General features: G+C 39.2%; 7 protein-coding genes and 5 long non-coding RNA genes across 39 annotated transcripts in view; 5 read left to right on the top strand and 7 right to left on the bottom strand.

Moving 5' to 3' along the window:
- The window catches only part of SOX6 (SRY-box transcription factor 6), a 403,867-nt gene extending 247,413 nt beyond the window's left edge, over nt 1-156,454 (bottom strand). Inside the window, exons 1-7 of one of the 15 annotated variants that reach the window (XM_064425383.1) lie at nt 156,371-156,454; nt 154,687-155,084; nt 154,456-154,593; nt 139,615-139,774; nt 139,381-139,494; nt 125,511-125,690; nt 70,841-70,911 (exon numbers count right to left, since the gene is read on the bottom strand). The gene's annotated coding sequence lies outside the window, so the exon portion shown is untranslated. Of the gene's footprint in view, nt 1-767; nt 955-15,418; nt 15,908-36,897; nt 36,919-59,817; nt 59,960-70,840; nt 70,912-110,206; nt 110,359-121,026; nt 121,386-125,510; nt 125,691-126,182; nt 126,687-127,777; nt 128,047-139,380; nt 139,495-139,614; nt 139,775-154,455; nt 154,612-154,686; nt 155,085-155,988; nt 156,342-156,370 lie in introns of those variants that run through there. The other 14 variants (XM_064425386.1, XM_064425381.1, XM_064425384.1 and 11 more) reach the window with 14 other exon arrangements.
- On the top strand, nt 120,636-125,511 carry LOC135303494 (uncharacterized). The gene is made up of 3 exons (XR_010364970.1): nt 120,636-120,991; nt 121,337-121,761; nt 124,325-125,511. It is a non-coding gene; the product is annotated as an uncharacterized LOC135303494 (long non-coding RNA).
- Nucleotides 156,455-156,571: 117 nt separating the features above from the next.
- Nucleotides 156,572-162,120, top strand: C6H11orf58 (chromosome 6 C11orf58 homolog). Its single transcript, XM_064425397.1, has 5 exons — nt 156,572-156,731; nt 156,912-156,992; nt 158,191-158,251; nt 159,749-159,858; nt 160,595-162,120. The coding sequence occupies exons 1-5, from the start codon at nt 156,672-156,674 to the stop codon at nt 160,802-160,804; spliced, it is 522 nt and encodes a 173-aa protein (XP_064281467.1). The 5' UTR covers nt 156,572-156,671; the 3' UTR covers nt 160,805-162,120.
- Nucleotides 162,121-167,661: 5,541 nt separating this feature from the next.
- On the bottom strand, nt 167,662-313,227 carry PLEKHA7 (pleckstrin homology domain containing A7). 4 transcript variants are annotated; one of them, XM_064425372.1, is made up of 30 exons: nt 313,000-313,227; nt 312,835-312,911; nt 312,650-312,707; nt 229,122-229,205; nt 221,682-221,793; nt 215,914-216,018; nt 214,071-214,143; nt 212,774-212,874; nt 206,387-206,565; nt 204,371-204,856; nt 198,579-199,095; nt 196,488-196,574; nt 196,007-196,126; nt 194,181-194,234; nt 191,905-191,985; nt 189,940-190,008; nt 189,698-189,778; nt 188,711-188,860; nt 187,727-187,828; nt 184,200-184,308; nt 183,114-183,352; nt 182,518-182,706; nt 182,129-182,246; nt 181,216-181,295; nt 180,617-180,817; nt 177,346-177,498; nt 174,711-174,844; nt 173,759-173,901; nt 170,433-170,541; nt 167,662-169,208 (listed from the first exon to the last, which is right to left on the bottom strand). In XM_064425372.1, the coding sequence occupies exons 1-29, from the start codon at nt 313,080-313,082 to the stop codon at nt 170,444-170,446; spliced, it is 4,083 nt and encodes a 1,360-aa protein (XP_064281442.1). In that variant the 5' UTR covers nt 313,083-313,227; the 3' UTR covers nt 167,662-169,208; nt 170,433-170,443. The 4 variants fall into 4 exon arrangements, with proteins under 4 accessions (XP_064281442.1, XP_064281443.1, XP_064281444.1 ...); XM_064425374.1 differs by lacking the exons at nt 191,905-191,985; nt 196,007-196,126 and having other exon boundaries at nt 167,664-169,208; nt 313,000-313,217; XM_064425375.1 differs by lacking the exons at nt 170,433-170,541; nt 191,905-191,985; nt 196,007-196,126 and having other exon boundaries at nt 167,666-169,208; nt 313,000-313,213.
- On the top strand, nt 312,920-322,613 carry LOC135303493 (uncharacterized). 4 transcript variants are annotated; one of them, XR_010364968.1, is made up of 4 exons: nt 312,929-313,051; nt 316,160-316,565; nt 318,104-318,175; nt 320,233-322,613. It is a non-coding gene; the product is annotated as an uncharacterized LOC135303493 (long non-coding RNA). The 4 variants fall into 4 exon arrangements; XR_010364969.1 differs by having other exon boundaries at nt 319,951-322,613; XR_010364967.1 differs by having other exon boundaries at nt 312,920-313,051; nt 316,163-316,565; nt 318,104-322,613.
- LOC135303492 (uncharacterized) lies at nt 321,677-344,859 on the bottom strand. 3 transcript variants are annotated; one of them, XR_010364963.1, is made up of 8 exons: nt 344,015-344,859; nt 342,626-342,765; nt 341,888-341,991; nt 341,150-341,312; nt 327,870-327,972; nt 323,300-326,502; nt 322,213-322,619; nt 321,677-322,106 (listed from the first exon to the last, which is right to left on the bottom strand). It is a non-coding gene; the product is annotated as an uncharacterized LOC135303492 (long non-coding RNA). The 3 variants fall into 3 exon arrangements; XR_010364964.1 differs by lacking the exon at nt 344,015-344,859 and adding an exon at nt 343,046-343,476; XR_010364965.1 differs by lacking the exon at nt 341,150-341,312.
- Nucleotides 343,263-353,433, top strand: LOC135303495 (uncharacterized). Its single transcript, XR_010364971.1, has 2 exons — nt 343,263-343,382; nt 351,234-353,433. It is a non-coding gene; the product is annotated as an uncharacterized LOC135303495 (long non-coding RNA).
- Nucleotides 353,434-356,445: 3,012 nt separating this feature from the next.
- RPS13 (ribosomal protein S13) lies at nt 356,446-360,816 on the bottom strand. Its single transcript, XM_064425371.1, has 6 exons — nt 360,716-360,816; nt 360,440-360,488; nt 358,724-358,802; nt 357,638-357,807; nt 357,182-357,282; nt 356,446-356,523 (listed from the first exon to the last, which is right to left on the bottom strand). Exons 1-6 carry the CDS (start codon nt 360,736-360,738, stop codon nt 356,490-356,492), a joined length of 456 nt encoding a protein of 151 aa, XP_064281441.1. The 5' UTR covers nt 360,739-360,816; the 3' UTR covers nt 356,446-356,489.
- A 931-nt stretch (nt 360,817-361,747) lies between these two features.
- PIK3C2A (phosphatidylinositol-4-phosphate 3-kinase catalytic subunit type 2 alpha) lies at nt 361,748-411,528 on the bottom strand. Of its 3 annotated transcripts, none has more exons than XM_064425368.1 (33): nt 411,508-411,528; nt 398,796-399,970; nt 393,193-393,299; nt 391,421-391,578; nt 388,425-388,545; nt 387,690-387,801; nt 387,063-387,142; nt 386,885-386,948; nt 384,441-384,584; nt 382,373-382,415; nt 382,071-382,284; nt 381,850-381,972; nt 380,263-380,430; nt 377,988-378,096; nt 377,082-377,224; nt 376,282-376,470; nt 375,723-375,816; nt 375,372-375,466; nt 374,863-375,043; nt 374,216-374,320; nt 373,103-373,195; nt 372,731-372,860; nt 371,149-371,285; nt 370,307-370,476; nt 369,892-370,048; nt 369,361-369,470; nt 367,963-368,170; nt 366,080-366,204; nt 365,559-365,676; nt 365,393-365,474; nt 364,843-364,952; nt 364,484-364,609; nt 361,748-363,919 (listed from the first exon to the last, which is right to left on the bottom strand). In XM_064425368.1, exons 2-33 carry the CDS (start codon nt 399,903-399,905, stop codon nt 363,737-363,739), a joined length of 5,109 nt encoding a protein of 1,702 aa, XP_064281438.1. In that variant the 5' UTR covers nt 399,906-399,970; nt 411,508-411,528; the 3' UTR covers nt 361,748-363,736. The 3 variants fall into 3 exon arrangements, with proteins under 3 accessions (XP_064281438.1, XP_064281437.1, XP_064281439.1); XM_064425367.1 differs by lacking the exon at nt 411,508-411,528 and adding an exon at nt 411,187-411,315; XM_064425369.1 differs by lacking the exon at nt 411,508-411,528 and adding an exon at nt 411,187-411,315 and having other exon boundaries at nt 393,193-393,293.
- A 429-nt stretch (nt 411,529-411,957) lies between these two features.
- LOC135303487 (uncharacterized) lies at nt 411,958-428,618 on the bottom strand. 4 transcript variants are annotated; one of them, XR_010364962.1, is made up of 5 exons: nt 428,182-428,618; nt 425,914-426,543; nt 415,729-418,788; nt 415,565-415,642; nt 411,960-414,963 (listed from the first exon to the last, which is right to left on the bottom strand). It is a non-coding gene; the product is annotated as an uncharacterized LOC135303487 (long non-coding RNA). The 4 variants fall into 4 exon arrangements; XR_010364961.1 differs by having other exon boundaries at nt 411,958-413,303; nt 415,565-418,788; XR_010364960.1 differs by having other exon boundaries at nt 415,565-418,788.
- A 326-nt stretch (nt 428,619-428,944) lies between these two features.
- On the top strand, nt 428,945-455,373 carry NUCB2 (nucleobindin 2). The gene is made up of 13 exons (XM_064425363.1): nt 428,945-429,102; nt 439,121-439,264; nt 439,873-439,980; nt 440,718-440,844; nt 443,206-443,309; nt 444,924-445,109; nt 445,749-445,839; nt 447,422-447,480; nt 448,593-448,685; nt 449,704-449,793; nt 450,326-450,496; nt 450,802-450,883; nt 452,608-455,373. Exons 2-13 carry the CDS (start codon nt 439,121-439,123, stop codon nt 452,718-452,720), a joined length of 1,368 nt encoding a protein of 455 aa, XP_064281433.1. The 5' UTR covers nt 428,945-429,102; the 3' UTR covers nt 452,721-455,373.
- A 15,879-nt stretch (nt 455,374-471,252) lies between these two features.
- KCNJ11 (potassium inwardly rectifying channel subfamily J member 11) lies at nt 471,253-473,263 on the bottom strand. Its single transcript, XM_064425365.1, has one exon. The coding sequence runs from the start codon at nt 473,114-473,116 to the stop codon at nt 471,926-471,928; it is 1,191 nt and encodes a 396-aa protein (XP_064281435.1). The 5' UTR covers nt 473,117-473,263; the 3' UTR covers nt 471,253-471,925.
- Nucleotides 473,264-478,324: the final 5,061 nt, after the last annotated feature.

Raw genomic sequence — 478,324 nt, 5'->3', positions numbered from 1 at the left:
GTTTGGAGTCAAGAGGGTGTTAAATCTACACTTTGTGCAAAGTCTTCCCATCCACACGGTAAGGTTTTTCATCGCAAATGCAGCTTGTTCAAAAATTGACAGAAATATTTGCATAATGCTAATGAAGCTGTCAAAAGGTAACTGTGGCATAGTACTACAACCACATCACTGCCAGCCTTATAAATTCCTTGAAAGAGTAGAAACTTGTGTTCTTGTCTCATGCTAACTTAAATTGGAAAAAAAGATCTTCTCATTTTCATTGCAAAATGCCACCCAGGCTTTTATTTAAATATTGTCAGCAGCACAATACTTCATCTCATTGCACAAAAACATGAAACACAATGAAATGCAGAAATATTGCACTGATACCCAAACACGTAAAAAACGGACTACATGCTGTAAATACATAAGAGAAACATTTTCAGGAATTTCCCTTAAGGCAGGAGTCAAAACCAAAATCCATCTTGCTGCTAATGTTACCTCAGCCTGTGTTAGTCTGCCAGCCCATCTCCAGCAGCTGCCTGTTTCACACACCCAGAATATAACCAATGAGCCTGCCAGTGTGGCATTATAAGTTAATGTGAGAACTAGAGGGGACAGTTTACTTATATAAGTATTAGGTTTAAAAGTCCTGCCTGGAGCAAAAGAACTAAATCTTTTATGCTTCTGAGAGAGACGCTTTCACGCTAAAGAGGTTTTGGAGTAGTTTGGAAGGAAGTGCTAAAGTTTGAAGTTCTCTCTCTCCTCCAGGATGGGTCATCACTTACAGGTTGTGATGCTGCTTCTATACGTTCCTTTGGAACAATGTCCATACATCAGTGCTCCAACCTGCTCCAGAAAAGGCTGGATTTCACTTGCGCTGACTACAGAGAGGGACTTGTCTATGTCTAGAAGAGGCAAATGAGGAGATGCCAGCTGCCTGTAAAAGTTTTAAGATGTGACACGTAATATGCCAAAGCGTTTCAGTGGCAGTGGGGTCTTCTGTGTAGGAGAATGGAACAAGTCCAATTTTGAAAAATAAATGTCACAATTAAATCATAATAGAGCAGGGAAACAAAGGAATTGGTTGTTAGTTGCAGTCATATTCTCTATATGCCATCTCAATAAATTTTGGGATATGACAATTGGTGGTTTACTGTTAGCTCACTTAAAACAAATGAGCATATAAATAAAAGACTAAGATAGTTTACACTCCCTGCCTTTAGCAACTTGAACAGAAATTGAGTTATCCTTGTCCTCTGGACAAGGATGGATGCTTTGGCATCCAAGCATCTGGGCAATGGTGTAGAGAGAGACTGACAAGTCCTTCCTCAGCTGAAGAGAACGTGGGATGGCAGAGTGCTAGAGCAGCAGCAGGAGAACACCCTGCGGAGCTCTCACCCTGGGGCCAGGTTGCAGCACCTGACACAGGGCACAGGGGCACTGGCAGGGGCCCAGAGGGAAGGGATGGACACTGCAGGGCTGACAATCCTGCCATGTTTATGAGCTGTAAGCTCCAGGAAATGTTCCACATAGCCCTCATAGCTCTCTGCCTTCAGACTTCAACGCACACGCGCGCACACTCACACCATCCCTTCTTAAATTTCCTTTGAGGCTTCCATGTACTGCTCTTTTCCCCGCAGGAGCTGCTTCTCCCCACAGGCTCTATTCTGCACTATTCTCTGCCCTGCCATCCATAGAGGCCAAGTTGCATGCACTGGGCACAATTTTGTCACTGCTTTGTGGAGACTGTAGAGTGAGATGTACAATATTGACCAAGTGGTCTCACTGAAGTTATCGCTGATCTAAAAGATAAGATAAGGAGTTCATTACGCATCCTCTTCTCTCACAGAAAGCACCATTTCCAGGTCCAATGGGTCACTTATCACCTCCTTTGAGGCCTATAGCTGTACTTGTAATAAGATTAACAAAAAGATCTCAGATAGCACTGAATAAATAGTCAGCTTGGGTAAAAAAAAGGAAAAAAAATTAATTCCAGAATATTTCCAGAATATAACTTATTTTGACTCTGAAGAGACAGAACATAGATCTGTGAACTGAGCCTAAGAACAAAATGAGAAGTCCCATGTGAATCTGGATTTCTACACACATGAATACGTGTGTAGATAGATAACTGTATGTGTCTCCATGTACATATCTATCTTTCTTCATCCATACATTATATACTGTATTCAAGCCCTAACTGTGTAAAGAGAATGTGATCCATCCTTGAGCCTTTTTTTCCCTGTGCCCTGTTGTCCAGATGTAAGCTGTGAAACACATCCAAGTTCCTTAGAACGGGGAGTGTCGAGCCAGGCAGTTCAGGCTGAGCTGTTCCAGTTATCACTCCATTGAAAACGAACAACAAATTCGAATAACAGAGGCTGTGTTTGATTCTGGATCTTTCTGGGTTTTCTTTCTCTAGTTCCCACCCCCACAGTCTCACCTCTCTCCTACCCTTCCCCACTTACCATAAAGTTATGATGCCCTTTGCTATTATAATGAATGGAATTCCCAGATTATTATTTTAGGGGCTTAACCGATTCTCAGTGGTTTTCATGTGTTTAGCACTTATACAAAGAGGCTTTTTCATATGTCTCTCACTAAATACACAAATAGGCTTGAAGTCAGTATTCATTTTAATAGTTTCACCAGATAGTCACATTTATTTTCAGAGATTTTTTTTTTCCTCATTGGATTTTTGCATCACTCTGCATGCAGCTGTACTACACATCCAACTACAAACCTGGACCTAGCATCAGCAAGCAGAATATCTCCATCCTTAAAGTAATGTTTTTATACAAAAATTTATACCTGCACAATGCTCATTGCACAAAGCTCTAAATGTATATCAGAGCAAGACTGTTGGAATCTCTCTTCCTCTTCTGTGTGTTATTTATTTCCAAGTAATCTCAGCTGAGAGCTTTCTGATACTATCACGATGGCCAATTTTATATTGGACATTTTTCCCAATACAGACGTGCAGCTATTTGCCTTTTCTTTACCTCTCTGTAAATGCCACATGGACAGAAATCATTGAGTCACCAGATCATACATTTATTTTTCTGATATATTATGCTGTTTGATGTCATGTTGACATGTAATTGATGTTGGTTTTGCTTTTTTTTGGTCTTTGTTTTGTTCCTTGGTTTCAATAAAAAGAGAATTTAAAAAAGGCTGTAGAGTGATGACTTAAGGCACTGACAGACATGAACATAGTATGCATCTCTTTTATGATGTGCTGCTGAGTAAATGGGTATATTTCTAGCTTTAGATAACGTATAGGAGACCTCTGAATTTTTACTGTATAGTGAAGTATTTGTACAAGCCTAGCCTATAACCTCAAAAGAACTTCTTTCACTCACAAGAAGTACATACAGAACGTGTTTTCAATAAGGGCTTAACCCATGATTTAAGAGTCAATAAAGAAAGATTTTCCATAAAGAAATGGGAAAGCAACAATAGAAATAAAATACAACATACCAAAGATTAAATATGTTCCATCAGCACAACAGTGTCTTTGTACAGTAAAGAGCAGAAGGGGATGATTAATAGTAAAATGGTATATATGTCAAAAGAAAAATAAATGCAATTTAGACAAAGTACACACTTATTAACAGAGAACATCATTTACAGTTATTCAGATGGGAGGAAGGCAAGGATGAAACTAGCAGAGAATCTATTTCACAACGTGAAGTCACATTCATCTTGGTTCAGGCTTCCCCCCCTCTACAGCTGCAAAATAAAAATACTGGTGAAATCCTTGCTGATATAAAATTAATGCCTAAGTACCCAGCAACTTCAGCAGAATCAGGATTTCACTCAAGATATTTTAAGGTGCAGCTTTACCAGGCAGAGCTTGTGGATCACCAGTGGGAATGGATGCACATTTCCCCCCGGTTCCCACTGCAGCCACCACCAGCTCTAACAGCCTTGGCACCAGAGACCTTTCTGAAGGGGACACAAGGCTGTGGTGTGCCTCCCATTCCTCCCTCCTTAATGGTTAATAACAGGGTCAAGAGATGCCTGGGGCTCTCCTAGGTGCCTTTACCAGGCACTGGGGCTTGGGGAGGAAAGGAGGGATGGAGGCACTTTAAAACAAGCCCAGAGCTTAAACCAGTGAAAGACAGATTAAGGTGCCTGATGGACCAAATGTCTGCCCAGCACCTACCAGAAAGTCATCACCTGAGACCAACTGAAGGGTTGAACAGGAATTATTCCAGTGTGGCAATATACTACAAGAAGATTTTGGGAATGCCTCCCCTAGATTTACCAGAAACTTCATGAAAACAACCAGATGCAAATTTAGTATTTCAAATATTCCAAGTTTTGAGCTAGAAAGATAGAAATATGCTATCAGCTCATAACACTCCCTGCAGAACCACAGGGCCCCCTGAAGGTGCCCCAGCAGTGTGCCAGTCCAGCCTGTTTGTGGAAAACACCTTCCACAATGAATTGCATTTACAACTAACTATATAAAAAAATGGGAAAGTACAAAACAGAAAGAAAATTACCATTTCATTCTACCTGCAAGAAATACTCTATATGATACCTCCATAAATCCTAACCATCCTACCTCTAATATTTCCAAATAAACCAACACAAAATAAATATGTTTTAACAAAGCAGAAAAAAATTATAAATTTTAAATGAAGAAGAAAGTTTGTAGAAGTTGCAAATAAAAATACAACAAAGTTTAAAACAAATTTTTGTTCCATGTTAATTCTAGAAATTTCTACCACTCCTACTTTGCATACATAGTTACACACAAAATGGGACAGAGAAACAGAAAGAAAAGGGTCACAACTCCTGCAATAATTACCTGGAAAAGAGCCTTACTATCCTGATATATGGTCTCAATGGAAACCAGATATGGAATTAAAGCCTATATTGCTTAATATGCATGGATTTAGGGCACATGAGACAGAAACATGGTCAAATGGTAGATCTGAAATATACTTCTCAAAACACCCATTCTCAACTCATCCTTTTCAACTACCTCTTTCAAAATCATATGCCCCAAAAATATTTTGATTATGGTCTAATCTATTTATTCTGTGTGACCCTTGCAGAAATTATTCTTTGCAACTCTGGCAAGTTTCTTTCTCTACCACTTTTGTGAAATGAATGACTCCTTCGATTTGCAAGGAAGTTCTCAGGATCTCTGCATTATAGGACTATTATTATCAGAACTCATTGAGCTCTTGCTGTGTTCACAGATTTAAATCTGAAAGCCAGAAATTATAAACATATACCTCATTCAAGATAGAACACGCAAGCACACATTATACAAATTATTTCTGTAGTGTACATTATAGCTACAAAAAGAATGACATCAGAAAACTTTATTAGCATCAAACAAGAGCTTCAAATCCTAAATCAGCTCACACAATTTCTCTTTTTCTAAACTCACTTTGATTTTTTTTTGCCTATTAAAGCCAATTGATATACAAGTCGGTGCTTGATGCTCTTGAAGTCACACAGAAATTTACCCATCACGTTATCCTGATGTAACATTCTATATGGCAGTTCAATGGAACACCACAGACACCACCTATTCATTGCCCGAATTGCCTGCCATCCTACAATTTTAATCCCAGTCATCAATTGTCTTCAGGATTTTCTATTTTTTGAGAACAAGCATTTCTGCACCTTCTAACTAAACTTGAAGGCTGTCTGCACTGCAGGACATGAATGGAAACATTTAAACAGAAATGCTCCAATGTATTCCCAACAAGAAAAAAAAAAATCACCAGGAAGATAACAGAACTCAAAACTTAACTGAGCATTCCCACTTTCTAAGATTTTAGGTGTAAAATAACACTGTATCAACAAGGCCAAGAGATTCTCTCTATGAATGAAAGAATTAGAAGACATGAACAGGTCGAGGAAATACATAAGAATGAAAGGTTTAAAAGGAGAGAGAATCCTTGTAATTACATCATGGACAAAGTCAATAAAGAAGAACTCCCTATCCCCCTTTCAAAACCCCAGAGCAGTATATAAATTATTTGCAATATTATTATCACTTTAGCAACACCACAATACACATTTTATTACCAATCCATTGCCTGTAATTTTAAGAACTACGAAGTAAATGGTGATTCCCATATAAGTGTGCATCTAAATTACACACAACAGTCTCACTAAAGACTATGCAGGCTTTTAGGAAAGTTCCAAGGAGGTGATCTGATTTCAATCCTGTCATACTTTTAAGCAAATGTAGATTGACTTAAAAGTAAACATTGCAGGAGGGAGCTCATGCTCTAGGCTTCACCAAGCAATCAGCAAGGCATCTGACACGCTACAGAAAATCTGAAAAATCCAGCAAATAAATCTCATAACACCCATTCAGTATCCTATGAAGCACACAGTGGGGAGCTGACACATTATTAACTGACTGTAATTTTCACAAACTGTAACATACTAAGAGCTTTATGACATACATGTGGTGAAATATATTTCTATCTATTATAAATGCCCCTGTTTTCAAAGGACATTAATCAAGATGCTTCAAACAAATCATTGGGTCATGTTTGTTTTTAAGTTAGTAGCATCAAAAATACTAAATATTACAGTAAGAAGGTACGGGAAATATCTCTGTCTCACGACTTCACTCTAACAAAATCACAAGCTTTTGATGATGCAGTAGTTATGTGGAAAATGACAAAGGGACTGACTTGAGCAACAAAAAAGATAAACTTGGAACAGTCAATTGTCACAAAGTGGTGCTTCCCTTGAGTGTGCGGTTTTAAACTACACTAAACAAACTTGCTTAAACTCTGCTCTTTCAATGGAAGTAAATCCACAAGGACCGTGCAGGTTCCAAGGAAGCTCTGATGCCATCCACAGGGAAAGAATTGAAGATGATATGACAGACATCAACTCTCAGCCAAAGCATCTTTCCTTTTACCTTGGTGAAGATTTATACAACTTTACAGAGACAAGCCTCACCTGCCTCTCTCAGGAACAGCAGAAAGCACTCCTGCAAGTGACAGATCACTGGCTTTTGAAGCCTTACATTGTTCTGCCACACACAGGAATAACTTGAGGTCCCAAAGGTTCATAGAAGAAAATGGCACTTTGCCAACTCTCATTACTGCCTGCCAACCTGTAGATAATCTTCTTGTACTGTACTTCATCTGATACTTTCACATTTACAACCCTTTACAATACTCAGCAGTTTCTATTTAAATAGAAGTAGACAAGATTAAAAAAAAATAAACCTAAAGTAGAAAATACAGGCTAGATGTGAAAACTGAGCACATTTTCCTCACTATTGTCCATTATTCTTTAATGTATCATTCTCTTTCTGCATGCAGGCCAAAAAAATAAATCCAATGTAAACACAAAAGGCAAATACCTTTTGAAGGCCAAGCAAATATTTGAAAAGCAAAAAAGAGATTCTGCTTTTATCTCCAGATCACCCTACAATTTAATGGTTAGTGGAGGGGGGGATTCTTTTATTCTTTCTTTCTTGTTTTTCTTTTTCTCTTTAGTTCAGGGAATGCAGTATGGGCAGGTCCACACCTCATAGCTCATAGAATGGTTATCAACATATAAACCAGAATAATAGGATAACAAAGGTTGAGTAACCATGCCATGTTTATAACAGAGAGAAAAATTGGCACTATCCAAAGCCATAAGGCAAAAAACCAATGTATTAAAAGTCTTGATCCAGTATTATTTCTAAATTATGAAAATTACATGCCTGACCTCGTCATCTGATGTCTAAGTTATAAGCAAAGTGCAGGTGCCTGTGTGAAGCTTAATGGTCTTTATGAGGTTTCATGAAATTAAATTAATACCACTCCATGGACTTGAGAGACTTGGGTCTTCAGCTATGACAATGGTATGAAATAGAACTGAAGAGAAAAAAGGAAAGATTATCTGCAAACTAAAATGGTAAAACCAGCAAGACATTACCAGCGAGTGCACAATCACCTGGCAGGATGAGTAAATGACTGACAGTTTTCAAAAAAGTTTTTAAGTGGGTATAAGTCTGTTGAAATCAAAATGGAACAAAACCCACTTTTTTTTTTTTTTTTTTTTGGCCCCTTGTTACTAATCTATGATTCTGAGGTCACCACTGAACACAAATGTACAGTAGTTCAATATTGATACTCTCAGGCCAATAGCAAACCTCTACCAATCGCACACAAATCCCAGCAATTCCAGAAAATCTCTGTATCATATAATGAGAACCAGTGCTTTCATAAATTGTATGTAAAATATCCCTAAATTATCTTAACATTAAAATAAAGCCATCAGTGGTAATGTTATTAAAAATATTGGTGCAACTTTTGGGGTTAATCACTTGTCCACTGACTTCAAGGATGAAAGAAAACATTTCCTATGGGTTCAAGCAGTAAAGTACATGTACCTTATTATCTTTTATGGGACAGAAAAGTGATAAACACTTCTTATAATTAAAGAAGTCTGATCAGCAAAGCAGGATGAATATTAGAAAGCAGAATTAATACTTGCTTTAATCTTGTAAGAAAGAAAGCTATTAAAAACCCTATTTTCTAGCAAACACAAAAAATCTAATCAAGTATCTGAAAGCTGTTTTGATTAGGTTAATTTTTAGTTTTCACAATATGATATCACATTAGATGATGGTATTCTATAGAAGACAGTAACAGAAACAATGAGAAAAGGAATCATGTTCCAGATAACTACATTAATTAGGAGACACAAGCCCTTCCTGGACTACTTCAGATATTGCCAGAAAGGTATTTCTTAAAAGATTTTTCTCCTGAAATCTTTCTTTTTTAAAACAAAATTAAAATAATTTTTATTTAAATTGGCAAAAATTTTAATAGTAGCTCTATAATCCCTAAACACAACTTTAATAATAGCTTAGCTAATAATTAAACATGTGCAATGTCCAATTCTCTGTTTGTTTAATAATAGAAATCCTGCAAGTACAAGGCAGAACACAGGGATGGCCACAGGCCCATTGCCATGCTAAAACTGACCCATGCATTACACAAATAAAACTGCTACCAATGGCCTGGAAGAATAATCAGCACTCTCATGGACTCCTGATATTATCAAGTAATTCTCAATCATTTTTTCCTGATAGTGCATTAGTTCTCTAAATTATAGACTGTCATCTCTGAAAGTAGAATTATATGGAAGACAGACAGTATTTTTAAGGAAGTGTGCAGCTTTGTGCCAAGTATCAGTATAAAAATCATAGAGGGTATTACTGTGCACATGTACATTCATGGTCATTAGATGCACATATATGTTCACCTATGTATTTACATACGTAGAATACATATAAATAATGGATGAAATGGACTTGTATCCATGTCTGTATGTGTTTGTGTGCATGCTTATGTACACAGATACATAAATATGGAGGTAAAAGTTCTCTACCCTGCATATAATTATATGTTGTTTAGACTGACACACCTATACATAATATGGATGGAATTCACTATGCTAATTGTTAGTAGTGAGAACTACAGTAATTGATATAGTGCTTGTTCACAAATTTTCTAAAGCAGGGATCTCTTCCCACTCTGGTTCTAAAAACAGTATTACAGATCCACAAAGCAATCTATTTTTTAACAACAAATATTTTTTCTTTCAATTGCCACTGTATGATTCAGTCTCGCTAGAGTTGGTTGGTATCAGTCAACCCATTTTGTGTAGTTCTAATAATTTTTGAAGAGGTATTTTATTATACTGGCACACTTTTTTATACTAAAATGGTTGCTTCACTGCTGGAGCCAAGGAAGTAAAATCAGAACATCACCCCTGATGAATTAAAATTTCTACAACTTATATGATCATCTGTGACCTAAGACATGTTGATTATACCCTTAAAGGATAACGAATGGTATGATAGGGGGAAAAAAAAACATTTATAAAAAGACTCAATAATTTATTTGCTGGCACCCAGCTTTTTTTCTAATTTATTCCCTGAAAACTTCGGTTTTAGGAAAATGGGAAAGTGACATTTTTCATACAATGCAGAAATTATTAGTGATACTAGTAGATGAAGTAGTCACTTTTATTCATTACTTTCTTTGAAAGACAAGAAAACAAAAGAAAACAAAGGAGCTAAAAGCAGATAGCAGGAGACAGAGGACCCAGAAACTCTGGATTCCATGTCACAGCTGTAGGGTGCAGAAGAGAATAACCCTAATGAAGTCCATATACTATCTTTAGAACTATATCAGCACAGCTCAAAGCAGACTCTGATCCTCCCTGAAACACAAAGCTGCTATTACTGATTATTGTTTTAGTTGACTTCAACATCAATTCCAAAACTGAGCTCTTTCTTTGCAATAGGAAGTCCAGGCAAGTATGCACTGAATGCCTAGATCTGAACCCCGACAAGCCAGGGAGGCTTATTATTCTGCTGCTTATAACACAGCAGCTCCCTTCCTAATAGGCATTTAGAACAAAACAATGTTCCTCTCCTGCAGGGTTTTATTTGGCCTTTAGATTAAACAACGCTCTAGGTTAGTAATCAGGTTTACCAGACAGTTTTCACGGGGTCACCAGCAGCTACTTTGTTTTCCCCCAGCACTGTGCTCTCTAAGGTGGTGATAGTGTTAAACAGACTACAGCTGATGGGAAAAGTAGAAGGATGAACCAACAGCGTCCTAAAAATTATTTTTTCAAAGGAAAAGCGGTCCATTGAAAAATCACAGGCAAGAAAGATTCAGTATAAACACTAGTAAACCATATATATTACCTCAATAAATGCTAAAAGCCTACCCTGGTAAAGCAAGAGCAAGGACATTTGATATTTAGATCACACTTTTCATGCAAAAAGTGGGGTGTATGCTTGTACATGTGGCTTTTTAAAATCCAAGCCAATATGGAGGTCGAGCAATACTTTAAATTGAAACTAGACAAGCACAGTCCTGATGAAAACTTTGCTTCGAAAAAAAAAATAGCATAAACAATTAGGATCTGGCTACTGCAGTGCTCCCTGAGGTTTAAACACATGTAAAATGCCAGGAAACTTGCACACGAGCATAAACTATCAGACAGCAGACAAACTGTTAGATATTTTTTACTTTATCCATTCCTGTTCAGAGGCAGAAAGGCCAAAAGGATGTGCAGCTGAAGTGCCCAGCTTTGGCCTTCTCCCAGCACCACAGAGTTTGCTTGCTTGACCTACTGAAGCAGAAAGTGCCCTGAAAAATCTCCACTTTGTTCTGAACACCCCTGCTGCCTGCAACACTGAACACCTGCACATCACAACCTCATCAGAAAGGTCTGTAAAGAGACCCATTTGTGGGAAAACATTCAGTCTGCTGTCTTTTGGCTCTCACAAACTTGGGTGATTGCAGTTAAAATAAATTTGCTGTGGGTTTTTTTCTTGGTTGGTTGTTTTTGTGTGTTTTTTACTACTATTAAAACATTTGGCCTAAAGACCACAGAATAATTAGTAACTCCACCAACACTGATTTGGACTATCTTTGAAAGAAATGCCAGCAGATTTTCCTCTGGCATCTATAAAAATGCACCCAAAACCCGTGTAGTAAAGACAGGCAGGGGATTACATCTTACAGTTCTAGGGATGTTATGTGCTATCATCCGATACAGCTACAGAACTCTATTCAGAAGGTGAAAAATGACACATGTTGAATTGCTCCAGGATTTAGTAGCTGAAAATAATGTGTCTTTGAGAATACACTGCTTCATGAGTATGTATTTTTAAAAAACTACTGAACTATGTTGGGTGTAATAAGGAACACATGTAACTGCTACTTCAGATGAGAAAAAAAAGGGAAAGAAAATGTTTTCTTTTAGCAGCATGTGATTCAATTAACTCTTTAAGCTCTTCTCTCTTTTTGCAGCTGTTTAAAATATAATTATTTTCCAAAGGACAGCAAAAAATGATAGTCCCAAAGGCAAAATGAAGTCTTATATTATTTTTCTCTGTTATCAGACATGGATCAAGTGCTAATAAACACCTATATATGTAAACAGCTTTTTTGAAACACATGGAACTTTACAGAGTTTGCAGAAAGCAAAACCCACAAGATACTAGGCCTGTTTTATTCTGCTATTTAGGTTAGGTAAGTTCAATTTGTCTTTTCAGCCCTAGCATTTTACAATTTATTTTCTTCTAGAAGGAGAGTTCTGTGATTCTACATTCTCTCTTTAGTATCTTGTAGAGATAGACACCTGTATGCAAAGCCATGAAAACACCCTGAATGTGTCCTGTTTCTATGACACAACTTTTACATAATTTTATATCGGATCACTCCACACTGCTGGTTCTCCATAAGGACTCTGTAAAAACTGGAGTTGTTCTTGAGCTCTTTTGGTGACATTACAGACTGAAGCAAGGCTAAGCACCACCTGCACCATATCTATCTGCGTGTTTATGGAAGACTTTCCCCCTCATTGTGTGGATAACTGACCTTAGCCATAGCTAACAAGACATGAGCTTCCTTGAACTATGCAGCTTTACACTGAATCTTATAAAACACCTCAGTGTTATCCATATAGCTTCACTGAGCCCCTAATGACCTGAAACACATTCTCTCTCCAGTACTGTCACCAGACAAGGTATGGTCCAAGAAACAAAAATAACCTTGCCCAAACTTTGCTTTGACCATCTGTTTGTGTAGACAAGCATCTTCCTGGCTACCAACAAGTTTTTATAAAGTAGAGAATCAGGCAACATATAGATATTTATGCTCCACCCTCCACACCACCTCATCTTACTGCACCAACCATGTAGTGACAAGAATGGCTTGCTTGCTGCGGGCTAACTGCTTCTGCAGCCTTCCCTGAGTGCAGTTGTGTTTCCAGATGTGTGTCTAGTTAGTCAGAGACCTCTGAAGCTTCACCTCTCCTCGACATTAAGCCTTTAAACAGGTTGGGATCTACACAGTCTGCACTGAAGAAAATATAATTTTGCTTAACATGAACACCCTGCTCAGTCAAACTAGTTCCAGTAAATCAGATGATGTTCTTATCAACCTATTCCAGACACATCTAACTTTTTTGGTTGTTTTTCTTTTTTTTCTCCCTTTTTTTTTCCTGTAATACACAACTGAGAACAGGAACTGGCACAAAAGCAGTGGTGCCAGCTAAACTGCCTTGTAGGGGGACATTTTTCCCAGGTTACACTATTGTGTTGTTGAAACAAGTCACTGGAATGGACACAAAAACCCCAGAGTTTCTGCTTGATATCTTTTGTTTCTATCTTTTGCTTAAGAACATTACTTTTATCTCAGTTGATATAAATAATAATAATTAAATAATAGCTAATTTATATTGGTTTATAGCTGAGGGGGATCAAGACTGTTTCTGTTCATTTGCAGATGGCGTTTGATCATTTAGGGTTCTGTCAATAAGCTAATGTTTACTATTAATTTTAAAAGAACCAGTTGAACCAGTAGAGTGCTAGAGCTCAAGTGTCAACTACATATATATGAAATACAATAAATCCTGAAGTACTACTAAAATGCAACCAATTTGTCTAATTTGTGGGTAAGTACACACATAAGTAATATAATCACTTAAATCATTCCAAATAAGCATACAGAGAGTTTCATTTTGTGTTTTACTTTTTCCCCAACAGCTCTATACTAGTTGTTCCTGATGATGTTCCAAGCAGAGCATTCCTAAGAGTCACTCGTGCAGGAAAACAGTTGAGCTAAACTCAAGTTGCCAGCTCTTTTCTAATTTTAAGTTTAGCTCTCCCATTCTGAAGGAAGCATTCCTCTCCAATACTAGTTAAAAGAGCTTATCTAATTTAACTTTCATTTTTTCCTTAAACATCTGGGAAATTTCATTTCTCTAATCAGTTTCTTACTTTCCTCCACTAATTACAATCTTGTTTTTTCTACGTATATCATTTCCTGTGTGATAATTTTTTCATCATTGGGTTTCTTGCTCTTTATATATTTCCTAGATGCCGGTGATCAAACTCAGAAAATGCAGCTTATTTACATTGTCCCCGTTCTTCCTTAAAATACTCAGCTAAAATGCGCCTCCAGAAGTTATTTGCCTCTATGTATATCCGAATATTTAGCATGGCTCCCAAAATGCCATCATTTCCTGCCCTGACAGCTCCATCATCAGCAAATTCTAGGACTTTAGTTTACTGCAACGTGGTGAGACGCCCTTCAGAGAGCTTGGCCACCAGCTGTCCCTGTGCTCGAGGAGGCCAAAGTCACACGCGATACAGTGACGCTGTCAGATGCCACTTCTCCCTTTCACTTTCCCCACTGCCTCTTCTTCCTTTCTCTTTCTCCTTTGCCCGAGGCCACATCTTATTCCCGCTCCCAAAATTAAAAGGTTTCTTCTTCCTTTCTCTACAGCTCACGAAAAGTTACCTCGTAGAACTACATGGCTACAGGGGTTCAGCCTTTAAATTTGGAATCCTTTCAGGTTTTATCCGTGTTTTCCTTCTTGTATCACCACAATCCCTCTCAGACGGCTTTCAGGCTACTTCATACATACCAGGCTAAAATCTGGACTCTCACCAAGACAGATGCTGTAGTCACATTGTGTACATACTGAATTTCGTTCTACAAGCAAATCAGGATTTTTTTAAGTTCCACTAATTGAAGTAACAGCACACAACTAGGAAAAGTTATCAAACGCTGAACACGGACTTTCTAGTTTCCACAGTATACTAGACTATCATCTAAACACTTTTACACAACTCCTATAATAAGCTAAATAGTGAAGTCTACATAGAAAAACATAAATGTTTATCATACCTATTTATTACTACCAGGGGCACAAATTTGAAAGTTTTCCCAAGATAGGGCTTTGAGCTTTTAAAAAATTACCAAAATTATAAGATTGTATTCAACTAACCTAATGGTTTCATTTGCATTTCTCTGTATAAACACAGTGGTATGTTTACCAAACATCCATTTTCTTCTAATCCCAGATCATAGATTTTTGAAACCCCACCAAAATAAAAAAAAAAAAAAATGAAACAAAAACTTTTAACAAACAGAAATGTGTTCACAATATCAAAACAAACTTAAATAATTCCTACAGTGTGAAATCTGAAATCTAATAACTCTGAATGAAAGAGCTCTGCAACATAAAACTTCCTGTAAACCACTACAATATGTCCAAGCACGACTAAAGACAGACTTACATAACATATTAGCTTGCAATTGCAAAGGACTCCTCAGGTTTTGTAATCAGTTCTCACCCTTAACCGCAAACCAGGAAAGAATTGTAATGATATTTCACAGCTACATACATTGCGTAGCTCAAAAATAAGGCTTAGAAATGTATCTTCTTACCAAAGTTAAACACAAGTTTAATTTCTTTCATTCATTTGAGGAAACTGAGGATCAACATATGCTGTTTCACATGCTGATATTTTAAGTAAAATAACAAAGATTCTTTTAAAAACTAAACTCTCTTATAATGAAAAGCAGAAAGAAAAGATTTTGTTCCTTTGAGAAGATGATTAGCTTACCTGGTTTTGCCATTCCACACCGACAGCCCGAACAATATTATCAGCTCTTCAGGTACTAATTCTTGCTAACTGGAAGGATATTTTCTCTCTTGCTGGATTAATAATCAACTTTCCTGATAGTTCATTTGTAATTCTCTGCTGGTTAACCCTTTGCAGGGCTCCCATTCTGAATGAAGCAGCCTACACTCCTCGGCTCATTGTAATACAAAAATAACAAAACATAGGCTAGCAAATAAATAAGAACTAAATAGCAAGCTAAAGAGAAAAACTAAGAATATATTATCTTAAAAAACTAAAAGCTTACAAACACTTCAGCCAAGACTTCCTTTCTCTGAAAGACTCTAATTACTTAACCTAGTTGCTGGTAAAACAATGCATCAACAACCTGGGAACTGTAAAGTCCAATGGCTCATACGACTGCAGGCTCCCAGGAAGCCACAGCTCGACCTCTCATCTTCAGTCAGCCAGCAAGTATGACACATGCCTGCCTAATTCTGGAAATAACATCTTTTATTAGTGAATAGTGTGCTGAGAAATTGCCACAGTTATCAGTTTGTGCAAGGCCACCCATCTGTGTTGTCAGAAAGCAAGAGCAAGAGTGGCCAGGAGTAAAAATGAGATAAGAGAGGCCCAGAATAGCTAAAAAGGGGAGTTCAAATGAGGTCAGAACAGTTTAAGATGGGATACCTAAAAATTATATATAATTTTTATTTTCAAGTGTAATAGTAGTAAATTGCATATATATTATCCGTTTCATAAAAATTCAATCAGCTCTGGCAGCCCTGTTGTGAAATTAATAAAAATATTATAAAGCAAACCTGTTAAAAGGGTTCAGAGATCTCATATAAGAATGTGAAACATTCTGGAAATTCTCATCTAAAGAAATTAGTCTTTAGGAGATATGTGATGGACCTTGGGACATATTTTGATTGTGAACAGAGGTAGGAGGAAAAGAAAAATAAACTTGTTGCATGGATGACTAAGGCATAATGTTACAAAAATAGGGAAATAATAAGAAAGGGGGGAAATATCTTTCTGAAAAACAGTAAATTGGAGGTTTGGATGCTCTTGGAAAAATATGAGGCGACAGCTCTATTCACTAACTGAAATGCTTTCCTCATGAACTCTGCTATAGCTGTTTTATTAAATAATATGGCAGTAGTTATGTTTTTCCCTTAAAACAAAGGCACAGAGTCTCCTAAAGCTTCGGCTTAGAGAGTTTAAAGATGGGACTTTATCTATTTCCTTTTGCATAAGAGTAGTCCTATGGCTAATCTATTTTTACACAACTATAGGTTTCTGCTCTCTGTTCAGCAGTGCCTAATACAGTTTGCTGTAAACTTTCAGCAATATGTGCTGTAGAATTTATTATAAAATGCTATAAAATTTTGAAGCAAATTTATTTCATATTTATAGCTAATTTTATTTTGTATTTGAAGGAAAACATTTTAGGAACGCCAATAATGTGAGAAAGCTACAACAACTAAATTAATTGTTAAGTATCACATCAGTGGTACTCCTGGGGACTCCTCTTCATGGGAAGAAAGCTTAAACAACATTTTCTAACACATTGGATTGCTTCCCAGAGATGTGATGGCCTACAGAGGCAGTGCTGAACAAAGCAGGCTGGAATGGTAAGTCAGTAAACAACCCTCTTCAGAGGATGGCCACAAATAAGTGCAACTTTGTTTAATAAGGGCAAATTATAGTTATCTTTTTGTTCTGTAGTAGGTGCATTATCTTTCTCTCCCGTTCCACCTGACTAAACTGGTAGTATCTTTTCTATCACCTGACTGAGTAGTTGGCTGGAAATAATGGGACCAAACAATCCACTATTGTTACAAGAGACAATGACCTTTCATGTCCTTGGAGCTCACCATGACCTTTCATCTTTCCTATCCTCCAATGGTCTCCTCTAACAACTAAAACTGCACCCTGTTAGGCTGAATTCCAGATTGTCATAAAAAGCCCCTTCCTTTCGAAACAAAACCAATTTTTACACCAAGGTGGTGGAGAAACACAGGTCCATTGTTCCCGCACAGATGGAAGTTAGAGTTACTAAGGCAACAGCTCTAATCCCTCTTTTTACCACCTTTTTCACATCATTGGCCTATCAAGTGTGCTACCTTTTAACTCATAAGCTCAAAAGCTGGTAGTCTAACTGACTGCCCTAATTAGCCACGATTTTCACAGTACAGACAACATGATGAGCTAATCGAAATTTGCAAAATAATGACGTACCTCCAGCAAATATTCCTCCTCCTGAGGCCCAGTCTTAGAATAACAATAATGAGACCATTATTAGAGGAGGGCATTAAAATGCTGCACTGCTGCTAAACAGAGAACTTAATTGTTCTGGTCTTGTCCATTGAATCAACAACCTATTGTTGTGGACTTGAAAAATAAAGGACTGGAGAATGGGTGCCATAATGATTGGTCTGTGCTGCCATACCAGCACTCTGTAGAATTGTTTTCCTTTTGAAACTCTTGATGGACTAGTAGTTTTGTTTAAAAGTAATATAAAAGCCAATTGTCTGGATAAAAAGTCCTATTTATTGAAATCTTTAGAAGCAGTTGCATGGATTTGTTCATGACCCCCAAGATAAAAACATAGGGCCCATAATAATGCTATTTGTGGCGACCACTGCTTGTGGTGACGCTGCTTGTAGATAACGCTGTCCTGTCTGGCTACTGCAAAAGGAAGGAAGGCATTTCCTTTGCAGACAGAAATCATGGCAGAAGGTCAAATAGTGGACAGAACCAATTCATCTGTAAAAATGAGGATGTTCCATTAAAAAAAAAAAAAAGGAGTAATAAGTTTGGTCATTTACAATTCATGGTTTAAGACAAACTGATAAAAGATATCTCTGATCAGTCACAACACAGGACTTTTTTGTTAATTAGTTTTTAGATATTAAACATGACAGATCTTATTTTTTTTCTTCACCTCTGTAGAATTATACCCTACATAAATTTTGTTCTTGGGAAACTGAATAATATACACCTTGAGACACAGTGACTGAACTGATGCAAATTGTAGTTTACTGTTAACTTTGGATAGTCTTTATTTAAATTTGGGACTGGAAAGAGGAGACATCTGAAATCTCTGACATGCCTTTTAATCTTGGGGGATTTTTAATTTTTTAGAAATTAGAAACTACAGCTTTTCACAAATGTTTAAAACAAACATGGCCTTGAGAAAGAAATACTCTCCTAAATCAAAAATCATATGTCATTTTATGACATGAAATCATTGTTAATTAACACTATCCTGGATTCCTCTCTTAGCTTTCACTGCAATAGGGCAGTTGAAAACATAAACAATAGATTTATACTTTGGAATGCAAACTAAAATCACATCTTGTTGTATTTTTATAGTTACGCCTCTTAATGCATTTTTCTACACAGAAATTGCTCAAAAATAAGCTATAACTCTAGATTAATATAAACAATGAAAAACTAACAGTTGGGCTTGCAATAATTTCCATTGGTAATTTGCTATTGATTTCAATGGGAAAAAGTTTAGGGTTTAATTTTTTTCATTCTTATCAGAATATTTTAAAATCAAATTGAGGTAAATGATTGTGAAAATGAAAAAAAAAAAAAAAAAAGAGAGGACCTTAAAGGCTAACCCAAAAGGTATTTTCAGCAGTTCTAGGAACTGTTAATAAAATAAATTTAAAAAATCCTACATGCATTTGCGGAATACCTTTTCTTTAAGCTCCTTTCTTTTGTAAATTGAAAAATGCCTAATATAAAGTAGTATTAAATTGTAAATAAGACCTCTTGCTTCATTCAATCCGTGCTTTGCTTCATTTATCTTCATCTTGTTAGGCTAAATTAATTAACAATCTCTGTGTTGCACACTTTCTCTTTTCATTACATCAAATAATGGCCTGGATATGGGAGAAAACCCTCACCACAGGGATCTTGAAACACTACCTTGAGGAAGAGTCTCTTACACATGCATTGCTTTAGCAATATTAACTAGTTGGATGTTATGACATTTATTAAATAGATCCTTCAATCCTTCACTGCTGTAAAATAATTGTTCCGATTTTGTGAGAAACAAAAATGTTTTTTTTAAAAAAATCAGGGGTTTGCAGTAGATCATGTTTACTATTTGTGAGCCACAAGTACTACAAAAAAAGAAAATACCTAAATAGCTTTAATCAATGTTTCATTTTACATAAAACACTGCAACCTGAATACAATTTCTGGCCAACCATACAGTCCCAAACATATTATTGTGTCAAATTGCTCAAACCAAGTTGCCATATCATCTGCTTGTGAATGTTCTGTATGTAATTAATTGAGCGACTGAGACAGTTTCATGGGTAAATCTGGTTATTTAGATATTGTAATGGGGCACAATGTTCTAAACTATTAAGCAAGTTTTCTTTCTTTAACCTACATTATGGCATCTAGAGCAAAAGGACAAAACAGTAAAGCCTCTTTTAATCTCACCCTGATCAAACAACCCTCTTTCTCCAATCACAGCTTTGTGCGTGATATCTTTCTGCTAGTGTTTCTTATTTAATTAAAACAGACACTGACAGAAGGACATGGATTAGGACTGTAATGATGCATTTACTTAGATTAATCGGAGACTCCTTTTGGAGTAATGGCTTAAACAAAGAACAAAAGGAAATTGTTATGAAACAGCCTTTTATCCCAGGCAAAGGTCAAATTATGAGGTTTTTAATTTTGTCAGCCTCTGTTATTTTGGACCTTTCTACTGGAACATGAGAAGTGCTTCTCTCCCCTTCACCCCCGAGCCAAGCCAGTTATTATAATATAGCCATTAAAGCTGCAAATTAAAATGTCTGATTTTTAACCAGGTTGCTTAGCTTTCAAAACCCTCTAATTAGCATGATGTGCATTGTTGTGAGGGAAAGAAACCTAAAATGCTAATGACCTGCTGCCAGGTGACCACGCTGCTGTGCAAAATAATACAGGCTCATTCAAGTAGTAGTAATACCAATAACACCCAGCTCTTATGATTACCCAGCTCCAGGTCTGCTCTGCACCACACGTGCTTAAAGAAACAAGAGTGCATCCAGCCAAAGATCAGAGTTCAGCAGTCAGCACAAGGGATTGTTGTTTGTTAACTGGGAAGAAGTCTGTGCCCATTCAGACACTGCGAGCCAGGAGAAAAACATTTGAAATCGTCATGGGCCAGGTGATAGCTGGGCTGGGCACAGAGAAAAGCACAGAATGGAATATTCTTCCCCTTTCAGGCAGAAGCTACAGATACTGTATACATCAAAGCAGACAGCCCCAATTTGCTGTGATAAATTCTGCTTTTGTTCACAAAAGGGCAGCAATGCATGAAAATACCCCAAATACAGGTATATTTTTGCCCTTTCCCAGTTTACCATTCATTGGAACAAGTCCATTGAACACACAAAATTAGGTTAGATGATGATATTTTCTTAAAATATGCTACAGGAGAAATTCTGGTAATGTGTCTTCAAAGACTCAAACCAAATAGAAAACATTTCCTTAAACCTCATGGTACTTGAAGCTCTAGGTTTTTGAATATTGGATTTTTAGCAAACTTAATTCACACAAAATTTTAAAAGAAAAGAGCCCTCACATTCCAGTGACAAAACCAAGCTTTAAGTAACTTCCTTTTTTCTAAACTGCAGAAATATTCATTAGTCTTCTGTGCCACCAAAACTGTACACAGACCCAATCTTCCTGCTGCCATGCAGTCCACATCTCTGGCAAGCCGAAATGTCACCCAGCACCCAGAGGAACACAACCTGACACCAACAACGAAGCAAAGCTTCGCCTCCAGTGCCAACACCGGGTCCAAACAGCAGCAGCAGAGGCAGCTGCTCAGCACCACAAATAATACCATCCTGAAAAGGCCAGAATCGTTAGCAGTCAAGATTAACCCCACTTGACCTGCTTTTTACCAACAGTTGAGGGAAAACTACTTTCTCTGTAACTTGACATCTTCGCCACAAAGATCGCGGCCCAGGCCCTTCCAGGCATACCAGCACAGCGTTGACAGCGTTCCTCAGGGGTCACACTAGTAGGAAGTTGGATAAGATGTTGAACAGTTATGCTGGCCTTGATGTCTGCTCATTCCCAGAAATCTCCTGCCTTTCTCAAGTGATCCCTAATTGACTGTTAAGGGGCAAAAATGACCACAAAGTGTCTTTTCAGTAATTTTTAATCCTTTGTTGTGTTATATTTTACTTACAAGTTCATCAGCCTGGGGGGAAGTTACTGTGTGAATTTAAATCCCAGTGTTCCCAAAACTGCTACTCAATGAAAAACACAATCCAATTCCTCTCCAGGTAAATTACCAGGTGTCCAGGTTAAGCAAATTATACCATATCCGTGGTCCTTTATGTATTATCCTCTCAAACCCACGCGCCAACAGTATGTATTGCTTGTCTTCTTTTTACACAGATTCTGCCACATTTTCGCCACTATACTTCCCTACCATGTAGTCCCAGTCCTGAAAAACATAACCAACTTGCCTTGGAAAATATTAACATGATTACATGAAAGCCACTTGCGTGGCCTACGTTAAAAAAGGAAACTACACTTATTTGCAAAGACAGAAAATCCAATTTGCTTAACACTTAAATACATGAGCTGCTTTAAAAGTGGCAAACAAAATGTTAATAAAATTATCAGCATAGCTACATTCAATGTTGTTAGAAATAGTCTGAACTCCACAGTAGTCTTCTACAACTTTGAGATATCACTGTCATCAGCCAGTACTACCATTTATTTATTTGTTTAAACTTCTGTTCAGCCAAGATAATCACATCTTAAGATACATGAACCTGTTTTCACAGACACATGTATCATCCACTAGTGTTCTTTGGCTGCCTCTTAGCTGTAATTTTTTCCTGAATAAAACCACCTCTGTGAGACAGAAAGCACACTGCTAAGTTTATTTATAAAGGAAAAAAAAGAGCTAACATGTAATGAAAAACAGACTTTGTGCATAGTGATAGGTGGCTCTATCCTTTACAACTCACAGTCAGGAAATTCTCATTATTTTCCTTTGTAGAATTCAACCTAACACTGTGTTTTAGAGAAATCTTGGTATGGCTACTGCATTGATATGCACAATGCAAGTACACTGTTTCCCAAAAGTTCCATTTGTTCCTTAAAATATATTAAGTATGCCAACGCTCTTTTAGTAAGTAAGTAATAAAATCTGCATTAGTATCCTACACAGAATATGAATTCATGCTTTAAGATCAGAGCTGCTTAGATAGCAAATTATCTGCATCATTTCCCATTTAGCAGCTAGAGAGTTGTCCAGGTACGGTCTGTGCCTCCATGAATATGGTGCTTCATGTCCTGTGTTTTTTGCTGAATATCCATGTGTTACGTAGAAAAACATGTAAAAGAACAGCAGTAATCTAAAAATCCAGTGCAGGAGCCTGACAGGAGTCAGGTTGTCACAGCAGCAGCTAGAGGCATAGCACAGTAGAAATGATGCCTCAGGTTTTAGCTTTTATATATTTTCAGATTCTGTGCTGCTTTAGTGTAGTACTTCTGAGCTTCTTATTAGGGGATGGTGAGCTCTTTTCACAGAGTAGGTAGAAAAAACAATTCCTTATCTAGCTGGGGACCAAGGACAAATGATCCAAATTTCGGGCCCAAGAGCATAAACAATGTGGACTGAAGAGACAAAACCAAGAATGATGGGACTTCATAAGCTAAAACAATAATTGGACAATTAACTCTAATATACTAATGGATGAGAACTTATAAAAGTGTGAGACCCCGTGACCGTTCATCCATTTTGTGACCATTTTGGTTCACCTTGGATGTAGCCCTGGCTGAGCTCTTGTGCTGCCCAAGGTTTATCCACTGAGACCTTCTAAGAAATACCTACTTTATTATTTAACTCTGTCTAGCCTCTGTTTTAGATCAGCCTTCACAAAGCACCAGATACACTAGTAAAGCAGTGAAATACTACTCAGTCCTACTGCTTTGGAGCAGAACAAGGTTCTGATTAGCCTTGTACACATCACAACTTCAACTGGGTCCATTAAACTGTACCTCTAAGTAGCTATAATGCTCTGTCACACTGACCCTGGGAACTCTGGTGGCCAACACACTGAGCAACGACAATCTGCTTCCTCGCTTTTCCAGCATAACTTTCATGCAGCCGAGCAAAAGTCACAATATGCTCTGCACTGATGGACAGCAGAAAAAAAAAAAAGTACCTCCAGGAAAAAAAATCATCACGTGATTGACATTTCGTACATAATATGTAAGGAGATTTGACCCAAAGAGAGGAAGAAAAGGGAAATGAGTTCCTGCTATGTTTTTTTTTTACTCAAGTAGACCCCTAGATTAGTGTGTGGTTACATACATGTATGTGTATCTATAGAATTTAATCTGTTAATTCTACAGAATTTAGGCATATATGTCATGGAACCTATATAACAGTCATACAATGGAACCAAATTCTCTTGCCCAAATTAACAGCTTGCACAGAACAGCAATTTTCTCTATCTTCACATACCACGAAGGAAGAATGGCTCTTATCTCTGAGCACCAGCAGCTGCTCTCTGGGTTTGCCCCATGATGCACAACCTCTCTCAGGTTTTTCCACGTGTCCTTCTCTAGAGGTTCCCTGCATCCAGATCTGCCTAGTCAGTCCTTACTGTCATCACTGTATGCACAGCTTTTTGTGTCTGTCAGCTGAGAGAAAGCAGAACTGTCTGCTCCTTGGGTTCCCAAAACACTGCTTCTGGGCCATACAAACCAGCTCTTTCAGCCCTAACTACAGAACCAACCAACTTAGATATCTGAATTCGAGTCAGATTGCCATATTCATCACTAGAAATTCTCTTTACTATTTAACTCTTTTGCAGTCCTAGATATCACACCTCACTCCAGAACTCCATTCCCTTCTGAGTTGAGATACGATGCACAAAACAGTGCTCAAATCCTTTACAAATTTCTTTTTTGGTTTTGGTACCCTATGAATTGGAATTTTTACCATGAATTACCATTGAACTTCTCACCAAACATGTTAAACACTATTCACAATTGGAGCCTTCATGTTTTTATATCCGCTAATATTTTAAGTAATTTTAGGTAAAAGGACTAAATTAGTCCTTTTACCTAAAGATTAAAATATTTTAGGTAAATTATGGAAGAAAAAAATCACACAACTAATGCCATCATTCTGATTTTTCCCAAAAAAATATAAAACTATTATATTCCAAACCATTTCTGCAAAAAAATACTGATCTATGCAATTCATCAGTGATTTTATAATTAGTGTCAGAAACTAACTTGATAAACTAGTTCATATTATATGTGTGTATATGTGTATATATATAAAAAGAATCTGTTAAGGGATTTCACTTTGCTTTTGAAGCCAGCACAGTTCTGAGACTGACACCACCACACACAATTACAGTGTCAGACTTACACCCACAAGATAACCATGTGGTGAACTTCCATATCTCCTTATAAAATGATTCACTAGCAACTTTTAGCATTTGGCCTACATTTTTTCCACTAGTCAAATTATCCCCATCAGTACTGTCTAGTGAAGGAAGCACACAAAAGTGCAAGGCCTAGTTTTGATTCAGTATCTGGCCTGCTATTTATCTCTTTGGGCTTGGGTTTACCTCGGTGTAAAACAAGCAAAACAACAATTTTATAAATCACCTTCCTCTACTGCTGAGATCTCCTGCAAAAAAGGAGGAATGAAAGAATCTGAACCTCTAAGCAGTATGAAACAGGGATCACTTCAAAATGAAATCAAATAAATTAACATAAAATTTTGGGGGTTTGCTTGGCTATAATTGCATGTGTTGGACTCTGTGATCTTAAAGGTCTCTTCCAACCTAGTGATTCTGTGTGTAATTTTCTTTCTGTAATGTTGGAGCTTTCAATACCTAATCAGACAGTCATACCTCTACATTGTTTTATTACAAAGTGAATCAGAACAGACAAATTAATCAAGCCAGGACAGAGAGTGCACTATGTTTACATGATATATCCTGTCCATATCTGTTTTAGGTTCAGACTGAAATCCTGCTCCAGCTGCATCAGCTTGCAGGCTGACAAATCTTTCTGAAGCTGTGCCACACAGTGTTTCAGGCCTGGAAGGTACTGCAAACAGGCACTTTCACTACACTTCTCAAAGTCCCAAATATCAAAGTTTCACACATTAAACACCTCTCAAAAGGTACACCTGTCACAGCTTAATGATATGCACCATTCAGTCTTTGACCACTCATTTTTTTCTGCCCATATAATATATAATTATCAGTGGTTTAAATCTTTATTTTTTAAATAGTGGAAATTAAAATATAACCTATATATATATATATATATATATATATATATATATAAAGAGAATACTGTAAACCACAGCACAGACTCATTTATAACTCGCTGTCAAAGAGCCTGGGGTAAAACAATTTGAAAAAGTGTCCGTTTTGGTATATCTAAATCTTTACAAAATGTCTATTGCAAGGCAGCTGGAAACTATCATACTCGTGGAAACTAAAGCAGTTCAGTAAGAAAAGTGATGAAACTAAGTAAAACCACCTACATTTTCTAATTACTGTAATCAATTTCACATTCCACCAAACTAACTTAATACATCTATAAAAGTTTTGCTGGTAACCACAGAGAATGAACTGGACAACTACCTGGTTTCTTCAACATTTGTGAAAAATGTGATTATCCCAAATGGGTTTTGAAATTATTATCCCAAATGGGTTTCTGTAATTTTATACATCTATATATATATATGTGTGTGTGTGTGTTTGTGTGCACACCTATGCATGTGTGTGCATACATGTATATGCAGGTATATATACCCACAGGTATAGTTACATTTAAGCAAAATCATTAGGTTGTGTTTTCAGCCTGTTTTTTCAAAGCTCACCACTTAGAGCAGATGGAATACAAAGGCATATCTCTGCTCTGCTACCTAAAAGAGGAACACAAGGTGCAGAACAGAGCAAGGGCTGCATGTGAACAGCCTCAGGGAACAGATGCCTCAGCAAAGGAGGATGGAGCAGAAATAAGGAGAGGAGATTGAGAATGGCAACAGCTTGGGTGAGCCCAGGAACTCCCTACAAAACTGCAGGAACTTCTGCCTAGCATCTGTATTTGATGGGAAATATTGGCAAGCAGTTCCTTCCAACAGACTTCTTCAAATTAGAAAAGGGATGTGAGAATTTAAAGAGTTAAATGCATAAATTTATAGCAAGGTTTAATGTACTCCCATACAGACAGAATATCTTAAATCCTAGAAAGATAGCATTTTGCTGTACTATTTTCCCTTCAAGCCTGCACCTTTTGTCATAATGAAATACACAGTCAGCCTTCACTTAGTAAAATATTTGTGTTGCCATGCAGTTAAACAAATGTTTTTTCATTTTCTTTTAAAATAGCCTCCCACCCATGTTTCTCTGAACAGTGGCCCATCAGTCCAGCTGCATAACATGTACAAGCTGAGCAGTAAAGTCTCATCTTGCCCCCATTAAAAGGGTCCTTTCCTTATTTTGTTAGCCAGAACACATGGGGAATTAATAGGACTTCAAAAATAATGGAGTACATCTGAAAGGAATCCTGATTTTATAATATCCCCACATTCCACTATAACCCACAGCATCTGATCAGCATTTGGCATCACAGTTTTAGCACAGGAGAGTACAGGAGACCAAGGTAATCTTTCCTTATTTCTTTTACACATGGATATTTCATAACTCCATTCAGTGCTGGTTTTCTTCTGTTTTTTATTCTTCCTGATTCTTTGTATGAAATATGAAGGACTCATGAGTATGAGTATCAAATTTATGGTGGATGCTTGCTATACCACACATTACAGTCTCACAGTTGTCTGCCCTGAAGTAGAAGAGATTTGCTTAGTGTTTAAATGGGCAAGATCTACACAAACTATAGTTAAAATATTATTATGTTTATGTGTATTTCTATACCAACTAGTAAAGAAAAATAATAGTCTATTCCACTTTAGGGCAACACTTTAGTGCAATTAAATGAAATGGCTTAGCTCTGGTATTCTTTTAAAAGAATCATGACCAAAAAAGAGAGAATTTTAGGACACATACCTGGAACATGATAAAGCAAATCTCACTACTTCCATATGAGGCAATATCACAACCAAATATATCTCGCTGATATTTAAAATCTGGGAATCATATTCCCGTCTGTAATTCTTTCATCTATGTTCACAATTTATACAGGAGCTTTGAGAAGAGAAAGAATGAAGTGCTTGCCTTTAATCCCAAGGGGGTTTTATATGGGATTGTTTTTGCTGGGGTTTTTTTTAATCATTATACTCTCCCTTGCCATCACTGGTGACCATCAGTGCAGCACCATACCTCCAGCTGTGAGCTTGAACACACAGCTCCCTGAAGCCAAAACAAATGGTGTTTTTCTGATTTAGAACAAGGGACGTTGGAAGTAGGGGGATAAAGCTTAAGCTTCCCTTCCTTTACCTTCCCTTCCTTTTGAATTTCAGTGTCCCCTCCACTCATGGAGTATATGACACAGCAACCTAGCCAATATGATAAATTACAAGAACAGCTACAGCAATTAAGATTGCAGAAAATTCTCAGATCTTCTAGCAGCAATTAAGTATTGTGTCACCTTCAGGAGGAAAACACTTTAAATCCTATTTCACATGACATATTTGGTAAGCCAGACAGCCTAACTTGTAAGGCTGTTCTGTTACAGATCACAAGATGAAAAATTTTTTATACCTGATGTTCCTCCTCTCAGGAAGAACTATCACCTAAGAGGAGAGGAATTTCCACTTGCAGGAAATCCAGTGCATGGTAGACACACAGACAGAAGGATGGATGGGAAGAGGGCAAATATCAACAAGTAAAAGGACAGAAGATTACTTTGACCATTGTGCAACAGTTACAGAAAAAGAATTTAAAAGAAAAGTGGTTTTTTTCTCCCCATGAAGTCCAGAGTACACATTTTATTATAGTGAGCACTGACTTAATTTTCCAAGACTCAGCCTGAGACAACAGCAGCTGACTACTAGCTCAGCAGCAAGAAGTCTAAAATTAGTATTTTTAAAAGTCTTTTTATTCTCATAAAATTTGTACATTAAAACTGACATTTTAAAAGGTTACTTCTGTGGAGAGGAACTAGCAGCTATCAAAATCTAAAAACACCAATCAAATGCAAACGTGTTTCAAACCAAACTCCAGATAGCACAGACAAATCACCGTGCCAAGCAGCGGCACAGAGCGGGCGAGAGCTTTGGGAAAAATTATAAATTAGGTAAATCTTCAAGTTATAGTATTATTGCATCAAAGCTGTGGTTTAGACATCCTAGTGCTAACTGCCAAACTGTCTGCATTATTCTACGTTGTTAGCCATACTAAGTGGATTTCCAACCACTTCAAACAAATTATCAATTCCAATTGAGCAGGTTTGTGATAGAGCCAGAGAAAAAGGCTTTCTTTTAAAGACTGTCTGCTCTATTTTTCTGCCCTACTATAAAATACAACTTATTTTTTTGGATTTTTATATACTTTCAGGTAAGAAAAACCAGCTACTCATTAACATGTCCACAAGTGTATTAAAATTACATTCACCCCAGTCTTTTATGTGTAAGGTTTTTTTTATCTATCACGTACAGCTGTAAGTAGAAGAGACAAGTTAGTCCAAGGACATAATGTCTTTCAGGCTCTATAGCACTTAGCAGGTTACTGGGCCTCCAAGGCCTCACAGATTTAACCAAGACTTTTCACACAATCAGGTAAAGAGAGCTAAGCCAGTCAGCAGATGTCCCATTCAGATAACAAAGAGAATATTTTAGTGACAATGTGAGAAAACAACAGTAAAAATGGTAGAGAAACCCACTGAACCGTAGAGCTCTTTTTTCCCTTTACAAAGAACCATTGACTGGAGTTTGACTGTGACATTCACTGTAGTCTTCAGCAAAGTAAAAGTCAGTTGTACAAGCTTTGTCACAAGAGATACAAACAAAAATCAACCACAACGTTGGGCAATCTCCTATATTTTTATTTCCTCTCTAGATTTAGCATGTATTTATAGAAGACCCATTAAAACATCATGTTAATAAATGAAAGATTCCTGTCACGCATGTCAGCATTAAGCTGATCTACATCACCCTCAATGATTCCACGGCCCTATTTCTGCAGTTGTTCTTCAGTTTCACCTCAACACTGCAAATTTCAGTGTCCTCAAGTCCAAGGTAGCAACTTTACAACTTTCAAACAAGAAATGGTTGTTGGTCTCCAAAATGTCTACACCTACTTGCAAACCAGTGAAGAGGTAAAAGCACTGTGGTGTGAACAAAGACAGTTTTAGCATTTGTTAAGGTCACTTCAGTTCCTCAAGTGGCTCTTCTTAGAGACCATTACCTCAGCGAAATACGCACACCAAACCATAATAATAATGGAGATAAACCCATCTGAAGAACCAAGTTTGGGGTGTGGTTTTGAATTTGAATCAGGGAAAAGATGACTACACACTCTGTGTTCTTGCTCTTCTCTAAGGCCAAGTTTAAATAAAGAAGAATACTTTTCAGCTATATTGGACCACATTTCAATGGCAAGGGAACTGTGAATGAAAGAAGTTTACAAAGGGGACTGTTAAACATTAAAGTATAGTATAATCACTGTATGAATTAGTCATAGCCAGTTTAGGCACTGTCCAACCCACTTTCCAACCATCTGCAACAAATGTGCTCCATTAAAACAGAACCATATGGAAAACAAGCTAGCAATTAACACAGCTTCTATGCATACCTCTAATACAGCACAGATTTCAAACTTTGAGTGAAACTGACTGCTGAATTACTTCCATATTGCTGCTGTTTAGACCTTGGCAACACATATTTATCCTCACTCACTACAGTATGTCATCCCAAGATACTGCTATATCATCAAAATAAGCATGAAAAAACCACCCACAATTGAGCCACTCTTTGTGGTTTATAGCCTCTGTTAATAAAATATTTGCAGATCAAAGTATAACAGACTTTTTCAAAGATGTGTAATACATTACTTACCACTCAGTATCAAAACAAATAACTAATGCAGGTCAGATCGATTGACTTAATTGCTAATTGGTGATATCTTGTACTGTGGAACAAAACAGCTCCAGGTCTGAGTAGCTTTCTCCTCTCCCAGATTTTCTGAAGTGCTAGAGATGCTGCACTTAACACTGTGATATTTCCAATCCAAAGGGGACATACAGAATTCCTAGTTCCAAAATTCAGAGCACTTAAGAATGCTCCAGGAGAATAATATTTTGGTTATTTTTCTTTGACAAAATAGCAAAACTAGAATACTTCACCATTTTATCTGTGTATGAGATGTAGAAAGGGAAATTTATGATAAAAAAATGAAATACTGATTATAACCTAAACCAAGTCAAAGTGAAGTGCCAATGCTCAGCACATATTTTATATGTCCCTTTCTACCCAGCCCATCAGAGCTCTTCATTTGAAAAGCCTGGCTCTTTAATTTAGCCTGGAGACATTTGTTCACTTAAGCTCAACAGTTCAGCCTGCAAGGTTTGGTCAGGGAGGTAAAACCCCACAGAAACAGGTAGGTTGGTAGAAGCCTCTGGAGGCCTCCAGCTCACAGCAGCTCACATTGCTCAGGTAAAGAAAACTTAAACACTGCAATAGAGGGGGAAATATATACCTAAATAATAATAAAAAAAAAACATACTGAATATTTAAAACATGACACTTCCAATGCAAATTAAGCTGCTTTGGAACATGTAATATTAAAATTGGGAGGATTTTATACTTGTTTTGGTTTTTTTTGGTAACCAGATTTCTAGTACAAAGCACCCGTATTTTTCCTCAGTTATCCAAGATGAAGTTAAAAAAATTAACTACAGGCATCATTTTTCCACAGATTTCCCAATATTCCAAAGAAGAGATTCATTTCATGAAATATTACCCCAGTATCTACACAATTTCAAAAGCATTGAAATTTTTGAAGCATCCTTTCATGATTCTAGGTCATCATGGGCCACACTGTTTCCAAAGACCCATAAGAAGACATGACGATCCTGGAAACAAAAGATTTGGAGGCAGAATTTCCCACATTGATTAAATTCTGTTCACACAGAAGTTTCTCCCCCATTAAGGAGAAAACAAGAAGAAACTGTAAAATAAGCTCCACATTTCTTCCTGTGTGCTTTTCAGGCCTTGAAAGTTTGAATATTGACAGCAATCATACACTGTCCAAGCCTAATACATTGATGAAACAATATAACTTAGCTATTATTGTATAAGTCTGCAGCTGCTCCTCAATTTTGTCCTTAGAACTGATAATTGTTATAGTTATATAGAAGAAGATATGATATCTGTTGATGGATTTTAATTACCAGCCTTTCAAGTTGTGTAATTAGACTCTAATTTTCATTTTTTTCCAGAAAGGAAAGTTCTAGAAAGCTTTGTCCTGAAGATGTTCTTCCACCTATTACACACCCTTAGGCTTAGGCAAATTGACAGAAATAAAAAGATATAAACACTAATCATTTTAAAATTCACAGTTTGGAGGGACATTACCAGCAATACTTAAATACCTAGTATAAACAATAACTCATTTGGCTTAAAAATATACCCATAGCATCCGAAAGAGCTGAGGTATCATTGAATAGGATTCTGATTAACAACATTTTGGTTTAATAAAAATAAGGTTTCAGTGATAGCCATATTAAACATCAGTTTACAAATATGACTTTAAGCAAAGCATATGTATGTGTCAAAAACTGGCCTTCTGCCACTATATTTATTTTCTACATTCATTAAGTAAATGATACCTAGCCAAAAAGTAAAAAAATATTCAAATGGTATTAGTACTGAAAAAAATGCAGTGCTTTGGAATTAGCACCGAAACCTCCTGCATCTCCCATAAATTCTGACTAATTAAATTCCTACTACATTATTCCTCCTGTTTTCCTCACAGCTGTTTTATATATTTTCACCTGTTTCACTTCTCTTTTTGTTCAAGTAACAAAAAAAGCTTAACCTTTCTTGATTGACAGAAAGGAATAACAATATTTAATTAACATCACTTTATATGTGACAAATCTTAAACTCCACTCAGTCAATAAGGCTCTACAAAGTATTCCCCCAACATTTTTAAAAGCTTTTTAAGAAAGCTCAGAACACTGTGTTCTTAATTCAAAAGCACATGCCGAGTTAATTATGGTCTTATGCTTTGACCAAAAGTAGGATTTGTGGGATTTTCTTTTTCTTAAGTCAAAGGATTCAAAAGTAATTTATGAATGATACTGAAATAATGCACGAATTAGCTGCTAACATGCTGTTAGTTTCAAGTGTTAATTTTTTTTTTTTCATGTACTGGGAGGGTCAGCATTAAAGTCATGCTGACTTGAAATTCTATTTATACTAAAAACTACATTAACTAAACAATCATGTTATTCTACAGTCCTCCTACTTACTTTTCAGTTATTGCTCTTGACTAGGTTACTTGTTTGGGAGATCTCTGCACAATTTCTGCCAATTCAAATATAGACGTTTCCAGAGCTAAACAAATCCTGTAACAGTGTCACAGATACTCTCCCTAGGGTTACTCCTTTATGTACATGATGTTTAATTCATGTTCCCACATCTCTGCAAGCAGTTTCACTTCAGGTGTATACTACACACATCCTCACATCTCTCTGCTGGGCTGTTTAAGCAACTTGCTTTACCATGACCTTGTTATTACTAACAAAGCAAATTGTTTTAGTGTGACCCTGTTATTACTAACATGTTTCTAAAGGGGTCACAAATTGTTTCACATCACACTCTCAGGGGTGGGTGTGTACACATGCACACAAATGTAAAATGGCCACAATTCTGTAATGTTTATCAAAAGCATTGCTATCTATGTCTCAGTTGGATTTTAAAGAGCATCCAATTTCCTGTAGATTATTGATTCAAAATGTGATCTTGGGCTCTAACTCACACGGGATCAGCACCACTTCTCTCCCACACTGTAGCTGACAGGCAGAAAGGGCACTCAGGCTGAAGCAGCTTGTGAAAAAAAAAATAGCTATGGACAGTTTTCTCTTTCCCTTTGTGACATATTCCTCAAGAGCAGACTGAGCCAAGCCTCTGCAAGGTCTGCAAGGCCTTCCCTAGCTTCAGCCTTATTCAATCCCAGCTTGGGTCAGGACCAAGCTGAATTTCCCAGAATTTCTCACATTATTTGACCAGTTTCTATATTAACTTCTTTTTTATCAGTAACAATAAACACTAGTAACCATAATACATGTTGGCAATCATTTCTGCTAGGATAATTTGTGTAAGTTATAAAATTATTTCAGCAAGACAAAGTTCTCTCAGAAATGGTGGAAGGAGTTATTGTCTAACAAGAAGGTACATGGAAGATTAATATGCATAGGGTTTTGCCATAGTGTTATGAACCCTTACCTAATACTTTTACATCTATTCTGCCTACTTTATACCTCTTGCCACAGTAACTCAGTGGACTCCATGCGACTATTTAGTTTGCTGCAAGAGGACTGTGCTTTTAAATCAACAATGAGAAATTTGAAGTCCTTTCTGCACTATCATTCAGCAAATAAATATGATCCAGAAGTAATGTAATCTGCAACTCATACTTCTACTGCATCATTTCAGAAAGGATTTTGGTTTTTTTTTTAATTTGTCTTGTTTCAGAGGTTTTCAAAACATCTTCCACATATTCAATCATCAGTAAGGTTGGGAAATAAAAATACCACAGTATTATGAAACAAAATGAAGGGAAAGGCCATGCCCACTTAGACTCAGGAAAGAGTATGGCTCAGTGACCAAAGTGAAATAATGCAAAAACTGTGTAAGTTTAGGGAAAGATGAGTTGGGAACATCAAGCCTTCACGATGAGAAAGGGCATCCTCCTTTCCTTGGGAATCCAGAGGCAGGGACTGGGCAATGCAAAGCTGCAGCAAGTGCAGCACAAGCCTGTTAAAAGCAGTGTCAGACTGGGCATCACAACAGCCACCAAAATGAGGGAACTGAAGCTCTCAGAACCAAGACAGAAGTTAGAAAAAGCAGTACATCACAAATGCCAGTGCATCCACTTCTGTGTCTTGCTGCAAGAGAAAAAGCAGCTTGCCAAGTAGCAAGTAATGTTTCTACTTCCATCTGATTTTATAACTTTGTATGTAAGGCACTTTTGCACAGAAAATGTGTAAAACATGCATAGTTTTTCACAGAATAAAATGCCAGTATTACTTTAAATAATACTTTGGAAAAAAAAGCTGCAATGCAGTGATAGGAAAAATGATAGTTGCTTAAAAATCTCTCAATAGTCTCTCAAAAAACCAAAAAAAATTTCTGTTTGAGTTTTCTATGTTTTAGTTTCTCTTTTTGCTATATCTGCCAATATAATGTAAGGATGGACTTAGGAATAAAAGCAGCTCTAGAATTTGTAACATTACTACAATATGTAAATTTATTTTTTAAGAAAAAAAGACTCAAGGATTCAAACTGCTATTGGACTTCTTTTGTCCAATTATTTATATAAATCCCTTGTATCAATTTAAGAGATGAAACAAATAAAATAAAAAGACAGGAGGAATCTAGACCACAGTAAAATAAAGAAGGGAGGTAACTAAGGAACAGAGGAAAAAAGCGAGGGATGAGTGAATACTCAATGTCTTAGAATTATCAGTTTTCATTCTGATAATTCAGTACTAATGTTTTGAGTACCATAATTCCATAAAGTATACATTTTTATAAACCTACGGCAAAAGTAGTAATCATCAAGAGATATTAGAAAATCTTCAAGAATTTTTCCCCTCAACTACCTAGTAGAGAAAGACTGTAAATTGTTCTAAAATATTTGTGATGGTAACCCCCTCTTCTTTCACTCAATACTCCCAGTCTTATGCTTGAATAGATGAAGGAGAAAAAGGCTTATTGATTATTCAGTCAGTGATGTCTCTTGGATAAACAGAAAAAAGGTTTGCCACAGAAAATATCTACAATGAACTCAAGATAATTAGGGGGGAAAAAAGCGACAAACAACTCTTCATTCATCTGCTAGAGAAGTTACTGCATTTCTAGCCCAGAAAAAGCAATTATTCAGACCTTGCCTCCTCTATTTCCTACATTGCTTCCTTCTTCTGATGAACAAGAGACCTTTCAACACAGATGTGGCAGTCTTGCTTTCTTTTCTGTTTTCTGCCCACAAGTAAATTTATTGCTCATGCCAGGTTGACAGCCTCCGAAACTGAAAGGGCTCCATTGATGCTGGGAACAGCCACACCACTGGCCACACTGGCCTCCTCACACTGCCCCACCAGTCTGCACTGACCCTGACCCAGGAGGAGCCAGTGTCAGCAGTGGGCACAGAGACCAAGTTCCATTTTCATTCCAAGCCTCATACAATCCCTGAAGCTGCCAAAAAGCCCTCAGGCAGTGCTGGTGTCTGTGGGTCCTGTGGACAGCTCTGTGGATCTGAACCATCAGTTCAGCTCTGTGGATCTGAACCATCAGTTAACACAACACAGAAAATCTAATTGTCAAAATGTAACCAATACGTGCTGTTATTTACTTGGCTGGGTTCAAATCACAGGCCTTTGGGATGACAGGTTCCATTCTAATTAAATCTTTCCTTTGCAATCCAATCCCAGGAGTGAGAGGGGAAAAAAATAATAATAAATGAAGAAATAAATCAGAAAAAAAAAAAAACCTAACAAATTATGAGATCAATGTTTACTAGTACAGGGAAAGAAGGCGGCTCAAAAACTAAAGGGCATAAGCCCAGGCCAAACACAAATACTTATTTTTGTGTGCAATCCAGCTCTGAAAGCCTAACCATGAAGCATAATAGGAAGAAAATCATGCATCAGGGGTTTTCAACTGTGCCACACTCACAAGCTAAGTTTTGCTGCTAAATTTCTGGTGCTCACTGTTGGAACCTAGCTTGCCTTTTTTACATTTAATAGCATAGACTTTAAGTGGAGCCAAAATGGTTACTGCAGAATTAGAGCTGAGAAGTTTCCCCACTGAAAAGAGATTACATCAACTTTACCTAGAGGTATCAAATGAAAAAATATAAGGCAAAAAGGGCAGCAGAGAAGTTGTTGCATATTGTTTGTCACTAAGGCAACCCATTTTTCAAAGACCTATCATACATTACACCACCTAGATACCCAGTGTTGTGCACCTCCAAGAAAACCTTAGGAGAGATAAGCAGTGGGACAAGCTGCCCAGCAAGGTTGTGCTGGGTCTACCTTCAGAGGTTTAGCAAAGCCCATCTGGATAAATCCCTGAATAACCTGTCAGACCCCACATTTGACCCTGCTGTGAGCAGAAGGCTGGACAAGAGACAAGACAAGAGACCTCCTCCTTTCAATCTCAGTTTTCCCATAAACTCCATCTTCAGGGAAATATCAGAAAAACGTGATTGAAAAACATTATGACAGAGTGATGGATGCGAACACAGAGTAGCCAAGGCACTAAATATTACCTGAATTATTTGGGTTTTTACTCTGAAGTTCTGTAAAGAGAGGAGTATTACTGCTGTGACAGTGGACAAAGAAAAAATAAGTTTGTTAATCTTATTCCTCTTACCATCCTCTCTAGTCTCTAGTAAATGTACTATTGCAGAACCATTAGTATTTAAAGCCTTGAAGCCTTGGTGAACATGTAGAGAACAACACAGGAGAGTACAGTGAATGATGAGCAATGTGGCTAATCCTGGTGTACAGACTGGAATCTGAACTAGGCTTTCAGGCAGCAGCAGATGTTAGGAGATCTTAGACAGCTGGCCACAGCTTCCACCGCCGTGCTGGCAGCAGCTACATGCAGACAGGCTGTGGAAAGAGGAGATCTAGGTGGCATTGCAAGATCTCCCAGCATCCAGGAGATCTCTTCAGTTCTGGGAAAAAGAAGGCACCTTCACGTTCAGATCCTTTAGGCATACACAAAAGAAAGAGCAGTAACAATCCTGAGAATTCAGCCAATGCCCCTCCTGGTACCTGTAGCTGCTGTGCACACACTGGCTCTGCTGAACACTCCTCTGATGCTTCTGTATCCATAGTTTGTTTTACCTCATGTTTTCTGCCCTTGACATACTAATTTTTAGGTAACAAAATAAATCTCAGTGGGTCACGGGCTTGACCGAGTGCTGAGTGACCAGAAACAGCACCTAAGTTTATGTGCCCATTCATCTTTCTTTTCCTTTTTTATATGGGGCCATAGCCTGATGGCATTTTGTTCTTCAGGCACTCAGACCACCATCTTACATATTTTACCACTGGAGTGAGTCACAAGACTGCCAGCCTTTTGGAAGTAATTCCTCCGTCTATTACAGAGTTCCACAGGGAGAACTCAGCCTTTATAGTGAAAACCCTAATGTCAAAATTTACTTTCTCAAATTAAAATCAGATACAGTCATCAAACTATTTAGATTTCATTCTGAACCTTCTTGAATGAAGTCTGTTGAGCAAGAATACGTGGAGTATTTATGACAGTATATCACTTATAGGATCTCCTCAAGAAATTCAAACTTATGAATTAGTCAGAAAGAAATTTTCCATACTACTTTCATTAAGAGATGTTTTAAAGAATAATTGAAATTTCTTTCTTCTCATTCTGTATTCAAATATTTCAATGTAAATAACTACTAGGAGTGAGAAGAACATATTTTTAGTTAATTACTGATTACAGAAAGGACTTTGCATAAAGAATTTCATACTGAGGTGTTGTCCAATAATTCTAATCATTCCTCTAACACTGACTCCTTGTCTTGTTAACAAAAACCATTCCCATCTGTAAAAAGAAGAATATTTTTTTTACTTTATCACTTGCTGGTATTGCCATAAAATAAACCTTCCTTGTTCCTGTATGATTCCACTGAGCCAATAACCAATTACCTCAATCTTCTTTATACTTATAAGCTTTCTGCATAACTCTAACTTTGGTCTCTGTTCTATGTTCTAAGATCCCCTCAAATGTCATTTCTGTCCTTTTAGTCTACTGCAGCTGCTGCACTCAAACACAATGATGTTCAGCCTGATCTGATCTTCTCTGGCCTTAGCTGATACCTTTTGTTCACAGCTCTCCACCCCATTTCAGGCAACCACTGCTCCCTTTCGCCTCTCATACCTCTCTATCCATTCCCCTCTTTTGTCAGAAACTCACATTCCAGGTTTGGCTGAGCCTGATGGACCTCACGCCCTTACTGCCTTAACTGAGCCCCCCACAAACTCCACCACATTTCTCCCTGTAGCTAGGCAGTCAGCAAAGTTTTTAGGACAATTCCTCATTCCCATTCTTCAACAACATGTCTGAAAACTATCCTTTCTTCTTTACATCTATGGCTGAAAAGCTGTAAATGAAGTCTTAACTATTCCAGACTCTTCCACTTGGTGCCTTCTGTCAGATTATGTTTCTTGGAATAGTTGAAATTTCTTTTATACTTCCACGCATCTGAATTCTGAAAGAACACTTAACAAAGACAACATCTGTGTATTACAAATCTGGGACTCTTGAAGGACTTCACTTGGCAGTCCTGCACAAAATGAACACACTAAAATAGAAATTCCCAAAGGCAATATATCAAAAGTCATAAATGCCCAGAATCACTTGTGCGAGTTTCAGCGCCTATACTGATAATTTGTTGCCTTCTCCTTGGCAAAAATCTACCTATGCCAAGTACATTATAGAATCCTAAATTTACAGCATATGCATTCTGGTTTGAGTTAGAACTCAACAATGCAGTAGAAATGGAAGCACGCATTGGATTGTCACAACAGAGGCCAACATTTGAGGCAAAGAACTCTTTCATGGGAAGTTGGTTAAAATAATTTCTTCCCTGTAATTTCAGTTGAAACTGTTAACCACTGAAGGCCTTATAGTACCTCTTCCCAAACTGTAAGTACACCGCAACACAGAATTGTCACTTCTCTGGTACCCATGTCCCCACATTAAAAATATGTACATTAAAACAAACCATTGCTCCTTTCTCAGCCTGCATTTCGCTTCACAGGCACAGAGCACTGGAGGAAGCAGGAAACATTGTGCTAACATGACTATAGTATTGATGAATAAAAACTATAACCCCCAGGCTAAGCTGCCAAATAAGTAGTGAATTAATTTCTGTAAAGTACTCCAATATTACAAAGGTGTGTTGAAAGGTGTCTGCTCATGTTTCAAATTAAACGCACTGCTGGTCAGCATTAGCACCTCACCTTTGAACAGCAGCCATTTGCCTATAACACTTCAGGGGCTGGGAAAAACGGATTTGCCGTTCACACTGGAATAATTAGAACATGTCAGGAAGAATTAATTTCCTCATTTTTCAAAAGGATACACAGAAATTACCATGTTATTATATGACAGGGTCCCTTGGAGAATTGTATTAAATTTAATTTCTAGCGCAGCCCACACAACAAATTAAAGTCATAAATAAGATGGAAAGAAGCGGGACGCAGAGCATATGTTTATGGCAATGAGTGAAGCCAAGGGACCAGAAACAACTATCTTCATTTCATTTTATTTAAATCAGCCAGACACTGTGTATCTGAATGACAGCACTTGTTAATGGTGCTGAGATTATAGGCTCCTTAATTTTAGGAAACAGAAGCAGTCACTCAGTATTTGAAATGGTATTTTTTTTCTACAATACAGACATTAGTTTTAAGTTGCTCCCTTTCAAGGCAGCTTCTCAGGGCCCTGCAGCCATGTGCAACTTCATAATACAAGATGCACATTCATTTGTAATTGTTTTATTTGGTCTTAGTAATGGAGAGATTATCCAAGAAAAAGAAAGGGAAATGTGACTGATAATTGAGAGAATTAAACCTTTGGGCCAGCAGAATGTTCCAAGACTGAGAAAGATGATGGGAATATCCAGTTACCACCATGATATTTTTTGCTATTTAACTGCCAGCATCCAAAATAATTATCTATTTTCATATGATCCCAAATGTTTTGATAGCAGAAAAGAAAAAAATAATCGGAGAAAACTTACGCTTGTTAATATTCCTATCACATGAATTCCAGAGCAAGAAGTACCTCTCCTAACACACCTCAAACTCCTGTCCTGTCCTTGGACCCAGGGAGCCCCACTAAGTCCTTTTGTTCCTTCAGCAAAGATCTGGCACTCACAGAAGGATTTGTGAAAGTGGTCACTTTACACAACACTGAAGTCAACCCAACTGCGCTTTAATAACATTTATAAAAATTTAATCAAGGTTTATAAAATATTAACAGTACTTTAACTTATTTTAATACCACCTTCTATATTATTCTTTGTACATTTCAATTTTTAATTGTTGTGAAACTCATGAAGATGTTAAAATCAGACAGAATTACACTGAACATCCCCTCCTGTCTCTATGTATCTGCAGCAAGATAGAAAATGCCTGTTCAAGCTTCTGTACATACAAAGACATGACAAAGGCAGTGAAATACAGGATTTGATATCATTAAATTCTGGAACACCGGTTGGTGTAATTCCTACTCATCTGTATTATGAAACTGAAGCCTTCCACAATATTGTATGAAATAATCTATATTTAAACCTCAGAAGATTTTTCAGCTTACAGTATTTCCCTTAACAGGAAACTAGTTACTCTGCAATTATCAGAAATTACAGGTGTGATAACAGGTGATAAAGAAAGCTAACAGAAACATTACAGATTACAAAAGGAATTGGTATAAAAAGATAGACTAAAGTTAATCTCTGGACAAGATGTTAACCTTTTCTTGTTGATACCTGCAAAGTTTTTTTTTTCATATAGGCATTTGCTGTGATACAGGGAAAAAAAAAAACCCTAGAGAAATACTTTGAATACATTAACGGGTGCACTACAAACTGCCAATATCCAGCTTGCAACCATTTTATCATGCTTGTTAGCTCAACACAATCTTAAAAGAAAAGAGAGTTTGCACACTTTAAGAAATAGCTGTCATGGATCTGAGCACTCCCCTGGGTGTAACAAACTTTAAATAATTTGTGAATCAATTAACTGGCGACTCTCTACATAACACAGATTTCACACTCCCAGGTCACTGCATTATCAGCTTGATACGAATCATAACATTTTGGAGAAAAGTTCATAATTGAAATCATTAATTAATTTAACAGGAGCTTTTAGTAATGCATAGCATTACACAGCTGTAAAAGAGCAGAGATCAATTAGTTGTTTCTCTGACAATTTTCTCTACTTGGTTGAAAACTTTTCCATTTGTGAAGCATATTACTTTCACAACCTTTTATAATTATTTCAAACTCATAATGCTCAATATTGTTTTATACCATTTTAATGCAAGAAGAAAATCTTAGTGTGATGAAGAATAAACTTTACAACACCAGATATAATATTCAGTAACCTGAATTCCTTTGGACTTAACAGAAAATAAAAATAATTCTATTTAAAAGAGGATCAAACATGTTTTACAGGAAAACAAACATAACCGGGACCTCATTTCATTGAATTTTCCTCCTTCTAACTTAGCTAATAAGCAATATATAAATTGCTTATAGGTAGATAGATTTATAGGTTTATTTATAGGTAGAGATTTATAGGTAGAGAAGCATTTATAGGTAGATATAGATTTATAGGTAGAGAAGCATTTACAAAGAGGGGAAGTTTTCAGTAGAATCGACTTGGTGACAGCAGAAGTACTACTACCTCTCCACAGAATTCCCTTACAATTATGAAAGACTAATACAGAATCATGAGAAAGATTAAAATAATGCAAAACACATTCTGCAGTGAGGCAGCCAAGTGGCTTACTCCATCAAATTTGTTGAAGGAAAAAAAAAATCTTTAGATCAGAAACTAGCAGTATGCACAGGGGAAAGAAAACATGATAACTGAGGATTTCTCAACCATACAGACAAGCATGGCTGTAAACTTAGATTAAACCAATTCAAACTAGAATTATGGCACACAGCTTAATAAGTGAGATAAATTAACAAAAGATTCTGGTACATCTGCTGTCACTGTAAATTTTTCCAGTCAGGCTACATCCCACAAAGATATATCCCTCCAGCCATAGCTAGAGGACTTCAGGGACAGTTCCATGCCTGCATTATGCAAGTCAGACTAAATAATTACTGTGGACCCTATAGCCTTAAAAGTTATCAGCCTCTTAAAGTTGGAATTTTTCAAACATGTATGTGGGCTTTCACCACTGGACTTTCATGAAAGCACTCAGGGAAACACCACAATTAATCTCTGGCCCATACTGAGATATTCAAAGCTCCTTTGATTAGTTTGTCCTGAAGGACAGACATCTAAACCTTTAAAAGCCCACAGTTTGCAATAACTGCAGAGACTGATTTAATACAGCAATCAGTCTGGATGATTTTGACCTAAATTTACTATCGGTGCACAGGGATGAAATATTTTCAGTCCTCTAACTTTTACGTGCAGTGTCGATTTACAAAGTGAGCAGCAGCAAAACCTTCAGTTCAAGGGAGCTCTACTTTTAGCTGAGGGATACAAATACAATAGGAAGAATAGGAATCCAATAAAGCCCGTTTCAGTAATGTCTGGCATCTCTGGGGAAACCACTTTGCAGATCTTCACTCCTATATTATAACAGTAGAATGGACATTTCATGGACATTTACTGATATGGAAGCTAAGACAAGATGTGTTAAGTGGCTCACCCAATGACACATAAATGGCAACATGGGGCTAATTTCAAAGTCCTGCTTCCAAGTCTGCAAAACCACTTTAGCCCACGTTTCATTTCAACATCATTGCACACAAATTTTCATACACTAGACACAGGATACGTGATTTTAAACAGCATAGTATGATTTTTTTTTTAAGAAAATATAAGCAATAGTCTTTGTAGCAGGTGAAATCAATTTTCCAGCATATTGCTTTGCCTTCTGTAAGTTTGACAAATGCCACAAATTATGTTTCAGAATTTGATCAATTAGTTTTTAATTCCTGATACTATACACAAAATAAAACCCTTTTCTTCAATCATCATAGGAACTTAATTTATCCTAAACACACTAAACAAAAATGAAGTCTTTTCAGAAGGGTAAGGAATAATTAGATATTAATAAAAAATTTGTTTAAATGTTGAGAATTATAATAACAAATTTTAAATATAGCATTTTTACTTGCCTACCACTTAAACTACCATAATTAAGAACTCATTTTTAAATTTTCATGTTTAGGATCTGAAACCAGAGGACCTAACACAATAAAATCATGAAACAGAAAAACATTTATACCTTTTGTTTTCATTGGACACCTGTTCAAAATATTCAGCAGACCACAAGGTATCAATAACTTTAGAGAAATTATTAAGTAGTCCTGGTTATTTAACCTACATCACCTTCTTAGTTTTCTTTCTATCAAGACATTACTTTCTAAACATACCACCTAACAGGCTGGAAAGAGAACAGGGAGTAGAAAATATTATGTGAATCTGATACGCTTTTGGTGATTCATATGGAATGGTAATGTTGTGAATCCATTGCTAAGTACTCATCAGATCATCTCTCAGGACCCTATTAAAAGCATTAAGTATATATTTGAACAGGAGCAACTGTATTTTGTCCTGACTCAAATCCATATCTATGCAGCCTTATGATAGTTTCAAATCCAAGCAGAAGCGAGCAGACTTTATACTTTCCGCTTTCCAAAAACCTAGATGGCTCTTTCCTGAAAAAAAAGTGAACACTGCTGCTTGCCTAATCATCCCTGGAGAGAATTAAAGAACTTGAAGCCTAAAGATAAGCAGGCATTGATGGGAATCTCAACCACCTTGGAAAGTAATGTGCTACGCAACAAGAACTCCTGCCAACACAGATGACTCTCTTAAAATCTAAAGTACAAATACAATTTCAGTGAAACAGCAGCCTTCAGAGACAAAAGGGCAGGTATTTCAGTATTTGAAGTCAAATGCTGGATCCCTCCTTAGCTGGAGGTCCACAGCAGCCAAGAAAAAACTACACGAAGAAATGGTTCACTATGCTTTACAATTAACTCTGATTGGCTGTGTAAGTGTCCAGATGTTCCAGCTCCTGGGAGTATGAGCACAGCTCCAAATTAAATAGCTGAACTGCCAGAGATATTGGGAAGGCCTGGTACTGTCAAAGCTGAAGAGGAATCTCTCACTCACCACCCTCCCTCTCTCTTTCCTGGTTGGAGCCCCTACCACAGATCTTCACTTGTGCATCTTCTCTCTCTTGACAGATGAGAAATTCAGCTGTGCTGCAGCAGCCTTAAGGGACTGGGAGATGGCACTTCCCATTCCAGTATGGATCACAAATGTTTGCCAATTTCTTCTTGAAAAAACCAATTGCAGTTTTCCAGAGGCATTTAATGTGTATCTTATTCAGTCAGCACACTATCCTCAAACACTCTCCCATCAGAACAACCAACCCGCCTTCCACATAAAGTCTCCTACAGCCTTGTGTGCTGTCATCAATGTTCAAGGGTTACTGTTTGCCATTCCCTACACTCACCTCCAAATCAGTGCCTAAACAGCAAGGCTAGTTCAGACATTCGTCTTCCTTACTCCCACCAAGGTCGTTTGAATTTCTCGTGAGGATCAAAGTTGCACTCCTACTCCGTGAAAGTTTAGAGAAATGGAGGGGGAGGAGTTTTTTTTTGTGGCTTTGCTTTGATTCTAAATAGACCACACCAATTTTGTGGGGTTTATTATTTCAGAGAAGTGTTTAGTATCTTTCCTACACCAGATGACTTGTTTAGAACATATTTTAGAATTAAAATATAGCAGCACTTAATAAAAAATGCCAGGAATTACTCCTGAGCCTCAATCTCATTCAGTAAAACAAAGTTCCTCCCACAAGTTCTCGTGTCTTCTTTATGTTGTCCATTTTTTTTATCTCATACGATTTTACATTTTTTTTTAATGTCCATGGCACCAATGAACCTTCGCAATCTTATTTTTACGTAGACTTTGCTTTCTTTCAGCATTATATAGATTAACGCATAGGCAGTTCTATCAACCACTTTCAGCCTTTAGTGTCTGAAATTTTCTCTTTGAGAAAGATTTAGGCCAAGCAGGCTGCTTTCCTTATAAAACAAGGATGATATGAGGCACAGGCTGTAACTCAGAATGCAATTTCCACTTCTAACAAGATACATTATCATTTGGCACGTTTCATTAAGGCACCACAACAAAAAAAAAAAAATCTGTGTCACAGAGAACAGGCTCTCAGTTACCTCAGAACTCAGAAATAAAGGAATAAAAGTCACAATGGTTACACTTGGTTAATTAAAAGTCAAGATTATTTTAGAGGTGGTGTGTTCTCTTATTTGTTAAAAAGTGCCCTTTTGATACCATGGAGATGAAAGGACAATTTTAACAAAGACTGTTCAGGAAAAAAAAAAAAAAACCAACACCTACTTCTCCATGGCTCTTTTATCACACAGTGTAATGGTCAGTAGCCAGTTGTCCAAGCAGTAAGAATATCAGCAACATAGAACATATCAGCAAGCCAGAGATGAAAATTTGCATTCATTTTCAACTCCTAAGAAAAATAACCAGGGAAAACTGTAAAGGCATTTATCTATCTGGTCAAGAAACACCAGTATGGAAGGGCTCTGCAGCCCTGCTGAGCTGTCCTTGAGCAGCAAATTCCTTGTTGTGCCAGGGTTCACCTACAAATACATGTGGGCCAGGATAAACAAACTCTGTACCCTTACCTGTGGGTTTCATACCTCCCAAAGCCTGCCTCGCATTTGACGGGTATTACTGATTATTAAAATTTGTTAATAACTACAGAATAATTAAATCATTCATAGATCATTCACTGGCATGAGGTGTCAGGGTCCCACCTTCTCTTTGAGAAGGTTTTAGACGTGCTCTGCCATGGGCTTGTTGAAAAGTTTGCCAAACTGAGCTTTAAGTGGAAAAATAAGTCCTGAAGTACAAAGATTTCTTTTAACTTCAGGGAAGACTGTTTTCCAAAAAGAAATTATATTTAAAAGTTTACTATTGTTACAAAACTGACCTGCAATTCGTAATAAAAGTGCAGGCTATTTTTTCCAAAATTGGATTTCCCCCTCCTCTTTTTATTATTCCCTATTGTATTTGGGGGCTTCTGATGTTTGCAGGTTTTTCTAAATTATTTTGTTCCTATATTTTATAGGCAAGTGTGAAATTAATTACATATATAATACAAAGAATTCTATTATCTTTTAATTTTCATGGTACAAAAATTTTCTTTGGTACAATTATTTATTGTGTCAAGTTTCTCACAAACACAGGCCTGACTGAATCAAGCAATGGGTCTTATATAAAGTTTATTTATAGGGGAACATGTAAATCAACTTTAGAGTGCTGTACTACTCCAAAAAGGCTGGTCTAAAATTCACAAAAATATTTTCCTGGGCTTTTCAAGATTTCTTTCTTCCCAAAGTAGCCACATCACTGGTGACTAATGATGTCCTCAAGGGTAAATAGTAAGTATTTTAAAAGTTTACTACTCTCAATGATTTCTTTTCGTCAGACATAGTCTCTGAAGCAAACTCGAGGGCTGTCACATATTTGTTAGAAAGATACTGCCTGTTTCAGAACTCCCACAGCACTCAGTAGATGTCTCTGGAGGTTCCTTTATGCATCTAAAAATAATTAAATAAAATATCTTTTTTTAAAATTATTTTCTCTGTGCAAATTTTAAGCTTTTCAATCACCTAAATGTAATAAAGCCTGGTGTGATAGTACTAAGAATTCTCCCATTTAATGTCTAGGAAATTGCAGGAAGTTTATAATTTCCTTTGATAATCTGCCGTATTTCCCTTTTCGGGACATCCTGCAGAATGCAATGTTCACAAGCTGCATTTTGTGATGCAAAAATTCTTCTTATACTAAACTAATTTTACACCAAAAAGAACAACTACTGGCCAAATTCAATGCCTCAAGCAACAAAGGAATCTCCTTGTACCTTACAGCATTACTCACTAATGTGGATTCTTTGCAACATGAGAATCTTCAACAATTTTTGAATTAATGGATAATTGTACACTAAATAAGAGACTGGGACAAGATGTAGCACACCACCATGACTGCACTTGCAATTTGGCCCAAACAAACCAATTTCAAGCATCAAAATCTCATAAATTCACATACAAATAAATTATCACGAGATCTGTTTTTCATGCAACAGACAGAAGTTTCACATCCCACCAAGAACAAAGTTGAAGGACAGAGTGGGGCACTTTCTTTAGAAAAAGGTCATTCATTCAAATTCATATTTTGACACAAGCAGAAAAGTCAGATTCACCTTTTGGTAAAAGAGGGAACAGTGTCTCAAACACACGTAACTAGTAAAAAAAACGTAAGATTCACACCTAAGAGATTTACCTTTTGAAATTTTGTTTCAAAACTGGGGTTGTGCTTGCTGCCAGATCCTTTGCTTTCTAACAATATTGAGGGCTAACTACTCAAAGGTAACTAAAAAACTGCAAGTACACTTCTGGAAACCATAGATTAGCACTTCCCTCCAGTTGGAGATTTTCAAAATGAAATATTTCACAGTCATATTTATCAGAGGAAATTAAGTTTTGAAAGAATTGTTACTGTGTTTCCTCCCTTTTAGGAGTCGTTCAGCTAATAAACATACTTGTTTTTTCAAGCCATTGCTAGCTTTTCAATTCTTTGTCCATTGTAGGTGTGGCCTCATAGCATACCATTCCACAGATTCAGTCTAATTTCTATGGCATCTACTGACTATTTCTCCATTTCTGGGAAAAATTAAACAATATTTCACTTGCTTGCTGGCATGCATGGCTTTCAGACATGATTCTTCCACGCAGCTACTTGAATTTGTACCATGAGCTAAAATTATACAAAGCAAAATTATATGAAGGGCTGAGCAATTTTATCTTTTTCTTGGAGAACTTTGTTCTCTGCCTTGGAATATTTAAGTACAATTAATCAGGTGTTCTAATACAAACATCTCTGCTGTTATGATGTCTCTCTATTTCTAGAGGTTTAGCTTTATGGCAGAGCACCTTGGTGCCACCTCTTACAAATGTAGGATTTTTGGGGTTTGGGATAGGATTTTTTCTTCAATCTGTGACAGAGTAATGTAAGCAGAAGAATGTCATCATCTCTACATTTTCAAGGAGTCTTACATCTTACATTTAAGAGCCATAGAAATGGAAACATTTGGAAATGCAAACTTTAAAGTCAGAAATTTGACAAGGCAAAAATTATTCTTTTGATTTGTTTTCCTTCTTTGGGGGAGGACTGTTCATTCAAGTTTTAAACCCTGGAATTTAATGCAAGTTTTTCCTGTCAAAGACAGGATTCTCACTTGCAAAAGGAAAACATGGGCTTTTGCAAATGTAAAAGCTCTATCTTATGAAGAATTTCTATTTAAAACATCCCATATGAGCCCATAAAGTCAATAAATATTTTTGGCTTGAAGCAGATAACAGATACATCCAAACAATTAGAAAAGGCCAAAATATATTATGCAAATCAGATGTATTTAGCATGAACTCTCTGCAATTTCTATATAAACAAATGATTAGAAGGTTCCCGTCAAAGGCCAATGTGATTAGCAGAAAAACTTCACAAATTCACTCACTGCCTAATGAAGTACATGTGTTTTTTCCTTAGAGTTATCACAAGTTGTATATCAGCTATCTATCAAAACAATGATTAGAATAATGCCTTTTGTTCTAAGATGTCTTTCAACACATTTAACTCTGGTTGTCCATGATCTAGAAAAATAAATTAAATCTTAAAAAAAAAGGGGGGGGGGGGAAAGAATGAGCCTTCAACTTGGGCTACCCACAAGAAAAACAAATTAGCCACTTGAACACAGGTAACAATGGTTCAAATTATAGACACAGCAACAGGCTGAAAGATTTCTGAAAATCCCCCATCCACACATACTGAATTATTTACAGTCAGGCATTCATAACTCTCTAACTTAGGAGCAATTACAGAAAAATTGAACTGGTTATTCTTCAGTTTACTGAACTAAGACTTTTTCTTTTTTGTCTTGGAACTCAACCACAGGTGTTTCAAGAGACATTTAGCAGACAAAAACAGGCCAAGTAACACGTGCGAAGGATTCATTATGGTCTATGGAGTAAATAAGCTGGAATAAACGTTTACATGGAGCAAGGCCTAGAAGGAGCTCATATTTCCTTGTTTGTATGTGTTTTAGTCAGACACTAAATGCAATCTGTACATAGTTTTTTGTGGTTTCATAAAACATTGTTAAACTGTCCAGCCTGCTGATAGGTACTATATGATGCTGCAAAAGGTTTACTGTTCTCAAACTCTCAGCAGTCTAGAAACAAACAATCAGTTCCATCTGCAAAAGGCAGCTGAATAAAAATAAAACCTAAATTGTAGTAGAAAGGAACACGTAGACAGCAGGGGAAAAGGATCAACTGCCACAATTTATTGCTATAGTATAAATGGTGCGGCAACTTTAACATGGCAGGGCACTTACAGCAATATTATTCTTGTTAGAGCACTGCTCTGTCAGAGAAAACAAGAGTTCATTCACAGACATTAACTACAGCAGAAAAAAAAATTCGGGGAAGTGATTTGTACTTCATGGCAAAATGGTATATCCTCCCCTTTCCTGTTTTGATCCGCACTGGAACATACCAGTCAACTATTGAATGTAGTCCACTGTTCAAATGCAAGATTAACTGAGATGCTCCATGGCAAGCAAATAAATTTGCTTCCAGTGGAATAATTATTCTTACAGAATGTCATCTTCTCTTACAGCAGAGAGAGACAGGTGATGGCATTCAATAAAATGTAGTTTTTATTCCCATTTTCTTGACATGAAGAGACGTATGACTTACTCAGCTCCTTTGAAATACATGCTCTGAGGTCATGTCTTTTTTTTTTTTAGAATGCCATCACCAACTACATAATAGTTAGGTGACTAGGAAAAGTGGGAATATTATTTTCCATTCAATGTAATCCTGCATAAGCACATGAAAGAGCAGCTATTCATGTAATGGGCCCAGCAATATTGCAGTCTTTGTTTCCATATTTTTGAAAGCTAATCCTACCTACATTTGAGCTACTCAGATATATATACAGCAAGTTACTATGTGACAAGTGTTCCAAATATGACAAGAGCTATTATCTGTAAAGAAAAAACTGAATCTATAACTCTTTGTACCATCTGATATTCTTTAGCATTTCAAGTAATTAGCAGCTTATTCCAAAAACATTTGAACAGTTAACAGATTTGATACCTATGGTTAATCCTCATTCAAATTACAATTACATGATATAATTACATGTAAATAAGAAAAATGAATTCAATATAACTCTTACTCTTTTCAGTGTTGGGCTCTATGTTGGGAATCATACAGTATGTACAATTAGATTTATACTGCTAAGCTAAAAATATTGGTGAAGATCTAAAAATGACGAACAGTGCCTTTTAAATTAATGTCTTATTAGTTGAGTGAAGTACACTGACAAAGAATAATTTATGCTTATTCAAACTGCTCTCGACATCTTCAGGTGTTTCCAAATGAGCTCACAGAAGAGTGATTAAATGCATCTGATAACAAGCCACACATTGCTGAAATTACTTACCGCCTCATTTTATGATTAATTAAACATGTAGATTAAAGTTGCAAAAGAATTTAGATTAATGAGCAAGTTAAGTCTTGCTGATATAAGTGAATTGGGAATTGGATGCTCTGTGGAACTTTATAAACATGCATTTTATAATGAGTAAGACAAGGCTACATGTTGAATCCTGGCCACAAGGGCCTTTGACGATGCAGTCTTTTTTAACATGGTTTGACAGCTTTCAAATAACATTCTACTATAGACTTTAAACTTTGTGCATTGCTGTAAAACATGAGACTACATAACTCATGTATTAGGAGTACGATTATTTCAAAGCTCTCCAAGGTAATGACCCCCTGTAGCAGCAGCTGTTCAGAAAAATTACAAGCTCGATTGTTATTTTAATCAGAGAGAATTTAGTAGTTAAAAGCAGTTATGCAACCAGTAAAATTATACGACACTCCATCAGTAGCCTTATAGCATCTTTCATAGTCCTGTTCTTCCCAATTCCCCCACCAAAAAACCTTGGTCATATTAGTGAAACAGGGTGCTCGGTGATTCATGAAAAATTCAAAGCCATTTATTAAATCTGGTTTCTGTGCAAGGCAAGGTAACATTTAAATATGTGATTATTCTTATAAGCTCCAAGAGTGTGTGAAAATATCTGCTAGGTTTGCCAAGAGTCCATTTTTCCTCTTTTAAGAACATCTACACCTATTCCACCCAGCATCAGAAAGCTAAATTGGACTTCATGGCTTTGCAGGGCAAAAGCAAATCTGATCACTCGTCCAGATGTGCTTTGTTTTGTACAGGATGCTGAAACTATTGCCTTATCTGTATGTTTATGTCATTTGTAAAACTTTCCTCAATTACTGCATTAAATGACTCCTGCAGACTCACCTGAGGTGGCTGGCTACTTTTAAACCATATGGTTCTTATTTTTAAAATTTGAATAAGAATCCATTTCTTTGTCTTATATGTGTCCTACCAATTTACATCCTAACTTCAAAATATCAAAGGTCTATCCAACAAAAATCAAGGAAAACAAGAATCAAAAAGGTGCATTCAGCACAAATTGCTCATGAAAAAATATTAACCTCAGGTCACTGAGGTATGCTCATTTTTTCTGAGCATGTGTACCAACAGAAGTACAATGCCTTTATTTAGAGTTCTGCAGCAGAGCACATGCCTTGAATACTTTGACTTCTAACTGATTCACTACAACACTTTAGCACAAGTTAATTATCAACCTTCAGCTGGACTGATGCACATCACTGTATCATTCAGAGCACCACAACTGCCAGTTCCTACCTATTCTGTGCAGAGTGATGCTCCAAGATTATATTTACTGCCCTAGGACTACAAGCCCCACCAGATTTATTAAAAGTGGATAGTGATTGTGTCATTTAGAGTCGGGCCTGTCCTGCATTCATGGAATCAGTCTTCCTGTTCTGATTTCTAACTGAGTTTAAGCTTTTCATATACAACTACTTGTGTGCTTCATATACAACTACTACATTTGAAAGTACCTTTACTAATCAATAAATAAATAAATAATGATTATTATTATGTATGCAATGTGATTATCAATTCTTAGAATAGGTTCCTCCCATTTGCTAAACAACTCTACCTCTACATTTTAGTGCTGTCTGCCAGGTTCTCTGGCTTTCCTTCAGAAGACACTGCTTATTTCATGAACTGTGCTCTGGCTTTGTAATGTAGCAGGTTACAGTCACATAAAGGCATAAATTTACTAAAATGTAGTAAATTTTACTTGTAAGTTAAGGGATTGGTCTTTTTTACATTCAACTTCAAAAATTCTGGGACATCTGTGCTCTCCAGTCTAGGTCAATTACATCACACTCTGAACACACTCCTAATATAAAAATCTCACTAAACTGCAGAACAAAACAGAAACAATGAAGTATGAGCTGAAAGAAGTTTTCTTCATAGCGTGCTGAACATATTCATGATTATAAATTTCATTTTCCTCAAGTGAAAAAATAAGTTTGCAGTCAAATAAAATGGCTTTGCTGGAGCCAATAAATGCAAGTCAATGGCAAATCCATGCTGGTGGCACAAGGCAGGTTGTGGGTGTTTTTCTATCTTTGATATTCAGTGAAAAAAAATTCACACCATAGATCAATATTTAATAGCAAATAGCAAACATGTGTTCTTACTTATTAGAAAATTGTCTAACTGCAATGAATTTCATTATCTAGTACACTTTTTCCATGTATTTTTTGTGCTTCCCTGTCATATGCATTTAATGTATTCTACTGAAAGAAACTTAGTGTGTAGATGCAATAATACAGAGTAACACACAAAATTTTCAGAAACTAATACTTTGGTGTGTTCTTAAAACAAAGGTTTTAAGAACGCACCAAAGTACAGGACAAACAAACAAGTGGCAACTTGCCACCCAGCTCAGAGTTCAAAGGAACAAGTATTGAAAAGGTAACTCTCAAAAAACCTCAAAAATGAAAGAATATATTAGCTTTCCCTGACTTTTTTACCCAACAGAACACTTTTGATCCCTTTCCATAAGTTTACCACCCAGGACTACATTTCCTGGATTCAGCTATTTGCTCAGAGGGTGAGGCAGCTCCACTCCTCTCCCTGTCACCATAGCACACTGAAGCTGTACTCAAAACAGTTAAAAGGAGGAAATAGAATCATGCACAAAGGCGTTTTTAAAGAGCAATCTGAGCACCACTGAAGCTCTAGGCTTCAGAAGTACTAAAAAAAGAACAATTAGCTGATTAAACTTTTAAACAGTCTGCTAGCAAAACTCTGTTCATCCTGTTATCAACAGCAAACTTGTTTAAATGTATTTTAAAGGATCCTAAAGAAGAAAATTCAAATTTAACAACAAATGTGAATTCTCACTCGAGTTTTAGAACAAATGGCCTGGAAACTTATAAGCATGGCTACTTGAAACTTGTAGAAGGATTTAGACTCCTGAATTGAGCTGAAAGGAACTGTTCACATATTCCAGCATTCTGTAAAACTTATTACAACTACCAGGCTGGCTTCAAAGTTTTGTCAAACCTAAAGTAAAAATCTGACAGAAATCTGCTGGGATTTCTGGCAGAAATTACTGGTCACAGAGGTCCTGGTAGGGTCTGTTGTCAAGGTTGTCTGAGGCAGGTATCTGAAGCATTCCCCAGATATGCACAGTGAAACTGGCATTTTGAAACTGATACTGTAGTTATTGAGTCTTCAGATACTTCAGAAGTGGTCTGGAACTAAATATTCTGTGGTCAAAAGCTGAGACCACTTAACTCTGCAGCTACTTCTACCCTGTAAGCAGATTACTGAGACACAAAAATTAAAGCATGCAGATGAATTTTAAAGATATACAAGAATTATAAGAAATATTTTTTTCCCTGGAGATTTGCCAGTGGAAAATGTTGCTAACTTGTCTGTTTCTTCAAGAGCATGTCCAGCAGATCCCATCTACTATAGAATGATATGTTCTCACAGACAGAAAAGGAGATCGCTTCAAAGCTATCAGTCAGGGCTGACTACAGAGAAGAATCCTCCTACTCAGCTGTTCTCCAGAATCATCTTTCCAACATGTAAATATGAACAAAACATTAACCAGAGAATTAATGAAAATAACTCTGATTTATAGTCCATATCTGATTTACACACATACCTTCTATTGTAAGAAAACAAGCACTGAGAATTATTACCCTTTCACTTTTTTTCTACCTCAGTAATTGCACAGAAACATTGCTAAAGGCTGTACCAGGGAAAATTCTGGCTTTTTTGTGTCCAATACCACTTGATAGAACAAATCAAAGATGTAAAACAGTTTGAAATTAATTACCTCAAAAGGAGACACCTTCACATTCTAATATAGAATAAGAAGAAACTTTAGCTGGAAGGAATTAAGGAGTGGCCTTTCAAGTCACGATTGTACTAATTCATGGAACAGATAGAAATTTCTCCTGCTGGCAGAGTTGGTTTGCATTCAGGAATGGATGTTAACACAAGAAAAGTCCAGTATGGATGATGAAAAGATGGACAGAAATATGTGCCTGTGCCAGTAGCACGTGGAGACAAATAGCCCAAAGAATGCTCAGATGACATTTGACGTTACCAGCACATGACAACACACTGCATTATATTTAAAGACAAGAACCAGGATGACATGTCTAAGCTTCCAGAGCTCTTCATGTTACTCGCTCACTTAGCTTCTAGTATCCATCCAAAATTAACCTTTAGTGTCTCCCTGTACAAGTGTAAAAATAGGAAAAAGAAGGAGCATCTGCATATTTGATCCCATGACACCACTGACATTTTACTAATTTAATGAGATGAATAAATGAAAGGGGGGACTTCACAAAATTCACATTGATATAGTTTAGAGGTATAAAGCTAAACTTAGATTAGGCAAATCAAAATAATTCTACTGAACTTGTACTGGTAATACCAAACCCTCCAGCAGAGTTTAATTCACCCTGTTTGTTGAATACAGATGTATCCTGCTGAAAAAAAAAAAAAAAAGAAAAAAAACCCCACAACCTAAAAAAGCACCCTAACTTATAATTTCTCTATCTCTGAACCAGTGTCACTATAAGATGCAAGAGAGAATTCGGAAAACTCTGTGAGTTTCCAATCCTGACTGGAAACTGTGAGGAAAGCTCACTTCTCTCCTTTTAAATGATATAAATTTAGCATTATTCAAAAAACTAAAAATCATTGGAAGCTACTCAGATGTCATGGTAATGGTGGCAACAGTAGGTACTCAAAGATAATTAAATAGGCTTATTGACTGTTACATAAGTGCTTTTCAGAGTTTGCCATTTCACACAGAAGAAATTACAGGGTGGGTATATGGAAAAAAAGGAGCAAAAAAACAGAATCTAAGGGGAAAAGAAAGCTTATTGTTCCATTGTCCTAATAAATCAACATTTTGAAATAACACTTCGTTACAGAGCTCCCTTTTTTCTCCTGCAAAGAGAGTATTATTCATATTTATCTGAAATCTCTCAGGTCAATGTGAGATGCAGTCAACAGAGAGCAACAGAACAACATTTTGGAAGGACACCACTTGTTGCATGTTCCTCAGTTTTAGCTTAAGCCAGTTTGATCTTCATTCTGCTCTCTACTGGGTATTCAGAGAGCCAGAATTGGGCTTTATTATTCCAGAAAGCCACACATCTCCTATGTATGGCAGACATTTAATCTTAATGGATCCCACAGCAATTCCATCAAGATACTAAATAAGAGCAAGGGTAAGGTTGTCAGGCACTACAGATGAGTGCTCTGGGAGCAAAGAACTGCTCATCTACCATGTGTCATGGGCTTTTCAACATACTTCCATCTTTCCCTGGGATTAGTTGAAGAATGGAAAGGAGAGTTTGGCAACCAAATATATATGCCTCTGCTTAGGGAGAACTAAGAAGAATGAGGAAGGATTACTTCCCTTATTTCATGGGCAGGAAAAATCATCCATCAGAATGACAAATGCAGTACCTTTATAGGCTCACAGCCATTCTCCGAGCAATTCTGTGGTGCTATTGTGAACTCACTGCTACTTTCCTGTTAATCTGCTTTTAAAAACCCCAACAGCTGCTGAGAACACCAATAATAATGCTTTTAATAATAACCAAACCTTATGCAGAAACCTCAGAGCAGCCTTCCAGTATCTAAATGGCAAGAAAGGCAGCTAGGGAGTTTTTACAGGGGCAGGTAGTGATAGAACACAGAGGAATGACTTTAAACTGAAATAGGAGAGGTGTAGATTAGATGTTAAGAAGAAATTTCACTATGAGGCTGGTGAGGCACTGGAACAGGATGCCCCAGAAGCTGTGGATGCTCCACGCCTGGCAGTGTTCAAAGTGAGGTTGAATGAGCTCTGGTCTAGTGGGAGGTGTCCCTACCCATGGCAGGGGGTTGGAATGAAATGATCTTTAAGGTTCCTTCTAATTCCATTCTGTGATTTGAATACCTCAAAGTATAAGTAAGTTGACTCAAACACTAAAACAGGAATGGCACAGAAGGCCCTGAATGCCAGTTTGTGTTTGTAGGACCACCAACGTGAGCGGATCAGACAGTTAAAAAGAATGGATTGCATCATGGAGCTCCTGAAACAATGAATGACCAGAACCAAATAGAAAGCAGGAATGAAAAGGAATCCTTATGTTTGCATGAAGAGCCATGAACAATTCAAGGGCACAGTCAGGTACAAGACATGTAAAAAATCTCCTGTGGAAATATCAGGAAAGAATTTCAATGCTGTTGGGTCAGGAATTTTTTTTTTTTTTTTTTTTTTTTAGCTGAGACAGAAGAGCAGAGGGCGAATGTTGGCATTTAAATTTATAAAAACATTGAACCTTGTAATCTTTGTTGCCATATTAAACAGAAACTATAGTAACTTCTCTGAGAAATCTTTGTGTTAGAACTCTGTAGATTAATAGGATGCCCAAACTAATCTGGGAGTCTAGAAACAGGACTAAGTGGATATTCTCAAAAGACTCTGTTTCAATAGACCTCTCATGCTCTGGAGCTTGGATAGGAATATAATGACTACTCCACTTCATCATCTAATATCTGTTAAAGACATTTAAATACTTCCTTAGTAATATTACTTCCTCCGGTTACAACAACTGCAGACTGAGACGTCCTGGGAAAATATTCTCTTATCTATAGAGCCTCTGTTTTTCTGTTACTATGAAACTTCTGTCCTTCATTAACATTCAAATCACCTTCTTTCCCTGCAGCTGGTGGAGAGGCACTTCACTTTTTTGTCCTAGCAGTGATATAGCAGAACCTTTAACCAAGAACAGGATGTGTCTGAAATCACCTTTAGAGTTTAAAGTTTGTAAACTCTTAGGTTTTTTAGAATCTTGACGGCAAAACAGAGAAATGGTCCAGGAAATAGCTGTAATTAGGAATCATCCTTTTCTTTCTTTTCTCCCTGTTTTTAGAACTGTTGTTTCAAATAAACTGGCCTTAAACACTGCATAAGAGGCTATTCCAGGAGGTTGTTCTGGTGAGACATGTATTTGCTTTCTTTAAAAAAAAAAGTGTCAAAAAAATGCTGCTTTCTTTAACACCAGATAACCTCTCCCTTCCACTCACAAAAATACCAAAAATTGTAATCCTACATCTTTAAAGGAAGAAAGAACACTTTAGGACAGCAGAATTCAACACTTCTTTCAGCTTTGTTAGGCTTAGAAAGAGTTTTGCAAATAGACTTTTGCAACACTACCAAACAAATCTTTGGTCAAATTTGGCAGAGAAACTAGAAAGCGAGTTTGACTCAGCTGTAATCTAGTTTTCCGTGCAAAGAGCTAAAGGGTAAAACTATTCCCTTTAGTAATATCACTCATACCTTTCCTGGACAGAATTACATATTTGTAATATATTTCAGTGGCTTTTCATATGCATTACTGGAAGGGTAAAAATACCTATTTTAATGGTGCTAGCCAATTATTTGGGAACTCCTAACCTGAAGGTTAAATACCAGTTCTCAAAATTTTTGAGTATTATCAACAATGAATATTAAATTATAAAGACAAAGTTTAATATATTTACCATAAATACAATTTTCCATAAAATAGAATTTTAGTTTGCAGCTGGTTAAAACACAAAATATGTCTAGATCTTGTAACTTATACTAGTTATATCTATGTTCTGTCACCAGTCCATTTTAATTTAATAAGTTAACTCTTAATTGCCAATTCTTTTTTTAACTGCAAAAAAATTCTATTTTATTCTGTTTAGTTTGTAATACTGTATTTTTTCACTAAAGTCATTAATGGTAATATTGTGATTATATTAACAATGAATGGTCAATTACTTTTTACATCCCTGCTGTTTTTCAGTTTGTAGAATTAGTGCAACTGGTTAACTTATTTTGTCATTCACTTAGTTTTATAGTTCCTACTCAGGAGTAAAATAAAAACTTTAATTGAATCAGAGACAATAATTTTTTTTAAAAATCCTAATTTTCTTTTTTATATGTTTCTGTTTGATTATGAATTCATTTGTCATAATCTCAAAATTTATTAAGGTGCCAACGTAATTAACTTACAAAATATGACCTAAAAATAAATTTTAAAACCTGTCACATCTTGAAAGAAACAACATCAAACTACTTCATTCAAGGTAGTAAAAGCATCTGATGAACACTAAATGCTCTATTGTGCTAGATGGGAACTGCATGACCATATCTTACACCAAAAAAAACCAAATTTTATCCTGTAGCTATATAGCCACAATATTCTTTAAAATTATGATTGGCTGAAGGGGATATTTTTACAACTGAAGCCTAATCTGAAAACAAGCCTTTGGCACATATTTGTTGAAAAATGCTAAAAAGGGAAGGAACATGTATAATTCCTATAATAAGTAGAACATGGAGAACCACGTACCATTTAAGAGCAGTAAGATATTTCCTAGTGAGTGTGGGTAGCTTGAGAGTTATTAACATGTCAGTAGTTTAAAATTGCCCCTACTGAATGGTAATACAAGTAGTAGCAGTTGTTACTACAACTACTGTATTTATAATTGTAATAATTGAAAGCAGTGTTACAGCCATTTGTGGCTAATCCCTCTTTTGGGCATCAAAATTTGCCATCCCTTCTATGATTATAGTTTTTTAAAAAAATTAAACTATCAAAGATTAAGAAAGGAAACAAAGGTGAAATGAGCTGCTCATAGCCATAAAACCAGGAACAAAAACCACAGGTCAACCTTCCTGGACACGAACACTGAATGACCTTGAAGGGTTTGCATTTTCTTAGCTCATGAAAACTTATGAAAATATCCTCTCTCTGCACCCAAACTGGAATGAATCTAAACAGCCACCAAGAGGAATGTCTAAGAAAAATATATCAGAACATGGTACTTACCCCAGAGATTGGAGACTGGCACTAACTCTCAAGGAGAAACAAGTGCATGGAAGCTGATCCCTCCCATCTTCACCCAGTTACACCACCAAATTAGCCTCCTTTCCATTTGCAGGTGCTGCTCCCCTGAATGTTAATGCTGATCACATGTGCTTACAAGGCAAAGAAAAATCCCCTAAATTTCATTGGGCTGGACAGAGCAATATTTCAAGAAGCAGCTGTTGTTGGTAGCGTTCAAGTTTATTGGCAATCCTTATAAAACTACCCCCAAAACACATACAGTATCTGATCTCATGTTAAGAAGGCTTTTCTCTAAAGAGTATTGAATCACTTTAATGTAGATTCTAATGCTGCCTCACTCCGCTTTCAAGGTAGCCAGTAAATTCAGCTTTACTACAGTACTATAAAGATGTGAAAGAACTGTAACAGCATCTAAAAATGAGCTGTTGCCACTATACTGTTCAGTTTAGAAAACTCTAAACAGAATACTGATGAAAAATGTTAATGATAGTTTGCTGAGTTGCCAAGAGAAATGAGACAAGACAATTCACTACATTTTTGTTATAAAATGTAAATTATAACATCCTAAAGAATCTGCCACAACTCCAAGAAGGACTAAAAGGAAGATCTAAACAATTTTTTAAAAAGAGCTATCCAACAGCCATATTTACCTAATCAGTACAATTACAGCAAAAATCTCAGTATTCACAGGATTTTAACTCCTGCAAAGTCCTGTCTATTGCAATGAACGACTTCAAAGTATTTACAGCACCTTGCTGAATTAAGGCTGTAATCACATATGTATTATACACCTACAAGCAGTTTGCCTTAGATCACCAACACAGTCTCAATAGACTGGTTAAGTAGGGAAATTCAAAGTACTCTAATAGTGTCAGAGGAAGTTTAGGTTGGATGTCAGGGAAAGGTTGTTTTCCTGATTTCCAGAGGGTGCCTGGGCACTGGAACTGCTCCCCAGGGCAGTGGTCACAACACCAATCTTGCCAGAGCTCAGGAAGCATTTGGACAATGCTCTCAGGCACAGTCATTTAACCAAGTACAGGATGGGATTTGTGGGTGTGATTTGTCCTGTGCAGGGCCAGGAGTGGGACTCAGTGATCCTTGTGGTTCCTTTCCACTCAGGATATTCTATGATTCTCTGTGAAATGTTAGAAATGCCCCCTGAGCCTGTGATCCTTTAGCTTTGAGACAGTGGCTTGTCTCCTTTATCACACCCATGTCTCTGACCCTGAGACTGAAAATGAATACTGTCTTTCTTCAGTGGTGATAATGAAATTATTTTACAGCCCCAGCCCTTCCCCAGACTCTGTAAACTAATTCCATGGCATGACCTCAGTCCTACAACTCACACATGGCACAGAAGGTACAGAGAAAAGGCAGAAAGGAGAGGCACTGTATCCCCTGGCATCTCTGCGTGGCAGCTGGTGAGACAAAACAAAAAAAATCAGATCACTGCCTAGAGAGTCTATTGGCAACTCTCAGTTGCATCTGGGAACAATGACCCATCAAAGCTAACTACGCATTGTTAATATCCCTACCTAATCCAGGCAATGGGAAAGAAAAGTACAGAGTGCCCTAGCAAATGCTACAACCTTCCAACTCGCTCACATCTTCATTTTCCTGGGTCTGGTAAGCATATAAACAACCATTATTGCAGCAGTGTCCCCAGTGCTGCCATTAACATCATCTGGGGCCAGGCTGGGGGTGAGGGTGCATTCACTGCTGCCAGAAGGTATTTATTCCATATTCTCACAAAATACAGAGAAGCCAAGGAGGCTCCATTTCATCCTTCTACCTCACTGGTCTAAGAAATTCATGTGGTGCAGAACTTCCCTACAGTGATATACTTGGGTCTGGGAAACACATTTCTGAGGGCTGGATTACGATTTTTGGGATGCAGAATTTTCGAGCTATTGGGTTCTAAGCCTGCACAGTCTTAAGCTTGCAGCTATTGGCATGTTTGACATTTTAAACTATGAAATACCAACCTATTTTGAAATTGTCCAAATCATTAGTTGTGGAATTTTCCTAGCACTTCATGAATACCACTGTTAATTGGGCAATTAACTCGAAACTACAGAATATGCTGTGATGGCATGATATGATATAAGCCATGTAAAAGAAGGAACAGCCAAGCAACTCAGTATGTTGAAAGATATTAATGAAGTGGCAAAATCTGCCAGAAAAATAATAATGGGTGATTTTAACTACCCCAATATTAACTGGTTGAATAACACATCTGTACATGGTTTGGAGAAGCAGCTTATTGATACTATAAATGGCTTCTTTTTGGAGCAGCTCCTTCTGGAGCACAGAGGAGGAGGAGTTCCACTCAGTTATTAATTTGTGTGTGTGTTTGTGTAGAAAGCAAGCATGGGTGTTCTGCTAAGCAACAATGGCCATGGGACAATGAGTTTGAATCTGGATGATGAAGTATTTCAAGTGGTAACCAAATAGTTAATGGCAGGTGGGTGGGTGAGGAAAAACCCATGAACAACAGGCATCTCAAAGGGATGGCTGTTTTGGAGGAATGAAGGAGTTTATTCACACACAGAAACAAAACACCAGAATTAAAAAGAGAAGGGAGGAAAATATTTTAAAAAAAGGGCTAGGTTAGCATGTTTCTGGGGTGAAGTACAAGAATCTGTGAGGTCTTAAAAAACAACTTTCTTTGAATGTGTGAACTCTGCCTAAATTTTTAAAAAGGTGCACAACACTGATTATTGTTATAACTTACTGCTCAATGTTGCATAATATGAAACAAAACCATAATGCAAACGGTGGCAATCAGAATGTATAAATTCAGTTTAAAAATTACAGGAAGAGAAATTGTTATTTTTCCATAATTACATCATTATTCAAGTTGACCTGAAAGGAGGACTCATATATATTACCTAATGTACAAATCTGGAATCTGGAGTTAGAGCATACAGGTCTTACAACAGTTTTGAAGAACTTAGCAAAAAATGTAATTGAATGTGTGTGGTTATGCTTCCCTTATTAGCCTCTAAAAGTTATGTCCACAGAAAAACATCTTTAAAATGAAGACATCAAAAACCAAGCAACTAACAGAAAAATTATACACAGACATGATGACAGTAATAGTGAACTCCCAGGTGGGATTATTTAGGAATGGGGCTGCACAGGATGAGAAATGCAGTTTGTTTGTTTCTTTATCACATTTCAAGACCCAAGAACATATTAGGTTCCCATAATGAATCAGAAAAAATCTTGGAGTGGACAGCAAGCAATATCTGATATTTCTGAGTAAATATACCAGAGTTTGCACCAAGCAAATCTTTGGGCAAAGGAATCCTTTCAACACAAATCTATTTACCAACACAGACATCCTTTCAGGCTTTAGTGAACACAGTAAGGAAATATATGGACTGGTTGCTAGGGTGGGCTGCTACCTTAATGTACAATCAATTAAAAGGCCAATAACCTGTCAATGTTAAAAAGTTGCCCAAGCAAGATGGGATCAGAGTTCTAATAACTGCTCTTTAGTGGATGTAGGGCGTGGGGGAGATTCAATATGGTTGTAGGGTAAATGGCTTTTCAAAAATTGGTATTAAAATCTGTATCTCGATTTGGAGGAGGAAATATTCCATAAAATTAAGAGATTCTAACAATACTTTAAAAATATTGTGTGCAAAGTGCAAAGAAACTGCAAAGTGACATGAAACCTTGTGTTGACAAATAAGAATTTGCATCTTAGAAAGAATAATTTCAGCTATTTATATTCAGGGCTGGATTTTACACAAACTGTAATCACTTGGTGAAGATGGAACAAAGAAACACAATGTCAAGAGTACAAACAAACCCAAAAGACATACAAAGAGAAGAGAAAATGTCCTATTTTAAACAAATTGATAGTGTGTGTGCTGTTAAGGTAGGGTTCTCTAGTCTAAAATATATTTGAGAAATACAGGTAAAGCAAGAATGAATTAATGGACATCACAGAATTTTTTAGTAAATCAGGTAAATTCTGGAACATTTTCATTTGTCTCTGAAAGGCAAAGGGCTTCCTGATGTGATGTTCATAAAAGTGTTGCTGAAATAGAATCAAGAATTAATATTCTACACTCTGAAGTAAACTACATTTCTGATCCCCTGTGCCTGCTGTAGAAACACCTCCCAAGCTTTAGGTAGCTAATTATAAGGGATAACTTTTACTTGATTTTCACCTTACTATGCTTGGCTTCAGATTCCTGAGCTTTACTCTTATCATTTCGGCAGATCCAACTGTAGTTGTGTTGTACCAGTGACCAATTCTTTTTTTAAAAAAGCCTGTTACATTCCAAACTAGTAAAGCAATCTAGAAAAGATAGACTAAAGTAGGAATTTCCTATACACAGCCAGTTTGCCAGCTACTCATTCCTCTTCACTCTGCTGCCCTACAAGACTTTAGGTCTTCTGCAAGAACAAGTGTCAGCTCCTGAAAACAACAACTTTGAGTGAAGTTTTACACTTTGTGAACTCTTTCATTGGGAAAGGCTGAAGTGAGTGATAAAGCTGATGTAACCTGCTTTGTTTTAGCTTTGTAGAATTGGATTAATTACTCCCTGGGGCTTTTTGGATCCTGCAGGGAGCATCTTTGAGACCAAGTTTCAGAGCCAGGATTATATTTACACAATTAAGTGTAGCCTTTGAATATTTTATGATGCACACTACTGAATCCATCACATGCATGTATTAAGAACAGAAGCTTCTCCCACTTACTTCAAATTGATTTTGTTCAATGTCTTGTTAATGCAGACATACAAAAATATCAATTCTTCATCACTGTGCATGAACTTAAAATACTAAAAGTAAAAAATTAACATTCAAATTATTTGTATTTTAATTATTAAAGCATTACCAAGAAGGAAAAAATGGATTTTTTAAAATGCACTAATGTTTAAATCTGACCTTTATATTTTATCTTATCTTTAATATCTTAAAGTAACATTTTTTTATGTGGGCTTCACTTTGATCAGCACTTTTTAATTAACTTAAGAAATGTGAGTGTTTTACAGCAGAGGCTTTATCAATTTTTTTATTTAGCTATTAACACTTATGTTTTACCTTCAGCGGACCATTATCAGATTCCTATCATGTCAGGCTTTGGTATATACCAAAGATCTTGATACATCTAGCAGGCAGTTAACCTCTTACCCTGCTCTCTCTTGTAACTGTGATTATGATGAATGAGTGGTTAGTTCTAAGCAATTCTGTTTTATGTCAATAAATGAATCAAACAGCCATTGGTATATGGGCATTAGGAAGACAGAGAGAAAATGAAGCTGTCTGGGGACACTTTATAACCCTCTCCCTTGTAAGTAATATGATTTGAAAAGTTAATGCTGACATCAACTGTTGGTATTGTTCATCTCTACTGTAGAAAAAGACATTCTTTGTCTTATTTACGTAAAATGAGAAATACTGTATGTGATTTATTACTCACAGCATGGCTTAGAGAAAATTCTATTTACAGCTTTCCTGAGATGCTGCATTGTAGTTATTAAATTACCAGAAACTTGGGGTTGGTGATGAACAACCATTTCTTCCAGAAATATTTTGTCTCTGTAAATGCCAATCCCTTGCTGAAAACCTGTCCAGGTATGGATTTGTGCAAGTACTTTGCTTCTGCATTCTTAATTGGGCTCCTTGACAGAAATCCTTCCTATTCCACTCTCCCAGCTTCAACAGCATATAGAATTGTTTGGATGAGGATTTGCATTTTCTTGCTTAGCACTTTTGCAAAGGAGTTTTTAGACAGCAGATGGATGTAGTGCATTGCACGGATCTCATCCAGCACACATATGGAGCAGCAGCAGAGCGAGGAAGCCCCGCTTACATACAGAGCATGACAGCCCTTTGAAAAAGAAAAAGCATTTCTAGCAGCAGCTTCACTCAGTGGTTCAACTTTCATCAGAAAGTAAACAAAGAAACACGTGTGGCCCCTGTCTTTGTGCAATGTGTCAGGAACTGGTTGGATGGTGCTCTTGCCCACACTGGTGTCCTCATTCCAGTAACTGCTAAAGAGTTTCATAGCTTGAAACCCCTTGGGTTTATGTGAATTAAAATTGTTATTTTGTGTATTTTTTCTTGTGCCATCATTTCATTCCTCCTAAAGAACTGAAGGAGATTTCTGTGCTATGCTAAATATCAAACTCCCAAAAGCAGCTTAAGTGCACTATTTGTTTATTATAAGAAAAACTGTCAGAAATTAATACAATGCTTTCACAATACAAGTATTCTGTGTGCTTATTTATTTGTTTACTTATTACCAAGAAACAGCCTGCATGGTCAGCAGAGGAGCAGCCAAAATAATGTCTGCTGCACTGAGAAGGTAAAGGGGAACTCAGAGAGGAGCAGGTTTCTGTGCCAGCATCAGGCAACAGACTTTCCTTCTATTAGAACTAAAGTCCGTAGGTGACCTCCCACAACCAAACAGCTTGGGATAAAATCACACAGGGGAGTCCATCAGACATCCCAGCTGGAAGCACAGGCTGGGAAGAGAACTTCAGATACTGAAAAACAAATGGAACTTTTGATATTTGAGCTCCGTCCTGTTCTTAGCAAAGGGGTGGCTCAGCCACCTTTCCCTCCCCTTGTGTCCTTTCCCCACACATTCCTCTCTTCAGGTACAGCTACAAAACTCCAGATGGATGCAACAATTAATCCATCAGCTCCTCACTCACCAGGTTTTAGCTGAGTACAAAGAAATGCTTTTCTCGCTTCCATTTTCTTTCTACTCAACTTACTGTCTCTTAAGAACATCTAAAATATGTACATTTAGGAAATTATTCTCAGACCAAAAAAAATTCTCCAAGGCAGGTGTCTTCTTTTTATTTATTTACACTGCATGTTATATACTGGAAATTTGTTGCTTCCTAGAAAATCTGTGTGTTGCAACCTTACATAAAAACAGCAAGAGAGGGTTCCATGAGAAATCTATTTTATATTCACCATTTATAAAATAAACCCAGGAAAACAGAGCTTCAAATTTCTGAGGCCTAGTTAAATGATGGTTCAACCAGATTATTTTACATTAGTCTGTCCTAATGTCAGCTGGAAAGGATGCAGAGGAGGATGAAGGCCTCTGGTACCTGCAGCTCACTCATGCCAAAAGAATATGGATGCTGCAGCCACAGCAATTCTAGTTAGGCATCACTGTGCTATCTTAATTGCAACTTTGAAACATTCAGCTCTTTATAGAAAGGGATATGTTATAAGCTGACAAACACCTCCTTGACCAAAATGCTGATTAACACCCTGCCTTGTGAAAAGAAAAGTAGAGATCAATTTTTGAGACTTGGGTTCAGTATATTGTTTTTGTGGAAAGTGGAGAGCATATATTTTACCAAATATGTTAACTGTAATTCAGTAGAACATCACATGTTATCAATTAAAACCATAAGGTAACAGTACCAAAAACATATGTCTACACTTGCTCTAAATAAGCTGTGCTTTCTTTGACTTTATTATTCAAATATTCACAATTAAATAATTTTCTCCTTTTAAATAAGCTGGTAGAAATACAAAGCACAAATCTGTTTGGTCAGATGCTCCATGGTGTAAATAGAAACAGTCCAAATTAAACCAAAAAAAAGTATAAATGTTGCCTTAAAAATAAGATTGGGGAAAAATATCAAATATTGAGTTTGAAGTGAAGCATGCTTCTGTTAATATGCTGATTAGAGTAAGTGTTTGAAAAGATAAAATTTACCTACTTACAATGTCAGTTGTGTTGTGTCATAATGTGTGTGCATGTGTGTCTTCCCTAAGAGTTTCTGGCTCTGTTCTCAAACCTTCTTAAAATAAAAATCCTTGGTTGGTTTTAAAAAAAAAATTATTTTATTCCCAAACACAATTATATTTTTTGCCATGCTTTCAACACAGGTTTTTCACTATAGAGCTCAAGACACTGAAGTTTCATGGGCTTTAACACCCGTCGTTTCAGGTTTTATTTTTCTCACTCTGTCAATGTTTTCACATTGTAGCCAAGCCACAATAAAATGTTTATACAGAAACTGAACTGCTAGAAACAAGATGTATCTAATTGCTGATGTACAAGCAAAGTTGGGTTTAAATGCTGTGTTATCAAAATTATATTTATTTTACCATTTATATATTTAAATAACTATTGCAATTTACTACTGGACAAACCTACTTGAGAAGAACAATTAAATAAATTAAACCACGTTAAAACCACATTCTTGAAAAAAAGGTAACCTTTAGTTAGGACAATTACTCTGTGGGCATAAAACAAAAGCACAAATGTCACATTTTCCATGAAATTTACTTTTGTATGAATCATCAATCCTGTTTTCCCCTGAACAAAACTAGCCAAATATGACCAAAAAATCCCAAAGTTGCCTGAACTGGATGATCCAAGTAATTACATGTTACAGCAGAATGCATCTATGACAAAACTTTCAAAAATTTGAGGAAAAAGTTATTATAGCCCCTGGTTGAAATAGCTTTGGTATAGACCTATAGCAGCATTTAGCTGATCCTGCTGTATTCCCATATAAAAATATGCAGAGTTTCAAAGATCAATCTTCCCTGCACTGATCTGCACTCCTTCCCTTTGGAGTACAGATCAAACAAACATGCCACGAAAACATGCCCAAATATCACAGCATAACATGAAAAAGGTGTACACTTCTCATTAGCATTTTTTAAAATACTGCTTAGAATTTATTCTCAAAACCCCTTATACAAGCAAACTTCTTGTGTTCCACGCCAACCCCCAAAGCTCCCACCTCCTCCTGTTTGTTCAGCTTCAGGATCCTGAGTCCATCAGCTTCCATGGTCAGCTCACATGCATAAGTATTTGCAGAAATAAAGTCTTTAAATGGAAAAGCCTGTCCTATTTGTCTATTAATCTCATTTTGGCATTGTGCATAGTCCATAATAAGAATCTGTATCTGCCTAACTCACGTACAGAATATTTGTAAGTTTGGAGAGGTACAATAGAAATTATTTAAGATCTAAGCCTGTATTACTGCAGAAGCTATACTTTTCTCAGTATGTGAAGAAACACAGGGCTGAATCCATCAGCTGTACCTCCTACATTTCATTTTATTTTCAGTTTATGTGAACTTAAGGTTAGCATATGTTTCTAGATATATGGTGCTAAACACTAGAATGAGTCATTTAAGCAGAGAAGAACAGTCAGCACGGTGTTGGCTTCTCCCAGCATTCATGTCACTGTGACTGAGGTCTGGGTTGCAGAGGACACCAGTGACAGGCCAGGCTGTGGCTCATCCTTTCATGCAGCCATCACCTCAGCTTCGATGCTCAGGCTGCTGAGCCAGGTCCCAGCTCTCATGGCCAAAATATGTGAGGTGTCTTAGCTGTGCTACGAGCCTTCCCTGCAGCAGCCAGCGTGCAGGGGCGTGACCAAAGCAGCCCAGACCTCTCCTGCAAGTTTAGATACTTACTGGATTGACCTGAACACAAGGATGGTTTTCAAAGTACTTTTTTATGTCACTTTACTGCAGATCTTTGTTGATGTCAGTCGAGAAGAGAAGGACTCAGACCAGCAGCCCAAAACATAATTACTAAAGCATTTTTTATGTTTTTAATACTACATTTGCACGAACTGAACAGTACTTACAACTTCTCACCCAATTAGCTTGGTACACAAAAATGTCACCATGAAACTACCACTGAATTTACTCTTTGGAAATCTTCCTTTTCCTTAGAAAGTGTGCCCTATGTTGGGGTATAAAGAGCTACTCTTTGTATAGATTAATATATTACTATTTCTATTTATGAAAAAGAAAATGAAGAAAATAAACTGATTCCTTAACAAAAGTAAGCAGTAGCAAAGCCAGAAAGAACATAAATTCCTCACTCTCAATTCAGTAATCACTTTATATTGCCTTCTCAGAACTATTTTTCAATGGTAATACTTGGTTTAAAACTGTTTATCTTATTTGATAATATTTTCTTTATCTCTGACTGAGAATGTTCATTTTTAAAAAATGCTGACCTGTAAATTAAGGAAAATGCAAATAGAATAGCAAAACCATATGTGAAAATGAACATTTGTAAAGAGGAAGGGTTAGTACAAATTGAACACATTTCCACATTGAGAAGAGAACCAACCATATTTTTTCCCTGATGAATGCAGTTTTGTGAACATCTTTTTCCACAAATGATTGAATAAATATTTATTCATAAACTATATTTGTGACTTAAGAGAACAAGCTGCATAGATTGGTTTTATTTATACTACATCATACGTGAGGTATTGCAATAATTTATATCATGTCAAGTCTAGGGCCCGTTAGATTTTCCTTATTATACTTGACTAAAAAACCATCAAAAACAGCAATTCTGAAAGCTTTCTATTTGTTTCATGAATAACTATCTTCCTCCTGATCCTCTCCTCTGGCTTTCCCTTTCTCAAAGCATTTCTGTTTAAGTGTAGCCCCATTTGATGTATCTCAACTTGGGCATACTCTCAAACATGTTCCTGAACTGTGGGCTCAATGACCACAGTTTTGCTGAAACCATAAAGGCCAGATTTCTCCAAGACATACAAAAATGTATTCCTAGTTCAGCAGATACCGGTCATCCTAGTGTTTCCTCAATAACACCACAGAGCATTTCCCCTAAAAGTCCTGTCTGCCTTGAGTTACAGCCCCAGTTCTTTCCTACAAATTATTTTTCTTTGCAAAAACATGATGCAGTAGTGTCGTTAGCAAGTGCCACCATTCATGTGTTAGTGTAAGCTGTTCTCCCATCATTATTATTACAAAAACCAAAATAAAGCTTGAAATAATAATATTTACTGTTAATTCAGTATTTGTAGCTCCTCTGAATAGCAGAAGTTTAAGTTGGCAGCAGAAAAAATCTACTAAAAGTTTAAAAGTAGTGAGGTCAAATTCTTGCTAAATGAACGTGCTAAAACTGCAATACAACAGTGACATTTCAAAATTTCTTCCATTCCCCATATCAAAAGAATATTAGAAAGATGCACATAACAGGGAAAAGAATAAGTACTTACAAATACACAAGAAAATCAGCCCCAGCTCCCAGAAATCACTGGTAAGTTGCTTTTGAATTCATGAAACTGACCTGAAAATATAAAAGGAAAAAAAAAAGTTGAAACAAAAGAAAGGCCAGAACTGATAAATGTTACTTTTTTTATTGTTATAAAATAGTTACAATTTTTAAACATGAACCAAATGAAACAGAACACAAGACTGTTGTCACACTTTCAGCCAAGTAATTTACACAGAATTTGTTTCCAGGAAGCCAATACCAACAGAAACAATTATTTCATTGTTCTGCATCTCACACCATAGCAACCCAGTCCATTATGGCTTCTAAGAACTGTCATAAATGCAAGCATGGTTATCTTTTAATAAGGAAAATAGCTGTGAGGGGGTTTCTGGCTTGGAGATTTTTCTTTTTTTATGTTCTCAAGTGTTACAGAACACTTATTACTTTTTTTTTTTTAATTTAAGTAGTTTGTTAACAGCATTTTGCAGCTTACCTGGTATAATATTATTGTTTAGGTCATTTAATTGGAACCCATCTAAGGCAAAACCTATACAAAGAAGAAAGACTAACGATTTTGTTCTCTTATGGTCTAGATTCCAGTTAGAAGCTTAGCCTAAGTACAATGCAGTCACTATAAGGCATGATTAAATCCAACATTCTTTTTCCTGCATACCCCTCAGTTCTAGTTGGAAAGGTAACAGATGCAACTCAAACCCACAGAGCTCGCCTTATAAAATTCTTTAACTAGCACAATGACTCACTTTATGCCTCTAAATATCCATGGTTTCCTCTCTCCAGAACCCCCCTGCATTAGAAGGTAGTTCAGTAGTTTATTTTTATTGTTTGGTCTACATACAGCACATTTTTAGTTCTTAGCAAAACAAAGAAACTTTGTTGCACAGCCCTTGTTTTCTTTCCAAAATGTGAGGATGGATATGGGTAACATTAAACTGAAAATAGTAATGGAGCCTGGGCAACTAGTTTAGGTCAAAACCTTTTTGTTCTCTGGGAGCTATCTGATTAATTTGCAGTTCATAAAACAGTGGGTGTAAGCTCAGTTTAAAAACATGTAACTATATTTAAAGATGAAATTGTCATTTTTCTTAGCCCCCAGTAATCTTTAAGAAACACCTTCCCACAACATTTCTGTATCCTAAAGTGCACCAGCCAGTACTGCACAGTGCCTAGAGACAAGGAGAGAATACCAAACTTATCTTGATGCAGAATATCCTCCTTATTTCATACACCCACCCTGAAGTGCATATTATTCATTCCAACCAAGCCCTCCCCCATCCTGAAAGTACACATTTAATTGTGTCTTCTCTCCTGTAATACCAACAGAGAGTCAACAAATCTCATTTGCTCTATCAATGCAGTGTTGTTATTATATATTTTAAAAGCAAGTCTGAATCTCATTATCAGCTGATTTATGCCATTAGTGTGCTTTGGAGCCACCAATTAAACAAGGACAGTGGTTCATAAGGTCAGAGTTAATTAATCTCAAAGTATAAATACACTTTAATGCACACCACCTCATGTTGAGAATTTAGGAACAAAGCACCAAACCTTTATTCTGGGCAAGCAATTGGGGGGAAAGGTTAAACATACAAAATTTTAAACTTAGCTTTAGCACTCTGGTAAACGACCAGGGAAAAAGTTCAGTTTGGTAAAAAATCCTGCAGAACAATAGGTATGTGAAGCCTTAATTCTTACAGCAACAGTGCAAGTGAGGGAGAAGGCAGAAGAGGGCTAGCTGAACCCAGTGATCCCGAGCCAAGGAAGGCTTGTTGCTCAGATAACACCTCAGAACTGTGAATCAGCTGCAGGCTTATCCATTATGGAGCTGGGCAGGGTGGGGGAAAATAGCCCAACCCTGAAGAGCCCAGTCTGTTCAAAATGGGCTCATCAGAGCTGAGGTGTCTGTTGCATTCAGTAGCCTGTACAAAACCAACTTTTCCTTCAACTACTTTGCCTTAAGAAATTTAATAAAACAGTGCAGTCCAGGAAGGGTTCAGTAATACCCATGGTCTACCAACACAAGCAGAGTTCAAGGAAAATGCTGAAAACAGGCTAATCTACCAGAAAGTTATTCACAGTGACAATTCAGGTATAAGGTATTTAGAGTTTACATGGACAAAAATATATTTTTCTTACTGCCTGGACTCATTTTACCTTGCACAGTCCCTTGCACAAAAGAAAGAAAATATAGCTAACACACAGACACACGAACCATATGACCTAATTAGACTGAGAGGTTGCTAAGTAATTTTTCTTCTCTTACACCTGTACTCCTCTATTCTATAGCTGTCATCACTTTCATTCTTTTTAGATGCCCAAGTGCTTTTTCTTAAACTGAAAATAAAGCCCATTTTCTTATCCACATAGAAAAGAAGAAAAGAAAAGAAAGAAAACTTTCTGTCCATCAAATACTAACATCACAACATGGATAAAAAATTATTCTATTAGCTCAAACCATTTTCACTTAAGAAGTCTTGAATTGAACTGCAGGTGACCACACAGGTGAAGATCTGTTGCATAAACATATACAAGGACAAAATTGTCTTAAAAGTATTCTGTAGTTTTAATTGGTACAAATCCCACCAGAAATTTCACTCAGATATTTTGCAGTTGAAATGCTTTCAAAACATTCTGAATGCTTGCAATTTCTGCATGTTTAGAAGATTGCTACCATCCTTATTAAAGACTTGCTCTCCCAATGCCACTATGAAAGGGGGGAAAAATAGCTGTAAGAGAAATTTACACTCGGATTTCAGGCAGCTTTGCTAAAAAGTTAGTAAAGGTAACCACGTCTCATTGACCTAAGAATAATACACAGTCATCCAGCAATTTAACAGAATCCTTCAAAATAACTCAATTTTTAAACAGCTAAGCCTTGGCTTGTCATGCAAGCACATATATTGGCACCAGCACTGGACATAAAATGGATTATGAACATCACTAAATGATAGTAGGAACCTGTTTACCCTACGAGTTATGAGAAGTCCATAAAAAGCCAAATTTCAGTTATAAAATAGTCATCTTTTCACCCAGTCAACTCTTAATAATTCCCATAGGTCTCAGTCTTAAAAAAAAAAATCTAATTTTAAAAAATCCTTAATTAAAATATTCTGATTCTTCTAAGATAGAGCATTTACAGGTAGCCTGTATTTTCTGTGCACACTCACCAGTGAGCACGAAGGAAGCCTGGAAGCAAAAAATGGAAGCAGTCATTTAGTAAAAAGCATGGCATCATGTTATATCATTTGAAAATGTGGCCTATCATTGTGGGCTGCTGGGACTAAAATATGTATCATTTAAAAACTGTTAAAAAACTATTTTCAGAATTATAGCATAATGTGAAATGAGAAAAAGGAATAATATAGAAATGAAACTACACATTTAGGGCCTGAATCACATAGCAATTTCACACCCTTAAATGTGCAATATTTTACAATTAAAGCATCATTAATGACATATAGGTGTCTAGACACAATCACAAAAATGAAGGAGGCAGTAGGCTAATTGTAAGGAAAACCTTTCAACTGGATTTCTAAAAATCTTCATTCAGGTAAAGGACACTTTCAAGATGGTTCAATGAAAAATGTTTCACTTACACACAGAATATTGTTCATACATGATCATTTTGAAACAGGAAAGCAAATGCAGTAATTAACCACTACCAGCATATTCCTGCTAGCTTCTCTTTGTTTCACTCCTGTTCAAACACTCAAGGATTGTATTTTATTGCCTTTGCTGGCTTCTTTCTCAAAATCTCTGTTCTTCTTCATTCTATGCATAGCTCAAAAAAAAAAATTTAAAAAAAAAAGAAACCCAAACCAATAACCAAACAAAAAACAAAAAAACCCAACCAAATCAAAACCAAACTACCACATTGTTTCCCTATCACTTTGCATTTTAAAATAGTCCCTCTGCATTGATCTTCATTTGGAATTTTGTACTACCTAACAGAGATTGCAGTCAAGTGATCCATCAAAAAAAGGAATCAAAGCACACCACCTGTTGCACAAGTGGTCATTTTAAAACACACATTGCATCACAGGGAGCTAAGAGCCACAGCACACACGGTGTAAAAATTGCTCTCCAAAGCTCTGTACTCCGTTGATGCTTTTGTTACAGATTTTCTGCTCAACCTTCAGCAGAAGTTGCTTTGTGCTTCCCAGCTCCTTACACACAAAAAGGAGCTAGTATTTCTTCCCTCTGTAGCAGTGGTGCTTTACAATTCTACACCCCAGAAGCTGTGATGTCATTATTACAGAAAAGAGGCTCAAAAGAAGTACCTAAAATAGGCTTCTTCTCCACAGTTCTGCAGGGAGATATGAGCTCACTCTGCCCACACTTGGAGATGACTGGCCACAAACCCACTCTAATCCAGTTTAGCTCTGGTTAGCACTTACGTAAACTACACGACTTCCAGTTTAGAGCAACCTCACATCTGCCTACAAAAAACATGTCAACAAACATATACAGTGATGGTGTTTCTGTAAACTACCTCTTAAAAAAAGGAACCCCATAAACATCACCACTTTTGCCAGACTCCACAAACAGCGGTTCCCTGTCTTTCCCAAAAGGGTGTCACTCAGTAGTGGCACATTACCTGGCAGTGTTACATTGTATAACTGGCTATCAAAGCTCCTTATCATCTCTGCTTTAACAAATAATTGTGTTATTGTGTAAATGTCTTCAACAGGCAATTCAGGAAGGTTTCTGTGCTGTCTGCTTGCAGATCTGTAAAGCATCCAATGATTACAGGACATAAGCACAGAATACAAAATATATGTAGTATCACTTCATAATGTAGCATCAGCTGAAGCCTAAAAAGGATTTTCATGAAAAAAAAGTATTGCATATCTCCAACAACTAATTTAAATGCATTATTACATCTACCACTAAAATTACACTTGAAAACACCAAAAACATCTAATTCACCGTGCAGATGAAAGCAATACCTAAATATGCATTTATTGCTTCATATAAAAGGCAGGGTGCTAGCATTCCAGATCTGATAAGCTCTGTGTGCATACTTTCGAGCAGATAAGAACCACAAGACATACACCACGCTGCTTGGAAGGCCGAAGGGAGAGGAGGAACTCCAGTTATAACTCATCGGCTGCAGACAGCACAAGCCTCCTCTGTTGCCCGGGGAAAGGTGGTAAATGCTGCTGGCTGCCTGCTCCCACATCAAGGGACTCAAATTTCCCTGGAGTTCCTGCGCCAGCCCACTGCCACTCACACAGTGTGCTGGGACACAAAAAGCACCTCTGAGCTCCCGGCCTTTTCACAACCACGGGCCAGGGTGTTCCTGATCAGTAGGACTGGATTAAAGGAAACAGAGGAAGCTCTCACAACAGACCTGTTTCTGTAGCATTTCATGAGCCCATCCATGTGCTGTAGGTCAATTGAGCCCTGACTGAAAAGCTACAGCACTGCAAGCCCCAAGAAGTATGAGCAGGATTCCAAACACAAGAAACCCTTGCTGTTAGGAGGAAGGATGTAACAAGTACAGAGAGAGCTCTACAGCAGATCCAAACTGCAGCTCCAGAGTTACCCTCTACACCTGGAGAAGCCGTGGGCTGCAGAGGATGTGACTTGGAAGTGACACGAGGGTCACTCTGCAGAGAGCCATTTTGGTCACGCCCCTGTGGAAATCAGACAAAGACCAAAAGGGCAGCATTGGCATTGACCTGCACTATCATATTTGGCCTTTTTTTTTCCTCTTCTTTCTCTCTCTCTCTCTCTCCCTGGGCCTCAACTATCCTCTCACCATGTGGAATAATATCTTTTTAATCTCTTCCTACAGGTGTACAGGGACTTGCAACAACAGCAAGATCTCCTGGAATGACTGTAATAGTCTCATAAGGGTTCTCTGGATGCAACTTTAACACAAAATAATAACATTTTTGTTCACTATATAACACTATCTTTATGCAACAATGCACATACCAGGAGCTGTTAGCTTACCACTTGTATGTAACTTTTCTTGCCAAATTGTACTAAAACTAACAATATTTCAGGAGGTTTTGGCTCCCTTTATCTTTTGAATACATAATGTGTCAGGTTCCCTCCTCTTTCATATGCAGACCAATGTTTAAAATAATTTTGCTGAAGAATTGGCTTATTATGTTTAAAAGAGGCTATGCTCTTTCAGCTCAGTCATATGACTGAAAACAACAGTATAAAGAGTATAAAATATTATTCAAACTGTAATTCACCATGCAGTTAATTCTCTTTAATTAGCTTCATGAGCTCTGGATTGGACTAAACTGAAATTCAGTTACACAACAGAATAGAATCGCATTGATTTGTGATGAAAATCAACTGTCTATATTTACAGGTACCTATTTGTCCTCCACATATATATATATATATTACCTATATATATTTTTATGTTTGATATATAACTGGCGTCCTCTTCTGAGCAAAAAGAAAAGGTCTTTCTGGAAAGGAAAATAAAAACTAATTCTGTGACTGTATTTTCCTTGCCCGACAAAGCATCAAGAATTATGCAGAGTTGAGAAGACATAGAGTTGAAATTTAGGTAACTTGAGTCACTTAACATCCCTCAGTGCCTGATGCTGTCTCACTCAGGCCACACAAAGAGTTTAGGATAAATCTTCATCAGGTTCTTTCACTGCACTTTGACCTAACCACCTACTCAACTGTACTTGTGCTACATTTACCAGATGCAAACTCCTTGGTACAATTTTCTTTTATAGTATAACACCTACATATGCACAGACAAGGCTTGGAATAGTAACAGGAAACAAAAGCCCTTGAGCAAAGATATATTATATATATCTATATATATGGGGGGGGCAGGGGCAGTGGTAATTCTGAAAGTCCAGTTTTACCACTTTACAAGAGTTAAAAATGGTAAGATAGCTGAAATGCTTAGCAGATATTTTAGAGATATCAACAATAACAGTAGTGCATGGGAGAACATCACCATATTTAAAATTCCAGTATAATTATCCCATATAGAACATGGATTTGATGTTTCCCTGACAATTGGAGATTCAACCTGCCCTGACTGTGGTGTACTTAAACATACAACAACAACAACAACAAGGAGAGAGAGAGATTGCTGGCTTCAATTAAATTTTAAAAAAAGAAGAGGAAAATAAAATAGAAAAAGGGAAAAGGAAATAAGTCAGCTGCACATAAACTATTTTTCTGACACATCTATTTTGTAATATTACAATAGAATTGTGCCATTTTTTCCCATTGAAATTAATACTAATCCAGACACAATATTGGGGCTCTCTGTTGGAGAGTCCCATGTAACTGAAAATAACAGTTTTCAAAGCTAGTTAAGTAGGACACAAAAATCAATTAGAAGGCCTTAAGAATGTCTGCCTTCAGGTCTACTTCCCTGGATTCCCTGAGGGACAAAACCTCCTTACTACATATTTTAGTTTTCTTTCCCTGAAACCCTGAAACATAATAATTATAGCTAAAATCTGTTTTTTCAGTTAGTCGAAAACTAACTTCCCCTCTCAGCTCCCATTTTTGAAATTCATTTATCCTGATACTATAATCAGAGAAAAGGAAATCCAGGTGTTCTAATTTTCATTTCACTTTAGAAAAATAAGTAAATAAAACTTCTTCTTTCTTCCAGGATCCACTCAGTTAGGATCCCACCTTACAGGTGCATCTTCTGTGGGAAAACTGTTCCCAAGTATAGGGATAGGAGTGCCCCAGCAAGGATATTGCTTTGTATTCTGCCCAAAGGACCCTTCTATTTGTGATTATCTACAATTATCAGTCCTGAAGATAATTAACTCTCACCTGCTGGACGAATAGATCACACACAAAAAAAAAAATCCCATTATCTCACCAGCCCTCAAAATAAAAACCTTTTGGCCTCCTTTCAGTGTCACCTAAAGGATGACTACTTCATTAGTTTAAAAAGCAAGAAAAATTCGTCCTAATTAAGGAAAGAGTACACCTTGAAACCGAAATTTGCCTTCAATGGTAAAACTCAGTTTGGTAGCATTTTACCTTTTGGAGACTTTAACAGGTGCATCCCTAGTTTCGTTGGATTTTTCACTTTTGACATCACTGTCAAAATCTGAACTGAGATTTTGATAAATACTTGTTGCCTATCATCTAAAGATTTGGATTTCCTTTTTTTTACTGCAAAATTCACCTCTGCAAGACATTTTGAAACCAGAACTATGTTCACCACAGATAGACATTCTTGCAAGCAACACTGCTCATCAAAAAAATTGTATGATGACCTCTTACTCTAATTTATTTTAAGTACAGTCCTGGGTATTAAAGCCAAAGAGGTTAAAATGCTGAAGCTCTACTTTCTATCAGTCCAAAAAGATGAGTGTTTCGTTCATTGCCTGGTTTTTGTACTGTTTATAGGAATCACATATTGGTAAACTCAGAGTTTCCCTACACTTTAGGACAGAATGTCCCAAGCCACAAATTTAAAGGTAAGTTTGGGGGAGAGGTTGAGTTTCTCATGTGCTGAAAATTATTTAGATAGTCACAGCCTCTTTAGATAATCATATAAAACCATATCTCCAGGCATTTACCGGCATGGCTTGACATCTCTGAGCCCCAGGCTATCTGCACCTGCCCTCAGCAAGATACTGACAGGCAGCAATGAAAAGCTGATGGCTAGAGGGGTGGTTACTAGGTGTTTTGCATGTGATATTGCAAAAAATGTAGAGTGGAATACTGATCTTATTAAAAAAAAAAAAAATGGATTCACACTCAAGAATTTGGCAAACCTAAAAGTTTCACCAAATTAACTCATCAGCCTGACAAGTCTCATTACAAGATCTTATCACTGCTTTAGCTAAACAAAAGAAAGGAAGGAAGAAAAGAAAAATATACAGAGAATAACTTATATTTCTCTAAAAAGAAAGTTCTATAGGAAGTACTTCAAATGTGTTTCTGCCTTGTGCTATATGAAGCAGGTCCTGTAGGGTGGTGTTTTATCTATTTTCTTTTTAAAGAACACCAGAGTGAACATTAGAGCAACGTCTACCAGAAATCATTAGAGCACAAGTTATAACTAATCCCTGGCAGCCATAAAGTATGTAGGCTGTCTTCTTTTTTATTCCTTATTAATATTGCAAAATTTTCTAATTCTCTATTTTACTTTAACTAAACACATTTTGCTTTTTGAGCTAGAAATTTCCCTTTTTCCAGGTGGCCCTGCCTCTTTTTCTGGCATTTGAACCCTTTGGAATGCACTGCAAAGTTAACTACCTATGTATAAATAAACTTAGAAGAAAAATTTCTGGGACATCAAGAAAAGAGAAAATGTTGAAATTCCACATTCAAGAACCAAGATCCTCCTCTTTGGAGACTTCTCTGACTTTTAATCATTCTTCTCTTCCTCATTCTCCTTTTTCTGTGTTAAAGAAACTGTAAAGTGCCAGTTGGAGTTCCAATGGCCACATTTACACTTGCAGTTATTTTATTGCTGACTACTCCTTGATTCCAAATAACTTAATTCACTTTTTTCCAGCTAAGGGCATCAGGGTGATGCTGCAGGTCACGGTTATGTCCAAGATCCCATTGTTCTCATTGCTGTGTAAATTGCCACAGAGGGACTGAAAAGCCTGCAGTTCTCAGAGGGCAGGGACTTTCAAAATACCAGCAGACACACTATTCAGTGTGAATAAATATGGCCCCTCAAAGAAATATAGCAAACCCTAGGAATTCCTCCAAATTCGCTGGGAAGTACGGCTATTTTGGGGACACAGGGTTAAAACCCTCCTGTACTTGTTTTGTCACAGAACAACGAATATTTTAATGGGTCTGGGATTTTGCCCTTTATTCTTTCATCCCAAAGAGGTAATTAACCTCTTAGAAATTTCTAAAACCTGCCTGAATTATAATTACCTGGCAATTCACTGCAAAGTCAGAAATTACTATTGTAAATCACCACAAGAATATATTTTGCACCTATATAACACTTCCTAAAGAAACTTTAAAGTACCTTACAAGATAAATATTTGAAAATACTAGAGCTGGATGACATTTTCCTCTGCACAGAGTGCCAACATAAAGTTTGTGGAACTTTCAAGCCATAATTTGAAGACCTAGGAACACACATTTCTAATTCTGGTGTCCTATATAACAAGTCAGCTCCTTGAAAATCAGAGGATAAGATTCTACTTAATGAGATCAGAAACAACAGAATCCCAGTCTAAGCCATGCAGAGCTGCAAAACTCAGTAAAAATACTATTAAAATATTTTAAAAGTTTTAGGTTTAAAAAATTACATTACTCTCAAAAGTCAGATGAATCTTCTGTGTAAACATGCTGACTCTGATTCCGAGATTAACTCATCACAAGTTGCTTAAGTGCACGTACAAAAATTAACAGACAATTATATAAAAAAAATTGCAAGGTGGCTCAATGCCAACAAGACAGTCTCACATCAATCATATATGATACTCTTCTTGATATCTCTCCCTACATGGAGAAGCAGCTGTGCTCTGTAGCAAGTCCCAACAATTTTTAAAACCTGATTCCTGCAGACAAAATAAGATGGTCTGAAAACACAACCAGTTAGGCCCTTCTGGTTTTACTTGCTGTTATGTGACAGGATAAATTGCAGGATTCTTACATCCTAGAAAATTGAAATTTTACAGCATTTCAGAGATCCAGTCCTATCCTACAGAAGTACTTGCATGGTGTGAGTGATGGCTGTACTTGGTGTCATTAGCTCAAATATTCCTCATCTGAGATGTATTTCAGGAAACTGACCCTGTAATCCCACTGCAGTCAATGGTGAAACTTTCCATTATTTCAGTGACAATAACAACCAGAGTTTCAGGCAAGGGTAACAGTATTCCTGTGTAAAAACTGGAAGCAAATGCTACAATCACTAGGATTTAGCAAACATGTAGAAATGGAAAAAGAAAAAAAAAATCACACGCAGAACATTTTATCCAAATACATACAAAGCCCTCTGTGATTACAGCACACAAGTTACTGCTATGCTGTTATGAGCCTTGAATGGAAGGTATTAAAATTAAAAGCCAAATTGTACCACTACAGAAACAAATCAATCAACACTTCCAGCTTGAATGGACTCACTTTATGAAATCAAGCAACATTGCAGGAGTTTAAAAGTGTGCTATGAGATCTGCTATTTAATCTTTTAGTTTCTTTGCTCTAAATGTGGCCTGTCCAAATTCCTCCAATAGGAAAATTTTCTCCAAGAACAGACCACTCTTGAGCCATTTCAGACTAAATGTGGAAAATAAACAACACTGCTATACACCTGAACCCAAAATGTAGGGTATTGATATTATAGGGGAGTTACACATTAGCAACACACCATGAAAACTGGGCATGCTGGGAAAATATCAAACTATTCAAACAAAAACAGTATTATTCATAACATAGTTTTTCCACTTTGGAACATAACTTGGCACCCTCTCTATTAGGCCCAAGTATTCTGAGCTTCAGATACTCCTACAAAGAAGCTAAGTGGGTTTTATTCAACTACGTGCAAAGAAATAGAGAGTTATTTCTTTTTTGTATCTTCTTAAAATAACTTGTCCACTCCAATAAAAAGGATGCTACTAGAGAGGTTGATAATTAAGCTTTTGGAGTTTGCCATCCATTAAAACTTGATGATCCCACCCAAAGCGCTTCATCATCAGAACCATCTGGTGCTCTTTCTGCACAATTACCAAAATACAGAACATATTTTGACTTGGCACTTGCATTTGGTAGACACTTTAGTCATTTTATAAGCAACAAGGCAGCATCTTGCCAAAGCACGGCCTCAAAAGGAAATTTCAACACACCAGAATCTGACTTCTATCCTAGGAAGTTCTACCAGGGTAGAAAGAAGGAATGTCTTCACCTCTGGCTAAGTTCTCACCTTCATGTACAAGATACCTCTTACCAAACTCATTTCTCTGTGTTACCTCTCTATGTTGGTTATTCAAAGCATTGTCTAGGCTGTTAGGGGTAAAGTGAACTGCCTCTATTTGGAAATCACTTTTTTTTGAACATTCTTGTCTCTGAAATCGAACTAATAATCCACCAGAAATCAAATTATTAGAAGTAAAAGGAACCAAAGGCATTTCAAAACGATGCTCTGAAAAACACTACCAAGAATATTTCACATTAGACTCTCCCACCACATTTTTTTTCAGTGTCTACACAAACTGCAATAGTATGAGCACAGCTCTAAATGTAGGAAAGCCTGAAAAACAACAGAAGAACTAGGGAACATGGACTAATCCTGAATGATACTAGACTTCATTTTTGACTCTCAGTTTCCAAGATTTTCTACAAAAAAAGAAAACATAATGACAACATGGGACATACTTCCAAAAGCATTAATAAGAGTCTTTTGGAGACTGCCTTTAATTCATTTCTTTTAGTCATCTCTGCCAGAAAAATGTGTATCAGAAATTGAACATTTATGGGCAATAATGATGTTGTTCTCAGCTTTTTCCAGACAGCACTGATAGCATGAAAAAACAAAAATCAGAGAACTCAATATTGAACACTTCAATTACTCTTAGGAATTCTGAGGATAGGTCTCCATGTAATGTCCCTCACCTACAAGCATCCCATAAGCAAGAACACAAAATTATGCAAACCTATTGCAACATATACTCTAAGGAATTTATTTCATGTATTATCCCTTGTGGAAATAAATGCTTCTCTCAAATACTTCTGTTTATTGAATATACAAATTATTAACCTGCTTGGTATCAAAATGGATTAACTGCTCCCAAATTAGTGAAAACATATGCAAAAAACCAAGCAAATATACATTTTTTAAATAGTGCAGCATAGAAATACATCCCAAATGCCGACTACAAGTTCCAGAGCAAACAAATAAGTGTTGCACTGCATATGGCATGGAAACCACAAAAATATATATACTAGAAAACACATTATTTCAAATCCAATGGTCATAGCAGAACATGGATTTGCACCTATCAAAGTATTCACACATATAAATTGGGAAGCTAAAGAAATAGAAATAACAGCTAAAAGATGGATAATTGATAGGTAAAAAGATAAAAGATTGAATAACTTTACACACAGAGAACTGAATAAAAATTTATGAAAAAAAGTAGTAAAAAAATTACGTAAGAAATTTGGATTGAAATTAAAGGAGATATTATTGCAAGTAACGTTAAGAGGATAGTCTCTCAACAAAACAACATTCTGAAGAAACAAGTTTCATGAAATTATAATAACAAAATGCAAAAAAAAAAAGGAGATGCATAAAATATGAACTCACAATAAATATATATGCACAAGAGTTTAAGTGAGAAATTAGAAACAGTCATTTTGGTGAAGAGATCTGTGGGTGCACAAGGCAATCTGAGGCATCACAACCACATTCATCCTTATTAGACACGCCATCAGACAGACAAAATGTAATGTATGAGCAAGAAGATAAACATTTGACTACATAGAGTGTCACCCTCATTGGTGACACTCCAAAGAGTCTATATCTCCCTCTTGGCAAAAACAAACTGCACATTACATCCTTCTTTTTATACAGGATCCTGGAGCAGATTTCCTAACATCAGAGATTTAAAAAAACAAATACAGCTTATTTATTTCCCACAGCTTTTTTCCCCTCCTTTAATTTTATCACAGCCAACAATATTGTAACAAGTAGCAAATTGCCATCAAGTCATAGGCCTGTATTTTCTGAGTGCCAGCATGACTTTCTGAAGTCTCTACCAAAAAGTGAAAAGATCAAAAGTATTTACTTTCGGGAGAACTAATCAGATTACTGCCACCTTACAAAAGCATTATGGGGTGTCCCTGTTATTCCAACTATTTCATCACAGCCATGTGTAACAACCACAATGTGGTGATAATAATACACTAACCCCAAAAGGATCAATCCAATCAAAATACATAACAATTAAGAGCAAAAATACATAACAATTAAGAGAGAAATCATTACACCTCATAATCTTGAGCAACTGCTACAACATCAGAAAAACTGCAGGGGAAAGATGCTGATGCTTTCGGGCCAGTGGAATTAATATTTTGGTTTAAATTTCACAGCATCTAGAAAAAGCCAAACCCAATAAAGCAGATTCACCAGTGTGTTACTTCAGCTTTATTATTTCTCAGAAACAGTGGAGCCTCATTTGTTTTGATACACAGTAATTAGATACAGAGTGTGAATTAAAAAAAGAGACAACATAATATCTCCATCTCACTTTGAAAATAAAATATATATATATACACACACACACGATAGGTCCTTACTTTACCTAGTCTAATAAAACTAGCAGTTTACCATTCATAACAGTGACATATTCTGGCATATTTTTGATGCAAATTCTGTACAAGCAATGACACGAGACAGTAGTAGACCTAATTTCCTAGAACATATCGAGACTGAGTTTCCAGCTGTAAAAAATGGACATTTTTTTGCTAAACAGATGAACTCATCATGAGCCCAGTGCATGGTTGTTCCTACAATTATGTTCTAATGCAACTGAGAAGCTGGTGGATATAAACAGAGCAAGATATTTCATCTGGCCCTATTCTTGCCTACCCAAATAGGAACAAGACCAGCAGAGATTTCCCAAGTCCTTCCCATGCACAAATATATTCATTTCTATATGTTTTGGCCTTCAAAACTGTGAAGCAGAAACCAGGATCAGACCAGAAATAACTGCAGTCTGCTTTTCACAGAAACACAGTTTTCTTGTTATGCCTTGCTATAGTTATCTATCTTGTAATGTTATTCTTGTCACATCCTAAAAATCTGCATCACTTTTTTTTTCCACTTTGGGATGAATTCTGCCTTCAGCTGCAAACCAGGAGTCCCCACAGAAGCCACAGTGGTTGCACACTGATGTACCAGGAAAAACAGAACTTGCATTTCTAGTTAATCATCTCCTACGTATTAACAGACTTTCATAGGAATAGAATACACACAGTTTATGCCATGATTTAAGAATTAAAAACTAATCACATGTAAAATTGGGTCATTCAAGAAATAACTGCCAAGTAAATTGGAACTAGAGCTGGATATAACCATTTGATGCTTGCACTTGCACCAGTGAACTGGAAAAGCTCAGTAAGCCAGCAAGGCTTAGGTAGAGAAGCTGACACTCCAGCAGAGTCCACAATCCCCTCTCCTTTAAGCAATTAAAACAATCCTGCCATTTAATGGCAAGGAACAGGGAAGGAGGAAAAAAGAAATGAAGGACAAGGAAATAAATCCTTAACAGAATAACCCACAAGAATAATTTTTTTTCAGGGTCTGGTCAAAAATTATTCCATACTGTTTAATCCTGAAAGCAAGTTCCTCCTTGTCCTTGTACCTCCTAATACTTAATTATAATACAAGATTATGTGGGACAAAATAGCACCTTTACTAACCTAAAAAAACAAAGGCAGAAGTTTGCCAGTAACAAATATATTTATTCTATTCTAATATGTGTTTCTCAACTTCCTGTGTACTTATTAGGAAGCACTTTCATCACTGTCTGGCTGAAAAACGTCTGTATTGAACAAACAATGCTATTTTTCACTGAACTCAGTGGTGATATTTTCCTGGAATTTACAACTGCAAGTCAGTCACATGACAAATTAATTTAAAATATCATCAATTGATCTATATATGATCAGGTTACAGCCAGACATATCAGTCTTAGCAAATTATTGTGTTGCTCATACTCTGGCATCAGCAGCCTTTACTTTATTTTTCTAGCTACTTGGCTGCCAGTTAGAATGAAATTTTCATTGGTTCTTTTGATGAACAGCAGATATAAAAGCTGAGCTATATCATCTATGACAGGCCAACTGCTTTTGGGGCTATTATTTTAGTTAACAGACAGTATAACTTCAAATTATAAAACATGTTTATACACATATATTTACATTCACAGCTAGCCAGATGCACACAGAATACTCCTGAATTTAGAGATATTCAAGAAAACTGAGAACATAACTGTTTACCTTTGTTCAACTATTAAAATCCTACAGGAATCTATAAAATTGGGGATGAGGGTGGGAGTGTCTAAAGGGGGATTGTGCCTTTTTTTTCCCCCCTCCTTTTTATTAACAGAAATTCTGCCATAACAATATGCTTTTGGCCAGACTGCTGCATGCAAAATTCCCCTTTGGCTTTCAGATACTGTTCCTAATACAGAACAAATATGAAAGGATGAACAGAAGTCTGCTCCTGCGAAACAGTGGAAGACAGTGTAGAGAAAATGGGGACATGGGGAATCCTGAATGTGCAAAAGGAAAAGATATCCAAGTCTTTCAAGGAATAGAAAGCTGAAATCAAATTATACATAACTTAACCAAACTGCAGCAGCTATGTAAGGGTATTTAAAATGAATCTCCTCTTAAAGTAGTTACTAATTTTGTAAGACTCCATCTTGAGATGACCCTGATTTTTCTGAAGATGGTGCCAAAAACTGGTTCAACAGAGTCTCAAGTTCAACTCTGAAAACAAAAGCACGCACAGCTGCTTTTGCATTGAAAATGTTGACATTTCATAGCTTTTAGCTGCTGGAAATATCCTGAACAAATTCTTTGAACTTTAAAGCTAGATAATAGGTATAAGGAATAATCACCACTATCAAATTCAAGCTACACTAACAGAGCTTTAAAGAGAGAAAAAATGTAAAATTCTCTTCTAAAAGGAGAAAAAAACTCCATATAACTGACACTAAAAATAAACTGGGTTATGTAATAAGCCTAAGAAATAACAATGTATAGCAGCATATTTGGCCTGCTTTAGGCCCACAGCAAAAAGTTTTCATTCTCTAAAAAATGAATGGAAATTCACACATTCAGGCAGAGATGACATCTATTCTATATATCTTTTCACAGATGCAGATATAGGGAATACAGTATCTAAATATCTGTTTAATTATGGAGGAGAGAGCAAAGGGTACTTAACAAATCGGAGAGATCGAAATCTTATTGAAAGACCCTGTTCTTAGTGGAAATCTGGAGTAGCCAGATGCTGCTGCATAAATGGATTAGCTGTTTGTGTATGCTGCAAGTTGGGGATGGTCTGGCAGAGTAACAGGGCTGGTGGGGCCACAGCCCTGATGAGAGCCCCTCGCTGAGGACCTGCAGCTTCGGTAGCTAGCAAAGCCATAGAGCTCCTGTACAGGCTGCAGGAGACATTGAGACACACCACAGTCCATCTTTTGATCCTGTTCTTGCCAGGAATGCCATGGAAATTCATTTGTACAGCTCCTGGCAAGCCTATTCTTATTTGCAAAGCAAATCTGTACCAGTGTTGCTGCTGGGAAGAGATGGAATTATGCGCAGGTGAAGAATTTGACTTTCCATCCTAAATTGCACTGGACTGTGACTTGTGCCAGTGAGGTGCCTGAATGAATTGCTCACCAAACCAAGTTTGGACAGCAAGCCAGTCACCTCCCCCCTATGCAACTGATGAGAGTTACCCACACATGTGGAAGATGCTCCAGACCTCCAAGTTAATACTTGCACAAGGCACCTCTGCTTCTGTCTAGCGTTACCTAAAGCTGTACCACAACTCTCTTTTAATGCCTAATTTGAAAGACCTCTGAAACCTCCTTAATTTACACAGCACATCATGAGTACTTAAATAACCAGGGGAAAAAATGTATTTTCACAGTAAAAACCACTATATCAAGCCAGGTGACGTCTGAAATCAAAGCACTGATGCTTACTCTTTCAGTGCTAATAAAATGAAAGATACAATTGCTGATAGTAGTCAAACACAGAAATGCTTTCTTTTCAGACTTAAAGTATGCAAGACTTCTCTTGCAAGTAGAATTTGTGAATGTTGCCACATAAAAACTGCAAGTAGAACACTTGTGAATTATGAAGGTCCTTCCTTTTTAAACAAATTTAGAAAATGTAATCATCCTTCACAGGTGAGATATTCTGTTTATTCTATGGAGAATCATTTCAGTCTAAATTAAACTCTTCAAATGGTTTTGATGATTGCAATAAGGACACAACAGGGAAAAGATCTGGGAAGAGAATAACACGTGTTAGATGAATGGCTGACAAAAATATTTCTAGTATATAAAAACCACTGGTGTTTTTTTAACCAAATAACAGTATTATTTTTTCAAAGCAGAAGAACTAATCCTGCTTTTCTGTCCTAAATAAAAATGCCAATCTGCACTCTTCTCCTGAATTATCTTCAAATTGTAGTGAGCATATCAAAGAAAAATTAAACACACAGGTCTTTTCAGCATTCAAAATATCCCACCAGTAGTGTACAAAGACACCTTCCAGATACCAGTATCAGAAAACCCTGCCCATTCACCATGTAAAACTGAAGCCTTTTTGGGTGTCTTGACCTTAAGTAACCAGACACAGGGCGGAGTGAAAATGGTTGTTAACAATCTAAGACATAAGTCCTGCTACAGATTGCTTGGAATTTATGCAATTCAGAACCTAAATCAGATTTTGATATGACAAGTCGTGACAAAAAGCAAAGAAATATGTTAAAAACACAATATATGGCATTCTCTGTTTATTCTGACCCTAACCTCAAACCTCACAGACAGACAGAACAGAACCAAATAGATACCCAAAAAAACTTGTGGAAAGAACTGTTTCATATACTCCTCTCTTCCAGGCTGCCTCTACACTCATACTTGTTTAACAGTATGATTAAGAACAGTACTGCCAGCAGACATGGAAAATTCTAATATGAAGTCACAATACTACAGCATTACTGAAACACAGGTGCAAGACATCCTACTACATATATGGGGGCTTTTTTTGTAGTATATGACATGCTTGCCAGTTCATTACTTTAATTATCTCAACAGCAAATGTTCTTAAAAGAGAAATCTCAAAAGAAGAACCAGGACTACTGACTTAAAAACTGTGTGAGACATACTATAATCTGTCTTTTCAACACATATAACTTGATCATCCTGCTGCTAGCTCTCTTATTTCCAAGGAATGCTCAGTGACTCTTTACACATTGCTCAAGGTGAGCTGTAGTAAAGCTCTGGTTGTCAAGTGCCAACTGCAAGAATCATTTGTCTTCCTTAAGAACATTTGCCTTCTGTAGCAATGTACCTCCTGGAGGCTTCTTGTACACACCAAGCAGTCAACAAATTGACTCAAGAAGAAGGAGAAGGTCAAGAGAGGCTCATTTCACCTCCCTGGAGGATTTATCCATGCAGACTCTTTACAAAAGGCAATGCAACTCCAGACTGCGTCATTTGCACTTTTGGCCTCCTCTGTCATGAACAAGTCTCACTGAAACCAAACTGTTCCTGCTATTGGAGGCACACTGACAGAGATCAAATTCAGACACACACAATTTCTGTATGCTCAGTCCCTTGATGGTCCCAAGAACTTTGCCAGGTTTATGGACAAGATCTGAGGTGTAATGTACAGTGTGGTCTGTGCCGTCTCCAGTGCAGTAGGATAATGGGGAATGCAAGATATGAGCTGCTGGCAGACTCGGAGCAGGAGAGCTGAGCTGCACCTTAGGCTTAGACCCTTAAGATAAGAGAAGGAACAGAGGAAAAGGACTGGGGTGTTGCTTCTGCTAGTGCATCACTTTGGATGTGGAGATTTTGGAAGAAAAGGAGTCCAACATCCATAAGGGTCACAGGTCTAAAGTTACCATTGTGCATAATGAGGCAATAAGAAGATTATTACGTGCCCTCATAATCAAGGACTTGTTCCAAAGCCTGTTTAAGTCAATAGGAATCTTTCTATTGACTTCAAAGGGACTTTTGATCAAGCCCTGCCTACTTAGTAGGATGCCTCTCTCCCTATGTCATAACGTAGCATTTGCCATCAGGAGGGACTCAGACTGACATGGTGCAAGACTAAGGTGCTGCTGAGAGGACACTTTCATTTGAAGACATTTGACCCCCTTCTGTAACTTCAGTCAATTGCTGATCTTCAGTACCTGGGACATTTACTGGGTAAGAAGAAACAAAAAAATTATTGACTTGAGGGAAGGGATAGCACTGAGACACCTCCTGTGCTCACTGTGTCTAGTTACTCTTGATGTACGTACAGCCACAAGAATATTGCCACAGAATGTACACACACATTTCTTAATCCAAACAAAAGAAACAGAGGAATCACCAAGTTCCCACTAATACACATAACACATTATTTACATCCTTCCCTGACCATTAGGCAGTATCACATAATAATCATTTGTACAGCTCCATATTTCTACATACATATTAATTCTGAAAATGCATACTGTGTGGCCACACTGTAACTTGTCACTGACAGACGTTGTGGAAATCCCCCTTATTTCATGGATCATTGATCCAATGTGTAAATCCTTCTTAGCTTGCAAGTCATTGACCAGATAAACCATAAGGGCTCCAAAGGGAAAGAGCCTTTCTGGTCTGTCGAGCAAATTCAGCAGTAGCACATGTACTTCAAACCCACATGTGAAAACCTCTTTGAAATTAGGGTTCTGATCCTGCAAATCCTTATCCCATTACCTAGAAGTCATCCCAACGAAACCCTGATACATTTATCATGCACCCCTAAAAAAAGAACACTGCACTACTCAGGTTAAATATTTGTATCCAGAATCAAGACCCAAATACAATGAGAAAAATAATGTCTAGAATAAATCAGCCCTTCAAGGTTTTCCACTCAAAGTAAATAAATACTATGGATTACATGAAATGGGGAAAAAAGTATTTTTTTTTAATTAAAAAGTGGGAAAATTGCATCTATATATACTGACTTTTTAAATTTATATACTCTTGTAACTTTCAAAAGAGCTAATTGGACTTTCCCACAATCTTTGATACTATTAAAAATCACAGATTTTAAGCCAATTTTGCAGATTTACAGCTATAATTCAGCTGCTGAATGGCTTTGAAAACATATCTGCTAGTAACACGGACAATGCTCTTACAATAATATTTTGCCTTTAAAGCAGTTTCTTAGATAACCTATATTTTTCTTAATTTCAGTTCTGAGGCAAATACAAATTCAAAGTACAGAAACACAAATGCTGTTTTCTGTGGTACTGGCACACTGCTATTTTCCAGATCACCCTAACATGAGGTAACTATTATCAATTGTGAAAGCACAACAGGTGGGTCACATGAAAGGTCACATTAGTTTTGTTCACAGGGCCAAACAGAAGGTTTTCATTATCCTTAATAAAAACAGAAGCAAGTAATAAAATATATCATTGCAATAACATATCTCTCCATTCATATGCAATAACCTCATACATTAGATCCTACCATTTCAAAATACTGTTGTTGGCTCCAGCAGCATGATTATTTTTGTGGCTGCTACTTAGAAAAATAATATTATAAATCATAGTTTGACTTGAAAATTTCCACACTGTTCTTTTGAATTGCTTTTTGAAATGTTTTTCTGGACAAAACTCCTTAAAAGCATGAGCTTGCTTAGAAATATTAAGTACTCTAAGTGGTCAATAAGGCAGCAAAGATTTTTAGTAATTCCTGTCATTAGTGTAATGGCAAATCATGGTTTCTAGAAGCAGTCAGGCACCTTGTTCAAACCCTGATGGTAAGTTGTAGTAGAGTCATAACTCAGGCATGGTGTAAAAAAGTCAGAACATGTTAGATCTTTTCACAAGAGTCTTCAGGACAACTGGATTGACCAGCTCTGCTCTGCTAGTGGCACATTTTGATGAACACAAACACATCAGTGAACGAGCATGGACAGGAAAGGTTTACAGCTCAAAGACAATGTAACATATTGCTGCACCTACTGAAAGTGTATTTCATTTTTGTCAATTAGGATATCATCCATCTTAAATATATTTCAGTACAAATTCTAGAAGGCCCATGTTTAAAACATAGTCACATTTAGCATCTGTATCAGAGAAAATTGTTTATATTTTCTGTTTATATATACATTTTTAACTTAAATTTCACTTTTACCTCTGTTTAAATGATGCCTAAATATCTCTAGGCTGAACAAAATCAGTACACTGGCTTATTTCTCCTGCTTTTTCCTAATTTGACTATTCTCCGATGCCTTCTTTTGCGGCTGTGCATCCCCACCTCATGATGAATGTAACTGTCTATTACATAGAATGGAAACCAAAAACTACAAAATAATTTGTATTTGCCTAAAACATCTTCCCAAAATAACATGGGATATAAGCATCAGTGTGAACAGTCCAGTGCCTCCCCGCTGATACTGCAGCAACAAAGAGACAGCCTGCCCCTGAAAGCAGCAACTCGTTATCAGAGAGCAACATGTGTTATTGGAAACAGTAAATGTATGGAACAATGTATGGATATCTGCACACGCAAAACACCCCTGGGAGAGTGACTTTAGAGTCTGCTTCCAAAAAAACGAGCTGCTTATCAGTCTGTCACCCAACTGCACAAAGCTCATCCTGGGGCATGTTGTGTCTGCGGAGCACCCGGCATTCCGGCGGCGCGGGGCCTCCCTCCCACAGCCCCCCAGTCCCACCAGTTGGAGAACAATGCCTTTCTTTTCAGAGCCACACCTGCTGCCACTTCTGACCAACTATTCCGTCACGTGCTTCCTCAAGAGGTTTTCAAAAATCTTTCTCACGATTCGAAAATACGGAGCCGCGACTTCACGCTATTTCACGCCTTTCCTCCTCCCCCATCGCAGCTTGATGTGCTAATATTAAAAATCCTAGAACATAAATCAGTAAGGATATTTCCATGTCGGGTGAGGCAAGGGTGCAGAGCATCTCAAGCATTTTAGGTCAGGGGAAAAAGTCTCCTCAGTTACCGTCTAACTGATACAGACACACGCTGTGTGGTATTATCCAGTGTGCAGGCTATGCCAAAAGCTTTATCTTTTAAAAGTAGTGGCAGGTAAATAATTTAGACATGAAAAAAGTGCATCTTGAAAGCATAGTTTGTCCAAACAGAATGTGTTTTATTATCTTTCTGCTTAAGCTGAAAATTCCAAGGAGTTATTGGAATTATTCCAACCAATTCAGATAGCCAAATTTGTATTTCATTTTTTGCTTCCATTTCTGTGGGCAATGTACTGAATGCAGTCTTCAAAAAGAAATACAATTCAAAATAAAACAAAAAACTCCTGTGATTTTATCTCAGAAATTTAGAAAAAATTAGTACTTTTTGACAGATTATCTGAAGCCAAAACTGATTAAAAAGAGTAAAAAGAGTTTCTACCTCCCATATCCTAGAAAATTGTGACGCTAAAGGAAACTCATCTAAAACTTGCTATGTAGCAGACTTTATTTAACAAAATCTTACTGTAAAAAATAAAAATATTGGAGGAAAATTTTCAATGTCAATAACCTGTTTTATATGATTTACAAAAAGCCAAGAATTTTTGGACAGTCTTTTGAAAGATTTACAACATATACAATTCAGCTATTCCTACATCTTTCATCGTATTGGCACACTAAATTGAACATTTAACTTAATCAGGGTTCATATCAAAGCAATACATATGTTATTGATAAAATGGGGACCAGTTTATAATCAGGGATGGTCCCACAGTGACACAGAACATTCCTCTGGAAATCCATGAGTGACCAGCTTGGTCACAAGTGCATAGCAAATTAAAGATTCTGCTATGGCAAGACTGACACCCATGGGAGCCATTTCTAAAATGTAACTGTTCAGGCAGCTGAAACAGGAGCACCTAAATCAATATTCCCAATTCTAAATTCATATTGTAGCCACCAAGTCAAAGGTGGCCAGCTTTTGGATGCTCTTGGCAAACATCTGTAACTCCAGCAGCAGACAACTTTCAGAAGTCTATCACACCTACACTTTGAAGTGCTGGAGTGAATCAGAACTCTAACTTTAAACATTCCTACTGAAAACATTATCCCAGAGTCCACAGGATCGTGCATTTGGTCAAAGCTGGGCTTGAGCTTGCAGGTCTTTTTTAACCTTGCTGATTCTGTGATTTCAGTAAGACTTCCCTAACCAGAATTTGCAGCATATGATTGTTTTTCCCCCTCTGAGACCTTTCCTAATCAATACCTATCATGGCAGTCTCATTTCTGCCACCATCCAAACATCCCTTAATTTCATACAGGAGCTTACACATTCCTGTATTTAGCATGTTTCTGATCTGATACTAATTGGCTTTTTTTCGCTTAGTTTTGAATCAAACTATTGTCTAAAACAAACATAGCATTTCCTTCCTTCAGGATCACACCAATGTGCATGCACCCATGCAGATATTTCTGATGTACCCCTTTGTAGAGAGAAAGGCAAGCTCCCTCCAAAAATATATGAAAACAGATGACAGGCACCTGTTGCATTCAGTCCTTCTATAGCATATAAGATACACGCTGAAGTGCCTCTGTATTGCTCCTCTTTGCCCTCATCACTCTGAAAGCTACAGGCATGAATGGTTAGTTTCAGAAATAAACATTATTTTTCATCTAACAAAGGGAACTGGCAGTTTAGACTAAAATTTCCAAAAGGTCATGAAAGCCTGGAAGAAAGCCAATGCATTCCACCCTCCAAAATTGCAAAGCCCTTCTAACAAATGTATCCTCCTCCCTTTCACTTCAGTGTTGTTCTTAGGTCTCCAATATGTTTCTTCAAAAGCAGTGAAAGTATATGCTAACACAACAACTTTGTCCAGCTGGAAAAGCCATCTATGAGACCAAATCAGCAGCTTAACCTTTTAATTTTCTTGTTTGATTAACATGTAGTGTCTACAACCTTGATAGCAGTCATGTGCTATTAATTAATTTCCCTAATTCAGGTAGCATTTCCATCGACTTGAGGAAATTTCAGACTTTGGTCAGTATAAGAAATTATATTACATCCTGTGGATGATGAAAAAAAGGAAGGAAAAACCTTTGTAACCTACCGAATTGAGCTGTTGTGATTTCAAATCAGTTGTTCTGCACGTACGGATATAATGACAGGAAAAAAAGTAATTATAATTAGGTGTCTATTTTGATTTTTCTCTTCATAGTATCCGTACTGAATGTCATTTGATTTTAACAAACTCTAAAGTCATTTCAGGCAGGCACTGTATATACTTGCTGCTACCAGTCTACTTGGAGTCTCTAGTTTATTTCCAAAATTTTCATATGCAAGCATTTAAATATTTTTATAGCTTAAAAAAAGAATACTTAAACAGTAAATTGATAATCTAGAAAGACAAAACAAAACTGATCTGAGCAATGTATTAACAACTGTTTTTAAGGGATGCAAATAGTGAAAAAAGAAAGAAAAAGAGGGAGGGGGAAGAAAATAAAGACCAAAAACCAGAAATTGCTGGAGGTAAGATCAATTAACAATCTGATTTTACAACTGGAGCTAAACTACAATTGAAGCCCCCAAAAAAGTCTTATGTGTCTTTAATGGAACTCCATCATGTGCCTAAGAGACTGTAACTATAAGTAGGACATTCATTAGGATTGAATCCTTCATTTTCAACAGATGTCTTCTGAAATTAAATGTCTACAACAAAGATGCCCAGTTTGCTACTCTTATTTGCCTGGAAATTTTCACTTATTTCATTGGCAGCAGAATAAAGCTACTCTCACACTCTATCATTACCAAGGAACTGATAAATCAGATAAAATTATAATTCTTATCAGGGCATATTCACACCATGTCAGATATTTTGTGCAAATGCTTAAATGAGGAGCTGACGCTTTCCATACAGTCACCAACATTCCCAGAAGGATAAAAGCAACACGAGTAAGAGGTTCCTTTCTCTACTCTGCATAAAAGGGTTTGAAGTTAGATAAACTCTCCATACTACACAGAGAACATTTTCATTTGGAAGACAACAAAGTTTCTCCAGGGGAAAAAAGAAAAAAAGATATCTCAGGTTAAATGAATGGAATATTTTTACAAGAAGAAAATCCAGCACATGAACAGAGTTCAGGAGGTGTCTAGGTGTCTAATACTTTGAGAGAAGTTAGACTTGGCAGTTTCAGTAAGTTTTTAAATGCAGATTTTCATCACAGGATGTTCTGATTAATACTGAAGATTCATCACTGGAGAAAAAAGTTAGGTAAAGGAAATTAATTCAATACTGATTAAACGGATTCTGATAATAAAACCATCAACACAAGGAATGTTTTCCCAGACATAGCAGTAAAAGTCTAAGAAGTCTGTGGATCATTTAATAATATACTAAAGGTGATTTAAATATATATATATATGGGGATTGCAATAATGAAGAAATATTTGTATTATTAGCTGTAGAGTGTTTTACTAACTTACATTTGTTATGGTAGTACAAATGGGAAAAATATGTTTCTTTAACAATAATATTGCAATAGTATCCAAACAGTAACAGAGCAGTGTGGCCTCTTATTGGAAATACAAGCAACTTTTAATTTTATGAACATAAAAAATGCCATCATTTGTAATCTGTACCAGATTTTCTGCCAGCTGTGTCCAGAAATTAATCTAAAATTTCAGAGCTAGTAACCCTGAAGGGAGCACTGGAGCTTCCATTTGACACTTCTGTATCTCTGCATTCTTCTCAAGACCACAAAACCATCCCACAGCAACCTGGGATATCTGTAAATAATCCATCTTTATGTAGACATTGAAATTAAAAATAAGATGGTAATATTACCTTCGTATCAAGGCCAACTGTCAATGCCACCACCTTTATAAGTGGGCACCATTCACACAGAGCTGTTTCAGAATCACAGCTGCAGAAATTTATTTTTTAAAATCTCAATATGGCAAGACATAAACTTACTCCCTATTTCCCCACTGTGTTTGTTCAATTTAAAGATTTTGCTTCTATTCTGTACCATAATTCCTGAAAATATATAATATCACAATATTTAATCTGTGAGAGACCTCCAGGGCAGTAATAGTGCATCTTATGGTGCTGGACTTGCATTTGTTGAAAGGCAAAAGTATTTCCAGCATAATTTTTCTTCCTACCCCACCTTCAGTCTGACATCACCTTCATTTATTCTTTCAGACCAAACCCATCACATCCTAAATGCTACACCTCATTTTCTTTTTCAGGCAGTTTCCAAGAGCTGCTGGCATTGAAGAAGCTGTGAAACAACGCTGAGTACTCAGACTGAACATCTCAGCAACTGGGTGTTCACTGTCTGTTGACCTTACAGCAAGGAAGATTCTACCTCAAGCTTCCCACGTGAACAAACAGTTTTAGGTTAGAAATATTGGGCAGAAAATTTAAAGAATCCTTTTCTAGTTCACATCCTGGATTCTGCTCTCTTTGCCAAACACAGGTTATCTGACAGACAAGTTTCCTTCTCCATTTGTCCTGTCCATTCTAACAAAGAAAATAAAGTTAGCAGAGTGAGTGTTTTTTCACTCTCCTTGACTGAATGCTCTCTATGCCAGTCCCAGAGAAAAAGCAGTTGGAGTAACCCTAACCTACTTTTCTCTACTACTTTTGCACATGGGCACCAATTAAAATATTGAATCTGTGAGTTAAACAGGAGGTGTCTCATTCAACATCAAGGACAACCCCACTCCACACATAGCCTGAAAGTTAAAATTAATCTCTTTTTTAAAAAAAATTAGTTTTTAATATCAGCAAGCGTGTTAATTGTGGTAAAACGGACAATACTGAAATGGTTTGAAGACAGAATTAAATTTAATGAAATTCACAAACAAACCCCTTTTAGAAAGTAACAACAGTTTTTTGAACATTAAAGAGAAACTCATTATATCAAGACAACTCCAATGTAAAAGGCAAACCGACTTCAATCACTGCATATCTGCATGTTAATGAACTTGCTGTGTGCAGCAGGGACTGAACAGAGTAAGTAATGGGAAGACTGTCTTAAAGCACACAGTACACTTTAAAAAAAAAACACGCCACCTTTAATCAATGAAACACCTTTTCATTCGTACCTTAATAGCAACTGAAATGATTTCAAACGTAACACAAAGGGAAGATGATACTTGGTAAAGGTTTCTTTAAGACATAACATTTCTTGCACATTCTTTCAGCATTCACATGCTGTCAGCATCACTGTGGCAAAGACTTTCAAGTTTCAGCAGACAGATACCGCCTAGTACAAAGTCTTTGTCATAATAATTTCATTGCAGCCCCCTGATCAAACATCTAGACAAATCTGAGACTGAAAAGTGAGAGCTAACCAGTGACCTTTGATTAGAACCACAAGCACCAGTTTTAATAAAATGCCTCATTCATTGCCTTCCACTGCCAACAAGGAAGGTGTGTTTGAGCCTGAAAAATGTAGTCAATATACCATTTACACCCATATAATGATTCCTATTATTCACAGTTAGAATTTGTGACTGTAGCAAGTGAAACATAGACATCTTAAAATAGCTAAATGAAAACACACTGACAACATTCTACCTTTAAAATATATTCAGGAGCCTGTCTCTGCCTTTCTGTTGCCTGCTGCTGGCTTTCATGTCTTGCTGATCGTATTGTAATAGGCTTGGCTTTTTTCTCCCACAAACTCTCATTTACACAATGTTTGGTTTGTTACAATTTCTCAAAAATCTATGACTGTTGGCAAAGTCCAGTTTTAAGGGGCCTTTAAATTTGTACTTCACTTAAGAAACAGTGCCCCATTCAAATATACGTTTATAAAGCTGCCTTTTTGTATATTGTACATGAATATTTATATATTAAATTTTGAAAATTCAACTCGTTTTTGGAGCTGAACTTCCTATCTAACTTTGAGGGAAGGTTGTAAAAAGGCCTAACAAACTTTGCAGTTGTTCAACACATGTTTTTGCTCAAAAGCATCCAAGTTGCTGGTCTCTAATACAGAAGTTCAAGGAAATACAATTAAAATCCATTTCACATATTTGTGCCTTAGCGTGTCAGGCAAGAGGACAGAAAGGGGGTCTTATCACATTTATTTCCCACTTGAAAAGCGAAAGTCTTAAGAAGGGTAATAAATATTCAAATGACTTTGCACCACTGAGCTTCCATATCAAGCTAATGATCTGTAGTCTGGAGCTCTATAAAAAGAAAGCTTACTGCCTGCCGTCACCTAGAGGTGTTGCTGTAAACACTGTGGGGGGATATTCTCCTCTCAGTGTGTGTGCATGTAACTACACTTAATGCTGTTTTCAAGACAGAATATATTGCTGAGTTGTAAAACAGAGAGACTGGATGAAACGCGCGCAGGAAAAGAATGCAAGGACAGGATTAATTGAAAGAAAGTTGCTGGAGATTTAGCTGAGCTTCATTCTCCACCGTGCTCTGAAGGAGTGGGTTTGTATTTCAGGCCCTGCTTGCACAGCCACAAACAAGAGAGATACAGATGTTCAGTCACACACAGGGTGGGAGCTCATGGCTGCTTAGCTAAGAGCAAGATGAGTGAGCTCCACGGCCTGCCAGAGCCTGCTGCAATCTTGAATTCACTGTGACAGAACTACTTAGGCCCCAAAATTGAATGGTCCACTGCATAAGGGAACAGACTTCTTCAAGCAGGAAGAAAACAGGAATTAATGGCAGATTTGTCATGAACACTGCATCCTCCCTAGAGCGTGGATCAAGCAGACTTGTGGTCCATCAAAAGCCATGGAGAAAAGGAATCTCCAAGTACATTAAAGAACCATTTCTAACCACATATGTAAGGGTACATAAAGTCTTATCTTTATTAAAAAATATTGCATAAGAAGGAGAGATGGTCTGCCATTTAAGCATAGGCCTGGAAATGAGCCATATCTTCCAAGTTCGAATCCTGGCTAGGACCCAAACCATCTTGAAACCTTCCTGCTTCAGTTTCCCAACTGGAAAAGTGAGAATAAACATACTTGCCTACGGTATTTTTCTCTCAAGAGTGGAGGAATAATTAAACGCAGGGTACTAGTATCTTGTCTATTTGGAAGCTGCAACGCCCCTTATCACCTCTAAACAAATGTAAAAGACAGATTGCAATTGTTCATCTTCCCTCTTGCATACTTTCTAACATGCAAGAGAGCTTAATCATGGTTACATAGGTTATTTGGGCTGTTCAGAGAAAAAGAGAGACTGAAAGAAAACTGCATGGAAAAGGCATACAGAATCAAAAGTAACGCTCCTCCAAGGTCCATATTTACTTTCCTTTGAGTCTTACTCTTATAAAATCATTAACCTTCTTCTAAGCCTGGAGGAAAATGCCTGTCATCAGAAACCCTCAGGTTTCTCTAACCAAAGCCAGCAAATGACAAGTAACCTGGAACTGGATACCAAGGGAGAGTGAAACAGGGCTTTTTCTCTCCCAACACAGTGACATAAGCCAGGTTTTTACTGTCTCTGCATTTTGTTCTTATAGATGGCATGGCAAGCCATGCTGGCCCAAAGGTAGTAGTGGTGCCTTCTTGTCTAACACATATTCTAAGCAGTGTTTTCCCAGTGCTTTGGACTTTTAAATTAGCTGGAAGAGGCAAAGTTCTGTTCAGTTATAAAAATAATATATTGTCAGATAGCAGCTTTTGACCTATCATGATTCCATCAGGGCTGAACTATTCAGGTTTACTCAGCAGGCATTCAAAGTCTAAGACCTGAATCACCCACAGTTTCTTCCATACCATGGCACAGAGAAAGGTTCTGTTCAGCCTCAGTAATGAAGGATGGTGTACACAGGCTTTCACAGCTTCCTTCTAGGATCTGCCTATGGTATCTCCAGCACTGCTGGCATCTCCAAAAATGGGCCATTCTCTACTGACTTTTTATTTCTGGCCAACAGCTCTGAAACAGTGCTGTGAGAAGGGAAGTGAGTCCTGACTTGGTGAACACAGGTAAGATGCTCAAAATAATGAGAAGCTAAGACATCTGAGATTTCTGTTGCATCTAAACAACCACTGTCTAAACAAAAAAAAGAGGAAGGGGGGGGAATTCATTTGAATGATACAAATACCTCCCCATTGGTATTTTAATTGTAACTCATGAGGTTTGTTTGTCTTCCAAAAGCCACCTTATGAACATTCCAAGCACACAAGTCCAGCTCATGCACAACAGACAAACACCTTGCAGCTACAGAATCAGGTTCAAGGAATTTGATTCTGTTTACACTCAAAGCCCAAGCGACCCCTGAAAATATAATACAGGTTTAACATCCTGATTCATTATCTATTTACCAAAGCAAAACTGAATGGCTGAGAGAAGAAACTTTATCACCTTCTACTGATACTACCCTGATTGTATTTATACATTTTAAACATGCAAGGAGAGACAAAGACAACTCCTCAGAAGTGTTTTAAGTGCTCTGGAGCCTAACAAAAGCCAGGGAAATCTAGAGCTATCAATCTGAAGCTGCCAAGGGATACTGTCTTACTGTCTGTGTGTGTAAATCCTATACCTCTAATGACTTGGCAATTCTGTTTCATTCTATAACAAAAAAGCTACTGCTAGACTGACCTATCAGAAGGTCAGATTTCCTAGGGTTTGTTATATGGGTTCTGTGCAACCACAGATTTTAAAACATCTTTTAGATTTAGAACAGAATTAGCCTTTCTTTCCTCTAGATAATTTAAAAATTGCTTAATGTCCATTTACACACTAGATATTTTTTAGACTTTTCACTTGCAGATAGCCAAATATAATCACTGCTGTAATACAATATAATACTACTGTTTGTTTCTTTCCTAGAACTGCCTGGAATTACATGACTATTGCCACCAAAATGGAGCAAAACAGACTGTTAAGCATTAGCTCTAAGTTAAGTGGTAACATGATCTATTTAGTGGCACACTTATCAAGTCAGTTCTGCTGCTGTTTATTTAAATAGAAATTGAAATATTAGCTGTTCAACAAACTCCAGGCATTCTGGGCAGGAAATTGAGAGGACTCTAGACATTGTTATATGGAGGGAATTTTTGACAAGCCTTCCCTAAACAGTTTCCTATTCTGAAGTACAGTAACATCTCTAATAGTCAAGAGGAAAAAAAAAACCATAACAAAGCTGGAAGAAGAAAAATGTAGTCAGGGCAGACACAGTGCAGACACATTCACATAATGATGCTTGCCAGGGTAACAGTCCTTAGGCTCTGCAATTACAGCCAAAGTGAAAGGATACTCTATCCAAAATCGTAAAAGTCAAATGGATTCCTGATAGCACACACTGTTCATTAAAAATCTGTTTTAAAACACAGCTTTACATCATAGAGAAATCTGCCTACAATCTTATGCTCTTGAGGGCATTAGAACTACTCAACAAATACTTTAGCCACAGTAGCTAATCAGATTTTGTCATGTACCTTCATAATCACTTAAAAAATTCCCTGAAAGACCCAGCTCTCCTATCCACATTTTCTTTTAATATATCTATATATACACTTTAAATGTTGTGATTTGAGATTATAGAGCTAAAGAATAATTTTGTATTCCACTGTTGCCACCTGTCAGTGAGTATTTCCTAAGGGTAGTGCCACTATTCCCAGAGCTTCACACATCCATATAAAGGGCTGAGTTTTCATGAGTTTTCATTCTGAACTATCTGGTTCTGAATGTTCAGCCATAAAGATTTTGATTTGCTGATAAGAGTGTTGCAATGCAGTAAAACCAAAGGAGAAGTCATGCAATGTTATCTAAATAAACTAAAATCATTATGCCTGATCAAAGCTACCATACAGCCAGTTTTGGTCAATCAGCATAGCACAAAAAGCATATTCTACTGCAAGATGAACTTCAGAATTTCCCCTGCAAGTTTTCAGTGAACAGAACAATCCCAAAATAATCAAATTACCTCCGCAAACACTTTGTAATCATACACAAAAATGAGAGAAAAGAGAAAGACCCCACTACAAAGAAAGAGGTACATTCTTTATGTAATTTTTCTTATGCCTGAAAGTATTACATTTATGGCAAAAATTACACTGGTGTCTTCTGTCTTATGACTACACATCATTTTTCTGCTTCTTAGTTGTGGCGATTTTTTGGTTGTTTTTTCTTTTCCCCCATTGGGAAAGTACTACTCCATTGTACACATTTTCATTTTTAATGGATGATTCACTTGCTTGATACTAAATGGAAGAAATGCCTTAGTAACGTAATCAAAAATATGCAGGCATGTGTTTCCAAAATTAATTTTGATATTTCCTGTCACTGAACTTGCCTCATCAGAGCATAATAGTAATTTTATAGTTGTAGCAACGCTGATTTCACCACATAAGAATCTACAGGAACATTTGAAGTTGCGCATGTTCAAGATTTTTTTTATTTTTTTGTCCTGAACAACTACACAGGCAGTAAGTTTCAAATTCCTATCATCTTCCCAGCAAGTCACACAGAAACTGGATTCACAATTTCCAAAGGGCAGCAGTTGATATTGCAATCTATGCACAGCTACAGCTCCTCTCTTATAAAAAGATGGAAGTCTAAGTGATCACTATTAAGCATTTGCTCACCATTTACATTGCTTTCTTACCATTTAAAATGTGTATCTCAATCCTTTTAAGTAATTAGGCAATCAGTAAAAAAAAATAATTTGGGCTATTACAATTATTGTTCAAGGGTTAATTTATATAAGCACTGCAGGGGCTATACTGAACACTTATTTTATAAAAGACCTTTTCCTCCTTTTTCACACAACATTTTTCAGAAAATAAGCAGTTGCACAAAAATGTTAACATATGGCAGTATTTTTGGAACTGCTGTAGAAATTAAAGGCAATAAAAATTGCTTTGGACAAGAAAGGACAAATAGGCCAAACCAAATAATTATTCTTGCAGCTTTCTTTAACCACTAACTCCATTTTATATGCAGTTTCCGATCTCTCATATTAAATCTGATCATATATATTTAATTCCATTCTTAAAAATTTCAGTAGACAACTTCAGTGCTAACCTACAACTGCCCTGTCAGAAAATCTTTGATGTCACAGCATAATAGCTCCTGAAAGAACAGCGCTAATACTTAATGTAACATGAAACCAGGGCCCTGCAGTGGGGCTGTCTGCTGTCAGGAACAAACAGTTTCACTGCTGTTCCCCAGAAGTGACAAGATTGAGAACTAACAGGGCAGCACCTCCTCGGTGCTACAGCAGACCTGTGCACCACAGTCACTGGCAAATCCCACAGAACAACATTACTAAATAACAAACAAACAATAAACCACACTAAATGAAGTGCACTGCAGCCATAGATGTTCTCTTCACCTCTTGCAAATACTGTTGATGTGAAAATTAATTATTTCCATGCTGCAAATGATAAAACAGGAAACTAGTTTTATGTGGAATTTCTTTACATTTCATGCTTGTAAATAAAGATCCTTGCACTGCCCTACACATCTTAAATTCTTTTCCAGAATTTATTGTTTTCTCGCTAGGATCATTAGATCTCTTTAGGTTTTGATATGAAATTTTAAGACTAAAAGTATTGCTAGTTAGCCTTCAGCAGAAAACATAAGATACTTTCCTCTGTTGCTAACACAGGTGCTTACAGGTCCACCTATGAACTTATTATCAGATTTTTGACTAATGAAAACCATTGCACCCATTGTCAGAAAGCACTAGAAAGATCAGATTCCAAAATCTTGAATGTCCCCTGTTGTGAATGGCACTGAATATCTCTTGCTCAGTGCCCCTTTCCAGGGAATTAAAGGGTCCCAGAGGGAGGATGAGATACTCACAGAATCAAGTCCCATATGTGTCTCCTTTGTGCTCCATATTTTTACCTCTTTCAAAACATTTTTAAGATTCACGTGTAACATTGCTTTAGGTCAAAATGTATTACTACATACGAGAGTACCAGGCTGCCATGGAAATCAGTTCCATTGCTGGATTTATTTTCTCTCTTGGAAAGCTGACTAGTCTATTTTATAAACTAGCGATAGCTGTATTTTTAAAGTTTATAAAACCTGGCCTCTGGCTAACTTGTAAACATAGGATATATTATCCTTTTGTTTGTAAGGCTTAATCCTACAACTGTCAAGCTGAATAAACCTCTAGAATAATAGTAAAAAAATTTTTACATAGTCATCACTAACAGAAAATTGAACTCAGATTGAGATAAAAATGTCAGTGGCACAATTTTTGGCACATTTGGCACTACTCATAGAACTAGGAACACTTTTACCATTTAAATTTCTTAAAAGCATTCTTGGGCTATCTGATTTTAAATGTTATAAGGTGATAAATGTTTTCAAAAGTATCTATGCTGCGTCCTCCTCCTTCAATGAATCTCTGGTAGTTGGAAAAAAAAATATTACAGTGGTTTAAGCAGGTAGGACCTTACTGACACTGAATAAGAAATTACATTCTTCTGGTGGATTCAGAGCACATGTCCATACAGCAGCATTAAATTTATCCGCTCATACATTTGGAGCTCTTAGCATTTGCTCCCAGAGCACACTAAACACACTAACCACGGCGCAGACACTGAGCTGGAGACATTCTTTGTACCTTGTAGTGGCAGCAGATTGCACAAGAGGAGAGAAGGGCTCTGTGAGTAAAGTAACACGCCAGTAATCACGGTCTGCGGCGGCATCAAAACAATCGATAACGCCAAGTTCTCCTCCCTCGCCCACTGCTCCCCGGGCTGCATCAGAGGTGTGTGCTGTTCCCCTCCCAGGAGTGGAAGCAGAACTGCTGTCCCTGCCAGGGCTGGCTGTCCCTGCACTCAGCATGGGCAGAGCTGTGGTTTCAGCAGCTCCTTGGCCGCACTGTGCCATCCATGGCGTTTGCGGCGATCCCACAGCCATTTACTGCACCTCAGCTGAGAGGCAGGAAAGAGGAGCCAAACGTATGATTTCTTCTGTCCCTCCAGCTAGACGTGCAACAACATGCCTGTCTACACTCTAATCTAGGCTATATAAATACTTTTCCTCAGCTATTTTAAAGACAGAGCATAAAAGGAAAGACAAACAGTCTTTAAAATCAAGATTTAAGCTAGCACTTAACTGTACCCCTATTCCATCCTGGTGGGAGCAAGCAAAAACTCTTACAGAGACAATGGAAGTCTTTTCCCTCAGAGATTTGAAAAGATCAAGGTTTGTCCTGCTGAGGAGAAATGGCATCCATTACCTCTGCTGGAGACATCTAGGATTTTCCCCCAGCTGCCTTTTTTCTTTTTCTTTTTTTAATTCAGTTTGTTCAATTAAGCCTTTGTGATGCTTGGTCAGGAATTTGGGGAATAATGGACAAATATTTTTTTAAAATTCATATATAATAGCAATAGCAACCATACAATTACAGAAAAATATTTTCTGGCTTCTGTACCACTACTGAGGTAGGGCCAAGATTATGCTTCTTAACAGAACAGGTGAGAGGAGGAGGAGGAAAACAATTAGAACCATTACCTTACATGGCCAAGATATTTTGAGTCAAGACCAAATATCTGACAGTACTACCTAGAGATCTCAGCTCAGATAAAGCTCACTACTAATAATTGTCTGAAGAATGCTCATTTGGAACAAGTTTAAAAAATGGTGGTTGGAAGCAGAGAGACCTTGGAAACAGAAAAGTTAATATAAACAAATACAATTTATTTTCAGAACTGTATATGCTAAGAGTAGACAAGCATTATTAATTTCTGCAGAAAAACACGGTTCAAAAAAAGAAATAAAATCTGGGTCAAATGTTGGTCTCCTGATCAAAAATCTTAGCAATTTCACATTAAACATAAGTTGATTATAAAGAACATATTTATTTAGCATCAGTAATTATGTAAAATGAGCCATTCCCTCTGGAGATTATCCATAGGCTTCTAGACAAAACAAGCCCCAGAAGTTTTTAATCCTGACCATGTAGTGGGCTGACCATTAAACAAAGGAGCAGGTCAGTGAGGAAACTCATAAGCCAAAAAAATATATAAACCACCACTAGTGAATAAGGATTCGGCCCTCCAAAGTGCTAAGCACATTGGCCCCAATCCAATGAAGTACTTAACTACATGCTGAATTTTAAGCACATACATAGTCTCATTCCCACTGAGATTATTCCTGGGCTTTAAAGCTTACCATGTGCTTGGATAGTTTTTTGAACTAGGACCAGAGCACTTGGTATCTTCGAGGACTTGAACCTTTGAGTGTTAGGAGCTGGACCTGGAAGAGCTCAAGCATATGAGATTTCTACCTGTCTTAGTTAATAACTCTGAATTTCATTCTAAAGATGTGAATCACACAGAATTTGCAAGTTCAGATTTTGACACCCCAAAATAAATAAATAAATACATACATACATACTCTCCCCTTGGTCTAGACAAAGAACCAAAACCCATCAACTCCTCTGTCTGAGAAAACACATGTTCTGCCTACTTCAGTTGTAATAATCAATTCTGGGAATAAATGCCAGCTCTCTAATTCATCATTGCTATTTATTTTAATACAAAAATGGTGAGAAGAGGCAAACTGCTCTTCACACTTTTGATCGTAGTCATTATGTCTGCAACACCAGACAGCAGGCAGCCTGTGGCTGTCAATGGCTTCTGGCAAATGAGAGTCTCTTTACCCAGCAATTGCCTTCACCGCAACTCTGGAATTCACCACGAGGAGAGGGAGGCCCAAGTGTGACACTGAGTCTGCTTTTGGACAAGCAAAATACCAGAAGAGCAAAATGCAAATAAATTAATTTTGCACATCAAACAAATCATGGCTAATATTAAACAGCCTTTTATCTGCATGCAAAAGGGGTTGTTTGTTTAATGTTCTGCCTTTTTTTTTTAAATTTCAGCGCCCTATTCATTGCAAAAGAAAAAAAAAACTGCTCTGAAATGAAATATTTTTAAACACAAGTAAAGTCATTTTATTAGAATCTGAACTTTAAAAAAGCTTTGTAAGATCCTGACACATTAATCAAGTGAGTACTCGCACAGAGTAACTCAGAGGGAATAGAATGAACCACATGCACCTTTATGTCAGAAACAACATTTGAAACAAATTGTGGATGGCTATTTTGTGCAGTGGCTGCTGTGCCTCATTTGGACAACTGTATTACACTGTGGCACAGAAATGAAATAGTGAACATGCATAACCAGTCATAGAGTGATCCTAAAATAATCAAACAGTCGGCTGTCACGATCTAGCAGCTTTAACTAGATGGAACATTGCTGTGGGGTTCCATGTGCTGGTCCCCAGCATTCACCAAGAAAAAGCATTAATATGCTCCGTGGCATTTTTTCACATGCTTAAGAATTCCTCTGAAGCCACAGTAATGAATGATCCTGCTAACCCTGGGCACTCTGAGAAGTAACATTGAGGATATACGGATCCTTCTCTGGGAGTTCCAGTGGTTCAATGTCTTTTGTGATAAAGCATCACATTTCTTGTGGTTTTGGAGTGGCTCCCTGTTTGTTACCTCTGCATCTCAGTTATTGAAACATGGGCCCAGCCCAGCCTACCACACACAGCTGGAAGGCTGCAGGCCATGGTCCAGCTCTTCTAAAAGAACTGTCTGCCACAGGAAGTCCAAAAAAACTTCTTGCTGAAAGTACAAGAACTGCTCTATTTTCCAGAAAGCTGAGAATATTAAAAAACTCTTTTCCTTTTACATTACACAATATTCACAGTTCTGGAGGTTGTTACATCCCAGTTATCAACAGCTGTTCCAATCATTACTCCCCCTCTAACCTCAATTAATATCCCATTTGATTGTGAGTGACAAAAGTGCTGATTTTGATATCTCATCCTCAGTTCTTGGAAAGTTCTTGGAAGACGCTAAGTGAAGAAGGAGAATAAAGTAATTAGGTATGCCTTGAAAGGCTGCAACCACTAATGCTGATTTGCCCCCACACATCCTAGGGTTTTTTTCCTGTCTGTCTGCTTCTTATCCTATCCCCTTTCTTCTTTTTGTTTCCTCTCATTCAAGTATTCTCCTTCCCTTTCCATCCCCAGAAACTGCTTCAGATTCTAAAGTACCTATTTAATTTCTGCTTTGCTTTTAGCTAGTCTCAAAACTTCATCACTAGCAAGATCAAAAGGACATAAAATAAAATCTCATTTCACATCCAACACTCAGACCACAAACTGGTGTGCAAGTATATTGGGATTACTAATTTACACTGATAGTCTAGAATCTATCTAATCCTTTCAAAAATATTTGCTATCAACCAGCTGTCAGAATGATCAGTAAAACAAAAATGTTTACTATTCATGCTAACCATTCACAGATTGATCATATAAATAATATTTATGTACACTTCTAAAAAATACTGATTTGACCAAACTGATCCCCTCAAACCTTTCCCAGAAACCTGCATTTTCTCAGACAGCAAGGACAGATAACTTGTGTCCCAAAGAACTGGATGTGACTAACTTGATGAGCAATGGAAAATGAATACAGAGTTCAATCTTGAATATCATAAGCACTAAAGGGACTTCTTCAACAACTGCATATTCTCTTCTTCAGAAGATAGCATTACACTACCTATATAAGGAAGTTTTAAAAGTCTACATAGATCAAGCTATATCCAAATACTATATGACTACAGAAAATCTCTATGCATGTTCAACAGCAATACAAGCCTTACAGTTGCTATTCAGTTCAATTATATAAGCATTCACTCACTCTTCCCTGCATCTTTGTCCTTTCATAGCCCTTTCCACTCCTCTTCCTCTCCCTTTGTTTTTTCATCCCTTCTTTTCTCCCACACACTTTCAAGAAGGCCCAATTCAGCGCAGTATGGCATCAGCAGAGACCAGCGACAGCTGCCGTTCCAGCTACAACAGTGAGCAGATTTAAAAAAAATCAAGGGACAGCTTTAAAGTTTGGGAGAGCTGTTTAAACTGAATATGTAATAACTGTGCTGAGGATTTGGACTTTAGCTGCACTCAATAGGGGTGCTTCATTACCTACTTGTGGGAATGTCACTTGTCTGTGGTGAGGTCACAGCCTCCTGGCGGTAAATTCCGTATGTGCTGTTTAGCCCGGTCAGCTGAAAACAAACTAGCAGATGCCACCCTGATTTGCATCCAGTTGCTATTGATACTAAAGGGACAATATGTGAAAGACAGGAAGTATCATGTGGGAGCCACGCTACACCAGTGTGAGGGGAAACGAGCCTTCACCTTCTCTGTCTAATCATCCCAAGCCGATTTACTGAAATAGAAAAGTCCTCCACAGCAGGAACAGGGCAATCAAAACCACTTTGGGGATGGATTTGACTTTTACTGGTTTATTGGTTATCCTAGGCATTACTGTGCCACTTTGAGTGGGGTGGAGGAGGGGATTCATCAGAAGAAAAACAGCAACAGCTAAAACCTTGATGTTTGCACTTCTAATGGAAATCACCCATACAAATGATTCACCAAAACAGTTTCCTCATGTTCTTTTGGGGTTTGGTTATGTTACACTCATATTGTGAAAAACTGATTCAATATGTCCAAATTAGAAACTCCAGCTAATTCTCAGTAAGAACTCTTTAGGTACATTTTACTCTCCCATAGACATTTTCTCTTTCCCTGAAAAGACTATACAATACTCAAAGCATTCAAAGTCTTTCACTTTCACACCATTGTGATAAGTTTTTGTTTGTAATTTGATCCCATTCCATCACAGAGTGTTTTGCAATGGTGTTTTCAGATCAACCTTTAGTGGGCACACCCATGCAGCCCATAAAACACATGGCAGCGTGGCTGCAGTAAAATACACACCTGTGTAGCTGTACTGCCCCTGCTAATCAGAGCTTTTGTTACATTCTTAAACATCACAGATTGAACCTTTCTTGTCTAGAAGGGGTAGCGAAGTTCAAAATAATGAGAATTTTCCATTACTACAGAAAAACACAAACCAGGAGGAAAGATTTTGTGACCAGCAAGGAAAGTAAAGCCTTTTGGCTTTCACCAATGGTTGAGGGAAGATCTTTGACACAGGGAAAAAGGGCACACTGATCTGCTTGAAAATGCAGCAGACTCCTTAAAGCCCAGGTTGAGTGTTGAGGGTAAGCACAGACACTCATGAGATTATGCTTTGTCTTAGTTATTTTTCTAGAGCATTTTGTGGCAGTACCTTTCTTTCTTGGTCTCTTCTGTTTCATATTTTTCCATCTCACTACTCTTCTCTAAACTGACTCCTCATGGACTGTGCAGCCATCCAAACACCTATCTACTACCTTCTAGCTCATGAAATCAAAGTGAAAAGAATCATATCTAACTTGCTTCAAAATAAATGAAGATTCCATTGCTACTTCCAAAGAGAAAACACTATGGGCACCATAATTTCCATGTCCAAAGAACAGGTAGCATAAAGGGAACTAGGGCCTATAAAAGGCAACCAGAAAGCATTAAAGGATTTTCCTGGAATTCATCTTAGACCTTTTGGTTAAGCAATGAGAATAGATACAGACAGCAGAATGTAAGAATGTATGCATGTAAACCAGAGGTGATACTCCATTTCACTCAGACTACCATAACAAAATCACTACTAAATATATGTTGAAACACAGCTACTTAGGGACATTAGAAAAATGCCATGTGCATATCTACATATATTTGCACTAAAGATTGGATAAAGTACATTCCCACTGCAATGATCTACATGAATCCCTTAGCAGAAGAAAAATATGAAAGGACCTGCAAGAAGATAATCTGCCCTGAGCAGATCAGGTATGAATGAAAGAAAAACAAAAAGAAAAAGAAAAACACACAGCCACAGTCCCCACAATTACAGGAAGCCAGCAAGCCAGCAGTCAGAATCCCCACATGCTGCATAATATACTGCACCAGAAAACCTGCTGGAAGATAGATATGGAGGGACAGTTTGTCTAAGATGTAGTTTGTATGAGGTGAATTCCTGTTAATATCATCCTAAAACCATTTAAAAAATAATGTAAGCAAACCTGATTCCACCCTGATTGACACTAAATTATCCTCTACAGTTAATCCAATGCAAACAGGGCCTTGACACATGAGCCCCATCCCCACACAGTCACAAAAAGTTCTTTCCATTGAACCCAGAAGGAACTGCATCCTGGCCTAAGGAATGTGATTGTGGCTAGAGTAAAAAGGCACCCTCCTGCTTAAGTAAACAGTTACACTGCCTTATACCAGCTGAGAATCTGTCAAATACCAAATTATGTCAAAAATATTCCTCTGAAATACCTCAACATTCAAATTCCATATATATCAAATCCTTCAAAATGATCATCTGAATAACAATAAGCCAGTCAGACTGGCTTATAGAACACTGCTTTTCTCCAGAAAGCTCCCAAAATCTGAGTCCTCATCTAGTTCCACCTATTACTTCAACAGGTGGATTTGGCCCTCCTGAGGCAAAATGCTGTGAGTGTCCTTAGCACAACTACTACACTGAGGAAAGGAAGTGAGGTTTCACTGAGCCAGTTAAAACTGTGAGATTGTAGATGGGCAACTCCATCCTGTCTTAGCTGGAATTAGGCCATGACACTGAGGTTAACCCCCCCACCAGGGCAAAAATACCATGGCTTTTCACTAACCACAAATGGTTGGGAGCTTGGTGGAACGAGCCCATCCACAGCAATCTCCCAGATGTAAGAAGCAGCAGAACAGCCTCTGAAAGGGTGGGATTTCAGCTCAAAGTACCCATGGACACATCCATCAATCGTCACCTAAAACTTGTCAAAACTAAGCAAGACTGCAAGATTGCTGCGATACAATCAGGGTGCAAACATCTGTTTAAGCACAAAGACTTCCTAAAAGCTTCACCCCAGTAGTTCTGGAGCATTTAATGAACAGAGCCCCTGCAGAACGAGCATCTCTGAGTAATGAGGAAACTTGCAGAACTCTCTGCCTCCTCCGCACTGGGACACTGACCAACAGGGTTTGTGAAGTAAACAATTCAACAGCAGCCCTTCCGGAACAGCTCAGGGTGATGCACTCAGGAATTAAAGTCACATTTATTCCAGAAAAGAGTTTCCAGATAGGGAGCACCCTGCAGTATTTTATGTCAATTTTCCCACAATGGCAGGTCCTTGGAGTAATATATAAATTCTCCTTATGCTGTGTAACAGTTAGTTGGAATTAGTAAACACATATTGTTTCATTAAAAATATTATGTTCCAGCACATGCATTTAATTTGCCATAAAGTATGGTATATAAGAAATCACACCATTTGCAATAAATCTGAAAAGATATTAGCATTTTTGTTTCTAATACAAGATATTTCATGCAAGTCGTAAAATTTCAGTGGTATATGGAAGGGGTCTTAGCGAAATACACAAAAAATATGACTATAAACAAGCCATCATTCTGGTAAGAGGAAATACAAACAACCAGAATAAAAATAGTTGATGCACAAAAGCCATAATGAGGGGGTTGCTCAAAAAATAACTTCTACTTTGAATGGTTTGGATGAAATACAAATTATCCACAGAAAAGTGTGGACTGGCATAAATGTTTGTACAAAATTATAAGTATATTTCTAGAAGTATGCAAGAGACAACCGCCTGCATGCTGCACAAGGTCCCAACAACGCTCTGCGTAAGTGCTAGTGCACAGAGTCCAAACCACTGCATTTTAATTACTATGCAGCCTCAGATATATTGCCTTTGATATGGAAATGTTCTTGTTCTCTCATCTTCACATACGGTCTCATGCACAGAAATCTTTATCTGATTCATAAAAAATAAACTAGAATCCAATCTCAACACCTGACCTCAGTGCTTAGAAGTTTTTTACTAAGCATGGTGTCACTATAAAAAGAATGGGTAATATTGGTGTAAAGTTAGATATTTGGAGCAATGATATGAAGGATTTGCAGTTCGGAATCAAATCAATACTGCACCTCTGAGGTTTCAGAGTTTCCTATTGCCTCATGTCAGTCTACCAGTGACTGCAGACACAATTGACTACACCTTTCTGTATAGCTCAAGAAGAAAGAAAAAATATTTAAATGACATCCTGTCTTGCCACTGATGGAAGAGATGCAGCTCAGTCACTTGCTGTATGGAATAGGTTCTGAAATCTAATAAATCACTAACATCAAACTTTTCACCTTTTTTTTTCCTAAATTCGGATGCTACAGTCTTGAACATATTTTAAAACTATGCACTACAAAGTTTGCACAAGAAGAGGCAAAACATTTCCCAAGCTTTACTTCAACAAACAGGTAAAATAAACATAAAAATACTTGAAATACAAACCCAGTACTTTCCTGTATCTTATATTAATATGCTGGCCATAAGAAGGCTAAAAAATTTTGCTTTGACAAATTCTAGTAGTCACTCAGAAAAAACATTAAATATTCAGACCTATTTAGGTAATTCTCCTAGCTCTATAGAATTACATTCTCTTTTTCTAAAGAATATGATCTGTGTAAGCTCTCTGTAGATGATAATGGCCCATCTGTAAATCATTTTGTTGCAGGTTATCTGTTTTTTATCACTGCTAGTACCTGTCTGTCCTTGATATGATACCCTTAAACACATTAACTTGATGGAATGTTTTGCCTGACTTCAAAAAAAACATCCATTGATCCATTCTGCACTAAGGAATTACTCTGATTAACCTAGTTTAACAATATACCTAATTTTATCTTACTCTTTCCAATTCACAAGATTCAAGAAATATTTGATTGAACTAATTTCCAAGCAATGATTTTCAGACTTGGGATGCTGTTTTTTTTCTTCTTAATTTAAGAAGACAAAACAGTAAACATAAAACTGATATGAGTATTTTAAAATATACAAGAGGAGGAGAGAAATGTCTGTGTACTGATTCTTGTTTCTTTAAGAGAAAATCCATTTTTCAGACTCCTGTTGTACTAATTGAAAGAGAATTATTTAAAACTTCACTGAATACTTGAATATACGATGGGTATCTGTAGCAGTTTCATGAGTTCCAAAGAACTCTAGACTTTCTGAAAGACAGTAAACTAAAAATTGGCAGGAAATCTCTTACAATGATGTCACAAATATTTGTTGTTGCCACGGAATAGTGTTTTAAAAGAACACCTACTTCTGTGCTGAAAAGGCTTTGGGAACATGTAATTATCCGGTTTTATCACTGCAGAAATCGGCTGCTTTCCAGCAAATACGTCTATCAGATCTCTCTCTTCTGTGCAGAACTACATCTAAATAAATAGGCACGTATTTCAGACAGACATCACACCAGTCCAGTACACAACCTTACTAGTGATAGGATTTTATGGTGTTTTGTTGTTTTCATAATAGGATGTAAAGGCCTGCAATGACACATGTACAGATACATACTGTGGGAGAATCATATGTCTAAAAAACTCCAAATGGCTCATGCAAAAGAGAAGAAAATTCAGTTTCTGTGGTTTGGTAATAAGTCCCCTAATAGTTCCCATTCTTGCTGTTCTACCTGAGGAAAAATAGAAAGTTGTGTAAATAAAAATTACACAAAAAGCCACCAGAAGAGATGAACAGAAAGCAGCTTGCTACAGTACAAACCAGAAACATGCACCTCTGTGTGTTTTGCTGCTACTTGACGAGTAAGCTCTGCGTGAGCTACGGAGCACCTCACACAGCAGCACTTCTCTCCCAGCTTCTGACACCATGCACAAATGCCCCAAGGCTCTGCCTCTGTGTTTTACTGAACCAACTGAAATGTTTTAAAAATACGTCTCTGTATCCGTGCAGTTGACATAGCTCACATATACACAAACACCCCTATTTACATAACTTTGGAAAACTTCAGCCATGACACTCAAGGTCTGCCAAAGGAGCCCGCTAAAGTGACACTGTGGAAAAAAGGAAATATACAACATCCCATTGTATGGGGTGGAAGGCCAAGTGCATCCTGGCTTCTCATCCCAAAGTAATTTTTGTTCTGGGAAGTAAATAAATAAATAAATGCATCGACTGAAGCCTTTGGAGTGTGATCTATACACTTCCAAGGGGGAAATCTACCCAAGTGTAAAAGACTGATAGATATGCTTCCTGAAGTGTTATCTCCTAAGGTGATCACAGTGTTTAGCAGATAAAAGAGGACTAAAGAAACTTTCTAATGCCAACTGAGAAAAAAAAAAGTATTTGTTATTGCTATCATCATGCAAAACTCTGGCCTTTATTGCCACAAGCTATTTTAAGGCCTCCAAGAACTGCAGGGATATGTGAATACTTTGGACTAAAAATACAATCAAAGATGCAAAAAACATGCCCAAAGAGATTTTTTTTTTTGCTGTTGAGCAGAAGAAGTTCGGCGGGAAATGACCACGAACAGTTGTTGGCCACATATTAAAAACCACTGGCGAGGGAACAAGCACTGGCAGTTCCCACTTGTGAACAAAACCAAGCTGACAAGTGAAGGCGACTAACTTTGGACATCAGCTATTATTTTCTACAAGTATTTTCTGCTGCTAAGGCTCTTGTGGCCTTACCAGTGAAACTGAAGGGCTCCACTTTGTTTCTCTTGTCGCTTTCCCCGGTGTGTAAACGCAAAAAAAAAGGAAGAAAAGCAGCAGTTACATAAGTTGAGCGGAGAGTCGGGAACGTGCAGGGAGAGACAGCCATCTGTCTCGCTGCCTTTATGCTGTGTTATACACATGGCACTGGCTTGCACCCTGCCATCTAGCAGAGGAGGAAACCGAGGGAGCGCCGAGGCAGCCCAGTTCAGGCTCCCAGCAGAACCGAGACGGAGCACTGCGCTGCGGGGAGGAGGGAGGAAATAATGCGTTTAGCAGAAGATGCGAGACTGCCGACCGAAGGGCCTCTTGGGCGCTCGTCGCTGAATGAATTAAAGTTCCCGGCGAGGAGGCCGGGGGAAGCGACACGAGGAGTGTGACAGGAGGCAAGGGGAGCCGCCAGCCCCCCGGGGACACGGCGGGCACACGCCGGAGGGGGCGCGGGGTGCCCGGCGCGGCCGCTCCCGCCCCAAGCGGGGACCGGGGGCTCCGGGGGCCGGCTCCTGCAGCCCAGGGCCGGGCTGGGCCGGGCCGAGCTGGGCTGGGCTGACCCGCCGGGCCCGGCCCCGAGCCCCCTCCCCCGGCTGCGGGCGGGCGGCGCGGGCCGGGAAGCGGCCTGGATGGAGAGCGGCGCTGGGAGCGATGCCCAGGGCTCACCTTCCCCTCCCCCCGGAGAAGCGCGCTTCAAAATGGTTTTGCAGGCGAGGCTGGCCAGGCTGCGCTCGGTGCAGGGCTTCCAAGAGCAGTGCCTGGGTTGGTTTCCGTATATTCTTTGGCTTTTAATAGCTAGCTGAGGGAAAAAAAGAAAGCATTATTGTTTTCTTTCTTTCCTTCTCTCATTGCCTATTCTAAATTTGACTCCAAAGTTTAAGCAGTTGAATTGGCTAATTCTGAATACAGTCTATTGAGAGACCAGACACAGCAGTATATCCCTGTATAGCAATAGATACAATGTGCTGAATTGGCAGTCTAATTATAAATGTGGCATTTGGACCTCCTTTCAGACCCAGTGCCACCTTACCTTATGAGGGAACTTCAACTACAGCAACTGTTCAAAACAAAATGCCATTACAGGATCAGCTTCACCCAACACTGGAACCAGCCAGGGGATTGTTTTACAAACAGCCTTTCTCACTTAACACAAGAATGTATTATAAGGAAAAGTTATGGATAGTGCAGAGTCTGAAGAAAATGCGTATGTAGTTTCTGCCAGGTGTCGAGCTACTTCAAACTGCAGCATACTCCAAATGACCTCATTATTTTCTTTTAAATGTACTCACTATAAATAATTATTCCTTAGTTTTACTAGAATGAGCTGCTAGGTACGCTTGCTGTTTATATTCCAAGCGTAGTGTGCATGTAACGTCATGAGCACAAAAACCCACGAAATATCCTGGCTCAAAACAAAAACCTGCAATAAGATCTTGCCAAAGAATCATGGGGTGCTGAAAAAAAGTTTTTTAAAGGGTCCTTTCCAGGGAAATGTTTGGATTTAATGGCAGGCTACATGCACATATCTCACATTCATTCTTATTATTTACTTTATGGTATTATAATGGCTTAATTAAATGAGTGGGCACAAGCACGTCAATAAAACAAGTCAAGTCAAGTCGAAGTCTCAAAACAGGTTTCAAAATTGCTCCATTACACGAATACAGAAGGGGAAATTCGTTAATTTTTGGACTTCAAACTCTGTTTGAGGACTGGGTAGAACTGTTCTCCTGTCCTCACGATCAGCACTGAAGACGGAAACGGCAAAAAATGTTAAAGTGAGGGCAAAAGAAAGCAGTAGGAACAAAGTGCCGCTCGTGCGCCGAAGGCTATTTAAATTTGCTTAATAAACATATACCTTATCTACGAACAGCAGGCGAAGATATATTACTTTATCACAGAAAGTTTCACCTCTCTGTTTTTGGGAAACACCCCTAGGACAGCACTAATCTGCCGTCCCCAGGCTCCCACCGGGCTGCCTTTCCCCGCGGCCCCCCCTTCCCCCCACCGCGGCCACTCAGACGCAACACTAATTGTCCTTTCACGGTGCCACTTTCACTCCTTCCCGTCCTTTCACAAACAACAAAACCGCAGCAAACCCCACGGCGAGGCGGCCCGCAGGAAGCGGAGGCAGCGCCCGGCCGGACAGCGGCGGTGCCTGCGAGTGACCCCGGGCCCCGCCGCACGGCTCGGGCCGCGCCGGGGCCGCCGGCCCGGGGCCACGTTCGGCTGGAGGTACCTGCTCGCATCCCGCCCGCCTGCTCGCCCTCTGCCCTGGCTACACCCAGCCGCGACCCCGCCGCCGGTACACGCGTGCATGCATTACACGAGCGGGCAGCGCCGGTGCCCGCTCCTCCCCGGAGCAGGGCAAGCCGCAGAGGCGCACTCATTAGCTCCCACTGATGACTCCTTTCAGGATCATGAATGGAACAATTGTCAAAAACTGCGGGAAAAAAAACAAGCCCCGAGACTATTATATACAGACGCAGCTTGTGTGCGCGCATGTGACAGTTGCAGGCAACCCAGATTTGGCCATAAACTCTTCAGCGTTATCCGAGATAAAACATCAAATTGCTTGTACGGTAAAAGAGGCTCCTTATCCCCAATCCAAAAAAATAAACAGCTTCCAAGGTAGTGAAACCCGGGAAAAGAACAAGCTCTCCACAAGACACACCTTGCCTCACTCGTATCCTACAGCACCGCCTGCAAACAGCTGCGCTAGCTTGTTGCAACTGCCACTATTTTATTTTAAAAGAAGAATAACAGTAATAATAGTAAGTGAAATACTTCCTGAAAACTTACTTTGCATTTAGTTTAGGCACTATTCTTTTTTTCAGCTCGCAAAGGAAGCCGTTTTGTCCAGGTTAGGTATTGTCTACTTATGGATCAGCCTCTGGCTAAGGGTTTATTTTAATTTATGGCTTATGCATTCTTTTAAGGTCGATTTGCATGACCTCCGGCAAAGAGCTAAGGCAGCAAGAAATCCCAAGTCGACTGTTGCCACAAAGCGGCACGCATCTCCCCTTCCCCGGGTGTAAACAGAGCTCTCTGATGATGGACTGCCTTCTTCCCCCCTCCTTGTGTATCACGAATTAGGGCGCGATATCGATTTTAAAGTTTTCGGTATAACTTTATCCAGGGCTCTGCCGGCAGAGATAAGGCGGCGGCGGCGGCTCCGGGGACAGCGCCGCGCCGTGGCCGAGCGCGGCACGGCCGCCGCCGCTCCCGCAGCTTTGTGTGCTCCCCGCAGCCGTCCCCGGCCAACTTCAAAGCACTCACCCACCTCAAACTTCGCGCAGAACCCACAAGCACCGCTAAACTCCCCTCGCCTTTCTCCATCCCGCGTCTCTCGGGGTTATCCGCCAGGAGAAACCCACGCGAGCGCTTCGGAGCAATGACAGCAGCGCTCCGCTCCCAAAGATTTATTTCGGATTTTATTTTTCCTCTCTTTCTCTCTTTCTCCCTCTCGTGTTAGTTCCTTACGTACAATATCTTCCCGCACCATGTGTTCGCCTGCCGTGGGTGATCTTAAAATACAACGCTGATCTGTCACTACATTTTAAAATAAACTCTACTCGGGAAGGATGAGAAAGTGTTGTGATTTCAAGGTACTGGGGTCCCTTAACGTCTCGGAAACCTCGGGATTCAAACAGCCCCGGAAACTCGCACGGGGACGAGACTATAACTACTTTTCCCTAAAGAGAAGGGAGGGAAGGAAAAAAAAAAGAAAAAAAAAAAAAAGGGGGAGAAAAAAGAAACACAACACCCTCGTGATATCAAAGTAAATAATCGTGCAGGGGGAGGCGGGGGAAGGGGTGAATTCAGCAATGTTAAAAGCTAAACAACAGATCTATCTCCGGACGCTGCTGCTTCACTCAATTGCAACTAATAACCCATTAAAGACAGCGCAGGGGGAACTGAATTCTCTCCTGCAAAGCGACATAAATCCAGAGAAAACCCATTAAACCACCGCCACCGCCACCAAGCCACGCAGCACTACACACCACAGCAAACAACAGGTATACAACACAATAGGGCTGGTTTTCCTGGTTACCTCCTCGGGATCCAGTGTGGCACAAAGCACTGGGAGAGCCTCCTTTTTTTTTTTTTTGCAACGCGCTTCGGTAATTTTCATTAAAAAAATAAAAATAAAAAAGAGGGAAGGAGGTGAAGGGGGGGGAGGGAGGGGAGAGGAATAAATGGGTAGTAATTCGGTAAAATAAAATAAAATAAATGAACTAGAGTCTGCTGGTGTTTCTCCGGGCCATGGATGTGCAGGATCCCGATCGTTAGAAGTTTGCGGATGGGTTGCCTGGAGATTTGGTTACAATCAGGTTCATTTTTTTTTTTCCTCCTGAAACAAGTGAAGGCGATGGTTACTGCTGTCAATCTTGGCAATCAATGTGAGCGGCCATGTCGTAAGTATTCAAAGCATTTCCCGTCGTGCAACATCAGAAAGTGAGTGGCCAGGGCATTGATCTGAGGAAGGCAAAAGGAGGCAGGGCTCCCCCGCCCAGACAGCACAGGCAAGATGAGACAACACAGGGAGAGAGAGGAGGGAGAGGGGAAGGGAGGGAGAGACAGAGAGAGAGAGAGAGAGAGGCTGGGAGCGAGCGGGGAGAGCAACAACTGCGGAGAAAGTGAGCACAAAACAGAAAGTGAAATCGGCGCGGGCTGCCAGCCGCATCCCCGCGCAGCTATCACCACTCACAGGGCCATTAGACACATGAAACCCTACACCGCTCCGCTCCCGCTAATGACCACTGATTGCCCGGAGTGGTGAGGAAAGGTACTAGAAAGTTACCGGGGAGGGGGTGCGAGGGCGGGGCGGGGGCCGGAAAAGGAGGAGGGGGAGCGGGGGGGTCCCGGGGGAGCCGGTTCGCGGGGCCGGGGCGGCGCGGGGGGGGAGCCGTGTCACACGGGGCCGGCCCGCCCTCCGCCCTCCCTCCGCGCTGCGTGGGGACACACACGCCGGGAGAGTCCCGCCGGCTCGCGGGATACACCAGGAAAATAAAATTACAAGGGGGGAAAAAAAAAAAAAAAAAAAAAAAAAGACGATGTGCAGGAGGAGGGAAGGGCTGGCGGCGTGGGGAGGGAGCGGGGACGACGAGAGGGAAGCACTCAGCAAGCGCTTAGTGACAGCTGATAAATGGCTCTCTGAAGAGCCCGATCCCACAGCACGGCCGGGAGCAGAAAAAAAAAAAATTTTTTAAATTTTAAAAAATTAAAAAGGAGGGGCAGGGGGAGAGATTAAATAGAAAGTATAAATTACACCAGAGATGGGAGTCCAGCTACAGGGACCCGGGGGAAAGGAAGTGGAGAGAAGGCACTCAGAGTCCACAAACTATTTAGTGATGGATTCAGCAGAAAGGTGAAAAGTGAGTGCAGTGAAAAGGGAAAGACAGGTATGGCCAGAGAGGAAAAACTGATTTAGGACGGACTCGAGCTGAAGTTGGGATTCTCGTGGCGACGACGAGAAATTTTAGCAGCGGCAATATATAAATATCCCTCTCTCTGCCTACCAAAAGGCAACAGATAAGGACTGGAATATCAGCTTGAATACCAATTTAGGAACTCACGCTCTCTTGGAAGTGCTAATTGGGGATGGGGGGGGGGGGGAGATCTGGGAGAAAGAAGGAAAGAAGGGAAAAACTATAAGGAGCTGAGGAGAAAAATCAACCAGTGGCAGAGTACTGCAAACCCAAGAAAGTCTCCCTGCTGTATTTTTTGCATTCCAAAGGTAAACATAAAAGAGTCTTTCAAACTGTCAGGGGCCCGCAGATCAGGTGGGCAAACAGCGCTGCAGAGCGAACGTCTCCCTCTTTTGATATTATTCACACCTAGGCTAAACTGTTGTTAAGATGGGAGTGCGGAAAGCAACCTCAAGCCCACAAAATGAGAGAGAGAAGTTGTTGATTCATCTCTGTATTTTTGGCACTTTCTCCCCATTTTCCAGAAGGCGCCTGGAACAGTTAGTAACAGACAAACTTTTTAATTTTAAAATAGCTTCATAACTTATAGAGGCCAAAAAGACGAAGAGAGAGCCTGATTTCACTTTCCTTCTCTCTCAAGTAAAAATTTGCAGACTAGGTTAGACCCAGAAGCACACTCAGCCCCACTGCGAATGAACCTGGCTTCAGCAGGACGTGATGAAAATTGAACATTAACGCGATGGCACAGGACAGATATGACCTGGCTCTGATTCATTTTGTTAACAAGCTGTAAAACTCGACACACTGCTGGAGGCATGCACGTCGCATCCTCTGCTATCCGAGGTGCTATCGCCCCTCTCGAGCCGAGTTCAGGCAAAAGGAGTTGTAAGTCAGAACCTCCTGGAATAGCGGACCTGTTTTACACGATATTTTTGGCAATTCCATTACAATAAAAGGAGTAACCAAGTCCTATTCGGCAAGTAGCAAGCACCTTGAAATAGAACTTTATAATTATCTAGTAAAGCTTTATCACCAAATTAGCTGATGAGAGCACAGTAGCAATTCCCAACATTCTTTCAATTCTAGTAAAAGACACTAAAAAAGTGAAATTCAGGGATAAGGGGAAATTGTACGATTGTAAATACTGAGTTTGTATTCACCTGCATTCGGCTAATTCAAAGTATTCACCTTGCTGCAGTTACCCGGCGTATGGGATTAAGAGCAGTAAAGAGCTGCCTGTCGAGATATTAGTCTGTCCTTTTTAATCTTTAATTATAAGAATTCCCGTGATTGGCCATTACACGCTTTCCTTGTAACACATTTAAACCTGCTGCAAGTAAAGGAAATACCTTGACTTTTTGCACAACTAGTGCAGCTTTGACACGCAAAAAGATTTTTAAAAAATTAAAATGAGCTATGTAAGAAAAGAGATGTAAATCAGAATACAAGGACGAATAGTCTGCCTCAGTCTGCAACTCTAGTAATTTACTGCTGGAAGTTTTTTTCTTCCAAGAAACAGAAAGGAAAAAAAACAACCCAAGCCCTCCTCAAATGTAGCGCCTTACTAAATACGAAGCGGGAATGGGACAAGAGATAATTAAAGCATCAGATAAATCTAACCGCCCACCTAGCTCCAAATCGGGGGAGCATCCCGCTGCACTCCCGAAATTGCAGCGCAGGGAATGGCACTGGGCTGGGGCAGGGATGCGGCCACGCTGCCCTGCGGAGCGCAAGGAACGCTCTCCAGCTTGTTGCTTCCCCGTGTGATCAATTAAGTTACAGATGTAACTCACAGCGCCGGAGAGCGGCAACTTCTCGGTGCCAGGAAAAGAGGATTCCTTGGGCATTGTATGCAAATGTGAGCGTGTGTGTGTGCGCGCTGCACGGGGATAATTGTGATTCCCTCTTTGTTTGCGTAAGGGAACACCCGCCGTGCGGATCCGTACACACGTGCCGGGAAACAAGAAAACGCTTTCACTTGGAGCGTTACCCCACGTTCAGAAACGCCTTTGGAATGACTGCTGCCCTGGCTTTGGCTTCATGAAGGCTCAAGGCAGGCAGATGCTGAGGAGGGATGCTGACCTGCTGGGGGTGCCTGCACAGGGAAGGGACTGCAGGCGCTCACATCAGGTCGGGGCACTTACCTGTGCACAGCTGTCATGGCATTTTGCGCCGTGTGTCTCACCAAATGCCTTAAAGTAAAGCAATGTTCAACAAGCGAGGCAACCTGTCTGTGTGCTAAGTTGTACGTACCGCATCTTTAACCTGAGCAGCAAACCTGCAACTCCTGGAGAGTTGGCGGAACAGCCTCAGAAGTTTTGGACTCAAAGGGCGAGAAATTTCACTTTAAAAGTCATTCACCCACTTCTGAACTGCCCTCTCACCCCAGTTAATGCCGGACAATTAAGAGGCATGTTTCTAAATTCCCTCTGCGGACACTGTCCGACAATGAAGGCTTGTTACAGGCTTGCTAAAGATGTTCAGAGAAACTTTTGCGAAATAATCAACAGCATCTGAGAGAAAGCTAAAGGAAAAGAAGTTAAAGCCTGATAATCCGATTGGGAAAAAGTTTTGTTAGACTAGATAGAAGTAAATTACTGCACGTTTCTTCAAAAGCAAACCCATCAGCTGATACGAGTTCCCCTAGAACAAGAACCTCTGGCGAGCTCCTCCAAATTTAGGGGACGTTTGCATTTTGTAACACTTAAAGCTAAAGATCTGCCTGAAAACAAAAACTCTGAATTCCTTACAGCGTCATCTGCCAACAAAATGTATTGTCTTGGCAGAGAAAGGATCAAGGAGATTTTAATTTCATTTTAAACTGTGCATCATCTTGATAGCAAAGGAAAAAGCCGCAGCAACAATCTCCCCGCTCCACGCCCCCGCCGTTAAAAAAAAAAAAAAAAAAAAGGGGGGGGAAGAGAGAACTGGAAAAACCACATAAACTTTTACAAAGAAAATAAAAGCAAGTTCGACATGAAAACCCCTTCCTGTCTCGGAAAGTTCATTTTAAAGGTCCCTTCTGTAAATCTAAAGTGCAAACACCAGGCTAAGGTAGTGAGTGGCTGGAATTTGCATGCTGATAAGAGAAGGCTGTTGTACTTACAGTGACAGAGGGCAGGCTGCGGAAGAAAAGCTGTTTGTGTTAGCCTGAGAGTCACCCAGGGCTGCAATGAGAGGAGAAGAGAGGAGTGGGAGTGCCAAGCTGGATACACCTTCACCGCATCTCATCACATCTGCCAGCCTCTCTCTCCCTCTCTCTTTCATTTCCACATTCCCTTTGTTCCTGAAAAAAAAATCTACACGTCACATCAGTCCCCAGATGCAGTCTACACCAAAGAAAAAAAAAATGAATAATTCAATCAAACTGTGCATAGTCTCTAAGGCAATAAATCTATTGCACTTAAAGAAACGAAGGGTAATTACCGCTATAGAATTAGAATAAGGCCAGAGCGCGCAGGGATCCCAGGGTCTGTAAACTCCACGGTCAAATAAAGTTTCATTTATTTAATCCTTTGACAACCCCAATGTAAACTAAAGGGGAGGATCAGAACTTATTCCGGTTGGGTTTGAGAATGCTTGAAGTGAATGTTATAAAAGGAGAGCGCCCGTGGTCTGTGACAAACACAATGCAAGGGAGTAGAAGTGTTTCACTGCATCACCTCCAGGGTCCGTTCCCCCCTCCCTAATGAAGAGCAGACCACACTCCCACTTCCACCGGCTCCTGCTGCTCGCTGCAAGTGCAGCGGGGATCGCTGGCAGCCAGCAGCCGCCTTACCTGCTCCCGAGCGCCAGCACAGCCTGACAAAAACTCAGGGGAACCGGCAATTTTGTTCCACGCTCTGGCGGAGAGAAGCCTCGGGGGATTTGCACCGGCAAGGATTGCCTCGGAACGGTGTCCCTGACTCGCGGATGTGTGCGGGGCCGAGGCGGGGGACTGCCCGCCGGGGGCGGGGGGAGCCCGGCGGGAGCGGAGCCCGGCGGGGCGGGCGCGGCGGCGCTGCCGGAGCGCGGGGACGGACCGGCCGGGGCGGGAGGCAGGAGCCGCGCTGCTCCCGCTGCTGCCTCGCAGGCTGCTCCCTCGGCTCGGAGGTAAGATCTCTACATTGTGTTTGTCCCCCCCACGGGTACCCCGGGTGCCAGGGGCGCGTTGCTGCGCTAACCAGGGCGGCGGCTCGGGGCTGTGGCTCAGCTCCTGGTGCCCGAACCGAGCCGGGGCTTAACGTCGGCATCTGCCGCTTTACACTCTCCATCACGTTCTTTGCAAACTTCTCCTGAGGGGCTGGGGGAGGAGTGAGACGGAGAGGGGGAGGGGGAAACTAACCCCAGGTGAGAGCGCGCTCTTGAGATGCCGCAGACCCTCGCTCCGATGCCGCCGGGCTCCGCACCGACCGGGGAGGCTGAAACACCTTCCGCCGGCGCGGAGCATCGCGCACCTCCCGTCCCTGCGCCGCTGTAGCAGCGGTTTGATTTATCCGAGACCTCACCGGGACTGTTATTCCGGGCAAGGCAGAGCGGAGCGCGCTCCCGGCCGCCCGGGCCTGTCCATGTGCTTACCGCGCCACCGTGAGGCGGCCGCGGGCCCCGCACCGAGCGCCCGCCGCGCTCCCGGGGCGGCCGAGCGCGCCGCGGCCGCGGGGACCCCGCGCAGGGCGGACGGGGCCGCCGGGGCTCTGCCCGGGCAGCCCGCGGCGCTCCGGGACAGCGCATGCTGCTGCCGCCCGCCCGCTCTCAGCGGCCGGGGAAAGACGGGGAGAATTTTAAGGAGAATTGAGGAGATAGGAATACGCAAGGCGAAAGCGCCGCACCGGTGTTTTCCTTAACCCCCTGCCCCGAGACTTTCTCCCTCCTTCGCCCGTCTCGCCGTGGCTGGGCGCTCCTCGGAGGATTGGGGTGAGTAGGGCAGAGCGCATCCCGGCCCGCTCCTCCCGCCGGCACCGCTGCCTGTAAATCCCCTCCGACCCCCCTGCTGGAAGGCAGCGTCCCCTCGGAGCGTGTGCCAGGGAGCACTGCTGGCTCCTCTGCCCATACTCTTTCTGCCTCCTTCCCCGGCCAAAATCAAGCCAGTTGCACTGCCCCGGCTTTCCTGGAAGATTTTCCTTCTCAAGTCGTTTAAGCTTAAGGCTGATTTCAAGCTTAAGGCTGGGGCTTTGGTTATATTTATATTAATAGAAGGGGAATGGGAAAAAAGAAAAGAAGAAAGACTAGGCTGTCACCACCCATGGACATTACCTGGGGTGACACTGCTAAAAGTTGTGGACAAGGCTCAGCACAATGAGTTTCTAAGGCATGCTCCAGGCACATGAAAGCTATGGAAATGGATCTAGTGCAGGAAACAGATCGACTTATACAGGGGCACAACACATCACTTACCTCTCACGGAAAGCTTTAACCCAGGAGGGGGTTCCTCTCAGGAGGCTTTTAGCAGCTGGTGGAAAGCATCCCAGCTACTGGAAAGCATCCATCATATCAAGGCATCCCGGCGCCCAGAAAAGCACTGAGAGCACCGGCAAGGTGAAGTCCCTTAACTCGTACCTACTAGTTGCACTGGCAGAGTAACCTCCACACCTGAATCACGAGAACTCTAACAACAAGCTCCAAAAAATGGCAATTGCATTCAGCTGTGACTAGGAATCACCTTAAGATTGCACACCTGATGCTTTTTATGCACAGAATTAAAGTAGAAAAACAGTAGCGTGACTGTGGAAGGTGCAAATATTTCCACTGAAACGCATCTGCTCCTCATTTGGGAATTTCACCTAACAGCTGGATTTGCCTGTTTATCATCTTAATAATTTTTCACCTCCCATCTCTGTACAACGGGATGACCATAAACCACCGCTAACATACAAAAACGCAGCTCAAGATAAAGAGTGATTTTAAATGTACTTTTCCAGAAGCAACCCAAAGCTATGCCAGAGATCTTTAGAGCAATCATCACACTCATACTGAGGCATGCACCTGTGTAACCTCACATATTATACCAATTTTCCCAGCTTCAGCTGGGAATAGCAGAGCTTGTCTCAGGAATGAATGGGACAGGAAGATCTGAGGCAGGTAAAGCTGTACCTGCACACACAGTGGAGGGTTGAGAGGGAACTCGTGCTACAGGACCCCCTTACAGCCCCATGCAGCTCTACTTTACATTCCAGCCCAGAGTAAGCTCTAGGTCAGTGGTGTAAAGATGAAAGTTGCTGAGGATCTTTCCCTAGAATCTCAGTGATAGAAAAGCCCTTGCTGAAACATGATGACTGCAAACCCCTATCAGCACACCACAGTGCTTTTATTTTCTCACTGGCAATGTCCCATTCTGACAGCACATGCTGGAATTCAACAGAGCATGTATAGGCTTTCTATTGTAACACTGCAATTATTCCATCAGTTTATTTTTGTATCATACACCCAACCCCTCAAATAAAAAATAAGCCCACCAGCAAAGCACAAAGTCCCTGACCAAACTATTGTGCTACAAACATATACTGAGTAAAATAAAAATAAAAACAAGCAAATAAAAAGATCCAAATAAAACCAAACAAAAATATCAAAAAACAACCCTGAAGGTTAGAATAAATAAACAAAGTTGTCTTTGACCTGGAGAGTGGCCCACACTGCAAATAAATGTATTACCACTTAGCCACATATACATGCCACATGAACAGAAATAAAAGGTATCCTCAAGATAGGGCAATGATTTTGTATTTTATATTGCTACCACTGTGCACTTATAAATTGCATTGGTTTCAAGATGTTCTTTTGGATTTGTGACAATATGGCCTAATCTTGCAGGCTCATGTCACTGTCAGTTGTTTCACCCAGAAGCTCAAGTCCTGTGCATGTGAAGTGCTTGCTTCGTATGAAGAGACTCAAAATGATGATGCTAGAAAGGATTAACGGTGTAGAAAATACCAAGACAAGAGGTTAAAATGTCTGCAAAGATATTTTGGGGTATGGAGTTATTTAAAGCTGTCCAATTTTATTTGGAGCTTGTAAATATCATGGCATATCCCACACCATGTCCTCTCTCCTCTCCTCTTCGGGCACTTCACATTTTCTTACCCAAATATGCAATAGTAACTTCTTGCAACAAAGTTGACTAAGAAGAAAATCACTGTATAAATCTTTCAAAACATGTTTAAATATAGCTTAGTAAACCGGGAATGTTGGGCAGAAACTGCTGAAAGCACTCATACTGGTAAAACTGAAATGCGACATGATCTCAACGTATTCGAACATTCAATTATATGAAACGTTTTTCCAGGGCAATATCAGATTTAAGACTGAAGTGAAGTAAATGTAATTGGACTGTTTTGGAATCTTCCTAAGACAAATGACTGAAAGATCAAGGTGTTTTATTTCCTATTTGGATCAATGATCAATAAGCCTTATATATGAGAATCACACATTTTGAATAGAAAACACATTTTTTTAATAAGTGCAAGTTAGACTGAATAAAATTACTATGTTTAGAGAGGAAAGCTCACTATTTTTTAAGTCATCATATATAATCTATATAATTATGAAGTAACTTGAATAAGGCATCTTACATTGGTCCTAAATTTTTTACTCAAGAAAACACTCATTGATTCCAATGTGAGTGTTGCCTGAGTAATAGAGTTCCCTGTCAAACTGTTAAAATCAGCTAACTTCTAAAAGCCTGTAGATTGATGGAATAACGTGATTATACTAAAGGTATGTATTTAATATGGAAAAAAAATTCAAGTTACCAGGCAAAGCCTTTTCACATTTCCCATTTACAATAAAACAAGGCAGTAATAAGTAAACATTTTTAGGGGGTTTATAACTCTGTGCCTGATCATGAAGACACTTCAGCTTGTGATTTTATTTATCTAAGTCATGCCAATGAATCAGTGCTCTCATGTCACAAGCATTTGAGGTTTAGCATCTAGGACAATAGAGATAGGAATAAACTGGCTTTAAATATTCCACTAGCAAAACAAGACTGCTTTTTGCCGTGGATTGCACTGTAAGAGCTCTTTTGGAATGTCGTGTTTAAAAGTTTGTGAGTGATGATATACATTCTCTTTGTTTTGAGTGAATAAGCCTTTTGTCAACACAGCATAACACAGCAGAGTTAGATTTTAAAAAGGTTCTCATAGAAAGCCAGAATTCCGTCACATAAAAACCACCAGACAAACAAAAAATACTGACATACACCTTTTTCTGATTTTTTTAAAATGAAGTATTAAAAGCTTGATTCTAATAAGAATATTAAGTAAATAAATGTTAGCTCTACTCAGTGCTATTAGCATAGTTGAAATAGTAGTTTATAAATTTTTGAGAGCATCAGCATCATGATATGGTTGTCATAGAAACTGCAACAATATGTCATTTCAATTAATTTTACATGCAATGATGCTGAAGTCCGTGTAACAATTCTTTTAGGAAGTTCCAGAAGTAAATATTGAATAGCAGGAATAAAAACATTAAAAGGTAATGGTACCCTTAAATTATTATTTAATTAACAAAACAGGGAGAAATCTAAATTATTCTAAAATAATGACTGTGCTGGAGGACTTAGTTAAGCAGACTTTGACTTCAAAACACCAAAATTAAAAGACGAAAGCTACAGAAATGTTCCAACTCTAAGTTAAAAAAGTATCTTTTCCCAAATGAAGCAGATTTGGAAAAAAAACATAAATAAAGATTTATTCCTGTCCACGAAATATAAAACTTGAAATAGTTTTAAATCATCAATGTTCCTTTTGTGTGTGGAAGAAGGAAAAAGTCAAATGTTACAAATCCAGGACCATAATACAAGATTTTTTAAAAAGCTTTAAAGGTAGGAAATGTAACATGAATAGATTTATTTTTCCTGTATAATGCAGCTACTGTGTGTTATGAATGCTACCTTAAGTAAATCATTGCCAGACACGCTCAACTGACATTAATGACTTGATTATTAGAACAGAAAAGCTAACCAAAATAAAGGCAGTGTTTCTAAAAAAATAATAATTGTATTGTAGCAGTGTGAGTTTTTTATGTATTATTTTTGATGTTATGTATGAACATATACTCTGTTTTCTTATTTCATATGTATGATACAATACCTGACCTGATAGTTTATATATGAAAGAAAATACTGAGCAGATCGTAATAAGAAAAAAATTTAGATTTTCAACACATTTTATACAGCAATCAATAATTCCATAGTATATTTGGTTTAAATTTACTGAGTTGCCACACAGTCTGGAATGTGCAAGACCTTTCAAATTGAGATGTGAAACAAGCTGTTTGTAAGTAAATGAAAACTATTGATATTGCAAAAAAGAAAAGAAATTAAAAGGAAAAAGAAGAAAACCTCCAGCCTGTGGAAGCTATCTGCAGTGAGAAAGGAGAAGCATCTAGAGCTCTCCTTTCTGATAGGATTAAGGAATGCTACAAAAGAAGCATTTAAATCTCTAGTTTTCCTGACAATTAACAATGAAAAGCAGATGTTTACAAAGCTATTTTACATGCTCGTTTATAAGATGCTAAAAGATGGTTTGTGGATGGTAAGAAGGAAGAGCTGGATAACTGCTTGTCTGGTGTATATTTAAAAGCATTTTCATTGGCTCAGTTATTGTTAATAATGAAAGAAACACTTTGTGCTGTATAGCTGTGACTATAGAAAACTGCCGTCGTAAAGTCCTCAACAAACTCTTAAGATGCAATTTACAAAGATAATAATAACACAGAATTATTTCACTTCTCTGAATGCTACACATTTGCATACCAGGACTGTGTACAATATACTCATAATGCACATTCATAACAACAAGGACTTCTTAACATTGCAACAGCACAAGATCTGTGCATTAAAAATCTACAGTTCCAAGTTTTCTTTTTTGGTGGGAAACCATTTGTATAAACCAGATGCTCTGCATCTACTCAGAGAAAGCTCACGTTCAGCTCTACACCTTTATTTAATGGGATAATATCAACAAAATTAGAAAACACTATAAGGTAGCAGCAATATTAATAAATTCCCCCTCACAGAGAAACATGGGCAATTAAGTTTTCACACAAATTTGAGCAGAAGTCTGGTCTATAACTGTGAGTCAGGAGATGTGGGTTCTATTCCTGGCTGTGCTACAAACCTACAGAGTGTTTCTCAACAAGTCACTTACATCAAGTCACTTGAGTAGAAAAATGCTAAGAATGCCTGCCTCAATTTAGACAGATCCATATCTGCTTCTGTCTGCTTCCATGCGTGTGAATGTGGACAGAAGTCTCTAAAAACCTGGGGCCTACCCTTCTTGGACTTTGCATCTTATCCTATTTCTCCACCTGGAGGGAGCCTGTTGGGGACTTAATTCATGAAAGACTCCTCACATACCAATTATATTTATGCATAACAAGATTCCCATTAAAAGCCTCAGCCCCGCTTGATTCACGCTCACATTTCACTTCACACATTTGTAGGAGTCCCATTTACTCTAATGGAATATTCACTCTGTATAATTCTGGGCATCTAAACTTCTGCAGTATCAGGAACTAAGTTAATGGAATAGATAATGTGTAAAAATACTCATAGTTAGTAAAATACTCATAATTAGTAATGAGCTTCACAGTTAAAATCCTGCATCACATTCGATAGGAGGATTTTCAAGTATTGCCATTACAATGTCCTGGTACAAGTGAGAGAATGCATAGCTGACTTCACATTAATTTTTTTTAAAATCTTGGCATATCTACATTTTCAAAATAAACAAAATGATCTTTGCAAAGTAAACTAATCCCAAAATCTGCAGTTCTAATCATAAAAGGCACTCATAAATCACCTGTGTGTTGCCACCATCCAAGGTGCTTTTGGTTTCTGCCTCAGCCACTGAATAAATTCTAATTTTTGTTAATGCTTATGTTATTCCTACTACTTCTCCAGTTGTGAATGAACATATTACACTAAAGTACAAAAATATTTAATTCATATTAGTTGGCTAGATTTCATTTCCTCGACGGACTCTTCTGCAACTCAGACTTCCCATCTCCAGGACACTCTCTTGGACTAAAATTGTGCTACATGCATAATGATATGCAAAGTAGGTCAAGTTTCCAACGTGCAGCTACAGCCATCCTTAACTTCACCCAAATGGATACTGCTCACATGGTGAAAACTAAACATGCATAGAAATGTTTACAGAATTTGGGCTGAAAGTAGCAAACAGTCTTCCTGCCTTAGATGGATTTTTACCATAACACAAACTATTTACACAGAAATCTAACAGCAAGGGATAATTGAAAATATTTTGTCTACCTTTCAACAAAACAGCATGGGGAAAATACCTTCCCAGCAGCTGTTATTGGTAGGACAGAAGGGGACAAAAGAAGGAAACAGCTTCTCCCTGAGTCAGTAAGAGCCTGCACTGGTGCTGCACTATTGCCAAGTACCAAACCAGCTAATAAAATGCAGCTCACAACTGCCCACTTTTTCTCGTAGCACATTCCCCAGCCCTGAAACACAAAAGGTATCCTCCCTTTTCCCTCCCCTCCTTCCCACAGAAATTACACTCCTGGCTGCATCCTTGACTGCTGGCCTGCCACAACCACAGAGGAGGGGACACAATTTGCCTCTCAGTATTTTGCCGTTATTTTAATTTGATGGTATTTTAATAATACAGAGTGGTTAGACTCCTCAGACTGCCATCTGAAATGTTGGTGACTAGGGGTTCTGTTCTGAGAAGGTTTCTTCCTTTTTTTCTTTATTTTTATTTTTATTTTAAAATTTTCTTCTTTTCTAGTTTGAACATTTCTTTCAATTAGCTTTCTGATTTAAGCAATAGAAAGGTTAGCATTATAGGGTTGGGGTTTCTCTTAAATTAACTTAGTTAATGTTCACAGTGTTCATCAAAGGAGCCCATGCTCCTGGAAGTTGGAATTAAAAGGAAAAACATGTTAAGGAAAAAAAGAGCACTTTAGAATCAATATGATCACACACACCCCAGATCCCCAACTCGTATAGTCAGCAAGCAATAATTTCTTTAGTATGGCAATTTTCCACTTAAGCACTGAAACCTCAGCCTCGATGGTAAAGCAGTATTCAGGGCACCACAGTTTCTGCCTTTGCTTTTCCTGCCCTTTCTACAACCTAAAGTTGCAAAGGACATTTGTCATGTTACATTTTTTTAATGTACAAAAGGAGGGAGAGTTGAGTGTGGAATTAGCAATGTATTGGATTTGAATGCACATTTTTATCACAGCCACACATGACGAGCCTTTTATAGAACATCCTCCACAGTCGTGTTCAGCACAGGGAGCAATTCCTGAAAAACAGCACTAAATTCTCTGACACACTTCCTAAGGTTCTGGGTCAAAGGAAGAGAAACAGGGATTTGTCAAGGTCTATTTAATGGGTCTGAGAAACGAAAACACTAAAATCTGTGGTTTCAATGTAGTACACTATACCAAATCCTTTTTTCAATTTGAAAAAACTCATCTCTCTCCTATACAGTATTTGGCACACTTGTTTTCCAAGACTCAGATTCAAACTTTTCAAAGCCTTTACATAAGGAACTTGCTTCTTTTTGCTCAAAAAATTAATGAATGATACAAATCCTTTGATTTAGAGAGAAGCTTTATTTTGTGGAGAATATTAAGAGATTTTACTGTTGATATTTCCACATTAATATACATTATTTATCTCCACAGGGTGGCGAAAAAGAGAAAATTGCAAAGACTTACTGGGTGGCAGGAAGTGGGATTCACTATAATCAACAGCAGCAGGGGACTCTTTGAGGTTGTGTTGCAAGATATATTCAAGATTTTAGCAGAAAGAAAATAATTGCATTTAATATTGTGCTGGTGGGAAATAACATATGTTCAATCTTTTCCAGCTTTTACACTTACATTTAGATTTAGACTCTTGCCCTTTCGAGGCAGAGATACTACTCCTTAAAATCTGGATTTATTTTTTTTAATTCTTATTTTTAACCACACTTATGCAGAGACTATCCTGTTACTAGCCAGCTAGATTTTTATGCTGCTTGCAAATTTTACTTCAAAAATTTACTAAGGTTTCATGAACATAGTGGACTAAATAAATAGCTCTATGTTCAGTAAGCAAGCTATTGCCAAAACACAGTAAAGTTTCCAGCATGATTTTACTTTAGATACTTTTTTTAATTTAAAACCCAAAGATTGTCTATTTTCTCTGATGTCTGCTTAAAATTTTTTCTTGTTCAAATCACTACATTTCTTAGAAAGAACTTCTTTAAAATGGATGTAGCTCTGTCTGTGTAAAGAGTAACTAATAAGTTGATGAAATATTTGCAGTTAGCTAATACAAAAAAGCTGCCAGTCATATAAAGGTTTTCCACACTTAAAGGGATTAAAAATTTGTGCATATGATAATTGAGTTTCAATCTTAGTTTATAGCTCATAAAAGTTCAGGAAATTAAAAGTAGCTGTCTAGTATAAGCTAACTGTGCAGAATTTTTTTATAATCAAATACATCCATCCATTCATCCAGAGAGGTATCACCATAGCACATTTCAATATTGCCTGGTTTGCCCATGAAGTAGAAGAGAAACTAGCACTAGAGAAGTCTTGTCCCTTTCTCCCACCTTAAAAAAGACCTAGAAACAATTAATTTAGGCTAGATACCAGTATTGTAGAGACAAAGGCAAGCAAGATGAATTCCAATTTGCATAGTAATTGCAACTCTTGTCTAGTCTTACTGTTTTCCTTCAGTCATTCCCTGCTTTGTGTCCAAAATGGGTATCTCAGGACAGATCAACATCTGTGCAAAGGCTAAAGGAACAGCCATCATTTAGGCCAATAGCATCATCCTATTCCTTCCCAATGAATTTAGTTGCACACTTCAAGGAACCAAATGAAATTATTTTTCAATGAAAATCTGTTAAATCTGTTACTTTTTTCATAACTCTATCGCTTTATTGATTTTCTCTGTAAATACAAATGGAATTACATATATATTTATATGTGTAAAAACACATCCTGGATTTCTGGAATATTAAAGATGCTAGACCTGGACTTTATATTGACAGGGCCTTACAGGTGGCTACCAAGAGACTTAAACTGGGAGTTGTGAGTGGGAGGAGGAGGTGGGGGAGAACAATCTTCCATTCAAGAACAGTCTTCTTAAAAGTCGTGTCAAGGCTAAACCAGCTGGTTCATTGGTAAAATGTAATAAATATATATACTTGTACTTCACAAGCTGCAATTCCACAGTTACTTTACATGGCTTAATGACTGGCATGTACTTTTTTTTACTTAAAAAAAAAATATTTACTTTTCTTCATCCACCCTCACTGCCAGCAGTAACACTACATGGCTCCATGCTCCATAAGCTGAAGCAACTGCTGTGGTTTCAGGGTGCAAGGAGGGGCTCCTGTTGTGATTTGGGAAAGTACAAACTACACAAAATAGTGCTGGCCCCAGAGGGACCAGTGGCAGGGAATGGGTGCTGATGTGGAGATCAGCTCAGAGAAAAGGTGGAACTGTGGGTGGGATCCTATGGCACCTCAAACCTACAGAGAATTTGGGTGCTCAGAGCCTCCTCTACTGACCAAGGCTTTCCCTTCTTTCCCTTGCCTCAGCACTGACACCCACGCATGTGCGCAGGAGCCAGCCCAGGGAGGCTGCTCATCTCTAAGCTAACCCCACGGATGTGAAGAGAAAAAAAACCCAACAAAACAAAAAAACTTTTCAGCCAGCTCTGCTCCAAGGAGCAATTCACAGAAGGATCAGACAAGAGGCAGTGCCAGCACAGCACAGAAGGTGGAAACACAGAACCAGAGCCAACAGAGGAGAGGACAAGGCAGTCCAAACTTAGATCAACTCCAGCTGTGATGGACCCAGAGCTGGAGCCAGCCTGACCGCTTAGAAGCTTCCAAAAACCCCTGTACTTTCTCTAAAAACACTAAGATAGAATGAGTAAGTATACAGAGTTTAAATTACCACGATACCAGAGAAATAAAATCAGTATTCTTACTTAAACACTAAAGAAGTAAGAAAAAGCTCTCATGGTCTTAAAGACATGGAGCAGAGTTTCTGTAGGGTATAACAGGCCAGGAAAAATCCTTCTTGAGCTACACAGATCACACTTGCGAGTAAATTTCTCCTTTCTAAGCCTTTATTGTGTAGATGAGAAGATAAGGTAGAGGCCCTTTGAGAAGGATTGAAAGTGACTGAAACCAACAAGAGTAGGAGCTGGCATTTGGAAAATTAATAGTGTGGAAGACAGCACGTTTTTTCTCTGTGCAAATTTCTAAATTCTGCCATCCCACACCCTTAAAACATGAATATTTTCTTACTTGAGGATATGTCAGTTTTTAGAACAAACAGATTTATCTGGCTAACATTTGTAAGGGCAACTACATACACATGATGAAGTGCTGGAAAACTGAATCTATGAGAAAGGAGAAAAATACTTAGGAGGCAAGAAGTCTGGAACAAAAAAATTTCTAATATTACACTCAGACTGTAATAAAGCAAAAACTCTAATATGTTGACTACAGTTACAGCAGCAAGAAAAAAAGTCTCTGTAAATATCAATTTGGAAATTGCAGACAAAAGCTGCAGGGAAGCTACAAAGTATTGGTATGTTAATTCCTAAAAGAGAATAGACTATTTGGAAGCACATAAATAAACAGATATTAGTTAGTAGGTTTAGCTGTCCCAATTGAAGATTGCACTAGTTGGAAGGAAGATAAAATCTGTCACTGATTTTTGGGGAAAACACCTTAAAAATTTTAGAAAAGTTTATATTGGCCACATACTTCCCAAGAAGGCCCAGAGTGATGAATTCTAGCAGACAAAAAAGTGACACACGGACTGTTCCCAGATATACATTGATTAGCATTGAATGTAACTAGGATATGTTACAATGTTACATTGAATGTAACTAGGATAAATCAATTTACAGTTACTTTTGTGCTCCCACTTCCGGTTTTCTGCTGATAATTTAGGAAATTAGTGTAAATTATTTGCAGACACAAAAAGAGATATCCAAAAGTAAAGTAGTGGAGTCAAGGTATGTTAAAGGTTAACACAAACACATTCTGGAGGACAGCAGTGGAGAGCAGTATGGAAAGAGTGTAAAGGATACTTCAAGGGGAAAATGCTGCAAATCAGGAATTAAAAGAAGAGAAAAGCAGCAAAAGTAATACTCATGCAATCAACACATTTTCAGATTTGGAGAATTATTGGATGACTGATTTCTAGAAATAAAAGTTTCTCAGAAATAAAAGTTTCATGTGTGATGTCCTCTATGTACAGTTATTGAGAAGAAGGAACTTGATTTCAAAGTATTGTTAACTGGCCTGCCCTGGCTGAGATAATAAAAGCAAAGTGTGGTTAATCCAATTTGGATGTGTATTGATTTGTTGTTGTTAGCAGCATTGCTCTGCTGTACTTTCCATGTCCTTGAGCAAGAAGGAAGAAACCTGGGAAGGGAGGATTGTGTGGCATGGGGAAGGACACACAAGGATGGCATCCCTGAGGCTGGGAAAATGTAACATGGGCTTTTATGAGACAGCTATGAAAACACCTGTAAATGCCATGTCTTTCTGCTCAGCTTTGTTTATGCACATTTGGTAGCAGTCCTCAAAACTGGATTTTTGTTAGTCAAGCAGATCACGTCAGTTGAACTCAAACTGCCTGTAGGAGCACAGCTCAAGGATTGTTGAATCCTTGAATCCCTCCCTTAATTAGATCCAACATCTGATTCATTAGATTCAACATATTTCCTTAGGGAATTTGTCAGAAATAAGACATTTTTTCATTGTTATCAAAACAAACAAAACCAAAAAAACCCCAATCAAAACATAATGAAGCAGAAGTTTCTTCTTAACAGTAGACATACAAATAAGAATATAAGGACCACAGAATATCTTTCCCATGTGCATTAGTTTAACCTAGAACTACAAATCTTGTCTGAGCCGTCTCCACAGAGTGGAGAGCCCAGATTTTGACCAATATTCTCTTTAACCAGTATGTGTCGATGTACAACTGTGTACCTTTAGGGCAGCCTGGAACTGCTGTCGTCAGAGCAGACGATGCAGGCAGTGTTTGGCAATTATCCCATGCTGTGTGCCACAGGGTTGTTCAATCCAGCATGCTTCCTCACAGTCCTGCCATCACAACAAATTATGATATAAACATAGAGAGCTTTACAATAATACAATTATGAACTAACCACCTTAATTTACTAGAGCACATAGAGTATTCCAAAGCAGCAACACATTTCTTACCTTAAAAGGTCATTACAAGTGGGCAGAAATCACTGGTCTCCTTTTGTAATGAGTTCAAGATATCAAACATCCTCTTTATTAAATGTTGGTCACTGGGAAAATTAATGGTGATCAGTGATCCTTTAAAATCTGCTGGATTGTCACTCATGTCCCATAATACCTTAAGAAATATGTCATTGCCTGATTAGATGTTTTGGTATCATAAAAAGGAAATAATAAAACCACTCCAAAACAGTGAATTTCAGATCTGCAAATGCATATCAGTACAGCAAATATAAATTGTCTTATTTTATCAACTGCCTTATTTTGGCATTATAAACAACAATTATAAACCAACACATCAGGACCCTAGAAACTAAGGCTGTCTTTTTTTTTTTTTTTTTAAACAGACTGAAGCCATCTCAACTCACCCAAAATCTTAGCGTGGAAAGACAGATAAAAGGTTAAATCCTTAGAGAACAAACAGAAATCCAAAGAAATTCCTCCACCATAAATCATCACCAGGATTACAAATCAGTTAATTACAATGCAAGAATATGAACTGGGCTGCTTATAGGACAGTGTGTAAATTTAAAATTGCTCTACACTGAAGGGGTTTTTTTTATTCACACTGTCCTGGACTAGAATCTGTTTTCTTGCACAATGGTTAAAAATACCTGCAAGTGTACATACACTTTGCATGTTTCTCAGGAATTAGATATGAACACTTGAAATTAAGAATTCTTAATTAAATTACAAATAGTTGCAAGAATTCTTAATTAAATTACAAATAGTTGCATACTGTATTTTGGTGTCTTTCTTACAGTTTTAAATATACAGTACTTACCTATTTACACATTGAAAAGTTGTACTTTAAAATGGAAACAGTTATGGTTCCAATCTGCTACTCACAACATACAAAAATAACAGATATACATAATTCCAGTAGGCACTGTAATTTATTATTTTAGCCTTTACCAAGAAAAACATTTTCAAGCAATTTTTTTTGACCAGAAGTTTATGAACTAAAGTTGGAAAGGTAGTTCTATAGGCCAAGTAAACAATTTCACTATCAATGACTCTCCCTTGCTTCCAAGTCTCTGTTGCACACAGAGAATTCATTAAAGCAGATGGGAAAAAAAATTGTGCAACAATATTTTCCTTTCATGTTGCAGTTTTAATTTACTTCAGTATGTTATCACACACTTCCAAATAAGTAACCTTAGATTTAGAATCCCTTATTTTTTCACCACCACCACCACCACCAAGACTATAAAAATAATTGTTATTTTAATATGATAAATACTAATTCATTGATAAAAAAATAATTATATTGTTATCCAAAAACAACAAAGCCAGCATCAAAGATAAAAATAGCCATTGTCTGCATGTTAATTTCATTACATATGTAAAAGATTCTTATCTGTCTTCAATTGCTCAACTGCTCAACAGTCAGAATTTGTTTTTATCAGCCCAACAAAATAAATTCAGTCAGTTTTAGTTGTGATACAAAATGACCAAAGAAAAGAAAAAAACAACTCACAACTGCATTCCATTCTACCAGGCACTACTCATAGACAGAAGATACACAGTAAAAGGCAGATTCTGTCCTGGAAAGTCCAAAGTTTAACAGACAAGAGAAACAGAAGGATGAGGAAAAAATGTTATGCCTAAATAAAGGTGTGGAATGTGGGGAAAAGATAAGGTAAGAAAATGGCTATATGGTCACAGCCATTATATTACACACACATATATTTGCATTCCTACAGATATATAAACTTATTGATAGTGATATAGATATCTATTTATATGCATGAAGACATGGGAAGACAATACATACACAGAAGACACACACTGATGATTTTATTTCCTGAAGAAATACAAACATTTTGAAAAAACAGAAAAACACCTTGCTTGACTCTTTACCTGTTAATGAGCTGCTAATGAAGACTTAGCAAAATGCATGGTCATAAATTTTACTGCAGATTTTTTTCCCCAAGGAAAACCTCTGTCCAGCAGATTTTCAATCATACAAACTAAATATCTTTGTTCTATCTGAATAATAGATAAATCTTTTTGTACAAGTGCCTTAATATTTATAATCAGAAAGCAAAAAGAATTCACAGCTTTCTAACAGAAGCGTTAGAAAGTGTTCACTCCTGTAAGTGAGGCTAATAGGAGCCAGCACAACAACAAAAAAATTGGGTTTCTTCATGGTCTTTCTGACTCATCTCTTCCTACACCAGACTGTGCAGGACTCTCTTGCACTGCCTGTTTCTCTAATCCTAATCCTCGCCTCCAGAAGAACATGAGTTTTGTGGCAGTCAAAGCAGAACTGCTCAGTAGTATAAGATGTATGCTCAGACAAGGTCAAAACACTCATGGAAATAGGGAAATCAAAGCCCACTCCAAGATCCAGCACCACCCTTCAGCACGACTTCAAAGCCCCCCTGCTCGCCTTGGTGCTGCAGTCTTTGAGCAACATCTCTGTCCCACCTCAAACACACCCAGGTATCACCATCACAGTCACCAAGCTGCTGCTGAGGCACAAAGTGATAGTTTGGAATAAAGGCAATACTCTTTAGCAGAGACACTGAAGATAAATGATGCATTCTGCTGAGCTCCATAGAGACGTGCTAGTGCCATGAAAACCCTGAAAGAATCCTGCACCTGCTTAAATTCAGAACAAACTTCCAACAAAAAGGTAAGGTTTTATTTTAGGTGTAACCTATCCTTTTTTAACTGCTGTATTTCTGCAAGCACACTTGCCCACCTTTTTACTTTAGCTATCGCAAAATTATGTGTTTTGTTGTTTTGTCCAGCAGAGATTTTGTTATTGTTGCCCAAAAACACCAGCCAGAACAATAAACAGCTCCAAATAAGTTCCCCTTACACAACCTTGGACCTGCTAAAGTCTGATCACACATGAATTGTGTTCAAATTTTGTTATTCCTTAAAACAAAAAGTTTTGATTTATCCTGACAGAAACATGAGGAAATACAGATTTAAAATATTATTAAATAAAAAAAAGAAGACACATCACTTAAACACAGAACTAAATGTTGTACTTCATAGTGGCAGTCAAGGAGAACACTCTGAATGCTCATTTAAAACAGAAAGCATATATGAAATATATACATGAAATATAATGCATAGACTTGTCAAACAGAAGGAATATTATAACAGCAGATCTAGGGCTGTTCCTTTTTTACTTTCAGTAGTCCACAGTTCTCCTGATTTGCATTAACAAGACTGCTGCCACTGGTAAGGCTCTTTGCATTTGACATGAAAATTAACAGAAGACTAATTTTAGGAATATTATAAACATCCTTCTAGAAGTATATCACAGGTTTTTTTTCAATATGCAAAACCTTTTTTCTCCTGAACACCAAGGAGAAAATAGACAATTCTTATCTAAGTTCCTCTTTAAAAGTATAGCCACCCCACATTTCTCAGTTTTAGGACAGCTGGCCATCAATAGAGAACAAAGGGCTGAAATTGTTAAAATAATTGACAAGACACTGTGCAGACCCCAAAGGCTTTCTGGAATGGGTGTCTTCTAAATCAAATATTAGAGCATTTCCCTGAGTTTATAATATGTATGGTATAGACCAATGATTTATTCAGTACAGTAATTTTCCTTCTCTTCTGTTTTCAAGTTCCTCTTTTCTTTTTGGTACACATTTGTGTCTACTATCTTTCTTTTAACAGAGAATATATGTTAAGAGCTGTCCAAGAAACACTTGGAGATTATCCAATAAACACTGTTTTAAATGTCCCACAATAAGTTACACAGCTCACAAAGCACCCAAATAAATGATTTTTGCATTGAAGCATTCAGCACCTTTAATACTGTCCACAGCAAACCAAAGTTGTTTGAACAGTTGAAAATGCAGAGAGCAGCCTGTATTGGTCCATTTCAAACACAGCTCCTTAAGCAGCATGTCTTCACTGTGGCTTCCAGACTCACTAAGCAGAGATTCTTGGAAGACATCACTTTTTTTGGAAGAGCAGCATTGCCCATTATGAAATGTTTTTCAAATCCCAACACTTAGCGGAGCCATATTGTACCTTTAAAGCTAATTACATGTACCTTTCAAAAGTATTAAAACACATCTGGCAACCCACTGAGTGCTGCCAATAAACCATTGCTGTGTCTACACGTGCTGTACCTACAGAGAAAAAGATACAAAACAAGTACTTGATTTACCCCAACCACAAAAGCCATTTGTCTCATAACTGCAAGGAAAACTCTGACCTCTCAACTCCCTATGCCTTAACCACTTCACCATCACAGACACCCATACACACTCCTTACTAATTATTTCCTAAGAAATAAATGTAGCATAGTTGCAAAACTGTAGCATAGATAGACTGAAATAATTCTTCAGCTGCTTGTACTTGCAGATATAAACAGTACACAGCTCATAATCCACCTGCAGTTTTCAGAAGGTTTTGATGTCAATGCTGTTCAAACACATCCTCTAAAATGTTGAGTCTATAATCCCTCAATATGTGTCAGATAAAGGATTTCTTATTGATTTGAGGTCAGGATTTCAGCATAATGAAACTCCTGCAAACTTAAGGCTTTTTATGTTGTTTCTTTTCCTTTGTCTGGTTACTCCCTTTCCACTTTTAAACACGCAATCTGTGATCCACGAGACTTAGGAAAAAATCCAAAACTGTTTTCCTTGTAATTCAGTACATCCAGATAAACCATGCTAGAAGGTTATTATTGATGCCTTGTTTGCTCATGCTATACTCACAATCTATTATATGTAATCCCTGGATATTCTGAAGAATCATTGCTAGAATTAAAGAACCTTTGTTTGAACTTAAAGTTTTGGTGAGTGAAAGGCATTTGCTAATAGAAGACAAGTTTGGGAAAAAAACCTGCAGAAAACTGTATTTCCTTACTGCTACCAGCTTTGCAAAGTAGCCACAAAAACAGCATCCAGCCTCAACAAATTGGTTCAGGTGCCTAAGGTTAATATTCACAGTGTTTTCCTGGGACATATCTTGCCCGCCTTAACACATCCAGTGTTGCATCATTAACTCATTAAGTTTATTTAAAAACCCATCTCCCTGTTTATGTGATAGGCTGCAGCTAACAGTCTGTTTTGTAAACTGAGCAAGTTTATTCTTGGTCTGTGTTCATGCAATGCTGAAGATTTGTCTACATACAAAAGTTATGCTTAATTACACTGATTTAATTTAATCAGCTCGAGCCCTGTACTGTGATGAGATCATAAGGTTGCTTTCTACATGTGACGTTCCTCATGGAACTTCATGGGAAGACGGACACGACCCTTCTACACTACTAAAGTTGCATCCACATGCTGGCTACACCTGCATAATTACTTAAATAAAACATAATGTGCACAAAGTATTTATACTGCTCTAGAACCTGTGTTTCAAACCTGAGACATCAGAGAGTACATGGCCCTTAGGAATCTTGGTAAGAGACTTTATGAGGAATTAAAATACTCTCTTTTTTTGGTGTGTATTATTTGAGTGCTGATGCAAAGTTTCACACGTAATAGTCAGTTTCTGGCCTGAGTTCTGGCAGAACCAACTTCCTGAGGTTCTGTGGCATCCCAATAGTTAAGAAGGTGTTGCAGTTTTCACTGTGAACAATCCGTAATTTTGGATGCGTTAAAATAGCATTTAGGATGTATTTCTATTTGTTGCTTAGTAGACTGAAAAACTGAAGTTGCAAAGTCACCTGAGCCAACACAACCTAGTAAATATTTGAAATTTTTAAAAGTGCTGAAAATATTTCAGAATTTTTTCAACTTAGAATGAGATTCTTTTCAGTAGATTGCAAGATTAAGTGGCTCTTTATTACATGGCAGCACCGAACTATAAAACAATGTGAAACATCAATAATAACATTAATTAAATTTTATTAATGGGAATACCTAATAAGAATCTTACTCATTGATGAAACTGCTATTTTTATAATTGAGCAGGAATCTGTATTCTAGGGCACTAGGAACAGAGGGAAAAGAACATTAAAATATTACAAAGCCCTAGAATATGTAGCTTTAATAATGGAATTTCAACAGATAGGTTTTAAAACAGATTGTTCTGTAAGCAATGGAAATGTTCATAGTGTGGTTACCCTGTGACTTGTGCTGCAAAGCAATCCTCTACTTCAATAGTATAAAAGCATTATTAACTCCATGGATATGATGACAGAAATATTTTAAATGCTAGCAGACTGTAAAAGCAGTATGTTATGGACTCTTGGATTACTGGAAACAAGGTTATGGAACACCCTATACGAGTTTTCAGTGCTCAATAAATAACATCATTTGCATGTGGAAACTTTTAGGTATGACATTCTTTCCTCACACCATTCCTGTAGATTCATAGAGACAAAAACACAACAAACAATAAGAGTTTTATATACATATATATGCAAATCACAGACTGCATGAAGAAGTCTATGTGCTTTTACTCATGTATTATATAAAGATTATAGATGCATATTCCCTTATGAATTGAATATATTATGAAATTCAGTGTAAGATAATGAAACTACAGATGGAGTGTTTAGACTTTTCACTTAAATTGCTGTTACGGACGGTAAAGCAAAAATAGTCTGAAATGGCCAAACCTGTCTACAACAGACACAGCTTTTTTAGCTGGATAGATGAAAGATACACACGGCCCAAAAACTTTCATGTTATAAATCACTCCAGAAATAATGATGGATTTATAGCTCCCTCTCAATAGTGCAGACAAGCCCTACTCTGATCCAAACCCCTGGGATCAGGCAGGTGGCCTGACACACCCTCACTCCAGACCCTTTGGATCCACCCAAGCATCAGCAATGAAAGTTATTAGCAAGGCATAAAGCATTTGGAACTGCAGCGTATTTACTATTGTTTGTATCTGAAATGCTGGTTTCAATATTCGGTGACTCTCTAAAGTTTTATTGAGGAACATTTGTTGGGTATTAAATCACTCCCCAGCCAGTTGCTCTAGAGAACAACACTGGACTCTCTTGAAGGCTTGGGTGGCCCAACAGTCTGTGGCTGCTCTCGGACTTCCCTTCCTAGATATATTTACCTTACTCCTACCATTTCATATGGAATTATTTGTTGGTTTCAGTGCCATTCCTTCCTCTGAGGCTGCACTTTCATCTCACTGAATTTTTATCTTTTAGATTCATTTCACCTCTTCAAGGGGTAAAGAAATTGAGGAAATTATTCCAAATGTAATTTCCTATGCTTCCATCTCTTTGTGATTAGCAGGCGCATTCTGAAAAGCACAATGATGGATTCCTTTGTACCATGATTTCTCTGCAGATCTCACAAATAAGCAACAAAAAATTTCTCAGCTAATACTGGATTTCAGCTTAGATGGTCACAAATTAACCAGAGAAGGGTGTATGTTACTTTAAACAAATTACTCACATTTTCCATTTTTGGTCTATAGCATAAGAAATTAGATAGTTAATTTTAAATGCAAAACTTTGTACAGCGTGCAAATCATGTCTGTATGTCAAACTGAAATAACAAACCTAATGAGGAATGTTAAAAAAGCAAGACCTATTAGTTTAAAGATACATGGAAGCAGCCAAAGATGACAAACATGCATAAAATTCAAAACATGATGGAAAAAGGAACAGGCACTGAACCACATAAATCAGTGTTTTGAATTCTATTTCTCTGTGGATATAATTGTACCTTAGTTTCTTATAATGATTTATTGAGGTAAATAGTCTGTATGGTTTAACAGCTACAGCTTCAAAGTGTCAGGCACAGACTCTCCTTTATTCATGAGGCAGCTGAGTATTGGGATGTGAATCAGCTTCTGTATTCTGGGACTTGGCAAAGTTTGTTTTTAAGGTCCTTATAAAGGATTCATGTTGATGCAGCTATTCAAATGTGAAAAACACTGTGCTGTAATGGATGAAATAGAAAAGCTTTACAGTAATTCTGGAGGAAAAAAAGTAAAAACACTGAAATAAACCATTCAGAATTACCTTAGGAAAAGAAAGGAACATCCCAGAGTTAATTCTAATACATTATATCATTAGGGGGAACACAGAAAAAAGCTAATTTCTTGATGAAGCACAAAAGTGTGATGGGATTCCAGAATTTACTTCTAAGTTAAAATAAAATAAAGTACAAGAAAGAAATGGTAGAAGTTTAAGCTGTGACATTCACATTTTGGGTTGATTGCCAAACCACACGTTCTATTGCTCTCAGACCAGGATAAACCAACCATTAACTAATCAAAAGAATCATTATCCATGAAAGCTATGATGGCATTTTAACAGTTCTTAATCTATTAATAAGAAAGAATAATTTGCAAAATAGATTCCCTTTTCTGTTTACATTCACAGAGCCATTCTTAGCAGAAATTATATGTAGGCTCCCATGGTGTAGAAACCCTATGAAAGCCATGAAAATTCACTAAGCTTCCTTACGTCCCGTGCCAAGATATTCAGCAGGAACTTTGGTCGTTGCCAAGAAACACGTGTGCCTCAGATACAGAAGCTCTGCGTGTACCGGTATTTCAACATTCCTGGAGAGAAATGTGACCCCTTGATGCATACACTGGTTTGCTGGCATGCTCACATTCCTCCCCATCTGTCAGAGTGGCATGCTGCCTTCTCACAAGGTGGGATGCCAGTTCAGGAGCACAGGTGCCAACCAAATATAGGTTCGGACTAATACTCTGCAAAATGTGGCAAATGACATTTCACCTGCAAGAGGACCGTCCTACCTGTGGTCCATGCCAAATTAGGATTGCATGCTTCATTAGCAAAGGGGGTCATCAGCTGAAAATCACAGGCAGAACCAGAAATGCTGGCTTTCTGGATAACACCTCCTAGCTGAGAGCCTGTAGCACCGAGGTTTAATTTACAATACGCCAAATTTTCCTAACATTGCAGCCATCCAGCCCTTTGGAGCAAGGCGCAGCAGACCATGGACAGAGATCTGTTGAATTCATCCTCCCATACACATTTCTGACAAATTTCAAGATTCTTAAAAAAGGCACAAGAATTAACAGTGGGGGCAAAGCACAAATAAAGATTTGTGTTTCCTTTAAGGGGGTTTCTAGCACCACAAAGAAAACCATCTTCATTATGATGGTCCAAAAAAACCAAAGTAAAGCTAAAACTATTTTCAACAAATTGCTCATATAATTCTAAAATTCTTAATGTCCATAAAATATTTTTATAAAGGCTGACATACAATATAAAGAAGTCATTAGTTTCTAGTTTGAGAATTTATGTACACGTGAAAGTCATGAACAGCCATTACACAAAAATCATTCAACATGAAATGACAACACTGGATAACATTAAATGGTATTTCAATATCCTCAGAATGAAGTACAGTTTGAACCCTTTCATTAATAAAAATATTCCCCACTATATTAGTCTAACAAGAAAAATTAAATATTCCGTTGGTCAATAAATAGAATAGCCCAAAGTAGTGTTGGTTTTGCCTCCAAATTAGCACAGCCTACTTCATTAATAAATGTGTAAAAGAAAAATGAAGGATTGCTAGTCTGAAAAAATCACCAGCTTTCAGGAAACAATTCACTGTCCTTTCTTTGGTAATTTACTATTATTTCTGTAATTTATTTATCCCAGGATGTATGTGATATATCATCAGCTTTAGGTGGTTTTGTTAAACTGGCTATCCAAAAATGAGTCATATTATGCATAATTCTGCATTATTTAGGCTATTCAGAAGGCACACCACTGCTATTCCCAAATGACAAACTCAGAGCTATTAATTCTTACAAGCACAAAATTATAACTCAATACATTGAATTCTGCAATTACAATTCAATACACTAAGATGCAAAGTCCTGCCTCTGAGATGGAATAACCCCATGCAACAGTACAGGCTGGGGGCCAACTGGCTAGAAAGCCTATTTGCAGGGAAAAAAAACTGGAGATCCCTGTGGACAAACTGAGCATGAGCCAGCAGTGTGCCCTGGCAGCAAAGGCAGCCAACAGCATCCCAGGCTGTTTTAAGAGAAGCACTGCCGGCAGGTTGAGGGACCTGGTAATTTCCCTCTTCCTGGCATTTGAGAGGCTGCATCAGGAGCAATGGTCCAGCTCTGGTCTTCCCAGGACAAGACAGATACTGAAACAGTGAAGCAAGACAATTGGGAGGCTGCAGTGTGATATACAAGATGGACAAGAAGCTGAGAAAGCTGGGCACAGCCTGGGGAAGAGCAGCCGAAGGTGAGAGCTCACTGCTGCCTGCAGCAGCCTAACAAGAGGCTGTAGGGAAGATGGAAAAAGGCTCCTTGCAGAGGTGCACAGGGACATGACAAGAGGAAACGCACACAAGCTGAACTATTCCAATTCAATATAAGGAAAAAAATATTACCTTGAGGGTGGTCAAACACTGGGCTAGGTTGCCAAGAAACACTGTGGCATCAGCATCCTTGGACACAGTCCAGCTTGACTGGAGACGGCCCTGCGTAACCTGCTCTAATTGGACCTGCACCGAGCAAGAGGTAGGACTGGATGGCCCCCAGGTGGTGCTTTCCCATCTACATATTTCTGTGAAATATGTCCCAGGATTTTGTATGATACACATCCCAGTTTTAACAACATATAGGAACATTTCAGAGTATCACACTCCGGGCAACCACTAAACTATTCAGGGCCAGCAGCCAGCCTTACATTTGCTTTTCTTGTCTTTTCCTTCAAACAAAGTCTTCAGTCTTTGGTACAGAACTTATTTCTAGTAAATTAACAGCATTAGATATGGCGTTTATACTATGCCTTCCCACTTTGGATCCCAAAATCTTTAGAAATTATGCACTACTTAACATAGAAACAGGCTCCTGGTATGCCCCCAGCAAAACAGAGAAGGTGGCATAAAGTCAGTAGAACAGCATATTTTTCTTACTGTCACACTGTGCCTGTACGTCACTATCACTATCCTAATGTAAAGGATTTTGTCCTGCCCACAGTTCCATGAGAGTCTCAGGCCTGTCATAAATACCACCATATTAATGCACATACTCTTTCATACCTAGGTTAATTTATTTAAAATTTATCATTTCAGATTAATAAAAATATCCTGATGCTTGGGCTGTAAATTTCCATGCTCAAAGTCAAAATGTACATAAATTGCTACAGTATTGCACCTGCAACTTACTGTAATTTATTATTAAGAGTATGAATATCAAAATGGTAAAGTCTACTTTAGAACAGGAAGAATGTCCAGTAGGTTCTTGGCAATGCTGCCATATAGTTTATAGTTTATTAATAGAATGTAGATCTCGAAAAGATCACTACATTAATTTTAAAGGCTTGGTGTAAGAGATAAGATGTTGGTATTAAACAGGTAAAAGAGAGTAATGAATTTCTCTTTTATTTTTGTGCTTCTGGCAGTCACTCAAAGCCAATAGGCTGTGACTGAAACACAATTAATAACCCATGAGCCTAGTAGAGGGATAAAGAAAATATGTATTTGTATGTCCTTTGTAGAGTAGAGACCTTCCAGTAGCTAAGAGGAGCAAAAATCAGCATTGCCAAGGAGACACTCTGCCTCTGTTTTAAGGAACACAAGTCACAGAACACATCCAAACTGGCTAAATAACAGGGGTAATGAGTGATACACATTTTAAACAGATACTGCCAAGACACAAATTAATGAAACCGTTTTTGCAGCAGGAAAAATCCTTCTAATGCAGTGGCAGCAGACAGTATTGTGATACAGCTCTACCAGGGAGGTGCAGATATTGACAGGAAAAATCGTCTTCTGCAGTCTTCAAAGGTTATTTGGACACTGGGTACATATGAAAAGTCTGTATGCTCTACTGATGATGAAAGTTGAGGAGAAATATTTCTTTTCAAAAAGGACCCTGACTTGGGAGCTGTGCAGATACATCAGAGCTTTAGCACACCTCTTTTTTTCACACCTTTAAAATATTTCTCTAAGGATCAAGTGAAACCAGCTGGATAAAGATACCTGGTGCTATTTCTTACTCCTTTCCACTGACCATTTCCACAAATGTTACTGAAGTCCCTAGGGGGGAGAAACTACTACAATCATACAGGGTTAGGAAGAACACAGAGTCACAGTTTTTCCATACCACTTACATTTCCTTCTAATTCCTCTTTGTTCATCCAATAAAAGATTCAAAGCTGTTAGGAACAGAAACAGTTATATGAAGAGACAAATTCTGTTTACAGACTATTTTCAGCAGATTTCAAAGACTCTGGCTTACACAGCGCTGTGAGACTCAAAAAAGGACAATGCTAATTTTTTTTTTTCTACCTTTCTAGCAGCATTACTCACTAGAGTATGTTAAGCAGTGGTTTGCCCACACCATCTTCAAATTACTCCTAAGATAAATTCATTAAGACAAAAAGATAAAAATGTTAAGATTCTCTTTTCCCTAAAGTATTTTGATTTACTACAGATGGATGAAACAGTATACCAAAGGAAAAGAAGAGACACCAAAGGAAAGATCTACAGAGCTTCCACTCTAAACAAACACAATTAGTTTTGATAATACTGAAGACTTTCTCCTCATTCAGACTCACAGTACAATAACTGAACTTGGCAGATAGTTTCTGTGAAATGTCCTGTCTTTACTGGGGTTTTTCTGTGCCAGCAAGCACAAAAGAAAAAGAAGGAAAGACGTGAGATATATAAAGCTGTATTTTCATTGCAATAAAAATGATTTTTACTCAGCTACAGTATTCTAGAGCTATACCCTGAACAGTGGTAAGTGAAGAAGTCTGGTCAGTTTAATACAATGTAAAATCTTAAGAAAGCAAACCAGTCTATTTCCTACCAGCTATTTTGGGGTAGCTGGTTCACATCAGCACCAAATAGGAGATACATTGTTGGCCTTGCCTGGCTACACTGATATAAAAACTACTGTCTGCACTAGGACTGTACCAAAACAAAGCTTCTTATCATACCTGTTACTGTGTTAAAATTGGGAACTAAAAAAAAAAAAAAAATCTTTGTAGAAGCCTAATACATGCAGGGTTACTAGAAGCCTGCACAGACCCAGGTTCAAGGACACAATCTCTCCAATCTTTGTTTTCTTCCTTTGTTAAACAAGGGCAACAATACTTTTTTCCTGTGATATTGAATTATGGCCTTTTCTGCTAGTCCAGAAATAAAGTAACTGAAGATAGTTTTTGTATTGATGTACTGTCTGTCTTGTTTATGATAGAAACTACTTTGGTTTTAGATGGGAAGTGTTCTAAAAAAGCTTTTACAACAGGTTCAGAAATATAAAAGCCATTTCGGGATGAGGACCTCTCTATCCTTTATTTTGTTAGTTCTTGAAAGGGCTTTTTAAATGTTAACAGCTACGACTGCCTTCACTCAACTGATGCTCCCTTGTCAGCAATCCTTCTGTTGACATCTCTTTCTTTGCTCTCAGCTTGTCTCTCCTTCTTCCCAACCCCTTAAAAGAAAACAAGAGGTTGGAATTGAACTTTTGGCAGACATAGAGCCACTAAAATGCATTGAATAAGTTTGCTGGGCATGTCAGATTTCAATCAAAGAGTTTCTTTCCTCACTTTCAGTGATATACACTTTCTTTCCTACACTTTCAGAATATTTTCTCCTCTTCCCTGTGGCAAAGTTTTGTAGTAAGCAAAGCTGCCCAGAAAACAGGAAGCATTTTCAGCTTAAATAGGTTGAAAGAGATGAAAAGGTAGGGTAATGTCATGTTTCTATTTTATATAAAATAAAGCTTTTTGTCTAAAAAAAATGTAATTCAAACTGTGCACTTAAAATAGGTGTATGTGTACATATTTGGGTTTTTTCCAAGCTAAAAAAAAAGGCATTCATGTCCTTGTTAAGCTTTCTCACAGACAGGTACTGGCAGCATTCCCTGCCTCATGGTGATAGCTACTTTGAGTATCAGAAGTTCATTAGTAAAAATTAAACATTCTACAGCACTTGAGAAGAGGTTGATCCTGTTTTATAAGCCAATGTCAGTGAGCATATTATAAATTACAGTAGTCCAATTACTCCACAGCTAATATTTAGCACTTATACTCTGCTTTGAACACACACTCTGCAACTGATAATTAATTCTTAATGCTAGCATGCAGATATATTATCCTAATTTCACAGATAAATCAGAAAAGCGAGATAATTTGCCAAAAGCCACTTAGTCTTGAGAGGAGTCAGGACTAACCAAGGGAAGATTCAACCCTGTATCCATGGCTTCCAAGCCAGAGCTGACCACTATCTTGGTCACTATGTGATATTTGTATTATTGTAGCCCAGTCAAACACTGCATGGCAAAGACATCCTTACCACATTATACCATGACAAATTATTTAGCTGTCAGATCTGGTTCTACTTTAATCTACCCTACCTCTACAGAAAAAGCTAAAACCCAATTAAATAAAAAAAATAATTGTGAAGAATATATACCAGGATCTTCACTCATGACACTGCTTCCTTAAGATCTAGTTAGGCCTCAACTTTCCCACCCCTATCCCTTTCCATGAAAGGAGATGAGATCTCATGATTTCAGTATCATTTCAGCAAGTTTCAGCTCATTTCACTGCACTTCACCTTGTGCCATTCCATCTAATTGTTTTCTCTTAATTCCAGAACTTCCTTTTTTTTTCCTTGACAAGGTTTTGTCTGCATGAAAGTTTTTATAATGCCTTTTGAACTACTGAGCTTCAAAACTTGGAAGCTCCTCATTCAAGTGATTCTTCTGGTATGTCCTGTAGCAGAACTGGTGTGTACCTACCCTGCTCCCACTGACTGCAGCTCACCACAGCAGCAGCAATATATTGAAAAATCTAAGGGGATAATTGTACACGACAGAAAATAATTCTGTTACCTTACTTGTCGTTTCAGCTCATCTCACTCTTACCTCATTGCCTCTGTTAATGTCCAACATGAAACCTCATTGTTCCTCCCTCTTGTTCCACCCTCTACACAGGCAGCCTTTTGCTTGAGGTTCTGTTTCTGCATCCCAGCCAGCTTGTGCTTCATGACAAAACCTCACCTCCTGTGAATTGAATGTTATCTTCAGGACAGTGTCTCCAGAAAGACTATGGCAAAACAGTGGAAAACTCTCACAAATATTACCCAGAATCCTTACCTATTGTTTTGTTTGTATTCCAGAACAGCCTCAGAGAGTGGAGAAGACATGTTTCTCCTTAGAAACTCAGTGTCCCTTCTTCTGAGAATAATGACATTTCTCTGTTGCTCAGAAGAATGCAGCAAATAGAACACTGGACTCCAGCAGGACAGGATTTTCAGAACTCCTTTCTTATCATTTATTAGTGTTACTGGAATTATATAAAGCTCATGAGTCACACATCCTCAGACATATCTGTAATATCTGCAGGAAGATAGGCAAAACCTTTACACAACCATTCTGCTACTAGAATCCACATTTTTGTTAGCATTCAGATGACTGCATTTTTAAGTGATCCCATAGGTAGATGGCTGCCAGTTAATGTTTAGGATGTCTTTGTTTGGTAAGGTACTTCTTCCCTGCAAAAACAGAGCATTTTAAACAAGGGAGCAATAAACTAAGGGAGCAAAAAAATTGTAAAAGCCTCTCACTACAACATCAGCACCACATCATTATTTAAAATGTAAACAAAAACAAAATTAACAAAGCATTAGTCAGACACACAAACATTACTCAATTTCACTTGACCCCAAAAAGACTTGAACTTAACAAGGCACAACTAAGATATGGTTACAATAGCTGATTTGAGCAGTCTTATTTTTTACACCTTTTTTCCCAAAGACAAACCTTCTCTGTTTGTCCCACAAGGGAAATATAGCCATGGAGTTAAAATGTTACACTTTTTTTATTGAGATACAGGTCTTTAAGCATAATAGTACAGAAACACTGACAACAACTTAACTTTTAAAAAAATAGAAAAATGCAGTTTCACTGGTATTAGATTACCATAATTCTTATTAAGTTAAACAGTCTAAAAAGGCTGCTAGATACTACTACAAATGGAGTTTTTAATTTACAAAGTAATGTCACTTTCAGGGTTTTTTTTGTAGTTTTACTCCTCTTGTTAGAAATAATTTTTAAATGCTAAAATTTAAATTAAGCTGTTACTACAGTCTCTATATAATAGTCTGTACATTTAAATACATTAAATGAGGTTAAAGAGGCAAATATACGATTCTCTTGGATTAATTATTGTTTCTGCTCATTTATCATTGCTAAACAAGAACCACAGAAGCTGTAGAAAGCAAATGTGACAACTGTGCCTTTGTGGTTTTGCACACTGAAGTGGAGCAGTAATACAAACATGAAATAAAATATCAATATCCTAGTGCTATTCTGTATAAACAGCCGTTGAAAATAATTATATTCTACATATCACATCATATATATAATATCATGATCATAGTTTGAGTTGGAATGAACCTAATACTCTAAAAAAAATTTTTCAAAAAAATTTAAAAAAAAAATATTTGCACTGGGTTGTTTTAAATGTCTCCAGAGATGGAGATTCCCTGGGCAGCCTGTTCCAGGGCTCTGCCAGCCTCAGTGTAAAATTTCTGCTCGTGAAGGGGAACTTCTTGTTTATGGCCATTGCTCCTCTTCACCCCTGTGAAGAGTCCGGCATCACCTTCCCGGCACCTGCCTTTGAGACATGACAAATGTGGGGACAGCATCGATTTGTGTTTCGCACACGTGTGGGGGTGACGGGACAACAGTGGCGGCAACAGCCGGAGGCACTGAGGGCTTGACGGGAACACCGGCAGCGGCGCACACAGGGCTCCACGCGGGCCCCACAAGCACGGACCGGCGGGCACTGAAGGAAGCCGAGCAGCGGGCAGGGTCCGCCCTCCCAAAGCCGAGCGAAGCGGGAAGCGCCGGGAAGCGCCGGCTCCCGTCTCCCGGCAGCGCCGCCGCCCGCCCCGAGGCGGGGCCCGGCCCGGCCGTCACGGCCGCGGGGGCCTCTGGGACACGCAGTCCCCGCCCGCCCCGCGCCGCAGCGCCGCCGCCCGCCCAGAACTACCGGTCCCGGCGCGCCCCGCGCCCGCCCCCGCGGGAGCGGCTCCGGCAGGAAGGCGGCAGCGCGGCCCGGTCAGCCAGCCGCGGCCATGAGCTCCGCCAGGGAGTCCCAGAGCCACCACGGCCTCAAGCGGGCGGCCTCCCCCGATGTAACCGGGCGCGGGGCGGCGGCGCGGCGGGAGGGGGCTGGCGGCGCGGGGGGCGGCGGCGGGGCCGCGGCCGGGCGGCGGAGCCCCGGCGGGACGCGGGCAGGCCGCGGCCGGCAGGGCGGGCGGGCTGCGGCGGGGCCGCTCGGGGCGGGCGGGCGCAGTGAGCGTGTGCTCCCGCAGGGCTCCAGCAGCTGGGAGGCGGCGGACCTCGGCAACGAGGAGCGGAAGCAGAAGTTCCTGCGGCTGATGGGCGCCGCGAAGGTGAGGCCGCCGCGCTGCCCGCCGGCCCCGCGGGGGCGGGCGCGGGACCGCGGTGCTGCGGGGCTACAGCAAGCCAGAGCTGCCGGGCTTTGGGGCTCTCCTTTCGGAGGGTGTGGGGTTCACCGCTGTTGTGGCAGCAGCCGGGTTACACAAAACGGCGCTCGGAAGTCGTCGAGTCCTGCGCCGCAGCTTCATCCCCACCCCGCGGCTTAAATGCTCTCCGACCGGCTCGTAAATTTGCTTGTTGGCGCTTCCGAGAGACAGGCCTTGTTACACATTAACAAACCTACGTACTAGGTCTGTCAATTTCTCTGTCACTGGAAAAAACTTTTAAAAGATTGGTAGCTTAAAGACTAAACCACTGAAGTAGTAAGCCTAGGGAATATTTTTAAAGAGAAAATACGCTAAAGCTAAATTTCTGTTATGCTTGCTGCAAAAAGTGCTGCAAAACTGGTTAAGTGTAATAATGATTTTTTCATGTATAAAATGGTGGTTTAGTATTGCACTTTTACTTACTTTACAAAAAAAACCTTTTTACCTGTAGTAACTTATTTTGCTTGAATACAGTAATTTTGTAAGCTAAAATAGCTAACTGTATTAAAGAGTGAAAGTTAGGACTCTGTAGTGGATGGGGATACAGTGCCCCATTAAAGCATCCCACTACCACTAATGTGAATGTCTGCTTGGGTACTTAATGCTGCTTGCTGTGTAATGCCAGCTCTTGCCTACTGGGACACATTTGCTAATGAGCAACTACTGAGCCAATAAATTAATCATCACTGTGAAGGTCTTACCTGGCGCTGTGACCAGTCTGAAAGTGGGATCATCATAAGATGCATGGCCTGAACTGTTGCAGAGTGTCTGAGAAAGGGTAAATGATCAGAACCTGAATACACATCTGTCTGGCATCATGTAGTATAATTTTTGTATCAGTGGCAAGAAACAGAATGAAATAGAGTCATCTCTGGGGTCTGGGAACAGCAAGGAGTAGTTGTTGGGGTTTCTTTTTCAGAAAATTCAGCAAAAGAAAGATGAAACAAGCTCACCTAGAGGCAGCAGCTGTTAGCTAGGAAAGCTTCCAGTCCTGCAGTTAGGTGACAGGGTTTGACAGCAAACCTTTTCGGTTCAAGATGTCCAGGATGTTGGCAGAGCTGTCAGTGCACCCTAAAGCTCCAAAACAAAATGCCTTTTCTTTTAGAAAGAACATACTGGCCGCCTTGTTATCGGAGACCACAGATCAACCTCTCACTTCAGGACAGGTCAGTTTATCCAACAGCTGATACAAAGCTGGAAATCTAACCCTTATTTAGGAACATTCCAGTGCTCGGAGCTCGGTAGATATGGCAGGGAGGGATTTCAGGATTCGTGGCTGCAGCTGAGGATGGATCAGGCTGTGGAGCTGTAGAAGTTCCTTATTTCTGTTAGATTACTGACAATTGGTTTCTGTGACTGCACTCACTTGCCTTTTAAAGTCCAGTGTATGCCAGGATATCCAAACTATGTACATAGAAAAGAACAGGTTGGTTTGTCCCTGACCTGGTTGCCTATTGAATAGATAGATCTCCACCCTAAAGCAATGAGGTAAAAGCTGCAAGGTCATCTGCAAGATCAAGGCAATCAGCAATAATTGGATGTCTGTAGGACCATGGTAACTCCTTATCATGCTGTTTTGGGAAGTCAAAGTACCAAGCTGGGTTGGACTGCACTGCCTGAGAGAAGCCTTGATAAAGCCTTGTGGAATAGCAGCTGTCAGCACTCCAGAAAACTTTCCCTCATATTCCAGAATACTTTCCCTGCTGCACTCCACTGATCATTTTTCGTGGCCCAAAATAAGCCTGAGGATTGGTTCCAGGTGCTGCTACTGTTAGCTTACAGAGACTGAGAATCATTCCTTCATACCTGATTTTCTGGAAAGGAAGTGATGCTTGTCCTTGCAGTGATACGCAGAATCAGTACTCATCTGTTAATAGCAAAAAGTTAAAATGCTGGGGGTTTAAACACTTCTTTTCCAACATACAGTTCTTGTCCTTTTAAAATAACATACAGCTCTAATTTCCAAGTGAGGAAATGTGGAATACAATACAACCTTCAGCTTCACAGAGATAGAAATTAAAAGCTAGTGTTGTAGGCCTCCTGGGGAGAATTAGAGATTCCTGCCTTTTCCAAGTACATAGGAACCTTAACTATTTTAGACCACTTATTCGAGTAAATAAAGAGGCTATAGAAGTAGCTCATGAAAATTAGTTTTTCTGCTAATTGCTAAGGATGGAAAAATACAGAGCTGTAGTAACTGCACCTTGTAATTTGGAATGCATGAAACAGTTTCAGATACAGCTCCATAAACAAGAGTGGTGCTATTGTCCAAGGCGTGATGCTATATCTGAGGGATGATTTCATCACAGTAATCCCGTGTTATGTAGTGAAGGTCACAAAGTTTCTCCTTGCTGGGGCATGTTGCAGTATTGGCTGGAAGCACAGAGAACTCACACTGATGACATTTACCTTGTTCTGTAGAACATAACACTGCATAGTGCAACTCTGGAATGCATCAGGTGTCAGGAACTTCCCAGCCCTCTTTGTATCAAAGCCATCCTGCTTGCACCCTTGTTAAAGTCTGATGGTTTGTATGCAGTAATACTGGATCCTAGTTTAGAATGGTTGCATTTAAACTTCTTGCCTTTGAAAATGTGACTTCCTGTAATTTGGTGTCTCTGTTAATTTGAATAACCGTAACCAAAGTACCCTGGACAATGCAGGGGAAGAAGACAAGAAAATGAACGAGGAGTTGGAGTCTCAGTACCAGCAGAGCATGGACAGCACCATGTCGGGGCGGAACCGGCGCCACTGCGGGCTCGGGTTCAGTGAGGTACTGAGTTCATTTCTGTGTGATTTGGCTTTCACTTCACTAAGACAAGGTGGTGCTGGGTTTAAAAATCCAAGCAGACTTCCTTGGTTTGGGTTAAAGGACAAACTTATTGCAGCCACTTGGCTGCTGTTTGTGTACACTGTGGTGGTCATGTAGGTGCTCATAAATGACTGATGCTTCTCGTTCTTCTGAGAAGTGAAGACTTCTGCTCCAGAGCAGTCAAGACTGATTAGGGCACAGAGTGACAGAGTGTTGCTGAGGAATACATAAGTAGGCAGGATAACCATCTGCATTGTTGTTAGCAATATCATTGGATTACTTCAGAATTCCTCATGCTGCATTTTGCTAAGTGTCCTTTCAGCAATCAGTCACAAATGTGAATTCTTGATGGCCTAGCCTTTAGTTCCTGTGTCACAAATATTCCAGTGTCAATACTGGAATTACTGAACTGATGTGATCTAGAACTCATTGAATGGTGTCTTTAGGATTTCTGCTCTCACTAAATAAACCAGTGGCTGATGCATCCATGCCACAGCTGGCATGATTAACCACTTCAGGGAGTTGCTTTCTGTCTTAACAGTTTGTGTCTTACAGGCCTCTGTTTAGCAAGATGACCCATTTTAGTACCAAAAAGAAAGGAGCCATTAAGTGAAACAATCTCACTGGGAAATTTTAAAGGCTGCAGTGGAGTTGCCAGAAAATAATATTTTATCTCTCTCATAATCTGAACTTACAGTTTCAGGAAGATGAACACGAAGAGGAGGCAGCTGGACACTCCTCTGATGAGAGTTCAGATGATTCTAAAAGTGGCTCTGATTCAGAGCAAGAGGAGTCTGCAGAGGAGCTACAAGCTACTGAAAAACATGATGAAGCTGAGGTTCCAGAAAACAAAAAAGAAGCAAAAAGCAACTATAAAATGATGTTTGTGAAAGCCAGTGGTTCATAACTGCAGATGTAACAGCTTTGTATTTAAAGTACAGTAAGCCTTATTGTTACAGTGCAAAGTGGAGGACTGCTACAGCACAGATCTTTGTATTTTGATTTTAAAAAGACCCTGTTAGATGACAGAAGTAGTATTTGCTTTCTGTTGCCATGGATAACATTTTTATGGGCACAGTGATATTACTGGTTTTTGTAAAGTGTATAAAATCCTGGATGGAGAAATAAATTTGTTTTGTTCTTGCCCAATCTTTACAATGTTATCTGAATTATCCCTTCCCTTATTCCATGCCAGATAAGGAAGCTTCATGTTAGTGGTTTATTCAGTTAGTGCCCCAGTCTTGAATTTTTAACTATTAAGATTACATGTGAATTACGTGATGTTGCATTAGTTGTAAAATACCAATATCAGCATTATTCTGTGATGAGCTTTAAACAATGATTTTGTCTGTAGATGCTAGTGTTGGCAGGGCTGAGGAGAAATTGCTCAGTTTTGTGACAGCATTGATCACTGTATCCATTTGAAGTCCTACAGCAGTTGCATAGAGAATATGTTTTAGAAAAGTGTAATACAACAGAAGGCTCTAATTGCTTCTTTGGCTTTCTAACGAGGGGGAGGAGCTGTAGTTGTTTCTACCTTTCAGTAGAAAAGAGTGATTTTTTTGAATTACCGGTTCCTGGCTAGAGCACTGAGCTGTTATTAAAAATAACACCTCCCAGAGAAACCAGTTTACTTTGAAAGAGAAAATATACTTTGATAATGAAAAGGATATACAAATCGTTTTAGCTTTTTTAAAATATAGAATAAAGAGTTAAGTATGCGAGCCCTTCTTCCTTTTCTCCCTGCACATGCATCACTTGGAGGTCTGAGTCAATTAGCACAAGGCTGTACCTGTCAAGTCAAGCTGATATGCCTAGAAAGCCAGGAGTTCAGCAACTCCTCCCAGCAAGAATTAAACACATCCATTCCTATGCAAAGTCATTGCATTCATGAAATGAATAAAATATCAGAGCTTTTTAGACTTTTTTTCCTCTTAGTACGGCAGACAGATCACCTGCCTCTCCTGGCTGGGAGAGCAGGCCCTCTGCCCTGTACTTCTGGTACCTCCACAGCAGTGTTCCAGGGACACTCGGGTGCTCCTGGAGACTCCATTCCTGTGTACAATTCCTGATGTGCAGACAACATTTCCAAGCCAACTGGCTGAAGGGAAGCAGCAGTTTGTACTATCATTGCCTAGTTGAATGTAAACATTGCAGCATCAGCTATTGAGGGAGGACTTGGAATAAGTATGGAAAAAATAAAAGTAATATTGTAAATAGAAACTGAGTGTAGATTTTGATTACTGTGTTTTACTACATCTGCATTTAATACAAGCTCTTCCACTCATTCCATTTCAAGAACCATGTTCCAGCAGCCACTAACAGTCATTTGTACTTGATTTACGTATTTTTTTTTGTTTTCCCAGTACTGCAAGCTTCTAATACATAGGGAAGAAATTTAAGTTGCTTGAGCATTGTGAAGAGAGAAAACCTCACTATGACTTAGGAAAGCTGCTCTATCTCTAGGAAAGAGAGTGAGATGCCTCCCTAAGAGAACAGCTGATCACTTTTCTAATAGACGCATTCCAAGTTTTCCTGGTTAGACACTCAAGCTGAACTCAAAACCAGCATTTCACTGTTGAAATTCTTTAGCTGTGGCTGCCACTCACCTCTCTGCCTTCTCTGTACCAGCAGTGCTGCTCTCTGAGCTCTCCCACCAGCATGCAGAGATTCACGGTGGGATCTGGAAAAACCCAGGAAATGCATGCAGATCCAGCTGGCCAGCCCTGCACAGCTCTACTGACAGACAAAATGAGGGGCTCTTCCACTCAGCCTCCTGCCTCCCTGGTTAGGCCGTCAGTTTCAGTTATAAATAAATGGAACACACAAAGATTAAAAAATAAACTGAAATTAAACTATTCTAGATACAGCTCTGACCAGGAAAAAAAAAAATTAGCAGGACTTCCATTCCCCAAAAGTAGAGCACCAAATATGAATACCTGATGAGATTTGGGGTAATATCTGTCATGCTGACCTAAGACTCACCTGCTCAAAATAGGAAGAATTATTCTACACAGTCTTGTCTGTTTCTGCCTAACATTTATAAACATTCTAAGAACTTGCAGACTGATCTATGCCTATGTGCCATGAAAGGCTCAGTTCGTGCAGTGAATGTTTCACTGCAGGAGTCAGTTTTAGCAACATTTGATACAACAGTATCAGCAGCAGTGGCATGGATAGGAGCCGGATGGTTTCAGCTCATTGGAGACAGGGAATGCAGGAAAAACCAAAGTCCGTGTCTTGGTTGACTCCAGCCAGCCCTTTGCTTTTTCAAGTTGGTATGGAAGGAGCTGCCAGAGACGACAGCAGAACACATCATACGCAGACCTTGACTCATAAGAAGGGCAACTGTATTTGTCTATTAAAACAAGACTCGTCCACTGAAATTCCTCAACTCAAACTCCATTTAATTTCCATCTCAATAGAAAGGCAAAAGTCTGCCTGATCTCCTACACCTCAGGGAAGGACTGAAGTTAGGCCTCAGAGGGCAATCACAGAACAACCATCACATCTGCTAAGTTTCCATCTGTTTCTAAACCATACTGAAAATTTGCTTACACAAAGAACAATACAGGTACATTCTCAGCACTTCGCTTTGGAAGACTGGAAACACCTGAATGAGGTCAAAAGCACCGGTGTGCCTGTTCCCCTTCCATTTGTCCTGGAACCAGTAACCCCTCCAGGTGAGCTCCATCACAGCCCCAGTGCCCACAGGTCTGGCAGTCTCCACAGAGGGTGCTTCTAAGCCAGGTAAAAAGGGATTCTCAACATCCTACAGGAATTCTCCAAGGCCAAGGAAACCAGATCTGTAAGTTGCCCTGTAGTTTCTTGCAAGTGCTTTGCAGTTTACTCTCCCTTTCTTCCTGAAGAGGAGGCTGACAACTTGATTCCTGAAAGCACAATTTATAGGCCAGCTTCAAAGCTATAGGTCCCTCTAAGGCTCTGGTTGGGGAATTCACATCAAAGACGATGTGCACATGTTGTTCTGATGCCAGAGAGGACGGTTGGTATAAATCTCTGTGGATTTGCTACAGTCCCCAGTACAGGGATTAAATTATGCACTGAAGCTGCCTCTGTAAACTGCAGGAGACAAAGAGAATAAGTGGCAGTGCAATATCTCATAATCAAAGCCTGGCATGGCTCTTTGCATCAGTCTCTTGGAAGCTGTCAGGGGATTAAGAGAGGGGACATGTGTCAAGGTCCCTCAACTGAAGGGACAGAGCAAAAGTTGGTTTTGTTTGCTTTTAAGCCTGTCACCTCTGCACTTTTCCTGAGAAAAATACCTTAGTGCAAGAGGTGTACAGCACTGTGATGGGAGGCACAGCATTAAAGAAACACAATACTTGGTGATTTAACCCAAGTTGAGTTAATTTTGATGTGCAGGTGCAGAAGGAGCTCACACTTACAGTTTGTGCTATTATCTATACAAACCCAGTACCATTTATGGTGGCCATATGAGGATCCAGTAGAGAAAAATGAAAAGGCAAGACTGAAAAATCTTTAGACGCTCTCTAGGAAAAAAGCACAGCAACTGGCAATAGGAAAGACAATTGCTCTGCTACCAAAACACAACCCTGAAGTCATCATTGATTCTACCACCAACATCCGACTCCCTTATTCAACTCTTTCACAAGGTATTTTTTGTACTGGGACATGAAACATTCTCATTTCCCAGCTATTCTTTCTTACCTTCTCCATTACAATTTAGGCCAAGTGCTTTCATAGAAGCATTTTGCTCCTGGACAAGTCTATGCATTTGAGCTCTTTGCATCTTTTTACTACCTCTCATTTCCCACCACCAGGCTGCTCTCCACCCTCACCTTCAGCCTCTTACTTACACCTTGCAGATACATCTCTGCCATGATTTTTTACAATTTCACCACTCACCTTTAATTTCTTAATCTCTTCCTTCTTTTAGTGCTTCCTTATGCTACAGCTCCTGGTAAGAGGATTCAAGAAAACATCATTGTCCCTCAAGCTTACATCTGGTAACACAATTTCACCAACAGCAGCTCCAAAAATGCTAATTCTGTTTTCTTTAGAAGCTGTTTTCCACTCTCTGTAAGGCAACCAGGAGCACTGACATGTAAATAATAAGTCAACAGTGTTCAAATGTGCATATACTTTCTATATGCATTTACTTTTTACACATATTCAATATGTTCTGGTTTTATTTACTTTATAATTAGCACTTGAAGTCATTCCGTCATCTCCCAGCAAGTTCATGGCAGCTTTTATAATCTTACCTCCCTCTTACATTTACCTGTAGTTTAACATTCCAAGTGTGGTTGTTGCACAGGATACCTCAACAGACTTGTATTAAAAATGCTCTTTAAAATTCTAGAGCTTTGAACTAAAGAAATATCTCAAGAAGTTTTCATGGAAAGTTCATTGCGGTTGGTTCAATTCAGCTGCAGTTAGATGCACCTTTTCAAATAATGGAAAAAAAAATGTAAAGGGGTCAGACCCAATCAATACAGTTGTTCAAACAGAATTTCAGGCACTGTGATGTGAGGATTTTTTGTGCTTTTTCTTTGTACTGCTCCGCTATGAAGTAAGGTTGCTTTTGCTAGTAGAGCAATAAAAATCTTAGCCTTTTGAATACAGCCAAATAACCAATGGGAATCTTAACCAGGTGTGGAAAATATAGCAATTTTTTAATGTTTTTCTTGTGCATGGCTTTGTTCTTTTTATAACCACGCAGTACAGGGGCACACAGACACACAGCACAAGCAAACACTTTAAAATACCCACAGACAGACATAAATCAGAGGGGTAACATCACATCCTGCCTTCTAAGTTTTGACACTAGGTGAATTTGGTTTTTCCTTCATAGAACATCCAGAAGTTAATTGCTAAGACACCTGGGAAATAGGTGGTTTCCTAGAAGGGAACAGATGCTGATATAATAAATATACACATATTTCAAGATCTGGAAGCCAGAGGAGTAAATGGTGCAGGGGGAAAAATAATGGTGTGAAGTACCAGAATGGGCTGGGAGTGCTCTGCCTTCTCAGGACACCATCCCCTCTCCCTCCAAAGGCTGTGGGGTAACCAAAACCACCCTGATGGGCTTTAAGAGCTTTTTGAAATAGCAGCACACAAGTTTAGTAGCATCCTTCAGTAGCTTTCCCTTCCACACCCCTAAGATACTCCCCAGAAGACAATCTCTCAGTAGTTTCCTGAAAACCTTTTTATCTACTTCTGATGGGTTTTGTTTGTGGGGGGCTTGGTGGTGGTGGTGTGTTTTTTTCTTCCCAAGTGTTTCAAAAGAGCCTGGATGTCTGTAAGTACTGCTTACCTGCCCAGACCTTTAAAACAAACAGCATAATACAGATGCACAAAGACAAACAGTGCTCAGCAGGATTCCTTGCAGCCCAGCAATCACACAAACTTTAAAATAATAGTGAAAAACAGGGGTGGGGGCTGTTGTGCAAGTCCAGAAAGGTGAAAGAGGTGCCACTTACAACTATCAGGCTGTACTTTTAATAAATGCAGCTGGGCAGTGAACATTTAGTAACTTCGGCTGAAGAAATTGGAAACAGCTGTACCTGGGAAGAGAATTCAGCCCGCAAAATTTTTGCTTGGTATAACATTACAAAACGCTAATTAAAAAACAGCACAATCAAAAGAACTGACACTGTTTTCTAATGACTGAGTTCAATTAGTCCCAAACACTTCACTGTTAAATAGGCAGAGGGGAAAAAAAGTCTACTTTCTGACCAAAATTAGATTGATCTGCGAGTTAACATAATTTTTTTCCAATTTTAATATTACAAAGTAGCCTGTAACACCCTGAAAAAGAGCATGTAGATTAAAAGAAACAGAACTGAAAAAGGAAATTGACCCAAACCAAACACGCTGTGCATAGGAAAACTAGTCATTACTATTTAAAAACTACACCTAGCCTTACAAAAGATGGGCACTAAGAACAGCATTTCATATATTCAACAAAAGGTTTTGGAAAAAAAATTACCTTATAATTTTTTCCCAAATATGGGATTAACTAGGGACATGACCAAAATCTTTCCATCAAGACTGGTTTAGTTGAAAATGTTAATAACGCAACTGTTTAGGGTGAAATCCTTCTTTTCCACACCAGCTTGAATGAGCAGATTTTGTGTGTGTGACAAAGAAAAGAGAATGAACATCTGTCACATCCTGCAGAGCAGCACTGCCTGTGCTCCCTTCCCTTCACTGCTTTGTTGTGCCCCACAAAAACAGGATGAGCACATCCTAAAGCAGCTCAGCTCCCAATTTCTGCCACTCACATCCAAAAGCCAAGGACTCATATCCTCAAACACTCACCCTCGAGTTTGTGCAGTCAACACTAAGCCACAAAAACACTTTCAATTGTTTTTTTTCTCAGAAGAATTCAACATCTCCAGTGCTCTCCATCAACTTGGGTGTCTTTTGAGGGAACTGCTGAAAAGTTAAAGGCTGCCAGTGAGCTTTGCCAGTGCCCATCACTTTCCCCTCAGCCAACACCTCACTCTTGCTATTCTAGAATAAAGACAGATTTCATCAATTGCTTAGAAAACATTTCCAAAAACAAAACAAAACATCAACTAATATAATAATAATCATCAAAATGTAGAATTGGTGTAGAGAGAGCCTGATTCAAATCCCAGTAAAGTAAGTGCAAAACTGGGGAACTTCAATGGGATTTGAACCAAAGAAGTGCAAGATATGATAAAAGCACAAATGACTCTGGATTTCCAACTAGCTGGACACTGGTAAGAGAGCAGACAAGACAGAGGCAACAGGAGTCAGTTATGTTAATATTTTAATATGTACATATACCATTTTCCAAACTGTTACATTTTATTTAAATTAATGTTTTCTTGCAAAATATTCATTTATGCTTTCAAAACTTTTTATAAAGGCAAAAATAAATCATTATTTTGGCAAAAGGTTTTAAAGTTGATACTGGCAGTATTGAGGTAAAATAGATTGCATTAGCTAAATATATACTTTTAAGAATATTTCTGAGTATAGTGTTAATATATGATGATTTGTCTTAAAGTCTGAAATACAAAGGTCAATTCCAAGGGGGTTTTAGCTACTACTTGAACACAGGGAATAAACAAGTTAGTGGTTTCACAAAATACTGCAGAAGTATTTCTCAGTTATTTCTCATCCAGAGCTGAACTCGGCTACCAATTACATAACATTGGGAAGTTTTTGCATGTGTTGCATTCGATGCATACACAGGTTTTTTAAAGTATAGTTGCAGCAGTACATTTAGTCTTATTTTCTCCTTATTTTAACCAGCTCACCCTTTGCCCTGTGTAAGTACAGCACAGAATTTCAAAGTTTGGCAAAGATAAGCACCAGGTGAACATACACAGGAAATTAGCATGTGCCACATTCCATTAGTTTTGCTGTTTCTAGGATAAATACTAGTCAGAACATCATACTGTAATGTCTATTGAAAAAAATAGAAGGAAAATATGTATTTACTAGCCAAATGACACATTGTCATTGTTTATTGCTTACTTCACATATTTTAATTAAAAATCACCTTCTTTCACATCTCAACTTGAAAAAAAAAATTGTTAGCTGTTTGTTATAGAGGGGGCAACACTACTTTCAAGGGCAACCTAACAATCTGTGGATTGATACCAGCAAGTTAATCATCTGGGATCATAAAAAAAGGGAGTTAAAACTGGCTTTTGTTATGGCTTTCTTGGGAAATTTCAGCTATACAGTGGTTACTAATATTTAGAAATTTCAAGCTAACAGTTCTTGCAATGGATTATTTAATGGGCAAAAGGATGGGTGATTATCTCTACAAAAATATTCAATCTGAAACACCCTTTCACCAAATCTCTCACCCGTGTTAGCTCTATCCATACCCTATCAATGTGCTTCTAGGTTTGCTCAAATTTGCAGGGGTTTTTTCACAAAACTTTACGATGTGCATCCGAGCCTGAGGGGGAAGTAACAGCATTTTTTAGTATCTATGCAAGAAGTGTCTTTTAAAATGAATTCAGCCCTTGATTAAAAAAAAACCTAAAATACATAATTCTAAAAATACATTGTCAGTATTTTACAGAGTTTATTAAAAGTGCCGTTTATTTGTATAAAAGGTGTGAACTAAACTGAAGTAAATAAAAAATTATCTGCAGTTCTCTTCATTTTCATAGAAAATTCCCCTATCATTCTCTGAATGTCTTTCCAGAAGAAGGTGTCACCATCCAAGGAGTATCTCCACAGAAAGCTGGAAAAGAATCTCCTCTGTCCTCCGCACGGTGTCACAAAGCGGGATTTGCCTCCAGTCTCACGTCAGTGTTCACTGACTGCTTTGGCTGGTGTGAAGGAAAATAAAACATGGTTAAATATTGAATGCCAACCAATGCCAAGTAGTAAGAAATTGCAGGGAACTTTTTTTTTTAAGCCTTTTGCAGTTTGACAGATTCATACAATTCATACAGACACGTTAAGCCGACAATTGTCTCATGATGCCACTGATGCTCAAGCTCCTGTGTGCCCAGCACATCACAACTCTTTCTTTTTCTGAAGAAAATGTAACTTTATATAAATACATATCTGTAACTGTATATCTGTGTGCATGTATTTGTGCTGGACGTGTTTTTAAGTCAGTCTGCAATCACAGAATGGTTGGGGTAGGAAGGGACCTCTGAAGGTCAGCCCCAGCCCCTGCTCGAGTCTCTGGCACTGTACAATTATTTCAGTTACTCAAGCAACCCTCCTTACTACTTCATCTCTGCTTTATCTTCTTGTTCAATTTCAGGCAATAAAATTAAGCCAAAGAAAATCAGAAAGGTAAGAATAATATAAAAGGAAAATATGGATGCATATCTAGTGTCTTAACTGGGGGCACACTCAGCAGTTGCATACAATATTTACACCTTCTCCTACTTCCAATTTCAAACAGGGAAATCTCTGCTAATTCTACTGAGAAGAGATATAAATACAGATATTTCTTTGTAAGGACAATAAAATTACCACAATTTTAATACCTGAAGTGGCAAAATAACCTAACCAGAGACAAAACCAATCTTCTGTTAACATGATCCAATGAAAGGCATGATCAAAGTCAAACATAACATTGCAGAATTAGTCACAAAGGGCCAAATTTTCAGCTCACCTCAGCTAAGACTCTGATGCAAACTCACATGTAGGACACCAGCCCACAAAGAAAGCCCCTGCTTGTACAGGGGTGCACTTTGGATTCTCTCTTTGACTGCCCTGAGCAGCCACCAGAGTACAGAGGGCTGCTGAAAACCTGGCCCCCTGTCACCCAGAGCACAGATGTCTCCTCCCTTCACCACAGTAGGACTGAGGAAGCACCTCACCTGCAGAGCAACAGCACTGAACTGAAGACTTCACCAGCCAGCCCACGTGTTAGCTCATTAGAAGCAATATTTACAAGGACAAAAGGTTCCTGAAAAAGCAGCTGCATGCTTTCATTCGGATGGAATCTTGGTTTAGTAAAGGAGTTAAAATTTAGCAAGCCACAGCACAGGCACGATGGCAGATCAGACATGCTGAGAGCAGTTAGTTCTTACTTGGAAGGTGTTTAAACAAATGTGTAGTGAAATCCATTGCTTAAGGGGGAGTGAGGTGGCTGTGGTACAGAAGGTGAGGGTGCTTTGGGTGGATAGGCCAACTGCTGAGCTAGAAGGGATCACACACAGGAATTAGGCTGCACAATCAAACATTCACATCATAATGGAGTCACCTTAATTTTCTACCACCTGATGAGCAATGAGGTGCTACACTATTGTAGTCATATGGAACAAAAGGTAAACAGCATATCTACCTGCTGTTTTTTCCACTCCTTGCATAAATTAAACAAATAAAGATTCCTATTTGCATGAGAATATGGACAACCAACCTTAAGCTGAAATTTCACTGGAACATTATGAAGGCACACAACACTGACATACTCTCATCAGCCCTGCTTTTAAAGCTTTTGAAGCTCTGGACCAGCAGCTATATTTGCTAATTCAATTTCCAGACTTCATTGAGGCTGTACAGGTTTTCAGCATTTCCTTTGTTATATGCCAGTGAGCAGAAAACAAAATAATATACATAAATATAATGTTTACAAAATCACACATATGTATAACATTTTGCTTAGTGCAGCACATGATACAATAAATACATCTTCATATCTCAGCCAGAAAATACAGGATAAATAATAGAATGATTAAAAATAGTCTTGTTTATAAATCTGAGTAATGGTATAGTATTGGAAAACAATCATAAAACTGAAGAAATTGAAACTCGACCTAAAATTCTACTTTTATGTTTTGGAGGGCCAAAGCACACAACATAGGAAAAGACTTCTTAACACTCTTGTATTTGACTTTAATCTTCCAGATTCTTGGCATGATTTCTACTCAGAAGGTTGATTTCTTATTAGGAACAGAAGAAACTCTAAAATGCTATGGTTAGATTTTTACATAAATTTACAACTTATCTTAAAAGATTTATATTAGCATAGTATCCCAACATAACTGCTCATCCCTGAAAAATGGGCAAAGTTAAGCTTCACAGTCTTTTTCATAAACAAATCTTTGTAAAACAATTTACATGACTAGTTTGGGATTTTCAGATGCGGTCAGCTTCATCATCAAGGAGCAAATGATAACCCATACTTCAAAAATCAAACTACAAAAATAAGAACATGAAGGAATCTGTAATATGAGACTAAATGAGAATGTAAAATCAGCTGTGCAGAGTGTCAAATGCTTTCCTTTTTAATCACCTTAATTCATCAGAAAATAGGCCATAACTAAAACACCCGAACTATTTTCTGGTTTGTAGATTTTCTATTAAAACCAAACCACTCTAGTTTTTTTGTTTGGGGTTTTTTTAGTGTTTTTTTTTTTTCTTTTTAAGAATACCATGGAAGGTGTTTACTTTTAAAGGCGTTAAGAAATAACTGAAATCAAAGAAAGACATGTTTCAAGAAGTGAGTTTTTGAGGTACAAGTATGGCAACAAAAGCGTGCACAAATATAAAAGTTTGGAATTCCTTAAAAGCCTTAGTCTTTGGCTACTGTGTTAGGGTTTCTTTAAGTGCCTGAAAGACAAAAGAGGCAGCTGCCATGATTCACAAAGAAAATTAAACTAAAACTTATCTCACAACTGACTGCAAATTTTCTGAAGCAGCATTTAAACATTTCGGTGCCAATACATGCTTTAATTTCCTCTTTGAGGAAACTAAAGAATTAAGATTTTTATGACTACATATATCTAAAAAAAATTGTTGGATCACACTTTTGAGATAATTTAATATTAAAAAATTAAAATATATAAATAAAAAGCCTACAGCAATGAAATCTATACTAAATTCACTACACAACATTTTAAAAAATCAAAACTATTTCAGCAGCGTACAGTTGCTACAAGTTCAGGCACACCCAGAAGTAACTTAATTGGCCCAACAAATACCTTTGAGTAGGGCAGGCATGCTGCTCTTTTACTGACACAGAAGAATAATTTCAGGTACTAGCTGTGCTCATCTGGCCTGATCTTAGCCCAGATGTGTGACCTTTTCCCAGCAGAAGCTGGAACTCAAGTGGTAAAATGCTCCACTGGCTCATACCTCATGAAAAAAGTTCCCACTGCATAACCAAAGGATTGGAATACCTGTTACAAGGCTCTGGTCAATAAAACTGGGACAAAAGCACCTGTGGAAAAGCCCTGTTGATACACCCATGGCCTGAAGAGCCACAAGGTTATTCCTGAACTGCTCCCACGATTTTACAGTTCTGTTTTTCTGTTTGTTTGGTTTAGCTTTATAACATCTGACCTCCTCAGCAAATCATTCTCTCCCTACCAGTCAGTTAAATTACCCACAGAAACTCTCTGAAGTCTCAAGATCCCTATCTTGGAAATGCATTCCATGCCCTCAAAATGCCATTCCCCTCAGGTTCAGCTGGCACTGCACCCCAGAGCGTACAGCCACATTCAATCAACGCTGTTACTGCAGGCGCACGTCACGCATCCCGATACTGCAATAATCTGTCTTTAATGGGAAGGTCTTAAGGGCTGCTGTGGCAAGAGCCATAAGTTGAAACTGACAACTTTGGATGAGAAATGTGCGTATTTTTTCTCCATCATAGTTGAAGTTTCCATTATTTCCATTCTCCACTGGAACAGTGAATGGTGCCAGTTATAAATGGCCAGTCAGACACTTGGGGAAATCGCTGCTGCATGGATTACTGTGTGATACAAATCTCTTGACATTTCTTACTTATTTCAACTATAAAGCAATCAAGAGTGAAATTATCACTTTTTAGCAACATATTGCAAAGGATCCATTAATTTCCAGGCATCAAGCAGAATTCCTGCACAGCTATCTTGCCCTGACCTCTCATCCTGGTCACCAGAGAGAAACATGTCCATCCCCATTTTACAAGGTCTTTTTCAGTCTGTTCTCATACAGCTCAAGCTGCAAATTATTCAAACCTCATCTCAACCATCAGACCAGGGAATTTTTCTCTTTAAAAAAATATTTTACATCCTCTTTTCTTGACTGTTTTTAGAAGTCACAGATCCATTTACTTTCAAAAAATGAACATAGAAGTATTTGGTTTAATGTAATTATAGAGGATTAAAATGCTAATTTTTTTAGCACTATTATTTAGAGCAAGTTTCCAAGTTCTGAACTTATTATTGTAGTGTTTTTCCCCCTTTATCCTGTCCACTGGAGGCCAAATAGTCAATGTAAATCATTAGCCCATCTCCATTTGTTACCTTTTCACTATTTTGAATATGAATGACTAAAACTTTCTCTTATGCCAGGAGTTCAGCAACAACCCCACACAACTTGAGAAGCTGGTAAAGGAATATCTGTTATTTTGTAAATAACTAAGCATTACCTGCTACCTCCTTGCTCCTCTGAGAGGCTTCAGAAGCCAGAGCATATGAAATGGTAATGATGCGCTCCTGCTCCTGCAGCTGTGAATCTAAATCAATCGAGTTGTGTTTGTCCTGGGCAACAGTAGGCTGCAGATTGTGCATACTGGGGGGAAAGTGAAAAACAACATTAACATTTGCAAACATAAAGAATCCACCATGCAGATAAGAACGAGCTTGGATTCAGACAGCAGTTTTCAGATCTCATCTATCAAGCTCTGTATTTTATTGCAGTTCTTTAAAACAGGGTTGATGTTGTATGCAAATACCTACAGCACACCAGGAAAAATGACAGTCACCACACGTTCAATCACAATTTCTGCGTAGCCTTAAGAACATCTGAAAGTTAGAAATATCCTTAATGTGCTTAAATGAAAGCACTACAAAAGTGCTATTTACTTGAAGTTGTTAGTAAAATTCCTTGCTAGTGCTCAGAGAAAAGGAAAAACCTGGTGGTCCTCAAGCTGTACCCCTTTCTAAGAGAGAGCAGGTACCTGACATATCAATTTCTGGAAATGGAATGTTTCAGCTGACTATGTTAGCTGTAAGTAGCCAAAAGTGTTGTTTCACAACTCCAGCTCTCTGGCCACAACAAACATGCTGACTTTTCTTCTGATTTTGGCCAGCTTTGTGTTTTTCCTTCCTCCTCACTCTCAGATGACAGTTGTTTGGTAAGGACTTAGTACTGTTTTTGGACTCTCTAAACAAGAAAATGGACATATACAAAAGACATCAGTATGTCTTCTACCTTGTTTTAAAAAGCAGCTCTAAGTATGCCACGTAAGTTCTGAGCGCATTTTCTCAAAGCTACAAGTTGCACTCAGGTAACAGAAATAAAGATTGTTGTATGATGTTAGTTCTCAATGTTCAACATGAGCCCCTGTGCAAGATTTGGAAAAAACCCTAAAACCTAACCTGGATTTAGTAAGAATATTCTTTATCTTTTCTGCTTTACGCTGCCTTGCTGCCAGTTCTTCTGTAGAAAGAGGCTCCTCTGGCTCCAGTTCAACATAACGTTCTGGAATTACAACCTTCTCAGGTTTTGACAACTGTAGAAAGAAAGCAAGCATCGAGTTTTCAATAACAAAGACTTGAAAGAAATTGAGATAAATCCTCCTCAATGGGAGAACACAGTGAAAAGAATAAAGCATGGATTTTCACAGTCAGTACATGTACCTGACGCTTGACACTTCTTCTGGATATCTAGCTGATGCCCTTTCAACAGTGTTCCCTCTGATTCTTTTACTTCAGAAGATAGATTGAACAAATACTTAAAGGGATTACAGAAGAAGTCAGAATCAACAGAAAACCTTTCTTCAGCTCAGGCTTAGAGCCCAAAATAGGACACTGCCTAAAGCTCCTACAGCAGAAAGAAGCAACCACTCTGAGACTGACTGGACAACCTGAGATATCAGTGTCATGATAGTTGTGTCATGCCAGCCAGAACTTCCTACATCTGAGAGGAAGTATCACAAAGTTTTAACCCAGGGTGTCATTCTTTTGAGACTGGATAATCTGTGAGCAGCAGAGGGGAGTAAAGGCAAACAGAAATACACTACACTGTGCAATTGTAAAAACACACTGCATAAATTCTGTAGACTGAAATTTTTAATATGACTGCATGAAAGCTAGAAACAATTTTTTACTAGGATAAATTACTTTGTGGGAACTTTTCACTCCTCCCAGTGAAATTACAGTTTACAACCTTTGAAAATCAAGTCTCATCATAGAGAACAGACTAATTTTGAAAACAAAAGTAGAGGATGTGTGAATAAATGGAAATCAAGTAAAGGAGAACTATTTTTTTATTATTATTATTGGAATTTTGTTAAAACACTCATGAGGCAATGAGTCTTCAAAATTTAAAGTTTTCAATGAAAATAATCCTAAATTTTTTCACCACTGACCTTGGTTCACGCTAATTCAATGGATTATGTAAAGTGGTCTCACCTAACCCCCAGTGTTTAGGCTGAGTAATTCACAGGAAATCCCCATGCCAAGAGCACACACTGGCACACTCAACCATATTAAAATCACAGCCTCAAGTTTTTAGACTTTCTTATCGGGAAACCCAAAGCCAATGCTTCCAGAAAAATCCATATTTTTCCAATACACTTCCCTACTTTTGAATCCAACTCCTCTCTGGAGGTCTAGATATAGACATATATACACTTTTCTTTAATGTGTATCTCTATCTCCATACTACATCTAACCTACATAAGCTCATCCCGTCACTTTCAGAATAACAAAGCCCTTAACCATTGCATGAGTAGATGGATTTCCTTAAAGACAGAACTGAGTGTGTTTCCTTCTGAGGCACCGAGGTACCTCAAACACAGAAGTGCCTACCAGGTGAAGAGAATGGCCACGTGAAATGGAAAAGGACAACAAGACCGGGTTGGATGGAGCTCTGGTTAAGTGGAAGGTGTCCCAGCCCATGGCAGGAGGCTGGAATTAGATCATCTTTAAAGTCCCTTCCAACACAAGTGTATGATTCTAACCTGGGTAAACTGAGAAATAAGCATTCCACTCAGAGCCTCAGACCTACTTCAGTTACTCTGAAGCAGGACAGAAATGCCTATGAGCAAAAATGTCTCCTATGCAAGGCTCAAAGGAAGTACACAGTGATACCCATAGCCCCAGAGACCTTCTAGAAAAGAAAAATTAGTAGCAGAATGCAACAAGGAAAGGCAGAAGAACAGAAGATATTTTCTGTTTCTGAAGTTTACAGAAGCACTGTATTTTCTGTAAAAATTATACAAAGATTAAGAGAAAGTTAAATTCATTCCTAGAGTTCAACTGATAATGACTCACAGAGTAAACCATTCACAAATATCCCTGTCTGCAAATTATACTCTGCCAATAGCTTTCAGAAGAGTACAGGTGCTTATTAATCTAATTACCATTAATAGTTGTATTGGTTTGCCATCTCCCATGGCATTTAACACAGCACAAGGTAGCCCCTGCAGCCTTTCCTCTTGCTGTGTTCTCTCCTTCCCACCAGATGGCTCAATCGCATTTCAAACTGGCATTTCCTCCCTTACTGGAGCTGAGCAAAGACCTCTTGTGTGCCCAGCACACCGACCAAGTCATTCCAAAAGCTGACAGAAATATGTTTTCTGCTCAAGCCCAAATAAAGCAGAGCTTCCTCTCTCTATCATCATTTGCCAGTCAACATGAAAAGTAGTGAGGTAGCTCTGGGAAACTAACTTGTCCTTTCCTGCTTCTTGTTTTTAAATACAAATTATGTTGTCTTCTCATCTTTTTTTCCCAATTTACAGAATGTTCCCTAACTTAATCAGTCTTCCCTTTAAAGCCTGAGATATATATTTAAAAGACTAGAGCCAACTTTTCAATTTCTTCCCTCTACCAAAACACAACACAAACCTTACAAAGGTGCCAGGTCATAAATTTTCAGTACCCAAAAGATTCCTTTTAGTTCAAACTTCCAGCAAACTTTTGAAAGAAAAGATGAGAATTCACTGCCTAAAACTTAGAAAGGTTAATGTTTTGGGACAGAGAATAGGAGGCAAAAGATTGTGAGTGTTACCTCTCTGCTGATATCTAAATCATAGTCTTGAGGCTCCAGGTCTGTTTCTGTCACTGTTACTGGCTGAACTTTTAACCATTCATTTTCATCCTTGTCTTCTCCACGAATTGCCCTCTCAAGTAACTGCAAATCAAACTCTTGCTCTCGTTTCCACTGGTAATAGATACAAAACAATTAACAGCATTCAACCATACTGCCAAACTCACCATACAGCAATGCACATTACTACTGCAGCAAAAGCTACGCTGCTGAAAGAATCAGCAGGGCAAACCCCTGAAGTGACAACAGAAATAAAATAAAACTGCATTTCTTGGTACTTAAGGGTGGGAGGTTTGATCTCTAGCTGTGCTGTGAGGAATTCATAGTATGGTTTAATTTTACATGTTCAGCAGTATTAGATTCTAAGAAATTTATTAATCCCAATTTTACATTTGCTGATTAATATGGGCACATGGAACAACACCTTTGGAATCACAGGTGTCACTACCAGTGAGCCTACAGGCTGGCAGAGTAGTCCTTGGCATTGTAAAGAGGCAGTGCTGTGTGGTTGTGAATGATTACAGAGAAAGGCTATTTACAGTGCTGGTTGAGAATCGCAACTTGAAAATTTTATGCATCTTTTTTAGAATAATACCTACTGTTTAAAGTTGATAATACATTGTATATCAGTGTTAACTTGTCTTGAATTTAAAAAAAGTTTAATTTTAAGCTCTTCAGACTTTACTAAAAGCAGAGTCTAGCTACCTGCAAAAGTCTTCCACACAGTCTTTAAAAGTAAATATTTAGCAATATAAATCAGAACTATTTAATATTTATTGATATTTAAATTTAGTATATTTAAACTAAGCTTTTAGGTACTCTAATATTATAGAGTACCTAAAAGCACTGCACGGTAGTCCCTACACAGCTACACACAATACAGTTACACATAAACTCACACTTAAGGATACTACCAATACCTTTTTGTTCAAAAAATTAAGTTCAGTTGTAGCATCATTCTATCCAGTATATCTGAGCAACTTTACCATACATGATACTAAAAGCAGTAGAAAAAAAGAAGGGACAAAACCGACAACAACAACAAAATTAACTCCTCAAGGTTCTGAGGGTGTCAACGGGAGAACGTGCCACTTTTATGTTTCAGAAAAATATCTCCAGTGTTTCTGGTACAAATCTTTGCCTTGTTTTGGAAGAAGTTTGAACTCCACATGAAGTCCTTAGACTTCATTATGTCACTTGCATTAATAAATCTAATTGAAACCTATTCATGCACAAGCTCTCAGTATTCACTCAGAAGATAAGTATCTTCCATGTATATTAAAAAGTTAAGTAGGTAAGAGGCAATTACATCTCAAAAATTAATACATTACAGAATTCAACAGAGAAAAGAAGATTTTCTCATATGAGTACTCTAAACTCATCCTTCTACTCATATTCGAACCAGGCCTGATTGAGATAGTATATTTTAAATACACATTATCATTTCCAAGTTGTTGCTATATAACAGGTAAGAAAAACATCAAACCATTCTTATGAAGCAGTTCTTTTATTGGCTTTGATGTTGCAACTTTTACATTAAAAAGGCATTGTATATAACAAATGAATTCATGAACTGTGATCAATACTTAAAATGTCATCCTACACTTGAGAGCTGACCAATTAAAATTTAGAGTTACACATACAATGTATGTTTAAAGCAAATGTTACACACTGAGCAGCACTTCAATTATACATTTAACTGTTTGCCATTGTGGCTGCTAAATAATTGTAATGCTGTAAGTAATTGTGCTATCAAACATGCTTCTGCATATCAAAGCCCCATAGGTACAAGAGATGACCTCTACAAAACACTACTAGGGCTGAAAAATTCTTTACAGCAAGAAAAAGACCAAGATGGCACCCAAATTTATAAATAAAGTGTTTGCCACAAATGTTAATAATGAGTGTTATGAAAGCGTTTCAATTCAACTTGTGTATGTTATGTGAGTCAGAAAACATAAGCAGCTCAGATTTATTTCTTCCAATTAAAAGTACGAAAGTAACAGTGGGACTATAGTACTACAATTCCCAAACATTATGCACTGTCTTTAAAAAATTTGTGATTGCAAAACAGAAGACAAAACAGATGAATGTCTCCAAGCAGTGCAGTTGTATTTACTGGGAAAGTAAATACAAATAACTGGCTGCAAATTAGTGCTACAGAACAGTGGGAATGAAAAGCTGATTATAAAGTGTTTTCAATGCCAGCAACTGACACACATGTACTAAATGCAATTAAGCCTGGTAAAAATTGAGTAGTCCAGTTAGAAATTTTAAAGTAGCTACAAAATTCTGCAAATTAAAAACAAGCAAACAAAAAAAAAAGAGGCATTAGGTATGATGAGTGACAAATTTAAAAGCAAGAGATCTTGTGCAATGAATTAGGTAAAACAATGTGATCATTCTAAAGCTCTAGTGGACCAAATAAAAAAATAAATTAAAAGACCACAGCATAAGTGCAATTACAGTACAATCCTGGTTTAGCACCAAGTGAGCAACTGGGTAACTTCACCAATCAGAATTGCTTTGGTTAGTATCCAAAATGCATCATTATAAACTTCTCATCTGCACAGCATTTACTCTCAGAAAGCAACATAATACTTTTCTTTAGCAGCCTAAATTTGAGCCTTATTAGAATATTCTACATTTTGAGCTTTAAAGAAGAATTTGTATCAATTAGAATACATTAGCTGTCACATAAATTCCTAATCAGCATGATTAGATTTTAAAACTGATTATCCATTTATCATCTTTTTTAAAAAGAACAGACAAACACCACCTTGGTCTGATCTTACCACCAACTATCTTGCAGTCTAATTTATGAATTAAAAGGAAAAACACCCATGGTGAGAAACAACATTCCAAGAGGCCCATTCCATTATGAAGCAGTTTTAAAACTGTACAAGCTTCTGTCACTTTCTAAATACAATTCCAAAGGAAAAAAATAAATCATGGCTCTGAAATCACCCAAATACACTGGCATCTCCACTCATCACTAACCTCTGACCAACTTACCTGCTGAACCTGCTACATTTACCATAACTATGAGTAAAAAATATCATCTGTTCCTCACACTCTCTGAACTCATTTGATACCACAGAACACTAATTTAATTGGACTAGAAGCATCACACACGCTCAAGTGAAAGTGCTTGCCGGGAGGGGAGGGAAAAAAAAAAGAATAAATCCAAAGATATTTTTAGTTTAGTCCTTTTAAGGCATATCTAACATACTGAGCCTACGTCTGCAGACACGGGCCTGATGAAAGAGCGAGATGAAACAGGCTGCCTTTCTCCTTGGCTAAGAGTCCTCTTGCGTTCCCGCACTAACGCCTTCTGATGTCTCTTCATTCTTTCTAGCTGCTCCTCTGCACTCATCTTGCCTCTTTGGTGGTCTCCAGAGTATAAACGTTCCAAGGCACTCTTTGGTCTCTCCTGGAGAAGTCACAAGGCACACAAAACACACGTTGTAATTAATACTTTATAAGAAGTATACCAAAAAAAATGAACTACTACTCCTATCTCATTACTAAATTTTGTTCTATTAACTTTGCATTTCTTTGTATATACTCTCTCAACTCTGTATTTCCTATTAGTAGTGTTGATTTTTGGTTCTAAACCTTGTTTTATAAATCTATTTGAAATGCAGTAAGTTGTTTGTCTGTTTTCCAGTTCATTTTAGAAAGTGAAGAATTGGAGTCTTCGGTATATCACAGCTCTTGCTCCTCTCCCAGGCTACTGCAATCCCACTTCCTGCTACACAAAATGTACTCTGGGCCTAACTATTTCAAGCAGCTCAGACATTTGCCTTCAGAAGTTTATGTAAAACTTACCTTGGACCTATCCCTTCGAAGTGTTGCAAACGATGAAATGGTAGATGACTGGTGCAACCTGGAAGTTGATCCAGACAAACCTTTATAAGGAAAAAGAGAATGCCTTAAAACCAAATGACAGACAAAATAAGAAAAGTATCTGGTTTTTTAACTTTTATTACATTGTTTCTGTGGCATTCTGGTCACTATTTGAGCACGTATTCTGCAATTCACATGATCATAAGAGGCATGAAATTTCATTTCAGCCAAACACTTCAGGTTGCTACTGATCAAAAGTCAGAAAAAACCATAATAATTTAGAATCTTATATAAAATGAGGGACAGGCTGAACTCAGCTGTACAAGATTAGATATACTGTACAAATAATCACATCTGTTAAGAAAATAAAACCTTAACATTCACAGTTAGAAACAAAGAGATAAGAAGCAAATGGCTAGGAAATCATTTGCTTTTGGTCCAAATATCATCTCTATCCCTATCTCCAAAACAGTTACAGGACAACAGCACAATGGGGATGGAGTGTCAAGTCAGATATAATGTTTGGAGCATCGTAGTCATATACTTTATCAGTTACATTTTAATGGCAATATAGGTGTTTTAAAAATACTTGGACTTTGCAAAAGACAGCACAGAAATTATGAGGAAATATAACTTTGAATATAAGAGATATTCTAATAGCCAGTTCCATGTTTTGCTGTGGGGTTTTTTACGTCTTCTATATTAAGTTGCTCTGTCAAAGGCTGATTGTCTGCAACACCACCATTAAAATGCATAAAATTTCTAAACTTCCACTGAACAGTTAATTTAAAAACAGTGATCTGGTGATTAAGATCATCTCCAAGAAACCCTACAAGAGAAAAGCTCCTATACAGATAGTACTGTTAGGGATCAATTCCACAGATTCCTGGCTTACCACGGGTAGGTAATGTCTGGTATCCACTGTCAGGGCTTATTAAAGCACTGGAAGGGTGGCTGAGGTCACCCCCTATCATTGCCAGTTCTGGTTCACTCATGTATGAGCGTAGCTCCACCTATACAGAAAAATACTCATCAGCTCAAGTGAAATCACAGACAGCAAGTTTTAATAATCCTAAAGCTTTGTTTCTGGGTTGCTACATCTCTTTCTGCCATTATTATACAGCACGCATCATTAATATTATGATGTCATTATTATCTCCTTGCCATTCTACATCATGCTTACTTTATTAAAGGTCTCCATATATTTTACAGACAAGAAAAACATATTTTATTCAAGGTTCCCATATCTTTGAAGAGCAGGGGCACAGGAGTGTGAGAGCTCACCCTGTAATCTCCATTTACATACTGGCCGAGCTCTCTGTCTCTCTTTCTCTCGTCTGACTGGCGCTTCAGGCCCCGCACCGAGGTGTGTCTGATGACAGTGGCTTCTCTGGGGAGGGGTGGGACAGCTGGTGGCTGATCCTCAGGGCTGTACAGCTGAGGGAGAGGAGGTCTGGGCGGTGCTTCATCTTCCTGGGAATAGGAAAGCACAGGGATTTGGCAAAGAGCACGAAAACAGTCTGGCATAAACTGCAAAATAAAGGTCAGTGCATTATATGAAGTATTTGTGACTGCTTCAGCGTGCTCTCCTCTGTCCACACCAGAAGCTTGAGGCTTTAAAGCCCAAGCAAGACCCAAGAAATGAACCACAAAGCATTTCCAAGGAAGGCTCTGAATATTAACACGTTCTAAAGCAGTCTATGGCCACTGCACAATAGGCTGCACATGTACTTATGCTGCAAGTGCTGCTGCTCAGCTCCAAAACAAACACCACTGCTGTGCCTCCACAGCGTGCACTTCCCACCTACGACATTCCCACTGCTCCTGACAGAAGGGAAATGGAAACACTGCTGAAGGAATCCCACAAGAGCAGTACTTACAACCTTTGGCTTGAGCTTGACTGGTGACTGAAGAGGTGGCTCGATTTTTTTCAGCTGCTGTGCTTGGTGCTGTGTCCTGGTCTGGAAATAAGGCTGTGGGTACAGCCTGACCTCCAGAGGGGATTTCAGCGGGCTGCGTGGAGGGCTCTGTGGGACAGAGAGCTTGCTGTCCACTGCAGCCAGGGAAGCTGGTAAGGAAGGCACTGAAGACTGAGAAAATGAAGGCACTGTTTTTCTCTCTAGGGGAGAGATAGACAAAAATATTTCTTGATAACAATCCCTTTCAGACCAAAAATGAAACTACACAGTTTGGTATCATCCCATAAAATTCCTGGTGGAGGGCAGTGGAAGGAGAAGGAAGGAGAAGCCTGGGAGTTACATGAAATCAGTCCATAAGCTGCATCTGGCCCCATGCCACAGATTCCTTAAGCTGCCTACAGATCTAGACCATCTCAGAACTATTTTATCTCTGTATGTGAGAGGTGAGTTTTGCAGTAGGCATTAACAGTCTCTTGCTACCCCAACACATCAGGTCCTGCCTTTGAAATGTAATAAAGCCACTGCAGTGCAGACCACACACACTTTGCCTTCCCCCCTTCCAGAGCTGATGTTGCTCTGCCCACCAAACACCTGCCTGAACATGGAGGGGAAAGGCAACTGCAGCAAGAGCAGCTGGGCAGCACCCAAGGGGAAAAAAAAAACAAACAATAAACCCAGAGAAAAAAACCCAGAGAAAAGCTCCTGGACAGGATGCAGAACAGATACTACAGTGGTAAGGGCCTGGCACCTGACAGAAACCCCTTCTGCAACTTGAAGAATGTAGCCCATTATGGTTATTGTTGTTCCCTTCTTTTTATGGCTTGTTACATTTTAGAGCCATTGGTATGTGAAAACAAACAAGAAAAAAACCTGTCACCTCAGGCAAAGAAACACCAAGTTAGTGCACTCAATCAACAGGGATTTCTGACACATCCAGTAGCAGAATTAACTGGATTTTCTGCAGGAGAACAAACTTCCAGATTTGCACAGACCCAAAGACTCAGCTGCATTGGTATATTTTTTATGTTTTCATCATGTTCCCCTTACCTGGATTCTTTATAGAGTCTACTATGGTTTTGTAGTTTGCTTTATTTGCACTCAAGCCAGCTGTAACATCTTCAATTCTCCACAAGTCTTTCTGTATTTGTGTTTTCTCCTGTTGTTTGTAATGAAAGAAAAAAAAAACAATTATGCCTCAGTTTTAATTTATTATGGGCCTTTCCTTCTTTTGAGATCACCAACTACAACTACAGAACTTACATGAAATCTTAGGAGTTTAGAAATTAGTTAAATAATTATTTTAAAATAAAAATTAATAAATACAAAACACCAACGAATATATATTGTCCATAAAATTTATTAGAGCATTTTCTGACTCTTGGAAGACTTTCTAAAGAAGACAGGGGAAAAGAGACAAGTTTTTATTTTTCTACAATATTGTTCAGACTACAAAAATATAGTTTAAAGTTCTACATAAAATGAGTTTCCAGAACCTTTTAATTTGAACTTTGTTCTTAAATCCTATACCTATCAAATTTAAGACTGCTAAAGCAACCTTTAAAAACATGTAAATACTTTTAGGGGAAATATCCAGTATTAAAAAAGCAGAAAAACAAACTCAGAATTGCTGACAATTTTAATTTCTGCTTATATTTGAGTTGTTAGGCTTACTGGTCATGATGTATTACAGGTTAAAACAATATATTGTTGCTGCTCCAGGACTTGCTCTCATCTTGCATTCTATTTGCTTTACCAAGGGTTTTTTCCAGAAGGAAAGAAAGAAAGGGAAGCTTTGTCTACAGACTGAGCTGCATCACAGCCTGGCCCCTGAAGGCACCATTTCAGTCACTCCAATCATCTTAAATAGCTGCTGTCATCTAATTCATTAAAGCCTGGTAACACAGATTTCAAAAATTTGCATCAAGAATAAACTTAGTAAAACCAATACCATTAAAGAAAGCGAAGGCAGTGAAACACTTAAGAATTGCTCACAAACTGCTCAAGAACTCCAGAAATTCATCACTTGCCATGAGCTGCAAAATAGCTACTAATTAATCCTATAAGGCTGAGGGTGGAAAAAAACTTCAGTAAAAGCTGTTACACCTCATAGAGCTAAGGAAGGCATATAAATTGCTTTCCACTTTCTGTCTTAAATCAGGAAATATGTTCAGCCAGGTTACAGATCAGCAAACAGGGTGCCAAGAACACAAACATTTAAATGATGGAGAATGTTATTTGCCTGTAGTAAACTCACTCGATAGATAGGACATATTTTGAAAGATTGTCAGGACACAAACTATAAATTTGCACATTTCATTTCATTTTTCTGAGATTAATCACACTACAAGGAACCAAATGATGGATTTACAACAATCAAGCCTCAGAACTGGTGAAAAAAACCACTGTGTTGCACTGAAAATCCTGCTTCTGAAACCACTCAGAAAATGTTTGATTGGCAATGTAGAAAAGCCAGATCTTTTAATATTATTTCTTCCCATTACTTAAATATTGATGTGAAGAGAATATTTTAGATCTAAAATGGAGCTGGGCTGAACGATAAGCAGATTAATTAATTTTAAAATTATGAAAGCCAAGATTGCTGTTTACAGAGGGGTATAAATAAACTGTACTGGCAAGCAGGAAGAGGTAACTTGGAGAGAAAATTTTATTTCTCTAACTTCCTTCAAACAGATACATAATTTAGACTGACAAAGCCAGAGGAGAAAGACGAACCAACTAAGAAGCTATCACTGATAAAGTAACCCATCTCAGCTAAATTCAGCATGCATGCCCAGATCCCCCCTCAACCTTTCAGCAAAAGACAATTGAAGCTGCATTCTAAAAAGCAAGATTTACTCTGACCAAGCTGCTCAAACATTTAGGTTTTAACCTCTTAATTAATGCTACATAGAAACATCATCAGTGGTCTCCTTCAGCAACTTGAGCCTGCAAATTTACTGAATTTTTAATAATATTCCATGAAGACTGCATTTTTTTAAAATACAGTGTGCATTAATTTAGTGCTATTGGAAAAAGCTAGATAAACAATCTTGAATCTACATGCCCTTGGGCAGAGATCAAAAAAATTCTAACCATTATGGGTACTTCAAGTGAGACTTCTATGAAGGAATATAGTTTTTTAGAATATTCAGTACTTTCTGAAAAAAATCAGTTCAGTTCCCCTTAGAATCTCCAAAATAGGTATTCAGAAACATTTTTTTAAAACTTAGCCAAACATATCTGTGCATACTTATATGTATAGATATATAAAAGTATACACATATCCAACTGATAATGTGCTTATGGCTGTGTGTATTTATAATTAATCACTTATGAGATGATAATCAAACTGAACTATATTTTTTCTGTGCAAACCACGCTTCCTTCCAAACGTATTGGTGAATCCCATGCCACACATCGAGTATTTTAAGCAAGTTTAACACCTAACTGGAAATTTTATCTCAAAGTAGTCTAAAAAGGTGTATTTTGTTTCAAGGTGTTATTTGCCTTTGTTAAACTAAGTAATTTCATACAAGAACCACTTTATTCTAATATTCCCTTGGGATTTTTTCTTTAAAATATATACTAGAGCTGAGTTCAATTACATATTCTGACTCCAGAAACTGAATCACTTCCCCACACCCCAAAACGAAAAGTAAATTAAAATGTACTTTGAAGATTGATGCAATTAAAAAAGTATCAAAGCAAGATTTGTAAAACCTAACATTCATTCATTAACAGTAAAAATAAACAGGCTTCCAATCATATCTGATCAGATACTTAATGCAAACAAGCTAAAAAATTTAACTAGTCAGTTCTTTAGGTCCAGGATATTTGGAAAAGTAGACTAAAACTTGAGAAAAATGTATACATTAACTGTGTTCCTTGAGTTCACCTCACACAAAGGAAAAATTATCCAGTATTCCCTGAGAATAAAGTCACCAGCTGTAAGCAGGTATGTAGAAATAATCTGGTATTCCATATCCATTTCAGCAAAGAAAATAACTGAGCTTCAAACAAAGCTTCTTTTTAAATTTTGAAACTGAATAATTGATTTAAAACTGAGATGCCTTTCAATTACTGATGGCTGTTAAACACTTATTCCACTTCACAAAACAATCTGCAAAGATAAATCTTCCATAACTAGAAGAACATGACAAAGAACAAGTAATGACAATAACAACCAGTGACTGATGCTCTTAAAAATGGATAAAGAAGCCAACAATGTCAGATCAAATAAATGAAAGGCTAAGAAGTCCTGCACAGTCTTATAAATTGAATAGGTTATCAATGTCAAGATGTCAGCGTGTAATAAAAACGTAATAAAATAATGGCAAATTTGCATAGACAACTTATGGGAAACTATGGCACTACTGCTTGTGTGCTGCAAGACAATGCAGTGGTTTTTTCACTGCACAGCCATGCTGCCACAGTGCCTGAACTCTGCAAACCAAATTACATGACAGCTGAACACTCTGCAAAAATGGCAGAGAAATTTAATCTTATGAAATGGTAACTTGATGTTCAGACTAAACCACCCCCTAAGTGTTTACAGTGTCTGGAAATGGACTCACCTGAGATACCAATGAACTGTTCATCTGCTCCTGTAAGGCTGTTTTCAGCTGGCTCACATCCTTCTCTAATTTCAGATACTCATTCCAGGCATTTTCCATCTCCTGTTAACAGAAGGAATACTCTAACACTGTGCTAACTTCAAAACCACTTTCTCCATCCTGTAACCGAGCACCAAAGAGTTTTGAAGTTACTGTTGTTCTATTATAAAAACAAAGTAAAGAATCCATTTTAGTCTACATTGTTGCTTAGATTTGATTATACACCTGAAAACCCCTCATAGCTTGCACAATCAAGTCAAGAAACTATAGTTAAAAACCTCTGGCCAAATTGGCATGTAACACAATCCCTGCACCAGTACAGCCCTTTTTCCAGTGACTTGCTATTTATGCCCACAAATACATTTTACATGCTGACTGTGGAAGCCATACATTTTCTACAGGCACAAACTGACTAGATACATTTAAATAAAACTGTCATTTTAGTGACCACACCTTACTACAGGGAAGGTGCTCATGCAGTTCTGGAAACAGTCTTACAAAGAGCTAGTCTTATATTCATGAAAAGGCAGTAATAACAGAGTGAAACCAAGATTAAATTACATTTGAATTGTATTCAGTTATAATATGAATGGTAAATTTTTCCTGAAATATCAACAGATTTTCCCAACTCCTTTTAAGCTGGAAAAACATCCTGGAATCACGTTCATATTTTCAAAGGACTAGCTGAAAGATTTGCAATTTAAGCCCGCACTTAACATATAAAGATAATGAAAAGGTTAGGGGTTTTTGTTTGGAGGCATGGAAGGCAGGCATTGAAAAACAAAGTTGGAGAGATGGTTTAATTTTTTTGGTCTGGTTTAGTATCCTGTACCTTAACCAAAACTGTTCAGAACAGGTCTAAATTTCCCTATCCAATGACCAACACAGTTCTAGTCTGACTGGGATTTTAATTCTGGTTTTCTGGAATCAACCAAACACACGTACTGTTGAGACTTTGGATATTTCAGCCCGAATATGTATAAGGTCCTCTTGCAAAAGTCTCTGCTGGTAAGATATTTTTTCTGCATGTTGTGGTTGGTCTTTGTACTGATCCATCTGCCTGTGCAAAACCTCCAGAACAGACTCCAGCTGATCCTAACAAAGAAGACAGCAGTAAGTTTACAACATTAACATGGAAATTTATGCATCTACTGGCAGGAATATGAAAGGTGTTTTCCATTCCCCAAGTCTTCCCTACAAACTAACAGAGGTTAGGATTGGCCTCCTGTTTTGGAGACTCATGTGTAAACAAAAACTGCAAGAGCCTTAATTACCTATTGTATCCAAAATTATCTGATATTTTCTATTAAATCTTCCCATTAAGCAGCCAAAACCGTTGAAAACACAAAGCAGGGAGAGGGGAATTTTTCTGTTTACCCTCTGTACGAAAGTGCAATTTACAGTTTCAGAAGAATTCCCTTAAGCAGTATAGAACAATGACAGCCCTACCACAGCCCAGCATGAGCTGTTTGTTTGAGGACAGGTTCTCCTTCACTGCTGTGGATGAAAAAGTCATGTGATGGTTTAAAGTATTGTCTAAAACATGAAACAGGCCCAATTCATTTAGTCAGGAGTAAATAACATGCAATTAATTTTGCACAGTAGTTCTTCCACAGGATCCACCTGAACAGTACTTTCATTTTAGGATATATAAATTTTTTATTTTTATAATCACCTCAGTTTATTGACAGCTATAGCTCACAAGAAGTGAAGCAGATGGGTTTAAAATATTCACTTTCAAAAACATGTTTTCTCAGAATGGGTACTCAATCCTGAAGTAAAACCCAATTTTTGTTATCATAGAAGTACATACACAATGCAGTGCAATCAGCATCCATTAATTCAATTTATTGTTTACAATTTCCTATTTTATACTTCATGATTAGATAGAAGTTTCTGTTTTGTTTTACTAACCCTTTTTAACCTACTTACTTTATTTTCCTTAAGGGCTCTTATTTTGTCCTCCAAGTCCTGCAGAATTCTGTCCTGCTCACACAAAACACTCAGTTTCACCTGGAAATAAAATCACACACATAGATAAGGTTAGATTTTAAAAACCAAGCAGAAAAGTATCCCTTGTAATATTTCACCCCAAGGAGCATAATAATGACCATGTGACTGTACAAAAGAAATAGAAGAGTGCAAGAGGTGCTGCAGTGGCGTTTGATACTTACATCAATATCACTTTCTGCAACCTTGACAGGCTTTGCACTTCTGTCTTTCAACGTGTCACGTCCTGTCATCTAAGAGGAACAGATTTTCAAAATGTAAGAAATTCATAGCAAATTAAGACCTAATGATGCTTCAGCAGTAAAAATAAAGCTATTGTTAAATATTCACTTTTAATAAGAAAAAAAAATAAAATTTTGGATACAAGTACTTTCAAATCTGGCTTTAGTTTTTGAGAAGTGTTAACAAAAGGGATTACTAGTTATATTAGGCTATTTAGTAACTCTTCCAGCAACTTGGAATTCTGTACAAAACAGCATAATCCCACCTGTCTCTGGTTACAAAAGTCCTTTTCCTGCAAGATCTAGTAGTTTGAACAGTTCTGCTCTAATAGCTTTCTTGAAGCCAAAGGAATGGAATTTTTCATTTAAATGCATGGTTGCAACAATAGCAGCATTCATGAATGACTAAAAATACAACTTTTGGCAAGTGTTTCAATCTACAAAGGACAGTATCTTCCTCAGCACAGGGTGGATTTTACTAAAGACAGATTGCTACAAAAATGCTATAGTGGAATTAAATGTAATTAATCTATTTTGACATGGCTGTCATGTACTAAATCTCTCATTCCATAAATCACTGGTTTCATATTCCATTTCTGGTGAGATTATCTTCTCACATAACAGTTTTAGAATCAGTACCAAAACAATACTCAATTGTACTTCCAACCTTCACATCAACCTTATGAATTAAGGCATGTCTACGTCTGTAGAAATGTTTATTATTTCCACTACCTACTCGTGACCTTCTTTGTGAATAAATGAGGTTAAGAAAAGAGCAATGAAATAAAGATCATAAATAATAAATTTCTTAAAAGCCTTATAATCTAATTATTTAGTATCACCTCTTTGGAACACTTTTAAAGATTCATTAGAGCAAACACTATCTTGCCACAGGACCACTTGGTGATTAGTAGTATTCATATATAGCATATGCTTTTTCATATACAGGCAAAAGTTTATGAAGAAAAATTCACCTCAATATTGTCTTCAGTAATAAAGCAGTAGAGATTTTGATACAAAAGCTGAAGTTGTTTGCTTTTTTTTAGTGAGATAAGAGGGGTATAAACAGGCAGTTTGTTTTTTTACTGGCAATCTCCAGACTTGAAGCTATTTTACTTATTAACCTCAGAGTCACCTACAGGATCATGTTAGCTTTTTAAAAGTAATTAAATTTTACCCTAAGTGAGGTAAATATCATCATATCATCTTCTCTCCTACAGTGGCAGGCTCCATTTAAAGACTTCTCATGTACTTTTGAGTGATGAAATATTACTTCTGCACCACCAAAATCAATAGTATTTATTGCCTCTAGAAGCTTTCGATTTTTTTTTCAACAATTACATATTACATAGAAGAAAAAACTGTCTTTCAAAATTATTAATGAAATTATTTAAATGCTAAATCCTATAAATAATTGTAACAATTAATTAAATATAAACATAAAATACCATAAATTATTAAAAGTAATAATTATGCATGTTCAATTACCTGCAAGCTAAGACAATACAAAAGCCTTTTTCAAAGCAACAGAATTCACATAAAAACAAGCCTACAGAATTTGGGGGTACTTCAAATTACATATTCAGAACTGTAAGGAATTTGTCAGCTATCAAGCAGTGAACATGACAACATAATGAGGATTAAGCATGCTTTCACATTTTCCAAATTCCACACAGGAGTCACTACTTGACACATTCATTTTCAAAACATGATAAAATGAAACCAAACACTGAGGTCAGCCATAATTTCGCATACAGACTCCAAAAGAGGAGGGAAAAAAAAGGGCAGTAAAAATAAAATCTTACAGAAAGCACTACTGTGCACCAAAAGACACCTGTAAAAGCCAGAACACTGACTGCTACTTGAAAAAGCAATGGGATGAGCACATTTCAATGCAAGCAGTCTTACATGTATACTGGACAGTAACCCTTGTGCTGAGTTCTTTAGCACTTTGTATATCATGTTGATCAGAGGTCCATTATTTTCTATCTGTTTCAAACAAAAGTTTAGTCATAGCTTGTTACAGACGTCAAGATTTAAACCCCCAAACCTCACAACTCAAAACTCTGCGAGCAGCAGTGATCACACACTCCCAGGGCACACCTAAGCACTCTGCAGTTAATTGTTCAGTCACAATTCCACACTGAGAAGTTCTATTTTGAAACCCCTAAGATAGATCTATGCAGAAATAATGGATTTAGTGAAAAGAAATAAGTATAACTCCAATTCCAAAATGTCCTAATTGGAGTTGTTTAATCAGGGTGGGCCTAATTCAAAACCCAGGGTAGTCAAGAGAGATACTCAAACTACTTGGCTTTTTTAAGTGTCTTAAATGGAAGATATTACATACACGACCTGGGAATTTGCTGTTATTAATATCTGTATAATTTGCTTCCTTTCATGCAGCATACTCTTCTTTTTTCCTTGTATCACAAATCAAAGCATTGCTACATTTAGTGGCACAGCACAAATGTAACCAATACAGGGACACCTTCTCCAGTTTCACAGGGCTCCTTAATCTCTCAGCAACATGACCTGAAATTTTACATTTCTGGACCACAACTGAAAGAAGGTGATTAAGAAATGCCCATTTTGAAAATTTACATCATTCCTTTGGAAAAAAACATTTGACATTTGGAATGTCAAGAGTTTCAAAAGGGAACCAGCTTGCATTAAGTTTCTTTGCACAGAAGTATCAGGTGCCCCACACATTTTTCTTCCTGGCTGCTTTTGTTAGGTGCTACAGGCAGTAGGAAGGCACAAGGGGAGCTCTAAGAGACCAAATATCTCCTCGTGCTCCAGACTACAACAGATTAATCTGGACAGAATCCACCAAAAATTAAGAAACCACACCCCCCACCCCCCTGCCCCCACCAAGAATTTTGCTAAGTGTATCACATTTTCAGAAGCTTGACCTGTGGTCACTTCAACTGTGAAAATTATTGTGCTTTACAATGGAAAAAACACTGTGATTATTAATAATCTCTTACCTTGTAGAACTTTTTAAATTGTAATTTGTCATAAAATTCATCTGATGGCTTGGGCTGCAGTTACATTTGGCAAAGCCGTAAATAAACCAAAGACTTAAAATGAAATGTGTCCAACCAATTTTAAATTTGTATATTAATGATTCCATCATATTTGTTTACATATTTGATCATTTAGACTACATACACGTCACCTGTATTATATGCTAAATACAAATATATAGCAGTATTTTCCATTTATATATTTGGTTATATATTCAGGAATTCAAAGATCAGATAAGATTGAAATATACATCCCCACAGGTGCAATCAGCTCACAGGCAACACCCCATGGCATCAGTGAGCTCTGTACATGCAAACCAGACAGACAACAAGGTGTCAAACTTCCTTTCACCTTGATTTTCAGGAACATCACGTGATTTATATACGGCAAGGCATCCTACATCCCACAGAAAGTGGCAAACTACTTTGCTAAGCAAAATAATTATATCTTTCTACTGTTTTTGGGATTTTTGTTCTTCAAAATCTGATATTAAGAACTCTAGATTTGCTTTCAAATTGCCAACCATCGAGTGTACCAGACACAGAAGTCATTTAGACAGAAGATAGGACACCCAGTGTCATATTTAATTCTTTTTTAAAAAGAAATACCTCCTAACATTACTTGATCAGATTCTCTCTATGGATGGATGGATGAATGGGTGCATTTGAAATCTTTTAGCTGTAATAACATGAAAACAATGACAGTGCTAATTAATCACATTTTCACAAGAACATATGGCACATTATACAAATAATGGAAGTCAGTCCAAGAAGATTTAAAGGGGAAAAGCTGGATTAAAAGAACACGAGTTTTAACTTAGAGGTGTTGACTTCATATTGCTACTAATGCTACAGCAGAGAAACATTTTCAATCTGTTTTTTATCTGATTTCCCTAATCCTCATATATCATCCATCTCAGTACCAGTAACAAAACTGTTCTTACAAACTAAAGCAACCACATTTTTTGAGTTTTCAGTTTAATTGTATAGTTACTACTAAGCAGATACTCAATATTCTAAGCACAACACAGGCAAAAGACAGTTTCCATCTCAGACTAGAAATTTACTTTAAAATTTTCAGGTACAAACATGATACAAAAAAGACAACTGTGTTGGAAAAAAAAAATAATAAAGTAGACTCATCTAAAATCTTACCTTTAGATCCAAATACTCCAGATCCTTTTTCAACTGGATGTAAGTGTCATCCGCCTTCAGGCATGAACATAAGGAAAAAACAGTGCAATATATTTGAATGTTTGGAACCATTTCAGAATAGTTGGATTTGCTATATACAAGAAAACATGGAAGAGAGAACAAAATAACAGAGTAGGAGCACATAAAAAAGCACATTTGCTCCACCAGCATCTTGCTATTTGCAGCTAAAAACAGGCAAAATATTTCCCAAGAGTATTACTGCCTCATTATCCCCTGCTTCAAACACCTAGATTTTTGTTTCCACGCCTAATAGGACACAGAACTACCTGAAACAATACATTTTCCAAAGCTATTTTTTCAAGATCAATTTCCACTGACTAGCCCTTCACTGAAAAACTTACAGTGGTGTGACTAAATGTCAGATGTAACTAGAAGACACCATATAATATATCACTAGAATACTTTTGATCACAATTCACATGCATTTTAAGATATTAATTCCTTTACTTAGGGAAAGTATGAAATAAGTTTTGGGAATAAAATTCTGAAAAAGATCTCACTTATATGATTAGACAATCCATTTTGTCTTTTAAGTAACAGCATTCAAGTTGATCCTTATTTTTCATTGCCTCACCTGTAATTGCTATCAGCTTAATTTTATAGTTACACTCATCTAGCAACACATTTATTACAGTCCCTTCAAGGAAAACATGCACATAAGTCATAACAAAGTTATTTTTCCCCTCTTGAAAAGGGATATTTGCAATACAAAATAAAGTTTAACTGTTGTAAATGTGCTACTTGTAGTTAGCCAAAATGCCCAGAACTTCCTAGAATTTTAACTGCTATTTTGTCAGCATTTCATATCCTGGGTGCAATTAACTTCAGAATAAAAGAAAAACACAACTATACCTTTTCACAAGTTTTGAGCCAATGAGAATGTGTAGTTAGAAAAAGAAAAGAAAAACCCTTTATGCCATAAAAATCAATAGATCACACTTGCATTTCTTTAGAGGCGTTCACTTACAATTCTTGTCAGATCAGATTGTAAGACTGGCTGAGGACTTGACCAGAAAGTCTGCCCATTTTTGGAGAAATCCCTGTTATTACCACCCATCTTAGTGCAATTGTTCTGTAGGTGAGGTAATTGGGAAATGAAACTCCTTTAATTCAAAAAAAGCACTTCAGTTTTGGGCCAAAGCCTTCAACAATTCCAAGAAGAGACACCAGATTTTATTCCCAGGTGGCTCCATTTTTTGAGGCTCTAATAGGAACAGGAGAGCTCTGAGAGTACATTTCTGTTTCATTTCACATTTACAAGCTTCATAACACCTGTGCAATCAAGAGCACCACAGATGATCCAAGACACTCCTGAGCTTTTATGAACCAATGTTCACCTGCAGAACTGACACAGTTGCAAGCTCATATGAATGTACAGACTGGCTGATGCATTTCAATTTGCAGGTGATGCAGCACGTGGCACAGGGAGCCAACCCCACCATGAAAGCAGCACAAAGAAATGGTTTTGCTTTAGAATGAACTTATACAGTATTTTAACCCACATTTCTGAAGATGCAGCATTTTCAGAAATAGTATAAATACACAGTATAAAAAGGAAGTAGACGCTTTGAAACAGATGCACTGGCGCCCTGTAACTTAAAAATGCTCATCTTTTATAGCAAATACAGTAAGCAAAGAAAAACCGCAAACGACCTGGGCACTGTAGAATACCAAAGAATGGGCAAGGAAGCACAGACTCAAGCATGCCACTAATGAAGCATTTGCAGAGTCACAAAATGTCACAGATGAGCCACGCAGCAGCTGACCTGATAGGTGGAATTAGTTGGCAAGTGCTGCAGTAACTGAGCGATTGTGTAATTTCTTATACTAGCCAACTTAGCCTGATGTCTCCTTAATCGAATGAGAAGCAATGTTAGCTCTTCAGGCTGCAGGTATTTAGACACATTGTAAAGAGGAAATTAGCAGTCTTCAGGGAGAGGAACTATAATTACATTTTTCACCTCAGTGCCCAGAAAGCAGTTACTTGACATGATTAAGCAATTATTTAATTAACTCTGCATTTGGTCAAACAAACATAACAAAACTTGAATCCTGTAATAACAGAAAGCTCACCCCTGCTCACATTGCAGATAAAGGCAAAAGTCCTATAGGCTTTACTGGGTTAAGATTAAGTTCTCATTCGAGTTATTTATGCTTTAACTAATAGAGTTAAGATTAAAGACTATGGATTTTAAAACGTGGCTGCTCTAATGGGAGGACCCAAGAGGAGCCGTGCTCTGCACTTACCGACTTGCCGTGCAAGCTGGGCGCGCTCACCGTGTGTGTCATGTAGCCCATGGCAGGCATGGAGCGGCGATCCAGGTGCGTGGAGCTCTGCAAGAAGCCACAGCCACAGGGTAAGGACTGTGTCAAGTGCCAGCTGTGTTGCATTCCATGGCAAATTCAGTCTGCAGCTCTGCCACAGATTTTCTATTGAATCGTGGCGTGCTTAGATCAGGGTAACACTCACTGGGCAGACCAATCCTTTGATGATTAAAAATTTATGAATGAACAAACAAAAATTCAGCACCTGTGATGCTGGGCAGAGCAGTGGATTGCAGCAGCATGAGATGCTTCAGCAGAATGCGCAAGGTAGCTTCCAGCAAATTTTTTAAAAGTTCATGAAATTCCCCCCCACACACCCAGCATCTCCCAGAAAAAGGTTTGGTTGGATGATTTCTTCCCACAGCAGGCTTGTACTGCACATAGTAACAACCACGAATGCTCTCTTCTAGCCAGGGAACACAAAGCTACTGACATGACTGACACCTTGTGGCAATGGCTTCCATCAATACCAAGGGGTTTTTTTAATAATCATCCTTGATCTGCAACTTTCTGCTTACCATAAGAAAGCCTACTACACATTCATTCTTCCATCTTTCGTTTAAAGCCTAAGTTCTATGGGTTCTTCAAGGCAGACTAAATATCTGTTATTTTTATTCCCGTCTCTGAATTTCACTAAATTTGCCTCACCTGCCATGTTTTGGGGTTTAAGTGCAACTGGATGGAATTTAATAAAGCAGTACAGGGAGCATGGAGTATCATGGATTTATGCAGACACATTTATATGTAGAATGACACTGTGTGCTTACATAGAAAAACATGAGCATTTTTCTCTACAAACTTTCACAGAAGTTCCACAGGGAAGTTTTCATTATGAGGAACAGTGTTTCCCAATATTGGTAAAGGCAAGATGCCATAAAAAGAGCCTAAAATTTCTGCAGTTCCACTGCACAGGAAAAGAAAAGACTGCTGTACATGCCTTTTTAAGGATGTAATGATCCTTCAACTTACACGTGGAGAAACCACTGTGTGGTAGAATATAATCAGGAGTTACAAATATTAATTTCCAGTTCTGCAAATCACTAGACTATTTCACCCTCTGACAGAATATTATAAATCTATAAATGCTGAAACACATCCAACAGCTACACTACATATACACTAGGAAAAAAAATCTAAACTGTGCATGAAGCTGCAGCCTAAAGTCATGGTCCATGATCCACACTGGGTATCTGGATTTTTAAGTCTCTCTCTTTGCAAATATTTCCTTATCAGAGTCCATGGCTGAGGTCAAAGAATTCAGTGAATACAGAGGCTTTCATTATCAGTTATTCCAGATCTACCAAGACAAGTCAATCCTCCATTGATTCAACACAAATTTCCCCAAATTTCTTAAGGAAGGAAGGAGAGCATTTAGAGTACTGAATAGGGAAACCTTTGTCACCTCTGAATAAAAGGGTACAAAAGTCCCTTCAAAACAATCCCATACTGAAACTATTCAGAAAGTTGAAGCTTCAGACCAACTCGATTTGAATTTGGTAGCCTAAGGCTAAAGACTCTGCAATGGACCTAAAATATTAATATATAATAATAATAATATAGGCTTTGCCATAACTAAAACCAGAATCAGCTGTATGACTAACTACAGCAGCAAAACATGCAGAGAAAGCAGGCACTGCAAACACAAAGCTATAAGCAAAAATAATCAAGAAAGATTCCATCCTGCTGAGTTTTCTATTCTTGCCTTCATACTCTCTACATTAAAATACCACCGTCTGTATATTTTACACATGTAAGATATGCCTTCCTGTTTTTTATTAAAAGCATTCCACACCTATGTGATGTGCCACCAATTTTCCTTTCCCAACCAACAAAAGTTAATAAATCTGATCAGAATAGCAAGACCTTGAGGAGAAAATTATTCCTTGTATTAGCTTTTACAGCTTACATGATCTTTCCTACACAAGGAAGGATGCAATGAACCACGACTAAGTAAACCCCTCATGTGTGACACCATGTGTAGAATGGTTTGTAATCAGCTAAACGGACACCAACCTTGACAGCACGATTCCGAATCTTCCTGGGGGATCCAGCAAGAGGAACATCCACAGTCTGTCTCTCATCAGATGGTTTAACCGTGAGCCTTTCTGCAGGAGTATGTGGTCTCCGTGGGAGAAAGTTTTTTGGAGGTCCAGGTGGAGGAATATCCGATGGAGAGGGCGGAACAGATATCGATCGTGGAACATCTAATGAGCTTTTTGACTTAGCACGATCAATGAAGTCTGAAGAACCTACATAAAGGGGGGCCGTGGGGCTGCCATGTTTGAACTGCTGTCTCTGCTGCCACTCGTACAGCTGCCAAACAGTTCCATCCTTATTTGCTTTCCTCTCCTCCTGGGACATCTTCAAGTGGCTGACACGATCTTGTGCATATTTGTAGTCACTCGGCAAATTGCGGTTTGGTGGTGGTGAGCTCCCTGAAGGCTGCCTGGTATTCTTTGGCAAAGTGTGATAGTTTTCAGGAAAAGGAGGAGTGGGACCCTGACGTGTAAGAGTCTGATCAGAAGTGAGGCTGTAACAAAAAAAAAAAAGGGGAAGAAAAGGGTAAATTTTAGCACACACTGATGAGCAAGAGTGACTGATAAAAAAAATCTCTAATGACATAAGCAGAGGAGCTACATATAGCATGACAGACATTTTAACAGAATTTACAGAAATATTAACAAAGCAATATTAATGACATCTATCCTGCACACAAATACTACACTGTATAAATACAGGACTTTAATTTAGTGTTTAACCTAGGATGAACTACTAGAAACAAACTTAAGGAACAGCAGCATTATGTACTTAAAGAAAAAAGAAAGTCAAGAACATGAAGAACAGGATTACTGTCATGTTTATCGAGTGAGTCTGTAAATTAAAATATTCCTTTTCACAAAAAGCGTGCTCACCACTAGGTGGTGCAGTTTACGAAAACAAACTCATGTTCAATAAAAATATCTTTAAAAGCAAGAAGAAATCTCACCAATCCCAGAATATCTCAGATAGTTTTTGTCAATGTGAATGAAGCAAAAAGAAAGAAAATGGTAAGAAAATGCTCAAAGTCCGCAGGTCTGTATGAATATTTTCACCTAAAAACAGTGAAACTGCTACTGGTTCTACTGATTGGAGCGACATGAGACTTTTCACAACAAAGGTCATTGACAAATTAGAATATAAAAAGAGGTATTATGTCCTGGCTTCAGTACTGCACCCATAAAACACTTAAGCTGTACAAACTAGATATTTTTGTAGGTAGTGTTAAGACAGAATTGGCAAAAGTTTTCACAAAGTCTAGTTATCTCCCTCTCCTGCTTTGAAGACAAAATCTTTCAGTAGCCTCATGCATAAGAGTCTGCCTGTCTAATTTCTGATCCTTCAATCAAATATCTGGGGTTTTGTACTTGCAGTCATTTGCCCATTGATTCCAAATCTCCAAAGAGAAAACCATTCTGCCAGGCTTGCTACAAAGCATCAACACAAAAAACCCTCAAAATTAAAAAAAAAAAAACAACCCAGCACAAAACCACACAAACAAAGGAACTCCAAGCATGTTTTCATCACTTCACTCAATAAGTTCCACTCTGTGTGAGAGGGAGACCTCATGGTTTGGAAAATGCAGGAATTCCACATGAAAGAAAGGCCAGGATGGAAAAGAATATCCTTGCTCAGCATCCAAGAATAACTGAATCAAAGAGGGAAGAATTGCTACCAGCAACTGCTGCTCAGTAGTTGCCACCATCCCTTTTTAGTTGAAGGATTTGACACTGTTGGACTGCCTTGAAATACGGATACTCTCAAGAGGATACAAAATTCCTCATGCCAGCAAGTAGAATAACTGCCCTGCACTGCCTGGAGGGTTACAAACCTGTGAAGGCTCTGCTCCCTCATACCACAAAATCTTGATGTTACCTCAAATTGCAGAATGATGGTTAAGCAGGGAGATAGTATGAATACAGGCAACTCAAAGATCAGCATACAGTGGTCGTGGAGCCTCTTTTAATCCCTTAATTCATTGCATTATGTGCACTTTTAATGTCCTGTACTTTGCTGCCAATTTTTTCTACAGGAAAATATGTGGTAGAAAGTGGGTAGAAATGTATTTCCTCTAGATAGCAATAAGAACCAAGAATACTGGGAGCAGATAATGCTTCAAAAGGACATCTGAGGCAGGCATGAAGCTAAGACAGATTTCTTTGGTGATTTCTCTGTAGAAAAACAGGGAAGGGGGACTTGACCACTCCTATACCCCAGTTTAGTGGAGACCTCATGAAGGCATAAACAAACTAGCAGATGTTGCAAACCACCTGTGTGTGGTTATTTTCTAACTGGACATTAAAAGGCAGAATACTGAGATCAGCTGGAATTTATGGCAGTCAATGAAGTCACCAGGGCTGGCAGCTTTAGGAGCAAAACCAACCTGAAAGCAAAGGCAACATGAGTTTTGCTGGGGGCAAGGAGAGTCATGCCCTCCTTCTAGAAAAGGATGAATTTTTCTGAGAAGAGCTAAAAACTGTTATTTTAAAAGCAGTACATGGAACAGCTGATAAGATCCAGTTTCATGCAATACTTCAACCTGCTATAAAAAGAGAACAAAGTTGAATGTGGATAACATTGCACAGGGAAAGTCACATTCAGAGCTGAACTTTGGAGGCAACTGCCTACATATAGGCACACACTATGTTTTCTCAGTATCTGAAGTAGGGAGAAAGCTCAAGCTGAGATGACAGGCTTTAAGCTGGTGGTATCTCTACCACACAAGCTTTTTGATGCTTAGGGATAATTTGCATCATATAAAAATAGGCTCTGAGACACCGCACAAACCTCTAGGTAAAGAGCCATGTCCCAAATGGTTCAAACTAGTCCACAATGGACTATTGCTTTATTGGAGATTAAGAGCAAAAGTGAGCAAAAGCAGCTGTTCTTGAGAATCTCCCTCATTTGAATGCTGAGGTACAAAGGACACAAAAAAGAAAACAGACATTAAAGAGTGAATAAATGGCCTGATCTCATATTATATGACCATTGGCCATGAAAATCTTCAGGGTCTGCAATGGGAAGCAATCACACAGAAGATATTGTAAGAAGAGAAGATAGATGTTCAAAAGACAGCAAGTACTATTATTAGAAACACTGTGGCCATTCATGGGAACACACAGAAGCTAACAAAGACAAGTAATGTTTTTTTCCTTAAGCAAATCAGGAAGGAACAGAAAGTTCTGCATAACAAGAAAGGTTTTAACACCATTTGCAAGGAAGGAAGTATCTCAACATGACTGTATCTAGTGAGGAAATATTAAGCTTAATTGGATTTATATATTTCTAAAATCCAAGTAAACTGTTAGACATAGCAAATTCTGCATAATTATGCACTAAGTTTATACAGGCACTGGAACCAAATCAAAACCTAACAATTTCTGAACAGCTGCCATTTGATCGTCCTGACCTTGACCTTTAATTACTAAAACCCAAAACCTCCTGAAAGCATCCTTTCAAACTTTCTTCCAGTTCTTGAGATCTCTCTGAAAGGCTGGCATGAATCTTACCAAAGCAGGTATTCCCATCTGCTGAGAACAGAGAGGGATTAGATGGCTACCCTGGTTGTCACTGGAGTGCAGCTGAGAGTCACTAAAAGAGGTGGGTCTCCAAAGTGACAACTAACATTTACAACTCAGCAAAGGGAGTGATTAATTAAAAAGGGAAGTGAAACATCTATTTGAAAGGTCTGAAGATCTATATAAAAGTTGCCATCCCTACAAGCAGTCATATGAACAACTTCAGTATTTGTGTGAACCCTTTAGCTGAAAGAGTTCTTTCTTGTCATAATCAACTTGCTGGCAAGCACTGCATCTGTACACACCTGAGCCAGGAAACAAATAAAAACCGTACTCATTCTGTGTTCAAGAACTACCCAGCCCTCTGAATACTCAGAGGTTCTCTATTTGTAACATTTCAGCTGGAATATCCATCAACATGGAGCTTTAACAAATTAAGTGGTCTACTACTACTTACTAAAATCAAAACGAAATGTCAGTCACACTATCATCTCTAGCTTAAATTTCTACACCGTGCAATCAGGAAGATATTTGACAAGTAACATTCCACTTCTATTCATCATTTAACAACTCTGCAGCAACCTCAGCAGGCTCAGAGAAGGTGCTATTTAAAAGATGACTCTGTTAATCTTTGGGAAGTTAACATGCAACTTATTCTAAATGCAGAGAATATAATGGCATTTGTCAGGAAAAGGCAAAGAAAACAAGGTCAACTGAGCCAAAATAGACATTTTTAGAGATATGTATATGCAGATATAGAGCTATATCTAGAAATAACTACACATAGGCATACATACATATATATCTACCTTTATTTTCACTGAACACTTAGCAGCTCCAGCTGAGGTAGCTGGTTTCTTCTAGAACAAAGCCTGGCACCTGCAACAACACTATCTTAACACTGCACCTGATACACGCCCTTAAAGTCAATTTACTGGGAAGAGTAATTTGGAAGAAAACCATCCTTATTTAGCTGTCAGTCAATCCTGTCACTGCCAGGACTTCTGATGTAAAAAACATCAACAGAATCTTTTTAAGCATTAGCTCATTCCTTCAATCAGTTTCTGTATTATTTCAGGCAAATCAATGTGTGTAATAAGAACTAACTCACCAACTACTTTTTTTCATTAAACTCCTATTCTTTTGGGAAGTCCTGGTTCATATCCAAGCAAAAAAGATGGAAGTTAATTGACTCTAGCAGTCTAAAAGAATATTAAATAATATGAAAGAGTAAGAAAGCTTCTTCAAGGGTAATTGCAAAAATAAAAGAGTAGAAGAATGGACTTGCACACAAAATTAGGAAGCCTTAAACGTCTTACTGGCTCCGAATTGACAAACATTAGCTTAGAAAGAATTTTTAAAATTCCCAAAATGTTTTCTCCATCCTAAAAACCACATGCTAATGTCTCCTGTTTGTTTATACTATAATTAGATTTGAGCAGATTTATAAAACACTAATCCAGTAGAATAAGCATATTTGAAAAATCCTCACAAGTAGCATCAAGCCCAACTGTTTTTCCTGCCACTTGACACAAGGTGACATTCTGAACAGACACACATATTCATCACTTCACTTCTCCAACTGGTACTTAATCTGACTTTGAAAGCAAAACAATTATCAGATTTTCAAACTACAAAAGCATTCCAGTCTGCATTTCACCTATTGGTACTATTAATGTACCATTAGGCACTGAAAATGGAAAAGAGAATCCCAGAGACCATCCTAGGGTATCTTCATTAACAAAATGAATATATGGAGACTTTCAATACGTGATACACACACTGTGACCCTGAGTGCAGTGAGCTGATATAGAAGAGTGAATGGATGTTTGGAACAGGAATAGAAGAAAGAAGGAAAGTAATGAGCATTCTTTACTTTTTGAACTGGAAAACAATTAGCTGTAACTTATATTGTGTAATTGTTTATGAATGAGAGGTAACTGGAGGTTGCACTTCACTTTCGGGCTGTTCAAAATTTAAGCAAATTTTAAGAATTTTTAAGCATCCACAGCGATTAAAAGAAGGAAAATAAAATAGCATGCTAATCTCACTTATTCTGTTTGCAATACTGTGACAACATGAAAGAGATTTAATTAACCAATCCCACATTGGCTTTCCCAGGAGAGAAATGTCTGAAAAATACCATTCTGCACTGAAGAAAAAAGTCTTTTTACGTTTTTCTTCACAAATTTCCTTTAATTTAAGAAAATGCCACTTGGCCATCTAGTTAAAGATGGGCCTATTACTAACCTTTTTGTGTCTCCTTTCTGGACTTTTACCCAGTGCTCCACTTGAGCCATGTTACTTTTCCTTTGAAACTGCTTATCTGGATTTGTTCTGGGAACAAACCCTCTTTTATATGAGCCAGTACCATTCTGCTCCACCAGGCCAGCACTCATACTTAATGAACTAGGAAGCGTTCCATTCTTCTCAGCTGGCTGAGGCTGAGCTACTTGGGACCACGATGCATTCCTCAAGTCTGGAAATAATGAATCAGCTTCTGTCACTGCATGCTTAGCCTTTCCCTTTTTGGTTTCCAGAGTTCCTTTTCTGTGGATGTAACGCTCCTCCTCCTCCTTTTCTCTTCTTATCTCTTCACGCTTATCGTATCCAAGCATTTCAGCTGATTTCTGGTAACTTTCTTTTGTGTCTGTAATCTCTGCCTTCACACACTCTTTGCAGGCATCCACATGATTGACCTGGGGAACAGCTTGCTGATCCACTTTTTCAGTTTCCCTGAAAACAAAACGGGTGTCAGTAACAAGCACTGTTTAATTGTGAAAAGTTGGTGTGGTTTTGTTGCTCTTTTACAATGGTTATCGACAAAATCACTGTTTGCAGACTCTGATAAATTTTACATGTTACAATAAATATGTTCAGCAAAACTCAGTTGCTATCCCAGTCAGACAAAAGTTAACTTTATTGTGCTGTCAAGGAAGCATAAATTACTTACATACATCTGTAAAAATGACTAAAAATACTAGTGTATGAGAGAATGTTCGGCATTACGTTGTGTACAAAAAAGCTGTAAATTAAAAAAAAAAAATTTCCATCCTAGGAAGCCAAAAAAACAAAACTATAAGCTACCAACAGCTCATAAAAAAATTTCATATTTTTGTAGATTCTCACTGATGTCAGAGTAGCATCCCATCTCTGAAACTAAGTTCAGCTTCTTTAAAGCTTTATGGAAAGTAAATTCAGAAAGTAAAAAAGTGCCATGATAAAATTGTTTTCATTTCAGTCTAATTAGAAAAGAATAGTCTATTTAGGAGCAAGGACATTCGATCAATACTTCTAATGTACCAGACTTCCCCAATTTTTCTTTCAATTATTCCTGTCCTTACAAAGAAGATAGAGGTACCAGGTTGTTTCCTGAAATTTAAATTAAATCTAGAAAGTCTTAACACAATATCACATAGAATGTAAAGCTCTGGAAGAGATGCTGATTCCTTGCTTATATTTGACTGGCCAGAAGAAAGCAGCGTGAGACACTCAGAGAAACTGCACCACAACATTTCAACCCTCACAGTGGCTAAAGCAGGGCTGTCTCATAGGGCAGTGTATTCCTTCACATGGAGGAGTAGGGAAACAGTCACATTCCAAAGCCAAAACACCAAGAAGGCGACATCAATTTACAGAAAATGAAAAAATCTGGAAGTACATTTTGGCACAGCTGAATTTGCTTGTTCTCAGTTCATACCTACATAAATTAGTTGATATCCATTAATCCATTATGCACTCATGATTTACCACTTTTTAGCACTCTTACTCCCCTTTAGCAGCACTTCAATCCTAGTTCTAAACACTCATTTGAAACAACTCACTAAACTTCTGTTCTTTCTCTTCTGCTTCTCTCTCCCAAAGGCTGCCAACTGGCTGTGGCAGGTGTATGAATCTGCCCACAGAAAGTGGAACTTTTTACCTGAAATTCCCTAAAATATTATAGAGAAAAATTAATCCTGGTCACTAGATGTGGGCACAAAACTTGCATGCATACACAAATACTGAACACCAGGTTTTCTTAATTAATACCAGTTAACTATTTTGCAACAGAATTAAAAATAATTAAAGAGAAATTAAATTAAAAATAAATAAATTAAAAATAATTCTTTAAAATATGAAAGAGTTTTATGTACATATCTACAAACAGCAGTGTCAGATACCACCATGGGTGCGATATATTTAAGATAATAAATTTTTGTAAGATTGTAAGGTTTTTTTTATGTAAGATATTAATTTTTTTTAAAGCTTTTGAGTAGAACTTGCCTCTTCAGTGAGGAGCGTGTCTGCATGAGAGCAGCCTGGTTCATAGCCCGGATCCAGGCGTTCATATCCTCCTGGGTGTCAGCACTGAAGTAGTACGTCCTCATCCCTGTGTGCTCTGCCTGAGAGCCAATGACAGAATTCTTGTTGTAAATATATGCTCTCATACCTGTGTGAACAGCCTGGAAGAAAAAAGAAGAAATAAAAGTCAGACACCTCTTTCACCTTTTCCTCCAAAAAATTAACTTCAAATCAACTTTTCCTGGACTGCTTATTGAATTTGGGGTGAATTATCATGCTGCCACAATGGGCGGTAAGGGCAGTAAACTCAAAAGGCACACCAAGTTTTACTGAAATTCTTCTGCCTCTTTCTAGAAGCTGAAAATCCAGAGCTTCTGATTTTCACAGTGGGAAATTTCAGCTTTTCTTTTTCTTTTAATTGACACATTTCATTTGCCACAAACACTATACTAATGAAATTGAAGAAATCCCTATAGTGAACAAATTTAAGGAATTCTCAATGAGATGTGCATCAGCAAGTCAATTTTCCCAGCTCATTTAATAAAGAAATTTATTCAGACAAAACAGACAAAAATCTTACCTTTTAAGCAATTAAACTGCTAATTCAAGAGTTGATTATAATGCATGTTAGGTTAAATAGTGCATGTTTGGTTAAAGCGTGCACTTGAACACATATTAGCTGCCAAGTCACAAGACGTACTGATAAAAGTTAGTAAATCTGATGGAATTATCACAGCACATCAAATACTGGCAATTATCTCTGCACACTAAAATACTCCATGAAATTCCACCACAAACTAAGGTACTGGGCAAATTCTCCACAAATATATTCAATATCCAAATGGATTCAATATGGAATACCTTTCTAACTCTAGGCTAGTTGAATTTAATCAAATCTCATCCATATTTCTATTAGCAATAATATAAATATTACCAAATCATATAAATCCTGCAACACTTCAGATTAGCACGAAGCTATTAATCTCCTTACTTTCCAAATAAACTGAAGACAGTATACTCTGCTTGAAAGCTCTTGAAATAATATTAAAATGAAATTACTATTTTAAACTTATTTTATAAAACGAAACCTATCTCACACAAAAACTAATAGCATTAGATTCTGCTGACATGCGGTTTTTCAAAAAGAAAAATAATTATATCATCTGTTTTTATAGGGTAAATTTATTCTGTAAATCCTGCCTAAATTATTGGTCTTTTTATGTTGATGAAATCCTCTACCCATTGTTAGCCTCAATCAATTTTTTAAAAAATTATTGTAGAGGCAATCATATATGGCTTCAGAAATAAGTTTTGACAAAACCCAGGCTATTTAATCCAGCCCTTCCTAAACATTATAACTTCAGTTGTTTACCTAGAATTTCCCAAATTACCATGACCTCAGAGACTTGTATCAACAACTCCAAAGAGCAAAACATGTGCTTGCTATTACAGTGCTTTTAAGTAAGTTCTGTGCAAAATTTCCTCCCTTCCCATGGCAGGCTGTTCCCCTGAATGTGTGAAACGTGGCCTTTCCCTTCTGTGCCTCAAGCAAGGAAGCCTGAGCTTGTTTTGAAAACTGGAGACTGAAGTAGAACAGCCAGCTAGAAAAAGGAGGAGGAGGAGGAGAAGGAAGAGAAGAAAAAGGTTACATAAAGAAGTCAAGACTCTCTCCTGCTCAGAAGAGTCTCCACTTCCCAACAACATTGGCCAAAAAGGGAATACAAGGTGGTTTCTTAATTCCCACCATTAGCTGACCACCTGAACACAGGAAAAGAGAACCTACACAGATTAAACAACAGCTCTGATCAATCACATATTTAGAAATCAAAGGACTTTATTCATGTTTGCCTTGAGTCCTTTGGTTTTTGTTTCTTGTTATTGGGGGTTCTCTTTTTTCCTCCATTTTCAGAACATGAGAATGCTCAAAGCAAATATTATTTAGAAGCATTAATTCATTATAATTTACAGTTACCATCCAGTGTATGAAGAGACCAAAAACTGGCAGCTCCAGGTATAAGGGAAAATGGTGACTTTGATGTGAGACCTTATGACTACAGAGTTCCTTCACAGAGCAGGTTGATCCCACAGAAGGTGTTAAAATTCAGAAGTGAATCAATTCCTGCAGCAAAGCAGGATGCATGTCCCACTGCAGATGATGCACTAGGACCCAACCATTCACTGGTTTTATACTTGCTTAAAAAGCCCAGAATTTTGGGGAACAGAGACTGCACACCACACCAAGAAATGGATTTAACAGCTGTCTTACTTGATCTGTACACCCTGATCAACATAACCACTTGTGTTTTAGGTTTCTCTTTGAACACAGCTGCAAGCACTGCAGGTGAAAACAGTATCAATATGCAAACTGTGCTGCACCACTCTCTCTTGAGAGATTGAAGCTCTCACAGCCATAAACATTCCCAGCTTCAGAAGGGATAGTGGAGATGGTGTGTGGTAATCAACAAACACCATATCCTGAAGTTCACGACATATAACATTGGTTAAGGGAAAATTCACATTTATTTCAGTTATTTATTAGTAGTGTGTTTTAAATGAAAGAAAGCCACTTTGTGCCAGCATCCTGTAGCTGTCCCTGCTGGCAGACAGAAACTAGCAGGCCTTTTGGGTTTGGGAATTTTTTTTAAAGCCAAAGCTATTAGGATGGCTACAGCATACTAAAAAGCCTAAAACACAGCACATGCTCACATGTACACCATACACACAACAGGGAAAAAATAATATTGGTACCTATTCATGCATTCAGATGCCTTAATGTGGATAGATTGAGAAGGAAAGCAGTCTCTCTCCCATAGTGCACAGTAGGAGAAATGGACAGTAAACCCCAAGAGCATATCAACAAGACAAGGACAAAAATTAAACAAGTTAAAATCATTAAAAGATTGATATTTAAAAAAAAAAAAAAACCAAAAAACCCAAACCCCAAAATCCACTTATCAAAAGAGTGTACTAAAAGTAACTAATGCCAACAGCTGTTATGTTCACCTCCACTTATTCAAAATACCTAAGAGAGAAAAGCCACCATTCACAGAACAAAGGGATAACTAAGGGAACAGTTTTCTAATAATTGCAATATTTCCAAGTTAGTTCTGTCAATAAGCTATAATACACAGAAAAATCTTCCTTCTTCTGAATTTTGATATTTATGAACCCTTTCTGAGCAAAAACTGAGATAATACTCTGAGCCTTCACTACAAACTCAACAACAGCCCACTGCAATCTAACTCATCTTTCACCCTTAAATAATATTGAGCTTTTTGAGGATTTCTAGAAGCTTCAACCCTCTCCTTTTCTATATTTGAAAACAGCACCTCTCAAATTTACAACTCTTAGCATTTTTTCACCTGACTCCCGAGACCCAGTGCAATATAGGAGCCTAAGGAAGTAACACTGACTCTGACTCAGAGAACATAAAGGAACAAACTATGTAACTTCTTTTTTTTTTTTTTTAGGAAAACCAGTGAGATCAAAGAAACAGATAGGAAGTTTGTCCTGGTCTCAGTGGTCTAAGCAATGAACAAATATTTCCATTAGTACGACCAATTAAAAATAATTTTCCTTATTCGAGGACAACAAGGCTTCTAAAGAGACTGTGAGGACATGAACCGCCATAAACTGATACTATTCTTTGTATATTGTCTATTTGTATATTGTATATTGCAAAGTACAGTCATTTCTCTGTTAATCACAGGAAGTATTTCCAGCTATATAAGAATGCTTTGTAAGCCTTTTCACATTAAACACTGAATTTTTGCTCACTCATATTGGTACCAACAAAATAAAAAACCTTTAAAATGCAGTATTAGATTAACTAAACATCTTCAGGATGTGAGCTGCTGAACTAAATATGCAGTAAGGTTCCTGAGTTCTAGGCTCACACACAGCTTAGTGACAGTGGCTTCCAGCTAGTCACAGCACGTTGCTTGGCACAAATATAGGAAGTGAAAAAATTGTCAAGACTCAAAAATTGTATCAAGATAGAGAACTAAAAGCACAGTTTCTAAACAAAAAAAAAAGCACATACTGTTGTATTTCAAAGTAGATGCCTGATTGCATTTCAAAAGCCTGTAGGCTGTTCTGCAGGCCTGTAATTGTTAAACACCCAAAGAGACACAAAACCTTAAGTTGGGCCTCAGGAGGTGATGAAAGGAAAAGGATTTTGAGAACTCCTACAGTACATGTTTTAACATTTTGCAGGGTTTAACACAGACCCTAGTGAGCGTGTATTTTACAAGCCTCCTTCTAACCAAATCATATGCAAAAAGCACCCATGTATTTGCTTAGTAAATTACCTTCCTCTAGTTTTGCAAACAAAAGAGTTGAATTTTTTTCCAGTTTTGCTGTTTCCCTACCTTCCAAATTCACTGCTACTTCAGATGGGAGCCAATTCTTTTGTTGTAACAGAAGATCTACAACAATCTCAACAAAGAACAAGCCAAACATAAAAAGTGCCATGGCACATTCTCCCACTCATTCAGGTCTTCAATGCAAAAAAAAAAATCTTATCTTTATTTTGGGCTTAATCTGCTCATGTGTTCCATTTCTGGCTGTGCTACGCTGTGAGACAGAATGTCCAACTGTGCTCTGGAGGTGCTCTGAAGAGAGGAGATAAAGGCAATGGCTGCTGAGTGATGGATGCCAGCACGGGGTGTTCCTGCTGGGGGTGCCCACAGCCAACTCTGTGACCACTGAACATCAGAGCTGGACAGGAACCACACAAAATCCCCCTGCTGCCCTTGGGGTTGGGTCTGAATCAAATCAAACTGCAGCATCCAGCCTGCAGTCAATCATCAAACACCTACAGCAGAGTTAAAACTGGCCCAACTAACTGATACATGAAATGCTGATTTTTTTACATGGTTTTCTAGCATAAACTTTCTTTTGCTATCAACACCCTATTTCTGTGTATATCAACAGATGTAGATAGACCCTGTGTGGAAAGTCTCATGATATTTCCAGAAAAAGAATCAGATTAAATACCTGGTAGAGCTCATATAGGTATGATATCCTTAAAGGAACAGGGGAAATCTGCATTTGCTTCTGGAAAGGTTTAACCATGACCAAACCATGGATTCCACTCCACTTGGCCAGTGGTGACTTAAGAGCATGTGTGAACACCATTTGAATTAAAAAAAAAAAAAAAAAAAGCAGGGAACCCGAGCAGAGTACATTGAGTTCCCCTCTTTCAGTATATGCTTCCTCCTAGGAAAAGGCTCTAGAAAAGGAGGGGTTTATGAATCACACTCAGTAAATACTGGAGGTGGAATGTTTTTCTTAAACAAAGATTTCTTTGTAGCTTTATCCTGATAACTCATGCTCAATGCATTTGAAAAAGTACAGTAAATATTTCCACAAAGTGCACCAGGTCTTTTTTAAACACATTTCCCAAGTTAATATTTGCCTAATAAATTTCAAACCACTATCCACCTGAACATAGAACTGAAAGTAAAAAAACCAATCTAAATTTTAAAATACCTCAAAAAATCAAAATGCAAAAAAGAAGTCACGTGTTCTTCATAATTTCAGCACTGAAAATATTTAAACAGAGATTCCTTCTAGATCTCCTAAAGTATGCCTGATCAAAACCTGATTTGTAAATTACTTTAAAGTATGTAGCTGATTTGCTTGAGAGAGAAACAAGTTCTGCTCTGACTTTAAATCTGCCACAGGCATGGAAGTTTCTGAACTTTGCCTAAGTGGTGCAGTTTTGACAATCATTTGGAGTCAGGTTTTGGGACTATCAAGAAGTATATGTTTTATTTCATATCTGTGGGCTTTTATAATGAAGACAAGAACTGTAAATTATACAATTAGATTTATTTTTAGAAAGAAAAAAAAACACAAAACCACCCATAAACTATATCAAACAAGAGTACTTTTTCCTTTTAAAAAGTCCATACCACTTAGGATGACTAAGTACTGTCATTTTCTACCTGTGAGATCTGAGTAGATTCTTTTCTTTTTTAAAAAACTGCAACAAAACCAAACAGACATCAGCCCATTATGAAATCAAGTACTCTATTACAAAGTAAATAAGACAACTTTTCTTCCAATTTGTACACAGTACTGGAACAACTTGTCAATACTCATTTCTGATTTTAGAAACAGGCTTTTTACTCAGAGACACTTCATTAAGCTCTAAGGACACTTACAAAGTAACAGACATGGATGTCAATTCATAAGCAAAAAAAAAAAAGTGCTACGTCACATTTGAACAGGCAGTCAATAAACCTGCCTGCCTTTAAAAGCTAATAACAAGTAAAATAGGAAAACAGATGGTGTTCTTGTTTACAACAGCAGCTTTTCTAATGCAAATAAACTATGATTAGCTGATAAGCTTTGAAAATGTACCTTAAAAGAAAATTTGCGATTTATACGATCTTCAGGCCCAACTGGAGATATGACATAACTAGGCAATGGGATGCTCCCCAGAACAGACTCTTCTCTGCTGTCTGTGGAATAAAAAAATAGAATTTAATTCCCTGCACCGTTCAGTGGGCTAACAATATATTCTTCGTTATGGACCCAGAGAAAATAGGCATTAAGCAGAAACAACAGTAGTTCAGACTGAACATAAGAAAAACCATTTTCCCAAAGACAGAGCAGCAGGGGCACAGGCCAAGTAAGAAGCTGTGCCATCTCCATCCTTGGAGCTTTTCAATGCCTGACTTGATTAAACCCTGAGCAACCTGGGCTGACTCCTTTCCTGACCCTGCTTTCACCAGGCACTGGGATGGGACACTTCCTGAAATCCCTTCTGACACAAATTCACTTCTGACTCAACACCAATAATACGTGCAGAAAAATACTTTAGATTTAAAGAAAAAACATTGGAGTTTATTTTCTTAATCAGACTGGGCTTTTATTGAGGTTTTTTCTCTTTTTGGGGGGGTTGGGGCTGGATGCCACTTTTTACCTTCAGCCAGAAGAACACACTTCAAGAATAAAGCTTATTGTGCCAAATGAACAGTGACAGGCTGTAAAACATGATGGACCTTCCATTTAGCACTGTTCATCTAGCCTAATGGCTATAATTAGGAAACCTCTCTTACTGCTGGCTCCAAGTGATCGACAGCAGAAATGCAGCATCTAAAAATATGAACAAGTCTGATATTCTGTAACGCTTTTCAAAAATTGTAGCACATGTAGTACTCAAAACTTGAAAATAACCTTATCTAATATCTAGTTTGGTCTAAGACCACATCTAACCTTTTTTTTTTTTTGGTAGAATTACTGGATTCAGAAGTTCTCACTCTTACTTTGTCCCTTGGATTAAAACTGAACCAACACCCTGATGTGACTATAGCACATTGTCAAAAACCTCAAGACATCCAAGAGCAAGCAAGGAGGTACCAGAACACAGACCAGTGATGGGATGAATCTTATTTATTCCAGTCAGATGTTCTGCCATGTAACCTGTGGCATGTATCAAACATAAATCATGTGAAAAAATATCATACAGCATCCTTTGCTTCCCCTACTCTGGCCTAGGATTTGCTATGCATTCAAGATGTCTGGCCAAGCAAATGTTTTACTGTTCATCTTAGAAAACTAACTTTTTCTGAAGAGTACAGTTAGTTCATGCATTCACCATGATTTGTACAGGTGAACTGTTCAGAGCAGCTCAAAACAGCTAACATTTACTCACCTTTGTAGTAAAACAAACAAAAATCAGCAAGCACAAACCATCGTCTCTTCCATAACCGCATTCCAGAGCTATCCTGAAATGCAAGAAATGTGATACACTTTTCATTTAAGGAAAGTTAACACAGTGTTGATCCAGTGAGTAGTTTACCAGAAGTTTACCTAAACATGATAGCTAAGTGCAAAACAAATGGTTTATATCTTGGCAAAATATTGTGTACTAAGAAAGATAGAAGGCAAAACATGCAGCTATAAAACAATGAGGGCAGAATAGACAAACTGCTAATTTTCATTAAGCAATTGAACCCTCATCCCAGAAAGCATTCAGAGTAACCTTGTACACAACCAATGCTTATTTTATCTGCTCAGATTTATTTGCAATAAGGAAACAAAGTGGTTTTCTGGATGGCACAAAGATTGCCTGCAGACCAAAATGAAAATCACTACACAGCTGTGAAGTATGACCTCACATTTCAGTCAATGATATCCTATAATTCAATCACCATATGTTACCCATGCCTAAAATGTAATTTAATCAAATATTCTTTAGGAAATAAAACAGGATGCATAATGTGCAAATTTTAATGAACTATAATATAATATGTCTGTGGAGATATATATAGAGAGATATAGATATATATAACCTTGTCAGAATGAGTATTATTTGCATTGAAATTAATTTCTGAAGCTTTTAAAATTGTCAGACCTAGGCAAGTACAACTTCTTCAGCTTGGGTAGGCTTTGATGAGACCAGCAGGATTAAAAACACCTTCAGGCTTTAAGGGTTTACAAGCAAAGGTTAGGGGACAGACGGAAATAGGATATACAACATTGCCCTAGCTATTTCCCTCCTCCTTTCTGCAATCAAATTAAGTATGGAAAGACTTTCCTCCCCTCCCATTTTCATGCTACAAGGCTGGCAACACATACTGTGTTTGAGTTCTGATTCTGTTCTGAGAGCTAATGGACTTGGGTAGAGGATGTCAAAAGAGCTGAGAGTGGAACACAGCAGAATTCCATCTCTCCACCCAGGAGGAAGCAGACAGCTGTCAGCTATTTCACTTTCCTGTGCATGTAAAACCATAATTGTAAGCCCCAGATTTCAGCCTCCTCCTGCCCACCCCTAAATCTAGCTGCTGGATCTCTGGTGATCATCTGGTAGACACAGGCTGCCAAATGAGAAGCAGGGGAATTATTCTTATAAAGCAAACAGCTTTATTTATTTACTACATTCAAAGATGTGTTTCTGTCAGCTTAAGAGTTCAGGACATAGCAGCTGTAGAATTCTGTTCATTGGATGACATTCTATAATCCAGTCTTTGCTGGCTGCTGCTCTTGGTGAGAGCAATGTGTGGTGGATGTGTCCCCATTTCCCGTAATTTTCTCCTTCCTGCTTCTGGAGAACAAAAAGGCATAGGGACTGGAATTAAGCCTTTGATCAGGGTAGAAGGGCATAGCCAAATAGATAGAATAAGGCCTTCACAGCCAGCCTCAGGCTGACTGTGTTCTGAGGGAGTCAAAGATCAGCCTGGCAAAGAGCCAGCAGGATAAACCAGGGAAAATAACCAGATTTAGATAACAAAGTTATAGCTTCAGCAGTGAGCTGTGATGCTGATGTCTATTTATCAGTTTCCTCTTCTGAATCAAAGCCATTTGTAAACCTTGGTTTTCACACTTTCCAAGCAGGAATTCCTCATTATGGAAGTCTGTGGAAGTACCCAGCACTGCCCTGTACCCCTGTACCACCAACACTGGAGCTTCTGCTTTCTCAGTTCCTTAGAAACACTGGCTCTTCCTTGATGATTGCACTGAAGTACATGAACAGAAACGGGTGATCAGATCCATACCTGCTTGTGCAGCCAGCCTCTTACTATCACAGGAACATTGGGGTTCCTCCTGATGGCTTGTTCCCTCTTTCCAAAGCTGTGAACTTTGTTTCCAGTCTTCACGACCTGTGAAGTATAAGGAGCAGAGGTTTCTAAACCATACTGAGACTCATTTCACATTACAAATACTCTCACTGCAATAACTTATACTTCATTACACAGCAACAAAGTACTCATGGCATTTTCAAGGGCAAGTAAACAGGCAATGATATTTACAACAGAGCAAAGTCAATCTTCCACCTCCATCAGGATGGTGTGCCAGCTCCTGCTGAAGAGCAGCAGCACTTGTGTGTCAGGTCAGAAGGCGGAACTGTGGAAATTTTAGTGTGCCTGGGAAGAAATTTTGAGAGCTGCATGCAAGTCTCTGTGGAAAACAATGCACAAGTCTCTTACACGCACAGGACTTTGAGCAGATGAATCTTACTCTTGCTCTTCTGTTTGGCTTTTAGGGGTTTTGATGGGATTTTTTTTGGGCGGATTTTAATTTTTCTTTCCTGTTTAAATTCAAGCAACATTGAAAGCTTAATAAAATGCTTGGACTCTGGCCCTGCAAACAAAAGGAGAAGACAGTGACGCTGCAGGGAAGAGACCTACAGGGCAGCCAGTGGAAATCACAAGGACTAGGTAATGATCTGTGTCTCACTGAAACCTCAGTTTTGACCCACATGGACAAAACTATTTCAAAAACAAACAAGCAAGGCCTATCCATGTGTGAAAAAGCACAAATCACTTGATGAGTAATTTGCCTGTTCTTTTCCAGCCCCAGCCCAGTTTGCTCCTCCAATTGCTTCAGGACAGACTACCCTTACAGCTTCTGCCAACTTCTCCAAGAAAAGAGCTGTCCAAATTCTTTCCTACAGTGTCCCTCTTTTTAATCTCCGAGCTTGTCAGGGTAAAGATGCTCTGTGGGCTGCAGGCAAACAGCAGTTCTGGAAACAAGTATATTCATCACAAACAAGGGATAATATCTCAGGGTACTGCTCCTGCCAGCCAGACAACATCTGGACTAGAAGACAGCACATAATGTAAATAATTCTAGCAAAATATTATAACTTTAAATGGATTCTGTTGATTGATTGATGTTGACTGATTGCTAAATTTCTTGTTGTTGATTGACTGATGAAGACTTTACCAATCTGCAAGAAATTTCCTGTCTTAATGAAGGGTTAAGATAATAGCTAAAACCAGTATGAAAAAAATGCACTTCTTTTTTGGTGCTACAGCATATGAAACAGTGAGGTAGATTTAACAGGAGTGAGGAGCAGGATTTCCCCAGCAGTGCCACCTCCCCAGAGAGCTCAGTGAGAGCCTGCACCATACCCAGCAGCACCCAGGGCACCAGAGGTGGTCACCTGAGGAAAAAGCCTTCCCTTGTCCACCTGTCCAGGGCTGTTGGCACAAACCCAGCAGAGCAGGCTGTGGAACAGGTTTCTGAGGAGGTGCCCCTGCCATCCAGCTGGCAAAAGCCAGTTCACTGCAGAAGTCAGGTCAGGATGGTATCACCAAGATCTCCCAGGCTGCGTCTCTGCCAGACCTGTGCTAAGGCACTCAGGCTGCAGAGCACAGGCTTCAGGCAAACACAGCCAAATAAGGGCTTTTGGTAAGAAAAATGAGAAGTCAACAATACCGTTGAGTTTTAAAAATTGTTGCCAATGTTAAGGTGCAACAGCTACATTAAAAGTGTGATGACAAATAATGAGGTCCAAATTTGTTAAAGCTCTGAAAGTCAACCTATTTTTATTTTGTTTTTATTTATACTTTGCAGCTGAACATAAATCATTTTACAAAATGTACAGAATTTAGTTTCCCAATCTTTCTGTCATATAGATCTTTGGAAGGGTGAAAGGAACCAAGGAGCAGTTGAAGGGCAGATGATCTAGCCTTACAGAAGCATTTAAATTTGATTTTTATTTATTTTTTAATCAGATCTTCTAATCAAGCATTTTCTCTGATCTTAATAATTTTAAAATGCAGACCACAATGTAGAAAAATCATCCTTGGACTTGGTCTAAAGACCAAATAATTTCTATGGCATAGAAGAAGGAAAATTTTTCCAAGGGCTGTGTATTGTATGTCAATCCAATACCTACAATGGAAAAAAAATTATCATTTTATGGTACTTTATGTAATTAAAATTCTCATATAATCTTCAGTATTGATCATCTCATTCTGCTCTGGAATAAAACAAAGCATAACAGATACTGCAAAGCATAACAGATAATTAGTCATGCCTTGTTTCCACTGGCTAGACCAAGAAATTGGTTTAAAAGAAAAGGTATATTTTTAAACTATTTCTCTGCATTGCAGTGGTCTTTTCCTAACTTGAATTCTTCTGATATCATTGTCAGGAGTTTAAAAATGCAGGTCAGCACAGCTGTCTGTATCACTGAAGACACAAAAGTCACTTTTGACTTCAGTACACTCGTTATGCTGACTTGCTTGTGAATGACTGCTAAGTTTTTGCAACAAAACTCAAAAATGTCAAAAGCCAAAATTTTCAAATCCCTTTCCATCACTGCCTCATCTGTACAGTAGCTTGTAACTGAGGAGGAAAGTTGCTAACTTATTATGTAATTTTTTTCTTCCTTTGAAACGGGACTAACAAAAAAAAGTATAGAATGACTTTTTCTAGAACAGATTTTTAAAATAGTAAGCAGGAAGACTGTACTTTGGTCAAAATATGCAAATACATATGCATGATAAAACATGAAACTTTCAACCTAGAAGGCATTTTAAAAAAATCAACCCATAAAAAGCCACCTGTTCAAGTCATAAACTCTAAGTTAAAAAAATCTGTGTTTCAGTTAGAAATGAACTTATGAATCCTTTCAGTATCTCTAAGGAAATTATATAAAATCCTTATTTTTCAGATAGAAAAACCTGAAACTCTTCAAAAATCTCCAAATTTTGAGCATTCACATAAAGTGGCTGTGAACTAGACCCTGTGTTGCACTCCAGCTCAAGACAATCCCAGAGCTGGCACATCACATTCCTGTCACATCACATTCCTGTCACCCTGCTTGTTCCAGCTGCCAGACACATTCTTTACTTGCATTCCTCACCAGTTTACCTCAGAGAAATACCAGCAACTACCAGTGTCATCAACAATTCAATGACTTCTGTTATGCAGAACCCATCCAAAACATGCTCTCAAAATGTAGATAGCAAATACATTCCCTACTGTCCTTTCATTTTTGACTTGGCCGAAGTCCTGTGTGGCACAGTAACATTTACAAGCTTCCATTCACACCACCAGACATTTCAACAGACTAAATTCCAAATGTACCTTACTGTCAAACTGAATCAGACCCTTATTCTTCCATAACCTTAATTATTAATCAATATAAATGGCTTTTAATATGGTTAATAATGTAATTGAATTGGCTATGAACAAGAACTTTGGGACAGAGAATAATTACAGTTTATCAAAATGCCCTTTTGCTTTTCATTCCCTCAACCCCATACCCCTCAAATGTCAAAGAGTAGGATAGACTGCATTGGTCTAAAGTCTTTAGATTACTTACTTAGACAGTTCTTGCATCAAAATACTGGCCCCAAATGTGCACAGCTCTATAGAAAAAAAGTCTGAACTTGGCCAGGATTCCAACACTATGCATACACCATTCTGTGATGACATTTGCAATGCAAATTATAGAAGTATTTAATAAAAAAATAATAATAATTAGCCGTGGCTAAGTAGAGAACATGAAAATGTCTTTGGCTTCATGTCTGCATCTGAGAACTCACTCTTTCAAAGAACGATTATGGAATTCAGGGAAGAAAATATTCAGAAATAGATGGAAGTACCTTAAAATCTATTCTCAATCTGCCAAAAGTCAACCTCAAAGTGGAGGACACAGGTTATATACAGCCTTTTTTCTCACTGCTAGTTCACTTGAAATAATTTTTGTGTTAGACTGTGAAGGAATTCAACAGATCCGACTCTACGAAGTGAGAGAAGTGATTTCAAGCCTGTTAACACATGCAACGATGAAACACAGCATATGCAGCAAAGATGTTGGTTCGTTTTAATTAAGGACCCAAAGTAGAATGGATCTTATAAAAACAAACTTGATAGAGAAGCAAAGTACTGGCAAAGCCTCTCTGAGACCTTGATTCTAAGTCTAAAGCTGCCATGTGTTAAAAAATCCACACCTGGGAGCCTGACAAAAAGCATGCACAGCCACCCTCACAGTGGACTGCAAACAGAATAGAAAGAGAGACCAAAACCAGACCAACCAAAGCCTTGGTAGGTGATTCTGGATATTCTCTAAGCATTGCCCTCCTGTTCAGCTGTGTGATTCTGACATGCCCTGTGAATTAGCCCCCAGCATATGGGTGGCCTGGGAGTGGAATCCAGTGCCCATTTTTGGTCTCTGACTGGATCACTGCAAGCAGGTGACAGAGGCAAGCAGCAGGAGCAGGGGTCAGAGGATGCACAGTTTTTGGCAGAAGTGTGATCCTGGCCAAGTTAAATCCAGCTGTGTCACTGGAGAACTCCCCAGCTCAAAACACCCTATCAGGTCCCCAGTAGGTTTTTGCTGGTTTAAAGAGGGGAAAAATGAGCTTTCTGCCTCTAATGCAGGCTTCAAAAAAATCAGAGTAAGGAGGATAAATATGGTAAAAACAAATGCCAACATACTTTGGTAAATTCAGCTCTTCAAATATTAAAAAAAAAAGTGTTTCAACTAATTCAAGTAACCAACTAAGCTTACTGTTTGCAGTGGTAATTTCATCTAGCACTTTAAAGATAAATGTATTATTGAGATATGATACATTATAATATTTGTGTTGGTCCAATAACTTATACACATAGGGTTTTAAAAAATAATTTTAAAACAAATAATTTTTAGCTTCTCATGAAATTGTATCATCTCCTGTACTCAAGCACATCAAAACATTATTAAAAGATTTTAAGTATTCCAACTAAACAAAATATCTTTGCAATCATTTTAATGAAATCCTTTCTGAAACTCAGTTACATAAGGGGCTGCCCTCTTTTGCATTTAGAAGAAAACCAACTAAGTTTAAGAACTTCAGTCAAAGTGAAGCAAATTATCTCTGCTAATTCTTTCAATATTGCTCTATCCATTTCATCCACCCACTACCATTGTCACTGTTCTGTAATTTATTGTAAGGTCAAAGAAGTATTAAAATAGATGGTGACACTTCAAGTACAGCACTTTATTTTATTCTGTTCAATAATGGACACAGGTCCTTTGTCAATGACAAGGAATGGACTTTTCTATTATTAAACATTATGTGTGTGAACTTGGTGCCTGCACTGCTTGTGCAACGCAGTGAGGGTAGAAAGGGATTTAATTGTTACTAGGAGGAGGAGAGGCAGTAAGATTTCATGAAAAAGTAAGAACTGCAAATTCCTGTTACCATACATCACTTTTTGCCATATACACTGGACTACCAAAACACTTGCTGAAATACTAATATTCCATATATTTACTTCCATTTGTAAGACCCAAACTTCCTATGTCCCAACAATCACAGTGTAAGAAGTTACCATTCAATGCTGTTATGTGGGCATACAGTGCTGTCAAAAGGTTTGTGTCTGGGTAGAAGATATTGCCCCTTCTCTGAGGTCTTACTAGACTTCTAGCTAAATTCTAGTGAAACCAGCATGAGAACCCTACTGAAATCAGCATGAGAATAGTGGATTTAAAAATCAGTGAAGTTGTGATCAACAAGCTGAAAAAAATAGCTTTTTCCTTTACCTTAGAGCCAGGTTTTGCATCAACAGCAGATGTAGTTACTGCAGTGGACGTTTCACTGACCATGCTTGAAGGCCTTTGGTTTATTTGTTGGTTGGACATAGATGAATTCTGTCTAGAAAGCAAAAAACACCAGATAATCTAAAGCACATTGTTTCAAACATTCAGTTTGGCCTTTTTATATTTAAAATTCACAGTGTGCAAATGGACAACAAGTTTCTAAAACATTTCCCGTGCGTCTGCAAGTTCCTTTGCACCACTCCTGTTATTCTGATTTCAGGTCTTTCTCAAGCAGTGACATCTGATGATTGGTATTTGTCTATGCATCAGGAGGGAGAAACCTGCCAAATTGTCTGCAAATCCAAGAGAGAATCAAGATCTAACAAGGAGTGCAGGAAGAGAGAAGATAAGGCCTATGCAGTGAAACCAAGCTGTGCCCAATTTAGAGAATTGGCCACAAACCTGTGAAAGAGCCAGTACTGGGGAGAAAAGGGCAGGAATCAGCACTTGGCAATAACAGGCTTTTTATTTAAAATCAAATTGAGTCTAGACTGCTGTTAGATCTTTCACTAACTTAATTCTGTATCTTTGAATCTGCCCAGAATATGATTCATAGCACTATATGAATTATTAAAATACCTTTTAAGCAAAATGGTGCAATTCATGGCAGATAGTTGTTAGAAATGTGTAATTTCTGAGTCATCCTAAGATTCCAGAAATCCTGATAACTAGCTCAGATATCCATTTAAAGCATAAGTGAGGTCAATCCTACCAGAAGAACCTGTTCAACAAGTAAGAATTCAGCACAGCCACCCAGATGAAGAATTCAGAGGATAAATGGAAGGGCAAAATAAAATCTCTGTGAAGAGAAGCTTCAGCAGCCGAACTCAACACCAGCATTGAATGAAATTAAAACCACAGGTGGCATTTTGAAAAATCATTAACAACATAATTTAGCAAATAACAAGTAGCAATACAGTCACATAGAAAAGAACACACAACAAAACAAACAATTAACAACACCTGATTTTCCTTTTCCCAGTTACCAAAGCCTTTTATTAGAAAAAACAAAAATGGTATACAAGGTACACCAACCATGGCTGCTGCTACCACTGAAATCCCAGATCTGAACACAACAGAGTACAGAATAATTCTGAGCAGTTACCACAGTTATCATGAGAATAGAGAAGGGTCTGTGATTTTAGTAGCTCAACAAAAGGCTTAACAGAGGACAAAGTATTTTCTACCACTGCTCTGCCTCAGTTACAACCTGAACAATTACCTGTCCAAAAGCTTCTATAGGTGGTTTTTCCATATTTTTCCATTTGTGACCAGGGTTTCAATTAAGGTTGCAAATAAGTAACAGAACTTAGGTCCCATTTCATTTATACTTTCCATATCTGGCATAAATTACTCCTTTCTAAATTTTATATATAACCTCAGGTCCAAGATATAAGAACAACCTACAGCAAGCCCCTAAAATTCCTGGCCATCCTTTGAAGCTAGAGAACTTTATCATGTCAGTTTGAGTCAACCTCTTATGGGCCAGGTACCCTACTTCAGCATTTAATCACCTTTTAATCCAGTCTCTGCAAAATGCAGATTAAGAAACTCCCCAGGTATGACAATGACTAAGCTATTTCTGTTGAGGAAAATGAAAAATACAATTTAAGTTTTGACAAATTAGAATTAATTTCTCCAATAAAAAAATAATGAAGAAGGTATAACCCCAGAGAAATGGCTTTAACTTAAAATGTCTACTCTGATTTAACAGATTTTCTCTATTCTCAAAAATGCTGTTTCACAGCAGGTTAAACATATTGCACTTTCAAAAAACAAATAGAATTACAGAGCAAAATAAGGCGTATGTTTAACAAGACCGTCATAAGAAAATCATAATACAATACAGAATGATAAAAATGTAAGTTTTAAGCATTTATTATCTGATCATACTGTGATTGTTCTTCCACTGCCAAGAAACCAGGCTTTCCCTTTCTGGTAGTATCAAATTAATGATGAACTCCAAATTCACAAGAAAAATGCTCTTTAAAAAAAAGTGAGTTTGTTGCCATGGAAGAATTCAAAAGCAAGCAAAAGGCACATTAAGTCAATTCAAAGAGAAAATACATTATTATTCTCCAATAAAAAGTCTTAAGTAGCAAACCTGGTGATGCAAACTTGCTGTACCCAACATTTAAGAGAAAATATAAAACAATATTGCAAATTTATTTCAGTATTTGTATATAGTAGTTCAAGGATACAATAGGATTTTTGCATGAAATCAGAACATAAAATTCAGGTATGCAAGTCTTTTAACAGCTAATTAATATCCTCAGTGTTTTTAAAAGCAAATAAAAACAGGCAAAATATGCAGAATTACCTGAAACATCCAGGCCTGTTAAGGGAATTAACATCGTCCTAATAATATTTGAAGATTCAACTTCAAAAAGAAGTGACTACAGCATTGACTCTGCATTCAAAACATTAGTTCAAAATTACTATTACCAAAGATGTTTGATAATATTTGTTATCCAAGATACCCCATTCTGTCTTCATAGTGATGGTGTTTTAATATTTTCAGGGTAGTTTTCTTACTGCCTCCCAGAAGTGTGTGAATACACACACAGATTTGCAGTGTCCATTTGGAGCTCCAGTACTGTGTAAATATTTTTAAGTACTTGAAAATAATACTCTATATAATATCTCCTGTCAAGAAACTCCTTGCTGTACTTAAACATTGCTAGTATGTTTTTCTCCAGATACCATATTTACCAGCTGAAAAAAATTACACAGCCAACATCTGGGTTATTAAAAACTCTGACACTGAAGAACAACAATAAAAAAAAAAAAGAACACACCAGTAGCCCACATTGAAAATGCAATACTCACGAGAGACCATAAAGATCAGGCAACTTGGAAGATCCACATCCACACCAGCAACTTAAAAAGTTTATTTGTTGAAATCGGACATGATGCAATAACACTGTGTCAATGTAGTTTTATTACTAATAAATTTCCTAATCAGCTAGATAAAAAAAAAAAATATATACATATAACTCCCCTACTGTTTCTATATATGTAAACAAGGTAGATCTTTATTTTAGGGTTGTTTGGGTCTCCTCTTTCCTCTCTACCTGATATTTTTGCTGCTATAGTAACCAAATGCAATAGATAAAATAAGATGGCTCTCTCCCCAGAGGTGATACACAGGTTTTATCAGGCACACAAAAACAGGCAAGAAAGAGGATAGCACTCATTGGATTAAGCACACTATATTTTTTCCCCCCATATGTCTACATTTATGTTCTTGTTTCTCTTTTAAAGTACTATCTCCTCATTTACAAACACACTGCTATGACAAATATTATACAGCTCCTCACACACAACTAGCAGTGTTTAACATTAGTTACATGGCTGCGGGTGCCCGATTCTTCCATTCTGTCCACAATTACTTAAAGAACTGTTATTTAAAAAAAGATACGAGTGAAGAATTCTAAACATGATATACAGCTATCCTCAGTAATTCTATCATAGATTGTTTCTAGAGAAATGCACATGGAACAATGTAGTTAATTAACAACCAAACACCTGTCTAGCAGACTTATCATTAATTCTCACTTTTCCATCAGTAGTTAGAAAGGTCCCTTCGTGGATTAAGGTTTCATTAAAAACATGAAAGCAAAACACAGAGATAAAGGGGCAGTTGTGAAATGGAGGGGCTTCCCATCCAGAAAAATGCTCAGATTATTTCAATGTGATCCTGAAAACTGTGAGGTGAACAAGTCAAAAGAAAATAAAAATTATTCCAGACAAAAACTGAAATGCTGCCAGAAACAGATAGAAAAATAAACTTCAAATACAAACAACCATGATGCCAAACTGAATTCAATGCCAACAACAGAAAATTAATTCAAAGGAGGAAGAAATAAAAAACACCTCTGCAGCTTTTATCACTCAAAACAACATTGTAAAGGAAAGGTTATTTTTAAATATCAGCTCAATGAGTAACAGCAGCCAAAGAACGTTAAGAATTATTAATAAAGGAATAGAGAAGGAAAAATACAATTAAATTATTATAACAAACAATGAGCTCATAGGCTGAATCTTGCAGTCACCTATGATCAACCATTCCATGAAAAAAAAAGAAACCTAAAAGTGTAATGGAGAAAAGCTGGCTCTCAAGCAGAGCTAGTGAATGATACAGAACCCACATCCCACACACCAAGTGACCAAAGCTGCTATGCTTTGAAAGAGTACAAGCCAGGGATTTCATAGTGGTCCCAGCTAAGAATGTTTTAGAAATAAGGAATTACTAATACACTACTTAAAAGAAAAAAGAAATCTAAATTAGTACGCCTTTAGGAAGAAGGAATAGTGTAAGGATCAAAAGATAACATAATTCAAAAGTCACAGGTTCCGACTACAATGAAGTTGAGAAAATCAGATTTCAGGTTGAAAAGCAAAATTGATGTGATATTGTTTAAACACCTTGGGGAAACACTAGTGAAATACAGTCCCAGCCTTCTACTGGAAGTGTCCAGTTCTCATTTGATCAAGTGAACCAAGGGCATTTGGTTCACAACTGAGTCATAATCAAGCTAGGATTACATCACTCCTTGGTGTCATTTTCCAAAACTTGTTTCCAAATCTTCTTGGCCAGAACACTGCCTCCAGGATGAAGAATGGCCAGAGCAGTCCCCACATTCATCATTTCTACACAACTGTAAATTACTTTTCTGATGTAAAATGTGTCCTTTTTCCTAATAGATATGTGTGTTGCAGCCTGAACAACTTTGTGATCACTTCTCCCCACTAGCTCCCAGTTGACATCTGTTGACAACCCCTTGCCCCTAACCTTAAATTAAAATCAACCAGTCAGTAATAAATCATGGCACAACAGCACTAAAGAACAAATCAGCTTTTATGAGACCCTTAAGAGTGCTACTGCTTCAGATAGGGTTCTCCAGCCACAGGAAAAAGCAGTCTTGGTCAAAGAATGCCAAGATGGAAAGTTTCCACAGACCATGCCAATCCAGAGACTGCCTCTGTGACCTGAGTCCTTCTGGTGGAAATCCTTTCATCACAGGACAGGGATCTACAACACTGATTCCAAACTGACACACCACCACCACCACTGATTCCAAGAAATCCCTGATGCCTGAGGGACAAGGACTGAAAACAAGGCACAGCTCCATTACAGTTCCTAGGCCTTAGGACAGGGAGGTGCCAACAGCTCCTCTGATTTCACCAGACACATCCATAGGTGCCAACATCACCACCTGGCAGGAACTCAGGTGAAGAGTTCAGGTCTTCACAGGACCATGCTGAAGAGCCACTGTATAAACCCCCACTGCTGCACAGAAGTGGTACAAAACTAAGGAAACCAGAGCGTCCCACACATTTGAAAAAGACATTTTTAAAGCAATTTTAACTGAGAGATTAAAACCATCTGATTTTAAAGACACTGTACGTTCTTCAGGCCAATAATAAAGCTTAGAGAAACATTCTTGCAGAGACTGTTTCCTGAAGAAACTAGAAACATTTACTATTCTCTCTATCCCTCCAGTCATTCCCTCCTCTTTTAGAATTAAAACCACCTCGCTCCACTAATTCTACTACAGTGTGAGATTTGTCCTGCTTTGATACCATCTCAGTGTGAGGAACTAAAGTCTATACATTCATCAGACTCTCCTCCAAATAAGCACTTCCATTTCTCTTCCAAAGAAGTTCCTAACATACATTAAAGATCACCAAATCCATGTGCCACCAACAAATACTTCTTTCGATTCAGTTTTTAATAATTTATCAGCTGCTATGACTACAAAACAAAAAACAGCCTAGGCAAGTGTGACTAATACAGGCAGGCACTCCAAGAGGTTATCCAGACACCTATTTTCCAGTACCTATGTTTAAATTCATATTAAATTTGACTGAACCCTGACGACAGAAATTAAAAACCAATTAACGGATGGAAGCTGGAACACATGCTCAGTGACTCTGTCCATACTTTCTGCGACACTTGCTGTTTTGCAACATATCTGTTTCTCCTCACTAGGACAGTGAGGTGGAGCAGCTTGTTTCATACCTGTAAATGAGCAGCAAAGCAGCTGCATGCCATGGGACAACTGGGGTGACCTCCAGCTCAGCACCCATCCTACAGCCTTCATACCCAATCACAGCCCTCTCCTACAATGTTATATTTCGTGTTAGTTCCCATCAGGGATCTTGACATGGGATTTGGTCTTGGCTTTGCTTTGCCTTGGGGGAGAGCAACTGTTTAGCCAGTGGTTTTGTAGGGGTTTTGCTGCTATTGTTGGTTTTGGATGGTTGGTTTGGCTTTTAAACTATTTGAGAAGTTCTCCTCAGGGCTGTAGCAGAACCTCTGAGCTCTACAGCCATGTTCTACTTCTCCAAGTCACAGGAGAAGACATGGAAAAGGCTCTGTCTCCTGGAGTGCTGAACAGCCTTCCTCTAGGCCTCAGTTTTCTTAATGCTGTAACTGCTTTTAATAGCAGTCCTACCAAAATGTAGAGCAGATGCAATGCCACAAATTCTGCAATGCCACAGAACTTGAAATGTGAAAAGCTCAGGATTGTGCAGGCAGCCACAAAAACCTCACATCCAGGCCACCACAGCAGGATGCCCAGATTCTATGAGAGAGGCTGCCTGAACAGTGCTGGAAAACTGGCCTGGAAAAGAAAAACTATCTGGTGCTGTGCCATTATTCTTGCCCTTTGGTTTTAGAAGTGATGCATAATTTTGTCCAGGACTCTGTCTAGGGAAGACACCCTGTCATTCCAGTAGAGAAGGATGGCAGCAGCAGTCTAGCAGGCAGCCAGGATGGACAAGGAGATGAAGCCTACAAAGGAATGGTGCATGATCCAATCCAACACCAACCCAAAGGTGACCAAATTCACCAGACCAAACACATACATTTCTTACTTTTGTTTGGTTTTTTTTTTGATTCAACAATCAAGTTAAATATTCTGGACACAAATATATTCTACATCATTTCTTTAGAACAAAGAAAAACAGATGATGAATGCAGAACATCTTAATCATAAGAAAACCAAGGAAATACAATTGAAACTAGTAGTATTATGTGGATTTCAATTTCAGTACAAACCTTCCAATATGCACTTTAGATTTATGTTCTGTTTACCTGATATTTATATAAGACTAAAGCATTATTGTTTAAGTATATTTTGTAATTCTTTTTCTGTTTATTTTTACATTTGTCTGGGTTTTTTTGTAGATTTTATAAAGATTTTCCCTCAAGTCCTAGCTTGGAATCAGTCACTATCACAATGAGAAGCAAAATTTTAAGCACAAACCTCAATTTCATTTTTCTACAATATTGGAAGAACTGTCAATAAATTAAGGTACTAATCTGCTGTAGGTAAACTGTTTTAGATCTCTTGACATGGGTGTAAAACTACTTACTCTTCTCGCAAAATAAATTCAATATTTTCTGGAGAAACCTGTCCTGTCACAGGATGTCTAAATGACGTGGTCTGCTGATTATGGCTGAAAGGAAAAAAAAAGAAAAAAGGAAAAAGAAAATTAATATTGCTATACTCAATAAATATGATCTCTAAAAAGCAGAGCTTTTTATATTGATGTTTTGCTGCTCTATTCCAGAAATTAAACATATTTCTGAGGTACTTTTCAAGTCTGAAATGTTTTCAGCTCATTCCTATGCTCTTGCCAACTTTGCCAATGGCACACTGTGCCATTTAATTATTAAGCAGGTTAATGTTTTAAAAGTAAACTAGTTGCAATCTTTAGTTAGTGAGACAAAGTTGAATTTATGATTATTTCCACCTTGCTGTTACCAGATTATTTAGATATAGCGTAGAAATTACACAACATACATTTCCGATTTGTGTTTCCATAAATTTCACATAATAGAACCAGTAATTTGAAATGCAACATTTTACACAATTTTTATTATTTAATGAGATCACAGAGAGAAATTATGTGGAAGCCATTTCTTGCATGTTTCTTTTTCTTCTAATATGGTATTTCTCCAATGATTTCTCTTTACACCTTCATGCAGAGTTGTAGTATACAACCTTAGCTGTGTGGCTGCACAGTCGATATAAAACATTATTTAGTATTTCATCAGAACTGAATTAAAATTGAGGGTTTCTATAAGCTTTCCCCGCAGAACACTATCTAGACATTTTGCTATCCTCTGTGAAACATTTCATTAAAGGTAAGTATCTTACCTATCTGAGAACCAAGCGCTCATTTATTTAAGACTCTAAATTTTTCTGGGTTTAGATAACAATTCTTAGGTAAAAAACATCCAAAACCACAACTCACATCAAACGTAACAAAATAGTAACACAATCTCAGTGTATTCAGAAAGTTAAAATGAGAAGGCCATTCAAAGAATTGTACTTCAAATAAGGAAAAAAGGAAAACTGAAGTGTTTTCTTGTTTAAAGAGTTGGAGTTTTTCCTCTTGTAAAGCCTGTTTGGTTTCAAGCATTACAGATTTGACCTTGTTGTCCAGCATACCAGGAGATCCCCCAGCACAGAATAAGGCATAAAGAAATACTTTAAGATCTCAGAGCATTGAGTTCCTAAGAGATAACACTCAGCTGACTAAAGGACAGCTAACAATCAAACAGCTCATGCAGCCATAACATTCCAATGTAAATAGCTCAGGACATGTCTTGATTTAAAAAACATACCAGAACCAAGCAAAATAAAACCAACCAACCCCTAACAACAACAAAAAACCCACCAACTGCTCATGTTAAGTCCTACTCAGGCCATAAACACAGAGGATGTTTGGTGTGTTATAAACTTTTACTCTTTTCCAACACACCTTGCTCCAGCAAGTCAGATATAAGGCACCCATGTAATGAACATTTCCAATGATCAGCTGACAGCTGTAACAACTTATGTAACACCAGAAGGACTTTTTCCAGCCTCACCTATTATAAAACTCCTCACCCTAGAGCCATTGGAAACTGTGAACAAGATATGGGCTATCAATTACTCCACTGCACCAGGGATGGCCCTTGCTCCCTACACTGCTGAGAACTGACCTGTCCTACAGCTGTGGGTTAATAAAGTTTCTAACTCTTTGGTTTTTCCATTAAATCAGAGATCCAGAGAAAGTATCTTCAGTAAGCACACAATGCTAACATCGACAAAGCAACCAGGATCTATTTCCTCACAAAACCACTGAGGAGTATTGTTTCCTAAAAAAAGCATTTCTATGTGATATTTAATTTTGTGTCTATGTCCAAAGAGAGGGATAGGAACTTAAGATGTTTTCAAAGAAAATAATAAACAAGTAAATTATAACCCTAATAATTGAACTCCATGTTTGTCACACAGTTTTAAGTTGAAAGGCTTTCCTTTCAAAGCAGGCCTGATGCAGTCTGTTTAACCTTAGATGCTTAGGTTAGGACTGCTATCAAAAAAAAAGTGCAGATACCCTGTTAGCTTAAAAAAAATGAAATCACCTTGCCAGCTATATTCTCCAGGGGCAGAGGAACTGCCAACAAGCTCCCATCTGCAGGCTGTCAATCATTAATAACTCACTCTTCAATTAAGACTAAGAAAAAGAACTGTATTCCAGAAGTGCTCTAGGGTTGTTCAGGAAGGGAGGTTTCCCATTATACCATACTAGCACGTACACAAATGCTTTATTCTATCTCAGGAAAAAAATTCACCAGAAGAGGAATCAGTCCTTTCAGTTGCAAATAAAGAGCAAGTACATTACTAACAAGACTAAATATTACTTACTAATAACAAAGATTTCAGCTGGAAAGTAAACACTTTTTTAAATATCTGAGCAATGCATTTCAGAACAAGTTTTGCACGTCAAGCAAATACTATGAGCAGAGAAACAGAAGGATGGCTCTGTTGCTGCCTAAAATGCAGATGGTAATTTCACAGACAAGGAGAGGGCACATAAACCCAAAACTTCCCGCAAATCTGCAGCTTCAATAGTAGGACTTCACTGGGAAGAAAGAAATGAAACCCCCACCACCAACAATTAGTTTTGCAGAACACAGTGGTTTATTTGAATTTGAAAAGTGAGAGTTTAAGTGTTTTGCCTCCCAGGACTCATTAAGACTAAGCGATACTATTCAAAACAACCTATACAACAGATGGCTAATGCCTTGCAACAAGGAATTAGATAGCAGGGAGATTTTCCTTCACAATGAGAGCAGTCAAACATTGGAAGAGGTTGCCTAGCAAGGCTGTGGAATCTCCTTCCTTGGAAATATCCAAAATGTGGCCAGATAAGGCTCCAAGCCACCACATCAAGTTGGTTCCAACTTTGGAGCTGGCCTGGCTGGATGTGGTGGGGTACAGAGCTTCCTTCCAACATTAATTATTCTGTTGTCATTCTCTGCTGCTCTCTCTATCCTCTCCCTGCAAATACAATTTAATTCTTATAATAAAGCTTCTTTGAAGCTTTCCCAGTATTTAAATGGATTTATTCCAAGACTATTAGCAGCAGCTTGTTTTTATCAGGATGAGAGAAATTGAACAGCTAGATTTTTAGATGATGATTTTTTGGTTGTTGTTTTCATGTCTTTTAAACATTTGCTTAGCAGTGATATCGGTTTACACAACACTGATAACAATAACATTACAAGTCAGAGTACTCTAAACTTGTTGCAGTGCAAGTTTTCCTTCCTTTCCAAGCACAGACCAAGAAAAGACCTGGCACAGTTGTTCTCTGGACACATTAGCTGCCCAAAAAGGAGTTAATCACCTGTATTTCCTCCAAATGGCAACTACTGAAAGTGTTCCTATTGTCCAGAAATATACCACGTACAACAGGCACAATAAATGTGCCTTAATAAAAGGAAATAAGTTGTTCTACTCTCCATGCCCCTTTTGTTCTTTTTTTTTTCATTAGAGAAAGATGTAATAGCTTCAACAAAACTGGGAAAGGCTTACGATGCTTCACTGTGTGAATTCTGAATGCCTTGGAGATTGCATTAGTACAACACCACACACTCAAAATGCCAAGCTAAGTTTTCTAGCAACTCTACAAATTTTCTGTGTGATCAATCATAGCATCTTTTCCTAGCAACCACCTTTTAATTTTAATAATTTTATATTTTTCTGATTTTTGTACAGATACTGGTAATCAGTGTCATGTAAGCAAAGCAAGTATAAAAACATGAAAAATCCACAAAAGGTAAACTGACAGTCATGCTCTCATGTAGTGTCATCCTTCTACCCAGCTCACAGATTACTATCTACCACTACCAGCTTTATTAAATTACACTACAGACTGTTAGAAATTATTCTGAATTTCAAAGTTACAGAACATCACTTTCCAAGGCTAGAAATACTTAAGACTGAGAGTCTTCAAAAAAGAACCACAGTTCAAAACCCATTTCTTTGTAATTAGATATCTCACCACAAATTCCATGATTTCACAACATGTATACACAACTTTTACCAACATAAGAACTGAGTCACCCACTGTCTTAAAACAGATGCAAACCAGGCTCTAACCTTGTCGAATAATGGAGCCAGGCAGGCACTTTTGCTTGTATGGATCCTTTTGCAGAACTCATAATTAATACGACTTCAATTAATTTTGTATTTGAGTCAAAGCCAAGTCCTAATTATTAATTTTTGGACATGACTGATGCTGATGACCTTTCATTTGAAGTCAAGCAAGTGCATAGATTGTCTCTGGAGTAATCTAAATGCACAGGCAGCTGAAACTTGAAATGTGTGAATCAACTATTGATGAAGTCTACATCACATTAACAGCAAATTTATAAGTTGTGAGAAAAATCCACATTGTCATTGGACAGATGCCCTGTAAATTATTACAAGCCACTTCTACAGCATTTATTTTCCAGGCAGGCTGACTCCTTTACGCTTACCTATAAGAACGGATAAGCATAAACAACTTTATGTTGAATACCCCAAATGGTGATGACAGCTACGTGTGGGCACCCACCCACACCTCTATGGGTGATTTTGGTGTGGGTGCAGCTGACAGAAGAACTTGTGCAGTGAAGAACTGTTCAGCCAGTGAGCTGTTACTCCAAACAGGAGGAAGTTCTTGTATCTAACCAGGCAAACAGCCAGGAATAGTTTGCTTTATTTCATAACATATTTCTGAAATGCATCAATGGCTTCAAAATAGTTTCAGCGCTGCCTTCTGAGTATTTTTTTGGATATTAGCTTTAAGAATTGGTTAGAACAAGTACCAACAAATAGTCCAAGAAAAAGAGTGCCCTCAAAGTTCTGCAGGCTGGAAGAAAAATGCAGTGTAAAATAGATATAATCTGGAAGGATTAGGAACAATACTAACTAATTGCATTATTCAAGCAAAAGCATCCACTACAAGCTGCTCATACACAAAACTCCATCTTTGAGACACTGAACATGATCCACTACTCTAAAATAGTAGTGTCTCATCAGAGCAGCAGTAAAATCCTTGCCTGACTGTAATCAGTGTCCAGAAGATTTTCATAAGGTCAAAATTTCACACACACACACACATCCAACCCCACTCAGTTTAATTAGCATCTTCACCTAGAAACTACTGCATAAGAAAAATTGATTCCCTAAATCTTACATCCTACTCAGATAAGAATTCCTAAGTGTTTAGCTGTTCAGTCCAAACACAATCCTGTAACTATCTTGAGCTGCTGTGTCTGTGACTAGCAGCAGTCAGCATAAGAGTCTGGGTTTATAAAGACAGATTAAAGGGAACAAGATGGCCTGACACCAGATTTTCACTTCTGGTGGAAGCTTGCAGATAACAAGAGTTTGAAATTAACAGTAAACTGACAGTCATGCTCTCATGTAGTGTCATCCTTCTACCCAGCTCACTGATGATGAGGTTAAATGGGAATTGCATGTTTCCTTGGAAATGAAAAAAGTCTTTTTTCCTGTCTTAATGAACTACCAAAGATAAGTTATACTATCCAGTAGTAGTATCAGCAGGAAAGATTTTGTTAATGAACACGCTTTTAAAAACAGAGCTAATAAAACAACAGTAAGCTAATATGGAAAATGCCACAGAATCACTACAAGTATTTTCAGTCATTAGAAGCAGAGATAAGAGGATGAATACACTATCATAACAGGATCAACACAGATTTCCATGAGTAATACAGGCTGAAGTCATCTGCTGATTCACAAATCCTTTTGATGCATATCATGAGAAACCATCAGGGTTTTATTAACTCACAAAAACAAAATGCGTTCAGAGAACTTGAAATTAAAGGGGAAAAACATGTTAGTCTTGCAGACAAGGAAATAGTGACAAAAGAAATCTTTAGAATAGAATCTTTAAAAAAGAAGAATTTGATTATATTTCATTACTTTAGCAGTTTTGGAAGAATTGTAGTCCCTGCCTTCAAAATCAAAAATTAAATTTAAAATCTGTCTGATGACACAGATACACAAACTAAATTCATTATCTAATTAAAAAGAAAGTGGTGATATCTTTAAGAAATATTATTTTAAAAGCCTGGGTAAAAGCAGCCTACTCTTATATTCCAATATCAACCACAATGCAGAGTTTAGTGAGGAAGCTGCCCAACAAGCAGTGCCACATAAAGATACTATTTTGGAAAAAGTATTTAAGGGAAGATTTACACAAAAATATCACAGACCTCCAGTTTTAATCAGTAGCAAAACTGGTTAAAACAAAATAGTTGTTCACATGCAAAGCATCTAAATTTACCAAAGGAGACTGAAAACCCTCTCTATTGCTATTTGAACCTATTAACCTTTGATGCAAAGACATCATACATATGATAACAGACAACAAAATCCACTTTGTTCTAAATATCAGAGCAAATACAAGTTTTCCAGCATCCAGTTTTCATCTAAGTAGAAAACCATACAGTTTAAACAATTTAACACAACAGCTATAAGAACTGAATAAAACAGATCTTGAAAACTTGATCCGCTGCCACATAAGGTATACAACCTCAAAACATTTCATCTTCACTGACTTTTTAATGCCAAAGAGAGATTTTAACTTAAATGCACTTCTGATGTATTATTTATTGAATATAATCCATAATACGAAATAAGTGATTATCAGAGGACAATACTGCAGACTGAGACCTTGCTGCGTGTGCCCTTTTCACCTCTCCATGAAATGGAAATGCTTTATCTCCCACCTATACCATGGGAATGGTGTTTTAATCAAATACAGCATCACAAGACACCAGGACGGAACGAAGGAATTATAGCTGGCATCCATCACAGTGTCCCAGGGCTACAGTCTAGAATACTGAATCCAATTTTGGACTTCCTCATACAGGAAAGGCGGCAACAAACTGAAGTGATTGCAGCAGAGAGGCACTAAAATGGTCCTGAGCACCTGTGGTGAGGAGAGTCAGGGCAGAAGCCCTGCTCAGCTTCAGAGTGCCCTGCCAGGACCCAACAAGGCTCTTCCCTGTGGCACCTCATGGGAGCAGGCATAAAATGAAACAAGAAGCCTCCAGACTGCTTGGAGGAGAAGCTTTCTCCTCTCCAGGACACAACTGTGTACAGCAGGGATGGCAAATCATTAGAAGAGGCTGCCCAGAGAGGTTGGGCAGTCCCCATCCTCGAAGGTTTCCAACACCAGAGTGGAGGAAGAATGGAGAAACCTGGTCTGAGCTCACCACTGAGCACGCTCTGGGCTGCACAGAAGACCTGAGGCCTCACCCAATCCAAGCTGCTCAACTATCATAAAGCTGGGTACAACTCCTATTTCTATCACAGAAGGCAAACAAAACCCAAACAAACAAGCAAGTTTCACATAATAGAGTCTGCTAAGGGAAAAATGTAAAAACTCCATATTGTTTAGGAAGAAAAGCTCCAAAGAGCATTAACACATGGTTTCTTCCTTCAGTCTTTAATAACACCATTAATTAACTCCTTCAGCAACTAAATAAATCCAAAGTCCATTTACATTCTACTAATAAGTATTCCATTAAAGCAGAGAATTTATGCGGGCTGGGTTCCTGTGTTTTTTATCTGCTAGGAGAGAACTTCCAACCAAAGTCTTTCCTGGTAAAGGTCATTCAGAACACCCATGGGTCTGTCTCAGTCCCTCTGTAGCCCTAATCATGTCCTCCACAGCTTCACAGGGTTATTAGGATACTGACCACAATCCTACTCACCTTCAGACAGCAGGCTGAAGAATAAACAAGGATATCAGCATTGTATTAACTGAATTAATGTTTAGGATGAAGAAACTACAATTCCCACAGAGCACATCTAGTCTTGTGGGTTGGCTGATAATGTTCACTTGCACATATACACTAATAAATGTTCCTTCATTAGCAACAAACTGCTCCAGCCTATGGAAGGCTTGTGGTTAATTCTGAAACACTTCAAACTCTATTCATCTGCAGCTTAGGCAAAGAAAAAAGGAAAATATTATGGCAATAAAGTTATTTCTTTTGGCTTGTGTCATTCTTGACTGTTTTAAAGGAATTCCTCCTTCCCCTATTTCACTCAATTCATTGTGTTGGATAAAATGCAATGCACGTCCTCCAAAGTTAAGTGCATTTGTAAAATGCTTTTTCTTATCAAATCTTAAGTATTAACTGGACTACAATACTCCTGGGAGACACACAATACCAAGATTTTGCTTGAAAGAAGATTAGCAATGCAAGATCATCTTGCCTAGAGCAACAGGTATGAATTAATGGAGCTTTTCAGGCTGACTCTTCAGGGCTGTGAATTATACACCTCATTGTTACTTGCCTTTCCAAAGAAGCCCAGCACCTACAGCACTGAAATACTGACATGCTCTAAAGCCATGGCATCAGCATCTGCTCATAGAAAGCTACTGCAAATCACACACAGAGCCAAGATTATTAATGTTTTAGGATTGGAACTGTCAAACAGATATGGAAGAGTCTCTTTTTAGGTTATGCACAGTTTATAAAGTACACAAAAATATCTTTGCAATTCAACAAAAAGCTCATCATTACAGAAAAAAGGGGGAATTTACAGCTATGCAACTATGAAGATATAAAGCTACCTGCAGTTGATTCTTTCAGTATAACTTGCCCAAAGAAATAACCTAGAGCCATCTTGTCCTTACAGAGATGCAGAGGCCATACTCAGTGGCCCCAAGTCAGACAAGCACAGAAACTCCTCAGACATTTCCAAACACTCACAGAAATATTGCTGTAGTGTTATTTTCTTTGGCATTCATAGAATGGAAAATATGCTAAAATATACACAACACTACCAGACAACATTTATACAAAGAAGAAAAAAATACAATCATTAACACGTTAACCATTTCAACACTGTACTAAATAATTCCAACCTCTAAAACATCTCTGGTTTAATTCTCATTATTTTACTCAATGCAGAAAGCCAAACAAACTTTTGGAAATGAACTACTTTAGTGTGTGTAACTTGAGAATTTTCTCTGCTAAACACAAACCACTTCACTAATTCTCCAGAAACACCACAATTTTCAGTCATCCAGTGTCACCACAACCCCCAACTCCCCACTATGCAATCAAAGCATGACAGGTCACAATATAACCTATAGCACTTGGTTAATAACAATTTACATTACTGGCATAAGTTATGCCGAGTTTAGTGTACTGAATGTCTAAATATGTGAACCAAACAAATGAAACTGAAGAAAACTCTCATATAATAACGTTCTGTGCTACATTTGTTGAGTCAACACATTGCACTGCCAGAAGGTGAAAACTTGAGAATAAAATAACATAATCAAATATAATGACAAGAGTGGCACTGAAAACAACCCAGCCACAAAAGAAACATTTGCATTTTGTTAATGTCACTAAGAAGACACATTAACAGTGCCCAAACAACCAGTTCAGAATAAGAGCAGAGTACACACAACTGATGACAATATGTAGATGTAGTGGCACAAGCAATGTATCAAGAAGCACGCTTTCACTCTCTCTGTGCTTAAGTTAGCAAACACACTTGTAAAACAACATTGTTGGTTTTCTGTGAAGTGGTTCAGAGGTTTCATTTAGGTTAGCAAACATCAATATGCTTTATTAGATAGGATGCAGTCTTCTGGGGACTGCATGAGGCTTCAAAATCAGTTCTGAATGCCACGACATGAAACTACATTATTCCATTAGAGAAGATGAAAATCCCTTCCTCAAGCGGAGGCTGCTATTATTTTTTCAAGTAACTGGAAAGATGAAGCAACTACCACCTTTCACAATGTGACTGGAAGTGAACAACCACACAGGATGGCCAAAATGCCAACGGCCAACACAGACAAAATCATGCTCCTTAGCTCCAGGGAGCAAAACTACAGCACAGCCCAGCCAAAAGCCAGCTCTTAGCACATCACTATATATAGGGGAGCTATCAGCTGCATTCCTGGGCCACTTGTGCAGGGTGTCGTGGCCTCTTGGCCTGGTTCTTGTCCTGTAGCTCCATAGCACTGTGGCGCCAGCAGAGCCCTCCCTTGTCACCGGAGTCAACCTGCTGCAGAAAACTCCTCCAAGGGTACAACAGCACTGCTCCTGCTGCTGCTGCTTTATCCCGGGGGATACACAGCTACATCCACTACACAACTGAGCATCAGACATGCCCTTAAAGCAGAGCCCAGCAGGGCACCTGCAGCAACACCCCCTCTCTCTCACCTTGGCAGCACAAGGATGCTCTCCCTGCCATGTCCCCAAGCTGTGAGGACAGTCCCATGCGGGTTCACCTCCTGACCCCAAGGCATGCCCCTGTTTGCTGCTGTCACACGGCAGGTCCAGGGCAGGGCACAGGCTCTGCACGTCTCTGCTGGGCTGGGCTCCCCTGGCAGCCGAGGCACAGGCAAGGGCAGCGCTGGAGCAAGAGAAGCTGCCAGCCAGAGAGCTCTCACACTGCTGACAAGGCCTGGGGTGAGAACGGGATTACAGAGTCAAAGAAATTCCAGACAACTTCTTCAGATCCTGCATTAAGTCCTTTCAATGCCAAGAAAGCCTCTATCAAGCATGTGACTGAAACTTGGCAGCTAAGGGGGTGAAGTAACTTCACACGAAATAATATTTGTTCTTTAGGTAATTATTTAACAGAACATACGATGATAGAATGCCTTTGAAAAATGTAGATCTTTTAGTTTACAGAAAACTTTGTAATCTCTTAGAAATACAGATATTAAGTAGTCCTCCACCATTCGGGGAGTTAATTTTTTTTTTCCCTTTCAGATACAGCAAGAGCAGAAATAAAGTTCTCCAAAACATATGACTGAACAGAGCCAGACTAAGAGCTAGACATTCTTGGCAAATTCAGAGCAACATATAGTTAAAAGGGTTTTATTCAATGCTGATTTTGAAAGAGCAAACACTCCAAATGCACCATGACAAGTATCATATGCATTAATATTTAATCAAGAGGATTATACGCAACACAATACCTTTCCATGCTTTCAGTAGATGCACTGTAATTTAATTTACAAACTATAGAAATGTCACAAATAGTTTCCCTGAATATGTGCTGTCCCTGAAATAAAACTTAGTAGACTACAATTAGAGTCTACTTTAAAACAAATAAGAAATTTGAAAATAGCACTGAATAAAGAAATCAGATGACTGATTTCTGCTGAATAAGTCTTCACTTACAAAGTGATTCTGCTTTGAAGTTATATTCATCAGTTCTGCATTATGAAGTTGAAAAAAACTGAATTCATGGAGTGATGAATTTCAATTACTTTGGAAACTGGGCTGGGACTTGGAAATGTGTCTTTACAGAGAAATTAAGCTCTCCCACAAGAAAAGTGAAAGAAGTGTCTAGATTTGCAATACCTGAAGTTCTTCTGCATCATTAACAGATTAAAGAAGTTAATGGTTTTGGCACTACTACATTGGGATTTGGGAGATCAGGATTCAAAATCTAGCTCTGAAGCAGATTTTCTGTAGTCCTCTTTTTTTAATAAATCATTGTTTTATTAATATTTAAGACCTTCAAAAGACAGAAAAGGTGCCTACCAATTTAGACTCAACTTCATTTGCAGTTTTCAGGATGCTACTGCAGTACATACAAGCAAAAACATTCATTGTTTTTCAACAGCAGAAAGGATTACTTCAACCTTTCCTAAGAATTCCAGCAAAGCTGGGAAGCAAGAACAGGTTGAAATTCCTGAATCTAGATGAACAAGACACACTGCAGCATTCCAGATTAATTGTTTATGGATTTACAGAAAATCTCTCCCAGTGCCTAGAACTTTGGGGTTTTTTTAAATATTTTCATTGAATCATCTTTATTCTGCAAATAACATTTTGGCAACATCAGTGCTCTTTTCACTTCAAGAACTAATCGTATGGATGTGGGAAGAAGGTGGTTGCCTTTCTTCCTCCTGTACTCTTTCAGAGCTGTGAGGTAACACACTGTAAAATAGGATACGACTGTACAAGCATAATGAATCCTAAAGCATTGCAACACCCACAAAGCAAGTTCAGCAAAATTACTTGGCAAGGTTAAATTGTCACGGCACTTCTACAAAGCTGAACCAATTAATGCCACCTGAAAACTTGGATCTCCAAATATAAATCTCCAAAACTAAGCTCACTCTGAGATGAACTTTCCTATACTACTTCAAATCTTCCTGCTCAGTTACTTTCTAGTCCCTCTCAACTTAATTCATCCAGGTACAACTTTTAAATAACTGCACAGAAACATCAAGTTCAGCCTAACATGACCCAGAAAATGCTTGCTTCTGTAGTATCATATGTTGTCATGTTCTTTGGAAACCATCTAAGAATCTAAATCTACGCCAGTGGTGTTAATACAACAGATTAAACTCCAAAAGTGACGAGTGGCAATATTCATTCATCTCCAAGTACAACACTAGGAAGACACAGCAACACTGTAATGCAAATAGCTGTTAAATCAAAGAGAGGGAAAAGGTCCCATTTCTGAATACAAAGACACTCTCTAGAAAAAAAAAATAAAAACAAAGTCACTATTCTTAACTTGCATAACACAGACTTTGTTTTCTATCCAATATTCTGGAGTTCTCATGTTATATGCCATGATTGCAAGCTTTAAAGCTCCTGAATTTAACTACCATCAAAGCTCAAAAATCCTGCAAAGACCACATGTTTATTTTACATTCCTTGGATGTGGAAAGGTTTGCAGAATAAGACATTGTATTCTAAAGACATAAAGAGCCACTTGAACTTTTTGGCACCTCAGGATGTTCGGTTCTAGATTCCTTACATATTTTTTTTTCATTCTCAAATACTTCTACTGACATAAATATAAGAAGAGAATTACAAAATAGACACAAAAGCTATTTTGTTGATGCCTTCGAAAATTACAAGTGAGATTGACAATGGGAAGGAAAAAACCCTCTAAAATTCTACTTGGAAATAGACAGTATTTTGGAAATAGACCGAGTTTTGTTTTAAGTAACAGGATCTAAAGAAAATAAACAATGTAACAGATTGAAGCTCCAACAGGAATGTTTGTGACCAGTTAGCACGCCCTGTAGGGAAGCACAACAAAAGAAAGAAATCAGCCAGGTACTTTGCCATGAATTGTGTGTGAGCCCATCTTCCTGCATCTTGTATTGAAAACCTGCTGGAAGTAAAAAAGAGCCTTGACAGCAGGACCAAGAATCACGTTGTTTCCTAAGTGTGTTCCCCAGAAGTTTACCTGAAGGAAGAAAAAAGACAGATGTACTCTTTTTATTAAGTGATCTTACCCTACCAATAAAATCCCAAATGCAAGCACGGTAGTTCAATTTTGAAGGCATTTTCTGCTATAGCTAAGAGCAAATTCTTAAAAGAACAGAAATAATCCATATCCATGACACATAACACCAACTATTTTTGGAAGCTAGAAACCTTCATCTAATGCCAAGTGGCACATATCAAAGACACATGCAACATGCCAAATTTCTAACTGAGGGATAAAAAAAAAATCATTAATACATCAAGCAACAAATAAAGGGAATAATTAAACTTTTTCAAGGACTGTCCTGTAATTTGCATTAAGAGTTTGTACAACCTGACCTCCATTACGTGCTTGTAGAATTGATATGTCTGTGTATGTGGTAGAATAGGTAAAGAGGTCACTTAAGATACTAGAAATAGGCATTAGCTCTATTGTTACCTTAGATAATTGTTAAAAAGCTAGGGTACCTTTCAGCTGGATCCTATTAAAACAGCATTCAGTTCAAGTAATGGGATGCTTTTCTAGGAAGCGAAGTCACTCCAGTGCAATTAGCACAGAACCAGAAGGGTTTGCACTGCAAGGGACCCTAGAGATAATTTATTTCCAGCCCCCTGCCCTAGGCAGAACACCTCCCACTAGAACAGGTGGGGCAGAGCCCCATCCAGTCTGTTCTTGAACATTTCCAGGGATGAGGCATCCAGCTGCTCTGGGCAACCTGTTGCAGTGTCTCACTACCCTCACAGTACAGAATTTCTTCCCAGTGCTTAATCTAAACCTGCCCTCTTAAAGTTGAAAGCCATTGCCTCACATCCTATCACCTCACTCCCAATAATGAAGCTATCCCCACCTACAAGCTCCCTCTAAATACTCAAAAGCCACAATAAGGAGTCTTCGCCAGGGTGAACAACCCAACTCTCTCAGCCTTTCCTCATGCAGGAGGTGCTCCAGCCCTCTGCTCATCTTCACAGCCTCCCTCTGGACCCACCTGAGCTGGAAAATATCATTAGACCTCAGAAACCAACCACCGTTACCTAAAACGACCATGAGTGGCTGGACTAGCAAAAATATTGCACGTCCTTCATTAGGCACATGCTATTGCAACACACGCAGCTCAGGTCACAGGACTTTCCCTTAGGCAAACAAAATTCCAGCAACCAAAGAAAGTCACAGAAACACTGCAGGGATTTTCCTCGCTTCCTAATCCTCCACAACTGGGATGTTCTCTTCTGTTCCTTGAACTCCCAACTGTCCCCTGGGGCTCGAAGTTCAGATAGTTCCAGTTCTTCACAGAATTATCCTGTCCTCTTCCTCACACAATAATTAATGTACAACAATATTATAATCAAATTATAAACATATAGGTTATAGTAATGTATAATTATACAACATTTACAATCAAGATCACTATATAGTAATAAATTCATAAATCAAAACCAAAGCATTAACTGACCTATGAGGTTCCAAATTAAGCAGACTTTTTAAAATGCAGAAAATTTAGAATGCAGAATGTGGGACATTAGCAGAAGCAGTTGTATCTAGGAATTAAATCTCAATGGTATCAATTAGGAGATTTCTCAGGAAATAATTAAAATGGGATTCTCAATTCAGTCTTCACAACACCACCTTAACTGCAACCTCCATGACACAATAGAGTCTTGGAAAACTTTTCATTTTAAATCTTCTCAGGGCCTGTATTTACAGTATTATTTTGTAAATATGTTTCAGACATTCCTACCTCCAAATATCGTAGCAACACCGTGCATGCATGTATTGCTTCAGGCTCTTCCACCCCCAACCTCTCTAAACTATTCACCCTCCAGCAGGATTTCCCCTATGCAGGACTTGTAATCCAAACAGCCTGTCATAACACTGTGGTCATTATAGAAATCCTGAACTGGGAGCACAGACAGCAGAGGCACATTTTATCTTCCAAAAGCCAGCTAAGTTCCAGACACATCCATCTCAAACTTTCTCAAGAATATTTGCCACTAACTTTTCACACTCCTCATTCATGGAGAACTATCAGCATCTGCATCAATCTGGCACCAAAATAAAGAGAAAATTAGAATCTAAGACCTTGAGTTACAAAATAACATTGCTCTGGCACGCTTTCTCCTCCTTACTGTAATTTTTTCATCTCTCTCAGGAATACTATTTTACTTATTGAGATGTTTCCATTCACAATCACTTTCCTGTTACTGAAAAGTCAGAATGACCAAAGAGAGAAAACTGCACTACAGCACATCTGCATTTCCATTGCGGAGTTTCTAAGAACAACAGCTAAACAGCTAAGACTTCTAAAAAGCTTGAATAACACTAACTCCAACTAAAACCATACAATTCACTTAAACATCCACAAATCCCTGAACTATAGCAGCTAACACTTCCTAATAATAAATTAAGAATTACTACAAAGCAGGTAACAAAGTACAGATTAAGGTAGAACTCGTAAAATGCCAATTGTTTCGTGTCTTGCACATGCTTTTGTCCATCAAATATTTTGTAGTTATAAGTCTAATCACATTATTTTAGCTGGCAAGAAGCAGAGTTCCTGCAGAGGACTAAGGAATGAAGCTTGAGTTATAGCCCCTTATAATTATTTTCCAGTATGAAATATGGTTATTTTACACAAAAGGCAGAGATCACATTTTTTGCTTACTGGATCACAAAACAGTTTTGCCTCATATTGCCTATTTTTCATCACATTAAAAAATATTTTGAAATTCTTCCATTTATTTTACTTTAAATGACAAACTTCTCTCTGCATTCTTCCCTTGTGTACAAGAACAAAATCAGCTATTGTATTTTCTGAACCAGTACTCTCTATGTTATTTGAAAGAAAATGCCTAGAAATGATCATCACACTAAAAACTCCCTTAATGGAAGGTAATTATGATGGTCAATATGACTGTAGTATCGCAGGTATTTTTACTATTAAGAAAAAAAAGCACACTACAGTTTAAAACAGAAAGCAGTTTAAAACAAACAAACTAAATATTGTTTAGACTAACCAGAAAATGTATTATCTTCATTAGGAAGGGAAAAAATTTCTGCAGGGACAGAAGCCACAATTTCCAAAGAACAGCAAGAACTTTTACAATAGTGCAGCAATAATAATACCCTTTGCATAGCTGAGACATATTAATGGTATCACCTAAAAGTCTAAATTTCAGCCTTGGTATTATTTGAATTACTTCATAGACCAAAATAAATCCATACAAATGAAACCTGAAAAAACCGAGATGGCATTTACCTACTACAATGGAAAAACTGATTGTAGTTGTGATCTGTGATTTACTTAGAACATGCTTGGTTCAAACACTTCAAATGGGACAACTCTCATTTCTCAGTACTTGCAGAATTAAGATCAATGGACACCAAACAGGACACCAAACACTGCCAGTCTGTGTACAATTCTTATGTGCTATTTTTTGCAAAAAGAGTTTAAAAATCATTATCCCCAGGAAGAGTTAAAACAGAGAGTGGTAATCTTGTAAAGTGTAAGTCTACTGAGAGAATATATAGAAAACAATGATACCCAAAGCTTGTATGCAGTAAAAAAATACACTTGAGTACTCTCAATGTAATGTATTTAACCTCATGTTTAAACAGTGCTTTTCATGTAAGAACATGTTCTGAATCACTGAGCTCATAAAGTCATGAATCAGAAGCAAACAAAAAAAAAGGCTTTTGAACCTCCCCAGTTCACTTATTCCTTAGCAAATGAAACCAAATCCTGTCAGGGTTTACCAAGCACAGAATGGCAGTTCAGATCTAAGATATTTTATCACCTCTGAGAAAAATTTGACCAAGTTTGTCAAATGCCCAATTATGGAGATTTCATTGCATAGTTTCAATAGAATTTTCATCCACAAACACAGCAGTCCTTCAGCTCATCAACTATTTCAGTGACAGTCTGCACAACACAAGTTTTCCTGAACTACTATGAGGCCCAACCCAAAAATTAAAATTCGCCCCCCATCCCCAAATATGTTTACAGGTACATTTTCTTGTACTTTTGTAGATACATATGAAAAAAGAAACATACATGTAAGATACGCATCTCTATGAACACATGTGCACACTTGATGTTTTCACCTTGAGATGTTTCTGAAGTCACACAGATTTCCTAAAGATTAAAGTTCTCAAAATGCACAAAGTTGATCTTTTACACATGTAGTAGCAGCATATAGGTTTTGATTAAATGTCCTCTATGTAATAAAGGTATTAAAGGTTTTAAATTGCACCAGTTGAAATCCAAGAGAAACCTTCAATTCAGCTGATAGATCAGTAAGCTACTATAAATTAATTAATGTTTACGAGCAGCAAGAAAAATATGAACTCAGGCAGCCAGGTGAATGCATAACAATGACTTTCGGGAATTAAAATATTTTCCTTAAAACAACTCTCAGAACTTAAAGGAAGTATCTTATATTTGAAGACAACCAGGTATGTGGCAACGAGGATGTGTGTGACTGGGTTATTGTTGAATGCAGAGTTTTGAGACAAACACAAGCTTCAGTGCTGCAGTACCTGGTGTAACTACAACTTACAAACACAACTGTACCTTGCTAATCTTACTTCCCTCGTTATTCTTAAAAATAATGAAATTTACAGAGGTAAAAGCACTATGGAGACTGTAAACTCAAGAATGCAGACTTTCCCTGGCTGAGTGTATGCCCACCATATGTGTTTTGAAAAGGTGGTAAAGAAATTCTATTTTTTCCTGAAATCCTTTCTGAAATACTGCAAATGTTCATAATGGAGCTCTCAGTAGCAATTACTCACTTTCAACTTGTCACTCAACTGTCACCATGACAACAACAAAAACCTTTTCACGCCTGGAGAAGACAATAGAAATTTTAATTACTGAAATTCATTCTGTTGACAGTTTGAGTGGAACTAATTCTACTTTCTAAAATAAAAAATTAAACTACCAATTTAAAATGGCAAGAATTATATGATTTTTTTCCCCCTTGAACATTCTGCTCTTTGTATTTATTTCCTCACGTTCAGATTTCACACTTGCTATTTATCAAATACTTTGATAAATATGATTTTTATGATGGCTGGCAGAATGTTTTTCATGTCAACGCAGACTAAGCTTTTTAATTCACCTCAGCAGGAAATCTCAAAAGTTTATCAAGGACTGATTGCTCAAGCCAATATCCCCACAGATTGGTTGGTTACCTGCAAAGGAGTGGAGGTAAAGCTGAGGGCAAGACATCTCATCTTTTGTAGTCTTGCAGGGGGAAAAGAAAACAATTTTAAATGCAGCTGTGAGCTTTTAAAAATATAATGGGTTAGATACTGTTTAAAAAAATTAAAAGCCATCATTATTTGAATCCTGCAGATTCTTAAACATAATTCTCTACCTTGACAGGGCTATTCATTGCTCACAGCATGCAGAAACAATTCTGGGGATTAGAAAATATTTTCAGTTCCCTGCTAAAAATACACAAGGGGATAAAAAGCAGAACACTTGGTGTTAATTCTTCTCCAAGCTACTACAAGGTACAAACTACAGCAGTTATTTATACAACCACATAGCTATGTTTTTCTCCAACAAGCTCGGGAATGGGTACACCTTGGTAATCTCATAATTTGCTGTTATTTGTAGCCATCCCATAGCCTATCATCAGACAATAATATTTAAAGCAAATTCTAAGCATCAATCAAGTAACAAAGGACAAGAAGTGGAGCTGAATATTCTCAGGAGATACATATTTTTCTACCAAAAGAGCATCTTTTTGTGAAGAGTTAGTGCTGGATTACTGAAGATCAGGTTAGATCACACAACAAATTAAAAACTTTACTCCTTGGTCTATATCCACCATGACATGCCCTCTCAGGAAACATAAAAAAAAAAAAGAAAATCCTATGAGACACAGGAATATATAAATTAAGGTAAAGATGCAAAATGATGGGGAAACTAGTATTTATACGTTTCAGAGAATATCAATGAATTGGGAACATTGATAGATTGCATGGAATTTTCTTTTGATGTTAAGGACATTTGTTCACACCACAAGGGGAAAAAACCCCAAACTGGACCACTAAGCATTCAGTTTTGGTTATGAAAACAGATTCATACAGATTCAAAACACAGATGCAATGAGAAATTCAAACAGACCTCCGAGATCGAGTCCACCCCATGAGCCCCACCATGTCCACCTGACCATGGCACTGAGTGCCACGTCCAGTCTTTCCTGAAACACCTCCTAGGAAAGTGCCTCCACCACCTCCCTGGGCTGCCCATTCCAATGCTCAATCACTCTTTTAGTGAAGAAATTGCTCCTGATATCCAACCTAAGCCTCCCCTTAAGACACACCTTAAGACTGTCCTCTCATCTTGTTGCTGATTGCCTGGGAGGAGAGACCTGGCCACAGTCTCCAGGCAGCGGTAGTGAATGAATGATAAAAATCCCCATGAGCCTCCTTTTCCCCAGGCTAAAAACCCCCAACTGGAATATGAAGAAGAAAACAAATCAACAGAAGAAAAGCACAAAGGAACAAAGCAAATATTCTGATACTACAGCACGTCCTTATGAACTATGGACTGAGCCTAGGAAAGATCTTCTAATGAAAGGTTTCCAAAACAAATATTCAAGGAGGACACTTGGAAAGCATAAATGCCTACAAGTTTCAGGTTCAATGGGGAGAACAAAAACATGTTCCATAAAGTCAGAAAGAACTTTTTATTGATCAGTAAGATCCTGACATGACTGAGAAGGCAGCGCTACATGGAGAATGATAATTTCACTACTGATCTCTTGAAAACAAACGACATTGCAGGAAACTTGACATCTTGGGAGGATGCATAAAATGGAGTATCTGAGGAATTCATGTCTGAACCAAACAGCTTCACTAATACCACAAATAGTACCAACAGCACGGAACTGAAGCCAAGTACTTCACAAACATTGCAGAAGCCTCCAAAATGACTAGAAATAACTTTTTCACAGGAAGTGATTTAAACCATGAAGTCATTAAAAAGAACACAGATGGCAAAAAAGGAACAGTACATGTTAAAAAGTACATGGCTGTTAGATGCAGTACATAAAAAAATTCTCATCTTACTATTTAACTTCCTATGTAGCTCAATGATTTGGTTCATTACTTTTTCCAAGTCAAGGGCATCATTTTTATTATCATCTAGAACTCATCAAAGCACTAAATGAAGCAGAAAAGCACAAAAAGTAGGCTATTCTTAGAAAATACATAAATATTTTTCTACCAAAAAGAAGTGGCCTTCTATAAACAGTTAGTGTTGAATTGCTTATTATTCCAAGAGCAAGAATCAAAACCCTTTATTTCTGCATATTGGTCCAAACAATGATCAAGCAAGAGTCATGACTGCCTTTCTAAAATGCACCATTTAACAACAGCAGGCTCATTCACACAATCCAACAAGTTCTACAGACAAACTGTTCTAAATCAGCACCCAAAAAAATTCTAGCACGTGTACGGATTAGAAAAATCAACTAAATAAAAATCCATATCCTTAATAACCTGTATTTACTTTGTTTAAGGTATCATACTGTAGTAGTTAATAATTAAAATCAGTAGAGGCTTCATAACCAACACTGATTTCAGTCAAATTTCCTACAAGAACCAACAACTCAGGCGGACTCTTGGAACTATTTACATCAATACCTTTAATTCAGACTGGGTTGGATAAAGACAGTAAACCACTAACACAGTGCTTGAATACAGGTTCTTATGAAATATTAAGGTATTCAGTCCTTTTCACAAAAGCCTCAATTGATAGCAATTGCCAGTATCAATTGAAAAACCCAAGCCTTTTTAGGATGCGTCAGATCCAGCTATTTGTCTTACAGCTGATCATTCATAGCTGTGCTTATTAGGAGGAAACACAGATGTGCAGGTTATTTGTGCTACAATATATCTTATCTGCTAAGATTCAGTGGATTGCACTTCAACAATGGATAAGATTTTCTGGTGCAGCAAAGAAAAAAAAAAGATCAGAATTCAAGATGAACAATCTACAGTGTGACAGTGGTTTAGAGGAATACCTTTAGAAATAATCACTAAAACAACAATAAAAATAACAGCTTTTATACACACACACACACTCATTTTGTACTTTCCTTTACACAGTAAAATTTGATCCTGTGTTAAAGCTTAACCAGTATCATAAGTGGGGTGAGAAAGGAGGGATCTTATCTCCTTAGTAATTTACTGGAGCCTTAACTGAAGATGAAGCATCCCTGAAATCAAATCTAAAATAAAGGAATAAATTTGCATCCTGCCAACTACCCAATTATTACCTTAAATCACTCCAAACATTTTCCTGGCTATCTTTAGCACTCTGACTTGCACCTCCATCATACCCCATCAACAAAATACATAAAAGGGAAAAGAAGAACCCTTCTGTTACTGCAGTCTGGCTTTCCTCTGTTCTGGGAAACAGACTTCATCTATTAGCAATACCTAATTACATTTGTGCTCTACAACACTTTTATGTTGGTTTCCTTATATTTTAAAATTTATAGATAAAATTATGAAGTGATGGAAGCCAGTATCAACTACCAACATGAACTCATTAAACTTAAACAAGAGGAGCCAATAAGCCAATCCCAATTTTATTTCTTGGATTATAAAACCCTCATATTTGGCAATTTTTCAAATAATGTGAATGTTTCAGTTTGTTCTATGCACAGAAGCATTTCACTCTGTGGATCAGAATGAAAAGCACTAGTTTTACTAGCAGAAAGGAGAAGCAACAGATTCCAGACACCTATAGCACTAATCATATTAATCAAGCTACTGGAATTATTTATATCATTAGCTCATTTTCCTGAAGGATCTTAAAGAACTTCCAAAAACACAAACATCAGGGTACGTGTCATAAAAGGCAAGTGACATTTTAGGATCAATTATGAACATTAGATTATTTTTTTTTTAAAGGATACAAAATTTCAGCATACAGTTTAATTTTAGGGAAAGCAAGTTCCAAATTAAAACTATAACCACCTCTTCCAAAGTAAGAAATAGACAAAAATGCACATTTTATACTCTGCTGTATACTTAGAAATTTTAATATTTAGAGAAAAAGTTCTCCTTTGTTTACACTACAAAATTATTTGCCTCAAAACTGTACCCAGACACACCAGCTGTGCCTCTCAAGTAGGTGTCCCTTGGCACTACAATCAGAGTTAAAAATCTTTTGCTCTTCACTAATCAAACAACAAAAGAAATCCTCAAGGAATTAATCCAGAGATACTCTTACAAGAGCATTCCTAGTGATTACTCAGTGACCATACATGCATCAGATTAGATTCCTGTGTAATTTCATGCAAGCACCAACACACAGTGATCCTAACAGACAACACATTTTTTGAAACACACTGCAGGGCACTGGTACTTTGTAAAACACAAGTGCGTTGTACATTACAAAAGTAAGGCTAAATTATTACCATTTTCATTTAAAAACAAATAAACACCCATCAAATCAAACAGAATAAATCAAAGAAGGGCAGCAGAAGACCAAGGTAGATGGGGAGCATGATGGTAGATATAGTCAGGACACAGGGAAACAATCTTCATCTCTTCAAGCACCATGTGCGTGACTGCTGCTGATCTCATTACTTTGGCAGCATTTTTCCAGAAGAATGTAAGACATCTGCTTAGGCAACCACCAAATTAGCAATCACATCTGACCAAGGTAGTAGAACTATAGGGGGTTTTGTGAAAATGTTAATTGATGTGCATGCAGCAGTTTTGTTCTTGTCTGACAGGAATACTGATAAGTCACCTCTGTCCTATGGGTATCTTCTGCTTTCTGTCCTGGCTGTCATCAAAGAAAACTTCCTCAGTTTCTGTGTGAGAACTCTCCACAGAACACAGCAACATGTGTCATGATGTGCTTATTTGCACAAGCCCTACCATGACAATTTTGCATCCAGAATAAATCAGCAGTTTAAGAAAGACAGAGATGCCATTTGGAAACCAATGATGTTTTGAGCTCAAAAAGATGGCCTTAGTACTGCGTACCATGATGGCTGACATGGCTCTGACTTTGAAGTTTTAAAGGTAAATAAATACTGTCATGGTTAAGGAAGCTGACCGCACCATAGCAGCCCAATCAAAGCTGAACTCAAAGCTGAAGTGATTCTCACAGGACAATTCATGCCCTTTGAGTCTATCAACCTGGTCTACAGCAGTTTTTCCCTCCACTGTCCAGAAAAGGTTCCTTTCTTTGAAAGAACTGATTCAACCATCTGAACTACACTTCTAAACCTGAACCACAATTGGTTGCACAACACAAGGTGCCTCCGGCTGGGCTCCAGTCAAGGCTGTCAGTATTTCATCAGAGCTCTGTGAAGTAAACACACATGCACAGCTTTGATCCAAGACACATGTCCCAACACTTACACACCTCCACTTCCAAATCAGTGCACTTCACCGTGATCAGCAGATTAACAATGATCACTCTACCAAAAAAGTTCTGGCTAGCACTCAAGCAGGGCTTGCTATGTTATATGTGATGCAAGGAGAAGCTGAATAAACAGTCAAGACAAATGTGCAGCATGAGGATATTCACAACTGGAAAAGCAACCAAGAAATAGGCAAGAGTTTAAAAATAACAGCAGAGAATAGATTCATGTATTGGGACAAAATTATTAACAGAACTAATTAGGCACCAGCATTGCTTCAAAGAACTTCAGTCCAAACTCCTGTTGCAGTTCCTGACACATTCTGTACTCAAGTAGAAAAGAACAAATGCTACCAGTGACTATCTGTAATGCTTTCAACTTCCAAAAATTCATTCATAATACAAGTGATCATACAAACCACACAGTAAACTCAAGTTTAAACTGAAACCAGAAAGAGTAGAGAATATTTTAGAATACTATTTTAATATACATTAATACATAAGACAAAGTATACAGGAAGTTTCTTTCAAATCACTGCAGTAAGTAGACTATGCAGACTTCAAAAGTACAAACATTCAATGCCTTGATTGTTAGGAAAATTCAGGTTTTAAAACATGCAAAATTATGACATTTAAGCAATTGAGGTTTTCAGAACAGCTTGTACTTAAAAATAAGGGGCTTATCTTCAGGAGCTTTTAGCATCTGAAATACAGCACATCATGACCCAGCAGGGTGAGAGTGGGCAGAAGAGAATACAGAGAGCAAGTACAATGGAGTGAAATCAAGACCCATGGTGCAAAGCAATAGAAAAGTTTACATTACCAAATCCACTGCACATTTGCCTAATGTTTTCAGCACATGGAAACAAAGTAAGCCCAGCAGACAGCAGCAATAAATCCATAAAAGAAAATCACTTCTGCCAAGGAACATGAAAGACTCTTAGTAGGCATTAATAGATCCATGCTGCTTTTCTTTAACAATTCTGAATTGTGAACTGAGATTTTAGTGTAACAAGTTGACACAGGCCACATTCTGCATTTTATCCATCTATGGTAATGCAGTGCAGGGAGAAAACAAACCTGCCTTGAAGGTTTCCACATGAAAAGCCAAAATCAGAATGAAAAATTTACTGTATCTTTCCCCATCCAAAAGCTATACCAACACTTCCTACTGTTCTTCAGGAATACAGCACAGCTCAGAAAAGCTGGAGTTAAAGCAACAGAAAGAGCTGGTGGACACACATGAAAATCATTCTAAGTAAAATCCAGTTGATTTGCAACACAACTGCATATTTCCAATCAATACACACATGCTGACTTTTCATTAGTTGGAACAAGCCACAGCAGAGAAACTCTTGTGAACAATATTTCTGGATCTGTGAAATCACCTCAAACCTCACCCTCTCCAAAAGAGGACAAAGGCACAATTAAAAGACTCCACAATTATGGGTAATGCTCTAAGTTTTTCTTTTACTTCCCTTCTTCCCTTCAGGCAACCTTTTTTGGTTTTTAAGAGCAATAGAAAAGACAGAGCAGCCGCAGGAAAATGAAGGTCAACACTCTAGCTTTTACCTGAAAGGGGACAGGAAGAAGGAATGGATAAACGGCAAAAGGCAAAAGAAGCTGGGAAAGACCAGACAATTACATTTTTCAGAACAGTAATAAATGAATAAACTGACAGTTATGAATTCTATAAACCAGGATGTATTTCAAATCCAGAAATCTTACCTGGTAAACAGCACACAAGCATAAAGCAAGTAATTTTTATTACATCCACTTCTGAATAGGCTTAAGGAGAGGGAGTAACCTGTAAAAAACCAGAGTGGGGACAGAGCTAATGACATGTCTTAAAGCAAGAAAGACAAGCTTGAACTTGATGCAGTTTAACAGGAGAGCCAAGAAACGGATTTTTCAAATGGATGATGTAGTTAAAGCAGCAGGTAAAATGTGGATTATTTAGATAGGAGCAGGGAAGAGGAGGGAAAGTGCTGCAGAGCTCCAGGAATATTGCAGCAGCCCTGCAGAGAGACAAGGCCTCTAACAGGAGGCTCTACAAAGCCAAAGGGAAAGTGGGCAGGTCTGCAACAATTTAGAGATAGGGGCAGCAAAGTGCAGGCAGATTTGAAATTTGCAAAGTGAAAGAACAGAGCAGAGATGCTGTCCCACTGCAGGAGAAGGCAGGAGCCACAGGGAACAGAGAACTGTTAAGCCAGCAATGTCACAGCAAGCAAAGTTTAAGGGCACAACACCCAGGAGTTTCCAAGGAAAGAGAATAACATGCAACAATGTATGAAAGTGACATAGGTCTTAATTTCTGAGGAAGTGCTCAGTAGGATCAGATTTTTCACTTGGGGCAGGTCATAGCCCAGACAGACACACCAGCATCCTCGTGTCGTGCCCTGGCACCCTCCCCACATGAGCTCATAATCTCAGCCATTACAGCCCTCTCCGCTGTAATTGTCTGTTCCAGCAGACAGATTATTCCAGATTATTCCTCACCCAAAGCCACGAGTGAATGAAACCTCTTGCAGGAGCTGAAAACCTGATGTAAATTCTGAAAAGGCAAGCACCATCAGCATTATCTGCATTGCAGTCATCTCAGCAGCACAGAGGCATTTCCACGTCAACAGGACCAACCGTCTGCTCAAGCAAGAGTCTTATTTAAAGATGGCTCTCCTCAGCATGTGAGAAAAAAGTAGTCTGGTTTTCTGCTAAAGCTCTAAAAATGGAATATATAAGCATCCATTTACTAAGTGCTCAAATTTATTCTCCTTCTCTGCAGGGAGATGTCCTTCAAATGAATTGCAGGACTCATGAAACTGGATTAGCAATGTCATAAATCACACACCTGCCAAAATAACAGCATGAAAAGTGAGACTAAATATAACCTACATCTGATTTGAATAGATACAATCTATATTTAACAATTTGTTATAACTCAAATATTAGCAGACACTTATTCAAATATCAACATAAATCACAGCATTAGTTTTAATTTTCCTATAGTTAATTGTTTTAAAAACAACTTTTAAGCTTTTGCAATTCCCTCATTTATGATTTAATAAGTTTTGAATTTGCATAAAGAAGAAATGCAATGTATGCTTCACAAATTTGCTGCCAGTACTCCAATTTTCTTCCTCCAATCCAAATTGTAACAAATTCCTAGTTTACATTTCTCAGATTAATAATGAAATCGTTCACAAACCAGGACCACTTCTAGGACCATCATTTAAACTGCATGATTTAATGCAAGTCAAAATTTCCTTCATGTATACTGGAAAGAAAAGTATCTCTCTATAGGCTCAATTTCTAAGACTCAAGTTTCCGTATTTAATTTCTAAAACCACTCTTTTAAGAGCATAAACTCACAGCGCTACAGGATGATTCTGTGACCTGTGTTTTACTGCTTAACCTGGACTCTCTCAACACTCCCAGTAAATCTCAGAAAACCTCCACACACATCCCTGTAAGGATTTTTAAAAAGGAGTCAAAAGGTATCCAGGCACCTTCAGCTCCAAGAGAATCAATCAGAGTGGAAATTTTGGGAAGCACACTTCTAAACTAAGAGCCTTGATAATTCATTAACTTAATGATGCAAGTAGATTAGTCTGTTGAGGGAGAACTGGTAACAGAAAGAACCAAAGAGAATTCAGAACCATCATCATTCACAAAACAGAGTCAGCCTACTTTTATACCTACACAGGCAAGATTTTGTTTCCGAACAGAGTCAAATTCCCCTAAATCAACAGAAATAATGCATAATGTTCCAAAAATAAAGGAACAAACAGCTACTTCATGCTGAAGTCCTCAGAATAATGAAAGTACAAAACATTTTACATCTGAATCTCTAGTTACATTAGACTTTTTCCTTCATAAAGAATAATGTGTTAGAAAACAGCAGTTATGAAAAAAGCCATGCAGAACTTGCTGTAACTGGTTCTGCCACCCAAATATCAATGTCATTAGAAGAACTGCAATTACATTTCTGTGAATAAGAGCCTGAAATACCTGAAAGCTCAAAGTAAACAAGAAGAAATATTCAAAGTTTCAGTCAGAATTAATGAGAAAAGTAAGCAGTCCACATCGGAGCTACTGCTTTGCACCACATGCAGTTTATTCTTTTTGCCTCCTTTTAAGGACACTTAATAGACAACATTATCATAATGCCCACATTTTTCCTCACACTTTCCTCTTTCCTGACAGAATGATTTAAAATGAATTGTTGCAATCAGGCGCCCGTTCATCTGATTACACCCTTCCCACAAAGCATAACCCGAGCCACACTGGGAATGTGCACAGAGAGACCTGAGGAGCCCCAAGTGACACAGATGCCTAAAGAAGGCAATACCCAGCCGAGCTCAACTGAGGTGAAACAAGCACTGCACCCCTGCCAAAGTTTAACCTGGGACAGCATCAGCACACACAGCACCACAGATGGTCCTGCAGTTCACCAGGGAGCCACGGGCAGGATTGTGTCCATCTCCTCACTCACACTTTTCATTTCCAATTAAGATGGGACAAGACGGGGAGAGAAGGAAAACATGGATAAAAGGAGACTAAACAGAGCGAGGAAAAAAGGGGGACCGGCAGGAAAGCGAGAGGTAAGAGATCAGGAGGAGCAGAGATTTGCCATATCAGAGGCATTCTGTGTGAGATGCATTCCTACCAGCTCCACCTTTCCAAGGAAGAACTGGGGGAAGCTGTGCAGCGCCACGAGGAGCCACAACAGCAGCGCACACCTAGATCAACATCTCTGACCACCTCATGCTTCTGTCTTCTGGACAAAAGTTACAGATGATGACCTCACAACCTGCCTCATCTTTAACAGTTTTCCTATCATTTTGTCTTCTCAAAGAGTACCTCATGCTTAAGATCTATTCCCTGCAAGCTGAACTCTTTTTTCAAGTCCAATCTTGCTTAACGAGTTACTTTTTATGATGGGAAGCTTTTTTATGCGTTGTTTGTTCTGTCAAGCCCAAATAACTGCTGACATTCTAATCATGAGGCCCCTTAGAAAAAAAAGAAAAAGGTCTTTTGCTTAAAAGCAATCTTTTCATTAGCCTATAAAGCAATTATATATATATATCATGTTTAAATCATTTTAATATAAAAATAGCCTGCCCACATTTTAAATATTGTAGAGGATAAAACACATAAAACTGTCCTCTTCAGATTTTAATCATTCCCTCTCTTACCTAAAAATGAACTTAATCTATTCCTACAGCACCAGCTTTCTTTAGTAGTTCTTCCCAAGCTCTGAAGAAGGAATTATCTTTCTAAAAACCAGAGACCAATCTCCCTCTCCTAACATGAAAGCTACATTTTGTTGTAGCCATATATAAAAACCAAATTCTATGAGGAAGCAGGTTCTAAGGCCAGTGTGAATTTAGCACGCCATGTTCTTGCATATATTTTGTCCATTTAGTCACAAACTCTGCCCTCCCCTTTCTCCTCCTCTTGTCCCTACAGAGGAAAGGCAACAGCTCTGAACTAGCAAAGAACATAAAATACAGGAAGTTTTGCTCAACTGATTTAGTTATTCCAAGAAAAATGCAACCGTAAATCCCCGTCATACACATGCCTGCTGCTGAATATTCAGAACAGCAATATTAAATAGCTACCCAGGACTTTCCTTAACACTAACAAACAAATGTTGTAATATAATTTTTGTTATTCTTAATTACTATTTGCCTGGGCACATTAGTTCTCAAGAGATTTTAATTCAGGTATACTTACCAAATTATGCTACAAAGAAAACTGATTAAATTTGTTTCTTTACAAGTGCTCACTGTATTCTAACTGCACAACATGCAAGCAATCAAGATTTATTCCTCTAAAATACAGCAACTTTCTTTTTTTAATTTAAGAAATGGATTCTAACAAAAGGTAACATTTGAAGTGGGTAGTGGCTCCCCCTTTAAAAGAAAAGCAGTGGCTTAATGCTGCAACATCTCTTCGCTTTCCACAGATAAGCCCTGCCCGTTTGTTGCTTAGTTTCAGTTATAGTAAGTTAGGCTATTGCTATGACTGGATGGAATTTGCATTAACTGCATTCAGAATCAACTGCACAGGTGCAATTGACTCCTCTTGAATTCACAAGACTACAAGTTTTCACTATCAACAACTGGATAGCTCTGTTTTCCCCCTTTTCTTTATTAGCACAGAAGAGGTACAACTGCATGTGCGATTCCGAGACTTTTGTTGCGAGTGTGGTTTCCATTGGCCGTGCTGGAAGCAGGAATTCCGCTGTTACACAGGCATGCAGAAGGTTCTGATTTTGGTCAGGACAAAGGGGAATCTTCTTATGAAGGCTATCACCAGCAACACTCCAACTACATCACAAAAACACCAGTAATTGCTCCATAGCTGAGACACAGTTGGGTTTTGTGTTAGCTCACATCTCCACGTGAGGAAGGAGATGTAACTCCTATTCAAAACTGCATCTGAACGTGTGTCTGTGAGGCAAACAAAAACAACAACTGTTTTCTAAAATGGCTACAATCTGCTGATACCCCAGTGGAGCTGACAGCTCTGGCTTCCCCCATGAAACATGTCTAGGATACCAGATGTCTTCTCTTTGCCAAAGAAATGCTCACAAGACTACACTCTTCTTGTCTAGCAGCCTAAAGCAATGAGAGTTAACAAATGTTCTTACAATATGCAGCTCTTGCCATACCAGGGCAACTGGGAGAAAGACATGAGTGCAGCCTTTGTTCTTAATCTCTACTGATTAAATTTATGAAAATGAAACATGGTAAGACTATTTTGAAAGACTTTTGAACAGACTTCCTTCTACACCATATGATATACAAAGAAAACCCAACATTACATGATGAAGCAGGTGAAAAAATGCAAGCTCTGTGGCTCATGCCATACTAGCAAGAGTAATGACAGGTTTAGTTGCAGGCTTACTTTGGCTAAATTTACCACTTAAATTTTAACAACAAATTCTACATTTGCAACTACCTATGTTGAAGTAGATGAATTATAGATGGCCGTATTTTCTCTGAATTTCTATATCAAATACCAAATCTCTAATAGAACAAAGATGATAAATTATTTCAAGTGTTTTTCAATCACAAAGGGCCTTTTCTGCAACTAATATCTAGATCAGTTCTCTTTTATTGTGCCTTTATAAAAGAAAAAATGAGGTATTTTTTCTCACACTCAAACTAAATTATATTAATCTCCAAATTTTGTTCAAATATGGAAAAGCAAAAAAACACCAATTCTGCATTACATGGATACCAAAATGAATTGCAATAAAAAACACAAAAAAAACCCCACAGTCCCCAAGCTGAACTCCTGATTTATGCAATGCCATAATCCACAGCCAACCAGGACACCATGCTACCCTGAGTGACCCAGTTTTGGAGACACATCTTGGTCATCTCCAAGACAAACAATGCCCTGAGCAATCTTAGAAAACCACAAACAAAACACTGACTGTGCACTCCTCTAGAACAGGCTACCAGCAATACTCCATTCACATTTCTACAAAAATATTATTCCAAAACTGTAATTCTGTATGGGTAACAGACAGCACAATCCATTCTGAACACTAAGCAATCCCAATGACAACTCTGATCTGTGGAAAATTAGTTTTGTCTACAAAAAAAACGGCAAAAATCTTCCTGAAGAGAGAGCTTTTCCAGAACTCTGTTCAGGACTTTTATGCCATCTCAAAAGCAAGCCACAGTAGATTGAATGCCTCTGTCAATAGAGCATAGTCAAGTCTAGCATAATGTCAATAGAGCATAGTCAAAGTCTAGCATAATGTACATTAACCTTTCCACTAGAGATCACAAACCAATCATGATCACAAACCAATTATGATAAACAGTAGTCCCACTGCTTATTTATTTACTGGGAAAAGTTCACTCATCAGAATATGACAACTAGAGTGGAGACTAATTCAGCCCTTTCTCTGTAAGGTACATTACACTCCAAAACTACAAACAAAAATTAGAAGCAAAAATGGATGTGTGTTACTATTCGGAAAGAAAAATTCTGCAGTGAGGATGAGCTCTAAAAAGACTGCAGGAGTACTAATTTCACATTCTATAGTTATCAGTGGTTGTAGACAATGTAAGGAATTTTTCTTCTTAGGTACTGAAACAGAGTTGCAAAGTCACAATGACTTAGTCATTAAAGGAAGTAAGTCCACCCAATTTTACATACATAAACCAGGATCTTAATAAGCTCAGTTGCATATAACAGAAACTAATTATCTTATCTGAAAAGTATTAAACACAGACTTCATTGAAAGGCTGAATAACTACTTAAAACCATGTAAGAAACTGAAAGAGAGAATTAAAACCAGAATGCAGATAAGCAACAAGGATCCAAAAGTTTGGGAACTTTAATGTCTCTCTTTTCACAACAGAGGATTTGGAACCCACTCACGAGACCTTCATTCTTGTCCAGAAGGTCACTGTGGAAACTTGGGAGTTGGGTAGTGGCTCTGGACTTTAAGGAGCAGGAGTGAAAAGCTGTGACTTTGACTAAGCACCCAACACACGGGTGGGAAGAGGTTTTCACATCAGCAGCCATTTACTGAATTTCTCTTGTCTAATTTCCAGCTTATTCATGCCTTTTATCACAAAAAATGTCCAGACAAAAAAGAGAAAGGTTACTAGACTTCAGCATCCACTGAAGTCAGGCCAAAGGACAGCCAGCTATAGGAGTCACTGTCATTGACCTCTCAAGGGCTAACTCTGGTACCCTTGAGCAGACAGCCCCAGTAGTGCTACAGAGGTACAAAGATGTGAATTTATTTCAAGAAACATATTAAAAAGTGTTTAAATCAACTCTATGCAGAATCACTCTTGTTTCTACTCACAAGTGACTATCACTGCAGCCTTACCAAACTAACCACCATCCATGCTGCAGTTTATGGAGCTTGTCAGATTCATTCTCTAGATCTGAGTATGTTAATAACTGACTTACTCTCTTATCCTTCTCCTCATATGTCTTACTGAAAGATGAGTAACAGCACAAAACTCCTGTCCTAACTCCCATTTTCCCCTCCCTCTGTTATTGTTGCAGGGACTTCAGATTTAGACACAATAAAGAGAGATTACCTTCCTGTATTAAGGTGTGCCAGAAACCTGAGCTCTTTCAGCCACAGAAGCACTGTAACACATTCCCTCTAATTATTATGCAATATTACAGTCTTCTACAGCAGGAAGAGTAATTTCATGGTGAGGATCCAGCCCATTCACTACAAAACTGTTATACAGCACTTTCAGAAGGAAGGATTATTAATAAAACAGGACTGTTGAGTCAAAAAGACAAAATAAGCTTTTACAATTTAGCTTTACCACAACACTGGTATTTATAACCTTTTCACATGTGCACATTTTGTGTGAATTGTCTTGGAAGCAAAACATCAGAAAGTACTTCTGTTTATTTACATTATACATGAAAAGACTTAAAAACACTCATGTTTTTAGAAATCTATATAATGTCCTTTTCTCAACACCATAGATGTCTGGCTCTCAACAAATGACCAAAATATCTGAATGCATAACTCACTTTAAAAAAATCTCCAAGGTTACAACTTCATTTTTCCAGTTAGAAAAACTCTGAAAATATTTAGCATGCTTAGAAATAAAAATATTTGCTTTAAATAAAAGTGAACTTAACCATAAGGTCAGCCACATAGCATTCTAAAATAGTATTTATGGTTTTCAGCTTAACTCTCCAATTCAGTAATTTTTTTCTGAGAACAAAGAAACGGGGGAAAAAAAATCAGTTAACACACTCATCATGCTACAGCTCTATATGCAACTGCATTAAAAGGTAAAACTTAAAACACGATATACCTGCATGACACCTGGTAGAATGGATATCCTGGTAGAGGAAGGGAGTTTGAAAATCCAGACTGGCTCGACATTGCCTTCAGGTATCGTATCCACTTAAATCTCTTCTATATTCCATATGTTAATTCCTCACTAAAAAATTAGGTACGTACACGTCCATCTGTGCCTCTGCTCAGAGCTAACTAAAAAGAAACCAAGCGCACATTCGAAGGTCTGGAGGATTCTGCCTGCATCTCAAACTGCTTCCTCAGTAGTGAAATTCCTAAAAGCCAACACCCTCATGACATCACATACTACCAAATCATAAACACGCAATTGCCTCAGCGAGGCAAGGACAGCCCGTGGGTTTGGGCTCGGCGGAGAGCCCTGCACTGCATTCCTCCAGCACGGTGCCTTTCAGGCAGGGACCTGCTGCCTGGAACAGCAGCCCGGCTCTGGCAGGCAGCCAGCAGCCAGCACAACTTATTGCCAATGCCGCAAATCCCCGCGACGGGCGAGCCGCGCTGCAGGTGGAACATCCTGACAGCCCCCGGCAGGAATCGCCTTCCCAAGGCACGGGATCCGTGACCTTGGACCTGGGGACAAAGGCGTCATCTAAACGTGACACTGCACATTGTTGTTTTATAGGCAAAGAGCAGATTGCGCTGCGCGCCACGGCAGCACGGAAAATCAGTCTGAGCTAAAGGAGGATCCTCTAATGCTACACCCCCAACTATGGGAAAAGCAGGAAGATGGAATCTTAAACCACGGTATTTAAGCTACTGAATATAGATATAAAATTATGTACATGCCTCCCTGCAGTATTTTACTACTGCTTAAATCAAAAGAAATATCAAAAGCAACGTTTCTTTTGATATACAGTACAATGGTAAGTAACATTAAAGTTATTTGGGCATGCCTTCCTACAGAGAGAAAAAGGAAGACATGTGAGTAGTCACAGTATTGCCCAGTGGCATGACTAATGTCAAATAGACTTAAATGATTATCTGCCTACACTACTCTTAAGGAGATTGTACAATGCCCTCACACACGGATTTCCTTAATTTAAGCAAAATTCTAAATAAAAGAGATTTTTTAATTATTTCATTACCTATGCTAGCTGCACTGGAAAACATTAAAAAGCTGAGATTAATATCTCTACCCCATGACATACTATTTATTTTCATATTATTTTGCCTCAGTTTTGGAAAAAGAATAATCATTTTCACCTGGTTTATCCCAAGATTAAAATCAACATTTCCATCATAAGAAAAAGGGTACAAAACTTTGTCACTATCCAAGGTACCTTTTAAAGTCTGATTTCTAAGACCCAAGTCATTGCATGGGGCTCCAATTCCTTAAATCCTATAAAAGTGTCAGGGAAATAAAGAGAGTACAATCTGCCCAAAAAAGCTTTCCTGTTTTTTTTTTTTCCTCAATTGGTATGTTGGAAAAACAAAGAAGCTTCTGGGTACATCATTTTGCATAATTTTTTATCTCTCTCCTGGCTGAAAAGAGCAAGCTTGAAAAGGCAATTCAAGCACAAATAATATTGTGGTCTCAGCTGAAATTTTACACACAGACTTGAAAAAGCATCATCTCTCTCACTTTTAGTATAGAGCACTCAGTCCAAAAACTCAAAAACTACTTGGGGAACACCAAAAAAAAAGTTGTGTGTATTGAGAGGAAGAGAAAACTCTACTAAACCTGCCCAAGTCCACTTTTCCTAATCCGGCATGTTGGGATAAATACTGAGAACTTCCATCCCCATGGCCACAGCCACTGAGGGACATGCTGGCCCTGAGGAGTCTCCTTGTGTGCACACCCCTGGAACATTTGCATTTTTATTCTGGGTATTTACTCATCTTCTATTTGGTGTCTTCTCAACACTGATAATGGCAGCATTAGCACTTTTATGCAGTAATTCCCATCTCAGAATGAGTCCTCCTAGTCCCAACCAGGATTTAGGATGTTTCCATTGGATTTGCCAGCTGAAAAAGAATGTTAGTGTCAAGTCAGCAGATTACAGGCTTATAAATTAGGAGCCTTAGAGGTTGCCAGTACCTTGCCATGACATTTTGCAAAAATCACATAGTCCCTTAATGCCTAGCTTATCCACATAATAAGGAAAATACTGCCTGACAGCAAAGGAACGATGTGAGGTTAATTTTTTTTTTTGTAATTAAGTATTGAAATCCTCTGATTAAAAATTTATGAAGGGATAAAACAGCTGTAGCATTTGAGGGAAAAGATGTGTGGGAATATTCAGAATACAGCTTTTTTTTTTTTGTCTCCTGCTCCTAGCTCTAACACAACAGAAGCATTATTGCTCTGAAATTTCAATTTAAATATAAAAGCCATTTAAATTTTAAAATATGGTGGAAAGTTCAGTTCATAAATGGGTGGACAGCATTCCACAGCATTTAAAGATGAGGATAAGTAAGAGATGACAATAGGCAAACAAAAACTGTATTCAGGATGATCTTTACAGAAACAGAACCCTTCATTGGTAGGCATCATACCACTTCAGTCATTTGGAAACAGAAAGGGAAAGTGTGGCTTAAAACAGAGAAAAGGGAAAGAGAAAATCTGGTTAGGACCTAAGAGAAAGCCTCCCCATAATGAAACCCAGCATTTAACAAGTGCCCCTTTTAATTAGTTCCACAATCAGTCTGGATTGCAGAACACAACTGCTTTTGGGATCCAGACCTAACCTGCCAAAGACCCCATCCACTGAAAGAGACAAGTGGGTTTCATTCCAGCTGCAGCCACATCTTTTGGAAATTTACTTCCGTGTTTCCGAGCCAAGGAGCTCTCTTAAAAATAACCACCTTAGTACTGTTTGGCACAGCATGCCATGTAACACTCATTACTCTGCTGGAACAAAATTAAACCAAGAAAATAAGTTTGAAACAGAAATACTGTGTGCTCCAGAATTTACAGTGACCTCAGTACTGAAGGAAGTGACCTGTTAGAGCATTTAATGCTGCTACTTGAAAAGGTATGAAATACTTAACTGAGATCTAACTGCAGTTCAAAAAGCAAGAACAGGCTGAAAGACTTGAGAAGAACAAATTCATTACCATTTTCAGCTATTTCAAACAAGTTGCATCATTGGTAAACTAATGGAAAAATTTTTTAAAGCCAGTTCAGGCTGAAGAAGAAACAGAAACTAACCTCATAACTAACAATCAATTCCATCAAGTCTGGAACTGAGTGCATTCTGTAGACAATTATGTGATAGTATATCAAAATGCATATAAAATGTTCAGTATTCATAAAAATAGAATGAAGTGTCACGCAAAAGTTATTGTAACATCAATACCATAAATCAGTAATTTACTCCCATCTAAAGTGTTACATTTGATATTTTCGCTGCCTGCTGTATTAGTGTCTAATAAATTAGACAGTGAATTAGAACAAAAACAAGACATGCAAAATAAAATTAGATGCAATTGGAAAATAACAGTATTCACAAAGAAAATATTACAAAGATATTCAATATAATGAGTAGTACTTAGATGACATAATGGAAAGTCTTTCCTTCCTTTCTGTACAAAACACAAACAAAGAAATATTCAACAATACTAAAGAATAATGGCAAATTGGCAAATTAAGGACACCATCACTGGAAATTCAAAACTCACCCAGAGTTAAAGACTAACTGGATATTTATATAGGGTAAAACAAACAAACAAAATTCCCAAAACCCAAACAACCCAGAAGTGGTGGCTGGAAGGAAAGAGGACTTAAAAACAACATCAGTATTTTGGAGAAAAATAAACATGTGAGAAAGTCATCTCACCTCACTGCTGATGGATGTCTCTCTTACCCTTCCCTGAGACAGACGAGTGAGTTCACTAAATATTGTTTATTTTGCTAACAAGTGTTTATAACCAGAAGAGTTCAAATCTTGCACGTGGATACCAGGGAAAAAGTTGATTTTTTTTTTTTCTTTCCCTTTTTTTTTAGATTTCCCTAGTACTTTTTCATCTGACCTACCCAGCTAACACGGAGCCCAACTGCAAATTTAAAACTCCTCCAAAAGGAGACTTCACATGGAATGTCTTGGATTGGAAGGGACCTTAAAGATCAACCTCTTGCCATGGACAGGGACACATTCCACTAGATCAGGTTTCCCACAGCCCCATCCAGTTTGGTATTGAACACTTCCAGGGATGGGACATTCACAGCTTCTTTGGACAACCTGTGCCTGTCTCATTGCCCTCACAGTGAAGGAAGGAAAGGAAAAGATGAAGACATCCTCTGCAAGGTAAAATGTCAACTCACTCCTCCCTGCAATCACACAGGCTGACAAGACTGATGGAATGCCATAAAGTAGAAATAGTAAGAGCCTTGAAGTAAAAAGTACCTGAAATTTAAGGAATTTATTTCCATTAAGGATTTGTCCTTCAAGGAATAGGGAAGTAAAAGCAATGGAAAGACATAGCAGTAGGTCATATTTTAGGTACAGACACATTTCTGCATTTAGAAGCTTTATTTTAAGGTCACAGACTCATTAAGGTTGGAGAAGGCCTCCAAGATCAGCGAGCCCAACCTGTGACCAAAAAGCACCTTGTCAGCTAAACCACGACACTCAGTGCCATGTCCAGTTGTTTCTTAAACACCCCCAGGGACAATGACTTTACCGCTTCCCTGGGCACTCTATTTCAATGCCTGACAACCCTTTCAGTGAAAAAATCCTCCCTCAACCTCCTCCAATGCCGCTTGAGGCTATTTCCTCTTGTTCTATCACTGGCTTATGGGGAGAAGAGCCCAATCCTCACCTGGCTACAGCCTCCTTTGAGGAAGCTGTAGAGACCAGTAATTCCTATATCTGAAAAAGAGTCTAGAATTTAATCCAAATATCTGAGAACTCATAGTGGAGTTGCTAGACTTACATGTCTACCTACTTACTACCTTTGTCCTTCCAGACATTCTTATTGGCTTAAGAAATCATTCCTTTTTTATTTTTCTGATGTGGAACAAGAGGGAAGGAATTATTAAAGTCTTATCTAAACAAGATTTATTTTTAGCCCAAACATAAAACTGCTCTTAGCTGCTTTACTAGAAAGGCTGTAAAGATGTTCAGAGTCCAACACCATCACCCTGGCTTGCAAGGCCACCTAGCCAGCATTGCCCAAAAGCTACCAGGAGTTGTGGGACTGCCTGCACAGCCTCCATTGACCTGACACATTCCAGTAACAGATCAAAAAGTCAAAAGTCACCGTTCAAGCACTGTTTACACATTGCCATGAATACTCAAAGCACACCATCCCAGCCTTTGTGCCCAAACCAGGTGACACGCCTCCCTCTCTTCCCTTTTTGCTCTTCCTCCAACTTGGCACTCCACATTTATACACAGCTTTCATTCTCCTCTGGTGCTCAAGAGACAGCACCCTTCTTCAGGATTTGCACATTAACACAGCTATCATCAGTGACTTAGTTACTCCACAGCTTAGGTAACTTTTACCAGCAGATGTTTCAGCAGTCAGCCATGAATTCTCAAAATTCTCAATGGCTCTCACACATATTGTGTGATATCAAACATGGGTAAAAATCATGCACTAGAACTAAGATGAATAAACTGCAATCTGGATCTAGATGTCAGATAGCCAGTGCATGTTTCTTTACTGTTCAGCAAGTGCTCAGGCAGAAGCTAAACAGCTCTTCATTGTGGCCAAAGGTTCTCAATGGATTCATGAGTAACAGCTCGGCTGGCAGCCTGCCTGGCAGGGAGATAACCCTGTCCTGTTGAACTAGAGCAGTGAACCCTCCTGCCTGCACACCCAAAGGCACAGAGAGGTTGCTGTGTAACCAGGTGCCGTGCTCTCAACCAGGCCATTCTGCCCTGCAGCTGTTTGAGCCAGCCTGGAACAATCTGCAGGAGGAACAAGAAAGATTCTTGTCAGCAGTAAAAGATCAGGATGTCTTCTGGGGCAGGGAAGAATGCCTGAGCTGTAAATTAACCTTCTGCAAGTCATGAAACAACAGACATAAAGCCACTGACCATGACCGAGACAAGAAGGGTGAAGGACCCTGCTTACAGCCTTGCCCTCCCCTCCAGCTGCAATTCCAGCTAGAATAATTAGCCTCAAGTAACATGCAACTAGAAACTCAATTCCAGAATTCTTCTGATCACTGGGGACAGTCTGAGGCACACAGACATGAGTTACTCTGTACCTGTGCACATGAAACACTGCACATCCTTAAATTCTAACCTAGGCGAACTTAGGGGGTGATTTCACCTTGAACACCAGAAGGAAATGTTACCCTCAACCACCACATTCCCTCTTTACCAACTCGGTGACCTTTACCCAGGAAACAGAGCAAACAGCACCTGGCCACAGGCATTACCAGCAAGGGGGAAACTGCTCTTCCAGGAAAACAGGAGGTTCACTCTACAGAGCAAAGGTTTTTATGGCCTGTACAGAGATCATTTCAGAGTGACAGTTCTATTTTCTGCTTACTGCATGTGTAAATAGAAGAGTATAAATCTTGTGTGCTGTAGAATCGGCAGGTATTACACATTTCAGCTCAAAGATAATGTGAGAATCAAATTACAGTCTCTCACTGTATGAAATAATTACGTATTCTTAAATCTGAAATTACTTTTATAAAAACCAGGAAAATAGCATTCATGTAGACATTACACTATTATATATAGAGAGAAGAAAAAAATAAATACACAGAGCCAGAAATGGGATTAAGCTACTTTATCCTACTTAAATATGAATTATACTGGATGGAGACAAATACTTCCTGTCAAGTGACATGAAAATATTGAACAGAAAACTAATTAAAATGATTGAATTTGGGGGAAAAAAACCCTGAAAAAAATTACCAAATACCACACACCAAAACCCTGAGACAGCCAAATAAATGTTAAAGGAACTAACTTTCGCTAAAAACAAACAGGAAATCTAGTATTGCATAATTACTGAGCATGCATGCAAGTAAATCGGACTGAAGTGACTTAATTGGAACAGACACCTCAAACAAATGTGGAAGTCAGGACACTGATATTATAAGCAATTTTTTCAATTACTTTGAATTTAGAAAGCAAGGTTACTTTCTATCATAACACAAATATTAACTTGTGTGAGCTACCAGAACGTAGCAAATTTCTCTCTCCACAGACACAGTTTATTAATACAAACTAAACAGATGCCTATTTAATGGCACTCAGCTTGCTGAAGCTCCAGGGTAAACAATATACTTCTTGTAGGATTGCAAATCCAGACAGGTGTCTATTGCTGAGGTTCAGGATAACTCAAAATCTTCTGCACAAGAGGGCCACCACACAGTGTGCTTTTTAATCAAGATATATTTTAAGTTACCAGCCCTGATAAATTCTTATCTGTAATAATAACCTATTCAAAATTCAAACTAGCAAATAAACTGCAACCACAACGCCTTGCAAAGGGTGCCAATCACCTATCAGGTGACAGAAAAGTGTTACAAGTAGAGGCAAGTGCAGCACTGTCACCTCACTTCTAAGCTGGCATTTGGTGTAACTCAACGTGCCTCCAAAGAACAAAAGTAAAAAGAGACTGAGGGGTGCACAAACTCCTGGGGTCAGGGTGATAAATGAAACCACTTCCCAAATAAGCTTTCCTAATTAAGGCTTCTAAACCAGAGCTGGCTTGCATTCAGTTATTATCACTGTTACAAGTAATCTGAAATATTCTTGATAAAATATTTTTAGCATCAACACCAGCGTATTAAAACCAGTTGAAGGTCATAAGGATGAAATAAATAAAAATTCACACTCGGGAAAATATCAAATTCATTCCTAAAACAACACAGAAGTGTTGTGGAAACTCCCTACTTGAATCAGTTCAAGATTTTTTATAGTTATGAAATTAATGTATTAGAATCTGTGCATTAAAAAAACGAAAGAACAGATCCATCCATTCTTGAATTACATCTATGGGATTTTATTTATTCATCCCCACAGGCATACCTGGACTACTAAAAAGGGTGAGTTTTCTTTTGTTAAAAGAGAGAAACATGGCATACAGAGTTTTAATCAATTTTATGTCTTCCCTGCCTCCCTGAAGAAATATTTAATTTGCTTAATTAGACAGATGGCACTTTTTATTACACTTGTATTAGCACTTAATAAATTTAATTTGCATAGCAAAATTTTTATTTTCTAGATCAATCCACGTGCCAGTAAATGACAATTCAGGACTACAAACTAAAGTATAATTAAATCTATTCTCTGAAATGTAAATATTTCTTCCAAGTATTTCTAAGCAGTGAACCACTGAAACTCTTCATTCTGTGTTGGTGTACAAACTTTAATTACTTTTGGCATTTTCTTCTGTATTAATCTACGCTGATCTCACAAAAAAAATTCCTAAGAATTCTTTGTGTCCCTTACACAGGAATCTGTTACATGCTTATTATTGCTATATTATACCCAATCTTGAAGTGGAAGAAATTAAACTTAACCATGACATTATACAATGCACATCTGCCCCACAGTCACACTGTTAAGAACTGAACAGACTGCACAGAACTCCAAAAGAACAATTATATTTGAAAAAAAAAAACAGCCCACAAACAAGAAAGATGAATATCTAAAAGCACCAGGAATGGCAACACACAGGGCAGCAGGGGCCAAGTGCTTTCAAGGGCAGAAGATGCATCTCTATGCAAAACAGAGCAGACAAATAGGACATCCCTTACAATGTACACTGGCTCACACACACACATACACCCCCCAAAATCACTAATTACATCTCAATTAATCTTCTGAATCCTATGAAATTATTCATGTTTACAACATCAGACCACCTAACCTCAGGTGCTTTGTCAGAGGGAAGGGATTTTCTTTTTCCTCCCCTGAGAACAACAAGGATAAAGTGAAGGATACAGATTCAAACTTGGACAATGAAACATATGACTCAGCATCGTAAGAAAAAGCCAAGGTAAAGCATGATTTGATTTGCAACTAAGCTCTGGGTTGCTACAGCAACTTCATTACTTCAGAAGATATTAGAAATACTTTCACTCTTTCTCTCATAATAAAATCTGTTTAAATGCTTTGGAAATCATTCAAATACTTATTTTCGTTACTTATTCTTACTTATTTCATAAGAATTAATCATCACTCTGAAGGCTAAGTCTACAAAGACCAAGAAGCAACCAGGATTTTTCAAAAATCTGGAATGCAACTACTGAGAGAAAGGCAGCAATATCTGACATTCATTGCCCTAATGATTGAAGATCACAGCACTCAACTTCCAGACAGGTATTCTAATCACAAAGCAAACTTTGCAAAGCACGTCATTAAGTAAACAGTGCACACTTAGAGTTCCAGGATGGAAAACTCAAAAGGGTTAGCAAACTACCAGTACAAAATCCTCATATTACCTCAGGCATTTAGCACACAGGAAAAAAATACAGTTTCAAATGAAATATTACAAGCCTTTTTTTTTTTTTTTGGCAAGGACTGAGCACTGATACATACCTAAGATAGTAATTTTCATAACACTATTTGCAGACCCGCCAGCTCCAGTCAGCCTTCAAGAGTTCTCATCATTAAGCCTGAAGCATTCATAAGCATTCAAAAGTGAAGCACAGCCATTGAAAAGGACCATGCTTGTGCTCTCCCTATTAGCTGGGAAAAAATTCATTAATGCCTTCTCTCCTCTCTCTCTGCCCAGAGGAAGAAAGAAAGGGGAGGGAAGATTAGAGCAGAACCGCCTACACTGCCATCATTTCCTCCCAACAGGCCAGCCACACAGAGGAAAAGCACCAAAACTGGTCCCCATATTGGCTTCAGTGCTTCAGACTGGCTTAAGAGAAACAAACCAGAATTAACTTCATTTATCTAATTGATGTGACTTACATGTGACCCTACCATAACCACATCCACTCAGTGCCATCATTCTTTCACGTGTTTTGAGATAAAGGCAATAAATTTAAATCAAGACACCATAATTATGATATTATATCCCAGGTAATCCTAAAACCAGAACACAGGTGTTTAAATGATGCATCATTTTAATTAGCTCTCAGCAGTTGTGTGTCCCTGGCCACACAACTTCTGTGGTGGAGATCACAGCAGGTTTGCAGAGGTAAGTATACAGACAACCACCTTCTGGGTTTCCTCCCATCTAGAACAAGTTCATCAGCTTGTTCTGTAAAGCCAAATTAAATACATTCTTTCAGGAAAATATCCCTACTCTGATTATTAATGGAAGCAAAGCATAAAGAGTTATTGCATACTTGATTTTAATGGAAATTCTTGTAAAATTGGAACACTTTATGGATGGGGGGATTGAATTTCTGTAAATTTCTCCTCAGATGTACAAATTAAAAATCTCTGGACATTGGTGAGATACGAAATGTATTAGAAGAGCATTGACATGTTCCATGACTCCTACTTCAAAGCAACTAAATTATCAGGAATTATGTTTTATTTCAAAACTACCTTCAAAATACAAAATTACTTCTGGTCTAAGTGCTTCAGTAAGTTTAATACTTTCCTGTTACCAGCTTCCATACAAGCCAATCAGAAAACTCACTGTTAGTGCTCTTGGTAACTAAATTTTGTCTCAACAATACACTGTGTTAAAACAATTACCGAGTGTGTTATGCTAATATAAGTAGGTCACATTGTTTCAATTAGATTTGCCTTAAAGCTCTTCTTCATAAATCTAGCTGCAAGAGACATGCTTGCCTTAATTTCTCTAAAAAGTTGTTAATTTGAAATTAAATATTAGGCAACCCAATGCCACTTGCATCACAGCATATGTATTTTATATGAGTTTTGTTTTGCTGCAAATTCACAGAGAAGCCTTTGTCAAAATCCCATCAGTTAAAATGCGTGACTGAAATTCTTCCTGCATTTGGGAGCAGAAGGGAGCTGAGGGGGGTGTCATTTATCACCAAGTTGCTGTGACTTTACTCTCATTGCTGAATGCAACAAAACAATAAAAGGGAAAACTACCATACTCATTTTACTAAGGGATATAATTCTAAAAATAAGATAAAATAAATTAAAATCTGTGGAACTGCAAGCCTTGTTTCTTTCCCGATTCACCAAACAGACATGTGAGAAATTAAACCTTTGCCTCAGCTTATATTTTCCTCATCACCACAGGATCAAAAACTACAAAAGTTTGGAAATAATCCAAATACTCCTTACTTACCTTATTAATGAGATATGAAAACACATGCAAAGAAGTGGTTCTAGGAGTAAATGCTATACAAGCACCTCCATTAGAATATACCAAGAGGTGAGATCTAGCAAGTAAGTGACAATCTATCCTAACTCAACATTTGTTTTTGATTAATTTACATTTAGTTGCAGGTGCTCACAAAGTTTATAAAAGATAACATTGATCTCTTCTCCCTGCAGAATATTTTAATCTGGAATCATAATATTAGACAGTCACTTAGACAGTAAGTTACTTTTGCTTTGAAATAATATTTACATAATGGTGCACCAGCAAACAGATTCCAGACAGCTTTTCCTAGGGGTGCATTAGACCAGAAAAAAGCAACATCAGGAAGAAGCTGTTGCCTCTCAGCTGAGCTGACAAACTTTCACTCTTCAACTTTATACAAATGTAGCAGTGATTACTCACTTAGCCCAGCACCAGTTCCCACATTGTTCATTCCCACAGACTACCTGGGGCAGAAGGGGATGAATGTCTTCCTACAGTGCTACAGGGAATTGCTGAAATCCCTATGTCCCTCCCAACCTTCCAACACCTTCTCAGGACCAACAAAAAATGCTTTTTCCACACTGAGCCACCAGTAAAATCAATGCTTAAAACACCTGGCTGAAAAGGGGTTTTGCCTGTAGGGATGTTTAAAAAACATTACTGAACAGTTGAGTTGATTAGACTGTTCAATCCAATTATTTTGGATATTTAACCAACCACTTCTCAGATTCTCCCAGTTGTCCCTAACACCACTTCACCATGATGGTGACTCACTCTTTTTCTCTTCCATTTTCCAAGACTCCTATTGCATCCCCTGTCCCTAACACCTTCTGAATTTAGGAACTGTCTGTAGTATGAAAACTTGTGGTCATACCCAGGCATCTACAAACCAGATTTTTTTCCATAGAAGACTAGGATATTCTGGCCATTCCTAGTGGAGTTATCTTCTTAACCTGTTTAGTTCTATTTTGGCTTTGTGGAAAATACTGTTTCATATTTTCACCAGCCCTTGAAAACCAGAACTGTCTCATTACCAGAATGTACACAACTACTAATGCTAATTAGTATAAAATTGCATGCTAATTTTAAATTCTAAAAGGGAAAGGTTGATGAATAGACTAAAAAAAATTGAAACCCAATGAAGCAAGACCACCGTGTTTCCCACAGCATTTAGATTAAAAAAGCTAAAGATCACCTTACTTCATGGTCACTTTAGCACATCTTTAAGTTTTCTCACTTAAAAAAACAAAGATGTAAGGGGAGACAGATTAGTCTTTAATCATGAAAAAGGAAGTATTAAGTATAAAATGAGACACAATTCTTGAACTTCCAAAGGATCACTATACTAAGTTAACAGATGGGAACATTAAACCAAGGGATCTGTGTTACTGATGGCTTTTGAAGAGAAGAGAACAGGATTGCACATAAGATGCCTGATGATTTGTGGACCTGTCTTCCAGCTCTGGGACACCATCTAAAATGGAATAGACACAGGATGTATCAATATGCTAAACAGCTTTTCTGCACAGAGAAACACTCTGAAGCCCTGTGAAGCTGTCTGAACAGTTTTCATTAGGTCTAAGCTTTTGGCATAAAAAACATAATTCTCTAAGAAGCTCCAATTAAAATCATAATGGCTCTACAGAAAAAAAAAATCCCTTTAATGGATTTCTCTAAACCAAGAAAACACATCCCCTCAAGCATGACATGTTTGGTACTACAAAGAAATTAGAGCTGGAAAACCAAAGACTGTGAAACTACTACTCTCTAACACTAGACTTCAGATACTTCAAATTCTGATTTATTCCCATCTAACATCCTAAAATGTCAAAGCCATTCCCAGGTTACTTGTGTTCCAACAGATTAGTTTTGCCATTTAAGACAGAGAAAAGCACTGCAATTCTACTATAGAAGCTTCCAAGTGTTTGTTCAGCCTAAAGACACACCATAAACCTCACATCATAAGTGATGTGTTATTATAGAAGACTTTTCCTTCAGCATTGCAGGCTGAAGGAAACAAAAACAGCATAATAACGATCTAGAAGATGACAGAAGATGTTCTCTGGGTTTTAATTCAAAATGTCAGAAGTACGCTGCAGGCTTCACCAGATTTCTTTTTAAAAAATTAATTATCAAAAGCATAAGAAACACCAGATCTCTCCAGATTCACTTTTATACTACATCTTATTTCCAAATGCTTGAGCTTGAAAGATTTCTAAATATTTTTAACCAATTTAATTACCTAAAGTATGCTATTAATTATGTAAGGATGCCGAAAAACATTTCAGAGGTGCTTCAATAATCTTAACTGGGAATTGTTTAAATGATGAACAAGTACCACACTGCAGGAACAGCTACTTGTAATAAAATTTCCTCATGATGGCAGCATAAACCATTCTGATGAAGTGCTGAACAACCATGCACATTCCTGCTCCACAAAAGTGAGACCTCAGCTGCTCTAGAAATTGTGTTCATTACCGTTTTTTCCCCTCTTCACACTGCCATTTTTACACTACTTTACAGTCCTCAGATTTAGTCCCCAGAACTCCACAGGAGTATCATTCTACTTCATACCTGCAATTTATGAAGAAATATAAGGTGCTACTCTACAGAGTATTTTGACAAGGGATAGTTTTATGCAGCTTCCTCATACATTCCACTGGATTTTGTATCCTTTATATATTCTACTTTGGAAAGTCTATGACAACTGCACAGTCTGCACATCTGTGTGAAGCACTGAGTCAATGCTTCAATCAAGATCTAGGAGTTCTTCTGAAGAATGACCTTCCATCCAGATCTGTTTGCTTTTAGTGGTTCTGCACTACAAAAAGGACAATATCATGACTTGCAAGATCCCGTTGCCAGACGGATTCTGAAAATCTGGCACTTTGTCTTACTGAACCTCCACAGCGTACAACTCACTAAGATTTACAGGCAGCTGTATACTTTTGTAAGGCATGAAATTCACCGAGTTAAAAATCTGCATAGATTTCAGTTTACGAACAAATTACAATTAAGTCTGTGTTGATTAAGCATAGGTTTGAGATTAAAAAGATCATCACCATGCTTGGAAAGACTTTGTTTAAAAGCTATTACTGGTGCAAATCACTCTTTTCAGACTGTGCTGCAAGCCTGGCTTTACTGACGCTCCAACTTCCAAAATGTCATTGTTTCCCACTTGAAAAGGTCAGCCCCCCTTAGATCAGTCACCACAAGCTGTTCCTCAACTGAGTTCTATCAAAATAATCTGACTTTTTCAAACCATACAGTAGAGTATAAAGGAACCCAGATCCCTGAGACAGCAGCTGATGAAGAGACAATATAAAGAGTGATGTTTAGCTGATCCAAGGGGACATTAAGCCCCTGGAGGAGAAAAGTCTGACCAGTAAGAATGAGTGATGTCCCCAATCTCCTGCTCAGTTACAAGTTTCATATCTGTTTGCAGCCTTTAAAAGTGCACTAAGCCCTCACTCATTTCTTAGAATGCCTACACAGAGTTTAAAGACCGAAAGTGTGTCTTGATTTATTTCATCTTCACCTTACTGACTACCTCTGAATAAATATACCTAAAAACCTTACCAATTTGCAGCTTTGCACTCTTTCTGACTAATTTCCAACTGCTTAAAGAAAGCAATCTGGAGACTCCATGAAAATGAATATAAACTGCCACTCACCTTACTTCTGAATGTCAACAAACACTGAAAGAATCCGTAAGGAGAGGAAAAATGCAAAAACTGTGAGTCGGGTTTAGATAGAACAGAAGCTAGGAGAAACACAAATAAAACATGTTTCTAACCCATGAAATACAAGATAGATATACTTGTTCTGGCTTGGCATTCCTGGACAGAGCAAACATTGCTGTAACACCCAAGAGCAGCAGCGAAGGTTTTTGGCTGTAGTTAAGCTTTCCCTATCTCTTTTCCTGTCTTGGCAGTTTTATCTGCACTATGGTAAAAAGGGTGGTTAACACTAATTTTCTCAAATCTGACTCAGATTACACTGATTGAAAAGACTGGCCGTATCTTAATTTGAGGGTTTACAATAAGAAGATTAAAACAAACCAGCAGCATCTTTGTTTTTAAGCACTACACTCACTGAGCAGCAAACAAGTACCACATCAGAGAAAAAGTAGCTGTCATTACACCCCATTTCCCAAACATTTATGGTTTCTAAGAGAATTATCATTCCTCCAGAAACCTCCTATTTTCTTCTCCATACACCTTTACAGCACAGCTATTTTGGCCAAGACAGCAGCAGGGCTTTATCACATTTCCTCTGCTTAACAGGATTTTTCAAATGAGCAGCAAAGCCTAGGAGCAGCTGGAGCTTCAGAGGAGGATTGCCTCATTATCAGCAGCAAGAAGCAGAATAGATAAAGCAGAGCAAAAAGCCAAATTCTCCATCTGAATGGACAGTCACTAGGTTTAAAAATCATAGCCTAAAATGAAGACTGTTGCTGGTATATACATCTCTGTGCATTACTATATAAAACCAACATTATAATAGGAGTCCTATATGAGTTTACAGCTTTTTGTTCCTTTATGTGACATTAGTTTAGTTTGAGAAACATGACAGCAATTGAGTTATGTGAACTGCCTAGATGCAATTAGAAACCACCACTTCTACCACTTTCAGCAAGACACTTCAAAAATATAATTAAATATTCATGGCCATATTGTGACATAAGAGCCTACAACCAGTTTAAAAGAAGCAAGAGGAACTGGACAACAGCCTGTCAATTAAAAAAGAAAAAAATAATGAAAATATGTATTGGACAAGACAAACTTTCCCTCCCAAATTGTTTTACTCTAGTCTTGTCACTCATTGTTAGAAACTATCAGAAAACACTAATTTTTACACAGATGTAATGTGTGATAAATAGTGCATGAACAATTTTTTTTCAATTATCAGACAGAAGTTTTCATATGCAGGAGATAATTAGTTGAAAACAAATTTTAGGAAGAAAAAGCCTGAAGGTTTAAAAATCAAGAGAAACAGAACATTCAAAATTAGATCCAAAGCACAACCTAACAACTGAAAGCAGAGAAATGCAGAGATAATGCATAATGAATGCCTGACAGTAAACTGATCAGTAAGCAGGAGGTACTCAGCATAAGTCACCTCTGTAACATGGCAGTGAAAAAGACAAAATTCAGTGCCAGGATACACCATGACAGGTATTTCCAGAAGAGACAAGGAAATATTTTAAGCAGCTTTCAACTGTGTTTCAGCAAGCCTTTATCAAGAATATCATGCTACATTCTAGATGATCCACACTTAGAAACCATCAAATAGGTGAGTGTAAAAAGGGCTTTGTGTACCTGAGGAAGAGATCAGGACACATCAAGCACTCTGTCATTTGAAGAAGCCAGGGCTCATGGATTTGGTAAAACACAGCACAAGCAGGGAACACAGGAACTGAAGCAAAGCCAAGATGGTGTCTGAGGCAGAGCAACTGAAGATGGGACACTGTGACATCTGATAGCCCTCTGTGGGGTGTAGGACTGCTCTGCTTAAAAACAAACCAACCAACCAGGAATACAAATACCAGAAAATATACCTTCATTAAAAAACAGGAATGGCAGGAGACCAACAGATACAAGACTGCCACTAGTTAATGCAAGTCAGAATCTTAAGTTGCCTACATTTATTTATAACACAATCTAGTATGTACAGGAAAAAGAAAGAAAAAAGTCCTCAAACAAACAAAATTTTTAAAAAAACCCACTCAGATTCAATTAATCAGTCCATGAGATAACAACGTGATAAAAATCAGAAGACACAACTGAGTCAATACCTGCTTGCAGTCATTAGAAACAAAAGGCAATTCACCAGTATTTCATAACACTGACATGCAAAGAACTTGTTGCTGTTTGTAAATATCAATAAATATTTTGGATTCTGCTACATCTCTAAAACCATGAAACTTCTCCAATTGCGCAAACACCTACTTGTTTCAAACTTCAAAACTTCTGAATCAAGAATTCTCAATAGAAGTCTTTCATCTGTAACATATTAGAAGATAATCTGTTATGAGTTTACCCTGCTAAGCTACTGTGCAAAGTAGATTTAACTCTTCTTTTCTTGTGTCCTTAAACTGCCTTGGTTCCAGCAACAGTACTGGAACAGTACTTGTGTCCTTACCCCCCTCCACCAACCACATGAATGACAAGGGCATTTTCTTCTTGCTGGGAAAGTAGGAGCTGAATTATCATACAAAATTTCATTAGGAATAGACCTTCTTTTGATATGATCCTAAGTCCATAATGTCAGGAATCCCAGCCTGCTCTGGATTCACTGGATTGTCCCAGAATGACAAACCCACTTTGTTGCTGTTCAACCTGCGCAGGCAGGATGTCCAGCCTACTGAGGCACAGATGTTAAAAGCACCAAATGGTCTAGCTAAAACTAGAGAAAATATATTCCTGCTTCATCCATAAAAGAGAAACAACAATACCAAAAATCTTGCCCCAGATTAACCTGAGTAATCCTCATCTTTCCCCAGTGAGGAATCACAGGGAAACAGAAAAGCCTAGACAAGAAGAGGTTTCAGGTAATCATCTGGTCCAGTCGTTTACTGAAAATGAGACTTTAGATGATCCAGAGTCATCCAAACAATCTTGACTACTTCCAGCAAGGGAAATTCCACTCCTCCCCTCATCAACCTACTCCAATATTTAACTGTTCCCAAAATGAAGAATCACCTTTGCTGACTGATCAGGGATGACAGTGAAGGCTTGGAATGCTAGACTTGGATGGAAGAGTGGAGTGCTTTGACAGCCCCTCCAAGCCCCAAAGAATTTAAGCACAATCCTTGTCACACAGCTTTTCTTAGGTGTGCTTTTTTCAAAAGTCTTGGGAGGAGGGGGAAAAAAGATGGATTTGCTAAGGTCTTACTAATGCTAGAAATAAATATAACATTAATTAACATTAAACTAAACATTTATGTATTTTTAATCAATACACCATAAGTACTAGACTTGGCCGTGGAACAGCTGAGAAGAACAACCACACTGGAATAAATTTGGCTAAGAGGAACCTGCTCATTAGTGCTTCAGCAAGAAGAGTCACGCAGAGTGGCATTAGTCAGGGAAATACACATTTCCAACACTCTGAGCCAGCCTGGCCTTCAAGCCAACTAAAAGCTTCTGGCAGGCAGCTCAGAGCTGCCATTTGCAAACAGAGTTCGTATTTGGCATCTTTACTCAGACCCCAGCTCCTGGAATCCTGTAATGACTTGAGAATGCATGCGTTCATCTTCTAAGAATGGTCCTAATATTCACATTTTAAGAGGAAAAAAATCTGCCCTGAACAGGCTCAGGAAAAAAAAAAAAGAGATAACAATGTGGGTATAAATAAGGAGTAAGAGGCCAGTAAATCTAGAAAATGTTAAGCAATTCTAAATAAGTATAGAATCCAGACATTCTATTGCACTCCACAGATGAATTATAATCAGGGGCACAATTATGCTGGTTTTTTTTCATTTTACTCAGAAATTGCTCCTAACTCCTAAACCCTAACGATTTCCCTTGTATGTTTTTTTGTTTTTTTTTTTTTTAAGGGAAAAGAACAGAATTTGACCTTGTAGAGACAGTAGCTCAAAATGAATTTAAGTAAAGCAAAACCAAGTAACATTTTTCAGCTTTACTATTTCTCAGCTGCCCCATCTACCTCTCATTTCTACATACCCTTTTAAAACTAAAGAAGCCATATAAACTATTGTCATAAGTAGCCCCCAAAAAAAGTTCCATTCAAGTCAATTCCACAAAGAAGCAAAGGCAATTTGGTGATCTTCTCATAAAGCTGTTGTAGTCCCTGACAACAAAGATCCAAGTAACACACATGGAAAAGTAACCATTTGAGCCAAGCACAGCAGTTTTACAGAACAATTAGGGCAAGGCAATCTCAGACGCCTGCACTGACATTTTTAATTTGACTGTAACTGGCTTGAAGTTTTGCTATAGCATCACTGACAGTAACAGAGTTCTTCAATAGTAGTGGTTTGATTGAAAACAACAAAAGGTTTTTAAAAACAAATATTGACTCACAAATATTTTAGCTCATACACTGAAAATCACAATAAACAATGAATATCTGAACAAACATCTCTCTTACAAAGCTCTCTACCAAAATCCAATACAACAAGCACTCCTCTTCTGGGTTTCCTAAATTTATGAAGTTTCATAGATGTACTATGTTATTTAAGCAAACTGAGCCAGAACAGACAAGCACTTTGTGTGCTCATAAGATGCTAAAACAAGATGTTAAAATTTGGGCTTGCCTTTAAAGGTGCTTTGCCATATACAGCCACTTTTCACAGCACAGAGCTAAAAAGGAAGCCAATGCAAAATTCAATCAAAAGTCAAGCTTAATAGAACTTCTAAATTTACTAAGACAGTTTGAAACAACACCTGACTAGAGGCTATGTAGAGCTGCTATTTGGAGGGTGAAGAAATGCTGACAGAAACCTCATGAGATCCAAGAAAGACAAACGCAGGCTCATGGGGTGGAATAAGCCCATGCAGCAAAGGTTGGAGACCAACTGGCTACAAAACAGCTTTTTACAAAGGGCTCCTGTAGGCCTCTGTGAAGAAGTTGAATACAATTTACTTATTTATGACACTATTTTCCTTCCACATCTTGACTTCTTCACTACGTTAGAGCAGGGAAATGCAGAAAACAAACAACAAAAGAATCTATACCAAGGGAGTATTACACACCTGCAGGTCTCCCAGAACAAGCAGTACCAGGAAGGCAGGGTCAGGAGCAGATAGTCCTTGTCTCAAAACCAAGAACTAGCATATCACAATAAGCTGGTTCTCTAATGAGGACCGACAGGCTCCTGCAGAAAAGTACAGCTTGACAAAAAGAATTATGGAAGACTCGACATACTTTGCGAACTGCAAGTTTCTTGTCCCCATCACCTGGAAACAGATCTGACAAAAATCAGTTTCAACAAAATTCAAAAAGACCCTCCTCACACACAGAGCTCCTTTGGTCCTCTGGGTGCACTCTCCAGAAGACTAGAACACTTCCATTATTTTCATGGAACTGAATGTTCCCACTCTGAATAAAGATGAAGCTTTAACAAAGAGAGAAATGGAAAATTACACCATTGATGCTCATTGTCCATCTCAGAGAGATACAAACACTGAGATTTTTGAAATAAGAAGTACAACTTATTTTTATTTCAAAAATATATGACATTCCCATAACACAGGTTTTGATAAGAATGTTTTCAAATTACATTTTATTCCAGTATTTCTATTTTCCCACTGTGTCAGGAACACTCAGATATGTAGCTAAAATCATATACCATTGTATTCTTGGCTAAAACCTGTCTTGGCTCAAACCTGTCTTCTTGAAAGTACACATTTAAATATAAAATTTTATACTCTTCCTGCCTGCCAATTCAGAAGGAAGATTTTGTCTAAATCGGACCAATTTGTTTCCTTGTGCAATCTCACTGAATTCTTTCTGAACTATTTTTATAATTCTGAAAACTGTAGCCCCTCATCAAAATAGAGACACCTAAAATAATTGCCATCTTGCATTAACTGCAATCTGGTATTTCTTGTGAAAAAGAAATGTAGAGAATCAAATGTGTGACAAGCCCATGTTAAAGAAAATACCTCATTCCTACAATTCTTTTTTCTTTTTACATTTAACAGTATTCTGTTATTTAGAAATTCTCACAACCAACTGACACACTGGAGCTTAATTTTGGAATTATTTCTCACTGATTATTTGCCATAATCACCACTACATTCTACCAATATAATTTATTTTTGTAGATAAAAAGTTACTGTTCCCAACTCTCCCCCACCCAAAAGCACAGAAATAGCCACACTTGCTCTAATAAGACTCTTAAGGCTTAAGAAATATTCTAGTAAGTTTTGTTACAAAACAACAAAAGAAAACACCAAAACCCAACTCAAAATTCCTACTCTCTTTGTTGGATTTCATTATGAAATAGATGTAGGACAACATTCAATTTCACCACCTCAAGTTAAAAATATGAGTTTGTTTTGCCATCTGTGGAAACTATTTTGCACGCAGTCAATACCACAAAGATCAATAAACCCTATAATGGATTTCCTTCCCAAACCCTTGCAAAATAACTCCATATTAGCATAAAAAGCAGACAGCAGATGATTGCAGATTAGCTGCAGTTTCCAACATGACTACATCAACATCTGAAGAACAATAAACAATTTATCCTATTTACTCAAATGAATCACTTCAATTTGCTCACCAGGAACTCTATATGGCCAGGTAATCCTTCTGCTTTCTGGGACACACAGAAGTGTGCCTCCTGTAATTTGGTTTAATCCACAAATGCTTCAAGAACGCTGTCCAGCAGCAGAGTCCCATCCCCTACATTGGCAATAAATGCCTCCTGCAGGAGTGTAAGGAAGGCATACCATCTTGCAGGAAAGGCTCCCATTGCATTCATCTTTACAATTTAGCTGCCCTTTCTTGAAGCTGTTAAGAAATACATTTTGCTAAATGCCACACCAAGTGCATTCCATGAGATGGAATGTACCACGGTGTCCCCGCAGAAAGCACATCCTCCCACCACTGCTGGAGATTTGAATGATTCTTTGTATTCCTTGTTTAAAAAAAAAAAAAAGTACAAAAATATCAAGTTTTTTACAGCAGTAACTCTCCGCGTACCAAAACAATAGCTTGGTATTTCCCAAAGCTCTTGAAAAGGAAATGTCTCCCCATCTCAAAAAGTAGCAAAACAAAGTGCCCCATCGCCAGGAAATTCTACAAACCTAAAGAACATATCAGAACATATCAGTGATCTTACCTGGGTGTCTGCATATTCTTGTGCTCAGTTTCCATAAATAGTACATTAAAGCCTAAACTACGTTAAAAGAACTCCTATCTGTATTCTAAACTTCACAAGACATTAATTTTCTATAAGCATTGGTAAAGTGTCCATTTTTTAAAACAAAAGTTTAATGTTCTTCCAATAAAACTTTAACAAAGGCATTGTTTAGCAAATTGCTACTTTTTCCTATCTCTGTCAGAGGATTTTTAGCACAGTAAATTCATTTTAAAGCTCACATGAAATCCAAGGTAAGCTTTTGTAAGTAAAACTACTTAATTTTAGTTATCTATTGTTTTTATTTAACAGGAGCTGTTTTAGTTCTTCTCAGGGAAGTGACAGGCATAAAAAGCAAAGAGGGATCTAAAAAGATTAATGTAATAAAAAGTAAAATAAAATTACTGCAGATAGGAAGCATATAAACCAAACTTCAAGGACAACTGCCAAATCTCAAGAAATGTCTGCTCTCCTGGGAGATGAAAATCTCTAAGATGCGCTCTACTTAATTCTCATCTGCCTTGCAGCTCCACTGAACATATTTTCCAAAAAGCTAAAAAGTCCAACAAAGATCCCACCACTGCTGAAAGGAACAGTCCCAACTCCTGCCTTCCCAGTGCTTCCTCTGCACTGGTGCTGTGCCTGAGCAGCCCAGTAGCAGAGCAAAGGGCAAACTGAAAGCAGTTTCCCATGGGATGTGTTTCTAGCTGGAGCAAAGAAGTGAGCTGGAGCATCAGGGTGCCAAACAAGTGTTCCAGGAGTGGTCAGGAAAGGGCTGCAAAGGAAAGATATCATGGAGAGTCAGCACCCTCTTCACTGACAGCTCACTCTTGGATTAATTTAAGCCCCACTGAAATGTATTAGCCAGCCAATTTGTGGTGTGCTCATCCACAGCCATCAGGAAAGGACTTTACACCTTTCCATTCAAATGAAATGGAAGCTGCTGAATTAATTTGCCTCTAACTCAGCCATGCAGTAACCCAAAGCTCACTGAAAATCAGCCAGCTTCAGATTAGACCTTTAATGACCTAGAGTGGTGGAAGGACAATTTGCTTTCCTTGTCCTTTGTTTCCCAGAAATGCTCAGAAACAGGCACATGTTAATTCCTTTGCCTCTCCCACTCCCACACAACAGCTGTAAGCAGCCCTCTGTCTGGTGGCAAAAGCTACTTCAACCAAGCACATAACAGCCCCCTAACCAAAACAGCAACCCAAGAAAGAAATTCCAAGTCCTAGGAAGCAACAACAAAGCTTCCAGGGCAGCATTTAAAGCCTCTCAGAATACACAAGGCATATGGCTATGTTGGAGTGAGGGGACTTGAGAAACGGTGCAATACAGAAAACAAAAATACAAAACTACCCAAAGTCATTTGTTTTTAAAAAAAGTCTTGGCTCTTCTCCCCACACATTTTATAACCTAAAAAAGGTGAATATCTAATGAAATGCTGGGGGAAAAAATACTTTTTTAAATAATATAACCTTCAAAATAGGTACTGCAGTACCCTTAATGATTTATTCATGGGTTTTCTGACCAACTCCAGTTCTTTGTCTTTCACTTAGATACTCCTGCTGACAGTATTTTATTAGCTGTTAGATATCTGAAAGCTCACAATAGCTATTGTAAGAAATGAGAAGCAAAACTATTTCTTTGTTGAACAGCATAATTATAGGCAGGCAGAAGACATTTAAGGGCCAAACTCAACAGGGAAAAATAGCAAGATATCTGAGTCTGTGTTCAGACTCCAGTTAAAATCAAAACTTTGTTTAATCCCAGAGTATCTAGGCTAAATAAGAAAAACTCATGAGATGTTACACCACAGAATCCATTCTGAAATAATAATATGAGTTTCAAGGAAGACAGGATTACTGTTTTCTTTTATAAATACTTGTTATTCCATCAGTCCCAGAGCTAATAGAGAGCTGAAAATACTGCATAGCCAAGGACAGAGCTCTCCTCTCAGGACCCAAATCAACAAGGACAGCAGTTAACATGTAGGTATTAATTTCAGGATCTTTATTGAAAGCATTAAGGAAAGTTCCTTACCCAAGTAAGTGACTTTTCTGGCCCTGCTCCAAAAGACCCAGCATCAACCAGGTACCAGCTGCACAGTGAATTGGTAGAGAGCAGCTGCACACTCAGCTTCCACAGAAGACACTTTCTTGTATCTCTAAGCATCAATTGCTGAGCCAGTCACTGCATTGCAGTCCCCTGCATTTCACAGTGCAAAGGAAGGAAATTTGGGGGAACCAGTCATCTAATCTAATTTTAGATGTCAAGATCTGTGAAGCAGCCCTGGAAATGACATTTGAACCCAAAAGTGACTTTCTCAGGTGTCATCTCCATGTTACCTACAAGACAAGAAGTAAATCTGTGTATGATTTCTAGCTCATGGCTTCAAACAAGAGCCATGGGTGAGCATCACACTTGACAGCTGGGCAACCACAAAATAACCAAGTGCCCACAAGACTAAGGTTTGACAAGAGCACAGATTTTAGAACACTGTTTTGCACTCTTATCCTTTGGCAGCTGACATCCCACAGTCATATCAGGACACAAGGCTCCTAGACACCATCAGTGCCATCCCTCTTTCCCCTCTAATGGGGTAAGAAAAACCTGTAATTCTACTAAAAACAGGATTTCAGTATTCTTAGTAAAGACGATTCTAGAAAATAAGCCACGTAAAAATGTCTTTAAACATAATATTAGTGAAAAAAAATAGCACAAGGAATGACAGCTGCTAAAAGGCAGAACCAAAGCAACACTTCTTCTGAAGTAACAGTCAACAATGTAAAAGCACACTTTAAACTAATCCCACTTAATTCTCCATTAATACTTTGCTTCTTGGCATTAAATAAAATACAGGGCAATTTAAAAACATTTAAATTATTTGCACCTGTATTTATGAACACTACTGTAAAAATGTTTCTAAATGTAAAACTTTTTAATGGACAGGACAGAAAATAATTTTGGAATTAATTGTAGTAATTTACATTTTTAAATATAACTGTAACATATGGCTTCATATACAAGCAGACATATACTTGTATTTATATATATATTATGTATTTTAATATAAAGTATTCTGCCAATACTTCTGTTCATTCTAAGACTGCACGGAAAAGATTTATAAGCTAAAATATTAACTACCAAAGTAATTTATTAAATTAATAGCTATTGTTCTTCAGCCAAGACCAGCATACTGCTGAATACCCTCAAGCCACCCAGTGTTTATTGAGATACACATAGAATTGTGCAACTTGTGCTGAATACCTGGAAGTTTCTCTCTCATACAACCTGCATATATAATACAAAAAAATTAAATATATATTTTAAATGCTGTTCAGCAAGTGCAAACACAGCTGTGCCAGGAAAGAAGTTTGTAGAATTAGTAATTCAGAGATACTGAAAAGAGTAACTTTTAGATTGGAGCCTTCAGGATCAGATTTAATTAGGAATATCCAAGAACATAAAGGAGGTGAACACCATTAGAAGCAATCTATGCCAAAGCTGAAAGCACACTGAATGGCTGAATTGATATCACAAGAAAGTCTGGCCAAGGAGCCTTTATCCACTTCCTAAGGCAGGACTGCAGCTTGTCCTGGATCAGCAGGGAGCACAGGAATCCTGTGCAGCAGGACTCCAATTTGGAAATGATTTTTAAAAGGAAGGCACTGCTCACTGTGTAACTTCCAAATACCCATGGGCAGAGTACACTGAAGTATAATTTGGACATTGGATTCTGACTATAACAAAGTTGCCCAGAGTACTTAGAAGAGCTAATTCAAACTTTAAAGGTCAGGGGGAAAAAAAACAAACAACAAAAAAACCCCAACTCACAACATTTAGTCATCACACTGAAGGAAAAATGACTAAATGCAACCAGTTTGGAATGACATTGTTTAAGACACTGTTAATCAAAAAATCTGGGTGAGAAGCAGACAAGGAATCTGAAGGTAGTGAGATGGGGAATAAGCCAACCAGCAACAGAATTAAAAAAAAAAAAGGAACAAATTAGAGAGTAACAAATGCTCTACTTGATAAATAAATCTAATCCTGTATACTTCTCACTTCCACTTCATTTTTCAAACAGAGATGCATATAAACATATGAACGAAAGAATGAAAACTGCCCAAAGCTTAGTTAAAAACAGCAAAATACTGCTTTTAAGACACTTCTTTTTGACCTTTCTGTCCCTTTTTCCACTTCCAGTAACCACAGCCTTTGCTATAATTTCTACACAGCCTGAAAGCCTAACTCTTTATCAAAATGTCTGGCTATGTCAAAGTACAGTATTTTCCATACAGACAGAAATTATGTTTCTTTAATCAAAGTACCCTGTTTTAAAATGCAGAACTCTGACAGCCCAGCTTTCTCAGTTTTAATACATCCCCTAGCATACTTCAGAAAAAGTTAAACTGCAGGATAGGAGAAATGCATGTCAGGTATGTAACAGCATGCAAAAATGATCTGTGACAAGCCTGGGGTTTATGAGATTGTAACTACATTAATTTTCAAGACATTTAGATTTTCCTTAAACTTATTTGAGTGACCCATTATTTAACATTCCTCATTTTCCATCCATTACAATTTCACTTATGAGTACTTCTCACACCTGTCAGCACACTCAGCTTACTTGAAAGGCTACTGTTAGAAGCTCATATAAAAGGAAACAATAAAGACAGATAGTGTGAATTTACCTCAGAGAACAGAAACTTTCTGGAAAAAGTCAAGGCATGAGATTTAAAGCTGACAGAATCAAGCCTTTTATTATTTATCAACCAGCAAATCTTCTAAGTGGGCTAAGCTAATAGTGTGCAAGTACCATTTATCCTTCAACGTTATCCTCTATTTCACACACAATTTTTGCCTCCTATCTTTTCATATGTTTGCTAATACTCACTATTTGTGGGTACTTTGGTAGAAAACCCATCAGTAAGGATGATGCACATTCTGGCAAAACACCACACTCAAGGAGGACTTGCTGGATGTGAGGGTCATAGCATCTCAGAAATGTGGTTCCAAATTCAGGAGCTCTGCTACAAGCAAGGTGTGAGGCTCTCAAAGTGCCAGCTTGACCTTCTAGTTCAGCAGGAGAACAGCAATCATTTCAGGAGAGCAATGGGCACATCCATAGCTGAGGAAAAAATGCCCCACACCATCCTACTCCTTTATTCCATGACATTTCCTTGTCTCTCACCCTGTGTGTAGTTTCAGCCCACGCTGTTCTGACTGACTGATACTCGTTCTGTCCTTGCTGGGTCTCACTCTCTTGTCCTGAAGTGCTACTCCACTCTGGCCCCCGAGGCCCAGCCCTCCCCAGCACAAACCACACCACTGTTTACACATTCCTACATTTCTTCTGCCTGGCTGGTGAGCACAGGACCTCCACCACTTCTTCAGCTGATGACAACTCAGCTAACTGAATGGAACTTATGAGGCACACATAATGAGAGTTAATTACGTTCACATGATGCAACTGAATTTACGGTCACACAAAACCTCAGCCACTCTGACAATTATAGACCTAGCAAATCCTCATGCTCGAGGCAACAAGTACACTGCACTGACTTCAGAAGAGGTAAGACAGGACAAACATGCCTGTGGAAACCCAGGGCGCTGGGAATATCTCTCTGTCTGCTCTGGGGTGTCCGGACCCCCAGGGGAGCACTGACTTTGACCCTCATTCATGGAGAAAGTTTCCTAGACTTCAAGATAGACTGGAATCCACTGAAGTGTAAAATAAATTATAGAGAGTAGTATAGGTGTACCAACTGGAGAGAAATTTAGGGTTTGGGATTTTTAGTTTGTTGTGGATGGAAGCAAGATGGAAGGCACAGGGTGTCATCCTGGGTTTCTTCTTCATGGGTTTGGGTGGCATTCTGGAAGGAAGAAGGCTTCTTCTTCCTTCTTCATATGGGTTTGGGTGTCATTTTGTAATTGGGCAGGAAAGTCCACATTGAGGGCTCTTTGGGATCAGTTATTGGGTTAAAAGGGAAAATAATCCAGGTGTCAGTTCTTAATTGGATAGTTTAGTCTTAAAAGACCTTGCAACAAGAGATTGTTAGCCATTTTGTGCCTTCTAATGAAAAGCTGCCAAACTCACAGTAGTGAGACTGTTTTACTGATCAGAAATAATAAACACTTGAATCCAAACATGAACTACTGTCTCAAGTGCCTTCAATCCAGACACACAGAAACCAATACATGCCCAGGTGTACTAACCAAAACCACAGCAGGATGGTTTGCCTAAATCTTCATTACAAAATTAAATGCATGCATTCCTAAAAAGTTTTAGGCTAGAATTTAGTCACATAAGAAACACATTTGGTTATTACATAGTTGATGCTGTTTATTAATGAACAATTTTCTTACTTTGGGTACTTCAGCTACATAATTTTGATCTTTTTAAGTACTGACAGAAGACCAGCTCTATTAAGATTTGAAACTGTGAACACAATCTATCACCTAATTTCATCATGTAGCTTAAAAACAAAAGTCCTCAACAAATGCCTCAGAATGGATGACAAGTTTGAACATTAACTGCTGAAGAAATTTCATTTTCTAAAAGGGTGATCTTCAAGGTCACTAGCTGAATCATCACTAAATAACCTTTACATTCATTAACCAAGTGAAACATCATCTGTTACATTTCAAGATTCCCTCTCTCATAAAAACCATTAATGAAACAAGCAGTAAATGCATCTGCCCACACCTATAACAGTGTATATAACCAGCACAGAGACAGCACAGACACCTGATTTCACACCAATAATAATAAGTGATGCAGAGATGAAGTAGAAAATAACCAATTGCATGTGCTGAGTGATAGGAAAAACAACTCCTATTTGTTTTAATAACTCCATTATTCTCCTAGTTATTATATAGTTGCAGGAGAGACCTTCTAAACAAGCAAAACTTTAATATGTGTTGTGCTATTGTTCTGGTTTTCTAGTACTTTATGCACAGAAATTGCAAGCCATTCATACATTTAAGGAATACACCCACAGATACTCAGTTCCAGTCAAACACGTATTCTCTCCAGTTTAACTGAAAGTGTTCTTCCCCCTTTCTTTGTCCTTTTTAAACTCTTGGAATGTCACACACAGAGGATTTTGCAAAAGTACAGATGCCTATGCCGAGGTACTGTATTCTCTACACCAAACAATTTTGTCTGCAATAGAATGTCAGCACATGGCATATTGAAAAGCACTGCAAGTGTGCACATGTGCATCCTGGCCAAATTAACATTCCCAGGATTTGGCCCTGGCTTTAAACCACCAAGCAGACATGCTCTAGTTATATCCCGTAATGATACACTGTTTGTTTTCATAACTACTCTCTTTTCTCCACACCAAGTAATTCAGCAATCACAGAAGAGACCAGTAAACTGAGTAATCTTTTAACCACCCTTGGAAAACCTCATGTCCAAACATTTTATATATATATATATGCATATATAGCTGCTCACATTCTGTACACATCCCTCCGCTACTTCTTTGCCTCTCCTGTTATGAGCTGCAAAAAGAAAAAATTTCTTGGGCAGCACATAAACATGACCTTCATTGTTCTAATGTTTGTTTTGTTTGTTCAAAAACAAACAAAGCATTTGTGGTTTAAAATTTTTCAAACAAGTATTTTTTGTATTCTAGTGTATAAATAGAAAACTATTATGAAAAATATCCAGCCTATTCAGTAACCAACCATCTTAACTGAAGATACTATTTACCAAAACTTCTGAAGGCACCATAAGTCATAAAGAAGTTGAATGCTGCCATTTACATCACATGTATGAAGAAAAGCAATTGTTGTGTTTGAATAAGGCTGACTACAAATACTGACTACAACAGGCCCTTTATCATAGGATCCAAGAACTTCAACAGTTTAAAGTAGCGATGACATTTTACTGGAACTTGCCTGGAATCTACTCCTTGATTTGCTGGATAGCTCTCCACCAGAATATTTACTATACCAGCAGTATCTCTGTAAAACCCTTCCATCCAAAGCACGCCCTCTGACAAGACATTTAATGCTTATTTTCCACAAATCCAGTACGATTTTCACCTCACTTCTGTAAGAACACAAGTTCTGCAGTTCTGTGCTGATGCAAATCTTAAGTCCTGTCATTTCCACATGTGCATGTGTGGGAAGAGGGAGGGTATGTTTGTTTTTAAATACAGCTAGCATAACTTGTCATACTCCCCAGACTCTAGATGATAAGGAAAAGGTTTTTGAAAGGTATTTTATTGGCAGTATGTATGGGTTTCAAGTCATGTATGTATCTGCAGGCAAGCACGTTTGTTGCATGGGGGTCTACCTTTGGACTTCTACCAGTTTCCCCTGCAGTTCAACACCAATTTATAGCAGAATTTATAGAGGAAAACAACAAGGATTCCATGAGTAATCCATGCCAAGCCCCAATTAAGACTTTCAAAACAATAATTACTTGGTGTCAATTATGCCAGCACTTCTTATATGAGCATGCTTTAAGAATCCAAGCAGGGCTAGCCAAAGACTGCAAACACTTTATTAGTCTTTATTCATTCAACAGAATCTCTCTAAAAGTATCTATAAACCCAAATCTCCAGCAGCTGTCTACATTTTTATTGTAACCCTCAGCACTGTGAAAAGAATGGGCCTTTAGTTTAGAACTAGTTATTTTTGCATTTCTATATAGAAACATTCTAAAAAAGACTTTAAAAGGTTGAGGTTTTTAATTGCCATTCTAGTCTTAATAAACTCTTTTTAATGACTGAAACACTGTTCCTTAAGAGTAAACAATAGGAGTTACCAACACACGCACCTTCTCATTGCAAAAATGTTCAAATTCTGTAACACCCTCAAAATGAAGTTGTTAGAAGACACAGGAGCACTACAGAACCCAGCTGGTTGGGGTTTTTTAAATGCAATATTGTCCTTTCTGTCAACACATATTTAGTTTGCCACCTCCTCATTCAAAGCACATGCATTACAAGAAGGTTTTCACAAACATTTTTTTAAAGCAAATAAAGTAGATTTTCTTTTAAAGGAGAAAAAAACTCCAAAACAAATAAAACCACACTGAGCAATGGAGTAATCTAATTATTAGCAAGCAAGCCACAAAAACAGGCACATCATATACAAAAGCAGGAAAAATATACAGGACAGTTTTTTTTAAACCCCCCATAGAAAACTACATCAGCAGAATAATTCCTGGTTTTCATAATCAACCATGTCACATCTAAGTGGATAGCATTATTACAAGTTATTTAACTGATGTTTAGAAATCACTGGTGCCAACATACCCCTCCACATGAAGGCTTCAGACATCCTCCAAATAATCATGCAGAGATGCTGCAGAACCAAATGACAAAAGCACAGCTGCCTGTTTTCCTGAGGCAGAGAACACCACTCACTAACTTTTAAAGGCACAATTTCAGTATAAATTTGATTTATGAACTGTAGAAAAAAATACCAAGTGACTGAAGTAAATAAAGCTAAAGGTCTTTCCCTAACTTCAGCTTTTATGGACAGATATTGTATTGCAAGATATTATCTTTAAATTTAATAATGCACAGGTTGGTTATTTTAAAAAATTAAGGATTTTTTTTATTCTAAATGTGAATTTGGTGGAGTGGCAAAAAAAAAAAAATCACATTAAAGCTATCCAGCCAATTTTTGCTGCAGACAGAAATTTTGTATCAACTTTCCAAGCCCTCAGTGCTGTTCTTCCAGTATTTCCTAATGCCTCCACATCCCAAGTTTAGCCCACCAACCGAGAGCACAGAGCACAAACGATGTTTTGCAAAGCTCAAATCCCCATCTTTTAAAAAACAAACCAACAAAATCCTACCACAATCATGTTTTGATTTCAGCGAGATTGGAAAGCCCCTGAAGATCAGTCGAGCTGGCAGAACAACCCAAACCTGCCAGAACAATTCTTCTGGCTTAGACGCTCTTCCTCGCAGCCATGCTTCCCAAGGAATGCTCAAAACCAGAAGTATTTCGGCTTGGACTTTTTGAAATATAAAAACCTGTATTTCAACGTGCACACACACACCCCAGGCACACCATGGAGCAATCCCAGAAGACACCTCCATGAATAAGAAGCTGTTCCAGAAAAAAGCAGTGGCTCATCCCACGGCAGAGGGTTAAATGGCAGCTGAAGGGTTTTTCTGCCACTTACAGTAGTGCTGATCTTTGGTGATTAAATGCAAACTCTGAAACGTTTGCATAATGATATCTTGCAATATTCAAAGTACTGTACATTGTGTTTATAGTACACTGCCCCTGTTTTTACTGGCCTCATATGCCATATAAGCAGAAGGGAAGGATACACTGTCCTTATTATCACAATCTCCCACACCGAACCACATTATTTTAAGGTACTGGTCCTAAAAGGAAAAGCAGTTCTGGCATCATTATTTTCGTCAATGTCCAACTTAATTCCATGTAATCAATACCAGACAGATTATTTAAATAAACTTCACCTGACACAAAACTCCAAATGTACCACAATTCCACTCTGAATTCTCATTATTTATGTAATTACAAAAATCACCCAAAAATCCCCATTATCTAGGAAAACAGATCTAAAGCTGCTTTAGTTATGAAACTAAGGAGCTTAGAGAAAAGATGCATCATTTCAACTGCTTTTCAGACTAATTAAAAAGAAGTGAGACATTTAAAAAGTAGATTTATTCCTTAACAGTTGCAAAAAGTTGGCACAAAAAATGCCCTCTTGTGGCACAGCAGAACCCTGCAGAGCCTGCCCTCGGGTCTTCCAACTCAGCTTTTAGAACAAGAATGTATGACTCAGGGCTTGTTTTGAAACTCAAATAAGATAAGGAAAGCAGGTAATAAAGTAAACTAAAACTGTAGGTATCATTCAGAGCTTGAATGAATGCTTGAACTCAGTTTCTCTTTGTGGCTCTTTAATTTTTTTTTTTCTGGGTGTTAATCTAAGTAGTGAGTACATCTGGCCCTCCTATAAATCTGAGCATAATCCAATTCCTGGGGAAGGCTGCTCTTTGCACTGTCACTTCAGCAGATTCCTGAAAGGGAAGATTTTGTGCTGCTTGAAACTCTTTATTAAGGAATATGTGTAAAAACAATTTCAACGCCTTCAACAACAGGCAACAACTTCCAAGACTGCCTCACTTTCTCCCACCTCAGGCCATTAATTCTCAGATGTACCACTGATTGTGAGGGGAACAACTGATAGACCACTACAATGAACAGATTTTTCTCTCCCGGAGCAAAGGTAGCACAGTACACATTTTTCTGTTAATGGAAATGTGGCTGCAACAGCTTCAACTCGCTTACTTGGAAGCAGCATCTTTCACACAGGTATTATTTTTGCTGCTTCTCTAGCTCTCAGCCTGCCAAAATGATATTAAAAGTAGTGGCTCATTTGCAAGTGAACAAAAAAAAGGAAAAAAGCAATGAAGAAACCCTTTAAACTGAAGCACTAAAACCCTGATGGCCAGCCACGAGGAGGGGCCTCTCCCATCCTGAGCCTACAACACAGCACAGAGCACATTCTTTAGCACATCGCTCTCTTGGCTGCATCTGCTCAACCAAGGGCAGCTTTGGCAGCCTCCCAAATTATTCCCTTGATTCCCCAGGACAGTCCCCAACAGCTTGGGTCCCTCACGCTGCTCCTCTCTGAGCAGTCTGCAGCGAGAGGTGTTGCTCTGTTTTTCCCAAAGCACAGGTCCAGCAGGAAGCAGCTGTGTGGAGGCACAGGAATGTCTTTTGGCAGCTGCCAGCTCACCTGCAGCAGCCCACAGCAAGGTCACATTCACCAAGGGCAGCTCCTTCCAAGTGCTCACATGGAGCTGGCAGCAGCACCCACAGCACAGAGATCAAGCAGTTTGAAAGTGTTATGTCTGAGACAGACAAAAAGCATTTTGGTCTTTTGCCTCAGTGCAATAATTAAAACAAAAAAACCCAAAAAACAAGAAAAAACCCACTACAAAACCATTTTACAATCTATTACAAAACCACATTTACAATCTATTACCCAATCTATTACAAACCCTCAATCAAGCACAAAATTTTAGTTAAAATATTAAGACAACTTTAGAACACAAGGTATTTTAATTATTTGAGTATCTGACACTTTTTCAGACAAAAGCCATCCATGTTTGGCTTTTACAAAGGCATTTTCAAAGTTTTCAGTTGCAGTTCCAAGAACTTTTTTTAAATACTTGTTATAAAATCAAATCATTTTTAAATGAAGTTACTGTTTAATAGTCAGTGAAATCACTAGGTAATTGCACCTGTAAGAGCACAGATGTTAACTCAAGAGTTAAATCTTTTTTTTTTTTACAAAAGTCAGTGAGCTTTTTCTCAAAACTTGGCTTGTATGTAGCCAAGATGGAAGTGTCCCCATGAAGAGCAGGATGCACACATTGTATTTGTCATGGTCTGGGCCCCCCAGACAACAGAACACCTACAAAATGCTCATGGAAACACACCCATGGCTGGCAATGAACACCAGAGCAGATTCCTCTGGACAAAGCCCTGCTAGCCACGCTGCAAAGTTACTCAAGCAGTTCAGAAACTGCACAGGATTATGGTGACAGAGTTTAGCAACCAACATGACAACAGGGGGAACCAGTAGGATTGAGATATTTTCCAACATTTTGCTCACCCAGCGCTTGCAGTAAAGATTCTCAAATCAAAAGTCATTAGGCTGCATTCTTCCAGGTGGAACAGTTCAACAGCTCTTTTCTTCTTAAACACAGCTGAGCTTTTCATCACTTTTGAAACCAATAAATCAATATTTCCTTCCAGAGTTATCCTTGCTTGTGTCTATTTTCTACATCCTGGTCTTGCTAAGGTTTACTATCAGCCACTGAACAAAACCAAGCCATAGGAAGATCTACAAAGCACTTATCTGGTCAAAATCCCAACCTATGGAAAGCTGCCACTTTTCCCACAGCTGTATGTAGTTCTCCTGCAGTGCTTACAGAATGTAAGTAATAGACACATGTATGTGCACACCCACATAAAAGGAGTGAGATGGGTTGGGGAAGGAGAGAAAAAGCAATCAGAAGTGTCCTTACTACCTCAGAATGGTTGTTAAGCCACACCTAAAACCGGAAGGGATTAAGTCTCCAGTCAGTAGTAGGCTTCCTACTCAACCAGGCTTCCTCAGGCATATCATAACAAAAAAGTCCTCTCTCCATAATCCATCCCAGATCACTAACCTGAGTGCTGTCCTGGGATGTCTGCAGCTCTCTTAGTCCCTCATTCCTGATCTTGGAAGGAAATTGGGTACAATTTCTGTACCCACCCTTCTTGACTCAGCAGGCCTCCAGAGCACCAGTCTACCCATTGAGGCAGGGAGCACAATTTCCCAATCCCTGCAGGAAACAACTCCTCATAATCCTTGAGCTCGCTAGGAAGGTCTGTCATTTACAACATCACTTAGCATATGCATGTTTCAACAAATGGTATCGATTGCACAGGTCACAGGTATTTCACTTTTCTTGAAACAAGGAGCACTTCCCCATCAGCTACAAGGCAAGAATTCAGGTGACAAGTGTAGGTCCCTCAGTTAACAGCTACTCCGAGTAGTTAAGGTAACAAATGATACAGGATATCCTTATACCAGGCAACTTTAAAAAGGCAGCTGTGACATTTAAGATAAGCTTCTTTAGCAGGCAATCTAAGAAGCCTATATAAAAAAAACACCACATTATTAAGAACATACTAAGCAGCAGCCCATTTGAGTGGGCTGGTGTGCCTTTCTTCCAAGTATTCAAATTACTGCTTTTCAAAACTCAATCTCTAAAAACTGTTGTTGTTTTAGTATTTCTAAAGTTTATTTCCAGAGAAACATTACATAAATAAAAACCTGTTTTTCATGCCCTGCAGAAACTGTTTTCAAGGCTGATGGGGGAGGGGGATATCAACCTAAGAGCTGGAAAGCTTTGAAGGGCATTCCTCTCCTGCTGCATTTCAGATTAAGTACAAACGCCTTCCTCTACTTGTCAGACCTGTTGACAAGCAAGTAGTTCTCCTCATGATTAACCACTTTTAAAAATAATAACAAAAAAACATTAAAAACTTCACAGTTAGAGTTACCACAGTCTATCTGAAAATCGAGTTAGTGAAAGGAGCCTTTATGCCAAACAATGGTAAAGATCCACATATTGAAACTGAAGGAAAATTAACATAAAAACATCTATAAGCTGAAAGCTTACTGCAAATTTTTGACTGACCCAACTGCATGAACTCCAGGAAAAACTTAGGACAGAATAGCTCCTACCATTTTATAAAGCTTTTGAAAGAGATGTAACTATTCTTCCCCAGCATAAAAAAATACCCAATACAGAAATATTTCCTCAAAGCAATTTGTATCAGTAAGTGTAGTATTTATCATGTTTTTATGAAGATGGCAAGTACTCACCTCTCAGAAGATTTATTTATCCAGCATCAGATACCAAAAAAGCTTCCACTAGACACTCTTTGACCCGCTTGAGTTTCAGGAATACTCACTACAAGGGGAGGGGAGAAGCTGCTAGCTATGTAATTATACATGCATTTTAACATTAACACGTTTTGACACAAACTGATCAGGAAGAGGGAATAACTTCACTGTCAAAATCTTCCAAGATTAGAGTCCTGCAACTTCCTTAAAGAATTGAAGCCACTACAAAAGCAATTGTTACGTTAGGTGGATTGACACACAGAAAATTTTTTTTTTTTTTTTTTACATACAGCATTCAAAAGTCCAGAGGAGTGTGTTTTCATCAGTAGATGAAGTCTAAAGGCTTGTTTTTAAGACCTTGATGCCAAATCATCTAAGGAGCTTAAGGAGCTTTTCAAAATGCATGCACACATAATTATTTTGACACAATACTACAAAAGCTTTTCCCATCATATTTTTGGAAACTCTGCACTTTAACATCATCCTTGTTAATTTAATTTGCCCATAACATAAGGTGGTAAAGTAATTAATGTACTTCTTAACTACTTCTAAAATTTTCTTTAATGCTTTAGCTTCTGGGCAAGTACAGAGAAAATATTTCCTTTTCTCATTTACTAAATTCACTTAACAAGTATGTCAGAAGTGAAGAAAAACTACCAGGAACACACTTAAACCACTTTTTCTTCTTACAATTTATGACCCACTAGGAATGGGAGAACACATTTACATGGCTTTAGATTAAAACCAGCTTGAAAAACAGAAAAGGAAATCACGATTTACTAGTCAAAATTATCTGAAGCACTCAATAAAAAAGTACTGTAAGATTTAAAAAATCCATTTTTATCACAGACCATTAAGACATTTTAACTCTCTTCAGAAGTGCAGTTCCAGTGGGACCCAGGTATTAACTATCACAATTTAAATTGTTTTGTGACTTCTACTCCAGATTACCAAACATTCACTTCTGGAAACACATGGTGCAGCATGAAATACCCACTGAAAGATTTCATACACCAAATTCAGAACAGCCCAAAACATTACAAAAAACCCTACAAGTAAACAGAAGTATTTAAATGGTTAAGCAGGGTTACAGTTCATAATCAGAAGTAATTTTTGTTCATGAAGACAGCAGTTCAACTGCTGATAACAGTAATTTCTCTGATTGTTACAGACAAATTATTCTGTCTACCTCACAAACAGTTAAAGCTTCCAGAAGACTGGGTTTTCTTAAAATAATCCATTCCTAAGTGGCAGGTTCAGCTGTAGCCTAAACTTCTTAACTAAAGCCCAACCTAAAGAAAACCAGAGTCAGCTGTGAGAGAAGCACACTCCCTTTAAATCAGGAGGATATCAAATTCTCCCAAACCATAGCACTCTCAATTCATACCTTCTCCATATTTCTACTCACCTCCCTGGCAGAGAATTCTTACACTGGCAATTTAACATTTTCACTGCAAACATCAGTAGCCAGAATAAATGGAATGTCAAGTTAATTGGCATGGAATTAAGTACAAAAATAAAGAATGCACTAGAATTTTTAATATATTTGCAGAGGTCAACAATCTCTCAATTTCTGTATTAGTGCAGAAGCAAGAAACCCTGTGACAGAATGCTTAAGAACACCATTAAATCAATCATGCTTAATTTGTATTTTCACCTGCAACATTTACAGACACAAAAATTCACTAAGAACACCACTTCCAGTACATTCCTCTCACTCAGTTTCACCCAAAACTGTTATACAGACCCAATAACAAGTAAACCATGCTCATTATCATTCATGGCAGTCCTGAAAAATTAGATGAAAGGAACAAAAAGCTAAGATATCGTTAGCATTCTGGAAAAATAGAATTCTTGATGCTGAATGTTACTTTTAAACCAATTCCATTTGCATTAGTTCATTTAGAATTATCACAGTTTATCCAGTGCATTAACAGAATTTTTTATTCTGCTACTAATCACAGAAATCTTTAAAATCCATAAGAAGAAACAATTTGGAATTTTCTTTCTACAGAAAATAGATACATGATTCACTAGCAGCCCACTATGTATAAAAATTAAGGGTTTTTTCTATACTCCCCCAGCCCACAAAGAAAAAGCAACTGGGCTGATTACAATGTATCTCATCCTAAGTGATAGAAACTACTCAGGAAACAGCTGTGTAACAGTCTAAACACAAATTTACAAGTGTTTTCATTTCCACACACAAACAAGGCTCTTCTGCTCATCAATAATTCAAAGACTACTCACATTACTTAAAAACACAGTTTACAGCTTTACTTCCTTTTACGATTTCAGGCAACACTTGATCTGATTTCCACAAACCACAGCTTCCTCGAGCTCCTGCTGTCTGCCCAGCACAGTGACACCAGAACAGCACGCTGGCAATCAGAGGCACTCCCCAAATTGCTGATTGTAATGCCTCTATCGCACCTACTGAGGAAGAGGAGCTGGATAAAAACTGGGCTCCTGTAGCTCCCCTCTCTCTGACTGCTGCCTTTCTGGTGAGGGAAAAGTCACATCATCCTACACAGGAACTTCGATTTTCCTCCTGAATTTCTGCCTTTAGGCCTTGTTATTCATCAATACCATTTAACAGTTTATTTGCTGACTGCTGCATCTGATCAATGGAAAAAATAAAACCTGGGACCCTCCTTACAGGCAATGCTGATGCAGCAAATGGTGCAGAAAGAGAACATAGATGGGGAGAAGGGAGGCAGAAATTGCATTTGAAACCATATATCCAACATAAATGCTGCTTCTGGCCTTTTCAAGCCCACACTGCTTACTGTCCAAAATGCTTCATCTCTTTTTTAATTTCTGAACACACAACACATCCAGAAGTCCACACTGAAAGGCTTTCAGTTCACTGCTTACCTACATTTCCAGAAGTACTTCACATCCTTCCTCCTCTTTTGCTAACTTTGGTTTTCTTCTTTACACAAAATCAGTTTAAACAGCATTTTCACAAGCTTCCAATATTTGGGACATGTAACTACCATTATTACTTAGAACTGAACCACCAGTTCAAGCACTACCACTACCGCTCAGCTGCCCTCTCACCCTGCAACCACCCCCCAAGAAAGTCACAGCTCAGATCCCACCTTCCCCATTTAAAGAAGTGCACACAGCTGGGGAAGGTCTGCAGCACAAGTCTTACGAGGAGCAGCTGAGGGAGCTGGGGGTGTTTATCCCGGAAAAAAGGAGGCTTGGGGGACACCTTACTGTTCTCTTTAACCACCTGAAAGGAGGCTGTAGCCAGGTGAGGGTTGGCTCTTCTCCCAGAAACAGGCAACAGGACAAGAGGAAATGGCCTCAAGCTGAACCAGGGGAGATTTAGATTGGATATTAGGAGAAATTACTTCACCAAAAGGGTCATCCAGCATTGGAACAGACTGCCCAGGGAAGCAGTTCAGTCACCATTCCAGGGCATATTTAAATTCATTGGCACTTGGGACACAGTTTAACGATGGACTTGGCAGTGCCAGCTTAATGGATGGACTTGATGATCTCAAGTTTTGTTTCCTATCTAAATGATTCCTTGCTGTAGTCACTAAAAGGAGTAGATGTTTTCTTGTAGTGCAGAAATGTTGTTGAAGCTCTCCAGCAAAGACAAGCACACCATTGTGCAATGTCACTGCCCTTTTTTCTTGCATGCAGTTGTGTGGTCTCATATTTCAATGGGACACTTCAAAAAAAAGATCCCTTGATAACAGAGTTTTCAGCTGTTTTCCTTGTGCAGAAATCCACCCAGCACAAGGGTTATGTAAAATTTCAACCTCAAGCAAAATTTGAAGACATTTCTCCTAAAATCCTCTGGATCACCTGGAAAAACAGCACTGTTGTTGCAACACTTCAAATTGCTCAGTGAGGGAGGAACCACCAGACTTTAAAAATCCGTATTATTCGTAAATCTCTCAGCAAGGACTACTCTGCATCAGTACAGCAGCTCCTGCTCAGCAAATACTGGGTATTATGTATAAATGCCTTAATCAGGTATTTTAATAACTTGTGTTTAACCTTGACACCGGATGCTCTGGGTTAGTAGCGTTAACTGTGACTTCTGCTTCTACCTGAAATAGTTTTTAATCCTTCAGCTCCAAGGAGAATGCAGAAGCAAAACCTGAATTCATGTCCAACAATCACATGCCACACCAAGGAAACATACCTAGAGTCATAAAAGTGAATGCTGTTTTGCTTCTTTCCCAGAGGACACTGTCATAGATAGACCTCAGTAATTTCAATTTCTCTTCCACCATTCTGGTGTCTCAGTATTTCCTTAGACAATTCAATATTCTCCAGGGAATACTGAAATTGACAATTGAATTGGCAATTCAACATTCTCCAGGGAAGGCAGGGAAATCAAACTCTCAAGAAAGACTCCATCCAGAGATTTAGCTGGCCACCTTCTTAGGCGAGTTAGCAATAAGGGGAGAAAAACCAGACACTGGGAAATATGTTACACTGACACACTCCACTGAAGTAAAGATTTATCATTGCACATTTCAACTGAAAGGACTAAACATCCTGTGAAATGAGTATATCAAAGCCCAACTTTTACCTGTAATCTCTTCATTTGAAGAATTTCATGTAATGATTTCACATGAGAAATAAGTCATTGACTTTTATTTTTTTAATGAGTTCAAACTGCACCTCACTACAAAGCCAACTGGAAGAGCAAAAGGAAAGTGGTTAGGCTATTTAAAATTGAATACTGGGAATAATAAAATGCAGTGTTGAAGGAATAAATCACATCACTAAGTGAAATAGTTTTAGGCAACCAAGCATTTCTGTTCTAAAAAAGTAAAGCACAAAAGTAGCATTTAAAGAACAGCATTAATCTATGCTTTTCAAAGAAGGAAATAAAAATATCTGCTCAAAAGCCACTTGACAATATAATTGTCTTAATTGGAAAGCAAGTAAAGACTTTACCTTTAAAAAATTGCATGTTCATGAATTCCACTCTTTAAGTAAAAGAATTAAAATTAGGGCTAATATTCTGAGATGGCAACAATAAATATTAAGTGTTTGATAACTCATCTATGAAAAATGGATTTCATCATCTTGCAGCTAACTTTTATTAATTTAATTTTCATTTTGTCCAGGAGATTCAACATGGCCTTGAATCACCATGTCCTCTGTGGAACAACGGTCTACATCTAGATTTTGTCAGTGGTATCTCACCCTGCAAACAGCTAATGTTATCATTCCTGATCTTCAGCAAAAGGTACAGAAAATAGGACTGTTTTACCAGCCAGTGAAAATTACATAAAATGAATCATGCCCATTAGCACAGGTCTGTCTTCAGATGTGTTTAAAGATTTTGCTGAAAAAGATCAAACAGATCCATTATTCCAGGTGTTAGGATAAGGCCCAGTTATTTTCTTTGATTCAAAGCAGGAATTGAACTCAAGCACTCAGAAGTTAACATGCAGAGCACACATTTAAAACATCCAAAAATTAGCTTAAGAAGACACACATTTTAAAAAATAATTGGTCTTTGGCCTCTGATTAATGCTGCTTGATAGACAAACACTGCCTTCATCTTCTCGTTGCTCTCCTTTATATAGGTATCAATTTCCTAAGTTAATCAAAGCAAATCTTCCTTCTCCCTAGAAAATGAACAAAAAAGTAACTGCAAAAAGTAAAGAACAATAAATGTGAAAGTTAAGTGAAAGTTGCTGCTCAAGCATTTTGTCACTTTGAAGATGAATGTGAAACTATGACATTTTGAAGCAAACGTGCAACTTGCAAAAGGCAATAACTACATTTTTTCAGATTAAGTAAAACAGAAAATTAACAGCAGATTTCCTGCTTACTCATATTTTACAGAGTCTATACAGAGATTATCAAAAAAGTCACCTGCATGTTGCAGAATGAATTTGTATTTTCAAATGCTTCAGTCAGCTCTTATTTCAGGATATTTGGTCTCTGGTAAGTAAATAAAAATATAATAAAAGTCCTCACTTGAGAAAGAACTGTAAATAAAATCCAGTATTGCTCAAACACTTCATTTCAGCAGTGCATCCCAATCTCATTTTAAAAGTTTTGGTGGTTTCAGCTGTACTTTTTATTAAACTAAAGATAAAATCTTTAAAGGTACAGATAAGCAATAAGGAAAACAAGGGTTTAAACACAAAACTTCAGGCAGAAAAGCACATACCTACTATGTATTGGTAACAAGATTTTGTACCTGTCTAGACAAGTCAGTGACATTCTTGCCAAGTACCCCATGGCAGACAATCAAAAAGAGAAGGGTTGGGTGCTTAACCAGATTCTTCTTGGATTTTAACATCTTTAATTATAAATCTGCTTTTAAATTAAAAGTTCTGCTTCAAAGGACATAGAGCAGACCTTGTAAAACAGTCTAATAATGCTGTAGGAAAAGACAATTAAGCTATAAATAAAATGCCCCATCTATCACCGTTATCCAAACCAAGGCCATAATAAAAAAAAAAAATTAAAAAAGTTTAAAAAACACATCTAGGAAGCAAAGATGAAACAAATTAGATTTAGAGCAAATTAGAGTCTACAGTCATACTGGCTAGAACTGGATGTGATATTAAATAAATGTGATACCACATTTATTCAAGCCAGTCTTTGCACAGATCCAGCACTGCAATACTGGAGCAGTACACTTAATCTGTATCAAAGAAATGTAAATATTTGAGATGACAGCAAACTTGGATCAGTAGTGAGGTTAAAACTCATTTTAGTATAATCCATCTGCAGCAAGTGGAATGATGGGAAAATGTAGGGTATAGAACACACGTATTTCACAGCACACACTTGTCTTCTCTGAAGCACTTGCTAGGATTGCTCAGGATTGCCAGACCTGCCTGGGAAAAGGTACCTTTTTGTTTTCTCCATTATAAAACACAAGAACATCTTGCACAATGTATTTGCTTGCAGATAGGCAATCCTTTTAACTAGGTCCAGTAGCTAGTGATTACCATTGACAGAATGAAGAAGCAACCTTCTTCAAACAAAACACATAGCATTAATATCAAGATTCTGCTGTCCCAAATATTTGAGATTCTCTCTTTTCTGGCAGATAATGGGTAATTAATAAAATAAAATTAAAAGTGTTGAATAAATTGTTTCCTCATCTGATGTGACAGGCAGATTGCACGGTTGTAAAAGCAGTCTGAAACAAAACTCAAGGTTATGAAAACTACTTTTATGACACACTTTTAATCACAACTGTATGACTGTACTTATGCTTAATCTTTAGACAGGCTTTCAGAAACATCGAAACCCTCACTGCCGTATACACCTTCTTTAAAAAGGCACAGACATTCTCCTGCACAGATCCAAGGAATGCAGAAGTGGACAGTGCTTTAGGAAAGAGGCTGAATGAATGAAGTTTTTCTTACACATTAATGTTCAAAAAGCTGGAATGTGTAGTAAACAAAATGTGGAGGCTGGCAGCTTTGAATAACCAGTTCATGCCTTTGTTTCTGAGCTACAACACAAGGAAGCCACATAACCCCAACCAGAACAAAAGAATGTTGTTCCATTTCCCAGAAAACTTGGATTTCCAGAAGCACTCAACACCTAAAAAAGCATCTCACTCTAAGCATATGTTATCTTTGCTGGCCTCTTCAGGTAGTCAAAATTCACTTTTCCAACATGTGTGTATCTTGGAATAAAGGCAAACACAGATTAATGAACCAAGCCAATAAACAAAGCAAGTGGTGCAGCCTTGCTTTAAAAACAAACAAACTCCAGCACCTTCCCTTACGTGCTCCTCCCTCCCCTAAGGAATGCACACAACATCCCTCTTCATTCACATACCTTGCTGAACCAAACCACGCGGCATGTTCCTTAGGCACAGTTCCAAGCTTGCCCTTCCAGAGGGCACTCTGAAACTCAGGCACCATGCACAAAGTACCCTTTTCCCACTTTCTGGGAGCTGAACTACAAAGCATTCCCTTTGCTCTGTGCAATTGCCAGCCATCCCTGCCCCAGCACAAATCCAGCAGCATTTACTGCACTCGAATGAGTGATCTCCCATTTGAACTGCCATCAAAAAGGACAGTGATTTGTTTCCCCAGCTGCAATGAAACACAGCTACTGTATCCAACCAGCAGATCCAATATTCCCAGCTCAATTCTACCCAAAATCCAGGACAAAAAAATGTTTTAAACAGGCTGTCTGAGCAAACCCAGCGCAGGAGAACGAAGGACAAGAGAAAGAGATGCAGAGAAACCCCTACAAGCAGTGAGATTTATTGCGTATAGTTCTGCTTTCCCACAGCTCAAACGGAACACTTTCTTCCAGGAAAATTTAAAATGAGAAGAGGAAGGACCAAGGAACAGAGTTTCACCCAGCCTGGCAGCTTTCCTCCTGCTGCCAGGAGCCAGCAGAGGCCGCTGAAGACCATGGATCGCTCCCGCAGAACTGCGGGATGGGACGGCAGCTTCCCGACCCCCGCCTCCCACCACAACAACCACTTCTGGCATTTTTCTTCCACTTCTCCATTCCACACCTGCTTTTCCGTGTGTGTAGTCCCCCTCAAGGGCAACTCCGGCCCGTAGGCTCTCACTGGTGGCCAGAATGCACATTGCTGCACTTGGTGCTCTCAAGCTCACAAAACTAGGGTTTCTGCCCCTTGCTGAGGAACAACTCCAGGTTTCTTTCCCTTAAAGTTTCCCCACTACACTCCATAACACACAAAACCTATTAATTTCACCAGAGACTATCCTCACAATTTCTGGAGATGGTGTGAACATATCATTTTAGGTGAAGTTCTTACGTGGTTCCAGCTACCCCATTTTTATTCCACTCCAGGAACTCTCCCCAGCTCAAACTGGCCATGCACAGCAGTGACACAGTGAAGTGAACCCTACATTAACTTTTATTTAAGCACAGGGTCAAGAACCACAAAGGACATCATCTACACAAATGAGGTCCTCATATTCCTCACAGTAGCTAAGTGCTCCAGTATCTTTTACTTCTGCAGCAATAACCATCATGAAGAACAGAGCAAGAAATAATAATTTGTTTACAGCAGGTCAAGAAACATCTACAGTAAATAGTGTTTTAGCCCACCTAAACATCCACAAAAAAAATTATTTCATTTTCAACATCTTACTAGGAGTGGAGAAGACAGGAATTTCTTCAGGGCAGAAGAAACCTGTTGATTAAATTTATTAATGAGATTATAAAACAATCTTCTCAGATAATCAAAAGGACTGAACTCAATAATCCAGATGGTTTCTTCCCCTTTGGGCTTCTGTGATTAAATAATCATTAAGTGGGTATCATCTGTAGCCCACTGTGGGTGAATCTGAGCTCCTGTTTGGTTTTCAGTGAATGTAGACGCTTGGCACGGCAGAAACAAAGTTAAAAAGGCAGACTTCTGTTTAGTGTGCTTTGCTCTTTTGCTATTTCCAAACACTTGAAACACATACCATGCATATTTCCTACACACAGTACAGGCTAAATACAGGAATTAAAGAATAACAGTTGCAAACAGTTACTGACTATTGCTATGCCAATTTCATGGGTTTGTTTCTTGTACATCCACTTTGTTACCCAAAGAAGAGGCCAAGTTGAACTGGAAACTGACTTTAGAAACAAATAAAATGTTAACTTGAGATATTTAAGTGCTGATTTCTACTTTTTTGTTCCTAATTCTAGGCTACAATTTGAAAGCATGATTACCTTTCAGATGTGCAATACCATTGCAGCTTTCAAAAAGAACCTCTGTAGCACCAGTACACATTTTTAACATATTTACACACAAGCCAGTTAGGTATCTAACAATGCAAGAACAGATCCTTTCACACCAACAGCCACCTCAATCTTTGAAAGCTGTAAGAAGGTAGTGGAAAAGTATTCCACACTTTCCAAGCTCTCCAACTTCCCCAAGTTTTTTGGATCATCACGAAAAGAGAAGCAAATGGAAAGAAAAACCTGCACTGTAATGCACACATGCACTGCTTTACCATCACCTTCCTCACAAAGAGTTTGCCAACCACAATTAACATTTCACACCAGCAACCCAACCACCAGAAACAAACCAGAGCCAGCACTGTCCAGTTTTCATTCAGCTCCACATATGCTCAGCAACAATCTTTCTGCAGGGACCCTCCCATAAAGCACTTGCCCCACAAACACAAGGTATTTGAAAAACATCAGTAAATAAACAAAAGCAGAGATGGAAAAGTGTGATGCAAGCTGTATTCAGCACTCAAAAATGTGGCAACCATGATACTTTCAAAGACTACTACATGGAGATCCGGAAGAATCAGTTTATACATCACTTATTCAATGGTTTATTTACTGATTTTAGGATAAGAGACAGCACTGCCCTAACAGGGTTTGCCACGATCAAGAAAACCTGAGGAATATTTGGAACAGAGAAAATCATTTACAAAGATATAGATGAGCATAAATAGGAAGAAATGGAATGTAGCTTCCTAAATTACAGTTCTTAAATTTTAAAGCAGTAAAGAAAAAGGAGCTGCATGTTTCAGTCAATTGGCAGCATTCACATGCGCTGTCAGTGTGGGCGTCTTCCCTAAATAGGCAAACAACCTAAAATGCAGAAAACTGAGAAATTTTTGAAGCCAAGAAAATGTTTTTGTTGCTTGAGAGCCCCACAAAAGCTCACTCCAGCAGAGGACTCTGTTCACTCACATGCAACAAAGATGACTTCATGTTGCAAGAGGTGCAGAGAAGAACTACAGGAGAACCAAACAGATGGAGAGCCCCTCTCAAGGGCTGCACAAAGAACTTGGCTTGCTTAGCTGAGTAAAACAAGGCTAAGAGGGAATGTGATTTCAGACAAGCATCTCATGTAAATAACCAAGGGGAAAACAGTACCCATTCAACTTCAGGACAGCTGCCCAGCCACAGAACAGCAAAAAACATTCTAAACCACAGCACGTTCATTTGGAAAGCTTCTATCCAACAGAAGTGGAGTTTTGGAAATTTTCAAACTCCCCTTAGGTGGAAAGGGGAGAAAAACTTACCTGGTTTTGATATGAAGCTTGACCACCTTATAGACCTTTGTTTCACTTTATGATGTTTCAACCTTTTGTTATACAATATGATGTTTCAAGCTTGTCCACAGTATTGAAAGAAGCAATAAACACATGGAAGTAAATGGACATAAGATTTCGTAAGTTTTTTTTTACATCAAAGACATCTCACATCCAATGTTTTACCTAATATTTCCATGACCTCTCTACCAGAAATCAGTTGCGTAAGTGGAGTTAGCCTGTATATATTTAAACAAAATGTTCAATTGAAGTTATTTGAAACCACAATAATACTTAATAAAACTTTTAATTTCATTAGAGAAATAATAAGATTTACAAGATCCATTAAGTGGCCAATGTGGTAAAACTAAAATAGGCTGTATTAACTGTGAAAATTATCACTAGGGCGAGGGGTTACTTGGAATGTTCCTTCTGACACCCTTCAATAAAATAGTATCCAAGGAGTAACAAGGCACTTGTGAAATTTCTGTAGACGACACCAGACTGGAAATGTCACCAGTACAAAGAGGACTGGGTAGTTATCCAGGAATGTTGATGGGTTTTGAGAGCTGGAATGCCAGAAAATGGAATTTAATAGTACAACATGTGAAATCATGCGTTTAGGGACCAGTAACCTTCTCTGTAAGCTGAGAACTCATCACGTGGAAGCAACACAGCAGGAATGAACAGAGCAGTGAGGTATGGAAATCATCATCTAAGGATACTGATGTTGACATGAGCCCAACAAGAGCTCAGTATGCTCACAGAAGAAAAAATGAGAAATTCCACGGCTCAGGAAGGCTCTGGGCTGAAATCAGAGAGGTTAGAGCAGTGCTGGGGGATGTATCACTGCTGAAGAGTTAAATACTGTATTCCATATCAGGAGGATCTTTGGTCTCAAGCAGCTCAACTGAACAGATTTATGTTAAAACACTACTTTATCTCCTCACAAAATTTTGCTTGGCTAAAGGTGACTGAGTTTATTAAACTGCTCAGTAAAATACACACTCCATTCCTTATTTCATTTCCTGCAGCATTTCCAGCCCAAGGTAAAGAGCACTATTAGCACAAGTTATAAAAATGCACTGCACAGAACTCTAATTCAATGGATCAGAAATTAAAAGTTTTGCAACTGCCTGACAAACAAGACAAGAGATGGTTTTCCAAACAGAGCAGTGGGGAAGAGGAATTTAAGCTGTTCTAAAATCGCACTAGTAAGTTTCTGGAAAAGACAGAAAAACAGATGTATTTCCTACACCTAGAAGTTTACGTACCCATGTAAAGGGTCTGTTTACAGTACATTTGCAGACTGGACATTTTAGAGTTCCATCTCTGGCCTGTGCAACCAGCAGAACTTTTATTCCTTCGTTTCAACACACTGGCCATAGATAAAGTGTGGCAGCTCCAAGTGTTACTGAGCTGCTCTCCAGTGCTTTGCTACTGCCTCCTCAAGAGTCAAGGGCTAAACTATCTGCCCAGCCCAGCACTGTCAGGGGTTCTCTGGCTCAGACAAATGAAGACTGAATGCCTTTTTTCTTCTCTGTTGGTGAAAAAAGGACATTTTAGGATCATCTGGAATTTTACTTAACAAATATGCTACATGTGAGGCATTTGCTATACCTTCAGTCAATTGCTCCTTCACCCAGCCCAGTATGGTTTGGAAGCTTGATACTTACTAAAAGCTCAAGTTACCCAAAGATTTTGGGGTACACTCTGCAGGCATTTCAACCCTGGACAACTGTGACACTGCTGTCAGCAGTTATTGGGGCAGTACTGAACAACCTGGGAGCTCTGCACTGGAGCCATGAGACAGTCTGAGCATTTTCCAGTCCTTTTCTGTTGGTTCCACTCAATTTGTCAGGCATTCAGATTTGCAAAGGAAAACGCAAAGACATCACACATGACACGTGACTCTAGATCCAAGATGTACCAGAGTTTTACTCATTTGATTAAATCTCTACTTTTACATCGGTGTTTGTCTTCGTAAAAGCCTTATATCTGCGATGTTTGAAAGAAGCTCTCTTAGTTATCCTACTTTACTGCAGCACGCCGGCATCTCATAGAATAAAAGCATCTCAGTAAGCCGCACATCCCTGCTTGTAATTGCTCTCTGAACAAGAAACGCCACATAAAAGATCCCGACAGCTACCACCAGCCCTGGCAAGGCAACTTCATCCGCTCAGCCCCGTCTCCGGGAAGAGACACTGGAAGCCTTTCACTTGCAAAACTTCCCGGGGCTGCGTCCACAGCCTCGAGCCATTTAAAATAACAAAACCACCATTCACCTTCCACCTCGGCCGGCGCTCCGCAAGGCAACGCTCCACCTGCCGCAAACCTCACCGTAAATAGCGGGGAGGGGGGTGCAGCCAGCTCGCAAACACAAATACACACCAAAAAAACCCAAAAAAAAAAACCCGAAACAAACAGGGGAAACTGAAGTGCCGCCTCCAAGGAAACCTGTTGCTGACCACCGCCGGAGCGCGGCTGGGGGATCCCGCATCCCGCCGCGCCCGGAGCCAACTTTCCCGCTGGCACGGCGGAGCCCGGAGCCGCTGTGGCCGGCGAGGATCATTCGTGAGCCCGCGGACGCGCGGGGTCGGTGCGGGGGCGGCCGCGCTGAGCCCGGGCCGGGCCGGGGCCGCGCCGCCAGCGCCCCCCGGCCCCGGGCGGCCAGAGCGGGCCGGGAGCGGTACTCACTCGATGAAGTAGCTGGCGCCCTCCTCCGAGAACCCCTCCTCCCATCCGCGGGGCAGGTCTGCAAGGCACGGGGGGACGGGGAAAAAGAGAGAGAGAGGGCGGGAAGGAGGGGTGAGAACTTCGCCCCGGAGCCTCCCGGCCGCGGGGCGGGGGCGAGGAGGGGGCGCAGCGCCGCGGGCACCCACCTGAGCGGATCATGTGGCCGGAGTTGACGGGCTCGCCGGTGCGCGGATGCAGCCAAGTGGTGGTGCGGGTCAGGTCGCTGCGAGGGAGAAGCGGAAAACATGCACCTGTTAGCCAGGGCGGCGGGGCCGCGCTGCCCCCGCGCCCCTCCCGCGGCTCCCCCTTACTCGATGAAGAAGACGCGCCCGTCCCTGCAGACGCCGTAGGACCAGTGCTCAGGTAGAGTGTCCCGCCCCACCGCCGCCGCCATGTTCGCCGTGCGCGCCGCCGGCCGGGGCGGGGGTGCGGGCGGGCGGGCGGCCGGCGCTCGGCGCCCAGCGCCCGGCTCTGCTCGGCAGCGCCACCGCGGCGCGGGCGGGGGGCGACACCGCCCGCCCCTCGGGAGGCCGCGGCGGCGGGAGCGGGAGCCCGCGGTGCCGCCGCCCGGCTTTGTCCGCCGCTGCCCCGCGCCCGCCCCCCGGCCCCGTGAGGGCAGCCGGCCCCGTGTGGGCAGCCGGCCCCGGCCCGCCCGGGCACCCCCGCGGCGCGGCGGGAGCCGCACATCCCCGCAGGCGCTCTCCGCCCCGCGGAAGGACCGGGATTGTCCCGTGCCCCGCTCCCGGAGCGGGGGATGTACAGGTGTGAGCGCACCTGGCTGCCGCCGTGCCCCGGGGACGCGCTCGCCGCGGCGCCAGGTGAGGAGGGACAGCCAGGCCGCGGGGACTTTGAACCTCGGGCACAGGGTACGGGGCACCGGGGTTAAAACATCGCTCAGAGGCAGCGGCGGCAGCCGCCCGGCAAAGCAGAGCTTCACCGGCATCGGGAGGGACCCGTGCCAGCCCGTGTTCATCCCTGACTACAACAGGCAGGAGGGTAACGCGACAGAGCCCGCTCGGTGCATCTCAGTGGGGCTGGGCTGGCTCCCAGTCAGACCAAAACCATTCCTGGTGCTGGTGTGTGTGTGGGGATGCTCCAGCCAGAGTTAAGTGCTCCAGTCCCTCAGAATGTGGTGATGGGACGAGCAAGGGGCGGTGTGCCCTGCAGCAGAGCCCGTAGGTCTCTTGCTCTCATCCTGCTGGCAGCCAGCAGAGCGAGGATGGATGCCAGGTACGGAGTCCTGGCCAGTGCCTCGGCTTGGCCGGAGTGCGAGTTGCAGCAGGACTGACAGAGCCAAGGGGCTCAGGGTGCAGAAATGCCTCTTTCAATGAGGGCAACAGTGGCGGAGCCAAGCACGGCTCTGTGGGGTTTTCGCTGTTCTGGTACTGGAGAAGACAGAGGGATCAAAAAGGCAGGAAATGGGACATTCGCAGGCTTGGCGTGAAAGGAGAGTGTTGAACGGGAAAGACAGGCTGCAAAGAGGGGTGGGAAAGGGTGAGTCTGACTGGGGTCAGGTTAGTAAAGAAAAATAGAGGAGACCAACTGAGGACACGGCTGTGGAGAAGGAGAACGTCAGCATGCAGTAGGAGAGTGTAAGAGGGCAGAGTGCTGCAGTACAGGGAAAATGATAACATTTGCTTTTCTTTCTAAATAACCAAAATAAATCATCAGAAGAAAGTAGGAGGCAAAAAAAGCAGCATCAGACAGGAGAGAGAGAGCTTTGCTTTATTTCACGTCAGTTTCAGACAACATTGCAGGTCTGGTGCATCTGCATCGCTTTGTGTAGACTCCCCTTTTTGGCCACTGCTGGAGAAGATACTATACTGTGTATATACACTAAATATACACACTTGTACTTGTACTTGTGTCATCGAACAACCAGGAATGGTCATTACTGTGGCACACATTGCACACTAACTGATAATCTCAGATTCCAACAATCCACAGAACTTTAGTTTATCCACAGCAGGAGGGAGTATCTTGAAGCCCTTTGTCCTAAGTCAGAGTTTTGATTAAAACTTCTAATACTAAAACTCCCGTGCTGCTTTTTTTTTTTTTTTTAATCTTACTGGGTTTCCATGGCAAAGTTTTGGGAGGAGACTGCACAGTGGCTTCTATCAGAAGCTGCCAGAAGCTTCCCTAATATCTAACAGAGCCAATGCCATCCAGCTCCAGGATGGACTCAATGCTGGCCAATGTATTGGATGAGGGATTTTAAAAGGGAGAAAAGTTAGCATGAATTGGGACCAGAGAGTGGGTGAGAAGATGTGAGAGGAACAGCCCTGCATGCACCAAGGTCAGTGCAGAAGGAGAGGGAGGTGTTCCAGGCACAGGAGCTGAGATTCTCCTGCAGCCTGTGGTGCAGCCCATGGAGATCCACAGGGATGCAGAGATCCACCTGCAGCCCGTGGACTCCACTCCAGAGCAAGTGGATGCCTGAGGGAGGCTGTGATCCCATGGGATGCCCATGCTGGAGCAGGGACCTGCAAGCCCAGGGAGAGAGGAGCCCGTGGTGGAGGAGGATTGCTGGCAGGAGTTGTGACCCTGCGAGGGACCCACACTGGAGCAGCCTCTTCCTGAAGGAAGGACCACACCCCATGGAAGGGACCTGCACTGCAGCAGCACATGCAGCCCACGGGAAGAGACTTAGTTGGAGAAGTTGATGGAGAACTGTCTTCCAGGGAAGGGACCTGGAGAAGTGTGAGGAGTCCTCCCCCTGAGGAGGAGGAGTGGCAGAGGAAATATGTGATGAACTGACCAACAACCTCCATTCCCCATCCCTCTCTGCTACTGAGAATCAAGAATAGAATTAGAAGAATGGGGGGTAGGAGAAGGTGTTTTTAAGATTTTATTTTATTTCTCAATATACTATTCTGATAGATTGTTAATAAACTAAATTAATTTCCCCAAGTTGAGTCTCTTGCCCATGACAGTAACTGGTGAGGGATCTCTCCCACAAGCCTTTCATTATATTTTCTGTCCTCTGACCATTTGGGGAGGGGGAGTCACAGAGCAGCTTTGGTGGGCACCTGATATCAGTGTCAACCCACCACAGAAGCCCTAACAATTCTGAGTCATTCTGGTTAGGTATGAGTTGCCACAGAACTTGCAATAATGTCAGTCCTAGTGCAATTCCAGAGGCAATAAAATACAAGTTACTTAGTGTCATTGCATGTTTAGGTCGGTGCAGAAGGGATTAAGACCAGCTCTTGCTCTGGAGTCAACACATTGCTGTTATGCTCTGGAGCAAATCTTCTGTTCTCCATCAGCTGCAAGAACTCATTCCATTTAGCTTCTAACTCCACCATGACAAAATAGGCTTATCCACCTCAAATGAATAGTAACTTCATTGAACAAGCATTATTGGGGTTTCGATTTCAGGTCCTAAAAGCATCTGTACTCTGTCAAACTAAATGTCTGTTTAGGCTAATATTCTGTTTAGCCTAATATTCTGTCTGCCTCTTGTCCCAGCAGGAGCAGGTGCCAGGAAAGCGCAGGAGCCAGACAGTCACAGGCAGCTCCCCAGCTTCTTTCCTGAGCTCCAGTACCTACATCCAGGGCTTGCCTGCAGAGCCTGAGGGCTCAGAAAGCTCTTGCTCAAGGTCTTGTTTCCATCTCCAACTCCTAATGGATCTTTTCAGTGAAGCTGTCCAGACTAGAACCCACATAACTTCTATCACCCAGCAGCAGCAGTGTTCCTAATGCTCACCTTACCTGAGCTGTGTATGAAGAATCACCTTCTTTTGCTTGTGGTGAACCCAGATCCCATTTCATTTATTTTCTTCAGTTCTTGCAATGAAAGAGACTGGGGTCACCAGTGCAACCTCCTGCAGTGTCTGCATTGATCTTAGACCAGGTGGCCCAAGCCTTTGTCCAGGTAAGGATGTGAAAATACTCCAAGGACAGAAATTCAACAGCCTCTCTTAGCAACTAGTTCCCATGTGCCTGTGGTGAAAATACTTCCATTATATCAAGTTAGAAACTCCCTGCTTCAATTTCTCACCGCTGTCATATGACCAGATCTTGAGTTGATGCATCATGGTGCCTGAGGCATTAGCACATTATCACATTACAGAAAAGTGCATTACCGAAAAAGCATATTTTCTGACTGTAACTTGCAGAGCTCTATTCCAAAATTAAGATCAAGATGAAAACTTAGTCTAGATTCATGAAAGTTCACAAGCTGACTTGTGTTTGCCTCATCAGGATGTAGGTTTGTGATTTAGAGCCCTGGAGGAAGAATGCCTTCAGGCATCATTCATTAATAAGATTACCAGATTCTTCTGGGTTTTTTTGTTCTTTTTTGTTTTGTTTTTTTTCTAGGCTCTAGTTCCAGTCCTCCCTGGCTGATATCAGACATTTTTCTATTACCTATCATTCATTGCACTCTAGAGGCACTGTCTGGAAGAAGCTATTTGGGGTAAAATTAGGACTTTAAGGCGACAATATCAGGAACTCAGCTAAAGGAAGTGAAATATGGTCTTCAACAAGGGTCTAATAAAAGCTAGGCTATTTGAGGCTCCCTTTGTAGATAACTGGGTAATTCAAGGAGGCATCATGAGGTCCCTGAATACTCCAAGTTTGAACCCACATTTGACAGCTTTATAGGAATGTGTCACTAATGTTACTTGCTCTGTCTGCCTCCTCTGGGAACACTTTTTTTGATGACTTCTTTAAATTGGGATAGCAGCGATACATTTTAAAGAATGCCAAAAGTGTCTGCACTTTCATTGAAACAGAGAATCACAGAATGATTTGGGCTGGAAGGGATCTTAAAGATCACCTCCTTCCGATCTCCCTGGGGAACAGGGACACCTTTCTCTAGACCAGGTTGCCCACAGCCCCATCCAGCCTGGCCTTGAACGCTGCCAGGGATGGAGCATCCACAGCTTCTCTGGGCAACCTGTGCCAGTGACTCAGCACCCTCACAGTAAAGAATTTAATCCTAATATATATTCCAGACCTGTTCTCTTTCAGTATAAAATGCCCTTTTCCTACCACTACATGCCCTTGCATTTTCCAGAATAAAGTCCATGACTATGGACACTCTTTCTACCTCATCCCTTTCTTTCCAGCCCTTGCCCTGACAAGCCAGCTTCACGCTGGCAGTGGCAACATCCAAATACTCTCATTTCCTCTTTTTTCCACTTCTATTACACACACCCCCACCCCTTGCACCATTCAGGTGTGCATGTTTCCCTGCACTTTTTCAACCCTTCATATGCCAGAACTTTTCAACAAAACATGGCGTAGAAATCTGCAAATAATGCTGAAGACACTATATGAGAATCACCATCAAAAAAAAAAGGTATAATTTCCTTCAGTCACAATTAGATCCAGTGTCTAGAAGGTTAGAGAATCACAGCTGGATTTCAGTGTGGTGTGTACTCTAATGATCTATTTCCTATTTTTCAGAGAATTCAATACAATTGAATTTGATGATCTTAGAGGGCAAAAGCTGCTGCTATTTCAGGAAGCTTAAATGAGGTACAATGCATAGAAAAGCCTGCTAGTTATGACTTTTTCATCCTGACCTGTATATTTTATAAAGCATAAGCACGACTTTTAAAAGGTGCGAGGCCAGACAGAGGCAGAGCATTTGCAGAGTAATGAATCTGAATTATTAAATCCTGGTTAAGAAAGCTTATAAGCCATAATGCAAACCTTGTATTACGCCCTTTAGCTGCAAAACATGTATTATGCCTTTTAGCATGATTTTCCAGCTCTGCTTGGAACAGCTGAGAATTAAAATCATGAAAGGTTTCATGGTGAGACGGATTAATTTGCAAGACAATTTCAGAGCAGTTCATTGTCTGATTATACTGAAATATAGGTTGTGCAACCACTTTGTTCTTCAGCATTGTGCAGTGTGATTCCCTTTTAGCAGTGGTAAGTGCTTAAGACACCAGAAATTAATACATTGATTCTTAGAGGTAGAAGAATGTATTAATCAGACAATAGGGGATATAGGGAAGAGATCTTGGAGACTTGAGGCAAATCCACATTCCTGGAAAATTTCCAATGCCGTTACTCTAAAACTGCAACACTTTTTCAGATCATGGAAGAACTACACTAAGGAATCACTGTGGTATAGTTGTTCAAATTAGAAAACAACTTCAGCTGTTGGATTCTCAGACAGCATGGGGAAAAGCCATCTCAGGGGAACAGTACCAACAGAACTCATCAATTTGAAAAAGAAAATGGCCACACATAGCTAGAGCCAGTGTCAGGCTGTAGGATGAAGAAGCACTTAATGAAATAGATTGAGAAGACTTTTTTTCCAGTCTGAAGTCTTAAGATAGTTTAAAATATTAAGGGGACAAATTAATCCAAGACCAAACATTACCTTAGTGGGTAGGGAAAGCAAACAAGATAACAAAAAGATTACTAATGTATTATTTTGAAACTAAAATATAGTTGATGAGATTTAATACATACCAATGAATTTTATTCCTTGTTCATCCATGTCAGAGTGAGTAGAAAACAGCTTGTTTTATGCCAAGATAAATTTGAAGATATAGACATAGAAATTTTCTCAGATGTAATGAGCAGTAAAGCAGCCTGAGAAGGAATATCATGGTATTTCCCTTATCACCAATTTCTAAAGGCTGGCTAATGACAAAATTTCAGTCAGGGAAATTCTAAGTATACTTATTTTGTCTCAGGTCAGGAGCTATGAAAAGATCTCACAGGATCCATTTTAGTCTATATTTCTATGAAAAGATGCTAGTTTAAAATGTTATGATTTTTAGAAATAAATGGACATCAAAAATTGTCATCAGCTGATAGGTACTAAAGAGCACCTTTATTGAGTGGTTATCTAGTTGACAGGAAGAATTCAGGGCAACCTCTTGAATTTAAAGAGTTCTGTTATTTAGAAGGAGAGGAAGGACAATCCCTGATACAGTTAGGAAAGATAAGCAACTTGCACAATGGTACTACTGATGACATGACTAAATATAGAGCACATACTTGCTCCTGATCTGGAGTGTTTTCTGTTGAGCCACACAACCTACAGAAGTCAGGAGAGCTAGACAGAAGGAAGGGCTGCAAGAGGCAAAGTACAAAAATTTGGCACACCATCTGCAAGACATCACCCATTTCCAGCCTAAGCACTTTCCAGGACAGAATTAATATATATATTAGTACAATGCCAAATAAATCTTGAGCAGAACAGAAAAGGTATTGTCACCAATAGATTGTGTTTTACCTTTTTATAAGTGTTGACATTAAATGAAACCTCTTTTACACTTTATATACAGGGCAGTTTGTGCTGTGGGGAAAGTGATGGCAAATTTTAGACAAAGTGAGATTTTTGGAGCCTATTTTTCTTGCAATAGACTGAGAAGTTTCCCTAAATTTCCACGGGACTTGTGTCAGGCAACAGAATTCTAAGAGCACCAAAAGATAAATATAGCTGGTAAAATGAGAAAGATTAAATAATGGTAAATCTATTGTTGAAGGAACTCCAAATACGGAAAAAGGAATTATTCATTTTCCTGGCCACTGGAAAGAATATAAACAAGTTCAAATTGTATCCACAGTTCCTTTGAGGAAGATATGGAGCATGACATTGTACAAGAATAGTTTGGAGGCTCACTGTCTCCCTGTGCAGCAGGATCTGACTGGAGACTGCACACAGGCACCAGCCCAGACCGTGACACTGCTGAGCAAGACAGATGGGAAAATGACATTGAGAAGGCAACGCTGGTGCTGCATAACAAATCCAAACTTCTCTTTCCAAAACATGCTGAACTCTGCTACGAGTGAAAAAAAAGGTCATTATCTTTAGCTAAAAGGTTTTCTTTTCCAAACCATTGTCAGTTTTCAAAAGTGTGTTCTCGCTGAAAGTATCCTTTGTGAAATCCAGAAGATATCTTCAAAATAATTCTGTTTTCCTTACAAATGTCCTTCGTGTTTAAAGACATCCTACTGATTTACCTTCTAGATGCAAACATCTGAGTACATCTAATTACCTCTCTCTCACCTGAATATCTATTTGCCCAAATGAATTATATTCATAGAATCGAGTTATGTATGTCCCCTGAAATGCACAAAAATGCACACAAAAGCAAAAATGAATGAATACATTCCCTAATTACTGTCAATTTACAATTTCCTGTCACATAAGCTTTATGATTACTATATTTAACATAGTCCCATCTCCTCTTCATTTTCTCTCTTTTGCATTTCACAAAGTCTCAATAATTTACATACCCAGCACCTAGAATGCACACACTAGGACTTTGATTTTGTAATCAAAAATAAAGCTAAATAACAAATACTCATAATTTTGTCATGACAAGTCTTATCATTCTATACAGTAGTGGCAATAGTTAAATGTCTGCACAGTGCTCAAGTTATCTGTAGAAGGGAGAAATACAAAAGAACAATTATGTGCCAAAGTCATGGGATCATTTCCAGAAATTTAACTTACATTTTGTAATGAACACTTGAGGGTATTTTTATTTTTTTTTTTTTTTCTTGGCAAAGGACACTGTAAGCCTGGCAGCACTGAGAAACCCTCAGTTCTTCAATACTGATGTACCTGTGACTATCAACATTTGGTTTGTTATAAAGCAGACACTCAAAGTCAATTCCATATTTATGAACACAAACAGACTCCCTGTCATCCCATGACATCTGTGTATGAAGAGATCCTTTTTTAAGAAAAGGGACAAAAAAGCAAAGACAAACATCACAGATCCTTAAGACTAAAATCTTCCAAATTTTAAATCAAACTGTTCCATTCTGTGATGTTTCCTTAGGAATTATGCTTTTGATTTCTTTCCCCAGTATGAGATACCTCACTCTAGTCCCATCAAAGCATTTTTCCCCAGTTTGGAATCTACCATTCCATGACTGGTATTACTCTTTTTCCAGTCCTTTTGGCAACTGCCATTTTTTGCAACTACACATCATAGTTAGGGCAAGCAGAGTGTCACATATTCCCAACAATTGTCACAAGGACATTTTTTCCCAAAGAAATTTAAGACCTCTGAATTCACTTTCCAGGCTCCTCCCCAAGGTTGCTCTCCATCTGCTTTGGAAGACCCAACACTTCACCCTGGAGTGCCCACAGTAGTAATAGAAACTAACCTGTTCAACAGGATGTTTTCAAATTTGAGTATATCAAAGATAAAACAGATTTTCACCTCATTTTTTCTTAATACACCCACAAATATCTTGCTGCTACTCTGTAGATCACTCACCACACCTCTGTGCATGCTAACAGCAATCCCCACACAAGGCTCCAGACAAGATTCCATTTTAGCATCTTCTGCCCTGCCTCTCCAGAGATGGTACTTTCTCAGCACGCTTGGAACTTGCAAGGTCTCAGTCCTCTTCCTGAATAAGCTTTTGCCAGGCAGAACAATTTCTTCCCATTGTGGTTTCCCAAATCCTTTTTCAAAGATCCCTTTGCAAAAGAATCTAAGATATTGATTATCTGCTTGGCTCCAGAAGGAGGTAGCTGAGGGTTAATCATTCTCCCTCATTTTTCTGGCAACATGGAGTGTACATACCTCATCACAGCTTTCCAATATCCCACTTCTCTCCAGTTTCTTCCTGCTTTTTGTTACAATCCCAGCAGATGTGCCTTCTTGACAATCCTCCAGATCTGTTTTTGTCTCTTCCTATGCTTGGGCTCAGGTCCTTCCATGGTTTTCATTCCATGGTCTCCTGCTACACACCTGAACCCCTTCAGCACTTTTTGCTTCAATGATTTGCAAGAGCAATCAGTTTCCAAAGGCAATGTGATAAACCATCTATATGTAAGCATGACACAACCAGTAGCTATAGTAACAGGAAGGCTTTAAACAAAACTGGAAAAAAAAATCTGAGGGATATCTCTCAACTGTTCCTCCATCCCCAAATATTGCACAGTTCCATAAATGTCCTCCTGTGTTCCTTTGCCTGATTGTATCTCCACCTAGCCCAAAACACAGTGAGATAAAAATAAAACTTTATTTTACTTGGCTTAAGGAGGAAAAACATATAAATAATCACACACAACAAAACTAGGAAAAGGTTGTCTCTTTCCCCCCCCCACAAAAAAAAAAAAAAGAAGAAAAATATATCTGTAAGTTGCAAATCCAAGACAGGCAGAATTGTCACTATCCCAGCAGTAAAGCCACATGTTGATACCTGTGACCCATCTCACTGTCACATGGAGCTGGAGAGCAATTTCTGACAGTGCAGAACAGCACAGGTAATTTAAAAAAACAAGTACAAGAAAAAGAACATTCTGCAGGTTCTTGAGCAGACCTCTTGAATCTAACTGCGCTGAGCCAAGGTAATAAAGAAAATGCTTTTTTTTCTAATTGTCATATATTTTTCATTCCCTAGAGCCTGTGTAGGTGGACTTCCACAGAAAAAAACAAGAGAGTCAGGGCCTCAGCTCACTTGACCACTCAAATGGTCAGCAAGGTCAGCAAAAAATTGTTCAGTAATTTAACACACTTGTACCTGTGTCACACCTTTTCATTCCTGTGTGTTAGAATGTGCATGTCAAAATAGATAAACAATACAGAGTTAATTCATTCTGAAAAAACTTCATTATTTTATATAGATTGAAAGAAACTAAACCATCTTCATTTACTGCGGTATTACCTTCCAAAAAATTGCTCTTTCTTATTTGACCCTTCCTTTCTTGAGGAAGTAGGACTATTCCATATATCTTTTAAATACATACAAATGTGTTGCTCTTCTCAATAACACCCACCTGAAATAGATTTCCTTTTAATCAGTGAAGTCAGCAGCCAAGCAAATCAAGAGAGAGAATTATGTATTTCAGTAAGGAATAGCCTGATACTTATCAAACTGGAATATTATTATACCTGATTCAATTTTACACATTGACATCTCTCCATTGTTATTGATTAATGGTTAAAGCTCTCTAAGGTTGCTATACAACACTGTTATAAATAACTTATATTATTTAGATACATAATGGATGTGATCTCTACAAATGATGAATTATATCCCCCTTCTTAATTACAGCATCCTCTGAAATCTAATTTAAATAGTAGCTAAGCAGATTAAATTCAAAAGCAAGAACAACAGCAAGGCAGTTTGCAACATGATAAATTTATGGGGTTTTCCTCTCAATGCTGTAGAGTTTTGCCACAGAATGTTTTATAAAGTATCATCTTTCTCAATACCTTATTAGATCACTGTAATCAGGATTTACATATTGATTCATTCACTTTCAATGTCAATCAAGACATGAAAATTTAATAAAAACAACTCTAATTGCTCCTCGGAGACTTAGCAATAATTACTCCCATATCGTATCAGTGAGGCAGACGTCTTTAACATGTTCTGGTTTTCAAGCATAACAATTGCACGTTTCTTTGGGCACTGCAGACTCCTCAAATCAGCGTTTCACTCACTGAGATGTTGAAGGCTGCCTTAACAACATATCACATAGGGGCTACACTTGATAAAATTGAAACTGTATTCTGTCAACAATAATTATGTGGGTGTTTTGCTCATTTCCTGCCATAGCTGTCCCATGGCAACAGTGTGAAAACAGAGCTCATTTTTTAAACACAAATGACTGCTTTGATGACACATTTCTGGCTCAGGTTTGGCGAAGGCATGGTGAAAACAAAGACTTTTTTGAGAAAATATCACAACTACTTCTATTATATGCAAATCTGTAGGGAATGTGCTAATTCCCGAGTGGCAGCTTTGCTGTAGTAGTGGCAGAAGTGGCCCGGGGCATTTCCAGACTGACAAGAAGCCAGCATTTGCACTTCTGGCCATTCTCGCCACCCTCGGCGAATTTCACAACAGATACCTCAACCGAAGGGCATTATTCCACTTAACCCTGCCTTTGGGGTTGAGGCAAAGCAGATAAAATCACGCTAAAATTCCACATTTTATCACAATTATATCCATCTGGAGTGCTGAGAAAACAGCTGGTGGTATTGATGATTTTGCCATATAAACTCTGGTACATAGTTATTTTGGTGCATGGGAAATCAGCTTTGCAATTTTCAGTTTTAACTGTTTTGAGAATATTTACTTTTCTAAGATTATTTTATGGCTTGTGAACCAAGAAGAATAGGTATTGTACAGACAGTTCATAAAGCTGTTATAAGATGAATTAGGATATTGCAGGTCTTACCCTTGGCTCTGTGAACATCTAAGCTCTGATGTAATAAGAGCTGATGGCAGGATCAAGTGCACCTATGATTCCAGCCTTACAAATATCAGCTTCACTGAGAAAAGTAGTAAAAATGATACCATTATGGTTATTTTTTTCCTATTATGAGCACCCCGACTAAACTTGTTTCATTTAAATTGATACTAATGCAATGAGAAACATCTGGAGATTAACAAAGTGGACCAGATTCAGGCTGGATTTTTAGAAGGAACCATTTAATAACCCACCATATGTCCCTGGGAGCATCCTTTCTTTTCATTTTAACACTCTAAAGAGATTTTAAGAACAAAATATAAAATCTATAGATACATGTATTTAAGATAAATCTGTGATACAATTTGAAGAGTTTTTGCACTAGGGGAAAGGAACACAACTCAAAGTAAGGCAACACATATTGTCAAGCTGTAAATTGGAGTATTAACAAAGCCCTGTGTGCCTGGAATGTCCAGAGTGAATCTTACACTAGCCACATATCAATTGTCTTTTGTATTGTCACATGGATGTAAAGGAAACCCGGAGTGTTTGCTATCAGCATCTGATTAAGCACTGAATTCTAACTATAGTTTGGGAACAAAGAACAATTTTATTTGATGCCAGCCATTGTCTGTGGCAGGGAAACAGCACAGTTTCCATTAGAGGAGGATGAATTTTAATTCTGATAAGATGTGGGGATGAAATGCTAACTTAAGCCAAATGAATATTCAAATAGGAAAGTGAAAATAGGTGTCAAGGACTTGCTGCACTTAAGTCCTGGGTTACATGAAAACTGTACACCATTCAACAAAACAACAAGGTTTCTAATGATTACTTTCCCCATATAATTTATTCATCTATTCCAGAGCAGTGTTTCAGGGCTTAATGAGTATTTGTAAAGCTCTGACTGAAATGCACTCTCAAAATGCAAAACATTAGACCATTTACAATGAATGAAGTAGTGTAGATTACTGGTTCAGAAAAGCCACTGCAGCTCATCAACATGTGCATTTGAAGGGTGTTTTACTTCACCAGGTCCCTGTTCACAATCCTGTGCAGTTGAAAGGCTAAGTGTGCTTCCTTCCCACTGAATCCACTCTGATGGCCAGGGACAAAGGAAAAGTTTAGGAACTTTTTCTCTTCTCTTCTTTCACCCCATGTCACCCATATTTTCCCCATATGAGGCAATCTATCATGACATCTCAAAGAACTACTCAGAGAATAAACAAGATGAAGTAGCAATAGAATGGTCTGGGTTGGAAGGGACCCCAAAAACCATCTCATTCCAACCCTCCCACCGTGGGCAGGGACACCCCAGAGAGGTGAAACTCTCATCCAACCTGACCTTGAACACTTCCAAGGATGGGACATCCACAACTTTCCTGTTCCAGTGCCTCACCACCTTCACTGGGAAGAACTGAAGTCACCTCTAGTTCCTTGCATGGCCATGTTTCTTCCTGGAAGATCAGCTTTCTGAACCAGAAATGCAGAGATTTCTCAGAGCTTCCTGACAGTCTCTGGTACAGCAGATCCTATGAGCACACATGGTAAACAGGATGATCTCATGCTTCCATGTGCTGTCTGCTTGTTGATGTGATTCTCCTGCCCATCCTTACAGTGCCATTGCACCCATTACAGATGCTGTATGCTCTTTAAACTAGATAAATGTCTATAGAAAAAAAGAAATTTTCAAATGTTAATTTTCTTAAACTGTATTTTTTTTTCTTCTCTGTACACTGTGATAGTTGCTTTATTGCTGTTAATAAAATCTCATGTAACACTAATGATGGTAAAGAGTAGTCCCAGTAATTCTAGAGGAAATCCAAGACTTCATAAGATCAGATTTTAATAGGAAAAGGGAAAGATCAGGCAAAATAAAGATTCTGGGATTAAGTAATCCTTCTTTCCACATTAACTAACTGTTGTCCAGACACTTTAATTCTACATCATGCTGTGCACAATAAATGAGAAGTCAGGAAAGGCAAAATTTTGGCTTTTAATGTCTCACACCGTTCTGTCCACTAGTTCATCTCCCCCATACGTGGTGGTTATTTCTACTTTCTTACTTCCCTCATACACGGCCTCTGCTGCATCTTTGGACAGAGGGGAGGGTATAGTTTATGTTTATATGCATCAATGCCAATGTACAAACAAAAATCAAGCTGTCAGTGGTTCATGGCAGCCTCCTGGGCAGAGAAGAACACACATTATTGTTACATTCTTTTTTATTAAATTAGCCAGCTTGAAAGTTTAATGTCAGTTTTCCTCATTAGCCAGGCATAGTAACTAGTTTGGCTGAAATATAATCTAATAAGGGGTCAGTGTGGGGACTGAAGGAAAAAAAAATTTAAAAGCAAAAAAAATTGCCCAGAAGAAACATGACTGAAATCCCAGATTATACCAATTTCCTCACCCGTACTGTATATGCAGATAATATTTATAGAAACCAGCATCTCTCAGAAACAAGCATTAAGTTAATTAAAATGTGTTTTAGCCTAAGATTACATTTTATTAATTCCTGTTTGCAAGAAGGTCATGTCTAATGATTTCCTCTTGGAGTTACTGGTTTTAGCAATCAGACCATTAAAGATTTTGATTCTTGTTCTACTTGTGAAATTCTCAGATTCTTGCAAACACAAGTGCCAATTCCCTGATCTTTTGGTGTTCTTTTTAAGTTTTTGCCCCGGTGGGATTTTCTTCTTCTTGAGGGAAAACAGTTGCACATACAACATCAGGTATTGTAATTAATTTTGCATCAGTGCAGAATGAAAGCCGTGTGTTCAGATAACCAGGATACTCCAGCATTCCAAATACCCAGGATAAATTACTGTAACAGACCAATACTGTTCTCAATTGCATTATCACTGCATTCAATGCACAATTGCAATTGTGCTTTACAGCTGACACAAATATACAATTCCTTGTGAATAATTAATGTTGAATTACACTGTAAATTAAAGTATTCATGACATTTTACAGAAAATCACGTACGCAAAGTTCTCCCAATGAACAAGATATGAATTAAAAAATAACCACCTGTTTCACTTTAATGCCCTGGGGAGTGGGAACATCTTGACCACTGTCAAAAGGGTGTGTTGAAATCACATCTTTTAAAGCATTTTGAAGGCATGCAGAAACTCTAGAGAGAACATCAGAGTGGTTAGATGGATAGGCAGAGCACAAAGAAATGTGACCAATTTATCCGTTTCAATAAAAGGCAGTTTGGTTTGTCCTGAATCTGTTCAGAATACACCAGTGTCTAACATCACTAGTGGCACTAGCACTTGACACATAGCACATTCCACCCTTCAAAGTTCTATTAATATAAGTTTGAAACCCTTCTAAGTAATGTTAATTAATCACATGACTGATCTGAGTTCACAGATGGATCAAACTGAAGGCAGTTAACCAATTAAACAAGAGTGGTCAGTGCTGTGGAAAATGGGGCAGCAATTTTGGAGCTTCACACCTATTTTGCACACTCTAAAGATTGCTCAGTTCAATTCCTCTGAATTTTGGGCAATGTGAGCACCTATGGTGATTGAAAGCATCTTTTGGAACTGGCACATGCTGTGGTTCTGTGTCCAGCATTCATTCTTGTGGATGCTTTTGAAGATGCAGCCTCCTCATGTTCAGACACAAGCTCAGCTGTCTCTGGTGATTAATGCAATATATTGGCATAAGAAGTGCAAATATCTGTAGTCATGTCTCACCTGTGGTGCCTGATGATGAAAGAGCAGGTACACCATGAAAACTGAGGAAAGGGCTTTCAGACAGGTAAGGGGGACAAGGAGAAATGCAGCTCCTCTCTAAGACAATAACAATCAGGACAGATCTCTAGCATTCTTTGAATTTTGCTAGTTTTACATGTCCTGAATTTGTTCTACAATTTAAAAATTCTCTTGTTTTGACATTTGCCTAAGCAAGAACGTCATGGCTAGCACCTGCTTCTGAGCTCCCGCAAGAAAGTCTCTCAGTGAAAGTAGCTGTCATCTAAAGAGACAGCAGATCAGTGTCAGAAAACTTGTTGATCAACTTCCTGCATTCCTGTTCCCTTAAGAAATGAGTTCTGAAAGGCTTGTTCAAGGAACAAGGAAAATTACTGCATATCAACAGTCACAGGCAATGTTTTCTAGAAAATTTTAAGCTTGAACATCTACTAAGGTTTTATTCACATAAAGAAATCTCAATGTAACTAAATTCATTTAGCAATTTGCTTGGTGAAGGGCTACACTCACGCTGAGAGGGCATGTCAGTTTATTCAGACAGTCTGAAAACACAGATGTGTTGTTTTTACCAGGAGCAAGGGCATAGGACTGAGGAGGATCTGTGCAATCTGCAGCTGAGGCAAGCTGAGGGCACAGCTCCAGCTTGTTACCAGTCCCACATGGCCAAAGTGCCCTTGCCAGCAGCACAGCGACAGTGAAAGGTCTGAGGAGCTAAACAGCACCTCTTCTTTATCTGCAAGCAAAACCAAAAAGTTGCTCTTCTTTCCCCAAGCCTCTAGTTTGGCTTTTCTCAGTCCTTGCAGCTGACATGAAGCACTCAAACACTTCTCTCTTCCCACCTGCTATCCCCTTCCTTCCTCCCCTAACCTGACCTGAAGTAAATCCTGCCTTCAGACTTGGCCCATCCTTTGAAGCATCTTCCAAAAACAATGCAGTTGCAAAATGTACAATTGCTATCTGCAGTCTATTCTACAAAGCTTTGATAACATAGTTTGCCAGATAAGAGTATGAAAAGAAATCCATATCTTAGGTGGCTACATTGGCAAAATGACAGAATATTTTGTGGGCTTACTTGGTGGCTTTCAGGGAAATGTGGAAATAAACCCACTAGAAAAACTTCCTTATGTGACATGCTGCATCTTCCATATGGCCCTCTGCTATCCTGGTGCACCAGCACAGGCAAACTAATAATACTTCCAAGTGTGAGATGTGCAGGTTTCATAACAGCATTCCAGTGGGAGTCATTGTAACCAGTTTTAAGACAGAACTTGTCAGGTTTGGGAAAGAGACTGAACGCCGTTGCACCTGCGACAGCAGAAGGCTGGATGCAATGATCCAACAGGCCCTACATTTCAAAGTGAAAAAAACCCCAACCAACTGAATTCCTGGGGAAAAAAAGAGCCAAGCCTCAGAAAGAACAACAGCAGAACACAAGTAGTTACACATTAGCCAGCACACGTGCTCCTGTGTGGCTGAGGAGACCATGAGCCAGCAGGGCCGCGGCAGCCACTGACGTGTCAGAGCTCCTTTGCCATACAGAATAAAAATATATTACAAAGTAAGAAAGGAAAAAATATTTTTAAAAGCAACCTTTTGCCATCCCCACTCTGTTTCCCAGATGCCCAGCAATCTTTGAAAAAGAGGGAGAAGGGGAAAAAATATTTCCAGGGGTGGCAATGCATTCACAATTCCTAGCAGCAGGCAAACTGAGCAGGCTACAGTGACCACAGCGACCTTAACTGCACCCAAGGTGCTACTGACAGTGTGCCACAAAAACATGTGCTGGGAGATCAGTCCTATTTGGAAGAGCATAAAAAGAAGAGACAAAAAGCAAGAAAAGTGACAGAAAGTGACTTGTCCAAAGGGTGAGTCAACATTCGGAGTAAAAGCAGCCTCCTGAGTGTGCCAAAGGCCAATGCCCTGTCCGTCCTGCCAGGGGAACCTTTCTGTCTGGCTTCACTGCCTTCCACCTCCAACTCTTCAAACAAAAACTGTCCAGTCCAGTGGCAGTCCACTTCAGCAGGTTTTGGTGGGTCTCAGGAGCCAGGGGTAGTTGCAGAACAGTGCAGAGCCTCTGAGCCAAGGAGCAATACATGGCTCGTTCTGCATAGGGTGTGACATCAACCAGCCTTTCTAGGAAGGGGGGCCTCACAGATCCCCAGCAAAGTATTTCACAGGCCTGCAGGTGGAAAAGGGAAGAGAATAATGGATTCATTCTAAGAAGTAACAGACTTCCACATCCTAAACACCTGCTTGCAGATTTGGGAAATTCTGCAAAGTGGGGAGGAGCTTCTTGCTTTGAAACAAGCAATATCTCTGCTGTTTCTCCTGGAAAGGGAACCCACCTGCTTGACAGCCTTCTGCAACCTGCCTTAGATTTCAAATCTCAGGCTGGAAGGAATTACATTCAACTTTTATAGCTGAATTAAGACACCTACAATTGCTAGTATCTCTGAAGTGGGGTAACACTATTCCTCTGTGTGTAGGAGAGAAATTTAGCTGTAAAAGAATGGGTACACTGTGGATTATTTGTGAAGTTTGTTTGTGCTTTACTAACATTGCTTTGCAAAACAGTCTGATTTACATTTGGTGGCATTTTTTAAAGAATATTATTGGCATAAGTGTTTAGTATACCCCTGCCAAAAAAAGCACAACAGAAAATTAACATGCAAGGCAAAGAGCAAAAGACCATTTCAAATCCCCTTGGGATTTTCTTAGGAATCAAAAGCCACTTGGAGTAAACATTTGCCAGCTCAACAGTTTGAAATGTCCTATACACATCTCTCTAATAGCCTCTGTAATAATTGACAGAGCACAATACCTAGAAAAGATGCCAGCACATCACAAATATGAGGCTGTTGATAGGATTAAGCATTATCCTGTCTCACCAAAGAATAAAGAAAATAAGAAATGGAACTGTGTAGTGTTGAATAGCACTGAGTCTAAGATACCCTTATGACAAGCTTTCGGTGTTTTTTGTGCATGACAGAGCTTCACTGAGAAGGTCATGCATGAATTCTGAAAAAAATGGCATTATAACAGAGGAATGCCAGGCAAAGCAGGAAATAATCTTTAATTAATTTGTGAGGAACTTTAATTTGGCAGACACAGTCTGCCAAATAAAGACACAACAGTAGCTTTCTTATTAAGTTGATAAAATCGACCAAAAGTGAAGAAATCCCATAGTCAAAAGGCATTAGAACAATGTGTTTTTACTAGGAGATGTAATAGAAATCCACAGGGAATCCTGGCAATGCTCACTGGGTTTTTCTCTCCTGAAATCAAAGGTATTTCTGACAGAAAAAAAGAAAAATCTTTACATTTTCTGCTTTTCTAGATTTTGACTCAATATTTGATCTCAGGCAGAGTAAAATGCAAGCAGATTCAAACTTATTCATTAATTCTAACAATTCAAAGTGCCGCACTTTGTCTTTTCTTATTGCTATTATTGTCTTTGCAATTTCATTTCCACTTGCCAGCTCCATCTCCCACCGGCTTGCACAGGTATTAAGGGATATTTTTGTCATTTGTAAAATGCTGGGGAAACTCGTGATAATAGGCACTTCATAAACGTCAGGTGTTATTTTAGTGAAACTGGGACAAACTGCTACTTTCAAACATAATTGGCTACAATGGAAAAACTGGAGCATCCGTAGAAAACTGGGCCATGGTTCGTGTGAGGTGCTAATATTTATCCTAATTTGGCAGCTTTGTCTCAGTTCAGAGGAGCTCACCCCTATGCACTGAGGTGTGTGAGCAAAAGAGCATTAAAAGAATTTTATCTTCATTTGAAAGTGCTTCCTGGGAACAGGAAGCAATTCAGCAAATCAATGTGTTTGTTTTTCACATCCACAAGCCAAAATTTAAATCTCACTTAAGCCTAAAGGGAAACAAGTTGGGCGATTTCAGCGTAATCCCTTCAGAAATGTATTCTCTTCACAGGAGCACTGCTCAGCACAGTAGCAGCTCTGTGCAGGAGAAGCCTCACACTGAAACATTAGAACTGCTACAGTTTAGGTTGAGAGGGAGAGTCTTTGTTGGCAGCCTTTATAACAATATCCTATATAAATTCATAAATAATCTTAGCATATTGGCATCCTGGAAAGGAAATATGGAAACCTGCCTCAGAGCTGCCTGCATTAATCTTCATTCTATCCTGTACTGGCATCTTTCCCAGTTTCCTATGCCCAAAGTTCACAATGTCTGTTTTCAAAGGAACACACTGACCCTTATAGAGAAGAGCCCAGAAAGATTTGCTACTAGTTTTAATTTTTATATCCTCTTTTCCTAAAGCAAGTAGGTTCTGAAGTGCAGCTTCTAACAAGCCAACAGAAAACAGCCCTAATGTGAAAAAATTTGGCATGCAAATCTGATGACTAAGGAATGTGGTTTGATCACACCACCAGGCCTTACAGAGAGAGAATAAAGTGGCAGTATTCCATGGAGCTACAGCTCATGGTCCAGTCTCACTGACATGGACCAGCACTGGCCAACAGCTCTTTGCCATGGGCTCTGAGCAGCAATGCAGGAGCTGGGCCCAGTGGAAATCTCAACAATGCTTTCAGTCTGCAAACTCCTTGCCATGGCCAGCAGTGATTTTGCCTTTGTGAAGCAAATTTTAGACTCCACAAACCCCCTCTGAGTGAGGGAGGGAGAGGTGAGATCAGAGCCAAGCAGCTGATTGATAACTGCAGTGCAGACACGCTCATAAAGAAGTTCCTGGAAAAATAAAGTACTGCATGCTGTGAGACAAGGAGGTTCAAGGATTTCTGTGCAACAGAAGCACTTCACTCTTCCAGGAAACTGCCACAGCAAAACTCTTCTAGTGGATATGCAGATCAGCTGGCAAAACAGGACTCATGTAGCCATCAGAAAAACACCCTCCCTCTTGGTGAGACAGGCTGACAAGACAACAGCCATGGTGACTTTTCACATGTGGGTCTCTACCAAGCTGGGAGTTCACCCCTCTTCTCAGCAGAACACGAGCACACCATCAAATCTCGTTGCAAACCTCTGATTTGTCTGCTTCTCTGAGAAGTCAGGAGTCCTGACACCTGGGTTTGGGAGGAGACTGCCCTGGTGTAGCTGTCCTAATGCTGCAAAGCCCCCAGCTCTCTCTCTCTGCTGAAGTGGAAACCCACGCAGTGCTGAGTGTCCCACCAGCACGTGCACTCCTTGCATCGCCTTGAAATCCCTGGAAAAAGGAACAGAGCTTGCTGAGGGCTGCTGGGGAGAAGCTGCACTTGTCATGCTCTCAAACTGAAGAGACTGTCACCAGCTCAAGGGGACATGTCACACAAAGCCTGGTTTTGGGGTGTGTATATAAATCTATGGGAACACCTGACATGGGCAACCATGTCTACCATTATGACTGTCTCTGACTACCCCAACATGTCTTTCCAAGATCTCACTTTTTCCTTAATGGTGATGGTGATAATTCATTCTGGGTTACAATGAATACATAGTTTCCATACTAATCAGCTCCAAGGTCAGCAAAGAATGCTGCCTGCTGTTCTTCTTATCTAAGCTAATTTATTGAAATTAAGTTAGTTTACCTGCTGACCTCTATGCAATGCATTCAGGGTATTCCTCAACAATCCAGATATTAATCTCTTGGAAAATCAGCAGCAGGAGATAAGACTAATACCTTCTAAAACCTTTCTAAGCAAAGCTCCCCTGTAGCAAGGTTGTTACCCTATAGCTCCTGTCATATACAGCACATACTGTGCTAATGGAGATGCAACACTAGCAGAGATTCTAGGTCAAGTTTCACACACTTCCAGCACAGCTACTGTGGATTTAGGCTGGGAAATTTGAAAGAAAAGTTTGTCCCTCACTGATACCATGAGGATGTGAGGACAGTGTGAGATGACTGCCTAAATTAAACACAATGCAATTTTTATGCACTGGAGATCAAGAATACCTTTGTTTCCAACATTGTGAAGTTTTCCCTCTGATGCATGCTCATAATTCCCACTGATATCTATAATACAATCCAAGCCCCAATTCCTATTATCCTGGCACACTGCTCTCAGTGACAAATGACAAAGAGGATGAAGATAACAATAAAAGGGAAATTATTATGGCAGGTAAAACTTCCCACAAGAGTAAATCTTGAAATATGTATGTTAGATGAATGGACACAGAAACCATTCACCTAAGGTTGCCTTTATTACTCAACTAAAAAGATATCCAGGAAAAAGATATCTAGGAAAAAGATATTTCCACTGCTTTGGCAGGAGGCACAGACTGCATTTGCTCCCTGAACACACTCATTTTTATACAAACTCCAGGGGATGGTCTAGCCAAAGTTTCCCCCCTGTGGCTGACACAATTTGCAATTTGGCTTTATCAGCTGTGCATAGGAAAGTAAAGACACCACACCCAGGCTGCTCCTTGCACCTCTCCTGCTCCTTCTCCCACGCTGCCTGGAGCTGCTGCACAAAGGACGAGCAGCCAGGGCAGGCTCAGCATGGAGAGCTCTGTGTTGAAGGCATTTGCCAGCAAAGCCCAATGCCTGCTTCAAGCCTCTGGTGTTATGAAATAAAGGAGTCACAGCCCAGCACACATCCCTGCATTTTGGGCATTGTTTAGAGATGGGACATACAACACAGTATATATACCAACCTACATCTTCAGACCTGGGTCAGTCCCCAGTAGCAGCTCAGAAACATCTTGATTTTTAAAAAGTCTTTGTTTTCTCATCCTTGGTGTTTTCCAGCCTTAGGTTCACACTCCCAAGACCCTAATCACCCTCAGAAGAACTGTAAGCATTTCATTTTCAGACAAAATCTGGCAGCCTGGCCTAATCCCATGACTTAAGGCTGCTAAAAGAAAAAGGGGGTGGGGGGGCAAGGAGAAGAGTATTAAACACATAATAAAGCATGAAAACTACCAATATCCAATTCAGAATTGAATTCTGCAAAGGTAGCATCCAAAATTACTCTATTCCTAAGAACTATTCTAACACAGCAGAAAGCAAAGCTTAATAAAAACCCTTAGGTTTGCATTTTATTTGCAAACTTTCTGGCAGGGTGAAAGGCCAGGCAGAGACCTTTACTTCACCTGTCACTTGACCTTTTTTTGGAACATCTTTGTTACTGAAGGACTGAAATTTTGCAGCAGTGAAATATCAGTGTATGGGAATGGGAAGCAAGGGCAAAGAGAAACACAGTTTCATGGAAGTTCATGGAAGAGATTCCAAACACAAGCAGAGTAGCTCCAGGATCTATTTCACTTTACTCTCATCCCAGCCATGCAACAAACCAGAGGAAGGATATCTTATGATTGAACACTGGCCTGGAACATCTGAGTTCACTTCCCAAATATTTCATAAAGTTTCAGACTCAGTTGTCATCTTACAAATATACAAAGGAAAATAATGTTTCCTTTCTTGCACTTTTGTTCTGTCCTTTTTCTTCATATTGTGAATCTGCCTCTTAATTGATATGAGCCACTTAGCAAAAGGAAGCTCTGATTTCAGCCGGGGCCTGTAGCTGCTGTAACAACAAATCATAATATGAACCAAATCCCACCTCAAACCTTTGCAAAAAGTTCAGCTCTGGATCTGCCCTTAGGAGCAGGAACATTCTGCTGTAAACAGCCTCTGAGCCAGTTGTGAGCAGATATCCCACAGTTCCTATTCTAGCAACCTTTAGCTTTTTGACTAAAATACTTGAAGAATCTAAAAATACAGTGTGACATAAATCATGCTGCCTAAAATTCTACTTTCCCTCCCCTCAAATTTAATGCCTTTTATTCTGAAATGGAAAAATGGCAAAAGCAACAATGAAAGGGTGATTATTAATCTTTGATCCTGAGTCACTTTCTCTTACAGAGCCCTATTCTTCACCTCAGGAAGTGTGATACAGGAGCACTCCCACAGCCTGATTAAAGGTCCAGGTATGGGGTCACACAATGCACAAAGAGAGCTGCAGAGTTTCAGAGAGCAACGTGTATTTAATGTGTGACTGAAGGCAGGCACGATAAAGAAGGCAATAATGAACATTCCTAATGATTGCCATAGCTGTGAAACTGCCACAGAAGCGTTTGAGGTAATCGTGGTGAGAAATTGGGTTGTTTGTTAAGAAAGAAATGGTCAAATCTGTTTTCCAGAGTGCTAGCCTGGGTGATTATAAAACAGAACTTGCTGGGAATGCCAACTTGCTGGAAAATGGCAGTGTGCCCTCCTCAACTGCAAACAGCCAAAGGGACCTGGGTTTTACTGGCTCACCCGAAAGCTGAGGAATTAGAATTGAAAACAAGCTGGGTGAGGTAGGTAACAACTGGGATTTCAGGTTTGTCAGCAAAAAGATGCCTCAGAGAAGGGTCAGAGGTTACACCTGCAGATTTAGAAGATAATGACAGAGTTCAGACAGGCATCAAACTCATCTGGTCCCTCCAAAAGCAAATTGATATGAAGTCCAGCTCTGAAAAGAACAATTTGGCTTAAGATGCAAAATTCATTACTTCCTAAGGAAGATGCTCACCCTAGCTCTCCCTTCTTAAATGAAGAATTAGAAGAAATGGTAAAAAAAGGGAAAAAATAAGAAGATATCAAAGTCTGATTTTTTAAAAAGTGCTCAAACAAGCCAGCTGTTGCAGGAGCCCCACACAATCCCAGGTGACTGAAACAACAACCCACCTGCAACCTCTTACTCCCACTCCCTGCAAGGATTACTTTTATGGCAACAACTTCCCTACGAGGGAATTGCAGCTCTCTGAAAAGCACTGAAATCGCAGATGACAACAAAATTGTGTCTCTCGGAGAGCAGGCAGCGCGGGGAGAGCAGCAGACTTGCAGCCAGCCCACTTTGGGAATGGCATCCCAGCCCCGCCGCCCCGCATTGGGCAGGAGCCTCTCTTTTCACCAACACAAAGGAGGACGTGTGAGCATGAAATCCACTTTGAGCACTGCTCACAGAGTTGAGTCTAAAGACTGCTTTGGCCTGGCCACCATGAGGAGCTGCATTTTGATGTTCACACTGTCAGAAAACACCTTTTTTCTCCCCCCGTCCTCGACCATTCATTGGATTATTATGTTCTAAGTAACTTTAGGAATCCAGTTTAAGAACTTCATTCTCAGTATCTAGAATTTATAGAGTTTTCAAAAGGGAAAAAGCTGCAAATATTACAGGAAATCAGGAGATTTACTGTTAATCTACTAGTCCCTCGAGATTTCTGCATTTTTTGCCAGACCAAAAAAAAGCAACTTTCTTTTGTGAAGTCATAATTTACACTCAAGCGTAACACTGCCATATTTTTAAGGTGGTAATCTGGCAAAAACTGGCAAAACACAAACAAACAAACACAATATTTTATATGCATTTTACTAGCTCTAACAGCAATTCAGGCTGTTTCAAGAACTCTGCTCAGTTTGTCAGCTGATGAGCAACCTTATAACTAATCTAAACATAAAGGTTTTATCTAAACATAAAAGCTTGCTCACCTACTCTGCCAAGAGAGTGGGGTTTTGTATCTCTCAAAGAAATTTTGATTAGACAGAACACAGAGAAAGAGTTTCCAACCATTTAATAACAGAAACTATTAAATAGCATACACTTTTCATTCAGACTTGGATTTAGTAAAAGGTATTCTGGAAAGTCCTAAAATATAAAAATACTCTGGCTATCAGATATAATGTGGGCTGTTGTGCTGACAACTGTATATAAGCAGGAGAAAAAAAGATTTTGTGACCTTGTTTCTGCATGTACCTGTGAAAAAAACCTAACAATAAAAACCAAACAAATCCCAAACACCCTGAATTTGTGAGGGCTCATGAAAAGCTATAGATCTATAAAGCTCTGGCAGTCTTTTGTCTCATCTTGCTGCATATTAGGGATATATTTCGCATTCAAATTTGGCTTACAGCAGTAAGCAGCCAGTACAGTTCATGCCCTGTGTGACTCACAGATTGTAGTCAAATACACTGTTTCACAAAAGGGGTGTCAAGGTCACTCATCAGCATTCTCGAAAAACAAACCAGAAGCATCTCTGATAATTCAGGCACTAAAATCCCCATGCATTTTGTATCATCATTACTTAAAGAACTGAAGACACTAATGGCTACCAAAGATGAAGCACAGATACTTCACTATGGCGGCTCTGCATTATGTTATTCTTAACCTTTTCTATTTTTTAGTTTCTAAAAAAGCTGCTGCATCCATCTACTGTACTGGAAAATTCAGTGGCATGAATGGCTCTAAATTTAGGATGCAGGACACTGCAGCTGCGATAGCATTTCGGAAGTGGAAGGCATAGTGGGTACATGACATATTTAGATAAGAGAACTATTTTTAGTCAAAATGAAGCTCAGTTTTGGCTACTTTAGCAAGTGCACTAATTTGGCTAATCAGTTCAGATAGACTTTATCCCAGCTCCCATTCTCACCTACAAGGCACTGCACACTGTGACCCTTTCTCCCTATTTGTCTTTTAAAAAATTATGGGTAAAGCAGGAAAAAAGTAATCATAAACTTGTCACTTGCATTTCTGCTACCCCTTCCTAGGCATCCAGTGGCAGATACTTGGAGAAAGGCCAGCGACCTGTCTAGACCACAATACTCTGATGTAGTACAGCCATGCTCTCCTCTCACCCAACTGCTTTTGTTGGTCTCCTCCAAATGGAACAAATTATCTGCTGATCCATTTCTGCTAAGTTCAGCATTTTATTGCACCAAAAGAGAGTGCAGTCTACTATCACTCTTCCACTTACTTCAAGCTTAAAATGTTGCTCCATGACTGGATCATTTTTCACCTCTGTTTTTTTTTTTAACCCCCTAGCAACTTCTCCCCATTTACATCCTTTTCTCCTTTAAACACATCTTGTCTTCGCAGTAATCCATCCTGCTTTCTTAAGCCTGAGCCTGGCTTCTGTAGGATCTCAATTTGACACATACTTGCCATGTCATTTTTAGATAGCAAGTTCTCCATTCCATGGAAACAGATCATTGACAGCCACACAGTGAAGTGGCAGTTTTAAAATCAGAGTCCAGGCTTTCAAGTCAGGAGCTACCAGGTACATGCTTTAAAAAATTTAGTATTGGCTTTTATTGACAGAAAAATGTTTTTAATACATTTCAGTGCAAATCAGTAATTTGATCAAGACTGAAAGCAGTTATAACTTGTAATATTCAAACAGATTTTCATTAACAGGCTGCACACAAATTAAGGTTAATTATTTCCAGACTAATCCATACCAACTTCTCAACAAAAAGTTCAATTTTTTTTCTTTTTTTGAGGAGAAATTGGCAGTCATATGTTTCAAGTACTGCTGCACCTCTGGTCTCCAACCAGGAAAGTATAGGTGCAGTGAATCTGTTAATTATTTAATATAACTGGGATTTTGGCATCTGCAGCAGAGCAGTAGATTTGTGCTTCTCCAGAAGCACAGAGCTCACCAGACTGGCTTATGTGTTTAAAAATGAAGTTGGGTGCTAAAGAACCTTATCCAGCATTCAGTATCCACAGAGAATTTGCAGTCTGCGGCTCCACAGAGCTTGGAGTCAGCTCTGGAAATCATAGAATGGCTTGGGTTGGAAGGGACCTTAAAGATTATCCCCTTCCAACCCCCTGCCATGGGCAGGGACACCTTCCACTATCCCAGGCTGCTCAGAGCCCCATCCAGCCTGGCCCTGAACACTGCCAGGGATGGGGCACCCACAGCTTCTCTGGGCAACCTGTGCCAGTGCCTCACCACCCTCACAGTAAAGAATTTTTCCTTAATATCTAATCTAAACCTGCTCTCTTTCAGTTTGAAACCATTCCCCACTGTCCTGTCACTAGATGCCCTTGTAAATAATCCTCTCCATCTTTTCTGTAGGCCACCCACCCAAATACACACACACATGACCAGATTACTCTCTCAGAGAGACCAACTAAACTGTTTTCAATGGAGTCACACTGGGAGGAAAAAAAAAAGGAAAAAGCATATTTAGATTATCAGCAGTGTGATGAAATTTTCAACTCCTTGAAATTTTCCAGAGCCCACAGTCATATCAATGATGCCTTTAAGAAACTCAAATCTCAATACCAGAAATTAGGCCCCATTCATTATTTTTATCCCTTAATCCTGCTGAGCTCCCAGAAGATTTGTTGTGCTGCATTTGAATTTCTCTTGCAGTATTTCAGCGTGCAGTATTCTGATGGAAGAGTTCCACTACCCGAGGCTCACTCTGCCAGCTTATCACACCAACACTGCTCTCTTGTGGCAGACACTTCAAGGGAATGCTCTAACACAACTGAGCCAATACAATCCAGTGGAACGAGGGTATATACAAAGCACCCACCGAAAAAAAATGTATGCCCACACTTTAGATAGATAAAACAGACAAAAAGCAACAACAGATCATTAAGTTTTTCTTACTGGATATGAAATATTCAGGTGTTCATCCTCATGTCTCTGTCATTGCCAGGACTTTGCACAGAGAGCACTGCTTTTGCAATTCTATTTTCTGAACTTTTTTACCGAGGTACCTTTATCAGGCTAACCTAACAGCCATTCTGTGCAGTTTTAAATGTCTTTCAGAAATTCAAATCCACTCCTCAAAGTGAAACACCACTGTTTCTCTCGATCAGCTCTCACAGTTACCTGACATTTTGAATTCACCATTTATAAAAAAATCAGTTTCCCAGGCACGTTCATATTAGCTGGCTATGTAGACAAACTGCTAAATGCATTCATTTTCTTGAATTGAAGAGCACGATGCAGGCACAAATTCAATGAGCAGGAGACCAAGTGACTACAAAGTTGCCTAGACATGGGAAAGGGAAACCAAAACTGCAGTTCAATTTGATAACTAAAGTGCCTAAATCATCCAGAGTTCTAATGGATTTTTTTCGTCTTCATGGCTCTGAGGATATTTATCACTGATGCCCTACTGGAACAATTCTCCCCTGGATAAGCATCAGCCATCAGATTTGCTACTTTTTTATTATTTGCAGATTAAAAATAATAAATTTTTTAAAAAGTTGGTTTTCTTCACCATGGTAGGAAAGACTAATTTGAGCGTAGCATGGACACCAACCATCAAAAAGGCAAATATCCCTGGACAGGCATGCAAAAGCACACAGAGCACACAAGTCTGACACTCACAGTGATACAGGTGCAATCACAAGACACTCATTTAAAACAGACACACAGTGTTAGTGACACTTTGCCACAAAATGCTCATGGCATTACATGAATCTTAATAAAGGGTCACACTGACATCAGCAGAATTTAGACAATCCACAACATGGAAAAAAAACCCTCAGCTACACATATGTACCCCATGTGATAACTCACTGGTTTGCGTTTTAATGCAATGCTGCACATTCAGGTACTGACCAGACTGAGTAGGTGGGATCACTGATGGAATTAGGTGGTGGATTTTTGCCAATAACAGCTTGTCCTTCTTCTCTGCCTTTTCCTTCCTTGATGCACCATTTGACCTGCAGAACTCAAATTGCTTTACAATTTTTAGCAGAAACCAGAGGCCTCTACATGCAAATCTCTCACTCTGGCCAACAGCTCAGTCCAGTCTCAGCCTCAGTAACTGCTCTTCCAGCTCCCAAACCCTTTACCATTGGACTGTGCCCTAACCATGGGAAGGATTTGGATATGCTGCACCTTTTGCAAGCAAGTTAATTGAGCAGCTTCCACTGGCAGTCCCCAGGAATCAAAGCTTTCTGTCTACTCAGCTTTTCAAGAAAGGTCATGACAGCGATGCCAACACTTGTTCATCCCTCCCATTGCTTCTGCTCTCTGGATAAACACTGGACAAACAGCCCTGCCAAGGCCAAGAGCTGCAGCTGGAGTAGCCAGCCCTCGTGGCTCCTGAAGGGGAGAGCCAGGGAAGCCACTGGCCCAGCACACCTGCAACAAGCCCAAAGGAAAAGCCAGCAGCACCACCTGGTTGCTCTGAAACTCCAGGAGGATGACCCAGAGCTGAAGGACAACACGGGTTTCTGTGGCGGAAGCCCTGCCCTGTTCCAGCACACACAGCTTTTTTTGCCACAGAAAGATGCAAATCCTTAAAAAGGGTCCCAGGCTAAGGCTGATTTTGCTTTGTCAGTGACAACCCACCGTGTGACAGAACACAGGCGTCCGGTGTTCCACTCAATTGTCATGTTTTGATTGCATCTGTCACACACTGGTAGATCTTCAGGTTGAGGGAGATGATGAGCTTTTAGTTTTCCTTTCTCTCAGCTTCGCACTGTGTGCCTCTGCAGGAATGAACTTGTCAACCCAGATGCAAAATGAATGAATGGCTTTTAATCACTTTGATAATGTTAACGTTATTGCTTTGACAGAATAGCAGCAGATACAGTTTGCTGATTCAGCCACTTGTATAACGATCTAATGGGCTTTTCTGGCTAATGCCATGCTCTAAAAATATACACTGGACTAATAGATGAGCCTCTGCTATACTGAAAAACAGGCTCATTAAGACAATTCCTCTGAAAAGTGGCATTTTTATGACAAGATACTGAAGCATTTAATTACCTTCTATCCTGACAGAGCTGAAAGAAATTAATTAAAGAGAAAAAAACCCTTTGCAGCAATGTAGCAGATCTTGAGGTAGGAAAAGATGCTAACAGTCAGTAGTGTAAAGGGAAATCTGAGAAGTGTGAGGCTGTTTCCCCAAAGGAAACAGTCTGTTGATAGCCACAGATTGCCCTTCATTTACACCGAGCAGAAGGCCAGGTTCTGAGGGGGGAGTTGTCATTACAGCACAATTAATTTTCCCTGCTCTAGTCTGTGCCAGGAGAATATCGGCTGCTGCTGAAGGATGGGGAGCCGGAGGTTTGGGAAGGCAGGAGAGACTTCGGTGATATTTGAGGTAAGGCACTTGTTTTCACTGTAGAGTTAGCCTGGATTATCCATCCTTAAGCTCATTCCCTGCTCTCCAAGGGTACGTAAGGAGAGCCAGCAGCTCTGCTCAGACTGCAGAGAGCACAGGCGGCTGGCCCGGAGCGCTCAGCAGCGCTGGCACATGGCACTGCTGTGCTGGGCAGCAGTGCTGGGTGACACCGGGCACAGCCCCGCAGAGCCAGCCACCCTGGCACGGCCCTGGTGACAGCCCTGCAGAGCCAGCTGCCCCGTCACGGCCCTGGTGACAGCCCTACAGAGCCAGCTGCCCTGGCACGGCCCTGGTGACAGCCCTACAGAGCCAGCTGCCCTGGCACGGCCCTGGTGACAGCCCTGCAGGGCCAGCTGCCCCGTCACGGCCCTGGTGACAGCCCCGCAGAGCCAGCTGCCCTGGCACGGCCCTGGTGACAGCCCCACAGAGCCAGCTGCCCTGACATGACCCTGGTGACAGCCCCGCAGAGCCAGCTGCCCCGTCACGGCCCTGGTGACAACCCTGCAGGGCCAGCCACCCTGACACGGCCCTGGTGACAGCCCCGCAGCGCCCACACAGATGGCATTAGCTCAGTGCTGTTGCTGGCCCTGCCATCAGACGCACAAACAAACCTTATGCAATCCCTGTCGCTTTTGAGGCAGAGCTGCTCCTGCCTCTGCTCCGCTTGGTGACAGAGCTGTTCGTGCAGCAACGTGGGAAAACAGAGAAAAGACTTTGAATTTCTTTTTAAAAAATCAACCAAATAGCCCCCCAATTGCTTTATGATTTGGTTTTTTTCCTTCTCAAACTCTATTGTCTCTCAGTCCAGCTCAGCACCCTGCTGACACCCAGAGCAGGGCAGAGGGGTAGGAAGAGGGGCTTGAGGAGGAGACTGCTAAATCCTGCTTAAGCAGTGCTGGAATCACACGAGAAACCCACAGCCTGGGTTATCCCCACTGTAGCCTCAAGGCACATTTCCTTACAAAGAGTTAACACTTAATCAGGCTAAAGACTTTTGCATGTGAGTGCAGGCTAAGTCAGTGGCCTGGCTGGACTTCCCAGTGGTGAGGACAGGCCCACAGTGGCCATGAGTGGAGCAGATGGAATTCTCTCTCCTGCAAAGAACAGCTTCACTGGGCACAGAGAAATCATCAACTGCTCAGAGCAGCAGCCTTTAGATCTTATCTTTACAGCAAGTTCCAGGCTCAATAGAACCATGGGCCGTGGCCTGTGTGCCACACAGAGATGGGGCCTCCAGTCCTTTCTAGCAGCTCTCCTTCCATCTCTGCCACAGGCACACGTGGGTGACACAGCAAGAAGAGTCCCACAGAACAGGTGGAACTTCAGCTGCTCAGACAGCCTGTGCCAGCTTGTTCAACAACGAAACAAGGTTGATTATTTTAACCCTTTTCCTTTCGCTATTTCTCTGCTGGGTCACAGTTCTGAGTCAGCAACCTGTGCCCGATTCTGAACCTCTGAGACAAAGTCAGTGATGTGACCAGGAGAGCTCCAGAGCCAGAGGTTCACTCTACCCAAAGCAGTGAAGTGTGTGTAACTCTTTGCATATTATTCACATGTGTGCGTGCAAAAACTGGGGTTTTTCCTTTGTTGGCATGAAAGAACAGCCACACACACCTGTTCATTTCAATTCTTTAGAGAATTGGCACTGTTTTAAATACCATGGTCCCAGCAAGCAAACAGATATCCAAGCCCTAATCAAAGGCTGCATTTGAGTCACAGCCTTAGAGGGCTGTGTAGGTATCAGTGTCAGCGGGAGATGCATGAGGCAACAGGGGCCAGTGCTTCAGCCGAGGGCACACCTACCCCCTGCCATCCCAGCAGGCACACCTGACCCACACTCCCTGCTCCGGGGGCACATCCACCTGAGAGGGGCTCACAAACAGCCAGTGAGGCATGGGACACACCTCTGTCACTCTGCCCTGGGGACACCCGAAGAACAAGTGATTGTCTGCACAGGTGAGCAAACTGCTGGAAAGGTCGGGAAGCAATGAGCTAGATGGTCCATCCCCCCAGTGCTTCCTGGCCTTTGGCTGGCACTGGAAGCTGGCACGGAAGGGCCCAGCTCGCTCTCACCCTGCTGCCAGTGGAGCAGAGCAGCCCTGCACCTGCTGCACCTTCCTGCCTGGCTGGGAAAGGTGACCCTTCTGGCAGGAGAGAGGAGGCAGCAGCTCCCTCTTTGCCAGAGCCACTCCTCACTGGCACAGTCAGCACCTCTGTCCAAGATGTACAACGTTTTTATTACTGCAGTTAACAAAAAGAAGCAGCTGTTCAAACAACGTATAGCGGCAAGTGCTAATACTTTGAGGAAACATCCAACTACAGAATGTTCAGCACATCCCTTCCCTCCATCATAGAGGGTAAGAGAAGGACTGAAAACAGCTGAGTGGACATAAAGAGCTCACAAATGCCTTATTAATAAGTGTGTTGGATCTAATGATCTGTGAAACTGAAATGAGATTATTTGGATTATCTCATTAAACAAGAATAATAGCAATAGTAACTGGGTAGTAATTAAGAGTGGGCCAATCCAAGGACAAACTAAGTAATAAGGCCAAAAGACTCTTAATTAACACTCTGCTTGTTTGTGCCTGTACTTCTACACCCAGAATTTATGAAGAAATGAAAAACAGTGGCTAACAAAACTGCCTGGTTTTAACAATCAGAAAAGAAGCCACTGGCTACCCACACCTGCATGGAGCACTCGGTCTGAAAACTAAACAGTGACTAAATGGTGCTATTTGGGCAGAGCCAGCCCTGAGGAAACAAAAACATGTAGCCAAAATGTCAAACTGATTCCAAAGGCTCAGCAATTAGCAACCAGCTCCGGGCAAATCTGCAGGGCAGGAACAGAAGAGAAACAATCCATAATCTCAGCCTTTCTCAGGCTTTAACAACCACCAGCCATTGCAGCCTCCCAACAAAAGCATAGCTTCTCCTCAAAGCTGGAGAGCAATTCCTGAAGGCTCCAGTGCATAATTTGAAACAGCACATGAATTTTACTTTTAAGGCGTTGTTTATATGTAAGTACCAAAAGCTCTTTGGCTCAGGGTAAAGAACAGGACACTCTGCTGGCTCACAGGGACGGATGGGGCATGAGGGATTAAACATGACAGAATCAGCCTGAGTGGCATTAGGTCAAAAGGTCCCTGGTATTGAAGCCTGAAGTAATTACTGTTGTGGAAAACCCAGTGCTCCCCTTGCCTTCCCTAAGTACTCCTTACTTAACAGGAAAAGCACTATAAAATACAGCGCAGTACTAAAAGGCTTTCCCAGAGGATTGGATAAACAATTCTAAAAGGTGAAGACAAACTGCTCTGGGGCCTTGACTCACAGTACTGTCCTCTCCTGGCTTAATGCTCCAGGGTTACTGAGCCCAAACACACACCAGGGACTGCATTTGCCAAAGGAACTGAAATTCAAAATGCCGCGACACAAAGCATTGATCTCCCTTTAAAACTTGGCTTCCACATACTGAATTATTAACATTAGCAAAGAAAGAAAAATAAAAGGGTAATTGAAGGAAGGTACCCTGAAGAAAGGTGTCTTTGTTACCGGAGTTATTACATCAAGAACAGGAACTGCACCCCTACATAACACACTCATCGTTCTCCATAGAGAATGGTGCAATTTGAATCTTGCTTTTGTAGCAAATCTGAACTGTAAAAGAACTATAGGGGGATTTAATTAATTAAAAAAAAAAGACGACAATGGCTTACAGACATTTGAAAGATAAAGAGAAAAAAATGCAAACCCAGTGACTGCTCAATTACCCTCAAGGGTAAAGAGGCAGATTAACCTATGAAAAGCACTCAGAATAATTCAAGACTGAGGGAAGAAACATTTGAACAATAATTAAAAGGGAAAAAACTACTCTACCAAGAAGTTTGGGGTCCCTCTGAGAGGAATTACAACACTGCCACATATAAAACTAATTATCCTAATTTTCTGTTTGACTTGCCCCTCACTGGGCTGCTTGGGCTGTGGCCTGTATCCAGGCTGGGCAACGTCTCTGTGCCAAAGCTGTTTTCTCCTGGCTGTCCCCATTTTTATCCAGACCTATGTGGGTCACACAGCGGGGAGGGGAAGAGAGTCTCCCAGAAAAAGCTTTGGTGGCAGCAGCCTCCTGCTACCGTGGCCACACCAACCCATCTCACACACATTTCCCCAGATTTGCTGGGTTGGTGGCACCATGGAGGGAAAGCTGCTCAAGTGCCAAGCTCACGGTGTGAGCTGCGTGACCCGCACACCCACTCACTTCTGTGCTGCCCTGAGCCAGCTGCCAGCAAAGAGCATTTAACAGCCATACGTGCTGTGCTGCTGGGATCCTCTTCTGCCTCCCCTTCCCGCTCCACCTCCATCCTTGGGTCACATCTGCTGCCTGCACACCCAGCTGCACCTGCAGCTCCAGACTGGATTGCAATTCCAGCAGCAGCAGGCTGCCACGCCATCGCTGCTCAAGGGGTAAACTGCAGCCTGCACTGCCACTGAGAGAACTTCTGGGTCCCCTGTGCTGGGTGGTGGCAAACAGTGATGCCAAAAGGCAGGAGAGGGAAGGAGGGTCAGTAACAGGAAACAGCCACACACCCAATGAACAGGGAATGTACCCACAGTGCACAGATACAGTCATTGTTCTTTGTGAGATACTCACCCCTAAAGCAAGTTGAAGCCTAAATGAACACAAATGAGGTCTGGCACTTTTTCCAGCCATGGAAGTGGGGAGTCTTTAGCAGATCACCAGGATACACCACCTTGCAGGGGAAGTGATGGAAGAGACAGCACTCAGACTACCCCAGCTACATCTAACTGGCACTGATCAGAGAAAGTTACAAATAACACACATCAGGACTCCAGGCATTTGAGCACACTCCCTGATGAGTTTAGTGCTTTGGTAAATGCAGGAGTACAGGGACTAGGGAGCAGAAAAAAACCCACTGCTTGAAATACCCAGCACAATCTAATCCCTGGTCTGTTGCTGGTTTTTGTGGCCATAAAAACACTGCTGCAGACCACCAGGACAACCACACCTTAACACTTCTTCACAGCCCCTGTAGCTTCCCACAAAAAATACAGAGCAAGAGGCAATTTACTCTCTCCCAGCTCACAGGAGGGGAAATATGAAGAATAAAAATACATCCATGACCAGCTCTTTTACCCACATCATGTGCTTGTACCTGCTCTGTAGTCTGATGCTAATACAGTTTTCTTTCACTTCTAACACATTTCTAACACAAATGTTTAAGGATTAAAAGTCAGAATGCTTAGAGGAAGGCTTATTACTTAGGGCATTGTGTCTAATAAAAGTTCTGCTTTTTAACAGAACTGGCTGACACACATTCAACCTGTTCTAGGGGTGTTTTTAAGCAAAAATTCTCACAAATTTGCAGGAGTCTGGGAGATGGAGATTTGTGCAATCCACAAAGTGTCCCTTGTGGAAGTTCCCATGCAGGCTGCTGAATGAAATCCAGTAGTGTCTGTGGAAACACCCCTCTAAATCAGCACTTCAGCACATCTGCTTTACTGCTGGTGCTGACTCTTGCATGACCCACCTCTGCAGCTTTCCAAAACTGCTGCTCAGTTCTTTGTGCTTCCAGAGTGAGCAAAGACATCAGAGTGGAGTGCAATGCATGTGTGTTATATACAGCACTGCTGGGTAAACCTCAGGTTCACCATCCCAAGTGCCATTTCACTGGACCTTCACTACAAAGTGAGAGGGCAGAACCCTCCAGTTTAACCAGGCTGTCAGGGGCACACTGGAGAGAAAAACACGAGCTTGGACAGCACAGTGGAAGGAATAATCCCAACCTAAACTGCAAGCTACATAAACAGTCCTAAACTGCTGCATGCCATGGGATTACCCATCAATGTGAGGAACTGCAGCCAAAGCCTGTGTTTTGTTAGGCCATATCTATCACTGGTATCTGCAGTGTGACATTTCCGATTACAGCTGCTTTCAGAGGAGCTTTGCAATTTTGTTGGGCAGACAAATCTAATTGCTGTTTAATACCAAACAACGCTCCAGCAGGACATGATTGCTTTGCTTAAATAACATTGTTCCATTAAACTGCTCCGATTTAACCCCATTAGCTGGATCTCTGAATCAGAAACAAGGCTGACAGGAATCATTCCATGAAACAGAATTTTTTACTTGGCTGATTTGCAGCTCTCAGAGTTTTATTAAACAGCTGCAGAAGGGACTGATTTTTGTTAAGGAGAGGAGACACAGTTTCCAAAGATCACTGAAACATGGAATTTACCCATACTTTAAGGAAAATACTGTATATTTGGCAGCCTAATTGAGGTGATTATTGTGCAGGAATTTACCACAGAACTTGTAAGCGAAGTAGTTTCAAATTTGAGAAATGACAGTGTCTCAACTGTACAACAGGACCAAGCTCCTTAATTTTCCTGCTTTTTATGTCCTCCTTTCCTACATCCAAATTTGCCAGACACAGAAACACAAGCTAACTGCAGGAGACCAGATCACAACCTGCTTTGAGCTGACAGAAGAATTGAGTTATGAGCCAAGAGCACGATCAGGTAGACAAATCTCAGAGACAAAGCTGGCTCCATTTCCCTGGTGCTCCTTTAAGGAAGGAAGGTCCAGCCCACTCCCCACCCTGGGCAGGAAGAGGTTGGGGAATGGTTCTCTCCACTTTAAGCCTTTTACCTCCCCCAGTGCCAAGAGGGATTATTTTAACTGCCCACTGCTGTGCGCCAAGAGCCACGCTCTGGATCCTGTGCCAGGAGTCAGTGCCATGGTCTGCATCCCAAAACCTCTGTGAGCTGCCTCCATGCTCTGCTCCACTCCCCACAGGCCATTTACGTGATAAACACCCAGCTCTGGTTAAAGTGCAACTACCACAGGCAGGACACCAGACTGGGATCCAGGACCTCGGAGCTGGTGCCAAGTTCTCCTGTGGTCCCAAGCAAACCCTTTCATTGCTTTATGCCTCTGTCACCCTGCAAAGCTGGGGGGTATCTACTCTATTTTCACACAAAACACTGAATTTCTGGGTCAAAACTACGAGCTGGACATCTATGAGTCTTTCTGCAGTATCACATTTGCAACACTCACATTTGGTGAATTCCAGAAAACTAAACACTCTCCAGGAACTGACTCTTCCCAGGTCATTACCCAGCACACAAAGAATTTGGGACCACTGAAACTGTCACCTCATCGGACATTACAGGAATGTTATTTGTTAGTAAGGGCTTTATTTATTAATCATATATGGTTTTGAGATCCTAGCTTGAGACTACCTAAATACCATTTAAAAATATTATTCTTGTATTGCTTGTCAGATACAGTACTGAAAATAACAGAATATGAAACCAAAAGAGAATGCAGACCTGAGTCTACTGCTGAAGAAAGTTGTCAGGAAAAACTGTCTGTACCATAAGTTTGAGGTGTAAATAGAATACCCAATATAATAGATAGATATTGCTCCATCAGCAGTTCAGCAGTTTCTGAGAATTTATCAATTTATAGCCATAGTTTTGCCAAGACCAGCAGAGCTGAGGAAGATGGGATGGACTTCCAAAAAAAAAAAAAAAAAAAAAAGGCAGATGCTATGGTTTTCCTGTAGCAACAAAGCACCAGGAAAAAAAAGACCTTATGAGGAAACAATTTCTTTTATAGCCTGTATTTCACAACAGCTTTCAGTGTGCCCCCATGTCCACTAAAATATACTGTACTGAAAGAGATTTCCATCCTTCCTTGCAAATCTCAAATGCCTTCACCATCAGAACTGCTCCCCTTAGATTTGGATCCTTCCCAAGTTCATTTAACCTGATTAATTTTTAATGGCTGTCACTGGTTTCTTCACCCAGTCAGTCAACATCTTCTACAGTTCAAAACACCAGTCACCCTCTTCCCACTCGGCATAACACAGGACTCGGGATCTGCGGAAATTATTCATCTGCATCAGAAAGAACTTGAAGGAGCAGTAAGAGATTGATCCCTGACAGCTGCACTAAACTTGAAAGCCCCTTCCTGGCTCTGAAGAAGGAGAATTCTGACCTGAAAAGGGGTCTTGAGTGAGCAGCCTCAAAGGGAATAAAATATCAGCCTGTAAAACCAGCAGTCACTAGAAAACTCAGGTGATCTTTTAATGTAGGTACACCTCTAGCCTCAGGCACAGCCGACATAATTACCTGCCACCCAGTATTTCAGCCCAGGGGCTGTGCTTCACTTCCTTTGCCCCAAACACTGAGGGAGCCTCCAGAAAGGGGCTGCCAGTCCTTCTGTAGCCACCAGGCCCTGTAGCACAATGTACAATGTGTAGTTTAGCCTCACATCCCATGCATATTGCCGTGCCATTATCATTATCCTTTCTTATCGACTCAGCTCCAGCTAGGGCTGCATCTGTGCTGGGTAACATCGCTAATAAATCAGAGGAAAGCACTCCCACTGATCAGCACCACTGCTCATTACAAAGGTTACACATTTCCAAACACAGGTAAAATTTATCCTGAAAGCAGGCAGGAGAGGGGGGAGAGAAAAAGAGAGAAGCATTCTAATGGTTTCTGTGTGTCTGGATTGAAGGCACTTGAGACAGTAGTTCATGTTCGGACTCAAGTGTTTATTATTTCTCATCAGTAAAACAGTCTCACTACTGTGAGTAAGGCACAAAATGGCTAACAATCTCTTGTTACAAGGTCTTTTAAGACTAAACTATCCAATTAAGAAAGGACACCTAGATTATTTTCCCTTGTAATCCACTAACTGATCTCTAGAAGCCCACAATGCAGACTTTTCTGTCTAGTTACAAAATGCCACCTAAGCTCATGAAGAAGGAAGAAGCATGAAGAAGAAACCCAGGATGACACCCTGTGCCCTCCATCTTTCTTCCATCCACAACACACTAAAAATCCCAAAACCTAAATTTCTCACTTAAGTGATACACCTACACTACTCTCTACAATCTATTTCACACTTTAGTGGATTCTGGTCTATCTTGAAGTCTAGGAAACTTTCTCCATAAATGAGGGTCAAAGTCAGTGCTCCCCTGGGGATCAGGACACCCCAGAGCAGACAGAGAGATATTCCCAGCGCCCTGGGTTTCCACAGCCTTCATTTATCCAACTGCAACTATGTCCAGAAACCCTTGGAAGCAAGAAAAGGACATTCACGGGCACACCAAGCATTTCCTGCTGCCAAGATATGTGCTGGCGAAGGAGGGAGGTTACCAGGGCACAGCCACCCATTGTCATGCAAATGTGCCGAGTTATTGAAGGCACTTCCCAGCAACAGCCGCATTTTTTCACGAGTTTGATCCCGGCATTGAAAGGAGAACAAAACAACTGCATGAACGTGAAGCAGCATTAGCTTGAGCCAGAATCACCAGCTATCCCAGCCCCTGCGAGCACCGAACCTGCCTTTGGTGAATTCCAGAGGCTCTGCTGCTCTTTATTTAAATGGGAATGGGGAAAGAAACCGGCCGTGAGCCCCGAGAAACACGTGAGGTGCTTTTTAACTACACTGTGTTTCATGGTCTGTAAGTGACACTGAAAACAGAGGGAGAAAGTGACACACACAGACAGCATCGCTCCGAAAAAAACACGGTGCGCTTTTCATCCACTTTTTGCTATTTGGTATTAGCTTGCAAGCAATGATTTTTGAGCTGAAAATTAAAATGCACAGTGGCAGAAAATGCAACTGGAAACAAATTGTTTTTAAGAAAAAAACAAACCAGCACATGCTTGCAGCTCTACCTTTATAAGTCCACATAATTTCTTGCCTTTTCTGATTGTCACTGCTGCAGCTTGTTTTACTTTTTTTGCCCCTTTTCAGCTAAAGAAATGGTTTCCAGCAGTGGCAATGACTTAACAGCAGAATAACTGGTGTTCAATCTCCTTACCTGAAATAAATTACTAAGAGTTTTTGTTTGTTTTTTTTTTCACGGAGGTACCTGTAAATAGAAACTGTCAATCAGACAAATTCAGGGGTAAAAGATGGTTTACTTGCCTCCACAACAGAACCAGTCACACACCACCAAAGCCTTCAGAATAAAGAGATACCTAGCACTAAGAGAGTCCTCTGGCCATGACTGAATCAAAGCTTTCCCTTAAATCCCTGTCAAGGTTAATCCTTTTCATACTTAACAGTCACCTTTCAAATGCTTTCCTAGAAATAGAGGTAGAAACTGCACATGGCGTGTATTGATTCAACCAAAGACCTTTCTGGACTTACCATTTCAGGCTGGAGTGAAGAAAAACACGAAGGTATGTTCATACATTTGAGCACTGCCCTAGATGACCCAAATCAGGGTGGGCTAAACTCAGGTTACCTAAAGGAAAGGCAGAAAATTGGCTTGACTGATTTGCAAAAAAGGGGGCAGCTCCTCTCTGGAGAAGGAAGGGCCAAGAGACCTGGAAGTGACAGAGGCTGAGAGCTCCTTTCTGATGTGTGCCCCAGCAAAAAGCAGGAAAAAGCTCACACTGGTGTAGGAAAAAAAAAAAAAATCATTGTTCAGATTTGTACCTGCTGAGAGAAAAGTGCTGCTGGAAGAAAAGGTAATGCTGGAAATTTACACATTGCTGCAGGGAATAAGGCAAAAGCAGTATATTCTGAGGGTTAAATCAAGGCAAGGGAAGCCATAAAGACATGTGACAGTGACAGGAGAAAGCAAGAGGGCAGTGGGACCCAAAGCTTGAGAACACCCATAGTGCTAAGGGAGAGGGAAGCCAGACAGCTTGTGCTAGCCCTTAAAAAAAAAAAATCAATTTTGAGCAACTACATGCATGTCTGGGTTTATTACCACATCTCTCCAGACAAGAGAAGTTACTTTTTACAGAGAGTGGAAGACTCCACTATGTCTCCTGGGCAGGTGGATCACCAGTCCTGAGGTGCCCGGGGCAGCCCTGTGCTCAGAACATGGCAGAAAAGCTAGCAGACTACCTGAGAGGGTTTCACAGCCCTGCAGCACAAATGATGAACTCACCTGGTGCTTCCAAGTGACCCTTTCCCTCCTGGAGCACATCCCTCTGCCACATTGGTTTCACAGGTTTCCAGAGGGATTTACCTCTGCCAGAGCTTGGCCCCACTGCTCCCACAGCAGCTGCTGAGCAGACAGCCCTGGGGCTGCCCTGGGGCAAGCCCAACTCCTGCTGCAGCTATGAAAATCCAAAGGGTAAAGGGATGGACAATCCCTGGGCTGAACAGCACCAGCAGGTCAAGGCAGGGGATTCTGCCCCCCTGCTCCGCTCCAGTGAGACCCCACCTGGAGCACTGCATGCAGCCCTGGGGTCCCCAAGGTAAAATTAATGTGGAACTATTGGAGCAGATCCAGGAGGACAAGGAAGCTGGCGAAGAGGACTGGAGCAGCTCCTCTATGAAGACAGGATGGGAGAGTTGGGGTTTTCAGTCTGGAGAAGAAGCTATGTGCAAACCTCACAGCAGCCTTCCAGTACTGAGGGGGCCTCCAGGGAAGCGGGAGAGGGATACTTTGTTAGGAGCTGTAGTGATAGGACAAGGAGTAATGGGTCCAAACACAGAGAGGGAGTTTAGGTTAGGTATTAGGAACTAATTCTCTGCTGTGATAATGGTGAGGCATTGGAACAGGCTCCCCAGGGAAATTTTGGCTGCCCCATCCCTGGAAGTGTTCAAGACCATATTGGATGGGGCTCTGAGATGTCCCTGCCCAAGGCAGGGAGTTAGAACTGGGTAATATTTAATATCCCTTTTAATACAGGCCATTCTGATTTTATGATTAATCCTACTGAGGACAATTTACCTAAACTAGCCCGTATGAAATACAGAATCTTTAGCAACATAAGCAGAACTCTGAACAGAACAATTGCAACACCATTACCATTCCTGAACGAGAGATATGGTGTACGCCTCTTCATCCATCCTCAGGAGAACACCTCCAGCTGCAGTGAGCTCCAGCAGGCTCCCAGAGCCGCAGGAGCAGCTCCGTGCAGGAGCAGCTCCGGAATCCCTCCCGCAGCCGGGCGGAGCTGCGGCACTGCCGGCGGCGGGCGCCCTCTCCCGGCCGCGCTCCGCATGGCACAGCGGCGGCAGCGCGGCGAGGGCAGCGCGTCCCGGGCTGCTCCCACGGGGATGGGATTTCAGCCGGACAGCGGCACTCCGGGTGCCTCTGCAATGCTGCACCTGCCTCAGTCACACGTCTGTATTTAGCTGCAGTTTGCCAAGGGAATCCCGTTTTTCTGTGAAATCCAGGTGCCACTAGTTATGACCTAGGAAGTAGCTACTACACTGTACAAAAATGACATGGCTTGGATCAATTTACTCAACTTCTGAAGATGACATCAACTTCTGATGCACCCACACTGAGTCACAACAACTCGGAGTAACTCCATTTAAATGTTCTCCTAGAAAAGGAGAAATTTTTTTTCTATAGGCTTTCCTATGTTTCTTCAGCAGAAAAATGACTTCAGGTGAAAGCTATTAGAAATCTAGAGGCACAAGAGTGGCAACAATGAGTATGCAATAGCTCCTGCTCTTTGGGTTTAGGGAAAACAACATCTGAGAAGAGCTAAAACTGCAGTCCACACTTACCCACATTTCAAAGATTACTCTTAAAATTACTTACAACGACAGCAAGTTACTGCCAGGAGCTGGCTGAGGTCTGCTTAAGCTCTCTGCACAAGCAACAGCTCCACATGACCTGTGATGAATGAATTAACCTCTCACATTTTGTTTTAACCCCTCGCCTCCTGCATAACCCCTTCTGCAGTTTCTGTATTTCCACATCTGTCTGCTGTCACTGCTTTCTCCCCCAGTTCTCCAGGACACAACAGGCACAGCCCCACATGGATAAAACACGTTTGCAATGGATGAATAGGACACTTCATTAATTTGAGGCTCTCAGGTAATAAAAAACCAAACCAGTTTAAGCACAGACACCAACATCCAGCTGGTGTAGCACTGCAACAAGCAGGACCCAGATCTGATACTGCAGGACAGCAATACAGAAACCACAGGCACTGCTCCACCTGGAAAATATCCTGTTCACATGCAGCTTCCTAAAACAAGCAGAAGCTTCCAACACACCAACCATTTAGAGACAACACAAACTCAGGTAAAGAAAATTTATTCTTTCAGTTAGTCACAGCCAGCTCTTATGCGACCAGGGCAGAAGCTGTCGATGATTCACTAAAAAGAAAGGAGAGAAAAGAGAGAAGTATTAATTGCAGAGGCAGTTTTTCCAACTAGTTATCAAAAACAAAGCTTCAGTTAAGTTTTAACTATCAATTAACTACTACCAGCAGCTAAATCACTATTTAAAAATTTTCATGGCCTAAGATTTCACTCTTCCTTTTACAGAAAAAATCCTAGGGTGACAGCACAAACCCATATATTTAAAAACCAGGCTGGCTGCACTTGAGTCTCCTTGGAGAAACAAACTTAATCCTAACATCTGTGGGAATTCTATGGTGGTTGCCTCTCCTAGAGAAAAGCTACAAGCTACTTTCCTTTTCTCACAGCTACTAAGCTCACTAAGCTTTGAAACTGACATGAACTATACAAATACCTGAGAACCAAGACCACAGTTTAAAGTGTTACAAAAATCACCTGGTAGTGACTTCATTTGTTAGGACCATGATTTTTATCCAAGAGTTACAACAGTCACTTAACCCAGGTGTAAATGTCATGGATTTACAGTTGATTATTTCTGAAAATACTTGTTCTCTGCTGCCTGGTGTGTGATAGACACCTATCACAATGCACTCCTCACCCTCTGAGTAAAACCCCAGCAGTTTACAAGACCTTGCAGTCTCCAGTGCCAAGAGGGATGCAGGAGAACACTTACTACTTCCAGTTGGGTGGCAGCACTCTCTTGGTTTTGTAGTAGCGAGCCAACCTATGGATCCTGCTCTCGATCAGAATCAGGCGGAACTTGGCATCTTTGTCCTGGAAAACAAAGTTACATTACAACCCCAACATTACAACTGCTTGCACTTCTCAATACAGAATTCAATTAGTTTCAGTAAAGCAAATAATTCACAGCTACTGCTAAAAACTTCACATTTCCATTACCACAGCTTCAGTAAGTCAGAGCAGGACCAGAAACAAATGGTTTAAACACTGCTCTTAAAATCCTTTTCAAAGACCATTCTCCTTGATCCAAGTGCCTCCCCAGCCTCAGGAGTTTACTCAAAGGGGGGCTAACATCACACAAGGAGTCTTTGCTTTGTCAAGCTGTACATGAATTACTGTGTAATTTAAAGTCACAGACACTGAGTTATCTAACTGAAGGAGCCCTCACCTTTCTGTTTCTCTCAAGATGCTTTCGAACAGCAACTGCTTTCTTGATCAGGTGATAAAGATCCTCTGGGAGGTCCGGGGCCAGTCCCTTCGATTTCAGGATTCTCAGGATCTTGTTGCCAGTAACAAAGCGAACCTGGGCAACACCGTGGGAATCCCTCAGGATCACACCTGAAACAAACATGTACATCTTACACTGAAAAGAAGAAACATAAACCAACATATCTTGTGGAACTGACCTTACAGTTACAAGCTACCCGAAAAATATCTTCTCCAAGTGAAAAACCCTTCTGGTGGCAACTGAAGAAATGGCAGACAATGAGTGAGCAAAACACAACTTACAGAAGCTGAAACACTTTGTCTGGGAACACTTAAAAGAGAAGTGACTCTCCCATCATGCTTAGGCAGGTAACACATGAGGTGCTCATCTTTGCCAATACTACTGGAAAATTTACAACAGGACTTATTAAAGCAATGCATTCAATCATTTTATGGATCCCTCTAGAAGGAATTAATATTGCTTTCAGGATTACAGTAATTAAAAAAAATTCATTTACACAGCACCTACTTACACTGCATACATAGCTCATGGCCTGTGTCATGGAAACACTTCAGCTCTGGAAGGGCTCAAAGCCCAGAGCCAGTCCATGGGGCAGCTGCAGTGCCTGGCTCACTAAACCCCACAGGGCTCCTGCTATTGGAAAACTTCCTCCAGGAAACTAGGCACACCAAAATCCCTATAATACCTACTAGTGGCCATTCCTAAGGACAGGCTGTAAAATGAAACATTCCTAAGAACAGGCTATAAGATGAAACAGTCTTCCACTTGAAAAAAAAAAACAAAAAACCCACTGCCTCATTAAATATGCTCCCTGCAAGAACCACACACATGTCCCAGTGTAGGACTTGCTGATCCTTGTGGCAGGGTATCATCCCAGGACTGTCAGTGGTATCCACAGGGAACACAGGTACAGCAGAAGTGCTGTGTTCTTTTGGCACCTTATTTAATACTGGTTGAAGGAACAATTACATTATAGTCAGAAAGATGTGGGTTTGTGCCCATTCAGGAGTGGTTTATAATCCTTACCAATCTGGGAGGGAGTCAGGCCTTTTTTAGCCAACTTGTAGATCTGTTCCTTCACATCATCCGAAGTAAGTTTCAGCCACTGAAGAAAATGAGAAAAAAAAGCACCAAACTGATTAACAACTGCTTAATACAGAGGCACAGGCAAGCTACATGAAAACTTTTAATAAATGGTAGAAAGAGATGCTTTGTAATGCTTGAAAGAACAATCAAGAACTGAAATTGCACTTTTAATGATACAGAAATTTTTAGCATATAATAACCCTACAGTGCTAGTGAAATGTCATGAGGGAAGGCAGAGGTACAGATGAGTCTCCATTCAAAAAATTCCATAAAGCCTCCAACCAACTGCTTTATCATCATTTAACTGCCACACCAGGAGCACAAATCCAATGTTACAGACAAAAAAAAAAAAATCACTGTCCTTGGCAAGGAATTCTTCACCTAGGCCCTGTGACAAATACAAAGCTGAGACCCATTTAGCCACCTCTCAGTAAAGTACCTACAGAGAGAAGTGAAAAATCAGACTCAAACTACACTAATTAATTAAAAATTTACACAAACCTACCAAGATATGACTGTGCCTTTTCTATTAATTTTAAGTTAAACATTACAGATAAAGCCACTGCTTCCATGATTATTAATGAGAAAACAACACCAACAAGTTACATTATCCTGACTTGCCATGAGCTACAGAAGCTCCTGATTTTTTTTTTACTTTTTAGTAGTGTCACAGTATGAAACAGAAAAGCACAGCAAAAATAAACATGGAAGTGCTCTAAAGATCAATATTTAAGGCAGAATCTAAATAAAACTAAGCAAAAAAATCCCCACAGGATTTAAAAAAAACCAATATAGCATTTGTTCATCCTAATTGTTATTGAACTGTTTAACCATCAGTAGGACTTCAAGCAGCTCCATATTACCTTACTTTCAACTGTATCTATTTAATTACAGATTTTGTGTTTATGTTCTCGTTTCACTGTTTTTTACTCCATGCTTTTCCACACGCACCACAAATTCTTTCTGGCAACAAAGAGATCCTCCAAGAAGGGATCTTGCAAAGAAGGACAGAGAAAGCCTTTTCAAGTGAAAGTACCCTTGGAAGAACTAAGAGCACACCAGAACTACCTCTTTTTAATCCCCTACCTAAGTAATACTTACTACCAAATTGGTTGTAAGTATTTTTGAAGGCAATCGATTTATTCCACAGCTGCAAACCCAAGTGTGAAAACAATAATTTAATCTCCAGGAATTACCAGCCTACACACTCGAAGTATCTGAAGAAATACTGAAATAGAAACGAAAAGAGAGTTCTTTGCCAAACGAACCATCTGGCCAGGAAAAGACACTTGCTTCCTCAGTATACTAAGGATCATCTCAGAACCCCGGAATTTTTAGGCTTGAGGGACTTCTGGAGATCATCTAATCCAACCCTCCCCACGCAGGGTCTCCTAGAGCAGATTACAGAGGAGCGCACCCAGGGGGGTCTGGAATGCTTCCACAGAGGGAAACACCACAGAGGGAGATCTCTCCGGAGAGCCTGCTCCATCACAAGCCAAGGAAGCATTTACACAGGCCACAGTTTGAAGGTGATGACGCAAAACGCTACAGATCTCGTTCTCTCTTCCTCCACGGGCACTGCGAGCCGCGCTGCGGCTCCCGGAGCGCGCAGGGGGCGGGGAACCCTCTGGAGAAGGTTCTGGGCAAGGTACTCACCGTGGGCACGCTGCGCCTGTAGGGCAAGGCCGACTGGGAGAGGCCCTTTCTGCGGGGAGAAGCACATCAGACACTCAGTGCCCGAGCTCAGCACCGGGCCTTCCCCGCCCGCCGCCATGTCCGCACGGCCGCCCGCCTCCCCGCCATCCCCACACGCGCCGGAGCGCTCCCGCAGCATCCGTCCCGCCCCCGGCCCGGTTCGCGGCGCTGCCGCGGCCCCCCTGAGCAGCCCCGGGCCGCTCCCGGGCGCGGCCCCGGCCCGGCCCCGCGGCTCACCCCGGAGCGTGCATGCGACCCATGATGGCGGCAGCGCGGAGCGGGCAGAAGGAGCGGCCCCGCCCGCGCGCTTCCGCAGGAAGCGCCCGCCCCGCCCCGGCCCCGCCCCCTGCCCGCGGCAGCCAATCAACGGCGCCCGCGCCGCGCCGCGCGCGCCCCCTCAGCCGCCCGCCCCCCCCCAGTGCCCCGTTCCAACAGAGGGGCCAGGCGCTGGGCTTTATTCCAGAATAGTGTTTAATGCACGTACAGGAGGGTTACGGAGTCACAGCGAACGCGCCCGACGCGGGGCCACATTGTACATCTCTATCATCGTTTAATGAAAGTATTTGGTTCTCAGGGATGCACAGACGGAGGGAGGCGCCCTGCTCTCGCTGCCCCTCAGGGAGCGCCCGGCAAGGCGGCCTCGAGGAGCCCCGGCCTTAAGGCGGGTGACGGGGTTCTACACAACCCTACAGTTGTAAAAATAGAGAAAAGAGCGTTTACCAAAGATCGCACATGCGCCCAGAGACAGGCAGCTGTCGTACAAAGGCAGTAATAAAAAGTTCAGTGCAAAGTTGGAGGTTAGTAGAGGAAGAGGTCCTAGCGCAAGCTGCTGCTCTCGGATACCAACACAAGGTCTGGAGGGACAATTACACTTCTGGCTGCAGGTCAAACGATGCATAAAAGATTTTTTTTTTTCCATTAAACAAGATATAAAAAGCTGTTAGAACTACATTTTGAAGCTACTTAGCATACTGGTAAATTCCATCCCAACCAAATATTTCCCTCTTTCCCATCCATCTTGGTTTTTCTATGTAGCACGGTAAAATTCTTATTGCAACAATCAGTTTTTTCGTAATTGAGAATAGTGCAAAGAGGTGCAAACTTGGTGCTGGTCCTCTACACGTGAGGAGAGCCAAGGCCAGATCCCACAGACAACATAAAATCCATGACCATAAAAAGCTCCAGCCAGTGACGATTTTGAAAAGGAAGGAAAAGGCACAAAATGAGTTAAGCTATGAAGAAGATTAAATCAGAAGTCAGGACATGTGCTAACAATAATACAGTACTATACTTTTTTTATTTTTCAGTCCAGACAACTGTTAAAACTGCAAATAATTTTTAAATGCTTTTAGTTTAATTGTATTTTGTGCTGTAAGACACTGTGCTTTAATAGCAAACTGCAAAAAAGGCAGTCCATATTGCTTTCATTTTATTTCACAATGGAACGTTTCACAAAAACAGTAGTCTACTTTCCTGTGTTTAAGTGACTTGTGATTCTAATGATGGAATGGAGTAAGTCTCAAGAGCATCAAGTGAGCAGGAAATATATCTAGTTAGTTATACAGTTTATTATTTACAGGCTATATACTAAATGAAAAAATGCAGAGGATGCCTACTACAACTGGGATTTGTTAGCGCCCATTAGTATTGGCCCAGTTTCTAACATTCAAGGTATCATTAGCTTTTTAATTGCAATAATTCCTATGAAATTGGACCGTGAATTATTTAGGCACCAGGAGATTCAAGTTTACTTCTCCCTTCTGTATTGAAGGGAGATTGGTCAGTAGCAGGGGAAGGAAAATTGGATTACAAAATAGGCTTTTAGTGTTGGGTAGATAGAAGGCTTTCCCCATATTGTGTCCTCATTCATAGTTGCATATTTCACTTTAAAAGTTTGCTTCACGATTTTGTACTAAAGAAGTGTGCAACTTTAGAGCTTTGTTTACACAGAACAATAAACATCCTAAATCCCAAACAAGGTGAACAAAAGCTGACACCTGTAGTGCAGAAAGGCCTAATTAAGTAACCAGTGGTATTAATGAGAGATAGTGACACTTGCACTCCACTGTCACAATATACTCAAATCTAATGTTCCTTGGAATGAAGTATTTTAGTGGGAGTAGTTCTTACTGGGAGTGAGAAACAGTATTGCTGTGAACTGCTAAAGGAAAAAAAAAGCACAGCCAAGTTCCTCTCTCAAAGCTGTTAAAATGAACTAATTTCTGGCTTGTAATTTGGCCAGCAGTGGTGCTTTTCAATTAGAGGCCACCCTTTCCCTGGAAGCACAGATGCAAATGCCACTTTGGATTAGTGTTTGAATCTGTTCCACACTTAATCACTGCAGTACTGAAAAGTTCTAGCAATTACAACAAAACCCCCCACTGAGAAGCTGGGTACATTTCCTACAGTACCACATTCAGCCAGTCTTCATTCAATTTTTGGAGACCATGGGTAGAAGATGGAGTAGAAAAAAAACTTTAAGTTGAACAAATTGTGAAAATCAGTATAAGTGATGCTATTAGTAAATAACACATCCTGGGAAAAGGCTTCCAGTAGGACCTGCAAGGTATCAAATATAAGAGTGTTCCCCCTTTATAAGGAGCTGAAAGTTAATATGTATACATATTTAAACACCAGAAATGAGGTAAAAGAGAAGCATTTGAATTATAAGGCACCATTATTTACAACTTCCACTATTGGCACTCACTCCAATAAGTCTCAGAGAAGCATGAATCTGGAATTAAATGTTTTTAAGGAATTTTTCCAGCCCTTCAACCTTCACTTCTACAGGTGTGTGTGCAGACACCAAAAGTTTACCTGTCGCTGTTTCTGTGATGTCTCATTAGTAGTGGGAATGTAATCCTAAAATATGCAATTTTTTTGATGTTCTCCAGCATCGTGTCATGGATGACACAACAGCGGCAACAAACTGAAAGCAAAAACCCACTGCATCCACAGGCCTAATGATTGAGTTATGGTTCAACCAACCAGCACAGCCAAACTGCTCATCTCACTTTCACTGATGGTTTAAAATCCCCTTCCTTTACCCACAACTCTCAAATGCTTATAGACGATGCTTTATAACATCACGTGGGTATAAATCAGTTTTCATTGCAATCCTCCAAATTAGGCTCCCTGAACATTGGTCCAACGTATCTGTTGAAATGGAGAGTCTCTTGTTTTCAGATGTACAGGTTATCTTCAAGTAGGAAGATGCACAAAGCCCAAGTGAACACAACTGTTGTGCTCTTACTGAGCTCACAGGTAGGGTACAGCAGTCAGCCGATACCAGTTAACAGTCTCCTTGCTCAGGTTGAAGTCCTTCAGTGGGAGTGTAATTCCACCTAGGAAGAAGTTCTCACGTAACGACTCTGCACTCAGCACACTTAATTGAAGCTCCCTCTGTTTCAGAGTCTCCATGCTGTATCCGCTGTACACGAGCTGGGAGGTGAGAAGTCAAGAATTTTCTGGTTAGGCAAAAGAAATTACCCAGACTGCCCTTTCTTCTGCCTGCCCAGCCACTGACAGATGTCTGAACTAAACACTGCGACCATTCAGCACATCCCTGTCTCAGACAATGGGCTGAAGGACATCCCTGTTTTATTTTGTGCTCCAAGTGTTAAGTGTTTCAAACGAGTGAAGTACTATTTACACACCAAGAATTCTGAATTCATTTTTCTCCACATGATGAGTCAGTGAATCCAGGGCAGGGGGAGTTTTAGTTTAAGATTCTTTACCTTCTCCACATCACTCCTCAGAGTCAATCTGGGAAATTTCTGCTTCCCTGCACACTGACCCACTAAGATGCTTTATAAGATCTTATGCTATAAGATGCTTTATATTTAAACAGAGCAAAAAGTTTTTGGAAAGAGTTCTTTTTACATTTATACATATTCACGTATTTTTTTAGACTATTTTTAGTCTAAAGCAGTAATATTTTAATTACTGCTTAGAATAAGAGATTCTAGTAAGCTACAGGAAATTATCACATAAATTTGAACTTGCCATTTCATTAAAAGTTGGGTTTCTGGTCCTCCTGGAGATTTTGGTTTTGCGTTTGGATGTTTTGTGCGTGTCTGGAAGTAAATAGGTTTTCACATAGGGATTTGGATCTGCACCATCTTCTGTAACCTACAGCCAAAGAAACAAGGCAAGTTAGAAAATCAATTAGTGCATAACTGCATATTTGTTTTCAAGTGTGTAGACTTTGCAATCAAGCTAATCAAAAGCAGCAGTTAATTAAGCAGGCAGTTGGAAAATTTAGAGGAAAAGAGAGAGTTTCACCATTCCTGCATCAATCTAAGTCAAGATGGTAATTGAGAAAATGGAAAGTTTTTGGCAGTGAGTGCCCTATCTCCACTTACCAGGTCTTTGATGTGCATCACCATGACAAATAGAGTGCTGTTTCTATAGGATATGGATAGCTTCACTTCTCCTCCCACTTTGCCTGAGGTAGGGCTTGATGGACTTGTATCTGAAATAACAATTATTTCTTCTGTGATACTGGTACATTTTCATCATTACTACACTCACTTACCACACATGGGATAAAATACAAGCCTTGGACCAAGTTCAGTTCCTGATTTTATTTCTAGCTCTCTAACAGGGGAAAAGCTTTAAAGACTTTAAAGGTTTATAGACATTAAAGGTTTTTACATTTTCTTGCAAGAACCAGCTTGGAGGTTTGGAGTGAAAACCTGAATAATTCAGTCAAGCCATAAACAAGCCTAAGTGATCACACACATTATTGCAATTTTTGGTATATATGCCCTTGAAATTGTATGTAGGGACTGTCTTGGAAAGACAGTGATGCAGTTTTCAATAGGAGAAAACTCCAGTTAAGTAAAAAACATTTCAAAGATTCACACTGTAAAGGTGTCATACTATATCATCCAGTTGATAAACATCCCTTACCTGCAGGTCTGGCTATTCCCTCTATTCCTTCCACTTTGTCATCACGAAGTAATGGATGGAAAAAAGTATAAACAAGATCACACTAAATTTGGAAGAAATGTTACATGTTAGTTTAAGTGTTAAAAAGCACCAAAACTTGCATTTGATTTAAATTATGTGTACTCACTTCTGCCACCTCTGGAGAACTGTTCATCAGGCTCTGTATGTAGCTGTTGAGCTCCACTTTCCTTTTGGCTGCTACATCTTTGATATGTGTTCTGCCCAGGACCATCTTATTAGGAAAGCTACACGAGAAGAACAACACAGAGTTTTCAGTTAATTTATCAGAAGTACATACAGTGGGATTCCATTGCCATTTCCATCCTGAAGTGCTGACATCTGGGGTTTTTTTGCCAATCCAGAGTGGAAACACAGCATGCCAATAGGTTATGACACTCCAGAAAGGCAAGGAAATATTTATAGGTAATTACTATATGTGATATGACACACAGACCACAACACTGAGATGGCTCCTCTGGATCTCCTCCTTAAAACTGAGAGACAACTGCTTTCTCCCTTAACTGCCAACTTTGAGGTCTAGTTTGCCCCTCAGCAGTTTTGTCTCCATTTCAAGCTATTTCTTCCTCCACCCAGCTGGGAGCAGTTTTGTTTCTTTTGGTAATAGTGTTGAGTGAGTTAGGAACATACCCTGGTAACTTCCAAAGAGGAAAGAGAATGCCAAGTTTGTTGTGGAGCTCCTGGAACTCATCAAATGTTCGGAAGACAAATGTTGGCTCAACTTGCCCTTCTCTCAAAACTCTCACTACATAGATCTGCCCAAAACACAAAAATAAAAGCAGTTGATATAAAAACATTATAATAATGACTTAACAATATAATTTTCTTCACAATCAAGTTTTTCTCCTGTAGTAATCCTTCTCCTGAATTCATATCCCATTACTATATCCCTTATTCCAACACTGGCATTTCATAGTAGAGTTAGAATTAGAACTAGCCCTTAATGCAAAGTAACATCACGTGGTCTTCCCACAAGGCAGATCTACAGCTGACAGACGAAGGATGATGCTGAAGGTAGGTAAGGCTGAGCTGTGCACACTCTCCCTTTGAAGCCTCATTGGAAGTCCATACCAGGTATACAAAACGTTAACACTGGTGCAGGATTACACTGAGACATGTATCTGTGGCCAGAACTACACAGAACCTTTCAGGTGTATTTTTTTCAATTTAATTCCCTCGTGATTCTAAAGGATTCCACTCTTACAGTGATAATTTGGAGCACTGCATTACACAAAAATAATTTTTCAAAGTGTTGTGAGTACAGTCACAGGATACATTCATATTATTCAAGGGAAATGACGTTAGAGAGCTGCACAGAAAATTCAGTTCAGTGTCCTCATTTTATGGGTAGAGGAGTTAAACTTTTAATATATTATTTAATTTTAAAAATCTAGACAGAATTTAGACCATCCTAACAGTTTCCTGGAAGAGGCGAGGCTGTTTTGGCTTAGACCAGGATACTCAAATATATTTGTTATACAGTGATTCAGTACAAACCTCTTCACTTCCAGCATTAGTCAGATTTGTTCTACCTTCCCTTGCTGGTGTCTTACCAGATTAAGACATTTGCAGCAAACACAGCTGGAAATAGATGTATATTTTCATCTTTCAATATAGCTCATATTTTCAAAAAGTTCAGGACAATGTAACTTGAGCTGATTATTCCAGCCCAGTAAACAGCAGTAGAGAAATAAAACAACTAAAAAATTGGAAGAAGGTTGCACATCTGCATAGGAATACAAACATTAAGTCTCAAAGTGTAACCCAGATCTGTTAAAATCCTGAGGGCAAACTGCCTTGGTTGGTGTATCTAGTAAGACTAAGAGTATAAGTGCATTAATACAGGAAACAATACTTTTACCTAGGAGAAACAAATCAAACTTTAATGGAAGGTCAGACCAAAAGTGGAGTGTCTGATTTTACAACTCCTACTCAGGAAGGAGCCATTTTACAGAAGGCAGCTAAATAAAAGCCCATCAACATGACTCAAATTTCTGTATATTTAAAATAATCTCCACCAACACTACTTCTGCCCTTTCTACTTCCTTCTAGATGCCTTTCAAGAGGTGTTTTCATTTTGAAGGATATTATGGGATGCTAGAAATGCCAGTCTGTACTCCAGCAGTGCTGTAGCTGGTCTACCCTGGCCAGCAGCTCAGCACCCACACAGCTGCTTGCTCACTCCCACCCCCTCACCAGTGGGACAGCAGGGAGAGCCAGAGTGAGAAGATCCGTGGGCTGAGATGAAGACACTTCTGGGGAGGGAAGGTGACGCAAGACAATCGCCACAGCCCGCAGGCAGATCCACACTCAGCCAATTCCCAAACAGCCACCTTGGAACACAACCCTCTCCCATCTCCTGCTTTATTCCTCTACAGCCACCTTTCATTGCTGACATTACACACTGTGGAATATCCCTCTGGCCAATTTTGGTCAGCAGTCCCTGTCCCTGTCTTGTGGGAAGGAAATACACCATCACCCTCCCTGAGTGGAAACAGCTCCCATGCACTTACATAGTGTTTGTCTGGGTTGTATCTCTTCTGATACGTGAACACAGACACTTGTTTGATTCGGCCGTCTTGTTTGAGAGAATAGGTTTTAGCAGAAAATGACAGGATGGGCTCATCATTAGAAGGCAGACCTGAGAAACGCAGCTGGGCCAAGTTGTGAATGAAGAAATTGAACTTTGTGGCAACACTTCCCAGACTGGATTCAATCAGCCTAGAAAAATGAAATGTCAAAACACACAAAAGTGATTCTGTCAATGCATCAGACTCAAGCTGAAGAAAAATAAACCCTATTTCTTACTGACAAAGGAAATGTTTGTGAGAGTGATCACTGGGCTATATAAATAGTATCATACCAACATTTAATAGAAGACTCAGTATCCAAATTTGGAATAGGTTTTTAGTGAAGATGTGAAGGCTTTCCAGACATGCATCCAACTCTGGAGCCCTGGCAAGACATGGACCTGCTGGAGCAGGTCCAGAGGAGGGCCACAGAAATTATCAGCAGGATGAACACCTCTCCTGTGAGAACAGTCTGATAGAATGGGATTGCTCAGACTGGAGAAGGGTCTGGGGAGATTTTATAGTGGCCTTTCATGGGTAGGCCATTCCTACTTAAAGGGAACTTATACAAAAGATGGGGACAAACTTTTTAGCAGCTCCTGCTGTGAGAGGACAAGGGATAAAGTGTACAAGGAAAGATTCAGATTAGATATCAGAAAGCAAATTTTTTTACAGTAAGAGTGGTGCAACACCAGAACAGGTTGCCCAGAGAGGTTGTAGATGTCAGGAAACATCTCTGAAGAAGTTCACCTAGTTGTGAATGCCCCTGCTCATTGCAGGGGGATTGGTCTTAGATGGCCTTTAAAGATCCCTTCCTATGTAAACTTTTCTAGGATTCTAAGTTGCATGCACACCACTGCAGTTTCCCCAACATATCTGAAGTACAGTAACATTTTTCCAACACATATCAACATCTCAGTTACACTGAATGCACTCCTCCCTTAGCCTGGGGCATCATCCCTTCCTCCCCAGCGTGCAAAAGCTGCAAGAGAGAACTTCTTCACCATGCTTTCCATCATATACTTTGCCATTAAATAATTTAGGATGTATTCAAAATGTAAGTGTTAAACAGCCAGACAGAATTATTTATTCTCAGCACTTTAAACCAGTATTTCACACCAGGTCACCCCTAAAATGTGCAAGGTACTTCAGTACAAGCATTACTCTTGCACAGAATTCATCTTACTTATGTAGTTAACTGATCTTTTATGATTGTACAGTGTAACTGTTCAACTTGTACAGACACATTTGTCACCATCCCCAGTAGATTTTTTCCTATCAGAAATCTCCCATTAAGAGGATGATACTGGGAGATATTTCAATATTTCCCTAAGCCAGTACCTTGTAAAGAAAATGGTGGCTTCTGCATCTGTTGTTTGGGGCTGGAGAGCATCCTGGACATACTTCAAGTCCTGAACTCCACTTAGTTCTGGTAAACCAGAAGAAAGCATCTACAAGAAATTGAAATTTATTTTTAATGCAATAAACCCAATATGATTTTATACTGAAATGATTAAGACTTAGACCCTCAAATTCATTTGTAGCTGCACTAAATTGCTAAATGCTAACAGCAATAGACAACAATTACTTATAATCAGCAGCTATTCACTATTTCTGCTGAACTAAAAGCAGTTAAAAACTCTTTGCAGTGCGATTTGTGGTAGTATATTAGTTTTAAATTCTCAAGAAAGAGATAGGCAGCACAAACGCTTAAAAGATTTCAAATAAAGCTTTCCCATAAAGTAGATCAGATATTTCTAGCTTTTAAAAAAAGCCTGCATTATGCATTTCTGCACAATAAAAAATGTAGTTTTTAATACAACCCAGCATGAGAGATCTATCAAGTTTCAATTGAATGTGCAGAATGATTACCAGTGAAAGTAGGTTAAGGAAGAGGCTGGCATGTTTCCTTATCAAGTTGTAAGCTTGGCAACAGAGATCCACGAACAGCTGGAAGCGAATTGTGGGTTTTTCCCCACCATTAATGACATAAGCCATATCTGATGTCAGCACAAAAGGAGCTCGATCCCTGTTCAAAAAGCACAGAATTCATGAGTTCACCATAAGGTCTCTTCACTGTCATGTGCTTGTTGCTGCCCTCCATCACCACCCCGAGGTCATGCTATTAAATATTCCATTAATGCCGTTTCACGGGTTTGGGTTGGGTTCCTCTCCCACCTGCCTCAGGTTACGCAGCACATTCACATGGTACTGGACCTACAGCAGATCTCCCAGAGAACACTTGGAAAGAAAACCATTCTCCACATTGCTTAGGTAGAGAAAATACCTTTTAAAGCTACCAAACATTTGTGCATGTCCCAAAAACTTCCCAAAGTCGATGTGGAACATATGCCCGGTGTTCCGGAGCATTATGTTATCATTGTGGCGGTCACAGATTCCCAGGACGTAAGTGGCCACACAGCATCCTGCACAAGAGTAGATGAAGTTCTCTGAAGCCTGGGAGGGAGAGAAAAGAAGTGAAATGAGATCAAATATCAGTGGAAAAACATAATTCATGTATTCAACAGTCAACCTCGATGAGTGCAAAATCCAACCCAGGCAAAAATCCAGACCCTAAATTTGCTTTTCCCCTCCCAAAGAGTGTTCTTTATACAGTTAGCTTTGCCAAAATCTCTTGACATCCCACTTCCAGCAAAAATGGTTATTTTGTTTTTTACATAAATCAAAGAGAAAAGAGGAGTCGAAGACAAATCACAAACAATGTTAGCAAAGAAAAAGGTACAACACTCGTATTTCCAATGTATTGCAATGGCATTATAGCCCAAAGAAACATTTTAAATTTTGAATCTCATGTGTACAAGAGGCCACTGCTCCTAAACTACAATTAACAACAGCCACTATTCCCCTGTCTTAAATTTGAAGTCCTTTTTTTCTATATCCAATAAAAACTCTTGATGAGAATCCTGAGAATGCATCTGGCTCCCCTTTATAGGGGGAGATTTTCATTTGCTCTTTTGCAAATATAGAACAAAATTAAGTTTCTTAAATCCACAAACCAAAAATTTCAGTGGAAGACCTGCAATATGAATTTCATTGTTTCATCTGATTGTACTTAGCCCTTTTAAAAGATCTTCAAAAAAAAAACCAAACCCAGTGCTGAAAAGTTACCTTTTCATACTCCTCCTCTGTAGGATTATACTTCCGCAACCACTCAGCCAGAGGCTTGTCCTTAAAAGAACCTGTCACTCCATATTCCACTTGAATTTTTCTCAGTGTATCTGAAGCAGGAACAAGCTCTACCATGCCTTGATATAGAATAAAATAAAGTATATTTAGCCATCTCCTTAAGTGATGCTGCATTTTTAATATTTGGTAGAAATCTTCCTAACAATGATCAACCTTACAGTCTTAGACAACCTCCTTGAAAACCTGGTCATGTGTAAAAAAAATTCTATTAGTCCCCCAAGCATTTCCACATGTTAAAAAGTAAATGTAGCAATGCAACTTAGCTTACTTTTCTACAACTAGTTACAGTTGCTAGAATACACGCTGAAGTTATTCTTTCAATCATTACTTTCTACCACAAACTTTTACTCTAAATTGGGCAAAATACTGCGATGCTGGTAATTCCCACACACTGACAGTGAATTAATCTAGTAACTTTATCTGCTGTCAAGTGTTGAAACAGACCAGACAGTGGGCTTCATATGTGGCCTTACTTTGGAGAAATAATTTACTAAAAATATTTGTACAACTAAATCATAAAAGGAAAACATTTAGTTGATTAACAGAATTTTACTTCTATTTTGACAAGAGCTACTAAAGGTACATCTGTAATTTACATCCATTTGACTTTTCCCCTTCAATCTTTTGTGTACTTTAAGGACACTAATATTAGCAGCAAGAAAAAAATAAGCACATAAATCAAGTCATCATTCAGAGTAGGAGGAAAAGCCATCTGTTTCACTAAAAAGCAAGTCTTACATAAATAGAAGCTTTTTGCTTCGTTTTGCCAACCTAAATTTCCATCTTTTCTATGTATTAAGGAGTTTTGGTCATGCTGTTCATCCAGCTAAAGAAATATTTAAGTTATTGTTTATCCTCTTAAATATCTTTGGTTTCTATTGGCCAGCTGTAGAGAATTAGCTAAAACTAGCAAAAAGCATGTTCAAGGTGCAGGGCACAGCATTTGCACTCAGAGTTCTGTGACCTACTTTCAAGCCCCAGAGACAGCCTCATATTGCCAAGGAACTTTCACCAGAATATGACACAAATGCTGGGGGACAGTGTGTGTGCATGTCAAGGGCTGATTCAAATTTTTCTTCTTTTTGCACGTTTCAATACCAGAATGATACTCCCTGACTCAACTGCAGCAGATTCCAAATACTTTAGCATTTTGGTTTGCATTGGAATACTTGCACCATAATTAAACTTTCAGAATAAGGATTACTGTAGCAAAATTATTTTCTTGTGTTGCAGTAAGAGCATGAAGAGCAACGTTGATTTTTATCACTGTATTTGTTTGTCCCACTGTTCATTGACAACAGAACACTCAAGAGAAGAAACACATCTGGATGCCACTCAGCCATCAGGAAATTCAGAACAATCTAACTTATTATACTCTTGAGTACTCAAGTTCCTTGCAGTGGAACTGTTCCTTGGCACCTTCTACCCAGAGGCTTTTCACTACCAGTTTGACAAGAAATTGAAGGAAGGGAGCAAAGATTAAAGGAAGCATCTGGTTTAGCACCTCGGTCTTTTCCAGTTGAGAGACACTTGAAAATAACCATCCTTAGATCCAGTCCCTCCTGCAGCCAGATCTTATCCATGATCTTAATCATTTGTAAAGCCAACATATCTTGTCTCAGATCTTCTCCAACCTTAAATGGAAAATAAAAGTTAACCAGTGACACAGTAAACTTTAAAGAGGAACAGACTAAAATTAAACTTTCACATGTGGTAAATTTTTATGTTTTATGGACTGTTCACTTGTTACTTCTAGATAGACAGGAGCAAACTCATGGAATAACTAAGCTTATTGGTCTATGCTAAAATTAATTGATACCAATGAAATAGTGATTATCATTCAACATCTTTTCTCCAACACACATATAAGGCCTACCTTAAACATCACATTAATTTCTTCTCCCAGCGGGTCTGCATTTATCAGTGCAACTTTCAGTGGTACTGCATTGGAGCTGAAGAAAGAACAGGCCTGCAAGTAGATTCAATGTCAATGGTCAGAAAGGACTATTCCTGCTAGCCCAGAAAACAAGACATTCTGACAACAAGCAGGTTTGACACACAATGTGTCTATTCAGACTTCTAACATTTCAATTGTGGTGAATACGTGCTTCCTTTGAATAACGAGCCCTTTGGCTGTTATTTGTTGAATTCTTGTACAAAAGCCAACAGTGCTGCACAGTGATGTTTCAAACATTCTGAAGGGAAGAGTGAATAAAACATGAATAAATATTTTATCAGCAGCTTTTTCTTGAAACCTAGAAGATGTATTAAAAACGTGTATTTGAGTGTTTCACTGTATCTTCTCATTTATCTGCTTTCAAATCCCTGCTCATGATTTAACAGTTACAGTAGAGAAGGAAAGTCAGATGAGCTGTCTCTCAAACACAGGATTAGTTCAAGCGTTAACAAACCTTTAGGTTTTCAGTCATGCATGATGATATAATCAAGACTGTGGTTGAGCAGATATTGTCAAACCTTGCAGTGTTCTGGAAAAATAATTTACCTGCTTCTCCTACAGTATTACCTACTGAATCTTCACAATAAAATTAAGCTACTGCCTCCCTCCCCAGCATATCTGGACACAATCAGTATTGGGTAGTTTCATGTGTTCCACAGTATTTAATCACTGCTTGAACTTTATATTCTTGGTCAATTTCCTCTTTTGATTACTAATGCACTTTGGACATTTTCATGCACTTTCAGGATTGCTGGTCTCATGAGACTGGGCCCGAAGAGGTAATAAGTTATTACAGATATATGTCTATATTTTTTAACACAAGTACCTTTGCTGGTTTTACACTGTATTTGTACACATTTTTTTCTTTGCTCACTGAATTTTGCTGCCTTATTCAATAAGCATTTTTGATTAAACCCCATCTCCACAGTGTAAGGGCTTTCAAGCACTTGAAGTGGTTTTTTTTTCATTTGTAAAAGCTTTACCTAGATGTAATTTTCACAAAATGGTTTTGAAACCCTGAATGTGCAGTACCTTAATATTTAACTCTTTTGCCACAAGACTGGGGTTGAGAGGCAAACGGCATTTGTTCTTCAAGAAAAACAACTGCACACGCTCCATGCCATTTTGCAAGGCAACCTGCAGACAAAAAGAAAATTCAGCTGACATTTTCCTCATTGAATCATCTACAGAAAACTTCTGGACAAAATTACCCTGAAGGCACTATTTGAACTCCTCAATGTCAGAGGAATGCTAGAAACCACAGCTCCTGGTTTAGCTATGACAAATACCTCAGCCTAGCAATGTAACACTCATCACACTTGTTTGTGGGGGTTTTTTTGACTGAACCAGATGACAGCATCCCACTCCATCAAACTCTTAAGTTCTACTATCAGCACAAAAACAGATATCCCATTTTTTTGCATGATGAGATCATTCTTCAGCAGTAATAGGTTTAAATTAATTTCCAGTTGATCACAGACACAAACCATCCTATATCTTCTTGCCCTATCACCTCACCACTATATGTTTCAGGTGACAAACTTGACAAAAGCATCAACTTCATTAAACTTTGCAGAGCAACAGGTTCATAAAACTTCCTATACATTTACATAACATTTTGAATTTAGACTAAAAAGACAATTAAGTGGATTAGTTTTGAATTAAAGACATATACACACCTGCCGAGCAGATCCACTTGTTTGCTTTACTCTTTCTGCTACCATTCCAAAGAGTTGCACTAGTCTGGTCTGCTTCTCCAGCTCTTCCCTCAGCCTTTTTCCACAGATTGAAAGAAAAGCTCCAAGAATTTGCTCATACCTTACACCAAACTTTGTATCATACAGTGTGTCCTTAAGAAGCCTGAAATAAAGGATCTAAGTTAAATTTTCCTATGGAAAATACAGCAAACAATGCAATATTACGACATTAAAAGAGTTTAATGAATCAGTGCTATGTATGTCTGAAGTTACAGATACCCAGGATAGAAAAGACAAGAAGTTTGTGTTTTGCAGAGGCACTATCTTTCATTAAAAACAACAAACCAACAACCGGGATCTACATTCTGTATAATCACCATTCATAACAATCATTATGTTATTGAATGATGATGTTAAGAAGGATTTTCTATCTAGAAATATTAATCTTGTGGCACACACATTACATGAGCAATGAACAAAGAGCCCCTTACCAGTACAGGTAGTGCGCAACCCGAATGCTTCCCAGTGCCCGAGCCAGAAGAAATTTCACAAGAGCACTGTCAAGGTAGGTTTCATACTTCAATGCCTAAATACAATGGAAATTACAGAAATCAGGTCTGCATTTAATTCTTGATGAAGACATATTTTGTGACTAATGCACAGACAGAGTTACCATAAATACTTTGGACAGTCACAAAGACATTATTTATTCAAGTTGTTTCCTCTATTGTGCATTACAGTTAGAGGCACAGAACTGCATTTCTGCTGCTGGTCAGAAGCAATTCCTTTGGGTTTTCAAGAGCTAGAAAAATTTAAACTTCTGTGTAGGCAGAAAGTCTTACCTGCACAAACTGAGGGAGGAAATCTGTTAACTCATCATCACTCAATGTCTCTATCCAGTTCACAGCTGTATTTCGTACTTCCTGATCAGCAAACCTAGAAAGTCACCACAAATCCACATCAAGTTTTCTCTATTCATGTAGGATTTTTATTCTTGCTCTTTTTTTGAGATCAGCTAGACAGAAAAGCAATCCTATAAAGTCTTTAAAAGCTCAATAAGGGACCTACGAGACCCTTCATCACATAAGATGCAACCGCATGTGCATGTTTAGGACAAGCACACTCAAAACCTCTGAAAACTCTGGCTGTATAAAGTCCTGTCTTGTTGCATGTTAAACTTCAGAACCCTCACCACAATTGCTGTGCTTTCATTACATGACTTGGTTAAGCCTACATCAATAAAGTAAGCACGGGGTTCTATCAAATTTTAAAAACATTTAACTTTTTCTACAAGAAATTCAGCAGTATTTTCCCACAGAACACCATTCCAGGATATTCTACCAAAGAAGAGTCATTTAATGCTGAACTAAACACAAGAGAGTTTATTTACAGTTTTCTTACTTTGAATCAAGCAGTTCCAGTGCAGCTAAGGGTGACAGAGGAGGCCACCTCTGAAGTAAGGAATATATTTCTGGAAGACTTGCCCAGTCCCAGTGAGGGGCACTAACCAGTATTTTTGGTAGGCTATTAGGATGGCTATGACAATAATGTCTCTTCTCCCACAAAAATTCTTTATCTTCTTTCGACAGCCTGCAGACAAGAGCATTCAGTTCATAAACCTGATAAACCATCACCTGAATAACTCCAATGCCAATGATTGTTGTATTCACAGGTAATTTAACACACAGAATGGAATGACATTGAAAGGACTCTTTCCTCCACAAAAGTCAAAACAAGAAGCCAAATAAAGCCTCAGACATTAAGGAAACATTTGTTCAAATTTATAATTTCGGCAGGACAAAATTAGGTTTTAGTATAATCTGAAATAAACCAAAACCAGCAATGCTTGTTTGGTGCAGATGAGTAGGAAAGGCAGCCAGAAAAGCCCCCATGGCACATGAACAGCCACTGCTGGAACTCCCTGGAACTGAGAAACTGCCAAGCAGGAACAGGTGACTATAACAGGCAAAGGGGCAGCAGTCTAATAGCAAAAAACTAATAGCACCAGCCAAGGAAAACAGAAGAAAATTCATTAAGTCAGTACCATGATTTTGCATATTAATTCAATCTCTTGTTTAAATCTCTACAGGTCTTCAAATATATTAAAAAAATTACAGAAACTTAAGAATATATAAGCATTCCATATCCTAGCTACAAATTGTCATGTGCAAAAAGAGCCCAGCTGGAAGAGATGGACGTACCCAATGGTGCTATCCTTGGAGAGAATGGCAAGGAGACGTTCTCTCAAGGGTTTTTCTAATGTTTCTACAGAATGATGCGCAGTAGTCTTTGCAGCTTGAGGAATTTTATACTCAATATCAAAAGCATGGGATGGGAAATCAATCTGCAAAAAAAGAAAAAAAAAAGAAAAAGAAAAATATTGATGCAAGTCCTTAAGTAAAGAAAGTCCACCCTTCCAGCAGTCTCAGATGTTTGGGTATCTGAACTCTTTAGTTCTGCAAGTGAAACAGCCCCCAGATACTGTTTGCTGAGTATTTTTTTCCATCTCAATTCTTCTACATGACGACAGCTCCTAAATGTACAGCTGTGTTATTGCACAACGCAGTGGCTGGAGCACTCCTCAGAAGAGAAGTGAGAATGCTTAGAGCAGAGATAATCACAGAGCTGTTCAAACCCACACCAGCGGTTTCCACCCAGCCACCCACTCAGCCATGTTCTGGGACTGTTGAGCCATGCCTAGTAAGGCACCTTCTCTTTGGAGGGAAAATTGAGCTCTGAATTGAGAAAGAGAGGTGCTTATGTTCTGTAAAGGAGCTGGAATTGCTACTGCTGGTGTCCAGACCACTCCCATCTCAGCATGCATTTCTATGAATTGCTTTCAAAAACATTCTCTCCCAGTACTGACAGCACGTCATGCCAAAGCACTTCTGATTTCTCTTATTTCCAGACAGTTATTCAATAACAGATTTGTAGAGACTTCCAGGAACTTCCTATTCTCTGCCCTTATAGTTTAGTAATCACTATTCTATACTGATTTTCGAGTATTACTGAGCAGTACTTTCCCTCTCCCCAAAACATTCACCTAATAAGACTTACAAATTACAATATTCAAACAAAGCATAGAGTGAAACAGAATTATGTATAACCTGCAATACTATTCTTTCCATATTTCCTTTCTTACTGGTCATCCCTGACACATGATGTGGATGTGAGGAGGTCCACAGTTGCAACAGCTTTGTCCCACTAGTTAACAATCTGAGAAAAGAACATGCACAGGTTATTCACAGTCTGTTTACTTCACCAAAATATTAGCTGCCAAATTAATTTACTGATTTTCACTGGCTGTCATCTGTACTTTAAGTGCTTTAAAGGGATGCACACAACTTTTAAGTGAAAAAGGCAAAGGAAAAAGTTCAGTGTTGATTTAGTTGACACAGATAAATTAGGTGCTCCCTGTTCTTTAAGTCAGAAAAGGAATATTTTTGCCTCTGAGAAAAAACTGAACACACACACACACACGCTCTTCTTAGCTTCTAGAAAAAAGGCCCAGGCATATGAATCTTACAGGCTTCACCATTTGCTTTGACTTCTCACATTACCAGATTCTGCAAGGGCATATCAAATGACATTTACATTTGCCAGGGTATTCTCAACATTAACACCATTTCCAGGTGTAGTAGGACACAACTGAAGACACGTCATAAATCAATTAAGTGTTGAATGTTAGATACAGAAAACTTCTATCAGTCTTTTAAAATCAAAAAGTTGCTTAAAAGACTGCTTGAAGGCCAAGCCTTAAGTACATTTTGCAAGACATTTTAGGGTTTGCAAGTATTTCAAATAAAGAACAGGTTGTTATATGTAAATATTAATAGGAACTTGTCATGCCAATAAAGATTACCAAATTGTGCCACTAAAGCATAACTGAACAGCTTATTAATTTTAATAATTCTTCAATTTAATACAGTTGCCACAACCTTCTGTCTCATCCACAAATAATGATGACTCAAGCCTCTCCACATGCACTTCAGCAGAATGAATTTTAACTTGGCCATGGATTCAAAACATATAAATGACCAGTTTTGTTCTCCCCATATTTCAGTTAGTTTCAAGCTGTAGCTCCTGCCTGCCATTGATGCTATTTTCAACTGTAACTGCAGTATTTGGCTACCAGTTTTAATTACCCAGGTCTGAATTTAATTTATGTGGACTGCAAGGGGGTTAGACCACTCTACAGCATCTTACAGCATCTCTACAGCTCTTATATACAGACCACTCAGCAAGCTCTGGCACAACACACACCACTGTAGTGCTCTGCATAAACAGAAAATACAGTTTTCTCCCCAAACTAACTCATGTGAGAACACCATGAAGACAAGATAAATTTGCAATTCAAATAAAAAGCTGTGTTTTCAAATACTGTGAAGTGAAATGTGGTATTTAGACAGGAGACTGAAATGCAGCATTTGAACAGAAGGTTGAAATAAGCATCATTTATGAAAAGAAATCCAGGCTTTGGTGAAGACTGAAAGCAGCTGCAGGCCATCTTTGCAATGCAGGAAACCCTAAACTCTGTGACACTCTCAAGCTGTTGGAATCATCACCAGACAGAAGAGAAAGCAGAACAAGTAAAGTCAAACCCAGAACCAGAGGATGCAAAGCACACAAAACAGCCACAAGCAACACACAGCAGTAACTGTCCAGGAAAGATCTGGCTGCCTTTCTGCAGCCTTGCTTGACAATTTAAACTCCCAGGAAGACCTAGAAGTCAGCAGCACACATAAATAGGAAACCTTAAGCATGAATGCAGAAGCTGTTTTCTGTGTGATCACTTCTGCACCATGATGTCTAATTTGGGCACCAGAGGTTCCAGCCTGCTGGTCCATGTCTCACTGAGTAGCTGCCCCAGTGGAGAAGTGTTTTGGAATGAGCTTTGTAATCAAACTTGGAAAAGCAAGTTGAACCACTCTAGAAACACTCAGCTTAGGGAAGTTACAGCAGGCTTTTCATTCTTAGTGAAAAATATGTAACAGCATCCAGCAGTTGTATTTGAAGGAAAGCCAGTTGAAGCCAGAAATATGCCACAAGTTTAACACACTGGCTAATTATCTCTTTATATTAATTGTTTAAAATAAATCCAGCTCTAAATCAAAAGGAATTATTTTAGAATATTCTGGGGTACAATCATTCAAACAATATCCAAGTTCCTCCAGCAGTGAAGTTTTTTTAAGCCAGTTAGATGGAAATCCTACAACACAAGACCAGATATTTTTTCTGTATCAGTATAGTTTACAATTCTTATCTTTATCATGGCCTACTACATTCAGTATCAGAGAGGAAATTTCTATAGTTATGGGTGTGGAGGAAGCTCTACACAGAGCAAATCCTATTGATAGTCTTACCCATGTTTTGGATACTTACCGCCTAAAATCAAATAGAGGTAGAGAAACCTGACCCAAATTTTCTGGGCCCTTTCTCTGCTTATTTGAGTCAGGGGAATTCCCACTACTTTGATTTAGGATTCCAAACAAAGTCAGACGTAAGACTGATTCCAAAGGCAACTGTGAAATCTGGATGGGGAAAATTATTCTATAAAATAAAAGTATTAAAAATAAGTCAATTAGAAAAAAGGCAGCAGTTAGTAAGTTACAGGTTTATCCATATAATCCATTTATGCTTCTTGCTTTCAAAAAGTCAATTAACACTGAAGAACAAGTGTTAAAAATCCATGCAATCATATTTCACTCCACTTCTTCTCCCACAGCAATGGTTTGTAAAACCTGCTAAATTACACTTCTGCACTACAGTCAGATTTGGAACAACCCTTTTAATCTCTGTCTATTAAATCACATTCCTTGCACAGAACTGACTGTCCAGCAGAACCAGTTTTCCCACTCCACTCACTAGGAAGAGCACACAGAATTCCATGTTAGCTACCTCCTGATTTTTCAGATTGAAAGGGTCAGCTGACAATAGTTTCCCATCCAAATGAAAGAATCTATTAAGAATACTAGAAGTTAAATTCTAAATGGTACAAAACCTATAAAGCAAGCAGCTGAGGAGTATACACACCTCACTGAGTTATTCAAGTTTCCACTTTTGTTTACACTGTTTTTACTGCCTAAAAATGTTCTTTTAGTTTGATTTCTCTGTAAAACCTGACAATTGCACTATAAAGCACTACACTGTCGTCAGCAGCTTTTAAGCAACCTAGCAGACCTTTCACTGTAACACACTAGTACTTGCCAGCAAAAGATCTAACAATTAATCCCATGTATCACCAAAAAAAAAAGGTAGTTGGAGTACTCTCTGAAGGCAGGTGTTCTAGAAACTCTCATTGCTGGTCTGAAATAATTTGCTCACCACAAACTTTCAGGGTATTCCTCAGGGTTTATCTCTGACCTTTAAAAACAGTCAGGAGAAGAGATATGGGGCACCATGGAGCTCACATGATGCCTCAGCTAAGACAGGCTGCCTGACAACTCAAGTGGCAGAGATTAAGCTGTGCACAGATAATGAAAACTGTTCCCCTTTCAGTCAGCAGAAACCACCTGCCATTATGTCCCTATCTTTTCTCTGTGTGCCCTCCCTTCTTCCTTTCTGTATTTGGAATAAAAGCTGATTCAACATTCATGTTAGCAAAAGTGAGACATTGCTTTTCCTCTCCAGTTACATAAATTGAGCAGTACCTACAAGCTTTATTCTTATCTTATTTATCCCTCTTACAGCAGCACAAACCATTCCAATTGCAAGGAATGTCATGACCTTCCCAACTCCCTGTAACTGTATGCTACAAACACATTAGCACAGGGCACTTGTCCATTTAATTTCCATTTCCCCTTTACAATGAGTACTGAAATGCCATTTGGAAAAGTATTTCTGATTTTGATCAGTAAATTGTTCTTTGGACACTTGAAATGGAATTAGAACCATGAGCTGAATGACAGCATTCAGTGGCTAGCTAAAACAAAACATTTTATTGAGTTTTAACAAACTAAAGTCACTTACAGTTCATCCCATTTAATCAAGTAGAAGAAGTTCTTGTATGTGCCAACCTTCTTGGACTGAACAGGTTTGAAGAGATCTTTTCCATTATGAGTCAGAGAACAAATCAAGTAGTATTTTTCATAGCTGGGTAAAGAAAAAAGTTAAACGTAAAAAACCCCATAAAAGTATTTTTTAAAAAAAAAATATATATGGAGGAATTTTACAATAAGTAAGTCTCTTACTTTGACACCCAACCAGAAGAAATTCCATGAGCAGCAAATATTGTGAACTGGAGATGTTCTGTGGCAGTCCAAGCTTCCTTGGTACTCTTACTCTCTTCTGGAGAAATTGCTGCTGAACTGCTACAGGAATTTGTGTGGAGCTGCAGAAGGGCCTCAACTGCTCTTGTTAACTGGTCCATACTCACTTTCAGAGGGTGTTCAGGCTGCAGTGAACCTAAATGAGAATTGATTTTGGATGCATTTCTTCCTAAATTAGCCACCTCAAAACAGTTTTCAAATAAAAACTGAAGAACTTTACTCACCAGAGGGGCTCTTGCTATTGTCATCACCACATTTTAAGGATACCTACACAATAAAATCAGAGGAAATTTCAATACTGAAAATACATATTAGTTTTCCATGGCTATTAAGTATCATATACAGAAATGATGAACTATCTGAATTAGGCTCATATTTAAGTTTATGTAACATCTTCTCACTCAAAGTTCCTCAAGAGTAAACTAACAGCAACACAATTTCCATATGATGCAGCAACTATTCACCAAATACAAAAGCTCATGTTTTGTTAAGTCAACTGCTTTGACATTCTTTATATGAAGTCCAGAAAGACACAGTACATTGGAATATTGCCCAAGATAATCTAACTTCTCTAGGCAGAGATAAAACTTGCTCAGGGCTGTTATGGATGAAAGCAGAGGTCATTAGCTTATTGACCAGTAATTTAAATCTGAACAGGTTTAAACAGCTTTTTTTGTTTTGTTTGTGGCATTTGGTAAGGCACATTTTGCTGGCAGAGTTATAAATTTACTGAATAAAAAAATATTAAACAACTGAGAAAATGAACAGTTAGGACTATTACTTTGTACTGTCTTTGTTTGCTTCTTGGACTGCTAAAATGGAAGTCTCAACATGATGCAACATCACAACATGTCTAGTCTCAACACAGACACTGTTTCACTGTTGAAACCAAGAGGTGACAAACAAATCATGGGAATTCACTCCCATCTAATCAGGAAGGGTTTCATGCCCAATGCAAGTCCTGATAAAACAAAAATTTTTAATTAAAACTAAGCTTGTGCTTTCAAATCAAACCCCAGTGAATTCCTAACTTCTTCCAAAGTTTGTCACAAGTGCTGCAGAAGATGAAAGCTCTCCTTACACTTCAAGCGTACTAACTGAACATCTTCAACTTAAAAGTTTGAATATCAAAAGATTTCACATTCTTACAAAAAACACAGTCAGTTTGTCCAACCATTAGTTTGTCCAACAATTACTTTGAAAAAAAATAAAACAGTATCTTACAAAAGATTACAATTCAACAAGTCCTCAATACTTATAGCATTTTTGTTTCTGAAAGCAGTCCTACATGTCTTCATACACCTTACTTTGTTAGCCAATGTTCACCATAAAATAATCACAGGGTTTTATTCATAAAATCCCACCTTTTTCAAATTCTACTGGAGCAATGTTATTTTTGGGAGCTATTTGTACACTGTAATCTAATTATTTCTACAGCTTTCTCCTACCAAAAGCAAACATTGAAAAAATATTTATACGCTGTATTTCACTATGCTGTCTTAATGTCTTCTGCACTTCCCTGTAAGAATTTCAGTTCTTGTGACAACTATATTTATCTGTCTTCTGCTCAGGATTACAAATACATCACTGGACTGATGAAGCCAAAAGCAAACAGAGCATCACGTGAGTTGCCACTTTGGTAAAGCAGCAGGACAACAGAAATAGCATTGCAAGATTATTTAGCTTTTTTGTTTGCACACTTCTCCACTTAACGACTGTTTTTGACAACATGACTTGAGGCTGTCCTGCTCAACTAAACCATTCATTACAAGGCAGTTACACCATGAAATTCTGGGCTGTTTGAGAGATTTTGGGTTTGTCTGTATGCTCAGGAACGCCGGAGCATGAACAGTTAAGAGTTTTAAGATGCTATTTTTTAAGATGTCACAAACACTACTGGGAAAATACATGATGTCAATTCCTCCTTTAAAGCATAACTGCATTAATTTTAGACAGCATGAGCTCCTGTCAGTTCCCCTCAATCAGATTTAGTGGCATCTGCTGTGACACAAGTTTCTAGTTGCACAACCAGAAAACAGTACTTTAAAATCAGTTTTTAAACAGTCATTATTTAGAAAAGGAAAATATTCCCAAAGCAAGCAATTAATGCAATAACAGCAGAGAGATGTCAAAACAAATGGAAAATGGCAAGTAAAATAAATAAACAAATAAAACCCAACAAAAAAATCCCAACAGAGTCCTGACAGAACTGTTGCTGGTATTTCCAGTTACTAAAGACTGTGAAACAAAATTTATCAGTTAAAAGATGCAATTTATAGAGTGAAAGTTTACCTCAGCATTTTTAATCCTTGGGAGATTAACAGCCCTCCTGAGCTTCTTCACTGATTCCGTTATTGCAGGAGTCTCTACACAATCCAATGTAGAACAGATTTTTCTGACAGTCTTAATTACATGATCTACTGCTTTATGCTGGTTCTAATAAGGAATGTATGAGAGAACACATTGATCTGATCACAATTGTGAAACCCAGTATTGCTTTAATGTTTTTTAATGAATTGCCAAGAAAATGTCACTATGAGATGCACATCTCCATTACATTAAACTGTGGTGTAATGATTGGAATAAAGAAAAACCTCAGTATTGAGAACTTCCTTATGAATGCCATATACACAGTAATACAGATCCTAGAATGGGGTGCCAGGAAACATTAGGAGGCTCCCAACCATTTTTCTATTAAACTTTTGACAAACAATTATTTCTAATGAGATACTAAGCTCAATTTCCCTCATGGCCTAAAAAGAAAGTACAGTTCAAAGAAGAATATTCAATTAGTGTGAGGAAGCAATGCTAAAGAAGCAGTATTCCAATTTCAGCCCACAGGTTTAAATTACACTGACACTTCTACTACTTACACTACAGTACTGCTTCCATGATGGAACCAATCTTTAATTTACTTTTGTAGGCTACTTAAGACAAAGTTGAGCTGCTCCCAACATTCTCTTCCTTCTACTCTTCCAACAGAAGAAAGCCACTCAAGTGAAATCTGAATTATCCTAGGTTTCCTGGGATTTGTTTTTTAATGTAAGGAAAGTCTTCACCCAATTTTAAAGAACACATGTAGAATATTAAAATATTTGCTTCAAAATAATAGTTTACTTTTTAAAGGTTTAATGTATAGGTTTCTATCACAATAACTTCTGAGCGCTTACACCTAAACAAGAGGAATCATTATTGCAATATTCTCTCACTAAGATGTAAATTGATTCCCAACCAGCACTCTTCCAGACATATACTCATGGCCTTCCTGCAAATGGATAGCAAAGAAGCCATTTGAATCAGAAAGTTTTTAAATTGAGAGTTACCTGGCAACAATTAACTGTTCTGGTAAGAAAATAACCACAGAAGTCAGAAGACGCTGTAAATATTTAAGCCATTCTTCCAAAGCTAACAAATTGAAGGTAACAGCTTCTTTGTGACATGGAAAGAGAAATTTCTACTGCTATTTTCCTCACAGGCTCTCAAATCTCAATAAAAAGACAACTGATAACTTTCAAAGCGTTCAACAATGTGAAATCAAAGCCCACGTAGAAATTATTTATTCTTCACTTGGATTAGCCATCTTCAGTTACTGAGTATGTAAAGGAGCTCACTTCATGAAGTGAAAAATTCAAATGCAGAACTGCTGCTATTTGGATCTAATCATCACCACCTACCAACTACATTTCCCAACCTTAAAAAGCTCAATTTCCTACAAGTGCAACAAAGGGAAGAACACAAATCTGAATTGAGATGTTTTGCATTCCTCATCTCAGCCTGTGAAATCACAGCTAAACAAAGAAGCTGAAGCAGCTGCAAGAGCAAAGCAACAAAAGCAGCACCATGGTAGGGAGCAGTAACAGCTCACTCTTCTACAAAAGTTTGTGTTCAAAACCACCCTTGAGAAGGTGGTGAATCACCACCAAGGGAATTAAATAATATTAAGGGAGTATGGAAATAGCAGACAGCAGCTTGTTCAGACCTGCATTCCTGGAGAGGCAAACAAACATAGTGGAAATAAAAAGTATTGCAATTAAGTAATTAATTTCAAGACTGGTTAAGAAACACAGTTATCTAATGTTTAAGCATTTAAGATTTCAAGTTACATTACTATCAGCAGTTAAAAGCAGCTTCTCCTTTGAGAAATGAGCAAAGCAGGTTATATCCATAAGCTTTTGCAGATGGGATAACTAAACTATTTAACATCCAAGCTGCTTTAAGCTACCTGTCATACACTGAAACAGACAATTTCTTTCGACAGGGTACTTTAAATTCATTGAATAATGCAGAATAAGACATTATTATGCTTTGTGTAGAACTTACATGTATGTTCCAAACATGCTTCAATTCTAACTCCCATTGTACACAACTGTTCCTGCCCTCTATTATGCAGATTTTTATCTGTTAGTAAATACATCCTTCATGGCTGGCAACTACAGACATAGTCAGAATTCAGACCTCTTCCCTATTCTCATGAATGAACCTCTTCCAGCATGTTTGGGGCAGAGCTTATTTTGCACCCCAGGACTTGGAAGATACATTTCTACTTGTGATGATCACATAATAACTGAGGTTTGCAATAAAAGCCAGGAAGAACAGAACAGAAATCTAAATACCATTAATGTAATTTCACATTTGTCAGCTTGCTCAGATTCTCCAAGAAAACCTGCAAGTCTTTTTGCCAGCTACCTCACCAGTGACTTTGGTCATGCTGCTTTTGGTTCAGCAATAAACCTTACCTCATTCTTAAGGGCTATGTTAACTTGCTTGTGATACACCTCAAGAAGCTCTTCAATGGAAGACCTGCAAGACATAAAAGCTCTTGAACACAAGTACAAGAACAGAACAGAACACCACCTTGGTCAGGAATTCAGCAGTGATCAGCACTTGATTATTAAAATAACCACAAAACATTACCTTATGATAGGTTCTCTAAAAGGCTTTTCTACTTTGTAGAGGTGTTTGGTTAGATGTACAGGTGTCCTGTCATCATCTTCCTGCAATAAAATATGAGGTACTAAATCCAGTTCTCACCTTTCTATAACATTTAAAAAAATTAACTATTAACACTTGGGGTGTTGAAAGGGAAACATGTAAGGTGATCTATTCAAAGGGGAAAAGAAATAACTACTTAATAGCCTGTGAAATGTGTACACATGGGGACAGAGGGAAGAAACAGCCATCAAGTGGCCAGCTATGAAGATACCAGACACTCCTTCCTTCCTCTTTGATGGTCTGATACATATTTAATTAAACTCTTCTCAAAAACTGTTCCCAACTTTTATTTAACTCTGAAATTTGTTTCTTCTTTTTCAAGCCTCAAGTTTAGTCCCACTGCCAGCATACCTTTTCCAGGCATAAAATACTTGGCTCTAGTAAGAGGCATTACCCATATTTATGCAATTTGCCTTCAAAATTCAGTAATGTACTTCACTTCCTGGCAGGATAAGAGGATAGCATTTCCCACAGCAAGCAGGCATGCTAATTTGCCAATGACACAAGGAGGTCACAGCCAGCCCTCCCCTGCAGACCAGGAGCACTCACTGTCCGGGCCAGGTCGCTGCACATCCCGCTGTGGGTCAGCAGCTGCAGGTTGATGTCTGTGTCCCACTTCCTGCAGCTCTGGATGTATTCGTGGCTTCCTATGCAGTGCTTGCTGAGAAACAAAAGCAAGCACAGTCACAACCAAAGCAGTGCTTGCCCAAAAATCAGACTAAATAGTCCAGGCAACCTGTTGCCATGAAGTAAGAAAATGGTGCATCAACCTCTACGCCATCCTTGGTCTGATTTTTACTTCTGCATAGGTTTTATACACTATTGCAGACACCTGTAGTTGTGCTAAAGCTCTTAACCACAGTGGTTAACACTGAAACCAAATATTACAACCCAGAATGGGACTTTTTAAACATTTGGTTTTGGAAAAAAATTGCAACAAAAAAACCAAACCAAAAATCAAACCAAGAAACAAACAAAACCCTGCAAACCACAACTCCCCCAGTTTATCAGAGAACAGTTAATTGTTTTTTTCAGTTTCTGAGATTTAAAGAGTGGTCAAAAGAAATGCTCTAGAAACATGCATCTGCATTAGAACAGGATTGATGACAACCTACTTTGCTGTATCCCAGAACAACTCCAAAAACTTCTGATCTTTGTGCAAAGAGTGACTCCCTTACATTTTTAAGGTTTCTTTCACCCATTTAATCACTAGAGATACACTTTCCAGTAACTGTGTCACAAAAAAGCATGAAATTAAGTACAAATGAAAAAGAGTTTACTTACTTCTGTAGAACTTCTTCTTGGCCACAGACTTTCAGGATGTAGCTGCCAATGTCCACTTCATTCAAGTCATCATGCACCCAGCAAAGTGCCTGCATTATTATAAGCTCAACAGGGGAACTCACTGTTTAAAGAAATTATATCTAAAAGTTAAATGCAAATCTATAGCAAGTGATATTAACTACTGTTCACTCACAAATTGTAGCTATTTAATGAAATTGATTTTTATACTTGTAGAGAAGACTTTTACGCTTCTATTATCACTTAAATTTCATCGTTTGAGATCTTCACTTTTCCTCTCACAGAGAAAGGTATCTCATGAAACTTGACTGCCATTATAAAAAGCCCCCAAAAAAATCTTTAAAAATTAGGATACAGTGTAGTCACTTAACCAGAAGTACAAACACAGTCTGCAGGACTGAGGATAGACTTGTTTTTTCTTTTTTTTTTTATTTTATTATAAATTTGCCCTATTTAGCAAGGTCTTCAAATACGTAAGTGATCCCAGAGGCACTTTCAGTTTAAAAAACACTATCTGAGGAGGTGGAGATTGAACTCCTCTATTTGTTTGGCTTTTGAGAAACTGAGTATCAGCTGCAGCTGAGGTAAATCCTACTGAAAGTCCTTTTCCCATTTTTCCTTTCCACTAGTCCAGGGAAGTTTCTACTTAGTACAGAGCAGATCACAGTAAGCACCACCAAGCCTTTGCAAAATGCAGCTCTTAGCTACCAGTACTTTTGCATCAGGCTCCAAATGCTTTTTGGAAAATAGTCTCTCTTCCATCCAGTAACTACAGAGCAAAAAAAATAATCCCAGTCAAACCCAAAATCCATTCCCCCACAGCCACCAGCTGTCACCAACTAAAAGTACAGGGAAGTCTGAATGAAACAAATGCTTAAATACAAAATGCCCTCTAGCCCTCCCTACCTAGTTTCTGATGATCTCCTTCAAGTCATTTGTAAATAATACCAAAGTGCCTCAAAATTCTGTAAAAAACCTATTGCATGAAAGAAATTTTATATTTTGTCAGTACCTTCATAGTGGGGTTTTCTTCCCACTCCAGGGACCTTCCTGATTTTTTTCTTTTTTTTTTTTATTTTTTTTTTCTTTTTATTTTTTAAAGAAAGAAATATTACTACTATGGTAGATACACAGAGGTAATGCTACAATATTTTCCACAAGATAACACATATGCTTCACCTCATTAACAAATGATTAATTATTACAAGCACAGAAGTATACAAGCACATATAAAGTATTACAGTGTGAAATTCAAGAACAAGGAATGATGGGAAGTATGAATTCAGGAACACTAAGTCAATAAGACAGTTTAACTTATTATTGGGTGAAATGGCTGTACTACCTTCAGCAGAGAATAAAGTCGGGAGTTGATAAAGAAAAAAGGTGCAGTGATATTTCCTGCGGGATAGTTTCTGTGCTGTAGCCACAGGCTGCACTGCCAAAGTTCTGCCAGCTCTGTGTAAACTGCAAAGATGTTGCCACCTTTTCCCTGGTCTACATCTTATTTAAAGACATTAATTTCTTGCTGACACACAGTGTTTGCTCAGACAGAGCAAACTTCCATGCAAAGTCTAATAAATGAATGCAAAATCAATCCAAATAAGCTCTAAAGTTCATCCATTTCCCTCCTGAGTCCTTTCTAAAAACAGCTGTCAGAGCACTGAGAGGCTGCAGCTCCTTCTGAGCAAGACTGAAAGCCTTACAAGGTATGTAACAATTTGCCCAAGAAGAGAAGGAATTGAAGGTAGAGATTAACTTTAACTGCCCTCATTACTAGTCACATACCTGCCCTTCACCAGCTATGGAAGACAAGTAGTTTAACTGTGATTAGTTTCAGCAAAATGGGAGTAGAAAGTGCAAAGAAGAAAGTATGTCAGGTTAGAACACAAAACACATTCCAAGCTAGTCACAAAAAATACTAGAAATAAAGGGCTGAAGCCCTAACATTTTAGTTACCCTACCAAAGCCTTCTGTAGGAAAGGATTAGCAAAGTGTAGTCTTAAGGATTAAGTGCAGAAACCCTTCCTAGGCTATATTTACAATCCACCTCATTTCTTAACAAAAGATTATTAAGTCACCACAGAATAAACGTAAGGTCCAGTGAATTAATACAGAATGAAAACCCTGATGCACTGAGAGCTTGCTTTTCCAATAGAGCAGCAAGTTCGTGGGAGCAACAGAAAAACTCCAGATCTTTTGAGAACAACCAGCTTTGAAGCATCTACACTGTTAGAAGCTGAGATCCAAATGATAACCCTCACAAGCGGCAGAAGTATAGAGGCAAAAAAGTTTATTACCAGTTATTTTATCAGCCAGAACTGCCAAAAGTTGACAGCATGCAGTTACAAAGAAAACCACTGTGCAGTCAAGACTGCACAGAGCATATGAATTTATATAATACAACCAGGCAAACCTCAAAGGTCCATCCCAAACCAATATTCCTGGTTACCCACAAAACTGGGACAGCCAGTTGTGGCACATCCAACAGTATTATTTTAGTGTTTGTGTTCATAATCATGTATTGAAGGGAAGTAAAAGATAGTTTTAGTGTTTATTCCTACTCCCCAGCAGCAATTTGCCTGAGTTTTTAGATAGCCTACAAAAATTTGTTTTAAAATATGTTAGAGTGTTGAAATGAAAAATTAAACTTTAAAAATCTCAGTCCTGGTGTCATTATCTCCTCAATACCTATGAAGTAAAAAGACTTGAAAAACTGTTTTATTCTATCCAGCTATGGACAGAGGAGGTTTGCTGGACTTTCCTTTATTACAGTCAATATTTCAGTTTGTCAACATCTAAATATTTTCTGATGGAGGCACTGATCCAGAACTAGTCCTTTCCTCAGTTACCTCTTCCACATTTCCCACCAACAAGTCCTTCCCCTGAGACCCAGGGATTACAAAAACTGACAGGCATTGTCCTGGGCCGAGTGTACAGTCTTTTACAAGTAAACCCCAACTCAAGAAGCAGGAACATACCATCACATGTGAAAGTTACTGGTTGCTGGAATTCTTCGATTTCTATTGAAACCTTGATACTGGCACTCTCCCCACTTATATTTCTTTGCAGCATGATTGGACTCAGCACAAAACCTGGGTTTGTTTGCTGGTCAGTATAAGGAAACTTGGTCCTCAATCTGGAAGAAGAGAAGGTTTATGAAACATTGCAATGGAGAAGTCCAAGACTAAAGCAAAATAACACGGTAATAACCACAAGGCAGAATAGTAAAGACTACCTTTGGCTCTCCACCTAAATTGCATGTGCAAAGCACTATTTAATTTTTCTACTCTCAACAGGGCATTCCCCACAATAATTGTATAACCAGTAGTTAGACAGGAAAAAAATCTTAAGTGTATAATTAGGAAGGTTTTCCACATAGCTTAAAATATTTAATAGGACAATTCTTACAGGACATATCCAACTTCTGCAGAAGTTAATCTCTAAAATAGTTCTTAAAAAGGTAATCCACAGTATTTTCTAACAATTAGCTTAGGAAAAAAAAAAAAGAGCAACAAGCCTCTTCACATGTTTCAATTTTAGAAGTCTAATCTCAACTTAGATACCATACAGAAGGTAGCTATTCTAAGCTATGGAAGTTGAGGAAGAGGCCTTAATTGAGGTAAAGGCTTTTATTTAGGACATGAGCAGTATAGAATGTTTACCTACAAGTGAATAAACCATACTTGGAAAGCTGCTTGTAATCTTCTGCTATTTAACATGGATTAACTTAACCTTCTGTCAATATTAAAGCAATATTATAGGAATGAAGAACAGAACTACTCTATAAGGATCATTTATTTCATCATCTTGATTCTGGACAACAGCAAGATCCTCCAGCAAGAGTCATCCAGTTGAAAGTCAATCAGTATTTTAAATACTGGATCTTAAAAAAAAGATTAGACAATTAGATTTAACCAATTAGGTTTAACCAGAAAATGTTGCTTTGTCCTAATCATCATCAGTAAGTTTCCCATATATATGAATTTTCCTTGTTTTTGTGGAGTTTCCTTTTCATTTCACAAACACTCCTGCTTTAAAAAAAAATAGATTCTATCATTGAGATTCAAAGATCTCTATTTTCTCCACCATTTCTTGAATTTTCATCTCAAAAGGAAAAAAGGCAATAGTAGTTTGTCTTCTCTAAGAAGAACACAAAAAAACAAACTCTCATTAAATTGTGGCAGTAAGAAAAAAAATCCCACACGATCTTTAAGAAACTCCACTTGATCTTTAGGGATCAAAGCAGAGACAAGTTTAAAGGCAAGTTTTATGTTACAGAATTCCAGTTGTGGAAGTAACAAAAATAAAAACATTTAAAGGTTGGAAACCCACTGAGTGATAGGATTTTGTGAGGTGTATCAGCTAACAAGAAAAAAAAAAAAGACTTTAAATTCTTTCAACAGAAATTGTAATAATAAAACAAGATAAAGAAAAATCCTTTGAGGATAAAAAGGTATTATAAAAACAAGGAAAAGTGAAAATCACAGGACAAAAATAAGATAGAGGACATATGATAATATAATCATCTTAGTACTGAAGATCTTAACAATTCTGTTGCATTCTTGAAAAAAATAAACAAACCAGGACAAAACCAGGAAAAACTGAGATAAGAAAAGGAAAAAGGATACATACTGAAATCTATCCCATCAAGAAAAAAAATAGGACTGTTCCTGTCAAGCTAACTGCAAATGAATCATTTAGCTTTTTTTTTTCTCTTCTGAAACTTAATTCATATTCAGCCATTTCTTACTTTGTAACTGCTTCAGAAAAAGCTGACAGTTCTTGATTCTGCCCTTCAATTGCTTGGAGAAGCACGTTTCCTGTCAGCGTGCCAGTGGTCCCATTGTCTTTCTGCAACTCAAAGATAATACAGGATTTAAATAGCTGCACACATATTCCTAAAGCCAGCAAAGCCACATGCAGATGACAGCTTTTCATGAGTCTGAGGCTTACTATTAGTTTTATGTCTATTTCTACATGGAGAAAACCATGTATCACTACTAACTTGAAAAGTATAGATTCATTGGAGCAGTGACTCCTTGACAGCATGTCATTTATTTGCCAGCACCTTTGTCAGTTACTATTAAATTACAAGCAGTTCCTGAGCTCTCAGCAGTGACCTGTTGTACTCAGATTTGGCTAAATTCAGCTGAACCACAGATGGAAGAAAAACATCTTTTTCCTCCAGTTCTGCAATTCAAATTCAGTGTAGTTCCAGAAAGAACCACTACATATCACTGGTGCCCATGATTATCTCTTCCTACAAAGCAGCAAAATACAAGTTGAACACTGGAAGGAAATAGCATTCAGAACATGAACCTTACAACTAACCCCATGGAATCAATTTACCACCGTTTTAATCCCTTATGCCAAATGCTCCCATCACCACCCAAAACCATAAACCGCAATCTTTAAAGTATCCAATTCAAAAAGCAACTGCTAAAAGAGAGCTGCAGTTTCAAACAGCAAAATCTAATAAATTTAAAAAAACAAAACAAACACAGAACTGCAGCAGGTTTTAAATCCATATCTGTTTTCTGATCCAATTCACAATACATCCATACAAAAGCTGGAGTGAGCAAAAAGCAGAGAAAAGTTGGAATAACCAGTGGAACTCAGCTGTCCATAGTATAACAGCCACCACTAGTCCGAAGGATCCGAGAAGCTCCTGCCAGATCCCCCCTGGAATAAGTTACATGACCAGTTACATCTTTCACCCAAAGATTTCACAATGCTTATAGAAAACTTTAATCCATCCACAAGGCCAGGAAGAAAGCAGACTGCACTACAGTTTTCCTGAAAATCACCACAATTTATTCATGTTTGAAGTAGTGATGAACTACTTAACAAGTATGTGGGTTATTTATTATTAGCCCAAGTAGTCAGCTCATTTCATTAGAGTGTATCAGACAATATAGTTAAATTAGACTCTCAGAAAAGGGGTCAAATCTGAGAGAGCTGTCAGGTCTTTTCCTTTAAGCACTTTTTTCCCTTCAAATTAACTTCTTTAAGCAGTACCGCATAAACTTGGAAGAGATACAACCTATAACTGCCACTTGAATTGCGCTTAAACCTAATTATTTCAGCTAAAATATTGGTTGCATGAACACTGATCAGTCAAAAGGACAGATTCTGTGTAATTGGGGATTAGCCATACCACAGGAGACAATTAGAACAGGAAGCTGCAAAGCCACAAAAATTGAAATGAGCTGCAAAAGCATGCTTAATACCTTAAATTTAAATAGGTTCTTCTATTGTAACATCTCAGACAAGTTCTATCACATAAAAACACTGGGCAACCTCACAAGACCTGTGCAACTGTGTCTAGTAAACACATTCTCTAAGCAATTGCACAACAGCACCACCAAAAATCACAAGGAGAGAGGCAGGGAACCCACCCAGGGAAAGGCCAACACCTCTGATGAAGGGTAATCACCTGCTGGCTGGCACTCAACACCAAACTCAGCCACTGCAAATCAAGAAGCTGCCTCTACAAATGTTAAATTCTCTTTAAAAACTCTTTAAGGAATACTACAAATAGGATAAAAGCATTAAACAAGGGGCCTACTTAAATAAAGTCACACCAGTGATGAAACCCCACTTTATGCCACTATGTGACATTTTTGAATTCCTTACAGAAAAAATTGCAGGTTACTCTACTATTAAATTCAAAGTTCAGGGAACTAACAAGGCATGTCAACACATGCAAGCTTAGCCAGAGTAAATAATAAATTCTAATCTAATGAGCAAAGAAAAAATCAGATTTGGTTACCCATGGTTCACCTCAGGGCCACACTTGCCTAAGGAGAGAAACCTCATGTTATTACAAATATGTAATGATAGAAAAGACCTCCTGGTGGAAAATGAAGAACATAAAACACCTCCTTATTTTTAGCTGAACTTCAATATTAATTTTTGATCACTTTTGGGAAAATAATTTCAAGAGAACAAGCTCTGAAAAACAAAGAATTCTATTTAAGCCCACTAGACTCAGATGGGTTTTGAGCAACAAGTAGAATTTTAGTTTCTTTAGCTTCCACTTGGGTCAATTTAGGAGGTGCAAAAGCTATCAATCAAACAGGAAATAACTTGAAAGAAAGGACTTCAGGCCAAATGAGATAAATAGTTCATGTCAGCACAGGCAAAAATAGAAGTGGCCTGTAAATACAATTAATCTGAACAATGACAAACAAACCCAAACCCCAATAAACTAATAAAAGTCAAGTTAAATAAAATTCCATAAGTATACAAAGTCACAAGACTTTGCAGCTCTGTGGAAAGCAAGAGAAAACAACACATAAAAGAGGACAAAATGATGCTTTTTGCCTCTGCTTTCAGAAATGAGTGACAAACACTGTAGTATTTAAGGGGGAATAGTTACTTCAAATATGAGTATACACATACAATAGGCAATATACAAATAGATACTTCACCAAAACAAGGTAATCTATTGTTCAGAGATTGAACAGATAGACAGTCGTAAGTTTTGATAGACTCAAAATATATTTTTGATTGAATCAAAATACTGATATTTTTCCTAAAGGGGCAGTGAGACTGAGTTTTTCAGGAAGGGTTTGGGGGAAATGATCCTGACTTGTTAAGATGTAAGACTTAAAAATATACTTTGAAGAACATATAAACGCAGGGTAAATGGGGTAAAATACAAGAGAACTGTCAAAAATAGAGGCTGCATAACTCAGCTTTCTATTATACTGAGTAGGAAATTATTTAAACTAGAAAATAAAGTAGAAGCACAGGATAGGCAAAAGAGAGACTATCCAGGTTGGATTTCAAGAATATCCAATTGAGAGATTAATCTTTAAACTTATTTATTTTCTTCTTTAATTACAGAGGAGAAACAACCCTGCTAACTCACAGCCTTGTACCATCACTTACCTTCATAACAGGCTAGAACTGGAGTGTGATGCCAAAACAATTCTGGATGAGCACAAGTGGAAAGCAAATCTCAAACCTTCAATTGGGAATTCACTGCAGAATTCTGCTACAAATTAAGAACTTGTTTGAAAAAGACGGTGACTTAATAAAAATTAATAGACTACAGAATTGATGTTGTGGTGCTATCACAAATAAAGCAAATGCAATAAAAGAGTACCAAGCAGGATGGCCCTGCCTGTAATGAGGGTTTATTGCTGATGTACAAGGCACATGGTACCCTGTGCTCTGTCACACAGAGAGCTAAAATTCTCATAAGTCATCTTCAAAAAAATAAAAAAGCAAAGAGAAGCTATCACAAAGAGCTTGCAGTGAAAGCTGACAGAAAGTCACCATCTCTTGTAACATGTTGAGGTAAATATCAAAATGATTCTTTCATCTTAAGTACCTGCTGTTCCATCCTGAAAGAAGAACATTTGCTAGGAGCTAGTTACAAATGTGTTCTGCTGAAAATCAGATGACTGATGAGGAGGAGCTGGAACAGCCTTTAAATCAAAAGTGGCAGGAAGAAAAGACCACATGTGAAGGCAGAGCTTGAACTTCACTTATGAACCAGTAGTCAGTCCATGACATGCAAATAGCAGGAGGCTGGACCTTATCAACAGGAAAAACCCTTTGAAATCCTACATTCTGGAAAAAAACCTGGAATGTATAAAGCCAGATTTCATTCAGCAACAGTCAAGCATTACTTCCTACAGACACCACCTGAGAAGCACTGATCCAATGAAGCCCAGTTATTTATTAGTCAGGAGTTAATTACAGCCAACCAACCAGCACTGAAAAACTGACAAACACATCACCAGGTGACACAGCAAACTGAGAAACAATCTGCTGCAGAGCCCAAATTTACATGCCTCTCCAAAAACTAGGAAATAACAGAGCTGATGTATCACAGCTCAACAGCAAGTGCAGAAAAAAAAAGTTAAGTCAGACCCAAGATCTGTACACATGGCACAAAACCAGAGATAAATGGATTTTTTGGGTTTCAGGGTGGTTTTTATTCCTTCTCCACTGGCTTTTTGTTTAATTTGTGCCAGAATACTGACACCTAATCCAGAAAAAACAGGAAATCCTTCAAATGAGAGGCCAAAAATTTCACTTCAATGGAAATTCAGACAGCCTTTTAGGCCACAGTCTACTAAATATTCCAATTTCTGAGAAAAAAAAACAACACCTCCTCCAGTTTGGGGGTGGGGAGGAAGATATAAGGAATTATTTGGAAAATATCCTTGAGTGATAACAGTTGGTTTTTACGGCATGTCCCTAGCCTACTAAAAACACCTAGAAAAACAACACCTAAGATTTTAAACATCTGTAAACCAAAGTCTCCAAAGTAAACAAATAGTTTAATTCCCATTTTCTTACCAGTTCCTACAAATAAATTTTTTTTGGACATTATCACACTTGCCAGGATGCTGGCTTTTCCACTGAAAACTTCTCCACTTCTCTTTTAGTCTTTGTACACCTCCAAAAAAACCCCAAAACCCGGAAGTATTCATATCCGCTTTCTAGTGATCTAATATTTTAAAATATAATGTAGGTTGGGTTTTTTTTGTGGTGGAATTACCACAAAAAGAATCAAAAGTATAGGAAAAGTTAAATAGCCTACAGTTCTTTTACTGGATTTCGGAGAAAGTAGGATGCCCTAATGCTGCATAATTAAGCAGATGAGACTGTGACAGTACTGATCACCTGATGCACAGTTTCCTTTTGACACAAACTGCATGTGCTCCATGTCCAAAGATAGGAGTGCCATAACTAAAGCCCCTGTTGAGAGTTTGGTCTTGAATCTTTCATTAAAGTGATCATAGAGAAGAATCAAACATTTTTTTGCCCTGCCTGATAAAAATAACATCACACAAAGATGGTTCTAGAGCGGAAGTACAGCGTTTCTGACCCAACAGCCACTCCACCACCCAGCACGAAACCAAAAGTTCTGTCTAACCTTTTACACAGAAGGAAAGCTTTCTACCCACAAAAGAGAATTACTGTGGTCTTGTAAAGGGCAAGATAAAACTTTCAGTGCTTAGCTTGCCACCTTTTTATTTCACAGTATTGTGTGAATTGCTCATAAAATTGAAATGTTTATCAATATGATTTAGACACTTAATTGCGCTGAGTATTATTTCTATTTCTTATTGGAGTGTTGAGTTGAAAAATAGCAATTTCCCCAGTAAATATGGAAGGATTACACAAGGGCAGAGGTATTTTGAGAGACAACTCAGTAGTAATGTTCAATTTTCTGAATAGCACTAATACATGTGCCATAACATCACATTATTTGGTCACTGCTCAAGCCAAATAATACACATAAAATAAATAACAGATCTTAAAGTGTCTTTAAATACTGTCATTAATCTTTACTGTTATACTGCAATTTCAAGATACTGATTTACATACCTGTGATGTTTGGCCCTGTGACTTTGCAAGCTGAGTTGTTTTCATGTTTAAGGACTGACTCCTTGTCACTGTGGCTCCAGAAGATTTCCCATTAACCTTCCTTTCCAGATGACAAGTTAGTAACAGCTTTTCTTCCAACAGAACAGCATCCCACGGATCTTCAGCAGTCATACTTGAAGGCCTCTCTCCATCACCCTCTGCCTTGTTTAGAGTCTCCACAGTGTCCACTTTTGGTTTACTCAGAGGATCTAGATCCAGCCAGTCGAATTTACTGACATCCCCGCAGCTCTCCGAGGCCGGCAGGTTGGACACTGCAGACTTTATGGAAGTCCTTTCTAGGTCCGTGCTCGACTTCCCGTTCCTCAGGAACTCTGAAGTGCTTGCAATTTTGTCAAATACTTTTGCCATTTCTGGTGTGAGGACTGGAGGGTATAAAGGTAGGCCTCCATGTGGATGGAAAGGTGTGGTAGCTGCCAGGGGGTAGGAAATGTATTGTGACTGCCTAGGAAGACCAAGATAAATAGGATCTCTAGGGGGATAGGATGACATACTTGGATGGAATCCATTCTGAAATACACCAGTCTGTTTTGTGTAAGACGCTGAGGTGTAAATAGGAGGTAAAGTGCATGTCACAGGTGCTGGTATTCCAGGTGTCCACTGTCTCCTCTGACCCGTGGGCCCAAGATAAAATTGTGAAGACACAGATGGGCTCAAAATAGGACTTGCTGGTAACGTAGGTATTTTACTAGATTCAAAATTGTCATCCAGCAGCAGTTTCTCTAGTTCAGCATGAGTAAGCTTCTCTATGTCAATGGTACTTAGTTTATCTTCCATCCTCTTGGCATCAGACTCTGGAAACACCATGAGATCATGGTCCTGCTTGTTATGAGTCTGTGCTTTTTGTCTGGGGCTGCTTAAAGAATGAAAGGTTTGTTTATTACCAGCTACACCTCTTTCTTTCTGCATCTTGGCTAATGCCTCAGCTTCCATCTGCAGTGCCTCCTCTTTGTCCACATCTTTTGACCTTGAGGCTGACAGAGAAGGTGAGGAGCGCTGTTTGAATCCATTGCTGCTGGATATCTGGGCCATGCCGCAAGAGCAGATGTCCATGTAAAGCAGCAGCACTTCCCTTGCACTGGTTGCCTACCCTTGGCTTCAGAGCAGATTCAGCAGACCTGAAAAGGAAATGAAACATTAGAAACACATACAACAAATCATACATGGACAACTACTAAGTCACACACCACCAGCTGACAGAGCTGCACATGTCCTTCAGAAAGCCAGGATGTAAAATTTTGAAGAGGCCAATTTTTATTTGGGGGGAAGGAGTATCAAACTTAAAAAGAAGCCACATGAATAAATTCATGGTTATTGAATTATGCAAGACCCATTTATTTTTCTTACTCTGCCCACTGGTGCTACTAAGCCCTTGGTTGCCTTTTGCACCACTGGAGCCAAGACACAAAAAGGCACCTTCAGGTACGTAGCGGTTTTCAGACTGAGCAATTATACAGGTGCAATCTTGGGGGCAGAAGTCTTCTAAAGACTATACAAATATAGCATTGATAAAGCACATTATCAAGAGGACTTCCACCTTACTTCACTAGATTACAAAACCAGACCTTTCAAACTGCTGTACCATGATTGCAATGGTCATAATGACACTGAAGGACCTCTCTTCCTTTGGAAAATATTGTACTTTGCCCTCTTAACAAGAAAAATAACGCTTATGAAATTATATTTCTTGGACAAGCAAAATAAGCTATTTAAGTACAGCTGCTCATTGACTAATCTCTTTAACAGCCCTTTACAGGAAATGTCATTCACTACAAGGTAAGGAAAAAAACTCCAAAAGGTCACTTTTGCTTAAGGCCACCACCAAGAAAATGATATTTTATATTTCTCCAATTCCAGTCTTGCGTTTAGGACTATGCTACAACTTCCCATATTCACCACAATCTCTATGCAGACTCTTTATTAAAATAATCTTGCAGGAGATTACCACAAGAACTGTGTTATTTTTCAGCATTACTTCTACTTTATTCTGCAGCTTTTTGCACACAGCTGGGTCAGAGCTGAGCCCAGCAGATAAGATGTCTTCCAGCAACAGCCAGCATGCACACCAGCAGCAAGATAAAAATCAGGAATAATGAGTTTCTGCTAGGAGGCTTACATAATCAGCAATCCTCATTAAAACACAGTTTCACTGAACTAGATGAGCCTCATAGATGGAAATCATTCTGAGTTTAAGTCATGCAACAATCTACAAATTAAGAATTCTCTGCAGCAAATAAGGCAGATAACTCAAAATTCTTTATGTTCTCTTTCAATTCACACCCATTACAAGGGTCTGGATTTTAGATAGGGTTTCCCCCCCCTCTCCTTGAATCAAACCAGCGAGATGTGCTTCAAACAAAGTGACTGTATTTCTCTGGACTCCCCACACAGACAGCAAGACTCCTAGCAGATTTATAACAGATTCTTTAAATTCTTTAAGTCTGGCCAAGCTTTTGTTTTATCTACTTCATTTCAATGGCTTATAGTGTGAAGGACAGACATCTTTATAAGAGGTTCTATACATTTCTGCTCAGTCTGAAGACAAATCCAAGTGAAACCCTTCACACAGCAAAATTAAATCAGAAATTATGTTAGTTACCGAGACAAGAGGGTGTCTTCAGAAAGACTGAAATAGTGACAGACGAACAGAATTATAAAATCCCACAATTCAAGTGCTGGGACAAAGTCTTAAGGAGGAGCTTTGGAAGTTACAGGTATCAATCAATCCACAGCATAATGATGTAAACATTCAACACAGACAAAGTCTATAGAGAAAAATTGACACCAGAACCTCTTCTGTACAGTATATGACGCTGCAGAGTTTGACACCCATTAAAGCCATAAATATTGCCATTAGGAAGAAGTCTTGTCCTGTCTGCTGCCTATCTCCAGAGCTCAGCATAAAACACAATCAGAAATAAAATATAAAAATAAACTTTAAAACCCCAAAACTATTTTGCTGGGTTCTTTTATAGACAATGTAACAATCACACTAAAACTTCCCCTGAAGATGTACTGAGTATTTTGCAGATGGTCTAAGCCTACCAGCCACAGATAATATCCTAATGAGTAGTCTCGTACTTGACACCACCTTCTCAGACTGTCTAGAAAGCTAAGCTGGCTTTAATCTCCTCATTAACTTAAAGCTGGTTTAAACTGCTATGTCAGATTTTTAGATGCAAGAACACCCTAACTTACAAAGTCCTCTCAAGAATTCCTATTTGGCTCTTCCAAGAAGCAGCAGCCTGAGGTAAGTGCAGTTTTCAGTTTTCTGAGTCTTGCTGTTGCCTAAGGATTCTAAAGAGCAGCTGGGCTTTTTCCTGAACTTTATTAAAAAAAAATAAAATAGAATCATACTTCCCAAGACCATTCAGAACTGCTTGAGCTCCAACTTACAAGATTATCAATCCATTCAGGTGCTACTTGATAATTACAAGCGATTTTTTCTTTAGCAGATGAAAAAAAAAGTATTTTTTTGAAGTAAATACTTCGAAGTATTTATATAAAAACAACAGCCAGCTCTTAAAAGAAAAAAAAAGCCTTATTTGTCTGCTGAAATCGACGGCCTTGATCTCCATACCAGTCTCCTGTTCACAAGGAGAGTCACTGTTCCACGAAGTCACAACTGCAGATAAAGACACATTCCTCAGCTCTCAGAACCGTGGTGCACAGCTACCACAGCACCTTCATCCACAACATCTAGAGAACCCTAGTCATGCAGCAACTGCTTGTTTATCTCACAATTTCACATTACAGTGCTGTGTTTTGGTCAGTTTATGACAGCACACTTGCACTGGCAAATCCAGTGACTTCCAGCGCTCAGGATAGAAGTTTATTGTTAGTGGTTATCAGAAAAATTGAATTTCAGCCTTATTCTTTGTAAGACAGCCTCAACAGCACACATACACATAATATGACTGCTGTATTTAAGTCCTGTCCTTGAGAAACTTCTAAAGTCAGCGTATAAATTTCTGTCAAATTTTATAACTAGACTGCAGGGTTTTTTTAAACAGTTTGACATTAAAAAAAAACTGATACAAAAAATCTTATGAAACTCTAATAGTTTTGGCAAAAATTTATCCTGCATGCCAATTCTAAGCAGTAAATTCACATAACACATCAGAGGAAAAGCTCCCTAGGCATAAGCATGATTAAAAGACTGATACACCTCCTTTTAAATTCTAACCATGCAGCATTAGTTAACTTTTTCACATAAGTTTAGCTTCACTTTGAACCTCACTTTGCAGCCATCTAAGTTCAAAGGCAGAGAGTGAGCAGAAATTAAACTTCTCCAACATTTACAAAGAGAAGGGCAAATTCCATTAGGATCATCTATCAGCAGGGAACTCCTCAGACACTCAGAAAAATAAGTTTCAATTCAAATCCTGGAATCCTGAACCATTACTGACCAAGCTATAGAACTCACCAGCAGTTTGCAACAACTGGAGGTCATTGAAGACCCAGAAGTGATCTTTACAGAGCAAGGACTGCTCTCATCTGAACTGCTGCACACTATTTTAAGTAACAGGAATAATCAGTTTTCAGCTGTCAATCTGTTCACCTTCAAGAGCACTCCTCTTGCCAAGCACTCTAAGAACGTGAGAAACATTTCATTTATTTTTAAAGGAAAGCCTGAAGCAATTGAGGAGATTATAACAGAAATTCAGAAGTGATAAAACAATCCCCTACACCACTTACTTGACCCTTAATTTTGAAATTAAACAGACACACTTCCACTGCTCTAGCAGAACCTCACGTGCTTTAAAAGTGGGTCTAAAACCTCAAGCACACCATTTATCTACAGTCCTGACCAAGGGTAATGTCTCTTGCAGTCAGACTTCACTAACTTGGAGCAGTATTTCCTTTCTCAACCAGCTGTGATCCAACAGGAGTCTGCAGACCTCTTTGGCTCTGGTCTAGCAGAGTTTCTGCAAGAGCAACACTTCCTTGGTAACAATTTTATATAAATGTGTTTAGAGCCTAAAGTTAATTTGATCGCTCAAGTACTTGTGCACTGTTATATAATTTTGAGTATTCAACATCACTCACTCTTTCAGATGAGTAAAATACTCAAAAAAAAAAAGGCAAGAAAACTTATTAATAATCAAGAACCAAGAAACTGCAAGATGCCTGACCATCTCCTTAGATCAAAGCCTCTACATGGAATGGAAATGAATTGTATTTCATTAGACAGGCTTAAATTAAAAAAAAAAAAATTAAAAAAAGTTATGCACTAGCCTGGCAAATAAATAAAATGGAAGCAGGAAGATAATTCTTTCCAATAAGGAATTTACAGTTTTCTGGTAAGAAGCTTCAGAGAACCAATACAGGCCATTGCATCCCTACCAGGACAAAGACTCCCAAAATTTAAATTAGTTTCCTATCTTAATAAGCAAGGGATGACTTCATCACACATAAATCATTTTACCTTAAGCAGAGGTAATCTCACCATCTGCTCATGTACATGTCACCATTCTTCTCTACTCCAGATGAGTTGCACAGCTTTCTTTTCAAAAAGCCCCAAGGCTTGTAATACCCTATTTATAATTTGTTCTACGCAAGCACAGAACATATTATTTGGTAATTTCTTCACAAGAAGTACTTTATAGCTATCAGAAATCAGTGCACATGAATTCCCTGGAGTCCAAGCACTAAATACAGAAGCAATGATAACAAGTCAGGCCATTTCCTGCATTCCTTATAAAGCAAGGCTCTGGCATACAGTAGCCAGTGCTTCCTCAAAACAAGTGCAATTTTCAAAGTAACTTTGAGGTTATTTTGCCATTAAAGAAAACAAAAATAAAAATACTTGAAGCATGTGCCTCACATTGGATCATAGCTAACTTAGGAATTAACAAATCTTGCCTGCATACCAGAGACGGTAGCAGTTTTATGGGAAACCAGGGAAAACTTAGCAAAATATGACAGCAGTAATACACTGTGGAAAATATTAATCATCTGCAAAGGAATTCATAGCCAGACATTTGCCACAGCAGGAAAACTCCTTAGCAAAAAAAGAAAGAAAAAGTCACAAGAACTTTGATGTTCAGAAGCCCTCTCTGCCAGATGCATTCAGATTGCTACAAACTGACAAAAAAAAACTGAGCATGACATGACTTCTTGAAGTAAGGCTGTTATTCTTTTTAAATAATGTTTGGTTTAAACTGGAGGTTTTCTCAATAACAAACAGTTCTGAAAGGTCAGTGTTAAAGCTATACAGTTCTATCACACTATCTTTCCACTTAAAACTTAGTAGCTTCTCCCATCCAGTTATTTTATTAAAATTAGCAAGTGCCTCCTTACAAATGAGATTAACACAGTTAACAAGAAAATTGAATCCATTTTGTTTCAGCTCGTATCTACAAAACCTTCAAAGACAATTTCACTAGCTGAAATACAGCTGCAATTTTTAATTGGGCACAAACCCTGAACCAACACTCATTTCATTTGTTTTGCTCAAATAATTCAGATCATAAATACCTAAGCAGGAACTGCATCTCTTCACTCTGATTTTGAAATTTCATTTATGCCTAAAAAGTACAATTTCATCACAAAACCTTTGATCTCAAGGGCTAGGCAAGAATAGGATGTTTCTAGCACTAGAACAGGAAGTCTCAGCCTTTAAGGTCTTTCAACATCAACAACAAATCCCTTGAAAAATCCAACCTCAGCTGTTTCAGTGCTTATAAAAATTTATGAACTATTGAAATCAATTTTCACCCAGGACACTGTGCAGAGGATCATTAGTAGACATGGCACACTTTGTAGCTGTTGTTAAATTTGAATCTTCAGGTTTTGATCAATGTTTCAAGAGAGACAAAGCATGGATGCATCTATCATGATGTTCCAGGCAGATCCCAGCGAGGGCAGCTACAGATTCCTACAGATCACGTGTTTCCCATGGCCACTCTTCCCTGCAGTGGTCTGCACCACTGGCCACTGCAAGCCCTTCCTTCCATCAGTAGATCTGCACATGCAGATTTGGTATAGCAGGTTTGCAAGCTTACTCAGCACATTTCTGCTCTTCTGCTAGATTTTGAACCTAACCACCATTCCACTTATGTCTGTTAAGAGATAGGGGTCACAAAGACAACTGAATTCCATTTAAGTTTCATAAAAACAAAAACCCTGGCCCTGCCAAGAACACTGGGTGTCACAGCTCAAAGAAAACTGAGCTCATATAACTGGACACTGCAGGTTTATCACCAGGATAAACTTTACAAATTACTGAATCATGGCAAGAAGTCCTTAAAGCCAATCAGCAGAAGACACAAATCAACAGGAAGCTTGGCATTGGTTTCATCAGCTGTAGAACTACTCAGAAACTTTGCACCCCTGTATTTCTCCCTATCCTGATCTCAGCTCTCTAACAGCATCCTCCTGTCCTATTCCTGCCCAGTATTTTCTGGATGCAGGTACCAGAAAAGAGCAATGAAACTGATGGCATCCCAGGCTGTCTCATTCCAATGCACTTGGCCAAGATAGTTTTTTCCATGCCTTACAGCCAAGCTTATTACCCGCATTGTTTGACAAAGGCTAGGAATTCTAGTTCTGTTGCAATATTTCTCCTTACAGAATAATGCTTTCAATTCCACTCCTGCTGTTTCAAAAGTTTGCTTTTTTAAACCTTTGTACTGGTTCCCTTGCTGAACAGACACCTCCTAAGTGGTGCTTTTCCCCACGTCACCCTGACGTACACAATTCCTCCACCAATCCCGCTTTCCAAAGGCTGCTTGAAAACACTCAGGCAATACAAACTTTCACACAGAATCAACATTAGCTGCTGGCTTAAGGGGAGGCTTTTTCCTATTATTTAAGCAAGGTCATTGGCCCAAATATTTTGATTCCCCAGCTGAATAATTGGTGCAGTAATTCCTGACTTGCAAAGTAATTTTATTCTGGAATATCACTTTCAGGGAACAATTAAGGCTGGAAGGGACCTTAGTTATTCATGCAGTGTGGGGCCTGACCCCAGTAGAGCATAACAAATTACCTGGAGCATGTAGATAAATTAGTACTTGCATTAATCCTGATCCCAGTGGTACAAACCAGAAAGACAACATTTAGAACTACAATTCCAATTTTATCAAAACCATAGAAAGTGTCTAATGTAGGTAGAACAGAGAAAGAGGAAAGAAACGTCTGTGCTGTCTGCTTTAATTACCACAACAGAGATGCCCAAACACCTTCCATACAGTTCTATAACATTCTGCAGCATAGACAGACGACCATGTTTAAAATCCCAATTTTTCCTAACTCATGTGCCTGAAGTAAGCCCTGTAGACATGCTCCTAATGTCACAAAACATTGAAAACAAAAAAATGCAGGAGGCTCACGATGCAAGGTACAGAGCCTGTTAGCACAGGGAGATGAAAACAACCCTCCCCCACAGAGATCCTATTTTACTCGCTGTGCAGCAGTGCACAACATACACCTTCAACAAAACATCATCAAAAACAGGCATGGAGAGGAAACACTGACACCTCAGCTCTGGCCCACACTTAATTCTGTATCACTGTATTAGCATCACCCTACCAGTCTCACCAATGCAATTCTGCTGCAGTAGCCAAATTATTTCCACCACTTGCTTCAGTAGGCTCAGTTTCCCCTCAGGCAGGAAACTTGCACAGTTTCAGATATAACCAGCAGATGCTTCTTAGTCACACACCTCATATTCACAGGAGATGGAGCAGAATTGCTGATTACTAATTGACAGAAGAAATGCACCGTCCACGTGTAGCTCCATGCTTCATCCATTAGAAAATGCTTATCACATTTATTGATTCAACTATTACAGGGTTTGTTTGGGTTTGGTTTTTTTACAGTACCAGGCAGAGAACTGAACAGGGTGGCTACACTCAGACCAAAGGTTCATCTCATCCTTATCTTGTCTCTAAAGGTGGCTTTGGAAATGCAAATAGGAAAAAGCTAAACCAACACAAACACTTCCTCAAAATACCCTTCTAGTCTCCACTAATTTGGCACTCAAGTACTTCCTGAATCCTGAGGTAACTTCTCTAAGATGAAGACTCTTGATCAACTTTTTCATCAGGAATTTGTTCAGGTGGATGCTGAACTCAGGTTAACTTCCAGCTCTCACCTTGTAACAGCACTGTCACCACGCTCTGCTCCTCTGCTGTGACTACAACCTAAGCATTAGATCAGAACAGTTATTGATGACCTGTTCTTGATCAGTCCCTTACAAACATCAACTACAACACTGAAGCCTACAACCTCAATTATTTCCTCTGGGTCACGATGCACTAAACAACCTCCAGATCTGAACCGGTGACATTCCCTTAGCACAAACACCTCAAGGTTCTCACACTACACACTGCAAGTTGTGGCTGGGTTTTTGTGAGTGATGTTTTGTTTGTAACTTCAAATTGCAAGTTACATGAAACACGCAGACATACCTTCTCCCTTCTACTTCCATTTCTCCCCTCTGAAGTGACCATCACTTGGACAGCTTAATCTAAGGAAATACTTTCAGGCTGCATTTCTACAAAGTTACAGATTGAACTCATACTTCTCATAACTTTTTTTTTATGTGAGCATTGACGAAAGCATTTCATTCTGAAGTTTTTATAGCTTAAGTGAGGTTTATCATTACTGACATGCTTTGAAATATTTCCTCCTTCCCTTCCCTTTCCAGTCTGAAAACAACTTCACCATTCTTCTCACAAACTTGCATCATACCAACCTCCTCACCTACAAAGGAGCTGGATGATGCTGTATTAGATGACTAATTTTATTGATGATAAAGACTGAACCCTGATTCTGGTAATTAATTACACATCCACATCTTCTACTTAAAATAGAATTATATGTTTACACAGTTACACATCCATAAAGCAAACAACTTACATTTGTGTAACACTCTCCTTTTTAAGCTTTTGTATTATCCTAAAAACAAATAAACACCAAATAATTTCTGTACTGACTGCAGACACCAAAAGGCAATAGTACTAAAACAAAAAAAAAAAGAAAGATCTTCACCTGAATGTCTTTAAGGCTGATGTTGTATTTTATGAATTTTAGTCACGACAGTGTTAGACTTGAACTGGCCTACCCACCAGTGCTACTTCAGTGCAATTTTTGAAGCTCCATAAGGCAGCCTTAAGAGCTGTTCAAGAGTTTAAAAGACAAACAACATGCAATCCTGCTCCAGTAAAATTCAAATCTAGCATTCATTTTTCTAAATAACCCCATACCGTCTGGTTTTGGTCCCACATCAAAGCCTAAGACAACAACAAGAAAAAGCCTTCCAAAACATCACCTCAGCATTTTTATTCTTTAAACAACATTTTAATCCAAGTGTCTCCAGCTAGGCAGCAAATAGAACAGCAAAACTGAGTAAGAAATATCTCCAGTTTCAATTTAGTCTGAGAAGCAAGAACAAAGGAACACAGAATCAGAAAGTAATTTTTTTTACTTGACATTTTGAAATGCATCATTTTCCATTTAAAGCATTCAATTTTCTTTGTTAGTACACAGAGAGCTATTCAAATCAGATAAAAATCACTAAATCATCAATTTCCATACAATGATTATATGTCCTCATGAATCTTTACGTTAAAGTTCTCAGAGCAATATGACAGCAATAACCCACAGGAAAGAAAAATCTCAAATACATAAATCAGGGTTATTAATTCACTGTAATTAAGACAAATCTGTTTTATTAAATCAATCAAAATATTAAATATTTCCTGAGGTCTCCTTTGTATTTTTCATAAACAAGCATCTCTAAGAGACGTAAAACAATACTCAAATACAGCACACCACTTAAGAGGATGAGACTCTAAACAACCTATTAACTGTCTGGTTTGTGATCCTCTCCCCAAAATGTCATTTAACTTCCAGTATTGTAATTTCTGCCTGTGTTCTCTCCCTCTGCCTTTATCTTCTACACAGCTTTCTTTCACTGTACCCTTATTCTTACCAGTTTTGCTCCAACTTGCTTTTACAGAAGAACAAACACAACTCCAAAAAACAAACAGAACTTGGAGGGGATTATAATCCCTTTCTCCCCCTCCCACAAATGTGCTAAGCGAGGCTAATTTAAGCAACTTCTCTTCCTCCCAGATCCATAAAGTTTTTTACAGGCCCACTCAGTGTTGGGAGAATGAAGCACACAACTGCCTTCAAAGTCAACAAAGCCATATAAAAAATACTTTTGGCTGTCTGATTTCATTTCCCCTGCTCCATTTCTGCTTCCCCTTTGGATTCTTCATAAATCATCCATCACTACTACTCCTGAACACAGCTTATAGTCAAAGCAAGTATTGCACAACGTCTTGTACAAACATCAGACATTTTTTCTTACATTTTCAGTTCCCTTTGGGAAGAGATCTGCATTAAACATGCAATGTAATCAGTTAAAACCTCTGCATCTCTCCTCTACCCCAAATCAGTATAACTGTGCTATGCACTAAGTTTCAGGCTTACAGTCAGTAATACAATGAGTAGAAAGACCACCAGAATCTCCTTTTCCTCCAAATGCTTTTGACTGCATCTTGCTACCACATCCTTCCCCCAGCAACAGCATAGCTGAAGTGGGAGGTTACTTGTGCTAACAAAGGTGCAGGAATACCTTTTTTATTGTGTTGATACAGAATAATAAACTAGACCGAGCCAAGAACAGCAAGGCGCTCACAAACTTCCATGTACCATCAGAAAGATCGGCAAAGCTCCCGGAGGAAACAGCCGAGCTGTTTAGCGATCGGCTCTGTAAACATCCTACTTTTCTGGAACCACAGCAACGCACCAACCCGGGCCGAGCGAACCCCGTCCAAAGCCAACGAGGTGATGAGCAGAAAGGAAAGGTAAAGCTGCTGGCTCTCTGCAGCGACCGCCGAGGTGCCCCCTGCGCCGGGCACCTCCCGAGCTGCCGCTCCGTGCCGTGACAGCTCCCCGCCACCCCGGAGACTTCACCCCCGGGTCCACAAAGCGCCTCCGGCACCTGCGGAGCGCGGGCAGCAGCTCCGGACGGCTCCGCGCCCCGAGCGGCGCCGCTCCAGCGCTCCAGACACGCATTCCCGGCTGGAAGCGCTCACGGCAGGCAGCGCCGCCGCCGCCCGGGACGGGACGGGCCGGGCCGAGCGGACAGCGCTGCCCCGGGCCGGGCCCGCCGCTCGCAGGTGCCGCCCGGCAGCACCGGGGCCGCGCCGAGGCCGCGCCGGCAGCGCCCGGAGGCCGAGGGTCGCGGCGACCCCCGGGAGGAGCGGGCGAAGCGGGGCACGGCGGGGAGCGGAGCGAGCGGCCCCCGGCAGGGCGGGCCGGGCCGGAGCGGGGCCCGCAGCTCGCCCCGACCCCCGGGGCTCCCCGCGCCTACCTCGGCCATTTCCCCTCGTCCCTGCTGCTCCCGGCGGGAGCGCTCCAGGCTGCGGGCAGCTCCCCCCGCTCCGCCGCGCTGCGCTCACTTCCGCCCGGCCTGCGGGGCGGAGCGGGGCGGGGCGGGCGCTGCGCCGGGCCCGGCCCCGGGGCCGCCTCACCTGAGCCCGCAGCGCCGCGCCCCCGCCCGCGCGGGGAGCCCGGCCCGCCGGGGCGGCCGTGGGGGACCGGGCGGCGCTGGGGTGACTCTCCGTCATTTCCTCCCCTTATCGCCCGATCTTCCCAGGAATGCTCGGCATGGCTGGGAACTTGCCCAACGCACCAGAAACGTCCGCCGGGGGGGCTGGGGCCGCGCCGCGGACACAATGGACTTCCTCAGCCGCCGGCTGCGGGGGAAGGGCCGGGACGCGGCCGAGCGCCCGGTGGGGCTGGGGAAGCCGGGGAGCCCCAGCACAGGGGCTGGGCTGCGGGACGAACACCGGCAGCGCTGGCCGGTGCACGACCCCGGCGGTTTCACCAACGCAGAATTTTGCTTAACTAACTTCAGAAATTACTTGGCCGGCAAGAGCAGATTCCTGTTGTCAACTCCAACCTTCCTGACATACCAAGATGTTTCAGAAAGACCAAATATTTTGGTTTGACCTTCACAATAGCTTCAAAAGAACGAAAGCTTTGGGTATGCCCAAAAGTATTGCGTGTGGGATTTCATACAAAGTTTAGACAATGGGCCTTTCATAAGATCACATTAAAAGTTGTCATGGACATTTAAATGTAGCAGTATTATTTTTAATGTAGATGTAAAAGAATTCCAGCGGGAATAACTTTATATTCCATCCACTCAGAGAATATTTAAAATAAGAGAAGTATTCAGTTTATACCTATTGGTACTTTATTCTGCACTTTTAGCACACTGAAATTCTGAAAAATACAGAACACTTAATGAAGCATAGAAGACACATGAAAAGAAGACACATCAGTTTAGAAGCTACAATATAAATGAATTCTCAAAAACTAGTCAGGAATACATTACTGGCAGTTAGTTACATTTTTACTGTGGATATACATAACCCATCATTGTAGCATGTAAGCGTTTCCTACTAGACAGATCTTGACACCATTAAGGTCAATGAAAGTCCTTGAAGGTGACTTCAACATGAGCAAAATGGGGACTTGGAAGACTGACACAAAATGTGTTCCTGGAGAATCATCACAGACATGACTGTAATTACATAGATTAAAAAAAAATTACCAGAGTTCTTACTATCTTTGTGATCTAAGCCATCAGGAATTTTTCAGGGTGACAGTTATTAGGAGTAGAAGTCAATCCTTTCTAATGCCATTCCAGTTTTGACAATCATTAAGCAAATTCTGCTCCAATTTTGAACACAGACTGAGGCATCATCAGAAGAAATCTACTCAAAAAAAGAAAGCTTGAGGTTCCTTTCTAGATGGTCTGTCCAAATCCACCTTCTTTTCAGATTACATTTTAGACTTTTTGTCCTGGCAGTAGTGTCTCCTGGCCATCTCCTCTGCTCTGGTGATCCTGGCCAGGATAGCGCTGTACTTGGAGCAATTAGTGACCCACATAAATGATGCTTTACAGAGGAACAATGTCTTTCTGCCCGGATCCTGCTGCAAAGCAGCTCCATGGTGTTTGTGCTGCTTTCCCCTTCACGTGGTCACAATAAACTGCTCCCAATTGCACCTATGACTCACTGGCTACAGGGTTTAGTCCTGGGATAACCATTTGTCGGTGTTTCATCCACTGCTAAGTAAAGGAGCATTAACCTGCTTAGTCTGAACAAAGGCAGTTGCCACACCCAACAGTTTCAACAAGATCGTGTTGGATTGAGATATCTTTAAGGTCCCTTCCAACCCAAACCATTCTATGATTCGGTGATCATGGCTATTTGATTAGCCAACACTATGTTATTACATCATATGTGACAGTAGATCAAATATGAATCTTACTAGTTGAGATAGGAAACATGACTTGGTTCATTCTGTGGATTAGTGAAGAATTTCAGTCTATTATCAAGCCTATCAGTGTCACTGTCACTGTCATATTTTCTGGAAAAATCCTTTCGGCAGGATTTCTCTCCTGGGAAGCTGAGAAGCCTCAGAGAAAAAAGAAAACAATATTATCTCATTTGCTGCTCCTGTGTTTTGATGCTTTGGAATGTGGTTTGCACATTGTTTACCAACAGGTGATTGTTTCATTGGTTTCGTGTGAATTGTGTTTGATTTATTGGCCAATTACAGCCAAGCTGTGTTGGACTCTGGAGAGAGTCACGAGTTTTCATCAGTGTCTTTTAGCCTTCTGTCTGTATCCTTTCTGTATTCTTTCGTATAGCATTCTTTAACACAATATAGATGATAAATTAATAAATTAGCCTTCTAAGAACATGGAGTCAGATTCATCATTTCCTTTTTTCTTCTGGGAACCCGCAAATGCAAGATGTCACTCTAACTGTAAGAACTGACTGTGCCTTTACTTGGAAATTATTTCCTTCTTGTCAAGAAATTTTCTTGCTATTCCACATTTAAAAATAATAACTTAAGCCCATCCTTTTTAGCACTATCTCATTTTTAAAGGTACTCTGAAGGTACTTCATGTTAAACAGGCGCTGATTTCATATTATCACACTGAATACAAACTGAGTGTGCTATTACTTCCTTTGCTTTCCCAGAGTCACAGAATCATTACAGTTGGAACATACTTCCAAGATCACTGAGCCCAACCTTTGACCAAACACCGCGCTGTCAACTAGACCGTGGCACTCAGTGCCATGGCCAGGCATGGCACTTTAACACTTTAACACCTCCAGGGCTGGTGATTCCACCACCTCTCTGGGCGCACTCTTCCAGTGCTTGACAACACTTTCAGTGAAGAAATTATTCCTAATGTGCAGCCTGAACTTCCCCTGGCACAACTCCAGGCCATTTCCTCCTGTCCTGTCGCTGAGAGAAGAGACCCACCCTCACTTGGCTACAACCTCCTTTCAGCATTGTAGGGAGCAATAAGGTCTCCCCTGAGCCTCCTTTTCTCCAGGGTAAACAACCCCACTCCCTCAGCTGTTCCTCAGACCCTTCAACTTCCTCACCCTTCTCTGGACTAGCTGCAGCACCCCAATGTCTTTCCTGAATTGAGGGGCTCAGAACTGGACACAGGATTCAAGGTGCCACTTCAGCTGTTTGTGGGCTCCAGGGGGACAATCACTGTCCTAACCCTGCTGGCCACACTACGTGTGACACAGGCCAGCATGTTGCACTGAAGAGCAACTCCAACACAAGCACTTTTGCCTCTGCTTTCATTGTTTCTCAGCTATATCCACAGTACCCAATACCAATTATCAGGTGCACTCTGGAAGTGGTACCAGCCAGTTTTAGAATCGGCACTTGTACGTCAAATGCCACATAGCCTCTCCACAGGTGGGCAGCCACAGCAGCTCTCCTTCAAGAAAGACAACTGGTTGGCCTTGGAAGCTGAGCTTCCAGGCAAAGTGACACTATTCCCTAGAGAGCTGACTCAAGAAGGGAACAATGGCATAGCCTGCAGACCTGCTTAGGAATGGATGATTACAAGTTAGCCATTCCCACATGCAGAAGTGATGCCAGTCTGAAGTATTTCTCACACAGGAAGTTACTAATGTGCCCATGTGAAAGCACTGCACAAGGTGTGTGTCTCAGCAGCCTCACTGTCTTGTTCCTGTGTGTCTTCTCTGTGATACACAGACCAAATGCCACAGTTGCCCTTGGCAGTTTTCAGGAGATAAAACTATGATAAAAATGATATTTTCACTTGGTAAAACTATGTCTTGTAAAAAACACTACAATTTATTAAATAACATTTTAATGGCAACTTAAATTGCATACCACAGACAGAATAAATGAGAGAATTTGGTCAAATATTTGGATATTTGGTCAAATATTTGAATTATCCCATATCAAGTAAAGTGCTGTGCTCACTATGCTGATAGTCAAACATCCCAAAAGAACTGACACACAGCATATGCAAAGACCAAATCAGCTTGTGTAACTAACAATATTGACACTGGTATTAACTGGAAATATGACAACCTGTCACTGGTAGATGCTTTTTTAAACAATATCTAGGATACAAGGAAGCCTGAAATATACCGAGATCAAAAGGACGCCTACACATAACAAAGCTTAACAAATGTGTTGTGGTGACTATAACACATGGGAAGTAAAAAACAAAACAAAAGCAAAACACACAAAACCCAAAAAACAAACACACCCCATCAAAACAAACAAATAAACCCCCTAAAACAAATCACTTTAAAGCAAAAATGTCCTTAATTTTCTTCTCAACATAAAATGCATTTATGTGCCCCCCAAACTTAACAGGTGAGTACCTTGAGCTACTGGAATTGCTGCTTGCCTTTAACTAACTGGAAGGAAGAAACTTGATGTCTATTGTTAGAGTGTCCTTTCTGTAAATGACAAATTGTTAGTAGGAGCACAGGGATTATTAAAGGACAAATGTGCTTCCTGTGACAATAGGAAGAGAATATCCTACCAAGGACAAAGACCTCTTCACAGAATCCATGCCATGTACCAGAAGATGGTAAAAACCCCACACCCACTTTGTGCAGCGTGGAAATTCCCAGGATTTCGTTCACTGGGGTGTGGACTGCAACACAAAGTTTGGATTTGAAAGCAGACCAACTCAGACTATGCAGGAAAAGAAAGTCATGCAACTACATCTACAACTCCAGTATGAGGCTGCTCTTAGCATAGCTGCTAGATTCAGTGGTGTTTGAATTAAAGACAGAACAGCTTTTATCTTGTTATATTTATCTTGTTATATTTTCTTAAAGAAATTGTGTTAAATATGCTGAGAAACTAAGCCTAAACAGACTAACCACTAAAAAATCTACCAATCCTCAGCCAATCAAGACACTGACAGCCTCATGGTGACCTCTATAAATTTAAAGGCAACAAGTTTTAAGAGCTAATTTTGGAACAACTGGTAATTTGTATCAAAATTACAGTCAGGCAGTTTTTAGTATCTATAAACTTTTTTTTTTCTCTAAAGACCAGCAGAGGGAGACAGGTTCTGTTTTACTCTGCAAGAAAACAGAAGATGGTTTTACTTCAAAATCGACACCTTCTGAAAGTTCACTATCATTTCCTGTCTTAGGCTTGCAATGCCTTTTCTTGGTCATTTTGAACTCTATTATTAATACTCACTTTTCTTTTTTTTTTCTTTTTGTTGTTGTTGTTGTTGTTGTTGTTGTTGTTGTTCTTATCCAAGCTTAAAAAGCTATTGCTTTCATCTGAAGAGGTTTAGCCACAGCATGTTCCTGTTAATACTTCCCTATGGATTCCTCTCAGGGAGAAAGGAGATATCAGTGTGAGTAATGACTGAAAGAAAAATTAGGCTGTGGTTTTGTTTTTGTTGTTTCACTGTCATGCAACAGTTTGCATGTGTTTGCAGCATGTCTAAAGTCTGCATATGGCTCTCAAAATCTAAACAATAACTTCGGCTGGCTTTACATATGTGTTCCATATTTAAGGACTAAATATAAGAAGAAAGTTCTGTTCTAAAGTAAAAACCACAAAAACAACTCGTGGTGGTTTCAAGTGCAAGTAAAATGTTCTCATGGGTTAATGTCTTAGGACCCAGGTCTTGCTTCAGGAAATGGGAATTTAGGCATTACAAGCCAAAATATTACTACAGATCTTGGCACAGAAACTTAGGTATGTCTCATATGGTTTAGGGAATATTCTCTACAAAATGACATAACAGGGCATACATTTGAAATTAATAAAATATTTTTCATATTTTTCTGTAGTTTTGCAGATAAGTTATGTCCAGAAGAGCTACTAGAACAGGGACCTGAACAGAAATAATTTTACGCATCACTACTTGTTTCACTGTAAATAGTTTGTGCTAGTCTGTTTTTTTTTTTTTTCATAAACTCCCTTTTGCAGATGGTTTATTTACTCAGAGAAGAAACCATAAGAAATGCTTTTTGGATAGAATGTGTTCTAAGCAATATGCACGACTGCTATCATTTTAAATAAATCTTAAAAGAAAAGTTTCTGAATATTCCTAAAATAGAGTGGAAGCAGAAGAGTTAGAAAATGCATGCAAAAAGTGTGTCAGTGCTGCAGTGTACTCAGGAGGTACTGTGGGTAGTTTTTAGTCTGTAGTGTGCGGTGCTGAGGGCTATTACTGTGAGAAAGGTGCCAGAAAAACCTGTGTGAGAAACTGTGGGCAACAGGATGCGTGCCTGGAAATAGCAATCATTCCTGGGGTAAAGATAATTGAGGTAATTGGGAAGCCTGCTAGTATTTAAAATCCCAATCACAACCAGTCATGCTTAATCAGGCATCCAAAGGCAGAGGATGATAAAACTGCATATCGAGTACTCACTTGAATTATCCCATATCAAGGAGTTCAAACAAACCAACCAGCACTACCAGGAGTCTTACACAGGAGAGAGACTTCCCCAGGCTAAGAAAGGGGTTATAAGGTCTTCTCCCAGCTGCCCATATTCCTTGTAGCTCCATGAAAGATCAAAGCCCTTCCCAACAAAATCTGGTGTTTCCTTTCTGGTACAAGCTAATTGCATGGACTCCTTGTAGCTACCCTATGTTCCTCAGTAAAAAAACTTCACATTTCTTTAAGCATTGCAAGCCCATGAAAATATTCTAGCATTAAAAAAGTATTGAACAATTCCTTATGTCATGCTTTTCTTGTAGTCACACAGTGTATATGGTAAAATGAAATTTTCCTGTCAAGTACATTCACTGAGGTGTTTTCATATCCCTGTCCAAGTCTAAATAAGTTGTGGGTCTGGCTCTTAATCCTTGTATTTTGGTATAAAATTTTTTTGTAGTTTTCATAGGGGAAGTTAAGTACTCAATGTGTTCCTTCAAGGACATTTGTAAAACCAGTTTTCAGGTTAAGGGTCAATGATCCAAGTTCTGGAAGCAGCAAAATTATTTTTAAATGCCTTAAATAAATCCTTGCCAATATTCTTTAGTTGCTAAATAGGCATCTACTTAGGGATGACAGTTATGTAACAGTGGAGCACTGGCACATTATTCAAAGGGATTTATTGCTTTCCTTTGCTGCTTGCATTCATGAGTAGAAAGACACCCATGCTTGAGGGACTAAACTGGCGAGAGCTTTAATGAACATTATCTCTGAGTTTGGTGGGAAACTTTCCAGAGAGATTGCTGTGGTCAGCCCCCAGAAAAAGGAACCAAATAACATCAGAGGCCAACAACATTAATACGTGTCACAACTCACTGAACAAGTCACCACAGAGTTTGTGTGCGTGGGAGGGAAAAAAGGCAGTGTGTGGTCATGTGTGCACAGCTCACTGAGAAACTTCAAGGGAGGGGGGACAGCTGATGGACTTACCCCAGGGTTCTGGCCTTGTTACAAACCCCATCTTTGTGGATATGTCATCCCATTGAACAGCTCCACCAAGTGTAGCAGAGCTCTGTCTGGATTGAGCTGGAACAGCCAAGTGTGGGTGTGCAGAGCACATTGGGAATGTCCCTTCTGATCTTCTCGGGTGCCAGAGAAATCACCTGTCAGATCATCTTCACAGTCATCCTCCTGCAATGAAGCACTGACACATCAGGCTGTGGAGAAATACATCCCTTGTCCTAAGAACACAGGCAGTACTGAAGCATTTGGAAATATTAATGTTAAGAAGATTATTTATTTTCCAAACGTAAATGCAGTGTTAAGCCTTAAACAGGAATGGCCCTTTGCTTGAGACATATGTTGAAGAGTAGCTGAAGGATGTGTTAGAGGATATGCATAAGGAATAACACCACAGTATTGGCTAAGTCTGCCTATGATACCATACCTTCAAAACTAAAACCTTCAAGCTGAAAGAGAGTAGGTTTAGATTAGGTATTAGGAAAAAATTATTTACTGTGAGGATGGTGAGACACTGGCACAGGCTGCCCAGAGAAGCTGTGGATGTCCCATCCCTGGAAAAATTTAAGGCCAGGTGGGATAGAGCTCTGAGCTGCCTGCTCTAATGGAAGGTGTCTCTGCCCATGGCAGGGGGCTGGAGTTAGATGACCTTTAAGGTCCATTCCAACCCAAACCATTCTATGATTCTATGATACTTAGTTTGCCACATGAAGCAGGTATTCAAGATTATGTGTGTGGTGAAAGTATAGAGTGGTTCAACAACTGTTAGAAGCCTCTAAATCAAATCAATTTTAGCTACCCTGTTTTAACTAAATCCCAGGCCTTTCAGAAAAAAAAAATTGTGTATATGTCACCTGCAAATGTTACTTCTACTGGAATACTACATAGTCTTCTGAGAGAGCAGAAATTCATTATCCAAGTCAGGAATCACATCATCCAGCATGATCTTGGTTTTGTGTTTAAATCAATGGAAGTTGTGCTCTTTTTTTCACTGAAAGAATAGCATAAAAAGAACAAAACTATCTTTGCCTTATTCCACAAAAAGCTGTGGATGGATCCATGTGCAGTGTTTTGGCATCCCCAAAGGTACCTGGCTGAATACTTAACCCATGGAAATTACACATTAAAATACCACACTAATGAAAAGTTACATCCTCCAGCTATTTATCCATTCTCTGTTATCAAGGGCATCCTGTTCTCCTTAGTATCACATCATTAAAAACAAGTCCAACTCCTGGTCATGAGGTTGTGATACAAAATGCCCACCTCCCATGTAATATTAAAAACCTTTAAAAATCCACAAGGTTTAAGTCAGAAAAGCCAGATTTTTTTCTAAACCTGGTAGTCCTTGTGAGATTTAAAACCTGAATAAAGATTAACTACATTTTTCTGAAGCAGCAGAGAATACACTGATCATCCCTGACCTCTCTCTAAGGTTAAGAGATACTTTAACAGCTTGTTCTAAAGACAGACAGAAGTATACTTTTTTGAACTCTGAAAATACATGAAACATTCACAGCCTTTTAGAGAATTCCCTGGATATTTTTGAGGATGCACACAGCTTTCACTAAAGGGGGAAAGTACAGATTGGAGACAGTTGGAGCTCTTTTTTTTCTTTTTAAAATAAATTGATTTCTATCACAAACCTTACAATTTGGAACAATCAGGCTAAAAATCCTATTCTCAATTATTCCACTTCTCAATCCTTATTTTTTCTCATATCCCAGTTTCATAAGCTCTGCAGCCACTGCACAGTTTTCTGAGGAACAGGACAGATAGCCTGACAGCTGTAGAGGGCTTACCCTGAAAGCATTTAAAGAATCCTTCTTTAATCTGATTTTGGTGGAAATTAAGCTTTACTCATGTTCTATTTGCACTGAAATTAACAGGCTTGATCTCAAGGATGACTAAAACATCCCTGGGACTTTGGAATTGGAGGGAGGGAAGGGAGGGAGGGAGGGAGGGAGGGAGGGAGGGAGGAAGGAAGGAAGGAAGGAAGGAAGGAAGGAAGGAAGGAAGGAAGGAAGGAAGGAAGGAAGGAAGGAAGGAAGGAAGGAAGGAAGGAAGGAAGGAAGGAAGGAAGGAAGGAAGGAAGGAAGGAAGGAAGGAAGGAAGGAAGGAAGGAAGGAAGGAAGGAAGGAAGGAAGGAAGGAAGGAAGGAAGGAAGGAAGGAAGGAAGGAAGGAAGGAAGGAAGGAAGGAAGGAAGGAAGGAAGGAAGGAAGGAAGGAAGGAAGGAAGGAATTCGGTGACACTGTGTAGCACAATACCATTTGTTGAGATTCCATCCAACCCCTGAATAAAGGGGATTTCCAGCCACCCCTGGAGTATTTTCAGCCACTGAAAATCAGGCCACATGGTGGCATGTGGTTAAGACCAGAACTGGAGTATCCAGCTTACCACAGGCTTTACCATAATTATGAGATTGTTTCCAGATAGTTCCTTTTAACACTAAGTTTCTTTAGAAATACTAATAATGTTTTAATTTCTATTCAGGTATCAAAATTCAGAGAAGTCACGAACCTTTTTGAGTTAGGGAACAACATTCTTCCACTGCTGCCCTTTCCCCCCTTTCTTAAATAAGCATATAGGTTAAGGAAACTCAAATAAACCTGATAGATTATGTCACCATATACAGTTTCAGTGACCCAGCCCAAGGTGTTTAGGGTGAAAACAGACTAAGACTCTGGAACTCATTAGAAACCACAAATTTAAAATTAAAGAACAAATATTGTGTTACACTCTCAGCTAAGTGCACACATGGAGATTAGAGAGGACTAATAGAGCATGACTGGCACCTTTGCAAACACAGGACTTCAAAGATAAATACATTGCCTGCTAATGGCAAAAGGCAGACAGATGTGATGACAGAGGGAAGGCTTTTTTGAAAAAGCTTTATTGAAAGCTTTTTTTTTTCTAACCCATGTTTAAACTGGATATCCTTCTGTGATCATTAGCACTGGAAATGAATGTTTCAGACTGTTGTAGTGAAGGAAGATTTAAAAGAATATGACACCGATATCTTCACTTGCTTTGAAGACTCTGAAATCATGAAATAACCTGACTGCTGTCTACTACTCTCCCATAGTGGTACACAATCAGAATATTTTGATGCAAGATATCAATTCTTGCCCCAAATTTGAGTCCTATGAGGGACCCAGTGCCTGCAGTCGTTAGTGTGAAGGGAGTTTTGACTTGACCATATGATAAAACCTTAAGACTGTGAATATCTGAGAAAAATTTGTGCAATCATTTCAGTGGGTAAAGTTCCTTAAAAGCTCAGAAAATGGTATCAATTTAAAAATAACATGGGAAGCAGTATTTGTTTCCATCTCTGCAAGTAAAGCAATCCATTCAGCATGCAGACCACATGATTTGTTGGGTAGGCTGGGGAAGATTGACTCTTCAGGAGGACTTGCAGTGTTGTCCCTGTGTTCCTTTGGACAAGAAGTTTTGGGAAGAGGCTTAGAGGGAGAGATGAAAAGGGACTGTTGTGAGACAGGCCTTCCAGTTCCCTTGTAATGAGACAACTGAGCCTGCTCTATTTCTAAAATGCAATTACACACCTGTAGCCTGAGGCTCATAGAGCCTGATAACACTTTTACAACAAGGAACAATTGCAGGGCACTTTCAGATAGCCTGATAAAAGCTTTTACTTCATCTATTACACTTTTATTGGAGGAGGATATAAAATATGGAAGGATGTGGGAATCAGGCCAGGAGATAACATCAGCAAAGAAAATAAGGTCTGGAAGACCTGTTAGGAACAGAAGAACTGTTGTTGTCCTGATCTATTTTATAACTCATTTCCATCTCCTCCACGTTCCATGACTTCAAACACTGCAGCAGTTGCAGCAAATACCATAAAGAAAGGCAGCATTAGCTACCTTTAATCCAACATCAACACCAGAAAAGCAGGCAGCAAGCAGCTAACCAGTTCTAGGAAGTTCTTAGCTGCTGGTTCACAGGGCAGTTTTTTCACTTCTAAGTTGTATCAACAAGTTGAAATTTGACTGGCTTTTTATTTTCAGTGTTGTTGCTGCTCCATGATCTGGAAGAACTTCTCTGCTTCACAATCTACGGAACCCTTGGCTTAATATTTCCCTATTTCACAGAATCAGTATGAACACTAACCACCATAAAATATTTCATATTGAAACTGCCTTTAAGAAAGAGTGAATAATTATAATGTGATGGTCATTTAGTTGCACAATTGATATGATGCTTGTCTTCCAAAATTATTTCAAAGGTATTACTTTGCCTTTCATATAATATTTCATTCTTGCTTCTGCAAAAACATATTTTTGAGAATAATTAGTCATAGGATTCTGTGGCAATCTTGGTCTTCTTCCTCCACAAGGTTTTCTGTTCCCTTTGCTTCAAACTGTCCTTTTCCTGATTCCCCTCCACCAACCCGTGGCATGAATTGATCATGTCAACCACATAACTTTTCATCCAAATTAGATGCATTCAGTAAAAGAACTAGTTAAGATACAAAAGCAAGTGTCTATATGGAGTCCATCTTTTGAAATAAAACTCAAGCTATGCAACAAAATGTTTTCCTGATCTGAGATACTCTAGGGCACATAATTTCTTTTGAAAGACTTTGCATTATGATTTATTTCCATTCCTCTGCAGCACAGAGAAACTTCTGTTTCCACTTTCTAGACACACAGCTGTGCAGAGGCAAGAAAATTACAAACAATGCTCTTTCAAATATTCTCACCCAGCCTTATTTTTATGAACACTTTAGGATGTGAGGAAAAATATTTGCAATGCTGCATTAAACATATATGAATTAACAAAGAATAAAGATCAGTGGTTGAAAAAGTACAAAGGGTGACAGAAGCAGAGTGAAACAACTTTTAATCTGCTTTTATGTTCAACTAGGGTTTATGTAGGTCAATGCAAACCTTGCAAATTCCCCTCTGGCACATCGTTTGTAGAAATCTCCATTTAAAATTTCATCAAACAAAGGAAAAGTTGGGATGATGTCCCTTTCTGTAACAAAGTCACTGCTTGCCACAGATTATTTACACATCTTGCTCATAATACTACTTCTGAAGAGAAAGTGTTTCATCTCTGAGATAGACTAAATGTTTCCTGATGGCCAGGGTCCAAAACAACACAGGATAGAGAAGAGCTTACAACCATATCCTCCCATTCTTGTAACATTCAAATTTCCTCAGCAAGTTTTTCAGGAATAAGATAATGTTAGGGTCCAACAGGGACACCAACAATACTTTTTACTAAATACTGCTCTTTTTTTTCAGTGTGAGAAACAAAAACATATCCAGTCTATAACTCATTGTTCCAATGAGCACACAGATATATTTTGGGTGTTTTGTTTTCAATTTCCCAAAACTGTCAATATTGTCAGCTCTGGTCTACAGATGTCCACAAACATACATGTTTCATTTCAGCACAATGGGATGAAACAGTGGACAAAAGGGTGCTTCACGCTGGGGACAGTCTAGAAAGGCTGGGGAAATGGCTTCCAGACCAAAATACTCTTATTACCCTCTGACTCAAAGATTCAGCCTTCAGCACTTCATTCCCCATGGAAGCACAGCAGGGGAAAATGACTCAGACGGGGAGGGGACTGGGGAGTGAGAGCCACTTCTCAAACAGCTCTGTGGGGCAGAAAAACGAAAGGCCACGAATCCTGGTTTGAATCCTCCATTTTCTCATTTTACAAAGGGTGTATGTTTAAAAACCTAAAGGGAAAGGCAGACTTTTGGCTTGTACAATTCATGACAACATAAGGCAATAGCAGTTTTCATCCACAATGCTTAAAGAGCAGAACTGTACCTTTCACAACACACATAGGAAAGGGAAAAGAGTGCCCTAAACTTTAATCTCTTAAAATCTCTTTAACCTCATCTTTTCCCAAAACAAAGCAGTTAATAAGCTTAAACTTTTATTAACAAAGCAGTTAATACGTTTATATTTTAACTCTAATTTGCAGTCCAGCCCAAAACGGGGGATAACTCTTCACAGAGCAGAAGAGAGTTGAGACATTTCAACATGCAATACCAATGAAAGACATGCACCCATGTTCAGCATGTACCACTGAATCTGCCACAGGATTTCATTGTTTTTTTCTTGTTATGACAAACTGTGACCATTTCTCTTTTCTTCCAGCATGCCACTCTTCATGGGAATAGACCTGCATGTCATACTTACCATACAGATGCACAATGGATTTATGCTGCAATGCTACAATTCCTTTCATGACATTCTATTATTTTCCTAGCAATTCTATTATTCCTAGCACTTGCTATTTTGATCTCCACTAAGCATTGCACTAACAATACCACAGAACCTTCTTATTACACATCCACAATCTGAACAAAAAGAGATAGATTAAAAAAGCCAAGGCTGCCTTTTCTTCAAGGCAAGTCAGTTTCCATTACAGACATATCATTTACTGCTTCACCATTCAGCTACTGAATATCATGATATATTCTGCAGATATGAAACAAAATGTTTTCTTTTTGTAAGTAATTTCTTCTAACTTTCCTCTAAGTAATTCCTTAATTCTAAGTTATCAGCAAACTTTCTCACATCATTTTGTACCCTCATTTGGGAATTTTATGATAACATTGAAGCACAGGGGCCAGGTATAAATTCCTAGGAAATACCACTGCTGACTCCTCCTGCCATTAGTCCAAGGTTTATAAAAATAATAGTAAATAAATTCACTCAAACCCCTAAACATCACAAGAATAAGTCCCCCATGCTGACTGCTCCTTTTTGCCCATCAATAACTGGGTGATAACCACATGCAGATAGATATGACTAGAAAGCAGCTGGTATAATTTTAAAAGATAGACATTTAAAAAAAATTACTACCACTGTAGATGCTTAGCCTCTGCCAAATATTTAGATGCCACTTGTCTGCTTTTTAATGAGAGGGGCATTTATAAACTGTAGATAAGTTGAAAGAAAAAAGTAATAAAATATTGGTTTGCATGAGAAATCAAATGAAAACCACATCAGGAATTAAATGCTACATTCTCCTTTAATGAGACCTTCATATTCTTTCTTGTTGTGTGTGAGGTCTGTGAGATGCACTGTATGTCTGTTACCACAAGCTTTTTTGTTGTACTTCTAAAAAAAAAATTACCATTACTGGAAATGAGAAACCAAAAAATTGTTGTGATACACTTCCTGCTGCAACCACAGCAGGAAATGTACCTTTTACTTCCTGCTCTTCTTGCTGTTATCTCATTTTCAATGCACCCTCTCTTCAGTTAAAAGTACCAAAATCGATCATAACAACTTAGATGTCTCACCTCCTTCTTACACAAGGTATGACTCCTCTTCTGCCTTCTTTTTGTGACTTTTTCATGTGGCTTCAAGTATGGAATTATCCTTGCGTCCTGTATCAGTAGTATTAATATTTTCTATGCCTTCAGGACAGTTGTCCCTCAACTTTACTCTTTATTTCCATATATATTATGGGTCCTACCTCAGTTCCAACTTTAACTCTCAGTTCCCTCTTATTTTGGAGGGAACATCATGCCTGTTTCTCTGAACACATGTCCTTCTGTGTTTCTACAGCAAATTTTTCAGGCATGATTTGCTGTGGCGAAGCCAGGTTTGGCCATCACCAATCACCTCCTTATTTCCCATGTGCCTTAGCACAGTTTAAGAATTCCCATTGTCAGAGGGGTCATTGACACAGTCCCAGAAAGGTGGGGATGCACCTACCCAGAGGTTTTCCACCCTTCAGTTAAAAGTTTCCAGCCTGACATGAAAAAAACCATGTAAGTATTTGGGGAGAAAAATAAGTAGCACAACTAACTAGGCTATGGTACTTATCAGCTTGTGATTGAGAGAGAGTCAAAACAACCCTGAAACAGTCAAAGCTGTGATGGAAATCTTCTCCAGTCTGAGCAGCAGCCTTGACAACAGCATGGGGCCTGTGAGAAGAAAACAGAAATGACCATCTTCCAGCTGATGTTTATTTGTTTCTAAAACTACAAAATCATAGAATAAAAAAGAAAAACAAAAACCCTTACACATTCTTAGGCTCTTTAGGTATTGAAAGCTAGTCTAAGATCTCCATGGAGCCTTCTCTGCTCCAGGCTGAGCAATCCCAGCCATTTTAGAGGCAACAGCTAGCTGGAAAACAGCTGCAGCTCCAGGAAAACCAACTCACAGCTGCCCTGATCCTCACCACACCCACCCTCTGCTCAGACACGAACACATGTGCACCACACCAACCCTCTGCACACCTGCACTGCAGTGGCCACGTGTGCTCGTTGAAAATTACATAAATGTTCTAATCAGTTTTCAATTAAATTTTAAAATCAGTTATAATCAGTATATTTATTATGAGCAGCATGCTAGTCTTAAATCACTTTTAGCCAGCACATGACCCTGATATGCTTCATTGAACAAGGCCTGGGAGAGAGTGAAGGATTGTTGAAATTGGATACAATCACAGAACCACAAAATAAGCTGTTGGAAGGGACCCACAAGGATCATGGAGTCCAACTCCTGGCCCTGCACAGCACCAAACCCAGGAGTCACACCACGTGCTTGAGAGCATTGTCCGAATGCTTCTTGAACTCTGCCAGGCTCAGTGCTGTGACCAGAACTGAATTTATAGACTACACAGACATTTTGCAGAAAGAAAATCCAACAAAGACCCAGTATATGTGTGTTGGAAAGTCCCTAATGGAGGAAAAAGATACTAAATATATGGACTAATCAGCATGAGCAGTGAGAAATCAATACCCAGTGGAGGATAGAATACTAATGAAGGACTTGTGCTTTGCTCTTCACACCAGCAGAGAGTGAGGGCACGGGTGGTGTGCTGTTGAGGGGACCCCGCAGGATGAGGAGGCTCCTGAGGGGAGGTGGGGGACAGTCCCTGTGCCCAAGGGACAGCCTCCTGTGCAAACAGGGAGCCCCAGGAGAGGGGCCCTCACCCCCCTGGCCTGCCCCTTCTCCCACAGCTGGGCACAAATTAGAAAAGAATGCTAAGTCACAAAACTGTTTCTACAGTGAACTGTAGTGTAGGAAGACAATTTTCTAATCTGGAGCAGTATCTCTGTGAGAGAAAGGGAAAGCTCCAGCCGGTGTCAGCCCTTTTGCTTTAACAGCTTTGTAACCACAGATGTCACCACAGACACCTTACATCCCCTTTTTATTTTCACCTGCAGAAATTACAGCTTCAACCAGCACTTCACTCTCATTATAATTAACCCCCAACCCCATGGCAGTTTTGAGTTTCTTCCCTTGGCTGAGCAAATCCCTCAATAATTTAATTTCTGATTTGTATAAACTATTGCAACAGTTTCTTAAAAAACCTTAACCAATAGTTTCTTAAAAAAACCCAAACCTTAGCTTGTACATACTCGTAAATCAGAATAACAGAAATGCAATGCACAAAGTTTTTCAATTATTTGTACACGTTAGTACATCTCGTTAAATAGGAGTAAAGGCTTACAGTCTTGGGATAGCATTAGAGGTTACAAGTAGAATTTATACTTATTGCAGAAATCACTATATTATAGGAAGCGCAGTGTGTTTGCTGTAACAGTGGAACTTACCTATCCAATAAAATAAATTGTAAGTATTTTTTGAGCCCTTTTAGTGCTGAATAAATGCTTAAAGCACACAGAAAATAATAGCCAAAAAACCCGCCAGGTACCACACCTTGAAACCAGGTAGGAATGGAAATCCACAAATCAAACCCTAAGCTTACACCAAGCATTAACAAATGCGAAGGTCGAATATGATTTCCTAAACTCTTAAACCTGGGTTATGGTTTAATGGGGGTCAAGACATTTGTCCTCTGAGGGGAAGCGAAAACCAGGTCTGAACACAGCAAAAGCTCAAATGAGCGAAAACAATTAGAAACAGGAAGGAGCAGTCCTGGGGAAGGACTGCCTGGGAACTCATTTTCAAATTCCCACACGGCAGCTCACGACCGGACACGGGGCAGTGCCCGGTGCAGCTTTGCAGAGGACGAGCTGGGAGCGAGCTGTCACCGAGACACAGGGGCACGGGGCAAGTGGTCCAGAGGGATACGGGGTACGGGGTACGGGGTACGGAGCCCAGAGGCGCCCGGGACCGCCCTCACACCGGGGCCGCCCTCACGCTCCGTCCCGTCCCCGCCCCGCCGGTGACGCCAGCGGCGCGCGCGCGCCCCGCCCCGCGGGGCCGCCACGTTCCCCGCTCCGCCGCGCGCGCGCGTCACGGCGGGGCGGGGCCCGCGCCGCCCAATCGGGGCGCTCCGCGACGGCCGCGGCGGGTCGGCGCCGGCCAATGGTCGCGCGCCGGGGGGCGGGCGCTGTGCCCATGGCAACGGGCGCGGGGCCGCCGCGGGGCTGTCGCACCGAGCCGCGCCGAGCCCAGCCGGAGCCGCGGCCGCAGCGCGCCCGCCGCAGCGCCCCGCTCGTACCCGCCAGCGGCGCGCACCCAGCCCGAGAGCAGCGGCGGCTCCTCTCGTGCCGCAGCGGGACCCGAAGGTAGCGCCGCCCGTCCCAGTGCCCCCGGCGGCGGCGCGGGCGGAGGCCTGGCGGCGGGGCTGTCAGGGTGGCGGCGGGACGCGGGGGTCGCGGCCGGGCTGGGGCGCGGGGGCTGGCGGTGGAACCGCGGGGCTGGCGGGCGGGAGCGGGGCGCAGCTGAAGTTCTCGCGGAGCGGGCGCCGGGAAGGGCTCCGGGTGTGGGCTGTGTGTGTGCCCGTGTCCCCGGCGCTCGTCCCCCGTCCGGCGGTGCGGGAGTGACGGCGGGCCGAGCGGCGCCCGCAGAAACGAAAGCAGAGCTGGCGGCGGCTGCAGCAGCGGCTGAAATGCGGAGCGGGCTCGTAATTGCACAACCGCGGGGGAAACTTGGGCAGGAGGCTCGGCGGGTTTCACTGGGAAGGGCACAGCTCTCGAGCATTGCTGTCTGGAGGCGAGGAGCGGTTCGGGTTGGAAGGACCTTGACGATCATTTCTTGCCACCTTCCACTATCCCAGGCTGCTCAGAGCCCCATCCAGCCTGGCCTTGAACACTGCCAGGGATGGGGCATCCACGGCTTCTCTGGGCAACCTGTGCCAGTGCCTCACCACCCTCACAGGAAAGAAGTTTTTCCTAATATCTAATCTAAACCTGCTCTCTTTCATTTTGACGCTATTCCCTGTTACTACATGCTCTTTTAAATAGTCGCTCTTCATCTTTCCTGAAGGCTGCTTTTCAGCAGTGAAAAGCTGCCATTAGGTCACCCTGAAGCCTTGTCTTTTCCATGCTGAGCAATCCTCATTCTCTCAGCCTTTCCTTTTAGGAGAGGTGCTCCATCCTCTGATCAACTTGGTGGCCTCCTCTGGACTGGGGTCCCAGAGCTGACCACATCTTACTGTGCTGTTGCTGTGGTACCCCTGGAGGAGCTCTGGAAGGTACTGCAGTGCCAGGCTGGCTGCTGCACTCAGATATAATTCCAAAAGTGGATATGGCTGCAGAGAGATAATGTTTTTGCTGAAATGAACATGGCTAAGGCTTTCAAAAGAGGTTGCATTTGGCAACATTATTTAGTAAGCCCATAGGAGAAAAAAGCCTTCGTTGTTTGACTTACAAGTATTTGCTATGGAAAGATAACATCCAGTAGTTTCAACATGAAACCATCACAGTATCAACAGTGAAGTGCCTGTGCACCACATGGTATCAAGTTCAGTGTGGAGTTCTGTGTTTTTTTTGTAATTTTGTTTTCTCTCAGTGTCAAGTCCTGTAGCTGACTCAATATTAGTGCACCTCTGCTCTGAATGCTGAAGTGACTGTCCCTGTTGACCAAACAAAGCTGCACAGGGTAGATCCCTACTGTAGAGACTGGTTAGGACTTAAAGACCTTGAAACCAGGATTTGTTGTAACCTTTATACTTAAAACTCACAGAAAGTGTACAGGAGAAGCCCACATTTCTGTGAGCACTTAAGATCCTGTTATGTTTCTCACTGTCATTTACTGTACAATGATCTTGCTCAGTCACAGTGGGCCACAGATTACTAACCTGGTTACATACAGTGCCTCCTAACTCTCTTCATCTATTTTCCCTTTTACTTGCTTCTGTAATCTCCAGGATGGTAGCAGTATTTTGTTTCAGAATAAAAAATATAATTATACAAAAAAAAACATAGGTTTAAACAAATTGTGTTGATGTAGAGCAATGTGAATCTCATTCCACTTCTAACCAAGACAAACAAAGAAAAGGGAGAAATAAAACTATAAATTTATATTGCCTGTTGGGTCTGCTTAAAACTTACATTAGCAATTGGATGCAAAGGCATCTGATGCAAGTTTGTTATCACACTACTTAAGATACCATTATTTGGTGTCTGAAATTGTATTCAGAAAACCCCACTAGGCAAATAAAACAGAGCAACAACAACAACAATAATTATTTTTTAATAATACCAACACAAAGTTTTCATACCTTGGCTGTGCAGTACTGGTAGTGCTGCTGACGTAAACGTTCTGTTCATATAGACCAAATTAAAGATTTTCTGTCAGAAACTCCCCCCTCCCGCCAGACATACCTAACTAAAATTGCAGCCGTGGAAGTGGAGAGCAAGTGGAGTTCTCTCAGGTAATAAAAAATGTAGAATATATTGACTTAACTGTCAGAGGTGTGGAAATATTGACGCAGTAGTTTCAGAGCCGTGCTGACTAAACAAATGCGCTTTACATAAGAAAGATAAAATCATTTATTGTTCAGTTTGAAGCCGCTATCAGGGCTTCCTGTGACTTGAACTCCTGTGTGGAGGTGTTTGATCTAGTGAGGCATTGTGCTCCCTGTACTGATTGCTCAGTAAGCAGAAAAGATTCCTCTGAAGTTGCTGTCAGATACGTAGCAGACACGAGCCTTTTGCATAGGGGTGTGCTTTTATGTAGATAAAGGCATGACCAGGTGCTAATGCCAAACCAGATGAGATTAGTCAAAAGTCATGTTCCTTTCAGTAGTCTTTGCTCTTCCATCTGTGTGTGATTTGACAGTTGGAAGAGCAAAAGAAACTGCATTTCATTAGAACTATTTTAATAATATTCAGTTGTAAATATTATTCTTCATCGTAGGTAATTCAAGAGAAGTGTAGACTCTTTTTATGGTTGCATTTCTCCTGCTAGTCTTTATAAAAGTAGAATGGGATGTTGATGTGTGTTTTTGTTTCTAAGCAAGTAGAAATCAATGGGAATTAACAAATTGTGAACATAAATCTCCTTAAGTACCTAAATATTTTTAAATCTGGCTCCACATCATTAGATCTAGATTTACTCTGGATAACTATTTTGTATAGTAATGTAACTATGTAATTTGTAACTATTTTTCCCCCCTTTTTTTTCAAAGGGTGGGAAAAGGTACCTTGGACTCCTGGGGCATTCAAGGCTTGCTTTAGCATCATCACTTGTTGTTGACTAGAGCAAAACGCATATCGTTAGAATAATTGAAATACTTTTTGATTTGAGTTAGAGTTACAGCTAATTCATTGTTTGCGTGTAGTAGCACATTTGAGGTTGCTGTTGACGTCAGCACTGACAATATTACCATTTGCATTTATGAAAAATGAGACTCCAAGTGTACTGTTGTATTACGTTCTGTGTGGGAACTGAAATTAGAGTGCAGGAAGCTATAGTTGTAGCAGCATTTTTTTTAAATTTCCTTTTTGAAGCTGATAAGATTTTTATAAAGTGTGCATTGAATTCAGTACAAGTTTTTGCTTGACTATTGCTTCATAAATCTTCTTCTGAGGCAATCTTGTTGCAAAGAGTTAATAATACCAAGCAAGTTGCTTTGAAAAACAAGGCTAATATTTCAACATTCTTCAGTTACTAAGGTAGCTTTATAGACAGAAGTATTTATTTTTTTGAAGCAAGGAGAGGGAAATTCCTTGGAGGCAGGTAATATTATAAATATATATATGTGTGTTTTAAATTATGAACCATTAGCATTGCAACAAGAAGAAAAGTCTTCAGACTTCCCTTAGGACTGAGCTAAGCACATGTGTAGCATGAGCCATACAATTTGCTTCTGTGCCATCTTTCTATCTGGACACAGTTGTGTTGCTTCATGATGTTATCCTGTACTGTGTGTGGTTTGAACATAACTTTGCTCTTTCCCACTCGAGCTTTCATAGTTTGTGTTACTATTGGATGACTCATTTAATAAAACAGCTGAAGTGCGTTTTTTAAAAGGGGGTTCTTTCAGTAAATGTTGTACGAGGCGCAGCTGAGGCATGCTGTGTTTTCTGGGAAGCTGAAAAAAGCAGCTCTTCCATCAGCCAGCTTTTAGTTGTAAAGAGCATTAAGTAGCTCAAGTGCAGTGAAAAGGTAACAAGTACAACTCAAAAGAATTTAAGTCAAATAAACAGGATGAGAAAAAAGGATTCTGCTGCCTTTATGTACTTAAACAGTACTGTTTAATAAAGAACTATTTCCATGCAAGATTAAAATGCTTCTTGAAAAAAATAAGGAAGGTCTCCTGGTGCAGAGAACTGAGTGGGATGTGCTCTAACAAAAGATTAGGACAGCATGGCCAGTGTGAAACCTGTTGGCTGTTGGCCAGGAATAAAAAGCAACATCTGAATCATACAGTTAGTGAACAGCATTGACAGAAGAGAAAAGAAAAATACCTGAAGGATAATGAAACTTTATATATATATAATTATATAGCAATAATAGCTGGCTTATAATAGTTAATAGCTTGCACATTAACTTCTCAAAGGATCAGTTTTCACTTGGGAAGGGAAGGGTGCAGGTGTTTCTGTGTTTGGAACATTGACTTGTATGGGAAAAGCTATTGCAGCTTTTAGCCATTTCCTCTGCATGGCATTTCCTGCTCATGTCTTCAAGGGGCAAACCCACTGTGGGGGACTGGTGACCAAGAGAAGGGACACCCTCACCACAGCCACAGGCTTATGGCTTAACAGAGTGAGTGCAAACAGGTTTTTCCACTTGCTTCTCAAAATTTCTGCCACATGTCAGCTGTGCTTATGCCAGATTAACTCACTGGACAAACAGAGTGAAGAAGATGCATTAAGTATTGGTTCATGGACTTCCATACCCTGCTTAAGGTATGATAGCTTAGGGTGTTTGTGCAGCAAGACAGACTGAGAGGAACTAACACTGGTGTTTCCAAACAGAATATGGCAGAAGAATAATCTGTTTCTGCCTAATTTCAAACATTTAATGTAGTTTTTTTAAGGTTCTGTAAGTGGATCAATTTATAGATTTGCAAATAAAGAAATGGAAAAAGCCAATGGAATGAAACATTCCAACATTTCCTATTTAAACTGTGATATATTGACAGGTATATTGCTGTTTCAGAGGGGTGAAAACAGATTGAAGATGTTAGGTGACTGGAGCAGACTGATGAGAGAATACTTTACATCTCATTCCACTACTGAGGGTGGAATATTCTTAGAAAAATAAAAATCAGTAGGTATATTTTGTCTATTTCCTGGCTTTTTTTTTTTTTAATTCCGCACTGCCTGTGAAGATTGTTCATTTCTCCAGTGTACAACATAAAAATAGAAAGTCACATTATAGTCATGACTGTAGAGAACATTACTGTTATCCTGCACATCTGCACTGTGTCTCACACAGGTTTAATTACTTCCATATCAGATAGAGCAGGCATATGTGAAATCTGTGAATGGGTAGGTTTATTGTGTATTATGTGAGTCCAGATTTATGTTTTCATTGCTCATCATGGTACACATGGGTTTGGCAAGTGCAAATGTGTGATGTGACATTTACAGTGTTGTGCTGTCCTGCATCATAACCATCCATTGAGCTTCTATGTGTGCAGACATTGCATCCTGATTTTAATATGTTGTTTTGCCTATCTCAGTTTTAGAAACTTTGACATTGGGTATTACTTCTTTAAAAATATTTGTGCTTTGCTGGGACGGTGATAGAGATACCAGTACCTGCGTGATGCTGTTTTCTGGTCAATGGGTGCTACATTAATGAAAAGTAATTTTTGGGTTTGTATAGGTGCTTAGCAGCTTCTGTTACTGTTGCTAGAACAAACTTTAGAAGTCGCATTTTGAAGTTACCTCTCAAAGCCTGTAGCTCTTTATAATTCAAGTATTCAATCCTTTTTCACTGATGTTGATAGGAATTTGTGATTAACAAATGATCAGGATTGCTGGCAGGCAGCCTGCAGCTTTTCTTTTCCAGTTGTATTTTTCTGCAATGTACTTCATGCAAGTACATTGGTGGCTCTGTTTTCCGCTGACTGTCTCATACTTTTAGCTCTCTGTTTTTTGAAATACTTGGAGAAGTTATTTTTCCTTTTCCCTGAAAGCTTAGGATATTGGCTTTGCTTATACACTACAGTATTTATCAGTTCTAGAGCACTATTTTTATGATTAGTTCTCTTTATTTACAAGTGGGAATGTTTGTTTTTCCCTCTTGTAAAGATAAGATTGATTTCTGATACCAGCAGATTACAGTTATGCTACCTTCACATCTAGGTGGGCTACCTGTCTTTGACTAAAATCTCTTAATTTCCAGATGACAATTGTAACATTAACTCTCCCCATCTGTCTTTGAGAAAGCAGTCAGCTGGCAGATCCATAACAGTTTATATTTCTATTAAAGCTTATAGAAGTAGGAATAATAACAATAACAATAATAGTAATAATAATATGCCACATGGCTGTGCATTACATACTGCTGATGGCAGTGAGCAAAGTGACAGTGCCCCTCTTCTGCAGCACCCCCTGTGATTGCTCACTTGGTGGCTCTAGTGCAGAAAAAAGCCACAGTCCTGACATGGATGCACTCTGGATGCCTGGGAAGGGATGGGCATCCAGGACTGGGTCTTCAAAAACCCAGAACTCTTAAAAGCAGCTGGTAGCAGGCTGAGAGTGGAATGAACTCACTTGGAACAAAAAGGGGAGCCCCCACTTTTCTTCTCATCCAGCCTTTTCTCACTCTTCCCTACAGTTGCTGAATTTGAGAATTGTGCTGAGTTTTTCTGGCAGGTGATTAATGTTAGATTTTGCAATGGGGCTGGTTTCTCTTTTTTGTACACGTCAGAGTAGAAGGTGCCCAGTGACTCAGGTGACACTGGCACACTCTAAAGGCTGACTCATGTCTTAGTCACCTGCTTTTCTTAAGGAAATTTTGGTGAGTATAGTCTTGGACTAGTAGATACCTAAATACAGTAACTCTGTCTTCACTAGGTAATTGTTTTTTATTCTAATAAATGTATTGCCAGTTTACTTGTTACATCACAGTTGGGTATCTCAATACCGTGGGGAATGCTGTGTTAGGCGTAGTTGTCTGCAAAGTCAGCTGTGATGATAGAGATATTGTTTACTTACCCATTTTGGAGACTCCTCTGCTTTTAATTCTTCCCATTATGTGTGAAATTTTTTGGCTTGTTTTATCAAAAAAGCTGCAATAAAAACATGGAGTGCACAACCTGAAGCAAAACTGCCTGATGAAGTCTTCTGAGCAGCCTATTACATCAAATAGATATGAAGAACAAAATGTGATATCCAGTATAATAGCATGTAATTACAAAGCTTAAAAAAACCCCACTGCCCATGAGCACAAATTCCACAGAATGTCAGCAGAGCCAGTGGGACTTAGTTTGATTAGGCCTTTTGATAGATGAACTCTGCTGATACTGCAGAGGTACTTCAGGATGATACAGCTCCAGTTGCCCATCCCAAATCTGGAGGCAATGAGTGCTCCCTCACATGGGGTTTGGCAGACCAGCATGGTTACTGACATCTCAGGTGTTTAAGCTCAGCATGGACATTTTGTCTGTCAGTGCTCCTCAGGAGCAAGAAAAAGTCTGAAAAATCTAAGTGTGACCCTCTTCAACCTAAACTGGCAGTCCTTGTCTCCATAATTGTTCATGTTACTAGGAGTTGTAGGTCAGGAGCTTTAAGAGATGTCTTTAAAATGGATCAAAGACCAGGTGTCATTGTTGAAAGTGTTGGCTTTAGCATTTGCCCTAGGCAAAGAATGAGTCAATGCCAAACCTGTGGGAAGCATCTGAGTTTCTGGCTTTCTCTGCTTCCCTGCCATCACCTGATGGGCTTCAGCATGCTCATTTCCTAGCCTCATAATGATTTTCTAAAACACTGTTTACACACATAACTAGAGCAGTGTATAATAATATTAAATAATTTTTATTACTATAATTTTGTATATATGAAAATATTTTGGTTGGAAAAAATACTCATCTATCAGGTTCCAGAGGCTACACTGTTTTAAAGTGAATACTTCAAACATACATGACCTTTTAAAAATGTTTTGCAAAATGCTGAGAGTGTATATATATATAATTATTATGTACTTGAAAAGCATTTTGGGGTTTATTAGTTTTGTTTCACATGCATTTCCTGGACTTGAAATATGCTTAAATCCTTTCACTTAGAAATTACCAGACAGCCCATTCATACTCTGCAAGAACTTCAACAAGGGGGGCTTTTGTTTTACCTGTAGTACCAAGAACTACTCTGAGTCTTGACATCTACATCAAGATTAGGAGACTTGAATACCTATTACTTGTTAGTTACTATCATCATCTCCTGTGATTAAATCCTGTTGAAATTACAAACCTAGGCACAGCATTTATACAACAATATTCTGTAATTAAAAACACCCAACATACTGGAACCTTGGCATTTTTAAAAGCAGTAATGAATAACTAACCCTTTCACTCATCAGCTTTGTAAGTCCCTGCAAGCCAACAGTTTATGCAGAGATACAGAAATTAACTTACCAGTTCCAGCAAATCAGTCTGGGTCTGGTTTCTTTATGTTTGTTTGCTTGTTTTAAGGGCATAACATAGGCAAAACTAGTCAGATTTGTGAATCTGACAGTAGTGCTGACATCCAATTTCAAATGCTCAATGTGGCAGCAACAATAGCTCCTGCTATCCCACCTGGTAATGATCAGATATTAATTATTTTTAAAAATGCAAGTAACAGGTATTTGTAGAGCATAATCCATTTAGGCTCCTTTTGCTGAAGATGTGATTAAGAAAAAACAGTTTTAAAGAATTCACATAATTTTTTGTAATTCTTGAGCCTTTGACATATAAAACAATACATAGATAGGTGGATATACTTTTATCTCCAGCTATTTCCTCATTCCTAAATAAATAAATAATATCTCTACACAACTTGAATGCCTTTTTTTTTTTTTGGATATTAGTGCTTGTATTTTCCTAGCATTGAATAAGGGGGAATAAAGGGTGTCAACAATGCTTAATATTAAATGTCTACCATTATCAACATTTATTGCCATAGTAAAGGGCAGCTTAACCCAAGCAAAAGCAATGCATCTCTGTCAAGTACCAGATCATGAAGTCAGGAAAACTGGCACTGACACCATTATTAGTTTGTCCCTCTCTCCCCTCCCTCTGAAAAGAGATTTGTTGGTGGTGGACGTAAATACTTTTGACAGAATTCCTTGCATGACTTGCTAAAGCACTTGTACAGAAATTCCTCTTGTAGCAGGTGTACTTTTGATTTATTTGACTGCATGTTTCTTCAATATTATGTCTTTTTCTTCGGCATATCTAAGCTAATTTTAGACAGACTTTGACTGACAACTTTCACCTCCTAGGAAGTGATTTATATTACCAATGTAACACTGGAATTTGCTCAAACTTCCTATAGAATATCCATAAATAGTGGAGTGTCACAGTCTGAACTGGCCAGATTGTCTCAAGAGCCTGACTTGCTCTCAGATGCTGGATTACCATCATTACTTTTTTTAGCTGGATTCCCTGCACTCACTCTAATTATTCCATCTTACCAGCTTCTGAATGAATTATTTTCAACCAAGTTTGATAGAGGGGAAGGAGACAAAGGTCAAGAACTCAAACTGCTCAGTGCTCATAAAATTATGTGTGAGTTAGCTCCACTTAAGACACTAAAGAAAGGCTGGGGAAAACCTGGCCTCAGCAACAATGTCAGGTCATGTGAATACCATTTTTCAGAAGTCTCTACCCACCTGAAATATGGATATAACATGGATTGTAAAATATTCTTCCTGAAAATAAATTTTGGATGGGATCTTGACTCCAAATTAGGCAAAGTATTGTAGTGTTGAAACATAAAATTCACTGGCATTACTGCACTAAGATCTGATTCAATGTCCCTAAATGATCTTTAGGAATTTGCTACTAAATTCAGTGAAGGCATGATCCAGGTAGGAATGTCAGTATTAGTTTTGTGAGACCTGAACATCCTGAATAGGTGTTACCATCTGTTATTGATAATACCTCAGCAGGTTACAAACCCCTCACCATTTACAACTTAGGTTTGGCACACAAGTGGAAGCCAGTCTCAGGAAATCTGTTTGCCTAAGAATGGCCTTAAGAAATTAAGGCTGTATTACTTCTTGGAGTTTTTGTGTTCCTTGAGAGCAGGACATTGTGAGGAAAGTGGGTTATTACAGGTATCTATGTAGGAATGTAAAAAATTTTCCTCAGTATAGCAGGTTACCATGATGTATGTTAATTTTTGTGACCTGGTCTCATTTCAGATGAAGAGGTTATCTGTCCTGCCCCAGCAGTGTCTTCTGCTGATGACATGTCTCCTAATGGCCTTGGAAGCTGTACCTATAGACATAGATAAGACAAAAGTCAAAGCAGAAGGCCATGTAGAAGGAGAGAAGGTAGAAAATCCAGTAAGTATAAAGAAACTGCTCTGAGATGAAGTGTTTATCCTAATTGTTAGTAATCTGGATATAGCAAACTCCTTTAGAAGGAAACTAATATTCCCCAGTGATGTCAGTGTGTGTGCCATCTACTGTGGGGATGTTCCATTTAAATTTGCTCTTTATTTTTTTTTAATGAGCTGCTAGAGGTGAGGTGGCACATGGAAGGAATTCCCAGATTACAAGAGGAAGCACATAACTGTCCCACAGAGACTAACTTTGAGTGATTGGGTAGTGCCTTAGGAAATTCCACTCACTGATCCCAGCTCAGTGTTTCAAATAGAACAGTAACAGATTAACTGCACTGTTTTAAAAAAGCCACACACTGTATTAGCATGACAGATGCTTGTGTATTACAAGGATTCCTAATCACTTTTCTTCCTTGTCAGTTGCTGAAACAATGGATCATAAATTGCTATAGGGCAATGATGCAAATCTGAAAACACAAAGATATGTAAGACAGCATAGTGCTTTGTTGCTAAGGTTGGGGTGTCAGTTTAATAACTGTATTTAAACAAAACAATTGTTTGTGAGTGTAATCTTTCCTCAATTTCCCTCTCATTTTTTTTTTTCTGAAGGATACAGGACTTTATTATGATGAATATCTCAGGCAAGTAATAGATGTCTTGGAAACTGATAAGCATTTCAGGGAGAAACTCCAGACTGCTGACATAGAAGAAATAAAGGTAGGTTTGAAAAAAAGAGTTACATTGAGGTTAATTAAATCCATAATATGAGCCATGTATGTTGTATTCTTTCTTCCTGTGGCTGTTGTGCAATGCCCCTTCAGGAGCTGGAAATGTAGCAAGGGACAAGTAGGAAACAGTTTAAAGTGACAGATTTAAGGAGGAGATCCTGCCTTTTGTGTTTCCTTTAATCCCTCTTGTTGCTGTTGGCAGCTTGTGGCATCTTTTCCTTCTGTGCTGTATCTAGGGTCAGCCTTGGAGATCCCTCTCCTTTTCCAGGTTCAATACACATCAGTGTATTCCAGGTTCAATACACATCAGTGGCTGCTGCTGCCTTGCACCTTCCCTCAAGCCTAACAGCCCTCCTTGAGAGGATGAGGCACTTCCTGGGCTTCTCACAGTTCTTTTGAACTCAGTTGAGAATATTTGATCAAGAAATTCTTCACAAATGTTATATAGGCATCACTCCCTCAAGGTTTATGGTCTTGCTCTTTGGAGGAGCAAGATGCTTAGACATTCTCTTTTCTGAAAGCTTTTAGGATTCCTCTCTGTTTCTATAACCATAGGCATAAAAATTTTGAATCTGCTCTTTGAAAAAATGTTGAGATTCTTAGAGTGTGGGCTACAGTATTGCCAGAGACTGCCATTAGTCTGCTGTCTTGCAGTTTATGTCTAATGGGAATCCTAAAGGCTTCTTTCTTCCAGGGTTTATGCATGACTTTTTTGTTTTTTGACAGAGTGGAAAGCTAAGCAGAGAGCTTGATTTAGTAAGCCACCATGTGAGAACACGGCTGGATGAACTAAAAAGACAAGAGGTAGCAAGATTAAGAATGTTAATTAAAGCTAAAATGGATTCTGTTCAAGGTAAGAGTAGAGAATTTGTTTAGGTGAGTTAACAGATGGAATTGTGTTAGAGAAATGTCAAAGTCCAGCAGTTGTGCATTGTTTGTTGTCACCAGTAATGACTAAACTGAGAGTGAGTGTCCTTTCTGAGCTGGCCTGGAGCCATTAAAGACCTGTCTTTATGGGAAACTGGAGAGAAGAGAAAAGCCATCTCTGTTTTATAAATAACTGAACTTGTTTGTCAGTGGTTTTTCAGATACTTCTACCTCTTATTTTTTAACCTCTTATTTTTGTAATGCATCAGTTCATAGATTACTCACAGAGAGCCAGTAACAGTAGGACTGTGTTAAGAGAAAAAACATGACACAGTATTTCATATCCTTCGGGGGTAGAAAATGAATTTTTTTGTCAGTATTTTACTGTTGCAAAGATATTTGCAAGTTTTCAAGGGGGATCCCAAGAAATTGAATACATAATGTATCAAATAAAATACTCCCAGAATAAGGGTCTGTCTTGCAGGCTAAGCTAATTTAGATGTGGCAAAAAATGTTTCATGGGGATGTTGTTCCTGTTGCAGACAAGCAGCCCACTGACATCATGGTGACATTCACAGCTAGGTGACAGCAGCTAATGATACCTGGGTGTGTGTACATAGTTGTTTTAGGTATTGTGAAGTTTAATGGACTGATTACTTCCACCCTTCTCTGCTTTCATAAATCACTAGTAACTAACAGAGTGTGCTTTAGAAAAAGATTCCCCCCAACACCTCAGATATTACAGTGTAAATGTGAGATCTTACATTTGGAAACAGATTATTGCAGTTCAGAATATTCAGATGAGTATTAAGATGTAAAAACACTTAGCAAAGTTTATAGTCAGCTTTGCCCATGAGTGCTTCACATCATATACAAGTATGGCCAGATTAACTATAAAATACAGCTGCATCTACACACCTAGACAACTTCTTGGAATATGCACAAAGAGCTTTAAAATAGCAGCAGGCAGAGTGGTTTGATTTCCTTTTATTTGCTCTTGTAATCTTTTCCCTATACACCATTAAGTGTCTTAGTCTTCTGTCTGATCTACAAAAAGGAAAAAAAAAGGCACACGAACCCCTGCTCTTTTCTTTCCTCTCAGCTGGATCAGGTTTAAAAAACTCCAGACAACTAGACCTGAGATTCTATTCAGCATAAATTCAGTCCTCATCCAGATGTGTTTTTAAACATTTTCACCAAGATCCTTGACTGATCACAACATATCAGAAGAATGTTAGGAGTTGAATCTCAGATCATACAGTAATCTGGCAAGTAAATAGTGTCAAATAGAATTAATCTTTTCCCCTAAAAGTAAGAAATGGAGAAAAATGGGTTTGGGGGCTGTTTTTTTTAGTGTTTGTTGGTTTAAGTCTATTACTACACTTCTGAAAATGTTTCAAACACACACAAAGGCACATATTTTAAACAGAAATTATGATCTCACCAGGGAGGAATGATGCCTGAAATCTGCCCTGGCCAGTGTTTGCTGTTTTGTGTTAATACAAACACGGCTTTGACTGTAAAGCAGATAGTTTGTGAAAGAACAGTATATTTAAAAATGTGTTTTCCATTTTTTCAAACAAAATATTCTTTGCTAAGTCATCTAGTAAAAGGTTGTCACACCTGTTGTACTTAACATAAGCATAAGAGAGTAGCATTAGTGTTCAGAGACCATGGTAACAGCTAGAGAAGCTGTGGTAGAAATGTGTTTAGTTTTAGTGCATTGTGTGTTGATGTTGGTGGGTATCACTCCTGTCACAAGGAAGCAAAAATGTTTCCAGCTTTTAGACCCAAGATCTGACTCTCCACTGTCCTGCACTTATCTTTTTTTCTACAAATGAAGTTAAATTATCTGCTTATTTGATTGGATACAATTTTACACCATATCCTACATAAATCTTTGGCCAGGTGTGTCATTTATAAAACGTCCAGGGCAGTCCCCATGCAGGAAAAATACACAGTTTGTTAGCTTAGGTAGAGCACAATGTCAACTATCTCATTTATATAAAAGAGAATAAAATATTTTTTTTTTTACTTTGTAAAGCTCAAATTGGTCATACTTTCTCTTGCTGAAACAGAGCTGTAATTTGTGCATGTAAAATGACTGGGTGCAATGCAGCACTGACCCATCAGAAGGAATGTAGTGCAAATTTCTATAAAGTTTATCAACCTGCTCTAGGAAAACCAACTTTAGAAATGTTGTAGTTTCCTCCAGCAATGAAAAAATTATCCAGTTCTCAGGGAACCTCAGGTATTACAAGGCATAAGCTCCCATATGAAAGACTTCTTGATTGTTCTGGATTTCAAATTTATTTTAATGTTTTACATGTATACCTTGTTCTTCCAGACACTGGTATAGACCATCAGGCTCTCCTTAAGCAGTTTGAGCACCTGAACCATCAGAATCCTGACACCTTTGAACCTAAAGACTTGGATATGCTGATCAAAGCAGTGAGTGCCAGATTTGAACTGCTGTGGGGGTTGGAGTTTTAATTATTAGGCTTTTTACCTCTGTAAAGGAAAGTCCTTTCCTATATAGCACGTTTTATAAATGACATGCAGTTTTCATTTTCAGAGAAAAGTCACTTGTCTCCATGTACACTTGAAAACTGTTGCCCAGTGTGCATGGTGCAAAAGAGTCCATAAATTTTGGGATGTCACCTTAACAAGACTTAACATTCACATGCCAGTACAAGCAACTTTGGGAATAAACCACACTTTCTTGAGAGCCTTTAAATTAAATACAGGCAAGATAGGGGTGCATTGTTCCCAAGTGGTTTTTTATGATTTCTGTTTCTAAATTATATATAGGACTCTCACAGAATGATGTAAATAATCATCCCTGGCCCAGCCATATGAATTTTGGGATCTCCTATATATACATCAAGCTGCAAAACCACAGCAGAGTAGAATTTGGATAACAATATTAGAAGTTGCTTATACTGGGCATGGCATTCAGTGTCTGTTCAGCAGATTCAGTATCAGTCACAGGTGTGTGGGGTTTATTCAGGGAATGCAGTTAAACTAAGCAGGACATGGCTTTTTTCAACTGCTAGAGAAAAATGGACTTCCCAGGAGGAAAAGTGTCTCAAATATACTTTAGTGAGCACTGCGTGTCTAGCATGAGAATTTGAACAATTTTTAATACTTTCAAAACAAATGGAAAGATAAAATTTTCCAAGGGTAAAAAAATTACACAGAAATTATCTCAATTTTCTGTAGAATTATTTTTTATAGAGATATTATAATTTTTTTAAACATTTCTGAGCATCTCTTCTGGGAAAATTCTGGTTGGCTTGGAGAAGCATACCCTTAACAGGACAGTTCTTTTTTATTACATATTTTATTGTTTTGTCTTCTCATTTCTCAACCAAGATACTGACAGGGTGTAATGGATACTTAAGGGGGTCTTAGCTTTGGAATTGTTCTTTAAAACATACAGTGAATCTTGAAAGTAAAATGTAACTAGAGAGACAGAATCAGATGTAAACATGTTACTTTGAAAAGCACTACCAAAACATCCTTTAGTACTTTGGCCTGTATGAAAAGGACACAACTTGAAACTCTGTTTGAGAATTTGTCAGAAATTCTCCTCTCATACCCTTTCTCTCAATTTAATTGTTGGGCTTTTTAATTTAATCTGTATTAAGCTGCTGCAAACAAAATCCAATTATTAATGAAGGCACTTGTGTCATTAAACTGTAGGATAAGCTACAAATGTTCTTATTCTGAAATGATCAAGGAGTTAATGGTACTCTTAGTGTAGGACTTGATTAACTTGAGTTCATTTATTACTCACTGATGAGAAAGGACACCTTGAAGCCTTCTTACAGCACCATGTAATTGCAAAAATTGTCCAACAGATGAACCATTACAAATTAACTTCTGTGAAAATGACCAAGGGAGGAGAGATGTTTCTGCATCACTGTCGTGTGAAAGGAGCCCCCAGCCAGTCTGCCCTGAATGGCAACATGGCCAGCCTTGCCCATGGATCTGAACAATACAGTGGTTTTAATGTCAGATTATGTTACATAATCATCTGTCTGCATATATCCCTATTTTTAGGCTACAAGTGACCTGGAAAACTATGATAAGACTCGCCATGAAGAGTTTAAGAAATACGAGATGATGAAAGAACACGAGAGGAGAGAGTATTTAAAAACACTGGATGAAGAAAAGAGGAAGAGAGAAGAATCCAAATTTGAGGAGATGAAGAAAAAACATGGAGATCACCCTAAAGTTCACCATCCTGTAAGGCCACAGCCTGTTCTTACTTGACTTGAGTGTGAGCTTTACTTTCCAGAGAGAAAGAGCTAATACACAGAAGGGTGTATTTGGTTTGTTCTCATCATTTGCCTCCTCTTACTGCATGGGCACCGTGCTGAGAGCATGACAAACCCCACTGTATAAACTCCCATTCGTTCTGTACAGATGTGCTATTTGCTGCCAGAGTTCTTACACAGACACTGAAATTCATAAGGAAGAAGCCAGAACAGTATTCAAAACTGTAGGGATGCCTGCGTGGTATGCCTGGCCTGCAAGGAGCTGCATCACAGTACCATTTGCTCTAGGAAAGGCAAAATAATTCAGCTTCCTTCAGCTGTTGTTTCTGGATGGGGCTGTGTGGCCATGACTAAAAATTACAGGTGCTCGTTTCCACAAAATATGCATTTCCTTTACACTCCCTCTTTTCCTGGGCCTTTCTGTCTAATGAAAGTATTAGACTTGACCAAAAGGGAAGGAAAAAAAATGCCACTGATTCCATTTGCCATGTGACTGACTAATCAGCAAATAAAGCAAGCCTTTCAGAGAAACCACAATGCAAAGGTAATGCAGGGAAATTACACTTAATTGTCTTTTGAATAGTTTTTCTTTGTAACCAATCTATAGGGAAGCAAAGATCAACTGAAAGAGGTGTGGGAAGAAGCAGATGGACTAGATCCTAATGAATTTGACCCCAAAACATTTTTCAAGTTGCACGGTAAGAGGTTTAGTTTGAATCTAATGAACAACTGAAGTGACTTTGTTACATTCTGCTGAGGATAAGTTTGTCATATGTTAGGATGAAGTCTTATACCTCAAGCAACTTGGATGAATCTGAATAGTACAGAGGAGAAAATATTTGTTACTGTTTGTAAATTTTGTGCCATGTTTTAAATGGAGTTTAAAAACATTCAGAGATTTGTTGAACTACTCCTAAAAACATACAGGCAAAACCCAGGAGGGATTCCTTAGGGAAGTATGGGTACTTAGAGGGCTGTCCATATCTGAACTTTGCTTGCACAGTAGGTACTGGGAATAAATCCCCAGAGATTTGTGTAGGGGCAAAACCTGCTCTCATCATCTCTGCAGATAACTACCAGATGCCCCTAATCTTTGGAGTGGTCATAGAAGGGCCAAGGCTCTTCAGAAATTGCAATATTCCCTTGATAAAACAAAAACCCTCTAATCCTGCTCCTTAGATTTCTGAGGAATGGGCAGCTAGACACAACAAGCAGTAGCAGAGATAAGGATGCATCTCAATGAACACCTTGCTTTACATCTGATGATGTCACCAAGGAACTTTATGTTCTGATATTGTTAAATGCTTCATCTTAAAGTGCCCCTGAGTAGATCCTACCTGGCACTAAGCTGCAAAGGGTTGAACAGTACACAGAATGTGACTAATCTCAGTGATGATTTAGATAAAGAAAAGTGTTCTAGTTTGAGTCTAAATGTTTATCTCAGTTTATAACTTATAGTAAGCATGTATTATAACAGAATCATAGAATGGTTTGGGTCCTTAATCATCATCCTAATGGGACCTTAATGATCATCTAGTTATAGCTCCTAAATCTTATCTCTTCTTTCTAGAAGGAGATTTTGAAAGATAGCTTTGTGAAATTTTTTGGTAGCTTCTTTGTGCAAAACCTACCAAAACAGAAGTAGCTGAAATCCCCTGTTGCCTTAGAGCTTAGTATATAGAAAACTTTGAAGCAATTACACAAAAATACTGGGTAATAATTTGAAGTGGATATTTTCTTTTAATTTCAGAGGTAGTGTAACAGTATTCAGAGCACAATGTAAGATAAAAGATGGATCATTAATTATCAAGTATTCTCCTCTCTACATTTATCATGAAAATTCATTTTACATGTATCTCAAATACTGCATGTTTATATAGTATTTACATATTTATATGTAATTCTTTAAGTTTTTAAGGAGTCATATTGTCAGTTAAAGTTACTCTGCAGAATCTTGGTGCTTGCTCCTGAGTCTAATTACAAATTTAGTGGTTAAATGGGGACAACTTGTTCTCAGCAATATTTTTTGGCAGTTGCAGTCTGCGCAATCCTGTGGTGACCTATTTCAGTTTGCTAATCTAAAAAGTAGAGAGATTGCTCCAGCCTTGTCCAAACCAACCAAAAGTGACTCTGCAGCCAATGTCTGCTAAAAACCTAAGCAGCAGAAACAACCTTTGTAACCAGCTTCTTGTTAAATGTGTACACTGATCCTTACTTAACTCTTGGAGATCTATTACATGTATGACTTTCTATTTGTATTTTTGAAACTTCTTTTTGTAGATGTCAATAATGATGGTTTCCTGGATGAGCAAGAATTAGAAGCCCTGTTTACTAAAGAGGTAAAAACATTACTCAGAATCTTATCTTCTATCAGTAAATGGTTACAGGAATGTCTGTTTTTCCCAAGTATATCTGGGAGGTTTGGACTACAAAATAGAGTATTCATGCCAAGTTTCATGCATCCTTAATATTTCTGCAAAAGTGTAAAAAGCAGGCAAAATAAAGTAGTTGAAGAATAGGAGTCAGATATTAGAAGTCTAGTGCTCGTGTATTTTTCTGCCCCAGGCTTGCTGGAGATTCTATAACTAATCTGCAGGAGAGGTATTACCTGTGTAAATTGCAATGCAGAGAGCTGCTCTCCCTAGATGCAGCCTGATAAAGGTTCTGAAGCTGAGCACCTGTGCTCAGTCAGTGTTCATCAACAAGTCTGATGAGAAAAAGGGTCACACTTGTGTGCCTTGGCTCAGGGACAGCACTGTGGAAGTTTAATCTCTTTTATGTCTGGCTAGTTTGAAGCACATGTACATCTGATAAAATAGACAGGCTCTTAGTTTTGTTTTCTGAAAATTTAACTCTGGTACAATAATTTGCCATAATCTCCTTCACTACAATGAAGATACAGTGCAGTCCCTTTTGACAGGTGTCTCACTGTTTTATAGTTTTGTAGTGTAAAAACTAAAATTACCTGTGGCTGGGCAAGTGAAGCCTGAGAAATGTCTGAGAAGGCCAAGTAGAAGCACATAAGCATGAACTCTCCAGAAAGACATTGTCCCAGAAGAGAAGTGAACCATTAAATTTGGCACTGAATTTGTCTTGTGATACCCTGAGTGCCTTTACAGGGTCAGCTGCATGCCCTGGTGAAAAAGCCACTCTCTCCCATTCCAGAAACCACTTGGAACCTCTGCCTGCTTTGAATCAAATGGAGGATCAGACTTTGCACACTGAGGTCAACGTGACTGTGACATCCACAGCACTGAATTGTAACAGACCACATGAATTAACTGAAAACTTCATTCTTAGGAAAGAAAGGCTCACTTGTTGCTTAAATACTGTGCCGAAAGAGGAAAATTGCACACACAGAGAACATCTCACACAACTTTTCCAGATACACTCTGCCATTTGAATGAGCAGCCTTTTCTTCAAACTAACATGTACTAATTTTTAATTTCAGTTAGAAAAAGTTTATGATCCCAAGAATGAAGAGGATGACATGGTTGAAATGGAAGAAGAAAGGCTGAGAATGAGAGAACATGTAATGAATGAGGTGGGGGCTGATTCCCTTCTGTGTTCAAAAAATACAGTTCTCCTAACATGAAGTGTTGTCCAACTGCAGCAGAAAGGGGTGGCTGTCACACTGAGAGCTGCTTGTGCTGGGATTGTGCCAAGTTACAGTTCTCAAACCCTGTCCCTGTATTCTGATGTAATGCCTGCTGACTAGTTTCATTTAAGGAGTTCCAGGGAAGGAATTGTTCTACAGCCTTGGTTGTTTGCAGATACTGAGATTCAGCAGAAATTCCTTGTGAGTTGTGTGTCAAACAAGGAAGACTCTAAATGTGCTTTGGCACTTGGCAGATGGGTGAGATTTAGGTGTGAGAAGAGGGAGTAGAGCAATGTCTTCTTTCATATAGCTCAGCTTTGTCCCTTGAAAAGGGGGCTCAGAGCTCAAGCCATCACCTGTGACAGTGAAAACCTTCACTGGGTCTGATGGGTTTTCAGCTCAGGAGACACAGGAGTGGAAAGGGGGTGTTTTGAACCACTGTGTTTCCCACCCATAATATTTCTGTATTCAACTGTATTCCTTAAACTTGAGGAACAGAGCAAGCCTGGTCATCTATTAGTCATAAAGGGAAGCATTTCCTCCCTTCCCCTTAAAGGATTCCAGCACAATTCAGTTGGGTGGGATTTTTGTTTTTCAAAACCTCCCCCTCCAACGGTGGAGATAATTTTGTAACTGTGAGTCAGAGTAGTTACCAGAAAGCTACAAAACATACTTCAAAAAAAAAAAAATCATACATTCCACTATTAGTGTTTGGACTGTGAGGACAAGTGTTTCCAATAAAGCCAGTGAATTTTGAAGTAAAACGTCAGGATTTACTTTGTAGTTCTATTTTTGTTAAGATACTTAAGATTGTGAAAGGAATTTTCAGAAAATATTGTGGGCACTCCCTTGAAAATGGGACATATAAAAAATAGAAAATGGTTACATTTGATTGATGAAATTAAAACATTAGCTCCTCCAAAACCTGTCCTTCAGCTTGAGCTTAATTTTTTGCTTCAAATAGGTTGACATCAACAAGGACCGGCTAGTGACTTTGGAAGAGTTCCTGCGAGCTACAGAGAAAAAGGAATTTTTGGAGCCAGATAGCTGGGAGGTAATGAAAATGTGTTCCAAGTACAACATGCAGCACCATTACCAGCACTTGGAGCAGGAAACCAAACGGCATGTCTGTGACCTTTGGTTTTTTTCAGCTCTGCTTTGGTATGTGTGTCGTTAAGCCCCTCAGCTGAAGGTAGCATTCAGCTGCCTAAATGTAATGCAGATGTGAATTCCACAAACGGAAAAGGTCTGGCGCCACCCCGGGGATTCGGGAAGAGCTTTTCACACGTGCTTTTCAAATGGAAATGGACATTTTGTTTATGAATCACTTCAAAGGGAAGATAAGAGCTCAGCTGGAAGAAAGAGGATATTTTTCTCCTACATCTAAATCCCTAGTAGAGCTTTGTTGAGAAAATAGCTGAGAAATGGCTATTTTGCTGCTTTTGTTGAGTGTACACGGTGTCATGTCTCACTATTTTGTTCTGAGGATTTTTTAGTGAACCGTGCCAGAATTTAAGTAAGAAAATAATAAAAAACACCCATGCTTTCCTGGCTAAGTATTCATGCTTGTATGTATTTTCTTGCAGACACTAGATCAACAGCAGCTCTTCACCGAGGACGAGCTGAAAGAATTCGAAAATCACATTTCCCAGCAGGAAGATGAACTTAGAAAGAAGGCAGAAGAACTTCAGAAACAGAAGGAAGAGCTACAGAGGCAGCACGATCAGCTTCAGGCTCAGAAACAAGAGCTTCAGCAGGTACATGTGTGAGGACAGCATATATCTGTTTTCATCTCTCCTCTGTCCTTGTATGTGTAATGGCTCTCCACAATTCCCAGCTCTGGAGACTGCCCTTGATTTTTCATATGAGTCCCAGCTGAATTCTAAACTAATGGTACCACAGCAAAACATAGTCTGGTGTTCTGAATTAAAGCAACTCAGCACTATACCCACTAAGAAAGACCTTACATAACTGCAAAATTTGGTTTAGGTTTCATTTATGTCATATCAGAGAAAGCTGGCAAATTCAAGTTTTTCAACTGCTGTATGTTATTTTTCTCCAGGTTGTAAAACAGATGGAACAAAAGAAACTACAGCAAGGAAGTCCTCCTGCAGGACCAGGCGGAGAACTGAAAATCCAGCCCCGTATGTGTCTTTCTGTGTAGATACACAAACTTGAAAATCAGATTTGCAATGTAAAAGTCATTACCTCCATATTTTCTGTTTAAATTATTAACTTAATACAGCTTTAATGACCTCTGGAGACAGGTTCACTAACCTATTTTTCGGAGGGAAGTAAGTACTAAGTACTCCTGAAATCTCACTGCTTTTAAGTCCATAGTAAGAAACCAGAGTCCTAGCACAAGGCATCCAGCTGGCAGAAAGGAGGATTGTGTTGTATTAGTCGGAAATATTGAGATCTAGAGCATGCAGGGAAGAACAAGGACATACAAAAGACAAGGTCCTGTGATCCATGGCTGCATTGCAGTCTGAGGCTGCAGAGCAAATCAAAGCATTTAAAATCCTCAGTGGCCAATTTACCAGCAACTGGCTGTGGCAGGACACAAGAAGTTAGCCTTGGGCAGTGTGAATGACCAATTGCTTCAACACCCTCAGCAGAAGGCAGTAGCATAAAAAAAATCACTGCATTTCATCACTGGTGGCAGCACAAGTCATGTATATGTTAGCACTTCTTATCCATAGCAGATTTCCCAGGGTTCCTTTGTGCTTTTTTTTCCTTTGGGCTCTGCTGCCCCATGCATCATAAATTAGCCTTTTCTTGTCTCTAGAAAGGCTGAAACTATGCTGGCTTTATTGGCTTCCATGTTCATGTGCTGACATGATCAGTGAAGCTCCAGAACTTCTTGACATTGATCTCAAATACAAGCTTCAGGTCTGTCTAGGCAGGATTTTGAGACTAGGAGCTCTTAACTGCTCCTGCAGGGCCAGCAGTGGGATTTCAGACCTCAGGAGCTGTGTGCAGTGATTCAGTTTACCTTGTTGGGTACCCTGAAATTCTGCCCACTCAGTTCTGTGAAGGGAAGTGATGAGATTTCAGAACCTATTTAATTCTGACTTTCGTTTGCTTTGAAACTCCCTGTAGGTGACTTCATTTTATGATCCTTCATTCCAGGAGCCTAACTTCCCCTCACCTTCAGTAAAACCAGTGTGTGTAATTGCAGATGATACATCTTTCAGTACTGGCAATATTGTAGCAGATACTGTTCTTAACACATGCATTCTTTTATGTAAAATCATTCTGTAAAGTCATTTAATTAGGTGTCATGAGAATTCTTTGTATTAGCCAGAACTGCTCACTACTCATTCACTGAATCAAGCATGTCCAAGTAGACAGTACTTTAAATCTGTAGGCCACTGGAGCTACTAAGAGTAATTCGAGGGGAAAAAAAAATCCAGAAAGGGAGCTGCATGTTCTGAAATCTTCATCAAACTATGAAAATTAGTATTACTCAAACATAGACAAAGAGATAACATTGTGAGAACTGATGCAGCGAGGAGTAACATACAGGAGCAAGTTGTTATTTATTTTTCAAGCTTCCCATATTGGAATTAAAGATCTCATAAAAACATGATTTATTTCTGAAAGAATAATGTGTTATGTGAGAATATTTCACAGAAAGCAGAAACAACTTGTAATCTAAGAGGTGACACTGACTAATACTGCAGTCTGTTGGGTCTCAATCCCAGTTCATTGTTAGGCACACAGAAAACTCTTGATTCCACTTGTAAACCAGAAAATATAAGGTTTTGTTTGAGTGTCCCTATGCTAGAAACTTTCATTTAGAGAATTTTCACATTTGGGGCCAGTTTACTGAGATGTTACAAAGGGTTCTCCTCTTGTTTTCCAGCTGCTGAACACAGAGCTGCAGATGCACCACAGCACCCAGCAGGAGGAGACCAGCCTTTACCACCAGGACACATCCAGGAACCAGCTGTCAGAACTGATCCAGTTCATCCTTAACCACTCGTGCCTCAACTTTATAGCATCTTTATTATTTGGGGAGGGAGGGGTGGGGGGGACAGGAAATCAGAGTGAAACATGAACTTTCTCCCTCAGACTGTAAAATCATCGGGAATGCCACAGATGAAGTATCAGTCAGATTTGATTTTTAAGTTAAATTAATTTTTTCTCAAATGCATTGGTAGGAAACACAAGGGGATCATGTAGAGGCTATAGTAGAGAAGGGAATTAAGGAAACCATTAATACTAAAGGTTTTTATGGCCAGGGGACTGAGGTGTTGAATTCTCCCCTCACAAAGAAGAGGGGGATGTCTACCATTCTGTGTTTAGGCATGAATCAGGATCTTCTCAGAGAGGAAACAGGGAACAGGCCTGGATGTTAAGTTAGGTCTAGTTTGATGTAGAAACTCTTTCCAGAAATGCTGAAAAGCAAAAGATGGGGAAACAAAGACCATAGATAAAGGCCTATTTCCAGCACTACCAAACTCTTTCTTCTTTGAGACCAAATAAAAATGAAATTTCTTAACCACAGAAAATTTGCACTTTCTAAAATTTAAACACAGCAAAGAATTATGTGGAACAGTGAATATTTTTCATGTTTACAGAAACCTAAGAATTTCACTGAAAGCCTTCAAAAGGAATACTGTGCTTGTGTACTGATCTGAACCGTCCTCCTTGTTGAGATGAATTCTGTGTAGCAGTTGAAAGCTCAACTGGCCCTTGGGACAGCACTTTTGTCCCCATTTCTTTCATCAGATGCCAGCTGATCTCAAAATTTTGCATGTTATTAAGTAAGCTTTTTATGTTGATGGAAATATTGTGCAAAACAGAACAAGACTCATTGTCTTTTTCTGTGCAATTGTCCTACCTCCTACAATAAAACCAGATTTTTCAAAGTGCACCATGTGCTTCAGAGAGCTCTTCTCAGACATGAATCTGGGATTTGTTAAGGGTCTCACTGTTGACTCTTATGAGTCTTTCAGCAGTTGGTCTAAGGTTAAGAAGTGTCCTAAGCCAGGGGTGCTACCTGACTGTATTATTTTGGCTTGAACCAGGATAGGTCCCTAGTATTGCAAGCCAAGATTTTACAAGAGTAAGTTGATTTTCATGTCAGTTTTATTATAATGCTGAAAAGGTGTGCCAGTGTCCCTGCTTCTCATTCATTTCAAACTGAAACTATCCTAAAGTGTAAACCTTGTGTGGATTTCCTTGTTTGCTTGGCTTTTTGTGGATGTTTTTTTGTTTTGTTTTTTAAACATGGATTGTTCTGATTGTATAATGCTGGCTTTGGACGGATACACACACCTCTGCCTGCATCCTTTACATTTCCTTCCTGTTCTGTGGCTAACTGCTGACAATGGCATTAAAAGAGATATTCTGGGGCTTGAGCAAAGAAACAGAAGCACGTCTCTGTTACAGAAAGATGTTCCTTTCAGAATAAGACTCAAATATTTTAGGCAAACTCAAAAAAACAGAGGGCAATTGCTAACATTTTGTATTGACATTTGGGAAATTTCTCACTTTGAAGAACTTTGGTTGATGGAAACCAGGCACGTTCCTTCCATGCTCAAGGCTTCTTTCATCTGACCTGGGTATATTCATGTTCTCCACACAATGCAGCAGAACTCAGTGCCAGAACAAATTAGGTTTCCTTATCTATTTTATCCTGTTGTCATGTTGCATTTCCTTCATTTATACCACTCAATTTGACTTATTTCTCATTTTCTTTTTATTCCTTATGCAAGTAGATGACATTTTTAGTTTGCAAAACCGATGTGTCCACTGTTTGTCATTTCTATGCAATTCTAAACCAGTTTGATTTGGTCTTTGTCTGGAGACTAAAATATCTTTCAACAGCCTCATCTGTCTGCAGAGGGGCCCAGACACAGTTACAGCTCCATGAACTTTCTCTGGGCACAGCCCTGGCTTTGGGGTTGCAGCCTGATAAGGGGTAACAGGGTGAGGAGGGAAACAAAGAGGGAATTATTCAAATGTCGTGGTAAAGGCAAGGGGAAATCTTACTGTGTTTTCCCCATCCCACATGAAGCTTTACAGAGGACAAGTGATACAGCCACAGATGTAGAGATTCAAGGACTGAAACTTTTGGTGTGAAGGCATTTCTACCATACAAATCATTCCTTCAGGCTACTTCTGCCTCCTAAGATGCCATTAAATGTCACAATGACTTTGTAGTGTAATGCTCAAGCTTCAGTTTCAGTGCAGCCTCTTACATTTGATTGTGAGGTCCTGACTCTGCTGTTGGCAATTGTCCCCCTTATCCCATTTACTTGCAAACATCCAGAGCTTTGTAAAAAATTGTAACTTTAAAAGTGGAAAGTTACAACCACAGAGAAATAAGGGACTGGAATGTCACCGGCACAAGTGCTTATGCCTGTATTCTGCTTTTCATTTAGGCGGTGATTACAACAAAAGTGTAACTTTGTACAGACACCAGTTCCACCACAAAGATGCAGAGATTCAGTTTTGTACTTGGCTGGGATTTTGGTAGGAGGATGAAGGGGTAAAATTTGGTTAACGTTGTACAAATTCATATCTCTGGTGCAATATATGTAAAAAAAAAAAAATAAAGCCCCACTCTGTACTTTGTATAGATTAGTTTTTAACTGGATTAAACTGAAACTCAGCACAGTGACAGAGGTTTAGTGTTTTATTTTTAGTGGGTGGGCAAGAACTGGGTTTGTATTCATAGAATCAGAATGGCCTGGGTTGGAAGGGACCTTAAATTTCATCTCATTTCAACCCCCTGCCATGGGCAGGAACACCTTCCACTAAGCCAGGCTGCTCAGAGCCCCATCCAGCCTGGCCTTGAACATTGCCAGGGATGGGGCATGCACAGCTTCTCTGGGCAACCTGTGGCAGTGCCTCACCACCCTCACAGTAAATAATATCTAACCTAATATCTAATCTAATCCTGCCCTCTTTAGTTTGAAGCCATTTCCCCCTTGTGACTACTCGTCCTTGTAAAAGTCTCTCTCCATCTTTCTCACAGGCTCCCTTCAGGCAGTGAAAGGCCACAACTAGGTCACCCTGAAGCCTCCTGAGGAGTCCTTCCTGTTTGCCCTGCACTTCTTGCTTTCTGGAAAGATTTGAATTTAAAATAAGATGTAAGAGATGTGTTCTTCCCTGGCACCAGCTGCCTCACTGCTGTAGCTATTCATTAATTAGGTACTCGAATGCTCAATTTTCTATATTCATAAAAACACAAACCAAACTAATTAAAATCCTACTGTGCCACTGTGTCTTAACACCACCCCGCGCTTGCCTGACTTTTTCACATTCAAAACAGAAATCCCAGAGAAGGTGAAACACCCATGGCTTAGTAACACATTATTCTATAGGTTGCATTCTGCACCTAGATTTGGCACTCCTGGTCAGGAATAGTTGGGACAAGGTGTCTCTTTACATCCACAGGATGTGGTGCCATATGCAGCCACATTAGAATTTTCCGTCTTGTGAATTTATCTGGATTAGGAAAAATATGATGTATGGTAGGGTTTTGTAAACAAAAGAAGCTTTGAACTAGGGCTTGTCCTTTGGTGATTTATGCAAAAGTAGGCAGCAGATGCCGAGAGCTGTCCCTAAGGTTGGTCCCAGTTGTAGCAAGGCTGTGAAATGAGAGTTCCATCTGAAAACAGCAACACTGACTGTAGCCGAGTTACATTTCTAAAAATGAATTATTTTTACATAATGAGAAAGGAGGGAGTGAGTTTGAGTCCTATTATTTATGCATCCACAGACAGCAAATATCAAAACCATCTACCATTAATTACCCTAATGTCACCTAATGCCTTAAAAGCTACACTTGTCAGAATCAAGTTATATCCAATAGTAACAGTTTTTAGAATTATACTATCAAAAACTGTGCTAAAAACACCCTACCTACTTGCTAGTAAAGTACAGTATCAATGAGGGAAAATAACTTTTCAGAGATAATTTAGTTTCTAAGCCTGGTATATTTTTCAGTGACAAAGGCAGGGATGGAGCAGCACACCAGAACTGACCTTTCCATTCTTTGCCCCTTTTCCATCAATTCAAGCAGCTGTTAGTCTGAGTGACTGCACAGCAGTCCCTGTGCAAACAATTTCTGTTTACTCAAACGTGTATTTCCTTAAACACATAACAGCTCACAGCTGGTCTCTCCCGAGAAACTGCCCACAGAGCCATTTCTGTGTTGGAGAAGGTGCCAGGGCACACAATGCACAGCTTCCCCTCCAATATCTCATTTCACACCCTCTCTCACTATCTTATCACTGCTGTTAATACTGCAGTGAGAAGTGGGCTTCCATTTCTGTGCTCCCTGTCACCAGGGACACGGCAGAGAGCGGGATGGAGGCACAGCCCTCCGCTCCTCTGTGCTCATTCCAGGCTATCCCAATCCGCAAATCCACCTGGCAGTAGAGGATGAGCTGCTCAGCCATGGAGCCGAGCTGTTAAAAACAGGTTAGGAACTGTTGTAAAATAGCTGATAGATCGTTAAGCACGTACTGTTAGTTTGGTTGTTATGTTGTAAAAGGGGCTAAAGGGGCAGTCATAAGGAACACGGTACTCAGGGTACCATAACACACCTCAGTGCATCACCCCCAGGAGAAACCAGCCAGCCTGGACAGAGCTGTAATGGGCCAGTCAGCGCCTTAAACCTTCATGCAGATGAAGGATCCGAAAAGAAACCAGTCCAAAGGGACAGAAAAGAGAAAAAAAAAGGGGCTTCTGACCCACTGGGTCAGTGCCGCTCCATCTGGGACATCGCTGCTGAAGCAGACCCAGCCCCGGCGCTGCAGCATCCTCCACAGGAGCGCTCCTGCTTGCCGCAGGCCCCCTTGCTTTAGCCCTTTCTTTTCCTTATAACAAATGCTGAAATCACTTTAGTATCGGGAGCCTGCTCTCGTTTTCACCAGAGCCCTCAGCACACTCCCGTGCCCGGAATTTCCATTCCCAGGAAAGGCAGTGCTCACTGTGTGAGCCCCGAGCGCAGCTCCCGAGCCCCACGGGCTGTGCAGACCTTGCCGGTGCTCTCTGTTCTATCCAACATGTACAACACGCCAGGATTCCTCACTCAGAGCTGCACACCATCCCCTCACTAGAGGGAGTCTCAAGACAAGCATTGCTAAGCCCTCTCCGGGGCTGATTAAGAAGCAGAGTGGTGGCACAGTAAAAGAGGATGTTGGAAATTGAATGATCCCTCAAAAGTCAAACAACAGCAGCTGCCGTGTTTAAAAAGGGCTTTGTTTTTTCTATCTACAGAAGGCATTGCTTACATTATGCTGTTTCCTTCTGAAAGAGACCCTGAAAGTGAAATGAGCACTAAGCTAATGATGTTCTTCCTGAATAGACACCTCTGTACCAGGCATCATCTCTGAGTGCAGTACACTACAACTAGGGAACAATGTGAGGATTAGTTGGTATTTAAAACCCCAGGATATTGACCATGAAAAGCTACTGTTTGCAGCTTTAACCCACATTCCTAGAGTAGGATCTTACATATTAGCAAAACAAAAAAGGCAACACCTGTACTTTTTCTGGAGGAAACAAGATTATACAGGCACCAGCTCATGGTCACTCCTGAGGCTGCCCAAGAAACAGCTTCTCTGGAGGCATGTGCAAGTTGTTATTTTTAACCCTCAGGAGTTCTAAAGGTAAAATTTGCATATTGAAGCCAGCTTAGGGATGCTGCTTCACTTGGTCTCCAAAGCTCCCAGGGAAGTGTGATCACCAACAAAATTCGTAAAAATCATCCTGGTAAACATGAGAACTCGGATCAAAGAATAAGGAGTTGCCATCCAGGCACACCTTAAATTTATGAGCAGTTTCCCTTTATCCCTAGTTTAATTTCAGTGTCATGTTGCTCACTGCATATAAAGCCATTACTCAATTTCAACTACAACAGCTTTATAATTTTTAGCCTAAAAACCCTCTTTCTATGCACTTTTCTTTTTAACAAGAGGAAAGTTAAGTGCTGTAGATATTCATTTATTTGTGTTCACTGAGTGTCATAAAATATGAAGTAACTTATGAATAACATATGTGACTTCTTAGTCTAACTATCTGTATTTTAATTTTCTACTCTGTTTTCAGATGAGAAAACTAACCAGCCAGTTATCCACCCTGATTAGTATTTAGTTCAATCCACAGGTAATGACAGCATCACCATAAGAGTCTTTATTAATTTATCTATTAATTATTTACAGATCCCAAGCTGCACTTCAGCTGGCTCAGTCTTGGATTAACAGCTGCTTGCCTTCCTCTTGGGCTGAGCTTTCCTGTACATTAAGCACTGTCAACCACATCAGTGGCTGCCAGAGTCTGAATTTCAATTCTGACTGTATTACAGTTTCTGCACTGGAAACTGTTCCTGCAGATGATTTTATTCTGAGGCTAATGGGAAGGATGAACAGCTGCAGCCAGCACTGGAATACTCCTTACCATGACTGGGATTTTACCCCAGCTCCCAAAAGCAACACTCACACGCCTTTGCTCCCGTTTGCTTAAAAGCAAAAAGTTTTCCTTTGGTCCCCTGGCAGCTGTAGTTGGGCTGGAGATTGCTAAACCATCTGTGCCTGACGTGGCACTGCAAACCTGGGCCCTGCCAGCTCCTGAATGTTTCATCACAGCTCAGCTTTCAGTCTAGACAGGTCCTAAATGTTTCAGATGTCTCCTGGGCTCCTCAGGACAAAGCCAGGGTGGCACCAAGTGTGCACAGAGCATTTTCTAAAACTTAAAAACAAAACAAAGCCCCTCAAAAACGTATTGCAACATAGTAGTTATGAAACATGTTAAAAATTGTGCTGGGACTAGAGGCAGTGCATTCACATTCTGTCATAACTGACTGGCTGAATAGATGCAGTCTGACCCAAAAACCAGCTAATGCACATCCTCCTGCTCATGCCTGATGCACAGGTGTCATCAGCAGAACTTCAAAGTGATAACTCCAAACTGCTTGATGACATGGTTTCTTTATTATTAAACTGTGACAAACTTATGCATCTAAACAATCCTTTCACAAACAAATTCACAGAGAACAAACTTTGGAGGCTGCCTGGCTGTAGCTCTCAGTCACGTATCTGGCAACACTGGTGGACTAAAGGCTATTTAAATAATTGCAGCTTTTCAACTAAGAGATTGTAATTGCACATTTTAAAGCAATATAGCAATAAAATACCTTAATGCACTATCACAGTCCAGTATCTAAACCTTTGTAAAGTGAAGAACCCACGCACATTTATCAGCTGGGGGGGGCAGGGGGAAGGAAACTCCAGCTTATTTTAGGCAGGCACTTGCACTGTGTAAATGCAGCTCACTTCCCACATAGCCCCCCAAGGCTGCCCAGAAGCTGAGCTGGCTGTCCCACTCTTGGGAGAAGTGTGCATCCACAGACAAGGGTATTTCCCTTTTTTCCTTACAGCTCCTCGAAAAGTAGCATTGTTCAAAGGAAGCACAGAAAAGGAAAAAAAAAGCATTTGGAAAGAACTGCTCTGAATCATGAGCTTGTGGGCTTTCATCCCAAACCATTACTACTACAACTTTTAATCTGAATTATCCACAAGAAAGGAAGGTACGCATTTTCTTCTGATGTGCAAAGCAGTGCTGTGGGAGAAGACAAAGCAATTCTGCTGAAGAACCAGGGGGAACTGAAAGCTTTTCAGTTTCAGGGACATATAGAGGACAACGAGACTTTTGTGCACTGTTGGTCACAGCCAAACCAGGAAAAGCAAACACATCTTGGGTATTTCCCCAGAGGAAATTAACATCTGCACTGGGTCATGAAGCCCATCCTTCCCCAATCCCCTTCTTTTTGCCTGTGCTCTGGGCTTCCAGCATGGGTTCCTCTGGGGGCTGAGGTGCTCAGTGGCTGGGAGAGGGGGACACCCTCAATCAACACCTTGCTGTGCTCTCTTCTCTTGATAAAACTTTCTATAGATCTGGTGATTTAATTTTTTAGCCCCACCAGAGCTGGATGCAGTTCAGTGCTCAATGGACAGGCCAGCTGCTGTGAAGGCTCCTCAACTTGCACAGCCCATTCCTTTTTTCCTAAATCATTTTTTTGCCTAAAGAGTTCATATTTTTTGAGTAGCTCTCAGAAGGATCCTCTGCAGATCCTGAGGTTAAAGATCTTTTACTTGCTGCTGGAGACAAAACTGCATTGCAAAGACAACCAAAGTCAAGCCCACAGACAGCTCGCTGCTGGTGCTGAACACCCAAAGGGTACTGCAAGGAAATCCTCTCAGTTTGTGCTTTTCTCTTTGGTCCACTTGAAAGCATCTGGAGAGGACCAGATGGCAAACCCATGGCAAACTTCAAACTCGTGGCTCTGCCATGGGTCAGAGTGGCTGCAGGTGTGCCCTGGGCAAGGTGAGGGCAGCTTTACAAGCACTGACACACCAGAAACACAGAGCTTTGACAGGGCTGCACCTAAGGAGCAACACAGGTACTGCTCCTGACAAGACTCCACAGGGTTTGTCACAAACTATCTTAATAAAGTATTTAGGAAAAAAACAAAGAGAATCCCACACAGACCTGATTGTCCCACTGTGAGACATCTACAGAGCACTGCACTTGCAAACCAATGCATAAAAAAGAAGGAAAATGTAGATCTAAATGTGACCTGAAGATTAGATTAAGCTTAAAAAACAGAGCTAGCCTGAGAATTTCAAAGTGTCCATGGCAAGTGTATTCCTGTCTACCCTACTGAAAATCAGACAGCCTTATCCACTGAGCAATGGTCTACTTATCTTTGAAGGTTTCAAGAAATAGCTCTTGGAGTTTGTGAAGTGTTTTCCTAAGGAAGCATATTTTAATAGGATGACACTGACACTTTATTTTCTTAGAGAAAATAAATAGATTATTCCTCCTGCAGCAGGGAAGCCACTTGTACTTTGTAATTCCTAAGTTTTTTGATTGTGCTGGCATAGATGTTCCAGGGACAGGAGAAGGACTAGCAAGGAGAAGCTGGGAACTTCATAAGCTGGGGGAAATAAAACATGTAATTACATGGTACATTTGTTACAGAAGACTTGTAGTCGGATGAGGACTAAATTAATATAAATATATTCATTTTCATAGCCGGAGGACTAAAGGTGAACTGTGTTTAAGCTGTCAAAAAAACATTATTTTTCATATTTCTTCCTGAAACTGGATTCCTCTTGCTTCCTTTATAAATAATCAAATACATAAATAACAAGAGAAAAATAATCAAGTTTCTTTACCCTCCTTTTCACATCTTTATCTGTTTATCTAGCAGTAGGAAATACTCTATAGTCTCTCTGTGTGCAGAGAATAAGTGGTTTCTGACCTAAAGAGATTAAAATTCAGTGGTTACTGGAGGAGGATATAATCAATGTCAGATAAGAGATACTGAGCCACTCAGGCAACTGCTTCTACCTTTATCCTGTACTTCAGATGACACTACAACTTTCATATTTGTCAAAAAATAAAGTTGTTTTCAAAGTAATATACAAAGCCTGGAGGAATCTATTTAACAAAATAAAAAAGAGAGAAATTTCTAAGCACATAAAATAAATCTCTGTTTATCTCTCACTGGAAGGGCAGCACAGAGCACTGTCTGATGCAATTTGTAAGGGACAGTAATTTTGTTTCAGTTGTACAGAGTCATTTGGGCCAGCAAGGTGTAACTCATGAGTCACTGTGCAAGCACAGTTCAGCCCAGGAGACCCTGGCTGCAGCTTTATATCAAATTATTCCATGCAGTGCTCCTCAAGATGTATTCACTTGGGATATTATTTTGCTTTGCTTGAATTGGTTTATTTCAAGTGACTGAAGAATGGTATATTCCCCACTATGAAACGCTGAAAGTGGTTGGGGAAAAAAATAAAAGCCACAAATTGGGGTTCTGTTATCTTTAATCCAGCCATTCCACCACCAAATTGCTTTCCATGAGATCACATCTGACAGGAACAATTTCTCTTTCCTTTACCCCCTTATCCACAAGATGTAATTTCATATTTACCCTGCTGTAAAATCCTAGAGGCTAGAAAGCAGTACAGATTTTGCATTTCATACTTGGGGACCATTGGCATCAAACCTTTGCCTGGGTTTTTTAAACAAAAAAACCCTTTACTTCTCAATTAGTTTCTATAAATCTTCTCCTTTTTCTGTAGCAAAGTAACAGAAAGTTTTAGTTGGTGGATGATGGTGATTGGGCTGAAAACAGCCTGCTCTAGTCAAGTGTTTAATTGCTATTATATTGATAGGAGTCATACTTTGGTCTTATTCCTGCTTTTATTCCAGAAAAAAAACCAAACTTCACAAACACCCTTTTAAGAAGGAGCAACATATCTCCCTTTTAATATATCAGTGTGACACACTTTGTACACAAATGTAAGTGCAGTGTCCCACTGAGCCCAGGTACAGAGCACCCAAACCCCAACACACACAATTCTTTGCTCATTCCTCTGCAATAAATCACTCAGGCTCAGTGTCCCAGCAGCCTTTTACTGCAGCAGCTTTTAGAGGAAGACTTTCTCTCCCATTTTAGCAAAGCCTTCTGCTGTCTGTGAGATGAGAAATTTCTACACAAACACAATCAACAGGACTGTGTGTCTTACACTTTCCACATCAAACTTTGTGCCTGATATAATCAAAAATGTTTAGGACAAGCCTGTCAACTCACTCTTGCAGGCAAAATGTATTATTTTATAATTATTTGTTACCTCTTAGAAGTTTGTTTAAATTTGGGTACTAGTTTTGCAAACACTCAAGCTTCTTTTACTGTGGCTGGATAAAGGAATAAGGGACCCCACAAAGTTATTAAAGGTATTGGAGTCTTGGACATTATGTCTTTAAAGTAATTTTGTCAGAAAATTGTGGAAATTTTCAAAATATTCTACCACCCCCTGCAGCAATGAATGAGCTGTAGCCACAAAGTAAACTCTTAAAACAAACTAACAAAACTTTGCACCAACTCACTAAGGATCAAGAGAAACTTCTCAACAATTGCTGCTCAGTATTTTTCATTTATTCAAACTGTTTCAGGCAAATGAATGAAATGTGAGTGCCAGCACACCATTTTAGCCAGGCACTCTCTGAACCACATCCAGACTTTTTTAAGCCAGTGAGATGACATCTGTTGAATTTAGCACACTTTGGAGCAGCTTCCCTGAGAGTCAATGTGAAAAGCAGCGAGCACTGGATACTCAGTAATGAGAGCAATATTACTGAAAAGGTTTGTGGACTGGTGTAAATTGGGAAATACTTTAAAATGTGAGACTGGGGATTTTTCTATGGATATACGAACTCCCTTGACAACAGGTCAGTGTAAGAACATTGCTATTGCAATTAGCTTCTTCTACAAAGCAGGCAGGAATTAAGTTAACAGGGCTGCTAATAAACTGCATCTACTAAACAGCAAATCAAGGGCACATGAAGTCTTTATAATTTTAGAACAGAACAAAACTGTAAAGGCCATTCTGATAATATCACCCCTGAGCATGATCCTCACCTCAGCAGGCAAACCCCTGGAACATAGCAGAAGTGAGAGGATTCAGCAGCTGCTTGGCCCTGTAATGGCTACAGAACTGCAGGTTGGGGACCAGCAACAGGCACGTGGAATGGGAAGAAAGAGGCAGAATCTATATTATCCATCAGCACCACAAGCTGTCTCCAGGTTAATAGAATAGTTTTTAAACCAAGCTGTTTTTTTTTTTTTGAATATGAAATTCAGCTGAAGGTAAGGATCTCTGGCAGTCCAGAGAGGTGCAGAGATAAAGAGAAGGGTTTTGAGCACACAAGTTTCACACCTGGCTTGCTCAAGGCCAAGTCCAAACAATGGGAACAAGGTAGCAGAGAGTCTGATATTTAGAGTTGTCTCTTCAAGTAATTATTTAACATTACAGGACACCAGTGAAAGTAGAAATTACAGTTTTAATAGTAAAACACAAACCACTCAGCCATAATGTGACACATTTATGGAGTGGCTTTGCTGCCAAAACATTTATTCACTTCCCTCAGAAAAAAGAAAATAAACAATCCTGGTCCATCCAGCCAAGAAGCAGTTCCCACTTTGGAGATAAAGGTGCACTGCTGCACATCCAAAAGCTACTGTGGTGTGACACTCCAGTTCTGAGTGTGTGGAAGGAATAGAAAATGGGTGATTATATCTGGTTTAAATATCTGATTATATCAGATTAAATATCTGGTTTAAGGGACTATTCCCATTTGAGAAAAAAAAAGATAGAAAATAAGGACTGGATAGGGATAGATCTGGTTTAATCTCCTATATAACTTACAAAAAGGAAATAGAGTGAAGAATGTAGGTTCAGATGTTTCTACTGAAGACAAGACTTTTGAGGAAACACAAATTTTAGAATTTGACTTAGCTCCACTTAGAAGAGAAAACAGATACTTCAGTGAACACAGAGCTCCACAGAGTAGAAATACTTGTAATACCACTGAAATACCTTGAGTGGTAGTATTGGAACTCAAGAGTTCTGACCACGTGTCACAGGGCTATGGCATGCTGGGGAACTTTTAATTCTATTTTTCCCCTTAAACAAGAGCACAACAGAAAGTGACACACTTTTCAGGCTCCATACAATAATGCGCAAAGACAGCAGGGAAAAAAGAGTAAATTAAATTAATAACAACTTTGGTGTAATTTAAAAAAGGAAACATGAAAGAACAACCTTTCAAACCAAATAATCAAAATCACTGTCAAAAGAAACCATTTAGCAAAGCAGGTGGCTTCTAAATGTAGAATAACCAGGCAACACTTGATAGAAAAAAAATCTGTGAGAAAGTAACAGCTACTTCCTACAAATTAACTTCTAAAGACAGATGCTGACTTTGGGAAAATATTTGTTTACTGCTTATTATTTAGATAAGAATTTGCCATAATTTTACACAAAGAAGCTGCTCTCTGTGCACTCTGTTCCACCAAAATCCATACAACTTTAAGAGCATCACTCTGATCTTCCTGCTCACCTCACTGCTTCTTTTCTCCACCTATCCCAAGAAAGAAACTTCACCTTGCTAATTTTTATTCCTCAGGTTGTAAAGCCAAAGTGGAACTAACAACTTTATTGAGCCCATGACTTTAGGCAGACACTCGCCAGAAGACAGTGAGAACTTATGATCAAAGAAGAGTTTAGTGTGGAAAAGACTCAAGATCAGCAAGTCCAATTGTCAGCCCAGCACTGGCAACTCTAAACCAGGTCAGTCAGCAGCACATGCACACAGCTCTTAAACACTTCCCTGGGCAGCCTGTTCAAATGCCTGAGCACCCTGTCAGAGAAGAAGCTTTCCCTAATATCCAACCTAAACCACCCCTGGCACACCTTGAGCCCATTTGCTCTTGTTCTGTCCCTTGCTACTTGGGAAAAGACCAACACCATCACCTCACTACAACCACCTTTCATGCACATGGAAGACTGTGACATAAATATTCAACAAAGTCAAATATCTTAGCAAAAAGGTTATAAAATATGCACAAGGGCCATATTCTTACAAGCTTGAGAAAAGGAAATAAAGCAAGATCTTTACTCACAAGGCAGAAGAACAAGTTCCCAGGGGATGCTGAAGCTGAGAAACAACATCACTGCTGCAGCAAAGGCCCCCTCAAAGGCTATTTGAATCAGCTGCTACCCCATTAACCTAATAGTGCCCAGCCCTAAGAGGGAAATCCTGGTGCTAATGAACTGCCTGGCAATCTTTCTTGGATTTGAAGGGCCAGGATTTAAAATGAGAGCTGGAGTTGAAGTTCATTGAAGTTAAGGGTTCCTGTTACTGGCACTGATGCTTGCTGTCAATTTCAGTGCTTCAGCTCCACTCAGGAATAACATCATGGTGAATATAACAACAATAATGGTATTTACATCCTGTGCCTTCCCTCTCTTGGGCAGAGAGCAAAGGCAAAACTTATGAGCAAGTATTGGGCTACTTGAATGAAGAAGGAACAGCTAGAGGAGGAAAAGGGAGGCAGCCCTACTCCCAGTGAGGCAAGGGAACGAGGAGGGGACAAGTTTCTGTGTGGGGCCACTGCCATGAGGCAACCCCTAGATTCCCCTGTTTTGATGGGATTGCCATTTAATGCTGCTCAGCCCTGCAGGGAGGGGGCTGGTTAGGAAACCTCACGGGGTGCTGTCACCTGCATTTCATCTCCTGAGTGAGGCAGGCACAAAGGTCAGCAGGGGCAAGTGGCAGAGAGGGGCTGCAGCTTCTGATTTTTGAGAATTCTGTTCAAACAGAACAGAATTTCACAGAGTCATTGCCCTGTGATAACTCATTAAAGTCATGCAATAAATTAAAGCAGGAGTGTAAGCCAGAAGAACATGCAGCATATTCTGCAGGCACCCCGCAGTGCTCAGAGCAGGACGGAGCAGCATCTGCAGCCTCTCAAGAATGTCTTCTGCTCTTTTAATAGTTCTCCTTAGTGGGGTGTGGAGGTTTGTATCACGTATCTTTCCCCCCTTGCTGAATCAAAAATAGTGCACTGAGTCAGTGGTGACAGGCAGTCCCTGGCCACGCTGAGCACGTGTCCCCCAGCTCCCCCAGGCCTCCTCCCCACCTCCAGCAGCACTCCTGCTCCAGGAAGGGCTGCAGGCAGGAGAAAATCCCTCTCCCTGCCACAGCACGTGCTTCCAGCAGCTTGGCAGATGATGTCTGTGCATCCAAAAATACACTGAAATGGGTGGGAAGCTTTCTGCTGCCTTCCAGGATGCTTGGAGATGTCCACCTTGGAATGGGGCAGGCGGCCCTGGGTGAATGAAGTTCCACATGGAACACGACCTGCAAAGAGCACTAATCCTGCCCATTTTTAGTGGGAATGCCAGTATGACACTGAGCACAGGGAGAGGGAAAAGGTGTAACCAGGGAGACTTAAATGCACTGATTTTGAACCTTAATCTCTTCTCCTGAACCCTATTCTGAAGAGATAAAACGCTTCCCCTTCCACTCAGACCCGCAAAATGAACAACAGGAAGCATAAACCCATAGTGGTTCACCAATATCCTGGTCCTAAGAATAGATATTTCCATGCTTTGTACAAGTAATCACTGTGAAAATTGCAAGCTGGGCAATTTCACAGAAGTTTTTGGGTTTTTATTGTCTATTTTGAGTTTGTATTTTATTCCCCAAAACATGCATGTGCTTTGTCCCAAATCAAAACAATCTGTGCTAGCACACCTACAATAATTACCTTCAGGGGTGACTGAGGTACCAAGAGTGGAAAAGGAAGGAAAACATGGAGAAACAAACTCAGCTTTCCAAGAGCTGTTAATTACTCATTAGTTTGATATTATTAATTATTAATACATAACTAACCACAAGGTTCAGACCCCCACAAGCCCTCCTAGCACTGCTTCCAGCAGGGCTCTGCTGTGGCTCCTACCTTGCTCAACAAGCAGCAATATTTACCCACGGGGTTGAGCAATGCTGGTCATGCCAGTCTCCTTTTCAGGACAGCCTGAATTTTGACACTGACCCTGCTGCTAATCTGTGCTAGCATGGAGACCTTGGCATTCTTAAAGACTCTCTTTCCAGCCTCCTATATCTGCTTTTTAGGGCTCTAGTGTCTAATCTCAGCATTGTCACACCTTTGCTGGTGCTTCAAAATAAAATTGTTTATTACTGCTTGCCATCGTCTTCACACTGTGTAACTTTTGGATTTTAAATGTATTTATTTTGTATCCCTCACTCTCTTTGCCCTCATAATGCCGTTTCTTCAGTTCACTGCTGGCTTGTATCTATTTTACAGGGACATGTCCCACCGAAGTACCCCTAATTTTGTATACATATGTTTGGATTTCATTAGGAAATGCCACATGAACTGAGATGCCCAGTGGCTCACCAGCAGTCACTACAAGTGTTTTAAAGCTGTGACATCCAAGTGTTCTGCAGTCTCCCTTTCTGATTAGGCAGCTCTGTGGTCCTTCTCCCCATCCAAGCAGCTCCACAAATGAAAGCAGTGAACAGAGCGACCCTGGCAGCACAAACTGACAATGGTCTCCTGAAGCACACAAAAGGCAACTCCATGCACTCAGCTGGCTCTGCCACAGCCAAAACTCATCACTGGCCTTCCTGCTTGTATCCATGTCCACACCTGAGCCAGGGCAAGCCTCCAGCTTCCCTCACAGCCCTCTCTGTGCTGAGGACACGTGGGAGCCACAGCTCTCCTGGCTGCTCAGCAGGATCCAAACTGTGACACTACCTCCCAAAAAGAGACGTAGGCTGAGAAAGAAAGTTCAGAAGCCCACTCACTTCTGAGTTCAACCATGGGAAACACAGTGCTTGCTCACTGCTAAGAACGAAGATTTTTTGTGTAAAAATGATGGCACTGACGCCTTCTTCAGAGCCTTCCCACGGAGAATGGGGGTGGGCAGCAGCAGGAGAACTCTAAGCACAATTTCAGATACCTGTGCTCCCAAATGCTCATAAATGACTAATTGAAAGGATTCCCAAAAAGAAGTAATATCCCTAGTGCAAAATAAATACGCTCATCCTTCCTTGCTCTGCCCCCAAAATGCTTCTGAATATTTGAAGGAACAGAAGGATTTTATATGACAACAATCAAAATCACCAGCACTTTGATTCAAATAATTCACAGTGGTGATTTTAGCAGCACAAATCCTACCTTTCTCATAAAATTATGATCCTTTTTTGTTTGCAAGACTTCAGAAAAATTAGGCACATTTTTTAAAAAGAAGCGACATAAAAGATGCTCCTGACAGCAGCCCAATGAACAGAAGCTGTTTCTTCCCATCCTTCCCCTCCCATCTCACAGGGAACAAAGAGAATTTTCCACCTCTCAGCTTCACAGATTTCCCCGGGGCAAAAAAAAGCTTGCATCAGTTCCTGAAAATAGTTGCACATATATGCTGCTGAAACTGCCTCACATTTAGGTCAGATCTTGAGAAGATCTGCAGCCAGAGCAGAAATGGTTTCATGAGAGAACCTTGAGGTGCACCTTACACATTGAAATAAGGCACTAGGGAGACTTATGGACAGGCCAAAGATTTCAAGTCACTGGAAAGCCAACTAATATTTTGTGTACGAATCTTGTGAGAGCAGAGCAGTGATTTTGTGGCAAGTGATAAAGAACAATGAACTTTCAAAGGAACAAAGGTGCCTGGGAAGGGCAGGGAGCTCTACTGTAAGTGCCCTCTCACAGGCAGTGGGAGACAGGGGCATAAAAAAAGGAAAGCCAGAAAATAATGTGACAAATCAACTCAGAGAAGAAATTTCATCATTTAAGGTGTTTAATCATGTCCTATTTAAAAAAAAAACAGGGGGAGGGGTATGATTATAATATAAAATGTGCCCTTCCAAATTCTCTTTGCTGACTACTTGCTAATACTAATTTTACTGTCATTTTGTTGTGAAATTCATTTCACATTTCCAGAGCTGTTCACAGAATAATATAGGTGTATTGGGGATTTGGAAACTGAGCTGGCATTTATTCCTGTAACTGGCAGTCTGGTAATGCTTCATAAAAGCAAAATACATAAACACCAAAAACATAACAAATGTTTTTTCATTTTAACCCAATACTTGATTTCACCCAAACATTGATTGTTCTATTATAGATGCCTGAAAATATTCCACAGTCACTGTGGAAGTTTTCTTACCCTTTTGAATGAGTTTGTCATAGTTACACTGCCAAGGCATCAGAAATTTGCCATATTATTGCCAACACAAACCATTTTAGGTGTCTGTTGTGAACTACAGAACACACAAGTCCTGATACTAGATCCTCCTTGAATAATTATTTTTAAAGTGAGTCGGTTCTCTCTGCACAGGATGTGCAACCAGGCGTGGGATCAGCTCTGTGATGTTTCTTTAGGTTTTATTTGGACATTGTATGTTTTTTTACCTGGGTGGCAGTTTGCTCTGCAGCTAATGCTGGTGCCATGTCCTAATAACCCTGTGTAGAAATAAACTTGCTGCTGTTACCAGGAGCTCCAGAGTGGATTTGCAGGAGTGGGCGAAGGGGAATTGTTCCTGTTGTCACCGTGGGACCGAGAGAGTGAACATGGCTCCTTCATGTTTGCTGGCAAATGACAGCTCCTGGATCCAGCTAAAAACCAAGGCAGGCACCAGCTGCCAGGGAGGTCAGGATGAGACGGGAAGGGGAATTGCTTCCTCAGCAGCAGTAATGTTTTTGACACAGCATCACAGAAGTGAGCATGCCGTCTTACGCACCCTTCCTTCCCCTAAGCACAAAAAACCTTTGTTTCTTTTACTAAAGGGAAAGGAGTAAAAGGTTTTCCCTACTGCATGCAGATATGTTTTCAGCATTCAGCACTGTCCTTTCATTCAAAATATGTACTTCTATTTTTATTCCCTGATTATCTAGCAGAATTCACCATGACCCAAGGGAGAGGTTAATTCTTGTACTGAATATCCTACTGCCATGCGGCTTGGAGAGAGGGAATGTTGCTTCTCTTCATTTTGAAATTAAAATGCAGAATTTTCCTATTTCTAATTGATTTCAACTGTATATTATCTGTTACTCCTTTTAAAGGCAAAGTATTGCTTACTCTCAGAAATGTACAGTACAAAAAGGTATTCCTGAATGTTTTATTTTGGAAGTGTAAAGGCTTTTAAAATAAACAAAAGTAAATATTCAAATACATTTCATACTGCATGTGGTAGGAGTGGCTCCATACAACACAATATGGATGATGCAAATCCAGCATTTAATTTCTTTGAGACAAACAGTATAATATAGAGACACTTCCAGATCTGGTCTTGTGTCATTGCCTGACCCTTTTTTTATCATTTAAATCCAGCCTACTTTATTAATTATTAATGTTTTATTTTGCTATATTGATTGTTCAAGTTAGGAAAAAAAACACCAGTTAAAAACTACTGACTTGCGAACACTGCAAGACCCTAAAAAAACTGCAATCGCTGAGGATAAATATACATTTATTTTTTGAGAAAATGTGTCATTACCTGCAGTTGAATCAACACAGAATGATCGTGCGATTAAATAAGTCTGAATTGAAATTTAAAGCTGCAGACCATGATTTTCCCTACTCCCAGTTCTGCTCGAAATCTCTCACACCTTTAAAAAAATATAATTAGCTTTAGATTTCCCCACAATAAATAACACCAGAACATACCTTGTGCTACCAACCTGAATTTTAAAAAAAAGTAAGAGGCCACCTCAGTGTTTTGAGTTCATGAGATCTTTCAGACACAAAGCCCTAACAGAGTTTCCCGGTCAGAAGGCATCAGGAAGGCTCTTCGCTTATGGCAAACTTGGGCTTTAGCTTGACAGACCTCCTCCTTATTGTGCCTTTCGGGGACAGTGGCATGGTGTCCATAATGCTCTTGTCCTCCTCCAGCTGCCTGGCAGTGCACGAGGGGGTGGGCACTTTCACCGTGTTGCCAAATTTGGAGTAGTCCACCGAGTATCGCCCATCTTCCTCTGCCACGATGGGCACAAACCTTTGGCCCCAGAGGATTTCATCCGCCAGGTAGGAGGTTCTGGCCTGGGTGGTGATGCCGGTGGTCTCCACCACCCCTTCCAAGATGACGATGATCTCCAGGTCCTCGTGGTGGTGAAGGTTCATGGGCGAGATGTCGTAGAGGGGGCTGTTCTTGTCTATCACGTGGTAGATGATGAGCGGGGAGACGAGGAAGATGCTGTTGCCCCCCACGGGGTTCTCCATCTGGATGTCGATCTGGTTGAGGGGCACCACCTCGCCCTCCAGGCTGGCGGTCTTCTTCACCACCTGCATGCGGATGGTGGCACTGATGATCATGCTCTTGCGGAGGTCGCCCACGCGCAGCATGAAGCAGAGCCGGCCCTCCCGCAGCGCGATGACCGCGTGCTTGCTGAAGATGAGGGTCTCGGCCCGGCGGTGGGCCTGCGACGTCTTCATGAAGATGCAGCCCAGCATGATGGCGTTGATCACCAGCCCCACGATGTTCTGCACGATCAGCACCAGGATGGCGGCCGGGCACTCCTCCGTCACCATGCGCCCCCCGAAGCCGATGGTCACCTGCACCTCGATGGAGAAGAGGAAGGCGGAGGTGAAGGAGTGGATGCTGGTCACGCAGGGCACGAAGGCGGCCGCGCCCTCCGCGGGGTCCCGCTGCAGCCGGGTGCTGTGGTCCAGGTCCCCGTGCGCGAAGGCGATGAGCCACCAGACCATGCCGAAGAGCAGCCAGCTGCACAGGAAGGACATGGTGAAGATGAGCAGCGTGTGCGGCCACTTGAGGTCCACCAGGGTGGTGAAGACATCCTGCAGGAAGCGCCCCTGCTCGCGGATGTTCTTATGGGCCACGTTGCAGGCGCCGTTCTTGCCCACGAAGCGCGCCCGCCTCTCCCGCGCGCGGTACCGGGCGTGATCCGGCACATCCTCGGCCAGCCGGGTCAGCACGTACTCCTCGGGGATGATGCCCTTCCTGGAGAGCATGGCTCCGCCGCGGGCAGCGGGGGCGGGCGGAGCGGCCGAGCGGCGCTGCGGGCTCCGCGCTGCCGCCCGTGCGCGCCGCCGCCCGCGCCCGAGTGAGCGCCGCGGGCACGGGGGCGCGGCCGCGCCCGGCGCGGAGCGGAGCGCAGCGGAGCCGCAGCCCCCGCCGCGCAGCCGGCTCCGGAGCGCTCCCCGCCGCGGCTGGGGGCGTTTCTGTGCCTTTTCACCCTCCTTTCTCTCTCTCTCTCTCTCTCTTTTTTTTTTTTTTTTTAATTTCCCTCCGGAGGGAGGGTTTCGGGCCGCGGTTTGTATGTAAACATTTGATACAGGACGGATTTGCCGCCTGCCATTGAGAGGGGCTCCTCTGTGGGATGCCGTGGCCTCGTGTCGGGTGATTATTCCGTGAGATGGGGGCGGGGGCGAAAAGGGTACTGGCTAATTTTAAGAAAGGAATTTGTAATAACAGTAATGGTGACATTACTAATAATAATAATAATAACAAAACAACAACAATAAAATAAAAATAAAATAAAATAAATAAAAACAAAACAGCAATAAATAATATAAATAAATAATATAAATAATAATAATTATTATTATTATTTTAAAATGTATGTATATACTGAAATTCGCCTGCATGTCTTTCGGTAAGTAGGAGGAAAGCATTCATCTGATAAATCGCCAGGCAATGGAAGGAAATTTGCTTGAATATGCTGAATCCAAGGATTAAATGGCTAAACAGAGACCTGGAACTAAAGGGGCTCGATCACACTGAAAATTTCGCCAGTAATTTAGAATAAACAAGATTTTTTGGTTTGTTTGTTTTTTTTTTTTTCTTACTGCAGAGAGGAGACTGTGAAATGATGTGAGCTGTGGCTTCTCAGGAAAATGTCTACAGTACAAACAGCAGCAAAACTTGCAAAAAAAAAAAAATCTGGCCAGAAAAGGTTAACCGCCAGTGACATGAGCTTCCACACAGGCATCAAAATCCTAGAAGAGGCAACAAAGGGAAGCAGGAAGCTAGAACCTGTTTGGGACACTGGGATGTCTCTGTGGGTATAAATACATACATGGGCATGCCTGTGAGGATGTGTCCTCCTGACAAGATGCATTATGTAAAAACATTCTGATGTGGCTTTGCTGCTGTATAAACAGCAATATTCTCATTGATGTGTTTATTTCCTCTGGTTTCAATATTCTGTTTCTATTTCAGTTTAGACACCAACATTGTGGAGTTTTTACAGCATCCCAGGATATTCTGGATAAGAGCTTTTTCTTTAGTACCGATGGATTTGTGATTATTTATTTTTTAGTTGCACGACGTGTGTCCATGGACTTTCCCTTTAGTTTTGGCTCTAAGTGCTTCGGTACACACTGTAAACAGCTCTTGGCACTGATTCCCTGGGCAAGGCAATTGTCCAGTTGTTGTCTGGGAATCAGCCAGTTGGGGCTGAAAGTAACTTCCACCACCTACAGCTGCTTAAAGCAGCCCACCTCGGGATTTTGGAGTAGCAGTTTGAAGCAATCACCCTGAGCTCTCTGGGCAGTTGTTAGAGGTCTTGTAATTAATTGTTTACTATTACTTTGGACTATTTGTACTTTTTATGTATGAATAGTGGCATGTCCTTGCACACATCGATTCCTTTTGGAGAGGTCAGTTCCCCAGTCTGGTTCATCATTCTTGCTGCTTTGATAAATAAAGCTAGAATAGCAACAAGGTGCCCTGGCACGTGGCTGCCAGGCCCCTGAGTTAGCCAAAGGTGGCTCAGCCCTTCCTCTAGCCCTTTCTCTTCTACATGCCTTCATCTAATCATCTCCTAGAATCTTTTTGTGCCCTTGGTGTGCATGTCACCTGCACCTACACTTTTAGTTTGTTAACTACATGATTTATATGACAATTAAATTTTTTTAAAAGTTTGGGTTTTTTTTTTAAGCCCATTTTTCTTTCTAAACATGAAAAAGAAAACCCATAACCCAAAAGGATCAAGTAGATTGAAGTCTTACTTGTCAGATGTGTAGTTCTGTGTCTGATGGCAGGTCCTACTGCCAGAATTTTGCAGTGAGCATAAACAGGCTGTACAACACCAGGCAACTCATGGGCATCATTTTACACCCTTGCAGACATGGACACAGTGATTCCAGAGCCAATCCTGACTTTTGTGCCGTTTTTCCTGTCTCTTTTCTAAGCGTGGTCTTTATTCTGTACCTTTTCCTCCAGAGGGCAGTACCTCCATAAACGTGGAATGGATAAAAGCCTGTGTCAGGGGAAAGGGTTTTAGAGTGAATTTCTGCATGGCCTGGTGCTAGGAACGACCCAGGGTGGGCAAACTCACCACGCTGCTTTTAGGAATCCTGAACTCTCTAGAGCAGTGCTTCCTTGCTTCCACTTCTGCAATGGGACTGTCATTTGCCACTTCTTTTTCTTGAGCACTTAGGGGCTTAGATGGGATAGCAAAGCCAGTGGCTTCTGCTGAAGAATTTCTAGAGCTGTCTTTGTGGATCAAGTGACAGATACTTAAAAGAAAAAAGTGACAGATCTTCTGAGTGAGCCAACATATTTGTGTTAAGAGCTGCTGAAAACAATTGGGCTCACAGGAATGAACAATCCCACTCTGTAGTATTGAATCATGAGGGGTAAGTTCTTCCACCCACAAAATAGGTTTTACACTTCAAAACTCCCCCCTCCATTTACTCTAATTTTAATGGCTATCAAACAAGATCTTATGATAACTGTCAAATTAAAATTTAGTTGTTGCCATGTTATTACTTTGCCTTAGAAGCTGAGTAAAGCTTCAGAGGCTACACAGTGTTAGTCTGACAGAAATGAAGCCTCATAAATCACCTTGCAGTATGAGTAAGTAGGCAGAAAAGAGATCAGAGCTGGTTATGCAAAGCCCCAAGGGGAGGCATGAGCAGAGCTGGGAAGAGCATTGATGAAACACCCATGCTGTGTTTCCTGGCCACACTAAGACAAGGGAATAAACCCTATAAAGCTTTTGTATAGTGGAATCACTTATACAAAGCAACAAGATGGGCATCCTATCCCCTACACCTTTAGGACTGAGACAAGTCCCATCCCTCAGGAAAACTGAAAGCCTGGCTTGGCTTGCACTGTCTTGCAGCCATTGCAGTAGAGCCCTTTGCTTAGTGATGCCTCAATGTCACACAAACACATTTGTGAGCCTGGTTAACAGTGACTCCTGGGCTGCCCATCTCATGGCAATGAGGTCTATTGACCTGAATAATGTCAGTGAGCCTCACACCACAGAATAATGTTCTTGGGAACTGAGACTCTTAATCCTTTGGAGTTAGGGGCAGGAACTCCCTGGCCCCACATAAACAAGACCAGCTGAAAGGTGCTGAGGAAATGTCCTCTCCCAGTGGCAGCCAAGAGCGTCCCTGTTCACAGATATTGATTCAGCAGTGTGGTGCCATTAAAAATTGGTAATTGTTGGACATGAATGAGCTCTCCCTACTCTCCTGCAATGCTACTTTGGGAATTACAAGCCCCATTTAAAATGGAAATGTGACATGTGCAGTTTTGATTTCTAATTTCTTACTGCTGCAGGATAAAGCACATTCCCTTCTGCTTGAGGCTGTCAGAAGCTTGTGGAATAGGAGCAAACCCAAATTGCAGTGACAAATCTCAGGCACTTCATTAAAAGCACATGAAACCTCACTTCCCTGCATCTCTCCCCTTGCCTTTAGAATCTCTAAGAGCTTCCACAGAGGGCTGCAGGGCCTCTGCAGTGTGAGTTTGAGGAGTCCTGCAGAGTGGTGCTGCCCTAAGCCTGTACAGGATGAGATCCTGCCGTAGACCAGTAATGGGAAGGCAGGAGACAGCATGCCCAGGAGCTGTGGCACAAACCTGCTCTGTGCCCTTCTGCTTCCACTTTTCCTCTCTCAGCCCTAATGGAAGCTTGGTATTGCAGGGTGAAAACTCACCAATTATTCTGCAGCCATTCTTTCCTGGACACTGACCAGCAAACAATTCCCTGGAGGAGGAGAAAGCTCCCAACTGCACTTTTTCTCTCTTGAAGGGTGGTAGGCAATGACAGAGCTCATGCCTTTCATCTGTATCACCACATCCTGACTTTCACCACTGCTCATTCTACACTCTCCTCTGGTGCCACTTACCTGCCCTCCATTACTGCCCAAGTGACAGCAGGGATGTGCTGCAAATACTCTGCTCTGGAACTGGTAACACAAACAGCAACAACAGTTCTTCATGTTCCCTGGCTCTCTGCTGCAGTGCTAGAAGTAATGCCTTAAAATATCACATATCCCGTGAGAACACTGAGGTATCTTCTTCTACAAAATAAAGCTTTTAAAAACAGCTTCCAAACTAATTCAGCAGGCTAAAGAGAGAAGAAAATAAAAAACCCCAAAAAGATAAAGAGCTCTCCTAAGCACTAGAAATCCTTCAAATAGGGGAAGTAATGAAACAAAAATGGATGTAAAAGGCAAACTTGCTGTAAAAAATAAGTGAAAAACTCATTGTAGCCTTTATTGACATTCTAACCCTCCATTAATGAAAAAGTCCTGGAATGACTGCCACAGGGCAGGGATATGTAGCTGTCTGGCTGAATTAGGATAATTTCAGTGGTTAAAAGTTATCTTAAGTGTACAGAATTTATTGGTAAGGGTCACAGTAAATCTAGAGACAGCACGACAGTGGGTGAAATATGTGAAACTAGGAGATGATGAATCAAGCTCTCATGGCCCTGAGCTGCACTGAAAGGTTTAATGCTGTTTATTTACCAGACTTGGAGGGATAATTTCCAGATGAATTGGTACATCTGCACTGGTCTGGAAGCAGTGTACATTAAACTCTGATACTTTATCACAGCCTGCCTCCTCTCAGCTTCTTCACAGTTGGGGAGGGAGTCAGCCTCCATCCTGCTTGGAATCAGTGTAATAGTATTCAGTGGGCAGAAAGATGGAATCAGATTGTAATTTATTTCTAGACAGTATTAAAGGAGAGTCTAAGGCACAACTCAGGCACTATCAATAAACCACAGTATAAAAAATGCTTTATAGATTTTGTATTTAGATATTAAAGCTTTACAGAGTAATTTGATTAAAAGAGATACAAGCTTTTGAGAGATACCTTTGGTATATAATTTTTCCTTCTGCATTTAGTCAGTCATGAACATATGCACAGTTGGGCTATGACACATAAAAACAACATGGGGAGGTTGAGAGTGACAT

Source organism: Passer domesticus, chromosome 6 (genome assembly GCF_036417665.1).
Source record: "Passer domesticus isolate bPasDom1 chromosome 6, bPasDom1.hap1, whole genome shotgun sequence".
NCBI lineage: Eukaryota > Metazoa > Chordata > Aves > Passeriformes > Passeridae > Passer > Passer domesticus.
This window is presented reverse-complemented; position numbering and strand designations above follow the sequence as displayed.

Coding starts and splice junctions, on each gene's coding strand:
- KCNJ11 (XM_064425365.1), bottom strand. CDS start 473,116: ATGCTCTCCAGGAAGGGCATCATCCCCGAGGAGTACGTGCTGACCCGG.
- RPS13 (XM_064425371.1), bottom strand. CDS start 360,738: ATGGGTCGCATGCACGCTCCGGG. Junction 360,489..360,715: donor GGTCGCATGCACGCTCCGGG/GTGAGCCGCGGG, acceptor TTCTCCCCGCAG/AAAGGGCCTCTCCCAGTCGG. Junction 357,808..358,723: donor CCTGACTCCCTCCCAGATTG/GTAAGGATTATA, acceptor TGTTTGTTTCAG/GTGTGATCCTGAGGGATTCC.
- PLEKHA7 (XM_064425372.1), bottom strand. CDS start 313,082: ATGGCGGCGGCGGTGGGGCGGGACACTCTACCTGAGCACTGGTCCTAC. Junction 204,857..206,386: donor ACACGCTCCTCACTGAAGAG/GCAAGTTCTACT, acceptor TTTTGTTTTCAG/GGAAACTGAAAAAGTGGATC. Junction 199,096..204,370: donor CAGAAAGGAGACACAAAAAG/GTTAGTAATAGG, acceptor TTTTTGTTACAG/CCTCACTTCTGATCAGACTC.
- NUCB2 (XM_064425363.1), top strand. CDS start 439,121: ATGAAGAGGTTATCTGTCCTGCCCCAGCAGTGTCTTCTGCTGATGACA. Junction 439,981..440,717: donor CTGACATAGAAGAAATAAAG/GTAGGTTTGAAA, acceptor GTTTTTTGACAG/AGTGGAAAGCTAAGCAGAGA. Junction 448,686..449,703: donor GAGAACATGTAATGAATGAG/GTGGGGGCTGAT, acceptor TGCTTCAAATAG/GTTGACATCAACAAGGACCG.
- C6H11orf58 (XM_064425397.1), top strand. CDS start 156,672: ATGAGCTCCGCCAGGGAGTCCCAGAGCCACCACGGCCTCAAGCGGGCG. Junction 156,732..156,911: donor AGCGGGCGGCCTCCCCCGAT/GTAACCGGGCGC, acceptor GTGCTCCCGCAG/GGCTCCAGCAGCTGGGAGGC. Junction 159,859..160,594: donor GCGGGCTCGGGTTCAGTGAG/GTACTGAGTTCA, acceptor CTGAACTTACAG/TTTCAGGAAGATGAACACGA.
- PIK3C2A (XM_064425368.1), bottom strand. CDS start 399,905: ATGGACATCTGCTCTTGCGGCATGGCCCAGATATCCAGCAGCAATGGA. Junction 393,300..398,795: donor CACAGGGCCAAACATCACAG/GTATGTAAATCA, acceptor ATTATCTTTGAG/TTGCAGAAAGACAATGGGAC. Junction 388,546..391,420: donor AGTAACTTTCACATGTGATG/GTATGTTCCTGC, acceptor TTCTTTAAACAG/TGAGTTCCCCTGTTGAGCTT.